This window comes from Podarcis vaucheri (assembly GCF_965113315.1).
Source record: "Podarcis vaucheri genome assembly, chromosome: 2".
NCBI classification, from domain to species: Eukaryota; Metazoa; Chordata; class Lepidosauria; order Squamata; family Lacertidae; genus Podarcis; species Podarcis vaucheri.
In genome coordinates this window covers 85,816,485-86,235,473 of record NC_138760.1, presented here as the reverse complement: position 1 = coordinate 86,235,473, position 418,989 = coordinate 85,816,485, and the positions used below count along the sequence as shown (strand labels likewise).

Here is a 418,989-nt window from a genome sequence, read left to right as displayed (position 1 = left end):
GGAAGAAGGGTCCAGAGGGGGCTCAGAGGGCAGCAGTGGGAAATCGGGACCAGCGTCACCAACAGAGCGCAGTGGAGAGGAAGGGCGCCAGGTATCGAGCTCTGGCAGCTCGCAGCAGGAGGGAGGGCATGAGTCAGGAGTGGCCACACCTCCATCGGGGAGCGAAGAAACGGTCAGGCGGAAAGTGGAAGGTTGGGCGCGCGCGCCAAGTTCAAATGCACAGGAAGGTGGTGCAGTAAGCAGCCCGGAAAGGGAGCCAGGTCCTAAAGCCCGACGCAGGGAGACAGAAGGGTCCGGGGGGTCAGCGTCAGAAGAGTCCCGGAAGGAAGAGACCACGGGGGGCAGGGGGACCCAGAGAAGAACGGTCAGGCGGAAAAGGTGGAGTAAGGCTAGGGTATTAAGCTGGTGTACAAGGGGCGGAGACTCAGACGGAGCTTCGCCGGTCTAACCCATAAGACGTAGAGCTGCACGCAGCAGCTTGAGAATGGAAACTGTAACTCAATAAAGACTTTTACAAAGTTACCGCTGGCTAGCGTGATCCTCTGTGAGCTAGGATCTGGGAGCAGCTCTGACACGTGTGGTCTTCCCCTATGCCAGGGGAAGTGGGAAGCCTTGGAACTCACTTTAAAGGGCATATGTTAAAGGTCTGACAACCTGTATTTTTACTCTTTGCTGCATATTTTGTGATTTTAAATCTACTGGGGTTCTTTCACCAAACAGTACTTGCCCCAAACCTGGGTCTTTGCATCTAGGAAATTCTCCTATATATACATTGCTCTTGCATTGTTGGCATCTGTCTATCACGGGAGACAATGGAGTGCACCTTTAGGGGTGAAGTCAAAACTGTTGGAAGGCTAGACCGCCTTCTCTGGCTGTAGAGACCGATATGAGAGAGACATGTTTTGTTGCAGCTGGGGCAGATGAAGGCATCCGGTTGTGCTGCTACAGATGCACCATGGCGTTTCTATATGCAGAGAGCAAGAATTCTACTTCTTTTTCCCACCAGCAATAAGACCATAAGACAGACCCTGCTGAATCCAACCAAAGGTCCATCTAGTTCAGCATCCTGTTCTCACAGTGGCCAACCAGATGCCTATGGTAAGGTCACAAGCAGAATTGGGAGTTTCAGTTGTGCTGTATGTTCAGTGGATCACTCAATGCACAAGCAACCCACAGTTAGCCCCCCAAAAAAATCCTATAATGTGCCCCCAAAGCAGTTGAGCTTTTGCAAGCGTTCCTTTTCAACACTCACAAAAGATTCTATGATACCTGCAAAGCTCACATTTCTGCTGCCTTCTAACCACTTCTCTTGCTCCCAATACTGAACAAATTACCATTGGGGTGACAGGATAAGAGGGTGGCTGCAGTCCTTCTTAAGATCTCTGGCAGAGCATTCCACACACACACCCTGCCATCTATGACAGACTACCAGAGTCCCAGGGCAGCAGCAACTCCTTAGATAAATGAATTGGGGGAAATCAGGAATAGCAGCACAAGTGTGAAATGTAGACAGCAGAATACTTTTTTAGTTAAGGCCACTGGAAAACAGAGATATTAATGATATACTGCTGTCAGCAGCAATATTTCTGCAAAATCCTTGACTTATGCATTCATATTTTCTTCTCTAACTTATGAAATGCACACCTACCTGAGACAGGTTCAAAATATGTCAAAAATTCTGCTTGATCATTGCTTGATATCAGGTGTGCAGAATGTACAGCTTTCTATTTTCCTAAGCTCTCTGTCCTCCCCCAAAATCGCCTGGTTAAAATTGTTTCCACTTTTGAAAACATCACTTTAGAAATCTGATGGCTGGTACCATGGCTTAACTGAAGGGCAAATAATAAAGGCATCTGCCTATGTATATATGGGTAGGATATGCTCACACTTAAATGTCTTTGCACTGGCACTATGTCACTAGATGTCATCTTGCTCGACCACAGCTCCAATCCCATAGCCTAAAAACTGCAATGGAACAGTACTAGGCTGTACAGTTCAAGGCCTTGCATGCTCCCTAAGTATATACAAGTATGTGGAGAGAACTAAAAAATACCCCTGGCTGAGACCCTGGGCATCCGTTAGAAGAGACCTTATGCTGTCCAGAACATCTTTTTTGGTCTAAGGTCACTTCATATGCATATATATGTTCAGAGATGCACAATAATTGGAAACCCAACTTGAATACCAATATAGTCTGCCTTGATTAGCACCTTATATCTGTGAAAGTTAGTAAACAGGTAATAGCTTTCCCATAATTTGTGGACAAGCATGTGCCAATATTTCTCAGCCAGGCCATTTTCTCTGTTGGAACTCACCATGTTGTTACAGTAAGTCATTGGGCGACTCAAGGCAGCCCTGAACAGATGCCGGTTTGACAACAGCTGCATTCACACCACTCGCACAGGTGCTAAAATCTACAACAAACTGTCTCCCTAGCTCAGGGGTTGGCCAGTTTTACCTTGCCTGCGCCGGTTCACTCCTGTGGAGATCGTTCTGTGGGCCAGATCGCATCTGCACACGTGCAGACAGGTCTTCCAGCGCCGCCGAAGCAAGTTTCTGCTCCGCACTGCGCCACTTTAGCGCAGCGCGCAGGGACTCGCCACGCGGGCAGCTCGGTTTGGGGGTAGCTCATGGGTCGTTTAAATGACTCCATGGGCCACAGGTTGCCAACCCCTGCCCCAGCTGGTCACCCCGGTTCTGGTGCAAGTCAAATAAATGTGCCCCCACCTCCCTTGTTCTCTTACATTCTGGCAGATGGCTAGAACAGCTTGGAAGGGCCCTCACACACACATGTGCAATGGCAGAGGCACGCGGCTAGGAGTGTAGTGACTAGGAGCTAGGTGGAGTTACAGATCTAAAAAACAGGCCACATACTGGCCAGCTTCCGTTTTGACTTTAAATGTTCATTTTGGGCTTATTGGAAGTATGTAAGGGCACAAAGTGGGCAAGTAGAGTGCTGGCCCGCAATGGAGTCCACCTGAGAGGTGCTAGAACTGCACTCCGGCACACTCTGGCTGGAAAAAAGTACTTTAAACGAAGTTTAAACAAAGCTGATTTAAGCTTCCCTTGCTAAAATAATCTGTTTATAGTCCTGTTCCCCAAAATATAAACACTGATCCTGTAAAGTTACCCTGAACTTTGCAGTTTACTAAGGGAATGGAAGCAAAAGTATTGATCGAACAATTACAACCTCCAGAACACAATAATAGGGAATCTACTTATGTGGAAGGAAATTCAAGCCTTGAGGCTGAATATTAGATATTGCACCGTAACTCATAACAACAATGTAGGAAAGAGCTGTGTTGGATTTCGTAAGCTAACAGAGTGCTCAATGACCTCTTTATCACGAGAACATCTCTGATGTCCTGGAGTAGTGATAGATGAGATATTATAAAATCCTTGAAACTTATCCAGCGCAGTATCAAATTAACGTTTCTGAAATAACAAACAAATCATGGGCTATATGCCGACTTCCTACAAGTTGCCCTTGAACATAATGGAAACCCGTTGAGAACAACCACCTCTCAATATTCCAAGGCACTGAGCTGATAGATGAGCCAAATCATTACCATGAAATTATGGTTTGGAAGCAAGGGTGTAACATTATTTCCCAGAGACTAGGAAATTTACATCTCAATATAAGTTTCTAGTTTCCAGTAATTAAATAAGAATTATATATCCAAATGAATGGATGCTGGCAGGTACATCAACACAGTACAATAAGGTTTTTTATAATTCATGCAAAGTAAAACAGGCTCAAGTGGACCATATCTTGGGACCTTTCCAGTTTGCTATTGTATATTGGTTCTTTGAAAGTACCTCTTGGAACAGAGACCTAGCTATGAAGAGTGCTAGGCATTAATATCTTCAGTCATTTAATCTGCACACTGTAGTTCTTTGCCCTGAGGTCATTTATTCCCATCAATTAAATGCATGGTTCTCCAGCAATGATTCTTAGTCAACCTGGCAAGTATTGCTTGAAAAATCATTTCAACCTGAGAAAGGTTTGCATATTGGATAAAGGATCCAATGAAATTGCTGTTAAAATTAGCTAATAGCAAGAAAGATATGCTGGTGACAATTATTAGGGAGACACAGTTTGAGTTTACTGTCCCTAGATAGATAGATAGATAGATATTGTGGGATGACGAATGCAAAATTATTTAATGTAGAATCGTGGTGATTTCTATGTTTTCACTCCTTAACTGAAAATGTTTTCCCTCCTTAACTGAAACTGGGGTTTACTTTCTAGGTAATGTATTGTAAAGCTCGCTTACAGCAATCCTGTGCATATTTACTCATAAGTAAGTCTCACTGCGTTCAATGGGGGTTATTCCTAAATGCTCTAGGACTGCAGCCTTATGTAACAATTTGTCTTGGAATAACAACACTTTGTTTATGGATAGGAAAAGCTGAGGTACCAACAGGGTCAATGAACACTTTACATGCCACCTTTTCTAGGTAGCTTAAAGCATTTGGCTACGGAGCTGAGTTGAGAGCAGGAGGAAGATTTCAGAAGAAGCCATAAGAAACTAGAATAAGAAGTGATTAAGTGGAATATAGTTGATGAAAGCTTATGCCATAACAAATTTGTTAGGTAAAAGGTGGTGACACCCATGATGTGGAACAACCTCCATTTATAAATCCAGCACATTGTTCTCTCCTTGATGCTTTCAGCGAATGCTGAAAACCGTCCTGCTACACAAGCACCACTTGATTATTGATACTGATTGGTGCATTTGCTTGGTCGCTGTGGAAACTGAAAGCTATATTATAGTTTACTATTTTATTTTATTTATGTCTGTCTGTATTTGTTTGTTTGTTATCTACTCATTGAATACTGAAATATTTTGTACATCATTCTCAAGTACAGTGGTACCTTGGGTTATAGACGCTTCAGGTTACAGACTCTGCTAACCCAGAAAGTACCTCAGGTTAAGAACTTTGCTTCAGGATGAGAACAGAAATCACATGGCAGCGGCATGCCAGCATCAGGAGGCCCCATTAGCTAAAGTGGTACCTCAGGTTAAGATCAGTTTCAGGTTAAGAACGGACCTCCAGAACGAATTAAGTTCTTAACCTTAGGTACCACTGTATTTTAAATAAAAATAAAACTTGTTTTTCTGCAACAAACTGCCATGGCTACTACCCCTATGGAAATTGGGAAGGAGGGAGTTAATATTTCACCTAGAGTCCGTGTACTTCCCTCTCTAGCTAGATATGGACACCTAGAGTCCATATACAGTACTTCCCTCTCTAGCTTCCTTTCTTGAGTCTTGAGAGGGAAATCATGGGTGGCACTTCTGTGTCAGAGAAACCAGCAGCTTTCTCAGCTGGAGCCATATAAATTCTACATTTGCCTTGACTGTTAAAGTACTGCTTTTTCACCATCATAATAGGGTGCTTAACATCATAGCATGTGTAACAGCAGGAGAATGAAGTGGGTGTAGTGAGAGTGAGTGACAAGTGGAAGCGGGTGACGGGTGAAATGAGAAGAGCAGTTGGGAAAGTCAAGAAAGCAACCGGGTAAGAAGGCTAGTAGTTAAGACACCAGTTCAAAGGGGGTGACAGGTATGCTGGGAAAGTCTATTAGGTAGAAACAATTATTTGTTATTCCTTACTGAATGACAGCACAGCTTCTAGCTGTGTTCCTAAAATACTGTAGCTGGCTGACATGGGGTGCAGGGTTGGGCAGCAGCACACGCCTTGCCTCCCAGCACCAGTGTCACTGCAGCTAACTGGGAGGGAGAGGCAGTGGTGAGGTCAGCGCAATATGGATGGACTGGCAGAGTCAAAGCAGAATGCTGGTGCCTTTGTAGGGTGCTGGCCTCCCTGCTGCCTCACCTCTCTCTCTCCCAGCAAACCTCAGCGCTGAGCCACTAGACACCTAGTTGCTCTGGATTAAGAGAAGGGCTGAACTAGAGGAGCGGGCAGAGCACATGCTTTCATGGGAAAGGTTCCAGGTTGAGCCCCCGGCATTTGCAGGCAGGACTGGGAAAGGCTGTGTCTGAAACCCTGGGGAGCCACTGTCAGGCTGTGTAGATAATACTGAGCTAGATGAACCAATGGTCCAACTCAGTGTAGGGCAGCTTCTTGCATTCCTTACACAGAGACTCCTGAACAGCATGCAAACACTTTTTCTGGTTATTTTAGCTCACTGAATGAACATCTGTTCAGTTGTTTCTGCACCGAGCTCACCTTGTTACCTCTTAAGGTTTCATTCCAGTTTTCCCAATGGTCCAACATTTCTCTCTGGTTTTCTGATTATTGAAGACAAGCACTCATTTTAAAAATGTGTTGTTTGGGTGAAGCTGAGGCAGAGAAAGTACAGGACAAGAGTTCTTTTCACCTAAAACTCAGCAAAATAGCCCCTGTACGCTCCTCAGCGTACCTGGCTATTTCAGAGAACAGGCTATTGCAACTGGCTCTAGAGTATACACGTGTAGTTGGGCTTGTTTAACAAGTTCAAAGAAATCAAAGAGCAAAAAGTGAAGTGTATTTCAATGTATTTGTAAGGAGTTTGAAAGCTCTTTTATGTATGCCTTAAGAATTCATACAAGGAGGAGGAGAAGGAAATGCTGCACGACCCTAAAACAATCAGGAAGGTTTGGAGACCTACAACACTCCAGCCCTCTGACAACAGGAAGGCATTCAGTGATGATAAAAGGTAAAGGTACCCCCGACCATTAGGTCCAGTCGCGGACGACTCTGGGGTTGTGGCGCTCATCTCGCTCTACAGGCCGAGGAGCTGGTGTTTGTCTGCAGACAGCTTCCGGGTCATGTGGCCAGCATGACTAAGCCACTTCTGGCGAACCAGAGCAGCGCACAGAAACGCTGTTTACCTTCCCACCGGAGTGGTACCTATTTATCTACTTGCACTTGACGTGCTTTCGAACTGCTAGGTGGGCAGGTGTTGGGTCGCCGGGATTCGAACCGCCGACCTTCTGATCAGCAAGCCCTAGGCTCAGTGATTTAGACCACAGCGCAACCTGCATCCCCTCTGTGATGATACCACCCTGGTGATTAAGGTTGGTATTTTCTGCTAACAATCCGAAGTGCCAAAGGAAAAGTTCAGAGTGAAATGTAAAAAGCACAGGCAACAGCAGCTGTTGATGTAAATTGTAAAACTTCTGATTTGCACATTAGGGCAATGCCATTATTAGGTAAAGCAAAATGTCACAAAATAGTGTGTGGGCAGGGGGAAGGGAGGGTGTTGAGGAAGGGGGAAATGTTGGACTGGCAAATGTAACATCTGGGAGAAAAGAATAAGAGCTGGGACACTTTTCCAGGAAGCCTTTGGATCACCCTTCTAGTCCCTGTAGCTTATTGAAACTAAACCAAAGTGCATGTCATTGAAATAATCATGTATTTCCCTGCTTAGCCATGCCTACATATCCCACCTTTGCAAAGCTCTTTGGGATAGGGACCAGTCACATTTGTTCTTTCTAAAAGCATCACTTACATAGATGGCTATATAGGGACCCTCCAGACATCCTTTTTAGTGAGCATTCATGACGATTCATGCTCATGCTGGTATCGGGGTGGTTATACGCAATCCCACTTTCAATACTGTTTTCACCTGCAAAAGTTCCAGGGCAGACATACAGCTTCATTTCCACTCAGTGCATGTCCCATAACTTCTTGCTGAAACCCTGTAACTTCGTATACCACAAAATGTTTAATGGGGGTTGAGTTGTCCCATGTTTATTGGGCTATAGTGCAAAGAGGACCCAGTCAGCAGTAGTGTGCTGACAGTGGGGAAGTATCAGAAAACAACTAATAAAGTGTGGAATGATGTATGGATGATCCATTGTTGTTGTTTAGTCGTTTAGTCGTGTCCTACTCTTCGTGACCCCATGGACCAGAGCACACCAGGCACTTCTGTCTTCCACTGCCTCCCGCAGTTTGGTCAAACTTATGCTGGTAGCTTCGAGAACACTATCCAACCATCTCGTCCTCTGTCGTCCCCTCCATCTTTCCCAACATCAGGGTCTTTTTGCCAAAGTACTGGATCCTCAGCTTCAGAATCTGTCTTTCCAGTGAGCACTCAGGACTGATTTCCTTAAGAATGGATAGGTTTGATCTTCTTGCAGTCCATGGGACTCTCAAGAGTCTCCTCCAGCACCATAATTCAAAAGCATCAATTCTTCGGCGATCAGCCTTCTTTATGGTCCAGCTCTCACTTCCATACATCACTACTGGGAAAACCATAGCTTTTACTATACGGACCTTTGTTGGCAAGGTGATGTCTCATTATCACCCTATTATTGCATAAGTGGAATGCTGAAGAATCCGCCAACCAAAAAGACTGGAGCAGCTCATAGCCAAAGTCCACGAAGTTGAAAAGACAACATGTTCTTCTCCTACCTAAGCCATGCCTACACCCCCCACTTTATCTATTGTATCCCTATATCTAATTTAAGTTGAAAAGCCTTTTGACCAGTTACAGCTGCTCTTTGTAGAGCACCATGGACATAGATGGTGATGGTAGATGTATAGATATATAGTGATATAAAACTATGGATATCTCTGTAAGGAAGGCTCCAGCATTTGACATCAATCTCAAAACAGTCGTTCATAAGAAGAACAGTGGAAGCTCCAGGTCTCCATCTCTCCTACCTCATCATCTCCACCCTTCCCATCTCCTTGAATAAGTCCTTTCTCCCTTCTGCACTCCTTTAAAATACATTTATCTATCTGCCTTTGAACCACTAATTGAAGCTAGTTTTGCTACAGCACATTCAGGCTTCAGCTTTAAGTGCAATGCACATTTCCATACTGGAAAGCCACTCCCTGGATGCTTCTCAAGCAACATTCCACTCCAATCTTATAAAATGTCATCAGTGACGCTTGTAAATTGGGTTCTGAAAGCAAGATAACTGGTGGAGGATATAAACTCATTGGCATGCTGGGCTGTATTTGGCTGGCTTCAATAGCAGTACAGAGAAGGAAGAAGTAGGCTGGAAGATTGTCCACTCATGTATTGCCAGCCATGGCCACCTGCTAGTGCCAGCAGCAATGCTCTGCTATGCTTATCCCCCCCAATAGTGCCATCCATGTCTGATTCTGATTAGGGCTGTCTTGTGTAGATATTGGCTATGCTTGCTTTCAGTTCAGCATCAATGCAAATGAACAGCAGACCATTCTCCTCCCTGTCTCAGAAGAGTGGCAGTCTTTCAGGGCCTGAAGAAGTGTCTGAGACAACAAATGTGATTATGTATTTTTGTGATGCATAGCAGCCGAGGCTTTTTTTTAATATATAAAATCAGTCCCAATGGCTGTGCAGCTGGTTTGTCAACATGCGCTTCAAAGGGGTGGCAAAAGACAGGGGTGTTTTGTTCCTCCCCTCCTCTCGTTTTATCTTTTGGGGATTCTAGCCTAAAACTACTGGTGCTGCTGGAGGTGCACTCTCGTTTTCCGAGATCTCTCCCTCCTTGCATCATTGCTCAGACTATTGTTTTCTTTCCTAAGCATCAAAATCCCCCTCTCTTTGTTTGTGCCAGTAGCACCAGTGGTGCCCAAGTTCCACTATTGAAAGGAGCCAGCAGTGATGTGATGGCTTAAAGGCAAAGGCTGACTCAGAAGCACTGAAGCTAATCATTTATGCTTCCTCCACACAGAAAAGCAGCTCGCTATTATGGAACGCCGTGCACGCCTGTGTAGTACTTCTTGCAGCAGAGCCATAACAGATAAAGGAGAATAAAGATGAAACCATGAGGCCAGGGGACAAGACAAAGGGGACATTGCACGAGAAAGGAAGATGCAAGTTAAAGGAGTGAAAGAAATTGGGAGCTATGTAAATCAAAAAGGAGAAGGGAGAGCTCTAAGGATGGCCTACTACAGGATTTCGAGGTTATAAGAGGCTGTGGAAATTTGCTCACATATAATGTTTATACAAAATCTCTGCTGCAGAGGTTGAATTCACGGCTTGAACTTTGGACCCCATTTACGCAATTCTGTCTGGCTGTTTGTGCACCAATCAAAGCCTAAGCAAGAAGAACAAAAACATTATTTAATAAGAGCACCACATCCAGAGAAATCAAAATAGTGTGAGGTAAAACTGAACGGGGACCACTCTGGCATATTATTCCCTCCTTACGGCCCTTGAATTGGTCTGTTGTAGACATATACTGTAAAGTGGATCTGAATGGGCAGATTTGTGGGTGAAGAGGGAATTGTAGTCTATTTCAGGGAACAGAAGTGTGTTTGAATGCACCTGGCAAGATAATGTTTGCAACACACATTGATTTATGGAACACCACTTCTTGATGCTTGGGCATGTCCGCTTAAAGCCAAGAGGGAGCGAAAGGCATGTGACATGGACCACATCATGTCTGGCCAATCCTGGGGACAAGTCTTGAGACCTGTTCTAATTGTCAGCATAGCAAATGTTGTTTTTTCCTTTAGAAATGCACTTCTACAAACCTGGGAATTCCCTCTCATGCATAGATTTTCCCATTTTCACTACATAACAGTCCACGCTCAAATAGTTGAGTTTGCCCTATCTAGCCATCCATCCTCAGTACTGCCCTCTCCTCAAATACACAATTGTTCCATGCATATCTATTTACACATGCACTCTTGGAATTAGGTAGAAAATCTGTGTGTACCTTATTTCACAAAACAGAACAAAACAACCTGTTGTACTAAATTAAAAATTATCCACTCCTATGTTGTCTTGGCTTTTGGACAGTGTGTTTATGCAAATAGGTTTGCATATTTGTAACTTTTAAAAAAAACACTAATTGATTTAAACATTTTTACTTTATTTATTTATTTTCTAGCCTACCTGTTTCAAAGCAGCTATCAAACAGTAATAAAAATAGAATAAAATATTCTCCTAGAAAAATGCATTATACATTCAAATTTATATGTCAACTGTCTCCATATAACAATTTACAGAATGAATCAAAGGCCTTTTGGAAAAGCTAGATTTCTTCCAACCACCTGCAGCAGTACAGAGATGAGGCTTGATGGACTTTGCTCAGCAAGACATTCCAAAGGAGAGGTGCCACAACAGAAAAGGCCCTACCCACTGCTGGCATCAGCTGAGGGATTTTGAACAGACCCAGATGACAATCAGAGTGTGTGGGGAAGAATAGACAGGAATAGGTGTTTCCTAGGGTACCCAGGTCCCAACTGAGCCTGGACATTAATTGCCAGTGTAAATCATCATCATCATAATAAATAATAATAATTTTTTATTTATAACCTGCCCTTCCCAGTTCACAAAACTGGGCTCAGGGTGGCTAACAACAAATTCAAAACACTTAATTGTAAAAGCAGCATAAAATACAGTATAAAAACATGAATAACAATAAAATTCAAAGTTCAGAAATCAACTTGGGGGAAATCCATCTAATAGGCATTAGATAGTCACCAGGGCTAGCTGGCTGAATTAGTCCTACTTGGGCCAGCTAGGAGGCCAGGGGAGAATTAGCTATGAGGTCTCAGAGTGGGTAATCTTCATAAAAGGGGAAGGGGAGGGAAGAGAAGGGAAATAAAAGATTAGGCTGAATTCAAATTAAAGGCCAGGCGGAATAGCTCTGTCTTACAGTCCTGATGGAAGGAGGTTAAATCCTGAAGAGCCCTAGTCTCATGGGACAGAGCATTCCACCAGGTCGGAGCCATCACTGAAAAGGCCCTGGCCCTGGTGGAGGATAGTCTGACTTCCTTAGGGCCCGGGACCTCTAAACTATGGTTATTCATGGACCTTAAGGTCCTCTGCGGGGCATACCAGGAGAGGCGGTCCCGTAAATACGAGGACCCATAAATATAGAACTGAATTGCCTGGCTGTCATCAGCATTCTGGCTGCAAGCATTTTGCACTAATTAAAACATGCACATGCCATATCATTTTACCAAGCATCAAACTTAAATACAAGCTGAAGTTACCGCAATGGTTTAGAGAGGCCATAAGGAAGCTGATGGCAAACACGCCCGCTCTAACTAATTCTCGTCATCGCTTGCAGTAACACCATATAAAAGCTACCTGGATAACGGTATCTCTTTGATCATTCGAAAGGTTCTTTTCTGCATCTATATTTTATACCCCAGTGCAACATCATCCATAAAGTCCCCTGCCACTTCCAAGTGATCTAAAATAAAGCTTGATCTCAAAAATGTCAAACACAGTGAAAAACAGAGAGCCGGTTACAGCTACCTCTGTAGTCCCCACCCTCAAAGGCTCTGCGGTTTTCTTTCAACTCTGTTAATTACAGCTGACTTGGAGGAACCAGCTACCGTTGTTGCCGCTGCTGCTGTTCCCAACCTGTTTGCTGGCGCGTGTTCCCTCAGAAGAATACGTCTCCGAGAATAAGTTTCCGCATAAGCCACCAGTGTCCCAGTTTACCTTTATGAGTACAATGTAATTAGCACATGTTGTGACAGGGATTGGAAGGTGCAGGAAACTTGTGATTTTTCTTGGCATTGCAGTCAGGATTCTCTAAGAAGAGAGGCTCAAGCCTGACTCCAATGAAGTCCGCGAGCTGGTTAGCTGACACCACAAAAATGTGCATGCAGGTGTGGTGTAGTGGTTAGGAGCGGTGGACTCGTAATCTGGGGGACTGGGTTCGCGTCTCCGCTCCTCCACATGCAGCTGCTGGGTGACCTTGGGCCAGTCACACTTCTCTGAAGTCTCTCAGTCCCACTCACCTCACAGAGTGGTTGTTGTGGGGGAGGAAGGGAAAGGAGAATGTTAGCTGCTTTGAGACTCCTGAAGGGGAGTGATAAAGCGGGATATCAAATCCAAACTCTTCTTCTTCTTTGAAAGGAGACTTACCTAGTGTGGGAGTTTGGCAACACAGAGTGTTCCTCAGGGACATCTGGTGCCCATTGAGGACTGTTAAGGCAGGAAGACCAACAGTAGGTGGAGCAAGAGTCAATGAATTGCAGGAGCCAATTCTATATTTCTCTCCTCCTCCTCAACTAAGTGGTACAAGGCCAACACAAGAGACTGAGGAGGAGGAAGAAGAGTGCCTCCTCCAGACTAGTTTTAAGTAAGAAGGTAGGCCCAGTGGGACTAGCTGAGGGCAGAATAAGGTTGGTGGGGCAAGGACACATTCTCCTTAATGAACCAGCCTCCACTGTGAGCTGTTACTAGGAGTGAAAACAACATTTAGAGACTTCGGAAGGCAGAAACAAAGGAAAGCATCAAACCATGAATTCTAGCAGGCGGGAGGCCACCAAAACTGTATAATTTGGCATCTCAGTGATTGGTATTATTAATTGTATTATAATTTGGCATTGTTATAATGAGGCTGTTATTGGATTGGGTTGTGGTAATTGGAAGATAATAAAAATTATTAAATAAAAAAAGAAAACAACATTTAGAAAGGATTAGTCCACAGATCCACCACATAGAAAGAAATGACTCCCCTGCCTGCGCCTGACCTGTCTTATCTATCCGCATTCTGATGCTCTAAGGTATTTTCTCCAGCCAAGCTCCAAAACCTGAAATGGATCCCGCAGTTCTGGATAAGATGAGCATGTAAAAGGAAAAAGGAAAAGCAACACAAAATGGTTTAAAATAATGTGGAGGAGGTGGTGGGAGTTGCCTCACTGCTGTTTGCCTTTTGAGAGCCAGTGTAGTGTAGTGGTTAAGAGCGGTAGTCTTGTAATCTGGGGAACCGGGTTCGCGTCTCCGCTTCTCCACATGCAGCTGCTGGGTGACCTTGGGCCAGTCACACTTCTCTGAAGTCTCTCAGCCCCACTCACCTCACAGAGTGTTTGTTGTGGGGGAGCAAGGGAAAGGAGAATGTTAGCCGCTTTGAGACTCCTTCGGGTAGTGATAACGTGGGATATTAAAACCAAACTCTTCTTCCTCTTCCTCTTCCTCTTCCTCTTCTTCTTCTGCCATCTTTCCCAGGGAACTGAAATGTGTTGGGGAGGGGGGCATTATTGGGTTGTGTTTTTTATATATTTATTGTGGTTTTATCTTGTAACCTCCCTGAGACCTGCTGGTATAGGGCAATATACAAATAAAGGGTGAGATGATGGAAGTGCTTTGGAAATAAATAATAAAATTTAAAAATTGTCCATTAGCACCTTAGAGACCAACTAAGTTTGTTCTGAGTATAAGCTTTCTTGTGCATGCTGGGTATAAGGTTTCGTGGGGTATCTGAAGAAGTGTGCACGAAAGCTTATACCCAGAACAAACTTAGTTAGTCTCTAAGGTGCTAATGGACAATTTTTAAATTTTATTATTTATTTTAACTGTGTCAGATCAACACGGCTACCTACCTGAATCTAGTGCTTTGGAAAGTTAGTGAACAGGCAGTTAAAAACAACAAATTAATCCTTCACCATGTCTGGAAAATGGTGCTGGGCTTGGGAAAGGAAAAGAATGCTGTTAGTCATTAGGTAAGCATGATAGTTACACAACTACATGTTTCATGCAGCACTCATAATACAATCCTTTGCATTTTCTAGTTATGGGCTGAAGTGCAATTTCCCAGCAACTTGATTGAGCAGTGTGATTTCTGCACAATGCTTGCTAGAGGGGTATTGTCAGGGAAATGAACAAGAAACAGCTGCCCAAGCCCTGTGCAGAATTCATGTTGTCTTGAAGGGCGCTTGGACTCTTATGCCCATTAGCAATGCCCAGCTGCAAACTGAGGTCTCCTCAGTCTCCTCCAAACTAGGAATGGGAGTATTGTCAATTTTGGTTTCTTTCCATTTCTAAATTTTCCGATCTTAAGTTCAGTTTTCCACATTTCCACATCAGTTTCTGAGTTTCTTTTAGAAGTCCTCCTGAAAATGCATTAGCATTTTAGAGAAATTTTCTCCAAATATACATATTTTGTATGCAACTTTGCCTAAAATACTCACTTTTTGCAAACCACATTTCCTTAATATTTATCCCAATATAATGCATTTCTCTGTGTTATTTTCACGAATGTGTGCATTTTTACGCACTCTTTATCCTAGTAGATGCATTTTTGTACATATTACTTGGCTGCAGAACTGCACTGCAAAATTCAGATTTCAAAACATAGCTGTGATTCAGTCTGTGTGTTGTTCTGGAAGGTATGGAAGAAGAAGAAGAAGAGTTTGGATTTGATATCCTTCTTTATCACTACCCGAAGGAGTATCAAAGTGGCTAACATTCTCCTTTCCCTTCCTCCCCCACAACAAACACTCTGTGAGGTGAGTGAGGCTGAGAGACTTCAGAGAAGTGTGACTAGCCCAAAGTCACCCAGCAGCTGCATGTGGAGGAGCGGGGACGCGAACCCGGTTACTCAGATTACGAGTCTATCGCTCTTAACCACTATACCACACTGGCTCTCTGGGTAGGTATGGATTGGGTAGGTCTGCCTTTAAATGTGAGCAGAACTGAATTTCACCCAATTCCTACTCCAGACTGTCAGTATTTTGCAAGAACAATTGAGTTACATACTGAAAGTTTCAGTTTGCACCGTTAGTGGATTAAAGCAGCCCCAGCTCAACACATCCACTTAAAAACATTAACAGGCTTTGGGAGGGCAGGGTTAGGAATGAGACAGCGAAACACATTGAAAATGTGGAATGAACGAAAGATTAACGACAAGGCATATAAACACCTTGCAAGCAAATCAGGATAAATACTCTTTATCATATAAGCACCCCACAAAGAAATTGGAACACATGCCCAATAAAGACTGGATATCATCTAACTTCTGCATAAGCTTTCTGCAAGCAAATCAGGATGGATCTCAATAAATAGGTCATCCGAAGAAGCGGCATGATTTTGTTCATTGGTTTGAGAAAGCAAAGCCTGTGTAGCATTCGTGTTCACCTTGCCACGAGATGCTGGGTAATGAGGCAGAAGAGAAGCACCCTCCTTCGCTAAGACCAATGAAAATGTCAAGGCCAAAAGTGCAGGAAAGATGGCTGAACTGCCATACCCAGGAAAGGGATACGAGTAGGTGAGTGGGAGAATAATGAGCCCGGTTTCTGGACTCCTAACGCAGAGATTCTAGAGCAACACCTCCCACGCTACCACCTCCAACTTCAGTTTATTATTTTCTAACAAAATAACTGCAGTTGTTCGTTGATTTTCTGTCTCTGCCATCTGGGAATGAAACTGCACTTAATTCTGCCAGTTGAAGGTTAAGTGCAACTGAGAACACCTTCTGTATTCCAGTTGCTGGGAAATTATATGCTCTTTGCTGAAGGTATGGATCAAATATACCGGACTACTTTACAAGCACTCTTGTCTGTTTCTTTCATACAAAATTATGATATTTGGGAGATGCGGTGATTTTAGTGCACCACTGCTGCTAATGTAACAGATGGCAAACGACTGCATAATGGGAGAGCGGGGAGAGAAGCATAAGAGATTCTGGTTTTGCTGTGTCAGTATATGAGCTTTTAAGAGGTCAAATTTAAAATTACTGTGTGTGTGGTATTTTTTGATAAATGTGCATAGCTGAACTATGGGCTGATTCACACTTGCCAGCAAAATCATGACTTTCATTGTTCAGTGGGTCCATACTTGTGTGCTTTCTCTTTTTGTCCTGGAACCCTCTCCAGAAAACCCATGTTTCTTATTCAGATTTTTCTAAGTGTATCTGCCTCGTTCTGACCTCTATGCTTGTCAGGGCTTAGAGCAGCAGAACACTCTAGGCTTCCAGGATTTGTTGCTCCTCCCTCCCTCCCTGTTGTTAAGAGGAGTTCCTAAGAGTGTTCTGGGCTTCTAAACTCATTGCTCCTTCCTTCCCTCTTGCTCCTCTGAAGGAGATGCTGGGTCATTTTGTGTTTTTTAGAGGACAAGTTTTGAAATTATGCAGAGATGTGGCACAATTACAACAGAGGTATGAGGTTTTTGTTTTGTTTTTTGCATAGCAGGGTCATTTGGAAAATGTGGGGGGAAATCTTGTGTCCCAGCAAGGCAATAACTGGAAGTGAGCAGTTCAACAGAGAAACGGAAATGAAAACCTGACCATTAGGAGGCGAGTATGGAAAGAAATGGAGAAGGTGAGAGTTAGTGTGGACCAGTTTGAAAGCATGTCAAAGTGCAAGTAGATAAATAGGTACTGCTCTGGCGGGAAGGTAAATGGCATTTCCGTGCGCTGCTCTGGTTCGCCAGAAGCGGCTTAGTCATGCTGGCCACATGACCTGGAAAAACTGTCTGCGGACAAACGTCGGCTCCCTCGGCCAGTAAAGCGAGATGAGCACCGCAACCCCAGAGTTGTCCGTGACTGGACTTAACTGTCAGGGGTCCTTTACCTTCTTAAAGCACACAGTTGCCCCAGCAACCTTTGTGACATCTGACTTCCCAGGCCAAAGGAGCCTTCTATGGCCCATCAACACATTTTTATAATGCTAACAGGTCTGCTCTTCTCCCCAGTCAGCCAGGCTAGTTTGCATAAGCCAGCCCAGGAATCCCCTGAATTCCCTGTCTGCCACAGTTCTGTACTTTAATCCATATCCCAATTAATCAAAATCCTAGTATTTATTTGTCCCTTGTGTTTAGAGGGGGACACCCCACCCCCGTTCTATAACAATATTAAGCAACTAACAGTTTGACTTCACTCCCAAAAGCCCACTCCTCCATTGCCTCCTGAGACAGATGGATGCCAACAAGCAACTAACAAGTTAAATGAATGAATACATACATACATACATACATACATACATACATACATAAAAAGAAGGCTAAATCCTGTGCATAATGGGTTCTTCCAGATATGATCTCTAAATGAGTATCTGCTCTTAGTATCACTTCATTTTATTGTTCTATTATTTTATCCAGAGTTTGATGTCTCTCCTTTCAACACTGAAGGAGGTTTGTTCCACAAACAGTGCCCAGTTTGTAATTTTACCTGAAGTTGTTGAGTTACACAAAATATTTCATCAAGCAGAAAATCGGAACAGAATCAAAGAACTGTTGGGTTGAAAGTCCAAGCCTCTGGAATGCAGGAATCACAACTAATGTAGCCCTTTAGCCACATTGTAATCCAATTGCCAATCACTCAATGTTTACTAGTGGGTGATGGCAATAACTGCACAACTGTACAAATACTCAGGTTGAGCACAGATGGAGGTACACAGGTTAAACACTTGAGCAAACAGTCAAAGTCCACTGTTCCCACATCAGACGGCCAGCAAGCATGGGCGTAGCCTGGGGGTGCAGAGGCGGCAGCTGCCCCCCAAATCAAGTAAATAAATAATAATACTTAACTAACTGACCAATTGCATCACAGATAACTCAGTTTTGTTCCCCCAACACAATGTCAGGAGCTCGTCCTACATTTGAGTAGGACCCTGGCAGAGACACATGACTGTGTCTGACTGGCATGTTCTCTCCCTCCTGGTCGATCGTTTGGGAGCTTCATTAGCTTTCTTCAGCCTGAACATCACAGCAACCGATGCCAGCCGACACAGGCACACTTAAGGATCCGCAGAGTTTGCGCATCATGCGTGACAGACCTCAGCAACTCAGCATTTTGGCTAATCTACTTTATTTACATATAAACATACACGGAGCACTGCAACATGGCTCCCTCTCTGTCTAGCATCAGACAGCAAAGAGAAAAAAACAAAGGACAACAGTCCCACTTCACGGAACACAGTAACACAAACATCCTATCTCCATTACTTCCCACTTTGTGGAGTCAAAACATACCACATCACGTGAAAGACAACAATCCCATGACTGTAATCACAGAGCAGGAATTCTAACACATAAATCCTGCCCTCCTAAAATAAATCCTGGCCACGCCCATGCTAGCAGTACAGACAAGATTCCTACAGAGCCCAAACCCAGTTCCTTGTTTCTCTTCCTGTGCATCTCAACCAACCTACTTTCTCCCCACACTCTAGCTTGAAGGAGGATGACCTCCCCACTTCTCTGTAAAGCTTCCCTGTTCGGAACATTCCCCAAATTCTCCTGAATCATCAAGAAGCAGTTGTCTAACTATTTAATTCCCATGGCAACATATCACTTGTAGTTTGCCTAACAAAAGGATGCATCTGGCCACCTTTGAGCAGTCCTTCTGGTCCATTAACTCACAATCTTGCAACAATACTATGTGGTAAATATGTTTTTCACCCTAATGTACATTTTCACCAATTATGTAACTAGGCAGAGGCTGCTGCTAATTCTTGTTTGTTTATCCTGTGTTGCTTCCCTTCAATACACCTCCTGTTACTCCCTTATCCATATAGTAAATGTTGCTGTGTTTGGGCTGCAGCTAGTCAATCGAACCATATCCATCGTGAGGGAAAACATTATGTTAAAACAGTAAGGTTTTAAAAAATTAAAAAAACAAAAACAAAACACCCAAACTGTTATGATCAATATACACTAACACACCTGCTTCAGAAGCCTGGGTGGGACAGGCTATTTCAGAGTAAATGAATCCAACACAGAGCAGATGGTGAAGAGTTGCCAGCAATATGGAACAGTACTAGTGGGTGGTGCAATGTTACAAGAGTGTCCTTGTTTTCCCCTCTATGAAATGTTGGAGGGTTTGCACAAATTATTGTCGTTCCTTAAAGGATCAGGAATCAAATTTAGTTAAAAGGATCCGCGAAGATAGAGACAAGTGACAATCTAGCACATGGAAACCATGGAAACCAGCTTGTGTGTGTGTGTGTGTGTGTGTGTGCACGCACGGTGGGGTAGCTGTGTTTAAGTTTAGCTGAAGCACATCAAAGCGTGCATCAAGCTAACCAAAAGAAATTCAGATGAAAAAGCACTCCGATCAGCAATATAGAAAGCAATGGTTGCAGCGACAGCTCTTACTCAAACAGATTGCAACAGCAGCTGCTCTAAGAACTAACCGGAGACTATTTGGGCCATATCAAAAGCCAAGAGCAACTATATGACAGGAGGTCCCTTTATCTGTTTGGGAAGATATTAATTTCAGCATTCTACTATAGGGCAAAGAACAATAACCACAACCTTTAGCAAAGCAATAATAATGATGGCTGGTATTGCTTGCAAAATGCCTTGGTATACAGCTTGATTTTAGGGGAGGGATCAATGTTGTGACACTAAGAGCCATGTGATTCTTGGCCAATATGCACTTCAAAAGAGGGTCTTGTGCACCCAATCACAGAATTACCACATTAAACAAACAAATAATAATAATTGCTGCTAAGTTACCTGTTCCATCTGCACCCTAGTAAATCACTAATGGCATTTGTGTTTGAACAGATTTTTACAACCTTCTTATTTCTAAACCTATAGGTGATCCTCAAGCAATTGGGTGTAATATCCCCATTTTAACTTGCTGTTGAAATGGAATACTCAGGATGAAACGGTGAAATCTGCTATGATTAAATGGGCACAAGATGTTGGACATAACATTATGATGGCTGACTGGGAACAGTTATGGACCACAGGTATGAAGTTTACGGCATGTAATGCCTTAAAAGAGAATCTAATGAAAATGATTTACAGGTGGTACATAACACCAGTCAAATTTACCATTTGCCCGATAATAAATGTTGGAAATGTAATGAGACTGAAGGTACATTCTTTCACCTTTGGTGGACATGCCCAACGATTAAGAATTTCTGGGAGAGGATTTATAATGAAATGAAAAAGGTATTTAAATATACCTTCCTGAAGAAACCAGAGGCCTTTCTCCTGGGCATGGTCGGCCAATTGGTGCCGCCAAAGAAGGATAGAACTTTCTTTATGTATGCTACAGCAGCAGCAAGAATACTTATCGCAAAGCATTGGAACACACAATACCTACCCACCCAGGAAGAATGGCAGATGAAGCTGATGGACTACATGGAATTGGCGTAAATGACTGGCAGAATCCGAGGCCAGGGAGAAGAGTCGGTGGAAGAAGATTGGAAAAAATTCAAAGTATATTTACAGAAATATTGCAAAATCAATGAATGTTAGAAGGATGCTGGAATGAAGCTATATGGCTTTAGCAGAAATGTTATAAAGAATTAAGTAAAAATAGATTGTTAATGGACCAAAGTGGAAAATTTAAGGTTAGATTGTGTTAAGATAAATTATAGAACAAAAATTGAGAAAGATGGAAAGGATTTGCTGAAATAGTTAATTGAACTAGAATACAAAAAAGGGAGGTGTGAGGAGGTCGATGAAACAAGTAAATGAAAGGTAAAGATACGGAAATATTGGATGTGTTTTTTAAAATGTTTTTTTGTTTTTCTTGTTGCTTTCCTGTATTGCTTTTTGTTTTTTCCTTCATTTTTGATGTGTTGTAAGGTATTGTTCTGTTTTGTTTAACTTTTTATTGTTTTCTTCTTCTTCTTCTTCTTCTTCTTCTTCTTCTTCTTCTTCTTCTTCTTTCTGTAATTTTTACACCTCCAATAAAAATCATTTAAAAAAAAAGTAATATCCCCATTTTAACATGTTGAGGCTCTCCTAGGAAAACTAGCAGCAGATCATAATTCCAGAATAGCCGCTGGCTGCATTCTGGCATAATGCTAAACCATGGATTGGTGTTTCAAAAATGAGCCAACCCATCCATGGGGTCAAACATTCCCCCTTCCCCCAGTTTGGCTGTGAGGAGGAGAATAGATGCTTCCAGTTCAATTTTAGATTAAAAGCGGTTAAGGATGCCATCCAAAACCTAAATAGTAATGTCAACTATGGTTATTAAAAGGAGGCAGGTTCGTAAGCTATGGTTTGAAGTTGGCTTGTTTCCACTGACCATGGTTTAAGCACAGTTCATCTGAGTTCAGAAAATATGGCAAGTGGTCACTCTAAAACAGAAACAAAAGCTTCTCAACTTCTCCCTGATGGGAGGTAGGAAGCACATAATCACATATAATATGAATGATCAGGGCTCTAGAGTATGGAAAAGCATTTACAGTACAACTTTATGTACTAAGACCCTTCAAACATTCGTGCTATAAATGAGCAGAAAGAGTCAAGAGTGGGAGCAGTAGGTGTGGTCCTCAGCCCACCTCCATGTGTTCACTGAACATCTGAAAAAGATTCATCTTTCTGATAAATTCCAATGACAAAAAAGCATTTTATTACTTACATCCCTTAGACTGCTATTTGGTTAAGCATTTTATAAATCTTTCTAAATAAAATAAACTTCGGATCTCCAAGGTTTAGCTTTTCCATTGTCTCATTCAGTTCTAGTTTGCCAAGCAGTGATTAGTTCCTGGTTACAAACGACAATGAATTATTTCTCACTGCATACTGAAATGCATGGCAAGAGGAATCGCAGTGCAATTACAGTCCAGCACTTATTAAGACGATCTTTTATCCATGACAAATTGCTAATGATGTTGAATCAGTGAGCGATCAGTATAAAGAAATTTGGGGCTGAGACCAATCACCACACAGAAAGATATGCTTGAAAAGGGGTGGGGAGGATGAACTGAAAAGTTACTCATAGAGACAGAGCAATTAATGTGCTGGAAGGGAATAAAACCACAGAGCTATTTCTTCCTACCCTCTAGAGGCAAAAAGAAAAATAGAGCTCTTCTCTCTCAAATTAACAATTGCTTTTGCTATGGGGAAAAGGGAGGGTGGGCGCTGGGCATCCTTTTTGGTCCCCAATGTGTTTTCCGAAAAATGACAGATCGAGTATTTGCCATTTGACCCTACACCGCTATGGACTGCTGGCACACCTCAACTCTGGTACTCTGCAAAACATGTGATAAATTTTATTAACGCGGCTAAACTGTGAGAACAAAGCATGGAGGAGTGTGGGGAGGGCCTCATTAGCATCTTGATGTAATCCCTAGCTCTGTTGTCGGTATGAGGTGCTGAATATATTATAGGAGGAATCGATTATATAATAGCTACAAGTTCTTCTCACTTACACCCACACAGTTCCAGTGACGTCAGCATCTCTGAGTGGAAAGCTAAGCCTTCCTTATTCACAATATGCACTGAAATACATCTCTCTAGTTAGCTATCAGAGCTTTACTCTCTACCTAGCTATGTCTGTGCGAGTAGCGTGAAATAAGTGAAGGACCGGACAGAGGTTTAAGATTGTTTATGTTCTGCTGTTCCACCCTTCACCAAAAATGGTCACAGGGTGGTCTACAAAAAAATAAGACCATATAAAACATGATAAGAAGAACATAATAATAATTTGTAAACATCCTGTAAGAGCATAATTAGCAACATTACTCAGCCTCTGAAAGCCTGACCAAAAAAAGATGAGTCCTCTCCTGGTGTCTGAAAAAAATATAAAGTGGTGGTGAGGTGCACCTGTGTGGGAAGGAACCCCCCCCCCCCCGATCTTTAAACATGGGCTGGTGGATACAGAAGGAGGTCTCTTTAAATGTTTTGGCTTCAGTCTTTTTCAAAGGAACTCTGGGAGCTAAGATGACATCATCACTCCTGTGGCATTTTGACTGTTGTGGCTCTTCCTGCACAGGCAGCCCTCCATTTATGCATGTTCAAGATGTGCACGGCCGTGTATATGCACATCACGCCAAACCCAGGAGTGACCTGGAAATGTCATAAAGATGTCATGGAAACGACACTAAAAGGAACGGAACAGGGTGTTTGCAGGATTTTCTAAAGGGTTTCCTTTATATTCAATTTCAGAACGTAACTCCCACATAAACAGGAGGCTGCCTGTAGTCCCATCACTGAGTGTAGCTTGAGGCACTTTGCCTTGGGACTGGTGGTTGCAGAAGGCTCCTCCTCCAGAGATATTGGTGGTGCCAACATAACTTAGCTTCCAATCCCTCCTGAAAGCCTACCACTTCCTCCAGGCCTTTGGTGAGGGATGGGAGTTGATATATTGGGCCACCTGGCTCGAGCAGGTTGAGTGTAACATTTTAGGGTATTTACATGGCTTTAATTTTCAATGGGTTGATTTTATTGTGTGTATTTGTTTCATTACTATGCAATCTTTCCTAAGATCACTTGCAACAAAGACCAGGATAAAGAACCCCAAAGATCAATTAAAAAGTTTTCACAAGAGTTTTATAAAAAGAACAAAGCAAAAACAAAAATGCTGGATAGAAATTAAGTGTTGTCATGAAGGTCGTGCAATATTTAGTGTGTTAAGCCTTTCAGTTGAGTTTTCTTCCTTCCAGTATCCTAGGATTCGAGGGTTTCTCTGTAGGAAATACTTCCAAATCAAAGAGGTTGTAGTCGTCAGAATTAAAATCTTTTAAAAGCAGGCCACGTGACCTTTTTATGATTGCTGATTTTTGGTTTCTAAATTGCGTATGAAGGGCATAATGTTCCCTTTTGGCCAGACATTTTGTGTCCTGGGTCTGTGGGCGTGAACACTCTAATCAAATTTGGCCCAGGAGTTGGGGCGCAGGAAATGATCTAGTTCCCTACCTCTGCTCTAATGCATGCAGAAGAATGGTAATGGATCATGGCAGCACAGCGGATGTGACAGAGGATCACTGCAGAAACGGTAATTGTCTGCTTTCACAAGGCATGCTGAAAGCCTTTCGTGTTCCAGCCAACAACAGTAATAATTTGTTCCCTCACTAAGTACACTTTGTACAAATACTACCCACTACGAGAACATCAGGCCTCAGATCCTTCCAGCTGCAAAACATTTTGGGATTTATTTATTTTGCCGTACAAATATGTATTATATTTAGTTACCTTTCACAATATTAAGTTCTCCAGAAGCTTTGCAATACTTTTGGCAATAGGCACACTGTACATCCTTTGCCTTTGGGGCGACAGAGAGACTGTGGTGCTCATGGTATGATCTGACCAAGACAAGTTGAAGATGTAATAAAGGGGTGACAGTAAGAGAGCATCTTAGTCAATGCATACAGAATAAGTGGCTCAACGAGCATGAAGACAGCCATGAACTTTCTGGTCCACCTCAGGAATATAGGAAGCTGCCTTATACAGTGGTACCTCGGGTTAAGTACTTAATTTGGTCTGGAGGTCCATTCTTAACCTGAAACTGTTCTTAACCTGAGGTACCACTTTAGCTAATGGGGCCTCCCACTGCTGCCACGCCGCCGGAGCACGATTTCTGTTCTCATCCTGAAGAAAAGTTCTTAACCCGAGCTACTATTTCTGGGTTAGCGGAGCCTGTAACCTGAAGCGTCTGTAATCTGAAGTGTATGTAACCCAAGGTACCACTGTACAGTCATACCTGGGTTGAAGCAGCTTCAAGTTATAAATTTTCGAGTTGTACTCTGCGGCGACCCGGAAGTAACGGAGCACGTTACTTCCAGGTTTTGCCACTTGCGCATGCACAGACGCTCAAAATGACGTCACGCGCAAGCGCGGAAGTGGCGAAACGTGACCCGTGCACACACAGATGCACAGTTGCGTCTTATGTTTACTTCAGGATGCAAACGGGGCTCCGGAATGGATCCCGTTCATATCCAGAGGTACCACTGTATATGCTATAAAGGTAAAGGTAAAGGATGGTTAAGTCCAGTCAAAGGCGACTGTGGGATGTGGTGCTCATCTCGCTTTCAGGCCAAGGGAGCCGGTGTTTGTCCAAAGACAGCTTTCTGGGTCATGTGGCCAGCATGACTAAACCGCTTCTGGCGCAACAGAACACCATGATGGAAACCAGAGCGCACAGAAACACTGTTTACCTTCCTGCCACAGCAGTACCTATTTATCTACTTGCACTGGTGTGCTTTCAAACTGCTAGGTTAGCAGGAGCTGGGACAGAGCAACGGGAGCTCACTCCATTGCGGGGATTTGAACCGCCGATGTTCTGATCATCAAGCCCAAGAGACTCAGTGGTTTAGACCACAGTGCCACAAATCATGGGGGGGGGGGATAGGAAAGTGGAGAGAAAGTGGAGATTAAAAATAAATTTTGGTACTTTTTTGAGAAGACAAATGTATTGCAAAATTTGAGGAAATGAAAAAGCAGTAAGGATATCCAATGTGTATTAGTCTAGACTCTAGGAAATGCCAGTCAGCTTGGTTTGCTTGAAAATGCAGGCCAAATGAAATCCTCAAGTATCCCTACCTTGTGGGCTCTGTGGGTGGTTACATAATAAATATTTAAACCACAGGGCAGGTAAGTGCTCAGAAGGCAACAGGGGGAAATTAAACCAGGGCTTCCCATTTCAGAGATACTTTTGTAGCGCAGAGGAATGGTAAAGCACACCTGTTCCTTAGCCAGAAAACCCCAATTGATATGTGTGACAGCATTCTTTTTGTGTAGGGCTTAGTGCCTTTGATTCATTCTTTAAAATAGTGGAATGACATTGCCCTTCAATCATCTCCATGGCTGGCCAGTAGCCAGTGATCCACGCAGAGCATGTTGCATCAGTGTGACGATTAAGCAGAAGCTGATAAGTAATTTGAGATTCAAGTGATGGTGGATCCAAAAATTAAATTCAGAAAGAGGAAGACAAATCAAATCACCACTCAGACTATTGTAAGGAAGCATCCTAAATTGTTAGTTTAAAAGAAAAGTCAATTTAATTCTTCACAACATTGTTAGCAACTTGGCGCCCAGTGTGGGGGAACTGGGTGCCCTATATCTGGCTCTGCCTCATGACTCCCAGTGGAACTTAATTACTGTTACTGGTTTAGAGTTCAACAGATGGACAACACTAGGCTACCAAAAAAATGCCTGATTATGCTCTCAAATGGATTACCCCTTAAAAACTGGGTACATCATGCTGCCCAACTGATGGGCAAATATGATCTCTCAGTGACCGAGATTAAAGAACTCCCCTTATATTCACAGAAAAATATTTTTAAACGAACCATAAGGGCAGTGGCAACTAAAAACGATCTAAACTCTATGTGCACATCTACATGCGCCCCGTTGTATTTTAAACTTAGAGACGTCAATGAACACGTATCTTATTTTAATGAATTGACTTTTGCACAGCTTCGAAAAGCTTTTACAGAGCTACGAATAAATACAATAAGCTCTGCTTATAGAGATGGGAGACATAGAGGTATACCAAAAAACGAACGTGTTTGCATTAGGGGATGTTCTGAAGTAGAGGACCTTATGCATTATATCTTGCACTGTCCGTTATATAATGATGCAAGAAAAAGATTTTTGGTACCTATAATGACAGGGTCCCCTGGCCAGAACCCCCTTGATATGATGTTATATCTCCTTGCAGACACAGATAAGTATGTGACCTGGCGGGTAGCACTTTTTGCAACTGCTGCTAGGAAAATTAGAGCAAATTATATAGCCAAGGTAGCCATTAACTGTAAAGGAGATGAATTTATTTGATCCTATCTATCTACCTCAGGCTATGCTCTATCTTTGTCACCAAACTCTGAGTATAAATTGCACACTGTATTAATTGATATTGTTTTTAACATTAGTGACCATGTGATGATTTTAGCTTATGAATTTTATTGTTTAATGTTTTTATTTGTACATTGGGGTACTTTTATAGCTTTGTTTAGAGTATGTAATGTTTTAATAATATAAATGTTTTAAGTCTTTTTTTTTACCAATTCAGTATATTTTCTTTTAATTGTCAAATAATTCTGTGTACATTGCAGCAGCCTTTGGCTATGTGCAATAAAACTGACTGAGACTGAGACTCCCAGTGTGTTCCGGAGGGCTGGGGTAATTCCTATAATAGATCTAGGGGGTTGAGGGGAAAGGTGGGGAGAGTTCTGTTGCACAAGCAAAACTCCATGTACTAATGGAACTACTTCCTTAGCGCTAAGTTGAATCCAACCCATCTCAGGTGGATTTTTTTGACTGAATGCATTAAAAAAAGGGAAAGGAAAAATGGGGTATTTATAACCAGGGGTGGGTGGGTTCCAGCTTACGGGCAGGAACTAGATCAGACAACATGCTCTGAATTGTTTCTAAAGACCATTGGAAATTAGACAGCATTTTTCTCGTTAGTTTAAAGCTGAGTGCTCTGGTCTCTTTCTTTCGTGAAGGCAATGGCACAGCAAAAGGCTAAAGTAAACAAAAGAAAGCCAGGGCTTCAGCTTGATAGTGAAAGAATAAAACTCAACTATGTGTTAGCTGGGGCCAAAATAGTTGAACTCAACAGCCCTGCCTGACCTTGACGTTAATATTATGCAGGCTTCTATTCTCTCCTTGAAGTTAAAGAATCCAAAACATCTATCTTCCTCAGCAAAAGTAGATGTGGGGATAAGCAATACAGTGGCACCTCGGGTTACATACGCTTCAGGCTACATAGGCTTCAGGTTACAGACTCCGCTAACCCAGAAATAGTACCTTGGGTTAAGAACTTTGCTTCAGGATGAGAACAGAAATTGCTCGGCGGCGGCACGGCAGCAGCGGGAGGCCCCATTAGCTAAAGTGGGGCTTCAGGTTAAGAACAGACCTCCGGAACAAATTAAGTACTTAACCAGAGGTACCACTGTATCTGATGTATGGAAGTGAGAGCTGGACCATAAAGAAGGCTGATTGCTGAAGAATTGATGCTTTTGAATTATGGTGCTGGAGGAGACTCTTGAGAGTCCAATGGACTGCAAGAAGATGAAACCTCTCCATTTTTAAGGAAATCAACCCTGAGTGCTCACTGGAAGGACAGATGGTGAAGCTGAGGCTCCAATACTTTGGCCACCTCATGAGAAGAGAAGACTCCCTGGAAAAGACCCTGATGTTGGGAAAGATGGAGGGCACAAGGAGAAGGGGACGACAGAGGACGAGATGGTTGGACAGTGTTCTCGAAGCTATCAGCATGAGTTTGACCAAACTGCGGGAGGCAGTGGAGGACAGGAGTGCCTGGCGTGCTCTGGTCCATGGGGTCACGAAGAGTCGGACACAACTAAACGACTAAACAACAACAACAACACTGTATCCTGTTTTGACCCCTACCTGGATACAGCAATGTATATCAGAAGAGGAGCTTGGATAAGATGTTGCTTATGGAAGTATGTGAGGTCCTTCTTAGGAATTAGAGCTATATATCTACCTACAGCGGGTGGCGCTGTGGGTAAAACCTCAGTGCCTAGGACTTGCCGATCGCATGGTCGGCAGTTCGAATCCCTGCGGCGGGGTGCGCTCCGTCGTTCGGTCCCAGCGCCTGCCAACCTAGCAGTTCGAAAGCACCTCCGGGTGCTAGTAGATAAATAGGTACCGCTTACCAGCGGGAAGGTAAACGGCGTTCCGTGTGCTGCGCTGGCTCGCCAGAGGCAGCTTGTCACGCTGGCCACGTGACCCGGAAGTGTCTGCTGGCTCCCGGCCTATAGAGTGAGATGAGCGCACAACCCTAGATTCTGGCAAGACTGGCCCGCACGGGCGGGGGTACCTTTATCTTTACCTTTATCTACCTACAGCAGATGGGGAGGTTTGGGGGGGGGTCTAATTTCAGAAGCCTTTTGCAAATGATCACTTCAGAATTCTGGTGACAGCGATCTGTACCTTCTCCAGCAATCTGCTGGGCAAGGAGAAAGTGAGGAGGGAGAAGTGGGTGGCAGACAGACAGAGAGATGGCCTGCTTACTTTTGGACTGGCCTTACTCATTACTGACTTTAAACAAACCCACAGCTGCCATGCAGCCCCTGACAGACCCCTGACAGATTAATCCTGAGGAAATGTGGCCCACTCCCAAACTATAGGAATGGATAGTGAGAGAAATCTTAAAAGTGTATACTCACACAAGTGTAATCAATATCCAGTACAAAATTTAAGCAAAAAGCTTACTCAAGCAATTTACATAACAGCAACAAATTGTGAACCTCACATGATGTGCACCATTTGGTAATATGTGCAATATTAATGCAGCACATAATTAAAAAAACAAATGCAATTACTTTCTGCAAAGTCAGTATGGTTTCGTCAGGGGAAACATTCCTAATAATGAGTACCGTAACATTTGTATTTAAACCAATACTGAAAACAATACATTTGTATCATTCACTCTGAGTAAGCAGAATGTGTCTTACAAACATAATTTTAAAAACTGTATGTTTAAACTCCTGAATTATAGTGGCACACGTTTCAGAATACTGAACAGGGAAGAACTAGAGGACTGAACCACCTCCTGGTCCATAGAGATATTGTAAATGACATTGTATTCTATGCTCTTCTGGTTTTGAAACCTAGGACTTGAAAAACCACAATATGTCGAATTCACTGTTCACAGAATATTACACCTTACTGATCCAAAGTGTACGTGTCTCTTAGATCTTCCCAGGAGTCTAGCTGTTTGCCTCAAAATTGAAATATAATATGCTTCAGATCATTCTGGTACATTTCAGAATATATATATTTTACTCTTGTAAAGCTGAAGGAACAAAAGCCACATTCTTCTCTATCATATGTATGCATAAATATCCCCCACCCCACACACTTTGTAGCCCAGTTGCCGCATAGGAAGAGTGCTCTTCAGAACAGTAAGACTGGCATTATCAACAGTCACTATGGCGTTTGCTGAGGCCTACATACCAGTAAAGGGCCAATTATTAATCAGAGCTTCATAAACCACTGCTGGATGCTGCCATCTTGCTGCAGCACTGCATGTGTGCTCTGACATGTTAAAGGATGCACCTCAATGGTATTAGCAGAGCGCTTCTAGAAGACATCTGAAGGCAGCCCTGTTTAGGGAAGTTTTTAATGATTGATGTTTTATTGTGTTTTTAATATTCTGTTGGGAGCCACACTGAGTGGCTGGAGAAACCCAACCAGGTGGGCGGGGTATAAATAATAAGTTGTTGTTGTTGTTAGATGGATCAATGGTCCGATTCAGTATAAGACAGCTTCCTTTGTTACTATGTTCCCTCTATGAGGGCTGCTTTTTTTTTGCTATTTTTAAGTATATTTTTTGTGGAATACTTCTGCACCTAGAGAAAAGGCTTTCTTGGAGGTAGGGTCTTTATTTCTACCTTCTCACCATTTGAATCCAATTTACAGGGGTCTCCCAGCTCTGGCTCCCAGCAGCACCACTGGGATCTAGCTGACATGCAAATAAAGCCTTAATTTCTCTTCGGAGCTTATGTAGCTCTACAAAGCTACTCTGAAAATGGTACTTCCTTCCAAATACATATTCAGACAGAAAAAAATAGGATGTAGATTTGTATGCTGGCGTAGCATAGCGGCTAAGAATTTAGCTGCTTAGAAGCATCTTTTGACATGATGGAGCATATACTATTAAAAAAAATAGTCAGTTTGAATTTTGGCTCTGCTATGTACAGTAAGCCTGCAACTTGCTTGGGGGTCACGTTCTGGGGATGGCACCTAAAACCAAAACCACATATAGTCAAAACACAATGGGTTCAATGGTGGGTGGCATTGCCAAAGTCTTTTTCCCCAGATACCTGCCCACTCTTCGCCCCCTTAAAAGCTTTCTTTTTGCCAAGCATGTAAAGCTGAATGCACACAAGTTAGATGTTAGTTTACTGTACTCATTTAGGCCAGCTGCTCTCCCTCAACTTCTCTTTTTCCATCCACAATATGGGAAATAATAATACTGACTTGCCTTACAGGGTTGTTGTAAGGACTTGGGCAGCTGAATACTAACTGTATCCTTCATTTCTGCTGGGCACAGTGCCAGAGAGGCAGCCAAGCCTCTGCAGGCTTCCCTAGCATCTGCATATTATTTATATAGCCACTCTCAAAAATATGAAAGCATTGTGACATTATCTCTCCAAGATTATAAGATGTTCAATTAAGCATAGATGGCAGTATATTAATTAAATGTGAAAACAAGCATTGGATATCTATCATAAAGGTTTTGAGGGATATATTCCAGCCTGTCATGCAAATGGGTACTGAGTCCTTAAATAGTTTCTTCTATTATTATGACAGCCTCTCGGGCAAAGTCTAATAAGGCCACTGACCAGTGACCTAACAATAATATGTCGGGCCTGCAGAAGTTCCCTGGTTTTATTCTAACAGTGCATTAAGACATAGGAGCCAACTCCTGGGGGCTGAGGGGTCTTCACCCCCCCACAATAAAATATTTGAGGGGGCTAGTCCCCCCCCTCGAGTTGATGGGCATTGCCATTCAAATGGTGTGTGTGCACTGCGTCATGTGATTAGTTATGCAGTGTGGGGCTTACCTGCCTCCCCCCATATTTTATTCAAGTCGGCACCCCTGCGTTAAGATCGTGTGGTCATACTGCTGAGATACGTTTACAATGTACATGCAGTAGGAAGACACCTTCCTCGTCACCATGGTTGCTAGTTCTCTTTTCTTTTATACCACTTCAGTTAACATTAGGCTATTAATAGGGTTTGCCATCTTCCCACTTTTAAGATTAAAGTAGGTGTGTGTATGCATTCTGATTCTGAACTTCGGAAGGAAAGTGCCCACCATTCTGTAGCCAGAACGGCAGCTCCATGCACAAGCCAGCCAGTTTGGCAGCATCATAAAATCTTTCAGGGGACGTGGGGGATCCTAAGGCAGAGAAAACTCTTCAACCAGCCAATGAGGAGTGGAAGCTGGTCCATTAGAGTGAGCACCGCCTCAACAGTGTTAATCTGCTCTCGATCAGACCCACTTGCCTGCTTTCTTACAACCAGCCCTGTCAGCTTCCTTCCTCATTATGCCCTTGTAGAATGCAGCAGAGAGCAGGATAGTAACAAAACTAGAATTAGTAGGCTCCGCCTGCCTCTGGCTCTGCCTATCATTGGCTCTGGCTCTGCCTGCTGTTGGCCTCCCTGCCTTCCACCCCACCCAACCACCAATGGGCATCAGCCACCACTGCCAATAAGGACTCAAGTATGTTAAGAGACTAAAGCCCCATTTGGTTGTTAGCTCCTGGGTAAATCAATGTGGGAGCAAGGAGTAGGGTTGCACTTGAGTACCAATCATGTTTGTTTGGCCTAATAAAGATACTAGTTTTAGAATTCTTCTTATGAGCCAACTTTGACTTTGTGTTCGAGTTAAGGACTACTCCAACAGACATTCACCTCACCACTTTCCTTGCCCAAACAAACACTTTGGGAGGCCATGTTCTTTATCATCATCATCACTGCCACCAGGAGTCCTTGCATGCCTGTGTGTGTGTGTGTGTGTGTGTGTGTGTTGGTGGTGGTGTCTGGCTAGAGTATAAAGTAATCTATGTGAATAGGAAATGAATTGTCTTAAAGGCAATGGCTGGCATCCAGAATTCTAAGGCAGTGGCTGGTATCTAGAATCTTATGTATACAGTTTTGTACTGTATGATAAGGGAATAACTGATACTGGTTCCAGGGAATATCTCTCAAGTTTCAGTTCTCATCATAACTGAATGTAAGAGGTGTTAGCTAGATAGCATCACTTGCTACTTTCTAGTAACTACTATGCTCTTTTTTAAATGAAGAGGCACATAAACATAGGTTTGTAAACTTAAGTGGAGAGATCAAACTCCAAAACACCCAGATCCATCAGTTCAGGTTAAAATAATGAAGAGGGGCTGTTATGAAACACTAAAGCTTTTTTGCGTGACAAAGTATCAACAACACCGACTTAACATCTGCGTAATTAAAATGCTTGGCAAACAAGAACACCAGAATTATTCCGCAAGGGGTACAACTTGATAAGTCTCTGTTTGCAAAGCAACTTATATGCGTATACAACTCATTGCTAATTTTGAGACGTTATACTCAGTGGAATCCTATTCTGCCTCGTCTGAAGAATCTGCCTGTTTTCTAAACCGCAGAAGAAAGTTGATGCAACGACAGACATATATACAGAGAGCTTTGAATGCTGGAGCTTGATTTGCCACACCAAATTTAGAAAAAAGTTGCCTTTTTAAAGTGTAATCATATTTACAAGTATCTTTCAATTGCAGAAGTCTGTTACACAAGGGATTCCCAAATCTTAGGTTAGAATTCGTAGGTGTTTCTTGGAGACTTTGTGGGCAGAAGCATGATGATGGCAGTAGTGCAGTGCCATGCAACCATAGGTTGTAAGCAAGGATAGGGAATCTGTGGCCCTCCCAATGTTTTCAGACTCCAACTCCCCTCTGCCCCGGCCAGCATGGACAAAGGTCAGGAATGTTGGGAGATTGTAGCCCAGCAATATCTGCAGGTTTCCCATCCCTGTCGTTGAGCTTATGGCTTCGGACAGGGAGTTGAGGGCTAAAGTGCACATTATGTTAATCACACCTTTTCAAATGTCTACTTAATGCTGCCACTTACGATTCGTAGGCAAAGCAGCTGCAGGATCTCAAGGTATACTGTTCAGGACCCAGACACACACTCTCTCTCTCTCTCTCTCTCTCTCTCTCTCTCTCTCTCTCTCTCTCCTGTTGCTATATACCACTGCAGGCATAGTTTACATTAAAAAGTTTGGACCTAATCAAAGACAGACAGTCCAAGACTGCTGATGAGGTTGTCTCAAAAGTGCTTGCGATTGATTTCAGTGAGACTTGCTTTTAGGTAAGAATGCGTAAGATTGCCTTTCTTTCTTTCTTTTTTTTGCATGGTGGGGAGGCAGGTGAGTCCTACTCCGAGGGGTTCAGGAGCTGTTTCCCCCATTAAAGTAAGGGTAAAGGTACCCCTGACCATAAGGTCCAGTCACGGACGACTCTGGGGTTGCACACTCATCTCGCTCTATAGGCCAAGGGAGCCGCCGTTTGTCCGCAGACAGCTTCCGAGTCATGTGGCCAGCATGACTAAGCCGCTTCTGGCGAACCAGAGCAGCTCACAGAAACGCTATTTACCTTCCCGCCGGAGCAGTACCTATTTATCTACTTGCACTTTGATGTGCTTTCGAACTGCTAGGTGGGCAGGAGCAGGGACCAAGCAACAGGAGCTCACCCCGTCGCGGGGATTCGAACCGCCAACCTTCTGATCGGCAAGCCCTAGGCTCTGTGGTTTAGACCACAGCGCCACCCACGTCCCCAGTTTCCCTCATTAGGCAACCACAATTGCTTTCTATGGCATTTGCTCACCTTCTAATGACAAAAATGGCTGATCTTCCACTATTTCACAAAGGAATGACGTTCGCTGTTTATGTTTGTTACAGCTGCAGATTTAAGCTGTTTACTACAGTAGTCCTATTGAAATTATATTACCTGTGACTGAATATTGCTCAAAACATTAACATTTAGGAAAAGAGAAGAACAAATGTTTGTATACTGTAAGGGAATAAGAGAGTTCCCATTGCATTGGTCGAGACTTTCATCACTTTGCAAAGTGCATGCAAGTTTGCTAAACGCGCCAAAGAAATCAGCAGCTTTCTCGACTCTTACACAAAAAGAAGCAGAACAGAAATGCAAATTGCATCTGTAGTTGGCTAGCAGCGTTAATGACAAGGGAGAATGTCTTATTTTACCACAAGCTGCCTTAAGAAAACGGATCCTCTTAAGAATAATAATAAAAAAAATGGGTTGCAAGTTGTGAGCGGCACATTTACAGCTCCAGCTTTACCTGTGTCATTAGAACCACTTACCGCCCTCAGACGGAAGATGTCATATTCATGAAGCAAATTCCTGCAATTTGTATGTCTCCAGCTGGCAGGCCGATGCTGCCTTTCCAGAAAAGTTGCCGCCTTTGCACAATCCCCTGATGAAATGGCATCCCATGTCAGAAGGATGCAGGAGATTGGATTACCTGTCTGCACCAGATCATTGTTTCTAGGATATAATCCATAAATTATTAATCCTTCTAATGTTCTTGAGCAATGTAAGGAGGGCTGCCTGTGACCTATTTCAACCTTTCCTACTGCTGTGGTGAGAACAGCCTTGGTATAGAAATGAAACTGGCTGCTCACCGGCAGCTGTTCTTATTGGATCATCGGGGTGGTTTATAGCCCTTTTTGTTAGCAATGGCCATTTCACATCTGTTAGCTGGAACAGCCACTAGTTATGGTTAGTTAATTCCACAACCATAGGGGAGCACACAGAAGCATAAATTGTTCTTCTATGCTGTTATACTTGTACTCTATTAAATTACATGGTTTCAATTATTCACCATTTCTTTAATGTTTCCTACTCTACATTTATTTCCTAAAGGATTTCACTGGCTTCACAGGAAAGAGCAAGCAGTGTGTATTGATTCACATTAGCCTCCCCACACTTTATCCGTTCCCGGAGCCCTGGGGGTGCGTAAACTTAAGGATCAAATGCAAGAATCAGAAGGCTCCTAAAACAAGTCTACATAGATAAAAATAATTATTCTGTGTTGCAAACTCTTTGGGGCATTTGTACATTACAGTTTATTTACTGTGATTGATTGAGATTAGCCCTGAGCAAAACAAACAAATGAAAGCTTCTGCAAATATCAGGATGGAAATTTAAACAGAAAGGCGGGGGATTTTGGTGCATATATATTATTATTTTATCAATGCTCTTTATGATACTTTATGAAGGCAGTAACGTAGCATGGTTTTGGTGCTCTGTTTTATCATTACAACAATCCTGTGAACATGTAATGGATGTCATGGTCAGATTCCAAGGAGGAGCTATGGGAGTTGGGGCTGAAGAACCCTGGAAAAGGTGCTAGCAGGACGGGCCAGGTCAAATCAATAAGTACCAGAGGCCAGGAAGGAGGCCAGTTGTTCAGGGGACAGAGCGCTGGATCCTGAGGAGGGATCAAGCAAGTTGAAAGACAAGTGTTCCACCCCTGTGAAAACTGATACACCCCTAGTCAGACACCTCCTGCTCTTGAACTGGTATTTCCTCCTGTCGGTGATGAGCCTCTCCTTTGGGAGAGATGACTGAGAGAGTCAATCAGATGCTGAGCTGGTGTCAACCCCGCCTCCGCCTCCAAGGTCATGGAGACACCAGTGCACACAAACCCACTCAAAGGAGTACATGCTTGCTCTTCCAGAACACAACCTCACACTTCTATCAGCAGGCATGGAAGGAGCCAATACACTGGTTGATGGGAACAGGGAGAATTGGTGGGTGGCATTGCTACCTTCTGTGAAGCTTAGGCACACTGTCTTTTCCTTATGAGCTTGGTGGCTGGCAGTGCACAGAAAACATTACGACAGCCCAAGGTGACATGTTGGCTCCAGTGTATTACTTTGCCAAGGGACCAAACTCCCAGCTTCTAGGGTCCATTTTGAAACACCATGGTTGCTATTTGTGTCTTTTAATGTACCGTATCTATTAAAAAGTGACTAATGTAAAACCAGATAGAAGTTTATAAATGATGCATGGCATGGAGAAAGTGGATGAATGTCTCTCATGCTCTGTCATGATGCTCTGTCATGAACAGTCGATGAAACTGAATGTTGGAAGATTCAGGACACATAAAAGAGAGCACTTCTTCACACAGTGCATGGTTGCACAGGGACTTTCACAGGAGGCAGTGATGTCCACAAACCTAGATGACATTAGATAAAGTCATGGGGGATGGGCTATCAATGGCTACTAGCCATGACAGGTACATTCTAACTCCCCTGTCAGAGGCATTATGCCTCTGTATACCAGATGTTGAGAATTGTAGGTGGGCAGAGTGCTGTTGTGCCCATGTCCTGCTTGCAGGCTTCCCACAAGCATCTGGTTGGTCACTGTGAGATCAGGATGCTGGAATAGATGGGCCATTGGCCTGATCCTGCGGGCTCCTATTATTTTCTCACATTCTTATGTTAATGAAAATAGTATCTAATAAGAAATCCACCAGAAGTGGCGTTAGAGAACTAAGAAAATACTCTATTATCAGAAGCTGTTCTGTATCAGCCTGCTTCATATTGCACTTTCACTGGGACTTAAGCACTTGAGAAGTTGAAAGCTGCCTTCACTGAGAATTTCTCTTTACATTTGCTACAGCCCCTTTACACTCTGGGAGGGCGAAGTTAATTCTGAGTTTCTACTGAAGCTTAGTTAACTAACAGCAAAGGTGTGAACCCAGGGCCATAAGATGAGCCAGGTTGAATCAGACCAAAGGTCCATGTAGTCTAGTATCTGCCTCCCACAGTGGCCAATCAGATTCCTATGAAAAGTCCACAAGCAGGTTGAATAGCCCTTTCATGGTGTTGTTCCTGCAATAGGCAAAATGGGTGCATTCAGTTGGAATATGTGAGGGTTTTTTTAAGCTCTCCCTGTACCTCTGGAGAGGTCAAGATGGCGACTTGTGCCCTCCTCTACTGCTCCTTTTACTGAGGTCTTTGAAAAATTTTCATCAAACACAGGACAATCAGATGCATTTTACATTCTTTTACTCACCTCAGATCAAAACACATCTATCACTCTCAGTGGCCAAATACTCATTTGCAGCAAGCAAACCCCATCAGGAGCTTGTTAAGTTGTGGGAGAACATATCCGACACAGCGATTCTTCAGACAGCTCTTGTTTATTCACAGGCCTGAACTGAACTGAACTGAAGGGTTCAGCCAACCTGCTTATATAGAGCTCAACTACAAAGCAACAGTAACAACTTTTTGTAATGTCACTTTCAATTCCTTATTTGCATATGCGGACCCGAGTGAAAACTATCTACAGTATCCCCCTGCTGACCCAGGGTGAAAACTTCAGTACATAACAGAACTGACTCCAGACATCTTGTAATTTTCTTCTTTGGAGATCATTACGTGACCATAACTTTTTTTATGTTCATTTTATTTTATTCTGTTTTACTTTTATTTATTATATCCAACTATGCACATCTGGACAAACATCTATGTGCTTCTTAATTTGATGGTTTAATGGTAGTCATTGACCATAACAATAAAGACTTGATTTGAAAGCTCCTCCCATGCTTTACTGTAACCTTTGCCAATCTGGTGTCCTGCAGCTGTTTCGGCCTACAACCCTTATCAGTCCCAGCCAGCACAGCCATGTATGTTGGGCCAGATGGTAGCTGTAGAACAAAACAGTTGAAAAAGTCTGCTTTATTTCATGTATATGCCGCTTTTCCTCCACAGAGCTCAGAGCCACATTCCATCCTCACAAGCATTCCAGGAGGTAAGTCAGTTGAGAAATAGCAACTTAAGGTGGATTTGCATACTTGTAAAATTACATTTGCATAATGTAAAATTACCTTTGCTGTACATTGAGCATGGCTATCAGTTTTGGAAGTAAAGCAAAAACTAGTAATTATGCTCCTGTTTGAACCTAAGGCTATACATGGCTATACTTGGTAGATTATTCATTGTTATCCTATGTGTTTTTATAAATGAAGTGTTCTTCACGTTCTTCATTTGGCAGAGTGGAATGCAGAACAAAGCAAAGCAAAAATATCCTAACTTCCAATGATCCCAGAATGCTAAGAGATTTGGAAAGCAGTGCTGCTTTTCACAAAGCTATTTACATGAAGTCAGTGCTTTCTTTATATATAAAAAAATAGGTGCCGGTGCCCAAATCTGGATAACCCGTAAAACCCCATCCTTCCCCTCTTCCTACACACCTCCCCACTTCTATATACTGAATTCGTGATTAGCTTTTAATTAAAATAGTTGATAATAAAACGGTGTCATTACATTCAGGGCTTCCTTAAACGTGCAGTAGTTACATTTTCGCCAAACAAACAAAAACCGTGGAACTATTTGAGAACCAACAAAAACTTATGAAATCTTCAGCTTGAAGAGGCTCCAGCAGGAGAAAGCGACGGATTCACTTTACTTCTGATGTGTTTCTGAGCTCCTGGCATTTCTGCCAGGAGCTGGTTTGGTTATATAGCTGGGTTTTATTTCTGGGTGAGGGGGGGGGGCGGGCGACGCATTTCGATTCTAAAACTGGCCAAGCCTGGGCGCGTGGAGAAACGAGGACAAGACAGAGCGACCAGAGACTAAGTATCCTCAGGAACCCCTGTAGGACCCCCGTGACCCGACGCGCTGCAGCGACGGAACCGAAGGCGCAGGGTAGCAGTTTCCGGCCGACGGGTGAGGAAGCGCTGCGCACAGGGCTCCTCCGCGCGGCTGGCTGGCTGGCTGGGCTGGCTGTTTCCTTCCTTCCTTTCCCCCCCTTCGCCGCGGCTGAGATCCCGGGTCCAAGATGGAGTCTCTGAGCAAAGCGGGGCAGGACATGAGCCTGGCGGCCTTAAAGCAGAACGACCCCTACATCACCAGCATCGCCGACGTGACCGGCCAGGTGGCCCTGTACCGCTTCAGCCCCAAGGCCAACGAGTGGGTGAGTGGGGCGGGGGACGGGGGGGGGGCCAGGCGGCCGGGGGCGCCCCCCTCTCAGCCCCGGCTGTTAACCCTTTTCTCTCTGGCTCTCCACCCCACCCTCCCTCGTCCAAAGTCTCCTCGCGGGGTCCAAAGGCTCACAGAGAAGGAAGGTCCCGATGGAAGAGGCGCACAAAAGCGCCTTCGCTTGGCAAGGAAAGAGGGTGGGTTGGGTTGGGGGCGGGCGCGCACGTGCGGCTTTCCCTCCCCACCCCTCCTATATATCCGCGACTGTCCGCAGAGGGATGTTTTCGGTGGGGGAGAAGAGAGGAGGCTGCCCGGTCCGGTTGGCTCAGCTCTTGGGGAACACGCCCACCTCCCTTGGTTTTCCGTGGTTCACCTCCTCCTCGTGCTCTCCTCCTCCTCCTGCCACTAACTCGCTGGGCTCAAAATTCAGGGCGGATTAGTTAGCGCCTAACACACCCTTTCAAATTAGCCGGCCTCAGTTGAGGGTGGTTTAAAAACTGCTGGTAGGAGCTAGTACTGGAGTGAACTTTTCTTTCCGTCGGTGCTTTTTCTGAGTCCTAGGAGGCCCTTGTGGCTGGCTGCTGGTCCACAGATTCTGAAGACTGGATATGCCTAAAATGCTGCTTTTAGCCATGCCCACATCCTAGAATGGGTCTTACTGGATCTTGCTGTCCCCTCCTCTCCAAAATATGAAATAGCATCCCTGGCCAGCCTTCAGATTTGCATTAGTTGTTGAAATTATGGATCCAGAGAATGATGGCTTATGTACTGTTGGTGTGTGTATACTGTCAGGGCTCATATCTGTTGGTGTGCATGTATATTTGTGAGAGAGCAAGGTTTTAGCGACAGGTTCTAATTATATAGTGCAGGATTATGAAAGCTGGAACTGAACTTCATCTGAACCAAGTAGGATTCCAGCTTGACTTGTGTACATTTCTCCTCCTTTCCTTGATAGGTCGGAGCCAGCCCAAGTTCAAGGCTTTCTTTTAGATTATCTGATTATCACTATGATTCAGACTAGGATGAGGGAGACGCAAGTTCAGATCCCCACTCAGTCACAAAGCTTGAGGATTGTTTGAAGGTGGATTTCAACCCATCACCATTTTGCAGTCTAATCTGTGTGATAGGGCTGTTGTTAGGGGAAAAAACATGTGGTTGTGGAAAGACCTCTGAGTTACTTGGGGGAAGGTAGGCTAAATAAATAAATAACAGAGCTCCCACCTACACTGTTTCCTACTTAACCACATATTTTAGAGCTGGTGTGTGGAACGTGTGCACCTCCAGATGTTGTTGGACTCCCAACTTCCATCAGTCCCAGCTGGCATGTTCAGTGGTCAGGGCTAATGGGAGTTGTAACCCACCCAACTGCTGGAAAGTCACAAGTTCCCCATCTCTGTTTTAAAGGGGGTATTACTGGACTGGGGAAGACTCTGCAGTTGCACTCAGCTTCTTACTTAGACATGAAAGAGATCACAAGGTGGAAAGTACTTGTCCTTTCTAGGGAATGTTTATACATTTTTAATTGCACACAACTGTACCCAAACAGGATTTTAGGTCATTGTCATCCAGAATTCATGACCTGTTCCATGTGGATTGACAAGGCTTGGACCCTTCTTAGGACCAAATCAGAAGTTGATTTACATCTTTTTTCAGTGAGCAATGTGGCATATGCCATCTCTGTTCTCACTGTATAGGAAGCTGCTTTATACTGAGTCAGGTACAGGTCAGTATAGTTTACACTGACTGGCAGTGGCTTTCCAGGATCTCAGACAGGAGTCTTTGCTAGCCCTGCCTGGAGATGATATTGAAGCCCTGGGCCTTCTGTATTCAAAACATGTGTTCTACAACTGAGCTATGGTATAACTTGCAATAATTTTACTGCTCCCCACCTTCCCTTGCAGGACATTTCTGCATGGTGGTTAGTGGTGCAAACATATACGTTGCAATAACAAACAAACACAGCTGTTACCCTCTCCACTATTTCAACAAGTCATGCAAATTTAGGAATAACATGTATATGTGAGAAAAAATTTAGTGTATGAAAAATTCCTTTGTGTTCACTGAACTATCTGCACAGTAAGTTTTGGGATTAATTCGAAGCACTGCATTATATTTACCAAGAGAGCCTCGCTGACAGAGGTAGCAGAAACTTCTTTTCTTAAATGGGTCGGTATCAGCCATTTAAAGGCCACCTCCTCTCATCTGAACTTGCCCACTCCTCCTGCCTTCAGATATTAGGATGGAGAATATGTGGGTAAGAGCCTTTTCTGCTGTTGTGCGCAGTCTTTAAAGCAATCTCTTCCAAGATAGCACCACACACTCTTGATCATTTTTGCTCTTTAGTCAGCCTACGTTACCACTTATGTTACAAAGGAATGGTAACATAGTGGTAACGTGTTACCAAGGAATGGGTTACCGCTCTTTCCTTTGGTCTTCTACTGCAGAACTTCCCAAACTTTTCATGTTGGTGACACACTTTTAGACATCATTTCACAACACAGTAATTCAGTTTTACTAGCAAACCAGAGTTTAAACTAACCCCTTTCCAGCCCTGGGAGGAGCTCAGGGAGTGTTCGCACTACACACCTACACATTGCAGTTTGAAAAACTCTGTTCTACTGAGTTGTTCTGATTTGTCTCCAGTGATCTCATATTTTGATTTGATTTTGTTTGTACTTTTTCTTATTGCAAGCATATTTTGAAACTTGCATGCCACTTCATCTCTCCCATGCAAGTTGTCTCTGCAGTGAGTAATGCTTGAGAGACTACTGTGGTCAATCATCCATTAACTTTAAAAATCTTAGTTTTGCAAACATATACACCATTTTAATATTCAGTACAGTGGTGCCCCGCAAGACGGATGCCTCGCAAGACGGAAAACTCGCTAGACGAAAGAGTTTTCCGTTTTGGAGGTGCTTCGCAAAACGAATTTCCTATGGGCTTGCTTCACAAGACGACAATGTCTTGCGAGTTCCTACTGGTTTTTTTCCCTTTCCCCCCTTTTGCTAAGCCGCTAAGCCGCTTATCAGCTGATCCGATCAGCAGATAAGCCGCTAAAAGCCGCTAATAGCGCTAATCCGCTAATCCGTCAATGGGCTTGCTTCGCAAGACGAAAAAACCGCTAGACGAAGAGAATCACAGAATGGATTCTTTTCGTCTTGCGAGGCACCACTGTATATATTACAGTCTATAGCTCTTAATAGAGGTCACCAGCCTTTTTGGGTCCATGGGCACATTTGCTCACCAGATAAATTGTTGTGGGCACAACACATAGCACAACCTAGTCTATTGGCTACAATTATTCTTCCAAGATTAATTTCATCAGAGGCAGGGGACCCTATGGGCTCTAAAGAAAACCTCTGCGGGCATGTATATGTCTGTGGGCATCATCTTGGCAACCCCTGACTCAGAAACAGAATGGTAATGTGGAAAACCTCATGTGCTTAAAAAAAATTGCAGACTGCAATTCTGCAGTGACTTTGACTTTCTGATTTATCTTATTTGCCCATTGTGTGGCGTAGGTGATGCTATTTAATAGCTCACTTTATCTCTCCCTAGTTGCCCACAGAATTCATGGAAAAACAACAAATATTTAACTTCAGATTTTTAATACGAATTTAGCATGACAGATCAAATGTAAAAGTACATGCAATTTAACATCCTATTTATTTATCATTACCTTTTGAACCATGCCAACGAATCCACCATAGATTTTTTTAAAGTTCTAAATATTGTATGGAATGCTGTGCCTTCTGCTTGGAGTCACCTTACATTATATACAGCAATATTAAATGCCACCATGTATAAACATTGATATTAATGTATTTTTCTAGACCTCTAGCATAATTTCAGGGTTTGTTTTCATTATGTTGGAGCAGATGTTAGTATGTACAACTCAGCCATCTTCTTGACAGCACAGCGAGTCTTAGAATTCAGCCATAAGTTGTATTCTTAACCATGAAAATAACTAGGATCCATTAAGTGCTATAGTTATAATTTTATGTTAAATGTAAAGCTCAGGGAATGAGCTGAAGGCACTTGAGCTGAAAACAAGCAGTTCTGGTCAGCGATTGTTCAGAAACCACAAATTCACCACCTTGGGTTCCATGGTGGAAAAAAGATGGGATATAAATGTAAGAAAATAAATAAAGCAGGGGCTGTAATGCTTAAATTAATTTATTGCTACAATTTCTTATTGTTTGTTATAGGAGAAGACTGACATTGAAGGTACTTTATTTGTATATAAAAGGTAAGTGTATATCAATCTTATTCTAGAGTCAGTTTTGCTTTCAACACTATGAATTGCAAAACTATTTGCTGTTCAAATAGAGCATGCCTATTTTCCCCTACCTGCAGTTCTGAAAAAACAAATTTGGGCTTTCTTTTGATAAACAAGGTTTTCAGGAAAGCTTACATGCTACGGCGTTGTGCTGGTGTTAGCAACCCTATATATGATATTATTTAAAAATTTGTCATATCTTTTATGTAAACAAATATGCTTTAAATTCTGGTGTTTGTATGGAAGAACCTCCCTGTTCCTTGGTCACATTAAATGGTATTTCTGCACCTGCCCCAATTCTTGGATATCCTTCTTAAGAAGGGGTAACTAGTACTGTACACATTTGAAATGGCTATAGTATGCTTAAATAAAGAAAGAAAGTACTTTCCTAGTAACTGTTTTCACACTAAATTTGCCTCTTTTAATTTTCACTGATTTTCCCTCCTGTGAACCAGATAAATCTTTCCTGGATAATCACAGCCAGTTTAGCCAAATTCTCACAGGACATGGCTTGTGGCATATCCCTTCAGTGTGGAAAGCTTTATAACTCAATAAAGCTTTTCATTGGCTTCATTTCAGCATCTGCCACAAAATTCTTGTTATCTTTTACTCTTTGTGCAACATCCTTTCTTTTTACCCTTGTTTTCCATTATATACATGCCTGTGACTTTTTGTTCTTCAAAATTTATCCCTTCAGCCCTCCCAGAAGTTCCATTCTATACATTCCTTGCTGGTGCCTATGCCCAGAGCACTGTCTCCCTTCAAATCCTTCATCATGATGCGCCTTTCCTGTGAAGCCTTTGGCTTAATTTGTTTAGTCCTTATCCCCAAGTAAAAGGCAACCTTAATATGCACTTGGTTTTTTGAGCCCTCACGTTTCTTGCTTCTGTTTTCCCTCTCTACCATTTGTTTCCCCCACAATCAAAATTCTTCTTATTTATTAAACTTGTTAGTTTCATATTACAGGCGCTCCTGTAGAATGTACAATAATAATTAGATTGTAAGTTCCACAAGGAAGGACATAATCTGGATATGATGTGTATTGTGCACTGTAAATTACAGGCATGCAGGAGGTAGATTGGGATCTTCTGGTACAGTCATATCATGTTGTGTCCGCTTCAGGTTGCATGTGTTCGTCTTGCATCCTGCGGCAACCCGGAAGTACCAGAACGGGCTACTTCTGGGTTTTGCCGCTCGCGCATGCGCGGAAGTGCTAAATTTCGCGCCTGTGCAGACGCGGCGCTTCAGCTTGCATCAGTTCTGTGTTACGGATGGGCCTCCGGAACGGATCCCATCAGTTACACGAGGTTCCACTGTACACCTCTTAACAATTTGAAGTAGATTGGCAAGGATTTCTGACTCCCCAGCTGATTAACAGTGACAGCAACAAAACAGCTCCCTCACTAACTTATACAGTCGAGATGAACAAAAGTGGGAATACTCAGGAGAGGGATTTTGTGTGGAAGCCTTATGAGTTCAGTTCCTGGAATTGTGGAGTTTGAGGGGCTCCCTGAGGCTCATCTAGTCCAGTTCAGTTCTGCTACTCATAACAAATTCCTGGGCTCAGAATGTTAACTGTATGCCTTTTGCACCAGGCTCCTAGTTAAAAAAATGAAATGGCTCCCTCAAGTCTGTGCACTCCTTCTGTAAATAATGGCAAAACAGACAACAACATAAGTTTTTGTCATTGTGGTTGTTGTAAGACAATGATCTAGTGATATGTGGTTAAGATTTGGTCTTCATATTTAATAGGGTGGGGTAGGATTTTAATGTTGCTGCAAGATGAGCATTTCTGGTTTATTAAGATTCTCTTTTATGTATTTTATATTTTGTATTATATATGCTTTTATAACTGTTAGCTGCTTAGAGACATGTTTGTAGTCAGTAACAAATAAATATAAATAATAATGATTTAATATTTTTAATTACATCAGAAATGTTCAGCTACTCTTTCCATGGATGTTAGTGGTTGACCCCTAGTGGTTCCCATGCAGAACTGGGCCCAAGGGGAGGTAACCTAGTCCATTTCAGGTTCTGCTTTTGCACTTCTCATATAGGCATCTGGTTGGCCACTGTAAAAACAGGATACTGGACTAGATGGACCATTTTATGTTCTTAGCTGCCTCTTCAGGTGGCAGCCTCTGCCAGTGGTAATGTATCTTTCCCCCTGACTGATTTTAGTAAGCATTGAATTTGCAATGAAGAGGGGAAGTGTAGAACTGTGAGAGTTTCCCATAGTATCTTCAGACCTATGGTAGAGGGGATGTAGAGGATTGGTATTAACAGTAAGTAACTGACGACACTTATGTAATATTCTACCCTTCCTTCCTTCCTTCCTTCCTTTCTTTTTATTTTGACTTACTGAAACTAAACTGGCTTGAAAGAATGGCCATAGAAATGCTGTTTAGCAGAAGAATAGTAGTTGCAGTGTATCATCATTATATGAAATAGTTTAGTGTGACACTAGAGTTTGAGGTCAAAGGGAGTATTTTAAATATATGGTAAATAGAGGGTATAACCTTGAAATAGAGCTGTAGGAGTTTTTTGAGGGAGGAGGCCAACTTTAACTGCTGGAAATATTTAGAGGATGAGTTGGTGCTTGAAGGTGGCACGGAGAATCACTTTACAAGATAGTGGACACTTGTGGTCAGCAGAGTGTTGCAATCTGTGGGTGATGAGAATAGAAAATGTCTTCATCACCAAAGCAATTTAATCTTTGGATTTACTTAGGCCTGTAACATGGATATGCTGTGTGCTTCATTCTAATGGTTGACTGTTACAGATGGAGTGTCAGGTTACAACTGAATATGCATGCTTTTTAACTACTCTGTTGGCTGAGGGTCTTTAACTCTCTGTTTCTGTTCCTGAACTTGCCACTCTCACCCCTCTTATCATGCATACTGGACATCTCTAAGGACCCTAGTTGGTATTGTCCTTACATATAACTTGGAGGGTGCAGAACATTGCAAGACGAAATTAATTCGTTCTGCGAGTTTTTTTTGTCTAGCGAATTTTTTGTCTTGCGAAGCACGGTGTCGGAAAAGTTTTGGAAAAGCTTCAAAAATCACCAAAAACCTCAAAAAAGGCTACCACACCGCGTTCTATGAGTTGCTCCTCGAAGTCAAGTCGCAACTGTATTAACGGTGTTAAGAAAAAGGAAACAAACTTGCAAAAAACACAAGACGTTTTCGTCTTGCAAAGCAAGCCCATAGGGAAATTCGTCTTGCGAAGCAGCTCAAAAACCGCAAAACCCTTTCGTCTATCGAGTTTTTCGTCTTGCGAGGCATTCGTCTTGCGGGGCACCACTGTAACTCTTTAATAACAGTCTTCTCAGTAATGCTTTAATGCTAGCAGTGCTTTTAAAACTGTTCTTGTGAATCATTTATTTTATTTGGGGCAGCAAGAAAAATATCAATATGATCAGTTTTCTCCAAAACCTTTTTAGAGATCTAGATAAAATAAGTCAAAACCAAAAATGTCACTCTTCTTGTTTACACTGTTGTAATGCCTTTGGGCTTTCTACACATGCTATTTCCAGACCTTTACTGCTGTAATCATGACTTCACTTGAATTTTAATTATTTTTGACATGCTAACTCAGGCTGTTAGTCCATCTGTTATAATAGATGTAGAAAATTAAGAAGAAAGTATGTATTAAAGTGACCTCTTATGTTTCTCAGACACAGCCCAATGACACTTTAGGCCTGTTAACTTTATGGGATAGCATGCTTAGCAGTGTGCTAGAATGCAGTTTGTGTCGTTTTTCTCTTGCATTCCCAATAAATATTTAATTTATTGTTATTTAATTTGGTTTCAAACACAGCTGTTCTTAACACAGATATACTTTTTATTTATATAAGAAAGGGTATGTTTGCAATAACGTTTTTTTCCTAGAAAATAGCTCATCATTAAAAATACATACTTTATAGCTATTTTTGGTATATTTGATACTTTTGATCCTGAAGTGCTTTATGAAGTGTATTTCGGGGTGGGGGTGACTCTATACTTGCACTGTTCTGTTATTTGGGGGGGGGCATGAATTAGCATTTATGAAAAGTTTGAGAATTGGATTTAAGTGTGCCTCTACAAGTTATGTTTCCCACTCACTCTCTCTGAATTGCTATTGATAACCTGAAATGTTAGCATTCTGCTCTAAAAGTTTTGCATACAAGGTTGTAAGCATACCAAAATATCCTTCGGTGTTTTTTCATGGCATGTGAAACTTGCTATATAATTTTAAATGAAGGAGAAGAATGAATTTAATCCTCTTTGGAGTAGCCTTGAAAATCAGTTTTCTTTTCTTTCTTTTTTTAAAAAAAAGATTGTGCATCTCTTCTTCCCCTCCCCTAGTTTTAGTTACAATATTGCTAATTAGACTAATCATTGCTATCTTTTTGATAGTCAGATACAGAAATACAACAATTCATCTGGTTAGATCCAAAGGTGCCAGTCTGTGAGCTTGGCCTCTTCCACAAGCACATGTGTGTTGTCTGATTTAGGAGGAGTGCTATTCTTCTTGCATGAACTTTTGTCTTAGCTCTTGAATAATATCTCCAATTAGCCATTGAACAATAGTTCACAGAACAGTACCACTCCCAGAATTCCTTATGCTTGTGAAACACCTTGTGTTTCAAATAGCAAGCTTGCATGGCATTTTGATTTTACTAAAGTCATTTGGGTATTCCCAAAGGAGTAATTGCTGATGGAAAAGCTTCTGTCAACAGAACCAGGAGGGAAGCGATTTGGTGATTCTACCTGCCCACTGGAGCCCCCTTTCTGCAAAGAATTTTTCTTGTAAAGTGGTATAAAAATTATTAAATTAAAAAAAAGTTCTCCAAAGAGCTGAAACCCTCCCCCATTCTGCTTCACCATCATTTGAGTGATAGTGTTGGATACATTTCATCACTATTGATTATTTTCCTGAAAGCAGGTTGTTATTCATATAATGCATTTATTTAATAGTTTTTTCCTCTGGATATCCATGTTATGCATTTACACCAATGGTGGCCAAACTTGGCCCTCCAGCTGTTTTTGGACTACAACTCTCATCATCCCTAGCTAACGAGACCAGTGGTCAGGGATGATGGGAATTGTAGTCCCAAAACAGCTGGAGGGCCAAGCTTGGCCACCACTGATTTACACAGTTGTTTTGTTATTCTCTTGAAATAACAGGTCTGCGTCACCTTACCATGGCTTCACAATTGTGAATCGACTGAATATGCACAACTTGGTTGAGCCTGTAAACAAAGACTTGGAGTTTCAACTACACGAGCCCTTTCTTCTGTACAGAAATGCTAACTGTGAGTATAAACTTGGAATAATGTTGTTATTTAGGAGACCACACTTTTTGAACTGCCCTGGACCACTTCTGCCATTAAAGTAATATACGTGTGACATGACAGTAGCTAGTTAGACTCTAAACCAGTGTTTCCCAACCTTTTTTGGGCAAAGGCACACTTGTCTCATGAAAAAAATCTCGAGGCACACCACGTTACAGCCCCGTGACGTCAGCGCGCAGCATCACGCCGGGAGGGACGCACGAAGGAGGGGGGGAGGGCGAGCGGAGGCAGCGGCGAGCCCCGTTCCTCCCCATCCTCCCCTTTCCGTGCAAGGAGCGCGAACAGGTGTGAGAAGGGGGTCAAACCTGCGGGCCGGCGCCGAGGAACCTCCAAGTTTTGGGGGTGGGGGGGAGGAGGCAGCAAAGCGAGGCAGGAAGGAGAGCGCGGCTTGGCTGGGTGAGCTTTGGCAGGGGCAGGGAATGAGAGCCGCGAGGCGGGCGCTGCGGACGGAGGCGCTGCCCGCCGAGCTCGCAGGCAGCCAGGCAGGCAGACGGCGAGAGCCCCACGCTGGGCGGCCTCTCCTCGCCGCCGCCGCTCCGCATCTCGCCGCCCGACTCGCCCGCCTCCCTCCAGGGACGGCGCCCCAATCGAAAATTTGACTTTAAAAAAAAAAAAATCTTTCGAATTTTTTAATTTTTCCCACGGCACACCAGGCAACATCTCGCGGCACACTAGTGTGCCGCGGAACAGTGGTTGAAAAACACTGCTCTAAACACCAGTTCAGTTTCTGGGGTGCCACTCTTCCAGCTGTGTTCCATCCATAAACAGTGTTAATTCAGTGCGTTATATAGTATTCTGTCTTTCTGTTTCGACACCTCTCTGGTCTTTTTGTGTCCTCGAACACCTGTCTCCATTATTCCAATTGATTGACTAGTAGCAAATAATGGTTCTTAACTGATGTGTTGAGGTAGGGTAATATCAAAGGCTAGCAGGGATGGGCAGATGCTTGGTTAGGGGGGTGAAGTAAAAAGTCTTGGGAAGCAGCATGCAGTGGGGAGGCCATGCTAGATTTGCGTGTGCACTGTGGCTCTTCTCCAAGTCACCGCTTCTCAGAGCTAATTAGGGCTGGCACCCAGCCAGCTGGAGGCAAATTTTGCTGAACATGATGGGCCTTATTCAGCATAGCATGTATTTGTTATTTTCAGCATTTCAGTCCTACCTTTCATTAAAACTACGGTATATTCCAGATAGGAAATGGGCACAAGCAAATTATCCCCAAAGATCATAATTTAATTACTTTAGTTTGGCACAGCCCTATTTCCTTTCATTCAAGGCTTTGCTATGAGATCAAACACATGTCACATAACCATTCTCTTGCCACCAGAAGTAATGTTTGCAAGGACCTGAGAAATTCAAAAAGCAGGATATTTTGAATCAGTTTGGCAAGTCTGCTGGATCGCTGTCCTCTCTTGACCACGGTATCTTTAGCTGAGGGAGCAAGGCATGCAGATCTCCAGCTATTTGTTTTAGGAAAAAATGTGTTTTTCCTGATAACAGTAACAGCTGGATTATTCTTTAAATCTTTTTAAAAAGCTAGCATCACTTATGCTAATTATCCAGTATTGAATATGTTTGTAACATCAGTAATATGCAGGAAGCAATATAAAGCACTCAGTGACGAAAAGGATATGACTGCAAGTAAAAACATTTCTAGTGCCCTACAGAGTTGCTAACTGTGCCTTTCTCCATAAAGGGCTTAAAATCTAAGCATCAACGACTTAATAAATTCATAGATACAAATGTGATCAAAAATTTCAGATCCTTGGGTTTGTTTGGTTTTTAAATCAACAATTTTGAACTTACCTCTAAAGGTCTTAAAGAAGTATGCCTCCAAATCAGTTTCACTCACAATTCTTCCTTTGTATCTAATGTCACTGTCTTGATGTAGAGAACGAAATTCCATGCTAATATTAAAAGATAGGTGGTGGTATACAACTCTGAATTCTCAAATGAAGATATTGCCTGCACTTGTCCCTTTTCTTCTTTTTTGAGCTCTGTATGTCCTTTTCCCACTTGAAATGCAGCAGCAGAGATATAATTCCAGAAGGATGTACTTGAAACTCTGTTACCTTGGTGGTAACAACAGATTGCTCCTTAAATATACCTTTGTAGCCAGGCAGTCTTATTTCGTTGCTGTAAAAATATCAAAGTGGGTCCAGAAAGTTGAAGACCAGCCACATGTGGATATCAGCAGTGTTGTCAGAGTGACATGTGTTTGATCAGGGAAGGGGAATGGGTCTTTAGTAACTGCTTTAACTCTGCCTTCTCAAGAAAGATAAGGAGTGGGACTGCTGTTGCTATTTCTGTAGAGAGAAATGGTAAAATTACATTTAGGGTGTTTATAATGGAGTTTAAGTTGAGGGCAGCCAAACATGTAGAATAGTGTGGCGCAATGAGCTAATGTGTTAAACAGCAGTCACTTTCTTGTTCTGTGTTCTGTTGCAAAGCAGTTATCTCTTTTCTGTCTTCGATAGCTAGCTTTCTTCAGGACAAATCCATTAGTACTTGGCTTTGATATCCTCTTAGACATATGTTTTGTTTCACCGTGCTAATAACTCCAGATTAAATCAAAGACTCTTCTCTCCCTTTCCTTTCCTTTTCCTTTTCCTTTTCCTTTTCCTTTTCCTTTTCCTTTTCCTTTCCTTTCCTTTTCCTTTCTTTTCCTTTTCCTTTTCCTTTTCCTTTTCCTTTCCCTTTCCCTTTCCCTTTCCCTTTCCCTTTCCCTTCCCCTTCCCCTTCCCCTTCCCCTTTCCCCTTTCCCCTTTCCCCTTTCCCCTTTCCCCTTTCCCCTTCCCCCTTCCCCCTTCCCCCTTCCCCCTTCCCCCTTCCCCCTTCCCCCTTCCCCTTCCCCTTCCCCTCCCCCTCCCCTCCCCTCCCCTTCCCTTCCCTTCCCTTCCCTTCCTTAGCATAACCTTTAACAGAGGTCAGCAAACATTTTCAGCAGGGCCACTGTCCCTCAGACCTTGTGGGAGGCCGGACCATATATGGTTTTTTTTGGGGGGGGGAAATGAATGAATTCCTATGCCCCACAAATAACCCAGAGATGCATTTTAAATAAAAGGATACATTCTACTCATGTAAAAACACGCCGGTTCCCGGACCATCCTCAGGCCAGATTTAGAAGGCGATTGGACCGGCCCCAGCCCCTGGGCCTTAGTTTGCCTATCCATGCTTTAAAACCTTGAATTGTTACACCCTGTCTTTTATAAGTTATATTACAGTTGGTAGTTGTTGCTACTTTGCAATGAATTCAGCTCATATTATTGGTCTTACAAGTTTTCCCTTGAGTTAGAAAATGTTTGTGAGAAGATGTCTCTTGTATTTACAGTGGTACCTCAGTTTATGAACTTAATCTGTTCCGGAAGTCTGTTCTTAACCTGAAACCATTCTTAAACCGAGGCTCACTTTCCCTAATGAGGCCTCCCGCCACTGGTGCCCCTCCACCCTTCGGATTCCGTTTTTAGACCGAGGTAAAGTTTGCAAACCAGGACACTACTTCTGGTTTTGCAGAGTTCGTAAACCGAATCGTTCATAAACAGGACTGTTCTTAAACCAAGGTACCACTGTATTATTATGATTTATTAAATTTATATACTGCCCTCCTCACAGGGCAGTTTCCAATAGTACATACCGTAATAACAAACAAAAACAGTACTGTACCCACCCACCCCACATGCTTTAAAATGCCAGAGATTGTTTAATTAGCCAAAGGCCTGGGATAAGGGGAATGTTTTTGCCTGGCGCCTCATGATATGTAACAACAAGCCACCACAGAAAAGGCCCATTTTCATGTTCCCACCTTCTGGACTTCTCGTGGAGGAGCCACCTGAAGAAGGGCTTCATATGAGATGGGGGTCCTGAGCCATTCAAAGATTTATAGGTGAAAACCATCACTTTGAACTGGGCCTGGAAACTGATTGGCAGCCAGTGCAGTTGGTGTAATATGCTCAAACTGTCTTGCACCAGTGAGCAACCTGGCCATTGAACTCTGCAGCAGCTGAACTTTCCAAACTGTCTTGAAAGACAGACTTACCTATATAATTGTGTTGCAGTAATCTAACCTAGAGGTTACCAGAGCCTAGATGACATAAGCTGGGCATATCCAGATAGGGGTGCGGTTGGGCCAGCAGCCAAAGCTGATAGAAGGCACTCTGTCCCACTGAGGCCACCTGAACCTAAAGCGACAGCAGTGGGTTCAGAAGTACTTTCTAACTGAGTATTATTACTTTTTTGATGTTTAGGACACAGCTATGAACCAGTTTCTTTAAAAGATAGTTTTGCATTGCAATAGTCACCTGCTTTCAAAGATTTAATATTTCACAACGCTGAATGGAATCACATCTCCAAATTTTTATTTAAGAATTTGTCCCTTACTGAATCCCAATTTTTGTTAAGTATGGTTTAGTGTTTTGTGTGAATTGAGCCAGAATCTCTTAACACTGAGACCTGGCCACAAGGTTCCTGTTCCATGGAATTATGGGCCTGCTAGCTTGATCCAGTTCCCAATCCCTGTTCTATTATCTGTAGTATATTATATCTTTTTTAGAGTCCACAGTTATTTCAAATCAGATTACTAAACTGGGCATCACTCATCCTGCGTCTTCATTTTGTCTCTACCCCAGTAGCAGAGCTACTCTTCTTCCTGTTCCCATGCGATGGTTTTCTTAACAGTGCCTTTTCCTTTGTTTATTCTGCTTCATATCCTTTGCTTCCTTTACCCATCCTCTCTTGGGACTCTGTTATTTAGTCCGTTACTTAGTCTCTCTTCCTCCGGCTGCCTTGCCTCCTGACCTTGAGTTTCCTTCTTGCTAGATCCTTTTTACTACTTTGCAAGAATAGAATGAAGGTTTATAGTCAGGAAGGTGACACAGAAAGGACTTTGTATATGTGTGTCAGATGAAAGGCTAGAAGTACAGAGTGAAGCAAAAGGAAAGACTCATGCAGTCTGACAAATTTCTGGTTCCTTTAGTTTAGACCTTTTCTTTTTCACTCCCAGGGCAGAAAGTGAAATAACCTTTTTAAATGTATTTAACGCTTATACAGAATTCTCTTTTGAGTTAATGTTGTTAACTTCATAGCATTTTAATGGTACAAGCATACACATACCTACTCAGAAGTAAGTCCCACTGAACTAAATGGGACTTACTGGTACATCCAGTTAACTGTATAATGTTAAATCCAAAGTCTAATTTAAGCTGCTACTGACTTCTAAGTGAATGGTTCATAATTATCATACACATATAACTGGGCTGAATGTTATGTTGATTTGCACTGCACTTTGGGTTCTGCACTAGTCTTAAGTGCTCATTTTATCTGACCCGCCTGTAATTTAACCTGTCAGATCGGGAGCTTTTTACATGTAACCTTTTGTTTGGCCTAAGATTAAAGCTTTTGCCTGGGAACAAGATGTTTGTTTTCAGTATGGTTGTACATATTAAATTGTTCACTAGCAAGTGTAATACCATAACCTAACATCTGTTTTATTATTTGTTGCTCCTGTTTCCAAGAATATTTGAAATTAGCCAGTAGTACTGCTCATATGTGCATAAATCATTTTAAGTACAGAATTTGTAATCTATGCATCCTGATGTTTTCTATTTGAAGATATTCTGTAATCAAAATGATATAATAATAATAATAATAATAATAATAATAATAATAATAATAATAATAATAAATAATAATAAAATATTCTGTCTTTTTTAAAATACCTTCCTCAAGTGTCAATTTACAGTATCTGGTTCTATGACAAGAATGACTGTCACCGAATAGCAAAACTCATGGCAAAGTAAGTATCTCATTTTTTTAAAACAACTTTGTGTTATTTCTAGTTTGCATTTTATAGCATTTCCTATAAAACCATGTATCTTTGCCAATATTTGTGCCGCCAGTAAAAATTCATGATAACTTAGTTTGTAATGTACTGCTTAATTTTGTGCTTAGAGTAATTTTGTGCTTAGAGTAAAATGTGTTTGCATGCAATGCTAAGCCAAACTATGTCTTAGCACCCAGGCAATGTGATATGAGCTCTCTTATAGTGCGTACAAAGTTTATACATGAGCAGAACAGAAGTCAAAATATCTGGAGGATAATGCTATATCAGATAGCCCTGGTACCTCCAGTATCAGACGCTACATGCCTCTGAATACTAGCTTATTTGATGGATGGATTAATTTGTTTAATTAACTTTCCCCTCCCCCATTTCTTCCGAAAGAAGCCTAGGATGGCAAACACAAGTGAATAAAACAATTCAATACAGATTCAGACTAGACAAATCCTATCGCTGGGGATCACAGTCAAGAGAGCACTGTTGCCCATGTGCCCTGCTTGTGGGCTTTCTGTAGACACCTGTTTAGCCACTGTGAAAACAGAATACTGAACTTGATAGGCCCTGGGCCAGGTCCAGCAGGACAATTCTTTGGTCAAGAATTTATCATAAACTGGTTCATTTTTATAATTGTAAAGTAACAGAATTATTGAACGGGTGCGATCCGTTGCTCAAAATGAGTGAGGAGTTGCAGTAGATCACTTTACGCAACACTCCTGATTCTGCAACCCAATGCTGGGTTCAAATTCTGGTCAAACCAATGGATAAGAGTGGGGATTAGATTTGTGCTGGAGAGAGAGGGATTTATACCAAGTAGCACACGATCCCATGGCTACCAGTTTTTTTAACCGTGGTTACAATGTTAGAAGCATTACATCTGCATTGATCCAGTGATACAGAATCAAAATACTCAGATCTGAATCATGCAAATTAAGATCGTCTGTGCCAATTAGCGAAGGTTTGCCTCTCTTCTTGTTGTGTAATTTGGTGGCTTTATCGCAGCGTGTGCCCAGCATGTCCTCTATATTACCTATGGTAATGTCATGTCTTGGAGGACAAACCACACTTTTATTTGGCATCAAATAGCTGCATCAGCAAATACTTTAGAGCTCAGAGAACGGACCACTCTCAACCCTCTCCAGGGAATTTATTGGTATTTATGATCTTCTGTTTCTGTGAGTTTTTCCTTCTAGACTGGGGAAACATTAATGTAATGATGGAGTAAGCTATTGGGAGTTAACTTGCCCTATCATCCTTTCATGAAGAGAAGATATGGCGTGATTGACATATTCTGTGATTGCTGTGATATCACCTTTTGGCTTTCCCATCAGCTGCCTGTAATATAGCCTGATGCTTTTGACATGGCATTTCCTGTTCTTAATAATCAAATCTACTCTCACTGCAGGAGACTAGATTAAAAAACAACAACCACTACTCCATCTCATTGAAGGTTACTGTGTGTTAATTCAGGTGGCTTTGATCTAACCTGTTTCAGGAAAGTGGACCATTAAGTTTTTAGCAGGCTCCCAAGTAGGGACCAAGCACTGGCTATTCTGAGCCAGAGCCTAGATCTCCTGCCCCTTTCCCTCCCATTTTAAAAGCTTTGTTGAAGGAAGCTTTTTTTATAGGGTGATTGGATGCCCTCTGAAGCAGAGTGGTGTTGATACCCAGCCACCCATCATCTTAAGCCACATCTGCATTATACATTTTTAAAGCATAATCATACCAATTTAAATAGCCATGAGTTCCCTCAAGAATCCTGAGGACTGTAGTTAAGGGTGCAGAGATTTGTTAGAAGACCTCTATTTTCCATTACTCAGCTACAATTCCCAAAGTTCCCTGGAAAGAGGGAGTGATTGCTACCCTGCTATGGTTCCCAGGATCCTTTAGGGGGAAGCCATGACTATGTGGTATGATACTATATAAAATGTCTAGTGCAGTTGTGGGCTCAGCTGCTGAGAGGCATCTATGTTTGTAAATTAGCATCTCCAAATATTATGCATCAGGGATGCCATCTCGTCCTCGGGATTGTGGGTGCCTGCCGCTGCAACATGGGCGTGCTACGTCACACACACTACATGCAGGCGTGTGTGTGTGACATCACATGTCCATGTTGCGGCGGTGGTGGCTCTTATTCCTCCTCTCCGCAGCTAGCGGTGTACTGTTTTCTGTGGGGAGAGGCTCAGACTAGGAGGTGGAGAGACCCTGCCTCCACATCCAAGCCCCACGCCCTGGAAAAGGATGGCTTGCTTACTGGCTGCGAGGACGGAACTGAACTGTTTCTCTCTCAGAGGCAGCACCGCTGCTGCCTGCTGGCTTTTCTCATTGACTTTGTGGTGGCTCAGCCTCCACAAGTCATTACTGTGGGTGCCCACGGCTCCCTGGAGATGGCTCCTATGTAATGCATATTTGGGTCATGGGCTTGTGCCCTGATCCTTTAAATTTCTAGCAATGTTCCTGCTCTGGACCAGTGAGAGAGGTTATGGTAAAATAATAGTCTCCTTTAAAACACACAAACACAAACACAATTGATATCCCATCTTTCCATGCATATGTACACTGAAAGTTACATTTAAAACAAAATAAATGTGACAATATAATCAACTGAAATCTAAAAGTTAGCACAGTATATTGCAAAACAGAAGCAAAACAAATCTTTAAAAGGCTCTGACTGAAAATGCAAGTTGAAATAAAATAGTCTGTAAGTGTGCACTTGAAAATAGGCCATGAAGGGATCAGACATACCTCTCAGTGACTAGACTATATCATTTGTATTTCTTTCCCTCTAATCTTTCTTATACAGAATTTTGCACACAAACACACCATCCAGCTGATGAGAATCGGGCTATTCCCATAATGCACTTAGAGCTCCCTGTGATAATTTGTGCCAAAAAATGTCATTATAAACTGGGCTCTATTGGTTGGCAATAAAACATTTTTGGAGTAGTGGCTAATAAAGGATTTTATAAAGGAATCTCCTGGTGTTGTTTTTTGATGGGCTGCTGCTGTATTTCACACTGTATATATTGTACATGTCTACAAAAGTGGGAAATGTTCACATGAAAAGTGAATTGGCGTGTCTTGGTGACTGAGCATATTTACAAGTAGCCCAAATTCAAAATTCCTTCAAATGCGCGAAAGTTTTTTGTTTGTGTAAGTGATCTGCTTTTTTTTTAGAAAGTACATTTACTCCTTCTACTATCTTGAAAATGGCCTAACTTGGTCATAACCAGTGGAATCACTGGTGTTGGTTTACAGTATTACTTGCTCCCATTTACATGGCTTTACTGTTAGGTTATCTAAATGCTGTACATAACCACTGTACAAAACCCTGCCAGCTTTGGGAAGTAGAAACCAGCAATGAATTGAAATTATAAAATTCAGGTTTAGAACGTATAGCTCCGTTGGGGTTAAGATGTGCACAGAATTCATGAAGCATGTATTCAGTTCAAAATATGAAACATATGAAAATATGAATGGTGTGTTTTGCTGTACATTTTTAATAAAATCTAATCATATGCTGTTTCTCCCCTCCTCTATCATAGAGTAGTGCAAGAAGAAGCTCAGAGATCCCAGCTGCTGTTACAGGACAGAAGAAGTGTCAGCAGGATTAATGGATGCACCGATATCCTAGAGATGCTTAGCAAAGCTAAGGTTGAATATGAACAGGTAAGGAAAGTATCTGTATTAGAAATCAGAGGTCAGACTTGCATTACATATTTTAGTGGGAGCCAAAATAAACTTGGTGTACTTTTTTTTGCTAACTCTTGGATGGTTATCCCTCAATTATTTCCATTCATTCTCTTTTCTTTTTCTAGCAGTAGGCACTGGCAAAATGGGGCTGTCCTGCCTTGTTTTTCTGAGAATAACTGGATTTCCATTAATGTAATTTTTGTGTGTCACTGTAAATAATTAGGCTTTTGAAATTTAATTTCAATCTCAAATGGCTGCCTTTCTGGAAGCTGAGATAAAAGTCAACGGAGGTGTTGCATACTATTACTGAAGGTTCATGTTCCTTCTGTGCAAACTTGATTATATTACCAACAGTCCAGGAAAAGTGGGCAACAACAAAGTTGCCTGTATTTTAGTATCCCCCTAGCACAACTTCACACTAGAAACTTTCCTTACAGTCTTCAGTACTATAATACAGTCTGTTTTCTTTCTCCTTACCCAAACTTGCTGAAGGAGAAAGAGTGAGCAGTGAATCATCATAGGCAGTGCATGGCAATATTACAATGCCTCAGGGCATGTTGAATCATGAAGCAAATGGCTAAGGGCTTTCATCTATCCTGGAATACCAATTTTAGACACATTGGTGTTTATCCAAGCTAGAATAAGTTGCTGTACCTTTTAAAAATGAAAACAGTAGCCTGTCATGGTTTATAAAATAATGGCGACATAATCTGTCTTGGCTCTGACAGTGTTGACTGAAAACTTATAAGGAGAAACAATGAGAGAGAGAGGGAGAGAAATTTCTCCCCCCCCCAAGCTTCTGTTTTATTTGGGAGAAGGGGGTTATGTGAGTTAAACATGCAAATATGGTTTTGCCTTAGTATTTTACATCTGATCAGTTTAAATTTCTTCGTTTAATGCCTTCCCAACCCTCATCTTCAGTAGTAATCTATCTAGATAATGTATAGTTGTCTAGCTCACCCTGTGTCTTCTTAATTGTATTGCAACCACACATCCATTACTGCCTAGGTTCTATTAACTATGGCAGTCTCCCCACCATCCCTCCAACTCGCCTGTGGTGGGGTGTCCAGTCCTTCAGAAACGTGTGCACCGTGTACGCCTCATCTACTTCAAGCCCCCACCCATCTTCTTCCCCCCCTCCTCAGGGAGACATGTTAAATGAATCAGGTAGGACTAGAGGTAATAAGAGAGAAGAGAATTAGCAAGTACTCCTTGATTTTGATTTTTTTAAGGTGGTGGAGTAGAATGAATTAAGAAAAGGAGCAGTTTCAATTAGTTGGGTCCAGAGTATCTCCTTCCATTTTTTGAAAGAGGCCTGGATCCACCAGAGGTTCCCGGTCATGGATGAGAAGATGACTTATGGCAATTTTCCCATGAAGCCTTATTCACCACCTGCCACACTTTTCTGAAGGGTCCCCTAGTGCTACAGTATACCTTTCAGGGAGCGACGGAAGGAAGGAGAAGTCATTGAAAATACTCCCCTCCCCCGCTTCATGTGTGGAATGTTTTGTGGCCGCAACGCTGTTCATGGGATTTCTCAACACAATTCAACAACATTGAGACATTAACATTATTATTTCTGTATCTACATAATGGAATAAAGAAAACATTCACCTCCTAATTTTCTGCTTTCCATGCTGTTAAAGACAAAGGAGAAGCCCAGAAATAATTTGGCAACCTTAATCATGTGAACTATTCTGGAAAATATGTCTACTTGTCTGTCTTGTAAACGTCATTGTAAGCTAACTTTCTGTCTAAATCTGCATGCCCTCTTTTCTCTTGGGGTCTAATGTGAATAGCTTGGACAGGTTGAATTGAATCACTTGATTTAATGTATACACCATTCTGTACACTCAGGGCAGGTTGAATTCATTATAATGCTGCCTCTTCCATCTGTGGGAGGCAGGGACTCCGACTCCACATTCTTGCGCATACTTTGCATAACTCCTCCAGCTATTGAAATGTGCCCTAAACCACAGCTATCCAATTTGGTTTTCAGAGGTGATGCTTCTAAATATGCAGCTCTGTAAAGCACCTGTTTAATGAAAGAAATGAGAGAGAAGCTTTAGAAATAAACTCCTGGTATAAATTGAATTAGTGTTTTATGTTGTTTAGTTGTGGGTCCTTTCTGTTGCTGTGTCATGTGACTTACACATTATTGCTCCTTATTTTTTTTAATTGCATGCTTTTTCAAGCATGTGTATGTTTTTATGTCATTCCTCTTACTAATTCCTTGCCAATTATCTTGAGTCTATAATAATTATAGATGAATTTGCATTTTATAGAAAAATTTGCCTAGTACAGTCCAGATGGATCATAAAATAATCCTGCTCTTGCAGCCCACATGTGGTGGGCAGAGAGTCGGCATGAGAATGGGTAGCAAGGAGTGAGAAAAGAGCTTTGTAACTGCCTGAGTGATTTAATATAGGATTCTAAATCAGCTTAATCTTTCATGTATTCTCTGCATCCAGTCTGTATGTGAAAATGAATGAGTTTGGTTAGTGGGTAGATTCTTTTTTAAAAATAGCTAACTTTTCCCCTCCCTCTTCAGAAAGATTATAACACTTTTTGTAACCTGGCCTTAAACAAGCAATGATATTTTGGGATTGTATTTATAAACAATGAAATTGGGCTTAAATTCCTTACCAAAATGTTAACCACACTAAAAGTGCAGGAAATTGGGGGGGGGGGAGAGAAACAGACACGGCAGAGGGGGTATTGTCAGTCTATGTTGTGAATTTTAAATCTGTAAGATAAAGTACATCTTTACATATTTATGCAAAGTTGTAGTGATGTGGCAGGTTTCCATTGCTGGCCATGTTTGCAGCTTGCAGCTTGCTACAGTCGGCTTAACTTCCTTGTGATGATGGTCAGCTCATGAAGCTTGAAGCTTGTACTTGGGGAAAAACTTTGCATAAGGTAATATATCGACTGAATTTTTTCTCCAACAGCAGCAAAGACTGTCAACTTCAGCTCTATTGACTGCATCATAAATGGCACACTCAAGATTTAAACTGGCAGGTCTCTTGAACCATGAAGCTGAATCATCACTTTATTTTAGTGCTGTTAGTACATTTGCCTAATGCCTGGAAACATGCTGGACTCATGACTGTTCTAGCTAATTTTATAATTGTTCTGTGTACACCTTGGTGTGTATTTTCACAAGTGTAAGCACATCTACCCTTTTAGAGGACGTGCACCCGGTTGTATAGCTGTAAGAGATGTGTTAAAACTCTGTTGCCTAGACATTCTGTATCTTCTCCATTCATTTGGGTAACCCAAATGGCCTGAGTCATGCATTCTTGTCTAGCTGACAATGGCTGGGAGAACTGTTTGGGTTGAAGCTGGGTGATACTGGCCATAATGTTTAATCAGCTTCTGATCAAGTCGTGCCTTTACCATGACACTGGCAGAACTATCATATGATTGTGCAGTGTGATCACCACAATATTGAATAGATAGTATGTTGTGAAAAGCATAAAAGTGCAGAGAGAAGAAGAGCAGGCGAGGCAGAGATCTTCCTGGGAGGCTTATAGAGGGGTGCGAAAAATGAACACGTCTGAGTGGGAATTAAAAACAATAATGCATTTTATTTTCTAGAATCAGAAGAGTGACCTCATTTGTTGGACACAACCAAGTGCAAATCCCACAAAGACGGAAAATACAGAGATTTCAGAGCATGGATCATCAATGTTACAAATGCAAGACCATGTATGTTCATTTTAAAGCACTGTGACACTACTGCACTGTTTTGTTACCTTTATAATAATTGGATCATGGGGTTGTATCCAGTGCTTTTTTTCTGGGGGGGCGCGCGGGGGGGGGGGCGCATACCCCTAAATATTTTGTGAATCTTTGTCCTTTTATCCATTTACTATATTTATTCTTCCTGATTTAAACTATAAAATGGTGTTTTTCTTGAGTCAAAATGAGAGTACTCCTTAACATTTTTAAAGAAAAAAAGCACTGGTTGTATCCAATGGTAGTATTGTGAGCCAAGGCACCCCATGTTCACCAATTCCCCCCAACAATTGACGCCCTCTGTGCCTTATCCCATAGTGTTTCAGAGGATCCTCAGGAAAAGCTTTTGAGGGGCATAGGGGACTTGTCCTGGGTAGGAGAGATCAGTAAAATTGGGAGCCATGTTTTGTGCAAGTGGAAGTGCTTAACACTAGTGCAGAGCCACCAGTTGGTAACAACCATTATGAGTTTATAGGTCCTTCTTACTGGAACATGGTGTTCTGTAGATTGCATTCAGTGCTGTTCATAGGCAGCTGTTTGGATCCAGCAGAGGCTTCTATAAACAGAAGGGGGTGGGAAATAATTTTCACTGATTTCCCCCTTCCCACTGGAGACCCTCCAGAACAACATGGAAGATCACTTGGAAGACGGCAGAAGAAAGAGGCAATTTGCCAAAAACAAAACAAACAAAAAACCCCAACCCCCTCCCTCTTCTGCTGGATCAAAGAGCCTTTTGTGTACAGAAAAGACAGCATTGGAAACAACCCCTGTTGTCTTCATTTTAAAGGTACAGTGGTACCTCGGGTTACATACGCTTCAGGTGACAGACTCCGCTAACCCAGAAATAGTACCTCAGGTTAAGAACTTTGCTTCAGAATGAGAACAGAAATCGTGCTCTGGCGGCGCAGTGGCAGCAGGAGGCCCCATTAGCTAAAGTGGTACCTCAGGTTAAGAACAGTTTCAGGTTAAGAACAGACCTCCGGAACGAATTAAGTACTTAACCCGAGGTACCACTGCATAGATGAACTCTGTGTTGAACGATACCTGCTGAACTATCACATATTATATTTGTTGGGGCCGCCTCAGGTGGCGTGATCTCAAGCTTCCCCTGCTGCTTTAAAAACAACAGGAGTTCCTAACATAAGAGAAACAGGCTAGACTGGAACTCTTCTTTTTCATGGTGCTTTAAGCTTAGAAAGAAGAATGTGAGAACCATGAGTGCAGCATTCATGACTCTGTTGTATGTCTAAACATGGGGCAGCGCCCATTGGATTCTGCCCCTTCTGTAGCTTGCTTTTACAGCAACAGTAGGGAAGTCTGACCACCTAGGCCAGCTTTTGGCCCTCATCGGACATCTTAAAGCTTATCAGTCAACTAAACAGGAGCTTTGGCTAAGAAGTGAGACAGATAGCCAAGAAAGATACTGTATACTAATACAGAAAATTGGTTGCAAGAAATAAGATGAGCAGGTCTTGTGCCTGCTAATAGTGCCATCTCATGGAGGAAAAGAAGTGGTGCGCAATTTAATCTTGGAGAGACTCCTTCTAGAAATGGGGTTTTAGGGCCATTTTGTCTTACTGAAGCCACTGAGGGTTTTTGACAGATCTACAAGGAGAATTTTGGATTTTGGATGTTTCGATTTTTAAATTGATGCATTTGATCAGAAGTAGTCTTATGTGCTTTTTTGGCTCTTAATGGGGTTTGGGGTGCATAGTCCCAATTATTAGTATGGAATTGAAGATTAAAGTGAACCAGTGTTGTAAGATTCTAAAATGTTACACTTCTAGATCACAGGAGTTTTTCCATCCTTTTTATTTCTCTTTCCCTGCCACCTTTTTTCCATTTATTATTCTCTTCCCTCCCTTCTTTCCTTTTTGGTGTCTTCTATTCTGGGCCATTATTGGGATTATACACACATGGAAGGTAATGGCTGGCTGGTGAAGGGCCCTGTGTGAGAGGCAGGGAAGGGAAGAAAGGGAATCTCTCATGTGATAACTGGAAGGGTCAACCCCATTCTCCGTGAGACAAGGGCTAAGATCTATTTGAGAGAGGACTTTGCTATTTCTTTTTCTTTTCGTTTAGATTCATTTGTCTTTTATTATATTGTATTATGAAACGGCTTCCAATTTTTTTATATATATAAATGAGTTTTGCAGTTCTGAAAGTGGCAGGGAGCTAATTTTCTCACCATGAATATTTGCTTCTGTGCACAGGGAGCAAATAAATCCTTGCAGTAATAACACACAACCCCATTTCTCCTCCATGCTGGAGCCCTGCCTTGTGTACAGTAACACACCATGCCATGCAAAGAAACCCAGTACCCTTTTGTTGGCCTTCTAGCAGCTCATTCCTTCCTATGCCCCTGTGCAGAGCTTACTTCTACTTTAAACTCCTTTTTTGTACTTATCTATTATAGTTTGCAATCTTTACAGATATGAACTACTTATTTGTGAGGCGAAACCGATAATTCCTTGAAGTATCATTTGGACTGCCATGAGATAGGATGGCAATATTTGTGTAGAATGGGTGAAGGAGTATGAAAATAAATAGCTTCTTGGGGCAAGTGTGCTTACGGCTCCATCATTTTTTTAAGTCACCTGATAAATATTCTCTCCTTAAAGGTATTTGCAAATTAAAATGCTTTGCAATTTTAAGGACAATGAAAAGCAGTAGGAAAACAAACTCTTTCAATTGGGATTCCAAGAATTGGTTGTTAGCATGTATTGTTTCACCGTGATATACAAGCATATTGTGCCACATAAGTATAAAAATATTGTTGATAAAACCTATGGCCCGTAATGTGTTTTTTGCATGGCTCTATAACTTTTAGCAAGCTGTTCTCTTTTAAATTCTGCACACTACCACTAATTTACTTGTCTTTGCATACATTTTAAGCTGAGCTTCTGGTTGTTCTTTTTTTCTCTATTTCTAGCCGTGCTCATCCATACCAAAACACCTAACAGTGGAAGAGTTATTTGGAACTTCATTTCCAAAGGAACACAGTACAGTTCCCTACTCGAATCCAGAGAGAACCAAGAAGCCTGACTCCTCATGCAGAGAGCACAGTTTGCTCCTTCCTTTTTCATTTGAGCAGTCGACAGTGATCCATCAGCCTCTGGGGAAACTGGATGGCTCAAGCTTCAAAAGTAATTCTTGTACCTTATTGCCACAGGAGTGTATGCCGCCCTTACTGATTGCCTCACCTTCTGCCCCACAACCTGAAGTGAATAAAGCTCCAAACTATGCCGTACAGCTAAGCCCTAACCTTAATTCCACTCTGGCCACAGAAGCTCCCTGTGTGCAAATGCTTCAGAGCGGCAGCACAAACAATAACATGCTGCAAGTTATGCAGCAGGCTGCCAAGCAAATGTCTCCGCTTGTGAATCAGCAGCCGTCTGATATGAACCACGGTCCGCAGAACATCACTCCCAGTCAGAACCAATTCTTAACATCTTTGGCTGCAACCAGTACAGAAAGCGCTTCGAACATGCCGCATCCAAATACGGATCTCCTTCAAAAACTCAGGTTGACCCCACAACATGATGTTATGCAGCAGTCGGCAAATAAAGCGCCAGTAGCACCTAACTCCTCTTCGGCCGCTAGCCAGCTGGCGACCCCAGATCGTTTCAAAGAATCCCACACCAAACAAGCCCTGACCGGTAAAGCAATTCCATCTGTTCAGGTCAGTTCTCTTAGTGTATAATAAAATGGTTAGAGTGTTATCACACTGCTGTTCACAATAGAGAAGCAGGCGGGTGGCCCAGGTATGGAGGCAAGTGGGTGGAGCAAGCAGTTGGAGTGCAGCCCAGGTGATCTGCAGAAGACCAGCTTCCCATCAGCTGTCCTGCTCTGCTGCCACTGCACGCCTCTCATGGCTTTTGCTATTCCAGCCTCATCAGCATGGAAGGCCAGGGAGGGAAGTGGCAGCAGAGCAGGGCAATTGCTGGGGAGCTGCCCCAGCTTGTCCTGCCTGTTCCTCTGTGGCTTGCCTGAGCTGCTGCTTAGGCGAGCTGTGGGGAGGACAGAGGTGCACGGCTTGGGCGAGCAAAATGAGCAGGGGTTGCGGCTCCTAGTAAATTAATATATGTAGATTGCTTTAGCAAGAAGGTTGATTGTAAAACCATTGGTAGGTTAGTGCTGTTAGCAGCGGTTCTCATGTTATTACACTATGTTATTTGAGTCTGAAAGTGCCAACACAATTTCTTTCTTGCCAGCGGGTGAATTGGACATTTATATTGGATACTAGTCTTGTAAAGGGTGCTTTATAACACTGTTCTGGCTAGCCAGTTAGTTATTTTTTAACAATGTTGGCTTTTCAGTGTTTTTCTTTAAAAGCGATGTATTGATCAGAACACTTTGGTCCAATACAGATGAAATTGTGCTGATTATTTGTTGATTATGTCAGTAGAGACTAGATGGTCAGAGAACTGTGCTTGAATCTGGAAGACCAAGTCTCACCTTTCCAAGCAAGCATGCGGTGAGGAGTAGTACAGTACGTAACTGACAATTTTGGTTACGAACTCTTATAAGAGGTTACCTTAGGTATCTTATTTAACAAATGAAGCAATAGCATGTGTACGTGTATGCATTTTTTAAAGGGGGAAATTTAAGAAGAATGCTGGATTGTTCAGATACTACGTATTTCTTTCTTTAAAATTGTAGGTTGCACAGCAAAGCAAGGAGCTTGAAACATTTTCACACCCCAAAGCTTTGTCAAAGGCAAGCCAAGTATGTATTTAAATCCTTGCATCACCAGAGTGTCTTTCCCTGTCTGGATTTGTGCAAAGGCCAATTCTCAACAAAACCTGATTCCATCCAGGCTGACAACCCAATGTGTCTTGAATCCTGATCCCTATCCATTAATTAGGATGACCTAGTTCTCCTTTAGGGGACGCGGGTGGCGCTGTGAGTTAAACCACAGAGCCTAGGACTAGCCGATCAGAAGGTCGTCGGTTTGAATCCCTGTGACGGGGTGAGCTCCCGTTGCTCGGTCCCTGCTCCTGCCAACCTAGCAGTTTGAAAGCACCTCAAAGTGCAACTAGATACCGGCGGGAAGGTAAACGGCATTTCCGTGCGCTGCTCTGGTTCGCCAGAAGTGGCTTAGTCATGCTGGCCACATGACCTGGAAGCTGTATGCCGGCTCCCTCGGCCAATAAAGCGAGATGAGCTTCAACCCCAGAGTCGGCCACAACTGGACCTAATGGTCAGGGGTCCCTTTACCTTTTAGTTCTCCTTTACTAGTATACTCCTTTTGGAGACCACCAGGTCTTGCAAGAATTGAAATATGCCTAGCCAACAATCCTTTCCCTTGTAGCTCATAAAACAATAATGCAATTGGCTGCTCTCTATAAAAGTGCCCAATTTTTCCAGAGCACATCTTAGTAATCTCTCATTTCTTTATAAAATCGAGTTTATATGCTGGTACAAATAGTCCAAGAAGGCATCAACAATTGTATTGCTATCCATATTAATGTAAATTGCTACAGAGTTCTCTTTGAGCTACCACATTAGTATGCCAGAATAAAAATTTGGGTTTATTAATTATTTACTGAACGTTGTGATCCAGGTTGGTCACAGTGGTTACTGTTAGCATCCATGGCTTTTGTGAGGCCCTTTCAACTTAAGTCGTTTCATTTCTGCCTGCAAGTCCCTGCAGCTTGTGTAATGTTGGAAGCGCCCAGGTCACATAAGAGCCAGTGAAGCAGCCGCTTCTTTTGCCGGTGTGCCAAGGAGCTACATCACTGGTTCCTGCTATTTTAACTGGGACTTCAAACAGTACCAGAAAGGTAATGTCGGAAGAGGCTTTAATATATCTAGATAGTTCTTTAAAAATGAGGGGGAAAAAATCCCATCTCATTTGATTTCTTGTTTTTGCAGGTTGCTTCCCCACAGTTTGCTGCAGCTACAACCACAATGGCACCTTCAGTCCTCTTGTCACCTAGTGTGTTCCAACAGTCAGCTATGAAGTCCTCCGACATCGAAAACAAAGTTGGTTCCTCTTCTCCTCTCACTCTTGGCGCAGTAGATGTTCCAACATTACCTCCGACAGTTCTTACTAGATCTCAGCTTCAAGAAACCTTAATATATCTAATAAAGGTACAGTCAGTGACTCATTTGGACTCTTGATTCAGAATAAAGTGCTGATTATCAGTGGGCACCATAAAGAAGGTTAGGAGGAATAACACCGATAGGTGTGTTAGATCATTTAGCAATAAAAGCAGCAATTAGAGAACTGTTACCAGTATTTTAAGTGGTAATGATATTGATAAGCTTAAAAACATGAGAATTATTAATTCAGTTAAATAACACAATTTATTATTAAGTATGCTAACTTAAGTGTCATCTACCAAGGACAACTCTCCAAGTACACTCGTTTTGAGTCCTCCCCATTTAGGGTCCATTTCATTGAACATCCATGGCAAACCCATAAGTACCAGAAAGGGTTACTTCTGGTTTTGGCGCATGCGCTTCTGCTAAATCACGCTTTTGCACATGTGCAGAGTGGCGCTTTTTTGAAGGTCTCTTTTGTTGAACGTCCAGGGCTCCGGAACGGATCCCGGACGCAAAATGAGGTATGACTATAACTCTCTATCTAAGGATTTTGAGGCAAGAGGTATACGCTTCAGGACTGATTCAGAAATATTTGGCGTTCATATTTCTAAGCCAAATGATAACTGCTGAAAGGGAAAAGTGGATAATCGGGACCTCCCAAGTTGCAAATTTTGTTTTAAAAGTCTGCTGTGGCCATGGCACCTGAAATGTGTTGGGCATGTAGAGGGTTCTGATTTTTGAACTGTCCAAATTGTTCACAATCAGAGGAAGAAATAAGTGCTGTCTGCATTTTAAAGAACTGCTCAACCTTCCCTTAGTTCACTTCTTTTGAGTGAATCTAATCTGTAAGTTCAGAAGGATGGGAAAAATAAAGATGGAAGATGTTTGACTTTATACATGAAAACCTTTAGCAAAATAGGTTACAAAGGTGTAGTTGGAGATTACAAATCAACCTGCTTTACCACAGGAGTTTGTTCATTAGAGGTTCCAAGTGGCTTTGCCATTCCCAGTTTATTCTGTTACGAAATATTTGAGAATTCATTGACGCTCGTATTTAGTCAGCAAAAGCACACTGCCTGACTTGAAAAATTGTTTTTTTTAGTTATGTATCGGCTTCAGCTGCAAGGCTGCTTTGTAAGTGTGCCAATAAATCTAGTGAATCACAAAGAGAGATCTTGCACCTAGGACAGGCTTACATTAAGAGGATTGTTTTGCCCTTTTTGTCATCACCAGGGTCACAAACCTTTGTGCTACATCAGGGCTCTAGTTTGTTCTATACTGATATCAGTAAGTCTTGCATACAGAGTACAGATCTAAAAATAACAGGACACAGAAATTAGTGTTTTGGTAATAGAATTGTTAGGAATAAAATGGGCCTGTACCCGGGTCACATAATCAGCTTTGTGGCCTCTGTTTTGTTTCTTTGTAGTTTTTTTTCTGCACAACCTGCTATTTCTTTTCCCCTGTCAGAACCGCAAGTGAAACAAAGAAACTTGCTGACTGTGAAGGGAGGGGAGAAGAGCCCCTTTGAACAGAGGTCAACTGTCAGCAATTTTACTTTGTAATTAAAATCATGCCGCACTTTCAGTGATCTTGAGAATGTGCTTTGTGTTGTCTTAAACCTTCACAAATGCTGTTTCTGACCTTTCATCTGCTCTCTGCTTTGTGTATGTCCGACCTGGTTAAACTCCGCTTCCCTTCAGTGGAGGAGTATTAAAAAATAGTGCTACAATGTTCCATAAGCTATATGTGGATCCAAAATGCAGAGCTCATCTGATTGTTACATTTATTATAACTAGAGTTCTTTAAGTGATGAATGAATAAAACAATTTAAAACACCAGTCCAAATAAAACACCAGTCAAATGACAGCACAGAATCCCTGTAAAACAAAACAGCTGGAGCAGAGGCTAAAAGTCAAGTAATAAAACGGTAATGGAGAGCCACTACACAGCCTCACTAAAACCGTGTTCCAAGTTACGATTAAATGTAGATATAAATGAATTAATATATCTGATTCTTAAGAGAATAAGAGAGGATTTTTTTACTATGGAAATATATTAAAATAGGTGAGAGGCGAGCCTTTCCTGGGAGGTGATTCCTCTGTTGGGGCCCTCACCCTTCTAAATGGCACTTTAGGTTCACATTCCCATTAGTATAAGGCCATAAAATACCGAATGGTCACATCTTTTATGTTTGGCTAATTTTCATGAATTTATTGGCTTGGAATTGCCCACCTAGTACACAAAGGTATCTTTTTTCAATGAAGAACCAGAAATAACTGACAGGATGTTTGTTGATGATGATGTTTAATTTGAGATGCAAATTCACATGATGGGAACACTGAAAGTCCCAGGCCATGCATATAGGTAGATTTGTAGAGGCCTGGGCAATGATGATGATGATGATGCTAGCTCAGCTGGTCCATGGAGGTCAGGTAGTGAAAATGCCCTGCCTAACTCAACCCAGGCTATACCCAAAATGCAGAAGGAGACTACATGGAAATGTATAGTGATCCAAACCTCAAGGCAGGTAAAATCCTACATATGCAGACGCTGACTTTTTATTTCATTCCTGTCTGGTTCTTAGTTATCATCCAAAACAAATGAGCCTTCTTGTCTTTAAGAGTGTGCTTGCTGTACACTCAGATTCTTCTTGTACAGTTGCATTCACTTATGCAGGTTTCCCTCATTAGCTTTCACTTTGAGACTTAACATGGATTTGTTAGTTCATAATACTCCCCTGTCACTAGTTTTCGTCACTTCTTTTTGTTTCTCTGTACTTCCGCATTCACTTTACCTTTTCTTATTTTGGTTGCTTTGCAAGCACCCTTCTAAAAGGTTTCAAGTAGTGTACCCTTGTAAATAGGATTGATCCGGCTTTAATGTAGAAAGAATTTTTTTTTAAATCCATACTGCTTCCTCAGGTTGAAAACAATCTAAACAGCCCAAATGAATTTTGATAGTGTTACCAAGTTACACTGGAATAGCCTTGAGCACTGAATTGGGCAGTTACATTTATCCCATAAGGTCAGGACAGAGATACCACTGTATATGCTCAGTGATATTTCTGAGCTATATATCATTGATAGTACAGTGCTACCTTGGGTTAAGTACTTAATTCGTTCCGGAGGTCCGTTCTTAACCTGAAACTGTTCTTAACCTGAAGCACCACTTTAGCTAATGGGGCCTCCCGCTGATGCCACACCACCGGAGCCCGATTTCTGTTCTTATCCTGAAGCAAAGTTCTTAACCTGAAGCACTATTTCTGGGTTAGCAGCATCTGTAACCTGAAGCGTATGTAACCTGAAGCGTATGTAACCCGAGGTACCACTGTATAGCTTTATTAAACTTCCTCCTAAACTTACAGGTTTTGTTAATAGGTGTAGAATAATGAATTGGGTAGGAAAAAGTAATGAATTATTTCTGTCATTGTTTTAATTATGGTTTCCCCCTCTCTTTCCTTCAGAACGATGCGAATTTTCTTAGTACGCTTCATGAAGTTTATTTACAAGTCTTGACCAAGAATACGGACAGCATCAAACTATAACTGAAGTAAATACAGTTCAACTTACCACCTAATTGTTTCAGAAACAATTATGCCTCTTCTGTGAAACTGTTAATATTTTTAAAGGTTGTTTTTAGTTGAAGTTTTAAGTTTTGTTAAAGTAAGGAGACCTTGTCCCTTAAAAATGGATAACTAATGTTCTCAGAAGTGATCTAGGTTTCACTGTGACCAATCACCAGCAGGCTTTTATTTCTGTATGCGGAAAATGGTCTTCATGTTTAACAGCACATTATTTTTGAGTGGGTTTAGAGTAATATGAAAAACTGTTTTGATTTTTCTTCATCTGGTACATACATCTAAATAATTAGGGTGAATGTGGCCTAAGCCATCTTTGGCAGTTGAGTAAAGATAACAAGTTGTGAAGCTAACTTCTGATTTAAAGAGCCGTGGAAGGAATTCAGAATATCCTTTTAGGGTTTGGAAGGAAACAGTGGAAAGCATTTTAAAAATGCTGGGGGTTTTTTAGCCTTAGAGCTGGATGGACTCAGCATGGTATTGACCATCAAACTGACTCCCTTAATATGCAGTGCTGGCTTATGCATCCCTATGTTTTACTAAGGCAAAATGAAGGTGGATTATGAAATACCCCTTTAACAATACTTGCAGTGTTCTTATATTTTGTTAATGATACTATTTTCAAGCAAATAATTTTTAAACAGAAATGGATGGAACATCATTGTGGTCACCTTATTGTCCTTTCCAGGCTTAATGCAAATTTTGGAGGTTTGCCTGTAGCATAGTTGGGAAGGAACCTAGAGAAGTGTGTATAATTTCGTTTTTGGTGTTTAAAAATGGGCACATAAACAACAAATGCAGTCTGCTCTTCTCCCCATATTTCCCCTCCATTTGCAGGTTTTTGTGAGTTCTCATAGAAGGTTAAGATTTCATTACCACTGTAAAGATCAAACTTCTTCCCAAAGGAAGTTGCTCTGATCTCCTTGTTGTTTTATATGCTGCTATCGGTCTCTCCTTGACTTGTATTTATTTCATTATGGCATGTGATAGTAGCTAGCAATACTCTAGTGTAACATAAATCTCAATATGTTCAAGCAATACTAATATTAAAGGATGGGGTGGTTTTTGTTTTTTAGTAGAAGGTCTTTGTTTTATATTGTGAAAGGTAATTTTGTAATCCTTTTAACCGATCAACACATACTGCTTATTTGTCAGAGCATTGCTGGAATGGAGGATCCATGTGTTACAATCAGCTTCCTGTGCAAGCCACTGAAATGAGTAGGGCTTGATAAAAAGCACAGCCAGGATCTTATAAAGGCCCCCTTCTTTTGGTAGAGTTTGCAATGGAAAAGGTCCTGAATTAGAATGTACCTGTTGCTCTTAAAATTTAAATGTAACGATGATCCCTTCAAGGTGCAGATACTATCTGTAATTCATCTACCAAGCTTTAATTATGATTCCACCACAAATCAGTGTTTTGATATATAGCGTGTTGGATTTTAAAAAATCAAAATATGTACTTCATTTTGAGTGATTTTAAGTAGATGTTTTTATGTTTAGCAAAATATGCCTTTTGAGAGAACCTCTTCGGCCTTTGAACTCAGTGTTTCTAGTTGCGAACATAGTATTTTATATCAGATATATGTGCAGAATTCAGGGAAATATGTTAGTAGTGATATGCATATTCGACTAGTGTTTTGGCTTTAATGGTAAAACTCAAATGCTTCTTTTCAGACTTTCTAGACCTTTTTTTTTTTTTAAGGAAACATGAGAGCTCTACTTAAATGCTGGACCTTTGATAGCACACCCATGTATGTGCACCAAGAAAAACATGCTTGCTTATTTAAACAGAATTATTCTGTATGAAGCTTTTTCCGGGGGCGGGGCAGGAATCAAGCCACTGCAGTACTCTTCAGTTTATTTTAAGTGGCTGTATTAACCATACCCCCTGAACCAAATTTATATAATGCTGTGTTTGTAGATAATAAAGACTCGAGAACAGTCCTTAATTATTGTGTATGGAAAGAAGAAAACCTTCTTAGCCATAAGCATAATATTGGAGGAATAACGATATTGAGCTGAACTTGGTCACAATGGTCAAAGTAAGCATTGTATCCAAATATCTGTGGGAATGAAACGGAAGTAGCCAGTGTGGTTCTCTCCAGATGTTGAACTGCAACTCCCTGACCACTGACCATACTGGGTAGGGCTGAGGGGAATAGTAATGCAACATCTGGGGGACACGTTGGCTACCCCTGCTATAAAGGGTTCCCTTATATTGAATGTACCATTATGGTTTTGTGACTTCAAGGGGTTAGTGAGAGAGAGTTTTGCTTCAGACAGCATCACTGTTTCAAAGAATATTTGTCCCAGTACACTTCGTCCTCCTGTTTACTATTTTGCATTATAATTCCCAGAAACCTCATCTGGTAGCTTGGCAGGTCAGAGTTCTCAACTGATAGAAGTATGTGCAGCATCAATAAATAGTTCTCTGCTTCCAAAGAGAATTCCCTTAGCTAGAAGAAAGTTAAATCTTTTTTTTCCTGTCAGTAGATTTGCATTAACCTAGGATCTTACACACGTTAACAACATTTGTGTATGTAGCAGGCTCAAGCTGGGAGGTCACAGACAAGCTAGGCAATACAAAGCAGCATTCTGCTTTTATTGCTTATTGTAGCGTGAGAAATTAACAAATGAAACAAAACAAAACATTTTAAGAATTGCTTTGAAAAACAAAACTCTGCTGCAAGGTAAAAATCACAGATGCTTACAAAATGCAGAAATTACTGGACAGCTTTAGCCTGATTACATATGGTCACATCCAACAGTAATCATACTCAGAGTAAACCTATTGAAATTGGTGAAATTAAGTTCCTTAAATTGAATGATTACAATAGGTCTGTTCTCAGTGCAATTTGGTCTTTTAATCTCTTGTAGAAGTTTAGAGTTATAATGAAACATTTTATTCTTACCTGCATGCAACAGTAACAAGTACATAGCTAACCAACTTGGGCCATTCTTTTCAAGCTTACATTTTAGCAAGATATTATTTCCCACAAGAAAATGTATGATTTTAGACTGTCCTAAAATCAATATTCAGTATCTTAAGCATGTATTTTTTCGTTGCCTATATGCAGCATTTTATTAAAAATTGCTTAATATTTGTCCATCCAAAAGTGGCTTTAAAACAAGCAGCTTACTCAATAAGAACTCATTGCTGTTTTGTTCTGTTGCATTAACAATGTTTTGTTAAAAATGTGCCTAGCAACTCTGTATTTGTGACACACCCTGCAAAATGTAAAAAGTCTGCTAAGAGCTAAGGCACAATATGACAGTATGACAAGTAAAAGCATGTCTTATTCTGACATGGGGTTGGATTCAACGTTTCTTCGATGAACAGAAAAGCTCATTCTGTGGAAGAGACAAATGTTGCTGAAGGAAAGGGGGAAGGTGATCTTGCAGATCCCCACTTCCTCCTTGCCCCCCCCCCCATGCTGCTTCAGTTTTCTGGAAGGTTCCTCAGCCCTCCAGAGTAGTTTTGGTAGAAAGGAAGAGTTGGTGGAAACCGCTTCCACATTTCCATCTTCTGAGAGTGACATTTCACTCCCTGGAACTTTGGATCTAAGCCAGAGAGTATAATCATGTTTCAGGCATACTAAATGGTATCTCCCCCCCCCCCCCCGTAGTTCTCTTTTGCTTGAATTTAGGGCATTCCACCAATGCCATGTTTAGGCACGGGTATAATTAGTGTGGAACTTTCCAGGAAATATATTTAATGTGGAGTGGTCTGACACAAAAACCCAGCCACCTCTTGTTGGCTTACATGAGTTGCTTCTTTAGCATATCTTTAAAAAGAGGAATGTGTGCAATATATATTTCACCTCAGTTTTGGACATCTTTCGTGAACATGTTAAAGGTGCAATATCTTCACTTTAAGTGGGAAACATTTGCAATAATATTCCCCCTGTGGTTTGTTTTTGTACCAATTTAACATTGTGGGCACATGGTGGTTCTCTGTTAAAAATGCACACTACACTCAGTGTTTGGGTTTAGCGCTTTAATTTGCACTCGCATGCATATCAAGAGTTTGAGGTGCTTCCGATCTTTTGGATTTTAAGTGATTACTATAGGAAAACAATGGGCATGGTCCTGTTCTACAGGCACAGCATTCACACCTGAATGATTCCCAGAGGATCAATAGAGCCCTGTTTCCCCATTTTTTGTGGGCACATAGGAAGTACAAGAGACCGCTAGGAAGAGGAATGGAACTTTTGTACGTGCGTCTCATTCATATTCGTAGTCCTTGACTGCTTGGTTGAAGTTATTCATCCTTCTACGCACATATATAGGTGGGGGTATTGGGAGCTGATATATATTGAACTTGTTGGAATCCTCTACATATTGGCGCTGCACCTGTGGTGGCCTGGACTGTGCCCACTAGCATTTGAGCAACTTTTAAAACTGTCACCATAATGCTTCATTAACCTTTCAGTATATGGGTATGTAATTTGTGCCATCTTATTATACTGGCAAATATTAAGTTATTGCATAAATGTTTAAGAATAAGCATTTTTCATTGAAAATTTTGTATGTTTGCAGATATATTTTTGTAATAAAACTTCAAAGACAAATGTTCTGGTCTGTCCTGATATCTTCTTGGTGGCAGTTCACCTTTTGAAAAGGGAGTCCAGCTTAGGAGAGCTGTTGAAAGCTTTTATGAAGGTTTGATAATTGGGTACCGTCTTCAAAAACCAGATGTATCTGTACTTTAACACAAAAATGTGACTCTTGGGATTGTAGCCAACTAACATTGAGTAGACCCATTGAAATTAATGGATCTGAGTTAGTCGTGCCCATTAACTTCAATGGAGGTACTGTCTGTGGACTAACATTGAATGCAACCCTAGATTCTTGCATCTGTGTTCCTTTTCGTTTGCTTTAACACTTTAATATAAATCTTTAACATATGCTATACGAACATCTGATGCCACATTTACCCAGGGAATATACAATTATGAAATTGGGGGAAGAAGCTAAGGAGAAAACATCATTGGAGATGGTATAAGACATTCACCTGACAGGCTTAGCATCTTTAAAAAGCCAGGGTGTCTTCTGAAATTAACTGTTTCATTCAAGTTGATGATGTAACCTGAATACAAGCATCCCCCAACTTACGTGTGTTATACTTGTACATGACCGCACATATGCACAGCGCTGAGAAATACCATATTGGCCTGAATATAAGCCACACCTTTAAAATTGGAGGGGGCGGGAAGGAAAAATACCCAAATATAAGCCGCTCCATTCCTTGCTGCTCCTGGCTGCATACTGGGGGAGGGAGGGGGGGAGCCGTGCTGCTTTGCTGGCAGCCTTTCCCCTTCCTCACTCTCTCCCTTCCTGACCTTGGGGGGACGGGGACGGGGACAGGGACAGGGGACTACGCGTGAGGCAGGCACTGCTTTGCTGCACTCTTGGCACTGCTGCGCTCCTGGCTGCATACCGTAAGGTCACGAATATAAGCCACACTTTAACTTTTCATGGTCAGAATTTGGGGGGAAAGAGGGTTATATTCAGGCCAATACGGTAAGTAAATAGAACCATACCCTCCCTGGAGCCTAAAGAGGATGTCAGTGAGGGCAGAGGAAGTCCAAAAGAGGCTCAGTGAGGCTTTGTTTAGGCCGCTTAGCCTCCCCACCGAACAAGCTGATGCACGGGGTAGCACAGCAGCTGGCACTTTTCCACGCGGCATCCAGCCAGCCCCAGAGCTTCAACTCCAAACTCTTATTTTGGTCTGGAGTGGAGAGAGAGCAGAAGATAGAGCTGAAGAGCAGGGGGAAATAGGCATATAGAGGGTGCTCTCCACTTTATGCGATTCCACTTATGTGCACAACCCCTACGTAATACTCCTGGACTCAGCCCTAAGCATGGATGCCCACGTCTCTACAGTGGCTAGGAGTGCATTTGCACAGTTAAGGCTAGTGCACCAGCTGCATTCGTTCCTTCAGATGTATTTGGCCACAGTGACACATGCACCTTGGTTACATCCCATTTGGATCACTATAACACGCTTTACATGGGGCTGCCTTTGAAAAGTGCTCAGAAACTTCAACTGGTCCAAAGAGCTGTAGCCAGATTGTTGACCGGGTCTGGTTATAGGCAGCATTAACAGCTCCACTGGTCTGTTTCATGGCATAAGTCAAAGTGCTAGTTATAATGCTCTCTGGGTCCAAGCTATCTGAAAGACCATATTCCTTCTTATGAACCTGCCCATGTTCTGAGATCTTCAGAGGAGGCCCTTTTCTCAGTCCTGCCACCCTCACAGGCACGCTTGGTAGGGACACAAGAGAGGGCCTTCTCAGTGACTTCTCCCAGCTTTGGAACCCCCAAGCAGGATTCCAGGGGTTTCCAGGAGCTCACCCAGTGTTTCCATAGGGAAAACTGAGGCGCAGTGGAGGCTAATCTATTTAAGAAATATGGTTCATTTTACACCTAAAGTCTTCTTGACAAACTTGACATGAGCCAACAGTGTGACGCGGCAGCTAAAAAAGCCAATGCAATTCTGGGCTGCATCAATAGGAGTATAGCATCTAGATCAAGGGAAGTAATAGTGCCACTGTATTCTGCTCTGGTCAGACCACACCTGGAGTACTGTGTCCAGTTCTGGGCACCACAATTCAAGAAGGACACTGACAAACTGGAACGTGTCCAGAGGAGGGCAACCAAAATGGTCAAAGGCCTGGAAACGATGCCTTATGAGGAACGGCTAAGGGAGCTGGGCATGTTTAGCCTGGAGAAGAGGAGGTTAAGGGGTGATATGATAGCCATGTTCAAATATATAAAAGGATGTCACATAGAGGAGGGAGAAAGGTTGTTTTCTGCTGCTCCGGAGAAGCGGACATGGAGCAATGGATCCAAACTACAAGAAAGAAGATTCCACCTAAACATTAGGAAGAACTTCCTGACAGTAAGAGCTGTTCGACAGTGGAATTTGCTGCCAAGGAGTGTGGTGGAGTCTCCTACTTTGGAGGTCTTTAAGCAGAGGCTTGACAACCATATGTCAGGAGTGCTCTGATGGTGTTTCCTGCTTGGCAGGGGGTTGGACTCGATGGCCCTTGTGGTCTCTTCCAACTCTATGATTCTATGATTCTATGATTCTTCAATGGAGGGAGTGCAGAACATTATTCCCAGCGCTTTTTTCACTCGGAACTCGTCTCAGGTGGGCCTCGTTGCCATTCTAAGAGAACTTGGGAAGCGTTCCTGGTGACTTCCAGCGCCTCTTTTTCAAGAAAAATAGCACAGAGTGTCTCTCAATTTTTGAGCGTTCCCCCCCCCCCCACCGACCAGTTTGCTCCGCTTTAAAGCCAAGCAGCATCGCAAGCAGAGAATGCCATTACAACGCGGGGCTGGGGGAAACCTGCGGGCCCTCCAGGTGTTCTTGGACTCCAATTCCCAGCATCCCTCACCATTGGCCGGGCTGGCTGCGGGTGATGGGAGCCGGAGTCCAACAGCACCTGGAGGGCCGGATAGAAAGCAAGCCCTGCGCCCTACGCGGGCTGAGTTGCCCCCTGGGCTTTTCCACTTGGCCGCTGCGCAAATGGCGCTCAGCCGCGCCCTGCTCCCGTTGCGCGCGGAGCGAGAGGGAAGAGGACGCGGCTGTTTTCTGCGCCTCAGCCGCGCCTCTCTTCCTCGGGAGGGGAGCGGCTGGCCTTCGCAGGCGGGCGGGAGAGCTCAGTCCGCAGGCAGCGCGCTGCTGGGGAGGCGGGGGCTTTTCGGCCAGGCAGGCAGGCAGGACTCCGCCCGGCGCCTGGCCCCTCCTCGCCCGGCCGAGCAGCTCCGCCTCTCCTGCCTCAGTCGCCGAGCCCGGGCCTGCCCAGCGCCACACGCTCCAGCTCCTGCCGCCGCCGCCGCCGCCGCCTGCAACCCGAGCCCGCCGCCGGCCACGTTCCTGCTTCGCCATGGAGGATTATCACAAGCCCGACCAGCAGGCGCTGCAGGCCCTAAAGGACACGGCCAATCGGCTGCGCATCAACTCCATCAAGGCCACCACCGCGGCTGGCTCCGGGTGAGCCAAGGGGAGAGGGAGGGAGGGAGGGAGCCGGGCTCGACTCAGGCAGAAGTGCCGGGGCTCACACGCCTGCCGGCCAGTCACGCCTTCTCTCTTGGAAGGCCCCGGATCTCGCAGATGAGGGATGAGGGCAGCCTTTCGAAGGAAAACTGCCTCACACCCAGTCAGATCGAGCTTAGTGTTGCGCGACTCGGACTGGCAGTCGGCACTCGGGGTTTCCAGGCAGAGAGGTTCTCCCAGCCCTACAGTGGAGATGCTAAAGGTTGACCCGAGCACCGTTTTGCATGCCTTTCCCCTGTAATACACGCCGCTTCCGGAGTGCAGACCTGTTTCTCCAGAGCTGAGCCTTGGCTGAAATGAACTCACGGAGGGATGGCAGCAGTCTGCCTGACATATTCAGCACTGGCTGCCCGACTTTGATCTTGCCCCAGGTTTCCCACCCACAGTGTGGGATTGGGGTGGAAAGTTGCTCTATTGGTGCCTTCTGTAAATGTCCCATGACACCTTTATTCCAGGGTAGATCTTACTTGGGTACTGGCTATCCTCCTAAGAACAGACCCTTACCATTTTCTGAGCAAGGTGGGGTCAATTCTCTTAACATCTATTTTTTGCTCCCACCCACAACATTATCCAACTGCCTGAAGGTAGGAAAATGCACTTGCTGTCTCCTTAAGCAGATCATACCTTTATTGGCATTTCACCCCATAAGATGGATAAGTTCTCGTCTCGTCCCTTCACTCTTAATAATCCTAGCTAGCAGAAGGTAGCCCCTACTTAAGTGTCTCTTTAGTACTGTGTAGCCCAAGAAGATAGTTGTGCTTTCCTTCCCTGGTCCTGCTACAAATGATTCTAGAACAAGGCTACTAATGTGTCGAACAGCCTTGACACTACCAGCTGTTTGTGTGGACTTCTGTGCCTCTGGATGAAATTTGGTCCAAATCTTGCCTCTTACTGTTGCGTGTGTGTGCAGTCCTGGGGATTTCTGCAGAGATCTGGCTGTTGAAATCTATTGAGTTATTCATCGGTCATCAAGCCACAATGTGCGTACACTGTTACCTAAACATTGTATTTGAGTTCAATAGGGTGTTTCTCTTGGAGCAATAATTAATTTCACAGCTTTGCCCAAATGGGCTAGTGATATCTTAAACATCCCTATTTGCATACCACCTGTTTTCCCCCCCTTTTCTTAAAAAGCAGTAATGATAAATAAAATATAGAGCTGAAGATCTTTGTTCTTACTGGGAAACCTTGAATTTTGAGTTGCAAAATGGGTTCAGAGCTTCCACTAGGTTTTGAAATGCAGGTTTAAAGCAATCTTTAGGTGTCAGTTATGTTTCACAACTCATGTAATAAGCAAACCTGGTTTGGCAACCTAAAGCTTTCAACAGCCATACAATTTAATGGAGGATTTTCTTTGGATAGAAGACGTAGCCATTACAAATCACTTTAGAAGGTTGCAGATATAGCGAAGGTGCAAATAGAATTAGATAGCTTATTTGCTTCATCTGTAGCTGGATTGAATTTGGGATTTGTGTAAGTTCCAAGGAGCTGAACAAACCCATTTTCATCTGTTGCCTGCAGCCCTATACACATTTATCTGGGAGTAAGTCCCATTAAACTCAATGGGGCAACTTTTGAATAGACCAATGTTAGGATTGTGCTGGATGTAATAATTGTCCCTGGAAGATACAGATCAGAACTATATATGCAGTATTTATCTGCAAATACACTTGCATGTGAAAATTATTACCTCACCTGTGGCTGTGAAAAATGAATAAGAATGATAAAACATTGAACACTGGATGTTTGTGTTGATGAAATATTTTTGTGTTTTATATGTTTTGATAAAGGGCTCATTGCATAACAACCCTTTTTACATCATATAGATTGGTTCAAAAGCTTATTTTTTAGAAAGAGAACGGAGTTAATTGCTCTTAAATACTGTATAGGGGCTTTTCTGATTATACTCATACAGTTTGTTTATGCATGTAGTGTGTGTGTGTGTGTCCGAATGTTTGGCTCAGTGTGGATAGCGTGCAGAATCAGCCCTTCTACCATAATGCTGTCTGCTTTAATCATGTGCAGCTAAAGTGGGCAGCTAAAATCAGAGCGTCCAGAAAGCGTGAGAGTATAATATTGACAGTGTATTTTTGACACAGATGAATTGGGGATATAAGGTTCTTCATGCATATGATATGACAGAAAGGGAACTCAGGAATGCTCTCTTGACACACAGTTGGAAGAAAAACAATTTATGCTTTCGGCCAAATTCTTTCTTTTGTACCCAACAGTCGTAACTAATTATCGGCAAAATTTCAAGTTCGCCAAAGTGGGATTATTTTTCAAATGCCTGAAGTCTCATATGGGCAGTTTATTCAGGCTTTAGAATAGAGGTTATTTTAGGCTCTGTCTGCAGATTCCAGAGTTAGTCTAGTTTTGCTTGTACTCTGCGATGGGAAAAATTCATTGTCTTTTGATGTGAAAATCAAGCTATTTACCCACATCAAACAGGTTTATTTAATGTTCCATTGACAAAGACTGATTTTCTAAAAGCTCTACAATATATTTACTTTGTTTCAGCTGAGGATTGTATTTTTTTATTTTCTGTTGATTGTATGTGCTATATTGTATAGGGTTCACGTTGTTACATTTTAAAATTTAATTTTTAGAAGCAAAAGTTTTCTGTAAGGTTGAAACATCTGCCCACGTTTTAAATTCCTTTTGTCTGTAGTGATCTCACTGAATTTTGTAAGGTGCATGAAAATGCCATTGTTGGAGGCATTCATGCGATGAATTTCATTTACATGGAATGCTAAATTCTGACAACCACACATTCTGTTCTGAGGTCCATCTGAAGGACTAGGGATCATAATACATACATATATATATAAATGTAAACCCTTCCACCTTGTGTTGGGCAACAAAGTTGCAACAAAAGAAAAGTGATGGACCCATTTTGAATTTGAATGAATTAAAACAATTGCACCATAGTTCAACCTTAACGCTGGTTCAATGTGACATCAGACCTGAGAAACCATGATTTGTAATGGAACTGAAAATTACAACCGGGAACATGATATGAAATGAGTTTGCTTGTACTAGCTGTAATTCCATGATTGTCTGAATTGACACACCATAGGTATGGCTGATGCCTTGGTGCACCATTAAGGCAGAAAAGCTGGGGAAAATGAAAGTGCACATGTGACTTCAGTTGTAGCATCTTCATGAGTGCTCTATTCTGCTTACAGGATAGATCTCCTTTTTCATAGCCTAACTCTTACTAGATGCTTCCTCTGTAGCTGTGTTCAGGGCAGCTCACAGTATTAGAGGAGTTGGGAATAAACAGTGAACAGCCTTATAACGAGTCCCTTTGTAAGAGAAGTAACAACAGCAAGAATCTAAATGCAAGTGTACATTTTAAAACTGATATTAGTTCTAATCATCGTGCTGATTTGCCTTGAAAGGAGCGTGTTCTGCTTGATCCTAAAGTTCACCAAGTCATGTAGAAGGTGGCAAAAACCTTATTCTCCCAGATGGAGCTCAAAATGACTTTATATTGGTTGTGGGTGGTGTTAGCAACTCGGTGCGCGGCTTCACCATCCTCCTGAAGCCACACTGTTCCGTGGGCAGTTGCTCCGCCCTCCTGGCTGCCACAGTGCCTGATGGGTTCCCACCAAACCCAGATTCAAATTCTGGCCTATCCGCGGCAGCCTGGGGGTGGGGCAAGAGCAGCAGACTGAGTTGGAGCAGGCTTCACTCTGGTCCCCTCCAGAAGCATAAAAAGGGGACAGAGCTGACCTCTAATCTTGTTTTTTCTTACAGGCTAACCTTTCTCCTTTTGGGTTCTCTGGCATTGATATGGTTGTACAATGGCTGCTGCTTTCTCACAGCTGGGAAAGAATTTCCCCTGCTCTACAGGTTTTGTCTACCCCATAGCAATTGTCACAACTTTGGCGATTTTAGGCATTGGGCGGAATCCTTTAGTCTTAACAACTGAAAGAGGGTAAAGTGGTGACATCCCTTTTGCGGCAGCGACACCAGGGTACCCTGTTAAAGGGGTCTTGAGGGGAGTCTTTGTCCACAAGGGCACAGCAAGTGGGCCATAGAACTCCCCCCAGCGACATGGGAGAGAGCCAGTTGCGTAAACACACATTTTGCAGTGGCCCCATATTCCCGTTCGACCGTGACTTGCCTCAAACCCCCAGCAGGGGGGCTGAGAGGGATACACACCCAGTGCCTGTGCCAAGGTTTCCTACATGTGAAATTCAATAAAGTTGTGGCCATTTTAATCCCTAAGGATGTTGTCGTGTCTCCTGCTTGATCCTGAGGTCTGGTTCCCAGAGGGGTGGGGTGGGGACTTTGCCTGGGCACGCAAAAACCATTTATAACTAGCCACCATTGCCAGCTGAGCTTCAAGCAGCAAATCTGGATCCAGAGCAGCAAATTGATTCTGTCAGTGCCATGCCTCTCCAGAGCAGGCAATGCAGCCTCATTCTGCAATCTCTATTTCTTTTTAATTCAGCTTCAGACTTCCCAAATATATATCATGCATTCTTTAGCAATCAACTTAAGAGCTTGCAAATGGATAGAGAGGCAGTTTGGATTCACCAGATTTTGAGTGTGCCTCTAGTTGAGGGCAAATAGCATTCCTCAGCCTTGGTCACAGCTCTTCTGTACTTTCAAAGCCTATGCTAATTTTTATGCACATTAAAATGCGACTCTGTCACAAATTGCTACATCTCTTGTAACAAAGTAACTTGTTAAGGCAAAACCATTTCTGAGGAAGTATATGGAATGAGTGGGGGGGAAATGAAGCAGGTTCTGGGGGCAGGGGAAGAAAGTACCTAACCATAAAGCAGAACCCTTAGAAGGAAGTTGCCTTTCATATTCTCGGTGTGGTGTTGCAATAGCTATATTTACCATTTTACAACATCAAGGTGGTTCCTGTTTTATTTTTTGAGGTCAGTTGGAGTTCTGTCTGAAGGAGACTGTGAGGATGCAAAGCCTAGTGACTGGGAAATTAAGAGATGGGAACAATGTGATTGTACAGTACATCCAAATACAGGATCAATATTTATTTGAAAAGTTCCTTTAGTAAATAGCAGGGAGCAGAGACTCAGTACTCAGTTCGGCAAGATCTAATTCCTCCTTTGTTATCCCTGGGGCCAGATACTAGAATGAATAGATGTAGAATGAATAGATGGATATCAATTCTTGCCACTCCTTGGGAGCAGAAAATGGCCAGAAGTAAATGCATGATGAATCATGTTATGGGGCTCTGCAAGTCTCCAGTTGATATGCCCTACCCACTTCTTTGTTTGCACTAACAGAAAAGTGCCTGAGGACGCTTGGGTAGTCTTTTAGTCCTCTTTCCCTATTGTGTCCAGACTGAGCCATCTAGTAGAGTCTTAAAAGGGTCTCATGGCCACCAAAGGGCAGGTAACATGCCAGTTGTGGGAGGAGCCAGAGGTGGAAGTAGGTGATGGTGACAAACAATCCAGAGCTGGAAGAAGGAGTCAGCCTTTGTCCATGAAGACACTTATCTTCCTTGAGTGGCAATGATGAATGAGTGCATGCTCAGACTATGTAACTGCCTTTTCAAGGGGACTCTGACTGCACCCAGAACAGGCTGTCTACCTAATTCCAGAGAAAGCAATCTACTAATCTACAGGACCTCCCTCTTGTCTGGATTCAGTATCTACTTACTGGTCCTCATAGAATTATAGAGTTGGAAGTGATCCCAAGGGTCTTCTAGTCCAACCCCCTGCAATGCAGAAATCCCAACTATATATACATGACAGATGGCCACCCAACCTCTGCTTAAAAACCTCCAACAAAGGAGAGCCCACAACCTCCCAAGGGAAACCATTCCACTGTCAAATAGCTCTTACTGTCAAAGTTCTTCCTGAGTCTCTCTTTCTTTGTTTTTTGTAACTTCAATTCATTGGTTCAAATTCTATCCTTCAGAGCAGGAGAAAACAAGCTTCTTAAAATGTGGTGCCCAGAACTGGACACAAGAGTCCAGGTGTGGTCTGACCAAGATAGAATAGAGTGGGACTATTACTTTCCTTGACTGGAACACTGTACTTCTGTTGACGCAGCCTAGAATAGCGTTACCTTTTTTTTGCTGTTGACTCCTGACCTTTTCATTATTTTTAACCTCTCTTGCAAGTCTGAGATTTGGCCCACCTGACCTTTTCCCTGCAACTGCTGGTAACTCATGTATACTCTTCTTTTGGGGTTTCCCATTTCTTATTCATTCCCTTCTTACATCTCAGCTCATCTGTAAGTTCCTTATGTTGCCACGCTGGTTTCATTAGATGCCTCCCATGTATCTGGGCACTGGTCAAGGATTCAGATGACAAGGAGAAATAGAGCGAGGTGGTGTCTGCGCCATGTTGCATAGTGATAGCAACTTCCTGAAGCATCCCTGCCTTTAGCCCAAGCCCTGAGTTCACAGACCTGGTGATTGGTGGCTGTAGGCTGCTGGCTGTCCTACCCAGCTGGCCCTGCATGCTCAACCTGAGCAATCACATTGGTTTTTGCAGGTCCTTTTCAGTGCAGCAACTCAAGGTAGTCTCTTGACTACTGCCTCCTTTGCCAACATCTGGAATAAGTGACTTTCTTAACATGGGTTCACAACCTCCATCAAGATTGTGGTGCGTGTTTCCAAATGTCTCTTCTTGGTAAAAGCTGAAATTGGTTGTTTTATGCTTTCACGTTGTTACGCCTTTCTACTCCTTTTGGGCATATTTGCCTTTGCATAATTCCACCCCACCCGCTGGCACTTGGTGTGTTTTTGCTTCATCAACGGTCCATGCTGAGTAGGCATCTTTTGTGTTGCAGCTCTGTTTGTTTTGTGTTAATCCAAGCAGTTTGACCAGAACTAATAGAATTTGACGATTAAAAGAAGAGAGGTTTGAGAAAGAACAAATGGTTATTGTAGTTTCAGAGGAATATTTTATTTTTTAAGGAATTGCAAGAAGGAAGTTACGTATGAATGTATTTTCCATAGAATCCACTGTGTTTACATTCCTTTTCCAAAACGTGTTGTCCGTATTGGGAGTGCTGTTTGCAAATGTATAGGGAACAAGTTGTTTTGCACATTGGCCAATAGTTGAAAATCTCTAGTTTCAACAGGAATTGTTTTTTACATGGAACGTGTTGAATTTCAGATATTGGAGCGTAGCTCGGCTTGTAAACTGAATTCCAGTTACTGATGGAAGCTGAAAGGTAGAGGGTGTGCTCTACTATGTCTTCTGCAACACCTTAGTTCATTTTGAAATCTGCTTGAAGCCTTTTGCAGAAGTCGTATGAAAATTAGTGGTACCTGCAGAACACTATTGCTTACAGTGTTTGCAATATCGGTATTTTGCAATCTAATCCTAAAGCTGCTGTCATACTCCCACATACCTGTAAGTAAGCCCTGTTGAATTCAGTAAGACTTACTTTTGAGTAGACATAGCTAGAACTGTGTTGTCCATCTTGCCAAGTTTAATCGGGCTTGCTTCCTGGTAACCAAGGTTGCAGTCCTAAGCACATTTAACATCTCCCCCTCCAGTAGATAGGTAGTTCAGTTTTCAGTTTTTATATTTTATTAATATAATTTTAATCCTGCTTTAAAATGTTTTTAAAATGCTAACAATTATTGAAGTCCCCTACCACAAATATATCTACATATCTATATTTATATATCTGTATATTTATATCTGTATCTATATCTGAGTGCCCAGAAGGGTAGCTGTGTTAGTCTGCTGCAGCAAAACAGTAAGAAGTCTTGTCTGATAAAATGGACTCTTGTCCACTACAACATATGCTGTAATAAATTAGCTAGCATTTAAGGTGCCTCAAGATTCTTTGTTGGAACTGAGAATTGTTGTGGTAAAATGTTTTTAATTGGTTGCTTTAATTTTTTTAAATTTTGTTTTCAATCCCTGTTTAATTTTTCTTCTTCTACATGTTCATCAATAGGTTTATTTAAAAACTTTACCCTCAGAGCAGCAGTTCTTTAGAGAGATGGTTAAGTATAACATTTATAAGATTTAAGGAATGAAAGCCTTTTAAGCAAGCATGTAAGGTTTACTGATTAACAGCCATGTGTAAATATTTACTAATACATGTTTTTGAGTCGTGACTTAAATCTAATTATTTTAATTCCTAGCGTGCAAGTACTTAACAAGGGATGAGCACTAACCTTTACTCCTGTTTTTTAAAAAAAGCATTTGCATGTGTTTTAAGAAATTGTTAACGAGAGTGCTGTTCCCAAAGGGGTTTGGATTAGGAAGCAATATTTAATTGGCAGCTTGATAATTAGCACATTATATAGGCTTAAGTCCTGTGGATGTCATACAACTGTTGTATCATGTGTTTGGATTTATGATTTTAAAATGCTAACATGCATGGAAAATGTAGTCAAAGGGAAAATGCCTTGTGACAGCCAAACTAGTAGACCATTGCTCTATGAACAGGATTTCTGGCTGTTAACTATTATAGCTGCCCTATAACATGTCAGCTAGTACTGTACAACTGACAATTCATTCCACTGGATCATTACAAGCTACTGACACTTTTAGACTAGTAATGTTTAAAATTGAGCATGATCCTGGGTCACAGACTTCAGCCATAAATTTATGAACCGTTTTACTCCAATTCTGTAGTCCATAATACACTTATACTAGGGAGTAGCCTCATTGGGATGCGGGTGGCGCTGTGGGTTTAACCACAGAGCCTAGGGCTTGCTGATCAGAAGGTCGGCAGTTCGAATCCCCACGATGGGGTGAGCTCCCCTTGCTCAGTCCCTGCTCCTGCCAACCTAGCAGTTCAAAAGCACATTTCAAAAGTGCAAGTAGATAAATAGGTAGCGCTCCGGCGGGAAGGTAAACGGCGTTTCCATGTGCTGCTCTGGTTCGCCAGAAGCGGCTTAGTCATGCTGGCCACATGACCCGGAAGCTGTATGCCGTCTCCCTCGGCCAATAAAGCGAGATGAGCGCCGCAACCCCAGAGTCATCCGCGACTGGACCAAACAGTCAGGGGTCCCTTTACCTTTACCTTTTAAGCCTTACTGAACCCAGTAGGACAGGATAGAGGAACCTCCAGCCCAGGAGGCCAGTTTTGGCCTGCCAACTTTCCCCATTTGGACTGCAAAGCCATTTTGGGCAAGCCATGCTCACCTGTCCTACTTCTGAGGGTCATACAGATAAGGGTGGGGGGCCTTTGAAATGCTGCACAAAACTGGTACCCAGCACTAAGTAGGATTGCCCTCCTGGTACATTGGCTGATGCAAAGAAAGGGTGATCCTACAGGAAACTCCCTCACACACCCAAATCTGCTCAGTTTGGCTGCACTTTCAGAGTGCTCAGCAGGTAGCAAAGCACTGCTAAAAGCAAGCTTTTTCTTCATTTCAGCAGCTGTTTCACTGTAAACCCCTTGTAGTGAAACAGATGTTAGCAGTGCCTTCCTGCCTGCTACAAACTTTGAAGTCCTGACTTTGGGATTTCAAAGGGCAAAATACCTTGATATTGTTTGTGACAGAATGTGGGTTGACAGGTAGGCATCCTCACTCACTTGTTAAATTTGGCCCATGAGTTGGATCTGGCCTGTGGAGCCAAAAGATTTCTCCACACTTGAGGCAGGGCTAAGTAATCATACATAGGGTTGAGCTGTAAAATTCTGTTAAATATTTTAAAATAAATGAGTTATTATTGATAAGTCCAAATTCTGAAATCCAGATGCCTTGTTTATGGAATGCTGTTCTACTATCTATAATTAACTGTACGCATTCTTATAAATTCTGTCTTTTAGAGACAAAGTAAATCTCACTGCAGGGAATGCTTGCTTTTTCAGTTTCTCCAATCCCTAGAAATGTTAATTTCTAGTTTCCCTGTGATAATCGTTCAGGGTAGGCAATATCTTAAAAGGGTATGACAAATGTTCACAAATGAAAAATGAAGTGGGGCGGGAAAGGAATTCCCACTCCACCATTCAAAAGCCAGATCTATTGAGGTTTTTCTTTTTCTTTTCAAGGCAAGTCGGGGCTTTTAGAAACCTCTTAAAGAAATTAGTTTAACAACTGTAGAAAATCTCTCTTGCTGCCCGAACATGATGCTCAGGTGTGGTACTACAAGAATTGTTTGCTGTTGATCCTTAAGATCACATTGGGATATATAGGAGGAGGAAGCAAGCCACTTCAAGTTTATACTAGGTTAAACAGAATTGTGCTTGTTTCTTGTCCTGAAACAGCCTAATAATCTGCAGTGCTAGAAAGGGCATCTCTCCTGTTCAACTTCCTTTTAGTAATGTACTGACATGGTTATTTTGTAAACCAACTGAAACCCTTCCCTGAAGCTCAGGAGAAAATCATAGATGACATGCTCCTTCACAATGTCATTGAAATCCCTGCTGCAAATCTCCTTCAATTTGTGCTCTCGAAAGAGAGAAAACATATCCAATGTCATAATGCACCAACTTGTTTTCTGAAGCTTAACTTTCCTTTATAAGTGCTCATTAAAACTTAACATCTAGTCAGATAAGTGCTCTTTCAAAGTGGCTAACTTGTGTCCTTTCAGATATTGCTGGACTACACTCCCATCATCCTGGCTGGGGCTGGTGAGAAGTAGAGTCCCGTGGCATCTAGGCAGAGAATACCCTTTAGCCACGTATAATAAACCATAGGCGAGGGGCCATTTTTCCAAAATACCTAAGTATTGTCAGGGCTTCATTCAGGCCAAGGAGATCTCCTTGGGCCTTTCACAGAAAATGAAGCTTTTCTCTAAAAGTAGGTGAACGTGTAACTTTATGAAGACAATAGCTGCTGATTCTGATGCTCTTTCTTGATCTTAGTGGAGAGAAAGTAGCTCCAGGTGCCCTCTCACTGAAGCTTACATTTCGGCATCCATTTTGGGGGAGATAACACGACGTCCTCTTCTCTTAACTGATCAGAGCTAATGGACCCCAGGATGATAGTAGATGGAAGGAGTTCTCACAGGCACTTCTAATGGCATGTTTCCCTGTGGAAGCTTGGAAGGATGAGCATGTTGGTGTTTCAGTGACAGGAATGTGACCTGACAAGAAGCTGCAGTTGTAACGCTCCGTGTGCTTTGATTTGCAGCCACCCAACGTCATGTTGCAGTGCTGCAGAAATCATGTCTGTGCTGTTTTTCCATACCATGAGGTACAAGCCGCAGGATCCCAGAAATCCCAACAATGACCGGTTTGTTCTTTCCAAGGTAAGAGCTAGATCTTTTTCATTACTCTCCTGAAGGCTAGCTCTGATTGAATACTCTAATCTGTTTCCTAATGGCTCTTTGCAACAGGGGAAAAATATCCTCAGCAGTGTTCTTATACAACAATGCAAAAAATCCAAGAATTTCTTTGCCATCCTTCGCAATTTCTGCGCTGACCCTTGGATTCATGCACTTGTTTCAAACTCCTTGGGCTTTTGAGACATTGGCTCAAATGCCAGTCAAGTTAGTCACACCTAAGTCCTATTGGAATCAGTAGGACAAGTAGCCAACGGGACATTAATTTCAGTGGAACTTGAAATTCAGCCGACCGTCTTTTGCTTTGGGCTGTTACTCCTTATCTCTACCTCTTTGTACACCCTGAGATGGGGAGTGGGGCTCAAACTCACTTATGAAGAGAAGCAAGCCATTAACCAGGAGGCCCCATATATTGCAGGATCCTTGGGATTTTTTCTCACTTTGGGCATTTGCTTCTCTCTACAATGAGCAGAACAGAGGAGGGACTGGGAGAAAGTATTTGCAGCCTTCTGGTCTTTGACTTGAAATATTTTTTCCCCCTTGCACATGTAGACATACCTATTTTTAAAAACTTTCCCTTATTCCTGTTCTAACTGCTTGTCTGCTCCCACTCTTTTCCATTACTTCCTACTCCTGTTTTTGCCTTGTTTGCCATGCTGTTTCCTATTCTAGAACAGCCATCCCCATTTTCTGTTGAGCCCCTTTCCCTGTTCTACTAGTTCACTGTCCCCTTTTGCCTCATTTAAACTCTCCGATTTGAATAAGACCCTTCAGCAGGGACCATGTCACTAGTATGATATCTAATGGTTTTTCTCCTCAATAGTTATTTTTTAAAAAACAACAACACAAGAGCTTTGCTGCATCAAGCAAAAATCCCATCTACTCTAGCATCCTGTTCTTGCAGTAGAGAACCAAATGCCTGCAAGCAGAATATGAGGGCAACATGTTGACATGAGCATTTCCATATCCTTGCATGCTATTTTGCCTCTCTTCTTAAGATGGTCTGCAGTTGTTGATTTTGTTTCTTCCCCTTCGTCTAGGGTCATGCAGCCCCAATCCTGTATGCTGCCTGGGCTGAAGCAGGCTTCCTCCATGAATCAGAGTTATTAAACCTGAGGAAAATTGATTCCATTTTGGAAGGCCACCCTGTGCCAGTGAGTATTTTGGGAAAACGCAGGGAGATTGCCTTAGGAATCAAAAGTTTGTGCACCTTTTACACTACTGTCAACATCTGGTTCGTAGTGATAGTTTAGCAATGGTTTAGGTAACAGAAATAAACCCCTGGGTTGACAACAAATGAAGTATAGTTAAAGGTGTCCCCCCCGCCCCGAGAAAGCAACCAAAGAAGATTACTTTTACATTTTAGAAGGGCACTCAATGCCTTTACTTTCATGCACGTCAGTATTAGCTATGGTATTAAAACAGGCTCCTACCAACCTAGCAGTTCGAAAGCACGAAGTGCAAGTAGATAAATAGGTACCGCTCTGGCGGGAAGCTAAACAGCGTTTCCGTGTGCTGCTCTGGTTCACCAGAAGTGGCTTAGTCATGCTGGCCACATGACCTGGAAGCTGTACGCTGGCTCCCTTGGCCAGTAAAGCGAGATGAGTGCCGCAACCGCAGAGTCATCCGTGACTGGACCTAATGGTCAGGGGTCCCTTTAAAACAGGCTACTTTTTATGATGCTCCAACACATCTCTCATAGCTCTGAGAATGGATGGATGCTTCATCACAAATCCCCTCCACACACTGCCTACCCTAGATGCAGAAGCTCACCTAATGAGCAGCTGTTTTTGAAATGTACGGTTGATCAAGATAATTAGTTCAGCATGCTTTCTTCGTTTGTTAGAATCTGTTTAACATGACCATTGCAACAGCTGCCAGCTAAGAGCAGAAAACGGGGCTTTAAATATTTGGGGCAGGTGCAGCTTTTGCATCTCAGACCTTCAGAGATGTGCCGTATGGGTTATGACTGCAGAGTAATACTTAACTCCTGACACACCTGTATTGCATTAATTTACTCACGTAGGGTTGCATCTGGTGCTGCTGATCTGCTCACACAACATACTACCTCTTGCACATGGGAGTGTCTGCTTCCTCTTCCCTGCAGTTCCTTGTGCACCCTTAAAATCTGATCCAGAGCAGATTTTTGGGGTCACACAGAAGACGTAGGGGTAGTAGTCTTGTTGCATGAATGGAACGCCAGTTGTATTGGATGCAGCCCATAGGCTCTTCTCGTGACTTCCTGAAGTGCTCAGAGGGAGTGCTTGATCTGGCAGCTAAGGCTGACTAAGGGCCAGATTTCAAGGGCAGGGTGGGGTTGGGTGGCGTACAGTCCTTAGATAATATAGATGGCTAAAAAGATGAGTATTGATGGCGAAAAGGTGAGTTTAACAAATTAGTCTTCAGGGAGTTAGGCTGGTATCTTTCCCTGCTGCACTAGATATACCTGTGGGAACTTTGGGTCAGGGTTGAACATGCAGCCTGTTCTGTGAATTCTTACTTGTAAGTAACCCCAAACTGGGCTCACTGCTGGTGTGCCTAGGATTGAAAGCTTAGGGTTTATGAAGTAGATATTCTTTTGGTTACATGCTATTCTTCTTCTTTTTAGAAACAAGCATTCACTGATGTCGCTACTGGGTCACTCGGCCAAGGCTTGGGTGCTGCATGCGGTATGGCCTACACCGGGAAGTACTTTGACAAAGCCAGGTATCTTGAAAATATTTCACCCTCTTTGCTTGCATGGAGGTATATGGATGAATAAGGAAATGAAGCAAAACTGCCCATGATGCTGTTACACAATCAAGTTTCCAATCTCAAGTTTGAGAATGCAGACCCTGCTAAATTAACAAGATTCATCTGTTGTTACATTGGGCACAGAGCAAAGAAATGCCAAATCTGGTCCACAACCTTTTGAATTGCAATTATAGCTTGTTCGGTGCCCATGAAAGAGCGAGAACCTCCATACCTCTGCAGAAATAATGCTAGTGACAATGGAATAGAAAGGTGACTTTATATGAAAGCAGTATTTAGCTTGAGCGAAAGCGAATTTTGTTCAAAGATTGTTATGGCAACACAGCGTTGTCCAACAATGGTGTTAGAGGATATTATGCAGAAGAACCCTGTTGTGCAACTCGTAGTGAGTTCAAGGGCAATAGTCCTGTTAGAACTGGTATGAAAATCTTCATGTGGTGTTAAAGAAAAGGAGATATCCAAAGGCATTTGTCTGTGTGTGTTGGGGGAGTTGATGTATTTTATGTGACAGTATTAGAGCATGAAAATCTGGGTTGCTGAGTAAATGCAATTTTACATTGCACACTTCACTTGCTTGAAAGCATTTCTGTGTACACTGATGTGGTGATCTTAATGCAGCCTGGCAGGTGGTATTCATAGAAAGACTTTATCTCTGCCTACGGTTGGTGCTCACTGGCTCTTTGCACGTCATGCTGGGGAATAGCCAGGGTTTTGTAAAATCGTAACTTAGCTAGGTGACTAATAAAGATTGCAGATACGTGCCCTAACACAAACGACATTTACTGTAGATGATAGCATGAACTGCTCTCATCAGTATTTATCCATTTTTATTCCTGCCTTGCTGTATTATTGCCAGCTTGCTATATTCACACACCCCACCTCACCTCTCACACAAATACATTTAATTTGCACACTGATGTTTTGGCAAATAGACAAATCAGCCCAGAAATTATACAGTCACCTGTAAAGTATTTGAGGAAGTAGGAAATGCAGAAAAGCTAAACTGGGGGGGGGGGGGAGAAACCCTGTCACTTGGAGTTGAGTTTGATTCACAAAATCTTAAGGCTGAGAGAGGAATGTTAAGTCCATCTAGGATTGTCAACTTTGTTCCATCAGCCTCCTGGGCCTTTCAACAGCTGCATATTAGGTTTAAATGCTGCTGCCGGTGCATTCCCCATCATGAGATACTGGGATGGGTAGCAAATCACCCATTAAATGTCTGCCAGAAAAAAAATGGCATCAAATTGCACAATGCAGCAGTTACTTCACAGTGGCTCCTTGCTGTCCCTACCAGGATGCATCACAATCCATATTGGCCTTTGCTCATCTGAAAAAATCATAAAGTAGAACTGTCACCTGATTAAAGAAATGCTAGTTACTTGATCATATGGTTTTTAGTTGACTATAACTATGTAAATTTGTATCAGAATAAACAACAATGCCAGCATACTCTTGAATGCCTGCACATGTTGCAGTAGGCGCCATCTCACCAGAGACTTTTTATCCTCTGTAAGAGAGAGGGGACAGGGGATGCCTCTTCAAAGACAACACCTGCCATCTGCAGCTTTTTCTAAGAACGTTTTTAAAATCAGTTCTTTTGCTTTGCTTTTTAAAACTCACAGACCTTGTAAATAAGCCCATAGAAGTTACTAGCCTGCAGAACTGTTTACAAGCTTGCTGGTGGCTAACAAAGGATGGATGGAGAGCTCTGTTCCTTTTGCAACAAGCTGTGCCATTGTGTGTTGGAAGTAAATGGGAAAGGGTTTCCATCGTCCGGCAGCTCCCTTAGTCTCTCTGCTGGTTGCTCAGCAGGGACAAACTCGTCTATCCCTCTGTTAACACCACTCATTTGCCTGCTTAGAATTGCATCATGGACTCAACCTGCATGCAATTCCTAATCACGTGTGGCTACCAGGCTAGTGCTTAAATGCAAGGCTGAGTCTTGGGCACCTTTTTAATAAATGAAAAGGTTTCTAATCTATATTAATATAATCAGCCGTACCAAGAAGGAACATTGCTGTGCAAGACTGTCACTCCCAGTGCTTTTACTTGTGGCAGATGCTAATGACACGAAAGAAGTGGGGGTAAACCCAGTATAATGGAAGTGGGGCTGAAGCTTTTATTTAACTGCAGTAGGCCACAACTGAGGGCCAAATTAAACATGACTCTAAATGCATTTGGAAGTTGCATTTGTATGTTTGGTTGGTTGTTTTTTTTTACAGCTAATAGTGATATGTGGGTGGGAAATTCTATCCTCCGCTAAATATGCCTCATGCTGTCACTTCAACCCAGAAAGGGAGTTTCCATTGGTGGTGGTTGGAGCTATGAACTATAAAACAAGCAAACAAAACTTCAAGCATTTTAGTGTCCCAACTTGTTTTCCCTTGAGGTGTAGCAGTTCTTACAGGTTAAGCATTTAGACTCAAATATACATACTGAATAATGTGCAAATCCTTGCCTTTGGCTAAATAGATTATAAGCAGCACTTCTTAAGTAGTAGCTGAGCTTTCCCAAGGATTTTGCTGAGTCACAGTGATGGTGTGTTTAGCAGGCACGCATTCATTCCAGCTTTACAGTAAGAGTTATTGTTGAAGCACATTTCCCCCTCAAGGTTACATTCTCGTTCTACAATAATTGGCACTAATGACTCACAGCTTCCTTCTGGTTACTCATTTTGATTACCTTTAGGTGAGGCTTTGACTTAGGCGGAAAAACCAAAAGTAGAGAATAATGTGTGTTTCAGATTATTCTTGCTGCTCATTACGAGCTCCTTAAATACTTTCTAGGGCACACGGGCACACATTATTAGGCCTCTTAACAACCGTAGCAGCCTACAGGAACAAATGAAGTTAGTTCAGTGAACTACACTAGGAGGGCTTGAATTTTGGTCTTAAAAACCTGCATTACGGAGCTGAATAATACTTGTCTGCAGCCCTGTTTCTCATGGTGTATGACTATGAAAAAAAGCTGTCCTCTCAGGGCACATTTATGTTAGAATCCTAAAACCAATATTAATCTGTGCTTAAGTTTCCAGTAATGTCAGACATAGCTTCTAAATGACTGTAATTTTGCATGGGTGCTGTAATTTTGCATGGGTGCTGACAGAATCTTGCTGCATCAGAGCAAAGACCTATCTAGTCTAGCCAGTTAGATGCCCGATGGCAGCCCACAAGCAGAATATGAAGACATTTCCCACTATTGTTTCCAGCAACTGTATTTCAGTGGCGTCCTGTCTAAATCTGGAGGTAGCATATAGCCATCATTAACTAGTGGCAGCTAATAGCCTTTTATATTCTATGAATTTGTCTAATCTGCTTTTAAAGCCATCTAGGCTAGTGGCTGCTACCGTATCCTGCAGCAGCTCATTCCATAGGCTCATTCCATAAAGGGAGGAGAGGGCTTTTTAATAAGAACAATACTTCCCACAATTCTTGGGGAGGGGGGGAAACCATGACATTGAAGGCAGGCTTATGTCTCTAGTGCAAGCCTGATCGTAGAACAGGACCTCGGAGAGCATCCACAAGCCTTGTGTGACCTGTCAAACCAAATCCCCAAATGCAGGCATAAATCTTGTGTCCATACCCCTGCGGATGGCAGCCATAAGAAATATGGCATAGCTAGCGTAAAGCTTTTATCTGCACATGTGTAAGTTTTCTGTGATTACTTTGACACAGCCCTAAAAAATTGTATTTTCTTCCTCCTGTCTTCAAAACTGACTCATTATTTTAAATTAGATTTTAAAATTATGTTTTGGTGACTATTTTCCGGAACACATTTGCTGGATTGCTGGTGGAAACAGAAAGCTAGACTAGATGAGCCTTTGTCTGATTCACCTTTAGGCTCATAAAATTTATTTTATGTCGCATCGAGTACTATAAATCACTTAAGCTTTTTCAGTATAAATGAGTCACAAACCAACACAAACAAGACATTTGGATTGACCCATCTAATGAGGATTGTATACTTTCTCTCTGATTAAAGGAATAAATCAAAATACACTGGCTGCCAGAACAGAAATAACCCAGGACATCTTAATGCCTTTAGTATCGTACACCCAGAGAGCATGCTTTGGAAACATTTTAGGAACCTTTCTCAAACTTGGGTCCCTGGATGTTGTTGGACTACAACTCCCATCATTCCTAGCTACCAGGACCAGTGGTCAGGGACAATGGACGTTGTGGTCCAATAACATCTGGGGACCCAAGTTTGAGAAGGCCGTGTAATAGTATGCGAAGCGCACTCATTCTGCTTTAAAAGCCCTCTCCTCCCTTTATGGAATGAGCCTATGGAAGCCTATGTGTAGCAAAGTCAGCGGTGGGAAACTTAAGGCCTTTCAGATGTTGCTGAACTAGAAACTTCTGTCCAGCATGGCCATTGTTCACAGATAGTTGGCATTGTAGTCCAAGGGCATACGGGCAGCCACAAGTTTCCTGCCCCTGTCCTAATGGTGAAACCGAATGTAACGGCAGCAGGTCTGTGTTGAAATCCAGTTCTTCCCCAGCCACACAGGAAGCTGGGGATGGTGACAGGGTCTGAATTTAAGAATAAAAGGAAGTGATATACCGGACTTTCACGTGGCTGTCACTTGAAGTTTTTTTGATGCCAAAAGTCTGTCAGGCTAGGAAGCATGTGGCTGGCATGATGGGCTGTGCCCCTGACTGCCTTTTGCTCCTAAGATCCAAACCTATTTTCTCCAGATACACAAATGTACTGCTGTAACACCTAACTAGGTTATGTAATAATGATGCAACAAAAAATGGTAGAAAGAAAGGAAAGTACTGAAAAGCAAAATTCCTTCAGAGGGCTGAAGCTTTGAAGAAGAGCCAACAAAATCTATGTAGGAAGAGTGTCATTAAAGGCAAAATGTTTCATTGGGGCTACTGTTGTATTGTCCATACTGTGTAGGCTTATCTGAAAAAGTGTTTTTCCTCCTTTGTCAACTTATGATACTGAATATTTAGTCCCTGCTTTTTGTTATTCAATATGCAGCTACCGTGTTTATTGTGTCCTTGGTGATGGAGAATTGTCTGAAGGTTCAGTTTGGGAGGCAATGGCCTTTGCTGGGTTCTACAAGCTGGATAATTTGGTTGCTATTCTTGACATTAACCGACTTGGACAAAGTGACCCTGCGCCTCTGCAGCATCATGTTGAAATCTACCAAAAACGTTGTGAAGCCTTTGGGTATGTATGTATGTATGTATGTATGTATGTATGTGAGAAATATATGATGTCTTCAACCTTGGTTGCTCTGTGCTCTTTTCAATTTGGGGATTGAGTTCGGAGGATCATTAAATGCAGAATCAAAATCTCTAGGGGCAGCAGTCTTCCCACAGGGCTCTCCTGCTGAAGGAAGAGGCCATTTCCCCCCAATTCCTCCCCTAAAACTCCTGTGCTCTCTGAAAAGTTGCTCCACAGTGTCAGGGTACAAAGCACATGGGGCTACACGGAGAAGGCAGATTTGGTGAAAATCACCTTGTCTTCATGCACTGGGAGCCTCCACTGAATCTCAATCCCTTCCACAAACAGAGATGTCTGCATCCAACTTGGAGCCATGATAGTCAATATAAAGGGATCATAAACACAGAAAAGTAAAGGCCAATACAGGTCGTTAAATTTTGTCCAGGAGTCAGTCCGTTCTTTCATTTGAAGAGCACAAAATGGCAAGGAGGTGCTTTTTTTATTTGTTTAGCCGTTGACAGTCATGCTTTCAAAGCGTTTATTTCTGGCTCTGTTGAAATTTGTCCTATTTGAGGAAACTGGCTATTTCCTCACTCCTTAAAACATGCTTAAAGGCCCCATTGAACTATTTGAGCCTTTAGGTCACATAGGTGTTGTCTCTATTTCAGAAAGGATTTATTGTTATAGATTCTTGTGTCCTTAGCACGTATTCTAGACCTTGCTTTAGTTTATAGTTATTTTAATAAAGTGGTTAAACAGGTTGAAGATAGCTTATAGCCTTTGAGTCCACAAAGAGAATGCGATAGTAAGTGGAAAAAATAAAAACTTATTATTCAGAGAGATAATTCTTGGTTTTTGCAAAGGTCCTTTATGCTTATGAATACTTGGAAGATATTTATCTTTTAGTCCATGATACATTCTTGCCAAATATTCTTAGCTACTGGTTCTTTTATTATTCATTTATAAAGGTTAGGCTGAATATGCTAGGACTAAAATTTGCTACTGTTCAGCATGCCATTAGTCAGAGACAAAGACGAATAAGCTAAGGCAACAAGCCCAAGTGCAACATTTTCTGATTCTGACATGTCGCTGGGATCCAGGGAACTGTGTGCTCATTCCTAAGCATCCAGGAGAGCTTGGTCTTAATTTTTTTCAAACTACTGAGGAGTTTGATACTGAAGAGGCATTATAAAGTGAACTGTGATACAGCTTGGGCTTGGCTGTTCAAAAAACAAAGCAAAACATCTTATTGGGCGTGCCAAGCCCTTTGGTGCACTTAAGCTATTCCTTGGATCTTAGCTGCATCTTGCAACAAAAAATGCCATCGTGTAGCTTATTAATAATATATAACTATATGTACCAGTTCAGTGCTTGCTTTTGCTTATTCGGCACGGAGCTCTTATAAAAAGCTTTGCCTCTGCAAATCCTTTTAAAAGCTAATCTGTTTGTTTGCATTCCTAGCTGGCATGCTATCGTCGTCGATGGGCACAGTGTGGAGGAACTGTGCAAAGCCTTTGGCCAGGCCAAACATCAGCCAACTGCAATTATTGCCAAGACTTATAAAGGCAAAGGAATAACAGGTGATGCCAGGCGGCAGACTTTTCAGCTGAGCAGCAGCTACCGCTATGATTTGCTTGTTAATAGTATTTCTAGCCACTTTTTGAATTAAGGATAAGGATGATGATAAGGAATTACATAGTGCTTTCATAACACTTATATTGTCATGTAATCCTTACAGCAACCCTGCATTAACATTAATGCTGTTTTGCTGCAAGGGGTCTGAGACCGAAAGAGTGGTTTGCCTATGGCCACCTAGTAAGTTCAAGGCAGATGTGAGATTCAAAAGCAGGGGTTTCCTGAGTACAAGTTCAGTCTTTTCACCACTATGCTACACCAACTTTCACATTTATTTCATATTCATAAGCATATATAACAAGAAGCCGAAAGCTCCAGCCTGAAGATGACGAGTGAGACCTCGTCGAAACGTCGCCCAGACACCCCGACTCTTACACGGGAAGACACCCGAAGACACCAAAACCTGCATATATATATATATATATATATATATATATGAGAGAGAAATAAATACACCAACTATCACATTTATTTCTCTCTCATACACACACACACACACACACACACACACATATGAATGAGAGAGAAATAAATGTGATAGTTGGTATAGCATAGTGGGGAAAAGACTGAGCTACAAGTCAATATATATACTGCTTGATTTCAGAAAACCTCAGATTATATGACAGTGTCATTAATGATCTCATTAGAAAATGTTTACGCCACATCACTAAGTGTGAAAGGCTTGATTTCCCCCAGTAAGACTTCAGTATGAACCAGTTCTTTGAAATCAGTTCCTCACTCAAGCTGAAATGCCTGCTAAACATTTTCTGCATTTGCAGGTGACTAAAATGGCAAGATGGCTGACACCTTATTACAGGGTGGCATGTCGCCTTCCAGACATTGCAGGAGTACAGCTCCCTCTATCATTGAGCGTTGGTCAGTGGCGTAGCTAACTGCTTGAGCGCCCGTGGCGACGCAAATACCCTGCACTCAGGGACGCTGCAAGCCGCTGCTGCGCGGAAGCTCCACAGAATCCGCAATCCCCACATTGCCGTTTCGGGCAGCGCGGAGTCTGCAGGTGTCCAAGCCACCACGTCACTCCCCAGGAGAGATGTGTGGCTCGGGCGTGCTGCAGGTCAGGCCCCACGATCACCCCCCTCAGTGATGAAACCTGGGGTGGCCCGCATTCACCACACCCCCTTCCTACATCACCGGTGTTGGTCATGTTGGCTGGGATTGAAGGACACCATGTTGTCTATGCCTGCCTATAAGGTGACACAGTATGTGCCATAGTGGGAAACACTAGATCTGAACTCTAAGCCTTTTCTTTTCACACCAAGCTTTAGCCGTAAATTATTCTGCATATCAATATAACCCTTTGCTATATCTGATGTTATTTAGCCAGATTTATATACACCACGAAATCAAAAGCAAATCAAAACACTAAACAAACCTGATTAGCATACCTCAGGACTTGAATAATAGTCTTCCACACAAATTACATAAAATGTGATCAATTTGGGTTATTAAGCAGAAATATTTTTAAAAGCCCTGTTCTTAAGGGAGCATAATCATTGATTATTGTGAAGGAATAGCTTTTCGTGCAATAAACATGCTACAAAAGTGTCAAGCATGGTGCTGAGATGTGAAGCTAAATAAAATAGAAGTTTAGGCTCAATTCAAGGGGGATGAGAGAAGAACAGTGGGCTAGCATAAAGGAGAATGCCTGTATATGTACTTCCATATTCCTGAGAATGGTTATGGTCCAAAAATTAAGCCATCAGGAAAAGTGGAGTGTGCAGTATTCAAACCATAAATCAATGTACTACTTCAAGAGAATCACATGGACATTTTTTTAAAAAATTCAGTAGTTGTTAAATATGAATGAAATGCTCACTCATATCATATATTTATATCAAATGAAGTTTGAGTTAGCCTTCAAAATATATCTTGTGCTTTTCCTCCTGCTTCACGTTAAGTAATCTGCCACTTTTTGGTAAATAGTAGGTAGGAATCGTCTTCTGTTTGGCTCTTCAGTATGAATTGTGAGCTGTCACAAGTGGCAGGACACATCAACTGTTTCCTTAGCCGTGCAGCAGAGATCTTTGTGCTCCTGCCTGCCTGCTTGGCAGTCTGTGCCCATTAAAAATTAAATAAAGCCCAGGCACATCTGCTGAATTTGGATACGTGCAAGGATGTGAATTCCTTTCTGCTCTGGTAGAGAACCAGCTGAAATCACAATGAATAATGAATCTCTTTGCGCTAGGCAACTGGGGGTTTGTGCCACTATGCATTTATCATGTATTCCCCCCCTTCTCCCCATTATGTTACATTTTTAATCTTGTGCATCCATCAGCTGGCTTAAGCCATTTCAAAAATAGCTAAATAAACTTAGGATATTTGTCATTTTTCAGGAACAAATGCTGCCATTCTGTGAGACTTCTGTATGGCGAAAAGAATCCAGTATTTAGCTCCTGTTACTGTGAGAGCTCAGTCTGTCTGATGCTCTTTCCCGAAGCAAAGAGACGTTTCGTGCTTGCACAGAGTGCCTGCTTATTCAGGTCCTTAATTACAGAATACCTAGCATGTCATTATTGCAGTCAAGGTTATTGATTTGCTGGCTTGATTTTATTCATTTACTTGAACACATAGTGCAACCTGCTCCAAGGGTTTAGCTAGCAGGATTGCAGAAGCAAAATTGTGATGATACATGTTGCAGAGGCTCATGATCTAAAGAGGACTAAGAGAGGCCAAAAAGGGATAATAGCCATATGCATTTGTGTTGTAATTGAACTGATGCAGATGTGTGTGTTATATTGTCATTCTAGTGGGCCCAAGCACCAGAGGAGATTACTCTAGAAAGGAGGTGACGAGAAGATGAAGGGAGGAATTGCTAGGACTATATTTTTATTAATTGATTGTCAGGTCCTTGGAGAAGCTCAGGAATCTCCTTCCCAATTTTAAACTCAAAGGAGTTCTGTGAAGTAGGCCAGGCTGAATGATAGTGACATTGGATTGGGGGGTGGGGGTAAGTGGGGATTTTAACCCAAGTATTTCCAGTCTTAGTATGACACTCTCATGACTGGCTCAGCATCAGCATCTTTGAATAATTGAACTGGGAGTATAATGGGGAGGGAGAAGGAATTTGGCTGTAGGAGCATCAGGGAAGAGTATGTCAGGAGACTTTCTGCAGGATCAAAGGAATACAGTAACAGGAATGAGGCAGGCGAAGGCATTGCTAGCTTAAACCTCATAGGAAGATGTTTGCATTTGCAAATAACCTTATTAGCTTACTTGGGCCTAACTCAGAAGAAGCTGCTGATTTTGGCACTTTGAGGAAGTGTATTGTATTTAACTTATTTCCTTTTTTTAATTATGTGTATGGTAATCCGCAGGTGTTGAGGATAAGGAAAACTGGCATGGCAAACCTCTTCCCAGAAACATGGCTGAGCAGGTCATTTCAGAGATTGATGATAGAATCCAGAACAAGAAGAAGCTTTCTCCAGCCCTTCCGCAGGAAGATGCACCAGTTGTCAGTATCAGAAATGTCAAGATGCCTTCACCACCAAATTATAAGTTGGGAGAGAAGGTATGATGGCGTTTCTCTGTTCTCCTCAAGCAATTCTAGCTTAGGTTTATATTTGTGATTGGAAAGGCGCTTTTGCTCACTATTCTGGGAACTGCGTTTTTTATGGAGTTGATTAATAAGAATAAACAACTTTCAGTCCAGAATTCTGTAAAATATTCCAGATGACATTCAGCTGCCTACTCAGTGGAGTTCCAATTGTAATTAATTCATCATAGCAGCAAAATGCCCATTCAAAATGTCACACCTTTTGGGAGAAGAGTAAATGCTATTTCAAACTATTGAAGATGAGCCAAACTTGATCTTGTACATGTGAGTCTCAAAGCAAATGTTTTACTTCATGCCTGTTTAAGGCCATAATTCTAGTGAGTCACTTCTAAGGTAACTGCTAAGAATGGGACTTGTGGAGCCATCACACATGAGATGCCTTGCGCATTCAGGATGGCTGCAAGTTAAGGCTGCATGTCCCTACTTCAGACTGGAAGGGATACATCCTGATCAAATTTGGTTGCCATTTTTAGACCCAGGTAGACTTCTTGTTTGGGACGCGGGTGGCGCTGTGGGTAAAAGCCTCAGCGCCTAGGGCTTGCCGATCGAAAGGTCGGTGGTTCGAATCCCCGTGGCGGGGTGCGCTCCCGCTGCTCGGTCCCAGCGCCTGCCAACCTAGCAGTTCGAAAGCACCCCCGGGTGCAAGTAGATAAATAGGTACCGCTTACCAGCGGGAAGGTAAACGGCGTTCCGTGTGCTGCGCTGGCTCGCCAGATGCAGCTTTGTCACGCTGGCCACGTGACCCGGAAGTGTCTCCGGACAGCGCTGGCCCCTGGCCTCTTGAGTGAGATGGGCGCACAAACCCCAGAGTCTGTCAAGACTGGCCCGTTCGGGCAGGGGTACCTTTACCTTTACTAGACTTCTTGTTTCTTTAAGAATGAACCAGGTAGAGAGTTTGTCTGTCCCTCTTGTCTAGTAGTGGCAAAGTCACAATACTGGTCAGTTGTCTCCTTCACCTGCTCTGATGCAGAGCAAGTTATAGCTGTCAGGCAGCTGAACTAATGCAGCAAATGGGAGAAGAAAAGGAAGACTTACCAGTCTCTCTCCCTGTCGTCAGATTTGAAGAGCATGGAAATCTTACCTGAGCCTGCAGACAAAAAGCTTATGGAAACTCTTAGATGCCAAAGTAAACAGAGACAGAAGGAGAAACTCATGCAAGCGTGGTTTGGGGTTTCCACTTCTCTAGGGAAGTGCTGGTTGTGTTCCCATGGCTAGCTTTCAGTCAAGTAAAGGACAACACTGCACTTGGTGTGACTGTATGAGGACAACCTGGCTTCTCTCAGCACAGTTTCCCCTGAGGCCTTTTCCTAGGTCTTTCTGCTTCAGCTGTGATGTGTTTGATGACTAGAGGTATAAAGACCCTTGTACTACTAGCACAACACCAGAAAGCCTGAAGTTAACCAGGATTGCAAGGACATATTATAGATGCTTCAGTTAGCTATGATAATCTCTATGCTTAGGATCAGAATGGTAAACATTTAAAATGTTGGCCGTAAGTATGAGGTACTGATGTGACATACTATAACATACAGGGGAGCATTAGAGATTCTTTGAAACTCTTCAGTGTAATATTGGTCATGCAGAGTTTTGTCTTGGACTCATTTTCGAAGGTTTTTATTTATGTGGTTTGCAATTGCAGCATAACAGAATAATTGAACATAATGAAAACGGGGCATCTATGTCCTTTTCCTCTCCACAGTTTGCTACTCGCAAAGCTTATGGCTTGGCCCTTGCCAAACTGGGCCATGCCTGTGACCGTGTGGTTGCTTTGGATGGGGATACCAAAAATTCCACTTTCTCTGAGCTCTTCAAAAAAGAGCACCCCAGCCGTTTCATTGAATGCTACATCGCTGAACAAAACATGGTAAGGTGCTTTCTTTGGGTGTTTCTTCGTTTGTTTCTTCCTTCAAACTAAGCAGGGTTTTTTGGGATAAATTCTCACTCTCATAATTAAACCATTGCCATTACCCTACCTTTATAAATAAGGTTTCGTATTCAACTAAGTCTTCCTTGAAGCAGACCCTTTGAAATCAATAGACTCAAGTTAGTGCTGTCCGTTGATTTTGGTGACTCTCCTCTGAAGATGACTTGGTTAGATACAATGTCCTAAAGAGCTTTGAGCAGTGGTTCCCAACCTTTGGGGGGGGCATGCCCCACCTAAACATCTCCAAAATCCTGATCCTCCCCAGTGACATATAATTCTTATTACAGTGGTACCTCAGGTTAAGAACTTAATTCGTTCTGGAGGTCCGTTCTTAACCTGAAACTGTTCTTAACCTGAGGTATCACTTTAGCTAATAGGGCCTTCCGCTGCTGCCGCGCGATTTCTGTTCTCATCCTGAAGCAAAGTTCTTAACCTGAGGTACTATTTCTGGGTTAGCAGAGTCTGTAACCTGAAGCATCTGTAACCTGAGGTACCACTATACTGTATTCAAAAAGGGAACTCCTATTCATGTGGAGGAAGCTAAAAGGCCATTAACTTGGTCTAACTCATTCTCAAATTGCCCCCCTTAAAAATGAAATTGCTGCCCTGTGGGGCGTGTGCCCCACGTTGGGAACCACGGGCTTAGGGTTTCTAGGTGCACTGCAACATGCAATGGCCAGGTTGATTCAAGGGCACATTTCATAGTGCATCAGCCCCATAGTTCTCCTCCTCTTTCAGCCCCATAGTTAACCTTCTCTTTGCCTCCCACCTCTTTCAGAGCATCTCCTGCCCTGTTTCTCCTTTCCCTCAGGCCTTGGACAGCTTGCTGCTGCTCTCCCTATATCCAGCCTACCATTGTCAGAGAGCTTCTGCTTCAGAGCTCTGCATATCAGGCTGCTGTAACCAGAGCCATTACTTCTAATTTCTTGAGGAGCTTAAGCACATTTCGTGCACCACAAACATGTGCACGAGAGCAGGTTGCACTGCTATGATCATTCTGTCGGCACACGTAACTCTTATTTCCTTTCCCACTCCTCTATGCACTCCAGCTCTATTAGTCAATTAGTGACGTAGCAATTGGACCAAGAGCATGGAGACCAAGTTCATTCATCCATTAAACTCACCAGCTGATCTTGAGTCACTCCCATCTTTCTCTACCTTGTTGTAAGGATAACATAGGGAGACGGGAAGAGCTTTGTATACTGTCCTGAACTTCTCCTCGGAGGAAGAATATAAATATATAAAACGTATATAGTTTATATAGGCATAAAACATTTAGCTAACTCAGCGTGTAGCACTCACATTTTGCTGGAACTGGTTAATCTGCTCTTCCCCTCCCCCCCCATTACAGGTGAGCGTTGGCGTTGGTTGTGCAACCCGGGACAGAAACATTGTGTTTGCCAGCACCTTTGCCACATTTTACACCAGGGCATATGATCAGATCCGCATGGCAGCAATTTCCGAGAGCAACATCAACCTCTGTGGATCTCACTGCGGTGTATCCATTGGTAAGCGTCTTCAAATTTATTCAGCGAATTGCCTTAGTCTCCCAGATGCAGGCACACAGACAGCTCATAAAACTAAGGGGCATGGTTAAAGTTTTAACTCCGTATGAGTTTGAAACAAATATTCAAATCTAAATTTTGCTTTACCTATGAAGTGGAAGTAATTTCAAAATTCTGTAGGAATCTCTCCCCCCTACCTTATTATCATAGTCTACAAATTTTATTCTCTGCTTTTTATTTGATATCACTTGTTGCATCATAGAGGAAATGAGGCTTGTAAAACTGATGGTCTGCTAAGTCCTTTGACCAAAGTGTACTTTTCAAACCTCACATAGTTGATCTGCCGACAATAGACATTCCATGTATACATTAGAGACAAATAAAGTGAGTTTTGGATGTATCAGAGATTCTTCCAACATGTGCTAGAAAATGCTGTGTATTCTCATTTAGTTCCAAATGACCATTACACTTTACCATTGTGTCAACGTGCAGGACGCTCTGGCTATACCCAACAAAATTAAAACAGCAAAGCAAGCTTTTCCTCCAAGCTTTTATTCTATTATTGCTATATGGATAATGACCTTGTTTGTACATAATACTAAACCAGACTATGACTTAGCAAGAATAAGCAAGCATGTGGGTGCCCAGCATGAAAACTGATGCACTTTGTCATTCCCCTGGTTCTGCTGCACTGCCATGAGCCAAATACATGCTTTAATTTAGCATTTTGTGTAAACTTATGCTTGTGGTTAGTCTCGCTCCCAAAAAACCAGAATTTATACCAAGCAAAAGCCTTGGTTATTTGGGGGAGACAAGCCTCAAGTCTGTGTTCAAACGTAACCCTAAGCCAAACCCTGGTTTAGCTACAAGCAGTGCAATAGCATGACCAGAGATAAGCAAAGTAGCCATAATTTTCTCTCTGGGTACCTGCATGCTTGCTCATTTGCCTTAGGGGTGTGTGCAAATTGGGTTATTATGAACAGTGTTTTGTCTGATAGGTATGAGTATTAATCACCTTTGCCACCAGCTGCCAAATCTTTGGGAGCAATATTGTTCCTTCATAGCTCATTGACAAAGTGTATGGTTCAGTAATGATACCATACTAAAAGCTGATTAGAACTGCAAGTGGCTTATCACAAATTTCTTCTTAAATCTGAGCTTTGGAAAGCACAGTGGAAGTTTCCTTATTGGCTTAAGAGTTGCTCATGCTGCACTCAGAGTTTGCACTGGAAATGTAAGCAGTGAAGCCTGAACAGCTTGGCAGTGGTTCAGGAATTTTCAGCTTGGGCTTTGCTATACTTGTCTCTCAGTGCTGTCGCATGGTCAAGTTGCTCGCTTTAGCCATTAATTAGCCTCAGATTCTTTCTAACACCACTTGCCACTTGTGCTTCTCTTCAAAGAATTTCCAGTTGCTTCTTCAACCGTACAGTGAAGCCCTCTTTTAAGTACCGGTGCCAGTGTATTTCAGTGCACACATTCTATTACTGTTTGTAGGGTGGGACATGTGCTTTTTTTTTTCTTTTGCACATGCCAAGATCTTATTTCAGTAGATCTCTCACGGCCATCAGGATAAAAGCTTCGCCTGCTTCTGAAGCGTGTGTTTGTATGCAGGAGGCTGCAGGTTCAATCCTTGCCCTTATCAGGAATGGGATCTTAAGTTCCAATGATGAGAGAAACCTTTACCCCCTCAAGTTTATTAAAATGCAGAGATGCACAACCGACTGGGGCTTTTTGGGGTCCTTGACTAAATAGGTATATATATAAAGGATGTGGTGGTGTCATTTCCGTAACTCTTACTGCATCCTGTGTGGCAATTGTACTGAAACAGGAAGCAGACACTTTCCCACATTTTTAGAAAATGACTTTGGAGCGGCCCTCTGGCTCCTTTTTAAGGCAGACAGTGTTCACAAGTCAGTTCAACCAAGTAGAAGCTGGAAAAAATGCACTCAGTTCTTCTAACTGGTTTCCTGTAAATACTTTTCTTTTCTACCAGAAGGGCACAAGTGCATCCACAGCTCTTCCTACTGCTGGCCCTGGAGGGATTTGAACTGTGCCATTCACTGCTCTACCCCCCGCATCCAAATATATCCCTAATTATAATGCATTTCTCTGTGGGTTTCATTAAGCCAATCTTTGCTGAAAAGTAAGCTTCTTATGAGCTTCAAGTGCCCCCTCCCAGGATGGGACATTCTGATAGAATCATGAATTACTCTGTGTTCCACCAATAATTAAGACATGCCTACTGTCACCTTGTACATTTTTCTTTTGCCAGTTGGCTAAAATTGTGCATTTATTTTCTTTCATTTCTGTACTCATGTATGTAGCCCTATATCCCTTTTCCTTCTCCTTTTGCCTCTGTGGTAGTGGTGGTTTAGTTTCGGCTTTATTGTTTTAGTTACCATTTACGTCTGCATTTTTCCATGATTTTTCTTTATAACCCTAGTTTTCTTTCTTTTTAGTTTCCTTCTATCTTCTTTCTTTGCTATTTCCAAGTTTAAGCAGAAGAGGGTAGGTAGCCTTCCATGTCCTGTGAGTGCCTTATATTTATTTTGGATGCCTTTTGTTTTAAGAAGTATACAGAGAAGTTTGTTCACTTTTCGACACTGATATTTTTCTTTCATCCCCTGCCCCTAAACCATCTCTTTTCTAGGTGAAGATGGACCTTCACAGATGGGGCTGGAAGATCTGTGCATGTTCCGTGCCATTCCTAATTCAACTGTATTTTACCCTAGTGATGCTGTATCCACTGAAAAGGCAGTAGAATTGGCTGCAAATACAAAGGTATGCAACTCTTCTGCAGTGTACTTGCTTGGGAGTTTTAGAGCAGGGGTGGGGAACCTGCTGGCCCTCCCCATTTGGCCGGCAAGCTCGTATGACATCAGATGGAGGATAGGTAACGTTGGGACTCCTCATTGTGCAGCACTTCCCGAGTTCAGTGGGCATTAGGAAGGAAATGTGCAAGGGACTTTGGACAGGCATCAATCGCCTGGCATCCTCATGACCTCAGATGATTGACAGTTGCTGCATAGGGATGGGGAAAAGATAAGGATCTGGCCCATTACTGTCTCCAGATCTGAAGTTTGCTCTCTTCTGTTGCAAAGGCATATAGGGAAGGGTGCCCATTGCTGTGAATTTGTCAGAGTTTCATTGTTAGTTGGCTGTTTATTCCATTCCATTTATACCCCCATTTTCTTCTGTAATGGAACCCAAGGTGTCATGCTTATAATACCTGGGTGGTCACCCATCCAGAACTAGACACACTCAGCTTTAAAAAGACTAGTTTTAAAGTTTGGATTTTTAAATGTTTTTTTCTGTTTTGAAGTTTAATTCCATGGGCTATTGTGGGTGTTACAATCTATCCTGTGTTCATTTTGAAAACAGGGCATCTGTTTCATACGAACCAGTCGTCCAGAAAATGCAGTGATCTATGGCAGCAATGAGGATTTCCATGTTGGACAAGCCAAGGTGAGCGCCATTTTGAAAGTTGCTACAAGACTTAAACTACAAGAACGTAGTCATTGAACATAGTGATTATTACTAGCTTTTATCCAGTAAATCTAGAACTTTCTCTAATTCTTTGTTTTACTGTTGTTATCAGGTGGTATTCAAGAGCAAAGATGACCAGGTCACGGTTATTGGAGCAGGAGTAACTCTGCACGAGGCACTGGCTGCAGCTGAGCAACTGAAGAGAGGTGATTACACCAAACTCTTTTGAGAAATGCACACCAGCCATCTTGTAGGGAAGAACATGAGGGCTATGAAGGGGGGGGGTAGGAAATTCTTTAGAAGTGTAATCTAATTACTACACCTTCCCTTGGAGCCTTAAGTCTATTTAAAAAAACAAACAAGAAAAAAGTTAGTTTAATATATAAAATCAAACCCAAACATGTATCTTATCTGTAGCAATGTAGCCCTGGTACGAACAATAGAGACTTGAAATGTGATATGGATTTGCATGGCCTCTCTTCCTTGTGAATTTCCATGGTTTGTTTAACAATGGTGTAACATTACGCCACTAACATCACTGTTAAGAATAGCGAACTAGATTCCCATTTGACAGGGACTGGTGAATCTGATGCAAACTGGTCCTATACACTTTAGGTCACCCTGGCTCGGAGTAACTATGATCAGCCTCAATGCAGTGCATGTACAAGACGAACCATGGATGAAAGGGAAGGAGGGAAAGGAGAAGTCAGTGAGCATGTGGTATATTGATTAGGAATATTGCATCTGCACAAGATCTTACTAGATGGATAGTCCTGGATAAGTAAACCATGGTTTGTTTCACAGTAGATGAAATGTCATCTTTCCTGAAACATATAGGTTGCACCATACCTGAACACGTTCAGTTACAGGCTACCTAACTGGCAGTAGGTCGCATATTCCCATCCTCATTTTGCTCCTTGAAACATGTGTTGCTACTCATTTCACTTCAGATATCATTTTAGTATTGGAAGTGTACTGGGCCATGATTATCCAAGACTATTGGCATTCTCCAACATAACCTTTGGTGGAATAAAGGAAATCTCACTATTGAGAAGTCCACAAGATGATAGTACTAATAAGTTAATGCAATTATAGCCATTGGATAAATGAGCAGGCAGCTGTGCTTTAAGAAGACTGAAGTTGAATGATGACCTTGTGCTATCTAGTTCTTTAGATATTCCATAAACTAGCTTCTGGGTGGCTTAATTCTTCTGGAGATCAATTATCATAGTAAAGGTCCTTGGAAGTGGGTTATGAGTGCCCTCATTCTAGGGAATGACAAAACGAGAAAGTAAGGCTTATGCTTACTTATCAGTCAGTTTGTTTTTGTCTTATATTCTGGCCATTCTTAGAACCAAATACTTTGTGGTTTCAAAACCCCCATTGGGATGCTTTAATAAATGTGTATGAAACGTTAAACATTAGCGAGTCCCCTCTCCTGTGTTTTGTTGAGCCACATGCTCTGGTGCATAATTCTGTTCCCATTCTTTTTCTCAGAAAAAGTTTCCATCAGAGTGATTGACCCTTTCACTATAAAACCTCTGGATAAGAAAACTATACTTGAAAATGCAAGAGCAACCAAAGGCAGAATTATCACTGTGGAAGACCATTACTATGAAGGTAGGTCAACACACATGATAACAAAGGCGAAAAATTCAGTAATGTATATGCGTCTCTGCCATGGGTGTCCATTTTTTATTGTTTTTTAATTCCTCTTCTGTGCTATTTCCTAACTTTGGAGGGTTTTTTATATTTTGTATATTGCATTGGACATACATGGAAGGTGATTAATAACGATGATGAGAAATACATGGACACTGATTATTTTCTAGTTCCTGTGCTTCAACTCTACCTATACATGGTACAGACACCTAGAGAAATGAAAGAGATTTCTCTCATGACTATCCTAGCTTGACAATCCTAGCTTGGGTGTGCTCTTGCAACAGTTATACTGTTGGAGTTACATTTCCTGCTGTTGTAGTGGAGCTGCTGACTCTCCAGATATTACTCTGTTATCCCTGACCATTAGTTGGCTGGGGCTGATGGGGGGTCCAACATCATCTAATAAGCTACATATCTAAGACATTGTTTCCTCTATTTCAGATATTCAGGGTATGAGCGCCATTAGTTATATAGCCAAAATAGCACCATACTCGCAGAATGGGGAGGTATCAGGCTTGGGTGAACCCCAACGTTCCCATAAAAAAATTCTTTGGGGGGGAATAGCTAAGGAACCTCAAAGATGTCCATTGAGGAATGAACAAGCTCATTGTGCTCAGAATGCTGATTGTTTGCTGTGGAGGGGCGGGGGAATGATGGAATGGAATTTTGTGGAGGAAAGCGTAGCTAACTGGCTGGCTGGAACACTAAAAAAGGAGCACTCCACACTGCAACGTTTTACCACAGGTCCTCCTTTAGACATTTATAAAATATAATTTTTGTATCTCCTGTGTCTTCATGATCAACTACTCTACTTGCATGGCTTGTGTGGACTCTTGGAGATCAGCTGCCTTGATTGGGCATCAAAGCACTAATCTTCTTAGAAGAAAAACTGTTTAGGCAAAAGCTTCTCATGGGACAAACAACTTTGCAACCTTTCCAATCCCTCTGAACTATCCAATTGTTTTCTTTGTAAGCAGCTTAATCTAGCTATTTAAAAAGAAATAAAGCTTGTTAGCCTTGACTTATCATCCGTTTGTATATTATCTTTCCCTAGGTGGCATTGGAGAAGCCGTTGCTGCGGCTGTGGTTGGAGAACCAGGGATCACAGTCTCTCGCTTGGCTGTGTCCCACATACCAAGAAGTGGAAAATCAGCTGAGCTGCTTAGGATGTTTGGCATCGATAAGGATGGCATCATCCAGGCTGTGAAGGTGGCAGTGTCCAAATCAAGGAATGCAGAGTAGTTTGTGTTGTACACCCATTGTGTTCTGGGGGCAGTGTTTTGGGATAAGGATGGTTAAAAAAAACCAAACACTGTAGCTTTCAAACAGGGTTGAAATTATATGCAGAGTTTTAATGGAAGAATTCTAATAAAAGTAAAAGTTTTGGGAGAAAAGTCACGTTTTCTGTTTTGAACTGTTAGGATTTCTGGAAACCTAGATGCTGATAAGGCAATAGCCCATAACGTAAAACAGAAAGATCCAAGTAAATTGCTGTAATTTAATGTACCAAAATGATTTATAATGCTTCTCTCAACACTTGTGGGATTGTGAATTTTATGGCTGACCATAGGGCTTTGAATGTAGCACTGTGACATCTCAGTCCCTTCTTCTGTTTCTTCTGAGAAACTTTTCTCTCTCACATAACTGCCAGCTTGTCCAGAAATACTTCCTATTTGGCACAGTAGTGAAATAAGATATACAGGAGCAAACATTTCACTTCAACTACCTGCTTCCTATGTTCAGGTGAAACATTTCCATGCACTGTATTTTCATCCAAGAGTAGTGGGGCTGTTATTTCTTCCCATCTTCCTCTTCCTCTATCGCCAGCGGATTCTGCTTATATTTTATGGTGTCCCTTTACTACCTGCTGTCAGCCTCTGCTTCTGCAAACTGGCTGGAGACTGATGGGAGTTGGTTACTCATCCCTGTCTTAAATACTGACCAAACACACTTCTTGTGCATGTGCTGAGAGAAGAAAACAGCATCATCCATCGGTTTAGGAAGGCTAAGAGCCCAATTTTCTGTCCCTCGGTCCTGTCTGCTTGAGATCAGTGCTGACTGAGCTGGAATATCTGGACTGAGTCATTGGCTCACCCATCACTGATTTAAAACAAACAAGTACCCACAGACAGCATGTCCTTGGGCTACTCTGAGGTTTATGATCTATTACTAGCCTGCTCCACCACCTGCGCTCGGAGCAAGGTGGAGCATGCCATCGCGAGTGTATGGGGAAATCAAACAGAGGTTAAGGGAGTGGAGGAGGAAACAGCAGCTTCTTATTATTTATTCATTATTTGTATCCTGTTCTTCAGCTGCAGAGTTCGGAGAAGCTTGCAGATTGCTCCCAGATGGTCTCCCATCTTGGGGCAGACCTACTTAGCTGCAGCATGTTTGTGCCTGTAAGTGTGTACATGGTTCCTATTGTCTCCCAGTGCAGTTCACCAAAGTGGTGTCCCTGAACCAGAATGTCATTCAGCAAGCCCAGCATGGGAAACTCCCTTGTTAGGGAATCAGATCATTGGTCCGTTTAACTCAGGGGACAACAAACTTTTTCAGAAGGCCGGTCCACTGTCCCTCAGACTTTGTGGGGGGCTGGCCTATATTTTTTTGGGGAAATTAAATGAATTCCTATGCCCCACAAATAACCCAGAGATGCATTTTAAATAAAAGGACACATTTACTCATGTAATATGCTGATTCCCAGACAGTCCGCAGGCCGGATTTAGAAGGCGATTGGACAAGATCCAGCCCCCGGGCCTTAGTTTGCCTACCCATGGTTTAGCTTAACTTTGGCTACACTGACTGACTCCAGCTTCCCAGGACTCCAGGCAGAACATTCTCAGCCTTGCCTGGTGATGCCAGGGATGATAATGAGGTCTTCTGCATAAAAGCAACTACTCTGCCTCTAAGCTACGTCCCTTCCCAGGCATGGGTCCGTTTGGTAGCGAGATTTGGCTTGCCTTTGGAAGCCAAAGGACGTATGCAACTATTTTACTTTGAAATATAATTCTGCTGTCTTCTACAAATGACATTTCAGGGCCTCACATGAAAGTGTGGTGCCTGATCTGACTAGATGTGTGTAGCCATCAAGTGCATTTGGATACACTGACCTTCTGCATCTAAAGCAATCCTTACTTCTCAACAGGACTTTTGTGATTCTAAATGAAGTTATGATACTTGCAGAGGTAGGACCACGCACAAACAGCAAAACAGAAAATCTAACTTGTCAACATCAACAGTAGCCTTTCATATGTATATCAATGTGACAACACAGCATCAATGCATTTTTTAAAGGACACAATTGAGACATCATTCAGGCCAGCATGAAATGACATAAATTCCAATCATTTAAGCCACTGTTCTTTTGACAGATACTTTTAATTAAACATAAATTATTATTAGTGAAATATCTGAATTACATTAATACAGTTAAGAAGAATATTAGGAACTTCCTCCCACCTCCTAATTTTAAAAATACTTGCTCTTCCCCTATGCGTTTGATATAGGGCATTTATTTCAAAATATTTCCCCACATTTAGTAGGAATATTTCAAAACAATGGGCTTATGAGTTTCAGCTACATTTTGTGGTTTTTTTACAAACGAAGTACCAATATTACCAGATCTTCCAAGTTTACTTTGCCATTTGAGCTTGTACTCACTTTTCAGAAAATTCCTTGCCACAGTTCCGCCCCCCGAAACACCTGTTTTTTTAAAATTTGAAGTTGTCAAGATTGAAGACTGGAGGAGGTATTGAAGCTGAATTCTTGGTCAAATGGCCAAGAGAGAAAATAAGACCTGCCCAAAGGTATTAAAAATTAATGAACTAAAGCGAATCAGGTATGTTCACATCAGAGTTCTTACTACTTTCATTATACAATAAAGACTTTGTTCCCTACTGTACATTTACACTGTCCAGCCTATTCGTTACCTTATCTTACCATGCCTTACCAAAACAAACAGTATTCTGATAAAGGTACAGTAAAATTTCTCACCTGAATGGAATGCATAGCATTGTGCTTGATGCCCCATGATCCAGATAAAGGCAGGAGCAACAGAAGGCTGCTCTTTGAAGATAGGAGGAAACACTGCACGCAAAATTACACCTTTGAAATAACGCTCAAGATACAGGCATTAGGATTGCCCATTGCTTGCATTATGTAGCATAACGTTTTTCTAAAGCGTATCTCATGCGTATCTCATGTGTTAGCGAGAAATGGGATATCGTTCCTGTGACATTGGCAAACCTTGCTGCATAAGCAAATGGATGACAGGATGGTAGTACAACGAAGAGCAAGAACCAGCCAAAGATGTCCATAGAAGTTCCACCACAATGAATAGAAGCTGTCCCACAGCAATGGCTCATGGCTGCCACATGGAGGCCACTTCCAAGTTGTTCCACAGGCCAGCTGTGGTCATGCACAGTGATTACCATGTGAACTAGCTTTTCCCACACAATCACAAATGACTTGAGAAATGTGTCTTGAAGCTATTTCACATACTAATCATATGAACTAGCTCACGGAATATGTAAAGCACTTCCCATGACGTAGCCATGGGCTATACACAGTCCTTTGTCCTGACCAAGTGTAGGGAAGGCGATTTCAGCCATAGATAAGACCAGCATTGTTCAGTGTTGGTGAGACCTGGTGCATGGTGGAATACAAGATAGAGTGGAAATAGCTGATATTCATTCACAAAGTGGGGTTGCAGCATACAGCCACAGACCCAATGAATACGAAAAGGCTGGTAACTTTTACATATATCTCTCAACATACACCAAGGAAGCAAAGGATTCACTGTAAGCCTGATTCTTTTCTCCAGCTGAGGAAATTTCACATTTGTATAGTTAACATATTATTTTACATTGGCCATAATAGCCTTGTAAACAGCTTGTCAATATTAACAGGATCCACCCAGCTCTGTTGACACCTCCGATTTAGTTAATCTTTTTCAAACCTACACAATGACAAAGGGAGAGAGAGAAACTCATCAGTATGATTATTTCAAAATACCACACATTGGTCTGTGGGTCAGAAAAGAGAGCACTTCGATGTCACTTTCATGAGCATTTAATTTAGAAGTTTGAAAGAAGCAGGGATTTTAGAGGCAGCAGTCCCAATAGGCACAAGCCTGCTGCTTAAAAGCACGAAGAAGTCTGTGCTTTTAGTACTCTGTCTCCAAGGACCCTTAGGAAAGTTTACATGGGTCTCCTCTCAAAACCTGGAGTCATGACAATCTTCGGAGCTGACACACAATCTCCTAATCCTGAGCCCTTTTTTTCCTGGGATGAATAGAGTTTTTCTATTAAAAAATGGCAAAACTACAACTATTATCTATGTGCTGTACCCAAATGATTCCACAGGGGTATATAAAGACACATGAAGAGGGCAGTAGGTATTACCAGGCGTTCTGACGCTCTGAAGCAGGGGGATGAAACTTTCCAGGATACTTCTAATGCGGTGAACTGTTAGGGAAATGAAAGACAAATGGTTATATGCAAAGAAGCAAAGAAAACTGGACACGCTAATAGCTCCACTACAGCTCAAACTGTAATATAAACATCAAATGAATGTTGGTATATTTTAAAGTTTATACCTAGGTATAAATACACGAAGCAGCTTATTTTGCTGTCTCAAGTGGTACATGCGAAACACTCACCTAGACCGAAATATATTCCAGTTGTTTCTAAGCCTGCGAAGGTCATCAAACCAATACCAAGGGAAACTGTCCAGTCTAAAAATATACATATATATGTTTGTATTACATTATGTTCTGTATTACCCAAATGAAAGCAGTGCATTCTAGTTTTGATGTACCTTTATATCTGTAATAGCAAACCAACAAGGTTCCAATGGCAAAACAAAGAATGACAAAATGGAAGAATTCATCTGAAATGAGAGAGAAGAGACGGTTCTTACGTTCTTAAAGGATATCACAAAATCAAACTCAATGCCCCTATTGGCTGCAATTTGAAATTTTCTTGTACTAGTGAAGGTCGTCTGCTTTTGGAATACATATGTTTGTGGAGGGGGGTAAGGTGATGATTACTCACATACTTTAGACCAATAGCCAGTACTTTCACTAACTGCACTGTACATATATATAATTTATGTATACTTTCCAGAGGCATCAACTCAAGTGAAGAACTTAAGTCAGCAATCCTCTTAGCCATATACATTACTTAAAATATGGAACTATGCTTTATTCCCACACAGCTAAAAACGCCAAGAATCAGCAATTAATTGTGAAGACTTTAAGCAAGTTTACTGATTAATTACTAGGAACTTTATATATGGAAGTCCAAGACGTGAAGTCTATGATTATGCAATGTTGTGGAAAAGGCACTCTGTCCTACATGTGCTCACATGCAGTATTTATTTACTTATACAGTGGTGCCCTGTAAGACGAACGCCTCGCAAGATGGAAAACCCGCTAGATGAAAGGGTTTTCCGTTTTGGAGGCGCTTCGCAAAACGAATTTCCCTATGGTCTTCCTTCGCAAGACGAAAGCCCATAGGGAAATCTCTGGGACAGCGGGGAAGCGCAGCGCATCTTCCCCACTGTCCTCGGACCTCCTCCGAAGGCTGGCGGTGGGGCGGAAAGCCCTTCTCCCCGAGCCAGCCTTCAGAAGGCTCCTCCGAAGGCTGGCGGTGGGGAGAAAAGCCCTTCTCCCCGAGCCAACCTTCGGAAGGCTCCTCCGAAGGCTGGTGGGGGGGAGAAAAGCCCTTCTCCCCGCGCCAGCCTTCGGAAGGCTGCTCCGAAGGCTGGCGGTGGGGCGGAAAGCCCTTCTCCCCGCACCAGCCTTCGGATGGCTGTCCTGAAGACTTGCGGTGGGAAGAGGGTTTTCCTTCCCACCGCCAAAATTCAGAATGCTGTTCTGAATGTTGGCGGTGGGGAGGAAAAACCCTCCTCCCACCGCAAGCCCCGGGAACAGAGGAGAAGCGCTGCGCCCCTTCCCCTCTGTTCCCGTACCTGTCCTGAAGGCTTGCGGTGGGGAGAAAAGCCCTTCTCCGCACCGCCAGCCTGGCAAGCGGTTTCCATAGGAACGCATTAATTGATTTTCAATGCATTCCTATGGGAAACTGTGCTTCGCAAGACGAAAAACTCGCAAGAAGAAAAAACTTGCGGAACGAATTAATTTCGTCTTGCGAGGCACCACTGTACAGTGGTACCTCGGGTTACATACACTTCAGGTTACAGACTCCGCTAACCCAGAAATAGTACCTCTGGTTAAGAACTTTGCTTCAGGATAAGAACAGAAATCGTGCTCCGGCGGCACGGCAGCAACAGGAGGTCCCATTAGCTAAAGTGGTGCTTCAGGTTAAGAACAGTTTCAGGTTAAGAACAGACCTCCGGAACGAATTAAGTACTTAACCCAAGGTACCACTGTATACTATTTAATGACAAAACAGTCTTTGAAGCTGTTTGCAAGTGTGTAAACCAATTGCACAAGTGTTAGAATTTAAATATCCATAATTAAACCACCACTACACTGTTTATTCACAATTCTAAGAATGATTTCTAGCATTTTTATCAGGTACCTGCACATGGGAGAACTTCTGGCTCATACTGAGGAGGTTTTGCAATTAAGGGCATGTGCATGTTAATGGCTTGAAAACACAGCGAGGCTTTTCCCCTTGCGCATTTCAAGTTGCATTCTAAAGTGCTGTACGTGCTATGACCCGCTTTGTTTCTCTGTGCCTGCAACCTCTCTGCCAAGTCCTATTCAACAGAGTTGTGCATGCACAATGGATGTCTGAAACACACGTCTCAGCTTAACCATGGCTTACATCTTCAAATAGGATGGAAACACATGTCTGAGGGAAACAGCAGCATTACTCAAGAAACCACAACATACATATGGATTCTGGCTAATGTCACGTGTACTCAGGGGCGGGAGTGCATTGGAGCCAGAGTAAATGGTAATGTGCCCACAGCCTGAGTCTGAGGGTCAGAAAAACTCTTACCATCTTTTCGTATGCCTGGTAGCCACCATCTTGGGTTGTGAGGAGGGTGGCAGGGAACATTTTCATATGCTATGGGAAATGAAAGTAAAAGTCAATGCCAGGTACACAGACTAAAGCTGAGCCGCATCATATTAGCCACTGAATTCTATTCTTTATTATTATTGTTGCTATTTTTCTAATTGGTGCATTGGTCAATGGACCTCAGGGCATTTTACAATACCTAAGGACAAAATAAGGCCCATCCTATCCAACACTCTGTTCTCACACTGGCTAGCCAGATGCCTAAGGGAGGCTTGCAAGCACACCTGAGCATAAAAGCAATCTCCCCACCTGTGATTCCCAGCAATTCAGTTTCACTGCCTCCGACAGTGGAGGTAGTCATCAAAGGCAGAATTTCTTAAAAGGCTATCCCTGGGAGCAGGGAATAGGGTCAACTGTTGCAAGCCCCGTGCCCTGGGGGTCTTCCGCCTGGCCAGTTCTGCCTGTCTCCTGCCCACCCAGCATAGGCGCCAACTCCTATGGGCTGAGCCCTCTATATTGTTTAACAGGGGGCTCAGCCCCCACAATATTGAGGGGGGCGTAGGAAGCCAAACACCAAGCTCCATCTGTGGTCACAAGCAAGGACTAGTTTGAAAGCTGGATCAATATGCTCTGTTTTTTGTTTTGTTTTAGGAAATCTGCCATTGAGTGGCCCAAAATGCTTTAAAATACAAATCTACTTCACAAAATATCTTAGAACACTTTGTAAGTAAAAGCAAACATTCTCCTTCCTTGGAGGTTTTCAAGCAGAGGTTGGATGGTCATCTGTTATAGGTGTTTTTAGTTGAGATTCCTTCATTGCAGGGGGTTGGACCATTGCATGATCATAAGTTTGTATGATATGGCAGATCATGCAATGCTGAAGCTTTCATAGCCCAGGCAGATAACATGGTGCTTGTATGAGACTTAAAAGGCATGAATTATATAGAAAAGAACAACATAATCTGCAATTTATATTTACCAGTTGCAGGTTCCCCCTCTCTGCACACAACTTCTGAAAAATAACACAGACTGATATAAAAGGTGCTTTCAGACTTTCACGATTTTGAGGTGGGATTCAGTCACATAGTGACAAATTCGGGCTGTGCAATTAAAGTTAATCTGGCAATCTTGTGCAACAAGCCAGCCTCTTCCTCCTCCTCCCCACCAAAAATGGATTTAATTTTTTTTGCTAGAAATAAAGTGATGGGGAAATGCATTGGAAAACATGGGATAATTACTTGATACAATGATGTATAAATCTTCCTGCAAACAAATCAGAGCGAATGCTCAACAAACAGCTGACATTACCTAATCTATCTTTGTGGAAACAAATCAGAATGAATGTTCCATAAATAGGTCGTCTGGAGGGGACCAAAGCAAACAAGCATCTCCTTTTGCAAAACAAACCAGAAACAAACCACATTACAATACTAGGAAGTGCATATATATGAAGATTCTTCCTACCTGGACAAAAAAAAAACCTCTATGCATTGTAACAGCCACTTGCCTTGCTCACCATGCTTTTCTGACTGCAACTCATCAGCCCAAATAACAGTATTGTTTTATTTTATTTATTTATTTATTAAATTTGTATGCCACCCTTCATCCTAAGGTCACCGGGTGGTTCACAACAATAAAACCCATGCACAGAAGCCATTGAGTGAAGCTACCACTAGAGGGAGCAATGAAGACTTGTCTTGAAACATCCCAAAGCTAGAAAATTCTAGCTGCTTTGTTCAAGCTCGATATAACCCATTTCTTTCCATGTGGGGCCTTTTGTTTAAGGAAGAATTCATACATTTTGTGGCAGCAAATAGGGTTTACCAATACATGTGTCTCTCCCAGAAGAGAGAGGCATGTCAATTTGGCCCAGAAGAGAAGCAAAGAAAGAGCAGATAGGGGGTGAAGTCCAGAGCCGTCTTTAGCATATGCAGCGTCGTGGTGCAAAGATCCGCCCAGCGCCCCCAAATTTAGTTTTTTTAGGGACGCTCCCCAAAGTTGTTAAGCTTTTTTGGGGGGGGCTCCCAATATTTAGTGAGCTTTTTCTAGGGGGCCTCCGCACTTTTTTTAAAAAAGGAACAGATCGGTAATAAAGGACAAATAATACTAGCACACAGCACCAAAAGCAGCTTTCGCCAGCCAAAGCGCCGAAAAAATACAGAACAACAACAAAAGCTGTTACAACCAATCAGTAACAGCCACTGATGCAGCCAATTGAAAAAAGGACAAATTGCAATAGACAATCTCCAGCTGGCAAGGGGGGTGGAGAGGCTACAAGGCAGGACGTTGAGGCAGATTTAGGGGCTGTTGCTGCAAGATCATTGAGCCTTGAGCCTAAATAACAAAACTGTACCACTGTAAGTTCTCACACAGCTCTTTGAGGCACTTTTTCCACGCCTTCTCCCCGCCCCCCCACCTCACTTTTCGGACCTGGTGCTGCAGAGCGGAACAGGGTCCAAACAGGGCGCTGTAAGCGCGCAGGTACCAAGCCTCAGCTCCGCCTCGCTTACCTCCCCGCTCTCCCCTCCCTGGACTCTCCGCCAGGCGCCCTCCACAGCTTGGCGTCCTGGTTGCCGCACCGCTACGCCCAATGGTAAAGACGTCCCTGGTGAAGTCAACAGCAGCAGCAACGTGAAGGAGGAAGCAGTTGGTCCACTCACAGATGCAGAGTGTGGGGCCAAGGGCCTCTCAAACCTAAAAACTGTGCTGCTCAGGATTTTAGTCGACTTACCTGATTCACCATATGGAACGACTTCTCTGGGTGAATCTAAAATAGTGCACAAATATAGAACAGATAAAAGTATGGTTAAGGTAAAACTTTCCAGCTTATGTTGCTGTCAAAATATAGAAACTCCTGTTATAGTTTGTTTTTGTGGTTTATTTTTTCTTTTTGTGCCCTTTTCAATTGAAAGGCAGGTTATCATTTCCATATCTTTAATAATTTGACACAGCATCTAAAAACAAATACTAACCTAGTGAAAGGCAACAACAAAACTTGACAAGGCATTACAAAGTCTTGTGCATTTATTATTACTGGTTTATTGAATTCATATCCCACCCATTCTCTCTCTCAAAAAAAACCTAGGGCAGCAAATAGATGAAATACTGTAGATGGGTCTACAGCTGATGCCAAAAGTTCCTCAGTGCCAGCCATATCTCAGAGGGGGCATTCTGCAGGTTTTGTGCAGAATGAGTGGGTGAGAGAAAGGTTTGCGAAGGTCCACCCTGTTTCAGCTCAGCACTAGTCTGACCTTGGCTGCTGGGTTAATCTGAATACTGATTTGCAAGTGCTTTTTCCATGTTGAAGCTTGGCACTCAAGATAGCTCCAAAGTGAAGATCAGTTCTCCCTGCACACAGACAAAGCATCATACAATCTTTTGGAGTTACCTTGTGACGGACTCTCTGTTCTAAGCTCCCCAGAAGAACTTTCACCCTCACTTTCTTCTTGTGGTTTTAATTTCTTGCCTCGTTTTGGTTTCCCACCTGTTCAAAGTATAAGAGAAAAACATCGAAGATTTTCATGATGTAGTACTGATGGTAAAGCACTTTTCATGTATTATTTACATATCTAAACAGAGTTAGCCTTACATACTGTGATAATAATAATATTATTATTTATTTATTCATTCATACCCCACCCATCTGGCTGGGTTTCCCTAGCCACTCTGGGCAGTTCCCAACAGAATAATAATAATAATAATAATAATAATAATAATAATAATAATGTGATAAAACTTCAAACATTAAAAACTTCCCTAAACAGGGCTGCCTTCAGATGTCTTCTAATAGTCCGATAGTTGTTTATTTCCTTGACATCTGATGGGAGGACATTCCACAGGGCAGACGCCACTACCGAGAAGGCCCTCGGTGTTAGTGCTGACAGCCATAGCTGCCCATTTTAAAATGAGTGTTCAGTATAAGCGGATAGTGTTTTTATTGTACATTGCCATGAGACAATTCTATAGAAGGTGAATACTAATAATTAGAATAAGAATAATCTAATCAGAGAGTAATTTCCATAAAAATAAAAATTAACTTAATCAAGAAAGGCTAAATTACAGACAGTGGTACTGTTAAACTGAAAGAGAGATCTCATCAATTCACATATCCCATTCCAAGCCCAAAATCAGGATGTGAACATGCAGACTTTGGTATCCAACTATTTTATGTGCTTGACTCAAAATATTACAGAAGAATAAGCTGAAACAAAACACATGGATGCCTGCGTTCTGAAAAATGTCGCTTTAGTACAGCCAAGCACACAAAAATATATTATACTTGGTTGCCCAGTTGTCTTTTAAGCCAATAATGTGCCCCCAGGCTTAGTCTCCCCATCTTTTCATTACCTTGTTTTCCTCCTGTATGAAGTAAATCAGCAGAATTTGAGTTACTCATTGTTGTGTCTGTTTAAAAGAGATGGAGAAAGAGATTGTAAATCTGGTTAAGTCCTTCAGATCTTTCATAATCCATTTCAAATCTGTTCAGGCAGAAAGTGTTAACAACCGTTAAAAAATAAGGGGGAGGGAAGCAAACAAGAAAACCTGAGAGTTCCTTGAGAAAGAACTGCTTCACACCTGAGTCATGTGACACGACATTTTATTTACTGCAGTAAGGCTGCAATTCTAAGCATGCTTAACAGGGAGTAAGCCCAGTTAACACATAGTAGGGTTGCCACATTTCAAAAAGTAAAAACCAGGACACCCCGAAAGTTGTTACGGTTTTCCGATTGACTTGCCTAAAATCCAGGACACAGCACACCCACCCACCTAGGTACCAATTCCGCCTTTGAAATCCTGGTAACACATTGAGACATTTATGAGTACCTAAGATTGCACTGAATGATACAAGAGAAACACATGAAGCAGTCACATGACTTGCAATGAGAGCATATTTCTGAGGAACAGGTTTTATTGCCAGCTGTAGCAACGCAAAGTCACAAAACAGGACGTTATAGTGGCATTCTGGTAATGTGACTTATCCTGGACCTTTCAGTGGCACTCATTGCTATTGACCATGGTGTTCATCTACATTATCTATGTTGGGATTTGGGGGCATCATGCTGTGGCATTTCTGTCCCTACCCGACTGATGGGTTTCAGAAGATAATGCTGGATAATGTTTCCTCTTCCCCACACCTTTAGGGCCAGGAGGTCCCATAGAGCTCTATGCTGCATCTCATGCTACATGCAACTACTCAGAAAGGTCGCTCGGGGATTTGGCATGTGACGCCATCAATATGGGATGCCATCATCAGGTGAAGTAGAAGTGGTGCTGAAGAGCCTGCAATGAGCTGAAGACTACTCATAAACTTCATTTCAACATATGGTAGCCACCAGAAAATTAGCCAAAACCAACTGGTCAGAACACTTCACCGGTATTAAAATAGCTTCACTCCCTTCCAGTTTGTTTCTGGGGGCAATTGAGGATACTGGTTTTGGCCTTTTAAGCCCTATAGAGCTTGGAACCAGGGTATCTGAAGGACTGCTTAGTCCTTTATAAATCTACCCACGAGTTGAGATAATTTTCAGATGCTCTGTTCCAGCTCCCCCCACTCCCAGAAATGGTGCAGGTAGTGACTAAAGTCAGGGCTTCTTTTTGTGATCATGGTCAGGTTTCAGAATGATCTCCCTAATCTGCTAGCATTTAGGCACCGGCTAAATAAAACATTTTGCTCTCATGCTTTTAATAGGTGGGGATCCTATGGGACTTCAGATGCTGTTGGGCTACAACTTCCCTCATCCCGGTCTACTGGTCAGTAGGCTGATGGGAGTTGGAGTCCAGTTTAATTAATTATGAACTACCTCTTCCTTCACTATTTTAACTTTTAGTTTTCTAGCATAGCGTTGTAAGGTTTTCTTTCAATAGTTTATCATGCATTGTTTCAATATTTTACTCTGTTCCATATTTTGCCATTCTTCTTGTTAGCTGCCTTGAAAGATTAGTTCTGAATGATGGAGACAGAAATGTTTTCAGCAGACAAACAAATGGCTAGAGGCTGGATCCCTGTTGTCAATGCTTAGAATCGGTGCAGCAGTGACTTTAGAAATGGTCAACAAGCAGGGTAACAACAACACAAATCATCAAAACCATGTAATGATGACAAGCTTACAGACTGTCCTAAAATGTAATGTACCATTTCAGTGATGCTGGAGCCACCTGGAAATCCACATCATTCAGTTTGTTCAGATAATTTTGGGGTTATTTTCCTTCACTGGAACACAGCCTGACTGTTGGCCCTAAAGTGATCAACTGTCTCACATTTGAAGGGATATTTCTTATTCTCTAGGACTGTCCTTCATTTCTGAGCCTCACAGCTCTTTACTGAAGTAATGAAAATAGACTCCAGACGAGCCTCTTTTTATATATATTAAAAAAATAGCTTGATCTGACAAGTGGCCTGCAGTGAAGTAGAGGAGCCAATGAAATAGCTTTATGCTTGGATGAGTTGCTGTGAATTGTGTTGAGCCTCAGAAATGGAATTCATTTTAATTGTTATGCTTTTCCTAAGCCACTGGAATCTACTTGCTCGTTTCCAACTCAGTGAAACGAAAAAGGTCCAAATAGTTGTGAGACCTATATATACCTGCAACATCAGTTCTCTGCACTTGTATTTTATAATATTTCTTGATTTCCACATAGGAATCCTACAGGTTTGAAAGAATGCTGCTATAGGCAACATACCATGAGAAAGGGCGGGGTGGTGAGGTGGAGAAGTCTGGGTGTGCCTTGGCTTCTCTGATACATTGCTAACAAGACACAATTAAGCTTGAAATGCATGAATAGTAATTATAATATATTTGTCTAACAAATACATCATCAATGACGTTGATGCACAGTAGATCAAGTGGTTAGGTGATATCGGTTGAAGCAGCGTATCAAGTATTGCAATTCCACTGAGAAAGGGACAGGGAATTGCATTATCTTATTTACATAAAGTAGCTCAGTGGTAGAGTCACAGTTTTACACACAAAAGGTGCCAGTTTCAATCCTTGGCATCTCCAAGAAGGGCTGTAAATGTCCTCCGCCTGAAATCCTGGGAAGTCACTGCCAGTCACTGTAGACCAGGCTTCCTCAAACTTGGCCCTCCAGATGTTTTCAGCCTACAACTCCCATGATCCCTAGCTAGTAGGACCAGTGGTCAGGGATGCTGGGAATTGTAGTCTCAAAACATCTGGAGGGCCGAGGTCGAGGAAGCCTGCTGTAGACAGTACTGATCCAGTGGGACCAGTGGCCTGACTCAGAATATGTCAGCTTCCTGTGTTCCTAGTAATTAGTAGTAATATCTAAGCATTGTCATTAAGTTAGTTAGTGATAATAGCTTAATTAAAAATAGTTTAAAGTTTAATAATAGTTAATTTAGGCTTATAGCTCTTATAGAAGTAGAGAGTGAAAAATAATCTCCGCCTACATTGCATTATTTTAAAAACAGAACTCCAGAAAGAGGACACTGCTTATCACTGAAGCAACATGTGTATTGCTAACCTTTCATAGCCAAAAGCCTATTTCATCAAAGGCACAAAGTGGACAATAAAAAAACATATATGTTTTTGGCTCAACATGCACGTTGTATTGAATTATATTAAAGACTCAGACCAGCCTCTGCCCACCTGGTGCTGTCCAGATATTGCTGCCTACAAATCCCATCAGGCTGTGCTGGCTGGGGCTGATGGGCCTTGTAGTCCAACACCAGCTGGAAGGCTCCAGGTTGGTAAAGTCTGACTTAGAACATTTTGAATAATTTCTTTCTACATTTCTCTTTGTTCAAACTTCTGGCGCCTTATCAATTTGGTAGTAGGCAGATTCAGACTTTCTTTTTTTATTGGCTTTTGACTATGTATTGGGAATCAAATGGCCACAGACTGAAGAGGCCCAGTGCATTAAGGTTTCTGTGGTTTGTTAGACATGCTAGGCTACAGTTTCTTCAGCAAGGGTTGGCTGTGAATCCAACAGACACCTGCTTCACACAACCTCCTGCCATTCAATCCCCACTCTATGGTGCCTGAAAAAATGTTATTGTCGGAAACTATTTATCTGAATCCAATCAACGAGCCTTAAATTCCACACATGGAAGTAAAATAACAGCCATGTGCTTATAGTAAAACCACTACCAAAAGAAAACAACATAGGCATAGAAAAAAATAACCAACTGACCTGTGGTGTTACTATGTATAATTGTCTCTTTGGTAACTCGATAAGTAAGTGCTATTCGGTTGGTCTTGCTATTTCAGAGATGAAGTTCCTGAAGGAAAGAGAGAATTGTGAATGGCCAAGGAATAATTCTTTGCTAGAGCAGGGATAACTGGGTGTGTATTTCATGCAGGATGTCACTGTGCATCCTGAGTTGGGTGTGTGACAAATCATAACTCTGTGTCGAGTAATCTGAGATCAGCTGTTGTAGGCAACCACCTGACTCACAGCAGCTGGTGCAGTTTCAGTTCACCATGATCTGAGTGGGCAAGACTGTTGTGATTTTGCTATCATTGGCAGCACAGGGCATGAGAGCAGGGGTGGGGTGGGGTGGGGGGAGAGAGACTAAAGCTATCTAGCAACTGCTGTTGGCCTGGCTCTGAGTGCTCTCCACTGCCATCCCTGTTGCTTTCAGTGACAATCTAAAACTGGCTCATGGGAACCAGCAGTTACAGTGCTTGAGGCTGATTGTATGCAAATAACTGGCTAGGTGTTGCCAGTCACAAGGAAAAGTTGGTAAGTGCCCTTGCCTTTCAAGAAAGCCATTTTCAATGGGAATTGTTTGGGGAAAATATGTTGTTTTTTCTGGTGTTATGGGCATGGAGTCACGCCACAGTGACGCAGACTCTAAGCAAGAAGACAGACAACGGAAAGTGAATACCGATAGTGTGAGGGAAGAGGAGAGAAGAGAAGGAGTGGCCTCAGGCTCTGCAAGATTGGCCACAGTCTGCCAGTGGTCATGGGGCACTGACCATTTTCTTCCTAAGAACAAGTCCCCACTGCTATTTAGTGCCCGAGACTCTTGAGGTCTGAGCCTCAGGAGACCAGTCAGCTGACAATATCAGGAGTATCGATTCAAATTTAAGTGAAGAAAATCTCATTACATTACAGAACTACTGAGATAGCAACTCTAGGAACTCCCAGACATTGGATTAGCATTAATGCACACATCATGTACAGCCAGCCAATAATAGCTTTATATCCCTTCTTAGACACAAAAGCTCTTAGGAGATATCAAAGAAGGAAATGCAAATGGGGTGGCAGGAGATTGTGGTTTTGTTTGCATCTAGTCTTCCTAACACGCCAAATGTTGAGAACTGGATAAAATGACACATAAGGGCAGCAAGTTATTGCATGTCTCTTTTACAGTGAAAGGCTGGGAGGTACCTAGTTATTAGCTGTTACAATGATACTGAGTTTATTTCCTGTTTTCAGTGCCTTAGGAGATGGCATGCAAATATATCTTCTGACTCTACTGCTACCACACATTCATGTCCAGATCATATGGGGAAATTGGGAAGAGTGGCTGTCAGAGATGTGCTCCTAAGAGAAAGTATAGTGGGCCATGCTATTTTTCTAGAGAAATAGGTGCCAGAAGTCACCATGAACACCATCCTCGTTCTCTTAGAATAGCAATGGTGCCTACCTGAGAGGTGCCAGAACTGAATTCCAGCGAGTTTTGTCTGGGGAAAAGCCCTGATAATGGACCTAGAGAGGAAGAAGCTTTGTGTGCTTCAGCAGTTTCATGCATTCAAATTCAGTATGGGCCAACTTTTAAACTGAAATTTCTAAACCAACTTTCAAACAAAAAGAAAACACCACAAACACAAGGCCCATTATCAGGGCTTTTTCCCAGCCAGAACTCGCTGGAACTCAGCAGTGAAACAAATGGAAAACATCTTAAAAGAAAAACTCTGGTCCACAGCATTCATTTAAAGCACATGACTTCCTCAAAAAACTCATGAGAACTGTAGCTTAAGCCTAAGCTTTCACAGGTGGGGTATCCAGAGAAGGGCCATGGATGCAGATCTTAACATCCAGGAGACTGGTTTGTGGGTCCTTTTAGTCCCAGGTCCCAGGCTGTGCGTGGCTTTAAATATTATAATCAGCTCTTTGAATTGTGTCCAGAAACATAGAAAGCCAGTAAAGCTGAGGAGGCATGTTTTGACTGGCCAGTTCCAGTCACTACTCCTGTAAGGTAAGGTAAAGGACCCCTGGATGTCAAAGGCGACTAAGGGATGTGGTGCTCATCTTGCTGTCCACAGACAGTCATGTGTCAGCATGACTAAACCGCTTCTGGTGCAATGAAACACTGTGGTGGAAGCCAGAGTGCACGGGAAATGCTGTTTACTACTCCTGTGACTGTATTCTGGCACCAATTGCAGCAGTAGTTTTCAAAAAGACAGACCCATTTACAACATGGGTTCCATTGAACATTTCTTTTTAGAAATGGTTTGCCTTATGTGGAGTGTTATGTGACTTGCCTCTCCCAAATTGTGAGGGCTAGGGGATAAATTTGGGAGGTATTTTTGGAGGGGATCCGGCATTTACCATGTAGTGACAGCTGCCTCTAATTTTGCTGCTTCCTCCTTTAAGCCAGGAGCAGTGTACCTGTAGCCCTCCAGATATTTTTAAGACTACAATTCCCATCATCCCTGACCACTCGTCCTGCTAGCTAGGGATCATGGGAGTTGTAGGCCAAAAACATCTGGAGGGCTGAGGTTGAGGAAGCCTGGTGTAGCCTTTCCAATGTTGCTAGACTCCAACTCCCAGGGGCAAATAGGAGTCCAACAACTTCCAGAGCAACAGGGGTCACCCATCCTTGTTTTAAACTGTTTAAAAGTTGCCCTCTCTTGTTGGTGACTTAAGGAATAGGAGGAGGAGGGATTCTGACTGCTGTAACCATGTGTGCCCTGCGAACGATTCTAGCTCTTCATGCCACAGATACCGCCTGGACTTTCCAGGTAATGGAGAGATCCAACAGTCCTTCCCAATTGCAAACTTGATTTTTAAGGGGAAATACAACACCGTCCAGAAGAGGAAACCCCACCTCATTGATCAGTAATACATGAAGTTGTCTTAGACTATTTGTTCATCTGCCTGGCCTGACTGGGGAACCTGTGCCCCTCGCTGATGTCAATGAACTCCCATCAGATCCAGCCAATATGGCCAAAGGCAAGGATTAGTGGGAGATGTACTTGAGCAACACATCTCATCCTTTTAACTAGAGATGCTAGGAACTGAGCCTAAGACTTTCTGCCTGTGCTCTGTCACTGAGCTATAGTTACTCCCATAAAGCCAGCTAACAACAATACCCCTGCCTAGCTGTCTAATAAATTGAGCTTCAGTTTATGAGCCCTGGCACCAGACATCTCTTTAGCATTTACCACTTGAACTGCATTAGATTAAAAGGAGAGAGACAGCTGGATGTCTTCATTATACAGAGGATGATGGAGACACACCCCTTTACCCTGGCTTCCAACACCTGAGATGTATATTTTTAGGAGCCACCTTATTTGTTTTAATGTTAGTTGGGATGGGGGGCTCTTTGTAATTGTGTTTATACACTGAGAATCAATAAAACTTCTTATAATAATGTTGTAACCCCCATTGGCACCTTAAGGTGTAGGGCAGGCAAGAGCTGAAGGAAGAGCAGAGGAAGAGGAAGAAGAGAAGATTTGTAAAAATTCTCAGAGATACCAAGAAATGTGTCATGATAAGTGTGGAATCAGACCATAAGATGTCAAATGCAGAGGTAACCTGGACAAAACGTCTCATCTTTTCCTTTGAAGTACTCACTGAACTGTTGATTTATGGTAAATCTACATTACATATTTAAACTAGGTTTAAAAGAGGTTTAGTTGTAGGTAGTAGAAATTGTTTGCTAACGATCACTGCCCTTTTCTCCCAGAACTACAATTCCCATAGTCTCTTGCTTGAGAGCATTTAGCATTAAACAGATTTAAAGTTCAGTTAAATGTGAACTGCTATCTTATAGTGGTTTTGAACTATCCATTAATTAGAAACCAGAACAGATGGATTTGAAACCTTTCTTAACCACACAATGAGAAATCATATTTCATATATAACACAAAAATCAACAGCCAAGTAAGGTTTACTACATACAGCCAGACAGTAAAATTCTAAAACTTTGATCAGGTTTGACAGAACACCAAACAAATCACTTACCAGCAAAATATTCTTGGTTTCAAGCAGTGTGTTCTCAGCTAACCACAGCAAAATTAACACTTTGCTGAAATAGTAACAAAGAAGGATAACAAAATTCATGGAAGACAACACCTCTCTGTATTCTCAGGAACAAGACTTTCTAGTTAGTTTAGCTATGCTCCTCCCTCCTGCTACAAAACATCCTATAAGGTTGGATTGTTACTCATTGAGTTCATTACTAACTGCAAAAGCTATACGCTAATGGCTCATGCTAATTGTATTTAAACCTAGAGGTTTCATAATGTGTTGACACATTGCAACAACCCATTCCTGCTTGCATTCAGAGTGATCTTGCACAAGAAAATGTGACTTCCTCCAAAAAATTGTACTCAGAAGCTAAAGTCCACATCTGAGACATTTTTAAATGAACTGAACTGGAGTTCAGGGGTTTGTACAAGGCTAATTCTGATCCTTCTGTTGTCTGGAAATGCAGACACTAGAAGATATTTCCCATCTGTCTAAAATCAATCTCAGATCAGATATTTACATAATTGTTTAAAAGTTTGTTTGAGAGTGCTTTTCTTTGCAGCTGGTAAAGAAGATTGTATTTAGAGCACAACCTGTTCTCCTCCTGAAGCCAGGAGGAAGTTGGGAGCCTTTTGAGGCTGCATTTCATATCAGGCAACATTATTAAGAGTCATTCCTTGTCTCTCCCTCAGCATCAGCAGAATACTCAGGGCCAGCCCGAGACATTTTGGCACCTAAGGAGAACCACAAAATGACACACACCTACACACCCTGCCATGGAAGAAGGGGTGAGATCTACGTTTTGATCTGCTGCCCCTGTGGATCTTGCTGCCTGAGGCAGTTGCCTCATCTTGCCTCATAGGTGGGCCAGCCCAGGACAATTTGATGTCAGAATTGGGTACTGCATTCTAGTCCAGCATATTGCTCCATGCTGAGTCTCATTCTCACAATTACTTCAAAGGCTTCAGTGTTTACAACATTCCGTGGTTTGCAACTTCAAAACAGCAGGTAGCAACTCTGGCCAATTATCTATCATGTGTGTCAAGTTTATGCAACGTGCCCTTAATTGGGAGACGCCTTTTAACAAAAGAGGCAGGGTTACAGATAGCAGGCATCTTTACCACAAGGGCATTTATCCACAACTTTGGGGGATTTTGCTCCATAACAGTATTTACTTGCAAAATTTCTACCCTGCCCTCCCTCCAAAAGGAACCCAGGCTGGATCTAGGCACATCAAAGAAGCGTTTCAGTTAAACACGGTGTATACTTTGTGTGAGAAAGTGGGTTGGCAAAAACAGAACTCCACAGTGCCATCTGGTATCACCGTGTTATAGTGCATATACACCACATATAAAGTGCTTTTTCTTTGCCAGTATAGCTGAGTTCTCAATCAAATTACAGGGAATTTGTCCATTTTACTTTCTTTACCTAAAATATTTATAAACCACCTTTCATTGTACAATCAATGCAATAAAACAATCAGATATTTAGAACAGATAAAATCACTGATACCTAGGAATACCAATAGTCCAAAAATCTGCTTGGGAAAACCCTCATGAATACTTGTATCTTCATCAACAAGTGGGAAACCATCACCACAAGTTCCCACCATATCTCTAGGGCAGTCTTTGCCAGACTGATGCCCCCCAGAAGCTTGGAACTACAACACCCATTAGGACACCAGGTTGGCAAAGGCTGCCCTACCTTTTGACCTCTGTTCATTTCTACGGTCCCATAGTGTGCTTATCACTTGATTTGCACTCTTTTGGCACATGACTGGAGTGGGCCTGTTTTGCTTATCTCACATTGAGACAGGTGGAAGAATCCTGCCTGGTTTTGTATGACAGTGTCAACAGAGGAATAGGCAGATGAGACCTCAGAAACACAGCTACACACATACACACCAAGCATGGGGGCTGGAAGAAGAGGGGATGGGGAGATTGGGGGACATTTGTTATCAGCTACTTACCATTCTGCTTTTCTTTTGATCCTTTGCTTGTAAAACTGAAAAACCTACACACACCTCAGCCTCTTAGACTCAGCTGCTTCTACCAGAGGCCTGATGTTAGTCAGTAGCTCTCTCTGCTCTTCCTCTTCCTGCCAGCTTCCTCTCTCACTCTTACCTCCCTTCTGCTGCTGCCCATATACGGCTGACATACCATGGGTAAACACTTAGTGCCTTGAAAATACATGGGGTGGGCTTTTTATAATAAAAAAACAGTTATACATGGAAAAATTCGGTATTTTCTTTTTAGAATGCAGGGCTCTTCAAACATTCTGCTATCAGTGCCATCATTTTGCTGTTCTGCTTCCAAGAGCTACAAACCATTGCCCTACTAATATTCAAAAAGATGGCTAGCGTCCATAGACAATTTTTATAGTTCCATGAGCCAGCATGGAGAGATCGGTTTCCATTATTTGCACTGCTTAATGTGCATAGCTGCAGGTATTCTCAGTGCTCCATTTTACCAGCCCTGCGGCACCAGACTTCTGGTACTCAGATTCAGTAATGGGCTGTTGGATTCAGAAAGTAAAGGCTATCAAGTAGAGACTTTGTCACATAAAAACGAGAGATTGAGAATCAGATTACATACCTTAGAACAACACAATTGCCCAAATGTTATATTGAATCAGGGAGAGCAAAATATTTTAAGGTATAGAAGAAATATGAATATTTCTTATACTTACACCAAGACTGCTAAAGTGAAGACAGATGGCAGGAAAGAACCCAAACAGGAAAAGGAGACTAGCTAAAAAGAAGAACAGAGACTGGTAAGGCAAAAATAGAATAGCTAAAGGCAGTGCTTTTTATATAGAAAAAATGGTGCTGGTAATCGCCATGAAGTTGTTACAGTAAGTGCCACACTTTTAACATTAAAAAGGTGCTGGTACTCCATACCTTTGAGTACCCTCAGAAAAATGTAAAGGCAACAATGAAGTAGTTATTCATTCATTCATTCATTCATTCAGCCTTTATTGTCATAATTTAGACAATAAAATCATAAAAGAGGAGGGACATCCCAACCCAATTTTATTTCATTTACCTAGGAACAGGAGTTTTGCAAAATCCCAGTGTCATATGCGCTCTTATGGAATGGGAAGCAAAATCAGTTCCTTATTCCAGAGGATTTGTTGGAAAGGCAGCAAAACGTCATCTGCAGGAACTAGGCTCCTGTGGACAGACCAGAATAATAACAATGTCTTTTGTTTTGCATATTGACCTTTTTGCAAATTAATTTTTAAGATTTTTTGTATGTTTGACAATTCAATAGAGCGTTTTTAGAGACAACTTTCTGCTTCGTTCCTTTAATTCCACCAAACTCTGCCAATAAAGGCAGGTCTCAAATTTCAGTTGTGCCCTTTGTGATGCCAAAATTTGCTCCCCTTTCCATTCTACATAACAGTCATGGATCCCTCTGCAGCACCACCAAGGCTTCACACCCAAACTGGTTGCGCTCCCCTAAATCTGCCTCTGTTGCTGGAGTGCTATTCTCAAAGGCATTCTTCACATGTTAGAGCATTACAATTGAGCCAGTAACCTTTATTTTGAGTACCCCACATACTGAGTCATTCATGGGTGGCAGGCAGCTTTGGGACAGTTCGTTAACATTCATGCAGTGAGAATTTAGAGGATATACCTGGTGCCCTCCGGACAACAACTCTCATCCGCCTCAACCAGAATGACTGTTGGCCCATGCTAATGGGAAGTGAAGTCCTCACCTGGAGGACCAGGTTGGTGAAGGAATGAAAAGGCTCTCCTAAAGCAGGATGGAGTAACCTGTAGCCCTCCAGATCTCATTGGACTCCAATTCCCTTCAGCCTCTGTCAAGGAATGAGGGGTGGACTGTGGCCCAACAACATGTAGAGGGAAGCAGGTTCTCTACCCATGTTCTAAAGCAAGATTCTGTGTCATCATCATCATCATTAATATTAATGGCATTTTCACTTCCGGGTTAGCGTGATTGACTAATGGCGGATTCCCTCTGAGCTCCGGAGGGAATCGGCTCAGCAGGATCGGGTCTTGCCGCTATGGCGACGCGGGGACCCTTAAAAATCACAGGCGGTGAATCCTGTGAACCTGGTGACTCGGCGGGCACCATTTGCACCCCCGACCAGTGAAGGAGCCTTTTTAAAGGCTTCGGAACGGGAGACGGGGTGAGCGGCGCGGTGCTGTGAGTCGACTGCTTCTCCTACGGAGTGAAGCTGCATGCCATGGTCGGAGAGCACTGACTTCTTCTTGTGAACAATTGGACTTTAAAGCAGCAACCCGTGAGTAGTACGGAAATTGGATTTCTAAAAGAAAAATTATTATTTTTTTAATTAGGCACGATCGGGGAAGGTGTAAACAGGAAGTCCGTCTCCCCGTCCTATAAATAATCTAAAGCAAGGACTAACTAACTAAGGTCGAGAGGATTTTTTCCTTCTTATTGGGCAAAAGATATTAATTTCACGATTTGGCAGTTTAAGTAATTTTTACTGGAGGATAAGAGCTAATTTTTGGAGCTGAAGTGTCACCCCCCCCCGGACCCGGGAGTGATCCGCGAGAAAGCCTGTTGGAGAGGTATTGAAGAGCTTGACAGCTGTCAAACTAGCTGTCAAGACGGAAAAAGCGAACTTTGTTTTCTGTCTCTGCTGGTTATATTTGTTACAATTTGGTTATACTTTGTTGAAAATAAGGAAGAACCGATACAAACTAACTTGATTTTTGGATTTGAACTGGAAGGAATACTAAGTAACCAAAATCCCTCTAGAGGGGGTTTTGGGACATTACAAGAATGGCTGAAGGAGGGAAAACTCAAGCTAAATTGGACAGAATTTTCTTTCTCTTGGGAAAGTTACAAGGCCAAATTGATGTTTTGGCTACTAACCTTGCAACCCTGGACTTAACAGTAAACAAGTGCATTGAATTTGATAAGGATTTGATCCGGGAAGTTCATGCAGCTGGACAAGAGGAGAAAGTTGAGAACTTTGAGAGTGTGGAGAAAGAGACACATGTTGTTTTTGAGGAAAGGGAAGGAGGAGATGTGGTGTTGCAGATGACAAAGGAGAGCCAGAGTCCTGACATGATGGCTACAAAGGAAAACAAGAATTGGATGATGAAAATCTGGTCCAAATTGGAGACTGAAGAATGGAGAGATCTCTATATGTGGAGATCTGAAGATCTAAGGATTACAAATTTGATTAAGGTGAAAGCTGGAGCTTTGGGGACATTTGGACTTGAAAAGAGCAAGAAACAAGATTTGGGCTCCACTTTTAAGTACGGTGGTCTGGCTGGAGGAAGTATTGTCTCCATCGGATTAGAGCATCTCTGAGATCTGGTGTTTAATATTAAGGACTATTAAAAAAACCGGCAGAGAGGAACTGAGAGACAATTAAGGGCCTCGGATGTGAGATCTCCAGGCTGATAGCAGATTAAGACTGATGGACATTTGTTGGGGATTGAAACCGGGAAAGGGGATGGGGTGGGGTTTGGGGATCCAAAGGGTGTATAATTATTGTCACGGGAATTGGGGTTGCTTGTGTGTAAATCTCTAGCTGTTCCAAACTGCTTAGGGGCGGTTGTGTCTTTCCCTGACTGAGCAGCTTGGGTGCTGCTGCTCAGTCGCTCGACGAATCCGTGAGTGGGCGTCTCCTAAATTTCCTCCAGCATAAGAGCTCCTTGACGGACAACCTTCGCCTCGCCTCTCTGCGCGTAACCCTTCTGCGCAGAGTGGACGTGCCTAGTGGTGCTCCTCCACCCTCCTCACTGACTTCACTGCCAGAGTCTCGGAGCCTCTCCTCCGAGATGCTTTCTCCCTCTCCCTTCTTCCTGGTGTCACCTGGACATTCTTCCCCAGATGACGTTCTCTCTCTACCCTTACTCGTTCCCTCTCCTGCAGAGTCTGGAAGCATCGCCTCCCCCCTCTGCTCCGATGTCAGCTCCCTGACAATTATAATTTGTCTTTTTCTTTTTATTCTGTTTTGTTATCAGTATGAAAAGTGGGGAATTCGTGGAAGGGAATTTGGGTTGACTTTAGAAAAAAGGACTTAAGAATGAGTACTGAGGTATAAATTTTGAGGTTTATAAGGTAAAATTGGTTTTTTTAAATGAATTAAGTACTAAAAGGTTAAAAACTGGGGATAAGAACTTGTTGAATTTACAATTTGAATTGGAATATAAGAAGGGGAGGTGCGGGGAAGTCAGGGAAATATGTTATATTAAATAAGGATTGCAAACTGTATATGTTTTTAATTTTTCTTTTTCTTTTTTCTTTTTGGCTTTTTAAAATGGAAAATTCTTAATAAATATTTATTTTTTAAAAAAATATTAATGGCATTTTCATCCCATCATTTCTCTGAAGAGTTGGGGCAGGATACATGGTTCTCTTCCCACAATTTCATTTGTTTTCAGAAATTATACATAGGAAATAAGATGAATAACAAAGCGTGTCCAATACGTGCTTATAAAAAGTAGAACATTATGCCAACTTGCCCTTCTAATAAGCCTCAATGTAGATATTGAGGAGTAGATAAGGTTACCAGACATCCCCGTTTCCCAGGGACAGTCCCTGGATTTGCAAATCAGCCCCCTGACAAAATCCATCGATTTAGTAGGAAGTTGAAAAGTGTCCCCGGATTCATTGAAAAAAATCTGGTAACCTGAGAGTAGCATCAATTAAATATCTTCAGGAGAAAGAAGCGTAATTTCTTCCCTGTGGCTGCAGTGAAAGCTACATCTGCTTCTACAAGCTTATAAAAGACACCGCATAAAAGAAAAAGAGGGCGGCCTCTTCAGTTGTCTGACTGTATTCCACTTCCTGAAGGACTGAGGTATTTTGTGAAGAATTATCACCACCTTGTGGCCTAGTGCTGCATATAATCTTTTTATGACAAGGAATATGTTGAACAGTGTTACTTTTATATAATGCTAAACCCTCCATGTAACTTTTACCTGGCAGGTGTTTTTTTTAAAGTAACCAAAAGCATTCTCAGAGGGCAAAACTGCAAATGATAGCCAAGATGTGTGAATGAATCACCCCCCTTTTATATCCTCCCTCTCCAAATAGAAAATGGAGGAGGGCTAAATCTGGATTTGGATCACAGCACAGAGATGTGTGTCTTTTAGACTTTTCTCTTATGAAAATTGCCACCTGAGACCGCTGTTTGCCTATAAATCTACACAGGTAGTTCTATTTTGGTTTTTTTTTAAAAAAGAAAAACACCAGGGCAAATAGTGGCTCTCGGTGTGAGATTTTCATTAGGAAAATGGGGCAGGGAGGGGGGTTAACATCTTTACCTCAGACCACACTTCTGATTCAGCTCATGCCCCCACTCCCAGCTGTTATTTGGGAGTGAGAGATTAGGGACAAATGAATGCATCCCTGTTATCACATCTAATTTGACCTGGGAGAAGGCTACAAATTTAAGGGGAGCAATAGCAGGGAGGGGCTGTTTCATCCCTACTCTCTTAGGGCCATTTCCCCCTCCCCCTCAAAATTTCTCCAGTCTGCTTTTTCTCTGCTGCAGGAAAATATGTAGATATCCTGGTATCTTGAAATAAAATAAGAGTTTGAAGAGTTTGGATTTGATATCCCGCCTTTCACTCCCTTTAAGGAGTCTCAAAGCGGCTGACATTCTCCTTTTCCCTTCCTCCCCCACAACAAACACTCTGTGAGGTGAGTGGGGCTGAGAGACTTCACAGAAGTGTGACTGGCCCAAGGTCACCCAGCAGCTGCATGTGGAGGAGCGGAGACGCGAACCCGGTTCCCCAGATTACGTGACTACCGCTCTTAACCACTACACCACACTGGCTCTCAATAAAGTAAGGATCTTCTCCTATATTCTGAAAAACGGGGATGGCATCCAGTGAATGTTGCTGTACTGTTTGAAGGCATCTACCTGTGTGGAACAGGGAGAAAGGTCGTGTTTGTCATTCCTCTTCAATGCCTCCACCCTTAAAAACTCTGCACTAGAGGATCCTCCAACCCGCTGGAGCAGATTTGGGGAAGGGGAGGGCAGAAGGCTACATTGAGAGGAATCATGAAAAATTGCCCCCCCCCCCGCTGCAAAATGCCTTCAGTCAGCACAGCAATAGCCCCTGAGTAACAGCCATTGGATTCTACTCGCTATTTATATCTCAGGTTTGTTTGTTTTTAAATTACTTTTTTTAAAAAAAGAAAAAGAAATAGGTGGTGAATTTATTAGCTTTCCTTCAAAAGTAGGTCTTAACTTCTCTTTTATAACTTCTCTTATAAAAGCATAGCTGTGTTATTGCATTAGAATTTTCAATATACCGTAATGCACTTCAAATATTTTCACAGGGTGTTCCTTATTGTTACACAAAAGAGAAAACTTAATGTAATTTGAACATAATAGCTGCTATTCTTCTTACATTGGTCCAAGGGCTACTTCACACTGCTTTCAATTTTCTTTTCTTTTTTTCAGTTCACAATGCCTATGATTGATTGTGTTCGTGCCTTGGATCACTTTTCAAAGCCTCATCTTGCAAGAATCTTTTCAGTCCTGTTTCTAGTAGCGTTCGGCCAGCGGGTGTCAAGAACGGATGGGAACTGTAACAGCCTTCAAAGAGTTGCTTTTTCACCTTGATCCATCCTTACCTTTAGAATCCAGTCATCCAGTTTGGTCACTTTTTCATGCCATGAAGTTGTCCTTGATTGGCTCAGTTTAAGACACCTGAAACTAGTTAATAGTGCCATCCTACTGCAATCCTATACATGTATACTCAAAAGTAAGTCCTGTTGAGTCCTAAGGTAATCATTTATAGAACTGAAGCCTAAGTTATGTATACATATATGTTTTAAGTATGTGGAAGCCAATGTGATGGAGTGGTTAGATTGCTGGACTAAGGATTAGGGATCTGGGAGGCCCAGGTTAAAATCTTGACTCTGCCATGAAGATCACTGGGTCGCCTTGGGCCAGTCATTGCCTCTCAGGCTAATGTACCTCACAAGGTTGTCATACGGATAAAATGAGGAGGGGGAGAGACTTGGAGGAAAAGTGGGATATAAATGTGATAACGATAAAGATAATAATGCAATATGGCAATCAGACTTTGGGGCAGATAGCTGTGGTGAGAAACACACGTCTTGCTGGAGTTTAATTCATTTGTATGCTGCTACTCCATTCTGCTTTCTCAGTGCCAGCGCTGGTCCAACCCTTTGTGGATATAAGACTCCTCAGGGAGCCTACATTATTACTGATATATTAATTACCTAATGCCAAGGAGCCAAATCAAGAGCATGTGGAAAGGCAGAAGGAAGGAATTATAACTGTATAATATTTCATCCACAGAGATGATGGCTTGGCTCAGTTACAGAATACATCACTGACAAGATTTAGGAAACCCTCTATATGCTTGTTATAATTTGTACATAAGCTGTGGAACTTTTTTTAATTTACAAATGGAAATAATTTCAGGGCATGTGGCATGACAAAACAAAAGTAATAATCCAAAGCTACAATTCCCTTTCTAGGCAGATGAAGAAAGATCCAGATTTACTTCTGCATGTGTTTGAAAATCAAATGTACTGGTAAATGTTCATTCTGAGTCTTTAAGACCCCAACCCAAAAAAAGTCTGCTTACTCCATGCAATTTCAACTTGCTTTGCTGTTCTCCAAAGTCCACAGTTCACAAAATGTTGCCACTTACTTTATCTCTCAGCCTCAACTCCTCATCTATCGAACTAGAAAAGGCTTCATTGATGAGGACCTTTAAATTTCCTTGTCCCTGAATGTTTAAGCCACTTAAACTCAGCGTTCGAAACTCCCATTGTTCTAGGCACATTTTACGACAGCGAATTTCATTAGCGTGAGCACATTCTGAGCTCTGGGTGCAGTACTGCGCCTAAGATTTCAGATTAAAACTGCAAAATGGAGGGAAAGGAAGACATTTTTCTGCCTCCCCACTTGCAGCTACTCTCTGAAGACTGGAGATGAGACCCTCTTAAGAATATTAGGGGGGTGGGCAGGGGAAGGACTAGACTAGACCATGTGAAAAATGGACGTATTTTAGCTGCAGTTTGTTCATTTTCTGCTTTGTATTCTTGCTATAAAAAGTGTGCCTAGAGACATTCCGTTGTTGCACCCATAACCTAGGTTTAAGGTGCCATTTAGCTTCTCGCTTTCATATCTTAGTTTTTAACCCTGTTTAAACTGCATGATGAAATTCATCACCAAATGCTATTAAAATAACTTCAGCCGATGCCATAGAATATATTGGGGGGGGGGTTTAAAGTCACACAGGGCTTCCTTTGTGCAAGAGAAATATAAAAGAATCTGAAATTAAAAAGAATCCAGGTATTCTTATATCTGAATTTACAACATGCAATTCAGACTCACAACACAGCAGCCTTGAAAGATGACATGAATTCCATGTGGAAATCATGCATGTTGGTGCACATCTATTTACCTAAGCATCTGTGACTCCAAACTACTCTTCTGTTTCTGCATCAGTGCATTGGAAGGTCTGCAGAAAGGTCAATGATCATTTGATCAGATTTCAGCTGACGAGCCAAGAGGAATCTGGCCTTTAAAGGAACCAGGCTTAAAATCATGCGGCTTTGCTTGTTACACAATTAAATTATGCACTCCAATGCAGTATTTCAGAGTTGGCACAAAACTCCCCAGACTGTATTAAAAATATCTCTTTTCTCAATCCATCTTCTAATCTAAAGTGACGTACCTGCAGGGCTTGGGAAGCATACTGGCTCCTCTTACTGGTGAGCCTGGAGTAATTTCCCTGATTAAGCATTCATGCTAAGGAGCTCATGCCACATCTTCTCCTTAAAAACACACCACCAGGATTCCTTGTTAGTATATTCCTGAAAAGAGGAGATGGGAATCTGAAGCCTTATTTACCTGGGATCCATTTGCCCGCTTACCCAGGACATAGAGGTGACAAAGAAGCACCAGGGATTCAGTTCCTTCAGAGAAAAGTGTTTATTGTGATCTGCGCAGAGGCAACCAGCGGAATTGTTTCCAAAGGCTGGTGGCCCCTAATACACGTAAGCAAGCAATATTTATACTCCTGCAGCACCTCCCGACCACCCCACCACCAGTAACTCATCATATCATATTCCTCGATTTGCCTTATTGCCTCTTTGGGTGTTGCTAAAGCATTTTGGCAGTGCACTCCTTTCGCTTATCAGCCAACCCTCCGTATCTTGTTTGTTCCAGATGCATTTCTCCTCCTGCTCTCCGGGCGTTGCCTTCCAACTGTCAATGCACCCCCTGCCCACTCCCTTCAATACAAGCAGGAAAAACAGTCATCCCATAGCCACCACCACAACCACCTAGAAGTAGCAACCAACACACACTACATACATAGATCCACAGTGGTGTGCTTTGCCCTACAGTATTCCAATATAAAGCAGTGTGATAACATCCACACTGAAATTTACTGGTAACTAATGGAAGGATTAGGGACGCGGGTGGTGCTGTAGGTTAAACCACAGAGCCTAGGACTTGCCGATCAGAAGGCGGTTCGAATCCCCACGACGGGGTGAGCTCCCGTTGCTCGTGTTGAATGGTTTCTTTAAATGTAAAGGTTCATCATTGTTCCACTCCATGTGTATGTCTTTAATGGGCCAGAGCAAGATAACGAGACCCAGCTTTACAGCTGTGAAACATAGCAGGTGCTGCTGAGTTGTATTTGATTAAGGCGTGTCAGCATTTGGGTAGAGTATATAAGGAGCAGCACCTAGCTCTGCCATTCCCCTGGGGGATGGGTTGGTGGTTGGGTCTGGTTTGGTTTGTTGATGTATTTAGTGTAAATGGAGTTTTTGTTTTTCTTATTAAAACCTTTAAGTTATTTTTGAGTCCTTTCTTTTTTAATGCATGATCTCCCCAGCAAGCTCTCTGCAGCGTTACCATACTGCAAAAAGCCAACATCTTTGGTTATGGGCCCAGCTGCTGAGTGGATGACTGCATATTTTTGGACTCTGAGAAAGGTTTGAAAACTCCTTCTCCTGTTAGCGTAGTTTTTGTGGGTCTGGAAGAGTTCCAGAATGGTTGACCGGGTTCCTGAAGCTGAGAAGGCTCTGGTCTTCCCACAGCTAACAGATGAGAACTATAGTTTATGGTCTTTTCGGGTGGAGGCGCTTTTGACCTCTAGAGAAGTATGGACCTATGTAACTGATGACCCTCCTGACCCTGTAACTAATGCTTGGTCGAAAGGAGACGCAAAAGCCAGGGCGATAATTAATTTGGCAGTCAGCGACCAGCAAGTAGTCTATATAAGAAATAAGAAAACTGCCAAAGAAATGTGGGACAGTCTTGCAGCAGTGCATGTTAGAAAAGAGTCAGCGTCTGCATTGACGTTTTTCAAGCAGTTGTACCAGACGAAGTTGCAGCCTGGTGGTGATTTGGCAGCACACTTGAGACGTCTGGAGGCAATACGCGGTGAATTAATTCGAAGGGACATGGAGGTACCTGATATTCAGTATGTTTTTATCATCCTTTGTTCCCTTAATGAGGACTTTGATGGTATAGCTAGCCAGATATCTGCTGTTCCACCAACACAGTTAACTGTGGAAGGGGTAACGGCAAGATTAATGGGAGAGTTGGATAGAAGGGAGGCTTGTGCCATAAGCACTCCTGTTTCCAGAAAGAATGAGGAACACCATATCCAAACTTGTGGTGATACAACTGCATTTAAAGCTGCAAAGCGTTGTTGGTTCTGCAATAAGCAAGGACATTTTGCAAAGGACTGCAGATCCAAAAGAAAGCAAAGTACTCCCAAGCCTGTTTCTGTTCGTCAATCACGGTCGTCAGCCCACCAGCCGGCATCGTATAGTAGAGACAGAAACGAGCCACAAGCTTTTCACGCTCGGACTACAGATCGTAAAAGAATTAAAGGTGCCAAGTGGAATTCTTTTATTGTTGACTCAGGTGCATCCCAGCACGTCTGCAACAATCGAAGCTTGTTTATTTCTTTCGAAGAGGAAATTGGTAATGTACATTTAGCCAATTCACAAGTCTTGCAGTCGCTTGGCAGGGGTACTGTTAAACTTGACTCTTTAAACATTACAATAGCGAACTGCATTTACTGCCCATCAGTGGACAATTTATTATCAGTAAGGTGTTTTGCTCGTCAAGGCATAACTGTGCGTTTCTTAAAGTCAATGTGTGAGTTTTTCGAGGGGAACAAACGTCTATTGTATGCCCGGGAATCTGATGGTTTATATAGACTGTATTTTCGAGCCTACTCCCAATCGCCTATAAATTGCAGAGCAGCACAGTCAAGCCAGGGGTTGAGGAATGTAAGACCACATTCTGGGTGTGTCCACATGGCGCACAGAATTCTGGGACACCTGAATTTTGCTGATGTAATTAAGACACAGAATATTGTCAATGGCCTCAACTTAAAACCATGTAAATTCTTTATGCAATGTCTATCCTGTTGCAAGAATAAGATTAAGGTTGCACGCAAGGGTAGGTGCTCAGATAGGAAAGTAACTGAGCCATTTGAGCGTGTGCATTGTGATTTGGTTGGGCCACTCCCACAGTCATTAGGAGGTTCTAAGTACTGGCTTACCCTCATAGACCAGTATAGTAGATATTGTTGGACTTATGCAATAGCTGAGAAGTCCCAAGCATTTGAGAAGTACAAGGTTTTTTGCAACTGGGTAAAAACGCATTTTAACAAACCAATTAAGAATCTGTTTTCTGACCGGGGCGGGGAATTTGTCTCTGAGGATTTTGAGAAATTCCTGGAAGCGCAGGGGACTACTCATGAGTTATCTTGCCCCCGAAGTCCCTGGTAAAATGGGCTTGTTGAAGTTGTGCAGCGTGACCTGCAGGCAGGGGTTAAAACTTATCTGCACGATGCTAATCTGCCCAAAGCATTTTGGGCTGAAGCACTCAATGCCTTTTGTTATGTTAGAAATCGCAGTTATCATTCTGGTTTAGATGTCACCCCCTATGAGAAGTTGTTTAAAAAACGCCCTAATCTGAAATACCTACGTATTTGGGGTTCAGATGTAATTATGCATTATCCTGCTAAGCAGAAATTGGGTGAGCGTAGTGTCCAGGGAAAATTAATGGGCTACCAGCAGGGGGCGTACAGAATTTACATACCAGGAACTGGCAAATTTCATATTACCAGAAGCATGATACAAACTGTAAATTGGAATGGCGTTGCTGTTTTCCAAGATACTAATGGTATAAATGATACTGAGGAAGAAGAGGTAGAAGAAGCAGCAGGAGGAGGAAATGGTGATTCTGAATTAATAGAAAAAGACAAAAAGCCTGTTGAATCTGATAATTTGTTTGATGATTTAAAGTCACAGGCACCCGAGGGGAGGTTAGATTCTCTTGAGTTTTCTGACCGTGAGCTTAGCCTCCAGGCACCTCTTCAGTCTGACAGTGATGATTTACAACCTGAAACTAGTAGTTCACTGAGTCCCATTAAGTCTGAGGAGTCTGACTCTCCTTCCGGACTGAGACGTTCAGATAGAAAGAGGCAGAAGCCACAACGTTATGCAGATGAACATTTTAATACTGTGTTTGCCAATAAGGCGGTTTTTGAGCCAAAAAGCTACAATGATGTTCAGAATTTACCTAAGCACCAAGCTGCAAATTGGTATAAAGCTATGAACTCTGAGATAGCGTCTTTAAAAGAGCATAACACCTGGTCTCTTGTACCACAAACCCCAGATATGAGACTTATTGATTCAAAATGGGTTTATAGAGTTAAAATGAATGACAAAAATGAAGTTGTAAGGTACAAGGCAAGATTAGTTGCTAGGGGCTTTCAACAAATTCCAGGCGAAGATTATGATTTGTGCTATTCACCAAGTGTAAAATATGAAACAGTTAAGCTTTTGTTAAAAGATGCATCACAACGTGGACATTCTGTTTATCACCTAGATATAAAAACTGCATATTTGTTTGCAGATTTAAAAGAACAAATTTTTATGCGTGTCCCTGAAGGCATAGACGCTGCTGAAGGTTTGGTATGCAAATTAAATAAATCCCTTTATGGTCTGCACCAAAGTGGAAGGAATTGGCACCAAACTTTAGCAAAAGAATTGCTAGATATTGGTTTTTCACAAGGAAAGGCAGACAATTGTGTGTTTATAAAGGAAAGGGCAAACTCTGTAACAAAAATATGTGTGTATGTAGATGACGTGTTAATTTCTACAAAAACTAAACAGGAATATGAACAGGTAGTTTCACAGTTACAGAAGAAATTTGATGTGGTGGAATTAGGCATAGCTAAAAATTACTTATCCATGCAAATTGAGAAAGGCAAAAATGGATCTTTTCTGGTTCATCAAACTGCAAAAATTGATGATCTAGTTGAAATGCTATGTTTAGAAAATGCAAATGGGAAGGAAACGCCTATGGTGTGTGGTTTCACCTTTACAGGTGAAGATAAGCCATTTCCTAACAAAACTTTGTATCGTTCTGCTATAGGCAAGCTAAATTTCATTCAAAGAATCTCAAGACCAGATATAACTTATGCTTTTCACTTTCTGGCAAAATTTGTGGAAAAGCCCACTACACAATGTTTCTCTGCTCTTAAGAGAGTGGTGATGTACCTTAAACATACCAAACATTATAGGTTGCAGTTTACATCAAGTATTGACAAAGGTTTTGAAATTTTCTGTGATGCATCTCATGCAGTGGAGCAAAATAATTGCAGGGGTGTGTCTGGTATGGTGTTTTGTTACAACGGTTGTCCATTTGAATGGAAGTCCCAGACACAAACCATTATTTGTCTCTCCACAACAGAGAGTGAATTATGTGCATGCGTTCAGGCCACTCGTGATGTAGAATGGTATCTGCAGGTATTTGCAGACCTACAAATGCAAGTAACACTACCAGTAAAAGTTTACCTTGATTCCCAGAGTGGACTTGCTATCCTGTGTTCAGAGACCAATACGCAGCGCACTAGAGTCTTAAGATTACGTTTAGAATTTGTAAAGAAACTAATTGCTGATGAAATGGTTGTATTTAAATATGTTCCAGGTGACAATCAAATTGCAGATATTTTTACAAAAGCACTTCCAAAGGTTACACATGAAAGACATGTACAAAGTATGCTTTATGTTTTTGTTCCACAATGATGAACCGCAGGGGAAATGTTGAATGGTTTCGTTAAATGTAAAGGTTCATCATTGTTCCACTCCATGTGTATGTCTTTAATGGGCCAGAGCAAGATAACGAGACCCAGCTTTACAGCTGTGAAACATAGCAGGTGCTGCTGAGTTGTATTTGATTAAGGCGTGTCAGCATTTGGGTAGAGTATATAAGGAGCAGCACCTAGCTCTGCCATTCCCCTGGGGGATGGGTTGGTGGTTGGGTCTGGTTTGGTTTGTTGATGTATTTAGTGTAAATGGAGTTTTTGTTTTTCTTATTAAAACCTTTAAGTTATTTTTGAGTCCTTTCTTTTTTAATGCATGATCTCCCCAGCAAGCTCTCTGCAGCGTTACCATACTGCAAAAAGCCAACATCTCGGTCCCTGCTCCTGCCAACCTAGCAGTTCGAAAGCACCTCAAAGTGCAAGTAGATAAATAGGTACCACTCCGGCGGGAAGGTAAATGGCGTTTCCGTGCACTGCTCTGGTTCGCCAGAAGCGGCTTAGTCATGCTGGCCACATGACCCGGAAGCTGTACGCCAGTTCCCTCGGCCAATAAAGCGAGATGAGCACCGCAACCCCAGAGTCGGCCACGAATGGACCTAATGGTCGGGGGTCCCTTTATCTTTACCTAATGGAAGGATTACATAAAATCCACATTTGTGAGGATTTTGCTGGTAATGGATTTTTCAGTTCTGTTAGCATAATGTACGTAATAAGGTTTGCCTTCCTTATCCATATTAACGTGGCAAATAGTACTATATACCACTTCAAAATGCCCTTACCTGGGGTTCGATAGGTGAGAAAAGCTTGACTTCCTGTGATTCTCAAGATCTAGCAATTTTCTTCATGTCACTTTGGGTCATTGCAGCTGTAAGCCTATACCTACTTACTAGGGTATAAGTTCTATTTAGTTTAGTGGGATTTATCTCTGAGTATTTCTAAGTTTGGGCTGCTGGGCTGTAACCCTAGGCACACACCTGGGAGTAAGGTCCCATTGAGGATAAAGGGATTAATTTCTGTGTAAACATGCATTGGCTTGCGCTGGGCTGATTGTGGGAAATTTCAAATCCTCATGAACAATCTATTAGTCACTCATGTGTGCTATTGACGTTAGTCAAAGAGAACTCCCCTAGTAAGAACAATTACATCACTGCTAGAAATCCAGTAAAACAGAGCTTCATAATCAGCAGTTGCAGTCATCACAAACCACAGCAAAAGGGATACTGCTTTTGCATACTATTAGCCATTGGGCTATTTCCAATGTTAGTCGTATCTGACCCACTGAAATTCATGGTCATAACTAACTTAGGTCCTGTAATTACGTTTGCCCATGCATGTTATGATTATGCAGTTGGGAGTGGATGGAAGTGATTTTCTACCTACCCACTTATGGTAAGAGGCTGCACTGCTATAGAACTGAGCCCCTCAATTAAATATAAGGACTGCAGGATTTGGCAGGCTATGAATTTTCAGACCTGGGTAGTAGAATTTGTTACATGTGTTAAGGTTTGATTTTCTCCTGTAAAAAGACTCCATCACAGCAAGAAGCAATCAGTCTTGTGCCCCGTGGGTGTGGGGTGACCTTTTGGGGAGACAAAGCATCAACACGAAAGCATTTGTCTAAGCACTTAAAGGCTTAAGGAGGCACATTGTCCGTCCAAGGGACAATACTTATATGGGGCAGTGGACATATGCCAAACACCCAGATTACCTATTAACAAAAACTCTTTAGGAGCTGGCCTCTGGGATTTCCTCAGGAAACAGACCAAGTAGGAGGACAGGGATTATAAACACAGATTTAAAAACTTGCTTGTTATGGATTGGGGGTGGGGGTGGGGCAGATGAAAAAAAAATGCTGCTTTTTGCAGAAAAGTCAAATGTAGAAAGAAAGAATAAAAGTTACAATAACATTTCAGAAGAGAGATTCTCTTCTCTCAGTGAGTCAATTTCCCCCAGCTGACTCCCAAATACTTCATATGGATCTTTAAATTGCTGCTGATAGACTTCCCTTTGTTGGATATATTTCCATCTGTGGAGGCTTTTTGAGCAAACACACAGATATAATAAAAAAATAACAACCTATAATGCATCCAATAACTTCTCCGTCACTTTCCGTTATTGAATGGTGTCACTGAACAATTATTCAGTTCAGCATTGTCTGCACCAGCCGCAAGGCCTGAGATTGCCTCACTAGGCTATGGGAGTGCCTTGGCTGTCAACTCGACACAGAACGGTAACAAAGGAATTCAAGAGCATCTGCTTGTTCCTAGATATTCTACAGTCTGCTTTTAGAAGTGGAGTGATCTGTTTCATAGAATGAGTGTAAAAGAGCTTCTATTTTGAAGTTCATCATAAAAAGGGTGTATGCACACCTGTGCTACTAATGGATTTTGGTATTGCAGGAGAAGAAACCTGCATTTTGCTTCCTGCGTCTGTGACTTTAAGTTAAAGCTCTTTATTTAGTTGGCAGCTCTTTGGACTATTTTTTAATGCCTTCTCTGTGCAGAAAAGGGCACAGAGTACAGAAGAAAGAGGAGTAAGCAAGGGGTGAACAGCAGGCAGATTACAAGCAGAGAGGATTGGAACAGAAGGGAAGACTTTAGGAAAAGGATGAAGTAATGTTTTTTTTCTAAGGAAATCATGGGGAACTCCCACCTGCATTCAGAACTGTTGCTCTGAAACCACTTCCTTACCTTCCATTTTTGGTCCCCTTTTTAGAACTCCACTTTCTTTTCCTATTCTAGAATCTTCAGTCTCATGTGCTTGCAAAAACTGGCTGATGACCCATTATTCCTGCAGCTGCTACCTACTTTTAAAGGACATGGTTCCCTTCCCTAAAGAATCCTGGGAATTGTAGTTTACCACTTAAGAATTGCAATTCAAGGCAACCTTTAAAAACTACAGCTCCCAGGATTCTTTGCGGAGCAGGCATGTGCTCATCCACACTTCTGCTTCCCCTGCCTAGAAAGTATGTGTCCAAATGGTTTTCTGCTTGTCTCGTGTTTTCTAGGCATGGGTCTGAGTGGTTTTCTGTTGGTCCCACTGTTTTCCCCAAGACAACCCACTCTTTAGCACTGATTTGGAGCAAGTGCCAATCTGCAGAAAACCCAATTACATTTGCTCCGATGCAGTGGTAAGGCTTGGGTTTCCCTGGGAGAAAGCAGCAAGGCAAGCAGAAGTCTGGATGAGTCCTCAGATATGGAAAAATACGCATGATCTTTAACCTCTTTTTTCCAATACAGTGGTACCTCTGGTTACGAACGTAATTCATTCCAGAGGTCCGTTCTTAACCTGAGGTACCAATTTAGCTAATGGGGCCTCCTGCTGCCACCGCGCCACCACCGCACAATTTCTGTTCTCATCCTGAGGTAAAGTTCTTTACCTGAGGCACTACTTCTGGATTAGTGGAGTCTGTAACCTGAGGTGTTTGTAGCCTGAGGTTCCACTGTACTACTAACCATCCAGCTTGCATAATGCACGTTTGTTCTGTTGACCGTTCTGCCACACGCAAAGTACCGTATTTTTTGCACCATAACACTCACTTTTTTCCTCCTAGAAAGTAAGGGGAAATGTCTGTGCGTGTTATGGAGCGAATGCCTGCGGGTGGCGGGGGGGGGAATCTGCTGCAGTCGTGAGCAGAGGATCCATAGTTCCCTTTCCTTCCCTCCTCCATGGTTACAAAGCATGGATCCACATGGATCCTCAGGATTTTTGCATTGGGCTACTCCAAACTCACTGTCAGATCACATGTCTGTGGCCACAGCATGAACCACAAAAATCATATATCCACTATTTCGTTTGGAATATTTTTTTTCTTGTTTTCCTCCTCTAAAAACTATGTGCGTGTTATGGTCTGGTGCGTGTTATAGAGCGAAAAATACGGTACTTTTTCTTTGGTTCCTTCCAAATTCTGTATGGCTTTGTTAGTTTAGTTTAAACTTTAAATTCCAACTTGTCAGCATCTGATTCAGATGTGATTTGCATCCATCTCCCTATTTTTGATTAAGCTTCAACAAATGCAGGGCAAGAGCGTATCAGGTCAGGGCTTCGGTGCCTACTCAAAAGTGCAATTCCTGACAGCCTGCAGGCATCCTGTATCATTTCAGAGAGGCTTCTTGAGTTCTTGTCATTTTCTCATATTCTAGAGAATAGTAAACTGCAAAGAACCTGAAAGGAGTTAGACTTCCGGTTTGGGTCGCGGACAGCGAGGAAGCGCAGAAAGCCCTTGTTAATTTTAACTAAATCCTGGGAACTTGCAGCTGTTACTGATTACAACTGTGGGAAAGGATTTGTGACCTTGTAGGACAATGCCTTCAGAAGCACTGTTGGGTGCTTTCTGTAAAATAAATGCCCTATTGGATCAGTTAAGTCAGAAGACGGATTTTATGACTAATGCGGCCAGAACCTTTGTATAGGTAGTGGGAAACTATATGGAGCCCACCCAGGAACCAAAACAGGAGGGTGCCATGACAGAACAACTGGAAGAAGAGGACCCTGCTGAATCTTGGGCGCCAGGGATGGAGGGACTTTGGGCCCAGCAGGAAAATGAGCCTTTGGATTTGACAAATGAACTTGGAAAAAACCAGATTTGGAAAGACAAAGTTTGGATTGATTTGGAAATGGGGGGTTGGACTGACCCCCCTATGCAGGGATGTTTGGACTTTCCGAGTCTGGCAACGGGCCGCCAGAGGTTTGGAGCTGTTGGGACTCCCAATCTTGGAGGGAATCTGAAACATGTTTTAAAATACCACATGGAGTCTAGTCTGGACTATGGAAAAGGGGCTGATTTGTTGAAAAGGGTCAAAAACACTATCAAGCTGGAGTTCCCACGAGTGAAAAGAAAATATGAAGAAGAGCTGCGGAAGGGACATGGAAGAGATTTGAAGGCCTCGGATATATGATCACCAGGTTAATGTGCCAGACTAATGGGTTAAAAAAAAAGGACTGACAATCCCGGGACCGGGGAGAGGGGACGCTGGAAGAAGATTGGATTGTTTTTATTTATTTATTTTCTTTTTATTATCAGAAATGTTTTATGAACGTTGGAAAAATGTTGAAATGAAATTACTTGGCTCTTGTAAAAATGTTTAAAGAATCAGGTAAAAAGGTTATGGTTATGAGAAGCTGGTAAAAATAAGTCTTAAGTCTTAAGTTTTAAGGTTTTTTATGGGATAAGATGAAAATAGAGTAAGGTAATGTAAGGACAGAATACTATGAATTATGGAAAGGATTTGCTGTGACAATTATTAATCAAGATACAAGAGATGGGAGGAGGAGGAGGTCATGGAAAGAAGGTAATGAAAGTGGAGAATTTGAAAATGATGGTTTTATTTTTTATTTTTATTTTTCTGTTTTTGTCTTTTTTCTTTGTAACTTTGTCTTTTTATTTCTTTGTAATTTTTTTAAAAAATCCTTTTTCAATAGATATCATTTTTTTTTAAAAAAATAAGATAAATAAAAAGTTGGGAGTTGAATTTATTAATTCAGATGTAAATAAAAAAAGAGGATTGGTGATTTACGTCAAGGAGAAATGGGAACCTGAATTAATTTGCAAAGACAATGAAGGAAGAATCTTGGGAGTTCAAATTAACCATCAAGGCGAAAAATTCAATGTGGTAACCGTTTATGCTCCAAATACAAACAAAGCAGAGTTTTTAAAAAAACTGGAACAAGTACTGTTAGATCTAGAAAATCATAAATTAATTCTGCTTGGAGATCTGAATGGAGTACCAATACCAGAATTAGATAGAAGCGAAAAAAGAAGAAATCGAATCAAGGGAAACTTCCAAAATCATTTAATAACCTTGAGGAAAATCTAGATCTGATTGATAAAACCCAATAACGAAACAATTCACACACTTTTCAGAACCACACTACAGTTGGGGCAGAATTGATCAGATATGGATTTCAAGAGAACTATCCATAAGAACAACGAAATGCAAAATACAGCCCAGAACCCTTTCTGATCATAGCCCAATTGTGTTGGAAATAAAATGTAAATAATCTGGGCCATACAGGTGGAGAATGAATGAATACCTATTCGAAAATGACGAGATAACTGAGAAGGCTAAAAGTACCCTGAAAGATTACTTTGATTTAAATCTAAATAAAGAAACAAAAATTGATATAGTTTGGAACGCCAGCAAGGCGGTTTTAAGAGGATTCTTAATTCAGCAAAATAGTTATAGAAGGAAACTAAGAGAATGAAAGAAAGAAGAAATTATTAACCAATTAAAAGAGTGTGAGAAAAAATTAATAATAAACTCCAGGGATGAAAGGATTAAACAAATCTCTAAAATGTTGCAAACACAATATTCAACATTAATAAGTCAAGAAGTAGAATGGAGAATCAAATTAATGAAGCAAAAATATTTTGAATCCACAAATAAAACGGGGAGATTACTGGCATGGCAATTAAGAAAAAGGGAAAAACAAAATGTGATCAACAAAATAAAATCAAAAGAGCAAATAGTAGAAGATCCCAATGAGATAAAGAAAAGGTTTCTTCAATTCTATGAAAATCTGTATAAAAAGGAAGATGAAGACATAGCAGAAATAGAAAAATATCTGGAAAGAAATGGAGAACACTTGATGGATGAAGAAAAAAGTAAATTAAACAAACTAATAACAGCAGATGAGATCAAGGAGGCAATTAAGAAGATGAAACCGGGGAAGGCACCAGGTCCAGATGGTTTGTCATCAAAGTACTACAAAGTTTTAGAGGAGTATCCGGTCCCGATACTATGTGATGTAATGAACAATATTTTATGAGGAGGGAGGATACCTGATTCCTGGAAAGAGGCACACATTACATTAATACCTAAAGTAGACTCCGACAAATTGGATATAAGAAATTATAGACCGATATCACTTCTTAATAACGACTATAAAATCTTCGCAGAAATAATGGCGAATAGACTTAAGAAATACTTAATAAAATCTATCCATAAAGATCAAGCCTGATTCCTCCCTAACAGGCAACTAAAAGATAACGTAAGGCACATAATAAATATTATTGAATATTTGGAATTCAAGAATGACATCCCTGCGGCATTAATTTTCATTGACGCAGAAAAGGCTTTTGACAATGTATCCTGGCGGTTTTTATTAAAATGTATGGAGAGGGTAGGGATAGAGGGCCCGTTCATGGAAGGCATAAAAGTGATCTACTCAAGCCAAAGGGCTAAACTAATTATTAACAATAATCTAACTAATTCGTTTGTGATTTTGAAGGGTACAAGACAGGGGTGCCCTTTGTCCCCTCTTTTATTTATTATGGTGCTAGAAGTAATTACAAATAAAATAAGGAAAACACCAGAAATAAGAGGAATCAGAATTGGAACAAAAGAGTATAAATTAAAGGCCTACGCCAATGACTTAGTAATATTGCTAGAAGATCCAGTAAAAGGTATCAGTAAAGTCCTAGAGCTATTAGAAGAATTTGGAAAATTATCCGGCTTTAAGTTAAATAAATTTAAAACCAAGATGCTGACAAAGAACCTGGCTGAAGAAGCAAGAAGCCAGCTAGAGTTGAAAATGGGTATCAAGGTGGTGAAAAAGGTGAAATATTTGGGTATTTGGATCTCCACGAAAAACATAAACCTGGTAGAAGATAACTATATTAAGGCCTGGAGAGAGATAAAAAAAGATTTAGATACCTGGAGTAGGATAAAACTTTCCTGGTCAGGAAGAATGGCTGCAATTAAGATGAGTATTCTTCCAAGACTGCTGTTTTTATTCTAGAACATCCCGGTGATTAGAGGTACGACAATGTTTAAAGATTGGCAGAAAACCCTTTCCAGATTTATTTGGCAGGGTAAAAGAGCAAGAATTAAATTCAAATTACTTACAGATCGAAGAGATAGAGGAGGGTTCGCTGTCCCGAACTTGAAAGTATATTATGAGGCCTCGTGCCTATGTTGGATCAAAGAATGGATCGTCTTGAAAAAACACAGATTTGTTAGATTTAGAGGGATTTAACACCAGGTTCGGTTGGCACGCATATCTGTGGCACAATAAAGAGAGGGTACACAAAGGCTTCTCTAACCATATCATCAGAGGAGCGTTGCTTGAGGTATGGGACAGAAATAAAAGACTTATAGAAAAATACACCCCCTGGTGGTTATCACCAATTGACATTTTAACAATCAAAAAACTAAACATGGAAAGTGAAAGAGGGGCTTATGAAGACCTCCTGATAAGATCAGATAAAGGATGGAAAATCAGAACATATGAAGACTTAAAGGATAAATTGGCAGGATGGCTACAATTTCACCAAATTAATGCCTTATGGAACGAACATAAAAAAACCGGGCTGAATGAGAAAAAGTCCAGATACCAGGTGGAAATATTGGAAGGTAATTCCAAACTCTTATCCAAAATGTATAACTAATTATTAGATTGAGATACGAAGGACGAAGAGATAAAGGAAGTTATGGTCAAATGGGCTATAGGTCTTGGATATAATCTAGAATATGACAGGTGGGTGAAACTTTGGAACAAGGACATGAAATTCACAGCATGTGTTGGACTCCGAGAAAATATGGAAAAAATGATGTACCGATGGTACATCACCCCTGTGAAATTGGAAAAAATGTATAAGACCGGAGACAAGACATGCTGGAAATGCAAAACCAAAGAGGGTAACTTCCACCATATGTGGTGGACTTGTGAAGAAGTTATAAGGTTTTGGGGAATTATTTATGATGATTTTTTTTTAAAAAATTGAAATATACCTTCCCCCCAAAACCTGAAGCGTTCCTCCTGGGAATGGTCGGAGAGGAGATCAAGCAGAAAGACCAAACAATGTTCCAATACGCAACGGTAGCCGCCAGGATATTGCTAACGCAAAATTGGAAAACACCTAATATCCCAACTGTTAGAGAATGGCAAATTAAATTATGCGAGTATATAGAATTAGCCAAGTTGACACAAAAAATCAGGCATCAAAAAAGTGTGAAATTTATTAATGATTGGAACAAATTCATAACATACATAGAAGCAAATTTAGGAAATATTAAAATCACAGTAGGTCTAACTTAAAGCCTGCGATGTGTTGATGTTGTAAAATTACACTGCAGAAAGATATTGTGGTTATATAGCCCAAAACCGAGATGGAGGGAAGTCAATCAGTGTTATGTCATGAATTGATGTTGGTTTGTTTTGCGTTTGTTTTTTCTTGCTGTATGTGTTGTTTTGTATTTTTTCCCCTTTTTTCTCTTTTTTTCTTGTTGACCGTTTGTATGTTTTTTGTTTATTTACTTTTCATGTTTTTGTTTTAAAAAGAACTCAATAAAAAGATTTTTAAAAAAAGAACCTGAAAGGAGTACTACTGCATTTAGAATGTTTTGAAGCCATCCACTAAGTTGCCCTCAAAGTTTGCAGGATGCATTGTTCATTAAATGATTCTTACGGTGATGGAAAATCATGTCATTAGATACTAGGTAGAGATCATAACAATATATAAGAATTATTTTATTATGAATTTCCTTTTTGATAGTTTATATATATATATATATATATACAAGAAATCTGTTCAGTATATTATCCTTTTACTGTCAAGCATTTGATGTGGTTTGTGGTTGCCGACATTAGTCTTCAAAGTGCCACAAGACTCTAGGAATAGATAGCAGTGATGCTACCTTATTTAATTCATATTATTTATGCACCCATAATCCTGCCAAGATGCTGATACATACTGTTAGCATGCCTTTACCTGCTTTTACTAAATTCCATAATTAGCATTAATCAGCAGAGTCAAAACTTGTCAGGCCCAAATGTAAGTAGCTGCATATTCCTTGGACTAACATGAAGCAAAAAGAAAGTTTACCAGATAATGACTAGATGAAGAGATTATACATTTGCATTGCACTTTATAAAAGATCTTGAAAGCGATAGTAATCAAATTATGCATTTTCTTAAAAGCCTAGAAGGAATATTTTACACTGTTTATTCTAGGAATGAAACGTGTGGCTATAGCTGTACAACAACACTCTTCCTCCTTTTTAAAAAAATAAAAATAAAATGGGTTTTATCCAGTGATGCCTATGTTCTAACAGAAAACACTGTTGTGCAATCCGCAACGGTGAATTTTTGTGAGTCCTCCTACTCTAGTTGCCCCACAACAGACAAAACGTTGCCGAAACACTCAAATTACATTCTTGAGTCCCTGAGGAAAGTTTCCACTGAAATATGTTTTTTTTTATCATTTTCTTAAAATTCTCCTTATATTTTCCATACTATTTAAGAAGCCGGAAGAGGCCCCTCCAGTCTCAAAAACTCCTATCAGCCGAAGCTAGCATGGCCAATGGTCAGGGGTTATGGGAGTTGTCATCTCGGGAAAAAGAGGGAAGGTTTAAAAAGAAGAGAAAGATTAAACATGTATGTAGAGTATAACCAGGTGCTGAGTACAAGCATCCCTTCCTCTCAGCTTCTCACAGGCATCTGACCTGTTGCTGTTGATAACAGGATGCGGGACTCGGCAGACCTTGGTAGTAGCAGCCCAAGACATTTTGCTGCCAGAGGCAGAGCAGCAAATAGCACCAGTGGCGTAGGGATGGGGGAGCGGAGGGGTGCTTCGTCCCAGGTGTCATGCCTAAGGGGGGGGTGACAACATCGCCCCCATTGACTGCTGATGCAACAATCCTCCCAGGGGGTGGGGCGATCCACCCCCTGGGAGGATCATCCCGCTCTTATGTGCACTGCTCCAGGTGCCCAACCACCTGGCTCCGCCACTGAATAGCACCTTCCCCCCCAAGTCAAGGTGGATAGTACCCAAGTCCCCTAGAGGCACTAGCAGTCATAAAAAAGATGCAACAACTAACAACTTGCTCTCCTTTCATGACACCCAAAGGCGGATGCTTGAGGTGGCCATCTTGCTTTGCCTAATGGCATGGCTGGCCCTGCTGGAGTTCGACCTGATCTACTAAGGCAGTTCCTGCATCTTTACATTCTAAACCTCACTTAACAAAAACTGATAGATTTCGAATCAGTCTGGGTATATGTGGACATACTGCAAATGCAAATCTTGGGCTGTCGTTATAAAGGTGTATCTTGAAGCTGCACCCCATCCCAGAATAGGTTCAGTCATGCAAAGAGCATTGTGCGTCATAGATGTGTTTTTAAGTAATATACGAGAGCTGGCTGGTTTTTCTGCTCTTACCAGCACAACATGCAGGTTTTGACTTAATGGTAATCATCACCTTGACTGTGAGCGTCTTTTGTGTAGTACAATGGACCATAATTTCCATACAGTTTGCTGGCATTAGCAGAGAGCATATTCTTCACTTTCAGGCAGAAATACTCTTTCTGGGAATGCCATAAATCTGAAGGACAGCAGCTTGTGGCGATTTGGTTATGGCAAACAGGGAGAATGAAACAGAGAACTGGATTTTTGTGTATGTGTAGTTTTTGTATGAGCACTATGGAATGTGTTCTACTCCTTTGCTACAGAGCAATATTCTTACGGTACCTCTTAAGTAAAAAGGAATTGCTTCTTACTCATGGTGTATCTATACACACCTCTTTTTTTAATATTTAAGAAATGTGTATTTGTTTGCCAGTTTAGTATTTGTTTTGTACATTTATATCCCACCTGTTTACAAAATGACACTTTAGTTGGGCATTAACAACCATGTACCTTAAAAAAAGACAAGACTGTTTTCAGTCTTGTGTCCAGTCCACATTGTCTCAGTGTTGTGTTTTTGTTGAATCGATAGCCCTTAAAAACACACACACAATACTTTGCAATATTTTCTACCTGAAATAATGAGCTGTTTCCTTCAAACAGGACATCACAGACATTGCATGGAAAGTTGTGAGGTAGAGGGGGGTGCATGTGTGTGTGTGTGTCAGTACACACATGTGTGCAATGGACATCTAATTGCAATGTGCAGTATGTAGTTATTTATATAATGGGAACTTAAGTCATACAATTTGTGTTGTAATTAGTGGTCAGTGATACTAGTCCAACCTTCATTCCAGGATCATTTTGCAAACATTTTGTTTTAGTTCTTTTCTTTGAGGGATTTTGTTTCCCATGCCAGTTTTTTTTAATGTAATTTTTGTCAGTTGTATACTCACCTGCTAATTCAGCTTCTGCCTAGAAACACAGTTAAAATTGTTGAATAGTAGAGGGGGCAGGCACCTACACTATATTCCACTGTTAATATGATTTATTCTTTTTGTTTTGTTTTAAGATTTAAAAAATGATTTGGGGGCTGAGCATTCTCTCACTATGTGTCTCCTGTGGAGAAGTTCACATCTTCTCTCATTTTTGTAAGCTGTGTCTGTCTGTGTGTGGACAGGAATATTCTTGTTAGTGGAAAGAAGAAGAAGAAGAAGAAGAAGAAGAAGAAGAAGAAGAAGAAGAAGAAGAAGAAGAAGAAGCAGAAGAAGAAGGAGAAGGTGATTATTAAAATAATTCAACATCCCAGAGTTCAGTTGGCCCTAGAACTTAAAAATGAATACTTTAAGAATAACTCTTGCTTTTCATATCACATTCTCAGCCCACTTCAAGTGTCAATCCAGGAAGGGGCATAATGAGTCAAAAAGTCTGCCTGGTGTCTGCCTGGCTTCTCAGACCTGACCCAAGGTTTAGAACTTTCCAGAGGAAGGTCTGTGTGCGTAGACCTCTCCATACAACAGGTTTCTGTGCAAGTTTGGACCTGGATCATGTTGGGTTCTGCATGTGATGCACACAATTCACACATGAAGGGAGCTCTAGTTACAGTTAAGTTGATGTTGCTGATAAGAGCCAAGGGATGATTAATGCGAGCACGGAAGCGAGTGATTCTGGAAACAGTAGCAGACAAAAGGAAAAGAACCATTTGAAAAATTGTAGGCAGGAAGAGAACACCACTGGAGACAAAAGGATTCCAAAGATAACGTAAGCTATATATATTTGCTTCACATGCACAGCAGTAGACTCTACAGTCTGAATAAAACTAATGAACGCAAGAAAAACTCAGTCCTGCTGTTAACAACTTTTTCATTTCTCTTCCATTTTCCTTTTTCACTCTCATGCGCTGTCTATCTCCAGGTGATTTTTGAAAGCGTTCCTTTCACTCAGAAAGGAGCCCTTGAAATCTGCAACTATTTGCTGGTGAGTTCTGAGCTGTCAATGGCACGTAAAATACTACAGGAAAATACATCAGTCAGCCATCAGGAGCAATGTACTCTCCCAATGAAAATACCTATGTCTTTTCTTGAAATCCTCCAGCCGGGAGCCTTGAGCCTATGAAATTTTCTGCTGTACATTTCTCCCTCTGCATCAGCTGCTGAATAAAATCTCCCATGGCTTCTGAGGAACAATTCTGCTTATTATTTATAATTTAAAAATAACAACAACATGCTTTCCTTTCCCTTCCTTCCTTCCTTCCCTCCCTACCCTATTGTGTCTGTCAAGTTTATATTGTGAACCTGTGGGCAAGGAATAGACTTTGTAAAACAAATTGTGTACACCACCTAGTAATTATTGGTGATTGAATAAATAAGATTATGATGGTGGCGAGGATGGTAATAAAGGCAAGGTGGAAGGTCTGTGGCCCAGTGGCAGAGCTCATGCTCTGTATACAAGAGGTCCCAGGTTTAATCCACTCTTAATTCCTTCTAACTTTAAACTTGTTAGGGAATGTTATCAGTTTGAAGTCCATGAGATAGAACACTGGACCATTTTTGGAAAGGAGTCAAAAATATGTGCTAATATCTGAAATACAGCAGGGCACTGAAAGTTAGATGCTTTCATTGTCTGTTAAAAATGCATTTATTCACCCAGGCATTTTCTGGCCACTGATACTCAGCTGTAGATATTTCTCTGTATTTGGATATTGTGTCTTGTTTTAATGTAGTCTTACGGTATTTTTTTTTTTTACATTGAAAGCAGTCACAAAGCATGCTGGTCAGCAAATCACCTACAGTTCACAGTCTGAGGTAACTCTTCTTAGCAAAACCAGGACCTCCACAGACTGGGTTAAGTTTCAGGCCTAATGAGCTCATTCCCTGTGGGTCTTCCTCCATTAAATTAGTTGCTGAAAGTCCCTGCCTCTCCACAGCTGTCTAAGTCACCTCCTCTCCAGGGCATTTCCCAAGCAATCGGAGACTGCACCTGCATACAGTTTGTCACTGCTCTGTCCATTTCAGTCCTCTTCTGGTTCTGGGAGATGGGAGCTTGTCACAGCAGGAGGGGGAGACATGAAATTAGTTGCAGGAGGGGGAGACATGAAATTAGTTGCTGAAAGTCCCTGCCTCTCCACAGCTGTCTAAGTCACCTCCTCTCCAGGGCATTTCCCAAGCAATCGGAGACTGCACCTGCATACAGTTTGTCACTGCTCTGTCCATTTCAGTCCTCTTCTGGTTCTGGGAGATGGGAGCTTGTCACAGCAGGAGGGGGAGACACCCATGACTCTGCACCAGCCTGACTCATCTCTGCCTCTTGGCCTCCCTCCTTCCATCCTCCTGCTTTAGCTTCTGCTTCCAATTCTGGACTTCTCTCTGCCACAGACTCTCCCAGCTCACTAAGCCTTGATACCTCCACAGCTCCTGACACCACCTCTTCCCAGTCTTCTCCCTCTGACCACTCATCATTGTCCCACCACCATCCCCTAGGCTCTGAGCCTCCTTCCCTTGATGGTTCTCCAGCTAGTTCCTCCTACTATTTTTCTGCATCCAACCAGTCCATGGCAATAGAGTACACCACCTTGGAATTTTCTTTTTAAAAAGTAAACATCATTTGAAAGTAATTTTGAATAAGTAAATGTCAGATTAGATGTAGCTTTATACTGATCTATTTTGTTACCACACTTGGAATACCACGTACAGTTCTGGTTCCTGGGAGCTCAAAAGAATGAAATCAGACTGGGTGTGCATTGTTTAGCAAAATAACCTTTCTAATTAACAGGATGACCTCTACTAATTCTGCCTTAATCTGATCAAGAAAGCTAGCAGTAGGAAACAGTCTCCCTTTAAACAGCTGGAGAAAACCAAGACAGTATCTGTTTCACACCTCCTCCAAGCACCACACAGGTTCACAGGCACCAAATAATGTCAGCCAGGAAGGCCCATTGCAATGCAAGGTTTCTACAAGGTGAAGGTCTGCTTTAAAGCTGCAATCTAAGTAAACCCCACTGAATGCAATAGGACTGACTTCTGAATAGGCATGGTTAGGCTTGCACTGCCACCCAGGAATAATTAATCCCCTGTCGTGTGTGATGACCAAATGTGTATCAGTAACCTCATGAGGGCTTGGAATATAGACCATACATTTAAAGCACTCTGACACCACTTTAATAGCTATGATGAATCCTGGGAACTGTAGTTTGTGAAGGGTGCTGCAAAAACTAGGTCTTTGGAGTCAGCACACATCACATGCTACAGTTCCCAAATTCAGCTGTGATGCTAGTATCCAGATATTAGTTCAAATCTGAATTTGAAGCTTTTCAAAATAATTCTTAGAGAGCATGAATTTTCAGAAATAAATAATCTCGTACAGTTTCTCTCTCCGCTAAAAGTCAGAGGCAATACAAAGTAACCAATGCAAAGGAAGAAAATAAATACATAAATGAAGATTAGGAGCGGGATTTGGAAGGAAGGATAATTACCAGTCCCTGAGTGGTGCCTTAGCAGGCTTTAAACAAAGGGGCTGTGTGTAGCTCTAGGTGAACAGCTGAAGATTAAATATTTCCCTCCTCCTACACGCAACCATTCCATTCCTGCCTTGCCTGGATTTGCAGTTTCTTGCTGAGTGAGCACACCCAGTATCCAGTTTGCAATACACACTGGCAGATGGCATGCCAGACATCCCAGAATTTGGGCTCTGCTCATCTTCCCCCCTGTGTCTCTCCCCTCTGCAATGAGCCAAGACAAAGCTGTCAGCGAAAGATAGGCAGACCCCCTCCCCTCCCCATTTAGAGCTACTTTCTTGAAATTCAGTCAAACCAGTCTGCTCGGATTTTGGATTAAAATAACTTAATTCTCTGTCTGCTGCTATTTCAGCTTTTTTCTTTTTTTTTTAGAAACACATCCCATTTCTAGTACATATTGTTATATCTGTATTTACATACCACATTTCCCACAGTTAATACATGGTGTTCAACAGAGGAAAGCAAATTGCTCTGTTTATTTATGGCATTCATAGACAACATTAATGCAAGATTAGCACACATAAAATTATAATGTTACAATGTAACATTGTAATATAAATAGTACCACCAGTACAATGCAATATTAACAAATGACATTTTATATTGGGAGCCAGGGTGGGGCACTGATTAGAATGTTGTACTAGGACCTAGGAGGTTAGGGTCCAAATAATTCCCACTCCGCCATGAAGCTCAGTGCAATCCTATATGAATCTAGTCAAAAGTAACCCCCACTGAGTTCAGTTGTGCTTACTCGCAGTTAAGTGAGTGGATCTTTGCAGCCTAAGAGTGTGAAATGTAGGGTTGCCACCCATCCCTAGAAAAAACATGATCAGCCTTTCTTAAGGAGATCAGCCAAAGTTGTTGGGCTTTTTGGGGGAACATTTTGGTGGCAGCAGGAGTGGGGTGAACAGCGAGAGAGGTGGTTTGCATCTGGGGTGGGGAGAAAGAGTTTTTGTGTGAGCAGAGGCAGATGGGTTGGAGACAGAGACTCTGAGTCAAAGAGCAGGAGAGAGGGGGTTCGCATGGCCTTCCCAACCTGTCCTGTATTTTGCCTGAAGTGTCGTTTATTTTGCCTGACAAAAGGTGGCAATCTAGTGAAATGTGACTTTGGCAGCCTTCCACCCCCCAAAATCCTACCGTTGCAACAAACTAACTGAACATCTTTAGGCAAGCCACATTTATTTATTATCTTCCTCAGCCTTCATCATATGCAATGCAAAAATAGTTCTACCATCAAAGGCTGTTGGAAGGCCTGATGATATAATGCACACAAACTCTGAATACAGTGGTACCTTGGGTTAAGAACTTAATTCATTCTGGACATCCGTTCTTAACCTGAAACTGTTCTTAACCTGAGGTACCACTTTAGCTAATGGGGCCTCCTCCTGCTGCTGCACGATTTCTGTTCTCATCCTGAAGCAAAGTTCTTAACCCGAGGTACTATATCTGGGTTAGCGGAGTCTGTAAGCGGAAGCGTCTGTAACCTGAGGTACCACTGTATTTGAAATACACAATAGAAATGATGCTAAGCATGATTGTGTCTCTCATCATGACTTCCATAATGTAGTCAGTAGGTTAAAAGGGAAAAGTGGGCGTATTGCAGAGGCCAGCCATTTCCTGCCTAGCGGAGACAGAATTCCCAAAAGCAGTGTTAAGATAATTATGCCTTGATGCAGGTGTGGTGGTTCTGGACTCATGCCAGTCTGGACATAACTGTCATTACAAGCTTTTATTATGCTAATCACATAGCCTCATCCTCCCGCACGAGCTCTGTCCTTGGCAATCGGCCATTTCTGAAAAGCAACCAGATGTGCCTGTGAAACAGAGGCTCCTGCTTGCTGCTGAACATTGTCTGTCATGTTTTGGGATGATTGTACTATCAAAAGAGATTTTGGAAGGCAAATGCATATGTGAAAACACAGATTCACTGATCATCCATAGCAAAAAACCATTTTGTTCACATATGGAAATTCATCTTCTCTGTTCTTTGGAGGTTGGCTGGCTCTGATGTATGGATGGTTCTATAGCTTTCTGAAGTATAATACAGTGGTACCTCGGGTTACATACGCTTCAGGTTACATACACTTCAGACTCTGCTAACCCAGAAATAGTACCTCGGGTTAAGAACTTCAGGATGAGAACAGAAATCGTGCAGCAGTGGCACAGCGGCAGCAGGAGGCCCCATTAGCTAAAGTGGTGCTTCAGGTTAAGAACAGTTTCAGGTTAAGAACAGAACTCCAGAACGAATTAAGTACTTAACCCGAGATACCACTGTACCATACTGCTTAGTGCTCCAACACTCTGCATAAAAGTTTCTTGCTTACTTGCCTGACTGGTTGCACATCAGTGGGCATTCAGTGTGCCTATGCTGTTTACAGGGTTCATAGGAAATCACTGATGTACTGCATACCAAAATATTCTGCGAATTTTCTGGAAAGGCTTCTCTTCATAGGACTTTGGATTTTGGTTAACAAATAATGGAGAAATATATATATATATATATATATATATATATATATATATATATATATATCCAGTAGCACCTTAGAGACCGACTAAGTTTGTTCTTGTTACAAACTTTGCACACTTCTTCAGACCAACGTCAGACCAACATGGCTACCTACCTGAATCTAGAACAATGGAGAAATTGTTCACATTAAAGTCTGAACATCTGAATTATTAGAGAAAATAGAAGCAATATCTTGCATTTCAGAGAACATCTTGGGCTGTGCGTCCTGGAAGGCCTGCTCCCTGCCTTGCAGGCCTTTTACCTGCTAAATGCATGTTGGAATTGGCATGGAGCAGGGAGGAAGAGGCATACTTAAAAGTTATTATACTCAGTAGCTTGTAAACAAGGGCTATCTTCAGAAAGGCACAATCAAAAAATTGACATCTGCTGGTGTAACAAAACGTGGGGCTTTTGATGCCCAGAGCAATGAATGTCATTACTTTTCTTCTGTCACATGGCAGAGCTTCTTATGTTAATTTGCTTAATACAGCTTCTGAGAATACTCGGAAGTTCTTTGTGTGCATGTACTGAATGGATGGAGGATGCTGTGAAACATTTTCTTCCCCAGCCTTTTCAAATAAAGCTGTGGTTCTTTCTGAACTAAATGAAGAGAGGCTGGAGTAGAGGCTGTGAGACTGAGGGAAGAACATGAAAGGAGAGAGAAAATAGATCAAAACATGATTGTCTCCACCGAATTTAGGAATGTTAGTAAATGGATGCCTCTTCAGTGCTTTGCTGGAACTGGGAATTTGGTTTCAACCACAGGCACTGCTCGCTCTTTCAAAGCCCTTGTTTGGATGCAACCCGAAGGGGAGATTTATTGCCTGGCTTGTCCCTGCATGAATGCACAAGTCAGGAGTCAGAATGCAATGTACCCACGGCTGTGCCAGTGCAACATGGAAAAACATGATGTTGTTTCCAGAGTTGCAGGCATATATGCCCCTGTTTTGGTGCAAGTAAGGCTTAATTTGTGCCAAGGCTACTGACACAACTCTTCATTGAGTGACAGGCAACAGCTCTGGTACATGATACATCCATACAAAAGATGACAGTCAGCACACAGTCTTCTGTTGCACCACCAAGAAGCTGAACCCCGCTGGGTAATGCAGCTGTGGCCAGCTGTGTACTTGATGGCTTCCAGTGAATTCTATGGGACAAGATAATCAGCTTCAATGTAGGGCAGGTGAGAAGGGGCAGAACCCACATCTTACCACAGAGATTGAAGTGGCTAGAGGAAGGTGCCTGAAGCATTCCTTTGCTTTCCACAATTGTGACTTACTACACCTTAGTATGGGTCGTGGGTGGCACTGTGGGTTAAACCACAGAGCCTAGGGTTTGCTGATCAGAAGGTTGGTGGTTTGAATCCCTGCGACGGGGTGAGCTCCCGTTGCTCGGTCCCTGCTCCTGCCAACCTAGCAGTTTGAAAGCATGTCAAAGTGCAAGTAGATAAATAGGTACCACTCCAGTGGGAAGGTAAACGGCGTTTCCGTGCGCTGCTCTGCTTTGCCAGAAGCAACTTAGTCATGCTGGCCACATGACCCAGAAGCTGTACACCAGCTCCCTCGGCCAATAAAGAGAGATGAGCGCCGCAACCCCAAAGTCGGTCACGACTGGACCTAATGGTCAGGGGTCCCTTTACCTTTTTCCTTTACACCTTAGTATATTTCCTACTTAACTCATCAGCTCGAGAGTTACCATGCTGCAGTTTACACAGACTCCTTTAAGCTATTTGTTTTCAGTTAGAGGCAGAGTTAGGGGATCACCTTTACAGTTGCTTATCAACACAACAATTTTCAACCATGGTATTTCAACTTCTAATCATAAAGTGCAGGATTTGTTATAAATTTATGCTTTAATAAAGCCCGCTTTGGGGTATAAAACTGCAGCTGTAATCTCTGCAGCATATTTACTGCAGGGAAAGTAGGCTAGGTCCCAGATTGCTCACGAAACTTGAAAGTGTCCCCCTTGACAGTAATGTTCTCTCTCTTTCTCTCTCCTACAAGGTAGCTTCACTGAGTCAGTGGGAAATGAAGAGTTTAAACTGCAGATTAGAATCGAGAGGAATCAAGGAAACAGGAAGGAAGCAGAAGATGCAGCAGATAGGCATTGGCTGGTGGTGGTGAGGGTACCAACTTGCAGAGGTAGCTCTTCTGTTGATCTTTTGTCTTTTGGCTCCTTAGAGTTCTTAGGTGGGTTCTTAATGGCTTCCAGTGAATTCTATGGGACAAGATAATCAGCTTCAATGCAGGACAGGTGAGAAGGGGCAGAACCCACCTCGTACTAAGGAGACGGCCTCTGCGATCGTGGTGCCCTGCTTAGGGAATGTCCTGGTCTTTTAGGTGCTAGGTGAAAAAACCTTCTTGGTTTCCCAGACCTTTTAATGACAATCTATAGTGTGCTTTAGTTTTGGGATCATTCCCTCTTGCTAGGTTTTAGCTGCACTTGAAGCTTTTTTCCTCATGGGCTTTTTGCTTATTTATTTCTGTTTCAGCTTTTTTTTTGCGAATTAATAATAATGATAATAATAATTTTTTTTTTAATATCCCGCCATCCCCAGCCGAAGCCGGGCTCAGGGCAGCTAACAACAAGAAAATAATACAACATTCTAAAATCATTTCATTATAAAATTAATTCATTGTATTGTACTGTCTATGTAAGCTGCTCAGAGAACATGGTTGCATGGGCAGTATCCAAATAAAACAACAACAACATTCTTTGGTGTAGTGTGGTGGTCAGAGTGTTGGAGGAGGAGCTGGGAAATCAGCATTCAGATTCCTTGGGCCAGTCACCATCTCTCAATCTAACCAACCTCACAGGGTTGTTGTGAGGTTAAAACAGGGAGGGGGAGAACCATGAGCTTCTGGGATGGAAAGTGGGATATAAATGCAAAAATAAATTCTGCAGCATTGCATGCTTCTTGTTGCTCACTCCCATTAAGCTCATGAGACATTAAAATGAAAGCCATTAAGAGCATAATTCATTCCTGGGCACGTGGACCTAACATGAACAGATGGAATACTGAACTGAATACATGCTAAAGTGTTCAAGGACATGTGAGAATTTTCATGTTTGAGCCAATTAACAAAGAAGAATGAGGGCTGAAGAGAAAGAAAACAAATGTTCATTAGCTCCATCAGAACGGATTACGTCAAACCATTAATATTTTGCTTTCAGGCAACTTTTATAACAAAGCAGCAAAGGAGGGTGTTGCCTCTACTTTTTTTCACATGATAAATCCAGCCTCGCTATATGCACCATGTGAATTACTGAGTTTGCATAAAAATCCATAATAAAAAAATTAGCCAGGATTCCACGTGATAAACGCTGATTCTGCTGATAAACTTCCACTGATGAGTCCTTTTATTAAAAGGGCGATGTTTTATATGTGCCAAAGAGGATTAAAATAATTGAAAGGAGGATGATTAAAGCATTTTATAAAGCCCCTGGCAGTAGGTGGGGCAAATGATGAGTGATCTAATTTTCAGGTGTGTTCAGAATGGATAATTGTTTTTTTTCTTTTCTTTTGTTTTGGTTGGCACTTTTCTGTTCAATGCCCATTATTTCTGATGGGAAGAAAAATGGTGAGTTGCATTTGCTTCAGTAAATTATTTTGCCAGTTTAATGCCCATTCATCCAGTTTGGAGAGGTAAGACTATTAGAATAGCCCCAACAAATCTGACCAGTTTCCCATCCACTTTTGTTATGTTGTGGTTTTTGCAAAAAAAAAAAAGTATGCTGTAAGCTGCTTTGAGCATGGTTTGAACTGTGGAAAGGCTGCATACAAATGTATGTATGTAGTCCAGTGGCCAATCATATGCCCATGGGAAGGCAGGAACTGAGTTCAACAGCACTCTCCCCTCTTGTGGTTTCCAGGAACTGGTATTGAGAAGCATACTGCTTTTGACAGTATGATTTATCCAATTTTATACCGAAGCCATCCAAGTTGGTGGCCATCGCTACCTCGTGGGAATGAATTCTAAAAATCCTGTTGGAGTTCTTCACAATCTTTTTAGCGGTTTCACTATCCTGGTGTTGTAAGCAAACCTAGCCTCCTTACCACTGACCCCTAACTCTAGAACATTTATGAACAAGTTAAAAAGCATCATCAGGGGACCTTACTTCTTATGTTTCTCCACTGGCAGAATAGTTCCTATGTTCCTACTCCCTGCTTCCTGTTCTTTAACAAGTTACCAATCCTCTTATGAAGACCTGTCCTCTTATCCCATGGTGAGGGACTTTGTCAAACAATATTTGAAAGTCTAAGAATACAATGCATGCCAAGTAGCACTTGGAAAGGCAGTGAGCAGAATATAGGCTTTTGTGGGAAATTCTGATTAAAATCTCTGTTCCTCTGTGAAGCCCACTGGGTTGCCTAGAGCTTTCTCACTCAGCCTGACCCCTCTTCACAAAGTTTTTGTGGGGTTGTAATGCTGCTGCTCCAAGCTTCTTGTAGGGAATTTGGGATACAACTGACAATTAACTTTACTCCCACAGATCTGACATCAGCACCAGTTTTGTGATAGAAAAGTTTATGTATTTATATTAAAAACCTATAAGCCACTCTATATCAATGTGGTGTGCAACCCCCCTCAAAAAAGCAAGTATAAGAATATTATACAAAAGATTATTAGCAGATAACAACTTTTTTCCCAGTCAAAAAAAAGTCGTGGGTAAATTGAAAGGTCTTAAGTGTAAACTACTGAGCCTTGGGCTTGCCAATCGGAAGGTCGGCAGTTCGAATCCCCGCGACGGGGTTAGCTCCCGTTGTTCGGTCCCAGCTCCAGCTCCTGCCAACCTAGCAGTTTGAAAGCATGTCAAAGTGCAAGTAGATAAATAGGTACCGCTCTGGTGGGAAGGTAAACAGTGTTTCCGTGTGCTGCTCTGGTTTCACCAGAAGCGGCTTAGTCATGCTTGGCACATGACCCGGAAGCTGTCTGTAGACGAACGTCAGCTCCCTCGGCCAGTAAAGCGAGATGAGCGCCGCAACCCCAGAGTCCTTCGCAAGAGTAGATTGCTGGAGTCACTGACATTGCTTTTTCTTCTTTTTACTATAGTGGAGGGCTGGTGGTGCACAAGCCAACATTATGGAGCTGTGGGAAAGCCTGACAGCCCCTGCCACCTCCATTTCCTCAGAATGCCTCTGGCCCCCAGGGCAGTGCGATGCCAATGTGATAATGACATTTACTTCCATTTGGCCCGATGTAGCAGAACCCAGAGGCATTATTGGGAAAATGAAGGCTGCAAGCTGCTGCCACCTCACCTGGTGGGATGATTTGCATCACTTCACAATGCCAAGCTGAGCTCTGCCTCCCCAGCAAAAATGTTGATAAGGGGAAGCGTGTCCTGTCCTAGCTGCCTGATAAACTGGGGGTGGGGGAAGGAAGGCAGGATATCATGGTGTGGCTGGGGAGGGGAGCCCAGGAGGCACCTTGCCCAGGCCCCAATTAAATCCAGGGGTAGAGTGAGGCATTTTTGCACCCGAGGCAAAAATCCCACTGCCACCCCTGAAATGATGTGTTGGGGGGGGCATGAGCCTTTGCAAATCCTTCAAGGAAAAGTCCTTGCAAAGCCTTGTCAGGGGTCAAACTCCACCAGGGGATCCAGAACGGAAACTCAGTGAGAGAGGGTGTCCCAGGCAGCTTTGGCACTGGCCTCTCTGTCCGTAGGGGCAGTGGGAGAGCAGCGGCAAAGCGGAACGCCAAAATGCCTTTCTCTCACCGGGTTTCCCCCTTGCCAAGCTTCTCTGAAAGCAGAGGGGTGGGTACGCGGGAAGCTGCCTCTTGTGTTACCGTTGCCTGAGGCAACTGCTTCACCCTGCCTCATTTGTGGGCAGCTCTGGCCCTGCCGCCTAGCTCTGGCCCAGCTATGCTCTGCAAGCAGGCTAGGCAAAAAGCCCACGGGCAACGCCCGTAGGATTTCAGTGTTATTGGTGCCATGAACAATGTCGGTGGTCACTGTGGGGAAGGAAGGAAGGATGTCTAAGCAGAACAGAGTATGTATTTGCTGCAAGACAAGAGACCATCCGCCAGCAATGTAGCCCAAACGCCAGGCAGTTCTGGGCACGGCCTGCAGGGGGCAGCGCTCAAGCGGCTTCCAGCGCAGCCGATGACGAACAACAGCGCTCGCTGCCAGGTTCTTCCCCTTCTCCAAGAATTCCTTCAAGAGGGCAGGGCCAGGCTTCCATCTGGGGCTCTCCTCCCTCTGCATTGTGGGACTTGTAGTCTTCGGGGCGCAGCGACCGGCTCGGCCTCGGTGGAGCCGGGACTACAAGCCCTACAATGCCTCGGGGCGACTGACTGGCCGTTCCTTTTGAATGATTTCACTGCGGTTTCCCCACATTCCCTAAGCTAGACGAGCAGCAGCAGCAGGAGGAGGAGGAGGGCGCAGGAATCATGGTGTAAAGGAGCCGCCGGTTCACTGGTGCGGGGGACCAGGGGCGCAAGGAGCCTGCCCGTTTCATGGCAGCCAGGGCTAGGGGCGCTGGAGGAGAGAGGGGCATGGCAGCTCGGGGGGCCGCCTGGTCTTAAAGGCTGCAGGGAGTGAGCGGGGCGGCGTTGCTGCTGCTGCCGCCGCCGCCGCCGGATCCATCCTGCTGCTCTCGCGCTCTGCCGCATTTCCTCCCTTCTCCTCACTCCCGTCTGGAGCCGCACCAGCCCCCCGCACTCTGAGCAGCCTCGCCCCCGCCAAGATGTCTCTGGCCGTCGTCGAAGAAGAGGACTACGCCAAGCTGGTGATGGAGTCGGGGCCCGAGTGGCTCCGCACCGAGATCAAGCGGCTCTTCCAGGAGCTGGGCGAAACCACCCGCGAGAAGATCCAGGCTGCCGAGTACGGGCTGGCGGTGCTGGAGGAGAAGCAGCAGCTCAAGCAGCAGTATGAGGAGCTGGAGCTGGAGTACGAGACCATCCGCACCGAGATGGAGCAGCTGAAGGAGGTGAGGGCGGCGGGGGGCGTGCGGTAGCAACAGCTGCGGCGACGGCGGCGGATCTAATGGGCTTTAGCGGGCGCGAGGAGGCGGTGCGCGATGCAGGGGAGAGGGGTACTGTGCTGAACGCCGGCTGCTTTTTGCGGTAAGGGGCGGGAATAAATATAGCAGGCAGACAGGCAGGCAGCATGGGCTAATGGTTAGGTCACAATCGAGACTCCAGCGCACAAGGCTCCCCTGCCTGCCTGCTTGCTTGTGGAGACGTGTGCATTCTGTGGATTAACGTTTTCAGGGGGCGGTGGTGGGTGTTATGGGGAGCGCGCGCGCGCGCGCCTAGGCTTGAAGGCTTCGCGAGCAGCCCCGTTCCCACGATCGCAAAGGCCAGCTGGGCCTGGCTCGCCAGTGCGTGCCGGGCGCGTGGCGAATGCAGCGCCTTACAACCCCCCCCCCCCGGCTTGGGAAGATCTGCGGGTGCGCAGCTCTCAGCGCAAGGCAGCCTCGCCTTTTGGATTCGCCCAGCTCGCGGGAGGCACGCCATCCTTCTCTCTCCCCGGCCCCCGCGATGCAGTGTCACAGAACGAAGCCGATCCAGAGCCTTTGGCCCTCCCCTTTTGCTGGCGTCCCCTTAAAGGGGCAGCTCGGCAATGTCTGCGCCTCTCTAATGCACCGTGTCCTTCCCGTGACATCTGCCGTATCTTCTTGCACTGCCGTGAAATGTGCCGGACAGAGGAGACTATGAGATTAATACTCTTGGGCTCGGGTGACATCTGCCCACCAGAGACCGTCGTTTTCTCTCCTTCCCGCCCCTTGTAGGGATCTCTCGTGCCTGCCTTGTTGGTGAAGATCCCCTGTCTCCTTCTGCCATTTAATGGGAGGGAACCTAGGATAGGCCTCTGCCAGACCTGGAGGGAATTAAATTATTTCTGCCCACGTCAACTGGCAGATGTAGAGTTTTGATGTTTTGGAAGCATGAATTTGCAGGATTAACGATGTTACTTGATATTTGTGCAGAAACGAATCTGAATCTTAAATGGCTCAGTTAAGAGTTCATGAGATAAGTTTTTCAGAGGTTGTAACGTTAATATTTGAATAATTAATATTAGGCCTCTTGCATGTGCCAGCATAAACTGATCAGAGATCACTGAGTAAATTCAGAAGGCGCCAGAAAGCCTGCTATCTTGATTGCTTGGGCACTTCGAGAATCAGCCTACAATTTTGAAATACTGTTTGGCTCTGTGCAAGCATGGCCCCTAAGAATCTGAAATACTGTTTTTCTAGTGCTGGCCCATTGTATGCTTCTAGTTATATAATACATGCTTTTTACCAAAAGTCTGTTTCACAGAAGCATTTAAGGCCTCTCGTGCAGCTCCTTCCCTCTCCACTGTTCTCAGTTCATTTCTGTAATCGCAAACTGTAATGGAAGAGTGGGTGCCTATGGGTTATAGTGTTTTGTGTGTTGTTTTATTAGGTGCTAGGTTTTCAACTCCGGGACATCAGTTGTTTAACTTTTTAGTTGTGCTTGACATTTTTTGTGAGAACAAATGTAGTTCTTCCTCCCATCCGGTTGGGGACACTGTGGTTGGGCCTGAGGAACTAAAGTAGCTTCATTTTTCTCTGTTCCACTCGACAACATGATAGGAAGAAGGAAAGATTAGGGGAAAGACTGCAAAGACTGTGTGGAGTGGTGAATCAGGAAGGGGGAGACTTATCTCTTGGATGTGGTTTGGAAGTGGCTAACTAGAAAAAACTTAGAGGGGTGTATTTGAGGGATTCAGAGAACAGACCTTTTTGCTCTGGCACGACATGCTTGCAGTAAGTTGTTAGGTATCAGTCGGGCCCTGTGGTGACCACATAGAGATCTCTGGATGCCAAGTTAGCGACTGACATTTCTATCTGGCTGGCTCCCCCAGCTTTCTTGAGAAGGTAAACAGAAGGGCTTATTTATTACATTTTTTATCCCACCTTTTCATCCAAGAAGTACATGGTTCTCCCCCTTCTCATTTAATCTCTACAACAACCCTCTGAGGTAGGTTAGGAGGCTGTGACTAGCCCACGTGAGCTTCGTGAGTGGGGATTTGAACCCTGATCTTCCAGGTTCTAGTCTGATACTGTAACCACTACACCACACTCGCTTCCTAGAGTACTTCTACTATGGGGCAGCTCAATAAATAAAGTACTGTAGGTAAATAAATACAGGAAAAGCAAAATGTCCCTTCGAGAAGGTTCTGAAATATTTTCCTTGAAGCTTCAATTCGTTTCTTCTGGATTGTTTTATCTGATGTTTTAATATGTTGTAAACCACACACACACATATAGTGGTATAGAAAGGAAATGAATGACAACAACAATAACAACATCATATGTCATTGCAAAAAAAATTCATTCAATTGTGGTGACTGTGACCCAGTTTTAAAGTGCCATTTGGCGTTTAGCTTGTATATCTGAGTTTCTAACAATGGTACCAGCTGAGAGCCATAGGAACTTTGAAACTCTTCTCACCAATTTGAACCATTCATGCTGCCACTAAATGCATTTTAGTGGTGGACAGACGGCAGTGCTGCTTTTGAATGGGAGCAATGCTGAACTCCCGTCGGTGGTGGCCACCTACAGTCTTGATTTACCCTAACATGCAATGCCCTTGCTGATGTGGCAGCAGAAAAAAACAACCCACTCTATGGTCATGTGGGTGCCCCCATTGGTGGCCCCATACCAAAGATTCCCTGAAATCTGGCAGTAGTGAGGGCAGCAATGCAGAGTCAACTTAAATGTCTCCTTAAGAGAGCAAAATTAGTGTTGATTTAATTAGATACTGCAAATCCCTGTGCTGATGCAGTTTCGTAATGAAACCTGATTTATAGCAATGTGCTTAATATTGTCCACATTAATTAAAGCAGGGTGTCTTTCAGGACGCATTTAAAGCTGTACATGTTTTCAAATATTTTTACATTGCTGGAAATGCATGTCTGTGGACTCGTGGGTATGTCTGGAAATGCTAATACGGAATCATGGGAAAAGTTATTATATAGGGAATGCGTTTGTATGTGTCAAAACAGTTTAATCTCTCTTTGCTCTCTGTTCTCCACCCTTCTATTCTGTACCTTGTGCTAATGGAGCATCTGCATCCATTAACACGAGCACAGATGTGAGGACTTTTTGTGGCTTGATAGGAGGAGGGGAAGAGGGATTTCAGTGATCAAAGCATAGGAATACAGCATCCCTTTCTTAGCTCTTTGCCCTTTCATCTGACTACTAGAACTGGAATATGTTACGCAAAAATAAGCAGATTATAAGCACATGCTCTCAATTTGAATGATTGACAGAATTCAGTTTTTGTTTGTGCAGCATTTTTAAAAACCCAAAGTATATACAGTACACAGTATTGATGCAAAGACTGATTGTCTATGGGCTGATATAGGGGAAATTATAGTTCTTTAGACCTTTATGATGTTATGGAGGAATCTGGATCTCATTAGAGATTGACTAAATCTTTAACAGATGTATGCTGAATAGGCTTTTGGGGTGGGTGGGAGGAAACCTATTTAATGGCCATGCCCCCACCCCCAAACCTTTTTTTTTGGGGGGGGGGTAAGTTTACATAGAAGATTTTTAGTCTTATCTTTTATATCTTTACACAGAAGTAAGTTTGCCTGATCATAGTGGGGCTTGATAAGCTACAGTTCTGTGCTGTGTATTCAGGTTGCTCCACAGGAATGTTGGCTTTAGAAGTTGCAAATATTCCAACATAGAAGTTGCTGAGGATATGAGGTAGAGAACCTTGCTCACTTTGGTTTCCAAACTCAACCTGAATGTCAGTATTTAAGCTGTGCTCACAACACATGGCATGGTGATGTGATGCATGGTGGTGATACAGTGAAATCTGATTACTCTGTCCTCATTTGCACACAATGCTAAGTGAAACCATAGCTTACCACAAACTTGAAGCCTCTTGGAAAGAAGATCAGACACTTTGCTCCTCCCTTGTTCTGATGCTGCACTAAGTCATGGTTTGGCTTAGCATGTCATCTGAACCCATACTCATGGTTTAACTCTAACAATCCATGAGCTGTAAAACAATGGACAAGCTTGGCATTGTTTTGGAGAGTGCTAAACCGCAAACCTAGGTTCAGGCTATAAGCTAAACCATACTTAGTTCAGCACATCACAACAGTAGAATGTCTGGAGGAGGAGCAAAACACAGTCACAGTCTCCTCCAGAAGCTGGCATGGTTGCTTGTTTATGGTAAGCCATGGTTTGGTTTAGTATAATGAGAGAATCAGACCTCTGAAGGCATCAATACCCTACACTGAAAACTGATGGCTGTGGAACTTCTGTAGGATGGAGCCAATATAATTAGGAGCATCCCTTCGTTTTTAAAAAGAAAAAGTGGGTCCTGCAGCCAGTCATCTCAGCATTTTTTGTAGAAACAAGCAGACCATTTATGGAGATTGTCAGATCCAATAACTCTGCTAATTTGAGATTGTCATACAAATCAGGTTCTTCAGACTTTGGCAGCCAAGTACATTTTAAAAAGAAGTACAGGGTCATTAAACAAAATGAAGCAGACCTTTTGTGAAGACATCCATGTTAGTTTTGTTATTCCATCTATTTATTATGCTTCAGCATGAGTGTCATTGCTTATGTGGCCAAGAAAGTACCACCCACGCACAAGACGGGGGTGTATCAGCAGGCTTGGAGAAGTTCTAAATTTTTAAAGAAGAAAACTTAGGATGGGAATCCCCACCCCAACTCCAACAGTCAGTGACTATAGTATGCTGGCTGAATGTTGAGGGAGGAAAAACAGAAGACCCAGTGAGGGGAGGAATGAAGAATTGTGGATGAGGGCCTGGCTGACTAGCACAGTGAACAGGAGCACTCCACGCTGCAACACTTGGTTGTTCTCATCCACTTGCATAATAATGCTTATGCTGAAATGATCATTGACCTTACTAGGGATGGAAGGATCTGTCCATTCTGGTTGCCTCCATTTCTCATTTTTCCAGTCTTAAAATCAATTCTCTTCATTTATTTATTTAAATTATTAGTTGCCCTTTTTTTACAAAAGCAACTCAAAGCCACTTGCAACAATAATCAAATGACATTCAGGTTAAAAGCCAAATTAAATAAAACTGAAAAATCTAAAACACATCTATATTTTTAGAAGGCAGGATTGAAACATCCCATCCACTAAAAGATACCATGGATAGTTAAAAGCCAAAGGCCTGTTGGGAAACAAAGTATGTTTGCATGATGCCTAAAAGTATGTGAGAATGGTACCAGGTGAGCCTCTATGGGGAGAGCATTCCACAAGTGGGAAGACTGAAAATACACGTTCTTTTGTTGTCTCCCTCCAGAACTCGTATGGAGGAGGCACATGGAGAACAGCCTAGATTCTGGTCAGGGTTGGTGAGGAGGTCTTTGAAGTCTTGGGCTCCTGAACTGCGTAAGGCTTTGTAGTTAAAACCAGTACGTTGAATTGGGCTCAGAAACTCATTGGTAGCCAGTGCAATCTGGCCAAGATTGGTGTTTTGTGCTCTGACTATCTTGTCTCAGAGAACAACCTGGCCACTGAATTCTGGACCAACTGTAGTTTACAGACAATCTTCAAAGGCAGCCCCACATATAACTCATTGCAGTAATTTAACCTAGAGGTTACCAGAGTGTTGACAACAGAAGTTAGGCTATGCCTTTCCAGAAAGGAGCCAGAGTTGATGAAAATCCTGCCATGCCACTTAAGACTCAAGCAACAGTGATGGATCCAGAAGTCCTCCCATGTATCTGCTCTTTCAGAAGTAGTGTAACCACATCAAGAACAGGCCACCTCCCATCCATCTGGTCTAGGGAACCAGACACTAACAGTGTCTCAGTTTTATCTGGATTGAGCTTCAGTATACTGACACACATCCATTTCATTACCAAAGCAAGACATTGGTCTAGCTCATCCGCTGCCACTCCTGTAGACTTAAAGGAGAAGCAGAGCAGTGCATCATCAGCATATTGTTGACTCAAAGACTTCAGATGATCCCAACCAGCAGTTTCATGTAGATGTTAAACAACATCACACATTCTTTAAATTAATATTTTCATTTTTGTGCATGCTTTCCCTTCATATATGCATTTTTGTAAACCTTGGTTGGAGAACTTCACCACAAAATATGACTGAGTATAAATTTAGAAGGATAGCTGTGTTTCAGAAAGAGGGAATTTGATAGATTTGGCTTTAAATGTGTACTGAATCAAATTCCTCCTCTATTCCATGCCCTCATGTTATTTAATGGTTGAAAGGTAGGTCTGTACAGTGGTACCTCCAGTTACGAACTTAATTCCGGAGGTCCGTTCTTAACCTAAAACCGTTCTTAACATGAGGCGCGCTTTCGCTAATGGGGCCTCCCACTGCGCCGTGCGACTTCCACTCGCATCCCGGAGCAAAGTTCACAACCAGGAGCATATACTTCTGGGTTAGCAGAGCTCGTTACCTGAAGCGTACGTAAGGAGGACTGTACGTAACCGGAGGTTCCACTGTAATGTAATTTCTCTTTCTTTCTTTGTCTCTCTATTTGCCTCTGCTTTACATCCTGAAATTTTATGTGCCCTCATCCAGTTATTAGTAGAGATGGAAACATCCTGTGAAGATGTGTATTATTTCCTCTGAGGAAGAAAGTATGTAACTAGAACTTGTACAGTCATCACGTTGTTCTCTTTGTGCAGGGTAAAAAAATTCTGCAGCTAGTGACTTAACTAGATCCATGTGCACATTCCCCGACATTAAGTTTAAGGGAATCTATACCCTATCTTAGAGACTTTTGACAGCACAGACCATCTGTTTTGCCATGTGTGTGCTGGGCTAGGTTTGCATGCAAAAACATGTTTGGTGCAGAAGCTTGCTACAGTACATGAAGATCTGTAAATGACGTCCATCACTTCCGTGGAGGAATGATAAAGTGTGATAAAGTCTCCCAGCTAGCTTTTAGGTGAATCACCTTACTTCCAGAGCCGTTCATTAGATAAGGTGATTCTGTGCTTATCCTCATCTGATCTTTGTAGAAGGACTGCCCCTATTTCCACACAAATAATCTCTCACTTACTTGTGGAAATGTATTCTTCAATTGATGTGGTTTCTCATTTTCTCCCTTAAAGGGATTCTGCTTTATATTCAGGAATTCTTTGCTTACCTCATCTTATAATTAGCAGCAGTGCAAATATTGTGTGAAACAAAACGTAACATTTGCAGGAAAAATGTCAGGTGTGGACTTGCTGTCTAATAAGATTTGACTCATTTGCCATATTGATTTGTTGGGATAGCCATATCCAAATTCTGCGCTTTAAATGCCCCCAACCCATTTTCTGTGAATGTAAATTGCAAAACAGGATAACAAGTAGGCATTTGCAATAAATGTTGAACTAGATTGGCAGAGAGCAAGGAAGAAAGAAGATATATGGGGTCGGGGAGCAGTTAGGGCCAGCAGTGGAATTGGGAGCATTGGAGAGGTTATGCAAGACCCATGTGCTATTTTTCATGATAAGTGAACATTTGTCCTAGCCTCTTCTGTCCTTGATTCTTTGGGTGGGATTCCACTAAGTTGTTGCATGCATGGTGTGAGGTCCACTCATGCAACCCTAAGTCTGCTCTGGTCAGTTGGTGGAACCTCCAGAACAAGTTTAGGGGCACACAGTGGGGAGAGGGGGAAAAGTTTTGTTGCATGAGTGGAACCTCATTCTGTGCTTACTAGAGCTATGTGGTACTCCCCTCTTTAACTCGTGCCTTGTCGGTACAACCATGAAAGTATGTAACACTAAGAGCAACCAAGTAAATCCAGAATTTAGCTGCACCTTTTAACCTTTGCTTTTGGTTGGCGGGGAAAAAGCATCCAGTCCAATGTGAGATAACTACAGACAAATCAGGGTTACTTCTCTGAGGTTTTGCAAGAGGGATTGTATGCAGAGCCTAATCATCTGCAGTCTTGACAATTCATTTGGTGGGGACTGGGGGCAACAAAGGCCTACAATCCTCGACTTCAAAAGAGGTTATCTCCTTTGCCTAGTGCTTTGATCTGTATTAAGTGATGTCTGCAAGATTTATAGCTTGCTGAAAACTGAAACTGAAACTGGTTCCTCCTGTTTGGAACTGCTTTCAGATTAGCCAATGGTGAGGCCAGTGGATGTAATCCTCATGATTTGATTCCTTAGCGCTCACAGACCTGATAATACTTTGAATTATTTATTTCTATAATACAAGGGATATGCAATAGTAAGACATACATATATATATGAGATTGAGTGGTTGGCTTAAAAGATGAGGCTAGAGCCTTTTAAAGCTTTTGCAGAAATGACCTATTGCTAATTCAAAACCCACATTCCTCTTTACATTTGAGGTGGTTATTGGGAAAGGGCGAGGATAAAGAGCTCATCGTGGTTAAATATTTTTAGATCTTGCTGATTTTAGTGTGGGGGCGCGGTGGGGAGAGAATAAGCCATTTTCATTCCAGCTGGCAGCATAGCAAAGAACTTCATGATCAGCAAAATTATGTGATAAAAAGCTTTCTTAAGTTAAGGAAAGTACAAATTTGTTTTTTAATGCTCTGCTGTGTAACAAACATGCGAGACCAAATACCTCCAGTGTAGAAAACAATCCCTTTTAAGGAGAATGATTCTAGACTAGCTCAATCGTTTACTAAAAGCCAAAGTCTTGGTTCATGTATTATTGGGCAGGAAATCCAGGTAGTTCCCCTTAAGCTGAGATCATGTCCCAAGGGTGTTAAGTGGTGGGTGGTGACTGTGGAAGGGGACTAGCTGGTGGTGGCACCCCAATTTGCAATGTTGTATCTAGCACCATGCTGTGTTAGGCATTAGTGCCTAGACTGGAGTCTTTGGTGCCATGCCAATAGTTGTCCCCTCCCTCCCTGGCCCAACTTTTAACTTTTTTAACCAACAGTCATTTTTTTGGTTCTGTTTTAGATCTTATTTAATGCTGGCACTTTTTTCTGTTGCTGATGTTCCACTGGATTGTATTTTATGTGAATCATGTTAATCTTCGTTTGTTCCTAGAATTTATTTTCAAGCTGTTTTTGAAAATCTTTAAAATTGTAAGGCAGGGTTGTATTTTATTGCAAGCATATGCTGAATGTGGCATGGGGCCCAATCCACCAGGGATTTTATTTGTTTAAGCTCTTGAAAAGCTGTTGTTTATTCCATTTAGGGCACAATCTAATTCTCCTGAGCAAACCTGTGGGCTGGATCTGTAAGTCTCCTCCTCTTCTGTATGAAGTGCCTGCCTCATTTTGGCAAACAAATAAAAATATTTCTGTGCCCCCCCCCCCAATAATAAAGAACAGTAGAGGGGCTGAGGCAAACTGATACGTTTTTATTTTCTAAAAACTTTGTTTACAATAGAAGGAGCTAATTTGCTTCACGTATTCCAGTTTTTCTTGTGGAGGATGTCTAGAAGAACCAGTTAGCCTGCATATTGTGGACATTTTCTTTTATTTATGCACAGGTAGCATTCTCTTAGGCTGCAATCCTATACCCACTTATCTGGAGCTAAGCTGTATTGAATTCAGTTAGACTTATCTTCTGAGTATATAGGATTCTGTAGTTAAATGTGTAAAATAATGTTTTTGGCCTTTCTCTGCCCCCATCCACCTTGCCCTTTTACTTTACATACAGTGGGGTCAGTTGCTCAGAGCCTGGACTGGATGATTGAGAGTCGCCAAGAAGCAGAATGGTTTCTTGGAAGAGAATTGTTATTGCAACCTGAGCAAAACCAAGAAGAAATATCAAGAAGCCCCAAATAATTTTGCAGATGACCTGAAACTGAGCTTTAAGACCCAACTTTTTTACCCATCCCCAATGTGTTGGGATACTCTCACCATCATCTGCACAACTTGCCCTAGACCCTCCTCGTTTTTTTGAGGTGACCCACCTAATTGGAGACTGGAAAACTGTGTTGTCTGAAACAACTTTGTGTCTTCAAAAGACTATGCCTTTAATATTTATTGAAAGCATTTATACCAAGGTGCTAGACATTACAATAAAGCAATCCAGTGCGAAACAAAAAATGGAGTATTCAATTAATACGATCCAGTAAAAGCAACCTATCACAATTACTGTAAAATAACTGGGAATCATTCAATTGGATATGGAGGCCATGGAAAGTTTAAATAATTAGATGATGCTTTGAAGAGCAATTAGAAGCTCATTACAGTACGTGTCTACTGTCTTTCAGTGGAAAGTTTATTTCATAGGCTGGGGACCACCATGCGAAAGGCCATCCACCCCAGTTACCTCTGCAGGTGTAGATTATCTGAAATAACACTTTCTCCTATACAGACCTTCCTGTACATGTAAGATTTTCAGGGGAGACCCCATTAGTTATGCCACAGCTTGCAGAGGTTTGTTTTGTGGCAGCTTGGAAGACAGCCTTCTTCGTGTCCATGTTGGCCCCCAGTCTGTAGAGGGAACTCATCTCCGAAATACATCAAGCACCAGCTGTGGTGAGCTTGCATTTGCTTTTTAAAGCGTATCTATTCGCTCACTATTTACTCATTGTTTACCTGAAAACCTTGTCCTGGGTGCAGATTGGCACCCAGGCCAGTGCCAACCTTTGCTTTCAGGCGTATCGCACAATAGCTGAATTTCCCTGAAAGCCTGTATTTGAAGGCTGACATTTTTGTGAGCTGAATCCATGTGATGTGAAAATAGCCTCCTTCTGAGCAGTGGGCGGCAAGGAGCAGCTGGGGGCGGGGTGCAGTGAATAGCTTCACCATTTTCTGTTCCCATTCTACTGTATGTGAGGTTATGACTAATCGGTTACACTGCAGGGGCATAAGGCGACTTCCAGTGGGTGATTCATTCTCCAGGCATTTGTCTGGGCTCTCTCTGTGTTTTTCTCTGCCTCTCCACTTCTGGCAGAATGCAGAGATGTATTTGTTCAGAGTCGGTAGCTGAGCAACAGGGAAGAATATAGCATGGATTTGGAATATGATCTATGAAAACTTTAACACAAGGAAGGGACACAAATAAACTTTGGCATCTAAGTAATTCTCACAGCGAAGAACAAAAAAGAAAGAATTAGACTCTGACTGGATCCTTGGTAGCGAGAAACTGCCGATCTTGCAAGAAATAAACAGGCTGATGTGGGAGGAGAATTCCACCCCACCCCCAGGACATTATTCCTGCCGGCTATTTTGTTTTTATTTATTTATTGCAGACTTTTTTGCCATAGGCTGATTCATTGAATTTGAACTTTACTAGTAGGAAAGTGGGGCAGGGGAGAATAAAATGATGTCTACGTTTCCTCGGGGCATAATTAAATCAATACGCCCATGCTAGTTGTGGTAGCTTGCTGTATGAGATTATAATTCTTTATCTGGGGGGGGGTGTTGTTTAAAAAGAGAAAATAAAATTAAATGCATTGTTAGATAATGGCTGGGCAAGTGTTCTAGGGGAAAGTTTCCATGTAATCGTGTATATACTGTTTTAAACAAGCCCTTCCTTTACCTTCATGTTGCATTGGTATAAACAAGAACAGTCGTACCTTGGAAGTCAAACTGAATCTTTTCCTGAAGTCCGTTCGACTTCCAAAACATTCGAAAACCAAATTGCGGCTTCTGATTGGCTGCAGGAAGCTCTTGCAGCCAATCACAAGCCGTGGAATCCCCGTCAGATGTTCGGGTTCCAAAAGAACATTCGCAAACCGGAGCAATCACTTCCGGTCTTGTGGCGTTTGGGGGCCAAAACGTCTGAGTTCCAGGGCATTTGACAACCCAAGTACGACTTTTATATTTTTACTGCAGTTTTCTGAATAACTAGAATAAGCAAAGTTCACTTAGCTGAAGTGAATTTTTATTTTAAAAAATGGGTGTATAATCTGAGGCAGAAGTAGAACAATGCCTCTATAGGCCTTAGGATTCTCCCCAGACTATGCCCGCCACCTTTCCAAGCAATTTTCATTGCTTTGCTGGGTGGAATGTGTCCTTCAACTTTGACAATGCCTCTTGCTTGCCTCAACGGAGGTTACAAAGATGTGTGCGCACCTTCCTCTTTCTTATGGCTGGAATGTAGCTTCCTGTACAAAAGGTGAGAATCACATTCTTTTGCTCTGGCCGCTCTTGAGGTGTTGCCTATAAAGGAATGCAGCCCTTGGATTGAAGAGAGGTTCCCTGCCTTTGTGGAGATCTGGCTGTAGAATACTTGCAGGCAGGATGTACCTGTTCTTGTTTCCTGAGTTCCCCGAGACTTGCTCCCTAGTCAATAAGTTCAGGATTGCAGCCATGCTCCCATTTTCTGCCTGTGTGTTCCTGGTGGATTATGCAAACTGTTTGAACCAGCGGGTAGGAACATAGGAAGCTGCCTTATACGGAGTCAGATTCTAGCTCAGTTCTGCCTACACTGACTGACAGCAGTTCTCCAGGATTTCAGGCAGGGGTCTCTGCCTTCCCTACCTGGAGATTTAACCTGGGATCTTCTGCATGCAAGACAGATGCTGTGCATTGAACTACATGGCCCTTTGCTGATGCTGAAGTGGCTCTTGGCAAACAATAGTAGAGTGTGGTGGAGTCTCCTTCTTTGGAGGTCTTTAAGCAGAGGCTTGACAACCATATGTCAGGAGTGCTCTGATGGTGTTTCCTGCTTGGCAGGGGGTTGGACTCGATGGCCCTTGTGGTCTATTCCAACTCTATGATTCTATGATTCTATGATCTTACCTGCACTGTGGTGTTGAATCCTCCGGCAGCTATGAAATGCCTTAACATATTGTTGACTGATACATGTATGCTTTAACAATGGTTTTGTTTTAATATGTTGTTGTTTTTACGCCCTGGGGCTCAACAAAGAAACTTTATTAACTTTGAGGCTATATAATAATAATTAATTAACCACCGTTACGTAACTGGCAGTGTCAGCAGCTGACAAGCCTGTGCCTGAAAGAGTTTGCAGTCTTCGGGTTAGAGTGGCGGTGAAGAACTGAACATATTTGGAAAGGGGGAATGTGAGCACAAGCCAAGACATTGGGAATAGAGAACCTGCCCACCCACCCACCCATCCCGCCGATGTAAGACTCCCAACCCAAGTCTAGGGGTGATTTTCTAGACCTGCTACACTGTTCCATCCCTACAGAACAGCCATACTTCAAGAAGGCCTTAGAATTTCAGGAAATATAGGTGGCATTAGATGCTCAGGAAAGAGGAAGCCACACCCATGTCTAGCATGTGGCTCTTGGGGGACTGACAAGCCCTCAGTGTGGCCCTTTGAACCTGAAAAATGGTCAGCCGCCTCTGATGTTAACAAGGGGTTAGCTTGCAATAGTGCAGTTTGTAAGCGGTGGGAATTGGGATAGGACTAATGTTTCAAAGCTGAGTGTGAACTCTGGCTAAACCTTTGGTGTAGATGGGAACATCAGTGCAGGCAGTGTGGCTCTCACCTCCCACAGAATTCAAAAGAAGAAGGGAAAAGGCATTGTGCTCCAATTACTCACAAAATCAGAGACTTAATGGGAGCACAGACTCTGAAATCTAATGACTTGGATGGATAGATTTTGGCAAATGCAGTATTCTGCCCCAGCAGTATGCTGGAGCACACTTTTTGCATTCACTAAGCAAAATCACCAAGCTTTCATCGGTTTCACAAAATGCTGCTTTCTTTTTCAGGATCAGCTTTAGTCTGCTGTTAAAGCAGAAGCTGGTTCATCGTTTGGCCCTCCCCATGTTTCCCCTCTGCATTTCGAATCATTTAGCAATGTTTTATGGACAGGAAATAGGAACTTCTGGTTCATACACACAGCTGGTTTAAATAAATCTCAAACCAAAGGGAACACGTGGAACTCCCCCACCCCCAGATTGTATCCAAGGGATTTCTACAAAACTCAGATCAGAACTTGTGCAGTTCCAATGGAGTGTTTGTTAAGACTACAATCTTTGTAAGGGGCATTTTAAAGACTTTTAGCCCAACTTTCAGCTTGTCAAAATGACCAAATAAAAGGCTTCCAAATCAATACAATGTCCTGAATTTAATCTGAATCTGTTGTTTTTATATAATTACAATATGCTAGCGAACCACAGCGATATGGTATGCAAATATTTTTTGGACGTTTTAAATATTATTTTATTTTTCATTGTATTGCTTCAGCATTTTGGCATTTGCCACCCTGAACCTCTTTGGGTGGAAGGGTACAAGAGAACTTTTAATAATAATAATAATAATAATAATAATAGATCAAACAGGGCATTCTTAAGCCTTAAAATGGGGTTACTTAATTAAGCAGCCCCCATATGCTGGCGGGATTGTAAGGGGTGAGGAACATATTGGCATATGTGGTAGGGATGTAATTATGTACACAAGTTCTAGAAGCAGGTTGTAATGGAATTTGGTATTATTGTTGGCATGCAGGTCACCCTAGATGCTAAGCCATGTATCTTATACCTTTTTGTTGCTGCCAGTGAAGTCTTACTTTTCAACAATTAATTCTATATCTGTTGTTGCTGCTCATCTTATGATCTCTCAGGGGTGGAAAGACGCATCTTGTTATCTATGGATCTGTGGTTTTAAAAATTCATGTTCATTGCCATTTCTGAAAATTGACTCATCAAATACGTGCTGCCAGGGGTGTTGCGGACCCCTCCAACTTGGCTTCTGCTTGGGAGCCAAACAGTCTCATGGTCGCCAAATTCACACTAAATATGAGTTTATTTGGCAACAGTGCCTGAATTACTATGTAATTTATTTTATGCCAGTCATTCTTTTTATGCTTTCTATGCTTATTAGGCTTATTATTTTATTATCTTGTGATTTTATTTCTGTTTATTTTTCTGTTTTTATGACTGCTTTTAAGTACAGATAGGGTGAACCTACAGCATCAGCAGCGGGCCACAATCAACCTTTGGGAATGTTATTCTCTATTAGGTAGAACTTTTAAAGGAAGGGCTGGTTCTGTAATGTTTTTATTGTAATAAGCTGTACGTGATTTTTTTGTCTATATTTTAATTCTAATGCTTAATTAAAAACAGCCGAGGTTTTTTTTTCCTTAGTAAAAATTGCCCCATTAAGTTCCAGCTCAATCTCAGAATAACGCCTGGAAACAGTTGCATGGACATGATAACAGGGCCTTAGTGGCATGGCAAGACTTACAAGTTTCGCATAGAGAGTAGTTTTGCATATAAAGAGCTCCAAGGATCAGTCCAAATGCAATCAAGGAATTCTGGACAGGCCACAAGAGAGGAACAAACCAAAACCAAAACCTAGCAGCCCCAAATCAGTTTGATAATCCACATATTCTTTTCCTTGAAGTACATCTTTGGTATGTTTCCTAAGCAACACAAGGGACATCAGGGATCAGAAATGGCCCATGCAGTTTAGAATCCTGGAGGCATAGAGTCCCTATGTCCTAGCAGCTGCTGTTTATTTGCATTTAAATCGTGCACGTCTTCCAAGGTGGGGGAGTGTTACCATTCCCATATTGCAGGTATGGGACTGAGGCACAGCTCATGGCTGTGATGAGGTCTGACCAACAGATTGCCTGTTTCAGATCTTATACTCTTAGGCATTGCCCTGGTCCTCAACTCAGTAAGTTTCATGTTACATATTGGCAATACATGATCCTGAAAGGTATCACTTGCTTCAGAGGTTGTTTTACTGACTTATCAAAGGAGTGCAGTTTGTATTTCAGTAGGTAGTGATTCAACAACCACACTAGAGATGTAATAGTTCCTTTCTGTAAATGTTTTTTTTTTAAATGTTATGTTTCTGGGGTTGAGACCATAGCTCGTATTTGGAGCTCATACTTTGCATTCAAGAATTCCAAGGTTCAGCCACTGGCATCTCCAGTTAGGAAGTAGGGGTTGATTGGAAATATGACTGCTAGGCAAGGTAGGCAGCACTGGCCTAGATAGACAAATATGCCTGAGTTTGGACAATTGCACCTAAGCTTTCCAGTCTGAGATATAAATGAGCTTTGTTACCCATATACACATCTCCTTCTGTGGGAGTTAGTCATTACATCCAGAAGTCTCCAATTAGCCATAGTTTCCCATTTTGCCTGTGGTTAGCAGGTTTGGAACAGGCCAGGCTGATGGTTTTAAGATTCTGGCTTGTTCTGAATCTGTTAACCATAGTTTCCTAGTTCAGACAAATGAAAAGCTGCAGTTAATTGGAGAATTGCTGGTTTAATTACTGCATGACACACAGAGAAGGGGCTGCATGTGACGGCACAAAGCTGTGTTTCCTATCTTGGCTTATTAAGTCAAGATGTGATTGTCCAAACCAGGCCATTGTCTGACCTGTTATAAGGCAGCTGACTGTTCCAGAGCATCAGATTGGGCAGTACTGTGTGTTATCAGCTGGGCAGAAACACTTAATGTAGCCTCCTCCGAATTGTCGTTCTTGGTAACTACATTCTTGAGCAAGGAAGAGTCTTGATTCATATAAACTAGGACACATGCCCAGTTCACTGGGAACAGAGGGCTAGATTCTAATGTTCTCTATCTGTGTTAACATATTTTTGCTATGAGGTCAATGACAGCGCGAAGGATGTTCTTTCCCCTCATTAAATTTGCAAGAGTGCAAATTAGAGGAAAGTGATTTTGGTGCATGCACGGCTCAGTTCTGGGGTTTAATCTGAGATTTCAGCCTATTCGCTGAGCTTTGTTCAGAGATTATAATATTTAGAGTGATGGAATACGCAAGGAGAGGCGTGTGTGCTTGGCAGTTGCGAGAGCCCTCATTCAGAGCAGAACATGAATCAAGAATTGCATAAACTGTGCTCCCTAATTCCCTAAACCAAAGTCTATTAGATCAGCTCTGGTGTGTGGAAATTCCTCCCCCATACCCGCTTTGCATCTGAGGAACAGTGTAGGCAATTAAACCCTGAGTGGATGGGCTTAGCTAATTTAATGTGACCTTGATGTGAACTACATTAAGAAATCTCTTTGGAGCACAACATGAAACCTAATCATTTTAAAAGCATCTGTCCCCGTGACACACAACTGGAAGAGGATGTCACTTTAAATTCTATGGGATGCTGCTGGGGCACATGATTATACAAATTACTGGGAATGTTACAGCTGGGGAAATAACTGCTTATTTGTTTGGGATTGTTGTTTTGTTGCTGTTCTGGCAAAATTCCTAGGATTGTGAGCTCACCAGTTAGATGTGGATTCGCATTGAATTTTCTTTTGTCTTTAGCACATTATGTGTGGGTGGGGCTGGGGGAATGATAATGCAAACCATAACAGTTTGTATGTAAAAGAGTTACTTTGTATTTTGAAACCCCCCCCCCTGCATAATTACATTTCATAGGGCTGTAAATTAGCGTTTTTTTGTAGCCTTTGGGGGAGGATGCATAAGAATAAAATCCCTTTGGAGAGGGGCAGTGTAAAAGCAAATAGCATTTGGCAGTTTTTATCCAAATTACAAGGGGAATCAACCTACTGAAATGGCTGGTGACTTTCAGTTAATTTTAAAGTAATAATTGAATACTTCTTACTATTGAGAGTGGAATGGAACAAAGATAATATATTGAAGGCTCAGAAGAATGCAGAATGTATGTTTTTTAATGCAGTTTCCTGTGTCTGCATGGGAACATTCAGTCACCGCACTTATACTTCTACTTACCATAAAAAAATGCTTCTTTCACTTGTTTTTCAGAGGGGCAAAGCAGCTATCATTGAGGGCTTGGGCTTGGGATATTTCACTGCCATTGATGACCAAACTAGACATTATGCAAGAGATCCATGATCAGGATCTCCTGTTAATTGTGTTTGTATTACTAATTAGGAGATCTAAGTTGTTGGTTTGAAGACCTGAGAAGTGCAAATATTTGAGCCTCCCCCACCCCTTTCTCAATCCAAACTAAATGTATTGGCTCTAAGTGGAGAAAACGTAAAGGTACAAAGCTAAGTGAGGCTGCTAATGAGAAAGAGAGAGATCAATGATTCCTTGTAACATCACAGATTCCCTGTAGCACATGGGTAGGTAAACTAAGGGCGGGGGGGGGGATCTGGCCCAATCGCCTTCTAAATCCTAAAAAGCGTGTTTTTACATGAGTAGAATGTGTCCTTTTATTTAAAATGCATCTCTGGGTTATTTGTGTGGCATATGAATTCATTCATCCCCCCCAAAAAAAATATAGTCTGGCCTCCCACAAGGTCTGAGGGACAGTGGACTGGCCCTCTGCTGAAAAAGTTTGCTGATCCCTGCTGTAGCATGTCTAGTTTGGCCTAGGGACCGTAACTCCCATTCTTGTGGGCTGATGCTAAGAGGGAGAGTCCATAGCTGTTCTTACATTGCTTTCCTATTTAAGGGGGGGAAATATGTACGGTAACTGTAATCGTGATGAAGCAATCTGCCACATGGATAGACAATAATGTAATTGTGCTAATAAGCTTTCCAGCTGCTTGTGTTAACCCAAACATAGTTAGCTGTATACATTCTTTGTATCTTCCCACACGTAATTAGCTGAATAAAAATAGCTGGGGAGTATGTGATAATGGATGGGACGCGGGTGGCGCTGTGGGCTAAAGCCTCAACGCCTAGGGCTTGCCGATCGAAAGGTCGGCGGTTCGAATCCCCGCGGTGGGGTGCGCTCCCGCTGCTCGGTCCCAGCGCCTGCCCACCTAGCAGTTCGAAAGCACCCCCGGGGGCAAGTAGATAAATAGGTACCGCTTACCAGCGGGAAGGTAAACGGCGTTCCGTGTGCGGCTCTGGCTCGCCAGAGCAGCGATGTCACGCTGGCCACGTGACCCGGAAGTGTCCCCGGACAGCGCTGGCCCCCGGCCAATAGATGTGAGATGGGCGCACAAACCCCACAGTCTGTCAAGACTGGCCCGTTCGGGCAGGGGTACCTTTACCTTTACCTTTATGTGATAATGGTAGGAGATAGAAGAGCTGAATCTGCCTGCAGGGAAAGTCTTTCCATTCATTGTAAGGCAGCCTTGCAAATTAGGCTGCCGTCCAAATCCTGCTTACCTGGGAGTAAGCCCCGCTGAACTTGAATTTGCTTCCGTATATGCTTAGGAGTGCAGTCTTAGTCTACAGTAATCACTGGCTTCAGATATTTGCATTCCTGCATTTAACATGTGGCCTAGCAGAAAGACGAACAGCCATCTTTCCTTGCATATAGAAATCTGGAGATGATTCTCTCTGGCCACAGGTGAGCTGCTTTTTGCACACCTGTTTTTAGTCTGATGTGTTTCCATATTTTCATTGCTGCTTGGTGCCATCAGTGAAGTAATAGAAGACAGGTCCCTGTCCTTAGGAACATCTCATCTAAAATTCAGTGTGGGGGAGAGAGGAGGAAACAGGGAAGTTAGCTTAAGCTTTGCCGCAGGGTGTGTTATCAGAGGGTGTGGGAACAAGGGGGTCTTGTGTTAAAGGCTTCATGAAAGAGATGGAGTTTGAGGAGGTGTGGCATCCCTTAGGACATGCGTAGGCAAACTAAGGCCTGGGGCAATCACCTTCTAAATCCAGCCCCTGGACGGGAATCAGCGTGTTTTTACGTGAGTAGAATGTTTCCTTTTATTTAAAATGCGTCTCTGGGTTATTTGTGGGGCATAGGAATTCATGCTTTTTTCTCTCTTCAAAATATAGTACAGCCCCTCACAAGGTCTGAGGGACAGTGGACCGGCCCCCTGCTGAAAAAGGTTGCTGACCTTAGGAGGTCTAGAAGGCCTTAGGAGGTCTAGAAGGCAAACAAGAGAAGCGAGAGGGGGATATAAGAGCAGAAAAGGAAGACAGAATTATTGTGCTACCTTAAATTCTACTTGCACTTGACACCTGTAATTGAAACCCTTACATTACTACTCATAAGTATGTTGAGGAGTATAAGTTTAAACATGGAAAAATGCTGATTTGTGGGTTTTGCTTCTCACTGAGGGTCCCTACAGTTCTATGATTCTGTGATTTTACTAAGTAATAGAGTTGATGCTTTACATGTTATGAAATGCTTCTCTGAACTTGGATTGTCTCTTATTTATTTGAGGAAAAAGTATAAAAGATTGGGAATATTCCTCCTAGCCATTCTTATTATTCTGAACAGTGTTTGGTATTGTCCATATGTTCACGTCAGTAACAATTAATCACTTTGAAATGTTCACAAGGATCTCCAAAAGGGTTGTCTGTGGACAGGATTTGTGGGTTGCTACGAAACTCTGAGGGTGATGAAAGGTTGTGTGCGTGGCCACTGTTGGTGCTTCTGCAAGTTGCGAAACTAGCCTACAGCCATTGACCAACAGAAAATCGTTAGAATCTGCAACTACATACATATAAACACTACATTTCCCTGCTATTCCTAACTGGCAGGTTGACAAATCCTAAATTGTTTGTTATGTAAGATTTGTAGTGAAATGGAAGAATTGTACAACATTTAACTGTCTTGCAAAATATTCTATAGCAGTCTTGCAAGTTCGGCTAGAAAAGATACTAGCCTGCAAGGGAGACGCAGAGATCTAAATAGAGACCATTGTCTGTGGCGCCACACCTCTTTTACTTGTATTTCTTTTTGATTCAGATTTGTCATGGCCAGTGGCTAGTACAATAAGGTTATTTGGATTGGGTTGGATACTAGCCTGCAACCAATTTTACTAGACTGCTTGTCCATACATACAGATATAAGTCATTTGCAGTACATAAGTAGTCCACTCTCTTCCAGTTTGCTGTCTTGGAGCCACTTCTTGTAAAATGTCAAAAGGTAAAGGACCCCTCTGGATGGTTAAGTCCAGTCAAAGGTGACTATGGGGTGTGGCACTCATCTCGCTCTCAGACTGATGGAGCCAACATTTGTCCGCAGACAGCTTTCTGGGTCATGTGGCCAGCATGACTAAACCGCTTCTTGTGCAACGGGACACCATGATGGAAGCCAGAGCACATGGAAACACTGTTTACCTTACTGCCACAGCAGTACCTATTTTTCTACTTGCACTGGTATGCTTTCAAACTGCTAGGTTGGCAGGAGCTGGGACAGAGCAACGGGAGCTCACCCCATTGCGTGGATTTGAACTGCTGACCTTCCGATCAGCAAACCCAAGATGCTCAGTGGTTTGGACCACAGCGCCACCCGCTCCCCACACTTCTTGTAACAGGTATTCAGGTGGGTGGCTATAAAACAAGCCTGTTTCAGAGTGTGCTTAATTGGCTCAGTGAGAAACCCACACATAAAACAAATTGTGTACTGGTTGCTTTGTATTTGCACAAGCATCTAGGGTAGTTCTTTTTGCAATTGCTTTTGCTTTGTTTAACCTTGCATGGCCAGATGCTCTGAGATACAAATGGATTATAACTGATCTGAACAAAATGTGGCTTCGTTTTTCTTTTTCTTTTTAACACTGGCAGTAAGTCTGTTAGCATAAAAATTGATCTGGTGTTGCCTCTGACCTTCCCATTGTTGTGACTTGCAAAAACGTAGCGAAAGTATTTGTTCCTTTTCTTTCTTTCTTTTCCTGCCAGTGTGCTGGACTGCAGCTGGAGTCTGTGTCGTAGAATCTCCTTGTCCTCTAGTATGTCTCTGGCAAAGCTGTCATAATAGAATATGGGGTTCTTAGCGTTTCTGAAATTGCAAGGATGGAGAGGATGCATTGACCCTTCAGCCTCGTCTGCTTATTTTGCTATAGAGTAGTTCTTTATCCCTCTTGTTTCACACCATTTCGGTCATATGCATCCCTCCCCCACCCCAGCCACATGAAGTCATGGGATACTGTTAAGTCTTGCATTGTGTTTTAAGTGTACTTCATAAAGGAATGCCCTTTTCCACATTCTGTTTCCATTGTTCCGTCTTGCAATGGGGGTCAGCCACTGCCTGTGGCGGCTCACTCTCATTCCCTTTTGCCTCTGGCTTCAAGACTTGCTGAGTGGAGCCACGCTGTCTTAGTTTTGTCATTGCTTTTGTGGGTACTGTACATAATGTTAGCTTTTGTTTGTCAGATACGGGCCTTGCACTTCAGTAAGCACTGAAAGCTTCCATTCACTCAAAGGCATGGAGGCAATCCAGTGTTTGGGTGATTTCCCTCCCCCCACTGCATTATAGCACTGCTGAAAGGAGTTAGAGAGCTTTCCATTTGGTGGCGAAGCTTGCCTGAAGAGGCCCAAAGCTAATTGTTTGTCTGTTTAATGAAGACACTCTCTTTGTTAGCAGCAATCTAAATTCTGAAGCCTTCCCGTTGTTGTAAGGTAGCTTGGCCTTCCTGTACGCACATTGCGAACTGTCGTGATAACACTGGACCGCCCAGGATAGTAATAATCGAAATTGTACGTCATTTTTATGGCGTCATTCTGAGGCTGTTGCAGAAATGCTCTGCTGCTTCTGTGGCTTTAAAGACACGATCTGCAAATTGATGGGAATAGTTGGAAGGGAGGCAATGTTGTGAGGCAATGTCTTCGCTTGTGAGGTGAAACAGAGATGTGTTTATTGCAAATGAAAAGCTTTCCCTTCTCGACACCATTCCAAGATGTTATTGGTGCACAGTGCACTGAAAAAAACGGGCTGTCATTGTATCTGCGATTACTGTAATAACTCTTGTGGTACCTATAGCTTTCCCCCCTCAAATTCCATCTCTGAATGCAGAGTTCCACTCTTCTGCAGGCACAAAGCAATGTTTCCACATAATAGAATTTTCCCTAGTTGTCTGCTTTCAGTCTCCATTTGATATTTTTCTGTTGCCTTTTGGGGATCTACAGCTGTGATTTGTTCCCCATTGTGATTTGCCACCCCTAGAGCCTTTGAAAGGGGGGGCGGTGTATAAATGTATTTCTATTGTTACACTTTGCATGGAAAAAAGTGACTTCATTTTGTTCTTCCTTACGCTTGAGGAACAATGGATCTTGACTTAAAAGTGCTGCAGAATCTTTTATGGTTTGCCTTCAAAAGACACACATGCTGGCCTGAAGTGTGTTTTCTTCCCACACTATATAGAGAACAAGTTAAGTTCAGATGTACAGTGGTACCTCGCAAGACGAATGCCTCGCAAGACAAAAAACTCGCTAGACGAAAGGTTTTTCCGTTTTCGATTTGCCTCGCAAGACGAATTTCACCTATGGGCTTGCTTCGCAAGACGAAAACGTCTCGCGACTTTGTTTCCTTTGTCTAAAAACAAAGACATGTTTTGTTTATAAAGTTAATTTATTTTCCCTTCAATTTTTGAACTGCTCTTTACAGTATGTGTGACTTTAAAGAGCAGTTAATAAACTGTTGTTGTACCAAATTTGGCTTTGTTTGGACTTTTTTTGACCATAGGAACGCATTAATTGATTTTCAATGCATTCCTATGGGATTTCGTGATTCGCAAGACGAAAAATTCGCTAGACGAAAAAACTTGCGGAACGAATTAATTTCGTCTTGCGGGGCACCACTGTATACTCAGGAAGCTGCCCTTTCCCCCATTGGATCTACCAGATCATCTCACTCAATGGTGTGTGTCTCTTCTGAGGCAAATACAGTGGTACCTTGGGTTACAGACGCTTCAGGTTACAGACTCCGCTAACCCAGAAATAGTACCTCAGGTTAAGAACTTTACCTCAGGATGAGAACACAAATCATGCAGCAGCAGCGGGAGGCCCCATTAGGTAAAGAGGTACCTCAGGTTAAGAACAGTTTCAGGTTAAGAACGGATCTCCAGAACGAATTAAGTTCTTAACCCGAGGTACCACTGTACATTGCCAGCTTTGCTACTGAAATGACGGAATGGAACCTCCTGGGGCTTCTGTACACAGAATATGTATCGCTCTACCACTGAGTAACGGCCCTGCCCTAGTGATTTTTTTCCTGCCCCTTCTCTGTGTTACTAGTGGGCACTGGCTGTGGTGATGTGGCAGGTCTTGCTCCGTGACAACTCTGGTTCACACAGATGAGTGTTGCTATAGTTGCAAGGGGGGATCTCGTAATGAGAAAAGCCAGCATGTGAGAAGAACTTTCAGCTAGCCACTTATCTGATGCAAAATGAGAATTTATCCTTTATATACTCCCAGTGAACTGGGTTCAAGAGTTTGACTTGCCAGTAGGCCACTTAATGGGCGGCGGCGGGGGGGGGGGACATAGCTGCCAGTGTGGTTTAGGAGTGTTGGACTAGGGCCCAGGTGACCAGGGTTCAAACTCTCACTGTGCCCTGAAGCTCCACTGGATGATGTTGGGCCAGTCACTGCCTGTCAGCATAAGCTACCCCACAGGGTTGTTGTGGGGGTTATATGAGGAGGAGGGGGAACCGTGTACACCATCTTGAACTCCTTGGAGAAAAAGATGGCATACAAATGTGATAAATGATTAGGACCTTTGCTCCCTGCAGAAGTGATTTTTTGTATATAGCTGTTCCTTTAGCTTAAGAGACTTTGCTCATGTCTGTGTGTGCATACATGTTGCCAAATATCAGTGTTGTTTCATGTCTCTAATTTTGAAGGTTTGTGTAGAAGTGGTGTTTTGGCCTGATAACAATGTCTTGCTGCTTACGGGTGGCCCCCAAGTGCTGCTGAGCATGCCCCTAAATGACACACACTGCTAAAGGGCCCATGTTAAAATTCAAGCGCAGCTACGAATTAGAGAAGCCACAGCTTCCGATTCATTTCCGTCTTTACAAGGCCCTAGAACAGAGATTTGATTCAAATCAGGTATTTTTCTGTTTGATGACAGCATTTGCCACTGCGGTATGTGGAAATCCATTGTCCGCTATCCCTTGCTTTTACTGAGTGAAAATCCTGCTATGTTTAGTTCCAGTAAGGCATCTGCTTTGTTTTGCTTTCTTTTCTCTTACACCTCAAGCCTTCAGCAGCCTGGGAGTTGTTCCCTGTACAATTTGACAACTTCTAGTCTCTCTCTCTCTCTCTCTCTCTCTCTCTCTCTGTCTGTCTGTCTTCTCCCCCCACTTTCCCCTTGATTTGCATGCTGATGAATGAGTGGTTTGTGCCTCAAGTGAAATGGGGATGTATATGCAAAACAGCCAGCAGCTGTTCCTAAAGAATCCAAGTTTATTTTCCTCCCTGTGGTGTGCGTCTCCTTGCCTTGTGGACAAGGACTCCATGCTGAATGAGAAATTCAAGTTCTGATAGCAAGAGAGGCTTTATGGATATAGTTCACTTGGTTACTCTTCTTTCCTGGCTCTGTAGTTTAGCCAGCACACAAAGATTCACTGGATAATAGCTCTTCATTGTTGCTGCTGCCTGCCAGCTTCTGTTGCAATTAAGGGGTAATCTTTTCTAAATGGTGCTAAATTAAGCTTAAATCCCTCTCTCATGCCACATTAAGAGGATGAATCCCTGGTTTTCTAAAAAGAGCTTATTGTTTCGGACAGTGACCAATCCAGTAGTCCAACAGTGGTCTTCAATAACTTGTGGTAAAATTCTCAACACACACACACACTCAAGGAAGAATTGCATAGGCAATCAAAAGACTCCACTATCACAAGAGAAATATCTCATTTGTCTCTTGTTTTCAAACTTGGGGGAGGGGAGATTCTACACAATGATTAACTTGCTATTTAGAATAATAAACGTATCTTCTTGGGTGACATAGATGTGAGCTTCTGTGTAATACATGCCTCATCACATCTAATTTTAACCGAGGGGTTCATTTATCTCATTGTAAAGGTTGACGACTTGTAGCGTTTGCTGTGGATAGTGTCCTTGGGTGGTATTTAGGTAAGTTTTACTCAGAGTAGACTCATTGAAACTAATGACTGTGACTAAATTAGGTCCAGGAATTTCAGGTTTGCTCTGAGCAAAGCTTAGTTGAATACCACCCCACGAATCCTTGCCATCTGGCTCAAAGCTCATCTGCCCACCCCTCTTGGTCAGCCTGCTGGAATCCACTCCCTCTTACCTGTGGATGAGTGATAATGGTGGTGGTGGTGGTGGGGTCTTGGTCAACCCCAAGTTGGCCTGCCAACCTACTTATTTTTCCTAATGGCACATGCAGTGGTAAATGGGAGAGCGGTTATATTAAGGATTGGTCAGTAAATGAATGGCCACCTTGTTGGTTAAAAATAAAGCTGCTAGTGTACAATTTCTGTGCACTTTGATTTGTTCTAATGGATACGACACACAAGCAGCTAATCTCAATCGATGCTAATAATATTTTATTTGGACGCATTTTGACAGGTTCCAAAAGAAGGCCACTGGACTACTGTTCCTAATGCAAGTCTGAAGGCCTCTGCCATTCAAGGATTGCAGCGTTAATGTTGCTAATGTTTGAGCCAGAACTGTTTTAGGATGGGCTCCAGTTGGCAGCATGAACAGCCTTTCCAAACTGCTGAGCATTCATCAAGGGTAGTTAATGTAGTACCCTCCAGTTGTTGGGTACAATTCCCATCATCCCTAACCACTGATCATGCTGACTGAGGCTGTGGGGAGTTGTAGTGCAAAACCTGCAGGCCGCCATGTTGGCTAACCTAGGTATACACGAATGAGATCATTGTACTGAGCAGAAATGGAGGGACGCTTGGAAAAGTGCCCCACTGGCAATGTGAGGGTGCTGTGAAAGGATCAGCTTACAGAGTACTTGCAATGCAGATCCAGGGAGCGTTGCTTAGTCTCAACAGACTTTGTGATATTGTTATGTAGCCAAATCAGATTGGAAATTGTGATAGCGTCCTTTTCAATGCACGGTCTTTGATTTATTGTGATCTCTTTCCAGATACGAGAAGTCCTGGTTTTAAAAAACAAACTAACAAACAGCAACACACACATACACACGCTTGTGCCAAATCAGCTGCCAGTTTGGTGGAGCACAGCCAGAACAAATTTTAATTGAGAGGGGAATATTTCAACAACACCCGGCATCAACACACACTACTCTCCTACAGACAAGGGAGAACATTGGCTCAGCTTTGCTACTACAAAGCAAATACGGTTAATGCTGGGAAGCGAGGTGGAATTACTATGGAAAAGGGGCATGGGCATAGCCAGGATTTATTTTAGGGGGGAGGCAGGCTTTATGTGTATGAGGGGGGTGGGCAGAACCGAGAGATCTGTGATGCTATTGGTCAGTTAGTTACGTATTTCTGTTTATTTACTTGATTCGGGGGGGGGAGCTGTCCCCTTGACGCACCCACAACTACGCCCATGAAAAGGGGAGAAGGGTGGTGGATGGGATGCATCTCTGAGATCGGCTTCCAAGTTGCAGAATGTAGTTTACAGGGAGCTGTCTTTATGGCTGTACCAGGAATAATAATACCTAGACAGAAACTCTCCGCCGTCTGGATTATGAATGGACACTCAGCATTCAGATATAGATGATATCAAGCTGTCTTTCAGTCTAAATTTTTAGCATTCACGAGTTGCAGCTATATCTTGATAACACTTGCTGTCTGGCCTAACTGGAAAATAAAATGCTTTCTGAGAAGGTGGCAGGAGGTGTGTTGGAATCAATAACCCCCGGGCTGTGTTTGTGTGTGTGTGTAATCGGTCTAGTGCTTCTATAGTCAATTAAAACAAAATAGACACAGGCTTTTTATTAGATGTGCAGACCAGCAGGCAATGAGGTCCTTGGCTGAATGCTGGGGGTCCTGGGTAAATTTAATTATAAGAAGTTTTCAATTAGTTGCTGCCATCTGTGACAAAAACCTAGTTGAACTGCTTGTAGCTGGAGATAATACATTAGCAATCTCTCACCAATATGCTCTGCAGCCCATTCTGAAGAACGGACTTGAAAGGCTGGCGTGCCAACAACTATGCATCAGATTTAGGTCACGGTTGCAGTAGGGCAGCATGTTGTTAAGTAGCTTAGGCGAAAAAGGTAGCTTTTGATTTACAACTGTTTATAAAAACATGGGCTAATACTGCTGAGCAAGAAGTACAGAAGCAAACTAATGAGCATGGACATTGTTTAACTTTCTTTTATTTCCCTAGAACGGTATAGCTCTGCTTTAGTGCTGCCTGCCTGCAATAATGGAAAATAAATGGTTTTTTAAAAAGAGAAACAAAGGAGATCTGAAGCCACCCTTTTGAAAGTGAGCACCATTCCTGGTGCTAGTTATGGTTCATATTATACTTGTAGAGTGACACAAATGAGGGGTAATGCAAACCATGGTTTATCCCCCCTTATAAGCCAGTGATTGAAACAATGGTTTGAAGTGATTTTGCAAGCTGTGGTCAGAAGGGATCCTCGTTTGCCTTTTGCAACTTTGCATCAGTACACGTAAAACAGAGGGGAATTGTTCCGAAGAGGGAATAAATTAAGTGGAGGGGAGGGGAATAAGTGTGCCCCAAACTAGTTTCTGTTTTGCAAAGCATCATTTATAAGGATCCAATGTTTTATCTGTAGTAGGTTGTAGTCTGATTAAAATTAGGGAGCCCTTTTAAGTACGCCATTGAAATGAAAGCATTGTGTTAGTGTTGCACAAGTGCAGAAAATTTTAGAATCTTACTATACATGGCTAATACCCATGCATGCTACAGAAAGATAGGGAACAATGTCCATTGTATCTGGAATGAATGTAACATTACATGTAGTACTTAATGCTGTCCAGCAAATAATAGAATTGAAAGTCATACACACTAGCAAAGGTGCAGAATTCCTCCTCTAGGCTTGTGGAACATGAGGATTTGATACCTTAGCTCCATTATCTTGGAGAGCATGCCTGCAAATGCTGCTAAATCTGATTTTAAGCTCTGCTCATGTTGTTTGACGTGATGGCTTCCTGTAGGGAACGACTTCCAAAGTAGGCAATAAAACAATATTTACTCACAGCTGACTGCAATAAGGAGTTTATTTTTAGCCACCTTCACCACAGAAAATAACAATAATCGGGTTTAGATAAGGCTTTTAAAACTTGGACCGTTTCCCTTGGTCCATTTTCCATTTATGTTTTTGTAACTGATTCCACCCTACCACCCCAGTGAGTGATAATCCTAAACAATTATTTATACGCTGTCTAAAATCCTAATTCTGTGTGGCAGGTCTGATTTGATTTCAAGATTGGTCTGCTTTTCAGTGGCCTTATATCAGGTTTTTGTGTATGTCTTTATAATTTGGATATAATTTTTCAGAGTCAAATAAGTAACACATACTCTATCAGTAAAGCTTTGGGTCTCTGAGTATCTTAATCAGTTCGTTGTTCCTGAAGGTTGTCAGTGTCTCATAAATTGTTTGACTCTTTTATGACCATGTACCTTCCAGGAAACTGACTGAGCATGTGCTGGGTAATTGCATATAACACATAACTGTGGCAGTTGTATTGGGACTGGCCAAGGTCATACAACAGGACGTAAGGTCATTGCTACCTGGACCATATGGTTGCTCTGCATATTCCGGTGTAGCCAAGACTGCAGCTGCCTTGCTTTTGTTGTATGCTCTGCCACTGCTTATGACTGTATTTTGTACACAGGCAAGGGATAAGTGGCCACTCTAGAATGAAGTACACTGGAAACATAATCCAGCACAAATTAGCTTTTCTTAACGATGATGAGGATGATGACAATAATAATAATAAAACATTATCATTAATTTATTAATAATTTATTCATCGACTTCTACACAACCATCTCAAGGCAATGTACAATTGAAATAGCAAAAAAATATTTAAAAACATTAAAAAAATCAGATACACGTAAAACTCTAATCAATATAAAAAGCAGATACTCATGGCAAGGACCCATTTATCCAGCTGGGAAAGCCTATCAGAACAAATTTTTCTTCAACTGTTTCTGGAAAGTGCCTTCCCTGCTGAAGACATTCCCACAGTGGAATTGCATTCACAAATTTGTGGGAATCTTAAGTTGTTTGAAATCTTCCAGTTGTGAAGATGATCCTAGACGTAATGAGTTGATGGCTGTTTCTGATCCTTTCTGGCATGGACAAAAATATATTGGGAGCATGAGGGCCAGACCCTGTGGAAAATTTGGGCACGTAGCTGCCCTATCCTGCTTCCTGCGCTATGCTGCTCAGCTATGTCAAGAGTTGCCTTCATTTTTGCTATGTTAACTGCTTGACCCAATGTTCAATATTTTCAGCTCACATCTGAAAGTTTGTATTTCCCTTTTTTTGAGCAGCTTCGCCGTTTCGTAGCAAGAATAAGTAAAGCAATACACTTTAATATCTTGAGGTTAATTCAAGTTGTGCCATGCTGCTACATTGTCTGATAGTTTGCTCTGCAGTTGAAGTTTCCTCTGAGCAAAATCTGTCCATTGTGCTCATTGAAAACTATGTAGCAGCTTTGATTACCATTTCCCTGTGTGCAGAGAGAGCACAGTTTAGGCATTATTCATAGAAGATGACTTCACTGTTGCATCAGCACTGCCTTCAAACCCTGGCAAAAAGCACTTTTGTGTTTACAGAAGCAAAATGGCATCAAATTAGGGCAGTGAAAGAGAAGCTGCATTTATTGCGACGACTTATGCTAAGGCCTCACAGGAAGCTCATAGATCTTGTTTCTTAAATGCAAAGGTGATCTGAGAACTGCCTCTTTATCAAACATCTACAGAAGTTTATACCAGGGTGGGCATCTGTGCAATGTAAGAAGCTGTTGGGACTGATGGTAAAAACATTCCTTTTTAATATACAAACTGATCTTTTGAAAGAAAGAAAAAACCCTACACTGCAGAATATCAGCCTTGTGCTGTAAAAATTCCAACTCCCAAGCAATGAGAAGGGTAATAGCAGCAGGGCATCTTCTCCACAGCAGGTGAACAGTTTTGCTGAACTGTAATAACTTCAAAATTGCATACCAGGCTTTCTGACCTGAATCATTAGTCTCTGTTCTAGGAGCATGACAGACCTCTTGTTCAGCAGGTGTAGCTTTTTAAAAAATAATTAGCATCACCTTTGATAGTTGCGTTGTGCCATTGCCCTGTTTTAAAGCCTGGTTTAGCCTGCAAAATGGATCCCTGTTCTGCAGCTAACTGTAAATCTAAGTCTGGAAAACAGGAACTTGGTTCTATTTTTAACACAGTGCAGGCCACTTTCTGTTGTTTTTGGACCGGTACCAAAATATGGCAGTTCCCACTGGCACAATGATATTAGAAAGAGCTGAAATGTTGAGACACTGAAACATTTAAATGTGAATGGGAGGTTAGAATTTCAGTTCAGGTTATTGTGCGGTTTCACCTGCTGGACTTCAGGTTTGATGCTCCCCCCCCCTTTACCTTGCCTTTTACTGTGCTTCAGGCTCCCTTTTTATGTCTCCATCATTGCCAGACATTAATATCTAGTACATATAGCCCTCCGTAGTTAAGATTGCTCAACCTTTTTCCTGGCCGCATATGAAAGGCAAGGCAGAACATCCTTATCTGTCCTCTACAATACTGTACAGATAGACCAACATCTGTTGAATGGGACCAAAGAGAAGAAGAATCCGTGGAGGCAGCCAAGAGGATTTTCAAAGGTATTTCTTTAAAGAAAAGGGAAAGAACTTGACTAGCTGTAGAAGAGGGTACAGAGAGAGTGTACCGATATATGTTAATGCTGGAAAGTAGCCTCTGCATTCTCCTGTTAGGCATAAAACTGCTGACATTTCTCTTTTCCTGTCCAACATTGTTCTGTATTTCCCCTTAACCCTTCCTATTGTTGTTCCATATCATTAATAAATCTTTTTGACTTGCGATTTAGTGTGTGGTTATTGCACAAAGCCCAGAGATCATCTGAGGAAATCTGGGATGTCTACGTTTTCATAGATATTTCCGAAGGCTCTATGTTTGGAGCATGAGCAATTTCCTTTTGGAGAAGCAAGGCTGATAAAGACCCCGTTGGGGGCCTACTTGTGTGACTTTTTCTTGCCTCGCCCGAGAGCCAGGATTCTGACCTCAGCTGCTTCAAGGGGGACATCGCATGTGCTAGCAATGAGACCAACCAGGACACCAAGCATGAGAGGGATGCATGAGACTTGCAGTAACAGACATGGGTTTCTGAACCTACTTGGATGAAGAGAATCAGAACAGAATAGCCAAAGGCCTATTTAGTCTGACTCCATCACCCTGTTCTCAAAGTGGCCAACCAGATACCTATGCGAAACCTGCAAGCAGGACCTGACAGCATTTTGCTCTCCTGTAGTTTCTAGCAACTGGTGTTCAGAATGATTTCCTTGGTTTTCCCCTGCAAAAAGCATTTTTGACATGACAGCTTAAAAATAGCCATCTGCTATTAAGTAATGTCATATGATCCTATGATTTCCTTCTGCTTGCATGGTTAAAAAAAAAATCTAAAGGAGTCCTGCTGGGCAAAAATCAGGACATATGAAAAAACTACTCCTTCCTGTTTTCCATTTTGTAACTAAATGTTGGCACTGTTTCTTCCTTGGAGACCTCTGACCAAATATATCTCCAGAGAGAATTATCCATTTTGTTTTGTTTTGTTTGGAATGACCTTGACTCGCTGTTGACCAGTGACATCACCATCAGGAAGGCTTTGTAATGCAGGCTGCAAGTTCCTTCACACAGATGCTCTAGATATTAGTAGCATTTAAATGGATTGCTTTTCAGCCATGTTTCTCAGCCTCCCAGTCAGTTTGGCACCAGTATAGGATGTCTGTGGCACCTGGAGCCCGCCTGTGGCATGAAATGGAAGCTGGCAAAATGCCTTGGATAGCTCCAGAAGGGGGAGGCTGGATGGGAGGGGGGAGGCTGCAGGATCAGAACAGTCAGGGAAACGGAGCAAAGAGGTCACAGGCTGAAGCCAGGTAGGGGAGAGTAGCTGAAGGAAGAGCTGACAGGCAGCTTGGGAAGACCGAAAAAGGAAGAAGACAGAAGGAGAACTGAGAAGGAGAACTGACACAGGCCTGCATTAGGGATGTGGGGTGGGAAGAAAGAAGAGTGAATAGACAAAAATGCAGAGAGCAGAGGTGCAAGAGAACATGGCTGGAGCAGTGTCAGTTGGGGATTGACACCCATACCCAGTACAGGAGAGAGCTGGGCTGGGGGGCAGGTGATATCCAAGGGGGTTGTGGAGCTGGGGAGGGGCTTAAGTACAGAGTGTATTGCTTAGTTTGCTGGCACATTATGATGGTTCAGAAAAACAGACTTGTGGGGGGTGGGACGGGGCATTATCAGTCAGATGGGCGGGGGTATAAGTAATAAATTATTATTATTAACATTTCCCAAAAAACTTCAAAATTGCTATTCAGTGCAGCCTTTACCATCCCTTTAATTCCGCTCCCCCTGCTTCTGAAAGAACCAAAAAATTCTAATTACAGTCAGCAAAATTATTTGGGGAACCTTTAATTTTTCTCCTCCTCTGCAACTATTTTGCTATGTTCTCTGAAGACCTCTGGCTGCCAGTCTGTTTTTAAGCCACTTAAAAACAGCTCAAGCAGCTGTTGGTTTAGCAGTTTACTCCCAGGCAAACTTTGCGCTCCCCAGGATAGCATTTTTTTCATTGTGAGTAATGTGGTTGTGGGCAGCCAGTCAGTCCTGTCGAAGGGCCACCAAGATGATTTCCTACCCTTCAACCTCTCTCCTGCCTCTTCTGGCCTCCTGAGAGCAGGGCATAAGGAGGCACATGGCTTGCAGCGGGAAAAAGAGGAGCTGAAAAGATGCCACGCTAAATGCCCAAGTGTGTTTTGGCATGGAGGGCTCACTTGGCATGTGTGTGACAAGGATCTCATTTCCAAGGCTGTGAATAACGATTACAGCCTCAACTGTGTGTAACAAAACCAAATTGCCACTCCAGTGGGGCAAACAGTGTTTGATTTCCTGTTTCCTGGTCAAAAGAGTTCACTTTGTTCAAAGAGGCAAAAATAAATGCTGACAAATGAAGCACCCTCCTTGCTGTGACTAATGTCCCTTGGCTCTTGATGCCATGTAATTAATCGTAGGATCACATAATTTATCACTTTGGGGAATGTGGCTGATTTATGCAGTGCTTGTAAAACGTTTCAAACACAGAAGTGAGGCCTAACATTGAAGCTTGCACTAACTTTTTTTTTGGGGGGGCAGCTCCATGCAAGCAATCTGTATGTGCCTGAAAAAACAGCAAAATATCCACTGGCACCTTAAAAGAAGAGAAGAAGAAGAAGAAGAAGAAGAAGAAGAAGAAGAAGAAGAAGAGTAGTAGTTTGGATTTGATATCCCGCCTTTCACTCCCTTTAAGGAGTCTCAAAGCGGCTAACAATCTCCTCTCCCTTCCTCCCCCACAGCAAACACTCTGTGAGGTGAGCGGGGCTGAGAGACTTCAGAGAAGTATGACTAGCCCAAGGTCACCCAGCAGCTGCATGTGGAGAAGCGGGGAAGCGAACCCGGTTCCCCAGATTACGAATCTACCGCTCTTAACCACTACACCACACTGGCTCTTAACACCTGCGAGACTAGACATCCAGTGTGGTGTAGTGGTTAGTGTGTAGTACTAGGACCTGGGAAACCAGGGTTCGAATCCTCACTTTGTTGTGAAACTCACTGGGTGACATTGGACTAACCATGGCCTCTAAGCTTAACCTATTTCACAGGGTTTGTTGTGGGGATTAAATGAGGAGGGAGAGGACCATGCACACCATGTTGAGCTCCTTGCAATACGTAGTATATTTAATATAGCATAAATCAAACTAAGGCCCGGGGGCCGGATCCTGCCCAATTGCCTTCTCAATCTGGGCTGCGGACGGTCCGGGAATCAGCGTGTTTTTACATGAGTAGAATGTGTCCTTTTGTTTAAAATGCATCTCTGGGTTATTTGTGGGACATAGGAATTCATTCATTTCCCCCCCCCAAATATACTCCAGCCCCCCACAAGGTCTGAGGGACAGTGGACCGGCCTCCTGCTGAAAAAGTTTGCTGACCCCTGAATGTACTCCAGCTTAAGGCTACCCTCTAGCAAATTTGCCTGAGTAGTTTGCAAGAGAAATAAGACTACCCAGTCAAAAGAATGAAGAGAATCACATTGGTATTGGGGAAACCATCTCAATAACTGAAACTGACAACACACCAGAAGATGATTCCAATCAGTTTGAACAGCAGCAACAACAAAAACTTTCTAAAAAAAAATAAGATAGATAGATAGATTCTTTATTGTCATTACACTAGTGCAACATTGCACAAGTGCAACGAAATTGGATGCCATCCCTTAAAAACAACAAAAGCAAAACAACAGCAACAACCAAACAAACAAACCACCTTCCAACCACACCCACACCCACACCCACACCCATCAAACTCCCAGGTCTCACTATCGAGTTACAGCATTCAAAAAGGCCACAGCTCTTGGATAGAAACTGTTTTCAGTCTATTTGTCCTTGACTTGATGTTTCTATACCTCCTGCCAGAAGGCAGTAGTGCAAACAGACTGTATCCCGGGTGAGATGGATCCTGCAGGATGTTGTTTGCTTTCCTAAGGCAACGGGAACCGTACAGTTCTTCCAAAGGTGGGAGAGGGTGACCAATAATCCTTTGGGCTGTGGTTATGACCTTCTGGAGCACCTTCCTCTCCCTAGCTGTACAACTGGAGAACCAAGCACAAATACAGTATGTAAGTATGCTCTCTATGGAGCCTCGGTAGAAGGACACCAGCAGTCTCTCACTCAGATTGTTCTTTTTTAAAAGTCTGAGGAAATAAATTCTCTGCTGGGCCTTCTTCACCAGAGCAGTGGTATTTGCGCTCCAAGTCATGCCCTGATCCATAGTCACTCCCAAAAACCTGAATTCCGCCACCCTCTCCACCCGTTCCCCGTTGATATACAAGGGCTGAATGTCCGCCTTTTTCTTCCTGTAATCCACCACCAATTCCTTGGTCTTAGCCGTATTGAGAGCCAGATTGTTCTCTCCACACCAAACACAGAGCCGCTCCACCTCGTCCCGATAGGCGGACTCATCCCCTCCTGAAATGAGCCCCACCACCGTAGTATCATCAGCAAACTTGATGATTTTGTTGCTGGAGTAGATGGCTGTACAGTCATACGTATAGAGAGCATAGAGCAGGGGACTCAACACGCAACCCTGTGGTGAGCCGGTGTTAAGGCTAAGGGCTGTGGACACATGTGACCCTACTCTAACCCTCTGAGAACGTTCTGACAAAAAATCCAAAACCCAGAGACAGGTGGAGTTGGGGAGTCCAATCGTCTCTAGCTTGGACACCAGTCTATGGGGGAGGATAGTGTTAAAAGCAGAGCTAAAATCCACAAACAGCAGCCTCACATAATTCCCCGGCCGCTCCAGATGGGACAGAGCAGCATGGAGAGTGATGGTGATAGCGTCTTCTGTGGATCTATTTGCCCTGTATGCAAACTGGTAGTTGTCAAAAGTTGATGGAAGACAGGAAATAATATGACGGCGCACCAGTTTCTCAAAACACTTCATGATGATTGGAGTCAGTGCAACTGGTCTGTAGTCATTCAAACTACTGATTGTGGATTTTTTAGGCAGAGGGACAATAGTTGACGACTTCAGGCAGGGTGGGACAATAGACTGGTGTAAGGACTTATTGAAGATCTTAGTGAAGACCCTCGCCAGCTGATCCGCACAGCCCTTCAACACCTTTCCAGTGATGCCATCAGGTCCAGCCGCCTTCCTCGGATTCACCATCCTCAATACTTGTCTCACCTCATGCTCCTCTACAGTGAATGAGGGGCCCCTATGGGCTGGTGGCTGTAATACCGGTGACAGGACGGTGACAGGGAGTTCTGTAACTTGGGTGCCATCACTGAGGCCCCATCTACGCCAGACATTTAAAGCAGTATCATAATTTAATAATTACAGGGTTGGCTAGAGGAAGGGAGGGTAAGGGTAGGACATATATTACTTTGCGTGATGATGGACACAGGTTATACTTTGCTATCACGTGGAAGCTGGTTTAAGTTACTCCCATGTGCAAGTTCTAGTGTAGGAAACCATTTGCCAGCAGCAGATCATCCTGAAGTCAAGGCAGTTTTCTGTATGCCAATGGAGCTATGTTTATTTGGGGCATTTGCTGTGGTACTTAGGAATTCTCTATATTTGTACCTTTGAAGCTTAAAGGTAAAGGTAAAGGGACCCCTGACCATTAGGTCCAGTTGCGGACGACTCTAGGGTTGCAGTGCTCATCTCGCTTTACTGGCCGAGGGAGCCAGCGTACAGCTTCCGGGTCATGTGGCCAGCATGACTAAGCCGCTTCTGGCAAAATCAGAGCAGCGCATGGAAACACAGTTTACCTTCCCACCGGAGTGGTACCTATTTATCCACTTGCACTTTGACGTGCTTTCGAACAGCTAGGTTGGCAGGAGCAGGGACCAAGCAACAGGAGCTCACCCCGTCACGGGGATTTGAACTGCCGACCTTCTGATCGGCAAGCCCATGGCTCTGTGGTTTAACTCACAATGACACCTGTGTTCCTCACAGGTCAAACTATCTGTGACATGGGTTGATTTTTGAGGGTTGCCTCTTTGTGGTTGTTTTTAACTTTTAGACCAGCTTTACTGCCTTTTTCAGAAGCGGTCTGGTAAATGTTCAAGGGTTGGGTTGGGGGCTGTTTAAAAAACAAAACACAAACCTTGAAAATATTGGCTGTGGCTGAATTCTTACTGCCTTTCACAACCCAAAGATCTTCTCTTTTCATTCTGGTCACCTAGAATTTGTGAAGTTTCTTACACATGCACATCTAATATAGTCCTTTGGAAAATGGAGCAGAGTGCAAGACCATGGCTTTCCCCCCCTTCTCTGATCTTGTTTGGATTCTAGAAGACGAAAATGAAACTGAGGCTCAGCAGGGACAGTTTAATGTGCTAATATTCCTTAGTGCCCATTTCTGAATCCAGCTAAGAAGGGTCATGTTTCTGGATTGCTGGATTCCTTTCTTATTCTTCACCCTTAAAGAAGACGTCCGCTGAAGGCCTAGTCACTTAACAAGGGCAATGGGGAGCTCCTCTCAATAAGACTGCTGTATTTTTAATGCTTCGTCCCGCTTTCTGCACCAGCACTTTCTCTTGGGGTGCTTCTTTCCTTGACTGAATTACAATAAATGCCTTTTAGCGGCATTTATCATAATCACGTGTCCATGCCCGTTAGCTTCCAAACACAGCATTATTGTCAAGGGGGGATGCTGTACATGGTAATGTAAATGTAATGGGGAGAATCCAGCCTGCCTTGAAACGTGCCTTGTGAATGGGCGAAAGCAGCAATTAATGTCTCAATGTTGGTTCATCTGTTGAGTACAATTAGCTTCATCTATCAGCCTTTCACTTCAGAGAAAAGGGCAGTGTGGCATTTATTAAAGGACGGCCTTGTTCTGCTTGACATTTCAGAGCCACATGTCACTGGGTGTCTCAGCTGGAGGAATGGGTGAGACTGGGGGACACAACAATGTATTTGTGGGACTTGGATTGAAACTGGCAATGCCTTGGAGATGTGGAAGCGAATGTAGACCCTCTGCCTTAGAAGTGGTGGTGGTGTGGGGAGGGACGGGGCTCCCAAGTGTGAATGCTTTCCCTCTTTTTTGCTTTCTAGGAAAAAGTTGCTAGACAGACATCTCGCCCCCTCCCTACCACCCAGCAGAGCGCTCCATGGGCTATTAGTGATGCCCCTTCTCACACTTCCAGCAGAAGTGTTTAATTGGAGCCTGCTGTGAGGAGAGCTCTGATTCCAGGAGGCCTGCAGTGTGATAAAGGTTACATCATTTCACTGCCACTGTGGATTGTGATAACATGTTGAGCTCTTTCCCCCCCTCCTCCTCTACACACACACACAACTTTATCTTCTTTATGATGACACACACAGGGAAGGACGGTGACATAGGATAGCGCTGTTGCTTTTCAGTGCAGCGAAAGTCAGTGCAGCAGATATTTCGGATGGTGCAGCCTCCATCAGGTGGGGCAATTTGGGGCGGTTCATACAAATGTATTGTGTTAAAATGGAAAATTTGCAGACAAGCGGAAGTGGTGTTTGCGATAGCTTCTGGAGGGAGTTGGGGGAGGGGCGCAGCAAAGCCATAGAGCATTTGCTTTTCATTGGCAACCTAGATCTTCTTCAGTTGCCTAAGCATGCATCATGGAAGACACACTCTCTCTCTTTCTCCGTGTGGGAGGAAAAGTGCTTGGCTCTGCAAATTAGGAAGAAGTAGGGTAAACTACTTATTATTATTATTTATTTATTAGGGTAAACCTAATAAATGTTTTATTAGGCTCTTAAGTGCATACATGGGGTTATTCTGGCACTGCTTAGATTACTAGTGGCATTGGGTTCAGTTGCTGGGGACATAGACAGCATCCTCATCCTTAATTCCTGGATTACCTTCCAGGCTTTCCCCCTGGGCATTTTCTGTGGATTTACTTCAGGTATTCCCTGTTCTCGTGCTGTCTGAGGGTGTATCTAAGCCTACACTTAAATCCACATGCTTTACAGGAGATCACAAAAAAAGAGAGAAAGAAAAGCAGGCGGGTTTTCTCCAAGCTTTTCCTGTGGAACCGGCACCTTCTCTCATTGAATTCAAAGTTTTACTGTTTCTGCATAAGCTAGCAGTTCTTTGCACATAAAGGGAAAACAAGACACTTGAGCACAATGCCTGTGGCACCTAATACACTAGCATATTCAAATACAGATTCTCCAGTCATGTAGGTGGAATCCTAAAGGCTTTTTGATACACAGTACAGCTGCAAACTTGGATTCAAGACCAAGTTCACACTTGGAGGGCTGCACTCTGATGAACATACCTGTCGATGACAAGTATAAAAAGGCCCTAATGTAGATGTATTTTTGTTGATGAACTGATAGCCCTGATATTGAATGATTGGAATGTGATATTGATCATCCTCTAGGTGGTATAATCTGGAGTGAGAAACCTCAGGCCAAATGCAGTCTTCCAGATCTCTCTATTGAATCCTCAGGACTTCCTCTGGCTCCGCCCCTTCTCAGGCTACAGCCCTCACCAGTCTTGCTCCATGCCCTCCTCAAGTAGTACTGCATCCTGGAACTACAATGATAAGTAATAGTAATTTATTATTTATACCCTGCCCATCTGACTGGGTTTCCCCAGCCATTCTGGGTGGCTTCCAACAAAATATTAAAATACAATAGTCCTCTGACACAAAACCCCACATATATTAAGTAAAATAGAAACATCGCCACCCAACCCAACCCCACTCACCTTTCCACTGTTACGGCTAAAATCTGGGTGCAGGGCTACTCTGCCACCCAGCTCGTCGGACTAGGTCCGCGGGTCCATGCGGAAGAAAATGAGCTCAGCCGGAAGCAGGAGCAAACTGCAGAAGATCCAAGTTTATTGCGCAACAGGTTCAAGGCGAGATTGAACCCCGAGAAAGGGGTGACGTGAACTTTTGAAATTTCCCCCCATATCCCAGAATACAGTGCAAAATACATCCCAGTTACATCATGAATACATTAAGAGGTTGGGTTACACAGATTACATCACGAATACATTAGGAAGAGGTTGGGTTACACCGGATTAACATATGGAGGAGGGAGGGGGGAATATGCAGAGAGCTGGAGATATGGAGGAGGGAGGGGGGAATATGCAGAGCTGGAGATATGCGCAGATAAGCACATCCTGAGAAGACAATGGTCCATGTATGCATTGCTTGAGGGATTATGGAGGACAGGGGAGGTGTCATGGGGTCGTAGAGAAATTGAGCAAATTGGCACGTTGATTTTCTATGAATTTTATAGATTTTAGCCCCTTTTGACATTGACAATTGGAAATAAATGGATATATTGTAGCGAAGAAGAAGGTGAAGAAGACATGCCCCCCCTTCCGTATCACCCCCTCCACCTCTTTCCCCCTTTTCTTCCTAATGTCTCAACAAATGAAACTGATCTGTAAAAGATGTTACTTGAAAAAGAGAGAGAGAGAGAGACATTGCACATGCTTTTGTAAACATGAGGAAAGCCTGCTGGATCAGGCCAGTGTCTCTCCTAGTCCAGCTTCCTGTTGTCACAGTGGCCAACTAGATGCCCATGGGAAGCCCCCAAACAGGACCTGAGCGCAACAGCCAGCGCACAGGACTTGACTAATGCTCAGCATTTCAGGAATTGTATACACATGTGTGCAGAAGTAATCCTCATTCAGTTTAATCCCGTGCACACCTTTTTTGGAGGTGAAGCTGCCACATTTAGCACAGTGGGGTCTTCTTTGAGTAAGCATGATTGCTGCTTTATCCTTGTACCATTTTGTAATCAGAAAGAAAACTTTAAATGAACTTACTTTTTTAAAGAAAACCAACACCACCGTATTCTGATAATTTTTGCTGAGGAAGAATGTTTGGATGTGAGTTTTCAGCTGGAGGTAACGAGTGATTAGAATATGCATATGCAGGGCGTACACTAAAGCCTGATTTAACAGCTTGAGATGATTCTTCTTCTGGATGTTACTGTGCCATCCCCAGATTAGTCTTCAGTTTATAGAGATTCGTGTCATCGCCATGCTGCTGACCAGTGTTTGACCCCATAGCTATATCATCCTCTTTATACATGAACCTCGATCCTTCTGTTCTTTTGAGAGGGTTACAGCAAGGTTTCAAATAATCATGCTCGCTGGAAACAAATATGTAAAACTCAGAATTGGCTAGAATTATTATTCTCCTGGGGTAACTGCTTCCTAATTACTTAATTATTGGGGCGGGTACATAAGAAGGGGGAGGGGAGAGGGAACGGAACCATTTTTTTAAAAACCTGTTATAATAATCCCAAACTGAAGACATGAATCTGAACTCAAATTAATTTCGGATCTGGATTTGGGCTGGGGAAATGACCTTTGTATTTTTAATCTATTTCTGGGATTCACTCAAATCCTGATCTTGCCAAGATTACAATTTATATTTTCCGATAGGCTTGAAATTTGTATTTTAACCAGTTAAACTGCATTGCAATGGCAAGCCTGAAAGCTTACCAAGAACAAAGGGTTTAAAGACTAAGGGTGATATTCAACTGAGTTTGTGGGGAGATGGGGCTAGGTTTATGTCTTGGTGTCACAGTTCCTAGGGCAGCGGCTATTCCTTTTTATTTTATTTTTGGCGAGGGGAGGGGGGTTAGTTGCGCTGCAGGATAGTAACGCTGAATAATTTTGGAACTCTTGCCCTGTAACGCTGCAGGCCTGCTTGGCTTGAGTTGTCTGGTTTATTAACCTTAACAAATCATGTGGCGGCTGCTATGAATTATGCAGGGCAGCCTGACCCATTTGCTGGCAAATCTGTTTGCAGGGCAAGGCAGGTCACGTGTGGTCTGTGGGATTGCATTGGCAAATAAAAGCTTTCTAGCCTCAGAGGTGCTCAGTACACCCTTTGCCTTCACAGTACATTATTGTTCAGCCATTAGGAAGTAATAGTTTTTTTTTGGGGGGGGGAGCGAGGGGAATGCTGCAAATATGCCATGCCAGAATTCTGTAAAGCCTTCCAGGTGTGATCTGGTCAAGCAGTGGCTCAAAATGCCTGGTTTTGGTGTCAGTGTAGCTGCTTAGAAACAAGAGAAATTGCTCTGGAGAGAGGGCGGGTGGCTGAGGGAACTAGGATGGGATTCTTCTGCTTGCTATTCGTTTATGGGTACATTGTATACATTTTGGCAAAGGGCAGTATCCTGACAAATCGGATCAGGATCGTGTATGCCAGGAAGAGAGAAAGCACCGCCAATACATCTCACGCAAAGCCTATGTATTCTGTCATTTATGCATAGCGTAGCCTGCAAATTTTAAGTCAGTGCAGTCACAAGTACTGTCAGAGATAGTTTAGGGAGATGGAGGGGCCTGGAAAGAGTGCACCAGACCATCTGTCTCCTAGGGTCTCCACGTGTGTAAGGGGGCAGGGAGGAATTACTGCAGCTCTGTGCATTCATTGTAAAACAAAACGTGTATGTGTATGTATCTCTCCATCTCCCCCAGCACCCTCTGTGCAACAGTGGCGGAAGATCACCCTGTGCTAACTACAATGAAAGGCGGCGTTATTTCTTTATGGATTCTTTGAATAAAATGGATGTGTCTTGAGTTCTTTGGCCTCTAATTATTGCACTAATAAGTGGAACGGGATGGCTCAGGAGACTGACTGTTCTTTCGAGCCAGATCCGTTTGCCTTTAGTCAGCTGGGACCAAAAGCAATTACTCGTTGATGGATGGCTAGTGGCCCATGTGTGCACATTCAATGGCTTCGGGGAAGTTGCTTGCAGACAGATGTCCGCACTGCAACAAACTCTGAGGATTAAATTCAGCCGCAGTCTGACCGTCTGGGGCTGCTTCTATTTGGGTCTGGAGCATTGCCAGAAAAGCACAGCAAGCCCAAGTGACCTAATGATACGGCCTCTTCTTTTCCAATGCATTGTACAATCAGAAGACCCGGGAATCCCATTCCCCCCCCTTCAATACTTTGTATATAAAACATTAATAAAGTTGAACCAGAAAGTAACGTAACATTATAAAATATTTTTTGACAGGAGCATTGGAAATAGGTTCCTTGTATACACCCTGCCTCCTGAAGCTCCAAGTAGGACTGGACAGGACATTTGAGATACACTCAGTACGAGGAATTCAGAGAACACTTGTTTCTGTTCTCTATTCTTTTGTCTCTACCTCCAATTTATTTTCTACCATGCTGCCTTCCATTCTTTCTTCTCATTCCCTCTGTCTCTTCTCATGGTTGCCATTTTCTCCTGCATCATGTTTCTGTTTCAAGCTGGTTCCAACCTGAAGTTGTGTAGGCAGTTGGTCTGTACAGCAAAGTACAGTGGTACCTCGAGTTACAAACTCTCCGCTAACCTGGAAGTAGTACCTCGGGTTAATAAATTAGCCCCAGGATGAGAACAGAAATTGTGCAGTGGTGGCGTGGCAGCAGCAGGAGGCCCTATTAGCTAAAGTGGTGCCTCAGGTTAAGAACAGACCTCCAGAATGAATTAAGTTCTTAACCAGAGGTACCACTGTACATTTCCCAGGTGTGTTCTTCATTAGCTTGCCATAAGGAGCTTCAGAATGGCAGTGATGGATCAAGGGTAGGTATATGGCCTCACATTCTATGAAGCTCATGCTGTGGTGATGCCATTTTATGAACTGCGCTGCACATGCACTGTGTAACCACTTAGAGTGGCATATAAATACAATGAAATACAAATAAATAAAGAATGCAGACATGGCGAGGCTAGCCTTTTGCCCTTCATTTAGTGTTCTCAGTCATTTTAGAGAACTTTAAAAATTATTCTGGATTTTTTTGGGGGGTGGGGAATGAGCAGCTTAGAGGGAAACGTTCAGAAAATGTTGAGCGCAGAAAGTCCTTCTGTATAATTGCAACGTTGTGTCTGCTTTATGTCAGAGGCATTGTTGCCTGACAGCATGAATAAAAGTAAGTCGGCTTCAGACTTAAAAGGTGTGGCTGCTCTTTGCCTCCTGGTGACATTAGTTAAAGAGACACATGATGTGACCATCAGCACAGTCAGCACTTCTCTGCCCTAAGATGGGGAAATTCTGGCATATTGTGCATCAGCTTTGCCTGATGTAATCAGGAGTGGCAGGAAAGGGATGTGATTTGGCTGTGGTTACACCTTTCGGGTAACATCCAGTTTGGCCCACATATATATAGTGTATTATTTATTTGGAAGATTTCTATCCCATCCTTTAATCCAGATGATCCCCAAAGTGGTTTTCACTGGATCTATAATAATACACACACCCCAAACCCATATAGCTCAACAGCCCTTCTTTTCCTGGTCAACAGATGGGGTCAGAGTGTGCCTCTCTTCAACTCTGCAGTGCAGGGGGAGCTTGTAGTTAAAGCTGAGTGTTCATTTGACATGGGGGAGAAGGCAGCAAACGCTCTGCTGCAGGTCTTTTCTTCCTGGCTGATGGATAGGGAAAGGGTAGTCTTCCCTCGCTGCAATGTTCTTCCTGGGAGGCAGGGGGTGCAACCACTGGAAAACCTTGTTCCCCTGGCTTAGCCCAGAATGTGCTTTCTTTCTGTTCTGCAGATCCACAGCAATTTATTTATGCCTTAAGAACTATTACCTCCCATGCCTTAGTTATTCAAATATCATTATGATCTACATTCACAGTGTCAGCTCCGTCAGCGTGTATAATGAACTCCTGTCTATCTGAATGTTCATTATATGCCTCCATTGCTAATTGTATTTATTTAATAAATATCAGAGACAGCTCCCACTTTTTTGCAAGGTGGGCATTCTCCTTTAATTTGTAAAATGCACTTCTCTTCTTGTTTAATGCCCTGGTTTTTTTAAAATGAATATATTGATGGGGGAAGCAACGAAGGGGAGTAGAAACAGATTCAAAATGCCAGCAATGATATTACCAGATCAAGAGAGAGGCTGTGTCATCTTCTTAGTGTGCTACTCTGAGTTTAATCTGTGAATTATTTTTCCCTCCTGACACGCAGCATAATGGAGAAGATAAATTTGCATATTGCTAGCTCCACCTGACTACTAGTCCTGTCAAGAAACACATCAACAATGATGCACAAGGTCACAGCAGGATGCATAAAGTATTCCTAATCAGGCCATAATTGCTGTGCTGGAAAACTTATTAAAATAATATAGTAGGAGGTATACAAATTGCTTACTCCCCACAAACCCCTCCCTACTAAACACCAGTCGCTAAAATGTTCTTTAATTGCTATACTGTTTTTTTAACATTTTGCATATACACAGTATTTAAGTTTGTGTTGGCCTCCCCGTGGTTCTTGCAGATGAATAACCAGCGGTTCCAAATTGGCAACTTATTTTGTTTGCAAAGTTAATTTTGCTCGCTTGAAAATACACCTTCGCATTTAAAATATTTCATCCTAAGACTCCACTGGTATGGTTAAAATTACAATGGCAGCAGAACTGCTTGCTCAGCAGGTGTAAGAGAATCACAGGCAGCTTTTGAGCAGAGAGATCAAAACAGGGCATCAGCACTTGCCCCCTCATGGTGTGAAAATGCATCCATGGTAGCAGCACCCCAAAACTACCATTGTTTTGTATAGATGGTAGAAACAAGTGTCTCCCATCACCACAATTGTACTAGGCTTGTACTAGGCTACAGTTCATAATGTTCTTCTCTAGTCAGATCAGAGTGTGTGTGTGTGTGTAGGGGACTAGAGAATGAGCTGCACAGTTGGCTGCCTGGCCATTTTATCGCCTGCCTCAGTGCTAGCACTGATGGATGCACAGTTCACTGTTGAGATGCAGAAGATCAAAACAGGGCATAATGTGTGTATGACTAGAGCCTTTTTCAAGTATTAATTTTCACGCTGAGGCCAAGCAAGGTGAAAGGGGCTATGGGCTGTGTATGGGCATGGTGTCTCCCTTAGCAATCAGCCCTTTCAAATCAAGGGAGAAGTCACAACCCGCAGGGAAGGCTGCAGAAGTTAATGCTTAACATAGTAATAGTGGCAGTGGGGGCAGGAGCAAGGCAGTGCTACTTTGGGGGTGAAGCTAAATACATGACCGCACAGCCATTTTCCACCCTGCTTGTCTTCTACATGCGTGTAATGTGTAAAGAGGCCTTAGGGGAGGCAGACTTTTGGTATGCAGTGATTTCTGGAAGACCCCTGCAGAGTACAAACAGCATAATGGCAAACTGATTAGAGGGCTTCTGTTCTAGTAAGCAGTGCATAACTTTTGTAAAATAAAATAATAAAAGAAAGAATTGGTGGTTAACTTGGTTCTATCTATAAAAAAACCTGAGCATGTGGGAAGGCATTTGGTCTGAACGAAAGATATGCATCTGTGGCCATTGGCCTTGTGAAGCTTTTGATATGCAAGCTCACAAGTTAGGAGTTTTGGAGCAATGGGAATGTTTTTTTGTTTACACCTGCCCTGTGCAGCAGCACAGACCTTTTAAAAAAATGACATAAATCTACATGTGCAACTTGTTGTGTGCTCTTGCATGTGCAGTTTAACAGAATCATATTATTGTGATGAACAGTTACCTTTGTGGCACAGGAAACAAGAGGTGTCAAAATCCGTAATAGCTTCATAGGGAAAATATTGACTGTGTAACCTGAGATCAATCTTGCACTTTATTCAAACGTTCAGAAATGTCAATAAAAATTTAACGGTTGCGGGTTTTTTGTTTTGTTTTTGCCTTGTTTCTTTAATTGCAATGAGAAATGTTGAGGTGGCTGTACAACAAATGTATTTGAAAGGAAGAATGCCTTGCTGAAAGGTCTGAGAGTATAAACTGCCATGGCAACAATTCTTTACAAGTTCAAATGGGTCGATAGGAATGAGAAAAGAAAGTCCTTATGATAAGCATCTGATTTATGAGCTTAAAAGGAAAGGCAAAGGTTCAGTCAGCACGATATCTTAAGAACTGAGACCCCAGGTGCCACTGTGGGAGGCAGAAATCCTTTATATTGTATATTTATAACAAAACCAGACCTTTTCATAAAATGCGTTGGATTTGGAAGCAGTCTCTCCCTCCCCCCTCAATATAGCTAGCATTTCACGAATTTTAAGAGGCCCAACACCCAGGAAAAGGCATGCTGCAAAGACCTTAAAAATAAAAACAGCCAGTTGTGTAATAACAAATGCAAATTTTGTGTGTGTGTGTGTGTGTGTGTAATAGTTTTAACTCACATACCTCAATAATAGGAAGGTGCATAGTATTTGCATGTGTGCATCCATACACTGTGTGTGTGTGTGTGTGTGTGTGTGTGTGTGTTGTAAGGTAAAGGGACCCCTGACTCGTTTCTATTCTGTAAATGGAGGTTGGTTTGAGGCCTGGGATTGCTACCGTAGTGGGGCGAGGTTTGAGGCCTGGGATTGCTACCGTAGTGGGGCGAGGGAGGTATGGCGGTGGGGGCAGATGTCATAGGCGAAGGGGATCGAGATATGGATATGCTCGTACCCCTTCCAATCTGCGCCCCATCCCGAGGGACGAAGGTAGGGTGAGCAAGGATTACTCACTTCCGTCACTGGTGTTGTGCAATGCCAGGTCTATAGGCAAAAAAACCGCCACCCTGCGAGACTTCTTCACCTCGCAGGGGGTTGACCTGGCTTGTGTGACGGAGACCTGGGTGCGCGAAGGGGAAACTGTTACCTTACGAGAGATGGCGCCCCCGGGTTTCTCCGTCCTCCACCAGTCGCGGACTGTGGGCCGGGGGGGAGGGGTGGCATTATTAATCCGAGAAGACTGTTCTTTCAGGGCTCTACCATCGCCATCGATCCCCGGCATTGAATGTGTTGGCCTAGTGTGGGGCTCCGAGGAGAGCTTGGCTGTCTGGCTGGTGTACCGGCCACCTAGCGCACCAGCAGCCACCCTGTCAGGCCTGCTGGAGGCGGTGGCCGGCTGGGCCTTGGAGTTCCCCAACCTATTGGTACTGGGGGACTTTAACATCCATGCTGATGCCACTCCCTCCTCACAGGCTCTGGACCTGGTGTCTTCCATGGCGACACTAGGGCTCTCCCAGTTTGTTTCGGGCCCCACACATCAAGCAGGCCACACGCTGGATTTGATCTTTGGCGCCGGTATAGATGTGATCATGTCTCCCTCGATGAAGGTGCCATGGTCTGATCACTATGCACTGAAAGCCAGGATTGATTTTCCACCCCCACCCTGCTTAGGTGGCGAGCCAATTTGGGCTCGCCCGCGGAGGCTGATGGACCCTGATAGATTCCGTCAGGCCTTGCGGGACCTTGCTCCCCCTGGCGACTCATTGACTGAGCTTGTTGAGGGCTGGAATATCCAGCTCCTGGCAGCCATCGATGAGATCGCACCTAGGCGCCCTCTGCGACCCCGCAGAAACCGGGCTCCCTGGTTTACCGAGGAGCTTCGGAAAATGAAGCGGGACCTCAGACGGCTAGAGCGAGTATGGCGGGGTGCCCGTGACGGAGCTTCAAGAACATCTTATAGGGTTTTTATGAAAACCTACGAGATGGCAGTGAAGGCCGCTAAGAAGTCCTACTTCTCGGCCTCCATTGCCTCCGCTAGCTCTCGCCCGGCGCAATTATTTAGTATAATTAGGTCTTTAACGTCCCTCGAAGGACAGCCAAATTTAAATAACAATTCGGCACACAGCTGCGAGGCATTTGCGAGCTCTTTTGCGGAGAAGGTCTTGTTGCTCCGCCATGACCTCCCTGCCAATTTGGATACAATGAAGGAACTGGAGGCCCCTCGACTGTCCTCGGGTCCAGTATTGGACCACTTTGACCGGATATCCCCAGCTGATGTGGACAGACTCCTCCAAGCTGGAAAGCCCACCACTTGTCCTCTTGACCCGTGCCCGTCCTGGCTGATTAGAGCGTGTCCAGACGAGGTGCGGGCCCCCCTGGGTGATATCATCAATTTGTCCCTTGGCACTGGGATATTCCCAGGGGAACTGAAGGAGGCAGTGGTGCGTCCGCTCTTAAAGAAAACATCATTAGATCCTTTAGATCTATCCAATTACCGCCCGGTTTCGAATCTTCCATTCCTGGGTAAGGTGATTGAGAGAGCGGTTGCTGAACAGCTTGGTAGGTTTCTGGATGAAACATCTGCTCTCGACCCATTCCAGTCCGGCTTCCGCGCTGGTCATGGGACCGAGACGGCTCTGGTCGCCCTAACAGATGATCTCCGCAGGCAGCTGGATCGAGGCGGGTCGGGGCTGCTGATTCTTCTAGACCTGTCAGCAGCCTTTGACATGGTCGATCACGAACTCCTGGACCGCCGCCTTGCCGACGTGGGGATCCAGGGCACAGTCCTTCAATGGCTGCGCTCGTTTCTCTCCGGTCGGGGACAGAGGGTGGCGCTTGGGGGGGAATTGTCATCGCGCCACTCCTTGGTGTGTGGAGTGCCTCAGGGTGCGATTCTCTCCCCGATGCTTTTTAACATCTTTATGCGCCCCCTCGCCCAGCTTGTCCGGAGTTTTGGGCTGGGTTGCCATCAGTATGCCGATGACACCCAACTCTATCTGTTGATGGATGGCCATCCTGACTCGGCCCCAGATACACTGACCAGATGTCTGGAAGCTGTGGCTGGATGGTTACGTGGGAGCCGGTTGAAGTTAAATCCTTCGAAGACAGAGGTCCTCTGGCTGGGACGGAGCGATATGGGATTGAGGGGGCAACTCCCGTCTCTTGCGGGGGTGCAATTAGTGCCAGCATCATCCGTGAAGAGCTTGGGTGTAATCTTCGATACCTCCCTCTCTATGGAGGCGCAGATTACAGCTATAACAAAGGCGGCATTTTTTCATCTCCGCCAGGCTAAGCAGTTGGCTCCTTATCTCTCTCGCCCTGACCTAGCCACTGTGATCCATGCGACGGTCACCTCCAGACTGGATTATTGTAACTCGCTCTACGTGGGGCTGCCCTTGAGACTGACCCAGAAACTCCAGCGGGTGCAGAATGCCGCAGCGAGACTCCTTACGGGGTCTTCGCTGCGAGATCATATCCATCCGGTGCTGTACCAGCTGCACTGGCTCCCGGTGGAGTACAGGATCAGGCTTAAGGTGCTGGTTTTAACCTTTAAAGCCCTATACGGCCTAGGACCCTCGTACCTACGGGACCGCCTCTCCTGGTATGTCCCACAGAGAAATTTACGGTCTGCAAATAAAAACACCCTAAAGATCCCAGGCCTCAGAGAGGTTAGGCTGGCCTCAACTAGAGCCAGGGCCTTCTCGGCCGCGGCTCCAATCTGGTGGAACGCTCTGTCACAAGAGACTAGAGCCCTGCAGGACCTGGCATCCTTCCGCAGGGCCTGCAAGACAGAGCTGTTCCACCAGGCCTTTTGTCAGGGCGCAGCCTGACCCCCTCCTCTGGCAATCTGCACAAAAATTTGCTTGATGGTTGCCATTAATTTGATTTTAATTTGATTTAATTAATGTTATAATGAATGTTTTAGAATGTTGAACTATTTTTATTGTTGTTAGCCGCCCTGAGCCCGGCTTCGGCTGGGGAGGGCGGGATATAAATAAAATTTATTATTATTATTATTATTATTAGGTCCAGTCGTGGCTGACTCTGGGGTTGCGGCGCTCATCTCGCTTTATATGCCGAGGGAGCCGGCGTACAACTTCCAGGTTATGTGGCCAGCATGACTAAGCTGCTTCTGGCAAACCAGAGCAGTGCACGGAAACGCCGTTTACCTTCCCGCCGGAGCTGTACCTATTTATGTACTTGCACTTTGACGTGCTTTTGAACTGCTAGGTTGGCAGGAGGAGGGACCGAGCAACGGGAGCTCACCCTGTCGTGGGGATTCGAACCGCTGACCTTCTGATTGGCAAGTCCTAGGCTCCGTGGTTTAACCCACAGCGCCACCCGCGTCCCAGATGGGTGTGTGTTGTACTAAGTGAAAAATATTGTCATTTCAAAAGTCTTTTATGCAAAGTACTTACCATATAGGGACTCGGGTGGCGCTGTGGGTTAAACCACAGAGCCTAGGACTTGCCGATCAGAAGGTCGGCAGTTTGAATCCCCGCGACGGGGTGAGCTCGTCAAAGTGCAAGTAGATAAATAGGTACCACTCTGACGGGAAGGTAAATGGTGTTTCCGTGCGCTGCTCTGGTTCACCAGAAGCAGCTTAGTCATGCTGGCCACATGACCTGGAAGCTGTACGCCAGCTCCCTCAGCCAATAAAGCAAGATGAGTGCTGCAACCCCAAAGTCGGTCACAACTGGACCTAATGGTCAGGGGTCCCTTTAACTTTTACGTACCCTATATATCAAGGACTTGTTCAAGAAGTACTTTTGCTTCTTCAACAAAAGCTGAAAATTTGCAAGCTTCATCCACTTCATTCCTGTGCCTGGAAATTTTATTTGCTTCTGATGAAAAGAGGAAAAGTTACACAGATTTTAGATTACCCATAAGGGCGAATAGGAAACATAGCTTTATGCAGAGTGACCTGGAACACAAATTGAAGATTGAAGCAGACAGAGTACATAATGACTCAGAAACAGGTAAAAGAAGTCCCGATATGGACAACAATTTACAATGTGATTGATTTTGATATTAGAAATTGATTTGCGTGTTAAGGGAGGGATTATAAATTTTTGTAAACTTTGCTACACTTTTTTGTAGATTCTTATTTCAGTTATATTGGTTTGCTAACACCCTAACATATATAGAGATCTCAGTCATTCTAAGCTGCTGTGTGCAGTTGAAACTCATTTTACAGTAACTTGCACAGATGGCATGTTACTTTCTGTCTGAAATGTGACGCTTTTTAATTTCCCTAAGGACTGTTGTGTGCACCTGGCCAGAATTTCCTCAATGGGTATTTGTCTCTGGTTTCTCTAATTTGCTTATCTGAAATCAGATTCAATCTGATAGGAGCAATGAGTGGGTGGCTTGCATACAAGATGGCACAGACATGTTCAATCATATGCTTTAGTCCTGTTTGTTCAATAATTACCGTATCAGCGAATGTTTCCTATCTAATATGCTGAAGTAATGAAATTCTGAGGCCTACTTCTTGCATGTAGGAAATAAATTTCCTCCTGTGATGACAGATACGGTCTGAACGGCTAGGACATAAATGGCCAATGGAAAACTTGATAGATCATTAAACAGGGAGCAGTGTTTGGAGAAGGAGGAGAGATCCTGGGTTGCCCTTGACCAGGTTGAAAATGCAGCATTCGTACCAGCAATCTTTATATGAAATGAAAGAAAGAACTGGCATGTTGAACATACCAATTCACTCAAAAGACTCAAATCTATCTTGGAAGTCAGTAGTTGCAGAGACATATTGTAGTTCAAAGACAACATTCATTTCAGCTCTTACACATCAGTCCATCTGTCAGGTGGATCCCAACGAGAATATGGCTCCTTAAAATGGTAGGACAATTTGCCTTTATAAATACAGTGGTACCTCGGGTTACAGACGCTTCAGGTTACATACGCTTCAGGTTACAGACTCCGCTAACCCAGAAATATTACCTCGGGTTAAGAACTTTGCTTCAGGATGAGAACAGAAATTGCACAGTGGCGGTGCGGCAGCAGTGGGAGGCCCCATTAGCTAAAGTGGTGCTTCAGGTTAAGAACAGTTTAAGGTTAAGAACGGACGTCCGGAATGAATTAAAGTACGTAAGCAGAGGTACCACTGTATATTAATATTATTTGAGCTTCTCGGAAGAACTAATTGCAGGTGTTTGATAACACACAAAGAGGTAAATGGAAACACATCTTGGAGCAGATTCCGACTTGGTCATGGGAAGAAAAATAGCTTGTTAGCAATGAAGTTGTAAAAGAAAAGAAAAATCCCAACAAATTTACAGTAGTACATGTGAACAGTATGTATAGATTTGGTTCAACAATAAGAGTTCCTAATCATTATACATCTATAGTAAAAATAATTGCTGTTGGTAATGGGGCAGGACTCTTTGAGCAAGTAGAATTGTAAGAACTGTTTTGCATATTAATCATAGGATTCTTTGATCACTAGCTGTGTGCTTTATGCGTGGCCAGTATACTTCAATGTGTACTTTAGGTTTCTGGTGGCATGGTGGCCACCCATGTATCACAGCCCAATGTTTTTTATGTTAGCCTTTTGATTGGTGTTCTTCAGAGCAATTGAGCCAATTTATTTGAAGTATATTAAGGTAATCTAGGGAAGCTTCTAGTTCAAAATAAGTGCTGGGCTGCTTGAAATAGAGGGAAACGATGGACGAGAGAGCCCGAGGAAATTACCTCAGAAAGTAGCATTGTGGCTTGTTCTAAAATGACACCAACTCATATATTTTAATGTTATTGAAGGAAATAGGGCTGTTCAGACCAGGAGATATATGCATGTAGACCCTCCTCATGCAGAAATCTCCGCTCAATATATGGTTGTGGTACATGGCCCTTAGTGCATTTCTGTGCCTCATCCTCAGATCTGTAAAATGGGAATTATAGTGATCCAGCTGACAGGGATGTTGTGATGATTTCACAAGTGTTCACACTTGATTGTTTTAAACAATTACGTACTTGACTTATAAGGTTGCCATTTTGAAAAATGGGAGTTTTCTTTAGCACAAATACATATCCTCACCTCACAACAAGGAGATAATCGTGTTAGAAAAGGAAAAGAGCACAATGTTATATCCAACCAGGTTGTCCCATTACTGCAAGAATTCCTACCTGTGCAAGAAGACCTCTTCTTTTCTCTCTGCATGCTTCCCCAATCTGTTTTGGGGTTCACCAACCATCTGGAGAAGAGTTGGGGCATGCAGGGGTGCATGAGGAGGAGAGTGGAAAGGAAAAGGGACGGCTTCACTGGTTACAACTCAAATACCCCATAATGTGTGAAATACAGCAAGTATTTTATGTTTCTGCCCATTAACGGATTTGGGGAGACTGATGTGCTCTTAACCAGGGTACACTCAATGCACAATAAACATTCATGTTGCTAAAATTATTCATTAAAGATCTTTCTGATTTTCCCCCAGGCTTTTGGTCAGGCTCACACTAACCACAAGAAAGTAGCAGCAGATGGAGAGAGCAGGGAAGAAACCTTGATTCAAGAGTCCGCCACAAAGGAAGAGTACTACATGAAGAAAGTCATGGAACTGCAGACAGAGCTAAAGCAGCTGAGGAATGTCCTTGCCAACACCCAGTCTGAAAATGAACGCTTGAATTCTGTTGCTCAGGAACTGAGAGAGGTGAGAGTTATTGCCCATAATGCCTGAAGTGCAAAACCTCTGAGGCTGTCTTGTTATATTCCCTTGGAAAACCATGCCTATTTATATTTCTGATAGACGCTTCTTAAATTAGGCATGCTGGGGACTTTCAAAGGCATTTCTCTATCTTCCATTCAGTTCAGCAGGGCCCACAAAGTTGCTCCTCAAACTAGCTATATCCGTCCATATACATAAAAACGTAAGGCTGTTGACGCGTTGCAGTTTGCAGCTGCAGTGTGAGGTACAGCAGGAAAGCGGCCAAGCCAGAAGCATAGTTGACAGGTGGCCCAAGTGAACTGTTTACCGTATTTTTCACTCTATAGGACGCACCAGCCCATAGGACGCACCGGACCATAGGAGGGGGAGAACAGGAAAAAAAAAATCTTTTTCCTTGTTCTCCCCCTCTAAAACAAGGTGTGTTCAAGGTGCATTCACCCAAAGCCTCCGGAGCGCAGTGGGAGTTCCCACTACGCTCTGGAGGCTTCAGGCGGCTACCATCCCCAAGCTAGAACAGCAAGACCGTCTCACTGTTCTGGTTTTGGGGACAGCCTTTGTAGCCTCCGCAGGGCAGCGGGGTGAAGGCACCTTGCTGCCCTGCAGAGGCTTTGCGCGCAGCCATCCCCAAGCTAGAACAGCGAGACGGAGCACTCCACAGCGCTCCGTCTCCCTGTTCTGGCTTTGGGCTTAGCCTGCATTCACTCTATAGGACGCAACACTTTCCCCCTTAATTTTTGGAGGGCAAAAAGTGCGTCCTATAGAGCAAAAAATACGGTAAGTTGCTCTGTGAAGTGCCTCCTTTCTCTTTTAAAAGGGGTTGGGGCAAGCTGTGAGGGGATCTGCAATGGGGTAGGTGTGGTGTGAAAAGAGGGGATTTGGTCAGATGTGATGGAAGGCCAGATAGCAAAGGGGTAGGTGTGGTTGGAGAGCAGGTGTGGTTGGAGAGGAGAGCAAGTAGTTAAAATCTAAATGTTAAAACCATGTCATATTAAAACAAATAGTTTTAAGGTTTCCTAAAACCTGCATACAAGTAGCAGTAAGCTAAAAGTAGTAATTAGATGGCCATCCTACATGCCTGGAATAGCAACAACAAAACTTAATTTATCTTTAATATGAAAGGATGTTGGATTATTGGGGATTTTTTGTTTTGTTTTATTTATGAGCTTCATATGTTGTTTTTGAGGTTAGCCTGCTGTGAACCCTTCTAGAGAACATAGTTGGCTAGGCAGTATCCTAGAGGTGGGAGTTGTTACCTATAGCACCTTTGTTGTTTTTTATAATTAATTAATTTATAATTAATTTTTATTGATTTTTCAGTTACTTATTCATATACATATATATCTTCCATTATTTTCCATATATATAATATAAGTCAAAATACATACAATAATCCCATATCTTCCCCAGTGACTTCCCACCACCTCATTACAGCTTCTTTTATTCTCTCTCTTTCTCTCCCTCCCTCCCTCTCTCATCTACTGTTGTTATTCTTGTTTCTTCTTTATTACATCATGTATCTTATCTAACTATTCTTTTATTTTGCAAATTTCAAATTAAACATATCAAGGATTTTATTTGAGGACAACATTTCTCTAGATATTCCTTTACACATTCCCACTCTTTTTGTATTTTTTTGTTTTTGGTGATTCCTAAGTGCCACTTTGTTCTTGTGTCCTCTCTGAACGTTATGCTGTTTGCCATATTGAGGAAGCATTAAATAGCCACATTAAATAGGAAGAAGCTCTTCTGATGGGGCTATGGATTACATGTTGTATCAAAGTTTTGTTATGTAAATGCTTATTTGCAGATATCTGGCTGATTCTCTCTCTCTGTGTATATAGATATAGATTGTTAAAGCTGTGGCAAAAAATAGATTTTACTTCTTTAACATGTTTTACAAACATAATTTATGTTTGGCCGATTTTCCTTTTCTCTTATGACCCTCCCTGTCTCATTTTTTTCTGGTGAAATGAGGCATTAAATGTAGAAATGGGAACATGTTGGTTTCCCCTGTTCACAAAAAGCTGTGTATCATCTGCAAAGTTGCCTGCTTCAGTTTCTATCTCTTGGAAACACTGTGAAACAAAAGTATCAGGTTATTTTAAACTTTGTATATATCTGCTTGAACTGAAATGAAAGTTGCAGATTTCATAAGCGTTCCTACTTCATCCTCCTCCTGCAACATATTGAGCGGTTTAATCTTGGTTGTTTTAGTTGAGAGAAACCGTGAAGAAGCACCGTAGCAGGGAATGCAAGTTTTATTTGAAGCTTTTTCTTTGTATGAGATTCTGCGGCAAAAAGTGCTGAAAACAAGTGGGGTTAATCTTTAGGGAGCTGTTGACACTGCGTGAAGCTGTCTTACTTCATCAGCACTGCATATGAGGACAGGCTGCAGATGAGATATCTGTGTAATGCAGAACAGAAGTCTCTCCATGGCAGGAATGAGTAAGATCAGTTAGAGTAGCTTCTGATTCACTGGCTGGAATCCCCCAGAAGTGTGGAGGGGGAAATGAAGGAAGATTGGGGAAGGGAGTTCTGCTCTCGGTGGTATGCTTTGCATACAGAAAAGTCCTAGGTTCAGTCCCTGGCATTCTGAGGTAGGGTTGGAGATGACGCTTGCTACCAGTCAGTATAGATGTGTTGCCCCAGTCTTGGACACATATGTATGCAAATATGTAGTGCCCCCACCTATTTTTTAAAATGAAAAATAATAATGTAGAAGTCTAGGCTGTGCCTCATTTCTTTGATAACGCTATCGCGAAAACCTCCCATTCCTTCAGAAGATAACGTTCAAGCAAATGTGATACAGCTAGGATACGATTGGAGGCAGACAGAAAGGCTCAGTAGTAGTAGTAGTAGTAGTAGTAGTAGTAATTATTTATCTTTTGTACCCCACTCATTTGACTTGGTAGCCCCAGCCACTCTGGGCTTCTTCCATTTTGCCTTAATTGTTCCCTGCTGCCTCATGATTCTGTACGGCAATAATATTTGCTTTTGCCTTTTTATCAAATTCTAACAGCAAAAGCCACTTTTCCTGCTTTGTGGAGCCTTTTTGTGAAAAAGTCGGAAGAGTTTAGTAAGCAGATGGTGGGGAAATCAACCTGTTTGCTGTAGCACTGAAGTGCAGTCTTTCAGGAAGAAGCTTGATGGTCCATTTTGCAGGGTAAGGAGACTAAGGCCCTGATCCTTAACCGCTGGAGGGGGTTAGGGTTTTAGCAGCATCGCAATTCATGGTAGAAGGCAGGGTAGCATAAGCACAACTGCCGGAAGTGTGCCTGCTTGCAGAAGTTGGCATGGAAGCTCAAAATGAGGTGGAGCAGGGCTGTCTATAGATTTGCCTGATTTCAAGCTGATCCACTTGCCAGACAGGGGCCTGGGCCTCTGCTATGCCAGCCTGGTACTGGTTCAGCAGAAAATACCCAGAAAACTGCTCTCCATCACATCCACCACCTTCCTTGACCAATGCAGGTGTCAAGGCTTTGGATGTGATGGTGGAGCCAGTGTTTGCCTATTATGGTCCTCTGGCAATGTTTCCCCAGCCAGAGCTAGGACTGCTCTGCTCGGTTTCAGAGCAATACAAGTCTGAGCAAGAGGAACCTGAGTTAAAAGGAACCACTAAACCAACATCAATCATTGGGCAGCATAGCTCATTGCTTCCCTTCCTTTAACATGTCAGAACGCTTTTCTATGACTGACAGTTGCTAAGCGGGTAACTTGGCCATAAGAATAGCTCTTCTGGATCAGACCAAAGATCTGTCTATTTAGTTCAGTTTCACGTTGCCTACAGCAGCTAATCAGATTCTTTTGGAGCAGAGGCAAGAAGAGCCTTCTCCCAGTATCCAGAGGCAGAGCTCACAACTGTGCACATCACAACTCAGCCACTGTAAACCTTAGACCTTGGGCATGGTTGCTTCAGTGCTTTTTTGTCACAGTTGCAGGGCCCTAAATACTAGGGCACAGTCATTCCTGGTTGAGTTGCACATGTTCTGTGACATGGCATGTGCTAAAGTTTGTGTGTGTGTGTGTGTGTGTGTGTGTGTGTGTGTGTGTGTGTATGCATGCATTTTTAAGACAGCTGCCTGTTTTGTGTATGCATCTTCAAACCATTGTAATGATTGAAACAGATTCAATCTGCCTATTTCTTAAGGCATTATGATCTTTTGAGACATACTATCTAAAAGAAATCACTGCAGTTTTCTTGGAAAACTGTTTAGCCAGTTTTCTAGTTTGTTCTTGTTAAGGCTTGTTGAGACAACATGAGTGTGGCGTTGCCATGAGCTAGCTCAGCCTCTGTCTCCTGGAGATTCTCTTGAGACTACTATGTACCACTAATTTCCCCATGTCATCTTTTGGGAAAGGTCCATCGTATAGTGACAGACTCATGGTTTGCATGCAAAAGACCCCAGTTTCAGCCCCTGAAAGGGTTGGGAAAGGACTCCTGTCTGAAGCCCTCGAGAGCCTCTGCCAATCAGTGTTAAAAATACTGTACTAGATTAAGGAATGATCTGGCTCTGCATAAGGCAGATTCCTATATTCCAATGGGCACATGTAACAAACACAACACAAGATTGTTGCTCTCTAAGGTGAGCCATGTGGTTTTATGTGTGTGTGTGTGTGTGTGTGTACACACACACACACACACGCCAATCTGAGCTGTTCCATTTTTAGAATGGAGTGAAAAACCAAATGCATATGCAGTTTATACAATTTATTTGCTTTTAAGTCAAATAAGCTCACCAGCCTCTCCTAATCTGCGACTAAACCATCTTTAGAAAAAAAAATAGCAGCTCTCAGTTCATTCAGTGGTATTGGGAAGGTACAAGCAATTTCCATTTCTTTGTAAAAACTATAAAAGTGGCAATTTTTCTGAGGCTGCCTTTGAAGAAAATTCCTTTGGTACTTTCTGTCTGCATTATGGCTCATCTTGGCTAGGCTGAGCAGCATAAATAAACCACATGTTAATCTTCAAAATGGAGTTTTCTGATTATAATGATTTCAGTACGGTCCACTCTCTGCCCCCCCCCTTTCAATCATGGTTTACATTAGCAATCAGGCTTTTTTTCAATAAAACTGTCCCAGAGTTATAAATTCACCTAAAGCTATAAAAATCCATTTGGTTATATACAGAGAGCAGACCAGCCCTTTCCCTTCTCCCAGATAAAGAACTTTAGGGGTGAGTGAAAGAAGGTAGGCAGAATGAATGAATGGTGCGTGTACTGGGGAATTAATCCAGAGCTGAGTGTTCTCCTTCCTAGTCTTTAATTTTGTGTCGCTGTAGCATGAACGAGCTTTCTAGACTGTCTTCCTTCTTCAAGCTGGGATTCCTATGTTTTTCGTTTGACTGCAGCAGCCAGTTTGAACACAACAGAAGACTTCAGATGTTGGTCATCTGCCATTAGTCTGTTCCCATGACATGTGAAGGCTAGAAGGAAGAGTTGTGCTGGTTGTGGTTTCCTTTGGTTAAGGTTTCCTTTGTATTTTAAACGCTCGGGATTGGCCGTTTTGAACCCTGCATTGCTTTGCTTTGCAGGACAAACAAACAAGCTCTTTCAAGCTGTTTCTCTGCTCCTGTTCCCCAAGTCCACTTGCTTCCTGTTGTCATGCAGCAATTTTAACCCAGAGTTTATGGCACAAATTATCCTCCGCAGTCCTGCAGCCAGTGGTCATGTCGTCCACCTGTCTCTCCACCCCCCCCCCATGTATGGGGAAGCATCACTGTCCTTTGTGCTCAGCTCTTGCTCCCTTGACCTTTCTCCCTACGTTTGCCCTTCAGATGTTCATGAGCAGTCTTCAGATGTACATGGGGAGAGGACTGTGCTCTCTCATATAAGGTGGAGTTAAATAATTTCCCCTTTAAAAACTGCAAAACTCCCAGCAGGGTTCCCCCGCACACCTTTAATTTCACCTTTAAAAAATACAAATGGAACACAAGAAATGTATGGCTGGGGGAAAGAGAAGGAAGAAATCTTGGGTCCCGGTCTATTCATCCAGATATGTCTGACTGTATATAGGATTTCTCCCCCACTGGCTCTTTTATCTCCCCCATTCAACCAGTGTTATTTTCAGCAAGTGTTTATTTTTAGGTGCCAGCTCTGTCACCATAGTAGCCAGCTAAGCTTGTTGTTAGGCCCCATCTGCCTACATTGGCTCTGTCTGGTGCTCTTTTCTATATACACAGTAGCCTAATTGTTCCATATCTCCAAGTTCCCATAAGCACCTGCCTTAACATCATTACTGAGGGCAGAGTATTCCTAAAGTCAGGGGCACACTTCTATTCCCCAATGGGATTTATAGCTAAAATGCTGATTAGTCCTTTGTGTGTTGTTATCCTCTTGTCTCTCAGAAACTGTTATACTAGTGGGGTTTTGTGTGTGTGTGTGTTTTTAAGGACAGGACAAAACTTACTTTCCCAGCTAGGGGGTTTCCAAAGCTTGCACTATCAGCCAAGCCTAAGTCATATGTTCTAAGCAGAAGAACTTGCCTTACAAATACCGTATTTTTCCATGTATAAGACTAGGCTTTTTCCCTAAAAAAGAATGTCAATAATTTGGGGGCGCCTTATACACAGATACATCTCCCTCCATTTTCTTAAATCGGAGTCCCCCAAAATAGGAGGCATCTTATACATGGGGGCGTCTTACAGATGGAAAAATACGGTAGTTCTTGTTTTAAAAGAAGCATACTAAACGAAAAGCCTCTTTACATGTGTTAATGTGGGTATTCTTAAGGAAGAGTCTGCATAGTGGGATGGTTGGTTCATGAATACTGGCCTATTAAATGAGTGATAGGTATGTATGCATTATAAAAAAGGATATTGTCCCTGCTTTGTTAATGTTACCAGAGTGTTGTCCAAGCTGGAAAACATGGCTGAAAGGACATGAACAAATCTGATTCACCCCCCTGATAGTTCAGAATAAAAGCCCAGACTTGTTGTAATTGCAGCACAGCAAGATGAGGTATAAGATGCAAATGAATCATATGTGCAGAGTTGACAGGATTGATCTCACTCCCTGTTCCAAAGATGCTATCAAAAGAAAATGGACTCTATTGTTTTGTTATTATTATTTTTTAAAGAGCAAGCAAGAATAGAAGTGAACAAGAATAAATGCTGTAGCATGGTGCAAGAGGTGTTTGGCAGCTAACACAAAAAGAGAGGAAAATAATTCAGGAAGCTGTCGTGAAAGTACACGTGCAATGTAAGAACAAAGGAGAGGGTAGACTACCAAATGGAAGGGCGGGGGACAGCCCTGCAGTTAAATATGAAAAACTCATTAAGCCCCATGCACAATTTTGGTCGCATACAGTTCTGTTAGAATGGGGAGGAACTGACATTTAAGATGCTGTTAGATTTGCAGTAAACCACTTTATGCTTTTCGGGCTCTGTACCCCGAATCAAGGGGTTGACCCTCAACTATACCTAGAATTTTGCAGAAGTCAGTGGTTCACAGATCTCTGCAGAATATCTTTTAAATTTAACTTTGACATGCATTATTGGCACCGAGGGTCTACTTAGTGACTGCTCCTAGATTGTGGAACTCACTTCCATGGGAAGGTAGCTTTTAAATGATGTTAAGTATGTTCAGTGCTGTTTTTAATTAGTTACTTATTTAATTGATTGTTTATATCCATTGTGTGCTTTTAGTTGTACTTATTTTGTGAGTTGCCTTGGTTCTTGAACTGGGAGAAAGGTGAGTTATAAATAAAATAAATTCAACATGCATAAGCACAATGAATTTCACAACTCATATCCAACATAAATATTAGAATTTAAACCCCATTGCTTTTCATAATAGGCATTGGTGACTTGTGCTGACAGGATTCATACAAAGCAGAAACTTGTTGACATCTGTTGGTCTCGATAGACAATGGAGTGCACCTCCGGGGGTGAAGTCAAACTGCTGCGTTAGCAGCACTGAAGTGACCTCCCTGGAGTGCAAGCCTTGGCTGTGTGTATTGTGGCCCTGGGCTGCTCTTGGCCTTGCTGATGTGGTCCAAAGGAAAGCAGAGCCGTACATTTGGCAACCAACTTGGCTGCAGGAATTGCTAGAAGGAGGCGTACAAGGCACCATCCAACCACCTTAGGGACTCTACTCTGGATTTGCAGAAACAGGAGCATAGTTATTTGGAGTGTGCACCGAGCACAGGATTCATTTCAGTTTGGCTCTTCAAAATACAACCTGTATCTTTGACCCAGGATTTCTCCATATCTAGCGAAAACCCCTACTAATTATATATCCTACATACCGTAAATTTCGCTCTATAACACGCAGATTTTTTCTCCTAAAAAGTAAGGTGAAATGTCTGTGCGTGTTATTGAGCGAATGTGTGGTCCCTGGAGCTCATTCGCCGGAGCGCAGGGGCAAAATAGGCAAAAATAAGATCGGGCGGGCGGGCGGAGGGAAGAGAGAAGGCGGAAGCTTTCCTGCATTCTGCCTCAGGGTCTTACTGCCCGCCCGCCCGCTTCTGTTGCTGCGTTTGCTCAAACTCAACAAAGAGCAGGGAATCCCTTGACCTCCTGGCAAGCAGAGGGTTAAGGAAATGATCGCGTCCTTCCTTCTAATCTTCCCTAGTCACACTGCGTGCAGGCTCCAGCCCACCACTTCCTCCTCTCCGTGCTCTAGTCTAGGGACTCGCAGGCAGCCGAAAAGCATGCAGGTGGGGGAGAGGGAGAGAGAGAGAGAGAGAGAGAGAGAGAGAGAGGGCTGGCTTGGGGGGGGGGGAACGACTTTTACTTTACAATGGTAGGTTTCTCATTTCTTTTCCAAAAGCAGAGAGCCCTGCCCCCAGGCCCCCTCCAAATTACAGCTTCTCCAAGCAATGTACTGCTGGAGGGAGACAGTATGCTTGTTTGGAAGAGAAACCCTGCTTCCCTGCTCGTAAGTAACAGCAGGCTGGATTGCAGAGTGAGACATGGAAATCTCCTCTCCCCTTCATTAAAAGCCTAATACTCTTCTTTGAAGAAGTATAACGTGAGAATGTTTTATATATATATATTTTTAAGTTCTTTTCCTCATTGTGTGCTATAATTGCTGCCACAATAACAATTGATTGAAAATGGAATTTAGCCCCCCCCCCCCAATAGAGAGCTGTTCTTCAAACGTTTAGCCTTAATACAGTGGCTGATGTAATACCCTTCTGCTTCACTAGGCATTTTATATAGGGACATTAAAATTGATTTTCTACATCTTGGCAGATGAAAAAAAAGTGTGTTACATGCCCTATTGCCCAAAAGTGTGCAAGCACAGAGCAAAGGTTGCAGTGACAGAGGTGGCCAAAAAAGAAATACTGTAAATAAAAAAGAAACCATACTTCGTATATCCTGTCTGGCTGGGGTGGGGTGGGGTGGGGGGACTTTTGCTTTCCTTCCCTCCCCATTTAAAACGTGGTGACAAAGCACGGATCCACATGGATCCTCAGGATTTTTGCATTGGGTCACCCCAAATTCACCATCAGATCACATTACATGTCCATGGCTACAGCCTGCACCAAAAAAATCACGCACCCACTGTTGCCTAGGGTCACAGTGGTGCAAAAACGTGGTTACAAAGCATGGATCCACATGGATCCTCAGGATTTTTGCATTGGGCTACTCCAAACTCACTGTCAGATCACATGTCTGTGGCCACAGCATGAACCACAAAAATCATACATCCACTGTTTCATTTAGAATATTTTTTTTCTTGTTTTCCTCCTCTAAAAACTACGTGCGTGTTATGGTCTGGTGCGTGTTATAGAGCGAAAAATACGGTAATATAAAGCTTGCCTGTAAATGAATACACTTTCAACATAAACAATTGCAAGCTTTGCTCAAGTACAGTGGTACCTCAGGTTACAGACGCTTCAGGTTACAGTCTCCGCTGACCCAGAAATAGTGCCTCGGGTTAAGAACTTTGCTTCAGGATGAGAACAGAAATCGCATGGCGGCAGCGGCAGGCCCCATTAGCTAAAGTGGTACCTCAGGTTGAGAACAGTTTCAGGTTAAGAACGGACCTCCAGAACGAATTAAGTTCTTAACCCGAGGTACCACTGTATGTTAGGGCATGTACAGTTGAAACACCCATAATCAGTGTGAACAGGATCCAGTATCATGCTCTTCTTTCCCAGGTCTGTCACCTTCCCTTCACTCAGCCTTCCCTAAATGGGTTCCTTCCAGGTTTTTTTGGACTACAAATTCCATCATTCCCAGCAAGCCTGATCAGTGGTCAAGGATGATGAGAGTTGTGATCCAGCAACACCTGAAGGGTTCCATGTTGTAGAAGTGAAGCATTACATCGGTGGAAAGTTTAACCACAGCTGAGCAACCAGGGTTTCAGTTGAACTAGGTTTTGAAATCAGGGTTACCAGGTGATTTTGAAGTGTAGCTAAATTGGAACCCTGCTTTGCCTAAGCAGATCCTATGTCTTGTTTCATGCGACGAAGGGGTTCATAATAGGTTAAGTACATCCCTTGAAAACTACTTGTCCTGTGAATTGGCTCTTAGTGAACATGAAAAAGAAGTAGGTGGGAATGAGATTATGCAAGGCGGATATATTGCATGTCTGGAATGTGTTTGTGATATGGCAGGAGATAGTAGTACTTCATTAAATGCCCACTAAAATAAAGTCATCTGAAAGGGCACTCAGGCTTTAACAACAGCAGCCAAGCTAAATGTGGGGTGGTAGCAAAACGAGAAAATTGGCCGGGGAGAAGAAAGACAGGGATCATGTAACACTATTGTGTGTGTGAAGAGGTGCATTCCCAGGAAGCAAAATGGACCTAAATCCACCCTCTTTGAAATTTCTTCCTACTGGATGGGTCCGGTAGTGCAGCAGGCAGATAGTTGTGTATGTGACATTCTGTGCTGTACACCGATAGCCTCAACATCTCTCTTAAATTTCTACCTGCATATCTGGTGGGGAATGTTTATTGGGTGCTTGGGATTTCTTAGGTCACAAAGGGAAGGCCTTCTCTCCCTGCTGCCAAAATTGCTCAGTGATTAGCTCTCTTGTTGCCTTGGCTTGACACTTTGTCACTGGGGCTAAGATGCTACATCAGCTAGAGCTCCCCACCCCCCTTAGAATCATAGAATCATAGAGTTGGAAGAGACCACAAGGGCCATCGAGTCCAACCCCCTGCCAAGCAGGGAACACCATCAGAGCACTCCTGACATATGGTTGTCAAGCCTCTGCTTAAAGACCTCCAAAGAAGGAGACTCCACCACACTCCTTGGCAGCAAATTCCACTGTCAAACAGCTCTTACTGTCAGGAAGTTCTTCCTAATGTTTAGGTGGAATCTTCTTTCTTGTAGGGTTCTGTCTTGGGCCCAGTCTTATTCAACATCTTTATCTATCAAGGTCGTTTTGAAGTGTGATCCTGTCCTCTGGGGTGTTAGCCACCCCTCCCAGTTTGGTGTCATCTGCAAATTTGATCAGGATGCCCTTGAGTCCATCATCCAAGTCGTTGATAAAGATGTTGAATAAGACCGGGCCCAAGACAGAACCCTGTGGCACCCCACTAGTCACTCTTCTCCAGGATGAAGAGGAACCATTGATGAGCACCCTTTGGGTTCGGTCAGTCAGCCAGTTACAAATCCACTGAGTGGTAGCATAGTCAAGACCACATTTTACCAGCTTCTTTACAAGAATATCATGGGGCACCTTGCCTTGCTGAAATCAAGGTAGGCTATATCCACTGCATTCCCTTCATCTACCAGGCTTGTAATTCTGTCAAAAAACGAGATCAGGTTAGTCTGACATGAATTATTCCCTTGTTTGTGGAGTGGGGCTCTCTCACTAGGTGATTTGATTTTCTAAATTATAATCCTGTAATTCAGTTATTCCATGAAATTGCCTTTGGATTTAAATCCTTTGTGGTTGTTTTACACATTATGGTATCATGTTACACTCTGTTATATCCTGTTAAAAAACAGGCATTCAGATTTTATTTGAGAAATTTAATCGGCTGTCCCTCAAATGGCAGACAGGCTAGGGGACCAACTACAGGTAACAACTGATTAAACACACATTCAAATGATGTACAGTTGCACACACGTGCATGATGCTGGACCCGGAAATAACCTGAAAACGTTACTAAACACACCACTAAAAGGACAGAACGGGGGGGGGGGCATAACCGGGCAGGGCACACTTATACACGTTCTGCCGACCTGCGGGGAAGGGGCCAGGAATGAAACTCCAATGGTTGCCAATGGTATTTAGTGTAGTGGGAGATACTAATTGCTTTATTATTGCTATTGTTTTGTTATTGTTATTATTTTGCCAAGAGTACCATCTGAGAATATTTGTTTAAAAATGCATTCTTTGGCTGTGCCTCTTTGACAAAACTGATGGCAATGCCATACCATACCTTCCCTCCTTCCTTAAAAAAAGGTTCAGTGCACAATCTTCAAAGCGTATTTTAAATCATAGATATATTGCACAGTGAAGTTATAGGTGCATTTCCACTAAATTTGCCTGGCAGCACTGGTACAGTGTTCAGATATTGTCTAGAAGGCAGCCCTTCCCCTCCCTCACCAATGTATGCTTATCAAAGCTATTCATAAAACACAGATTAGAAAGAAGCTTTGTGTCCCCAAGGAACTCACCATATCAAATTGGGTCTGCGGGACTTGTCACCCTTACCCTGCATAGTGACCAAATTAGGAAGATCAGCATATGGTCTCTTCTTTGCTTCCCCCCTCCCTCAAATGTTTTGACTTTAAGGCACCACGAAGAACTGCAGGATAAATAGGCAGAGCCCCTGCATTTTCTTTTGTTCGTTGCAGGAAAATTCAGATGTAGAGAATGGTGGGACTCCAGCCCCACTGCTGGGCGCTCCCTCAGCGTACTGTGGGCTGTAGCAGATGGCAGCTGTTGGGTTTCTCACCTTTTATCTTTATCAAAGCTGATTTTGAACTGACAGTTTTTCTTTCTTTTACTCCCCCTCTACAATAATTATAAGAATTTTCTATTTCACTCAATGAGAATCTATCATTTATCATTTGTAGCCCTTTTGAGAGCCCATAATGGGGAAAAAGCATTCCAAAGATGATGAATTGTCATGGAAATGTGCTTGGTTTGCTTTGCATATTATTTAAGGAGGCATCTGTTCCTGATTTGCTTTATTGATGTTGTGCATTGATATGCTTGAAAGAAAGATATTATAAAGCTTTTAAAGGTGACAGTGTAGAAAGTCTTGGCATCTAACAGAAATCTGGAGATACAGCCTGATTTCGAAGTGTACAACCTTTTCAGGAAATTTTGGTTTTATCAGGGCAGACACAATTTAATGTTTCGATTTTATATACTAAATGAATAAATCCATTCCCCAAGTGTATTGAAGTTCTTTATCCTGACTGTATTATTTGAGAACTCATACCATGCACGACTGAAGATCACTTAACTTTTAATTAAACCGTTATGTCATCAAAAACCACATCCTGATTTTTTTTTTTGGGGGGGGGGGCTCTGTGTGTTTTTAGATGTAGCATACCTTGACTTTTATTTTGACCCTCAGTCTGCTAAAGAATAAGCTGTATACCCACCCCAAAAGAACCACAATTAGGTTGTTTCTAAATAGTGCTTGTTAGTGTGGGGGTGAGGAACAGATTTCAGGGTAATTGTTGAATTAATTTAAAAGTCCTGAATTCCAGATCCTGAAAAGGTTCGCTGTAGAAGAAGCTTGTCAAAATGTAAAGCAAACTGCTTCCCTCCTCAGCCCAAGGTTATCCTTATTAATTTTGTCCCAGTCTCATATTGAATTATCCCTGCAGATTCATGCAGTAGATGAACCTAAATCTAGAATTTACTAGACCCAGGGATGGGGAAACTGGGACCTTCCAGGTGCTGTTGTACTACAGCTCCCATAATCCCTGACCTTTGCCCTTGTTGGCTAGGGTTAGTGGGAGCAGGAGTACAACATCATCTGGAAGGCCACATTCCCCTGCACAAACACACAAGTTCCTCTTGTTTTTGAAGGTGGAACCCTAGGCTAGTAATACATTTCTAAAGATTTTTTGCCTTTAAAGTCATGGCTCAATTAATCTCAACACTAAGCACAACGCAGTTTTAGTAGTTTTATTTACACATTCTCCTTCTAACTTTACCCTTTCCATCCTCATTTTTCGTTCTCTAAAGCACGTCGTGATTTACTACCATGACTGGGGCACAACAGAATATTCTACTATTATTAATTTTTTTTATATAAAAATATAGCATATAAAAGTCTGCTTTCCAAAATGCAACTGTGCATAAAAAAAGAAATCAATTAAAAAAACAGACACTCAGCATTTTTACAAAGGTTTTGCCTCAAACAACTTCATAAATGTAACAGATATTTAAATATTTATTCGCACAGCTTAGTTTATGAATCCCAAACATCCTTTTCCTGCCCTGCTTTTCACAAAAAGATGCTGTGTAAGATGGACATGCTTGAAAAAATAGGATTTTATTCTATTTTTTCCCCTTCAGAATTCAGGATCTTGCTAGAAACTTAGCCAGTCTATGCATGAGTACCATGGCTCGAGGTGTGTTCTTTATTTGCACACAAGTTAATTGGAACTGTTAAATCACAGTGTTTTAGAGGCCTTTCTTCAGATATTGCACCGCAGTGCCTGTGGCGACCCTTCTCACTTCCTTCAGTTAAAAAAGAAGGGGAGTGTGTGAGGCTCAGTCATGCCCACACTTCAGACTGAGAATAATGTCACAGATAGGCATGACAAGTGCGCACAATGCACTACATGGGGAGTTCCAAAGTACAGGTGCTACTAGCACACTAAAAGTTCTGACAGCTTGCAAATGCTGGCGAGAGTTGCAGTCCTAACTACTTGGAGGGCACCAGATGAAGAAGGCTGGACTAGAATAACCAACTGCATCTCTTCTCATCGCCAGATGAACTGCATCCAAGAGTATTAAAAGAACTGGCAGATGTGATCTCAGAACCACTGTCAGTCATCTTTGAGAATTCCTGGAGAACAGGCGAAGTCCCGGCAGACTGGAGGAGGGCAAATGTTGTCCCTATTTTCAAAAAGGGGAAAAGAGAGGACCCAAATAATTACCGCCCAGTCAGTCTGACATCAATAGCAGGGAAGATTCTGGAGCAGATCATTAAGCAAACAGTCTGTGAGCACCTAGAAAGGAATGCTGTGATCACGAATAGTCAGCATGGATTTCTGAAAAATAAGTCATGTCAGACTAACCTGATCTCGTTTTTTGACAGAATTACAAGCCTGGTAGATGAAGGGAACGCAGTGGATGTAGCCTACCTTGATTTCAGCAAGGCATTTGACAAGGTGCCCCATGATATTCTTGTAAAGAAGCTGGTAAAATGCGGTCTTGACTATGCTACCACTCAGTGGATTTGTAACTGGCTGACTGACTGAACCCAAAGGGTGCTCATCAATGGTTCCTCTTCATCCTGGAGAAGAGTGACTAGTGGGGTGCCACAGGGTTCTGTCTTGGGCCCGGTCTTATTCAACATCTTTATCAATGACTTGGATGATGGACTCAAGGGCATCCTGATCAAATTTGCAGATGACACCAAACTGGGAGAGGTGGCTAACACCCCAGAGGACAGGACCACACTTCAAAACGACCTTGACAGATTAGAGAACTGGGCAAAAATAAACAAGATGAATTTTAACAGGGAGAAATGTAAAGTATTGCACTTGGGCAAAAAAAATGAGAGGCACAAATACAAGATGGGTGACACCTGGCTTGAGAGCAGTACATGTGAAAAGGATCTAGGAGTCTTGGTTGACCACAAACTTGACATGAGCCAACAGTGTGACGCGGCAGCTAAAAAAGCCAATGCAATTCTGGGCTGCATCAATAGGAGTATAGCATCTAGATCAAGGGAAGTAATAGTGCCACTGTATTCTGCTCTGGTCAGACCACACCTGGAGTACTGTGTCCAGTTCTGGGCACCACAATTCAAGAAGGACACTGACAAACTGGAACGTGTCCAGAGGAGGGCAACCAAAATGGTCAAAGGCCTGGAAACGATGCCTTATGAGGAACGGCTAAGGGAGCTGGGCATGTTTAGCCTGGAGAAGAGGAGGTTAAGGGGTGATATGATAGCCATGTTCAAATATATAAAAGGATGTCACATGGAGGAGGGAGAAAGGTTGTTTTCTGCTGCTCCGGAGAAGCGGACACGGAGCAATGGATCCAAACTACAAGAAAGAAGATTCCACCTAAACATTAGGAAGAACTTCCTGACAGTGAGAGCTGTTTGACAGTGGAATTTGCTGCCAAGGAGTGTGGTGGAGTCTCCTACTTTGGAGGTCTTTAAGCAGAGGCTTGACAACCATATGTCAGGAGTGCTCTGATGGTGTTTCCTGCTTGGCAGGGGGTTGGACTCGATGGCCCTTGTGGTCTCTTCCAACTCTATGATTCTATGATTCTATGATTCTTCTTCAGTGCTGTAACTATATTCAGTTTTATATTGACTCTTCTTTGTTTTTGTTTTTCCAAAGACCCAGAAGTAGTCTCACAAACATGATAGACCCTGCCAGTTTTAATTCATATTAGTGGTGTTGACATCCTTTAGATTGCTCACCACAGTTGCAGCCACAGCTGAGACTCCTAAATTTGGAGGCATTCCTCCCCCCTTCATTCTGGATATGGGATCCAAGGATCAGGCATAAGCTTGACTAATCCTTGCCACGAATGATCAATGCATCCATCACTCGAATCTGAATATATTCCTATGCAGACAGTAAACCTAAAATTAAAAGTATATTTGGAAAGCTGGCATATTACTACGGTTATTTGTCCTGCCATTTCTGCATAGCATTATTTTCCTGGTAGGTTGGGGAGGGAAAGAAAAGACACTAGAAAATATCCTTGCTTCCATTAAATAAAAATGTAACATTTGTTATGAAGAAACCTGTTCAGTTTCCCCACAAATGATGCCTTTCAGCTGCTGTACAATTTGGAGAAACAAATGGGGAGAGACGGTAATTTGGACAGACATTAAACAGTCTCAGGGTATATTTTTCCAAGGGATTTCCTTTCTCTCCCCATTAATCAGCATAGGCTTCCCACAAAGACCTGCCTCTGAAGGAATAAAAGATTCTGGGGTGTTGTTTTCTGAAAATAGTATGAATAAATGTCAAGGAAAGCCTCCCCCTCCTACCCCTGGGTTACAGTTCTGGACTCAGTTATTATCATTTTATGACTACTTTAAGCTACACATATGATGCCCACCCCTGATTGCTCATTGTAAAAAAGATGGGCCACTAAATTGGCAAGGTTTATCTGAAACTTTAGACCCCTGTCCAAATAGTTTCTAGAGAAGAGGACCAGACCACAGTCAAATCGATGACCAGTAGATGCCATTCCTCAGCAATAATTTTGTGGGTTTTATTCCTGCAAGGCCTTTGCTGATGAAAGATTTCTTTCTTGCTTAGTTTAAAAAGAAAATAGCCAAACGAAATACCTATTTTGGTTCTGTTAGCCTTGCTGCTTTAACCGAATTTAAAATGTCACATTAGTGTGAGAACTGGATGATTATATCATTTAGTTCTGTGGAACAATATCCATTTCTCTTATCTACGAAACTTCTAGTGAGCTGACACCTGAGCTGGGCACAATCAAGGGCATGAGAGGGCAGAATTAGTTAACTATTGGAGCACCACACTGCAGTCTCAACCTTCCTCTGCCTTTAAGTTCTCACCTTTCTACACCACAGAACAGTTATGTCCCATCTTTGGAATTCCCTTTGTCATGCCTTGTTGTGTGTTGCATTCTTACTTTTGTTATATATTTTTTGTTCTTCAGGCAATGGTCCACCGCTCTTTGCTTTTTGCAAAGGTGGGGGGACCTGCTGCCCCCCTACATTACTCGGCTCCCACCAGCCTTAGCTAGCATGGCCAATAGGGATAATGGAAATTGTAGTCCAGGAATCTCTAGAGGACCACAGGTTCACTCCTCCTGCTTTATTGTGTTGCTGCACACATCTGTCACAATATGAGTTAGGCAGGCGTGTGACACAGCCCTAGGCCCTTTGTTCCACTTCCTTCTCCTGTTCAATCTCGTCTTGCAGTGAAGAGGAGCAGAGAGCTAAAGGAAGATGCTAGATCCAGCCACCGTATCTAACAGTGTTGGCAGGGCCTCTGCTTTCTGCAACCACTGCCAATTAGGTTGGGTGGCAGCTAGAAGTTTGTTTCCTTTCTAAAAGAGAACCAATTTCAATTTGCCGTAACAACATGACATGCTCATTGAGCCATACTGATGTCACTACTGTCTGTATGCTTTGTTTGTCACTGAAGACAGGATGGCTGCTTGATGGCTTAACATTGACTCAGATCCCAATAGGTGTGGCTCATGGTTGTCCCATGATTGAGGGAGGCAAAAAAACCTGGGAAAGGACTAGAACAGCCAGATTGCTAATTTTTTTGTAACTTTACATCCCCATATGTTAGGTTGCCCACACTCTGTGAGATCCTGTGTTGGGGAAGAAGCACATTGTCCTGGAAGTGTCACATGCATTTAAACAGCGAATTGTTGCAAGCAGGATTGGAAATGGAATCCTTGATCTTGCAAGTCGCAATCGCCTTCCCTTCTCCAAGGCCTAGCAACTTAATTTTGGGCGCAGGAAGTAGATGGCAGATGATCCCAGGCCCAGCTGTAGGGTCTTCCCCTTGGCAGGAATGAAAAACAGAGTGTCAGGATCCTGCCTTGCTTCACTGGCAAGGAAAGAGATTTTGCCAGGGCTTGGGGCTGGCCACCATAGGGTTTTTGCAAATGTTCACTTGCAATGATGATAAAGGTTTGACTTCTGGTTGAGCGATACGATGCCCCAAATTCCTAATCATCTCTTAATGTTCATTCATAAATCTAAAATGTATAACTAGCAGTCACATGCACAAATAGCTAGTTGCCAGTGTAACACCATGTTAAGATGTGTCTTATCTCAAAGAGACCCTTTCCCTTTATTTTGTTATTGTTTTAGTGCAGTGTTTGGGAGACGTTTTCAAATCTTACCCACTTCCCTTCTTTGGTGCATTAATTCCTGCTAAACACTCTCTGCTGCAAAAGACCCTTTAATACCTTTTCCACTGTTTTGACTTTGAAACGTTATCTGGGTGGTGAAATATTTGTTGGTCTCGGCTCCAAACTACTACCCCCCCCATTGTATGAGATAAAATCGATTTCTGGACTTTTTGCACACAGGACATTAATGAGACATGGCAGCTGGTAGGCTCTGAAAGCCTGAAAGCAAGATTGGTAGCAACATGCAACATTGCCATGAACCAGCCAGTGCTGTAAGATGAATGCTGTGCTCCATCTGACTCCAAAAGGGACGGGCAGATCTGGTCACTCAAGAGTTTGTGACATTCGTTGCCCAAGAGGTGGCTCATATTCTAAATTTAGAATCTAAATGAAGACCAAACAGCACAGTGAAATAAGTAAAGATTTTTTATTTTATTTTATTTTAATTATTGGTTTGAAATCATTTGGCTTTTCTTATCTTGGACAGTCCTCTTGGGAAATGTCAGTTTGGAATCAATTTATTTGTCTTACCAAAGCAATCTATAATGACTCTGTTTTTGAAAAGTAATGTCCATAAACAGCTCCCTCTGTTCCGAATAAATTGCCTTGTGCTTTAACTTGCCATCAAGGCCTGAGATTTAGTTGCTAGCTGGGAATTGCAAGAAACGTGCAGTTAGCTTTCTGTGGGTGGATTTAAGGTATATTTCTTGGAGTGGTAAGTCTTGATTTCATTTATGTCACCAAAACGTTGAGTATAGTGAGAGTGCAATTCCTCACCCAGTAACACAACCAGATGTAAATGAATGGAAATTCACCAGCACAATTACAACAATCCTTGCCTGAAATGTGTGTGTGTGTGTGTTAGAGCACTTCTTCCTACTTAACATGTTATATGCATCTTTTACATAGTGTGTCATGTGTCTTAGGTAAGCAGAAACACTTTGCCAATAATGTACCTTGTACTTGGAAATTTCGACAAGGTCTTGGCTCACTTAATTTGCCCCTTTAAAGTTTCTTGGCATGCAGTAAATTACACAGGGCACCATTTTCAAGATGGCGAAAACATTTATGTTAATTCCCTTCCTCATTCCAGAAATATCTGGAAGTTTTAAAATTGTGATCCATCTATGCAAAATAGTCTTTCCTGGAACAATTGCAACAGGAAATTTACAGTTTGATATATTCACGGAGGAAAAAGAGATGTGTAGTTTTATTTTGAGTCTTCCAGAAATGTTATCTAAAATCACGTATACTCTTAGAGGTATGAACCTCTGTTTGGATTGAAAACATTTACTAAGCTTTTAGGCTTAGTTGTAATGGAAAACTTTAAATAAACCAGAGAGCAGAAAAGCAGGAGAGGGAGTGATTAAACAGCTGTAAAAATGTGTAGAAATAAAACAGCAGCTGTGTAGGAAAACACGATATTTTTAATTTCTGATGTTTGCTGAGAAAAGCTCTTATGGGAAGCGGTCATTTCTAATTCTTAATAAGTAATATCAATGTAGCAACAGGTTCTTCCAATCTCTTCAGTGAACACCTTTGAGACAGCTGAAGGCTGGCACAGTCTTACTGGGTCACTAGTTCTCATACCAGTAACAGGCAGCAGAAATGGGGGCAGGGAACACAAACTGCGGCCTCCTCAGAGACATTCAGCTGCCTCTGGCCTTTCTGAGATGCAAGCCAGCTGTTCTTCCTTCTTCCATTACTAGACACACCACATGGAGACTGGTTTCACTATTTCTTAACCCTTTCTTCAAGCCCTCCTGAACAAAAACAATCTCGTTGCTGCAAGCCTTCTTCCCACAGTCCCAAGGGCGTTACCCTACTAGGTGACTGATAAGCAGTGGAAGGGATATGTGGAACTTCTCAACCACCCAGCAGCAATGAAATCTACCCCATCTCTTTCGCTGCCTCCCAGATTCCACTTCCATGGAAAGTTTTTACTCACATCAGGAATAAAAGAGAGCGCCTTTTCTCGAGATAAGCAAGCACAGAAACAATTATTAAACTAAAGCAAGTAAAGTTAATATGATGTGATTTGCTTAGAGAACAACAATTTTTTAATGCGCAATTTAAAAGCAAACAGATAATCAAATTGTAAAACGTAAAGGTAGCTGGGCTTTCTTGTGAGAAAGGTTTCGGTAACGATATCAGGGCAATACCTTTATTAGGCAAACCAAGAGTAGGGGTTTAGGTTGTTAGGTGCAAACCTGTAATTTCTTTTGAATGGATATAGATTGTAAAAAAAAGTTTATTATAAGAAACTTGTAAACATATGGATTGTCAAAAGTTTATTACAAAAAAAGGACAATAAAAAAGAAGTGCTAGTATTTTGGGACAGGGATCCACTAGAGCTGAGTGCCGTTCCTTGATTTTACTTCAGATTTGCTGGTCTGTGGCCATTCTGGCTTTGAGTGATGTGTGCACTGTGGTTTTGCACAGCCTTCTACATTCTTGCTGGCTGCTCTGCTCAACGTTCCCCATTGAGCACTGTTGTCTCCCAGGACTCTGCATACCCAGCTGGATGGTGTGAACACTTTTTCCTGGCCGCCTCCTCCTCCTCCTCCTCCTCCTCTTTTTAACTGCAAAGTGATGCCAGGCAATGTACAAAGCATCTACAGCTGTGCTAGAGCTACATCATAGCCCTTGGTCAGCAGTGGGGAATGTCTGGCCTGCAGCCTTATTTCAGCCCTTCAGCCCTTTTGGCCAGTGAGGCTGCTTTTAGCTAACCATGGTCACCTGTGTAGCCTTCACTTTTGGACCAGCCCACTGGGTAGGAATGCGTCTCTTGGACTAAAGAGGTTGCCCCATAGAGGTTAAAGTGTGGAATTCTCATTTTCAGTCTTTCTCTACCTTAAATTTTAGATCTCTTCCAGGTACGCCTTGAATGAGGCTCTGTATGTTGCTACATAGCTCCGAAAGATGGGTTGTGCTCTTTTCGTTGACTGTATCTGTTGTAGGCTCAGTGAAGAAATTTGTTTGTTTTGCATTTGGAAGCGCTCTGACCTGATTTGCCAGTCGTGGACTTAAATGTCGATCAGAATGCAGCCAGCAGTCATATCTCATACTTCTCTGAAATTTACAGTGTAGTTTCAAAACCTGCAAACAAAAATGCACATACCCAGGGAAGATGCATGGAAATGCCATTTAAAAATGTGTGTTTTAGGGGTAGCATGCATAAGATGTATTAAAACCGAGTGCTGTTTAAATGTGATTTTTTAAAAATCCGCGGAGCGAGGAGGGAACAGGCCTGTGATCGAGCACATGTGAAACTGATAACAGAACAGAAACAAGCTGATCCACCCTTAATATATTGTATGACTGTGTGGTCAGCCCCCAGCTGTGCAGGTTGTGCTGCTCTATTTTCTTCCCCTGTGGGACCAGTAGGACTGACTTGCATGGTTTAATCCCGGCCTGAGTGACAGCTATTGTTAGCTTTATTGGATTTGTTGCTCACGTTATTCGGCTTCTGTCCTAAACAACAAAAGGCTTTAGGTCAGATTACGCTATTACCACAAACATGATTTCTTTGTAACCCTTCCTTTCTTACAAGTATCATTTTAACAATTGTGCTATGTTACTTACCAAGGCTGTCAAAACACACACACATACAGAATATGATGCAGGGGGCAGACGGGGAACGGAGGTGATATTTTAGGGCTGCAATCTTGGTATGTTCCAACTCACCAGTTGTGGTCCACAGCTTTCATTTCTGCCTCTTCTCCCTACGCTCCACCCTCCCAAATTGATGAGAACATTTAACAAACAATTTACATAAATCATGGATTCATAGGAGCGTCACAGGTCCATTGGCTTTCTTCTCTGTACTTAAATTGTATCTGACAGATGCTCCTTTACTCCACATTTTAAACCTCAAGAGAAAGCGACTCCACATTTTCTCTGGTCAATTTTGTTCTCTTTAATAAATAAAGAGCAAGCCATGCTTGCTTTTATTTTTTTTTTTTATAATAATTTTTATTACATTTTTCCAAATTACAAATAAGAAAAGACAGAATAAAAGAAAAGAAAAGAAAAAAGAACAGAAAATAACATCCATTTCAACAACCTACTTCAAACCTCCACCGGACCTCCCCACGTCTCCCGCACAGTGCACTCTTGATAATAAAGTCATCAGCAAATTATACCCTTATTTCGTGTTTTTCTTTATATTTTCAATTGCAATTTAAGTTTAAATCTCTTGTTCTCCGTTTACTCTAAAAATATAACCTGATATCATTTAACCCATTTAAACTTTGGTTCTTTCCCGAATGTTAACAATTTCCTAAATAATTAAACTTCATTGCTGGGGCTAACATTCTAAATCATACGACATCTTATGTTTCATACAACTTATAATACTTTTGCAAATAGTCTTTGAATTTTTTCCAATCCTCCTCCATTGCCTCTTCTCCCAGGTCCCGGATTCTTGCAGTCATCTCAGCCAGTTCCATGTAGTTCATCAGTTGCGTCTGCCACTCCTCCAGTGTGGGCAAATCTTGGGTCTTCCAATACTTGGCGATAAGAATTCTTGCTGCAGTTGTAGCATACATAAAGAAAGTTCTATCCTTTTTTAACACCTTCTGGCCGACAATGCCCAGAAGGAAGGCCTCTGGTTTCTTGGGAAAGGTGTACTTAAACACCTTCTTTAACTCATTATAGATCATTTCCCAAAAGGCCTTCAATCTTGGGCACGTCCACCAGAGGTGAAAGAATGTCCCTTCAGCCTCCTTACATTTCCAACATTTATTATCAGACAAATGGTATATCTTAGCGAGTTTGACTGGGGTCATGTACCACCTGTATACCATTTTCATAATGTTTTCTTTCAAGGCATTACATGCTTGCTTTTAAAAGCACTAGTTAGCATCCATCCTGGTTCTACGAGGTCACGTTGTCTCCTCTTTATAGCAGCCTTTTAGAATGTTTAATGGCCACTTTAAAGAAATTGCTAAATGCGGACATACAGTTTTTAAATTAGCGCTTGAAGCATATGGCCTGTTGAAAAGATGCTCCTTTTTTAAAAAAAAAACACAATTTCTACCCCTTAGGGGCTTATACCCTTTATGGTGCTTCCTTTTCTAGGCAGGGGGATGAGGAAGACACATGGTTATTTTGTGAAACATCTGGTGATTGATTACAATCTTTGAGACTGTAAGTTTTTGTGGCAGAAGCAAAATGTAGTCAATTATTATTATTACCTGTTGCAGATAAATCAGAACGTGGAACTCCAGAGGGGTCGCTTGCGAGACGACATAAAGGAGTACAAATTCCGAGAGGCCCGTTTGCTGCAAGATTACACTGAGCTCGAGGAGGAGAACATCTGCCTTCAGAAGCAAGTGTCAGTCCTGAAGCAGAACCAGGTGGGTATTGAAATTGCCATATCTTGTTAGTGGGGCGGGGCGGGGCGGGGCGGGGGGGCTCAGATTCAGTTGTGCTTGTGGAAAGCTTGTAGCTCTTCTCTGATGCCTCAGGTTTCAGCCCTCTGAACCCCATGACTAATAGCAGATGAAGTTTGGGGGCAGCAGTGCTTCCCTAACCCTCCGACAGCAGGACCTGCGCTGCCTAACAAGAGGGAGAGAGGCAAGGTGGCCACATTGGCTCTGCCGGTGCATTTGCTGCATGGAGCTGACCCCCCCTCCCCTCATGTCCCCCTCTTCCTACTAGTAAGCAACGGTGAGCGTTTCCTGCTTCGCCTCCCCCCGTTTTTGATGTCAGGCATTTTAGTGATACTTTCTGTATCCTAGGTGGAATTTGAAGGGCTGAAACATGAAATCAAGAGGCTTGAAGAAGTGACCGAGTTCCTCAACAGCCAACTGGAAGATGCCATAAGGTTAAAAGAGATATCTGAGCGCCAGCTTGAGGAGGCCTTGGAGACCCTGAAGACCGAACGAGAGCAGAAGAACAACCTTCGGAAGGAGCTGTCTCATTATATGAACATCAATGATTCCATGTACACGAGCCATTTGAACTTCTCTCTGGATGGGCTGAAGTTCAGCGATGAGACCACGGAGCCCAATAATGATGAAATTGTGAACGGCTTTGAGCAGAACTGCCTGAGTAAAATCAACAATGGCAATAATAAGGCATCAACGCCGAAGAAAAGCGAGAGCTTCCCTCCAGCGCCTAGTCTTGTGTCTGATCTCTTGAGTGAGTTGAATATATCTGAAATCCAGAAGCTGAAACAGCAGCTTATGCAGGTAAATCCTTGCTAACTGTGGCTGGAATTTGATTGTTCTGTCAGTGCAAGCATTTCTTATCACCTGATGGAATGCTTTCTCCTCTTCTAGGCACTGTACTGGGGGTTACGCTGACCTGATTGGGGTGTGTGCAGGGGAATGAAGAGGGGGGAAGCCCCATTGTACTAGTGAAACTTCCCACGGTGCAGCTATTTAGTTGAATCTGGCCCTAAGTATTTATCAAAAGCCATTTATGAACAAAGTGGTTCTTGATATTATTACCAATAGGCTCGATATCATAGCTTGCTCTGAAGCTGGTACCCATGGTACTACTGTTAATTGAAGACTTCCTGGTTTAGTTGCTCACACCATGAAGGAAGGGTAAAGGGGTTGTGTGTACACAGGATAATAGAATTGTAGGGTTGGAAGGGACCCTAAGGGTCATCTTGTACAACTGCCTGTTTGCAACTAGTACTGGAGGTGCTGGAAGTTGAACCCAGGAATTTTATATACGCAAAGAATGAGCCATGTATCCTTTATGGCAGATGTTATAGAGAAAGGGTAAACATTGCTTTTTATTCATTGTAGATGGAAAGAGAAAAAATGAATTTGTTGTCTACACTCCAAGAGTTCCAAAAGCAGCTGGAGAACACTCGAGGGGCTCTGTCTGAGCAGAATGAGAAGGTAGTCAGGCTCACCGAGAACCTCAGTGCCATGAAAAAGCTCCAGGTCAGCAAGGAGCGCCAGTCAGCTCTTGACAATGAAAAGGAGCGAGATAGCCACGAAGATGGAGATTATTATGAGGTTGACATCAATGGCCCAGAGATTCTGGAATGCAAGTACAAAGTGGCTGTGGCAGAGATTAGTGACTTAAAAGATGAGCTTAAAGGCCTAAAATCCAAATATGAAGAGTGCGAATCCAAATACGAAGAGGAGAAGAGCAGGTATGAGACCGAATCTCAAGCTCTGACCGAAAAGATTACTTCATTGGAAAAATCTAGCAGGCAAGATAGAGAGCAGGTGGTTAGACTGGAGAAGGAACTCAAGAAAGTAAGTGATGTTGCTGGGGAAACCCAGGGAAGCCTCAGCGTAGCTCAGGATGAGCTGGTCTCCTTCAGCGAGGAGTTAGCCAACTTGTACCATCATGTCTGCATGTGCAACAATGAAACTCCAAACCGGGTCATGCTGGATTACTACAAAGAGGGTAAAGGAGGCCGTACCAGTCCAGAGGGCAAAGGCCGCAAATCGCCCATCCTGCTCTCTAAAGGCTTGTTGTCCATAGACTTAGGAAAATCAGAAAGTGGGAGTGGGGACAGCAGTCCTTCGCCAGTGTCGTCTCTCCCGTCCCCAGTATCTGATCCCCGGAAGGAGCCCATGAACATTTACAACCTGATTGCCATAATCCGCGACCAGATCAAGCATCTGCAACAAGCGGTTGACAGAACGACAGAGCTGTCTCGGCAGCGGGTGACCACCCAGGAACTCGGGCCGGTAGGAGACAAAGACAAAGAGGCTCTAATGGAGGAAATCCTGAAGCTGAAATCTCTGCTAAGCACCAAGAGGGAGCAGATAGCAACTCTGAGGACTGTCCTAAAGGCTAACAAACAGGTAAGCGGTCCTGTAATTTTACACAGCTTACGTTGTCAACAAAAGGGATTCATTAGACAAATGGTGATATGCATCCATTCATGTAAATAATATTTTTAATAGTCTCTTCACACGTGCACAATACACTAAGGTAGACGACTACCTTAGGGTACTCATTGGCGATCTGTGTTCAGATCCTGGTAAAGGTTCCAAACAGGAGTGGAACTCTGATGTTCTTGGATGTTCTCCATTTCTTAATTCTCTATAATCCCATTAACTGTTCCTATTTTCTTTTGCTGTTTTCGGTAAACTTTTAAGACAGCAGAAGTTGCTCTGGCCAACTTGAAAAGCAAGTATGAAAATGAAAAGGCCATGGTTACAGAGACCATGATGAAGCTGCGTAATGAGCTGAAGGCTTTAAAAGAAGACGCTGCTACCTTCTCTTCTCTGAGGGCCATGTTTGCTACCAGGTAAAATACATTGAAATGTCAGCAAAAGTTGGTAACGGGGGGAACAAATAGAACTTGCTACAGTACCAATGTACCCTGGGAAATGTACTGATACAAGCTTCCTCAGTGGCCGTGTTTGGTGGTAGCACCATGAACCATAGTCTGATGAATTAGCTTGTGCTCCTTCACTCCTTGAGCAGAGTAACAAACCACAGAGCTGGTAGCTTAGCTTTATATCCAAAGCAGCACTCATGGTATGTTTTTACCACAAAAAAGTAGCTTCCCAGTTATGGTTGGTTTGGTAGAAGCAAACTGTCAGAGCTGGTTTGAACACCACATGAAGTCAACTGCTCCATGGTTTGTTTTCCCCACTCAAGGAAGGGAAGAGTGAAGCAGAGAGGGCTTGAGCTGAATGCATAAGCACTTAGCTTGCGCACAAGGTAATCTGCATACTCCATGGTTTATTATTGCAAGAGTCACATCTCAACATGGCCAATGAATTTGTGTGTGTGCGTGCGCGCGCGCACACACACACACGCATGTGTGAGAAAGAGAAATTATATTGCACACTAAGGATGCAGATCTATACTAGAGAGTAAGTCCCATTGAACACAATGACATCCAAGTTCATGTGCATAAGATTGTGCTGCTAAATACACATTTTTTCTGATTTTACACAAAAGTAAGGCCTTCAGAAATGTTACACTTGCTCAGCCTGCAACACACACACACACAGAATCCCAGCAGTTGAATTTGTGTCATTTTTACCATATGAAAGCAAGAAGGTTCTAGTCCAACACTGGCAGTCATGTGTGTGCACATGCCCATGTGTGCACATGGGATACCTAGATTAAATAGCACTGAAGGTCATGCACAACAATCTGTAAGGTCTTTATCCAGCACCAGAAGGCACAGCATCTCTTTTTTGAAGACTGTTTCTTAGCTGTTATGTTAGAGCTGCCTTTATGCTTACATAAAACGTATTAGGGATGCCTTCCAGCAAGGAAAAAGCAATAAATTGAAATTATGGTGTCCTGAACTAACATAGGAGGATGAGCAATGCAGAGCTACAGTATAGCTGTGGTTTTAAAATATCACAATAGTTCTGAATGCGTGCCTAGGCTCTGAGGGGAAGGGCGCTCGGTGGTCGAGCATTTGTCTTGCAAGCTGAAGGTCCCAGGTTCAATCCCTGGCATCTCCAGACAGGGCTGGGCGAGGCTCTTGCCTGAAGTCCCGGAGAGCAGCTGCCAGTCAGTGTAGACAATACTGAGCTAGATGGACCAAAAGTCTGACTCAGTATAAGGCAGCTTCCTCTGCTCCTGTGTAACAGAAACCAGTATGAGGCTTGAACTACAGCTCAGGGTATACTGATAAAAATACAAACACATTTCAATAGCGGAATTATAAGGCGTGTAGTAACATTCAGAGTGGAATTGCCTCAGTATCTGGATCTTCATAATATATCTTTTGTTTGAATGAAGAAGTTTCTGAATTGCATTAAATTATGGACAGCACTTAACCTAGTTTACTAGCATGAAATAAATAAATAAAACCCCAAGGTTTCTTTTTGAAACAATGAAAATGTCACAAAGGTGTGAGCAAACGTCCATGTTCTCCAGAACTATTCAGATGTTATGTCAAGCAAAACAGGGTCAGGGTGTAGAAGAATCTAGGCATGATTTTGTTGCCCCCAAAGTCTGCAGTTAAAGCCATCTTAAAATGGAACAGGATTAGGAGTCCTTCGCTAGGTGAAAGACAGATTGCAGAATGCACCCAGGACTGCTGGAGCTAAGAAGCAAAAACCGGAAAGCTCAGTTGGTTAGAGCATGGTGCTGATAACAACAAGGTTGCAGGTTTGATCCCCATATGGGACAGCTGCATATTCTTGCATCACAGGGGGTTGGACTAGATGTTCTTCAGGGTCCCTTCCAGCTCTACAACTCTGATTCTATCATTCCCCATTGCTGAAGATGTAAAATCACATACTTTATTCAGTTCTGTCTCCAGCCTTAAGAAAAAATCACCTAGGCTTTTTGTGAAGCAGAGAGCAGAAGACAAGGGAAAGATTGTGTTCTTTTATATTAGCAATGCTGGAGATTTATATGAGGTGCCTAACCATATACAGAGTCAACAGATGCCGACTTGGTAATTTTACCTATTGGTTGAAGGATATGTAACTCCTCAAATTACTGTGTGTGTTTGGGGGTTCACTTGCTAAAAGCACATGTCAACATCAAACTCTTGTGCTCTCTATGAAAACCTTGCATCTCATAGCCTTTGGGACACAGCAGTCTTGGAACTGATTAATCTCGATTACTTCTGTAAGTCATGAAAGCCATATGCTTCCATAATCGGTCAAACATGTAAGCCAGGAACTCGTGGATCTCAGTTATAGCAACCTTCCCAAGCTGAAAGATCTATTTTGCCCCTTCAGAGTCCCTAGAAGCTGCTGCAGCTGAGATCAGTATGCTCTCTTGACATGTAAGTGCCTGCTATCTGTACGAGTAGCCTGTCCTTTGTGAGTCCAAAGAATGTGTCTGAAAGTTGATACGTGAACCAACTCTTGGGTGCTGGTAGCAAAAAAGCCGTGCTGCTCTAAAAGCTCTTTCTCGTTGCAGGTGTGACGAGTACGTCACCCAGCTGGACGAAATGCAGCGCCAGCTTGCCGCGGCCGAAGACGAAAAGAAGACGCTGAACTCCTTGCTCCGTATGGCCATCCAGCAAAAGCTGGCTTTGACCCAGCGCCTTGAGCATCTTGAGCTGGACCATGAGCAGTCCAAAAGGGTGCGCACAAAATCCGCTTCCAAAGCCAAGAGTAGTAACCCCAGTGTAAGTCACATACGGTCATGCGGAGACAGATCCGAAGGATCTGTGCTTAATAACCAGGTGTTTTGCAGCGAGAAGTATAAGATCTATTGCGATTAAGAAGGCAAAGAGAGGGAGAGAGAGAGAGAGGCCGTAAATATGCATCTGATGTTTGTGCTGTTTGATTGTCAGCATAAATCCCCACTATATTAATGTTGCGGTGGTGCGTGGCTTTGTACTAGTATGTTGTTAAACCATGTAATACAAGTTGTATTATAGTGGTCTTAACTGTAACTGATTCACAAGCATGGGGAGGGGGGATGCTGTTAACAAGCTAATGATGGAAAAGCCCTTGGCTGTTTCCAGAAGGAGCAACTTTGGTTTTGCTGTTTATGGGTAAGTGTTAAAGGTGCAGGCCAGGTGTACGGCACCTGGCGTTACTAACTGTAGCTTGTCTAGCGCAGATGTGATCCTTTCCCCTTCTGCGTTCTAAGCAGTTCTTCAAGCAATGGAGATAATTTCACTGGCGAGAGCCATCTCCTTGTTTAATATGCCTGCAAAGTGGTGAAATGCAGTGCTTAAAAATTAGATGTGTAATGTTGGGTGTTACGAAATCTGTGTTTTGAACCAGAAACGAATCTAAATTAAATCTGCTATAGCAGGTAGTTGCTTTCATTCTTAACACTTAGCAAAAGCCAAAAAAAGCTTTCTTATAAGCTGTTAAGAGCTAGGACAACCTAGTAGGAAGGATGCCTTCTGAAATTCCTGGATTTCCTTCCTTGCTTCGCTTCAGAGGGTTAACCTGTTGAAAATTGCACAATTAAAAAAGAGAGAGGGGGGGAGATTCTGGAACGCAACTTTACACTAAAAGAAAGCAAAATTAGGATCTCAATGTTTCAGAACAGTTATATTATGCGACAGTACCATATACTACAAAGATTTCTGTAGTATCATGTTGTTGTTGCTTCTGGCAGTGTAATTTGCCAGGAAGAAGGTGCATTGCATATTGGGCACCGTCCAGCCAAAGTTAGTCTAACTTTAAATCTCCTTGATTTTCATTGAGAAAGTTAAACAAGTGCTTAACTCTCTTCTGTTTCAATCAATGAGATTTTAAAGCACGTAAGGTCATGCTCATTATTACTATATCTGCACCGTATACGTGTACAGAATTAATAGGAGTGTGTTCTAGTATTGTCAAGTTGCAGTGCATTTCTCCTTAACTGTCAGTATTAAGGCTTAATAGGATAGTATTACAGAGCTCTGTCTTTTGTTCAAGCAAAAAAGAAAAATAAGATGAAATAAAATTGCATTTTTAATGCAAGCACACATTTCACAGGGCTCTACATTCTAGGCACAGGAAATAAAAAAAATAACCAGTTTATTCTTGTTTTTACATAATTATGAAGTAGGTTAGTAAGTGCATATTCATCTATAAAAAAGATGATTTGTCCATTATTGAACTTTTAAGGGGCCTTTTTGGCCACTTAATTTCAATAAGTTTGATAATATTTGTTTTTTAAAAAAGTGTACTTCATAATTGGTGCCTATAGAAATTGTAATGATACAAGACTGGGAGTGGGGAATGATGCTTTTTAAATTGTGATAAATTTAAGGAGCACAACAAGGCACATTTTTGTAAAGAAAAAGAAACAAAACAATTCAAAAGTGCCTAGCCTCAAACTTTATTTTAATGTAAAGCCCTGTTCATTTTGTACTCTTTTCAAATAACTTTGTATGCTTAGAATACTACTAAGAAGTAATGCAGGACAGCACAGCTGCGTCTGCTGACCGTAGTAATATTCCCCTCCTCCCAAAGCCATGCTAATAATAACAGTAATCTTGGTGTTGTTACTGCCTCATCTTACATTATTCTTTTTAGATGATTAGCAGCTTGCTTCCTCTGTATTGCCGCTCTGCCTATAAAGTAGTTAGGAGATATAGCAGTGTTACTGTAATGTAATAAGGGGAGTGTTCCCTGTTTTCCTGGCAGAAGGAAGCAGAGTGGTGCTTGGACCCCTCAAGAGATTAGGAACAAAAACAAATTGCGAAAAATTGCAAGGAGAAAAAAAATATTAAACAGAGAATCTGGCAGCTAGAAATCACACAATTGACGTTATATCTGCCGGTGTATAAACAATTCTGAATGATCCAGTTTTAATGTATTGCTGAAGAATCAGCAAACACAAGATTTTTTTTTTAAAAAAGGTGTCAGAACAGCAAGCCTCATACACCTCACTTTATTACTACATTTGCAGAAACACAGCCTATTCTCCTGATTTTGAGCTTTAATAGCAGGCTTTGATATTTTTAGAAGCAGAACACCTTTTAGCAAATGTTCAATCCTGCTTTTCTCCTCTTTGATGCACAATAATCCAAAAGGCCTTTTGAACCCACCCCTTTTGAAACAAAATGCCTTGGGAATAACTAGGCATTTAGAATACGGAACTATTTTGCTCCATTAGTAGCAGTGGTTGCTATTGCTTTCGCATTGATAGGGAGCTAATAATAACCTTTCTAAATATATCCTTTCTCTGGTGGTGCTTGTAACACAAGAATACTCAGGTGGGGGGGGGGAGAAAAGGAAGTTTTATGGAATCAATAGCATTGGCAAGTTTTCAAGTTCGCTGGAATGAAATGGGGAAGTCTCAGTGTTTGTGAGATGGTGACAGTGTCCATCAGTGTCTGTTCATATTGCTCAAGACAGCATATTTACAGTTTTCAGCTGGCTTACTAACAATTTCCATGGTGATCTCTATGGCTGTTTTACGACCACAAAGGCTTTGCACCCTTTTACTTCTGGAGTATTCAGAGTCGCTGTGCTTAGCTAGCAGCCCAGATGCACTCTGACATTTGTCAGTTTCCTGTGCCCGGATTGGTTTTAAACTTGCTAGGAAGAGAAACTCTGAATAATCCCCAGGTGATTTTCTTCTTCTTGTGTGTAAGCTTTGATAAAAGATGTTTGGGACAGGCTTGCACCTGTTGTGCTACCAGCTTCCTCAGACTAACTCCTGCTAAATCAGTGTCTCGGTTTTTTTGTTTTAAAAAGATGCTTTTATTTTTTGCTCTTGTTGAGTTGGGATACAGCATGGAAAACATACTAAGCCATCACCTACCTCTACAAAGCAGGACTTTTCTCCTGGATGACTTCCTGTTCTGTTCATTGGCTGGCATGATACATTGACTGAGCTGCATGTTTCCGGAGGGGCTGCGCTATGCTTCCTTGATAAATTCTCTCGCGTACTCACCGCTGCCTACTTACCCCTTGAGTAGCATCTTGATTCAGGACTTGTAAGGACCTTTTCTTCCTGCACAGCTTTTGCTAACAGTGTGCGTCAGAGCATTGTTCCAGATGCTTGAAAAGCACACCTGAGTTGCATCGACTGCTTTACCTTAGAAGACTAACAGGTTCCCCTCAGCTGACTAATGTGCGATGGAGCTCTTGCAGCACACCCCTGTGTGTATTTGAAGTTTTCCGTTCTTGAGTTGAAGAATAATGACCAGGGTTTTTTCTTTTCTTTTTTTCATTTCTAATGTTTTTTTGTGTTCTTTTTCTTTCCCCCCACTTTCCACTTTCCAGCTGTAGAGTAGCTCCTGGAGAAGCCTATTGCAACTGTGCAACTTCGTATCTTAGCCTGTGTCGTTGTGCTTAGAAGTGGCGGTAGCCTGTTGCACAAAGAATGGAAACCATTGACCATGAACCTCTCTTTCCCTCCCCCCCTAAAAAAGGCAAAAACCACATATTTTTTAATATGCAACGTGCATTGTTGGGTATTCTTCCCCCTCGCTTTCAACCATCTTTTTTTCTTTTTGGCATATTATGTCTGGATACAAACAAACAAAGCTTTATCCTTTTAAGTGCTGCTGCAGGAAGAAAACTTACAAATGCTGAAGAAACCTACTTCATCATCTGATAATTGCCATGGTAGCTTATTATGGCCTATTAGAAAGGTTCACATGGGTATTATTATTATTATTATTTTGTAACTGTCATTATAGAGCAGTCATGTAAAACAACAACAACCAACAATGGTCTGATTGTTTAAACCTGTGCACTTTTAATATTTTGCTATTTACTTTAACGTCTTTTTATTCTTTTTTGTAGAAGAGTTTATATGAAAAGGGTGGTGGGGAAAATCCAGTGACTTATGCGCATAGTCTCTCTCCATTTTGGACGTGTGCTAGCTGTTTTCCCATCCGCATGTGGCAGAGTTTTATACGATATTGTTTTGCTCTACGCTGTGTTTAGAAAAGAACTTCCAACACAAGCCAGGAGTTCTGCTAAACTGTATATGTGCTGTGCACCAGCAGCTTTTTTCTTTCTTTCTTTCTTAAAAAATGTTAAGCTTTATCTGTTTTAAATTACTGATTTTTAACTGCCATGTTAATTGAGAAATCCAGGGTATTCAAATTCTGGGGTTTTTTCATATTGTATTATTATTCTTAGGAATAGTTCAATGTAACAAGAAGAAAACTTGACTTTGCTCTGGTTAAAACAGTTATAGGCACTTGAAAAGAAATATTAGTGTTACCTATAAATTCCAGAATGTCTGGGTTTTAGGAAAATCTTAATGGTGTATGATTGGTTAACAGAATTTTATACAACTATTATACCACTTAAATTCCAAATTGGAATTGTTTTTGTTACTACTTTGTTTTATTGTGCCAAATTGTGGTACATTTTAGAAAGACAAATTCTAAAGTTGTCAGTGCTAGGGTGTTCTATTTCAGCGCCTTTTTGTGATTTAATTGTTGCCAGTAGTGCCTTTCATAATTTTAAAGGGAGAAGCCTAGGCTAGCTTAGTCTGTTCGAAAAGAAAGGAACCACGGCTTTGGAACCTAGTCACGATGTGGAGCAATAAGTGCAAACTCCCCTGCCGCACATTTTTTTTTCCAATGGGTAGACCTACTATAGAGATGATATATGCGCAAATTGTAAAAAATTCTGTTAGTCAATGATACTTCATCATGCAAATTCAGGGGCATAGAAGAAAAGAACAAGCAGACAACTATTAAAAGACGAAGAAGAAGAAAAGAAACACCCCAAAATATACTTTGCGAACCAAACGAACTTTATTGAACAAAATAAGAAGCAAGATGTATTAACACATTTGTGGTTGCAGTACAGAGGTTGTTTTGGGAATATTGGTGTTCTGGTAGCTTTGTATGGTGGTGGATCAGTTAACCATAGTATTGTTTGCAAATGTGCAGAAGAAGAAGAAGAAGAAGAACAATGCATTTAATATTTTTTTTCTCTTGCATGTTGTATCTAATCCATGGTGATTTCAGGAAACAGAAACTGAGATGTGCATCAACAAAGATGGACCTACTGGTGCTATTTGTTGAGGGTAACTTTGAATGATCAAATTTGGTACTTTTCAGGGGAGGAGAAACCACCTTCCTTTAAAAAGAAAAGAAAAGAAAAAAAGAGTAGAAATTGTAATAATAAATGACGTGGGGAAAAGATTTCTGTTTGCTGGAAGAAACTTTATTATTCCTAGAGGTGGGGACATATATTTTCATCTTTTTTTGGTTACAGTATTGATTCATAAGTGGTATGATTACATTTTAAAATTACATCTCTATGTGGGTATTTATTTGAAATGTCAAAGTACTGTATTATGTTTTTACGTGCATTATCTTTTAGTGGTGGATTGGTCTTCGTTTCATTGTCATATGCATGTACTCTTGCCAAGTAACCTTTACACAGACTTGGGGGGGAAAGGAAGCTAATATAATTGCTTAAAAGGAAGACGTGAAACTGATTAAGGTACAGCTCTTGTGTTAATTTGATAATTTTAGGAGGTGTAGAAGACAAAAACAAATTAATTCCAAATTAATCCAAAAAGAGTGCATGTTGTGTAGGAAAGCAATCTACCTGTGTAAAGGTAGTCATATTGGCAGTATCAATAAAGGAGAAAGAAGAATTTCTGGCTGGTTTGTTTTTGAATTGTACCACTTTTGTTTGCTGAAGTATTTGTAGACCTCTTAACAGTATTAATGTACGAAATCCTGACACATGTAGGCATGAGTCAGTCAAAGTTAATCACTTTTGAATCCCTTTTATTTCAATGGGAGAGGTTGAAATGTGTGTATATAACACTCCCATTGAAATTAACGAGACTTAGAATGGCTTCCGACCTGCTTTTAGATGTACATCCAGGACTGGCACAAGACATTTTGAGGCCTGAAGCGAAGGACAAGATGGTGCCCCCGCAAGGCACATGCAGAAGCCAATTGGACTGACAGTTGAGCTTTGCTGCAGTACTGGTGAAAGGCCAGTGTTTTCCACTGCACTTGTGGGCAGCAGGCTAGCATAGAGGGTACAGCACAGGCCACATGGCCCTCACAGCTCCGGCCAATAGCTGCACCTCATCAACTGCCGCCTGAGGCAGCTGGCTCACTCTCCCTTATCTTAGGGCTAGCTCAGCTCTGTGCACACCAGTGATTCTTGAAGTGGGCTCATGCTGCTCTTGGGATCTTTAATGAAGATGATTGCATGCTACTGACAGAACGGCATTTCCTTCAAATTTGTTTCCTGCTTGGCAGGGGGTTGAACTCGATGGCCCTTGTGGTCTCTTCCAACTCTATGATTCTATGATTCTATGAAATACCTTGCTCAGCAATGATCGAACAGAGAACCAATATTGGTGTACTTGCTCTGGAGAGCCAGCAATAGCCACACCTGTTGAAAGGGGAGGAGCTTGAAACTCTTCAGAACATGTCAAATTTTGTTTACTCAAAGCAGATATGCTTGTTGGCCGAGATTATTCATGGCCAAATGATAGGCAATACTTGCATGAGATATGGTAATTGGTTCCCGGAATCAACTAGGTAAGTAGAGTCTCCTGTCCGTGGGTGGCACATGTTTGGATTATCCATGGCTTCCACTTCTGAGGTGCCCTTGCTACCACAATGAAACTCTCATTACTCAAAGCAAAAGCAAACCACACACATAGTTTGGGAACGTATGGAAAGTATCAGCTGAACCAAGCTTCTTGATAACAGATCTTTATTGTTGATCCAATATAACTTGTATAAAAAAACAAGCCTTTCTGCTTTTGGATATGGAACAGAAAAGGTTGTATGGATTTATTCCAGCAACCGTCATAGCAAATCTAAATCAATGTACCTGTTAATAAAATAGTTCATCAGGAGAAACATTTAGTCCACATCAAAAACAATACCTATTTATCTTGGCACACATTTTCTCTCTCCCTTTCTTATGTTGACTTGGGCGTTTCAGGTTTACATGAAGCAAAGGGAAGGGTGTCATCAGTAATAACACTATTAAGGGTTTGATTTTAGATGCAGGCCTGATTATTGTTGTTAAACAAGGGCTTACAAGCTTGCATCTTTGCAAAGGGTAGAACTTCCGCCTGACAGATGTTGCTCTGCTTAATCTCAGGGCAAGGAACCTTCTATTAACCTAACGCTTACTCCCACCTGTCATGAACAATCAACAATTTAATGCTGAGTGCTTGCTGCCTGCCTATAGTGACGCTCTTCACAGACCAAAAAAAAATCGAATTATAGTGTAGACATTTGTTATGAGAGCAAGACGGAGTTTAAAAGAACTAGGTGACTGATCCGTTGAGCTGCTGAATTCCATCACTGTTTCGTTAACTTCAGGGAATGCTGGAATTATTTGCCTTCCTGGCATGCCACATTGCGGAAGAATATGGACTTTCTGTAGCCCACTTTCCTGACTCTGAAAGGGAGATGGCAGCAGTGATGCATTCTCTTGCCTAGGAGGGTGTAAAAAGTGAATTCATTTTGGCAGTAAGCGCAACACTACCTAGATATTATAAAGGAACCAGCACTCATGGGCAACATTTCTACCCAGAAACAATGCACCCAGCTACCATGACATCACAAAAGTGATAAAAGCCATAGGTTGGGCTGTGCCATAAAGTCCTAGTTAAGCGCATCCTTTGAACATACTGGGCAACCTTCATTGCTTTGTATCTACAATCTGCAACCAGCCCTGTACTATTTCCCTAGTACATTTGCACATAATATTTAGGCATAGATGTTAAATTAGATGCACAATTAATATTAGAACTTCTTAGTGTGGAGGGTGAGGAACAATCTGAAGCTGGCAAAGAATGCAGAGGGTTTCAGCCTCCCTTCCACTTGTGCAGCCTTCCAACACTCATTTTCAAATATCTCCAAATATGGAACACCATTTCTGTCTGAAGTGACTGATAGACAGGTGAGAGGGCAGTTCTTCAGAGCAGCAAACCAAGTTTACAGCCCTGTCGCTGAAGGAGGAAACCAATAAAAAGGAGAAAGAAAACACATCAAGTGGAAGACAGCCACCTTTGTGTGTTCATTTATGTCAGAAACATTTTCACTGTATTATTTATTATAAGCTGCTTTGAAGCTTCATGAGATAAGTGGAGTAAAAATAGGCAGTATGACGCCATGTTTTGCAGCCACACTGTCTTGTTTATTGTCTCTTCTTAGGTATGCTGTGACTACATTGCCCTTGAAGGATAGTTCTCAACCCGTCCAATACAGATAGTGGAACTAGCAATCTGCGGTTAAGACAGTGATGCTTATTTTCAAGTAAATATGGTGGAATTGGGCTATACAGAACTAGAATCAGACCACCACCATAATCCTTTCCAATGCCAAATGTAGTGGCCCAGTGGAGATAGACTTAAAAAATGTGTTAAAAGGCAGGGGCAAAATGGACTGACAGACAAAGATTCATCCTTTGGGATGTTTTAAAACTGCCACACGATTTGAGAGTGATTTCCCCCTGCTCTTGTTTCCATCTGAAATCTTGGCACTCCATTTTCTTTTACTTCTAATTCCACATAAATCCCTATTACTAGGGAATTTTATCTGGCATTGTAGAGTGCTTCACATTTTGCTATCTGCAGTTCTCACAACAACCATATACTGTAAAGAAGATTATAAATTTGGAGATATTGCAGATTGTGGGGTGGGCTTTCTAAAAAGAGGGTCTGCGGCTTTGGAGTCTGGCTTGCAAAAATTAAGCTACCCAGTGCTGGGTGTTGTTTTTTTTAGGAAAAGGTGCTGGAACTCACCGTGAACTCCCTTGAATGGCAATGGTGCCCACCTGAGAAGTGCCGGAACTGAGTTCTGGTGAGCTCCATCTAAAAAGCCCTGAAGCCACATAAAACAATTGTTTCAGCTGGGCTGCAGGTTGAGAGACAGAGCACGTTCCTTGCATTGCAATGGTGTTGGGTTCACTTCCTGTCATCTCCAGCTAAAGCAGTAGTGGGAGAACCTCAGGCCTGGGGCTGGATGGAGCCTGAGCAGGCCCCTCTGGTCCTCAGGGCTAGCCATGTCATATACCTCCCAGACCACACTCCTTCCTGGTGCTGCTCTATGCCCTATCCAATGCTTTTACCTGGCCCTTGAACTAAGGTAATGCCTCTTGTTTGCCTGGGTAGAAGAAGACCCAGCTAGCTGGACTGTAGCCTTCTGTACAATAGTAAGAGCTGCAGTCCTCCTCACCTTTGCCTTTGGTTCCTGCTCACTGTTGACATGTGGTCCACACAGCTTCTAGTTCCCCAGGAGGAATGTGTCCCGTCGCTGAAAGTCAGAAGACCCCAGGTTGCAGAGCTGGAAAAGAGCCAAGCCAAAGCCACTGTCAGAAAATACAAAATACGATAAACAAATTAAATGGTTGTAAAACATCTTCACCCAAGGTTATTTATTTTGTTTTTAAATCATATTGACAGATATGCTTATTCATGAAAGAGATTAATTGCGTTTTTCTCTCCTCAAAGGAAAAAGGCACCCCAGGTTGTATAAAACTCATGGACAGGAAAACAAAAGCTTCACAACTAAATCTTCAAAAATAATTTTGCATGTGCATGTATGTCCTCCATACTGCACAGAGTGCATTATTATCCCTCAATGTCCTTGTGTCATAAACCTACCAGCACCAGCATTGCAACAATTCAGGCACTGCTAGCAGTTTATTCCTGTTAGCCTAGACAAGTGTCATTATCACCTTCTGCAAATTTATTGGCTATTCTGGGCACTTTGACAGAACCACTTTCTGACATCTCCTCTTTCTGCAACTGCTCTTTATCACAACCAATGACAGCAGGGCTATCTATACAGGGAATGTGATACCTGGAGCCTCTTTCTCCTCTAGGTTTTCCTTCCTGTGTATCCTGTTTGCTTCTTACTCAGATGTCACATCTGGCTTGCTTTTTCTAAGATATTTTTAGGTGAAAAGTGGAGCGAGTCTCTCTGTGTGAATGAATCACTGTACATGTTTTTCATTTTATACAGGGGGCCATAAACATAGGAGTCACCTTCCTCTATTTGATACAGTATTGTGTATGGATGTTAAAAAAATTAAATTCCCTGTTGACTGACTATTTGTTAAAACCAAGTATATACCACTTTCCATTTCAAAAATTAGAAAGGCAGATCAGAAACAAACAACAACAAAATAATATAAGAATAAAAAACAGCTCAGTAAAACAAAGTTTAGTAGTGAAGCTCACATCATTGTTTCCCAGCCTAGACTTAAATTTGAGTAAGTGGGAGTAAAAGGACTATTATTATTATTATTATTGATTGATTGATTTTGTATATTGCCCTTCATCTGAAGATCAGGGAGTGGTTCACAACATAGAACCCAAAATACATAATAAAACAAGGAAAAAACAATAACCCCCATCCCACAAACACATTTAAAAGGGCATAGAATGTTGATCAGCCAAAGTCCTGGTTAAAGAAAAACATTTTCACCTGGCACCTAAAGATATGTAAGAAGGCGCTGGTGAACCTCTCTGTGGAGAGAAATTACAAGTGGGAAGCCACCACAGAAAAGGCCTGTTCTCATGTTGCCACCCTCCAGACCTCTCACAGTGGAGGTTCCAGGTTGGTTCATATGGGAAGAGATGGTCCTTAAGGAATTGTGGTCCTAAACCATTTAAGGCTTTATAGGTGAAAACCTCACTTTGAATGGAGCCTGGAAACTAATTGACAGCCAGTGCAGTTGGGCCAGGATCCATTGTAATATGCTCATACCACATTGCCCTGATGAACAACCTAGCCACTGAATTCTGCACCAGCTAAAGTTTCTGAATCATCTTCAGAGGATGCCCAATGTATAACATGTTGCTGTAATCTAACCTAGAGGTTATCAGAGCATAGATGACAGAAGTTAAACTATACCTGTCCAAATAGGGGTGTAGCTGAGCCACCAGCGGAAACTGATGGAAGGCACTCTGCGCCACCGATGCCACCGGAGTGAGCCTCAAGCAACAGCAGAGGATATAGAAGTACCCTTGAGCTATGTACCCACTCCTTCAGAGTGAGTGGAACCCCTCAAGAGCAGGCAACCTGCCACCCATCCAGTCTAGGGAACCACCTACAAACAGTACCTCAATCTTACCTGGATTCAGTTTGTTCCCTCTCATCCAGTACATTACCGAGCAAGACAACAATGCAGCACATCCACTGCCACACCTGCAGATGAAAAGGAGAAGTAGAGCTGCTCTTATCAAACTTGGGACTATTTTTATTTCTCATATATATATATATATATATATATATATATATATATATATATGCAGGTTTTGGTGTCTTCGGGTGTCTTCCCGTGTAAGAGTCGGGGTGTCTGTGCGACGTTTCGACGAGGTCTCACTCGTCATCTTCAGGCTGGTGCTTTCGGCTTCTTGTTACTGGAACTTTCTTGTTACTGGAAGTTCCAGTAACAAGAAGCCGAAAGCACCAGCCTGAAGATGACGAGTGAGACCTCGTCGAAACGTCGCACAGACACCCCGACTCTTACACGGGAAGACACCCGAAGACACCAAAACCTGCATATATATATATATATATATATATATATATATATATATATATATATATATATCCTTCTTCATGGAAAATTCCAGGTGGTTTACAACAATTAAATAAGAACCATGCTGTACAAGAACACACCCACCCCACCAGAAAATCCACAGTAACAAAATTAAAATACTGTGAGCTAGGTAATTACAGAAGCGAATGTTTAGAAAACACACAACACTACAATATTCACCATGTCTACTCAGAAGTTAGATTGCAGCCCAGTTCTTCAGCAAGCACCTAAAACCAGTCAACGTTTGTGCTTGCCTAACATCTAGTGCAGGTAGGGGATCTGAATGCAATTATAAATAGACTGTCAGGAGGTGTGCTTTTCTGCTCACTGTCCTTGGACAATTATTCTCACGTAACTTTTCTCTGCTTTAGGGATATGGGTGGCGCTGTGGGTTAAACCACAGAGCCTAGGACTTGCCGATCAGAAGGTTGGCGGTTCAAATCCCCCCCGATTGGGTGAGCTCCCGTTGCTCGGTCCCTGCTCCTGTCAACCTAGCAGTGTGAAAGCACGTCAAAGTGCAAGTAGGTAAATAGGTACCGCTCCAGCGGGAAGGTAAATGGTGTTTCCGGGCGCTGCTCTGGTTCTCCAGAAGTGGCTTAGTCATGCTGGCCACATGACCCGGAAGCTGTACGCCGTCTCCCTCGGCCAATAAAGCGAGATGAGCGCCACAACCCCAGAGTCGGTCACGACTGGACCTAATGGTCTGGGGTCCCTTTACCTTTATCTTTTTAACCTTTCTCTGCTTTACTCTGTCTTTTACAAAGCATACTGAGTACATGGATGATGAATATTTGGCCCTTGAATTCAGGGTTGCTATGATGTAGCATTTAGCAGAGGGATCCTTTCTTCTGTTTCTAAATGTATTTATTCTAAAGATCTCAGAGTAGCTACTGATTAAATGACCATATACAATAAAAACAGGGGAAAATACATGAACTCCATATACCCAACTTTTAAGTTGTGTGGCAGTGATATCTCAAAGTTAGGCTTCAAAAGCTTGAGTAATGAGCCACACTTGGACCTGGTGTCTAATTATCAACAGAGGTGACAAGAGGGCAGAAGTGCTGCAGCTGAGAACAGTTCCTCACAAGTCCCTGAGTAAGAAGGGACTTCACCCACAGATTTTAACTCCTGGGTAGGAACACACAGAACCCAACAGAACAGGGACTAGAACATCAATAGTAGCACCATGTGGCTGGAGGGAGAAGAACAGGACCCAGAGTTGAGGACAACACACAGAACACTTGCCATGGAAGCAAGGTTATCAAGGAATACACCTCCCTGTATCAGGGGGCAAAGAACAAAAATAATATCTGAATTATGTGCCAGCCAGTAGTGTGGTACCAATCTGGAAGCAGGCATAATACATGATAATACATAATAATGAGGGGGATCACTCCCTCCAAGGAAGGAGACACAGAAGGGCCAAAATGCAACAACTGAGCTCAGCAGCACACAATACCTTGAGTGCTGGTGTTGCTAATGTAAGTAAGTAATAACACTTTTACTTAGCAGGACTTCAGGACCTGGTTTGTCATTTTTCTCCACTGCAGCCCTACCTGTATTGAGAAAAGCTGCCCTGGTTAGGTTACGGCCTCCTGCTGCTATGGTTTAATGGCACAGGATTACTATTGGAAAGAAGGAGGCGAACAGCTACTTAACTGTGGATGGCTCTCTTCCATGCAGAAACTGCAAGGTACTTTTTAATACTAGCGAGGAATTCAAGGAAACATTCCTATGCAATGAATTAAAGAATTAAAAACAACTAGAAGACATGCTACAAAGCGACCACTAGATGGTAGTACTGCACAAAATAGTCTTACAACAATCAATGCAAGTAGATGGAGATGTCAAGCCGCTGTATTAAATTCCCTTCCATTTGGGGCACCTGACTCCTCACTGCACCCTCATCCTTCGCTGTGTCTCAGAAGAAATGTTTCCTTTGCCAAAAAAAAAAAAAAAGGTTGTTATTTGTGTATGGTTTTTTTCAATAGGACCATGCAATCTTCTGAGATGCACATCTTTCTTAAACTGGTAATACCTGGGATTTTGGTTTTTAAAGGGTGAGGCATTTTTTTCAAGCATGGACCCTTGCATGCATCTAAACAAATATATGATGGTTCCACAAGGTATTATTGAAGTTCTGGGCCACAGCTCTTCATGTGTTGTTTTCAATTTAAACTTCCTTTTGTGTAATGTTCACTAGATGTTAGCCAGCAGAATTCTCTGGAGAAGGGAGGACCCTCTGAAAGAGACTGGTGTGTGTTTGTGTCTTGGGAAGGCGCTTGGGGGGAGAGAAGGAGAAGTCTTGCTGCATAAGCAGAAATCCATTTAGGTGATATTGGATATTATTCCCCACTGTATTTAGAGTGTACAATCCAAGGAAGAAAGTAGAGTGGTACCTCGGGTTACCTACGCTTCAGGTTACATACGCTTCAGGTTACAGACTCCGCTAACCCAGAACTAGTACCTCTGGTTAAGAACTTTGCTTTAGGATGAGAACAGAAATTGTGCTCCGGCGGTGCGGCGGCGGCAGGAGGCCCATTAGCTAAAGTGATGCTTCAGGTTAAGAACAGTTTCGGGTTAAGAACGGACCTCCGGAACGAATTAAGTACTTAACCCGACGTACCACTGTATGTATTTTCTGTGGCCTACAGTAGTTACCCTGCTTCTGTGAGTTGCTATAAATATTGGCAAGCTAACAAATACTGTATCTGGCATCATTTATGCCTTTCTTAAATTATATAAAATCTCTGGATATCATGTGTGTGTGCTGCTTGCCTCCTGGGCGTAGAAAATCAGCTGATGAACTAGAGCTGGACTTCAAAGGTTCTGCTTTCCAGTGGTAAGCCTACAAAGGAACTTTGCTTCATCTGCCCAACTTTTATTATTTTATTTAAATATGTTAATCCAATACAGCAAACAAACAGAAGGCCTGTAAAAGGTTCTTCATTGCTACAGTGTGGGATAGGCTCACCTCATAAATCCTTTATCCCTTGTATACAATATTTAAGGGAGGGATCATCAACTGGAGGTCCCAGGCCAAATCTGACCATATGAGAAGCTTCGCCTCCTTCCTTGTTACCTAGAGTTAAAGAAAAGAAATTGGCAGCTATACTAACAGAACTCGATGCAAGTCCATAGTAGCCATCCAGAAAAACTAGCTACTGACCAAAGTTTTTTTAAAAAGATGTTTACACTGAAACCTAAACATTTTTACTAGAGTGTAAAAAAGCTAAAGCTAAAGGACCTCTGGATGGTTAAGTCTAGTCAAAGGCAACTATGGGGTTGTGGCACTCATTTTGATTTCAGGCCGAGGGAGATGGCGTTTGTCCACAGACAGCTTTCCATGTCATGTGGCCAGCATGACTAAATCGCTTCTGGTGCAACAGAACACTGTAACGGAAACCAGAGCGCACGGAAATGCCATTTACCTTCCCACTGCAGCGGTACCTATTTATCTACTCACACAGGTGTGCTTTCGAACTGCTAGGTTGGCAGGAGCTGGGGCAGAGCAACGGGAGCTCACCCTATCACAGGGATTTGAGCCACCAACCTTCTGATTGGCAAGGCCAAGAGGCTCAGTCAGAATGCTTAGGGTTGTACTGTTATTATTGTTATTTCAGTGATGAGGGATGGTTATCGGTGTGAGCTAGTGCTGTGTGTAATGGCAAGGATGAGACCTCATCTGTATTTTTCTCCTCTTGATCTCAGTAGTTCAGCAGGAAGGCATCACCAGCTGCCATCTATATTGGTCATCACTCTAATCTAAATTATATTTGTGTGACCATCTGCCTTTGGCCTTGAAGCAGCCAATTGCTTGGCTCGCCACTGTCGCTCTGAAGAGCAGAGGCAGCAGATGTGATAGATGATCAAATATTTGCTTTGATGGTAAATAAGAGGGTGGAGGAGACAACAAGGACTGCATATACAAGAATGCTTAGCATTGTCCAGGTGTGCTTAAACAAATAAATGTCAAAGTGGTTTGTTAACAACAGAAGTGCAGTAAACAAGAGTATTTTCATGACAAAGAGGTCTCTCATGCCATTTTTGAGAAAGCATGATATCTTTGAGAATGCATTGTCCTCTATCCATCTGCCCATATATTAACATCAGAGGAAGATAACTTTCCTGGTGGTTGCTGGAGAGGTGTGTAGTGGAAGACAACAACAATTTCTCCATGCATGCCTCTAAAGAGAGGGAATTCTAGAGTTAGGGAGCAATCTCACACCCCACCAACATATGCAAGACTTGCCAGCAAGACTGCAAGCTGCTCAGAGTAGCAGGGAAAGTTCCCCTCCTCTGGGGAGGCCTGGACAGCAGCACTTGTTTGAGGCCTTCTGGAGCCCTGAAAAGCACACCCTGTATGTTCTTTATTGTACAATCATACATTACTCTGAAGCATAGATGTGCACATGAGGTGTGTCAGCCACACTCTAATGCTCAAGCAGACCCCCCCCCTTTGTTTAACGGGGAGGGGGGATTAAGGGAAGCAGAGGGTTGCAGGAAAAATAAAAAGGCTGGAACAGATCTGCAGCTTCTGCCTGCATCTGTCTCTGGTGATTGGCTCCAGCAGCAGCAATAACTTCCTCCTCTGGAGGATTCATTCCAGCCTTTTTCTTCTGCCTGTGCCTGTCACTGTCTCGTGACTCTGTCTCCACTGGAGACTTGCTGGCCACCTTTTGCAGAGAGATCTATGGGAGTGAGGGGCTGCTTGTGTGGTGCACAAACAAGGAGAAAGAGGAGTCATCCAGCCCTTGGTCATCCTGATCTGTCCTGCTCTGGTCAACTTGGCACAGGTCTTCTTCTCTGTGGGAAAAATCTATCTTTTTTGGTTTCTTGACCACTTTTGTTGTGGTCGTCATGTTGGCTTTTTGCCTCTTTGCCTCTTCCTTGTCCTTATTTATTTGTCTTGTTGTTTCCCATACCACCACTCCCTTCTTCCTTCGTTGAAATAATCAATAAAAAATATATGGGTGCACACCACAAAGCTCTTAAGGAATAATGTCTAAAGGCAACACCCCTTTCATATTCCAGTGATAGAAATCTTACTAATGTATGCCACTAGCCTGGCTGTGAGTGCTCCAGTAAGGAAGAAAAGTACTCCCCCTGCTGGTCTCCTAATGGGTCTAAGCCTGATACTATACAGCAGTGGTTTTCAACCAGTGTGCTGTGGCACCCTGGGGTGCCTTGAATGATGGTCAGGGGTGCCGCGGGCAACACTGGCCTCTGTCCCTCTTTCCTTCCCTCCCTTCTCTGATGCCCTCTCGTGTCTCTGTCTCCCAAAGGCTTGCATAGCTGTTTGTTGCAGCAGTCCCAGCTACAAGCTCTGCAGGCAAGTGGTGCCTCTGGGGTTGGCCAGGGGGTGCTTCCCAGGCCCCTGTGGGGCAATGTGAGGAGGCACCTCTCTTTGGGCAAGGGGGGCAGCTCAGAGACCAGGGGTGGCTGAGGGAACACTCCACAAGGGACTGTGTTTGAAAAGGGGTGAAGGGCTGCCAGCTCTGCAGGCAAGGGGTGACACAACTGGGCTCCTAAGCTTCACAGGGATGCTGCAGAAAGAATGTAGTTGGTCAAGGGAGCTGTGGACTCAAAAAGGTTGAAAACCTGCTATACAGCAATGAGTTTTGCAGTAACAGCAGCAATGTCAGTGTGACCACAGTGTGTGGTGAAGTGACTAGACTACCGAAGTTAATGATGAAGCCTGCCATGTGATGTAAGGCTAATTGACTGCTTTCTCTGCCTAATTTACCTCAGGAAGCTTTTATTCTCTTTGAGTATTGTATACACACACACACACACACACACAATCGGTTGCATACACAGGAAGAGCCGCCAGCAAGTTCCTTGAAATGGGCTATTTGTGAAGGGCATCATCAGAAGTATTAACTTATGGCAAAGAACAACATTATTAACACAAAAAACCTGCTCAAGTCAGCTGTTTCCAGAAAACAAAATAAAAACAAAACAATAATATTTTACAAACAAACCAGAGCATTTGAGTGCTTTACAGATCAAAATGTTTAGGTAATTTTGAGACGTTGCCACTTGCTGTTTGAAGTAAAGAACCAATTTCCATGAAGTAAAGACATCATACTTGTGCTAAGGACAAACATCCCTGTTAGGCTGAAATCCCACTTCATTGAATGGGACTGAATCAGAATAAGCCATTCATTGGATCAGGCTGCACACAGTAACAGAGCCTTAACTGTCCTGTTATCTTTCTGTTGTTTGAACTGTGGCAGCAGTTCATACAAGTGCACCCTACTGATCTAGTTGTGTGCTCATGTACCCTTGGAGCTTGTGCACAGGTGAGCTGCTCCATGAATTCCAATAAAGGCAGCCGAAACGTATGTGTGAATTGTGGACATGTGAACCATCTCTCTGCATTTAAATGAATAGGACAGCTTTGTGGGCAGAGAACTGTGTGTGTTGCTTGATTCAGGGGACCTGTGTTTAGACTTACCCAGGAAGTCTTAATAGCAAGCAGTTGCTGTAGTATTTTTTCCAGCCTATTCCTCTAGCCCCAGCCATATCTGTTTCCTGAGTTATAGACTGCTTGACAATGAGTTATTATAAACTTGCAATCTAAAAGCCATTTCTTAGTATACATTTCAGTTTTCTGCACCCAGAATAACATCATAGAGTTTGGTGTAAGTGTAACTGTGCTTCCCATTTGTGGCATAATTGTAATTCACTGCTTTGCTGTTTGTTTACATGTGATAGGATCTTAGTCCAAAGAACTTCAGTAGCAAAGTTCATAAATAATCAGGGTACAACAATTTTAATTCATCTTCATGAGAAAAATTCTTGTTTAAGGAAGTGGGTTCTAATTTAAAATCCTGCCATTTATAAATAGGGAGCTGTTGCACAAAGGAAGCACTTTGTACATTCAGTAGAGTATCATATGATGGCAAAAGCACATGAGGGTCACCCTAAGGATTACCTCATACAGCAGTGAATGAAACACATATCTCTTAAATGAAAATTGTGTCAGGAGAAACTATCTACTTTCAGATGTTGTGGTTTATAGTCTCTGATGACTCATAAAATGCAGAGGAATTTATATGTATAGATTTATTTATCATGAGCATATTTTGGGAATCTTCAGTAATGTGAAAAGCACACCACCAGGAAGAACAGAACTGTGCACAAAATGTTTTCCTTCTGGATCAATATCAATGCATTATGGTCAGAATTATGTGTGTTGCTGCTCTTGTGGAGTAAGGAGACAATGAAGAAAAGCTCCACATTAAAATATTTCATTTTGCACCAGAGACTGAAAAATAAAATCTGAACTAAAGCAGCTATCCTCGTTTACTGGAAATACTGTGTTTACAATGATAACCTCAAATCAAGTATCACATACCACAGATTCTATTATCTCCAGCTCTAATTGCGAGATGGGAAGTACCAGGAAATGTCTCACTTAACTCAGTGACAAAACATGATTAGGACTGAGCTGTTTGTCAAATCATTGCTGAAGAAGTGGAAAATCATAACAGAAACTTGTAACACCTACCTGCATGAAATATACTCCAAAGAATGGTCAACATGACAGATGTGGAATCCTAATACACAGGAAGTACCATGAAGTGTACTTTTTAAAAGGTATTTTGACACTGCTTACTAAGAAAATATATAGTTGGTGTTGTATATGAATGCTTAAGTCCTTTTTCCATATAGTAATAACACTGCTTCTCCGTGATTATTTGCATTTTCATTAGCTGCCAGAGACTACGATTTATTAAGTATAACCTAAATTTTTAGTCATTCTGGCAGGTCCTCTTTTCTGATGTGATTTGTAATGTCAACTCTACTGCAGAATATTAGATGGCAGCAATGAGTAATAGATGAGCCTTACATTTTGCCTTGGGAGGCAAATAAAATTCAAACCACATTAGTTAAGGAGCACTGGAGCTGAACTCCTCCCCCTCCTCCCCTACCCACCCGGGTTTTGTAGTGTTTCCTGTGGCAGCTTAAAGGAAACCACAAGCACTGAAAGATCATCAACCCTGTTCTTTCATCAATGAGATACATAAGCCTCCTTTTAATGCCACACTGGCTTTCCAGAATTAATGGTATTGCCACACTGATAAGCATCCCCTCCTCCTCTCCAAGAAACCAAACACAGGAAATACACTTTAGGCCTGATCCTACAAAGCTGTAGGATGTATAAACACAGGGTCCGTCCCCCCCCCAAGCCGGAACTTGCCAGAACTCAGTTCTGCCACCTCTCAGGTGGGTGCCCATTGCCATTGTAAAAAAAACCAAGGGTGGCATTCATAATGAGTTCTGGCACCTCTTTTTCTTGAAAAATAGCACCGTATAAGCATTTGCTCAAAAAAACAGCAGATATCATGGCAAAATAATGCACCTTCCTTGTTGCTCTGTTCTCATGATACCCAACCTTAAATCCCAACACTAGCTTTCTGTCCACTCCTGGATCCAGCATAAATCCCTTGTCCTTACCTTCAAAGCTCGGGTCCTCCCCACAGCATCTAACTACTCTTATGACCCAAACCACACTTTCTTGTCACCTTTAGTCCCCCAGCTCTGCCACTTGACCATCTGCTCCCTCAAAGGACTCCCCCCCCCTTTTGTTGTTATGCTTGTAACAACCTATGTCTTGTTACCTGAACTGCAACCCTTTTTGGCCGAAGAAGCATGGTAAAAGAAAAAAAAAGCTTTAAACAAACAAACAAACAAACAAACAAACAAACAAACACATGTGTTTATCTGACCCAACATGTCTCTCTGTAATCTGGCACATAATTTTAATCTAATTAATTGCTACGAGTTTCTCCATTATCATCCTGAGACTATTAGAGGCAAGAAGGCACCCTTTAAAAAATGGAAGTCTTGTTCAAATGAGAAGAAAAGAGAAGACCAACTTTGGCAAAAGGAATGCAAGCAGACAAGAAGGAATGCATAAGAAAAAAAATCAAGGAGTGCATTGCTAAAAACAAAAAAGATAAGCATAAAAACCCCACTTTAATTACATTAGTAGGCAGTAAGAGACTGGCGAGGGAGGTGGCAGAACGCTTGGATGACAAGGGAGTCAAAGGTGATACAAGTATGGCACAAGTGTGAGAAGTGTGGGTTCAAGTGCTATGGGTCACATCCAACCTATACATTTAAAGCACTTGGCTGCCCCCAAAGAATCCTGGGGACTGTGTTTACCTCTCACAGAGCCACAGTTCCCAGAACACTTCACTACAGTTCCCAAGATTCTTTGCAGGGAGTCATGTGCTTTAAATGTATGGTGTGGATGTGACCTCCTTGTTTAGGATCAGATACCCCTCTTTCTTTTCTAGTACAGATATACACTAGGATGCCAGAGTAAGACAATTTGAGGAAGCAAAGTGATGGCCAAGACTATTTTAGGGGAGCAAGTACCGGTACTTAAATCCAAGTTCAAATAATAGAATTGTAGAGTTGGAAGGGACCCTGAGGGTCATCTAGATGGAATCTACACACATATATAAAAAAAGTTCTGAAAATGCTTTTTTAAAAAAGTTTTGTTAAAAATACAGTGGTGCCTCGCAAGACGAAATTAATTCGTTCCGCAAGTCTCTTCGTCTTGCGGTTTTTTCGTCTTGCGATGCATGGTTTCCCATAGGAATGCATTGAAAATCAATTAATGCGTTCCTAGGGAAACCGCCTTCAGACCAGGTCCGGGGACAGTCTGTCCCCGGACCTCTTCTGAAGGCTGGGGGGGGGGGACAAGGGCTTTTCTTCCCACCCCCAGCATTTTAAAAAACCCCGGGACAGCGGAGGACTTCTCCGCTGTCCGGGCGATCTTAAAATGCTGGCGGGCGGCATTTTAAAATCACCCCGGGACAGCGGAGGACTTCTCCGCTGTCCGGGGCGATTTAAAAGCCCCTGGGAAGGCAGGCAGGGGGGACGAAGACTTTCGCCCCCCCGCCCGCCTTCAGAAGGTGTTCCCGCCCCCCACCCCGCTTCGGGGCAGCGTTCCGAAGCGGGGTGGCTGGGGCAGGTGTTCCCGCCCCCCGCCCCGCTTCTGAGAAGCGATCTCCCCGCAACCGCTTGCTTCAAAAGAGGTCCGCGACCTCTTTTGAAGCAAGCGGCTGCGGAGAGAAGCGATCTCCCCGCAACCGCTTGCTTCAAAAGAGGTCCGGGATCTCTTTTGAAGCAAGCGGCTGCGGAGAGAAGCGATCTCCCCGCAACCACTTGCTTCAAAAGAGGTCCACGACCTCTTTTGAAGCAAGCGGCTGCGGAGAGAAGCGATCTCCCCGCAACCGCTTGCTTCAAAAGAGGTCCGGGACCTCTTTTGAAGCAAGCGGCTGCGGGGAGAAGCGCAGCAGCTTGCTTCAAAAGAGGTCCGGGGGCAGCGGGAAGCGCTTCCCGCTGCCCCCGGACCTCTTTTGAAGCAAGGGGCGGTGGGGTGAAGCGATCTCCCCACCGCCCCTTGCTTCAAAAGAGAAGACCCGCTGTCCCCGGGGCAAGCTTCGTTTTGCGAAGCAAGCCCATAGGGAAATTCGTCTTGCGAGGCAACTCGAAAACGAAAAAACCTTTCGTTTTGCGAGTTTTTCGTCTCGCGAGGCGTTCGTCTTGCGGGGTACCACTGTACATTGAATTTTCTATAAAGCTCACCATCTCCATCTAGTGTCACATTGTATATCACACTTAAAACACACTTAAAATGTTTTATTTGCAGCTGTATAGCTGAGTCTAGTCTAATCCATTGCAATGCAAGCATCACAACACACAGTCTCCCATCCAATTTGAAACCATACTGGACACTGCTTGGCTTTGCAAATGTGCTAGCAGTTTCATTGCTGCTAGTTGTATGAACATACCTTAACATACCGTGACTGAAAGCTAGGAACTTAAAATGGTAGTGGGAAATACTGTTCAGGGTGCATCTAGTACCCATCAGCACCATCACCAAGGCACAGAGATGTCATGGGGCACCTCCTGGGCCAATGCCTCATTTCAGAAGGTAGGGTTGCCCATACGTCGGCAGCAGTGTCTGGGCGGAAATCGATAAAATGTCCAGGAAAAATCAGATGTATGGCAGCCCAACAGCAGTGCTGTTGTTCGATAAAAATAGCTCAACAACTTTTCTGCCCAGATTTTCACTGTTTGAAATATGGCAACCCTTCAGAAAGTGACGGCCAGTTCAATTTTCAGTCAATGCTGCTTATTAGAGTGGCACCCCTTGCTCAGCTGATGTATTTATGTTGTTAGGGTACTGACTGTTTACATATTAAACTGGATTTAAATGAACTAATGTGAATTGTTTTAGTGCTTCTTGTTCTGGGATTTTTTGAATTATGGTGTTGGAGGAGACTCTTGAGAGTCCCATGGACTGCAAGAAGATCAAACCTATCTATTCTTAAGAAAACCAGCCCTGAGTGCTCACTGGAAGGACAGATCGTGAAGCTGAGGCTCCAATACTCTGGCCACCTCATGAGAAGAGAAGATTCCCTGGAAAGGACTCTGATGTTGGGAAAGATTGAGGGCACAAGGAGAAGGGGACGACAGAGGAAGAGATGGTTGGACAGTGTTCTCGAAGCTACCAGCAAGAGTTTGACCAAACTGTGGGAGGCAGTGGAAGACAGGAGTGCCTGGCGTGCTCTGGTCCATGGGGTCATGAAGTGTCGGACACAACTAAACGACTAAACAACAACAAGTTCTGGGACTGTGCAGACAATGATGAGCACATTCGAATACAATCATACCTCGGGTTGAAGTAGCTTCAGGATAAGTATTTTCGGGTTGCGTGCTGTGGCAACCTGGAAGTAACGGAGTGCGTTACTTCCAGGTTTCGCCACTCGTGCATGTGCAAACGGTCAAAATTACATCACGTGCATGCGCAGAAGCAGCAAATTGCGATCCGCGGGTTGCGTTCGCTTCTGGATGCGAACAGGGCTCCGGAACGGATCCCGTTCGCATCCAGAGGAACCACTGTTAAGTAAACAATATAAAATAATGCTTGGTCTGGCCCTGCCCAGGGCACCCATTCCTCAAATATTTGCCAGGTGTTATCACTTTGCTTCACCTCTCATAGGCAGGCATTTTGACAGAAGACCTGGCAGTAAGACTCCCTCCCCCAAGTTACTCCAAGAGTGCAGAACACTGAGGAATATTTGTTGTTTTATCTTAAAAGAACAACAGAGTCTTACCACAAGACCCTTGTTGCTTTTGCTGCGCCAGGCTTCGGAGGGGCTACTCTTTGCCCTCCAACAAAAGACCAAAGGCAAAACTTTTCTCTAGGTTGGGACCCCCCTCCCCTCCCCTCCCCGGGCAGCTCAGGCCTTCTTTTTACCCACAATCCCCCCGACTTTTAGCGAGGCCAGAAGAGGCTTCTCGCTCTTCCCGGCTGTGGGATGCGAGCGGGGAGTGGAAGAAACCTGAACCCAAAAGGCGCCCACCCCCTTTCCCCGCTCCCGCCAGCCTCTGTGCTGCGGCTGCACCTGGCGCCTTGGCAGGCTGGGCACGTTCCTCCCCGCCGGGCCGCACGCCTTCGTCGGCCGGCCCCCAACCGGGGCAGCGCACGAGCCTGGCTCGCGGCGGCGGCGGCGAGGGGGTGTGGAAGGCGAGGCGGGCGCCTGTGTGCGGCGAGAGCCGCGGGGACCGCGGTGGCGGGCAGCCCTGTCGGGAGGCGCGCGCCGCCGCCCTCCTCCTCCTCCTCCTCCTCCCGGCCGGTGCCACAGGGCGAGATGCAGGCGCTGGAAAGAAAGCGCGCGCGGGAGAGACGGCGAGCGGCTCCCCGCGTCCCCTTCTGAGGGCGCCTCCTTCGCCGTTGGGCAGCCCAGCCGTGCGCCTCAGGGCCCGTCCAAAGCTGCGGAGGCGCGTCTCCTGAGGGGCTGAAAACGGAGATGGAGCCAGAAGGTGAGCTTGGGGTGGCAGCTTTTGCTACTCGGGGAGCGAGTTGCTAAACCTCTCTATCTCTCTCTCTGACCCCCTTTCCAGGGCTCCCTGCTTGCATGTGCTTCTCATCTCCCTGCGCCTCGGAAAAAACTTTCCGTGCAAGTTGACTTGGGACTGCCAAATCTCACTGCACGGAAGCCAGAGTCCTGCATTGTTCTCTGTCTGCCCCCCCTCCTTCAAGACTTTCCTCAAGGTTTGACCGAGGGGGGGGAGCTGTCTGTCTGGCGGCGGAATGTGCTGGAGTGAATGGGTTTTCTTTTTAAAACTTCCAACATGCAAGGTTTCGCTGGAAGTGTTCATATCAGCCGACTGCCCAGACCTGCGTTTTCCTTGAAACCAGCCTGGATTGCCTGCTAATAAATCCGGCGGCCCACATTTCACTCAGTAGACGCCAAATGGTTTGTTCTGGCTCTGCCTTGGAGGGAAACACCTTGCTGAAAAATGTGGAAGGTTGAAGAAAAGGAGAGGACAGGGGTTTATATAGTTTGGCGCATGACCTCCTTTCTTGGTGTGATTAGAAAGGATTGGATTGATGTGCATCTTAATGATGATTGTACCTGTGGTTAGTTTGTTCGTGACGTTTTTCAAACAACAATACTGGGAGACCCCTTCCTGATGGTTAAGAATTCAATGTTGGTTAAGACTAGTCTTGTAGTTGTCCTTCCAGTAGCAGCTTGCCACAGATACTTGGAAAGTTCTCAGTGTAGTGCATTAGCACTTGACTGTCAGGTATACTGGTTTTGAACATGGAGCTACTCTCCATTGAGTGGTTCACTCCCTTTTGATAAATGAATTTAAGCTAGTGTCTGTCACAGTACTTTGCGGTGCCAGATTTCATTAAGCCAGATCCATTGTGTAAATAAGTGCTACCTTTTGGCTTTGTCTGTGTTGAACCTGCTGCCTCTCAGTTCCATTGGGTGATTCATTTATTTAAATCATTCTGGCTCTGTTCCTCAACAGAAAGGGCTTCCAGAGCAGCTTCCAGGTGAATAAAAACAAGACATCCCCCGTTTTCAGATTCACAATTTAAAAGAGAGAGAGGCATAAAAGGAGAAAACAATGATGAGGGAGAAGGGGAAGGCAAAGTCAGGCACCAGTTGCAGAGTCCTTATAACCAGCTGGGAAGGAAACAGTTCTGGGAGAGGAGGAGCCAAAAGGAGTTGGTCTCTCAGCTTATCTGATGGAGATGATGAAATGGTTGCTAGTAGGTGACAGCTGAAGGAGAGCCAAAGGCAGCTGCTGGTGTCTCAACCGAGCCAATGGACTTGGTATTATAAAAGCCTGTGCAGTCTCTCCACAGCGTTTATAATACAGTATCTCTACCTTTGTTTTAGCTAAAAAGCCCCAAATGCTTCCTAACAGTGAAGATGTTCAATATCTAGCTTATGGCTCTGGCTTTTAATGTCTAGCCCCTGATTGTTTAATGTTCTGTTTTTTTTGTTAGGAAGTTCGTTGTTTTAATGGCTTATTTTAATTGGTTAGCCACTCTGAAAGCCTTTTCGATACAGAAAACATAGGAAGTTGTTTTATACCATTGGTCTGTATAATTCATTGATTCCTTCAGTGGTTGGTTTCAGCTGGATCTTTCCCAGCCCTATGCCTGAGGTTGAAGACTGAAGGCTTAAAGGGTGGGTTATAAATATAATAAATGTCCAGTTTGAGGTGGGACAACCAGAATACGACATATTATAAGACATGGGTAACCAAAGCTAAGCTCAGTAAAAGAAACTCTGTATACTTATTCAATGAAAAGTTCACCTTCTTTCTTTTCTATCACTTCATTAATTGTCTATCATCTGTTTGCTTTCTGGGACAGAGACTTCAGTGCTGTGAATAGTTCCAAACATCTTGGGTGCTGCTGCTATTTTCTTTCTTTCCCTTATATAAAACCAACTTCTTCGTTGAGGGCCTGGATACAAGTCCAAGTTAACAACTGACTGCTGATCTAGCCTGCCAGGATCATTGTGTGGTAGATTTGGCAGACTGGAACAGCTGCTGCGTTCAATTTTTGTTCAGTGGGAATGTATACCAAGTGCATATTGCATCTTGAGACATCCCAGGAGTGCTTGAAGCTGGTTCTAAAGATTTCACCAGACCTGTGAGGTTAGGGTTACCTTTAAAGGCTTGGACCTGTTATTCTCTTAGAATTGCTAAGGTAGAAACTGAACCCATTTCCTCTCTTAAGGGTGCTTGCTAGTTTCTATGTGCATAAAAGATATTATTAAAACAACAACAACAGCAATGAAAGCAACTATTAACATAAAACACACAAGGACAGCCGCACAGCCAGCTTGGGGGTGTTTCGGCTATGCAAGGCCCCAGATTTGCACCTGCTGTTCCTCCCCTAGTGTGTGTGTATGTATAGCATATATTTGTTGCCCTTTTAGAAACCTGTTTGAGGTATTGCAGTGAATGTAATGCTATTTTAACTTTTCCTGTTCACAACCACTGGCTTACTAAGGTATCTAGCATATTTTAAAAAGAGCGAAGAAAACTGTATGAGACACATTTATAGAACATTTGAAACTGTTCATGCAAACCTCATATTTCCCACAGTTTCTATTTCTGAAATGCATGTTGAAGTTCAATGTCCAGCATATCTCTACCACTTTCAAAAAGAAAAGAGGTGGCCAGTTCACAGTCACTGGGGCCTGTCCCAGCCTCTATATAGGTCTGCACTTGTAATGTAATGTAATGGGCTTTTTTAAGGTTTGAGGATGATGTAGAACAGCTGATGGTTCCCTGTATAAGATCCAAGATGGTTGGGACAGCCTTGTATTTTGGGAACAACCTATGGGGCTTTTTTAATATAAAAAAAAGTGAGTAAGGGAGGGGGACATGATAGAGCTATAAAATTATGTATCATGTGGAGAAAGTAGATAAAGAGAAGTCCTCCCCTCCTTCTACGATAACACGAGAACTTAGTGTCATCCAATAAAGGTGAACGTTGGAAGAATCAGGAAATACAAAAGGAAGTACTTCTTCATACACCACATAATAAAACTATGGAAATAACTACCACAAGATATAGTAAAGGCCACCAACCTCGATGGATTTAAAAGGGTTTTAGACAAATTAATGGAAGGCAGGCTATCTACAGCCACTAGCTGTGATGGCTGTGTACTTCCTGCAGTTTGGGTTGGGATGTGCTATGCCTCTGAACACCAGTAACTGGGGAGCACAAGTGGGGAAATTGCTTATGGGCTTTACATAAGGCATCTGGTTGGCCACTGAGAACAAGTTGCTGGACTAGATGGAGCCTGGTGGTCTGATCCATTGGGATTCCTCTTATGTTCTTATGCCACTGATGGGTAGGGCCTGAGGCAAAAAGGGGCAGGACAACCCATGGAACTCTAGTGTTTGTATAGTAGATTACATCCCAGCCATGCAGAAGTCAAGGGGCTATACACACACACACAGGGATACACATCTCTTCAGGCATCCATTGAAGCAGGGTCTAGAGAAAGAGACCTATAAGTCTGCATTTGGGTCTCAGGTTACCCAATCCTGATTTACGGTAGGCTTAGAAAGTAAAAAAACCCCACCCCAACTTGGATCTGTGTTGCTTTTTTCAGTCATCAACATGGAACAGAGGAGCCAACTGGCACTTCATCCCAGGCAGGCCAATGGAGGAGGCCCTCCTGCCTTGCCACTCTCTTGGTCATTGCATTTGGGGTTCCATTGTGAATCCATCTTGTCTCCCCATTCCGTTCGACGTGTAATTAAGGCCAGTAGGTGAGAGGGCAGACATAATGTTTATTGGCACCTGATACCTACTCTATCCCTCCTTCGGTTTTTCTACAGGTACTGCTACAGGTTACCTCAGGAGTTTCCAACCTGTTTAGGGCTGAGGGTCACAGATTGATTTTTGAGCAAGTGCTGTGGGCAATATTTCTTCTATTCCCTTTTCTTTGCTTTCCCCTGCATCAGCTCACACCCCACGCCATTTGAAATATGTCTGGTATCTGGGTAAAAGTCAGATTCAGTAGAATTACTCTGAGCCATGAAATCCACAAAGAAAGAGGGGCTGAGTACCCATCACTGTTTGGCTCCCATGTGCCCCACCACTGGTGTTAGAAGCTGAATACACATGACATTTGCCATAATCCATATGTATCCTGTAGAGTCTTGATAAGTACTTTTGTTTGATGTGCAGTGGTACCTCTGGTTACAAACTTAATTCGTTCCGGGGGTCCGTTCTTAAGCTGAAACCCTTCTTATACTGAGGTGCGTTCTTGCTAATGGGGCCTCCCGCTGTGTGGGCGCCTCTGATGCACGATTTCCATTCACATCCTGAGGCAAAGTTCGCAATTAGGAGCAGCTACTTCTGGGTTAGCGGAGTTTGTAACCCGAAGTGTTCATAACCAGAAGTGTTCGTAACCAGAGGTACCACTGTATTCCTTTAAGCTACCTTCCATTCAATTTGAAAATGCAACGTGTACAGTTCAGACAGCTGTTGTACATGCACAGATAACAGCTTTTTTGAATAGGTTTTTTTTTGGGGGGGGAGTTGCAGGTAATGGGCAGTGGAAACATCATTGGGTGAAGACACCCCTGCTCCCTCTCTGGTGTGTACAGCAAGTGCTAATGCACTTGAAATTCATGGCGGGTGTGTGTGGGTGTGGATGTCCCCCACTGTGTTTTGAGTTAATGTGTACATAGTCAGAATGTGGGAAAGTGTGTCCCTCTTCCAACTTTGGTATTCAGCTATCTATACTTTGCAAGGGAGAAAAAGGTAACCACCCTCACCATTTCATGACCAAGGGAGCAGTGAGTGAGCAATGATTTTCATGTGGGGAGGGTGATGATGGCAGAGACTTCATGGGTTCCAGCGGAAGACCTGACCTTAAGGGCACCACTGTGCTCGTGGAATAAAAGTTAGCAACTTCTGGGTTACCTACTGTACAGTTTTGTTGGAGGCAGGATGCAGCCGAGATGATTGAAGTTGAGAAGCTTAAGTTACGATTTATGGGATTTGAATTCTGGTTATGAACTTTTGGCTTTCTTAGATCATTCAGGGTCACAGCACTGAGGCATTTCTACATTAACTGCAGTGCTTGAATGCCGGTTTTACAGTGGCCAGACGGGCTTTTCCCCATTCCACCTGCTAAAAAGGCTGCAGCCTCTCCTTTACAAGTCAGCTGTGTAGACCACCTTTGCAACCTTAAAGTGGGACTTACACTTTAAAGACTTACATCTTTCATGACTGTTTGAGAGGTTCATTTTGTGCAGAATGTGGTGGCCATCTCCTGACAGGGTTACATACTAGCACCATATTATACTAGCGTTCCAGTTTATACCAGCTCCCCATTGTTTTCTAGGGAATAGCTGCTGATGTTTTTGAACTTCAAAGCCACGGACAACTTGTCCCTGTGTTCTTTAAGAACATATGCAGAACCTATAGGGCAATTGTTCCTTGCTCAACAAACCATTCATAGTATAGTTTAGGCTTCTATTTTTATTTTTATTTTGCAGTCTTTTGTATTGCATTGTATTCTGTTCATTTGTCCGTGTAGCAGGCATGCTGCTCCACTTTGGTGTAATTCCTAAAAAGGCAATAAAATACACAATGATAAAATACACTATAGGAAACAGTTGGTTTCCAGGAATCATAATGTAAGCACAGTTCAAGTCCCTCTTTTGGCAAAATATAACATCTTGGGGGCTAATTTTTGGGATGTTATGAGCAAACCTGCAATGTCTAAAACCCCTGATCAGCATTTCAGAATTATAAATGTGACAATCTTGCACTGTTACTAACTTTGCTGTTTGGCTTCTTTTGTCTGACAACTCTGTTTTAACATATTTCCCACGACTGTAAAGGATGGAAACGTTTTCTTTTGAAACTGATGAAATGTGAGACTCTGTTTTCAATGGAATGTAGGGATGTACCTTATATCTTAAACTGCAGCTGCACAATATTCCTGGCAAACAAATGCTAACTTTGTATGCATAATAGGAATTCAGTTTTACAGCTATCTTCCATCTTCCATGTATAATGGCTAAAAGAAGTAATAATGTAATCACAAGAACAGCTGCTACAGTAAAGACCCAGTTCCCATTTACAGTGCACATTTTAAAAGCTAGTTACAAATCTTTGGAAGTAAAGTTTTGTAATAATATTAATAGATTAATGAAAATGGCATCACCTTAAATAGCTTGGTTGTTGCAAACTTGATTTGAGCTAGTCCACCTGATAAAGGTCTAGATGACATAAGCAACTTAAATATACCGGCCTCAATAGTCACATTACAGCCCTTTATCAACTTGTAAAGCTTATAGAAAATAAGACTGTAGTCTGAACAAGGCAGTTTGGTAAATTATTTATAAATGCTGGCACTATTAACTCAGAACTCAGATGTGAGGTTCATTGATTTCAACAACATTTACTTCAGAGTAGCTGATTAGGATCGAGTTCAAAACTGTTCTCTTGCATGCTGAAAGCTGGGGCTGGGATCTAAAGCTAAGCCAGCTTGCCATAACTCAGGGATGGGGAAGAACTTTTGTTAAATTTGTATCCCACCCTTCCAGTGCTCGAAATTCCCCAGGTGCCTGGTCATTTTGCTACTGGTGCTGGTCCAATTGCAACTAGGGAGAGATTCCTGGGTGCCAGATTGGCAGCTGACAGCTCCATCGAGCCAGCAGACTCACGCGCAACAAAAGATGCACTTCTTGTGCGTCTGTGCTGCTGTGTGAATCGTGGACCCTTTGCTGGGCATCATCACATCAAGAAAAGTAAGTGCAGGGGGAGTACAGATATACTTTGAGTGTGCTGCAGCTTTTCCACAGGCCTACCAAATGGAACTCACAGACCAAAATTTAAAAACCTCTGCCTTAGCCCATAGTTAATACCAATACCATTTCCATTTGCACTGTGTGTGTTTCTCCTTCTTGCATACTGGGACAAGTAAATCATTGTAAGAGCAAGCTACAGTCAAGCAGAGCAGTTGAGATCATAGAAACATAGAATTGCAGCAATGGAAGTGACCCCAAGGGTCTTCTAGTCCAACCATCTGGCAAATAGACATGCTGTTGTGGCGACTGTAACCATTTGGCACCCAGCTTATGTGCCTGAGCGTCTAAGACTGCACCCTTCCTCCCAAATGAGCCCAGAGCAGGAAAAAGCAAATGATAAAATAATAATAATAATAATTAATCTTTAAAATAATTCCAACACAGCTGCAGACTGGGGAAGATCTCAACGCAGTAGCCTTGTTTAAAGAGGAAGTTCTGCAAAAAGACAGCAGACATGGCGCCTGTGTAATATTCAAGGAGGGGGGATTCCAATGGGTAGGTGCCAAAACACTAAAGGCTTGAACAGATACCCCTCCAGATGCTCCTGAACTACAGCTCCCATAATCCCTGACCATTGACCATCCTGGCTGGGACTGATGGGAGTTGGAGTCTTGACAACTGGAGGGCTACAGGTTCCTCACTCTTGCCATAGATACTTGCCCTAATCCCATAAGAGAGAGCAGCACATAGAAACCAGGTTTTGTGTGTGGATTGCCCTGCTAGGTTACATTTACATTTGCATGTACAGGTCAGGTGTCGCTGTGTGTGCTTTAATGTGATCTATATCCACACTCTTGTTTTATGTGCACTTCCATCCATTTAGCAATACTGATGAGAACATGCAGTATACCACGCCGTGTTGCACATGACTGTTGTTGGAGCAGAGCCAATTTAAGGCTCTCCAGTGAAGATAATAGGCCAGTCGCATGACACAAAAGTATCTGGATTTTTAAACAAAAAGAACATTTTACATAATTACTTCATGCCTGGACTAAGAAGACAGGTAACTGCATTTTCTGCTCTGTAAATGCAGTTGAACGACTGCTCTGTCCAAGATGCTTTACAGTGGATTGTGCTGCAAACCGCTTGCCAAAAGCCACACTAATAATCTTTTAAAAAGTGTTAACACCTAGTTCAGTTTTCTGTCACTTTGTTAGTTAAACTGGATTTTTGATCAACAGTCATGGTTAACTACTGGTTTTGTTTTCATTGCATCACATTTAGTTTTAATGTGGAAACTAACATTCCGCTCAAGAGATAGCAATTTGTGTACATTGATGCTTATAGTTGCTCACCGTGTTTTCCATTATGAAAGTACTTGCATATTTTTTAAAAAAGTTATATTACCTGATGGGGAAAATGCTTAAAATGCTACACCATGGTCATATTAAAAAATTCCTTCCAGTAGCACCTTAAAGACCAACTAAGTTAGTTCTTGGTATGAGCTTTCGTGTGCATGCACACGAAAGCTCATACCAAGAACTAACTTAGTTGGTCTTTAAGGTGCTACTGGAAGGAATTTTTTTATTTTGACTATGGCAGACCAACACGGCTACCTATCTGTAACATGGTCATATAAAGAAGAGATAACTCATTTTCTTCTTCTCCACCCTACTCTCTTGATTCATGGTCAGAGTGTTGTTTGAAAATAACATTCTAGTGGGGTTTTTGTTTGTTTGTTTGTTTACAGTCCCTTTCCTATCTAAGCAAGACACTGCTGTATATTTGCATTGGCGAATGCAGACCTGAAGCCAAAACTACCACATGTAGCTGCATCTAGTGGTGACTAGAATGGTGTGGCTGTGCCAGGTAGTAGCAGCAAGACTGGCTGGGTGCCTAACTTGATCTCCACCTGCTACTTTTTCCTGAGAGCTCCTTCCTGCAGTTCCCTTTCTACTAGCCAGAATGATCAGACATGCGTTCACTACCTCAACTGGGGGAAAAGGAACTTAGGAAATTGCAGGAGGAAAATAGCCAAGTAGAGGAAAGGTTAACCTCCCCCTACCCTTTTGGCTGCCGCTTCTTTGCTCTCAAACCACTCTGTGTCAGAGGTTAGCAGTAAAGAAGCACAACAGAGTGTAGGTCAGGGGTGGCTGGCATTTACCTCCTTTAAAAAATTCTTTTATTAAAACTTGAAAGAACAAAGAAAAGACAGCATACAGAAATAAACATCAAATATCAAGCATCTTTTTTAAAAAAGTTAAGAATTAAAAGAAAATAGGCAAAGAAGAAGTAAAAGGAGGGCCATATTGCACTGGTCATATGCTGCTGGTGGGTTTGATTAAATATTTGTGCACACTCTCAGATGAACCACATACATACGCCAAAGCATGCACACACGCATTGGAAAAGAAATAAGGATGTCTTCCCTAGACTCCCTCAGGTCTCATTCAGACTTGCCTTTGCCCTGCCGCTTTCCCCCAAGGAAACCTGATCTTTACCACTGAATTGGAGCAAACGTCAATCAGGTTTTCTCCAGATTGACATTTGTTTCTTGGGGAAGCAGCGTGGGGCAAGTGGAAAACTGCTCAGACCCATGCTTTCTAGGCATGGGACAAGCACAAGTCTGGATGAGCCCTTAGATGAGAATGGCATGCTTTGTTAAAGTTGTGGCACTGCCTTTTTGCACAGTGTATAGATGTATTAATAGAGCATGGCAGGACAACCCCCTCCTGAGATCTTTGGGAAAGGGAGATAGAGGGAATATACTTTTGCGTTCAGGTTTGTTTGAAAATGCATTAGGAACACAAATGCATACAAGATAGTCTTCCTGCCTATGACAACTCGGGCAGATGCTACTGAGTTCTATTGGCTTCTGTCAGACAGCACAGATTCCATGTGATGCCAAACAATGGTTTTTTTGTCATTCTCAAAAGCATTGAAATAATCAGGGATATCTCCACTGGCTTTTCCTATATTTCCTTTTTTTTTGAGTAGTGCATTGCGAATTTGTGAAATGTTCACAAATGCAATCCTACGTATGCCTGTTCAGAAGTAATTTTCATTGAGTTCAAAGGTGTTTTTTTTAAAAAAAAATTTAAAATCTCATGTAAGTAGGTACTGGATAATAGCCTCTGTGTGGGTTTGATGTAATAGTCTCAATTACACCAGTTCAGAATTATAAATAAGCTTGGATTCTGTGTGACTTGGTGCCTATATACGCAACATTTTTTTTATGGTGACTGCCAAGTTGTCAGATGGCAGCATTGTGCACGTAAAGAAATGGCAGGTTCAGGTCAGAAAAAGGAAGTACTATTTCACACAGCACACAATATATTGTGATAAGCCCTGACCTGGATAGCTTTAAAAGGAAATTTTATGAAATTTCATGGAGAAAGTTCATGGAGAATAAGGTAGAATCAATGTTCTTCCTCTAATGCTGAAGGAGGTACACCTCTGAATTGCAGTTGTTGAAAATCAGCAAGGGAGGGAGAGCTTCACTCATATACCACTTGTGGTCTTCTCATAGGCATCTGGCTGGCCATTGTGAGAGCAGAATGCTTGACCAGATTACTTCAGCAAGACTCCTTTTGCATTCCTTAAATACAGTCGTACCTCAGAAGTCGAACTGAATCCATTCCAGAAGTCCATTTGACTTCCAAAATGTTCAGAAACCAAGGTGTGGCTTCCAATTGGCTGCTGGAAGCTCCTGCAGCCAATCGGAAGCCGCATAAGCTGCATCGGATGTCCGGATTCCAAAGAATGTTCGCAAACCGGAACACTCACTTCCGGGTTTGCGGCGTTCAGGAGCCAAAACATTTGACTCACAAGGCGTTCGATTTCCGAGGCACGACTGTATGCTCATTTAATATTTAGAAATGATATTTTATTTCATCAATATTTGTCACATCTCAGTTAACCAGTGATTCTGCTACCTTCTCACAAATGTGCATATCTACTCTGAGAGATGTCCTTGCTTAAAGCCTCTGAATCCGTTAGCCGTCATATAATAGTCAAAAATCATCTGAAAGAGGAAATTGCCTTCAGAATTTAGCCCATCAGTTGCCTGCAGAATTGCTCCACATTCTTTGTGCTAATCAAAAGGAAAATCTTTGGGCAAAATATGAGCACTAAAACAGTGATTGTAAGCTCTCAAATCACTGAGGGGAACCTCATGCAGTCATTAGACAATAGCTATTCTATCGAAGATCGTAGTGCCACACTGTGGAATGTAGACAACAATTCATTCCTTACTTTTGGACAAAAGATAAACAAGAGTTGGTTTATTGTGAAAAGTAGGCTGGAGATATGACAGGATAAAAGCCAGCAGAATCCTCATTTGCTCGGGGGTTGCATCCTGGGTCATTGCATGGTTCAATAGTTGGCATAAGCACCTTCCGCCCCCTCCTCCCGTTCTGCTCCCTTCTGGGGCCGAAAACAATGTGCATTTTGGCAATTGTGCGTCAGTTGGGTGCACACAAAATGGTTGCCACCTGCATACACTTGCCTGGAAGTGAGCAATATTGAATTCAATAGGAATAACTTCTGAGTACATAAATACTTTCATACATAGCTTTATTTGCATGCTGCCTTTCCATAGTTCAGACCGTGCTCAAGCTGGCTTACATGAAAAAAATATATAATTTCAAACATAATAGAGCACTCAGGAGTAAACAACCAATAGCCTATCTACACATTAATAATATCAAAAAATAATATCAAGAACAGCAACACCCCTGTCCAACACAAACCTCTAAACAATACCGTATTACAATACAATGGATTACACAGTGAGTTAAGAGTTTTGAAGAGACATTTAACATTTCTGTATGTAAGGAATGAATGGAAAAACATTCTGCTCTGCTTCAGATCTTTTACGGGTAGGAAAAAGCATTTCGTTTGATGACACAGTCTTCAAGGAATTGGAAGAGTAACCTAAAGCTGGCTAAAGGGAGCTCTATTGTAGTAAAGTATTGTTAAATATTTTAGGGCCTCATGATTTTTCTTTAATGTGAACATGAATAACTTGATACTTTCAGGCCATATTTTATTATCTTTTAAAACATTTTATTGGACTGTGATGTATTGGATATCCTTTGATAGCTTCCGTTTAGATGGATGACTGTTCAGTTACAGAAAAAAGTATTTTTATGCCTGACTGAGGCATGAATGAATAAAGTGCTTGTGATTCTGCTGTCTCAGAGTCTTTCATACATATTGCAAAGCTGAATCATGAATGGCTTATAGTGACCTCTGGGATGTGATGCAACTGCAGTTTCATGGCACTATTTGAATCTTTACTTGCTGAATGGATGGTGTCTGTCTGATGCAGAAAAAAGCAGCCTAAAGATTAAAAACTATTAAGCTAGCCATCTGAACAAGCGGTTGTATCTTGAAACTTTCAACAGCAAATTGCATTATTATTATTTTGGATACATGTATAAAGATTCTGGGACATGGGTGGCGCTGTGGGTTAAACCACAGAGCCTAGGACTTGCCGATCAGAAGGTCAGTGGTTCGAATCCCCGCGACGGGGTGAGCTCCTGTTGCTTGGTCCCTGCTCCTGCCAACCTAGCAGTTCGAAAGCGCGTCAAAGTGCAAGTAGATAAATAGGTACTGCTCCGGCGGGAAGGTAAACGGCGTTTTCGTGCGTTGCTCTGGTTCGCCAGAAGCGGCTTAGTCATGCTGGCCACGTGACCCGGAAGCTGTACGCCGGCTCCCTTGGCCTATAGAGCGAGATGAGTGCCGCAACCCTAGAGTCGGTCATGACTGGACCTAATGGTCAGGGGTCCCCTTACCTTTTTATAAAGATTCTAAAACACCCCCCTTCAGTTTAAGAGCATTAAGGCACTTACATCCATTCATGGGCTCAAAAGGATGTAACGTAAGGCACCCTGGCAGTAAACACCTGTCCTGCAGTCTTACAACTCATTTGCAATGGTTTTTCATCACTAATCCTGTTCCTCTGCAGATTGGAAGAAAAGTGAAGCTGGGATCAGTGGTGCATCTCAGACTAAATGTTGATTCACACTCTTACAGCCTAACCTTCTTAGGTCTAACAGCTGGCTTTTGTGTACAGAGGCAAAGCATCTTGAACCAGAAAGTAAATCAGCAAAGTAATTCTTCAGTCATTGTCAAAAATGTCAGACCTGCTTCTGAGCTCTGCTCTGCTTGTAAATCTTCAAAGATCTAATTAATTACTTTGAAAGAGGGCCAACCTATTGCAAAGTCCACAGTGCCCACCCAAAAATACAGGATTTGCATCCTCCGTTATGTTTTGGACCTGTGTGCCATGTCATGATGATACAAGCACAAACCTCAGAATCTACCTGCTGCCTACCCTGTAAGAAAAAAATATTACCGTATTTTTCGCTCTATAAGACGCACCAGACCATAAGACGCGCCTTGTTTTTGGAGGAGGAAAACAAGAAAAAAAAATATTCTGAATCTCAGAAGCCAGAACAACAAGAGGGATCACTGCGCAGCGAAAGCAGCGATCTCTTTTGCTGTTCTGGCTTCTGGGATAGCTGTGCAGCCTGCATTCGCTCCATAAGACGCACACACATTTCCCCTTACTTTTTAGGAGGGAAAATTTGAGTCTTATAAAGCAAAAAATACGGTATATATCTATATAGCTATGTCAATATATCTATATATCTCAATCACACACACACACACACACACACACACAGCCATTAAGACAGCACAAAATATCCCCTAAATAACTCTGTTCCCATGCCTCTCCATATCTACCTAACTACAGAATTTTACTTGTACGCTGCCTTTCCACAGTTCAAACCATGCTCAAGGCGGCTTACAACATGAAAAATATGTATAACTACAACATAAAAGTAGTCATGAACAATAAACAAAACATTTTAAAAATACACAACTGAACTTGATTCTAGTTTTACCTTTTTGACTATTGACTCTGGAGTTGCAGTTTATTATTTATTTGTTGTGTTTATACTCCATGTTTATTCCAAGGAGCTCCAGGTGGCATTGCTAGTAAGCCTTGCGTCAGCTCTGTGAGGTAGTTGGGCTGAGAGTGAGTGAGCTTCATGGCTAAGTGGGGATTTGAATCCTGGTCTCTTAGATCCTTTGTTGTTGTTTAGATGATTGTAATTGGTTTGCAACCATGGTTTGTGTTAATTGTGGTTGTGTAGTATATCTGCATTATTAGCCAGTGCCAACATAATGTAACACACAGCTGTGGTCAACGCTGACCATAGCTGCTGCTTCAGCTTTAGAGAAGATTCTGAAGGTGTAGTAAAATCATAGTTCAATTTGGCAAGCTAAGCTTTCCCTCTAGAGGGTGTGTATCTGTAGATGTCAATGAGGAGACCTGCTTGTCATCTAGCATGCAGAGAGGGTACAAAGGTAGAGGGCTTTTTCACTTATGTCTTGCTTGTGGGCTTCCCATAGGCATTCAGAGGAAAACTCTTCTGTTTCAGTTCTGCAAATTGGCTTGTGACAAATTTCTCTACTATTGAAACGTAATTGATGGCTTAGATTAAGGTTTCCCATGGAGCATTAGCAATCAAGCCATGTCTTAGTCTTACTTTTAGGCTGCTATGGAAACCATTTGATTCTTGTTTCGAAAAGAAGTAAGCACAATTTTTAAAACCATAGCTTCTACTTGTAATGGAGACAAGGACTGAATTGTAATGTGTTCAGCAGTCTGTACTTTGAAGCTAGCTGTTGTTGTTGTTATGCTTACTTGTTGCTTTACGCTTTCTTGTCCTTACCGGGCAATGGAGGCAAAAGATGGTTTTTCAGGTAATCTGCCCCAGAGTTGTTTAGAGATTTACATATAAGTAGTGGGGGGTCTTACAACTAGTTCAGTGGTTAATAGGCAGCCAATGCAGATCCCTTAGCACTAGTATGATGTGCACCCAATAAAGTGTACCACTTACCACTGGGCCATGGCATTCTGCGCCAGCTGCAACTTCTGGACCAGCCATAAGGGAAGCCCCAAAAATAGCACATTACAGCAGTCTAAACCTGAGGTTACCAACACATGTCACAGTGGCCAAATTATCCCTTCCCAGGAAAGAGTGCAGTTGGCACACCAGCCATAGCTGGTGATAGGTGCTCTTTGCCATGGAAACTGCCTCCATGAACAAAGATGGAACAAAGAAGCAACCCTCCTTCTATAATCCTGCCAATGCTTGCTTGTTTGCTTGCTTGCTCATTTATTTATTTATTTCCCTACGGTTCCAGGGCGGGCTGCAGCGTTAAAACACAATATGAAAAACATCTTAAAACAACTTACCATCATAAAAATAGGATGGGTACTAATACATATATATATTTATGTTATGTTAATGCATCCCACTGAAAGTTTATGCAAGTCTTCGTATCATAAAAGGTTACTTTGGAGATCAGGGTCTTATTGTTCATTCTTGGCTACGTTGTTGCAACTTCTAAGTTTAGAATGTAGGAATTCTTCATATGGTGGCCATACGCCATGCCAAATCAGTTGATGAAGTTCATCATGTGAGCAGCAGTAACTGTACACAAATGTGCCTCGTCGTGTTACATGACTCCACTTACTTGCTGTTACTTAAATCAGTCATCAGGACCCAGCTAACACACGATTGATGGATAATAGTATAGCATGACTCTGATGGACCAAGCCACCTGTTCTATCTGTAGTCCAGAATATGCCAGCAGAAAGTATACGTAATTGTTTTTATTTTGAGATGTGGCTAGCAAAGTAACATAAACTTACTAGGGATTCATGCGGGGGGGGGGACTTACGTTAAAATATGGGTGCATTTTGTTATTTAATGCTTTTAGATTTAATATTTTTCCTTGTACATTACTTCAGTCCTCTTAACTTTCCAATTTTGTTTTCATGAAGAGAGATGTTGAAATTGTTACTGAAAACCACACTGTATTTTAAAGGCGCTGTACAAAATTGGAAACTTGGGAACTAGGAAATAATACGAGGAATGAAAACAGCTGTAAAAATATTCAGGAAAACAACAATGGCAGTTGTTCTGTACCTCTTAATATTCAGCCCCCCCCCCAAAAAAAAAGGGCTTCCAGATCTTTACAGACAAGTAAGACAATTAGAGTAAGAACAGTTCCCCTTGAATTGGAGGTAGATCACATTGAAGTTAGCGGGACTTACTTCTGAGGAAAAATGCACAGTATTGCACTGTACTGTAATGAGTTAATATTTTTTAAAGGTACAAATCTTGCTCCAATAAGTGACCATGCAACAGCATCTAAATAATTAATTCTGGACATAGCATTGGTGTAGAATTCTGAAAATTCCAGGAGCCTAACTCATATTTAGACTGTTATGTACATAATAATAAATATGGTGAAATTGTTATAGTAAACATTTTTTTCTTTCTTTCAAGTACATTGACACAGTGCCTCACTCAGATTTATATTTTGCTTAGATTATTTGCTAATAATATTTGCTAATATTATTCTTAAAGGCAGGAAAACAATATGCACTCCCATTGGTTTAAGCAAAATAGTCAAAGAGTTATGCTGTTCTTTCATTGTTTTACCATGCTGGGTATGAAAGGAGTTTTCCTATAGTGCTAATTGTTCGTTCTGCTTTCTCTCCCTCCCTCCCTCCCTGTCCCATATCTTGCTCAGCTTGTTTTGCTGGGCCAGACAGCAAGGAGAGGTCACACTTAAATAGATTAGCAGAGGACAGAGAGAGATAAAACCTTGCCTGAACTATTGGAATAGACAATACTTTCCATGATGTGCTTGTTAAATGGATTGAGAAACAGTGAAAGGGTGTCTTAATACAGCAGCATATTAACCTGGCATAGATCCCCTTTGATCTCTCTGTTGCAATAATTCAGCACTGGGATGCTAAAATAAATTTGTTGAGAGTAATGTACATAATTAAGAACAAGAATGATAGAAATATAAGGAATTATAGACATAGGACATATTTGTAAAATAAAGGTCTTGCCAATCTACCTCAGTAGTACTGAAACCTGTGCCTGGCTAAGGAAGAGTGGGAAAGTGATATTTGTATCACTATGCTAATCAGTGGAGGGAGGTGGGATAGAGTATCCTAGAACAGGAGTTCTCAAACTGTGATCGGTCAACTTCATTCAAGTGGTCCATGTGGCATGTCTGTGGATTTGTGATTGCAGATGGGAGAGGACACATCCATCACACTTAATATTGATATTGATTTTAATTGCTTTTTTATTTCTTCTTTTATTTTTTGTATTGTATTGTATCATGATGTGAATTCTATGGAATTACAGTTCAAGTGGTCCATGGGAAAAAGTTTGGGAACATTGCCCTCGACTTTACCTGATCCAGGGTTTCCCTTGCCTTTCTTCCAACATGGGAGAGTTGGCAGGTTAGCCCAAATCATTTTGTGGTTAAAGATGGTGAGATGGATATTTGACTGTGCTAACGTAGCTGACAAGACTGTCTGTGTAGCTCCAGACAAAAGTTCATTCTGTTTGTTCTTCAGATACCTTAAAATGAGATATGGAGTGCAATTGATAAGGCCATTGTAGTCTTTCAAGATCTTGTTTAATAACAGTAAATTTGCATTCAGTTTCGCAGTACTGTGTTGTTTTTCAATGCACAGGTTAACTTTTCTAGAGGAGAGTGCTCTCCGCCTAAAGCACTGGGTTCATATTTTGGGAAAATGTGATTATTGTGCAGCAAGGAGATACTGGCAACAAACAATTTGAACATGTCTATCAGCTTTGACAAGTGTAATTCATTAGAGAGATATAGACAGAGAGTAGAGTACTCTTTTGTGAAGTTGTACACTTTGAATCCAAGCGTACAGAACTAGTTTGAAATGCTAGCTACAATATAGAGTTCTGTGCTCATGGGGGCTTCCTGTTCTTCTCTATGAAAAGGAAAACTTCATTGTACGTCAGGTTACATATGCTTCAGGTTATAGACTCCACTAACCCAGAAATAATGCTTCAGGTTAAGAACTTTGCTTCAGGATGAGAACAGAAATTGTGCTCCGGCAGTGCAGCGGCAGCAGGAGGCCCCATTAGCTAAAGTGGTGCTTCAGGTTAAGAACAGTTTCAGGTTAAGTACGGAACTCCGGAACGAATTAAGTACTTAACCTGAGGTACCACTGTAGTTGACTGATGACATTTCTTAAAGTGCTCAATATGAATACTTAAAGTCCTTTGGAATTTAAAGGTAAAGGTAAAGAACCCCTGACAGTTAAGTTCAGTTGTGAATGACTCTAGGGTTGTGGTGCTCATCTCGCTTTACTGGCCGAGGCAGCCGACGTTTGTCCGCAGAAAGTTTTTCTGGGTCATGTGGCCAGCATGACCAAGCCGCTTTTGGCAAAACCAGAGCAGTGCACAGAAACGCCATTTACCTTCCCACCAGAGTGGTACCTGCTTATCTACTTGCACTTTGACGTGCTTTCAAACTGCTAGGTTGGCAGGAGCTGGGACCGAGCAATGGCAGCTCACCGTGTTGCGGGGATTCGAACCACCAACCTTCCAATCGGCAAGCCCTAGGCTCAGTGGTTTATACCTTAAATTTAGAACTTAAGTGATGTTAAAGACCACTTCTGTGGTTCTTCCAAAAAACTTGTCATGGCCTTGATTATTAAAAGCTTTGTATTGCTATGCTTTTATAAGGACATAGAAGAGTTAACATTTTTTTCTTCAACCAACACAGTGGTACCATTAGGAAAAACAGAGTAGTACAGCCTGTTTTTCAGTTCTTTTTTCCACTTGTTCTTTAATTATAGGCTTGATATGGACCCTACAGTTTAGAGGGCATAGTAGGGTGTTTTTTTAAAGAGGAAGTGATAAAGAGTTGTGCTTTCTATCAGGCTACACACCCCACTGTTCCACTTGGAAAAAAGTCAGTTGAGAACTTCAAACAAATGAACAACAACAACAACAAAATCCTCATTTTGAGAGAAGATCATGGGTTCCCTGTTCCGCAGAGCTAAGTTAATAAGAGAATGCAGTTTTGCTAATGAATAACAGTGCCGAGTCTGGAAGAGCTGATGTTCGACAGCATGGAAATGTAACTTAGTTTTTGTTCACAAGAGGCTGTTCCTGGAGAGCTGCAGCTGTGACATGTATCCCTTCAACCCGGATTGCAGATAGCATGCTTTTACTTTGCGACAGCTGATCCAAAGGACTCTGGCTGGTAAGATTGTGGTGGGAAGAGGGCTTGAGGAGGGGGGTGTAATGGCTGTGTGCTAAAGGGATAGAAGAATTCCTGTTTTACTTTACCGCTTTGCAGTGCTGCTATTACATCAGGCTCAGTTTTGAAACCCTAAACCCCTCTGCACTTGCTAGTCCTCTTTGCTGCAGTCTTTCAGGGAGCCCAGGTGGTAGTGAGGTTTGCTTTGGCTCCTGCAGTGGTTAGGTCAGCCTGCTAGATGAAAAAAAAAACCAACCCGTGCCTGTCCTCTTCAATAATCATCTTCTGCCAGCTGGTGCTCTGCAGGAAATTCCGAATTGTTAATTTTGTTAGGGATATTTGTTTTCCACACTGCCAGTTTGACTTACTCCAGGGCTGGCGAACATTGCCCTAGGCACTGTGACAGCCAAGGAAATCCTAGAAGAGAATTAAGACATCAAAAAGAAAAAAGAAAAAAAGCACGTAGAGATTGAGAACAGAGAAGCAGTTCTTCTTTTAAAATGTGCTGTCTAGATTTCATCTTGTATTAATCAGCCTTCCTTTAAACAAAAAAGAAAAAAAAAACCTTGCTTGAAGACCATGCATTTCTCATGTCAGCTGAGAAGGGATTTGTATTATGGTGGTGAATGTCTATACAAATCTTCTTTAAACTGCTGGCATGTGTGTTGATCCTTAAACACTGCTTCTAAAGTCTCCAGCTCATACTGGAACTGCTTTTTTTAAAGCTGGTTATGGGAGAATGGAGGGCTTCTTTTCATCTTATATTCCTCCCCTGCCACAACAGAAGGTGGCAGCCTTAAGAGACCACATTTGAACACCTTGAGAACTTCTGGGTCATGCCACCTTAGCTGATATTAGCGGTCAGAAAAATTAGATGATTTGTGCTGGTTGGATCTCCATGGACTGGATACAGCAAGGCAGGTGACTTTCAACCTCTTTTTAGTGGCTCCCCTGCCAGGAAACCCATGCATGTTGCTGCAGATTTAGGACACAAACTCTGTTCACATGGGCCAGGCCTCAGTATTGTATTACATGACCTGACAGTGTGCCTGAGAGCACTCTCAGTACTGCATCTTCTTACATATTTCAGCTGCATCTTAACAAAGGAAAGACTGGTATTGATAGACGATCCTGTCCTTCCTCCAAGAGCTCAGGATGACGCTGTCCTTCCTCCAAGAGCTCGGGATGGCTCTCCTCACACCAACTGTGTGAGGGGGATATGGCTCAGAGTTGGAATGGGTGGCCTTAGGTGAGCATTGTGGCTGAGAGGGAATTTGAACCCAGGGATTCCTTGTGCTAATCCAACACGTTTTCAGCTATACCTCACTGGTTCTAAAATTAGTTAGCGTTGGTCATTTAATAACTGTACGGATGTGAGGGAATTGCGGGGGAAGGGGGATCATTTCTTCTGGGAAGATTATCAGGCGTTACTGCTAAGCTTCTGAGGCACCAAATTGCTATTTAAAAACCACTGACTTGAGATGAGTTCAGAAGCACTATTTTCTGTACAGTGGTATCTCGGGTTAAGAACTTAATTCGTTTTAGAGGTCCGTTCTTAACCTGAAACTGTTCTTAACCTGAGGTACCACTTTAGCTAATGGGGCTTCCCGCTGCTGCAACACGATTTCTGTTCTCAACCTCTAGCAAAGTTCTTAACCTGAGGTACTATTTCTGGGTTAGCACAGTCTGTAACCTGAAGCGTCTGTAACCCGAGGTACCACTGTATTCCTAATTGCAGCCATTTTTCCACTACAGTTAAGCCTATGTTGAAAACGACAGGGTTGGATCACAAACAGCTTAGGTTTGCAACTTTTGGTTCAGTTGATGTCACGTTTGAAGAAACGAAATGCTCCTGATTAACTGGCTATGGCAGATAGAGAAGGATGGAGTGGCATTACACTAGTATCTCTCTCTCTTAAAGGGTTCAGCCTTTGTTTTACGGGGCAGGAGAAATAAAAACATTTTGAGAATAAGTTCAAAAACTGTTTGGGACATGTGTATCTGTGTTGCTCATCACCAGTGATACCATAGGCTTCAACCAATAGTCTGTGATAATTGCGGCACACGTGGTAACAACCAAACTAATAGTGCTCATAGGTTTGGTGGGAACTTTGATTTAGTGAGCAGTCATGATTTATCGTTGATGGAGGCTGAACCTGAGAAGAAAATTTGAGGTAGGAATTTGAGATTCTGCTATGGCAGTCGTTTCATCAGCATTTTAGGTTGGTAGATGGAACAATACCCCCTCTCCTCCCTCTGCATGCTGTTCTGAGGTTTTCCCGACACCCCCCCCGCCAATCTTGGGAGGCCTGCAGGGGGAGGACAGTGGGGAAGCCCTGTTACCTTAGTGGAAATCATTGTGTGGACTTCTGCCAACAGGACTTGTTAGTTGAACCCCTCCCTTTGTCAAGCAACTGAACGATCACCAAGAGCCTTTGAATTTCTGAATAGTAAATAACAGTAAGATATTTGTTTTCATATAACAACTTGTTGTTGATTTCAATTTTATGAATGATTTCTTCCTTGGTTTTCTATCTGTGGACACACAAAAGTGGCTTATGGTTTTTAAAAATAAAGTTAAACTTGAAACATAATGTACAACAATGGCTTTCCAAAAACTTCCCACTGAAGTGACATTTGGGGCATGGTCTCTATCTGTTAAAACTTTTCAAAGATGTCATAGGGAGACTTTATAAGTTATATTTTAGCTGTTAAAGTTTGAAATTAACATGTACAAATGCAATGTCTGAATCCAACAAATAGATGTATTTCACTTACCATGTCGCCGGGACTTTCCCCAGTTGCTTATACTCTTGACACTTGATAGAGAACACACGTTTCCCATTGCTTAATGTGCAAAGTAGCCCATAGAGAGTGAAGAGGCAACTAGTATGCAAGTAAATTTTCTGAAGTAGTTTCACATAATTTCCTTGGTCTGAATAGGCTACGGTGGAATCTACATATAAATAAAAAAAGCTGTGAAAATGCTTTTTATTTTTTTAAAAAATACATTGAATTTTGCATAGCTCACTTTCGCCATCAAGTGTAGCATTTGTATATTGCACTTTAAAACACATTTAAAATGTTTTATTTGTAGTTGTATGGCTGAGTCCTATGACTACCAACCAAAATGACTTATACCATGTTTAGATATTTGCCATCTTCATAAAGAAGGACATTGCACAATCCATATGTCATAATAGTGCCTGTAAATTTTGAAAGTAGACAGCTTTAGGCCATGAAGTTGTCTTCTTCTGCAACATGTACTTCAATGCCTTCCACATGGCTCCCTTAATAAATTCTTGTTGGTTTCTGTCAAATACTTATTTCAAATGGTGAAAATTACTACTTTTTCATTGATGTGGGAAATCCAGTCTTTACTGCTATATGTTGTTAGGGAACATTGATTCAATTATCCCAATTTAATATTTATATGCACTTAATTTAATTTGTGGCTAAACTTTTGTGGGGCTAAACGGTTTTGGAGACCACCCTTCTTTCACATACTAGCACCTCAGTGAAAAGGATAGCTAGATTGTATGTGTATCAGCCAGAAATTTCAGTGTCCAAAGTGGACATTGACAATATAATACCAGATACAAATTAGAATTACAAACAAGTTAATAGCTCATTGCTACCAAAGGTAGGATTTTAAGAATCTATATTCTGTTTCCATCCATATAGTTTATGGTTAGAATTCAGTCCAAGGAATGTTCATATACCATTATTAGTGGTATAGTTTTTTTCAGATTTTTTTGCATGCTGCCACATGACATCGTCTTTATTCAGCTAGTATTCTGGATTAATGTACCCCCTAAAATGCATTTTCTTCTACCACAAAAAAATCTGCCTTGGGCATCTACTGTGTATGGAGTTGTCTAACAATGAGTGCAGATAGATTTGCTCTTAACTGTAACTAAGAGCCCAAGAGCAGTCTGAGTAATTGCATGTCTCCTTCCTATTTCATGCAAAATCTGTCACTGCAATTAAACACACAATTTAGCGGTAACATTAAAATTGTTTTGAGTTAGACTTAGATCTATCAGGCTATAGGTGAAAACTGTATCCCAATAAAGTTATTGGTGACATTCCTATCAATTTTAAAGGTTCGGGACTATGCCTGGTCAATAATAGAACTATGCTGCCAAAAAATGATTTCTGCAATGCAATTCTGCATCAATCCACCAGATGACACTTGATGATTAAGGTTGAAAAAAATTAATAAATTTCCGCTGACAATTGGATTCCTCCTCCCCATACATTTTCCACGTTGCCTTTGCGATTTTAAACATGTGTGTTACAAAATGCAGATGTTTCGCATTTTGATCTTTCACTGTATGCCACTAATTTAGAAAAAGAGAATCTGTTACGTGTTTACTGCTGTTTAATTGGAAGGCTTAGTGATGGAAGCTGAACATTGCTCGGATATCTTTCTTATAATTGGTAATGAATGAGTTGCATGTGGGAGGAAGAACATGAAGTTACTAGCACTGCCGACCGAGGCAGATGGAGCAAGCCAAGTTGCTAGCTTACCTCTTTCAAGACTTTTCAGTCAAGCATTAGCATCCCTCATGTTGCATGGTATATGAGTTTTGTCATGCTGGGCTTTGCCTTTTCTCTTCTGACATTGAACATAGGAGCATAGGAATCTGCCTTATACTGAGTCCTGCCATTGTTCCATCTAGCTCAGAATTGTCTGCACTAACTGGCAATGGCTCTCCAAGACTGCAGACAGGGAATCTTCCCTAGTCCCACCTGGAGACAGCGGCCGTAGCTAGTCGCTTGGGTGCCCAGGGTGGTGTGCGTGCTCTGCACCTGGGGGCAGGACAAGCTAACCACGGGGCGGGGCGAGCTAGGGCACGGCGCACTGCGCGGAGCCTCCTAGGAGTCCACTCTCCGGCTCCCCCTCAGCTGTAGGGCAGCTGAGGGAGAGGCAGTGGGCAGACGCAAGTCCCACACTGCTATTTTGGGCAGTGCGGAGCCTGCAGGCCCCGTGGTAAGTGCCGCCCCCCGTGGTGTGGCGCCCAGTGTGCTCCGCCCCCCCTTGGCCATGCCTCTACCTGGATTGGACCCAGGACCTTTTGCATGCAAAGCAGATGCTGTCCTACTGAGCTTTGGCCCTTCCCTTGTCCAGTCCTATTGTCTATCTCCACAACCAGTATGTTGCTGGAACCATCTGAATGTGGATGGTGCTCTTGTAGCCTTTGTGGCAGTAGTCACCTAAATTGATTCAGTTATGATACTTATTTTCAAGCTTTGGTGCTTGTTGCTGTTGCAACATGTACTGGTAATGAATTTATGTAATGTGCTGAAGAACTTTTTGCTTTGTGCTTTTTCACATCCTTAATATACTTCTTTTGCGTTGAACTAAAATTGGAACTTCGGAAAAAAAAATTGGTGTGTTTTAGACATCTAGCTGTTGCATCCACCAGTTATATACATACGGAGGCATGTTGCCCTCTAGTGGTTTGTTCAACAATGAAATGTTATCTAGCATAACTTTTTCAGCTAAAGATTTATTGTAACTGTGGGACCTTGTCATAGACACAGCAGTCCTGGTATTTATTTCCATGCAGGCCACTGAAAATTTAGCAGGCCCCTATGATTTATAAACAGTTTTGTGCTCCTGTTCCAAGCTCTTTTAGAGCCGCAGTAGCAGTGTTAAGAAATCCATATTGCAAAGCCCCCTTTCCTTCCAGAAACACACAATTTGTCACAATCATCCTATAGAACTGAAAATGTTTTGGGGTAAATAAAGGCATGTAAAGGATGGTGTTGTCATTTTTTTCTTCTTGTAAAAAGAGGCTATTGCCTTGAATTTTCCTTGTCCCATTTTCCTGGCTCATCAAAGATTGATGAAAGTTCTCTCCCTGCCCCCCCTTAACCTCATGCTTGCAGTGTTCATAAATTACATAGCAAACCAGGCAGTTTGGTCTGATCTCTAGTGAATTTGCACAAAACGTGCCTATCCTCCTTTTCCTGCTTTCATGTTTCAAACTCTACTTATCCTACTTTCTTGCAGTTCATTCACCCAATACTAAGTGGACTTTCTAAAGAAAACATTTTAAAGTTTAATGTACAATGCTCCTTTCATTGGCACTTTAATGTTTGCTTCTTTTTTATTTTTAGCAACCATTATTTATAGAGATCACAGAGTATACAAAATGCTTCATATACACGCTCTCTGTAATCCTTACGGTATGAAGAGTGCCTGTATTATTTCCCCCATAATATCCTGAAGAGAATATGGTTTGTATCCTATTGTGTTTCTGGTAGAGGAAAAATTTAAATGGAGGAGTTGTCAGGTCCTGCTTTTAGCCAGCTTTCATTCATTCATTCTACAAATCGTCTTGACAGTGGCCTGCACAGTATGGCTACCCTGGGTGCCCACACTTTAATTAAAGCTCAGGAGAGGACATAATTAAGTACTTCCTCAGCAAGAGCAGCCAGGGAGGCTTCATAGTGCTGGGGAAATGTTTACTAGAAAGAGAAATTCATACACCACCCTTGACAACTTCTTAACGATATGTTAAGATCAAAATGTTGTACCCACTGGAATTCTCAAGAAATTCTAAAGTGCCCCGAGAATGAAGCAGCAAAAAAGGAGGCCTATTTTGCATGGGAAGACAACTTTCTGGAAATACGAAGGCAGATTTTTGGCACAGCACTAAATGCTGTGATCCTAGAATTGCAAGTCTGGGAAAAGAGCCAATGGATTATTTTGTCTTAATTCCCCACTCTGAAGCAGGGCTTCTAAATGCCTGAAGCATCCCTGTTTAGAAGTGTTGTGAGCTCACTGCTGCTTCTAGATTGTATTTGAAAGCAGCCCCACTAAAGCACATCTTAGTATCCCAGCCTGGAAGTTAACAGAGCATGGATAAGTGAAGTTGGTGCTCACTTCCATCATTCAACATGGCTCACACAAAGCCAGTGTTATAAAATCAGTAACACCAATAGAAAGCAAAGCAACAACAGCAAAAACAGTGAAATGCCAATCAAATCCTATGCGAAACAAATTGGTTTTATGCACCTCTAGAACGTGATGAAGGAAGAGCAAGTTTTATTTTTTCTAGGGAGCTTGTTCTAAAGCTTCAGGGCCATGAGCCTTATTTCCTGTGGATAATGTTCTAGTTTCATGCAGTAAAAGAACTCTGAGCAGGACCCATTGTGCAGAACATTGATAGAGCAAGGCTTCAATCCTGAAGAAGCAAGTTGTGACGGACTTTAAGAATGAGAAGCTTGAATGAAGCCTGGAAGTGAACAGGCAGCAAGGCTGTAGCGGCGCAACTGGTGGAACATGTTTTTGCCTCTCTGTATGTGCCAGGAATAAATCAGCAGCATTTCCACCAGCAGCAACTTCTGAGTCAATTTCAAGGGCAACTTTGTCTAAAGGGCATCACCTCTATTTCAGCTTTAGATTATCCAATTTCATCCACTTGACAGTTAACAGGCACAACTTTCTAACAGAGACAGGTGTTCCTTGATGTGTAGTTATGGCAGGTGCCAGGCAAGCTTACCAGGAGAGTGTATTCTACATGTAAGGAGCCACCTCAAGCAACAGATGCTGAAGGGCAGAGTGGACAAAGTTGTGTGTCATGTGGCCAGCCTTGTGCCCCTTAAATTAGCTTGATGCCCTCAGAGGTTCCCTACTTCAGGTGTAGGGTCTGCAGAAAGCCTTTTCCTGCATAAGAGCTCCATGCCACTGTCATCACATTTAAAAGATTCATAGGCTGAGATAAAACAGAGTCTTGTGGCGCCTTAAAGACTAAACAAATGTGTTATGGCATAAGCTTTCATGGACTCAAGCCTACTTCATTAGACCAACACCATGCACAGCACCATGACCTCATGGGCTTGAGATCACTTAAAGGCAAATAGTACACAGGGTAATAATAACTTCCTAAATGTGTTGATGGTTGAGTGGTTCATCTAACAAAGGAATTTTCCCTACTCTTGCATGCAGCAAGCATCACATCTAAACTGACCCATAATTTTACTGAAGTATATTGTTTTGCTCAGTTGCCAGCAATGCATTGTAGCCTGTAGGGTGAACAAAGTGAAGCAAGACCTTTGGTTTTAACATTTTGTTTGGCTTTTCCCCCTTTGTCTCCTTTGATGTTGGATTGAATTTGGAATGTTCAGTTTTAATACCAGTTTGACACACACACCCCTGATGTGTATTTTGTGGAATTAGGAAAGTTATAAGATGCACCATAATTATGATACCTTTCTTGAACACTGATAGATCTCAATGAAACATGACTCAATAAACATTTTTTTTTAAATTTTTATGTAGACTTTCTCGATATAAATGTGTCTATTTCTGTGATACAATGTGCTGTTAGAAGCAAACCATTTTATCTAATTGGAAGGTCCTCCTCCAGATTTAAAAGAAAATAGTTGAGGATCCAACTTTTGGTAGGTATTGATGTCAGTGTGTACGTGGTTCTGAATTAGTTTTGACAACCAGTCACCCTATAAAGGCTGCTCACTTGTGATCTCTTTCTGTCTCAGAAATTCTTTCTCGCTTTATATATATTACCACACAGAAGTGAGAGGCTGTGCTGGGATCTTTGATTCTCTCTTCCAATCTGTCGGCATTTCTGCTTTGTGAGTGAGATTCTTTTGATCTTAATACTCCTAGAATGCAGAGCTGTTATATTAAGACTGCACAGAAAAATAAGGTGTGTTGAAATAGTTTCAAAGTGAGACATCACATGACCTAGTCTTGGTTTCATGCAAGGTTAATTTTAGACCCACGATTCTTTAAATGTATTGACGCACACAAACTGTTATTTAGAGCTCTACTTAATGTAGACCTTGTCTTCTGGTATGTCTGCTCACTACACACGCCACATTTCTGAACAGGGTCTGCACAGCTTCAGTGTTCTTTATAGCTCTGGAACTCCACTGGTTTTAAGCAAATATGTAGCCGTACAATTAATGATGTGTAATATTCAAAACACAGCTCATTATCTTTTGTGTAGATAATTCATCTTAGTTCCTCATATCTAAGTGTGGTGTGGAGATGATAGTTTATGCAGGAAAATTGGAGCTACTTCACCAATTGCTCAGTGATGTCGAGGTAGTAACCCAAGTCAAGCACTGATAGCTTTGTAGCATGTTTTGGGAAGAGAACCTTGCTGTGCCAAATATTCTCAATTTGTAGGTTAAGAATAACTGTTTTAGCAGGGTAGAAATACCTCCAGAAAATCACTGTGTCTGGATATTCACCCTTCTCCAGTGTTGCTTGGTGCCATTGGTTTCCCCAGTCTTCCCTTTTCACCGCTGGATTACTCCCAATCATACAGTGAGCAGGATAACATCACAATTCAGCCAAAAAGATTTTGGCCTGCGATAACCACACAGGCCTGGTTCACACATAACACTGAGCCAAACCATGGCTTTGAGCTAACAAGTCAACGGGCAGCCTCCCAGAGAAGATTTCATGGCTGCTTTCCTTTCCCTTAGTCATTTCGCTCTTGCGCTGTGCTGAGTTAAGATGTGGTTTGGCTTAGCGTGTCACCTGTGAGTTAGCTCTTTGCAGAGAAACTGTGAGCTTTCACAAAGGCTTGATCACAGTAACTGTGCTTTCCTCTCCAGGAGCCTACACATTTGCCCATTCGTGCTAAGCCATGGTTTGGCTTTGAGCTATGTTCGAACAAGGGGCAAGTGAAACCCACTGATACCAAGAGCAAGTCTGGGCAATGTAATTGAAAGCTCTAACTGCAGGGAATTTAAAAAAAAATTGATTAGAAAAACTGAGGCATTTCTTTACCCTGCTGAAATTTGTGAATAGTTTTGGCTTACTATAATTTCTATCCAAATTTGTAATACTAGCTCCTTCTCCTTGACTAATACAATTCAGTAGAGCGCTGAAACTGACCAATTCCAAAGCAGCTCTTCATCTGGGCAATTCCTTTCCAAAGTACTGCGAGAGAAATAGAGCTGCAATGCCTCTTTTTTTCTTTTCCATTGCACATTGTGTTGACAACCGCACATCCTTTAACATGCTGAAGTTAGTTTATTTATTAATGTGTAATTCTTTTAAAAGTGATGTTGCATGCCTTTGGTAGGAGGCGCCACTCAGCAGCCAAGCTGCCACTTTCTGCAACAACTTCAGCTTCCAGACCAATCTTAAGGGCAGCCCCACACAGAGCACATTGCAGCAGTCTAATCTTGAGGTTATGTCCAGGAATGGCCCTACCTGCCACACTAGCAGAAGCACAGAAAGCGTTCTTTAAACTATGGTAGCCACTTCTGTCTCTTTCAGCAAAGATAGTTCCAGGAACACCAATTCTTCCAGATTCCTGGACCTGGAAACCACCCAGCCACTCACAATACCTCAGTTTTTCCTGGATTCAGCCTCACCACGTTATCTCTCATCCAGCCCACCACCAACTCAGGACTTGCACTGCACCAATGTAACAGAGCAATGCTGCTAATTTAAAACAAGCTTCTCAAACTGATTTCAAAGCTACACTGGCTATTTTGGGGTTATAGGATACAGAAGAGGACAGAGTTTGTCATCCTGGGACAGTCTCACCAAAATAATGCTGTTGCAACAGCCATGAAATCTTCTCTGGGATGCTGTTGGAATTCCATCTTTCAGAAGTCTGCAAGATCAGTCAGACTGTAGTCCATCACCAAATATCAGAACCCCAAATGACAGTCCTTCAGTGCCATCTGAAACTCTCTGAAAAGCTGTCTACCCTTAATATCTGCCAGCGTGTGCTTTTGTGTCACAGCTTTGGGTATTAATGGCACTGATTCCTGTACCCTTTTAGTGACATAATCAATCTTCAGTTCAGTCCCATAGGGTGTTATTGATATGACAGTCTTATATAAGTGTTGTCAGAGAATATGGGAAAGGTTTTCCCCACAGGATTGTGTAGGGCAGTAGGCCTCTTAGAGGCACCTGCGCCACCCAGAATGGTTTTAGATTTGCATGGCACAAAGCCTGCTTTTTTGACAGATCTTTGAAAGAGGGTAATATGGAGAAGTTTTTGGGTTTTGTTTTTTTTGCATTTTGATATGTACAGCACAAAAGCTTTTCCCCACGGTAGCACCCCATGCATAAGTGGTAGCATTTAGAAGTATTTTGTCAAGCATATCAGCCAAACACATGCGGTTTCCCCTTTAATCTGGAGTAAAGCCACAGGGTGGAACTTTCCAGGGAACTTTATTGGGAGATGTAGCATCTGAGCTTTTCCTTTGAAAGGTCAAATATTGCTGGGAGTTCCAATATAAATGTAATGAATGGAGTTAGACTAACTTGGTATAAGACAACTTCATATGTTTAAAAGATTCAAAAGCCTAAATAAAGAAGGGTGGTTTCTCTATATGGTGCCTTCCATCCCTTCGCTATAGACTGCAGATACACCCAGATAGGATTCTTTCTCAGAACTTCCTTTCTCTTACAAGCTCACAGTTCATGAAAGCAAATATTTTCGAGATGATGGTATAAATGCTTTTTTAGGTAGGGTGTTTATTATAATATGATTTTTTAATTTAAAAATATTCAGAGGTGTTATATGAATTTTTTAATCCATCTATAGATTTCAGGCGAAGTCTTGAATTCAAGCCATTGGTGATATTGGTGACAGGTGATTACATGACAAGGCAAGGGTATGGGCTGTTGTAAAAGAGACACAGGGCTATGCCACTCATCTGTGCCCAGCATGGAAACCAGACTGGACTCTGTGCCCAGCACGGAAATAAAGTGAGCTGCTGGATGAGGGTCAGAACTCTTCTCCTAGTCCCTTGCAGACTAGTAAAATATTTTTTAGGCTAGTAACTTTTGTAGACTCATTTTGAAGACAGGCTTAGACCTCTTTGTGTGTGCGTGTCTCTATCCCACCCCTGTGTAGTCAGTGTGTGGAAAGCCCAATAACCAAGTTGTAGAAAGAAAGTGATGTGTGCCTGAAGATCTTCAATGAAAAGTTTTCATGAATAGTTTGAGTTGTCTTTTAATGGAAACACTGACTTGCTCCATCTTGGCTGATGATGCCAAGTATTCTACTTTTTGTTCCATGTGTGGACTGTTAACTGAACAGTGTTCACTGAATTCTCCTTCAGAAAAGAGCACTCCAAGAACACATTTGTAGCATTTCAAATACTAAAACATATTCTCAATTTTAATTCATCTCAGTTCTTCCTATCTAACTCTGCAACAAGTTCGCTCTCTACCAACACTGATATTTTCATCAAAATGTTATAAGTGGCACAAAGACTTCTCTGTGGAAATGCAAATAAAGCACTTTTCAGGTGTCCTAGTTCTTGATGGCACTAGAGATCAGCAGCTGCTTTAAGGACCTTCCTCCTGTGTTTCTATGGCAACTCCATATGCATTTAAAAATAAATAAATTCAGCTTCATAGCGAAACAATTGAAATCTGAATCAAATGCAAGTCTGATCCTAGTAGTAATAGTAAAATGCATTTTCTTCCCCTCTTTCACAGCCCCCATTCAGCCTCCCTTCAAAGCTTGTCTCCGTTCAGAAGCAGCATTTGTCATCAGAGAAGCCCCCTCCCCTTTCCACATTTATTTCCATGGTAACCCTTTTAAGGCATTCTGCAGCCTGAAAACTACTTTTGCTCTTTCATCATGCAAGCTGGCATTGTGAAGGGCTCAGTGTATTCCTCCAGCTCCTGAATGAATATCAGAATAAGCAGCATTTTGGATGGACTGTTTGTTTTTGAAAAGGGGGACCCTAATGAAGGAACCGAGAAGCAACCTTCCTATGACCTAGTTGTCAGCACATTGCTTGCTATGGAAAAGCAATCTTCGTTAATTGATTAATTGCTTAACTTTGTGGGTAGGTGTTATCGGAATGATCGTTCTGTGAAATCAACAGGGCAATTCCCTGAATCCAGTTCAAGGAAAAAATGGGCAGATGGCTGGATGTGCTGTGCTGGTGAATTGCGGGTAAGCTCTCATGCTGCGATCAACTGCAAATCTCATTTTTCTTGTATACTCTTTAATGTATATCCAAGATTTGTTTAGAAAATGGTGTCTTAATAGGTTCTCATGTTACAAATTTGTCTTTTAATGCCCCCCAAAGATACATTTAGTTGTGTTTGTCATCTCAGATTTTGTGTGCACAAAATGACATTTGATGCTATACATCTTTTTGCTGCTCTTCCTGCTTTAATGACCTGGGTTGACTTTATTATTATTTTTAAAAAGGTCATCTAGAAATTACGAATATTTTCTTCAAACACTTTTAACATTTTTATTAAATGCAAAAAATGCAAAGGGTGAAATTCATACAATTTCATATGTTGAATTTTCATCATATTTAAAATACATTTTATTTCATGTTAGTCTATCTGCATCACAAAGTGATGTGTCAGCAGTCTTATTTTAAAAATATATATACCTTTGTTTGTTTGAAAGCATGAACTGACACTAACTGGTTCCCTGATGGGTGTTTTATACCTGTTTTATCTGTTAATAGTATTTCATTTTGTGAAACTGGGACAATGTGTGGTCGACTTGCGTTACGGCAATAAAAACCTACCTTAGAAATGTGAAGTACATAATGATTGGAGAATCACCATGACAACATGGTTTCCATTTCACGTTTTCTTACTATGCTGTGGAAACCTTTACACATGCCTTTTTAAACAGATAAAAGTAATGGCAATGCGTAATGTGAGAACACTATTCTGTCCTTGGCATAATGCTTACAAACTCATTATTGAATATTAAGCTGTATCGTTCTCTACAAATCTTCATGTAATCTACCCAGTTCATTCATTTCCCCTCCTTTGTATATTCGAATTGTTCTATTATTACAACTGCACATTTTATCGGGAAACAAAATCACGTCAGCATTCACAAACAGAGCTATTCCTGATTTTGTATATGCTGAGAATGATGGTGGTGTCTCTATTGAGATGAATAAACACACGTAATGTAAAATAACTTCATTAGAAAGGGATCCTGCCAACATGAGCGCAGATGCTGAAATGCTATGCTTGGGCAGCCTTCCTCAAAATACTCCTGTTAGTTTCTGTGGTTTGCCTTCTGGATCCCTGTGCTCAAAGTATCAGATCCCTCCAGAGGTGGTTCCACTGCTCCGATGCTTCTACTCTGTATCCTTGAAGCTTGACCTTTCCTTCTCTGCATTCCCTGTTTCCATTCAGCATGGCTTCCTGTGATGGAATTAGAGCATTCTTTTAGAATGTGCTTTTGTGTCTATAAATATGTGTATTGAGTTTTTTATATTTTATTATGAACGAATTCAACCGTACCCATTTGCTCCATTTCAAAAAACCATTTGGCGTAGAGACAAAAAAGAATGTTATATGTACTAATAAAGGCATATTGATAGGTTAGGCATCCCTGATAGCCTAACCTATCTTTGGACTTCTGAGAACAGCACAGGATTTCTGGGGACAGCTTAGGAGAAAGTTATAATAACAGCTGCATGATTGAGCCATTAAGAATATAAAGCGTGAGGTTTGATGGTTTTGCACCAGAGATGCTATGGCATCCTAGACAGATGGCTTTGATGACTATTTAAAATTGGGGTGTCAAAAATCTTCCTTGCTGGTTCCTAGCATAACATTAAAAGTTTCTACAATTTTTTTAAAAAAAATAATGCTAGGGATTTCTTAAACACCAAAACAGAGCCCTAATTTCCACCCCATAATCAGAATGGAATTCTGTTCACATAATCAAGCATTTCTGACTCTCCCTTCCCTTTGCAGACCTTTACACTCCTTGGAAATTCATTTCTGAGGGTTGGGAGACCCTCTGTAGAAGAATGATATGTAGTTGGGCAAACTGCCAAAAATTGGGAAACCCCTTGCTTGAATTAAAGCGCCTTCTGCTCATACCATAACACATTTTGGCTCAAAATTCAAAATAAAAAAGGTAAAGGTAAAGGACCCCTTACAGTTAAGTCCAGTCACAAACGACTCTGGGGTTGCAGCGCCCATCTTGCCTAACTGGCCGAGGGAGCCAACGTTTTATCCACTGACAGTTTTTCCAGGTCATGTGGCCAGCATGACTAAGCCGCTTCTGGAGAACCAGAGCAGCGCACGGAAACACCATTTACCTTCCCGCCAGAGCGGTACCTATTTATTTACTTGCACTTTGACGTGCTTTCGAACTGCTTGGTTGACAGGAGCTGGGACCGAGCAATGGGAGCTCACCCCGTCGCAGGGATTCTGCTGGGCTTCCGCTGACCTTCCAATCGGCAAGCCCTAGGCTCAATGGTTTAGACCACAGTGCCACCCGCATCCCCAGCAAGTTCAAAATACGTAGGTGCTAAAACTAATGAATTGGTTATAAGTGCTTAGGCATGAATTCAGCTGGTGTTGCCTTTGCACAAATATATGACTGTTAGATTGCTATCAGAGCAATCAATCATATAAACACCCATGTTCCTAAGCAAAGCTCATTCATACAAACATTTCTGGTCAAGTTTGTACTGCTCAGATTGCACGCAAGAGATCCCACCAATACTTTTATGTAGTGCTTCGACAGTACTTCAACATAATCCAGACCTCCGGCTTTGACTTATTGATGGAAGATCCAGTATAAGTTTCAATTACTGATGGAGCAGCAGCATAAAGTTGACTCTTCACTACTTGCTGCCCCTTTAGTGCTTAGTGTTGCTACCTAATTGTGACTCTATATTTCAAGACCCAGGGAACTACATATGTAGTGTATGCTAGAATGGCACTATTTCTTACTTCAGATTTGGCTATGGCACATTTGCTAAAAGCTCCTTCAACTGTGTGGAAAGCTGAGAAACCTCATCTGTAATTGCTTGAATATCTTAATAATTTGGGAAGAGATTTCTCAGGCCTCTTCCCAATGAATTGTTTTTAATACTAGAAATGCAATGTGCTTGCACAAATCCTCAGGTTATACAGAATCCAGATGACTTTTTCTAACTTACTATATTTATTGTAGAGGTAGCAAAGCATCTTTCTCAGCTAGTGCTTTGTTTGTAAATTATACCTTCCCATACTTGGACAGCAAGCAAAGTAGACATGCTTTCCTGCTAGTTAGAAAACACTTTAGGTGCATATGTGGATGGAGTTGAAGCTTTGATCCTCATTAGTGCAGTGGTTTGCAATGAGATTCTGTGTCAAGTAATCAGTAGAAATGTCAGAGAATTCATTTTAAAGACAGACATCGACTAAATAATGGTCAATAATGGATTCAGATCCTTTTCTTGACAGTGACCCCCTGTTTAGGGAAGCTTTTAATGTTTAATAGATTATTGTATTTTAATATTCTGTTGGAAGCCATCCAGAGTGGCAGGGGAAACCCAGCCAGATGCACGGGGTATAAATTATTATTATTATTATTAGTGATTATGTTTCTCCAGCACCATTTCTCTTCCCCTCACCAAACCAATCAAGGATCTCAGAAATGAGCAAGAGGACATCACATTGCTATAGTAGCAAATCATGTTTAGCTATGTACTGTTATTACTGAGCGCATATGAAACTGCATTGCCCCCATTGTAAAGGAGAAAAATATTTTCCTGAATGGCTGAACCAAATTGTTCAACATATTCCATTGCCAAGAGGGGCTATGAACCCACCATTGCAGTGTACCACAGGAAGACTGAGAGTGGTGCTCATTTGCCTTCTTCCTTCCATCTCCCGCAGCAAGCACTTTCACCTCACCTCTGTCTGTGTGTCCAGAGGGTGAAAACATCTCCCATTGTATGGGGAAAGGAAAGGAAAGGAAAGGAGAAAGGCAAGACATCTCGCCATTACTGAGGCAGCTGGGCATGCTGCATTTCCCATGATGCACTGTAAGGAGGGGGGAGTTAATTGTCTTTCACAGTGCTCAAAGTCATGGGAATATCATGCAGTTGCTTCAGCTAGAAGGTGGGCCATTTTTGCAGGGTGAGAGAGAGCTTTGCTGAACATCCATGTGAACATCAGTTTTGGCTCAGGTCAGCTATTTAGATAAACCCAACCTCTTCAGATTTTACAGGAGCTATCTTGTTGTTGTTGTTTAGTCGTGTCCGACTCTTCGTGACCCCATGGACCAGAGCACGCCAGGCACTCCTGTCTTCCACTGCCCCCTGCAGTTTGGTCAAACTCATGTTCGTAGCTTTGAGAACACTGTCCAACCATCTCGTCCTCTGTCGTCCCCTTCTCCTTGTGCTCTCAATCGTTCCCAACATCAGGGTCTTTTCCAGGGAGTCTTCTCTTCTCATGAGGTGGCCAAAGTATTGGAGCCTCAGCTTCACGATCTGTCCTTCCAGTGAGCACTCAGAGCTGATTTCCTTAAGAATGGATAGGCTTGATCTTCTTGCAATCCATGGGATTCTCAAGAGTCTCCTCCAGCACCATAATTCAAAAGCATTGATTCTTCGGCGATCAGCCTTCTTTATGGTCCAGCTCTCACTTCCGTACATCACTACTGGGAAAACCATGGCTTTAACTATACGGACCTTTGTTGGCAAGGTGATGTCTCTGCTTTTTAAGATGCTGTCTAGGTTTGTCATTGCTTTTCTCCCAAGAAGCAGGCGTCTTTAATTTTGTGACTGCTGTCACCATCTGCAGTGATCATGGAGCCCAAGAAAGTAAAATCTCTCACTGCCTCCATTTCTTCCCCTTCTATTTGCCAGGAGGTGATGGGACCAGTGGCCATGATCTTCGTTTTTTTGATGTTGAGCTTCAGACCATATTTTGCACTCTCCTCTTTCACCCTCATTAAAAGGTTCTTTAATTCCTCCTCACTTTCTGCCATCAAGGTTGTGTCATCTGCATATCTGAGGTTGTTGATATTTCTTCCGGTGATCTTAATTCCGGCTTGGGATTCATCCAGCCCAGCCTTTCGCATGATGAATTCTGCATATAAGTTAAAGAAGCAGGGAGACAATATACAGCCTTGCCGTTCTTCTTTCCCAATTTTGAACCAATCAGTTGTTCCATATCCAGTTCTAACTGTAGCTTCTTGTCCCTCAGGAGATTTCTCAGGAGACATCTAGGAAGCTATCTAGGAAGGCTTTTTAGTAAACTACAGTTTTTGGTGTGTCTTGCAAGAGCTGCTTTTGAATCTGTGAATTATTTAGGCTATGTGTGTTTAAGTGAATTACATAGCACAGACGTGCTATTCTCTGCTCGCCTTGGAAAGATGCCTTTGTCAGATTGATGCTTCGCTTATGTTGGAGGCAAATATTGCTCAGTTGCTATTTACATGATGTTGTTTTGCTGCCGCCTTTGTTATATTAGATTTGTTAGAGCTGTTTTAGTTGTTTTGAATCTGTTCGTTGTTTTGTTGTTGGAGCGCTGACAGTCTCGGGCATATGCACACTATTCTCTGCTGACTTGTTTCTTGTCTGCATTGGCACCATCATAGTGGTGGTGGGGCTTGCACATCCCTTTGTTGAAGAACTAGATGAATAGGACAAGATATTTGTACCATCCTTTTAGCACAGAAAACTCATCATTTAGAAATACTCTTCACTGGATATATTTAACAAGTGGAGCAGGCTTACATATTTCCCAGAAGAACGTATAAGCAACTGAAAGATAACTGATGCATCCATATTTCCCTTTGCCTGGAATGGGCCTAGTGACGCCACATGAGGCCTTTTCATGTGTTCTGGCAGTGTGATTCATGATTAGTGGAGGAAGCATCTCTGCAGCAGTCCGCCTAGCAATGCACACTTTTGCTTGCGTTTCTGCAACCTGTCTACATGTCATGCTTGTTTCCACATAATTGGGAACACTGTGTGTTTACATAGGTTTGCAGCTGTACAAAAGCATGAATGTGTGACGGTCCCATATTCTTCTTCATGTTACTTTGAACACATTGAGTACTACTGAACAACTGAAAAGTGGTGGAAGTAATAATAATAATTTAAAACATTTTATACTGCCCCACATTAATAATGGCAGGTCAGTTCACAATGAGACAATAAATCAAAGATTAAAATATATTAAAATACATCACCAAGTAGATTTGCCAGTTGTCACTTAGACTCAGCATTAACAGACCACAAATTCCAAATAGCTATTTTGCAGTTGAAAGAATGAAATGAAACAAAAATCTAGTGAGCAAAAATAACCTGATGATTTTGCTAATACAGGGTCCCTCCCAATACTGAAATTTGGCTTGAATGAAGAATTCTATTGTAGCTAATAGAATAGGTTGTGGGGTATGTGTGTGTGTGGTACCCATGGCAGCTTTTCTAGTTTGTAAATGTGCTCGTGGACATAAAAAGGCTTTCCATCCCTGTCTTATGGTATACTGTTAGCAAGCATAGTCAAGATGTAAGCTAGCATTCTGAATCTGCAGCTAATCCCTAAACTTTTGTTTAAATCTGATCTAAAATGTCTTGGTGCTATGACACAAAATGTCTAGACATTGTAGTTCACTCCTCTTTTCAGTAACTTTTGCGTGTAGAGGATTTGGCTCTTACTCACCAACCTGAATGTAAGTAATTTCGTTTCTTTTCCATGCAGGTTGGATGAGTTCTCATTTGAAGGGGGAAAAAATCCTGACTGCCAAGGCTTTAGTTATGTGTGTTGGATTTACTTTACCACCTTCTTAAATCTTGTCATTCTCTATGGTGAGCTCATTAACTGTGGTCATAAGATGGTATGAGTCATGAACCATCACCTTGTAAAAGATGACACATGTGGCTTGGTTCTAGCTTGCTGTGTGATTTGTGGGCACTGCTTAACCAAGTTTATAATTTCTATAGGAACTTCAGTGGGTCCATAGGAACATCACAACATCCAGTGGCAATTTAGGGGAGGTTTCGCATCAGGGCAAAGTGCGTAGCATCTAGCGCCTCCAGCTGTCCCTGCGCTGATCCATGAGGGGCGAGCCATTGAGGCGATGGTGGGTCGCCAGTACCTTCTGTACCCTGAGAGGTTTATAGTGGATGGTTTAACCCCTTCCATCCCCTTTTTTCAGCCTGTGCCTCTCTCTAATGTTGAGAGAGCCATCACCATGGCACAGGACAGGAACTGGAAGCTCAGAGTTCCCTATTCTCTGACTGTATTGTTGTAGTAGACTGTTTATTTTCTATAAGCCACTTGGAATGCACATGTATTTGTGAAAAATAGACATAGGAAGCTGCCTTATATTGAGCTGGGATAGCTCAGTTAGGAGAGCATGGGCCTCGGCCCAGTATACCTGAAGGAGCGTCTCCACCCCCTTTGTTCAACCTGGACACTGACGTCCAGCGCCAAGGGCCTTCTGTCGGTTCTCTCACTGTGAGAAGCGAAGTTACAGGGAACCAAGCAGGGGGCCGTCTCGGTAGTGGTGCCCGCCCTGAGGAACGCCCTCCAATTAGATGTCAAAGAAATAAACAACTATCTGACATTTAGAAGACATCTGAAGGCAGCCCTGTTTATGGAAGTTTTTAATGACTGATGTTTTAATGTATTTTTAATCTTTTGTTGGAAGCCACCCAGAGTGGCTGGGGAAACCCAGCCAGATGGGTGGGGTATGTATGTATGTACAGTGGTGCCTCGCAAGACGAAAATAATCCGTTCTGTGATTCTCTTCGTCTAGCGGTTTTTTCGTCTTGCGAAGCAAGCCCATTGAAGGATTAGCGGATTAGCGCTATTAGCGGCTTTTAGCGGCTTATCAGCTTATCGGATCAGCTGATAAGCGGTTTAGCGGCTTAGAAAAAGGGGGGGAAGGAAAAAAAAAAACCAGCAGGAACTCACAAGACATTGTCGTCTTGCGAAGCAAGCCCATAGGAAATTCGTTTTGCGAAGCACCTCCAAAACGGAAAACTCTTTCATCTAGCGAGTTTTCCGTCTTGCGAGGCATTCGTCTTGCGGGGCACCACTGTATGTATGTATGTATGTATAAATAAAATAAAATAAAATAAAATAAAATAAAATAAATATTAGGCTTTGTAGGGGCCTTGACTAGATTAGGAGAAGGAGTTTGGATTTGATATCCCGCCTTTCACTCCCTTAAGGAGTCTCAAAGCGGCTAACATTCTCCTTTCCCTTCCTCCCCCACAACAAACACTCTGTGAGGTGAGTGGGGCTGAGAGACTTCAGAGAAGTGTGACTGGCCCAAGGTCACCCAGCAGCTGCATGTGGAGGAGCAGAGACGCGAACCCGGTTCCCCAGATTACAATACTACCGCTCTTAACTACTACACCACACTGGCTCTCCATTGGTATCCCTTCTAATTCTGCAATTCTATGATTCTATGAATTATTGGCCTATCTAACTCAGTATTGTCTACACCAGGGGTTGTCAACCTGGTCCCTACCGCCCACTAGTGGGCGTTTCAGGATTCTAGGTAGGGGGGTTCTACAGCACAAGCTGAATCCTCCTTCCATTGAGCACTGGTGGGCGGTAAGGAAATTTTACCATCAAGAAAGATGCATCAGTGGGCGGTAGGTATAAAAAGGTTGACTATCTCTGGTCTACTTTCAGACATGAGGCATTTCCCGCCCTGCTTGCAGATTTCAGAGATTGATCCTGGGATCTTCTACATGCCACATGCAAAAGAAATGGTGTACCACTGAGAGATTGCCCTTCCCAAAGTCTCTGGAGTATTGCTAATTGAGTATAACTTCATGGCTCTGGTTTTGCCTCATTATATTGAAATACATAGAGCTTTTATTGTTGCTTTCTTCCCCACATTTGGAAAAGCACAATAAGTGCAAATTAGGTAGTTTGGCATTAAAGAACAAACAGAATGAAATTCTCCATCTTTCTACTTTATGCATCTGATAAAGTAGGCATATGTTGGTACCACAATAAATCTGTTATTCTTTAAAGTGCCAAAAGGCTCCTAATAAATACATTTGGAATCAGATTGTCATCTAATATAAACTAACAGAACTTTGGACACTTTAGGTAAATGGTGGATTTGTTTTTAATTTGATCTCTTTTGAGTATTATTGTTTTTTGTTTTCATGTTTCCTTTTCCGGGTACACAAAGAGAAGCTGTTTGCCCCAGCTATGTTATCTTCAGGTCTTCTTTTGTTCTCACCCAGTTTACTCAGTGAATAGGAAATGTACTTGCTTTTTTCCTAAGTAATTTCTTTGTATTCATGGAATATTACCATGCCAGTGGTTTTCGTTTCAAGACGCATAATTAGTCTTTAGAGACAAAGTCAGATAGTTTCTGCCAAAGGATGTATGTTTTTCCTCTATATTCCAATCCAACTCCTTCCCTTTAGTAAACCCTTAGTCACAGCAGCCTTCCAAATATGGTGATGAATGTACAGTGTTGATATTAGAGGTACCTTGGATGCCTTTGTCAAATGATTATGTTTGATAGTTGCATTGCACTTTGGCTTGATAGTTCTGGAGCTTTGATGCACCTTCATGCAAAAATCAACTGTCTAATTAACTGCAGACCTCGTTTATTTTGAGCTGTTTTTGTGCTCTGAACAACATACTTAAAATCACAACAATGGATTTCTGCAGTCAGAAGTGTGGTATGTAAACTCAGTATGGAAGGCCAGAGCAGCTGCTAGATTTCTCAATGGCACAGATGATTATGAAGAGAAGAAATTTAGGCCTGAATAACAAAATACATTCATACTATGAGCAGATTATTCCTCCACATTAAAATGAAGACTGGGATCAGATTGCTTAGGTAGTAATAAGATACAGAGAAACAATGTATCTTCAGGATATAAAATTATATGTTTTATAATTTTCAGGGGGAAGGTTTCAGGGGTGCAATTCTTAGCTGGGTTTAGTTTCTGTTGGAAGAAGGACACCAGTCACAGTCATCACACCTACAAAATCTCATCAGTTACAATCCCTTGCAAAGTTATATTTTTAATAAATGTAAGCATACTGACATTCTACTGCAGAGAGCAGAACAGTGTCCCCAAAGTTCCTGGAAATAAGTGTCCAAAAGCACAGTCGTTTTAAAGCACAGTAGTTTTAATTGTTTCTTTTCATATACACACATAAATTGTATCAAGGTGTATGATGGGTTTTACTACTTGAAATACACAGTATAGTGGTGCCCCGCAAGACGAATGCCTCGCAAGACAAAAAACTCGCTAGACGAAAGGTTTTTTCATTCGCGATTTGCCTCGCAAGACGAATTCCCCTATGGGCTTGCTTCGCAAGACGAAAACGTCTTGCGACTTTGTTAAACTGTTTAAACCGTGCTTCGCAAGAAGAAAAATTCGCTAGACAGCAAAAATTGCGGAACGAATTAATTTCGTCTTGCGGGGCACCACTGTACTTGTTTCTGTTTTCTTGTTTAATGGGAACATTTTATTGATACATTCTAGTAAATTCTTCTCTCACTTAATCTTCGTGAGTCTGGGCATGCTTACAATCCATTCTGGAGGTCCGGTTGTAAACCAAAACAGATTGTAACCCAAGGCGCGCTTTCGCCAGTGGGGCCTTCAAAAAAAAAGAAGAAGAAGAAGAAGAAAAGAGGTTGTAATTCCCGTAAAAATGGGTTGTAATCCCCAGAAAGGGACACACACTTCAGGGTTTGATGTGGTGGTAATCCGGTTGCAAACCAAGGTACCACTGTAAAGGTAAAGGGACACCTGACCATTAGGTCCAGTTGTGGCCGACTCTGGGGTTGTGGCGCTCATCTCACTTTATTGGCCGAGGTACAGCTTCCGGGTCATATGGCCAGCATGACTAAGCTGCTTCTGGTGAACCAGAGCAGCGCACGGAAATGCCGTTTACCTTCCCGCTGGAGCGGTACCTATTTATCTACTTGCACTTTGATGTGCTTTTGAACTGCTAGGTTGGCAGGAGCAGGGACTGAGCAATGGGAGCTCACCCCGCCGTGGGGATTCGAACCACCGACCTTCTGATCAGCAAGTCCTAGGCTCTGTGGTTTAACCCACAGCGCCACCCGCGTCCCATAAGGTACCACTGTACTTTCTCTTTATACATCTTAAACTAGGTCAACTTTTTTATCAGTAAGGATAATTTTGCTCTGTCAATAGCTGAGATTAAAACATTGGTGCTTTTATGAAAGGTATTATGATACTGATGCATGCCAAAAGACTTCTTGCTTGGTCTATAATTATCCTATCTCACTAAGCAACAGTGGTGCTTCTCTTGAGCCTCCTATTTTCTCTGTCTAGCTGATCTTGAAAGCTGAAGGTTTCCTTACAAAAATACTGTATTAGTTTTCTACTTTAGTGTATTGTGTAAGCCATGTTTTGTTTTAAAACAAATGGTTTTTAAACAGCATTTGCTTCTCCTTAACATGAAATAGCATCCTTTTATTTATTAAGCAAAGTTCTTCAGGGATACAAAGCGGGTTGATTTTTATCAGTCTTTGCTATGACAACTGCAGTTCATGTGTTTTTACAAAAGCTCAGTTCCTGTTAAATGCAAAGGTAGTGCATAGTGCAAAGCAGAAGTAGAAACGAGATGTCTCTTTGGGAGCGGGTGAAGTGAAAGTTCACAGTGGAGCATGCATTTTATATCTGGAAACAACTGAAGCGCACGTAAGTATTGCTTGCTGGTTTGCTTTCACCATTAAAGGTGCAACTACAGATTGTACTGGAATGCTTTTATTGACCACCCCTTCCTCCACCCCAGAGTCTTCTTGATATCTGGGTGCTCACGGTGTACTTAGTAAGTGCTGCAAGGACTTGAAAACACCCTGACCTTCTCCCATATCGACCTGCCCATCTGTGGGGGAGGAGAGACCTGATGGTGATTCAGCTTGCTAAGACTCTCTTTGTGACAACCCAAATCCCTTCTGTCTTGAGATATGGCTTTCACCTCCTCTCATGATTTTTAGGCAGTAGCTGAGGACATGCCTTTTTGTCCAGGCATTTAGTTGCTTTTCCTTTAGTGTCTGTTGTTATTTATGTGTCATTTCCTGGCTATGAAGAATATTTTAATACATGTGTTGCTTCAGTGATTATGGCGTCTGCCATGATGTTGCTTTGCAGTGAAGGGCAGACAAACACCTATTTGAAGTAAATCAATAATGGCACAATCCTGTACATGCCTACGCAGCAGAAAACCTCTTTGACTTCAATGGGACTTACTCCCAGGTGTGTAAAGGATTGCAGTTGAAGACTATCAAGCAGTGGTTGCTCTATGCACATTTTTTGTTAGAAAATTTACTGTGAACAACTCTTGGCAGTTATCATTTTCTGCTTCTGCTAATTCCTTCAGTGGGATATGTAATGTGGACAGGCACTTGTAACAACTATATTTAAATTTACATTTATTATACACATTTTTAAAGCCTTGAAGTTGCAGTCATCGCTAGAGTACTGTAAAATGTAACTATGTGATCTGCCCTAACAACATATGCTGAAAGTTGAATATGTTACTGGGAATAGTTTAGGAGCAGCTATATGATAGAACAATGGTGGGTGATGCATATTTTTGAAACCCATGTTTCCTCACAGAGCTATCGGTCTCAGAGGGTTTTTAACAGTCAGTCCCTCTTTCCAGGGAACTCTGGGAATGGAAGTTCCATGAATGGAATAGGGGTTTCCTAAGAATGTGCAGAACACACTTAACAAACTACATTTCCCAGGATTTTTTGGAAGAAGCAATGACTGTTTAAAGTGGTTTGATAGTCTTTTCAATGTATAGTGCAGATGGGGCCTCACTGAACTAAGTGGTTAACTTCTATTGCTTTATTAATTGACTGTTTATAGTTACCTTGTTTGAACTGGAATTGCTAAAAAAAAAGTTTTAATTTAAAAATCTAACCAGTCCTAAAGAGTTTCTTCATTTGGAAACAAAATATTAATCCCTAAGATGATTTGGTTCCCATTGACAGATTCACTCTTGCTTCTTGTTTTCAGATGTGTGGTCTAAGTGTGAGTGTCCAAGTTAGCTGAATTAAAGAGCAACATCCCCAATAGGGGACATTTCAATAGCTCAGGCCATGCTACATAGTGTTTGTAAGTGAGGAGTTACTTGCTATTGTGCGACATAGTTACATGTCTTCGATAAGGCCAGTTTGTCTTAATTGTGGCTGTTGGTTCCCATGGCTAGATAGCATATGATATGAACTAGATAATATTGTTGAATGGGCTGATTAGATGGGATAGTACCTTATCAGCACAGGTGGCACCAAGCATTTAATTTCATTTCTGTCCGCCTCTTTCTCCAGGTAGCTCAAGATAGCATACATAGTTCTCCTGCTCCCCATTTTATCCTTACAACAGCCCTATGAGGCATCTTAGGCTACGAGGCAGTGAGTGACTGGCCCAAGGTCACTCAGTGAGCTTCATGGCCAAGTGGGGATATGAACCCCGGTCTCCCAGGTCCACTGCACCACGCTGGCTCTCAGAGGGATCTTTACAAGGTAAAAAGAATGACAGCCCTCAGTTTTTACATGGAGGCAGCCATGTTTTCCCTAATACAGCTTCTTCTGAGAGCAACAGAATATCATCAGGTGCCGCCGCTCCCAGGAACTTGCTCAATTCCTTTCAATGCACACAGCAGCAAGGAGCCCAGCCCATTAACCACACAAGGCTGTGAGCGACTGGGTGACTCCTGGAGCTTTGTAAAAGCAGTGAGGAATGGATAAGGGCAGTGCTGCAGCCCTCATACCACCTTGTAATGGTATCCACAGGACAAAAGTGGACTCATGATCCAGTCTAAATCATTATTTTCCTGGATTGAATAAGGCTTTGGAATAAGGTTCTGCAAATTCTTCCTCCATCCCTGGTTGCAATATTCAAAATATACATGTGTATATTTATGTACATGTTTAATTGTCTTATTTTTGAACTGATTTTCACTGTTTTTACTAGCATAATAGTAGGGCTATATTGCATATCCCTTTTGAACTCCTAATTCAGGACTAGAATTTAACAGCACCCGCCCTATGGAACGTCCTCCCACCAGATGTCAAAGAGAACAACAACTCCCAGACTTTTAGAAGACATCTGAAGGCAGCCCTGTTTAGGGAAGCTTTTAATATTTGACGAACTACTATATTTTAATATTTTGTTGGAAGCCGCCCAGAGTGGCTGGGGAAACCCAGCCAGATGGGTGGGGGTATAAATAATAAATTTATTATTATTATTATTATTATTATTATTATTATTATGGCGGCACTCAGTCTTGGCATGATGGCATTGCTATACAAATTTTTATTAACTGATGTTGTACTCCCAATACATTTCAGAATAATAGTGCATGAAGTCTTAAATATATGTTTTTAAACATTAATTTAACTAAAATGATTGTAAACCTGGATCCAATGACCTTTTGTGCTGAAATAAAATAAAAGAGAACACTTAAGCAAACAAGATGGTATTGGCATTTACTTCAGAGTAGAAATTGTCTTATTGAGATTTGAATAAAAACCTTACCAATCCTTCCAATAAACTTCATGATTGAAATACCAAAGCCATCAAAATGATTTAGTTTTGTGTTTGTCTAAAGTTCTGGTGGTGATCAAAGTGTATCATGGTCTTCACTGACTGATTCTTGTTATTTTAGCTGAATGATTTAAGTGAACTTGTGTCCCCCCACCCCACCCCAAGCAATTATTTGCCAAAAGGCCATAGGGCAGTTTGCAACATAGAACATGATAAACAATATATGAACATGATAAACAACGTATGCCAATACTTAACGTAACAGCTGTACAATACAAAAAAATTAAAACAGTAATGTAAATACAAGTCAAAATAATAAGCAATACATGGTAAAAAATAATAGTAGATAATATATAATACATAATGAAAACATACTAAGTAAGCAGTAATGTAAAATTATTTGCACCAGCACCCCAACAATAAACTCCACAAACCCAGTAAAATAACATGAATTACCGGTATTCCATGTTTTTCTCAGGTTCAGGCTAATACACATTTCTTAACAACAAACTCCTACAACTTAATAGAGGGGGAAATCAACAGCAGTATATGTGAAGTTCAGAAACATTGCAACAGATGCATATACAGTATTTCTCTTTGTACAAAACTAACTCCTAATCCCCTGCAGAAAAGGCAGGTTTTTCCAGCTCTCACATGGGAACTTTCCTCTCCCCTCCTAGTCTCTCTACATGAGAGACCTCTGCTTCCCTTCCCCTCAGGGTCCTTCCAGATTTGTCTGCCACTTTTAGGGTTTGTGCTATACTTGTCCCATAGGCAGCCCAGAAGAGAAGGGGCAATAATTTTGTTATTGTTGTGCTCCTGCTATTTGTCTCATGCATTTTAGCTTGTGAACCTGTGGACAGGATTGGGAATTTTTATTTCTGTACTGCGCCTATATTTCTAGTGCAGTTAATATTAATATAATGTCACCATAACGGTTTTTTTTTGGGGGGGTAGTGGAAGAGTGTACCGTGTAGCTTGCTTGTATTGCATGATGTTGGGTTTTTCTTTTTTAAAAGCACTGCTTGTTTCTTGTTTTCACTTATGACGTAGGTGGTGGCTTTTGATAAGGAAGTGGCTTTTTAATCATCAACTAGGAGTTCACTGAACCGTGTTCTTTGCATTCTCTGAGAAAGATTGTTAGCTGATGTGGATTGATGAGGTCCATTTAAAACAACTGAGCTGTTAGCTTGCATCATCCCAGAAAATGCCGCTTTTATCAGTTTGTGATATATGGATGCATTGCCAAAGCAAGTATTAGAAATAAATAATGCTTTTAAAAGTAGAAGGATGAAAGAATGATTTTACCTCTATTGAACCACTATTTCACAAACACCCTGTGATGATTCAGTCTTGAGAATAAGCAGTCCAGGGATGGTTGCTCAAACCCTTCCACTCAGCCTGCAGCTCTGCTGAGCTGACCACACAGACCCAGTTCCAAGGCCCCTCTCTCCCCCACTCTTTCATCTGGCAGGTGCTGTGTGCTGTGACTGCACTCATGAAGCCAGGAGTGGACACACAACTCCTTTGGTCTCCTCTCTTCCTCACCTTCTACCTGCATTTCAACCTGGATATGCAAGTGCGATTCTTTTTAGTCTTTGACTAACAAGTGTGTAACCCTTGAGAATGAGAGAGAGAGACAGAGAGACAGAGGCAGAGAGATAAATGATGCTAAGTAATGACCACTGCAATATCTAAGTCATGAATTCACATGGTGCATTGCAGTTACTTTTTTGTGAATGGGAACTTTGCAAGTTGTGGTTTCAGAGTTCACAGAAGGGTGTGTGTGAACATCTATGTTTGCTTGTTTGTGTGACATTACACTGCTTGCATGAACCAGGGTATTAGTTTCATGGATACTTTAGTGGAGATTCCTACATTGCAGGGAATTGGGCTAGATCACCCTTGGTGTGCCTTCCAACTCTATGATTCTGGTTTTTTTGTCGTCATTGGTTGACCACTTATCACTAGTATTGACTCTTTGAGATCAGCAGACAGACCACATAGAGCTGTAGTGTTATTTTCAACCTGGTCATTTTAAGGGGCCATATGGGTTTGTTTTCAGTTTTCTCAAAACTGAAGTAAAAATATGGATAGCATTACTTTTTGAGTTGCTCATGAACATTAACCATACTGGGTTAAGGAAGAGGGCAGATCCTCAGAACTTCTGAATTGCAACACTGATGGTGCATATATTCATAATGGTGTTTTTCTTTTCCTTCTGGTACTTTGAATGAGCAAACACACCAACTCAGTTGGTTAAATGACCAATCAGCTCCTGATAATACCTAACTGGTAGCTATTACTAATGCCTGCTAGTGTGTTATATAATATTTTGAATTTTTCAGCACATGGACATCAGAGGTGGGGGCTGACATGGCCCCTGTCATCACACAAAATGTTTTTACAATTATATGGGTATCCCCACAGTCATTCAAGGTTAGAATATTTTAATAAATTTAGAGCAAGGGCGAGGAATCTGTGGCCCTCCAGACATTGCCGGACTACAACTCCCATCATCCCTGACAATTGGTCATGCTGACTAGGGCTGATGGGAATTGCAATCCAACATCACGCCTTCCGGGTCACAGTTTCCACAGCCCTGATTTAGATTATTTGTTTATTTCTAAAATGTATACACTACTTGATTGTAGAAGAACCTCAACGCAGATTATGTAATACTCTTCTTGCAAAATTGTTCATGAAAGCTGTTATCTTTCTGTCATCAGCCATCCTTTGCATGATGACAGTAGGGATGGATGGATTTAAACTGATGACTTTGAAGTAGATGTGTCAATCATTAGATCAGTTCATGTGACAAGAGTCTTCTGCTTACTCATTAGCAAAAGGAGGAAGTAAATACAAATTCATTTCTTTATTCCAGGTTGCCCTCATTCTTCTTTTCAAGTCAAATGTCACATTGACTCAAGGACAGTGCTGGAAACATGTAGTGAGTTGCAGCGTGTGGATCCCATTCAGTGCACTCTTCAACCTGGAAGAAAGCCCAAAACCAAATGCCATTTGGCCAAAAAGCATCCTCTGCCAAAACCCCAAGGTTTGTAATTTATTGGTGTTATTTTAAAAAATGTGTTGAAAGATGCATGGCCACCCTATCAGGCCTTCTGAGAGGCTATATAAGCTAGAGGGCTTCCATGTATGGATTGCTATAACTAGGTGAGATATTGCTTTTGTTTGTTACTGTGTTAGTATTTTTGTGGTATAATATTGTGAACCTCCCTGCGATCCTTGGATGAAGGGCAGTAAAGAAATTTAATAATAATTATAGTAATAATAGTGAGGGCTGAACTTCACAAGGCTATTCAGAAAGTAGCATAAGTGGTGTAAGTTTTGATCTGAAGCACATTGCAGTGGCACAGAAGTTCATTACTTCAACTGGGTAGATATCAATCGAACAGAAAGGTACGGTTTGGGTTTCACGTTTTGTGTTGATTTTTATTGCCGTCTCTGCAGTGCACCATTGGCCCACTATTCACCTTGAAGGCATGTTGGGAATTGCAATCCAGTGTATCACAGTATTTTAATATTCTTTTGGAAGCCGCCCAGAGTAGCTGGGGAAACCCAGCCAGATGGGCGGGGTATAAATAATAAATTATTATTATTATTATTATTATTATTATTATTATTATTATTATGTTCTGTATGATATACTAATTTGCTGCCATTCTCTCCCATTAAAAAAAATGCAGGGATAGGGACATTTGCACATGGCAGGTGGGCCAGGACAATGATGAAGAATGGCTGCTTCTGAACTAAAAAAGTATAGCATACTAAATTTAATTGAAATAACGTGTTAGCAGTTGAAATATATAAATATATATTAAAAAAACATGTTCATTCCAAAGAGATTTCTCTGGGATCTGTTGTATGAAAAATGTATGACAGCGTACACAGTATACCTTTATAGCATATTCAAAACACATCTTTCCCCTTCAAAGAATTCTGAGCACTGTAGTTTGTCAAGAGTTTGCTAAGAATTGCAAGGCAGCGAGGGATAAACTGCAGTGCCCAGAATTGTTTGAGGGAAGGAATGTGCTTTGAAGGTATAGTGTCTATGCAGTCTAAATTTCACAATCTGTAAGATGTATTAAATTGTTTTCTATGCCTGTATATATAGAAAAAGATGGGTTGGATCATTAATAATCAAATTATATCCTTTAACAGGATACAGCCTGGAAGCCCTTCCATCCACTCACAACCACACATTTCTTTCACCATCTCCAGGTCTGGCATACTCTTTCTTAGAATACAGGTTGAATTAATGATGTGTCTCTGCTGGGGGGAAAATGGAACTTTACCTCTTGCCTATCATGTGACCACCTTCTGCCCAGGGGTTGCCATTTTTGGCCCTTACCTGGGATCATGCTTATTTGGGACTAATAACCATCTCCCTCTGAACCTGGAAACCAGAGCCCTTGATGGATTCTAACCCCAAAATGATGTCTTGTAAGCTGATGTTCTTTAATGAACTCCTCTAAGGCAGAAATCTGTGTTCCAACATATATTTTAATGGGTTATCTGACAAATTGCAATGCAAAATGTTCCTCCTGGACATCAATTTTTATACCTTACTTTGCTTTGTCCATTGCAGGTGATATATTCATACCTTAGCACTTACAGTGCCAGTAAGTGTTAAATCGTAATAGTTTTCCAAACCTCCCCCCCCCATTTTAGCCACTTTTGTCCCATCCCCACCCCCCGCCACACCCTTCACCTGCTTCAAGTTAAGAGGAAGCTGACAACATTTTATGTTTTACTTTTGTTGTTTCCCACTCGGTTAAGCGTTTTATTTAAATTCCTGTCTGTTTTGCATATGTTTCTTTATAAAATGCCATATATGTTGATGATATTATACAAAAATACAGTGCATTTTTTAAATGTTGAACCCAACACGCTTTAGAGAGAGGTTCGAAATTTTAAACTTCACCCTTTTCCTCATTAAGCAGTCTGAACCTGAGCATATTTTGCCAGCAACTGTTGAAGGATGTGAACAACTGGAGTTAATTGCCCTTTTTTTTACAGTATCTAGTTTAAAGGCTGGTTAAGTTAAGTTGCTTCTGGCTGTATGGAACAGTGAGATGACATGAACCCTGTTGCTATGGGTTACCGCTTGCATGCTTGAAAAACTACTATTTACTTGTGAACAATATGAGGACCTCGCATGGCTTGCTGCATTTTCCAAAAGACTGCTGCAGTAGGACTAATGCTCTTTCCCACCCCCACCAAAAGAGTAGAAAGCAGTACTTGGTAAGTGCTTTCTTACAGTAGCATGTTTAGTGCAGCAGCAAAAGAGGAAGGAAATTTCTGCAGCTTATACCTTAAAGAGGTGGGGGAAGGAAAAAGAAAGGAATACGGACAAATCTTGATTTGCTTTCTGAATTTCCAGAAGAATAAGCATGAGAGAAGATCTTTAAAAATCTTTATTAACTCTTATCAGTTTTGTTCAGTGCTTTAATCCAAAAGAACTCAAAGTTCTGGATCACGACTACCGAAAATGCTCATTTCGAGACTGGGGGTTGTGGTAGAGCTTTTGCAAAATGCAGTGTCTCTGTGTGCTATGCATCCTGTTTAGCAACAAGGAAGTGGTTACGTTCCGTCAGTCTTTGAAAGATCTACCAAAATGCAAAAGAGAAGCCCAGTGAGTCTTGGCTTAAAACAAATTATTCTTATATATAAAAACGGTCTGGCGCTACATTGGTGTTACTGTAATAAAGCAGTGGCCTTTTCAGCTTTGTAGAGGTGGAGCAATTGGCTTGGTTGCTGAAAGACGGACCATTCCTCTCTCTCTCTCTCTCTGTTTGTTTTCAGTACCTCCAAAACCTGTTCATCTCCAGCCTGCCGGGCACGAGAAGATTCCTCCAGCACCATCTAGGCCTTTGCCAGCAGATCCCAAGTCAACAAGAAGCCCAGTGCCTGAAGAAGAAACAACACAGACCTCACCAGACATTAACAGACTCATTGAAAAATTTGAAAGTATTAGGTAAGTACTTTTGGTTACTTTTGCTATCCTCCTCTCTTCTTTACATAACTGGAGGGGAAAATACGTTGTAACAATGCAGAATGAAAGTATGGCAACTCACAAATGTGAAATACATAAAATGGTGTGTCTATTTTAATACCAACTACAACGGGACGCGGGTGGCGCTGTGGGCTAAAGCCTCAGCGCCTAGGGCTTGCCGATCGAAAGGTCGGCGGTTCGAATCCCCGCGGCGGGGTGCGCTCCCGCTGCTCGGTCCCAGCGCCTGCCCACCTAGCAGTTCGAAAGCACCCCCGGGGGCAAGTAGATAAATAGGTACCGCTTACCAGCGGGAAGGTAAACGGCGTTCCGTGTGCGGCTCTGGCTCGCCAGAGCAGCGTTGTCACGCTGGCCACGTGACCCGGAAGTGTCTTCGGACAGCGCTGGCCCCCGGCCAATAGATGTGAGATGGGCGCACAAACCCCAGAGTCTGTCAAGACTGGCCTGTTCGGGCAGGGGTACCTTTACCTTTACAATTAAGCCAGGTCCATCTAAAACCTAGTGGAGAGTTTTGAAAAGTGTCTGATAATTGATGATGGTTTACAAGTAAATCACTCAGTGATGACACATTTTTGACAACGGAGGGTTACAGTAAAAATGATGTTGGGCTGCCAGCCCAGATTCCAAAAGGATAAATACATAACAATACACTAAGAGACACGATTCAGTCCTGGCATAGGTGTTCTTGGACAACAAGTGATTTATTTAGGTTGGACGGATTTTCTCTAGGGATGATTGATTTTAAAACTGGTTAACTTGTCAGAGAACCGAGAACTTATAGGACTGTTTTTTGGTGTTAAAAATGTTGAGTAAGTATGCTATAAATTACTTTTATAATTTCATTCTCTTGGGATGTTGCAGTCTGTTATGAAGATAAATATATCTGGCTAGTCTTTTAGCAAACCGTAAATGATTTATTAACGGACGCAGGTGACGCTGTGGGTTAAACCACAGAGCCTAGGACTTGTCGATCAGAAGGTCGGCAGTTCAAATCCCCGTGACGGGGTGAGCTCCCGTTGCTCGGTCCCTGCTCCTGCCAACCTAGCAGTTCAAAAGCACGTCAAAGTGCAAGTAGATAAATAGGTACCACTCCGGCGGGAAGGTAAACGGTGTTTCTGTGCGCTGCTCTGGTTCGCCAGAAGCGGCTTAGTCATGCTGGCCACATGACCCGGAAGCTGTACACCGGCTCCCTTGGCCAATAAAGCGAGATGAGCGCCGCAACCCCAGAGTTGGCCACGACTGGACCTAATGGTCAGGGGTCCCTTTACCTTTACCTTTAAATGATTTATTCATTATTTAGGAGTGACTTTGCTGAAGGCCATGACTTCCTCAATATGGTTCCCTTAAATTTTTAATAGGACGAATTTGTGGGTTTCATTTCCTTTAAAAACTGAATTTTATTATGGTTTCATATAATATGAATATTTATGGCAGCCACCTGTTACATTTTAAAGATATTTTAAAGAAATTTCTGTGCCCGGTTGTAGTTTTAAATAAATGAAAAGAAGAAGCTTACAGAGACAGCCAAAAGCATTTGAGGGCAAGAAGCAGAAAACTCAGCTGACATACTCGGTAGTGGTAAGCAATGCTTGACAATTGGCTGGCTTTTTAACAACAGACCCAGAATTTGCAACTTGAGGCAGGCCACCTCACTCAATCTGGAGTTAGACATAGCCTCTGGTCTGAAAGAGGTTAAACCAAGGGCACTAGCTTCAAAGTGGATTTGTATGTGATGCCAACGACCCAGTGCCTTTGTCTTTATCTTCGTTTGCAGGAGGCCCATCCATGCTGTTCAAAGAAACCAGTTCAACTTAGCTTTTAAAATGGAACCTGAGACAGACTCTTCCAAACAGTGTTGCCCAAGCACCTGTGATGCAGTAGGTTCCACTGCATCTTCTACCAATGAAAATAAAGAGCTGGATGAGAACGAACCTGGCATGTTGTGTAGCACTGAACTGTCTAACGCAGACATAATGAAAATTAAAGAACTAAGTATAGATGATGGCACAAGCGCTGAAGATTGTGCTGATGTGCAGGTCAGCAAAGCCCCCACGGAAGAGCTTGTACCTAAGGACTCATCCGTGGAGCTGAACAGTAATGGTAAAATTCCCAATAGGGACAGTGGGATTGACAGCCCTTCTTGTAGTGTGGCGGGAGAGACTTTCCTGAATGAAGACGGTGCGGAGCAGAAAAAGGTCAATGTGACCGGGAGCTCAGCGGAGGTGGAGACGGACAAAAAGGGTGCCAGGTTTTCCGCTGGAGAGCAGAAAAGAGACTCTGCTCAGGATGAAGACAGTGACATAGATGAGGGAAGCAGTGAGGAGCAAGAGACAGCGGAGGTGCCAAAACTGGAATGTGTGGACATTAATAAGGTAAATATTATATTTTGTATCGGTTTGATAACAGGTTGCAGTGGGGAAGAATGATCTTCAAAATTTGCTGAGCATGCGAAACTGCATGATTTTGAGTCAGATAGTCTGTGACACTTGCCCCCCAGTAACTGAGTACTGCTTGGCAGTGGCTCTCTAAGGCCTTCAGTCAGACGCCTGTCACTTCTGTGCAAAGCGTTGTTCTGTTGCTGAGGAGTGAGCTCACTTGTCTTTCTTATTTTTCTCTTTTCTTCAGTCCTAGTCTATGGTGGATATGTAGTCAGTTGGAGTTTCAGACCCAGCCTTCTTTCTTTCTGAGGTCTCCAACTTCCCCTTGGTTTGTTATTGTTTTCTGGGAGGTGTTGATGCTGGCCTTTTATTTTTTTATATAATAATTTTTATTAGTTTTCAATTACAGCCCAATAATAGCCTCATGATAACAATACCAACTTAAAATATACTTATTAATGCCTATTGTTCAAATACTGAACTATATACAGTGGTACCTCAGGTTACATACGCTTCAGGTTACATAGGCTTCAGGTTACAGACTCTGCTAACCCAGAAATAGTGCTTCAGGTTAAGAACTTTGCTTCAGGATGAGAACAGAAATCGTGCTCCGGCGGCGCAGCAGCAGGAGGCCCCATTAGCTAAAGTGGGGCTTCAGGTTAAGAACAATTTCAGGTTAAGAACGGACCTCTGGAACAAATTAAGTACTTAACCCGAGGTACCACTGTAATTTAGATAAAGTGCCCCCCCCCCCCCGTGTGCTAGATTTGATGGTTTGGTTATTTTATTTATTTCTGAGTTCCAAAATCTTACTAATTTCAGTTTCATTCAGGTCAAAAAAATAATCCCTTATACAACAACTGCAATATTAATAACTTCTATTTGTGTTGATCCATTAAAGGATTTATAAAACTACAAGTGAAGAACTCAAGCTATATCCTTGTTATTCCTTTGTGTGGCAGTTATTCTGTCCATGGTGTTTCTTCCTGTCCCTGTTACAGATAGGTAGCCGTGTTGGTCTGCCATAGTCAAAATAAAAAAATTCCTTCCAGTAGCACCTTAAAGACCAACTAAGTTAGTTCTTGGTATGAGCTTTCGTGTTCATGCACACTTCTTCAGATACACTGGAAGGAATTTTTTTATTCTTCCTGTCCCTGTAAGATGTTATGTCTTTCCCCCGGTTGTTGCTGTTATCCATCATTCCTTGGGCGGAGCTGATATCCCATTGATGTTCCAGAAATTTCTCCATCGCTCCGTCCCGTATTTTGTTTTTTTGCAACTTTAACAGCTGCAAAAGTCACTCTGTCCCAGTAAATACGGTAAACTGTTGTCACCTTTTTTCCTCTCAGCCTGGGAAGAAGAGCAGTCTATAGAACTGCAGATGACTCAGTAAAGAATATTATCAGTTCCTTTGGCAGTTCAGACTCCTTTCATCCTTCCTTCCTTCTAACTAAAGATATATGAGCAATTATACTTCCAATTAAATTAAATTCCAAGTCTTCTTAACGTTATTCAGTTCACTTCATAAATAATAAAGGATGGGGAAGAGTCAACTCTAAGTTTCCATCATAAACCTTTTGAAAAATAGAGCTTTCCTCCCTTTTTCCTTTTTTACACACACATCTCTGTTTGATGTTATATTCCATATTTATAATCCAATAGAAGGTACAGAAAGAATGGAATTTTTTAAAAAGAATATCTGGAAAACTATTGTAATAATAAACATCTCCTGTCAGAACTAGAATGATTCTTGTAAAATAAGAAACATAATGTTTTTGGTATCTGATAAAAATAGAGAAAGTAATACAGTAATTTGGAACTGTGTGTGAAAGAACAATAGAAATAATAATACAATGAGTCTAATCGGAAGTCAAATGTGTTTAATTTTTCTTTAAATTCTTTTAAAATTAATTTTCTTTCTTTCTTTTTCTTTTCTTTCCCCTTCTTCCTCCTTTGATGTTTTATTTTCTTCTCACTTGGTCTTTTCTTTCTGATTTGCTAAGAAAGAGGTGAAGTTAAATATGAGAAGTTGACTAACTCAAAGTGATGTTTTGTAGTTTGTTAACTATTGTTAAAGATGGTCAACTGTAATGAATTGATGTATTAGTTACTGCTGATTTATTGTTGTTGTTGGAAATATATTCCAATTTCTTCCATTCTTGCTTGTACAAATATAATTTGAACTAATTCAGAGGAGGGTTGCCAAATCATAAATTTAGAGAAGAAAACTTTAAAGAAAGAAACCATAGGCTCCCCACTGTCTTTTGCACCATGTCTTTTAAACTTATCTCAAGTTCAAAGCTTAAGATCTTGTAGCTGATTTCTTCCGCAGTTTGTGATCTCATCTCTTCTAGCATACACCTGTACTTTAGTCTAATTAATAGGAGAATTAAGCTCCAATTAATAGGAGAACCTCTGCTTCTTAATGGCGGCATTGGAGGGTTTTCGGCAGGTGAAGCGCTTTTGCACTCAGCACCTCCCTGCCCCCCGCATTCCATATCGGAGCGAGAGCTGGGTCCCGAGACAAACTCTGTGTGAAGCCTGTTCCCCACCCCTATCCCTGGGAGGAATTTGCAGGGATAATTACCTTCAGTCATCCTTGTTTTTCCTTCGCCAACCATCTCTCGCTATCGTGGGGGCTGCTTCCAATAAGGCAGAGTGAAACCGGAAGCCTGTTGTTGGCCTTTTAAATCTGCCTGTTAGACTGAAATGTGACTGCTGCTGTCATTTTGAAATCTGCAGCATATAGGCCAGCAGCTTCATGGTTGATATTCAAAACTTCCAGACATGCAAAGATGGGCAGAGGGAAGGGCAGACAAAGCAAGCTGATACCACAATTTCTTTTCACTCTCCATTAAGCACCGGTTTATTACTGTTCTTTTTTGGAGAATGGGTATGTGTCTCTATTCAGAGGTTCCCTTTCCCTTTTAGCTCCTGTCTGTGTCACTGATGTGATTGAGAAGTAAATATTTTCACAGAGACAAATTTTTACATGCACAGACTTCGGAAATATTATTATGGAAGATACTCCTTATACACTGATTCCTGGAGCTGTTAGCAGTGCCAGAAACCACAAGTAGGGGAAGTGCTGTTACACTCATGTCCTTTTTCCCATATGCATCTGACTGGGCACTGTGAGAGCAGGATGCTGGACTGCATAGCCCTTATCCTAATTCTGCAGGGCTTTTCTTCTGATGACCTGTTCCCAGAGTTGAGTAACCATGCTGTAAGAGCTGTTCAACAGTGGAACGGTCTCCCTGTAGTGGACTCTCCTTTCTTGGAGGTTTTAAAGTAGAGGTTGGATGCCCATCTGTCATATATGCTTTAGTTGTGATTCCTGCAATGCACGGGAGTTGGACCGGACGTCCATTGGGATCTCTTCTGAAGCTACAATTCTATGAAATACTCATCTCACCATATTGATAAGTCAGTGATTGCTCAGCTGCCCCAAAACCTAGAATACTGTTTTCAATCAACAACAATAAATTTATGTGGCTTCCTTTTGCCCTGAAGCTTATCATGTACATCTGCAACATGGTCCATAGGGATGACTGTATTAATAGTCTTTAGTCGCAACAGTAAAGATACTACAAGGCTCTTGATTATTTTCAAGATGTCATTCAAAATCCAGATTGACTCCAAACTAGCATTAAGCCAGTGGCCACCATGGGGATATCTTGATTTATTTAACCCATTTATATACAGCTTTCTATCAATAGATCTTGAAGGATTTGGGTCTACACAGGAGATCTAGGAGGAGATGTCATGAGTTAGAAAATGAGAGGATGAAATGAATCATTAAGTATGGGTACTTGCACAGCTTCTAGTGATGGGGTGATTTAAAAGATGTATATACCATATTTAGGCAGAACTTCTAAAGCAGTTTACAGTTTTGTTAGGAAGCATAGCATTAATAGAATCATAAGTAACATTATGGGGTCACAAAGAGTCGGACACGACTAAACGACTAAACAACAACAACATGAGTTCAAATAGCCATAAAGACATAGTTTGCTACCTTTCCCCCATCAGAGATATAGTAAGTACTGCAATTGACTCACTTGGGCTTAGGCTCTGAAATTGTTTGTTTTTTTATCCATATGTCTGAGACTAATCAGTGTATTAATATGAGTCAAGTCAGAAGAAAGGGCAAGAAACATTGATTTTGGTGTCATTGCAACCATTAATGGTAGAGTAATGGCCAACATTAAGGCAAAACCTGGAAGTATATTCTGAAGAATTCAGTCTCTCAGTGTGTGTGCTTTGCTCTAGAATATAGCATGATGAACGAACACAGTCTCCAATATAATAAAATATGTCATGACAAAAAAATTAATTTATAGATATGGAGCTAGTAATATCTATATAGTGGGAGTTCAGATTTAATTACGACCATAGCTGATTGATCTTTAAGTACTCATCAATCCTTAGGATCAGTTTTTCCTATTTTATTTAACTATGCATACCTAGATGGCCATACTTATATGAGATGCATCATATAATCAATGCATTTTATTAATAAACATCTTAATTGAATAATATATTTTATTAATATACATATTAATATAATGCATTATTTTAACAAATAATGTTATATGTGGGGCCTTTTGACCTTTCCCACTAAATAAAAATGGGAAATAAATAACTTTACAACTGCAACATAAAGCTTAGAATATTTTTAACCTGAACCTTTAAATTGGCAATATATATGGAAGGTATTTTAAATTAGTTTGACCAAATTTTTTGAATGGCTTTCATTTAGTTGGAAGTTAAATTTCCCCATGTTCAATTATAGCAGCATCTCATATATGCTTGACTCTTCCTCCAACATTGCATGATACTGGGCTATGTTTTGCTTGTATATTATGCAGATGTGATGTGTTATTTTTTAAAAATATCCATGGCATCCCTGTTTAAATGCCTTCTTCTATAGACCTGAAGATGCAAAGTACAGTGAGGCTTTCTCTAAAGCAGGGATTCACAACTCATACAATTTGACTTTTTTCCTTTTTTAATCTGCTAGCATTTCTCCTTCTTTGCAACCCATATCGTTCCATCCCTCCCATCCCCGTTCACCTTCTTCCTCAGCATTCTGTAGAGCACGCTCCACAAGGGGGTCTAGAAATAGACAGGGGAGGGAGGACCATGGGCCTTAGGTATGCAGGACTCATTCCCTTCCTGCTGTTGTGGGGTAAATGCTAGGAGTACAGTGGTACCTCGGGGTACATACACTTCAGGTTACATGCGCTTCAGGTTACAGACTCTGCTAACCCAGAAATATTACCTCAGGTTAAGAACTTTGATTCAGGATGAGAACAGAAATCGTGCTCTGGCGGTGCAACGGCAGCAGGAGGCCCCATTAGCTAAAGTGGTGCTTCAGGTTAAGAACAGTTTCAGGTTAAGAACGGACCTCCAGAACGAATTAAGTACTTAACCCGAGGTACCACTGTATTACTGTTTGGAGAACTAGAATTGTAACGTTAAAGGCAGATTTCATTCAAACTAAAAATGGGAAATTATTAATTTTACTTCATTACATTTCCCCTCTTTCCTTTCTTCTTTCACGGAATCCAAGGTAGCCCACCTAGATACTGGCTAGAAGCAGACCTGCTCAGCTCCAAGAGGGTGGCAGTTACATTTGCCTTCAGACAATACCCTGGGGCCCAGTACATTCCAACAGCACGTGAATTGCCTGTGTTCTTCTGCAGTGGTATGGCATGCCCTAAAATTAGCTAAATGAGGAAAGTAAACCCTGTGTTAACCTAGTTTCTGTTTCCCTGTTTTGTTTAAAAAAAAGTGCACTTGGATTTTGGGCAATTCTACATGCAGGTATTATCATCACCATAATGTTGTGTACGCTAATAATTCAGTACACCTGATCCATGTAAGCCACGGTGAAAGGATTAATATTGATAAGGAAAACATTGCATTGCATTCGTTGCACAGCAGCTGCTTTCTGCACTAAAGCTCTGGACAGGAAATGTGGTAAGTTCCGGAGCAAATGTGTCTGATAGCCTGTCTTGCTCTGGGGACTCCAGAATGTTGTTGACATCACTTAACCAGAAATGACACAGTTGAAGTAATTACTATAACTAGCTTTGGGGAATAAAGGAGCAATGTCACAAGAAGAGTCTTAAGTGGAGCACTTGAGAGACTGCTTCCACTCCCACCCCAATTTCAATTTTCTTTACTCTTTTTAAAACCAGGATAAGGATTCTTGATCACATTTACGTGTGCTGTTTTCTGGGCACTTCCTGGTGTGATGTAGGCATTCGTAATGCGGAGAGATACATTGTTGCAAGTTTGATGAGGCCTCTTCAAAGGACTGAGCTACTCTTTATAATTATGAGTAGAAACCTCTTGAAAACACTAATTCAGGTTTTCATTTGCTCTATTGCACCTCTTCATCTCCTAAACTAGTGTCTTTTTGTAGTGTGCATAACAATTATTTTTCAATAGCATTTTTCAGTGTTCCTTTTATATTGCACTCTGTTCAAAACAAACCTTTCTCTGTAGTCATTGCAACAGTAGCTGACTACTGTGATGATAATTGGCAAGAGCTTCCTTATATATATGTATATTTGTATGTGGTAGTGCTGCTGTTGCAACCCATCCTTCGTGGAGGATAAGGCTCTTAATGGCTACTAGCCATTAATGGCTACAATATTCTGCTTCCACTATCAGAGGTGGCTTGTCTCTGAATACCAGTTGTTGTTGCTGCTGCTGCTGGTGGTGGTGGGGCTGTTGTTCTCAGGTCCTGTTTCTGGGCTTTCCAGAGATATTTGGTTGGCCACTGGGAGTATAGGATGTTGGACTAGGTGAGGAGAGAGAGACTTTCTGTTCTTCATCAGGCAATGGCGTTCCCACCTGCCTTGCTCCATCCTCCAGCCCTGGAAGCCTTTCCCAGACCATGACTTTGAGAACAGCAGCAGCAGAAGAGCGAAGTTCAGGGATATTTTTTAAAAGTTTTATAAGTTGTGCGTCCTTGATTCTCCATTTGGTATTTTTACATGGTTTTGTATGTTTTGTGGTATTTTATGCATTGCAATTTGCTGTTAATTTATTGATTATAGATTGGTAATTCTTTATTGTGGTTGATAAGTATAAACTGTTTAATTATTATTTGCTGAAGTTTAATTTTACTGTTTACTATTAGATTCTGATGGATTGTTGAATGTTGCTTGGTTTGATATAAGTTGTTGATTTTAAAGTTATTGTGACTTTTTATATTGGATCAGATTGCTATTACCGTATTTTTCGTCCTATAAGGCGCACCGGCCCATAGGACGCACCTCATTTTTTTGGGGGGGAAATGAATTTAAAAAAATTATTCCCCCCCCCCCAGCCCTGGCTGCCGCCTCAAGCCTTGCGCTCACCTGCCCGAAGCAGGGGAAGCCCTCCGGAGGGCTTCCCCTGCTTCGGGCGAGCGTCAGCAAGCCTCGCGCGCCCGGCAGGAGGTCCCACCGGGTGCGCGAGGCTTGGGGCGGCAGCCTGTCGCCCAAAGCAGGGGGAGCCTGGCTCCCTGTGCTTCGGGCGACAGGCTGCCGCCCCAAGCCTCGCGCACCCGGTGGGACCTCCTGCCGGGTGTGCGAGGCTTGCAGGCATTCGCCCCATAAGACGCACCCCGATTTCCCCTTCATTTTTGGAGGGGAAAAAGTGCGTCTTATGGGGCGAAAAATACAGTATTTTATTATGTTTTCATATGTGTTGGAAGCTGCCCAGAGTGGCTGGGGCAACCCAGCCAGGTGGGTGGAGTATAATTATAGTTATATAGCCCTGGAGAGACCCACCAGGGTTCTTCTTATGCTCTTATCAAGTCATGACCCAAGAATGGGCCTGAACACACCAGTTGAAAACCAGTGATCTAACCTGATGCGGGACACGGGTGGCGCTGTGGGTTAAATCACAGAGCCTAGGACTTGCCGACCAGAAGGTTGGCGGTTCGAATCTCTGCAGCGGGGTGAGCTCCTGTTGCTCGGTCCCAGCTCCTGCCCACCTAGCAGTTCGAAAGCACGTCAAAGTGCAAGTAGATAAATAGGTACCTCTCCGGCGGGAAGGTAAACGGCGTTTCCGTGCGCTGCTCTGGTTCGCCAGAAGCGGCTTAGTCATGCTGGCCACATGACCTGGAAGCTGTACCTCGGCCAGTAAAGCGAGATGAGCACCACAACCCCAGAGTCGGTCACGACTGGTCAGGGGTCCCTTTACCTTTACCTTTAACCTGATGCCAATTATTTTGACTGCTGGCCAAGGTCTCTGAAGAGAGGTATTTCCCAGCCTATTACCTGAGATCCTTCAGTGTGAGTCATTAAACTTGGGACCTTGGGCATGAAAACCATTTGAGCACAGCATCCAGATTATTTCACAAAATGATAGATTCTCCATTCTTTTGCCATGATCACTGCTCTTTTTCACTCAGCTTAGTTTGAGTCTTGATGCTGGGGTAGAGATCCCATTCCATGTCACTTTAGCATGTCTTTACCCATAAATCTCTTCTGTTCTATTTCTGCCTTAATCTGTGATTATTATTTTTAAATTGCAACTTTAAAAGAATACATATTTTACATTGTATTTTCTCTCAAAATACACATGTTAAGTTTTTTTTAACCTGAAAGAATTGTTGCAGGTGGTCATCTGTCCTGTATGGTCTAGTTGAGATTCCTGCAATGCAGAGGATTAGATTGAATGACCCCATAATTCTAGGAAATGTGAATACTGGTGGATTACTGAGTTCTTATCTACACATTAGTCAAGAGGCAATGATAAGGTCAATTCATAATGGAATACAGAAAAACAGATACTTGAGAAATTCAGTGTTGGATCACATCAAATTGTTTTTCCTTAAGTTATCCACTGTTTCTATAGTGGAAAGATGAAGAGAAATAAATTACAGTGGTGCCTCGCAAGACGGAAAACTCGCTAGACGAAAGAGTTTTCCGTTTTGGAGGTGCTTCGCAAAACGAATTTCCTATGGGCTTGCTTCGCAAGACGACAATGTCTTGCGAGTTCCTGCTGGTTCCCCCCCCCTTTTTCTAAGCCGCTAAGCTGCTTATCAGCTGATCCGATCAGCAGATAAGCCGCTAAAAGCCGCTAATAGCGCTAATCCGCTAATCCTTCAATGGGCTTGCTTCGCAAGACGAAAAAACCGCTAGACGAAGAGAATCACAGAACGGATTCTTTTCGTCTTGCGAGGCACCACTGTATTGATATTTTTTAAAATCCAAATAATTATCCAATTTAATGGCATTATTCTTAATTTAATTTTGGCAGACTGATACTTTGCTGTGCATTCTTTTTAGGACACCCCGCCCCCCCGCCAGTGAGAAAATGGGCAATAATAAACAACTAATGGGCACATTTGTGTGTAAAATACTGAAATGAAAATACTGATTAACCTGGCTAACTTTTAAAGATAGTGTTCCTGAAAGTAAGAAATGCCTCATTCCACATCACTCTTTTATGGAGTCTTATTTTATGCTGTAAGGCATCAATGTCATTGAGCATTTATCAGAACCTGAACACACATGACTGAATAATTGTGTGTCTTCTCTGTCTTTTGTCCAATGGAAACTGACAAGAAGGAGCTTATTAGCTTTGATAATGTCTCTCTGACTGACATTGCTGACGTTGTATATGGGATATCTCAGCCTGGATACTTCTGAAAGAAGAAATGACATGAAAGTGATTGATTTTAGCGATTTTGCAAGTGTGTGCCCATGTTCAAGCACAACTGCCATACTATTTTAATTGGTTAACTGGACTAGTAATAAAAAAGTGGAAAGAAGAGATACGGAAATATTCTATATTAGTGCTAAGTCGTAGGAATGAGAGAGGCCCAGGCATATCTTGTATAGAGAGGAATAACCTAATCAAGTGAAGGCTTTCTATTCATTGAAGCCTATTGTTTTTGGCGATGAAAGACAGTTGCCATGTGATGAACACTTCAACTGACCAGGTTATCATATTTTATTAGCTATCAGGGTGTAAAGAGCGGGATTGTCTCAGTTCACTTACTCGGTCTTCACTTCCTTCGCCCTCTTCTCTTCCTGCTGCTGAGCAGTGTTATATCCTGAGGAGGAAGCAGAATAGAATAATAGTGGTGAATGTGTCTGCATAAACCCTGAAATCCGGAGATGAAGTTCTGGGCTGAGAACTTAAGCGGCTTCATATCCTTGCTCTAATCAAGTGTGATGCTTTGCTGTTACCATCAGCCTTGGTAACAAATAAGCTTGGCATGTGATGCAGAGCTTAGGAGGTGCAGGGTGCCTTAAATTGAAAAGTTTTTTGGATCTTGTTCCAAAGCCACCTGTTAGAGTTTTGTCATCAGATTTGCTCAGATCAGAAGTCAATAAGGAAGTTTTGAAAAACCAGCATTGCATAGGTATTTTTATCTAGTTTTCTGAAACCAGTAATTTGGAGCCTTATTTTTTTAAAAAGTTGAGAGTGGTTTTGTCCTTTTTTTGTTTGCCCCAATGCATGGACTATAGTTTCTTTTTTCCTAGTGAGAAGGGATTTCAGGGCTAAAGAGACATAGTAGTAACAACAACAATATCAACAACAACAATCCATAAACACCTTTTAACTTTTTTGTTCCTCATAAAAGCATTTGATAAGCTATTGACTATGCAAGATCAAAAATCAATAAGAAAGTCTGTTTTACTTTGCCCCTAAACAGGTTTGCTTTTCCCTTTTCATTTCTTGGGGTTTTTTATTTGTTTGTTTGTTTGTTTTAAAATGAAGCAGCAGCAGCAATGTTTTAAGGCCATAAGTTGAATTTGGACATTTTCTGTGGAGGTGATTGCCACCAGCAAACCACAGGAAAGGCATACTTTGATTTCTTCCCTCTTTTTGCTCCATATCGTACTAAATTTTACTAAAGGATGCCTTGTGAGAGGGTTCCATAGTTCACATTTGATGACAATGAGTGAAATATGCAAATTAGATGGTTGTAACTATACTGTAAGAGGTTGCTCTGAACTAAATTGATTTTAGAGAAACAGTGAAACATACACCATCCGTAAAGAGATTCATGAACCATCCAAATGTATACTTCATCATCTCAGTAAAATGGAAGACTTTTTATGGTAGTGTGCACTTCATCAGTTGCAAGAACATAATATGAAAACGATTACTTGCTCAGCATTTGTAATCTTGACTGAAAAATTCACATTGCCTTTTTCATGTTGTCTACAGTGTTCAGAGCCACAGAAGCTGTTTAACATTGCAAGTGAACTTCTTCATACAGAAGAAGCTTATGTTAAAAGGCTTCATCTTCTGGATCAGGTAAGCCTACTTCTATATGGTAAATTAGCCTTGCTAAAAACCTGTAAGAAAACTTAATTTTTCTCTACTAGATCAGTTCATTTTGAACAAGTATGTCTGTATAGCTGATGGTAGTTATTTTGGACAATTAACTTCCTCAAAAGTCAAATTTATCTGTAATAGCTGAGTCAGATGTCTGTTGTCTTTTAACCAATTGTGCAATGTCTTGTGCTGAAGTAGAAAAATATATAATTGGGCCACATTGTAAAGAAACCGTTCCATTTAGCCTCTTTCTTTCTTTCACTAGTTTTTTTGTCTAGCCAAATGTTAATTAAGAATGATACTTGAAAATATTTATAAAGCACCTTTTAATTTATATGTTACATCCATGGTTTTTCTTTAGTTGGCTTTCACTCTAAGTGGCTAACATAACAAATGGCTTTGAAATAAGCAGGTGGCAGATTTATTGGAAATATATATGGATGTCTTTAGTTGAGGAGTCCTTCTAACAAGCTAGACATGTCTCATGAATACATCTTGGGGAGAAATTCAAAAATCCATATCCGTTATCTGTCAACATCCAGCAGCTTAAATTAGTATAAATAATATACTTTTGGTTCTGATGTTGTGTGTGTGTTTTGGTGCAGGTTTTTTGCACTAAATTGTTTGAGGCGGGGATTCCACCCGATGTGGTAACAGGAATCTTTTCAAATATTTCTTCCATCTATCGCTTCCACGAACAGTTTCTTCTGCCTGAGCTCAAAACAAGGATTACAGATGAGTGGTGGGTAAATGAAGGACTACAAACAAATGTTTCTATGTTAAGAATTTCCTAGAAACTAAAAATGTCCACTTCTGTAACATGCTAGCACAACAAAATATAATGCACTGTTATTGGTATGCATCTGTATGTCACATCTTTACACTCCTGAGTGTTCCATGAACTTTACAGAATAAAGTTCAGGAGATGGCCCTCCTGAAATAGGTCCACCATGTGGTTTCACTAGCTTTGAAACCCCTGCTGCATCTGAAACTATAGCACCTACTAAGCCTCGCCCACATTAACACAAGCTTCTATCTTGTTTTGCTTTCCTCTGTCTTTTCAGAGGTAGGGATCAGCAGCTGGTACAGGAACAATGCTCTTTCTCATTGTTTTCAGTGTTAGGCACTGTTCCATGCTTGCATCTGAACTGCATGCTTGGAGCTAGCCTCAGGGAAGCCCATCTTTGTGAAAGCTCCATTTCCAAATCTAGCATACAAAGCCTTGCACCATAAGCATACAAATCACTGCCTGCTCCAATGCCAGGAGGCTGCTGCTGTTGCTCCCCCCATATACCACTGCTGTGAAGACTCCAACTGGTGTTTGCCTGTAGAATTGTAGAGTTGGAAGGCACCCGGGGCCATCTAGTCCAACCCCCTGCAATGCAGGGATCTTAACACACGATCCCTCATCCAGTTTGAAATGATACTGTGCCCTGCTTAGCTTGGCAAACGTGCTAGCGGCTTTACTGCCACACAACTTGATGCGAGATAATTCAAATATGCACTTTTACAAAACTTGTAATTTTGAATTCCAAATGGTGTAATAATAGAAGCACTTGTTTACAAAACAATGGAAGTGTTGTTTTCAAACTCGTGTTTAATTTTGATGCAAGTGAGTAAGTAGAATGTTCCCCCCATCCACGTCATTTTAACTATACTTGTAATTTATGGAGATCAGTTATATCAGACTGCATTCAAACATAGGATGTGCAATTGTAGTTGCCAGCTGATGTCATCTTCCATTTCCGTGTTTTTCTTTAAATTTGTCTTGTTGTTTCTTCTGTCTACAGGAATACAAACCCAAGGCTTGGAGACATCGTCCAAAAACTTGCTCCATTTCTGAAGATGTATGGAGAATATGTAAAGAATTTTGACAGAGCAATGGACATGGTGAACACATGGATGCAGAGATCTGTTCCTTTTAAAGCTGTTATTCAAAACATACAGGTATAAATCATTTGTACTTCTCACAGTCCGTGCCTTGTTGACATTACACATGCGAGGGAGTGAAACCAGAAAAAGTTCCATTCCACAAACTTATGGTATTATATTCAGGATAGGTCTGCCTGTGTAGCTCTGTAGCCAAGAAAACCTTTTAGGGAAGGCAGGGTTGATTTCAGTGACATGTGATTTTGCCAGCTAGATCTCTGGCCAGCTCACTGGTTTTACACAGAGACTATTGTAATAAATATAAACCATTAAATGGGCATATGAAATTTATTATTATTATTATTATTATTATTATTATTATTATTATTATTATTATCTCTGAATTGAAGCCAGGCTGCAAAGGAAAATAACTTCCTTGAAGAAGCCACTTTTTATGGCTTGACTCAGTGTTATGCCTGAACCTCAGATCATGGTTTATTTCTTCTAGACAAGCCGTGAACAGTAAGAACTTGGTTTCAGGTCATGGTTTGTCCAGAGCAAAATAAACCATGATCCTGGATTCAGAAATAATGCTAAGCTAAGCCTGAGGCTACAGTAGGAGAAACAAAGCTGCTGCAGCCTTCTAACTGGGAACTGTCAACATTTGCTGGCTTGCATTAATCCATAGTTTAAGATAAACCTGTTTTTCTCTTCATGCATAGTCATTATATTGATCAGTGTATTCCATCTTAATTAACTTGCAGACTTTGAGTTGAATCCAATGTTAGTTTTACTTAGAGCAGACTAGTTTAAATTAATGGACATGTGTAACTTAGGTCCATTAATTTCAATGGGCAGGATTTGTCTATTGAGTCCCAGTCAGCAGCAGAAGCCCTGTGCAAGGATTTCTTCCTGCACAGTGAGTCTCCTTCCCTCTCCTCCCCCTGGATGCCCCCCTACACCTCCCTAAAGTGACTGGTGGTGGTGGTAGGGTGGTCATGAGAACTCCCAGAACAGTGCATGGTGGGAAGAGACAGGGGATTGTTCTGCCCAGTAAGGTGAAATGCTGGCACTGGTGGAATGATCAGAAGAGCTTGATGTTGTCTTCCTTCCATTGGGTCTATTCTGTATACAACATTTCGTACTTGTTTGTTTTGTGATGAATATACCACTGAGAAATAATGAAATAAATAATACTGTTACAGGAAAGGAACATGAATTGGGTAGTAGATGTAGGGATGGACTGCTGTACTGGACTGAGCCTAGGTTGAAACCAAGGTACCAGTAAGAGATGCCTTTGGGCCTGGATCCAGCATGACATAGTAACTAAATGTCCTTTCCTCTCCTTCCCCTTTTTATTATGATGATAATTTGTACATCTGAAAGCAGTTCTATAGAACACTTTGCTTGATTCTGTATTTACCTTGCCATAACCGCCAGCATCTTTATGATAATTTTAAAAAACTGACTAATTAAGCATATGAACATCTTTCTACAGTCCTACATCATTAAATGGTTTAAGTACATGGATATAGCAAAAGAAAAAAAAATTGTTCAGAAAATCAGCCTGCTTTCCTTTAATTACAGAAAGAAGAAATATGTGGAAACTTGACATTACAGCATCACATGCTGGAACCTGTACAGAGAATTCCACGCTATGAGCTTCTCCTAAAGGATTACCTTAAAAAACTTCCTGAAGAGTCACTAGACCGAAAAGATGCTGAAAGTATGTACAGTTTTCATCCACATGGTTCGGCATCTTATTCTGTGTGGGGGCATAAATATGTATCATGTTATAGCTTTTCAAAATTAAACCTTTTCCTCTTTTGTCAAAATCTGACAACAACACTCTTTGATAACAACAATCTGATAACAACACTCTTTTTATTGTGGACCTGTTAAACCAAACTTGTCATTTCTTTTTTACTTAGTGCACAGCACCTGATACATACTTTTTGCATGATAATGATAGTTCCAATCAACTTATTCTCTGGTAGTGAAGCTTCTGACACCAGTTGGCTGAAGTGTCATGATGGCGCATAACGTTTCCTGACATTTCAACTGTTTGCCAGCCAACTTTTTTGAGAGAGAAATTGAAATTTCTGATTGGGTAGGATTTCAACTTTACACAGGGACAGAAATAGATTTGAGAGGAGACTCAGTATAAGGAAGATATCACTGGAAATGGGTAAACTAAGAGGCAGGAACTCAAGAGGCAATGGAGCTGGGAGAACAATGGGCATGGGAGTGAGAACGGAATCTGAGACAAGGAGAAAGACAGTGGGTCACAATGGTTGCTAGGTTTAGATCCCTAAAGTAATTGATTGGTAGTAATCATCTAGTTCGGGAATGGGCAAATTGTGCCCTCCAGATGTTGTTGCACTCCAAATCCCATCAACCCAAGACTGTGTGACCATTTTTGTGTTTTTATATTGTAAACTGTCTTGTGATCCTCAGATGAAGGTTTATTAAATTTAATAACAATTACATAAATATGGAGTGGCATAGGTTCCCCATCTGCTGATCTATATCTTTTAATGCCGTAATACATTATTCTTTATATTACATGTAAAGAACGTATCTTTGGCCATTTTCTCCCTAGGTGCTATGAGTTGGATGTAGAATTCTTCCTGTTCAAAAGTATCCAGGCCAGTTCATGCAATCCTCCCACCCACATATATAGACTCAGCATGCGCTGGGACGGAGAAGCAAGCCTTCCTCCTATAGCTTGCCATACGCTCAGTCTTGCTTGATCTGCTTTGTATGTTTAACTGGCTGAAAGTCTAATGTGATATCAGTTCCCCTGCAGGTTTCCTTCCACAAAGAAAAGTACAGACAAAAGGGGGCTTGCAGTTCCTTATGTGGATTCTGGGCAACTGAAGAGAAGCATTTGCTAAAGACAGCTTCCTTCTATATAATGAATATGTGCCTTGGAAGCACACAATCAGAAAAGGCACAGATTATGTTCCAGATGTGAAACACCTTCAGAGAGGTGTTTGAGGCTGGGCTTGAACATTAAGAACCTACATTAACACCAACCATAAATTGGGGAAAAGAAATTCCTGTTCCTGCACAGGAAGTTGTAGAAATAGGGCTGTGCCTAAGCAAAATAACTGTTCATATATTGCTGCTTTCCTCTCTTGGTAATTTACTGGGTAATTTACTGTTGCCCACTGTATACGGGGACTCTCGACTCACCCAGTACATTCTGGGTATCACACAAAACCAAAATCGCATATAGTCAAAACACATTGGGTTCAATGGCAGGTAGGATTGCCAAAGTCATTTTTCCTGGAACACCCTCCCTCCTTCCCCTTTTTATTTATTTTTTTAATTATTTTGCCAAGCATGTAAATCTGAATGCACACAAGTTGCAAGTTATCTGTGCTACTTATTTCAGTTTTTAAAAATGTGTCCTATGTTAATACTCTTGCATACACGCTTGACCCTCACAAGCACAGGAATATGATGCAATGGATTTTTCCTTACAAACCTGTCATTTATGTGCAGCCGCATTTTTGCAGAAATGCTGTACACATCAGGGAAATAAAAAACTGCACTATTAACTGATAATGATGTGGAGAATGTGTAACTGCTGCTGCTTTATTACAGAATCACTGGAGCTCATTTCTACTGCAGCAAACCATTCAAACGCAGCCATCCGAAAGATGGTGAGTAGAAATTGTGTAACTGAATCATCACCTGAGCCATTAACTGAGCTTCCTATTTGAACCAGTGGTTTTCTCATTACTCCATGAAGACTTAATGTTGGTTTTTCATACTTATTCAAACTTTCTAGATCAAACTGAACTATAAATTAGTGACTTTCTATAGTTATTATCTATTATTTATGTATATGAGGTCTGTCCGTCCCCCCTGGCATTTTCCCTCTTGCGACTGATACTAATTTATGTAGCCATTTTCAAAATGCTGGAACATTTTAGAAGAGATTCTAAAAATGTTCATAAGTTTTAGCATACTTAAAATATTCAGCCGTTGTTCTTACAAATGAAACAGGCCAATTAGGGGTTTTGACCCTATATATGGCAGAGAACAGGTCCATATATTTACCTTTTTTACCCATATATGAATATGAACATATATGAGATAGGTGTTGTGTGAAATTGCAATTGCCTGTGACCCTAATACCATTTTGGGGGCAGGAGGTATTCTCGTCATTAGGCAAATGAATGCATGGCTCACAATGAGCTTATTTATAGTGTGGCAAGTGGACATGTTCCTAAGGTTCACTCTGTCAAGTGAAAAATAAACCAAACCTAGATTAAAGACCATGCTTCTGTCATTAAGAAGACATATATAAAGACAGTTGATTATAAGTGAAAATCCTATAGGAAATGTAACAATGATGGAATAAGCAGCAGAGCATATGCTTTGCCTACAGAAGTTTCTGGTTTTAATACCTGCAGAGCTTCTCTAAGTGCTAGTGTTCATGTGGTTGAGCAGATGACATCTCAGTTAGTCAAACTCTGAAAAGCAGGCTTAGTCTGGTTTCCAAAATGGCAATGTATGCAGTAACTGCAATAAGAACATTTACAAAGATTAGCAATACTTATTTGTAATCGTGTTGAAACACTGAAAATCCATAAAACTGTGTGTGTGTGTGTGTGTGTGTGTGTGTGTGTGCGTGCTCGCGCGCATGCACACACACACACATATATACAGAATACTGAGACAATTTCTATAAGATCCAAGCTTTGTGTATGTGTTTATTTAATAAAATCACCCCGCCTTCTCTTGAAAACATTTTAAAGAAAATGCAAGGTTTGTTTTAGATGTGACATATTTACTTGTCTAATTTTACCTCCTAGCAACACTTCTGTTTTTGTAAGAAATAATTATAGGCAATGTTTTAAATGAAGCCACTTGTTTCTCACTCTGGGCGTTCTTTACAGGAAGTAGTTGTGGCTTCTTCTCTTTCTCAGATTCACAAGTTAGAGGTGTTTTCATCTTCCTTCTTGAGACACCATTATTCTTGCACAGGAGCAGGGAAACATTTGCGTTCAAAGGCTCTCTTATTGTGCCAGTGCTCTGAGTGCCAAGTGGATGGGATCAAAGGCTGACAATAATAAAGAAACCATGCAGCTTGCAACACACACATATAGCAAGGCATGGGGAACAGTTGCTAAGGAAGCTGAAGTGTGTGTAGTTTTAATCCTATCAATGTTTAATTGTTTTTTAATTATTGTTTTTAGTGGTTTTTAATGTACTTGAAGGGACGCGGGTGGCGGCTTAGTCATGCTAGCCACAGGACCCGGAAGCTGTCTGCGGACAAACGCCGGCTCCCTCGGCCAATAAAGCGAGATGAGCGCCGTAACCCCAGAGTCGGTAACGACTGGACCTAATGGTCAGGGGTCCCTTTACCTTTACCTTTAATGTACTTGTAAGCTACCTTCAACTATGTCAGGGAAAATGGGGTGGGGGATTAACAACAACAGCAACAACAACATCATACAGTGGTACCTCAGGTTACATATGCTTCAGGTTACATACGCTTCAGGTTACACACTCCGCTAACCCAGCAATAGTGCTTCAGGTTAAGAACTTTGCTTCAGGATAAGGCGGCGGGGCAGCAGCAGGAGGCCCCATTAGCTAAAGTGGTGCTTCAGGTTAAGAACAGTTTCAGGTTAAGAACGGACCTCCCGAACGAATTAAGTACTTAACCTGAGGTACCATTGTACTAGTTGTACTCAGAATAGATCTGTTGAAATCAATAAACATTACTACCTCACGTCCTTCAATGCCAATGGGTCTACCCTGAGAAGAATTTGGTTGTCAGGAAGAAATTAATGGCTGCACTGGAAATTGGTGTACAGACCTTTGTGACACATATAAGGCAGCCCCTGCTTGCTAAAATTCATATGTGGGCATCAGATCCCCATGAAAGTGTCTTTCCCTAGCTTCCAGCTCTTATTACTGCTGTTGTGAGGGCTAGAATTTTATCTTCTTCATGATCTTGGGAATCAATTTCCTGACTACTTTGACAGAAGAGCTATTTGGGATTCTGTGGCAATGCAATGAAGTACCAAGAGATGATTAAAATAGAGAGGATTAAATGCTTTATGTTGCTAGAGTGCATTCTGTTTTCATGGTTGCTTTTTTAAGGCTGTGAAAAACCATGGACTTGCACTGTTTATTTCTTCTTTCATGTATTTTTTTGTTGGTTCATTTTTTTGTTTTTTCATACAAATATTTAGTAATTCTTTAGCAGGTAGCATTTCCCCTGTTAATTAATTGAATTATTTTTCTTCTTCTAGTGTGTGTATCGTAAAGCAATAGACAAAGGCTAGCTGTTAGCTGAGTTGGCATTTCCTTTTTGTGCTTGTAGGAAAAGATGCACAAGCTGTTAGAAGTGTATGAGCGCCTTGGAGGAGAAGAGGATATTGTTAATCCAGCCAATGAATTGATTAAAGAAGGGCATATTCAGAAACTGTCAGCAAAGAATGGCACCGCTCAGGATAGGTATCTATTTCTGGTGAGTTACTTCATTTCTCAGGAGTAAAGTGTTCACCTACTTTGTAGACACAAAGTCTCCTTTGATCTGATTGGTCAGGTCTTGCTGGTGGAGTCTGCTCTGTATTGCACATGTATTTTCCTTTCACAAAAGCAGGTTCTGTTCTGTTTTAAAGAAAATGTTCTCTCTGTCGCCATACCAGTATTTGATGATGCTTTGGTTTTTGTGTAATTGGCACTTTTCTTTTATTAGTTTATCCCAAAGTATTATGCTGCTGAATATTAAATAGTCCACAGACATTAACCTGACAAACCCATTGCCACCAGACTCAAGTATAATCTTTTAAATTATCATTAACAATCACAGGCTCCTGTGGACATCGTCAACCATTTTGTGCAAAAAACAGGAGCAGCACTTTGGAAATCTGAGGTCAGGCCCGGCCAGCCATTAGATGTTGATCTTCTGACATGGTTCTCTGAATATAATATCCACACATAGTTTCTCTCTGTGTGAGTCCACATGTGACATAGAAGGCTTTTCTTATTTTTATAGTTCTGCAGAGAATACTACTGAAATATCTGCTGGAAAACACTCTGGCATCTTCCCAGCATGTTGTGGGTTGGTTTTGTACAGCTATATTGTACATTGCAGGTACAGGGCAGGATTCACCTGACTCCTGTTGCCACAAGCCCTGCATGAGGACGTACAAGGGGTATTTCCCCTCCCTGGAAATTGGCTCTGGGGTGGGTGAGTAGGAGAACAACCAATATAGTGTGTCTGGAGAAGAGGGCGGTAGGGGGTGTCATTCTGTCTGGCAGTGGCATTGAATTTCAATCATAGTTATTGCCAGGCAGTTTTCCCCCTTCTGTAACCAGGCCTTTGGCATTTAACTATATCTGTGGCCTTTTGTACATGGCCAGGATGTTTTAAAGGTGTTTCTTTTTCCTTTTCCTTTTAATGTATTTATTGTGGGGTGTTGTTTGTTTGTTTGTCTGTCTGTCTGGTTGTAAGTTGCTTTGGGTTGCCCTGCGCAAGATGAAGCGACCAAGAAATTTAATAATAATAATACAAATATTTTAAAAATCACAATTCATACGATGTAGACGATTCACAGTCAAAATTGAGCTTTCCTCAATCCCCCCATGAGCTGTTGCTATAATAATGAATTCCTGATAAATTTCACACACCACAGTGCTAGAAACTTTAACCTTTATTGGAGAAATGAACTATAACAACTGATTTTGCAATTAAGGGGGTGGCTATGCTTACTGATTTTATAATGAAGGGTGTGGCTGAATATTAAAGTGATTTCCACATACCATAACAAGAATTTTCCATCAATTGCAGTTTAACAGCATGGTGTTGTACTGCGTGCCCAAACTAAGATTAATAGGCCAGAAATTCAGTGTGCGAGAAAAGATCGATATTGCAGGATTGCAGGTTTGTATCTTGTTCACTTGCATTTATAATATGCTTTTATAACAGTGCTTGGATAGCTCAGTTGGTTAGAGCATGCTGCCGATAATGCCAAGGTTGCAGGTTCGATCCCCATAAGGGACAGCTGTTTAGTCCTTCATTGCAGAAGTTTGGACTAGTTGATCCTCAGGTTCCCTTCCAACTCTATGATTCTGTGATTCAGGATTTGTCACTCTTGTTGAGAAACAAGCCCTTTGGCCATCCCCAGATGCATAAGCAAAGTAAAACACAGGCAACGTGGAAGGCGGAACATGACATGCTGCTATTGAAGATGGAACTGCAGGAAATGAGTATGCAGTATTGCAGACTTCAACAGGGGGACTGTGCAAACAATAACAACAATAAAGCCACAGTCAGTTTCTCCTTTGGCATTGCAGTACCATCAGTGCCACTTGAAAGCCACTGAGCTTAAAACATAGTGGATGTGGACCCATACATTTCTCCATGCCTAGACAAGTCGCAGATACAGTCTAGGTTAGAGTTCAAGTCTCTTCCACCAACTGCTTCTGCACCTTACCAGCTGGCAAACCTTGTTTGTATCTCAGAAAAACCCTTGTGTAAATAATGCCTCTGAAAGCATTGTCATTAAAAAGTAGACACTAGATGTTATTTTTAAACAAACAGTTCATTATTATTATTAATAGTTGCTGCTGTTTATTTAGAGAGAGTAGAGGTTTGTTTGGTAATCTTAAAAGTGTTTGGAAAATTACATTTTAAAGTATAGCAAAATATACTTGGTTTCCTAGGTCCAGGAAATCAGCAAGCAAAATGTGGCTCATACATTCTCAATAACAGGAAAGAAGAGATCATTGGAGCTACAAGCTAGGTACAGAATTTTGTTCATTCATTCTGCATGTTTTGAGCAAGGAATGTTAGGCTGTGGAAGCAATTGGTAAAATAATTCATTCTAGTAAATTCTATTGTTTTGAATCATAAATAAGGTAAAGGGGAAGCAAAGGGTAGTTTTCAATTATATGCTGCCGAGTTTAGAATAGGTGGCATATCAGATTCCAGCAACAAAACATGAATTTACTGTAGAGATGAATAAGACTATTATCTGCTTATAAGACTGCAGATATTAAAACAGCTACTGAATATGCTACATGTATACAACATGTATGTCTTTTCTGCATTTTATAGGACAGAAGAAGAGAAGAAAGAATGGATCCAGGTCAATATAAGCATATTTTACTTAGCCTTTATGCCATCCTATTTCATTTTTGGTGTTCTTCTTTGCTAAGTACATCAAGCTGCATATAGGAACTTTTTTCTCCATTTCATTATTTCCAAGCTGTTATACCCCACCCTGCCAAAAAGACACCTTTCCCTGAGCAACTTACAATAAAACAATAAAATACAGCTATACAAAGATAAGTAAAGCTGAGTAAAATAACAATAAAGCTAGCAAAAGTTTTTTTTTTAAAAAAGCATTATAAAAAAACCAAACACTGGAGATGAAAGCATGCCCTTAACATGCCTGAGACAGTAAAAAAAGACTTTGATGCTAAGATGATGTCAGAGTAGGCAAATGTGAACCTCCCAATGGTATTCCATAACTAGGACTATAATAGAAAAGGCTGCTCCCTAATCATAATCCACCAAGGGTTGTATCTAGCAAAGCCATCCTATTAGTGCAGGGACTTATGCCTGAACAGCAGAACAGCCTCTCTGCCCCATGTGATGCTGCACTCCACCCAGATCTATCCTGGGGTTTCCTCCAACCCTCCACAGCAGATTGGTGAGGGAGTAGAGGGAGAGGAAGTCCCGTTATGCAAGCAGAAGGCATTACGCAGCTTGGTCGGATACAGCCCTGTATTTGTAATGGGTATCCAAAGTCTCTGAGAATTATGGTCACATATGTCCCAAGCCATGAAGAAATAACTTTAAAAGTGAGCATAATCACTTTAATGTGAGCCTGAACATAGACGAATAGCCAAAGCAGATGCTTCAGAACAAGCAAGATGGATTCCTAATGCAGAGTCCCTGTTAGCATTTCCACAATAGTATTTTACAATAACTGTGTCTTCAAAGGCAGCCTCACATGTACTCTATTACAGTAATGGAAAATATTGCTTCGGGGTGAGGAACTGATGACTTCTGCATTGAAATCTTATTGGTGTTTTAGCAGAAGACCCATTGCCTACCTCTCCCATTACATTTATATAATTCTGATAGTGCTTTTGTTCCTTATAGTTAGTTAACTGAAGTGACCTTTCAGTTTTTACAGACTACGTTCTTAATTTGAGGCCCTACTTTTGTAAGTCATACTTGGAAATTCTTTATCTTGTAGAAACAACACTCTTAAGTAATGACATCTGCAAACAGTTTTGTTTTGTTTTGTTCTAAAAAAAGTTTTTGGTTTTGTGTTCTAAATAAGATTTTGCAGGTTACTTTTACTTACTGCATTTCTTGGAATTTTATTGCAGGTCATTCAAGCAACAATTGAAAAGCATAAACAGAACAGTGAAACGTTTAGAGCTTATAATAGCTCTTTTTCTCAAGAAGATGAGCATCTCCCAGATTCATCAGTAAGCATTTAGTGATCATTATACCTGTGGGTCTTTGCTGTCATATATATTGCACTTAAACTTGCAATTTTTTTGTTTTTAATTTGTAGCCTGTGTTTTTGATCCAGAGTTCCCATAAGTGGAGCCTCACTCCTGGGACTTTCCATTGGGGAACTGGACAAAGGGAGGCAATTTTCTCCATCTCTTGACACTTGCTTTTATTGAGTTACATTAGTCACTTTATGAACATGCTTAAAAGCACAGGTCCTAGTACTAATCCTTGGTGGCATAGGAACCAACTCCTACGGGTTAAGGTCCTTTCGCGCCCCCCCATAAAATATTTGAGGGCCCGCCCACCTAAAGTAGATGGGCATTACCATTCAAATAGCATATGTGTGCTGTGTCTTTGATTGATTATGCAAGGTTGGCTCTCTTGCTTGGTGGACTTCACTTTCTGCTTCCATCCATTAGGAGAACTATCCATTTATTCCTGCTCTCTGCTTCCTGTTTCTTACCCAGTTACTGGTTCTTAAGAGGAACTCTCCTCTTATTCTGCAACTGATAAACTTACTCAGGAATATTTGATGATGTACTTTTATCTATATACTTGTTGGCACTCTCAAAGTACTAAGAAAGGTTAGTGAGATAGGACCTACCTTTGCTGAAACTTGTTCTTCTATATGCTTGGGAGTTCTGCCTTTAATAAAGCTTTTCACCAGTTTTCCAGGAATAAGTAAACTGGTCTGTAATTTGCTGGATCCCTTTAAAAGAGATTCATTTTAAGTTGGCTACTTTCCACTCCTCAGGTATGGGGATTGATAGTAGGCACATGATACATATTTTTCTTAGAAGATCAACAGTTTCACATTTGAACTCTTTAAGAACTCTCAAGTGGATGCCATCTGGACCCAGTGTTTTGTCAGTTTTCAATTTGCCGATAAGACCTAGAACCTAGTCACTGCTATTCTCATACTCCATCTCTAAGAAAGTTCAGACACAGGGATTTATCCCACATCTTCTGTGAAGGCAGGCATAAGAATTCATTCAGCTTCTCTGAACTTTCTCTTCTATCCTTTAAGAGTCTTTTGATACCCATGTCATTCAAAGATCCAGCTGCTTTCCTAGCTGGTCTCCTGCTATTCATGTATTTAAAGAGTTTTTTGTTGGTGGTCTTTGTTTTTAACAATGTGCTCCTTGAATTCCTCTCCCTCTCCTTTCAACAAAGCTGCAATTTTCTCAAGAAAATGGTCTCTAATAGCCTCTAAGAGCTTCCTTTTCTCTGCTTGCTAACCATGATGACATCCTCTTGGCCCTGGTGGTACCTTTCTTGAACTGTGGTATACATCCTAGTCAAGCTTTCATTGTGGTTTTGAAAACCCCCAAGCATTCTGGAGAAATTGGGTCCTCTTTACTTTGCCTCTTAGCTTCCTTTTACCAGTTCCTTCATTCTGGGGAGCTTTTCTCTTTTGAAATCAAATGTGACTGTGTAGAACTTTCTGGGCAATTGTCCGCTTACATATATGTTAAATGTGATAACATTATGGATCACTGTTCCCATTTGGCTCAACAGTACTTATATCTCATGCCAAGATCTGAGTGCCACCCCTCTAGTTGATTCCCATAGAACATCATCATTTAGGATATCTAGAAATAGATGTTACCAGTTTGTTATGTTTGGAGCATATAGCCTGCCTGTATGAGGGTAATTAAAGTCACCCATTACTACAGCAGTTCTGGATGTCTCCTGGATTTTATTCTCCATCTCAAGATTCTCTCAGCATTTTGGTCAGGGTGATGATAGTACACCCCCAAGTACTAAATTGCTCTTGGAAGCCAGTATTACCACCCACAACAGTTATGTGGATGAGCCGCTTTGGGGATTTCTAACTTGTTGGACACTGTACCCGTTGATGTGCAGAGTGACACCCTTTCCAGTGTTTCTAGCTTTCAAAAATTTTAAATATGATGATTTTATGTTCTATTAGAACCAAAACGTTATTACATCATGGGCAGATATATGTTGGTGTGCACAAAAAGAGCCTATGGTATGTTTGTATGAGCCTTTTGAATCCAGGTTCAAATCACCACTCAGATATGAAGTTCACTGGGTCCTTGAGCAAGCCAGTATATCTTGGGCAGTCCTAACATGCGGATGCTTTGCTGGGAAATGCTAAAATGGGAACTCCCTGGACAAAAGGTGGATAGACTATAATAAAGTATAACTACTGATATCCTGTGTATATTAGACAGAGGAGGTCTATTCTGGTGCCTCATTTATCATTCCACAATGTCAAATTACAATGTTGGGTAGAACTGTATCCACAGTGGCTGAAATGCCTCTCAGGTATTTTGTGTTGCCGCCCATTGTCTTTAGCTATTCTGTATTTCACAACAGCTCTTTCATCAGTGGTGTCATATACCATTACGGTCTGGTGCCTATGTAACAGTGCAGACCTTCATTGCACCTCTGGCTCACCTCGCAACCACAAGAACGGTGTAACAGCAGTCATAGTGACCCTTCCCAAACACTCCTTGGCCAGTGCAAGAGCTCATAGTATTGAGCTATTAAAGAGCTGGGTGTTTTATTAGTATTCATGTGCTTTCTTATGGCTTTCCCACAACAGATAGCGAGCACCAGTTCTGTGGAATCTATGCCAGGAACAGATGGTAGCAGCACATCTGGAGGGGTAAGCAATTGCGAGGAGGATGCCTCATTAAATCAAATGTTCAAATGTTTTGTTTTGATGAGAGGGGAGAGAGGGGGGGAGCAGGCCCGTTCCAGACATGGTCATGCATTAGCCTATATTCTCTATTCGAATTTTATTTACTTGAACTGTGCCTTTTCACCATTAGTGAAAATTGCTCCTGACCTTTTCTATTGTAAAACTTTCAACACTTACCTCACTTCTGAAGCACGAGTCCATATACAGACTGAATTAGCTTCCTTTGAATACTGTTGGGAAAGAAATCATTGTCTTCTATTTACAAGCGAGCAGGACTCCTGAAGCCAGTACAAAATAAGCCATTGTTACTTGACTTATATGTTTCCTTAAGTCTGAGCTGAAGACTAGAAAGATAAGCTCGTCCGTTCTGTGTTTCACTAGAAGTCTTTGAATTATCAGCAGAAACGCTTTACTTTTGGCAGCTGGGAAAGGCACAGTAATTTCCCCCCTAATGATGGTTTTCAATGTAAGCACTGCAAATCGTGGCTCACATCCATAATACGCCACAGATGTCTTTTATTAGGAAACTAGAGTCTTAGGTCTGGTTCGGATGTTCACCAGTTAAGATATCAGATGGTGCTTCTTACATGAAAAGCTGCTGCTCTAGGCTAAACTGCTTTAATTCAGCGTGCTGTACTTGGCATTCTTTATAATTAGGGCTTTCACCTGATGATAGAAATTGTAGCCAATTAATCAGATGAGTTTCAGTCTAGTAAGATTGGTTGATTAAATCTGTGTAAATTTGCATATGAATAGTAATGCTGGGGGGGCATACAGTGGTACCTCGGGTTAAGTACTTAATTTGTTCCGGAGGTCCGTTCTTAACCTGAAACTGTTCTTAACCTGAAGCACCACTTTAGCTAATGGGGCCTCCTGCTGCCACCGCGCCGCCGGAGCACGATTTCTGTTCTCATCCTGAAGCAAATTTCTTAACCTGAAGCACTATTTCTGGGTTAGTGGAGTCTGTAACCTGAAGCATATGTAACCTGAAGCGTATGTAACCCGAGGTACCACTGTATCTCTCTTGTTTTTCCGATGCCACACTCATATGTCCCAGCATATCTTAGAAAAGGCATCCTTTGAGAGAGAGCAGGAGGTGGAGTCCCCTTTCTGAGATGGTGCCTGTCACCTACAGTTTTTGGAAACACTTGCATTTATACCACTTTCCATTTTAAAAATCTGCTTCCTGCTTTAATGATGGGCGCATTTTTAGCCACTCAAATGGTAATTAGGTATATTCACTGATTAAGTATTACAGCCCTTCTTACAGTTTAGCTTGCTTCAGTCACACCATAGTATTCTCAAGCTCTAAATGTCTTGTTGTAAACAAGTTTTGCACTCCAGGGATTCATACAGGCTATTTGACTAAGTTAGGCCCACTAATTTCAGTGGTTTACCCTGAGTGAAACTGAGCTAAATACCACCCATAATAAAGTGTGTGGCATGTTATCTGCAATGTGTGCTGCCAGAATGATTTCCTATGAGGTTTTGAAGAAAGAGATCATGTGGATGAAATTGGGGGGGGGGGTTCCCTGCCACAGTCCACAAGACCATAATGCGATGTAACTCAATGGAAGGGGTAGTCATTGTGGTACCCTCCAGAACTCTGTCTCCTATTATCCTCAGTCAGCATAGCTAATGGGAGTTGTAGTCTAGCAACACCTGGAGACATAGTCCCAGGCCCTTCAGTAAACCCAACATGCAATACTTTTCCTAGAAAATCTGCCTTTGCTCTCCATCTACTACCAAACTAGGTTCTAGATCCTTGCATTACTTAACAGAGCCCTGAAAAACCTGGGTCCTGGATTGCCTAAACCCTTATAACCTAACTCAGCCATTGAGATCATCTGTAGAAGCATCATTGGTCGTTCTCCAAGTGCTCATCTGACAACAAGAAAGCGAGCCTTTAGTATTGTTGGTCCAGTCCTGTGAAATGCTCTGCTAATAGAGCATTAGCAGGTGCCTTCTGTTTCAACCTTTAAATACCTGCTGAGAACTTCTCTGTGCTACCCTATTTCCATAGTGGTCAGTTGATGGTCTTTGATTTTAAAATTTTACATGTTTTTATTAGAGGTAGTTGCTGTTACAAACTGCTTTGATTTTTTAAATGATCCAGCAGAGTGTGTGTGTGTGTGTGTGTGTGTGTGTGTGTAAATTTTGGGCTGGGAAACAGCATACTCGTTTGCCATTCAACAATTTGAGATGCTGCGCAACTGCCTGGCATTTTCATAAAATGCTTGGTGGACAACTATGGATATGGCAACTTAATTTCTTGGTTGGGATTTGTTGCAACTGCTCTAAATAGTCACAGCAATCCCAGCAGCTCTTGAATGGCAGCTGGCGGCGATGGTAAGTCGCTGTTACATCTGATGTTTGCCAGGGCTTGGCTGCTTGCTCTGGTATGGGAGAGGAAGAAATGCATAAATGCCGTGGGAAGCTTTTTGCTGTGGGGAATTCTTTGGGTCTTGCTGTGAACAGTGGTTATGGTTACTTTTTATATTAATGTACAATATTATTTTGACCAAACTGCTGGAGGCAGTGGAAGACAGAAGTGCCTGGCGTGCTCTGGTCCATGGGGTCACGAAGAGTCGGACATGACTAAACGACTAAACAACAACAACACAATATTATTATAAGCATCAATTAGGTTTTTTGAACTATAAAAAATTAAAGAAGATAGCAGCTTTATATATTTTGCATTATGACATTTCTGTACTTAATCTCAATTGTGTTACCCATTTAAATAGTTGTTGTTGTTGTTTTAAAAAATAAATCTGTGTATTTTGCTTACAGTAGACATGCTACTTTTTAATAAAAAGCCAAATGGCTTCTGTGTTTAATAGAAATGCCACTTAAAGCTCGCAGTAAAAGTTGAAAACAAGGTTCATATTTATACATTTGTGTATGAATCTTTCTCCTAGCATTTGAAAAGCACCTGTCAACGGCTAGCTGGGTTGTGCCATCCAAGAGCTTCTGTTTTAAGCACAGCCTTTTTGCTCTCTTTAAGTCTTTATACAGCTGAACCACTTGGTGGTGGTGATAGGCAGCAAACTAGAAGCTGCCTTCTTTATTCTGTCCAGCTTCCTAAAGGAATGCTTAAGACATTGCGGTATGGCCAGTATTAATTAAGAAAGCTATATCAGATAGTTAAAATTGTGGGGTAGGGTATTCAAATGATGTAAAATACATTAGTAAATACTGCATAGTGGTTTTGCATCCCAAATACACAGAAGTTTCTGTTGCTTTTTTTTATTTGCTGGTTGGCATTCTTTTCAGAATTGTCACTGAGGAATGGCCATGTCTTCACTGCCATTTTTATATAGGTTGCGTTATTTACATCATACAGTCACTCTCTAAAATATAAATGGAAGTAAATTGCAAAGCCTATAGCATTACACGGGGTTGAGTAACTGAGCATTCCGTCAGTTTCACTCCCATCATTAAAAATAAAAAAATTCCTTCCAGTAGCACCTTAAAGACCAACTAAGTTAGTTCTTGGTATGAGCTTTCGTGTGCATGCACACGAAAGCTCATACCAAGAACTAACTTAGTTGGTCTTTAAGGTGCTACTGGAAGGAATTTTTTTATTTTGACTATGGCAGACCAACACGGCTACCTATCTGTAACTCCCATCATTGTGAAATCGTGGCTGCTGAGTGAGTTTCCATGCCGGCATGTAAATGCTGAAGGCAGAACACTAGGGATTCTGCTGTGCTGGAAAGTGGTCTATGGAACTCACTCCCCCAGAAGGCCATGATGCTCACCGGCTTGGAGACTCAGACAAATCCATGGAGGAGAGGGATATTGATGGCTATGGAGCCAATATGGCTACTCCAACTGTTGCAGTTGGAGGCAGCAATGCATCTGAATACCTGTTGCTGGAAATCACAGGAGGAGAGAGGGCTCTTGTGCGCGGGTCCTGCTGGCTGGTTTCCCATAGGCATCTGTGGGAAATAAATTATTACTATTTAGGGAAGTTTTTAATGTGTGACATTTTAATGTATTTTTAAATCTTTGTTGGAAGCCGCACAGAGTGGTTGGGGAAACCCAGCCAGATGGGTGGGGTACAAATAATAATAAATTGTTGTTGTTGTTGTTGTTGTTGTTGTCTGGTTGGCCACTGTGGGTACCGGATGCAGGACCACAGGCGACATTGACCTGATCAAGCAGGCTATTCTAATGTTGGAGAACCCCCTGTTCTTGTAGAAAAGTAGTGGAGCTGTGGGAATAAACTCTTAACCTACACAGAACCCCAAAGCGCACTCAATGCAGGTTGCACACGTACCATTTCCTCAAGGCACCAGTGCACATCCACAAGGCGGGAAGATTCAGGGGAGGCAATACTCATATCCCAAGGCACTGGGATCGGTAACCCTTGCATCCTTTATTTTTCCACTTCCCTGAAGTTGCCATGCAACAAGACTCTTTTTGGTGATGGATGGGAAGTGCTCCACCACCACCACTGAAATATCCCGGGGGGAGCTGATTTGGGTTCTGACGACATTTGCCCAATTCCTTTCTGTCGGATCATTTTGGTGGTTCAGGAGCGCTGAGACCCGTTCAGTGCATACAGAGTTGTTGGGGAATGTAGGAGCTGGCAATACATTTCTTTCACTCAGTGTTATTTGCAGGGCTCTCTGATAGATGTTAAAAGGGACGCGGGTGGCACTGTGGTCTAAACCACCGAGCCTAGGGCTTGCCGATCGGAAGGTCGGCGGTTTGAATCCCCGCGATGGGATGAGCTCCCATTGCATGGTCCCTGCTCCTGCCAACCTAGCAGTTCAAAAGCACGTCAAAGTGCAAGTAGATAAGCAGGTACCGCTCTGGCGGGAAGGTAAAGGGCGTTTCCGTGCGCTGCTCTGGTTTGCCAGAAGCGGTTTAGTCATACTAGCCCCATGACCCGGAAGCTGTACGTCAACTCCTTCGGCCAGTAAAGCGAGATGAGCACCGCAACCCCAGAGTCGTCCACAACTGGACCTAATGGTCAGGGGTCCCTTTACTAATAGATGTTGCACCTGATAAAGTACAGCTTGGTGGAAATCCCTAGCAATAAGGCTGAGGCAAATCACAGGCTGCAGTAACAGCAAAGGTGCAAATTGGTGGTGGTGGTGTTGTAGTCTCAGCCTGTATGATCGGCAACACAATGCTAGCTTGGTGTGGAATGGCTCTTTAATTTATTTCTTTCAAAAGCTTTTGTGGACACCTGAAATAAATGTCATCAGTAGCTAATATTCTGGACAGTTGCTATAGTAATTGAGAGCTTCTTTACATACTGAAACAGCCTCTGAGTGTGTGGCTTGTAATGTGAGCAGAAAAGGCAGTGCATGGAAGACTGTTAGCAAACCTATAACGCACTCCATAAAATTTAATTACAGGCCATACCTATACCTTTAAAAAACGATCTTTGTGCTCTTTGGGGCAAGACATGAATGTTGATATAAATTAAACAACTTCTCCGAAATGAACCATATGCTCGGTTCTGAACTGGGTAGTGTTGCAGTTGCTGCTTTGCTTATAGCGATGAGATTGAATGATTAAAATCTTTACTGCTCATGCATACATACTTGGCAGGCTAAGGTTCTTGGCTGCGCATGCATCCCACTTGTTTCCACTTTGCTCCTTCCCAGTGAGAGCAGGTAAACAAACCAGGAAAGGAATTCCTGAATGTTATGTCCAAATGCAGGATCATAATTTGTTTCATCCTAACAGATTATGATTTGTAGCCATTCTGAAACCATGACCAGTTGTTGGCTTTCCAATACAGTGGTACCTCGAGTTACATACACTTCAAGTTACATATGCTTCAGGTTACAGACTCCGCTAACCCAGAAATAGTACCTCGGGTTAAGAACTTTGCTTCAGGATGAGAACAGAAATCGGGCTCTGGCGGCGCGGCGGCAGCAGGAGGCCCCACTAGCTAAAGTGGTGCTTCAGGTTAAGAACAGTTTCAGGTTAAGAATGGACCTCCGGACCGAATTAAGTACTTAACCCGAGGTACCACTGTATGCTTGAAGTTCTCCTGATGTCTGCCTGTAACTGCCTGGGAAGGCCTGCATTCTTCCTTTTGAGTAGTTGTCTCAGATTCTTCAGACAAAGAAGTCTTGCTCAAAATATACATCCTTGCAGGTAGTTTGCTTGCATGTTGCTTGCACAGCAGGAAATACTTTCTGAGGGAGAAGGCAGCTCACATATCAGGAAGGGTAAAGAGACCTTGAGCATGCAAATAATAGACTTCTTGGAAAATCTATAATTCTTAACTAAACAGTGCTAGTTCAACCCTTGTTAGAGGCTTTTAAAATAGCTGGTCTAGCCATCATTCCAAATGTCTAGAGCTGTTTGGCTGTGAAAGTTGGCCCGTAACAACTGGCAAAACTTGAGTTAAGGTATATCTGGCACTCTAAATGCTAACCACGTGTGTTAAAATCACGACATTATACATACCAAACTTTAAAATAATAATGATAATACACTTGTGGGGCTCAAGCTGCCCTTCACTGGTTCAAAGTCACATTGTTTAACATTCAAATTTTTATTTTTTCATCCCAGCCTGAGTGTTGCAGAAAATCCTCCAAATCAAAGAGAGAAAGGGAGAAGCAAGCTTGCAAAAGCTGCGGTGAAAGCTTCAACTCCATTACAAAAAGACGTCACCATTGCAAGCAATGTGGGGCAGTGAGTATTGGAGTGAAAATTACTATTTATATGTATGTGCATTGTTACTCATGTGGAACAAGCTTGTTTTTCCTTATAAAATTCTGCAAAAAATGGGAAAAAATAATATCATCTTCTCAAGTATTATACTGTCCTTCAGTTCCCAAGACTGTCTGCATTCCGCAGGGCGCCACTACCGAGAAGGCCCTCTGCCTGGTTCCCTGTAACCTCACTTCTCACAGTGAGGAAACCTCCAGAACCTCCAGAAGGCCATTGGAGCTAGATCTCAGTGTTCGGGTTAAACAATGGGGATGGAGGCACTCCTTCAGGTATACAGGGCTAAGGCCGTTTATGGCTTTAAAGGTCAGCACCAACACTTATTCTGGTAATTGTGCAAAGAAGGACGATTGAATTTTCTGAGCTCAATAGAGTAATATAAAGCAAGCTAATGAGGCTAGACACTCTTGTTAAATTACATTAGTGTTTACTAGGCTGTGTTTGGTTTCCTTCAAATTATCTCAGTAAACCTGAACCTATCAAGACCTATCATTATCAATTCACCATTCTCCTGATGAGCATTTCATTTTCTTACATGCTATTTGTCCTCAGGAGAACCTGCAATTACAAAGCAAACGTTATGTCACTCTTCCTTGATGACTAGATTAATTGAATTGAATATAGGAGCAAGCCATTTGCTCAACTGCTGAGCTATCCCTCTTCAGTATGAATTACCAATAGTGGTGCAGAATTGAAGCAAATACGCTTGAGGTGCTGGCAGTGCCCAAGAGAAAAAGAGACCGATTCAGGGGCAATGGTGATGGAAGGGAAGGAGTCAGAGAGTCCGTGGATCTCATGAGACTTATAGGCCGTCCCTTTAGGAAGAGTACTCTAGAGAATATTGCTAGGAAACTGATCTTACTAAATGGGAACCCCCCAACATGTTGAGTTAACTAGTAGCCAAAATTTTGGAAACCCTTTGGGAAAAGTGCATTTTCGAGGTTTGATGGCTCATAACACCTGATTGGCTCTCTAAACATTATGCTCATTAAAGGTAAAGGTAAAGGTACCCCTGCCCGAACGGGCCAGTCTTGACAGACTCTGGGGTTGTGCGCCCATCTCACATCTATAGGCCGGGGGCCAGCGCTGTCCGGAGACACTTCCGGGTCACGTGGCCAGCGTGACAAAGCTGCATCTGGCGAGCCAGCGCAGCACACGGAACGCCGTTTACCTTCCCGCTGGTAAGCGGTACCTATTTATCTACTTGCACCCGGAGGTGCTTTCGAACTGCTAGGTTGGCAGGCGCTGGGACCGAGCAGCGGGAGCGCACCCCGCCGCGGGGATTCGAACCGCCGACCTTACGATCGGCAAGCCCTAGGCGCTGAGGCTTTAACCCACAGCGCCACCCGCGTCCCTATTATGCTCATTGGCTACGTTCAAATAAAGGAAAACTACTACATGTCAACCTAAGCCAGTTGTGCTTCCTTTTTCTGGTTATTTGGCTATAGCTTTTGATAGAATACAGATAATTGAACAAACTTTGTTGCATTACATTCTTCATTAAATTATCTTTCCATTGATGCATAATTTTATGGTATTGCTCCCCAAAAAAGTGGTGTTATGAGCCATCAAACCTCAGAAATACACTTTTTCCAAAAGACCATGCCACTAGTGTACATTGCATGGTCTTGCTCCCAGATATAAGCCAGCTAAATGCGTCCCTAATTGCCAACTACTGCAACTAAAAGATGGTAGATTTGCCTTTCTCTTTTGTTAATCAAAACTCACTGAGCCAATTTGTTAGCCTATACCAAGGGTGAGGAGCCTAATCTGTTTTTGGGCCTTGGGACTCTCCTATGGTCATTCCTCCTCCACAGGCCACACCCCTCATTGCTTACCCTGCACACTTGGCCCCCTTGGATGCTTTTCCCTGGCTGGATTGGGTCCCTAGACTGCAATGGTGCCTCTTGCTTGTCTGGATGGAGAGCAGAGATATATGTGTGTAGATAGAAACATCTGATGTCTGCAGGTAGCCAGCTGTACAAAGGCAGGAGTCACACACAGTGCTCTACCTTTTCCCTCTCTGGCCCTGCCCATCACTGACATGACTCCCAGAATATTGTCCACCCCTGGCATATAGCTATCCAATTCCCATCTAATGAATGGCATCCTGCATTTCTCCCAGAAGATTCTCCAGAAAATTCACAAGGTCTGATGAGGTTTGATTTTCAAGCACATATGTAGGCTGAATATACAGAGACTTTTATGACCTGGAGAAGAAAGCCCCTTATTGCCAGTATCCATATATATATATTTTTACAAGGTAAAGTGTTATTCAGCTGATATGCCAGATTCCTATCCAAAATCATATTTAGACTTGATTTCAGCCTTTCACCTTCACTCATTTTAAAATACTGTACTAACTTTTTAGTCGTTCTAATTGATAGGATTAGATATACAGGATGGGCGCATAGACACCACCTTATACCGTAAACCAACTGACCGACAAACATATCTACATGCCTCTAGCTACCATCCCAAACATACCAAACAGTCCATTGTATATAGCCAGGCACTACGTTACAGCCGCATCTGTTCCAATTCTACAGACAGAGACTCTCACCTAAGAGATCTACAGCAAACCTTTTTAGAACTAAAATACCCAGCAGATGAAGTTAGACAACAGATCAACAGAGCCAGACTGATACCCAGAGAGAACTTGCTGCAAGACAGACCCAAAAAAGAAAATAACAGAACACCTCTAGTCATCACATACAGCTCCCAAGTTAAAACAGTACAACGCATCATCAGAGATCTACAACCTCTCCTGGACAATGACAGTTCTCTTTCTCAAGCTCTGGGAGGAAGACCTTTCATTGCCTACAGACAGCCACCCAATCTTAAACAACTCCTAACCCACAATAATACTACAACCAGACTTAACACGGACACTGGCACCAGAGCCTGCAATAAACCCAGATGCCAACTTTGCTGCCACATACACCCGGACAACACCATTACTGGCCCCAACAACATCACACATACCATCTCGGGACTATTTAATTGCTCATCGTCTAACATTATGTATGCCATCAAATGCCAACAGTGTCCTTCAGCTCTCTATATTGGACAAACAGGCCAAACCTTACGCCAAAGAATAAACGGACATAAATCTGACATCAAGAATCACAAAACAGAGAAACCAGTAGGAGAACACTTCAATCTCCCAGGACATTCTATACAAGATCTCAAAGTAGCTGTTTTACTACAAAGGAATTTCAGAAATAGACTGGAAAGAGAAGCTGCTGAATTGCAACTCATTACCAAACTTAAAACCATGGAGAGACCTGGTCTGAACAAAGACATTGGATTCTTATCTCATTATACATGACTAAGCCATTTTTCACCTTCTCACCCCTTGCCTTTTCCTGTAAGACCTATTGCAGTCGTTACAATCTCCCATTCCCACCACCCTTCTGAGTAATACCCCTCCCCACCTTCTCACTATATAAAAGGATCTGGCAACTTCTGTTTCAGTGTATCTGAAGAAGTGTGCATGCACACGAAAGCTCATACCAAGAACTAACTTAGTTGGTCTTTAAGGTGCTACTGGAAGGATTTTTTTTAATTGATAGGAGAACATGCTTTGGGAAAATTTAGCTCCACCCTTGTTATAGGAGTCAAATAGAGTATGATGAACTTTCACAAATAATATACGTATCACATTTTTCATGCATTCTATGCTTTAAAATTACTGAGGTATAATCTTCCCCTGCATCCTGCAGCCATATGCTAGGTCAGTGCATTAATTGTAATCTTCTGTTTTATCAAGCATTATGTTTTGGATCTAGCTGCAAGTCTGCGTTCTAGACATGAAAGGCCATTACCTAAAAAGATGCTTTCAGTTAATGCCTTACCAATATGAGAGTCAGTTAAGTGTGTCAAGATATACTGTCTTGTGGATTATCAATGCTCCAGTCACTCACGGTCCTGTACAAAATAGACTGCTGTTACTGCACCCAAAATAGCAGTATCAGAATGGTTGGTACAACTGTCATCATGTCTCTACAGCAATAATAGTTCTAAAAAACCCACAACAGAAATATCTCTCTGGGGTGCTTCCTGTTCCTTGCTGCTGTTCCTGTTTCAAGTAATGTTCGGAAGAATCCTGTGAAAAAGCAGCTCATTATTCATCCATCAATTTGCAGACGTAAATTCTTATGTCGAAGTACTTTCTCTCTCACGGTTTCCTGCATTGTTGGATTTTTGTTGCTTTGAAAAGAATGATTTGTTAATTGTTGCTCTGCTGTTTGGAAAAATTTCCAACAAATAAATATTGATGCCCTTACTTGTTCAAGTTCAACGTGGCCAAAATGATTGAAGTGCTGAATTTCTACCTCTCCCTTGCAGAACTTTAGCTGGTGTAAACAAGATGTCATGTTTATGAAGCACCAATTGGCATCCTTTCATTAATGGGGTTCTAATAAAATTATATTTAGATGGGCTTCTAGGAAACCGGATAAAATTTTAATCCAGTGTAACTGAAAATGCTTTTTATAACACTGAACAGGAAGGCAAACCCATATAGGGTGGCCTTGTTACCCACCCCCCATTGTAGGCAGAGTTTTAACAAATAGCATGGAGTAGCAAAATCATTCTCTAGTGCCAAGCAGGTGGGAAATAATCATAACTTGGACATAATACCTGAAATTCTTGTGTTATTATCATTCAAGATCATTGCTTTTGGGAACAGGAACCAAAGTGCTTCTAATTATAAAGGAGTTTTGTTTGTTTGTTTGTTTGTTTGTTTCCAATAATGACTTAAGAATAAAGTCCTGTGCTTTTTCATCCAGGTTATCTGTGCAAAATGCTCTGAATTTAAAACACTTGCTGATAACAGCCGCCACAACCGAGTGTGTAAAGAATGTTTTCAACTGCCGTCAGTAACCCCGTGTGTCTTGGGCAATGAAGGTGCAGGAGAACAAAAGAAAAAAATGGCAATGGAGGTATATTTTGTCATATTAACACCTAAAACGACTAGTTACTCAGCAGAAGCATACTTTTCATTGTTAAAATCATTTCATGGCCTTGCCTCACAATACTTAAACATTCAGAAATCCATCATTTATTACATAGACTTACCAGAGGGCCAGTTTCATGGTTGCTGCTGCATTATGTCTTTTCAGTCCTTTCAATTTTATTTTATATGCACCTTTTTTCTCCCTACACAGAAGCCACCCCCATGCACATAATTTTCATCCATTGTTGCTTTCAGCATGAACAGGGGGAGTTGCACATTATGGAATGAAGCCCAATTCTCAGGAGCAGAGCTGTAGATGTATAAAGAAATTGTTTTATGTTAGAGCAATTATGTACTGACACTTGCACATTAGAGAATTCTTCCTTCTGAAATCTTCATTTCCTTTAAAAATGTGGATTGTGTGGATATCTGAGAGTAACAAACAAAAACACAAGAAAGGCAATAGCAGCTGCTATATTGAGAATTGGTTTGGCGCAGCAGACAAAGTGTTGTGTTAGGATGTGGAACATGAAGATTTAGATCCAAGCTAAGCAGTTAAACCTGTGCCAAGGCTTGTTCCGTGTGTAGCAGTTGCCCTTTCACTTTTAGCTATAGGGCTATACACAGGGAGGGATGTGTGTCAGCATGCATCAAGGATAAGGACTGTAAACACTAAGCATGCAAGTCATTGGTAATATAAAGTTGTGATGCAAAAGTTTAGAATAAATTCTCAGTGCAAGGAGGTACACAAGGTTTTAATAGATGCAAGGAACATAAACCTGATGAGTGTACCAGCTACAATGATTATATAATTTGTAGTGCTTCCTCTTCTTCTCCCTCCAGAGTTAAAACTGTGGCTGTATATTAGGTTTTTTCTGCCCAAATTGTTCTGTTCTATTGTAGTTCTTTTATATACTGTGGAGTCCCTCAGACGGTTGGATGGCATCCTGTATGCCTCCTTCCAGCGACTCCTGCAGCTAAGCTGGTGCCAAAAATATTTCTCTGTTTTACTTTGGACCACATCAGCAAGTCTGAGAGAGGGGGCTTGTCGTCTGGGCAGTTCAGGACTTCCATACACACTGCCCAGGCTTGCACCCAGTGGGGGGGGGGTCACTTCAGTGCTGCTAACACAGGTGCTTGACTTCACCCCCAGATGTGCCTTCTGGCTCTTCTGTTCTCTAACCTTTATTTATTTATTTATTTATTTATTTATTTATTTATACATACCCCGCCATCTGGCTGGGTTTCCCCAGCCACTCTGGGCGGCTTCCAACAAAATATTAAAATACAGTAGTCCATCAAACATTAAAAGCTTCCCTAAACAGGGCTGCCTTCAGATGTCTTCTAAAAGTCTGGTAGTTGTCATTCTCTTTGACATCTGGTGGGAGGGCATTCCAAACGGCGGACGCCACTACTGAGAAGGCCCTCTGTCTGGTTCCCTGTAACTTGGCTTCTCGCAAGTGAGGAAACCGCCAGAAGGCCCTCGGTGCTGGACCTCAGTGTCCGGGTAGAACGATGGGGGTGGAGACGCTCCTTCAGGTATACTGGATCGAGGCCGTTTAGGGCTAGGGCTTGCCGATCAGAAGGTCGGCAGTTCGAATCCCTGCAGCAGGGTGAGCTGTTGCTGAGTCCCTGCTCCTGCCAACCTAGCAGTTCGAAAGCACGTCAAAGTCAAATAGATAAATAGGTACTGCTCCGGCAAGAAGGTAAATGGCATTTCTGTGTGCTGCTCTGGTTTGCCAGAAGCGGCTTAGTCATGCTGGCCACATGACCCGGAAGCTGTATGCTGGCTCCCTCAGCCAGTAAATGTGGTCTTGGCGGCCACTCCCAGTCACCAGTCTAGCTGCCACATTCTGAATTAGTTGTAGTTTCTGGGTCACCTTCAAAGATAGCCCCACATAGAGCTCATTGCAGTAGTCCAAGTGAGAGATAACCTTATACAGTGGTACCCTGCAAGATGAACGCCTCGTAAGACGAAAAAATCGCTAGACGAAGGAGTTTTTCGTTTTCTTAGCTGCTTCGCAAGACGCATTTCCCTATGGGCTTGCTTCGCAAAACGAAGCTTGCCCCGCAAACTCCGGGGATAGCGGGGAAGCGCAGCGCGTCTTCCCCGCTGTCCCCGGACCCCTTTTGAACCAAGAGGCGGCAACGGGGAGAAGCGATCTTCTCCCCTCCGCAGTCGAAGGCTTTCCCCTGTGCAGTCGAAAGCTGTTGCAGAGGAACTGTAATGGGGGAATCGTTGCCCCAAATCCAAGTTTTTGGATAATCCTAAAAGCCATGCAAATGCTTAAAGTACAGTACAGTGAAATATGACCTGCTCTCTCAAGTAGGACCCCTTTTGAACCAAGAGGCGGTGAACCAAGAGTACAGTGAAATATGACCTGCTCTCTCAAGTAGGACCTCTTTTGAACCAAGAGGCGGCAACAGGGAGAAGCGATCTTCTCCCCTCCGCCCCTTGCTTCAAAAGAGGGGACAGAGGGGAAGGCGCGCGCGCCTTCCCCTCTGTCCCCGGAGATTGCGGGGCAGGCAATGGGGAGAAGCAATCTTCTCCCCGCCACCCCTTGCTTTAAACAGGTCCGGGGACAGAGGGGAAGGCGCGTGGCGCTTCCCCTCTGTCCCCGGACGGTCTCCATAGGAATGCATTGATTGATTTTCAATGCATTCCTATGGGAAACCGTGCTTCGCAAGACAAAAAACTCGCAAGAAGAAAAAACTTGCGGAACGAATTAATTTTGTCTTGCGAGGCACCACTGTATTGACTACTACTACTACTACTGACTTATATTTGCCTCTCTCCAAACTCTGCTGTTAGGAATCCCCATCCATAGCTTTCAGTGCAGATCAGACCTCCCTTTGCTTCTATCAAATGACTTAACCTGCCATGGAGAAAGAATAAAAGTCTTGGCAATCCACCAGCCAGAAGCAACTTGGCATGGAGGGAAGCCCCACTGCCCCACCCTCCCAGCAGCAGCAGCATCACTTCTCCTTACTGGAATTGTCTGGGGGTTGGGGCAGGCCAGGGACGAGGTTGAGGCTGAGGGGCACCCCAGTGGAGCCAGTCTAGTCTTCCTATTGTTGAACCTATGCAGCTCTGACCTCTCTGTTCCATCCCTGCACCATCTCAGAAGCAGCATCAGCACCATGGTTGGGAGGGCAGCAACACCCCACTATATGTTCTTGCTGGTAACTTAAAAGTTTGGCTCCTGATAGTAACTTGAAGTTTGGTGGTTTCAGCAACAAGAGGCAAAGAGAATATATGGACCCACCGAATGGCTTTAATAACCTTTCTTGCTCCTCGTAACGCTACAAGCAGTTCCTTGTACTGCAGTCGAAAGCTGTTGCAGAGGAACTGTAATGGGGGAATCGCTGCCCCAAATCCAAGTTTTTGGGTAATCCTAAAAGCCATGCAAATGCTTAAAATACAGTACAGTGAAATATGACCTGCTCTCTCAAGTAGGGCAGCATACTGTTCACATTCAGGAGAAAGGAAGCTCATCTCCTTAACAGGGTTAGGCATTTAGCTCTGTGCTAAGTCTTAGAGATTCAGGTAAAACACACAAGGGAATAGCACAGAATGTAGCCTAATCTGGGCTGCTGCCTTGTACTATGAAGGAACGGATGGACGTCTTTGGGTTACATCCAAGGAAATGCTCCTAGGATTAGGGGTTCAAGTGTTTTCCCCGAATTAATATTTCATGAACTCAGTGGCTCTTCAAGGATTTGCCTTATATCCTGATCTATTAGCAGATGTGTAGTTTCTCTGGAGATTTGTTATACAAAACATAATAGGTACAGTGTTTCCATTCCTAGAGGCTCTTCTGCTTTTTTGATATGTGGTTCTGGGCAAATTATTGATTTAATTCACCACCACCACACCATTTGCATATCACAGAATAGGATTTTCTTTTTTTCTAAAGACTCCAGTGAAGTCAGTGGCAGGACACCAAACCCTCTTGCCATTCGCAGTTTGCAGAACATAGCGCCGCTATTAATTCTAATGGTTTTTCTTCAGAGGTATTTTTCTATCTCAAGTGTGCTCATTTAGCCCACCTTTGTCTCGTGCCTGTTCACATAGCCAATGCAAGGATTTGTAGACTGTAAATTTCACACAGAAGATGCCACAGTTTAAGCTTAAAAAAAAATAAATCGAAAGTACATCTTACTAAGGGGAACAGAGCATATCCAACTCCTCACAGTTCTGTTTGTATGTTAAGGTGCAAATTGAGAGTTGTCAGCACCTGGCACTCAGGCAAATGCTGCTATTAGATGATGTAGTCTCACAAAAACCATCCCTGTGCAAGACCTATTGAAACAAATAGAAGTTGTGTCCTTGCATTTTGTTATGATGGTCACACACACACACACACTAATTAATTAATTAAATTTTCTGTTTTACAATTTAGAATGTTCATTTAAACAACCTTAAAATAACAAAACTTCCCTCCATGGTTCATTTTGCATAACATAAATCCCTGCATATTAACTAAACCATTCAGTATTCCATTATTAAAGGTAAAGGACCCCTGACAGTTAAGTCCCGTCGCGAACAACTCTAGAGTTGCGTCGCTCATCTCGCTTTACTGACCGAGGGAGCCGACGTTTGTCCACAGACTGTTTATCCAGGTCATGTGGTCAGCATGACTCAGCCGCTTCTGGCGAACCAGAGAAGCGCACAGAAACACCATTTACCTTCCCGCCGGAGCGGTACCTATTCATCTACTTGAACTTTGACATGCTTTCGAACTGCTAGGTTGGCAGGAGGAGGGACCAAGCTCACCCTATTGCGGGGATTCGAACTGCCGACCTTCTGATCAGCAAGCCCTAGGCTCAGTGGTTTAGACCACAGTGCTACCCGCATCCTGATTCCATTATTGCATCCATCAAAACTTATTTACACTGCTGAATTTATCTTAATGCTGCCAGTGTTTTCAAGTGTACACAATTTTCCCCAATATATTCAATAAACATTTTCCAATCTTCATTAAACGTATTTTATTCTGGTTTTCTTATTCTGTATGTTAGATCCGCAAGCTGCGCATGTTCCATGAGTTTAAGTTCCCATTCGCTCATTTGCCATTTTTGGGCTAACGAAACACGGGCCGCATAAATAACCTTTTTTTGATACATGGGAATTTCAGTCTGAATTATCCCCAATAGAAAGGACTCTGGGTTTTTTTTAGAAAATGTTTTTAAACATTTTTTTCTCGATTCATTATAAATTATTTCCCAATACTATTTTACCCTTTTACAGGCCCATGGTCTTAACAATACTTAACAATACTAGGTACAGACTTCAAAGATGTCTGGCATCTCTGAAGCAGCAGGCTTATGCTCTGCCTCGCAGCAATCCTATGAATACTTGCCTGGAAGGAAGTCCCACTGAACACTATGAGTCTTACTTCTTAATAAATATACATTGGATTTGGCTGTTCTCACCGATTTGGAGTGGAATTAAAAAAAAAAAATCCCCTCCCTAAATAATAATTTTTAAACCCTGGAGATTTTATTTATCCTTGCAGCAGCACTGCGCTGTGACTCTATTCACTTGTGCTGAAGCAGCTTCCTAATTAATTTTCATTCTCCTTCCAACCTACTTTACGTATGAAAGTAGCTGTATCATCTTAATTGCTGTTCTCAACTTTGACTGTGGAGGTGGGGTTTTCAGCTTAACGTTCTCTAAAAACAGTTCAGCACCTACGTGCGAGTCTTTTAATCCTGATTATATGTAATGATGATTAAACCTCTGTATGCTTAAGGATTAATACCTTGGTAATCACACTTCTGCTCCCATGGACCATTCATGAACAAATATTTGAACATAAACCAATAAACCATTAAGGTGCATAATAAATTGTAAATGCCTTCAGCACAAGCGCATGAATAAACACTGCTTGGTTTATTTGTTATATATAGAAGCAAAGCGTTTTGGGAGCAGAAAGCAGCCTTTTCAGCAGCCACCTCCTGTTCCAAGAAAAAGGAAAGACTTGGTGTAAAGTTTGGGTCACCATCCCTAAGGCTGAACCTCTCGTCTTATATCTACAAGGAGGCAGTCAGGTAAAAAGCAGAGCATCTTACATAGCTGTTAAAAATATGTATTAAACAAGTCATACTGAGAAATGGTCTGGAACAGTTATTCCTAAGCTATGTGCCAGGGCTTGTGAGCATGCTGCGTGAGAACCGTACAGGTTCAGGAAACTAATGGATTAATTTGTAGGTTTTTGTGCATCCACTGTACATCCCATTGAGGCTGCCTGCCACGGCTGATCCAGTACTCTGCCCTTTTCCTTTCTTCAGTCAGCTTCCTCTGGGGAGAATTAGCTGCCCTCTAGGGAGGCAGCCCTTGCACCTTTTACTGTAAGCGCAGATAACTCTCACACTTCTTCAGCAGAGCAAGTACCCCCAATTTTAATTTGCAGGGGAAAGTGTGCTCTGATATCAGATGATTTGGCTAGAAGGATTTGGCTTCCTTTCAACAACCGAATGTCTTGCAGGCATTCAGGGAAAGCATTCTCGTCTTTTGAAAATGATAAATGAACTTCTTGCTTTCATCAAAAAGGTGTACAACTATGATAATTATTTATCCTACCCCCGTTTTTAAGAGATGCATTTCCCCCCACCAAAAAATGAAGATCTCAAAGGGTTTATTGAGCTTTGAAAAGCATTCATCCTCCCCAAAGATAAAAATCACAAGGCAGAGGAAGTAAGACTGCATGCCTTTAAATCTTCATTTGATTTATGAAGCTCGGCGTTCTGACAGTATTAGATCTGTGCACTTGCAGAAGTGCTGAGAATGTGTTTTGATAATGCATGAAACAAGTAGATTTCCTCAGCTCGGGCATACTTACAACTAAATCAAATTCACCAGATACATACAGGATTAATACAGTAATAGAAGCAATCTTCAGATCTCTCTCTGGCATTTATACTGAGATGATAAAGAGGAGCAATATGTTGACTGACAGAATATGTAGAAAAATTGCTTTCCTATCCCAGTTGGGTTGAAAATCACTATGTGTGCAGTGTCAACATACGCGCATCAACAGTAGCCCCAGGAGCCAGTGAGAGCGAATAGTAGTAATTTGCGAATATTGTTATGAAAAAAAGAATCAGAGTGAATGCCTTAAAAAGCCCAGCAGCTTGGTGCATCTCTGTGCACGAATGCTCCCTGGTGCAAAGTGGTGGTGGTTCTTCTCCAGTTATCATTCCTGCATTCCCACATGGATTTGTGAGGGAACTGCAGGGCACGTCAGCTAATGCAGCCTTAACAGTAGCTGCTCTTGTAATAAAGTGAAGAGAATGTTGCTTTCTTTGAAATATGCCTCTTTGCAGAATGCTGGTGGAATGTGCGCGTAGAATCACTAGAGAGGTTGTTATTGAGAGAAGGCAATCTGGGCCTCATAACTCTTGAATCCAAACTTTGTAACATTTGTTGTGGTTTTCTTTGAAAACCCCTCAAGGCAAAACAAATACACGAGTCAACCATTTTTGTGTTTGTTTAGTTCTGTTAAAAAACAAAATGAAAACCATGAACTAGATTCTAGATTCTCCCCCCCCTCCTTTTCTAAAAACCCAAGGCAGTTTACAAGTTCATACTGTTCAAGACCAAGGAGTGCAAAGAGGCCACTGCATAGCGAAGTCTATAGAGACCACTTGCCACCCCAACTGTAGCTGGTTCAGTGATTAGGGGCAGGCAAGGCATCTTTCTGAATGCAGACTGCTATGATCTGTGGAATTTCACAGGGAAAAATCACTGATGTCTGAGAACATGGGCAGGGAGGCATCCCCTCAGCTCTTCATCATCCCAAGAAGTTTCTTCAAAGAGGAAGATTCCTCACAGCTAGTTCTTGATACAGTTTGGGGAGAGTCTCTTCCTTGACCTCTGTGTCATTAGCATTCCAGGGCTTCTTGGTTTCAGAACCATCCCAGCCCTGGTCCACAACACAATAATTCAGTCGTCATGATAAGATGACCTCTCACTAATAATTTCTTTAAAATACATGCTGATAAATGCATGTGTTTTATACAGTGTTTTATCTTCAAGTGCTACTCATTCCTAGAAAACTCTTAAAATCGGGAAATAATGGCTATCCTCTTGAATTTTTTTCACCATTTTACGTGTCACCTGCTTTCTTTTTATTTTTGGTTTTGACTCCTTTTCTTTCGTGTGTGTTTAGGATGGACGGATTCCACGAAGCATACCCCTACCAGGATATGAAGTTGAATTTCCGCATTCTGGTGAGAAGTTTGACTCAAAACATGTTTTCAAACTCTGCCAGTCCCAACAGACTATGTATTTCAGTGCAGACGATGAAGAGTTGCAAATAAAATGGATGGATATTCTCACCAAAGCAGCTAAAGGGGAGATTTATGATCCAAGTGAAGGAGCCAGTGAGCCCTAAAGTCTTTTTCTGGGGTCCAAGATATATTTTGGGAGCAGGGGACTGAACTCGATAATCATGGCACTTTCAAAATATGTATGGTTTTCTCTCCATCCTCTTATTATTGTACATTCATCACATACAGTACTGATTGTCTGGCATATATGTTAGATGGAAAAAGTAAGTGTAGTAATTAATGGTGTTCTTGTTGACATTGATGGAAAAGAAAAGAAGGAGCAAGCATTAATTTTATTGAAAGTAACTGCGGGGAAAAAAATCATAATTCAAGTTAGCCATCTTCAAACACCTAAAGGGCTGTCACATGGAAGATGGAGCAAGCTTGTTTTCTCCTGCTCCGGAAGGTAGGACCCGAACCAATGGCTTCAAGTTACAAGAAAGGAGATTCCGTCTAAACATCAGGAAGAGCCTTCTGACAGCAAGAGCTGTTTGACAGTGGAGCAGACTCCCATGAGACGTGGTGGACTCTCCTTCCTTGGAGGTTTTTAAGCAGAGGTTGATGTACGATCTAGTTGTGATTCCTGCATTCCAGGGGGTTGGACTAGATGACGCTTGGGATCCCTTCCAACTCTACAGTTCTTTGATTCTCTTACTCCACTCCCTCACCCTGTATTTTTGTTCCTTTCAATTGCTGTTTGAGTGAAGGATATGTATAGTCCGTGCGTTACAAAAGTGCTTTAAGTTAAATGTTGTACAAGGCTTGTGGCTGGCCACTGACATGCTGTTTTCTGTCTTCTGTTTTGGGATTTTTTTAAAAAAATAATGGTCTCCTCTGTGCTGTAAGAACAACGTGATGGATCTGTTTCTTTTGGTAACTCTGTCCTTTCTTACAATGACTTTTTTCACTTGACAGATACTGTAGAATACGTTTGTAGAGTTTTCTGAAAGGCATTGTGGAAGACACCTTGAAATCTCAGATATCAAGTATTCCTATATATATAAATATAAATATTTTTGTTTTTTACTTTTACCCACACTTTTCTTATTTCTTTATACAACCTCCTTTTTAATGTATGCAATCAAATGTTTTACACTGCAAACTGGGATGTTCCCAATAAATGGACAGTTTTAGTACACCCAGTAAAGGTGACCTTTTTTAGGACGATTAACTTTTTTGAGTAATCAAGGATTTATTTATATAATTTGTAAATACCACATGTTAAGCTTCTTCTTCTTTTTTTTACGAAAGTGATCTAACTGAAACTTAGTCTGTCAGTTAAGACACTTGTATAAATTGAATTTGTAATTTGTTTCCTGTGTACTTTTGTTTGCAAAAATATTTATGTATGCAAATAAAAACCCATGCCATTGATTCCTGAGCCAGGTAGAAATTTTAGGTGGGTATTACCTAAGAGGTAAAACCAGCGTTCTTGGATTCAGTCACTTGCATCATGTGGCTCTTCTTGTCCGTGAATCCTCTTGTTTTCCCCTCATCATGGCTTCCATGGCCATGTCCTATGCAGCTTGCCACACCTCTCCATTCCAATGTTCTCAGTATGCAGGCCAGGACTTCATCGTGCAGCCCGTGGACTCCTTTTGCAACACGATACCATAAGAGAATGAGACCACCCGCCCTTTCTACCAACCAGTCAGAAGAAAAAGAAAGGAAGCAGCATGTTGAGACACTACAGAAAAAGTGGAGCTGGGGCACTTGTCTGAGTAGGTGAGGAATTGCTGCAGGAGGCGATGTGTTGATCAGCATTTGATTCTTATCTGCCCTCATTCCTCCTCAGTAGCTACTACAAACCTGGTCGCAAGCCAGACCCGTCCCATCAGTCACCTGGGTTAAATGAACGGGGCATGACAGGGAGGGAGGTGGCAGGTGTGGGACTCCCATCAATCCTAGTCAACTGATGAACATAAGTAGTGCACATAGCCATGGCTGTATGAAAAAGCAAAGCAGCTTGCACAGATACGATTTAAATTTATTTTTTAAAGGGGGAATCCTTGTGCAAGGGATTGCTTTGGCCAAATGGATTAAAAGCGCTCTTCCTTCCTGCAGTGCCCAAGACCAGGAAGTGGACCATGGCAGAAGTGGTGGGAAGGAGCGGGTTCCTTTCTCAGTTGCTGAGGAGTGTTGGGCTGGCTGTTGGTGGAGTCAGCTTTTTGTCACTGTAAATAACATCTCAAATGAGCTAGACCAAAGCATTGTTTAACCGCGTGCACTCTTGTTCCTATGTGGGATCTTTTAAATGTTTTGTTCCCTTCATAAGGCCATTTGGGCTAGTCTTCCTAATCAGATCCATCCACCCCGTAGGAATTAATAGAGGAAATAGATTTGGAAATTTGTTGCTTTTGACAAGTAGATCGAAATATTCATGTTAAGATGTCTCCTCATGCTTTCCGCTGAAACGATGCAATCTAACTGTAGCTGAGCTTGGTATTAAAAGGGAAACAGGGTAGGAGGGGGATATACGCATGATGAGCAAGGGAGATAGCTGCCGATTGCTTATACACGGGAGAAGATTCTTGTGAGTATCCGCATATAACAGTGGGCTTATCTCATCTGAAACGCCATATGTTAAGCAACAGACTAAGAAAGTGAGTAAAACAGTTCTACAATTAGCATTGAAAAACAAAGCAGTGTCTCCAGTTTATGAAACAGGATTGGTCCATCTAGCTCACTAATGTCTACACTGGCTTGCAGGGGCAATCGGGTTTCAGATCAGGGCCTTTCTCAGCCCTCCCTTGAGATATCAAGAAGGAGTTGAAGTTTCCAGCATTTTTTATAACCTGAGATAGGAGGCAAAATGTACAGACACCATTGTTTTCATTTTTGGGTGAGAAATTATCTCGCGCCACTCTTTCACTGTTATACGTACTTGCCTGCCCCTTTGTAACATCCTCACACACCCTTGAAAGAAAAATCCTACCGATGCCCATGAGAGGGAGAGACACGCTTGGAGGACAGTGGTATGTGTGTGAGAAAGGGTGTGTGTGCTTGTATATGTGCATGGTCGACAAAGGTGAGATGCGAGTGGAAGGGGAAGGGATATGCATGAATGTATGGCCTGCAAGACAGGGAGAGGTGCATATGTGAAGGGTGTGTGTGAGTTTGTGTGAGAGAAGCATGTGTATCTGTGGTCTGTATGTCTAGTGATTGCACCTGACCAAGAGGGTGATGTCACCTTATGTATATTTTATATATATTTTTCTTGTTACTGGGAAGGCTCCCTGTTTTTCTTAGGCAGCAAGACCATTCTGTGGGGGGAGGGGGGGAGAGAGAAATCACACAATTGGGACCAGCAGGACATAGCTGACTTCCAGAGTAAGCCTTAGGTTGTCCAAGGAGAGGGGCAATGAAAGTACTCTTTCTAATGTTGTGACATGCCATGGCTCCATAGCCATTTTGTAAGCAGTGCCCACAGCAGGTTATGTATCCACAGCAGTGACCAGAAGAGGAATGGCCACTAGGAGAAGCACACCATGGTTCCTGCAGCAGCAAATCAAATACCCCTTCACCTGCCCCACCTGCAATAAAACATTTCTCTCCTGGATCGGTCTCTGCAGACACAGCAGGCTCAGTCATTCTCCAACAGTTTGTCCTTACCCCTGAAGACACACACTTCCATTGTCTCCTGAGGCAGATGGATGCCGCTGCCGCCACCAACAACTTTCTCAAAATATAAAATGAGCCTATTGGTCCAAGAAAGACAGGTTTCAGACAGTTACAGCGTCTACTGCTATCTGCCTCCTTGAGTAGACAAAGTATGTTTTTATGTGCATCACTCTATAAAAAAGGCTCACAATCCGATGACAGATTTTTCTTCTTGGTTTGTCTTCTCACAGACATGTTTCTCCCGATCTGGGTTGCAAACAGCTATTGAAACAGACTACTTTTTTTGTAGTCACAGAACAGATAAGGCAAGCCTCTCCCCATGGGGAAAGGGAGCCAGAGCTGTTCTTGTATTCCCACCACTGCCAGAAAGATTCCTAGTTCAGTTAGTCATCTGAAGCCCAGAATCAAATCCATGTTTGGTTTCCGAAGCTTCCTGCTTAGCCTTGGGGCAAGCTGCAGTTTCTCTTCCGAAAGTGCTGTGGTTCTGTGGCTAACACAGTGCTATGAGTTTCCGGGAGGAAGAATGGGGGTGGCCAGGGGAGAACTGCAAACTTATAAATAACAAAAAGGCATATGCTGAAGGGCAGACCTACATGCGCTCAGACTAAGCAAGAAAGGAAAGTTACCAGTAACTTACAGGTAAAGTAGCTGTGAAACATGATTATTTTAGAATATAAAAAATAGAAGAGTCAATGGGGAAACAAGGGAGAGAGGCAGAAATGTGAGTAGATGCTCTTACACTTACTAAATGATTGTAGCTGGGAAGAGGAGAAGCCAAAGGCTAGCAGGAGGAATAGTTTTAAGATGACTGTCTAACAGCAGTCCACACCTAAATATCAAAATATGGTAAACAATATTAGAGGTCTTCAATTGTAGATTCTAAATGGATCGTCTCCTAATCCATTACAAGGTCTTTTTAAACTGGATAGTGCTAGTCATGTTAAGCTCCTGTGACAAATTCCCTTTCCATTCTTGGCCTTGACTTTCCTGCACTAGTTTATTACAATGCAGTTATATGGATGTAACTTTCCTGACTTTTCCATATATTCTTTCATACATCTATAGTGCTTCTCTAGCATCCACAGGGTCTGACCAGATGCCTGTGGGATGCCCACGAGAAGGACCGGGGCAGCAATAGCCCTGTCCCGCTGTCGTTCCCCACTTCTGCCTTCATTCCTTTCACTGTGTACAGTACGTGTACTCCTAAATATTTGCTTACATGCAGTGGCTGGGATCCAGCAAGCTACTTTAGCATGCCCAGTGAGATATTGACTTTTCTTTAGAGAGCAAATCCACAGTTCCACGTTGTAAGCTGCTTTTGAAAGCCCGCTTAGGAGCATTTGTACCATCTTGCGAACATTTATTTATTATTATGTTTTATTATCCTTTTCAGCCAAATAAGAGTTCCAGAGCAGTCAGCAATCTGGTGGCAAAATGAGGCCAGGCTGCCTGCCTTCCTGGAAGAGTGCATGCCATAGCCACCCAGGGATGTGCGTCTTTCGGAGTTGCACTCCCGCACAAGTCGCATGACTCGCATGAGAGCACGCCCCCCCAAAACACATGTTTCTGGGCCATGCTTTCGCAGGAGCCAGGTGGCTCACGCAAGAGCATAGCCCTCCGAAATGGGTGTCTTTTGGGGCTGCACTCTTGCAGAAGCCCAAGTGGGACGTCCTGGGATCCAGTCAGAAGCCAGGATGACCGCTGTAATTCCAGGATGTCCCACTGAAACAGGAACAGTTGATGGCTATGTGATGAACTTTTGATTCAGTCTGTTTTTATCATGGCCTAGCATGTAAGAGCTAAAAGTCTGGATGTGATGTGTTAAAGGGAACAGAAGATGAAAGGGATACTGGCAGAGGATTGGGGGAGAATAAAAGATAGCATTAGTTTTTTCTTAAAGCAGATCTGACTATTGACCAGATTCCAATGAACCATACAGCTAGCCGATTCAAAATACAGTGGCACAATTGCTAACTAGGACTGGCCAGTCAAAAGGAATAACCCTTGCCAGTTCTGAAATGATAATGAGGCATATTGGAGGGTATGCCATTGATTTTGATTTTCATATCCCAAGTAGAGCTTTCTGTGAACCAAAGTACTGTATTTTTCGGCCCATAGGGCGCACTGGCCCATAGGGCGCACCTAGTTTTTTGGTGGGGAAATAAAGAAAACAAATTTTATTTCCCCCCCCCAGTCGCGGGGCTGGGGCGGGGGAAGCCCGAGCTTCCCCCGACCCCAGCCCCCAGAACACGCAGCTCTCCAAAAGCCGTGGGAGAGCTGCGCGACTTCACACAGCCCTCCCACGGCTTGCAGAGAGCTGCGCAAAGCCCAAAGCCTGGGGGGCACTGAGCTCAGTGTGCCCCCAGGTTTCGGGGTGCAGGCAGCTCTGAAAGCCGTGGGAGGGCTGCGCGAAGTCGCTTGCGGATAGCTTCCTGAAGCCTGGAGAGCGAGAGGGGTCAGTGCGCACCGACCCCTCTCGCTCTCCAGGCTTCAGCGAAAGCCTGCATTCGCACCATAGGACGCACACACATTTCCCCTTCATTTTTGGAGGGGGAAAAGTGTGTCCTATAGGGCGAAAAATACAGTATATTTTTTTAAAATGTGTGAATTATTGAGAATGTTCCCTCCTTCCACTCCTCTCCCCATTGCCATTATTTCCTCTCTCGGCACCTGCAGTAGAAAAAAAAATCCTTAGGGTTTCTTTCTTATCCAAAAAGTCATTTCAGCTCTTCCGCAGTCTACATTTTCCTCACAACATGCAGTGGATGGAAATTGTTTGTGTACTTATTCATAACTGGGGCTTGTAAATAGGTGAACCCATTAGTGCCTCCCTCTCTGCCTGTTGCTTTTACAGATCATGAAAGAAGTGGATTTTACGCTGATTTTGTGACTTTTGCTTCATATCTTTTTCTTTTTTAAAAATAGAGAACATTTTAAATCCAGCAGTGCATGCTTCTGTTGACAGCAAGGGAGGCAGACTTATGGATACTTTTTTAATATACTAAAGTTAGGAGCTTTGGTTTCAAATATTTGATAACCTCAAATACCTGTGTCTTCACTCAAAACCTAATCTTATTCTGGAATCCAGATTTATTCTGCAGGGGCTAGATGTTGGTGGATAATGAAATAACAGGATGTCTGTGATCGAAAAGGTAGTTTATTGGCATAGTTGGTAGCTTCAACAGTGACCTGGGCCATAACTCTTGCTCAAGCTTGAAAATAAATCATTTTCCTATACTTAAAGTCCCTTTGCTTCTACCTCAACCCTCAGCCTCTCCACAATTCCATATTGAAAATGAAACAATCTTGGTGTGTTTATGAGGCACAGTATTTTTTTTAATGTACAGTTAAACTCAACTCAACCGCAAACTGTTTTAACTCTACAGAGGCCTTAGAGACTCTTATTGGTAGCTATTCCAGTGTTTACATTACAATCCTAAAAGCTGATACCAGCTTGCCATTAAGGGATTGTATCTATCATTTGAGCTTCTTTATACTGAGCCAGGCTATTGGTCTATCTATAGTTCAGTTCTGTCTACACCAGTGTAGAGCCAGTGTGGTGTAGTGGTTAAGAGCGGTAGTCTCATAATCTGGTGAACCGGGTTCGCGTCTCCGCTCCTCCACATGCAGCTGCTGGGTGACCTTGGGCCAGTCACACTTCTCTGAAGTCTCTCAGCCTCACTCACCTCACAGAGTGTTTGTTGTGGGGGAGAAAGGGAAAGGAGAATGTTATCCGTTTTGAGACTCCTTCGGGTAGTGATAAAGCGGGATATCAAATCCAAACTCTTCTTCTTCTTCTCTACACTGACTACCAACAGCTGTCCAAGGTTTCAAGCCGGGGACATTCCTAGTCCTACCTAAAGGTGCTGGGAACTGAACCTGGGACCATAGGTCTGTATGACAGATGCTCTCACCACTGCACCACAGCACTTCTTCAGACATGCAGTTTGGTCTGGAAGATATCTGTGGATCTCCTTCTGAAATTAAAAAGCCCTCAAAATTTGCCCACTGTTTTCGGTGGATGTTGGGTAGGCAAAGTAAAATGTATAAGCTGGTATTCTTCCTGTTGTTAAATCATATGTTCCGTATCATTTGCACTTGAGATGCTCCATCTAGTGCAGGGATGGGAAACGTGTGATGCTACACATGCAGCTTGACTGCAACTCCCATAATTCCTGATCATTGGCCATGCTGACTGGAGCTAATGGGAACTGGAGTCTCAACAATGTCTGAAGGGCCAAATGTTCCTCATCTATTATCTAGTAAGTTAGGTATCTGCACCATTAGCTAAATTTGCAATATGCATAGCCAGATCCTACATAGCTTTATTTTAAAACATGGAAGTAATCTAATCTTGCTGTCATCTATCCATGTCAACTGTGTTGAAACCAATGGGAAGTGAAGTAAAAGGCAGTAATTCAAAATTACTTCTGAGCAGTAGCTGTGGAAGCTGGCACTTAGGGATAAGATTGCTGTGCACTCTCATATCCTGAACTCCTTTTAGTTCTCTGCTTTTTGAGTTCACTGTTCAAAATAATACATGAGTATAATGCAGTACAAAATAATAGGAATTACTGTATAATCAAGAGGGCAATTTCTGGAAACTTCCGACTACGCTAAGTTTTAGGTATTGTAGTTAGCTTTCCATCGGAGTTTCTAAGCATGATTACAAAGAAGTAGGATTCCACAATACTACATAGAATTAAGGCATTTAGCTTTGTTTTGCATTGTCTTTTCTATGTACTTATCACAAATTGTGTACTTATTTTGTATGTGATAAAGTTTGTGTGTGTTTTAAGTTGGATTGAATAAATGAAGCACCCTTTCATCATGCTCTGAGATGGGAAGCAGTTCAAATTAATTTCAAAAGTTTTATGAATGTTTTGTGCTTTTGCTCATCCTATGAATCTCTCTCACCCTCAAGCCTTGCTTTGTTTTTCAAGGTTATTTCACTGAGTTTCAGTAAACTGGGGGGGAGCTGTTAAAACTGCTGAAATCACATCTATCCTTACTCCAAATGCATCCTGATAATGCTGCAGGCGGTCTGTTTGATATATTCAAGTAAAGCCATTCATATGAATAAATATTATATTCATTGTAAAGTTTAGACCACATTCCAATGTGTGTTTACTAGAAACTAAGTCCCAATGAAATCAATGGGATATACTAAAAAATAAGCATGTCTATGAAGAATTTAAATGGTATGCTTTAAATCTAGTCCATGGAAGAAAATGAAAAACTCAAAAGTTTTGCTTATTGGCTCACAAATTCACAATGAGTCTTTCTTTTTGTGAACTTCCAGCAAGTGTGCAGCTTTGCTTGTTTGGTCCCCCCCCCCCCCCCAGTGTGAAGTTGAAATTCTAATTTCCCAAAGTCAGTGTATACAAACCTGGCATTGTTTGGATTGTTCCCGGTGACTTGTGGACTGGAAACTCAAACTCATAACTAGGGGTTGTATCATGATATTGTATGAGCCAAACTTCACTTCCCTCTTTTCTCCCCATGCATGGCCAGCACCCATCAAGTCTGCTCTGCGGTTCCTACAATCCTCCAGAGCATATTTGGGTGTGTGTGACAGAGAGCACCAAAGGGAGGAAAGGGAAGGGAATTTCCATTGTGCAAGTGGAAGTCATTCTGCAATAACTTTGTTAGATTCAACCCTAGATATGTCATAACCATAGGCTGCATTACTCATTTTTCCAGTTATAAATTCAGTTCTCTACATTTCCACATCAGTTTGTGATATATAATTTTAAATCTTCGTGAAAATTGATCAGTATTCTAGTATACATTTATCCCAGTCCTACACATTTTTGTATGCAATTCTGCTGAATATGCACATTTTTGCAAGCAATTTCTCTGACTGTACAGTGGTACCTCGGGTTACAAACACCTCGGGTTACAGACTCCACTAACTCAGAAGTAGTACCTCGGGTTAAGAACTTTACTTCAGGATGAGAACAGAAATCGTGCAGTGGCGGCACAGGAGGCCCCATTAGCTAAAGTGGTACTTCAGGTTAAGAATGGTTTCAGGTTAAGAACGGACCTCCAGAATGAATTAAGTTTGTAACCAGAGGTACCACTGTAATGAATTTTGTATGTTAAATAATATATGCATTTTTATGTACACATTACACGTAATTTGGTTGGAGAGCTGCACTCCCAAATTTGGAGAATGGTGATTTTTGATGCATATCTGCATCACTTCATGTGTTTTTGAAAATGTGAATTAGGTAGGTTCACATTAAAATGAAGCCAAACTGGATTCCTCCCCCATCCCTAGTCATGCCAAGGGTTATGGGTCTGTGCATTACTAGAATGGGATACCAGAGCCATCATGCTGCTTATTGTTTTGTCTCTCTACTAATTCCTGAATGTCCTATGCAGTTTGGTTCATCTTATTGCTTTCCAGTCTGGGTGTTCCATGATAGCTGTTCATTGGCAGTATTTGCTGTGTGTGCTGGCTGTCACAAGCAATCATGTTCAAGATCCCTCATGGCTTTTTAACATGTTAATATCTAAAGTTACGGCAGAATGCAGCCCCTGCAGCACAGGACTCAGCCACAGAAATGCCAGGCCCATGTGCAAAAAGGGAACGCAACAAATGTTCAGCTATGCTATCACAGAAATGAATGGAGGGCACCAATGGGTCATGCAAGAACTCTGAGTGCGCATGAGAGTTTAACTGAGTTTGGCAATCATGGCAAATGGACAAAATCTCTGTAGTGGTCAACTTTCTCAGGAGCATAGTCTTCATAATGAGGTGTCAACACCTCTTTGAATGATACAGGATATAACCATTCAGAATCAGTTACGGGCATTTTTCAACATTACGCTCAGAAGAAATGGATGTGGATCAAATACAACAGTCATAATGGATTGTGGGTGCCAGGGCAGCTGAGTAAAAAATTAAATAAAATCGGACGAATTCCTTGGGACTGTCTATATAAGTAAAGCTTCCAAAAAGTTTCCATGACTTAGCTCCCACATTAAACAGTGTTATAATTACTTGCAGGTCAAAATATGCATCATGCCTCATTTACACATATTAATAAAGCTGGGTCTGGGAGAAGAACCATTTCTCCCATTAGCTGAGGGTAATGGAAAGGAAACTCTTTAGATCAACACATTCCAGTGACAGTCTCTGTAGGGCACTTTGCAACCTTTCAGATGTACTGCCCCAAATCATTTTTCTTCCTGACTAAACATTGGGTCTCTCTCTCTTTCCAGTGAATTAAGCAAGCTGTCTATTTCATACAGAAGCCCAAACAGATTGGAGTAGGATTTACAGCCTGTGATTTGAGGATGTGGCAAACTGAAATTGATGAAATGTACACTTAGCTCTCCCTCCATCTGATGCCTTTCAGTGACTATCTGCTATTGCCATGGACATAAAATCTGAGGAAAGAACTAACAATTCAATTTTCTTCTCATTTCCCCCCCTTTACCTTGCAGAGAAGTTAGAGACTGAACATTGACGATGTATTAAAAGAAGACATTTGTTCTCTTTGGAAAACTGCCCCGTACCCAAACTGATCTCCCAGATTGTATGATTTCTTTCAGTCCTTCCTCTAAACCTGCTTTTTCTGGAAAGCTTTTGGCATAACCTCTCAACCCCATTATCGCTCTGTGACTGAAATAAAGGAAAATTCTACCCCCAGCTCCCACCTGCCTCCTTTCCCTTCCTTCTTCCCAGTGTTAAATTGTAGCCTGAAAGACCCTTTGTGGAGGAGCTTCTCCTCCTTTACTCTGTAAAATGACATACATATTGATCACAGAGAATTCATATGAGGTGCTGATTTAACTTTCCAGTATGGGTTGGAAACCTTTTTCAACCTGAGGGCTGCATTGCCTTCTGGATAGCCTTCCAGGAGGTGTGTGCCCTCTGGTAGGGCCAGAGGCAAAAGGGGGCAGAGTCTTGGTTCCACATACACTTGCATTGTCAGAGTTGAAGGACACGTTCCAGTCAGACAAAAACACTCAGGGAAAGTGCAAAGCAGAGCCAACATATCCCAGAGGAAAGCCAGGATGTGCGTCTTTTGGGGCCAAGCTCACACGCGAGTCATGAGACCCGCATGAGAACATGGTTGCCCCCAAATGCATGTCTTTTGGGGCCACAATCACACACAAGAGCACAGCTCCACAAAACTAAATGTCCCAATTAAATTGGGACAGTTGAGGGATTTGCTATAAGCAGGTGGCTAGGGAGGGTATGTGGCCCAGGGAGAGTCCTGGGGGCCACACAGACAGGCTTGCAGAGTCACATTTCGGCCCCTGAGACCTTTGCATACAAAGCAGATGCTCTGCCGCTGAGTTATGGTCCTTCCCCCTCAAAATCAGGAGTGGATAAACAGTAAATAATCTTAAAACACAAGCAACAGACATTGCAAATTAAGCAGTGAGAGTAACTAAGAAGTGGCACTGCAAATCATGTTAGGCAAATTGTTTATTTTGCTTCCTTGGATTGGTATTAGATTTTAGGAAAGTGAGAAATGAGTTGTAAAAAAATTCATTTAGAATATCTTAGGAAATATGCAGGTTCAAAAGCACGCATTCTGCCGTGCAGGTTTTTAATGAGACAACACAGTAGACAATGTCAATCGTTACAATATCACGCTAACCTTTTATAAGTTCTTCAGTAGCTCAGTTGCAAATAAAGAATAAAGCATCTGAAGAATGAATGAGTAGGCAGGCCTGTCCTGTTCTCTAGTGACATTAGAGCCCCACAGCCACAAAATCAATTTATGCATTACAATATAGATTACCACTGTAATGCAAATAATAAATTTGTTCAACATGCCCTGCCTGTACAGTTGAAAAAAAAACCTGCAAATTTTCTTGCAAAGACTGATTGAAATTGATCTCTGTCAGTAAAACAAGACCTTTGGTCTGTACACATTGGGTTTGTAATGAAGATCTGCAAATCAAATCAGTTTGGTGTGCAAACAAGTCTTGAGGGAACTTTTTTAAAACACAAGTCAATTCCCTCTCCATTTCCTTCCCACCCACTAAAAAATGTCATTTGCTGGCAGCTGTGATGACATGCTACAAGTGGGTACAACCTAGTTTGTCTTAGAACAGTTTTTGCCTGGATGTTTTATTTCTGGAATGGTGTCAGTAGAAATATGTTGAGCACGTCAAGGAATGTAACAGGAGGCCTGAGTCTCATTTGCTACAACTTTATTAATCTGTCACTAAGAGACTTGCTAAATAAATCAAGAGGAATGTGTCTAATCAAAAAGAATATCTGAGCAATGCAGTAGTAATGGAGAAGGAGTATCAAAATTCCTTTTTTAAGAAAGAAGAAGAAGAAGGAGAAGAAGAAGAAAAACAACAACAACAACAACAACAACTTTAATATAATCTATCCTTTCCTGGATCCATCACTGTGACTGGAAGCTCTGGTGGGCTCCAAGGTATGGAGTGCCTTCGATCAGTTTCAGCTGGTGGTTCAGCTATAGAGTCATCTGGACAGGCATTGCCTGGTGTCATTGGTCTAAACTTTTATTTTTGGATTAGATTGCTGCAATGTGTTTCATGTGTTGGAGGACAGTTTGGAAGCTGCAGCTAGTGCAGAATTCAGCAGCCAGATACTGATGAGCACGGGAAGGGGGGGGGGAGGCAAACATATAACTTCCCTTTTTGTCTCAGCTGCACTGAATGACAATTCGTTGCCAAGCCCAAATCAAAATGCTGGTTTTAATCTATGAAACCTCACATGGCTCAGCATACAAATACCTCCTGGATTCCCTGTCTCCACAGGAGCCTATCCAGATCCTAAGATCATCTTTTGACTCCCTTCTCTGCATACCCTCCTCCACAGGGCAGTAGTGATAGAATGGGTCTGTTCAGGGGCTGCCCCACATTCTGTGGGATGCTCTCCTAAGGAAGCATAACAAAAGAACGTCAGAAGAGTCCTCCTCCTGGATCAGGACAAAGGCCCATCTAGGCCAGTCTCAGTTCTTGCAGTGACCTACCAGACGCTTGTGGGAAGCCCCAAAACAGGACTGGAGTACAAAAGGGCTGAGGACTGGCACCGTGTTTGACATCTTTTTGCCACCAGCTGAAAAGAGATTTATTCTCCCAGGTGGTTGGGCACCAACTGAGGTTTTTGTGGCCATTTTGGAGATTCTTGGCTGTTCATCCCAGTGTCGTACGTTTTTGCTTTGACAGGTATGTTGTTACAAATTTTATTATTATTATTACTATTCACTTTACTTTTATGAGTTGCTTCAGTACTTTTTGTGGAAAGAGACAAGCACTTCTAATGATGATGACAATAACTGGAGACAATTCTATGGTTCTATGTGGTGCTTTTTTAAGAGAAAAAAAGGTGCCAGTACTCACCATGAAGTTGTTACTGTAAGTGCCACATTTTTAACATGGGGTGGTGGCGGCGGCAGTACCATGTGCCCTTGAGTATGACCACAAAAAGCACCGATTGTATGAGGTGTATATTACCCTGGCTGCTAGCTCAGTTGGTAAAGCATGAGAGTCTTAATCTGAGGGTCGTGGGTTTGAGCCCCATGTTGGGCAAAGGTTTTCTGCGCTGCTTGGACTAGATGTCCCTCAGGGTTCCTTCCAACTCTACAATTACGGTATATGATTCCACGATTCTAAGAGCCCAGGTCTGACTTGCAGCAATGGCACGCATGTTCTGTGGGAATGCATAAGAGCTTTTCCCAAGCAGGGAGCTTGCCAGAATTAGCATCGCAATCCGAGGACTCCCCAAATGCCTGGCATAATTTGTGCCATAATTCATTTAGCCCCTACAAGAAGGTGCTGGTTTTCACAAATGGCATCTTCACATGTCTGGATCCTGCTTTTAGCTCACCAACATTTCCCATTTGCTTCCAAAGTGTAACATTTTAAATTGAGGGTTAGTTTATTTTAGCTATACCATCATATTATATTCATCATAATTATTATTAATCATTTTTTCATACCATTTCCCCGGATGAGACACAAGGCTGCTTACATAAAATAAGAACTGCCAAAAATATGGGGGGGGGGGGAATACCATGTGTTGTAAAGTCCATGCCCTCATGTTTGCTAGAAGTCAAGCTATGTTTTAAAACAAATTTTCACACACTAAATTGCAAAACTGCTTATGAAACAAATAAGTCATCCACAGAGCAAGCTTTGAAATTCTAAGCATTGCCTGTTGTGTAGGTTAACCAAAGTTTAGTACCTGAGCAACACACCTTATTTTCACCCCGTGCTTGTTGTAAATGAAAGCCTTTTGCCTATGCAGGACACAACTGGGGAGACAAATGGGAAATCCATTTTGTTCCTGGAGGCATGGATTAACAAATCAATTAGTTGGACTTAATACTGTTGCCGCGCAATTTTCTGTGTGAGTGCTTTTCTATTAATTTTTCAATCTAGCTAAATGGGGGGGGGGTTAGTGTGGTGGCGGCGTTGGGAAGCAGGCCGAGGCAAAACAAGTTACCTCACAATGAGAGGAAAAAAAAAAAACTATGAGGGGAGTGAGGGGTCCTAGTCAATTATTTGTATATTCTCATGGCTTCGGATAAAATGTGCTAATGACAAGAAAATCCTTGCCGTTTGAAGCCACTCAACAGCACCTTTTGCTATGTTTGGTTCTCTAAGGTCTGGCCTTGTTCCTAATCGTTTAAAAGAAGTTGACAAAGTAGCTTGGTGTGTGAGCTTGATCTAGCTCTTGGTTGCACCTGACAAAATCACCATGAACTTCCTCTCCCTCTCCTTTTCCTTTATGCCCCCCCCTGCCAATCAGCTCCAGGGAGCTTTGGGGACCCCAGAACCGATTAGTGGGGCCACACAGGGAGCATGAGCAGGCAGAGGTCTTTACACTAACAGGCCGACTTTGCTGGATGCAATCACAAGTTTGTGCATTGACATTCTATAGAAAGTCATTGCCTTGTTGATGGGAACTTCCTTCTATGCTTTGCTTTATGTGTTGCTTTACCTTTGTGGTTGCTCCCATGCTGCTCTGAGAGGCACATTGTCCATGTCTTATCTAACGTGCAACTGATTGTCAGGAGAAGAAGCGGGATAGTAATAAATAGAGTAACAACAACAACAACAACATCTATTATTATACTACTCATTTGTTCCTTTTCTCTGCTACTTGTTATTCCATGAATGTTAAGTCTCCTCAGTACTCTTTGGTGAGGGACTTTGTGAAATGCTTTCAACTGCCAAAAGTACACCATGTCTATCAAATCATTCCCATCTCTCTGCTTGTTGAAACTCCTGAAGAACTCTAAAAGGTTAATGTAATGTAACAGATTGATATAATGGAGTTGATTTTGGTTTTATGTAATTTTCTTTTGTTTGCTGACTTCGTTTTAGTGAATGATGTATATGTGTTTTAAGCTGTTGGAATAAAATAAAGGTTTACATAAAAAAAAAAATATGAGACAGGACTTACCTTGCAGAAGCCATGCTAATTATTCAACAGGACTTTTTCTTCAGTATACTTGTATATTCGTATCTTTAATAATGCTATTCACCAATTTACCTGGTGTGGATGCTAGCTGCCCAGTCTGTAATTTTCTTGATTCCCCCTGGTCTTTCATTTTCTCATCTTTCTGGGAAGATCCGAAAGGGGGAGGTTAAGCCTGAATTACAATGGCTCTTTTGATCCTGCAGGAAATGATCCAGTTTTATAAGGAAGCATTTACCCTCTAGGTTTACAATAGCTTGGACAAAACCCAGTCTGACTTGCAGCTTTTATAAGGAAAATTTTAATATTATGATTTTTTTTTATAAAAAATATTTTTCAAAATACAGTATTTGACTCATCTCTGAATCATGTATTTTTATTTATTTTGATTCTACAGCTTGTGACGTTTCACTGGGCTATTGTAATGCAACATGAAGCTCTTGACAGACACAACCATGTTATTTTCTCTTTTGTTCAACTTCCAAAAAGCAGAATTAGCCATGCAACACCGAATCCTTATGAAACAAACCTTACTTACACCTGTATCATTCTTTAGATTTTCATGGTTCTATGCTGTAGCATCTGCTGTTACTTATTATTCAAGAATTGTTACATGTTCTTCAAGAGTCTTCAAGAGTAGGGAACAGTCACGCTGCTGTGCTGTTATCTGACACGCAATTGGTTAGGTTAACAGAAAACGTATTGCATGAAATGAAGAGGAGACAAGGTTAAACAAAATATGGTTTAATAAATACTACTGTGAGGGCTGCAGATCTGAACCAATCAAGGAAGAGAAGGCGCATGATAGGAACAATATTTTTAATAAATCAAATTATAAAAAATAAAAGCCATGAACCCCAGCCTCAGTGAAGATGATCCAGGTTTTTTTGCTTTGTATACATTTTAAGACTGAAATCAAGTCATTCCCCCCCCCTCTTTTGTCCAATGTTATTTCATCCAAAATAACAGATACTGCCCTTGGAGCTGAAGTCAGTATCACATGTACTTTTTTTTAAAAGTAATGTTTATAATGGGGCTAGAGAAATTCTGGTTACACAGTCCTTCCAATCTCCAGAGTCTCTGTTGCTTGTTTTCTTGAGAGGGCTGTCATTTTTTAATTACAAGTTGCAACATTTCTAAACTTTGCCATTCCCCTTAGACCATCTATGATTGCTTTCTGATTCCCCCTCCCCTCTCTCTTAAGAGTCTTTTGCATTTTACATTCTGTAACTTTTTATCCTGTCCTTCGTGGACCATAAATAGATTATATTTTGTATTCATTTGGTCAGGTGGACTTTCATCCTTTGTAATTTATGCTAAAATGAATCTAGTAGTTTTTAAGGTACCACAACACCCTCTGCCATTCTGTGTACATACACAATACTGCATAGGGCTGTTACAAGGTAATCATAGTCGAAGTGGTTTTTCTTTTGCCTGGAAAGAGCTGTCCTCATTTGTTGCTCATACACCTGTCTGTCTTTGGGATATGGGTGTCTATTGTAGAACTGGAGCTGGAGCTATAGCAATATCCTCCTGAACAGGTGTTAGCTAACATGCTTCAGGGAAAGCCAGGAAAGCTAAGTGTATATCAGGGAAGTTTTCATTCCTCCCTCTGCAGAAGAAAGCAGCTAGGAATGAAATAATTTGTTCTTTTAAGTGCTTTTACAGATGCTTAATTCAAAAACATGAATCAAAAAGCATGTAATAGGTGCTGGGGAAATTTGTCGCAGGGGCACAGATGTTCCTTACTGTTTTAGAAAGCAACCAAGAGATGTGCTCTCCTGTAGCACAGAATTTCTGTACAGATTCCTCCACATGGAGGATACCAGCAGTGTGTCTCCAACTCTGCAAGGAGTTTGTGCTAGTTATGAAAAAATCAGTGTCCTGGTTGTGCTGTGATAGCCTACAGTGCACCTCTATCCGGAATTTTACATAACGTTTTATAAATTGTGGGCTCAAAGGGTTGCTTCTACACTAGCAGTTTTGTCTGGAATTCCCACCCTTGGACTATTCACTTTTTAAGGAGAATCTATTGCCATCCATTGTTCCCTGTTGTATACCTGCCTATTTTTAAACCTAAACCCTGGTGTGTTATTGGCAGAGTGCTAGTGAAGATTTTTCAAGACTTTGGTGCGGCCCTAACAATGATCTTTTGTACAAGAAGCTGCCAGGGGCCCAGCAATGCATGGAACTGAGCATCAGGATTTCAATGCCAGCTCAAGTCTGCCTCCTTTGCTCGCTTATATGGCATTCCATGACATGTTGGCAGTAGGGAGGACTCAAGTGATCTGCACCTGTCTTGGATGCTAGAAAAGGCTTGTTTGGCAAACCTTTTCTCTGCCTCCTTTGCCAAGCGTGGGTTGCCATGACATTTGCAGCAGGGGAAGCTATCAAAAAAAGCTAGCTGTTAACACTGGAACAAGATTTTATTAAAAAAGGAATTTTCGTTCTCTCTCTCTCTCTCTCTCTCTCTAATTTCTATTAAATTTTCTAATTTACATTTCAAAATATTCATTTAAACAACCTTATCTCAATTAATTTTCTCTTTCCATGGTTCATTTCGCACATCACATATCCCTGCATATTTTACATGAACTAAACCATTCAGTAATCCATTGTTACATCCGTCAAAACTTATTTACACTGTTGAATTTATCTTAATGCTACCAGCATTTTTAATGAACACAATTTTCACCCATATATTCAATAAACATTTTCCAGTCTTTTTTAAACATACAGTCTTCTTGTTTTCTTATTCTATATGTTAAATCTGCAAGCTGCATGTATTCCATCAGTTTAAGTTGCCATTCTTCTATGGTGTGGACGTCACTCATTTTCCATTTATGGGCTAACAAAACGTGGGCTGCAGTAGTAGCGTACATAAATAGCCTTTTTTTGACACCTGGGAATTTCCCTCTGGATTATCCCCAGCAAAGAGGACTCTGTTTTGTTTTGTTTTGTTTTTTTAAAGGTCCTTTAAAACATTTTCCCCCCAATTCATTATATATCATTTCCCAATACTTTTGTACCCTTTTATATGTCCAGAACATGTGATAAAACATACCCTCAACCTCATTACATCTCTAGCACTTATCTGATTCGGACAAATACAGTTTAGCAGATCTGCTAGGAGTTAAATCCCATCTACAAATCATTTTCAGGTAGTTCTCCTTCAAAGAATAACAGCACAGCAAGCAGCTCCCTTCCCCTCCCTTGGATGTATTGCATCCCTGGTCCCCTGTCCATTCCGATGTGTGCCAACAAACCTGACCTTTATTGACTGGCGCACTTAATCAGATACCAGCTACCTTTAACTGAAGTTGAAATGTGATGGTAATAAAGTGTCATCATAAACTCTCCCTCTTGCTCACCGACAATCAATTAAGATAGCATGGCGAAGAATTCAGATTGGGTGCCATGCTGTTAAACATCTTAAATTAAGAGAGCCGCTCTGCAAGCCATTATTTTAATAATAACAATAATAATAATAATAATATAGCCCCGACATTTCTTGACACATAATGTCAGAATGGTTAATAATGAGAAGGAGCATGTTATGACACGGCAGGGCTCTTGCCGTGACAAGATGACAGCTTCCCCATATTTCACTCTCAGGAAAATGCTCTGTAACAGGATTCCAGAGCTAAAGGCTGAGGTGGTAGCGACTGGAGGTTATCTGCATTTGCAGTGGCTCTTCAGCGGAGCCCAAGTTCCCGCATTAATAGGGAAAGTGTTGGAAAACGTAGGCACCTTCTTGCTAAGGGTTCAAAGAGCAGCCTATTATTCAAGACAATTTGCAAGGCTATTATTGATCTCAGCTGCAAACATGAAGAGCGACATTAATTAAAGCAGTGTTCGCATCAGTTCATGGTCATTCTCAAGCTATTAATATGAGCCGGTTTACTTATCAGGGCCTACAGCGCAGACCACAATGACACAGATGGTGAGGCATACAACAGCAGCGCTTGCTGAAAAGGAATTCAAGTGCTGCTCATTTGCGCTCCTTATTCTCTGCAACCAGCATAGCTTGGTGCACTAATTTGTAAGAAAGCCGGAGTTAACTTTGATTTGCTGTCAGGCTAATGCTGAAATATCTTTAATTTTAGACCACGGATATGCTCCAGATCTTCTCCCCCCACTCCTCGCTTCTTTTTTTTTCTCCCTTACAAAAACATTGCAGTGAATGCTACTTTAAAATAAAATCTGAAGGCCCTGGTGGGGTTTGACACAGAATTCCACAAAAAATTAGGATCTCCATGATTCAGATCAGGGTCCTGGACCAGCTGCATGACCCGTTGGAATTCACAAAGATAGTTCCCTTTTGTAAGAGTCCTTGAACTATGTTAAAAGTGTGAAGCTCAAATAAACCCTTGCCTTCAGGCTGAAGGCTCCCCCTTCAGCTCAAGACCACGTTCCATACATGACAATGGATTCTCTTGCACATTATGAGAACCCTCCTAGTTTCCACATGCAAGTACAGTGGTACCTCGGGTTAAGTACTTAATTCATTCCAGAGGTCTGTACTTAACCTGAAACTGTTCTTAACCCGAAGCACCACTTTAGCTAATGGGGCCTCCTGCTGCCGCCGCGCCGCCGGAGCACTCATCCTTCTGTTCTCATCCTGAAGCAAAGTTCTTAACCTGAAGCACTATTTCTGGGTTAGCGGAGTCTGTAACCTGAAGCGTATGTAACCTGAAGCGTATGTAACCCAAGGTACCACTGTATTTCCAAAATTTGTGCAGTGGTGGTGAATTATTCCACAGAACTCAAATGGTATGTTTCATTTTTCAGAGACAAGCATATTGCTTAGAGTGTTTCTAGGCTGGTGCTTACTGTAGGGCTGATGCCCTTGGATATTTTAGTCTTTTGCAGCATCCACGCAACACTATTGGCATAAAAATACCGCATTTTTCAGCGTATAGGACGCCTATAAGACGACTCCTGGTTGTTTTTTTAACCCAAAATTAAGAAATTAAGTTGTTTAGCTTTTGGGTGGGGGAGGTCACATCCGCCAATCGCTCACCTGCCTGCCCGCCACTGCCGATCACTTGCCACTGCCGATTGCACAGCCCGCCACAGCCGCCAATGGTCTGCCCACTCGCCATCACCAAGAGCCAATTGCCAGCAGGCTTTGCTGCAGCCACCAATCACCCGCCCAGTCACCACTGCCAACCTCCTGCTTGCTGCTGCCATTAATTGCACGCCCCCTCCACATTTACCGTGTATAATATGACACCCAATATTTCCCTTTCTTTTAATAGCAAAAAGCATCGTCTTATACACATAAAAATATGGTACATAGCTTGGAGGTACACCTACATCTTTGTCATTAGAAGCCCAGGTGACCTCTCTGCAGCTAGCAGTGTCTCTTATCAGCTTTGTTTGCTACACCAGCTGTACTCTGTGTCTGTATCGGGATCACTTGGCCCCTGTTTTCCATGCATTGGTAACCTAGACTGCACTACTATAATGAATTCTCTTGGCCCTGGTCCCCAAGCTCCAGCTGGTGCAGGATGCAGTGGCTATACTGCTGATGGGGGATGATGGCTGGTAGTTTTTAAGCAGAACTTGGATGGCCACCGGTCAGGGATGCTTTAGTTGAGATTCCTGCATTGCAGAGTGTTGGACAAGATGACCCTTGGGGTCCCTTCCAACTCTACAATTCTACCTCTACCTCTACCAAAACATCTGCACTGGCTTCCCATGTGCTGCTAGACCACATTCAAGGCTCTTGTGTTGGACTACCAAGCAATAAAGAACATGGGCCCAGGATACCTTATCTGATCCCTTATATCCCAGACCAATCACTGGGACCATCCACAGGAATACTCTTTCCTGTCCCCTGTGCCACAGAGGCCTGAGTTGCCTCAACCAGGTCAGATATCTAATGCTGTGGGTCTCATGCTGTGGGACCCTCTTCCAGCAGGGATTTGGTAGGCCCCTTTGCTTTTCAATTCAGGCATCTCTTGGAGATTTTTTTTTTAATATCAACAGGCCTTTGCAGGTGTTTAATTTTTATTTTTAATTAGCCAGTCACCTTAATGATCATTTTAATTTTTAATGGTGTTTTATGTTTTAATACTGTACACCTCCCTGATATTATATGATATGGGAGTATATAAATACTTTTATAACCAAAATTAATAAAATGGCAGTCCATATCCCTCTCCCCCCATTGAATAACTTATAATCCTATAAGGTTTTTTTTAAAAAAAATCTGTTGGCAATAACCCATTTGTGATATCTGAATGACTATTTGCGATACTCCTCTGTATGGAACACCCAGAAAAAGCTGACTGATTAGAGAAGCTCTCTGACAGAATGCATAAAGTGGAAATAATCCAAGCCAGATCTACAGCTGGTGTAATGTGGCAGAGCTCCACTGAAATCAACGGAGATGAATCATGTTTCCTAAGATTCTTGGGCCGAACTGTAAACATAGATCAAAGCAGCACATTTGAAGGCTTGTGAATCAACACCCTTGATGGAACCTTGGCACAGGAATGCTTGGGTCTCAACGCCACCAGCTACACAGCAATCTGATTAAACTATTTGACAGGGGCATAGAGAAACTATGAATCTAGAAGGATAGGTCACTGTGGTTTCCAAATACAGGAAAGTAATCAATGAATCCTTAAAAAAAAAAAGTTGAGGCTGACCTTTCAATATCATAATTTGACTTGATCTTATCCCCATTTAATATATTCCCCCCCCCCAAAAAAAACAACCCTACCCAGAAATTATTTGAAGCTATAAAAGTGATAACTGATACCACGGATGGGGGCATGGAGGGAGCGAAACCATTACAACATCAGTAAAGAAAATTAAAATTAAAATGATAATAAAATGTGTGTTTTAGGAGCATGTGTGTGACCCCAAAACACACTTATGAGAGGTGGGAACCTTTACAGAAGCCAAACCAGGCACTTTGTTACATGGGGGTTTTTTGGCAGCCAAGAGAAGCATCCATTTATGATGGATGACAAATAAATTAGCCAGAAGTTGGCTAACAGAGTGTAGCATAAACATAAAACCACACCCACATTTAAACCAATATCTTAACACACTCACATTCTGTATCTAGAGACATAAGAAACCCTAGTCTACATGGAAAATAAAGCAGTGGAATTATGATACTCATATAAAACAGAGAAAGGTTGCCAAGTTCTTACCAATCCTGTGTCTGGAAAGGCTCTTGCTGCTTTAATGGTGTTGTATACATGTGTAATAGTGTGCTTAGCAGGATAAATTGCAAATTTGACAGTGGGTGGGTGTTTATAATGCAGCCAACGCCAGAGGTTTCGGGAATTAGTATCAGGAATTGCCACACTCATGTTTCCTCTTGAAACTCACAAACACTGCCCAGGGCAGTTACCCTGAGTTTTAGGATGGCAGCAAAGGCGCCAACTTGTGCAGAAGACTGGGGGGGGGGGAGTGATGACGTGTGCATGATGTTGTGCGATGTCAGGACATCAGGAGGAGCCAGGGGCTGGGGCCGAATGCGGCACGGCACAGAGCAGCATCAATGGCCAGTGGCTCTTCCTCTCTTCCGCTCCTTCCCCCACCTTTCCCTTATGCTACAGAAGGAGGAGAAGGAGGAGGAACCAGTAGCCACTGAAGCTGTGCCATGCTGTGTTCAGCTCCATGATCTGCTATTTTTCCTCCTCCTGCCGCTGCTGGTCTGTTTCTGGGCACAATTCAAAGTGCTGGTTATGACCTATAAAGCCTTACACAGTTTAGCTCCAAGCTATCTGAAAGACCGCTTTCCCTCAAATGAATATGTCCAGGTTTTGAGATCTTCAGGGGAGGCCCTTGTCTCAGTGCTGCCACACTCACAGACTGCTTGGTGGGGATACAGGAGAGGACCTTCTTTGGTGGCTCTCAGACTTTGGTGTCCCGATTTTCTGCACTGCCTGCACTCTGCGTTGCGGAAACGGCAGGTCCTCCTCTCGTGACTCTCCCCACAGCTTGCACAGTTCCCTCCTTCTCGTCGAGGCAGCTGTGGTCTGTGCACTGCTTGAGTGCGCTGCTGTACTCGGTGCACCTCCTCCCTGTCAGATCCTGAGTCGTTGGTGAGGTCTTCGTGGTGGACACTCGGTTGGGATGGCAGGCTCGGCCGTGCCTCTTGCGTCGACCTCTCAGCAGCTTCTGTTGCCAGGGCCTCCTCCAGAGCAACCTGGAACGTTAGGTCCTTCTTAGCGTAGAGGCGTCATTGCAGCTTCTCATCCTTCAGGCCACCGACGAGGCGGTCATGAAGCATGTTCTCCAACTCTGAGAAGTTGCAGAACTGGGCAGCTTGGCGGAGAGAGGTCACAAACCCAGTTATGGTTTCCCCAGGGGCTTGTCGCTTTGCATAGAAGGCATTTCAATGAGCCACCACTGAGGGCTGCGGCGAAAAGTGCCCCTTCAGCCGTTCCATTATTGTTTTATATGGAACAGTAGCGACGTCTTCAGGCACAAGGAGAGCCCAGGTGATTTCAAACGTCTCATCTCTGCAGACGCTGAAGAATATCGCCCTCTTCTTGGCATCTTCTTCGTCGGTGACCCCTTTGGCTTCTAGGAGCAAGGTGAAACGGGAGGCGTACGCTTCACAGTCTCCAGATGCTGGGTTGAACGGCAAGAAGCTGCTGTTGGTTGCCATTCTGAGTTCCTTGGGTCTCGGAGCTGAAGCCTGGATACACGATGCGAGGCAGCGGTGCAGCAGGTGGCGGTGCTGTGTGTGGCTGTCAGCTCAGCAGGATTCCACCTTTGTCCCCAGTGAAATATACTCAGAGTCGAGAGTGGATTTCAAACTCCCTCCCTAGAGAAGCTAGACTGGCTCCCTCCTTGTTGTCCTTCCATTTGCAGGTGAATACTTTCTTGTGCCAACAGGCTTATGGGAACTGACTGCTTTTAATAAAAGGGCTACTGGCATGCTGTTTTTATTGTAATTGCTTGTATAGTTTTAATAGATATTATATATGCATATAGTTTTAGTTCTGACAATATCTTAAATGTTTTAAATTGATTGTGTGTGTGTCCCCCCCACCCCCAGTGTTTTTAGTGGTTCTTATTTTTATCTGTAAGCTGCCTTGAGTCTTGTCAGGGTAAAATGTGGGGTATAAATAAATAAATAAATAAAATTAAGCCACAGTGGACAGTTGTTATTTTTGGTGGAAGCTGAAGTGCAGTAGAATAGAAGCAGCACTGATTACAGTGGATTGAACTTCAGAATTGAAGCTGATGCCTTCTCACGTTGCTGCTTATTACTAGATGCTAGAGAAAATAACCTGTTGTTGAAATGAAAACGTGGTTACTGCCAGGCAGATCTCAGAAGTAAGGCTAAGTAAGGAAAAGTCGGGTTTCTGCATTATCTACTAATATGCTCTTCCCATGTATAGACCTTTTTGACCGCTTTGAGAAACAGCTGCAGATTGGATGGCATTTTGATCTTATTATTGATATCCACTAGTTAATTTGTCCATGGGAATCAACTTGAACCATTGTGGCATTCAAGCCATGCCAAAAGTATCTGCTTCTTACAAGGCAAAATATCTGCACACGCCAGTAAAGCTGGTAAGGTAAAGTGCTTTTGAAAGATTATCAAACTCCTCAGCAGACTGCCCTAATGTCCAGTATAAATCAGACCCCTACTGAACGTACTCAGCCATCTATAAAAGGAAAAGAGGGGGAAGCGTTCAGCTTCATCTGAGATTTAAAGGAACTTGAAAAGGTTCTGAGCCTTATGTTGAACTAATTGTCTCTGATCTTTTCCCTTCTCACCTGGAGACCTATGTGAACCTCTGCTGCTATGAAATATAAATTGCTTTCTAAAAATATTTTACATGCTCTTCACATCCCTTACTCAGATCCTATTCCATACTGTGGCTGCATCTTTGAGGTGAAAGCTTTTAGCAACACAGGGTTAGAACTAGGGACAGAGGAGGAATTTGCTTGGTCCACATATTTAAGTAAGCTGATATAATTTGCATCTCCCAGATAAATACATGAAACACAATATAATACAAGAAAAATATTATTTATGAATAATGAATAATAAATTGTCCAAGCCTGCAGGGAGTTCAGCCTTGTTATCAGCCTGGGTTAGAATATCTCCAGCACTCCACGTATCAGCATTGGTGACTGCATGCTTGAGGTGGTAGACAATTTTGTCTACCTGTGTTTCACCCTAACCAGTAGCAGCTTCTCCACTGAGCCGGACAAGCATATTGGAAAGGCAGCTATAGCAATGGTTCACCTCTCCAAAAGGGTATGGGAGAATGTGATGCTAACGTCCAATACCAAGATAAAGGTCTGCCAGGCTTGCGTGTTGAGCATGCTGCTTTATGGAACTGAGTCATGGGCAACTTACAGCCACCAGGAACAATGCCTCAATGGTTTCCATATGTGCTGTGTCAAGAAGATTTTGGGCATCACATGGCAGGACAAGAAAAAATGTGCTCTCCCAAGCTCACATTCCCAGAGATGTCTGTGCTGGCTTGGCCATGACCACAGAACAGAAGCTGGCAGGATCCCCAAGGATGTGCTCTGTGGGGAGCAGGCTTCAGGGATCAGGCCCATTGGCAGACAAATTCAGCATTACAAAGATGTTTGCAAATAAGACACAAAGGCTGGCAACGTCAACCCTACCACTTGGGGCTCCCTTGCAGTGCCTGGAGACACAGTCAGGTTGTACTGTATATCCACAGCAATGACCAGAGGAAGAATGACGACTGGGAGGATCACAGAGAGAAGAAATGCCATGGTGCATCTGCAGCAGCGCAACTGGGATCCTTCATCTGCCCCAGCTGCAACAAAACATATCTCTCCTGTATCAATCTCTACACCTACAGCAGGTGCTGCAACTCTCCAGTGGTTTGACTTCACCCCCAAAGGTACACTCCTCCATTGTCTCCTGAGACAGATGAATGTCAACAGATAAAATAGTATTTAAATCTGAATTTTAATGTGGCTTTTTTAAGGGACTGGCAGGACTCCTAAGAGTGTGTGGCAGAGACAAGGGACCAGGAGAGTGACCCAAGAGAGGGGACCAGTGATTTTGGGGGTGTCAAGCCACCCCCAAGGCAGAAGTCAGGGGAGGAAGGAGAGTCAGGGCTGTCTGAGGTGCAGGAAGGCAGATAGGATGCTGCAGATGAAGAAGGGATGGTTCAGGAGAGGGAGAGATAGGAGATTCCACACTTTCCCCTGCTCCACTGTCTCCTAGAACCAAGTGGGGCTTGAAAAATGGAAGAGCAGCAATGACTTCTGTGCAGGAGAAGTCTCAGGTTGTGGGAATGCAACCTGTCAGAGGAGGATATATAAGGGGAGGAGCTACAACTTCTCCATAAGGCCAAGACTTGTGAAAAGCTATCTATAGGTCAGAAGCGTGTGTATCTGGAGGATTGTGGAATCTGCTGTAAGTGTTTCTCTTGCAAACAGAAAGTCATGTGCCTTCCTTATCGGGGATGGGGCGTGACAGGTGCTATCCAATGCCTGTTAGGAATTGACTCACTGAAGTTTATAGCCATGACTAACTTAGGTTCATTGATTTCAGAGGATCTGTTATGAGGAGAACTTAGTTGGAAACAATCCATAATCACAGATTAATGTGGAAATGGAATGGTGCCAACTGATGAATAAACACATTCAAAATGGAAATGGGGAACAGTGATCTGTTATCCCAAGATATAACCATAGTTCTACATTTTATTCTAATAGTCCTGTGAAGGTGGTGGGTATTTTGAGACCTTAGGAGACCTTTAATCAGTCAATCCTGCCATAAATAGGAAAAGGATTTGGGGTGGGGGTGTCCCATTTGATCTGGAAGAATCAAGGGATGGCGGGCAGGAGATCAGTCTAAAGCGGATGCCTCTGATTATTTTCATCTTAAGAAGAGCAGTGAGTATAATCTTGCTTTAGAGCGGAATGGCAAAGAACAGAAAATGTAATGAAGCAAATCCTTTGCAGCTGAAATGGGAAGAAGAGCATAATGATAAAAAGAGAATTGAGGCTGGGAAGTGGACATAGTTAAGCCTGGCAGGACAGCGTACTCTATGGTATTAGCCCCTTCGTGCATTAATTACCGGTAGATGTAAGCATGTTGGTTATATGAGGCTGGTATCCCACAGATATTGGGTGGTGGAAGATATTGTTCTGTCTGGCAAGCTGAAGTGCCTCTGCACTGACAGAACAGTCTCCTTAGAGCTGCCTTGACCTCCTTCCTTGGTGCTTAAGTTAAAGGGACCCCTGGCCATTAGGTCCAGTCGTGGCTGACTCTGGGGTTGCGGTGCTCATCTTGCTTTACTGGCCGAAGGAGTCGATGTACAGCTTCTGGGTCATGAGGCCAGCATGACTAAGCAGCTTCTGGCGAACCAGAGCAGCGCATGGAAACACCGTTTACCTTCCCGCCGGAGCGGTACCTATTTATCTACTTGCACTTTGACGTGCTTTCAAACTGCTAGGTGGGCAGGAGCAGGGACCAAGCAACGAGAGCTCACCCCATCACGGGGATTTGAACTGCCAACCTTTTGATTGGCAAGCCCAAGGCTCAGTGGTTTAGACCACAGCGCCACCCGCATCCCTCCTTGGTGCTTAGTCTTCAGCAAAAATATCTCTGAAGCTGCTCTTTGCATTTCAAGGGAAGCCTCCATGGCTCCCTTGTCATGCAAATAGCAGCTGTCAGAAGACAATTTTTGTCTGGATCACATCAGAGGGAAGCATTAAACTCCCCCCCCAGGCCTCCTAGTCTCCAAGTTCCTCAAGTTTCCCCACAGCTTCTGTCTGCTGTGGGGCAGCTAGAACAACACCCCAAACTCATTTGGATTTCATTCAGATAATTAACACCAGCCTCTCACTAAGATGTCTGAAGAAGGTCTTTCCAATAAAGCCCTGCTTTCCTCTGGCAATATTCCATCATCTTCACTCCAACCCTTCAACACATTTGTATTATTCTCATGCCTACTTTATCTGCCAATTACATTTTATTGCTGTAATTTGGAAGCAAGTCCCTTAATGTTTCATATTCTGTACAGTGTGATGTTATCTTGAGACCATCATTTATAGAGAAGAGGAAGAAATGACTGCTGGGACATCATAATATATCTGCTAGATTTGGAGCGAATCCAGATGCCACTGATGTCTGTGGTGGCCTATAATAGGAATTGGCTTGCGGCCTCTGACAGAAGGCAGAGTGGTGGGGACAATCCTGTAGTTCTCTCTCATATGGCTTCCTGTCCCTAACTTGAAATCAATAGAAATTATTTGGGGAATAAAAATGATGATTCACCACTATATCGTAGTGATGCACTGTTTATGGAAAGTGGAGCTTTCCTGCTGTTGGACACCATAATTACCTTGTAGAACGGAGCAATAACACATTGAACTCAGTCCAGAAAAACTTTTAGCCAGCTGCATTGAAACAAGGAGCAGGTTTCATGCAGGTTCTGAACTGGTGTTTGAAATCTGTGATGGGCTGGATGAGGTTAAACAAACTGAAATTAAAACCACAAAAGACAGAGGCACTTGTGGTTGGGAGGCCTACTGATCTAGGAACAGGATGTCAGCCTGCTCTATAGGGGGCAGCACTCTAAAAGAGGGCTTCACACATTGGAGATACTCCTGCACCCTGGAATGAGCTACAGATCTGGCCTTGTTGTTACATGTTGGTTGTGGCTGGGAGTGATCCCATTCTTGGTATGGTCAGACCTGGCCATGGTCAATATTACATCTAGAATACTCTAGAACGGGGTTTCCCAAACTTGGGTCTCCAGCTGCTGTTGGACTACAACTTCCACCACCCCTAGCTAGTAGGGGTCAAGGATGACGGGAATTGTAGTCCAAAAACAGTTGGAGACCAAACAAAATGCTGTACAAAATGCTATATGCCTCCTGGAGCATGGGAAGTTGAGAGTAATTCTGCTTGTGATTTTCAGTGGAAGAGGAATAACTGGATGGCACTAGGAGCTGCCAAGCTGAAAGTACCCTAATTCAGCTAGTGATCTGTTTGTTTTCAACCCGCTGGTGAAGATTATCAGATATCACAAAGAAAAGAATATATGATAACAACAAGAAGATGAGGTAAATAACAAAGAGACTATCTGGACAGAACTGGACAGAACTGTGTAATTAAAGCAGCAACAAGAGCGATGTTTGGATCCCTTTCGGAGCTTGAAGTATGAGTACCCCCAATAAAATTTTAAAAATCTGGCTGTATAATTTGGAACTAATGTGATTTGGAATTAATGTGATTTGATTGGCCTGTTAATAAAAAATATTTTTTTTAAAAAATTCAGCTAGTGACCATTGCATCTATGGGTCCTCTTTTATCTTTATTATTGTCCTTGGCTTAAAGCTGTTTTGCATATTACAATAATTGGCACTGGCAAAACAAAATGTATGTGGCACTACTGAAACAGGTGCAGTTTACCCCTCCCTCCTGTTGTCATGGTGGCAATCCAGCCACATTAGCAGGTCTACTTTTCTGGTAGACTAAGGAGCCAATATATCCATTCTGAGCATGCTCAGAGCTGTTTCATTGAAGGCTAAACCTACATGGGTAGCAAAGCTCAGCAGCCAGCTTCCCTGAACAGCTATGTTGTTTGATTCTTTATTACTTCTTTCAAAGTTTGTGCGAGTGAGTTCCACTGGACACACTGTGAGTCTCTTATCTGTAAAACGAATGGGCTGGGCTGGGGTTTTGTTTTTCTTTCAAAGGATGGGAATGATTGGGATGACAAATTGCTTTTTAAAAAGTTTTTGACACATTTGCTGTAGCAGTTCACCCTCATTAACAGCATAATTATGCTAAGAGAAAAAGGAAAGAGCAAATAAAAGAAAGGAGTCTGTTTGTCTTCATAGACATATATTTCTTTTTGGCCAGCAATGGATGCTATGTGCCAGTGCTAGTCCTATCATATTATTAACTAACTCATTCTCGGCTCTGATGCCTTTTCTGATGTTATCATGTTTATTTAGGTGAACCAATAGTCCCGTCCCAAAAAGAGATCTGTACACCACAAATCGGTCACTGTTTCCTTCCAAGTAAACATGCATGGGGTTACACCGCAGGTTGCCAATTTTGACATTTTTGCACATTCTTTTGTTTGTTTAACTGTAGCATCTTACAGGGCACCAAATTGGTTCTATCAGATTTTTGAAATAAACATTTGTTTGTTTTCAATGTAGCATGGCAGTTTTTATTCCCCCTCCCCCACTGCTTGAAATGTTGATCGAAAGGCCATTAGCATTCACGCTTTTGGGAAACCATCATCAAGCACATACATCTTTAATATTTACATTGGATGTTTAATAAAGCAGATAAAAGATAATGACTGTTTTCTTGTATTTTAGGAGAAATAATGGGGCTAAGCTATCAATAATAAATTACAAGAAGCTCTGTTTGCTTTGAAAATTTGATATACTATCAGTCAACTTTGGTCTTAATGATCTGTTGCTCATCTACCTCCTAGCTATAACAAGACAGGTTTTTACTGACTCTGAGCTGTAGTGTGTGTGAAGGGGAAAGCAACCATGCAGGCCACTGTGAAGTCCAGTAGGACATGATTTTCGTTTGCTCAGCTCACCTGACCCCGACTGACTGTACTCTTTGTCTCTCCCACCTACTGGTAATCCCTTTTTAACCAGTGTAGACCAATTAAAATAGATGAACATAACTAAGTCAGGTCTATCAATTTTGATAGGCTTATTGTACAGTGTAAGTAAAACTTTGTTGAATATCGTACTTGGCATTTGACTTGTAGTAATGGTTTGTGCTCGGTGTTGGCAGTGGAATGGATAAGAAGATATGGAATAGGAAACAGGCTATGGGAGAGGAAAGAAGCTCACGGTGTGAGTGGAATGTGTGTTAGAAGAACCAAGTGCTGGGGTTTAGAGGAACAAGGAACCAGAAGCTTCACCCACCTTTAGATTTAGTAGTCTTGGCATCATACAAGAACAGCCACATGGACCCACAATCAACCACCTGAGGGCCAAATGCCAAAGTGGATGTGGTTGGAGTGTAAATGTGAGTGTGGTCTATTTTTGTGTTTTTTATTTAAAGGACACCTGGCAGTGGGAGGTCTGAAAAACCTTTGGGCATTGCAGCAAGTGTCCTATAGGTGTAGTAAGTAAAAAAAATTTTTTTTAAGAATTAAAAACATTTTTAAAGCATTTTCTTTTTAAATAAATAAATCTGGGAGTGCATTTTGACCCAACAGAAACTTTTTAGCACCAAGGGATCACAGCAGTTGTTTTTAAAAGTTTTTTTTTTTTAAATGACACATTTTGAGGGAAATCTTTGGGAGTCACAAAAAACCTTGCAGGGGACCTATGTGGCTAGCCACTCCCGGCAAAACAGTCTTTTAAGAGCTAATAGAGACTAGTAAGTAATGTGTATACGGAAATAAGCTATGTGGGTAATTAAGGTTCCTATCTCTTTGGATCTCTCATTGGCCAAGGATGGAGAGCCTCCAAATGTTTCTGGACCCCTGACCATTGGTCATGTTGCCTGAGCCTGAGGATGGGTTTCCCATCCACCCTTGCAACTCTTGTCTGTGATCAGGCCAGCTTCAGCTACCTGTCATCCCATCACTGGCATTCATTGCCACTTCCAAAGGAGCTGAAAGGTTCTGTACTGTACTGACAAAGTTACATAACACGACTTGTTCGAGTTAGGTAAATTGATATGGCTACATTTCATTTGTACTCAAAAGAAAAGATTTCTTTCAGATAGCTCATTTATGAACAAACGACAGGAAAGGACATTTCCTCCCAAGAGGCAAGTTAACATCATAAAAGTTTCTTTGATTACCTCAAGGAACTGAGAAATGAAAGGCACATTTCAACTCCATCTGTAGATGTCCTCGATTTGTTTTGTTTTTTTTTAGGTTTGCTATCTTCAGTTGCTGCTTTGTGCTGCAGTCCTAATCACACTTTCCTTGGACTTACTTCTGAGTGGGCATCCTGAGTGGATTGTGCTACAAGACAGCTTTGTGCAAATTCTGAATTCAGGTAAGTCAAAATTCTATTTTAACAGCACAAAGTACCATTACTACCCTTGTGAGTTAGGAGGGAAGAGGTTTTCCATTGGTGGATTTAAGGCAGCAAAACCAGTTCCACCACCATATCTGAGTGGTGTGAGATTCCAGGTGTTTCCTTTGGAAAAGAGGCACAGCGGATACCATGGTGCCTTTATGATATATGGTTCCAGCACTTCTCAGGTGGGCACCAGTGCCATTATAAGAGAACAGGGGAGGTGTTCATGGTGAGTTCTGGCACCTCTTTCCCTAGAAAAATAACACTGGGTTTATTTACACATATATGCAACCTGAGCCTATGATGGGGGGTTCACACTCCAAGAGGGTCCTGTCTCTCCCATTGCTGCAGCCTCCAATTCAAAACAAGCAGCTCACATTGTGCTCTGAACCCCTCCCCTCTGATGTTGTTTAGCCGTTTAGTCATGTCCGACCCTTCATGACCCCATGGACCAGAGCACGCCAGGCACTCCTGTCTTCCACTGCCTCCCCTCTAGCTTGTTGCATTTAACTGACAGACCCCTTTCCCCCCTGATCACGCCACAGCCATCTGAAATCCTAAAACTTCTTCCTAACAAAAACTCTGGCATTGTTTTCTGACTTACAATCTTGGAGGTCAAGGTGTGGCTCCACCCATCTGCTGGCTGGCAGAGAGTCTTCTTTGCTGATGGCCCATCTTCTCTTTCTTCTCTGTTAATGGCCTATTTCTCTAGCAATCTCCTGACACAGGAAGCTGAGTCCAGCTATTAAGAGTCTAGCTTCCATTTTAACTTTTCAAGCATCAATTAAATTCTGACACTTACTAAATCCAGTAATTATGGGTGCCTTGTACCCACAAACTGGCACCAAAACTCATAACAATATAAAAGCAGCAATACCCCTGATTTACTTTAAGGCGCAGAAAACAACTTGATCCTAATCACTTGGCCATGATCAAAGTGTGTTTCCTTCACACTCTGTTCTGCTAGCAGACCTAGGTTAGGATGGTTGCTTTTCCTTCTGACTGAGAGGGACTCTCGGCAAGAGATCAAGTCGCTTAATAGCCTTTGTTAAAATAATGCCCTAAAACACGGGTGGGGAAAGCTCATGCCAAAGGGCCAAATGTGACCTGCCAGACCTCTCCATATGACCTTTGGAGTTTTACCCCACCCATATCCCTACTCAGGCCACATCTTCACTCCCTCGTTGTGTGCTTTTGCCTAGCTGGAACTCTGATAATGCCTTTTGCTTGCTTGTTTGGGGGGTAGGGAGTGGTGTGTGAGTTTGAGTAGAAAACGGCCATTTGTGCAAAGGTAAAATTAGCATTAATTCATTGCTTGGCCAGTCCACCATT

At 42.3% G+C, this 418,989-nt stretch overlaps 6 protein-coding genes and 1 long non-coding RNA gene across 18 annotated transcripts; 4 read left to right on the top strand and 3 right to left on the bottom strand.

Annotated features, from left to right (window-relative positions):
- Positions 1 to 39,594: 39,594 nt before the first annotated feature.
- Positions 39,595 to 76,895, top strand: DCP1A (decapping mRNA 1A). 2 transcript variants are annotated; one of them, XM_082209925.1, is made up of 10 exons: positions 39,595 to 39,810; positions 44,024 to 44,064; positions 49,266 to 49,393; positions 55,154 to 55,220; positions 58,805 to 58,928; positions 62,553 to 62,663; positions 65,626 to 66,375; positions 67,356 to 67,412; positions 68,571 to 68,789; positions 72,211 to 76,895. In XM_082209925.1, exons 1-10 carry the CDS (start codon positions 39,676 to 39,678, stop codon positions 72,289 to 72,291), a joined length of 1,713 nt encoding a protein of 570 aa, XP_082066051.1. In that variant the 5' UTR covers positions 39,595 to 39,675; the 3' UTR covers positions 72,292 to 76,895. The 2 variants fall into 2 exon arrangements, with proteins under 2 accessions (XP_082066051.1, XP_082066050.1); XM_082209924.1 differs by having other exon boundaries at positions 39,599 to 39,810; positions 67,356 to 67,421.
- Positions 76,896 to 80,115: 3,220 nt separating this feature from the next.
- On the top strand, positions 80,116 to 114,696 carry TKT (transketolase). Its single transcript, XM_082209560.1, has 14 exons — positions 80,116 to 80,326; positions 91,437 to 91,554; positions 92,628 to 92,741; positions 94,196 to 94,293; positions 99,328 to 99,519; positions 100,978 to 101,096; positions 104,487 to 104,680; positions 106,425 to 106,589; positions 108,001 to 108,157; positions 110,805 to 110,935; positions 111,536 to 111,619; positions 111,753 to 111,846; positions 113,138 to 113,260; positions 114,357 to 114,696. The coding sequence occupies exons 1-14, from the start codon at positions 80,220 to 80,222 to the stop codon at positions 114,542 to 114,544; spliced, it is 1,884 nt and encodes a 627-aa protein (XP_082065686.1). The 5' UTR covers positions 80,116 to 80,219; the 3' UTR covers positions 114,545 to 114,696.
- A 1,944-nt stretch (positions 114,697 to 116,640) lies between these two features.
- TMEM40 (transmembrane protein 40) lies at positions 116,641 to 135,637 on the bottom strand. Of its 4 annotated transcripts, XM_082210830.1 has the most exons (12): positions 135,422 to 135,637; positions 133,447 to 133,510; positions 129,442 to 129,529; positions 125,638 to 125,694; positions 124,679 to 124,774; positions 124,022 to 124,057; positions 122,270 to 122,302; positions 121,270 to 121,338; positions 119,120 to 119,191; positions 118,962 to 119,036; positions 118,705 to 118,767; positions 116,641 to 118,259 (listed from the first exon to the last, which is right to left on the bottom strand). In XM_082210830.1, exons 4-12 carry the CDS (start codon positions 125,684 to 125,686, stop codon positions 118,240 to 118,242), a joined length of 513 nt encoding a protein of 170 aa, XP_082066956.1. In that variant the 5' UTR covers positions 125,687 to 125,694; positions 129,442 to 129,529; positions 133,447 to 133,510; positions 135,422 to 135,637; the 3' UTR covers positions 116,641 to 118,239. The 4 variants fall into 4 exon arrangements, with proteins under 4 accessions (XP_082066956.1, XP_082066955.1, XP_082066958.1 ...); XM_082210829.1 differs by lacking the exon at positions 135,422 to 135,637 and having other exon boundaries at positions 133,447 to 133,600; XM_082210832.1 differs by lacking the exon at positions 135,422 to 135,637 and having other exon boundaries at positions 122,270 to 122,299; positions 133,447 to 133,600.
- A 501-nt stretch (positions 135,638 to 136,138) lies between these two features.
- Positions 136,139 to 152,305, bottom strand: LOC309525519. Its single transcript, XR_014216374.1, has 4 exons — positions 152,230 to 152,305; positions 144,134 to 144,272; positions 136,497 to 136,624; positions 136,139 to 136,202 (listed from the first exon to the last, which is right to left on the bottom strand). It is a non-coding gene; the product is annotated as an uncharacterized lncRNA (long non-coding RNA).
- Positions 152,306 to 173,938: 21,633 nt separating this feature from the next.
- Positions 173,939 to 264,855, top strand: BICD2 (BICD cargo adaptor 2). Of its 4 annotated transcripts, none has more exons than XM_082209484.1 (8): positions 173,940 to 174,614; positions 228,713 to 228,925; positions 253,122 to 253,274; positions 253,659 to 254,111; positions 254,679 to 255,698; positions 255,996 to 256,147; positions 258,745 to 258,910; positions 262,509 to 264,855. In XM_082209484.1, the coding sequence occupies exons 1-8, from the start codon at positions 174,372 to 174,374 to the stop codon at positions 262,512 to 262,514; spliced, it is 2,406 nt and encodes an 801-aa protein (XP_082065610.1). In that variant the 5' UTR covers positions 173,940 to 174,371; the 3' UTR covers positions 262,515 to 264,855. The 4 variants fall into 4 exon arrangements, with proteins under 4 accessions (XP_082065608.1, XP_082065610.1, XP_082065609.1 ...); XM_082209483.1 differs by having other exon boundaries at positions 258,745 to 258,955; XM_082209482.1 differs by having other exon boundaries at positions 173,939 to 174,614; positions 258,745 to 264,855.
- A 1,068-nt stretch (positions 264,856 to 265,923) lies between these two features.
- LOC309525268 (uncharacterized protein) lies at positions 265,924 to 283,032 on the bottom strand. Of its 4 annotated transcripts, none has more exons than XR_014216125.1 (5): positions 273,772 to 274,293; positions 272,618 to 272,734; positions 270,324 to 270,397; positions 268,421 to 268,553; positions 265,924 to 267,192 (listed from the first exon to the last, which is right to left on the bottom strand). XR_014216125.1 is itself a non-coding variant. In XM_082210808.1 (5 exons), the coding sequence occupies exons 2-5, from the start codon at positions 273,774 to 273,776 to the stop codon at positions 266,436 to 266,438; spliced, it is 453 nt and encodes a 150-aa protein (XP_082066934.1). In that variant the 5' UTR covers positions 273,777 to 273,879; positions 282,944 to 283,032; the 3' UTR covers positions 265,924 to 266,435. The 4 variants fall into 4 exon arrangements, 2 of the variants coding, with proteins under 2 accessions (XP_082066934.1, XP_082066935.1); XM_082210808.1 differs by lacking the exon at positions 272,618 to 272,734 and adding an exon at positions 282,944 to 283,032 and having other exon boundaries at positions 265,924 to 266,676; positions 273,772 to 273,879; XR_014216124.1 differs by lacking the exons at positions 272,618 to 272,734; positions 273,772 to 274,293 and adding an exon at positions 282,944 to 283,032.
- A 388-nt stretch (positions 283,033 to 283,420) lies between these two features.
- FGD3 (FYVE, RhoGEF and PH domain containing 3) lies at positions 283,421 to 385,970 on the top strand. Of its 2 annotated transcripts, XM_082209422.1 has the most exons (19): positions 283,421 to 283,652; positions 332,722 to 332,892; positions 335,664 to 335,835; positions 337,646 to 338,243; positions 349,440 to 349,529; positions 350,156 to 350,292; positions 351,341 to 351,497; positions 353,007 to 353,145; positions 355,032 to 355,090; positions 357,766 to 357,912; positions 359,239 to 359,331; positions 360,114 to 360,193; positions 360,508 to 360,538; positions 361,794 to 361,895; positions 364,499 to 364,561; positions 371,144 to 371,266; positions 376,096 to 376,248; positions 382,176 to 382,316; positions 384,437 to 385,970. In XM_082209422.1, the coding sequence occupies exons 1-19, from the start codon at positions 283,640 to 283,642 to the stop codon at positions 384,659 to 384,661; spliced, it is 2,694 nt and encodes an 897-aa protein (XP_082065548.1). In that variant the 5' UTR covers positions 283,421 to 283,639; the 3' UTR covers positions 384,662 to 385,970. The 2 variants fall into 2 exon arrangements, with proteins under 2 accessions (XP_082065548.1, XP_082065549.1); XM_082209423.1 differs by lacking the exons at positions 283,421 to 283,652; positions 332,722 to 332,892 and adding an exon at positions 334,649 to 335,493.
- Positions 385,971 to 418,989: the final 33,019 nt, after the last annotated feature.

What these genes read in the sequence shown, in the direction of transcription:
- TMEM40 (XM_082210830.1), bottom strand. Translation starts at nt 125,686, where the DNA reads ATGAGTAACTCAAATTCTGCTGATTTACTTCATACAGGAGGAAAACAA. An exon ending in AGAGGGGGAACCTGCAACTG is followed by an intron (nt 121,339 to 122,269) that starts GTAAATATAAAT and finishes CATTTCCCATAG; the next exon opens with CATATGAAAATGTTCCCTGC. An exon ending in TTGCTATTACAGATATAAAG is followed by an intron (nt 119,037 to 119,119) that starts GTACATCAAAAC and finishes GTATATTTTTAG; the next exon opens with ACTGGACAGTTTCCCTTGGT.
- LOC309525268 (XM_082210808.1), bottom strand. An exon ending in AGGGAACAAACTGAATCCAG is followed by an intron (nt 268,554 to 270,323) that starts GTAAGATTGAGG and finishes ATTTTCTGACAG; the next exon opens with TGGCTTTGGCTTGGCTCTTT. An exon ending in AGCAGGAACCAAAGGCAAAG is followed by an intron (nt 266,677 to 268,420) that starts GTGAGGAGGACT and finishes ACACCCTCCTAG; the next exon opens with GCAAGAGAATGCATCACTGC.
- BICD2 (XM_082209482.1), top strand. Translation starts at nt 174,372, where the DNA reads ATGTCTCTGGCCGTCGTCGAAGAAGAGGACTACGCCAAGCTGGTGATG. An exon ending in TGAAACAGCAGCTTATGCAG is followed by an intron (nt 254,112 to 254,678) that starts GTAAATCCTTGC and finishes TATTCATTGTAG; the next exon opens with ATGGAAAGAGAAAAAATGAA. An exon ending in TCCTAAAGGCTAACAAACAG is followed by an intron (nt 255,699 to 255,995) that starts GTAAGCGGTCCT and finishes TAAACTTTTAAG; the next exon opens with ACAGCAGAAGTTGCTCTGGC.
- FGD3 (XM_082209422.1), top strand. An exon ending in AGACCGAAAAGATGCTGAAA is followed by an intron (nt 353,146 to 355,031) that starts GTATGTACAGTT and finishes GCTTTATTACAG; the next exon opens with AATCACTGGAGCTCATTTCT. An exon ending in ATCTACAAGGAGGCAGTCAG is followed by an intron (nt 382,317 to 384,436) that starts GTAAAAAGCAGA and finishes GTGTGTGTTTAG; the next exon opens with GATGGACGGATTCCACGAAG.
- TKT (XM_082209560.1), top strand. Translation starts at nt 80,220, where the DNA reads ATGGAGGATTATCACAAGCCCGACCAGCAGGCGCTGCAGGCCCTAAAG. An exon ending in AAACGTTGTGAAGCCTTTGG is followed by an intron (nt 99,520 to 100,977) that starts GTATGTATGTAT and finishes TTGCATTCCTAG; the next exon opens with CTGGCATGCTATCGTCGTCG. An exon ending in AATTGGCTGCAAATACAAAG is followed by an intron (nt 110,936 to 111,535) that starts GTATGCAACTCT and finishes TTTTGAAAACAG; the next exon opens with GGCATCTGTTTCATACGAAC.
- DCP1A (XM_082209924.1), top strand. Translation starts at nt 39,676, where the DNA reads ATGGAGTCTCTGAGCAAAGCGGGGCAGGACATGAGCCTGGCGGCCTTA. An exon ending in ACTTTATTTGTATATAAAAG is followed by an intron (nt 44,065 to 49,265) that starts GTAAGTGTATAT and finishes TTGAAATAACAG; the next exon opens with GTCTGCGTCACCTTACCATG. An exon ending in TCTGTACAGAAATGCTAACT is followed by an intron (nt 49,394 to 55,153) that starts GTGAGTATAAAC and finishes ACCTTCCTCAAG; the next exon opens with TGTCAATTTACAGTATCTGG.